At 40.4% G+C, this 576,716-nt stretch overlaps 1 protein-coding gene across 3 annotated transcripts; it reads right to left on the reverse strand.

The window, feature by feature from the left end:
* Positions 1 to 14,486: 14,486 nt before the first annotated feature.
* SOX5 (SRY-box transcription factor 5) lies at positions 14,487 to 328,207 on the reverse strand. 3 transcript variants are annotated; one of them, XM_077807473.1, is made up of 14 exons: positions 328,082 to 328,207; positions 289,056 to 289,266; positions 212,691 to 212,777; positions 197,637 to 197,809; positions 194,586 to 194,654; positions 129,027 to 129,147; positions 115,993 to 116,078; positions 78,551 to 78,697; positions 51,098 to 51,275; positions 45,626 to 45,771; positions 29,015 to 29,123; positions 27,964 to 28,137; positions 19,086 to 19,302; positions 14,487 to 14,790 (listed from the first exon to the last, which is right to left on the reverse strand). In XM_077807473.1, the coding sequence occupies exons 1-14, from the start codon at positions 328,205 to 328,207 to the stop codon at positions 14,487 to 14,489; spliced, it is 2,148 nt and encodes a 715-aa protein (XP_077663599.1). The 3 variants fall into 3 exon arrangements, with proteins under 3 accessions (XP_077663599.1, XP_077663598.1, XP_077663600.1); XM_077807472.1 differs by having other exon boundaries at positions 327,977 to 328,207; XM_077807474.1 differs by lacking the exons at positions 45,626 to 45,771; positions 51,098 to 51,275 and having other exon boundaries at positions 327,977 to 328,207.
* Positions 328,208 to 576,716: the final 248,509 nt, after the last annotated feature.

Below are 576,716 nucleotides of genomic sequence, written 5' to 3' on the forward strand. Positions count from 1 at the left end.
TAATTTCACTATTTATTTACTCATTTCTCCAATACAAGGGCACTCATCCAAAGCTTTGGACAGCCTAGATTTTCTTTACAATATTTGGATAAACAAGCCAGTCAGCTGCCCTCAAATTAAATACACCAGATACAACATAGATGTAACAGTATTTAAGGTAGATCCCAGCCTCCCACACATAAAAATCCCACCAGAATCCCTTACACTCTGCTACCCATCACCTGTCTCTTTGCAAGCTAGGGAGAAAAAATGCATATACAGAGCACCCACCTTCACCAGGATCACAAGACAATTGGAAAAAAAGAGAGATAGAAAGAAATAAAAATAGCAGGCTCAATCCTATTTTACTTGGAAAAAACTTTCATTGACAAGAGTATTTAACCTGAGTTAGGACTGCAAGTTCAGGCCCATTATATACTATGGATATGATTATATCCTTTACCCCAAACAGTATTCATGGTATAGTATGAAGCCATCTTTTCAACAGTGGTTTTTCCATTGTCATGCTACTATATTTTAACTGCATGTGCAATTCAAATTTTAACTTTGCCTTTTAATAATGTTTGTATGTCTCATTTGTATTTGGTCATTCAGTGCAAACCTAGGATCCCTTTTTCTGTTTTCAGTCATGTTAGTATATTTCAGGAGTACCTGAGAGCTGAATATGGCCCATTGTCTCTAAGGAGTTATTTGCTCCTGTGTGCGACATGTCAGTGCATCACAGCTTAATGCAGCAAGTACAGTGAATGGCTCATGATATGAGAGCACAGACCATTTGATATTATAAATGTCTTGTTGATACTGTATAATGGCATAGGAAGTAATTATGGGGGGTCACAGAATGGTTGACAGGCGTGAAATCAAAAACACAGAAATACAGTTCAGGTTCTTTCTCCACATTATTGCTTATTCGTGCCCACAATATATATATAAATTATTCTCAATTATTCTCCAGTAGGGGGTGGTATGATTTCCCCTCAGACGTTCACCAAATGTATAACTTTTTAAATTTATGCAGCCTCTGTTGAGCCAAACAACAATGTTAGTATTTGTTTCTAGTACACAGTACTAAGTCCTCTAAACCCACAGTCCAAAGAATAGCTACTAACATTTTTTTTAAAAAAAGATATAAACATATTTTTGTAGGCATCCTACAAAATGAAATAATAGATGAATTAATTGCTAAGGAGGAAGACAAAAGGATAGCACAAGTGTATCGGACAAAATCAGAAAGACTAGGGCACCAAATGACTTACATCTAGCAAGGGCCATAAGAGGCAAAAAGAAGAGGTTATGTTAATATATTAAGAGCAAGAGAAAGACAAAGGAAAGTGCAGGTCCTCTACTTAAAAGGAAAGGAGAGTTAATAACTGATGTAATCAAGAAGGCTGAGGTGTTTAATGCCTTAAGGCTGAGGTGTTTTGCTTCAGTCTTCAGTAAAAAAGGTTAATGGTGACCAGATACTCAAAACAATTAATATTAGCAACAAGGGGAAAGGAATGGAAGCCAAAATAGGGAAAGGAAAGGGTTAAAGAATATTTAGATAAGTTAGAGGCACTCAGGTCAGCAGGGCCTGATGAAATGCATGCTAGGATGCATAAGGAACTAGTTGAAGCAATCTCAGAACCATTAGCAACTATCTTTGAGAACTCATGGAGGATGGGTGAGGTCCCAGAGGCTGGAGAAGGGCAAACATAGCATCGATCTTTTAAAGAGGGGAACAAAGAGAACCCAGGGAATTATAGACCAGTCGGCCTAACTAAGATACCTGGAAAGATACTGGAACAAATTTATTTAGCAATCAATTTGCAAGTATCTAGCGGATACTAAAGTTATAAGGAATAACCACTGTGGATTTGTCAAGAACAAATCATGCCAAACTAACCTAATTTCCCTCTTTGATCGGGTCACTGGCAAATGGATAGGGGAAAGCAGTAGACGCAATATATCTTGATTTTAGTAGGGCTTTTGTCACAGTCCCTCATGACATTCTTATAAGTAAACTAGGGAAATGGGGTCTAGATGAAATTACTCTAACACAGGTGCACAACTGGTTGAAAGACCATACTCAAAAAGTAGTTTTAATGGTTCACTGTCAAACTGGGAGACTGTATTCAGGAGGTTCCCACAGGGGTCAGTCTTGGTTCTGGTACTATTCAATATTTTCATTAATGATTTGGCTAATGGAGTAGAGAGCATGCTTATAAAATTTGTGGATGACAACAAGCGGGGAGGGGTTGCAAACACTTTGGAGGGCAGGATTAGAATTCAGCTCAACCTTGGCAAATTGGAGGATTGGTCTGAAATCAAAAAGCCAAAATTCAGTAAAGACAAGCGCAAAATACTTTGCTTAGGAAGGAAAAATCAAATGCACAACTACAAAATTGGGAATAATTAGCTAGTGGTAGTACGCTGAAAAGAACTTGGAAGTTATAGTACATCACAACTTGAATATGAGACAACAATGTGATGCAGCTGTGAAAAATGCTAATATGATTCTGGGGTTTATTAACAAGAGTGTTGTATGTAAGACATGGGAGGTAATTGTCCCTCTCTGCTCACCACTGGTGAGGCATCAGCTGAAGTTCTGTGTCCAGTTCTGGGCAACACACTTTAGGAAAGATGTGGATAAATTGGAGAGAATCCGGAGGAGAGAAACAAAAATGATAAAATGTTTTAGAAAAACCTGACCTATGAGGAAAGGTTAAAAAAACCTGGGCATGTTTAGTCTTGAGCAACGAAAACTGAGAAGAACTATTAAGTCTTCAAATATTGTTAAGGGCAGTTATAAAGAGGACTCTGATCAATTGTTCTTCATGTCCACTGAAATTATGAAAAGAAGCAATGGGGTCATTTAGGAAAAACTTTCAGTAAAGGGTAGTTAAACTCTGGAATAGGTTTCCCAGGGAGGTTGTGGACCCCCCAGCATTGGGTGTTTTTCAGAACAGGTTGAACAAACACCTGTCAGGGATGGTTGAGGCTTATTTGGTCCTGTCTCAGCATTGGGGATGGATCTGATGACCTTTTGAGGTCCCTTCCAGCCCTACATTTCTATGATTCTGTGATTACTGAATGAAGTCAAAGGCTGAGCTCTGTTTCAGTAAGCTTAAAATGGTAATATATTTTTGTAATCTTTTTTTCGTGGAGGCAGTTACTCCAAGACAACGTTAACAAAATAAACTGTTTGAAAGAAATCGTATCTACAGGCAGGTGGCCTAATCTGTTTTATTGACAAATTGACTTATTATTTGATCAACTTGAATACAGTCTTCAAGCTATATTTCTATAAAAAAAAAGTAGAAAGAACACTGAGAATAATGTATTTAGTCCATCATCCTACTTCAGCTGTCATTTAAACACCGATATGTCTGTCGGAAAAGAAAAGAAAAGTTTTACAGCTGTTGTGATCCTGCTGTCAGAATTGTCTTTATTGTCTGCTGGAGAGTCGCCTATGTAATTTCCTCCTCCCTGATATGATAATATATTGACCTTCTTTATTCAGTGAAAAGAAAGCAGGTTATGGTGGCCCTACCCACCTCCTACATAGAGCTTCACATTCGATTAGAAGAGAAACAAAAGCATCTTTGAGAATCAAAATCATTTATACTTCATTTCCTCAGCGTTCCTTTTCAATGGGTTCTGGAAACGAGGGAAAGTTATAAGGTTTCATCTCAAAAGTTGGAAACTTTACAAAAAGAAATTAAATTCCTACGTTCAGCTGTTGAATTTGTTTTCTTTTGAAGGTTTTTTTGTAAGGAGGGAAAGTCAGTAAACTTGATTTGGGAAGAGTTAAGAAAATGGTTGTTTAGCAAGGTAAATGTAACAATTTTCAGACTGCTCTTTCATTTATGCTTTCAAAAGAGATCAGTTTATGCCCATTTGGGGTTTTTCATGATGTATGCAAGAGACCTGAATTTTTATTGCTTTGTTTTTCACTCTGAAAATTCAGGTCTTCTCTAGTCTGGAAGACTCTTTGACTGGAGAATTAGTGCAGCGATGACATCACAAGACCCAAGTGAAATTTGAGTAACAGATATGAGAAGGGTTTTATAGTTGCTTGTTTTTGTTAATGCTTATTTAACTGCAATGGTTAATTAATATTTTGGATAAAGGACGCCGTTGTTGAAGACTCAACACCTTTATCTCACTTCCAGCTTCATTTCTTCATGCAGATTTTATCCCAGGATAACTGTTTCGGTTAGGCTTGTGACGTTAACAAAACATTTACACCACGAGGTACAACAGTTCTGCAGCCCCTGGAAGTATGCAGTTGTACTGGGAAAGCTTATTCCCCTTCCCTTATGGCAATAAACTACACCAGTATAATTGTGGAATGCTTAAATACACTAGCGGTTTGTACCACGTTTGTGTGAAGACAAGTCCTGAGGTTTAAATAATTCAAAAAAATCTTAATAACCAAACCAAAACCATTTCGTACTTTATTCTTACATCAGAAAAATACAAAAAAGGGCATAAAGTATTTTGAGTCTTGAGAGTGAAAATAAAATGGGACTAATAAAATTGAGCTAACCCACCCCGATTCTGATTTTTGAAGCCAAAAACCTGACGAAAAGGCTGGCGATGGAAAAATCAAAACCACCCGCAATTTGCTCATTTTGGGTTTTTGCTTGTTTTTTAAAAACCTGGACATTTAATGCCATGCTTGTCTCAGAGCTTTTTCCTCTAGCTAATAATACTTTGCACTGCTGTAGTGCCTTTAATCCAAGGATCTCAAAGTAGTGTGCAGCCATTAATGAATTAAGCCTCATAACACCCCTTTGAAGTGCGTATTATTATAGCAGTCTGAGAGAGGAGTTTGAGTAAGTCATACATCCTTGTAAGTTTAGGCTTCGTCTACATGAGAAAATTGCAGTGGTATAACCTGAATTGTGAAATTAAACTGGTGCAAACCTCTGTGTAGAGTAGACCCTTATATTTCAGTATAATAGTGGCTTTTGGGGGTTTAGTTTAAGTCCTTGCCGCTACACAAAAGCTGTTTGCCCCGAATGTGGATTATATTGATATGAAAATGCTTTATACCAGTATAGCTATTCCTGTATAGGAAGGGGAAACAGCTATACTGCTGTAAGACACCTTTATACCAATATAACTGTGTGTACATTAGGGATTAAACCAATTTAGGCCTTGTAGGCACAAAACCATGCACTATTTTAATTAAACCGAATTAGTTGAACTGATGCAAATTCCTCTGTTTTGAAGTGCTTATTTTGGTTTAAGAGTACCTTAGTTTGGTATATCTTAAGCCTGTTCCTAATTGGCTTAAGCTAAAGGAAAATAAGCATGATTGAAATCAAAATAAATATCCACACTGTCTCTTTCACTAGTTTAAAATCACACCTTAAATTAAATTGGTGCAGCCCTGCATGAAGACAAGCCCTTAATCAATACATTCTTAATCACACCCCAAACTGTTTGCTTTGATTCAATTAATGGTTCAGAAACGAACAGTGTTGATGTCAGTTTTTGACTACCTCAAGGCCACACAGTGCTTGTGAGTAGTGAAAGCTGAGTTCACTATGACACTGATTAGTCAAATGGTCAGAGATGTAAGCCCACACTCTGGGTGTCCCTAAGCCTCTGACTGCCAATTGCTGGGAGTGGAGGACAGGGGATGGATCACTTGATGATTGCCCTGTTCTGGTCATTCCCTTGGAAGCATCTGGTGCTGGCCACTGTCGGAAGACAGGATACTGGGCTAGATGGACCATTGGTCTGACCCAGTCTGGCCGTTCTTACTGTAATTATGAGCATTGTGGAAAACACATAGATTAGGAAGAGAGAGATGAGTACTGTGCTTATAGCCTATCCACTGTAAACTGGATCCCTGAATTCAGTTGAAAGGGAACATCTTGATGAATGGGAATAAATTTAGGTTTATATTCTGAGAGGAGATTATACAGCTCCACCAATATGAAAACTCAAAAAGGGATATTTCCTCACTGTGAAGAACCTACAGGGACAAGCCTCAGCACTCTGGAGATTTTAAACAATCATACAAAGAGTGGACTAGACCCAATGAGTTTGTAGTGGGCAATAAACTACAATTTAGGCAGAGGGTAATCTGACTGGACTCATTTACAGGGAAAGAGCACAATCATGTCTGGAAAGTGACTGGAAAAAATGCAAGGATTCCATGGTTTTTCTCTTGCAGTGACTTCCAGATCAAAGTTTTTAAGATAATTTATTTAGATACACGTTTTTCGCTCTCTCGCTCATAGTCACACGAGCGTTTTCTAGCTGCCAGCCCTGAAAAGTCAGCATGGAACCTGAAAGTCAAGCTTTCTGCCCCATGACTCCTCAACAGCCATATTCTGCAGTCAGAAATTAGCCAATGATTTCATTAATGATACATGAACCAGACTGGACTCCGGGTCGGTAAATTGGGGATATTAACACGTTCTCCTGTCCCTTTTGCGCCTTACCTGTTTAGACTGTAAGCTCTTTGGTGCTGTCTCTAGGTACACAGTGTGTCTAGCACAATGGAGCCCTGGCAGTGGTACTGTCATAACAATAGTAAGCAGTGCAACTCTGGAGATCAGCTATCTAAGCCTGTTCATGAACACTCTGGCTCCAAATCCCCGGAAGCTAGTCCAATCAAAGGTGAATGATGCCTTTGTCTCTGATTCCTTTGCTTTTGCAAATACACTTCATATTCTTACGTTTCTGACCTATGCTTTCAGTGACTGAGCAGACATCAGTTGGCCTGTGGTTTCCCTCGCTACATTTCTGAATGCTCCTTGTTCAAAATCCTAAATGATCGCTCAAGTGTTGCCATCAAAGTCACAATACTCCGCATGTTCATCCAGGGTGCTTTATAGTCGCCCACGTTTTCTGTGGATCTTTGCACCTTTTGGTAAATGCATACATTTGTGTGTTAGATTGCTCTTAGGAATTATCTGTTCATCACACTTGTTTTTAGCACAATGTCATAGTTATTCTTATCTCCTTCCTAAGCAAAAAGGCTTTATAAATATTTTCAGCATCGCTCCCCAGTGTGTAGATTAATGAGTTGACCTATATTCCTTGCTTGCTGGGTTAATGTTCATTGCCTTTTGGAATCTGGAGAAGTGTCCATTCCACGGAGGCTGTTCCATGGACATATCAAATATCATGTTTGGAGAGGATTGAGCATTGTCATGTCACCCTCACCCGCCCCCCCCCCTTATTCATGTGACACTGGTAAATCCTAAAAAAAAGGTTGTTTTCTTCTAAAACTGAACAAGGGAACTTACTTTGTTAAAAAAAAAAAATCTCCTTTTCCTTGCTCGCTTTGTACAGAGCGTTTCCCCAGAACCTTTCTCAGCCCCTTCCCTGGGTTCCTGCAACAGATTTTAAAAAACACTACACGTGCCCTCACACACAAAGCTCCACTAGCCACGTCTGTTCAATGGGAAAAGGAATGACTTTGCCAGAGTTACAAGTCGCTCTGCTGCAGTACGTGAAGTGTGGGCCTATTCTGAAAAGTGGCATTTTGTGTATATAAAACCAGTCAAATCTGTTTACGTAAGTGACCTAAATAAGCTTTTACTTCTGTTTGCCTGACAGAGCCATCACAACGCTGGACAAGTAAGCTAGATTCCACTCCATCCACAGCACAATTCAGCTAAATTGTGTTGTGGGTTCAATTTAGGCCAAGCTAAAATTAGGTTCTTAAATCCATCCTGAGGCACCTGCTTGACTTTCAGAATTACTGAGCAGCCACCAGCTCCCCTGGCTGCCATTGGGAGCTGGTGGACGGGCAGCAGTTTGAAAAATCAGGCAGGTGCCTGGGGACGTCATTTCCAAAAGTCACTTAGATGCTTTTGAAGTTTTTATTCTGGGGATTTAAACGCTAGGTTCCTTTTTTGAAAACCTTAGAGGTTGACTTCAAATTGGATAGTTCTCATTCTTAGTTTGTCTCTCTCTCTCACACACTCCCCCTTTCCAGCCATTACAGGTCAAATCTTGGATTTGCTATATGCCGGCCTCTTCATTAAAAAAAAAAAAAAAAAAGGTCATGCGCCCCCATCGTTGGGCTGCGACTGCCAAATGCCAACCTGCTGCTCCGTGAGGAGGTGGGAGCGAGACGTGTGCATGAGGGGAAGGGTGGTGGGGTTAGTAATTGTATCGCTTGCCAAGAGGCCAATAGAATCACCTATGTAAAAGGCTGGACAGGCTAGTAGGGCCTGGAGTCTGGACATGCAGTAACTTTGGCGCCATGACACGCAAAAGATGGTAAAGTCAGAGCACAACTAAGCTGCCATATTAGCCGTCCGTGGTGCCATGTGTTAGAGGGGAGTCTTGGGGGACTACTTGAGACTGCTCTTGGTGTGACTTGTGTGTACTGGACACTTCAGTGGCACGTAGGGCCTCTTCTGTGATATACATTGGGTGACTGGGCTGCTGTTTGTAGCAGGCTCTGTGTGTGTTGTGGTCCTGTAAAGTCCAGTCCTTTCCTGGACACGTCTTGATGCATAGCCACTGCCTCTTTTTTTTGTTGTTGACGGTGTCATGTTGCAAGATGTGCGTTTCTGTTGTCTATTGATCACAAGCTATGGTGTGGAGACTAGTGTCAGGCAGCCCTGCTTTGTTAAAGCTGTTCCCAGTCCCTCATGCTGATGGCCCTCACCTCCTAATGAAGTTAGTGAGAGTTGAGGGTGCTTAGTTACCCAGAGCCTACCAGCTTGCAGAAATCTGAGCTTCACATTGTGGCTGGGATATTGATTCAGCAAGTTCAGGCTCAACCCTACAAATGCTTACTCACACAAGGAGAGTTTCAAAATTGATGGAGCACCTCACAGGCGTAAGGATTTGCAGGATCACATCCTTTAATGGCTATCTATATGTTACTCCCAAGTACCCTGTCTCACTGTTTGAGTAGTTTTTGAATCATATGGGGGCGCAGCCACCTGAATTTGTACTTTTCTTTGTTGGGGAAGATGGAGGTGGTGGGAAGTTTGCACTGATTTTGCCTCACTTTCTGCCACATATTGCTGTGGAAACTGAAGGAGCGGTTAGTCAGTATGCCCCCAATTCCAAGTTAATAGGGTTATTTATTGTGTATAATCAAGCATTTCCCTGAATGTGCTTTGAATTTCTGAACCTAATAGCTATACTTATAAATTAGCAAAACTAAATCAATGTATGGTTTAGAGTTGGGCTTGAACCAAAACTCTGATCCAAGCAGCCCCACATATACACCGGCCAGTATCTGGATCCATATCAGTACTTTGGAAGTCGTTCCTGTCTGCATGTGGCCTGAATAAGATCTCTAGGTCCAAATTTTTCTCCTGACATTTCAGTGGCATTACACCAGGAACGATTTTGGCCCCTGGCATTTGTACAACCTTGAGTAATGGGATTTAAATGTTTTGTATCTTGTTTTATTAGTCTGATAACAAAACTAAACAGCACCCAATGGCTGTAAGAAGTGGGAAACAGAAACACAGTATAAGTAAAGAACACATTTGCTGTTTTTATTGGTGCCTTGTAGGGCAATAATACTGAAAAAAGGGGAATGCAAAAAAACCCAGCATGGTGGTAACCCACATCTTAAAGAGTACATCAACTCCTGGTTTTTTAATTTATTGTGGCATGAATGATAACATAAAACCAAAACATGAAAATATACAACTTATATTACACTATGTGTTATGAACAAAATATAAATCTATAACTCTATGTTATATTTACATAATTATTTCTTTTATTAAATTTCAAGTGAGATGGTAGGTTGCACATACTTTGTTTTAAGCTCCAGGCATTTGATTGTCTCTATTTTCTTTTCTATTTTTCTTTTCACTTGTAAAATCCAAAATGTTAGAAGGAGGAAGAAGAGCTTTAGAGCCAATGGAGCTATATAAATACTGTTTCAGCAAACCAGTGACAAAAAACACTGGGGAGTAGAGAAATCAGTCAGTAGAAAAAACAAACTTGACATGTTCTTCAATCTGGGAAACTGACAAGTTAAGATAAAGTTGAAGAAAATGTAAATATAAACCAAGCTAAACATCCATCCCATGCGCTGTGAGTTGAGGATACACTTGGATCCACATCTAATGAATTACATACATTTCCTTGCAAAATTGAAGATGGGATTCTATCAAGAAGTGGGCAGACAAAATATTTCATATTTGATAAACCATGCCCTTAAACATATGATATATTATGCAGTTGCGATTAATTTTAGCGGCTAAATTCTTGCTAAGTGAGGTCTATGTTGCCACTGTGTGTAATTATTTTTGATGTTACTAACGTAATGTCAGAGTCTTCTTCAGCGACAACAGCAGCTCATCTCTTTGGATTAAAAAAGAAAAAGCTTTGAAAATGTGCTGTAAAAAGGTTAAAGACAATTTACTTTTTAAAAAAATGATTTAATTAAAGAAAGAGTCTACTGCAGAAACCAAATCTTTGAAATAATGTCTATGCAGAAAGAATTTCTTCCATATGCATTTGTAATAAGAGGATTTCGTTACAAAACTAATTAAATTCTATAATAGTAGCTAGTGTTCTTTTCTGGGGGCCTGATTAATATAGCGGAACGGTTAAATAAAGATGTTAAATGCACTTAAAAATCCTATTTTACTAATATAAGGCATGAATAAATTCAGAAAGAATTATGTGTTATTTCATTGAGCTTACCAGTCAGTCCCTCCATTTTTTTTTCTTTTGACCCTCTTTTCCCCACTGCTGGTATTACTCTCTGAGAAGTTTGAGACACACCGGAGTAAGAAGCTGCCCTGATTTCTGAGGAAATGAAATGTGTGACCAACACAAAAGTTCTAACAAGAAGATCATCATTATATAGATTCCCAGGAAAGGGGCGAGCTTGGCCCACATATATGCTAGGCTTTTTGTGCAATTTTAGGTTAATACTATCCTAATCTGTTCTAACTTGGTCTTTCTCGGAGCCATAAGGACACAAAACCCAGGAAAAGAAAGAAAGAAGACAAGAACTTCCTTTATAGTTTTTTTAAAAAGGGCCTCTATTTCAAACATGGGTGTTGTAATACGATAGGACATATGGGCGCTCTGATCCAGCAAAATACTTAAGCACCTGCTTTGTGGGGCTGTATCAGTTTCAACATCGAAATCCAGGGTCTTTAGCAAGCTACCCAGGTTTGAAAATTTGACCCAAGCCCTAGGTCCTAGCATAGTCTCTCAGGTATAGGTTGGGTTGCAATAAAGTCAGCATTTTTTTTTTCTTTTTTTAGCATTCGTTCTGAGACTCAGTCAAAGACAACACGGAATGTAAAGCACAGCCCCATCTCCCACTCCTCCCCAAAAAGGAATTCTGTCACATCACTCATTATGAGGAATAGCGCTTAGTCCTCCAGCCCTTACAAGTGCTCCTAATTCACGCGACTAGGCCCATTGGCTTAAACAGGGCTACTCCCATGAGTGAGGCCTTGAGTATCAAGCTCATAGCTTTTTTGGGTGAAATGCTAGTCCCATCGAAGTCTAAGGCAAAACTCCCATTGACTTCAATGAGGCCAGAATTTCACCATGCCTGCCTTGGTGGCACCTACCTGGAGCTAAAACAAAGTATTCTCGTAGCCCGAAGTCACATAATTAAACCAGAGCATCTCTATAACATGGTGGAAATCAAGCAACCAGCAAATGTGAGGTGAATCCACAAGAGTCAGAAATAATTTGTTCACAAAGACAGGGAACAAATTAAAAAAAAAAGAAGCAAATATCTGTTTTCACATTGTACATAAGAATGATATAAAAACAATTGTCTATTTTTTTTCTTCTTATCCAAACAGAGTGCTTAAAAAAATTGGCTCTAGATGACTGGTGTAATTAAATAACTAAAATGAGTGATGAGAGAGCAGAAGTTAATTAAGATTGAAAACAACACTTCCATTAATTCACTCCATCATAATAAACATCAGAAGTTGACATGACTGGGGCCAAAATTAAAATGAAGAAATAAGAATGGGGGTGAGCATGGGAAGAAGTGAGTTTTTATATGTCTATATAAAAAAGCGGGGTTGGGCAGCAATTTTAAATATCTCAACAGCTTCATTTGCTGCACTGCCAAATCAGAACAGAATAAAATAAGGTAGAAAAAAGGGAAATAAATTATACATAATTTACTAATCTGGGAACAGCTGACCATTATTATTATTATTATTATTATAATTACCATTACAACACTAGCAAGAAGAGGCAGTTCAAATGAAAAAAAAATACAGTCATCAAATACAAACAAAACCAATAAAACCCTCTGACGTGGAGGATGTGATCAGCTACTCCAAGCGTAACCCCAGAGCAAGTCTTCTGAAAGCGAGAAAAAGTGAAAAGAATTTTTGATGCAGAGGTGGAAATCGAAAAGGGGAAATAAAGAAAAGGGAGGGAGAAAAAAAGATGGCATGGGGTGAAGCTATCACACATCCAAACCGCTCATTGGAGTATTGTCCTAACTCTTAAATGGCATTTGTTTGTTTGTCATTTGCTTTGCACAAGGTCTTGAGAAGGAGCTTTACACTTCAAGTGGTATGTCTTCAGGGCAAGGTAAGGCCATAATCCTGCAATTGGATCTGTGAGGACTGACAGGGTCAGGGCTCTGAATCTACTGGTGAGTACTGTGGGCTGGATCCTGTAAATGCGTGTAGTCCTTACTCACATGAGACGTTCCCATGATGCTGATGATGAGCATCTTCCTGTGAGTAAGGATCTGTAGGATGGTGCCCTATGTTCACAAACTGTGCCTCAATGGAAAACTTTTTTCTGTAACATGAGACTGCACTTCCTAGGATAGAGTTGCTGTTGGAAATCATAGGTATCATTCTCGTGCTAGGGTTAGGTAATGCTGCTGCCTGCTGTCTCACCACATGAAACTGGGCACACTCTTCTTAGAGGAGGATCAGAGTCAGGCACCAAAGGATGCTTTGTGTCACTTTGAAACAAAGCAGAATTTTCAGTTAGGTTGCTGAAAATACCATGGGCTAAATTCTGCCCAGGGTTATATGTGTGCAAAGCCACTGTCTCAAACGTGCATGCCCATGTGTAAACAGCACAGAATTTACAGGTGAGATGACTGAGGCAAGGAGGTCTAGAACAACATTACAAATATCTGTTAGAGCTTGAGGGAATTTATTTATTTTCCTGGTCTCCAACCCTTTTGAAACCTCAAAGACTCAGGATTTTGCTGCGCATAGTGGATGGTGGAATTGCTTCATTGTTATTTTTGTTCTCTCTCCTTGCACAGACATCCCACTGATGCCCGTGGGTGTTCCAAGTAGGTAGAGAGAGCAGAGTCTCAGCCAAGATCTGCCTTATGGATCAGAGATCAGCCCCAGATTCATCCATTTTGGCTCATTCTAGAGGTTAGTACTTCCAATTTGCCTACCCTGTTCTAACAACGGTCATTTTTTATGTTGCCATTTGAAGTATAAATTAAAAGCAAAGGCTCCTTACAGACCAAGTTGTTTGGAGGATGTGGGATTTCATCCTGAATATGATTTTTGCTCACAATGGTCCAATATTATTCTTATTAGTACCATAAACACACACACACAAAAATCCAAGATCATAAAATATTTTTCTCTAAATTTTCTTATGTCTCTCTCACTTTCACCTGAGAACGGCACCTACAGTTTCCTTTAAAAAAGAAAAGAAAAGAAAACAAAGTCTAATCTCACCAGCTGCTGGTATATCAGGTTCTTCGAGGGATTGTCTAAGACATAATAACACTGTCCTAACTTAAGACAGAACAAGAAACAAAAGCGACCAACCGGAAAAATAAAATTGAACTAGTTCAGCGCTTTAGTACAAATTTGGCACTTGCTCAAAGACTCGGTGTGGTGTGCAACTGATGAAGAGAAGTCCTCTCGAGAAAGGAAATTGCTTGTTGGGGTTTACAGAAACAGACTCCCCACTCCCTTCCCCACCATACACACACATGCGTGCCGCCAACCCTAAATATTCAAAGGAGAAGGGAAAAGGAGGAGGGGGAGGAGGCAGAGGGGTAAAAGGAATTGTCTTTTTTTTTTTTTTCCTGTCAGGTGCATTACCAAAAAAAAAAAATTTACTTCTCTTTAAACTGTAGCACAAAACAACAAAACACATTCACAAGCCACTTGTTGGCACTGTGTACCTGAGTGAGAATTTCTAGAACATTGTAGAACAAACAGCCATAGAGTTTATTTGAAAAAAAAAAATAATCAAAGGTCGACGGGTAAGACTTCAGTGCTTGGGTATAGCAGCTGAATTACTGGCATTATTTTACCCATAGCTTATTTCATTCTTTTGTTGTTGTTACCATCATTGTTTCCTTTCTTCTGGGCCTTTTTTTTTAAAATGCAGGCTGATGTCTATTAGTCAGCTGATGTCCCAACTAGTTAAGACTAACAGTTAAAGTAACAGTCAGTGTATGAGAAAGTTAATGTGCTTGGCCACTGGTAAGGATAAACCAGGTGGGGCTTTTTTTTTTTTCCCTCCTTGAAGTCCTGTAAGGTCACGCAATATTTGGACCCTTATCAGTTGGCTTGTCCTGCAATGTGATTTTCACTGTCACTGCCGTAGTCCACATCAGGGTCATCCTCTTCTTCGTCGTACTCATCGTAGATTTCTCCATTGATGTCACTGGCCTGCATCTCCTCTTTGATGTGCGGCTCCTCGCCTTTGATGCCATAAGTGCTCTGGATGACAGGCATCCCGGGCTCTGGGCTGCTGGACACACTTGAGTGCTCTGATGGCAGATGGGGGGAGGGCATTCCTGCCATGGCGATGGCTCCTGGGTAGACTACACCAGTGGTGGCGATAGGAATCTGTGCTTGTTGCCTGTCGTTGAAAAATAACAGGACATTTAAATACAAGCAGGAGCAAAGAGAGAGCTTAGCAGGATAGCCTATAAAGTCACAAGGACTATCATTATTGGGCTTGGTGGGCCACCCCTAATCTTCCAAGCTTTGACACTTGATCTTATGACTAATGTTAGGCCTGAACCAAATCACTGATTCAAGCACCACCAAACTTCAGAGACGTTTGATCTGTATCTGAACTCTGGAGCTTGCCTAAGGTGCAAGGTTCCTTACTGGGTGAATGAGATGTCTATGAGCTCACAGCCAATGACAAACATCCTGCCACCCATGGTCCAACGATTAAAAAAGACTTCCCCTCCCCCCACCCCCCCAAAATAAAAAAATTACGGAGTGCAACGAGGGCTAGAAACAAACAGCAAGGTTTTGCTGGCAGGAGACAGGTGGTGGTGGGAGTTCCTGAGGAAGTCTATTGGTAGCATGGGGAAAAGGAACAGGCTTCCATCTGAAAGCCTGACATAGGCTAGGAACATGGAGTTTATTTAGAAACCTGATGGCTTGTAGGGAGGGGCACAAGGCCTTCTGGGACCCATGTGGGACTGTGGGTGATCCCCAGGACCTCCAATGTCCACAGGGAGGTGGGTGAGGAGAAGAGGGATCATTTAGTGATCGGGATGGACAACTCCCTGGAACAGTGAGAAATATTGGTGAAAAGTAGATCCTCTCAGGGATGGCAGATAAAACTAGAAAAAGCCAGACTTAGACATACATTGTTTTAAAATAAATAGAGCAACAGCAGTGTTTGATAAAAATCTTCTATAGGACATTTAAGCCTTGGAAACATGTACAAGGTAGTGAAAGCAGAATTATTTCAGGCCATCAAAATTCCTTTTCCATGTAGAACACTAGCTGTGTTGCACCAGAGTTTATTTCCCTCAGAAGCTCCAGGGTCCCAGCAAGCCTAGAGGTTTAAAATTCATGCTCCTTTTGTTTCCTTGCTGCATGAAGTAATTCCATTGCAGTAATACCCTTCAGTACATGCTGCATATTGTAATGTCATCAGTGGTGTGTCCATCTGTACTGAAAAGCCTAGCCACAGGAGACAGGGTGGAATCTCTTGAGATGAACATTTTTAATTAAGAGTGAAACCATCCCCTGTTCCTGAGCCTGACTGTTCACTGACTGCCCAGTAAGCTTTGCACAGCAATCCCGAAAGACTAAGCAGTCCCAAGCATCTGAACATTTATTTGGAATTATTTGCCACATTTTTAACGTTCTTGCTTGTTGCTGTCCTAGGGAAGCCTGCTCACTTCCTTATTTCAAGAACAATATAGTTGCCTCAACTAAGGGCTTAGCCTGTAAATAGGGAGAACATATATTTTGCTTTTACTCTTAATTCAACAGAAAGACCTAGCATTTCTGCAACTAGAATTATTCAGTGTTTTTAAATGGCTTTTAATAATAGGAACACTTTGCACTCAGATGGTGCCTCTCATAGGCCAAACGTTTGTTGAGTTTCACAGTTCTTCTGTAATGTCACTTGCATTCCATAATTGAAGAATAATATCTGCCACTCCTATAGCGCCTTCCATCAGAGGATCTCAAAGCTCTTTATAGCCACTGATGTGTTAAGGTTCGTGATGGCCCTATAAAGTAAGCATTTTTAGCCCCCTTTTAAAGATGAGGAGGCTGACAGAGATTAAGGGTCCGATTTTTCAAGAGAGCCAAGTCCCAACTATTGTGACACTTACGGACAGACTTTCAAAACTCTTGAAAACCTGGCCATTTATTTTGGTGCCTAAATCGTTTAAAAATCTGGCCCTAAATGACTTGCACCAGGTCCTGCAGTGAATCAGGGGCAAAGCCAGGAACAGAATCTGACTCCCAGGATCAAATACTGATTGAAGTCAATGGGAGTTTTACCACTGACTTCAGTGGAACCTAGATTTCAAACACAGCCCCCCTCCCCAGTCCCTGCTCTAAATTCTAGACAAACTATCTCCAGAATGTCTTGTTTTCAGATAGGGTACTTGTCAGATTCATCTGGAAAGTTAAATAATAATACTAAAAACATTGCAAGATTAGTTTAAAAAAATTGTAAAGCCCTGCATGTCAGCGAGATAAGCAGTATTTGGGGGGCTCTCTTGCCACCTATTCTTTCTCAGAAAGACCCTCCCCCCTCTTTTTTCTAATCTCTTGATGCCGAATGTTGGCTGACTTCCCTATGTTTGTTTCAGTGCTTACTAGTCGGATCACTGAACCTGCCAGCACCACAGGGTTAAGCAGCTCAAATTTCTCTGTTGAGCTGCTTATTATAACAGTGTACACGGTAACTGTTCAAAACACTGTCTAAGGACACTTACCAGTAACTGGGCCACTATTTCCCCTTTACTGCTATTCATACCGATTAACTAGACCCGGTTCTGGTACAATAAAAAAAAACATTCCTTTTTCACCCCAAAAGGGAAACAGAGCCCAGATTCCAATTTTTTTAAGGCTAGTTGACTTTTTTTTTAAACAAAAACAATCTTTTTTTGTGTAGCTCTGTGTTTCCTGGACCACATGGGGAAATATCACAAGAACATCTGTCCTTGCAATACTTCTCACCTATCTGTAGCCAAAACCAAACAGTAGTTGCAGAAAGAACCTTCCAGGTGGGTTTCTATATCAAAAAGCAGAGAAGTAAGTCTGGACAAACATGCAAACCTTTGGATATTTTGCTGAACCAATCCTCTTGAGATTTGAACCCCCACACTAGCTTTCAGCTTACCACCGAGCAAAAGTGTCTCTGGCACCGCTAATGCCCTTGGACTGAAGTAATCTCATCATCTGACCAATGTGAGCTGGCTGAGGATGTTTTATGCCTCTATCCTCACTGACCTTATTAGCAAGGCTCAACCTGCCATGGGCTGTGGTCTTCAGTAGCATTGCTGAGTAATCTTTTAGCCGACCTGTTGCCGAACTCCTTGAATGTGAGCTAGTGTTTCTGGCCTTGGGAGCTATAGGCACTATCAACAGATTAATTCATATAGATTCTGTAAAACCCCATAATGATTAATACTTAGCACATCTGTGGTGCATTTCATCCAAAGATGTGGTCAAAATGGGCAAGTATCATTATTTCTGTATTACAGATGGGGAAACTGAAGCCCAGTTGGCCAAAATTAAATAGCAAAGCCATGAACAGATCTCCTGACTTCCAGGTCACAGCTATATGGACCACATGGCCTTTAAATATGAGCTTCATATTAGTTAGTGTGATGGGGTGTATCGGCCCTCTGCTGGAGGTCTTGCAGTCCTGCCACACCCCGCCTTTGGAAAAGAAACAGTGAATGTGGGTCCTCCAGGCCTGCCTAGAAATGCTGCAGAGCAGCAGCCAATCAGAGCACAGCAGGCTCAGATAAAAAGAACTGCAAGGGCTGAGCAGGTCAGTGGCTGGCTGGGACCAGAAGGAGGACAGAAGGTTGCAAAACTCCACAGGTAAAGAGGCCTGGGAAGGACTGTACTCAAGCAGGGAAAAGACAGAGAACCCTGAGATCAGGGTGAAGAGGAAGGGGTTACATGGGAATTGGCCCAGGGAATAGCAGCAGCACCAGAGTTAAAGGAAGCAGCACATGGCTGCTATTTGTAGGGTCCCTGGATTGGGATCCGGAGCAGTCAGCGGGCCTAGGTTCCCCCCACCGGCCACTGGAAAAGTGGCCTAAGCCCCATGGAGAGGATAAGACTCTGCATTAAAAGCTTAAGAAAGGGGCTGGGAATTTAAATAGGCCCCGTGATGGGCTGAAGACCCTGAAGTGGGCCAACCATATGTTAAACTTTATTACCCCGGGAAGGGGACTGGAATTAAGGAGTAAGCTGGCTGGACAGCTGGGATACCACAGAACCACTGAGAACAAAGAGTCTCCAGGGAGAAAGCGCTGGGGGCACTGATCTATACCAGGCTAGGGACAGATTTAAAGCTAGCCCAGAAAGGCCGAGAATTGAGCCCCAAAGGCAGGGCTGCAGATATCAACCAGAGCAAGTGAAAGGCCCTGCTGGAGTTTTGTTACCCTGGAAGGGGTTTGTTTGTTCGTTCACATATTGACTGTGTGTGACCTGGCTGGAGGGCTGGGCCACAGAAAACCCACCTGACGAGGTTAACAGCTGTCGGGGCACCGGAAGCCAAGAGAGAGGGAGTGCAGGTTCACACCCAGCCGACAAGAGGCACTCCTCCGTCATAGTTAGCAACACATTATTTACCTCATAATAAAATCTGAAGTTTACAGCTCTGAAACAAGGACAATTTCTACTGAAATAAAAGAGATGACAGGCCCATACCCAACATTAAAATACTGCCTCATCTCTTGTCGCCTGTTGCGCATGATTGCCTTGTACTCGCCGATCCGCAATTTTTTGCCATCCACAAGACAGGTGCGCTTCGGCCTGGGCTTGTATTTATAGTCTGGGTATTTCTCCAGGTGTTGCTTGCTGAGTCGGGCCTGCTCCTCATAGTATGGCTGCTTCTCTAGGTTTGTCATAGCTTTCCAGCGAGATCCTGTCACAAGAAGAATGAGAAATGAGAACCCTGCCCCTTTCCCATTCAGAGAAGGACAAATAAGCAGGTCATTAAGAACAAGATCCCCCCGTTCCTATGGCTTTGGGCTGTGAAACAGTCAGCTCTTTCAGATGGGGAGGGTCACAGCTAGTTTTTATTTGGCCTGTAAACCTCCCAGGTATGCCCATGTGGTGCAGGTAGCTTTGTATGTGGCATTCTTTTATGGACACTGCTGCCACACTGTCTTTTAGATGAGACATAACCCCAACGTCCTGACCACAGTCATTATTAAACATCCCTGATACTTTGTAAAAGTAGGTTGCGAATCCCAATGGCTTGGGCAAAGTCCCATTCAGCTGTTTGGATTCTAGTCTGCCTGTGTTGCTCTGTGGTTTCATTTAAGCATGGTACTCGTCTCCACTTCCTGTTCTAATGTTCCTGTGTGCTGTGAACTAGCTGCTGCATTCCACCCTGGGCTGGATTAAAATATAGGGACGCTAGGGCCTTGATTCCTAACGTCAGGCTTACATCAAAGTCTAAGCTTTCATTGTTTTAAACAAGTATCTTTCTAGCTTTCACGGTTGTAACAAAAAGCTTGAAAACATGAACTGAGCATAGCCAATGTGCTGAATTCTGCCCGAGTCTTCAGAGAGCCTGAAACAATAGCTTTGAGAGAGAGGAATTGTGTAGTGCATCCCAGTGAGGTGTTAACTCGAAAACCCTCTACAGTGGGAAGTCGTGCCAACTCCAGCCCAACAGAGGACTCTGTATGTAGCAGGAGGTGAAGAATGAAGTGGGCCTGGCTCACCTGTTACAAAAATACAAGTAGCTTTGAGAGGGCTCCCCTGCTTCTACCCCTGCCTCTCTGGGGCCAGAACAGACACCTGCTACTACTCCTGGGGTGAGGTGGGATGCGGGAAAAGAAAGGGCCATGCCTTTGCCTTTCCCTATCTGGGAAGGAAGTCCCCTGCCATCACCACATCATTTGGGGTCAGGGTTATGGTGTGGGGCTGTGGCACAGGGACCCTCATATTGTGGTGTGACTAGGGCCCTACATTGCTCCCATTCAAGCCTGGTACAACTGCTTCTGAGGTAGAATTCCAGTGAAGAGAGGAGTAGTTCCCATATATTCCCATAAAGTACCAAGCTAGAGTCTGGTTCTTTGGGATGAAAGATCCTATTTAAGTGTAAGGGAGGAGCTCTCAACCTTTCCAGACGACTGTACCTCTTTCAGTAGTCTGATTTGTCTTGCGTTCCACTAAGTTACACCTGCTTAAAAACTACTTGCTTACAAAATCAGACACAAAAATACAAAAGTATCACAGCACACTTATTAAAAAATGGGTTACTTTCTCATTTTCACCATATAATTATAAAATAAATCAATTGGAATATAAATATTTTACTTACCGTTCAGTGTATAGTACATAGAGCAGTATAAACAAGTCATTGTATGAAATTTTAGTTTGCACTGACTTCGCTAGTGCTTTTTATGTAGTCTGTTGTAAAACTAGGCGAATATCTAGATGAGTTGATGTATCCCCTTGAAGACCTCTACATACCCCCCGGGATACACATACCCCTGATTGAGAACCACTGGTACAAGGTATTATTAAAAAGAATCCAGAGGCGCAAAAGAGTTGTTCCCATGTGACAAATTAGCAGTTGGAGACAGAGCATTAATATACAATATTTTGATAACTAGTGTTTAAATTAAAATATTCCCGCTGCATTGGGATGATCCTTAACTTTTGCTCTGTGCTGCTGTGTTTATACTGGGTGAATAGTGGAAAAAATGAGTATTTTTATTTAAAAATGTCCCATGAAAAATTAAAAACAAAACAAACAAAAAAACCCTAACAGATAATGCCTGAAAAAATGCAGCAAGATACCCTGAATAAAATATTCTTTGGGAATTATTCAATGAACTCTAGGATTGCTTCAGGACAAGATCCATTCCACGCAACATTATGGACCAAACTGTGAAATATATGACCCAGAAGGAAAAACTGGTTGGAAAATAGTCCATTTTCCTACTGGAAATAAGTCCGCATAATTTCTCAACATAACAGGTTTAGAATGTTATATTTGACTTACAGTACTTTCCTTCTTTGTTACTCATTCTGTACTTAGCTCAAGCTATTACTCATAGTGTTCTTAGCTCACTCTGCTCCCAAAACTGTCTTTTCAATATAAAAAAAGCACAGTTCTCTCTTCATTAAGAAGGAAACAGTCTGATTCCTTCAGGAAAGTTCCCTTGGGAAGACAGAGCCCACTGGCTGACATCAGTTTTCTCAGTGCTCTGCTTTGTTGAAGCTTCATTTCGAACTCCAGTATGGGTTTCTGTAATGAAAGACTAATAGGCTGGGTACAGAATACTGATCCTACGTCACATCTAGTGGTAACTGACCTAAGGGGAAATGTCTACTCTGAAGGGAGCAATGAAAAATCATCCCTTAGTACAATTAGTGTGGAGTCAATCATGTACCCTTTTACTGCAATATATAAAGGAGCATGGAAAGCAGCTTGGTGGTCTCCTGAAGAGAAGAGTCATTTCCTAGTGGTTATAGCCAGGAAAGTGTCATTCAATAGCTACCTCTTTCCCACTGACTGCCAGATCCTGACCAGGTTAGCTGACACAGTGATAAACAGCTGGGAACTGCCAGAACCTGATCCACCCATGCAGCTGACCCAAGGGAAGCCTGTGTGGGAATATAGATGGGGCCTGAAATTGTTGGTGTTACACATTTGAGAATTAGGGCCAGATCCTGCAAATAGAGTTCTAGGGTGCCAAGATGTGGATCCATTTTCAGGATCTATCCCTTCTTCAGTATACTGGCTTCTCTAAAGTCTGAAGAAGTCACAAACTAAGGCTAAGTGAATCTAGAATCCGCAGGCCATAAACACCATTTGAGCACCTACTGGTTTAAAAATAATAGTTTATGCTGACAAAGAGTTTTCATTTATAAATAATAAAGCTGAAAACCTAAAAGACTTTTTGCTTCAAGTATGTTAAATATCAGAGAAGAGAAGACACCACAGGCTATTTCAGACTCTCTGATAAGTGATGTGAAAGCATGTGCATGTGAGTTTAGTGGTAAAGGTGCATATGGACAGAGAATTGAAGGGGTCAAAGATCAAAAAACGTTTGTTAGGAAGGATACGTACAAATCTCACCGATAGCTTGGCATTGCCACATGTAATTATTGGTGATCGTCTGCACTTATATACGACTCCTAATGCTCTACATATGAAATACCTTATCGTTATATAGAAGTTCTCCCCCCCCATTAAGTATCTTGTATTTACAAAACCAATAAATACGTAAATATCGCAGCAGATACGTAATATATGCGGTATATATCACAAACTAAATTAATAGTCTGAATACCCCATAGTTACCACTGTTAGTTTTCGGAATAAATGGATCATAGAAAAACATAACAGAATAATGAACATAAGCCTTCATCCTGCAAAGACTTATGCACATGCTGAGCTGTATACACTGAATTCTCTGACAATGCAGGTTTGGAGCTATAGTGGTGTGTATGTATTTAAATGAATATATCAAATAAAATCAGTCTTGTAAAATTCTGGTACAAATGTTATGTCAACACACCAAAGTTACTTAAACCATCTTTTACTGTGTTGACTGATGCCAGTAGCTCCAAGTCTCCAGTTGGATATGGGAGGGCAGACCTTCGTGCATAAAGTTAAGCACATGCATAAATTTTTGTAGGCGTAGGGCCATAGGTACTGACATTTTCATCCATATCTCGATTTGTAATACTTATACATAAATGTCATTCATTATTTCCCCCCTTGCAAGCTGCAATCTCAATAGCACAAAAATCCTGGCAGCCTCACCTCTCTTCCTAGCAAATATTTAATAGCTGCCTCCTGCAGTGATATCTCCTATTACTGTGACTTTATTGTTTTTACAAAATATACTAAAGATCATTTACTAGAGTGTTTTGAAGTATCATAAATAATTAAAACTAAACTATGCTTGTCAAAATAAATAAAAAGCAGATTTTGTGATGAAGTATCCTTGATTTTCTGTTTATCGTTTTCATTTGCTTACTTACTAATATGCAAAATTTGGCACGCTGCCGCGGGTCTCAGTATGAAGTGCTCATGTTCTAAAATGTGTCTGTCTAATATACATAGATAAAGAATGAGAACAGATCTTTACGCCCGTGTGAGACCTGATGAAGTCAACGGGAGTATATGCAGATTTAGGGGTCTGCCTGCACAGGTCACATAGCACGATCAAACTACTGTCATCAATCAACACAATAAAGTTAGGTAAGTACATTTTTTGCTCGGACAGAATAGTTTCATGATAAGTTTTGCAAGGCTGATTTTATTGTGTGTGTGTATATAAATACCCACATAACACGAGATATCATGAGACTCATGACAAAATTGCAAGAATTGTCAACACTCCAATCCTGCTTTGGGATCTGTGCAGGCACATTGCTGCACCCACATGGAGCCCTGATGACAGCAGTGGTCATCTGCAGAGGTGTAGCAGTCTGCATGCACAGATCACCATACAGGCTCAGAGTCTACATCCATACAAACACATATATATAGAGTAAAGGCAGAACTGGAAGTACCACATAGAGTTAAGATGCTGTTTTCAGTTGCTTATAACTCTGCAAAACTTTAAACATCCAGGCTGAAATTTTAGATGCTGGGTGTCTGCCTCAGGCTGATTTTTTGATTGATTGATAGACCTGTGGTTTTCAACCTTTTTTCACTTGCAGACCCTTAAAAATTTCAAATGAAGGTGCCGACGACCCCTTTGGAAACTTAGAAATAGTCTGCAGACACCAGGTTGAAAACTACTGATATACACACCTGCATTAGTAGACTGGAGATTTGGGAGGTAACTTCCTGTTTTACCTTTTATAAATCTCTGTAAGTATATTGTAGATCTATTTCTAAAATTAATTTATATATATTTAAAAACATATCTAAGGAATAAATTATTAAAATTTAAGGGGATCCAGCAGACCAGTTATTTTTTAAACAGATTTCTTAACAATTTAATAAAAAACCTAATCTCCACAACTTCAAGTTGTAATGAACAGATGGATGCCAAACGTATGCACAGATGAATTTAGTGACAAATCCGTGTATCTAATTTTTATGCTTAAAACATAATACCATAGTGTCAAACACAATTCCTAGAGAATTCTAGTGCAGTGAAGTGCACTCCTCTCATTTCACTATAAAAATCACTCCGGCTCAGTGGCATCCCCATCTAAGCTGCTCTCAGTGACAGTGCTGCTCTGTGACCCCAATGTGTAGGCGCACTATTTAAAACATATACAGTAGTTGTGGCTTTTCACAAAGAGACCCAAACACCTGGTTGATCTGTAGGTTTCTAGTTGCTCACCCTTCACCAGAGAACTCCCTGCTGACTTCAAAAGACTGGCCTTTTGCAATTGAGGAAAGACCTTTGTAACATTTCTGTCAAGAAAAAGGATATCAGGGCTTCCCTCTCTATTGCAGAGGAGGAAGGTTAAAAAAAAAATTAAATGTGATGATGGAAAGGAAAAGAAACCACATCTCTTACTGCCTTCAAACATAGTTTCTTCCTCTATCTGGCAGCAAAACAGTATAGAGTTTGGAGTCAGCTATGTTGTCTGTCACCTCGACAAGATCTGTAATGAATTTGCACATTTTACTCCAACTACTGTATATCTAATCAGAAAAAGATGTCCCCATATCCCCCCTGATCTAGCGCCAAACAGTAAAAGGTGATTCCTTATGTTAACAATTTCAGCGGAATGGCTTATTAAAACCAGATTTTAGGGTATTATAAAATGCTTAGAAGCCCTTTAAAATGTCAACCAGAATCCCCAGAGACTGTGTAAAATGTCAGCCTAGCTGAAGTGCCTGTTTTAAGCGGAATGAATTAGCAGCCTGCTGTCGGAAGTTGTTATCCAAAACAATCAGTTAAGAGGGAAAACATCAAGCTCTCTTTGTACTTTCGATATGAAAAAGGCCATTCAGAATGATCTTTGTAGATTTTTGAAGCTGATTAAAAGGCAGGTTTAATCAGGCCTACTCTAAATTTATAGACAGACCAAAACTGTTACTGCCTCTGGACCCTAGTCTAATCACATCACACACCTGTAACTAGTCTAATTCCTTTTAACCAGTATACATTTATCTTACCACCAATTTAGCCTTCTTGTCCTGTTCCTCTAACTAATCTAATCAGCTTATGCCACCCTTTTAATCAAGGGATAAAGTTGTATCAGAACCAATATGTGCTGCCTCTCAAATCAATTTAATCTCATCTTTAATTCCACCCGGCCGCTACCTTATCATAATATCACTCTAACCAAGCTAACCTTATCTTCTAATACATCTGACCAATCTAACCTCAGCATAGTCACTAGCCGTATAACTAGTCAAGCCTTTTTAACATTGCCATTATATCCAATTAAATTTCTCATGCCATTCCAAAAACCAACCTGACCTTACTCGGGCAAATATTTTCATGCTCACACTTTTAGCGCCCCCCCCTTGCCTCCTATATAAAATGTATAATAGTGCAATGCTGTATCAGTAGAAAAGTGTAACCTCTTAGATTTACGCACTGATAATTTCTTTTAGAAACATATGAGGGTAATTCATTGGCCTCTGTGAGCTTGATCCACAACAGGACTTAGGCACCTAAATCCCAGAATCAAGCCCCACTTGAATTCACAAAACCCCTGCTCAGCTGTCACCAAACCTGTAGGAGCCTAAAATCGTTGAGTGATTTTTCCTGTATAAGTTGCCTAGGTGCCTGTGTTTCTGCCTCTGAGCATGCGTACTGCAGCCGTGACAGGCAACTGGATGCCTATACCCCTGAGCGATTCACAAACCGGGGGAAGATAGGCATTCCTCTGCCTAACTCACCTGCAGGCCTGATTTGATAAGTGGCCTCAGACCTTGCTTGTCAGATTGAGCACCTATAGGCAAGCTTACATAAAATGGCAAGAGAGGGAGGACCTAGCTTATAGCCTAGTTTTTAGGTACTCACATGGGAGACGTCCAGTTCAAGTCTGCCCTCCACCTGAGAGGTAGAAAGGATTTGAGGTGGCGTTTGCTACCTCTGAGGTGAATGCCCTAACCACTGGGCTGTGGGGTATTCCAATGCGAGGCTCCCTCAGGTTCAGCTGTTGCACTGTGGATAAGTAATTTTAAAGACTCACTGGATCCTGGGTCTCCCACCTCCCAGGTAAGTACTTTAAGCACAAGGCGACAGAGTTAGTCTCCTGCTTGCTCATGTTTGTTCTCTCTCTCTAGCACAATGATTCTTTCGTTATGTAGCCACAATGGAACAGCATCAAGAGGAGAGATTGAGGAAACCCAACCTCAGGCTATCCCATAGGTGCCTGTGCCTATCGAACATGCACCTAAAAGGTGTCAGATACTAGTTCAAATCCTTTCTCCACTTCAGGCACAGCTGGGACTTGAACTGGGCATCTCCCACATTTCAGGTGAGTACCCTAGCCATTGGGCTAAAAGTTATGAGGAAGCTCATCTACCTCTGCCACCACCACAGTGGCTAAGAGAGGGGCTGCAGCCGAGAATCCCAAGCAGAGGGAGGCAACTCCCTGGAGCCTGGACTTAGGCACCTCTCTGAAAAAGGAGCAGGTTTTAGCCTCGGCTTCGCATCTGCCATTGGCTAGTTTATGCAAATAGCTGCCTAGCCTGCTGACTTCTGTGAATGTCATTCTAAGGCACCCAGCTGTCTCCATTCACTCAGGCTTTGAGGATCCCAGTGATTTTCTAGGCACCCAAAAGTTAGGCATGGCAACACTCAGCCTCCCCGTGCCTATGTTCCTTTGTGAATCTAGCCCTATGAGCCAAATTCAGTCTTCAGTTATTCCCTTTCTACTCTTCAAAGTGTCCCAGGGGTCTAATGTAGGGGAGAATTTGCCCTAAGTGTTTAAGTAAGTATAGAAGGGTCGGAAGACTGGTGCATGGGATTTACTAGCTGATATCCGTGGCAAATATGTATTGTGTGGGATACAGAGAGTGGATGGGGATATACACATACGTTCTGATGTTTCTTCTCTGATTAAGTGAATCTTCTCAGAATGTCCTTGGTGTATGGATCATGCATTAGAGAGATGGATAATATGACCGAAATATCATACTACCTACCAGTTTTTTTAAAAAGAGACATATTTTAGGATACAGGATCTTTCATCTTTAGATCATTCATTTGAACACAGCACACTAGGTTATGAATCAGATACTATGGTGGGCAGCCTCATAAAAAAAATAGATAAATAAGAGTCAGTAAACAAAAGCTGCCATCAAAAAATTTAACAAAAAGTCATCTCATGATTATTCAGTGGCTCGTGGGAATGAGCTGGTGTTCTGTCTAGTTCCCGGAAGGCCAGTGTCTTCACACCAAAAACACCACCACAACTGGCAAGCTGAATGGGCTCTCCAGTTCATGGCTGATGCATACTGTCAGGCAGCATGGTGAACCTTGTATTGCTGTTGTCCTTGCCATAACTACAATGTGGGTACGCAGAGGGTCTAGGAACTATCAGTCAGGCCCTAAAATCTCTTTAAAATATTCAGTCAAAACCAAGGAGTTGTGCTACAGAAAATACAGTGCTCTGTTAATTGCCTTACCCAGTATCTTGCTAATGTTGGAGTTGTGCATGTCAGGGAAGGCTTGAAGGATCTTCCTTCGCTCATCTTTAGCCCACACCATGAAGGCATTCATTGGACGCTTGATATGAGGTTCATTACTTCCACGCCCTCTGGATTCCCGATAAATTCTAGATTCTGAGACACCTGCACTTCCTAAAAAGAGGGGAAAAAAATCATACCCAATTTGTGATTTGCGTAACCTTCATCACATAGGGCACATTCAATAAACATATGTTTAAACTGCATTCACCATGCTTTTTCTTCTCCTTGGCTCATTCAGGTGTATCATATTCTTTTTTCTTGTGTCTAGTTTATAATTATATTGGTAAAGTACAGTAGGATATGGTATAAATCTGATCTGATGAAGAGCCACATTCATTTTTGCAGTCAAAAAATGTAAAGCTCTTTTAACGTTCTTTTACTGCTTAATAACCTAAAAAACAACTTTTATGAATGCAGGTTTATTTGTTTTTTCTCTCATTTACAATATGTTGAATGTATTGCATTACTTGTTTCCAACCTCCTTTGTGATGAGAAGGGTGTTAATATATGGCAACATCAGGAGGGCCTTTTTTAAGCAAGTCTCTAACTAGCAAATGAACATTTGCACAGATGCCTCTGCTTGTGCTTACATCTCCACAATAAAAAAGCAATAGCAGAGATAGAAAACAGCATTAAGCTTGCTTCATCAAATCCAAACAAGCTCCCACAGACCTAGCGTATGCATCATCTATAGATGATCAGCTCTGTAATCTGTGTGATCTCACTTATCCAACATCTAATTATTTCCTTTTCTTTATTTTGACAATCATAAATGTGTTCTTGGTCCAGCCTTGACAAATGGAATGCATGACACAGAACGATAAAATTGCCCATGGACCTAAAACACCACAGTATGAATAATTTCTCCTGCCTTGGTTAGTGGCCACTCCCCGCTTTATCCCAGCCCTTCACTTCCATCCCCCAAAACGGAGTTTGTGTTCTTCTGCACATACATAACTAGAAATAAGGATAAGCAATTCCTACTGACCGTCAGAATCCCCGCTCATGTTGAAATCCATCATAGCATGGCTAAACTTCCCGTCTTCATTCTGTTTTACTGCCAGCTGTTGAGTCAGGCTATCCAGTGTTGTTTTGTCCTGTATGGAGAAGATGACTGGACTTGGATCAGGAAATCCAATTGCAAAGTTCATAGGTAATTTAAAAGAATTGGGAGGGAAGGGGAATAATAAACCTGAGAAGTTTATTGGGCAAAGTCTTTAAAAACACACACACATATTTTTTTCTGGGATGGATATGATTTAAGAGTCTACTATTCCATTTTAAAATTTGGCTGATTAGGGTAGTGATGAGTAAACCTTGTAAGGCTGTAAAATTTGGTTCAGTTAAGCACCCAAAACTTTGGATGCACGGTGCATATTTGACCTTGCTACACCCCTGAGTCGTCAAAACTGGTTTGGAAATCGAGAAGGTGCAGCCTTTCTTGCAGTATATCTGAAGCTCCTTTTCTCCTCCCAGCCTAAATTCAAAATGCAGAGACATACAACATTTCTCTTAATTGTTTTTATTAGTATTTTTGGAAGCAATCTATGGAAGCAAATACTAAACTTTTTCATGTCCCAGGAAAGGTTCAGTTTCGACTCAATTTGAGTTTTGGGCAGTGGTTGGTGTTCTCATCTAGAATGCTCTGCCCCATCCCTGTCACAACTATCTATGACATGGAAGAAATGGGATCCCTGGATTGCAGCAAGACAGTATATGCTGCCAATTAAAAAAATCGATCAGGCTACAATATCTAAAGATCCTGCCAGCACTATATCCCAAGGCAGATAATTCCAACATCCTATTCAATACATCCCTTCCTCTTTTTGAATTGCTTAAATCTACCAATGCAAAGGAGTTCCATTTTCCATCTATCTGTTGTTTGTACTGAGGTATGTTCTGCATAAATATGCTATTTTTCTGGCATTAATTTGTGTAAGAATAAATCTTTCTGGAAAACAATACCATATTTTCAAAATGTAGACAGTTTTCCATTTGCAAAGCTAACAAAATGTTATGGTGTCAAATTATAAGTGACTCTGGTTAAAAAAATCCTTTTGAGCTTTTTCCTGAAGGAAAATTTACCACTCTGTTGATATATGTTCCTTTCTTGATGACTGTCAGATTTCAACAAAACTAAAAAACAACATCAGATCACCTGGCAATCTGGGACCCTAGAATGATTATATGTAGCCTGATAATTCGTCATATTGTAGAAGAAAGCAGGAAAGAAAAAAAAAAAACAAATGGAGAGGTGATCCATAAATTTGATCTGGGGTTCAACCAAAGATTTAAACTAATGTAGCTTGTATTTGACAAGGCTTTTCTTAAAATTTAGAGATGAACCTTAGACCACACTTCTGCTTTGAACACCCCAAAGTTTTCTGTAATATTGTGTTAACTCCCTATCCCACCCCAGTGTCTTCTATCTTGGCCTACCTCTGCACTTCTGGGTTCTGGCTGCACCTGGATGCATTACTGCCAAAACAATGCAAGACAAACTGTTCTTGTGGTATTTTAAATCCAACTAGAAACAGCAGGGCCAGCCTAGCACAAGCGAGAAAGTGTTTGTGACATTTCCAGCCACATCAGATTCATTTAGTTTGGAGAAGCTTCAAATAATCACCCAAGCTTTTCAGGTGTATAACTGAACCAAACTACTTACACTACTTAAGTTAGCCCATCACTCATTTCCAACACAATGTGAGAGTATTCAGAAAGAAAATCAGTAATAAGTTTACTTTGTTTCCCCCTGCAATGGATCTCATATCTATAATGCAAGTCAATGGTTTTCTCAAGAAACAATTTACCCTCAACTTCCTGAGACCATAATGATATAGTCCAAACCTATTTAAGGCAGAGGCCATTTAAAAAAAAAATCACTGTCAGCCTAAAGTATCAAAAACCTCCACTGTCTTCTGATATTTGGGTATATGATGGGATATTTAAAATTCTTTTTTAGACTAAAACATGTTTTTTCCTGAATCATATTTTAACCTCTTAGAGAAACAGAGCTGAGAGCACAAAGACCACTGACTTAACAGCTCTTCTTTATGTAGTAAATGCAGCTCTTAAAGTTGGGGGCAGTTACATTCAGAACCACATTCTACCAACATGATTTGATTCAGTCTTACAGTCATGGAATATTCTGCTGTGCAATTTACAAAGCACACACTGGGTATAGGTTGTTATCACGGTTTGACTTAACAAGTCCATCTGTCCATCTTGCAAAGAGTCTGGCATTTTGAGGTTCAGTCACATTAGATGAAGTGTGAGAGAGGAAAAATGGTCATCGGAGAACAGAAAGGAACAACAGAAGAATGCCGAGTTCTTGAGCTGTACTGTTCAGCCACGTGGCTTTGAGCTGACTCACCAGAAGACTCAAAGGTACAAGTGATCAGAGGGAAGTCCAGACTACATTTCAGCATCAAGACAATCCCTAACCTGCCGCTACTAAAACATGCAGTATAATAAAATAATTCAATTAGTAACTATAAAGTGGAAGTCGAGCTAATTCTCACAGGATGTCACTCTGAAACAGATGATGTCAAAAAGTACGCTGCGTTTTTGTCATGTCCCTTTGTACCATGGCTTACGTTAGCCATCAGTCAGTCCAAGAGCAGGGAAAGGGAGAGGATGGCATATGGGGGCTGAGGAGGGGGAGAGAGGGAATGTGTTATTTATCTTTAATTACAATATATCAGAGCAGCCTGTAAGTCAAAAAGGGTACAGCTGTTACACTTCAGTAAGAACTAGCAGCTACCGAAGCAAGGAAACACAGTTATTTCAAAGAAAAATCCAGAAGCCACCCAGTGTGGGAACAATGATTATCCAAATAAAGAGGAAAATAATCAATTAATATCTTGGCGAACTGGAGGGAGAGGCTAAATCCTGCAGTCCTTACACAGGCAAAACACCTACTGGGGCACGACAGAAGGTGGGGACTGAAAGTCACGATGTAGGATTCATAATAAGATGTGGTACCTGAATAGCACATTTCACGTAGATGCTCTCAAAGCACTTTTGAAAGTCTCATTAAAACTCAGTGCTCTGTGTGAAGTGGGCACTATTTTACTCATGCAACAGATGTGTAAATTGGGCACAGAAACTCTCCCTCCCAAGGTCATGCAGTAAACGAGGAAAAGTGGTAGACTAGAGGACAGAACACAAGTACAAAGATACTGTAGTGATAGGCACTTTTATAAAATCCTAGGCACAGGGGTCATGTTCTGACTTCCAGTCATGCAGTCTAACCACTAAACGAGCTGCAGCAGTTTTCCTCCAAACCTGACATAAAAACAAACAAAAAAGCATAAAACAAACACGTGTAACACAAAATGATGATCACTAGAAAGGAGCTCCAGACGTGAAAAGCACAGCTAAACACAATGATCCCTTATTGTTTTACCGAAGGGGGTTACACTAGGTGGGTAGCAGTACCTCATTAGCTGGAACCCTCTCTCTTACCTTTCTCAGATGATATTTCAGTGCAAGTTGAAAATACTAATGGCCACATACAAGCAACAATGGAACAAGGGCTCTCCTCCCCCCACAAATTAACTGCAACATGCTGATAATGCCAATCCACCCTCATCTCATAAAATCTATTTAGTGACTCCAAATAGGGATACACAGTGGTTTCAAGTTCACACATAAAAAGGATCCATTAATCATAGTTATCGTAATTTGGTAGCCAGTTACGAGTACTTAAAACTCCCACTGCTCCCTATCACCGCAGTAGTTGTGTAAGTACATAATAAATGATACGAAGGCTGCCAGGTGCTACAAATGATGGGCTCAGTAGCACAGGGATGAGCGCAGTTGTTACTTGCCACTGAAGGTCAGAAAGAAATGATACATCAGCGCACTTTGCATTGAGCTAGGCCCTGAACTCATTTTAGCAATTATATCATAGCTTTTTGGGGGGAGGAGGGGAGTTTCATTCTCATGATGTCCTGAAAGATTTTTGAAGGAAATAGATTGATATTCCCTAAAATACTTCAAATAGCAAATACCATCCACGATAAGCCAGTGGTTTTCAACCTGTGGCCCACAGACCCCTGGGGGTCCACAGATTACGTCTAAGATTTCCAAAGGGGTCCACACCTCCATTTGAAATTTTTTTTAGGGTGTCTGCAAATGAAAAAAGGTTGAAAACCACTGATATGAGCAGTGAGTGAATGTCATCTGTTACAACCTGGATCAGGTAATACCAGATCTGTTGTTGGGATTCGTAGAACTCGCCCAGACCCACAGACGTGATACAAGGGCTACTTGAAAAAGAGTCATTTACAATAAGCGTCCAAGTCACATGAAAATATACAGTAGGGAAAAACCCTGCCCTGGCCCAATGTTGGATTAGGGGCTTGAGCCAGCCCCCTCTGAATCTTTCTTTTGACTTCAGTGGAATTTGGATCAGGCCCTAGAGGAGCTCATAGATTTTTTTCCATTTGTAACATCTGTGATTCTGTGACAAAATTAGTCAGAGATTGAGGGAAACTATCCTAATGGTCAGTTCAATTAGATTGTAACATAGTGTCACTGTGGGAGCAATAAAGCCCCACTGCTTGGGTCATTTAAAAGCATAATAGACAAAGCAGTAGAAAATACATTGTAAGGAGCAATCCTGCAAATAGCCCCACTCAAGAGGGCCAGAGAACTATAAAAATGACAGACAAAATCAGAAAAATACACATGAGAAAATACTTCCAAATTGGCTTAACTGGTCCTACAGAGTACAGCTAATCAGGAAGAGTTAATAGCCACAAACAGATGAGAAGTTTTTTAAGGCATTATAACCAAAGAAAGTAATCTGTTGGAGAGTCAGTGGCAGGCCTCCAAGCAATGTTCTAATTATATTTTTTAAAAGAAAGAAAGAAAAGAATATGTACACACACAGTGTCCCGAACCAAATAAAATGACTAAGCATCACAAGTCAGACCAGTTACATGGTCAGCTGCAAAAGTTACTTGGCTCTCTGTCATGGATAGCTGTCATAACTTAACAAAACACTGATCTAAAAATGACAAGAACTTGATTGCCATCTCTCTCTCTCTCTGTCTTATATAAGAAACAAAGCATGAGGAGTCAAAACATCTGTTGAACAGACAGATGACCTTTGCCAGAATTCCTCCTACCGCTTCACAGTTGTGAATCAAAACCTTGGAAGATTTGGAAAATGAAGACGCTCTGATATATTCCCCTAATCACCCTTTTCCCTTCCCCCACCTCATTTTGGCTCCGGTAAGAATGCTGAACATGCATCTGAGATTATGTGCATGCTTCCATTCTTGAATTACTCCATAATTCAGCAGGGCAATGTGAATGCTGGGCCCATGGTGACAGATCTCCCCATTGAGACATTCATTTGGCCAGGGTACTTGGCAAACACTTAGAGTATGCTGACCTCTGTTAAGGTTGTCTTTTGCCAAAAGCCTTTCTCAGATCGTGTAATTCAAGGTTAAACGTTTTACTGAAGCTGTCCACTCTTCTGTATTCAATTCCCCCTCCACCTATACCCATTTTCCTTGATATGAATGTTTTCATTCAGGTTTGATATGCATACATTTTTTGTGCTCATAGGGATGCAGCCGCTCTAGAGTGTCAGACGCAGCTCTCAAGTTCATGTTCTTCTTATTCCAAGTGAACTGACAGGACCAGACTAAGCAAAATCCTTTTGTCCAGCAGCCTGGATGAACCACAAACTTGGTCTTTATCAATGAAATTTTGATATCTTGCTTGTCAGATCTTGCACTTTAAAATCCCGAGTGCATTGACTGAGCAAATGGCCCTCTGTCTTAAGTTCCCTATATACAGTATTGAGCAGAAGAAATGGACAGGTTGCACGCCCTGATACTTTGTTAGGTGCCCCTCTGATTCTGGTCACCCAGTTGTGCCACATACTGCACTAAGGGACGAAAACACGTGGCTAATTCCTAAAGGCCAATATGGAACAAATCTGCTGGATGGCAACATTTACCAGAAAAACTGAGGTGAGAGGCTAGTTTTCAAACCAGCCTTTGATTGTAAGGCTCCAAGGTAGAGTCCAAGGCACCCTGTTGTATAGTGGTGAGCACAAAGACTCCACTCAGTATACCACAGTTATTAATAGCTTCACATATACCACTCCATCAGCGCACACAGGAGTTCTTAAGTGCCGATCAGATCAGATTAGGCACTAGTCCATGCAAGAGGGCCTTGCAATATAAGTTCCTTTCAGCTTGGCTACAGAAAAACATTCTCTGGCTGGATAACCACACTGGAGATCTTAGTTGTCCTCTGAGAAGCCACCTTAAAATATTTTTTCTAGCCCATATAAAGAATGAGTCCTATCCCATTATCAGACATAAGTGAGAGATTTTTAAACTAACCTTTTCTCAGTCACAAAATCCCAAGTGGAGGTCCTGAGTCCACTGAAGTAATAAGCATCGTAATAATTTGCATTTCTACATTGCCTTTCATCCAAAGTTCTTAATGGAATCTTACCCCTCCCCAGTGAGCTAGGGGAGTATAACGGATTTATCATGCTGACAGGAGAGCTCTCTCCCGTCGGAATAGAGTATCTTCACCAGACGTGCTACAGCGGCACAGCTGCATCAGTGCAGCTGTGCTGATGTAGCGCTTCTGGTGTAGACTAGCTCTCACGGAATACAGAAGCAGAGATGGGAATAGAACCTGGGAGCTTGTATGCACTGAACTGAAGGGTCAGGCCCTTAGTTCTGTATTTTACCTCCTAGAACACGCCAAATACATGTAGATGTTGTTTTTATTTATATCCAGATGCAGGCAGAAGATTTCCCATTTTAAATACTATGGGGTAAGCCCACTGGTGACATAAGGGAATGACTTTTGCATTCTTACTCCAAGAGTGAATTTGATTCTGTGTTTTTGGGAAGGGGTTTTTCTAAGTTGCTTATCATAATATCTCTCACACATTAATGAGTTCATCCTCACAACACCCTTGTGGAGTAGGGAAGTATTTATATCCCTGTTTTACAGATAGGAACCCAAGACAGAGAAGTTAAGTGACTTGCCCAAGGTCACACAGGAAGCGTGTGGTGGTACCAGGATTTGGACTCGGATCTCCTGAATCCCAATCCAGTGCCATGACCACAAGACCATACTTCCTCTGTGATTGTGAAACTGAGATTCGTGCTGGTGACATGTGTTATCAGGAAAAGCAAAATAAAATATAATAAGATCAGCTACAGATCAACTATTACAATGGACCCTGCATGTAGGGCTATAAAACTCATTAAAAGCACATGCATAAAATGATAAAATAGAGTGAGACTTTCAAATGTTGACTTAATAATTGTTAAACCCCTTCTGGCTGCACTATTTTATAGTCTTCTACTGTACTAATGAAAAGGGAAGAAACAACAAAGAAGGGTTTTAACCTTCCAATTATATAAACTCTATGGACCACCAAAGAAGATGAAAGATTATTTATAATGTCACAACAATTTATCAGTTGGGGATTTTGTTGTTGTTGCTGCATCGAAGTTAAATATGAAGAAACAACGCATTCACCACCCCCTCAGCTCTTTCACTCTTACTTATTTGAGATCTCTTTCTTGTCTATGGAATAATAATCCACTCACCAAATCTAAAAGTAGAATTAAAAGAAATAAAACAACACTCCTCATTTGAGGGGCCTTTCTGATTTTATGGTACTTGTTTTAAAACTCTTCAATTCTAGTCTCAACTGGGACTGGATGATTTGGGAAGTGGGTACAAACCCTTCGACTGCTGGTTCTCTGTTCAAACCCAATCGTTTGAACTCTTGGTTCAAAAGTGACTGAAAGCTGTTTAGTGACATATATGAAATGCCTTGGTGGTCTCGGTAAACAGGTGTCCTAGCAGCTGTTCTAGGAAAAAGTTGTCCTGATTATAAAACAGAGACGCTCTGAATTGACTGTGCAAAGTCTTAACTAGTCTCTCATCCTCAGAGGTGGACTCCAGATTGAACTAATGGGCATTAGTGGAATGGAGTATGCATGTTTACTTCCTGTGCTGCACTTGTTTGTGGATATAAGCCTTCAATTTCCAGAGCTGCCATACAGCACCTTTCACAAGCACTGAATTCACACCGTGCCTGACTTAGAGACCTTTGAAGTGATTTCAATGGCCTCTGGATCAGGCCCCCAGTGTATTTATTACTGTTTCATTCCACAAACTTAAACTTCCTCAACAAATAAGGTGCTGTTTAGAAAATATTTTGCCTAAAGCACACTGTTTTAAAGACGGTCGAAAGCAGAAAATCTAAAGGAACAGGGAATTATCTTTGCAAAGTTCAAGAGGGCTTAGCGGTCCGGTATGTATTTTGGTGGTGACCTCTGTAAGTTAACAGTCAAGACTTCAAAAAAAAAGTGGAAGCCCCTTTTCTTGGAGAAGGGGTGGAGGAGAGGTAGGAAAAGGAGTGTAGGCAGCTGTTTCCTTTCTACAAAAGGTTTTGCCATGTTGATTCCAGACTGATTCTCAACCGAACACAGCAGTGATCTACTGAACTGAGACTAGGTTGGAAGTCAGGGAACCTGGTTTCTATTCCTGACTTCACAGCTGACATGCTTGGGAAAGTCACACAACCTCTCTGTGCCTCAATTTCTCCATCTGTAAAATGGAGATAAAGATACCCACCTTTGTAAAATGCTTTGAGATCTATGGGTGAAAAATGGAATATAAACGCAAAGTATTAGCATTCCTCCCAGCAGAAGAGAAAGTGCCATAACATTTGGTCTATGACGACAATGAAGGGTTAATCAGAGAAAAGGTGTGGGACACCAAAAATGAAGTGAGGTGGAAATCACAGCCCATACAGGATATCCGGAGAGGCAGGGCCTGCATCACATAAACAGAAAGTTAAGAAAGCGGACTCCACTTTGCTGGTAATTGTTTACTAAACAATGAGTGACTCAACTACTTAAAAGCATTACATATGTATATACTATTTTCTTCCAATTTTTTTCCTAGCTGTGAAAGCTGCTAAGCTGCTGCCTAACAATTCAGCAATGTTCTCTGCCCTAATAAAGAAATTCACACATTTTCCATCTAGACTATCTCCTGAGTAGAAAACTGCCGGATTTTCCAAACTGTACTTATGCCTGACTTGTTTACTCACCAGGATCAACATCGTGCTCATTCCAACGAAGAGCGGAGTTCTACACACACCAGGATGCCAGAGGCTGTTTGTAATTCAAATAAATGAATGCATGCATTTTAGCACTGGCAAAAGCCTGGCAGTCCAGACTAAAGGGCCTGGTCATCCTCTCACTAACACCAGTTTAACTCCTTTGATTTTAGTGGGTGTACTCCCAATTTACACAATTGAGAGTTAGAGGAGAACGAAACCCAGGTTCTGCTTACTCTGGCCATGATTTTATTGTGACCATAGCTGATGTTTTACTTAAAGCTCCAGCTCCTGGTGCTATCATTTTGTGAGAATTTAAGTTTTAATTAAAAAATAAATAAAAAAGGTTTCCAGCCTTCATGGTGGTAGAGAAGAGTTTAAAATCGTGACCCTGAGAGGCTCAGAAACTGCAAGGCAAATTAAAAAACGAAACAAAACTCATGCTTTTTTTAAGCCTTGATTTTGAGATGGGGAGAGGGACTGACTCATGTGTCTTGAAAGTCTGGGGTTAGTAATGCTGAGTATGGTATAGGTCGCTTCAGGTGCAGCTTCCCCATGCTACGCTGCAAATGTTCTCTTGAACTCGATTAGGAAGGGTGATTACTCCAAGGAGTGAACAGAGAATCCAGGCTACATGCCCATTCAGACTTTGGCATCACTATAGGACCCAGGGTTCTTCCATCACATGTTTGTGTGCTGTTCCTACTGATCTCAATGGGAATTGCACACGCACATCTGTGGGCAAAATTCGTCCCTCCCTGGTGCGTCGCTCATTTTTATTAGCTAACCCTGCCCATGCCTCCCCACCATAATGACGTATCCAAAAAACACACTATTTCCCCTTTATATACATATATGAACACATACATATATGAGCTTTGAGCAGGGATGAAAAAAACCAAACCAACAAAAAGTTTGCCTTAAAATGAAAAGGAGGAATCCACGTAAAGTTTGACAAAAACCTCATCCCATAATCATGCGTGGGCACTCACTAGCTGAAAGTAGTGGCACTGTGACAAATGTAGCAAAACCAAAAGCAGACTCTATTAAAAAGAGAGAGAGAAGAAGAAGGAAAAAAGTCTTCCACTGGCCATCTGTGAAAATAAGGCATGTGGCTATTAACTGCAGAGGCTGTAAATATACGCAAACCCCAAGAAGCAAATGGGAAAAAATGGACTAAACTTTAAGCTCAAACAAATCAAAATGTTTAATGCTTAGTTAGCAATGCTGGGCAAAAACAACCTGATCTTTGCAGTTTGTGCAATGTATTTTAAATATATTAAAATGTATTTTAATTCAATTAAAAAATAATAAAGATGCTTCAGGGGTCTTAAGACACTAGATTCAGAAGCTTTCTGAATAAATTGCCCCTTTACTGTGAATGATCCTGTTGAGATTGTTGATTGGACTTATTGAAAGGCTGACATATAGAGTGATGGATGGGCGATGACATAATACCTGCTTGCCTTGTTGTCGTGCTCTTTGAAAACTGGTTGCTCTCTGTTGATAGCATTAACAAAGAGGATTGCAATCCCTTCCACCTTACCCTGCATTCAAGAAATTTCCACTGGCAAAGAATCTCAGCAAAACAGAATTAAGAAGGTTTTTCTGGGTGTGCAGGATGGATAGGAAAAACCAGGGACCACATGTTAGCTTCTGTGTTGGAGGGTGATTTGGAGTCTCTAACAGTCCGTTGTCACAAAAAAGCCCTTCGTCCCCACATAGTATAAAAATTATAAATAGACATCTCTCTCTGCACTCTGAGAACAGAACAAAAATATTATACTATTAATCTTTTCTAGTGTTTTCCAAGCAATGAGAAATAGAGAGGACTACAAATTACAGGACACATATATTACACGTACACTGAGTTTGATGTATAAATGTATATAACGTGTCTGCGCAGTAAAGCCTTTGCTAGCCAGCAGAAATGCTACAGTATTTTTCCAGCAAAATACTACATGGGCCATTAAAATGAGCAGGGTTTAACTTTTGCAGAGCACTTTGGTACAGAATGGAAGCGCTGTACCTCTGATTAATTTCCAGTGGTTTCCTTCAGCTTAGAAAACAAGAACAATTTAACTGTCCCCAATTCCTGCCTTCCCTTGCTTTTCTATATCCACAGCCTGCTCACTATGGGCCCTATCCAAAGCCCTTTCAGGTCAATGGAAAAACTCTCACTGGCTTCCGTGTGCTTTGGATCTGCCCCCCCTTTGGGAACTCCAGCTCCAATTTAGCCTTTAGGAAGAACAATACATTATTTAAATCAAAAACTCAACTGAAAAAAAATTAAAATCCCATTTTATAGCAGCTTTTCCCCATGCCTTCAGTGAAGTGAGCTCCAGTTTTCTATTTCTCAAAGAGCAGCATCTGGTAGCTCAGGATTCACAATAATGCACTTCCTCCCCTCCCCTTAGGGGAAAGGGTAGGCTGGATTCACTTCAGCTCAGCAGACCACTGCAGTTCCTTAAGAGTTAACTCTGCTGGCCCCATCCATCAGGCAAGCAGTGAGGCATCAGGAAAGAATGATGGATGTAAAATTATTACAGGGCTGCCACCCGATACACTTAGTGCCATTTGTAACTAACACTGGAACTGACACACGTTTTTCATTATTAAACATCCACATTAAGTCAACATTGGTCACTGTCATTTCATGTTTGGCACTCTGTTAAAGGGAAGAGAGAGAGAGAGGGGGTGGGGGTGGAGGAAGGGAGTGAGGAGGATGATGGGAGATGGGGTGGGTGGAAATGAGAGGAAAGGCATCCTGGACCTACTGTTCCAAAAGCATGAGTAATAAAACAGGCTTCTGCTTACAATGCTGGAATAAATATTGTTACAAATAGCTCTTTAGTTACAACCCAGCAGACAAGTACATGTCAAAGCCTTTTAGAAGAGGGATGTACTCTCAGCAATAAGTGAGGGAACTGGTATCATAGGTTAAGAAACTCTTACGGTTGGTTAGTGTGGGTGTGTGCACGAGCGCTGCTTGCGTATTTATAGGTGTGCACAGCATTCAGATATTAGTATGTCTATTTAATGGAGCATACCTGAACACATATGAATGTGTATTTGTGGAGCTGTTTCCATGCACTCCTATGTGTGTTTACAGATATGTGAGTATGTAATGTGTGTTTACTTGTTTATAGGTTCTGAGTGTATATACAAATTTCTGGCTAGCTTTTTCTGGTGGAGCATACACATCTGTTGTATGCACACACGTGTTGTGTATTTGTATATGAGTGCATTGTGCATTTGTATGCATGCACACACATGCCAGTACCTGTGGTTGTGTACCCTCAATGTGTAGAAGAATGTGAGGTTTTGGGCTGAATAAGTAGATCATAGTCCACTTTCTGATGCTGCCCACTGCAGTGTTTGGTCTGGATGAAAATCTGCACTGTTTGAGCTACATGTATAAAAGGTAATATTGTTTATGTAGAGTAAGTAACAAGCTATAATTAACTGTAGATCACAATTATAAATAAAACTATGTTCCTGGGTTTCCAAGAAACCAGAAAAACACACACATACACACTTCTGATTTATCTTGAAGCATTTCCAAGAAAAGAATTTTAAAAATATATTTTATTGCATTCCCAATTAAAATACGTTTCAGTAAAATCTACATTCATGATGTAGATTTTACTAAAACCCTCTGAAATTAAAGTACCCATAAAGTGTTGGGTGCCACAAATCAAGGCATCCAAAAATCCTAGTCACTTTTCAATCTCTTTTCCTGCTTATGCCTCCTCTAGCATAATGCCTCTCCAATCCCACACAATTTCTTTCTGTCTGACTCCTGCCTTACAGTTGAGAGCACTGCCCATCTACAAAGACCCATCCCAGCTGGGAACATGAAACCTAGCCACTGGGTCATGTGAATGTATGGAAAACAGCCTCTGAGGCTTTAAGATGAGCATTCATAAAAGGGGATTGCCTGCCCCTGTTCCTTTCCAGCCACACCCAGCAGACAGATCCTTAACAGTACTCATGACTTTGGGCCGTTCAGAAATGCAGACCCAGGCATTGGTGGGTGGGATTACTATTCGTGCAATAAAAAGGCTCAACCAGCCCTTTTTTAGCTCCATACTTATACCACCAACACTGGGGAAGAAGGGACTCAATCTCTGGACCCCACCATGGCACGGTGTGCCTGGCCCATAAAGATTAGCAACATTCCAGCGAGAATGAAGTGATTCAGGATCATCTTGCTCTCCAGCACATGGCATACACAGCTATGTATCAGTACATTTGTGTGCAAGCACCTTAACCAATCATTAATGCGTTCATTGCAATGCCTCTGTAGCTATCCCGTTCCCACCTGTTCTGCAGGGAGCAAGGGACAAAAGCAGGAAACCCAAAGGCCTGGCAGTTTGGTGTGTTTGCCTCTTAAATCACTGGGCCTGCCCTTAAGCTTGTTGATGTAAACCCTTAGAGACCGATCTATGATATTCTCAGTTTCTCCCTCCCCACTACATTTCTCTCTTTCTCTTCCAAGAAAAAGGAAAGAAAAATTTCAGGAATATAATTTAACTGAAACTGGCAATACTTTCCTTTTTTTTTTTTCCCCAAATGCCAGGGAGAGGTCTTGATAAAAGCTTTAAGCAAAAACCTATATCCAAATACCCTCAAACTTTGGAGAAGTTCAGATCCTGAATTGGATCAGAACTTCCTGTCTGGCTATAATTAGATGAGAAGACCCAGAATGTATGGAAAATTCAGCTAGGTTTCCAAACTTCACAGCCACCTCCCTTTCTCTCTGCTGGGTCAATCCAAACCCCCCCACAAATAAATCTCTGTCAATTCTGAGATCCTGCAGCTCCGAAGGGAATTTCACAACTAGCCCCCCCATCAGTATAATGGGTCAAACCAGCAATCCAGATCCAAACACCACTGCACTTTTCTAGAGTTCAGATTTGGATCGAACCTTTGTGTCATCTTCAGAATGAAATCCTGATAAAGTTTGGCAGCTATTGTATCAAAAAAGCTATTGCCACTTTAGAAAAGAAAACCTGAACTCCCAACCCCGCAAATGCAATACCTTCCCCTCATGCACACCCAAGCAAACAGGGAACGTGAACTAGAGAGCAAAATAAACCCCAGAGCTTGTGGTGAGGGTGAGAAGTGAAAACAGAAGGGCAAGGAGGAGCCTAACAATAGGAAAGTAACAGAATAAAGCGAATGCAGATGGCTCCACTCCTGTTACTTAATCAAAAGGCTGTGCAAAGTCACTAGAGCCGGCATAAAGTCATGTGTTAGAACAACAGCTGATCTGTGTATTAAAGAAGATTAACTTGCAGTGCCATGGTGGAGGGCCTGGGATTATTTTATGTACTTCCATTGCTGTACAAGCCGTCAGCACAATTACTGCCCTCCAATGTGAATGACTGATCTGTAACCACAGCTAAACAGCATGCTGCTTAGGGGCCTGGGTGCTTCATGAAGATGAATTTCCATACCATCAAAGTGCTTTTAATGGGCTCCCTGATCCAACCACAAGGCCTGCTTTGCAAGTATATAGGACTCAGGATGAAGGCTTCCTGTCCAAAAGGATTTGGTCGGTTGTCACTTGACAATTCCCAGCCAGCACAGGGGAGGAGAGGGGGGGAGATAGGTAGAGTTGTCTCTGCTTTGGAGGATTAAAAAAAAAAAAAAGGGTACAGATGCTTTCTGAATGCAACCAACTGCTGTATCCACAGCTGAATTCAATGCGCTTAACAAATAACGGCAATTTAGCTATGCTTGCGAGGAATAGCTTGAGTCACTTTGCATTAGCATCTGGCTGAGTGTTAAAGTCATTTCTACATGGGGAGCACAGAAAAGGAATTTCTGCTCCAAGCATCCTTTCAAAAATGCTTAAATATTTGAATATAAATTCCTTTGTGCTTGTGATCACTTCGCCTTATAGCTGACACTCTACTTTCCCCCCTTCCCTTCTACTACTCTTCTATATGAAATGCCATAAACATGCTCTGTCCCTCTCTTTCAATACCCAATGCCCTTATTCTTCTAAAAGAGATTTTATGTACTGCCAGACACCTATTACACTGACCTCTTTTTTCTCCCCCTTCCTCTCAGGAGAGTGCATGAAATTGGAGCCATTTCTACATCATTTACACCCATGCTAGGCTGGTGAAAAAGTACAGTAGGAACAGACTCGCATGTACATTTAACATTCATTATCCGGTCTGCTGGCTTCTCACAGCTTATTGATCAAATTCCATCTAAAAACCAGGGAAACTGGAAAGCTATCCAAATTAGCAATCTGCTCGTTCTGGACAATATTGTTTGACTCACAAGCTTCCCAGGATGACTGACTTTCAAGTTATTGCTAAGTAGCTGATCATTTTTATTCTATCTGTCTGCCTATCTGAATGAGTCACATGGGGATCTTGGAATGAAAGAGCCACCAGAACTGGGAGAGCCAATAAAATTTCATTTTTACCGAATGCAATAATATTTCACCTTGATTATTTTGTAGCATTAAAGCAGTTTTGTCTGGAGAAATATTTGGGAAAAAATCATGGAAAATATATTGTAAAAACATGGATTTGTGACGCACCCAACAACTTTTGCACATTTCTGTCTTGGATAGCGTAACTGTCATAATTGATATGCTATCAATGTAAACGTGGCCAGGAAGGGAGCAATGGGCTTACACACACCTTCAGCAAGGGGTAGGGCACCAGAAAGTAGTCACAGGCATTTCCTGAAAAAAGCAGGAAATCATGGAACCTGTGACTCTTGTAACCCCCATGACAAAAGGACAGTGCTAGATACAATATATACAAGTGTTCCCTGAGAGGAAAATATTACCTTAGTTGACGATTTTGCTTATTACAGCTTAGCAGGCCAGTTCAAAATTAGAATAATGCAGGGCCCCTCAATTCTAGTGCTTCTAGAAAGTATTTGGTACAGTTCGTATTGTCAATTCTCTGTTTTTTCAGTTTTGCTAAGTCATCTAACATGACTTGACAGTGCTATGTTGCAATGGTCACAAAACATCATATATGACAGCCTCATAAAGCTAAATATCCAGAAGCTGAGCCCGAGTATCAGCAAAGCTTATGATCCTAAAGAAGCTTGCATATTTGCAAATCCAGCTCATCTCACAAAAACATGTAAGCATTTCCATAAAGCAAGATTTTCACTCATACCCAGATATTTCAAAGATCACCTAGTCATAATACATATGGACAGCCTGGAACAGAGCATTAGTGGTCTCCAAAGTTTTCATAAGTACTTTAACTGTGTTTTAGGCTCTACTGTCTCCATGTCTATGTGGGGCTGTTTTTATTTGTTTTTTGACAGAAGCAAATATTCTAAAAGGAAGGAGAGAGACAGAGCAGGGAAGAGAGGAAAAGAAAAGAGAGGGAGAAGGAGAAGTGTGTGTCTCTGTAATGCCTGAACATGAGGAGAATATGATCACTCAAGTGACTATCAGAAAAGGGAGTCTCAGGAACTGACCTTTTCTGTCCTGCAGTTATTGAGACCCAGACTATTCACAACAGCCACCTTCCCATCAAGCACCTGTTGCTCCCTCCGAAGTTGCTCCTTCATCTGTCGGGCCTCCTGGATTGCCTTGGTGACAGCATCGTGGTCATTTAAATAACCTGACGACGTGATAGAAGAAAGAATATCTTAAAAAGAAAGGAAGAAAGAAAGGAAAGTTACAAGAAAACATTTTCGCTTTTGTCAATGAAACTCATCAGTGCTTTCCTTGGGCGCTTAATTAAATGAGAAAGAGACAGAGACAATGAGCAGACCCATAAACCTGTCTGTGCTTGAAAATTAGCTGTTGTTATGATAGAGCCACCTGGGTATAAACCATGAGAAACATTAATACCGATAGCATCACTGATACTTGATTCCATTAGTTTCAATGTTTACCCAACATTACAGAGATTGGCCTTGTGGTTTGTATACAGCAGGATGTAACTTGATAGGGGACGTGGGAGGCCTTGATCATGCAAGCAATCCAAAACTATTAAAAATAGACCATTTTTTCCCTTCCCTTTCTTAAAACTTGTGAATACATTAAAATAAACCACAGGTGGCGGTGGTTTGCTATAGATACAAAGCGCATAACGGCTGGGAAAAGAAACTTCCCGCTGCCGAATGCTCCCCACCACCACCTGTCATTCAGAAATGTATAAGAAACCACAGCTACATGGACCTATGTTCCCACTCTATTCATGTTGCTGATAGTAGGTCAGATGTCTACACTATTTGGCTGTGAATTCACCGCCTAGGGTTTAGCACTAGTAGTGGCTGAAATATTTCATTTTAAAATGTTACAATCATCACCAGCACAGCTAATGCTATTTAATTTTAAACGTGATACTTTGTCATTTTTTTCCCTTTAGCGTACTGTAGATTATACTTATTATGATCTGCATATGATTTGTAGGATGGAATACTGATGGAAGACTCCAAGCCCCAGTCTATTTTTCAAACATTATAGGAGAAGCTAGTATCTATCATTCCTCCCCACCCACCCCCCTCCACACACACTCTTCTTTCTGTCTTTTAACTAGGGCATAAAAATGGCATAAAATGAATCTGCAATATGAAATTGCCCAGAAAAGGGACTTCTGTTTGTGACATGAGGCTAAATCTAACCAGATCCATTGGTGAATTGTGACAGATGGAGGGACTGTGAGACAGAAGGCAAGCACTAATCACACACAAAATGACCGGCTTGCCTCAACATGTTCCATGGATTCCAGCAAACTTTACACCCTAATCCATTTTTAGAACAAAAAACATCTGGGCCATAAATCCTCTAATCTGCCAAAACACGCTATTAAATCCCATGATTTGTTGAAAAACACTAAGATTAAAGAAAGGAAATATAAAATGGCTAACTGCCGTGTTAGGAAAGTGTTATTAATACTCTTTCTTTGTCTCAATTATGAATGTTCTGTTCCTAAAGAGCCTTGTCTAATCATGTCAGATTACACATCCTTGTTGTATTGCTAGACTCTTCTATCTGATCCACTGATTGCCAAAAAACATAGAACATTGTCTTGTTGCTTAAAACATTTCAGTGGAAGAAGCTGATGTCAGATTAGTTCAGTGCTGCACTGCTGTGCCCTCATTTCCCTCCCCCCACCCCAAAATAATAACAGAATGATCCTGGCATTCTGGTCTCCTTTGGAGAATTGAAAGCAAAAGTTTCTGTATAGTCTGAGTGTAGGGGGAGCAGATCAACAAATACCTTTCAGTTAAGTATCTGAAAACACTGGCAGTTTTACATAAAATTAATTTGATCCACATAACTTATTTTTACCAAATGACCTGGCTCAATGATTTCAGGGCAATGACAGCTTTTCTAGTGCTAGGAAGGATGTAATCCACAGCTCCTAAATGGTATCATAGGGGTTTCTGGGGGGGGGGGGGGTCGTCCCCATCTTAACAAGTCGCTTGGTTCTTTCCCCACCTTGCATCTGTTATTGATCAAGTTTGCATTTGGTCAGAATAAACTGTATAAAAGCAAACAAAAAACCAGTGACATTTAAAAATAGCAGTGCTCTTGATTAAATATTATAATAGTTATAATTTGTATTATAGCTGAATTTGCCTAAGAATTGGAATTCATGCCCTTCTTCAGACCATTTTTTTTTCCTGACTACCACTCTCTTTGAGAAGATTTGGCACACGTCAGTGAATAAAAGCAAGCACTCTTTATGTTTTTCAATAGCTGCCAATATGCTGGTATGCAGAGAAAAGATTAATATAAATGCAAGTTGAATGTAAATTATTTTTGTTTAGGGTACATGGTGAATTATTGACAGAGAGATACTAAATGCACTTAGTTACAGGGATTGCCAAACCAGTATTTAGATGTTGGAGACAACGGGGAGAGGGGAAGGGGGGACTTGTTTTTGTTTTTAATAGGTAGGCATATGCCTGCTTTTGAAAAGAAATGCCTGGATTTAAAGTTGTATGTGAAGCCATGACACGTGTGACTCCTCAAGTTTTAGCATGATTTACAAGCAGTGAGGATGGGTCTAACCAAAGGACTACATGCCATGTGTGCCATTTCACCAGCTATGAGCCCTACATTATTTTTGATATAAAGGTGCATGCTCCCCTTGACCAGATAGAGCTGAACAATATTGTGAGCACAGTGACAACAAACAGTCTGAAGGATGGATTTTAAAAGGGGGTTTTAAAGTGAATTTAGTGGTGGGGAAAGGTGCCAGCCTATCTGAATTCCAGGACAGTGGGCCTAAGCCCACCTAGATCAGAAGGCCCTCCCTCTCATGGGCAGCCCTACAGACCAAAGTCCTCTTTTTATCCAGAGATCAGAGACAGCATGGTTAAGGCCTTGCAAGGTTCCCAACTGGTGTGCTTCAGCCCTGTGCTGGAGCAACCTACCTCTCACAGTAAGAAGATAGTTCAGTCTACCTAGCCCATTCAATACTTGGTCTTTTTGCTTAAAGTGACAACGAGGCTGTCAATTATGGTGGTTTTATGTCATGTGCAAACTTCTGCTAGGGGCTTGACTGAGCTCAACAACTCATTTTGTTAAGGTCAACAAAGAGTTTATACATGGTAATGGCTTTTGCTTACTACAACCGTGGCTGGCTGTGAACTAGTTACCTAGCAGTAAAAGGCTCTACATACCATTACCAAGCCTCTGAATCATCCAGTCCTCCATAAAGGACAGATTTTTGATAGGAGCAGCCTGTGTCTGTCCAGTTCTTGTGCTGCATTTAAAGACAGCTTATCTTGTACAGTACACACAATGATTCTGTTCAGCTAGCAACCTCAAAAAGTCACTTTCTGTATTGGTAGCTAGGAGATATAAAGCAGTGAACTCTACGTCATTAACAATAACTTAAGTATGTTATCTTTTGCTCCACAGTTTTCCATGGTTTATTAATAATATAACACATTAATTCTTCTTACAAGAGTGACCTTTAAAGCTCCATTCATCCTCACAGCTGTTATCCAATTACATTATCACTCATTACAGGTACAGTGTTTCAAAATCTGCATTTTGTTAAAAGGAGTAAAGTAAATTGTAGGGATCTCAAATCCATGGAAAATACCATGGGTGGAGGAGGAGGAGAACAAGAGACCGTCTGCCACTCAGAGGCAGGTCAGATTCTTAACTCTATGCTTAGAGCTGCTGTTCACTCTCCTCAGGACAAAGGTTTTAAAGAGAAAAAAAATGAAAACTCAGCCCACTGTACACAGAGAGCAGCAGGGCCAAACAGATTAAAGATGCAAATACATTACTAACCTAGCAAGTTAAATAGTGTAGTTCTAATAAGAATAATACATAATAAGTCATGAATTAACAATAGGATATTTATGAAACATTTATGGAGTTCTATAGAATGTCATGCCAAATAAAGTAATTTCCCTTTTAACCCTGGCCATAGAAGTATGTTCTCTATTTGGTGCATGTAATCATAACTCCCATCAGTCTGCACACTGAGTGAAGACTGTGGGTCCCACATATAGGGATTTTAAAGTTGGGGCAGAAGTATGGGTCTTAGTGGTGTATGTGCAACTGGAATATGCTGCACAGTGCACTTGGGTGGAGTACATGTTCATTTATAGGGAGACAGAATGGATGTCTCAAATAGTTTCAATGCATTGCAATGGAAAAATCACAGGAACAGCCAAACTGGAGCAGACCTATGGTCCGTTCAGTCCAGTATCCTGTCTCCAAAAGTGGCCAGTACTAGCTGCTTCAGAGGAAGGTGCAAGAAACCCCACAATAAGCAACTGTAGGATAATCTGCCCCTTCCCCCGACCCCCTGGAAGCTCTCAACCTAATCCCAAAAAGTTAGTGATTAATTTACACCATCCTGCAATCACAATTCAAGTTACAGTAGAACCTCAGAGTTACGAATAGAGGTTGTTCGTAACTCTGACATGTTCATACTCTGGACAAAACATTATGGTTGGTTCTTTCAAAAGTTTACAATTGAACATTGACTTATTACAGCTTTGAAATGTTACTATGCAGAAGAAAAATGCTGCTTTCCCTTTATTTTTTAGTCGTTTACATTTAACACAGTACTGTACTATATTTGCTTTTTTTTTTTGGTCTCTGCTGCTGCTTGATTATGTACCAAATGAGGCGTGTAGTTGACTGGTCAGTTCGTAACTCTGGTGTTTGTAACTCTGAGGTGCTACTGTATTTTCAATCACTTTGTACAATAGATTGGAAAAGATTATCATTACAATGGGGTGTGTCTGCATGTTACTTATACATATACATTACACATAAGGACATGGCACGCACGTTGGGGCACACATCCCTCCCCCCCTTTTAATATAAAGCACTTGTGAAATATAAAGTGTCAATAACAGCAGAACCATTTATTGTTTAAATGGTCGCAAGAGAGGCAGTTTTGGAGGGAGGGAGGAATAATAATATATTACACAACAATACTAAAAGCAGCTAGCCTGACTATTTTCAAGATACAATGTAAAGTATGTTTTGAAATGCACCTGGTGACTTTTTAGTTAGCCATTAATATTACTCCTGGTAGATTAAGCTAAATGCACAAAGCTTTTCAGTGGACTATGCATCAAACCTGTAATTTTCTAAGGAACTGTATGCACATGTAGACATGTAACTCCTAGGGATTTGTTTAAAAGCTTATTCATCAGTTGTTTATACTTTTAAATGGTGAATGTCTGAAATCACTGTAATACAGTAGTAGCCACAAAACAATCATTTATGAATTGTTATCATACAGAAGTATCTGAAATAACACAAGTTTTTCCCATGCGGAATGTGAAGAGTTAATGCACTACTGAGATCACTGAGCACTTTTCCACATGAATGCAATATTAGGCCCCACCTTCTATTTATCATATGCCATTGTGTGGCATTGGTTGGCAAATGCTGATTTTTTTTAATGCTGATCTCTGAGCTACATCAACAAAACCAAAAGAAAACAAACGTACCTATTGTGTTAACTCTGGCCGAAGGACTGGCTAATGTTGCTGGCACTGAGGATTTGAGTGAACCGGCCCCACTGTTTATTCTCAGAGCTGGCATATGAGGAGAAGTGGGCGATGTTGGAGATTTTCCCTCAGACGTCTTGGGTTTAGCTGAGAGGTTCAGCGGCTGGGCCACTTCATCCTACAACGAGCACAAGATAAAGCACGTCATAAAGATGCTGCTGCCGCTGCCATAGTTGTACCCAAACACATATGGTCACGTTCCATTCATGTGAAGTTGCAAATGAGTGATCCTAAAAACACATCATGCAACATTTCCTATGACGCCATCGTGTTAGGTCAGCTGGGAATCAAAATGACCCATGAACTGGAGAATTAGAGAACATTCTTTATTTGCACAATGTACATAAGAATTTTCTCCAAATTTGCATCTACATGATACATAGTTATATAATCCAAACAGGAGTACAGTGACAATAATATTTTGTGTAACTTTTAAAAACTTGAGATAGGTGGGAGAAATAAAAATTAATCACAACTTCCGTCTAAAATTCAACCTCAACCCAAACTTACTTGTAGTTCTAAAACTTGGGTAAACTTGTGTGAGTAAATGTGTTGATTTTGTATTTCTATTTTTATTTTCCTCTGAACTCCCTGGTTTTCACAAGTACCAAAGTATCATAAGCAATCTCTTTTATGGGTATTTTTACCCAGTCAGAACCAGAAAGTCAGTTTTTGTGCTAGTTCCAGCTTCCAAATCTCCATCAGAGATTTGCATAATTTAGAATAAGCATCTAAACTTTTGGATTTTTATAGGAAACTTTAGAGGTTCGCTAATAATTACCATGGTTGTGTACATTGACAACATGGGCCAAGTTCATAAAGAGAGTTCAACTACGAGTGAAATCAACAGGAGTTATATTTGCTTTGTTCAGGACTGAATTTTGCATATTATATATATATAGAGAGAGAGAGAGAGAAAGAGAGAGAGAGCAATAAACAATTCTGAATAATACATTAAAAATCAAAAATCACTTGTTTTGGTTTGACTCTAACGAAAAGCAAAAAGAAGGATCAGAGAAGCCCCTTTCTGTCCCTATAGAGGAGATACAATAGTAAACACTTTTTAAAAAATTACTTTTTAATATCCAGAAATGGTATCTATGTTTTCGGACCATTCTGCCACATACTTATCTGCAACTTGTGTGCCTGCTAGTATCCTATCATGCCAAAGCAGGATATGTTAAAGATGTCCTTGCAGAGCTAAACTTTACTCTGCAACCTGTGAATTAAGAAGCCCATCCTTTAACTAATGGAAGTAATATTTTTGCATTGGTTCTATTACAGATATAATAGGGTTGATTCTGGTCTCCCTTTGTAAGTTTTAATTTTAAGAAAGTCCATTTGCTCCTATGAAATTATTTCCGACTGACACCAGTGAGAAATCAGAATCAGGCCCATAATGTAGGACTGGTAAATGTGGAGCAAACTCCACTGGAATTTTTCCCTGTTACTGTTGGAGTATCTGAAACTACTGTAATACTAATTCTGGTCCAAAGAATGCAGTATGCTGCAGAAAGCAAGGAATTGTCCAGTGGTCTATATTGCATATGGAAACGTTATATAAATATGAATGTCTTCACCATCATACAACCTACTTATAATTCTGCAAAGCACTGTTATGCCACCTTTCAATTATCTCAAACAGGCAAGCTTCTGAGTTGTCTTTATTATATTTGAATGTATTTGATTACTTTATACTTCATAGTTAAAAATGAATTAAAGCAGAATAAACAAAATGATCAGGGAAATAAAGGACAAAAATGTCATCTTTAAAGCGATAGTAAAGTTCTCCTAGATATTTCCTGTGAAGAATAATACAGAAAAAAATCAGTGGGCACAATGTTCAAAAGTGCCCAAGCGATTTAGGAGCCTAAATCCCATTTTCAACAGTGACTTAGCTCACTTAGAAGCACTCACTGTTTTCCCATAACACTTAGCTCCTTAGAGGCTTCTGGAAATGTACCCAGTTTAACCGAAATTATTTGATATGTGTAAATTTACAATGTTTAGAATCCATTCCGCTTAAGACTAAGAAATACAAATCCAGTCCTGGTGCTTGCTTGACTGTTGATGGACATTCACATCTGAATAAAACACAGCCACTGTGTTGCTAAATGGGATGGGGTTTGTCCTGTTGTTCCACTACTTTCAATAGAAAACAACAGCACATCCGTGGTAGATCAGCAGTGAAGCGGTTAAATTAAAAAGTGCAGTTTAAAAAAAAACAAACCAAACCCAAACCCCAACAAACCCAACCACCTGTGTTGATGAAATGTGCCAGACTAATATCCCTGGAGACCAAAGTCCTCTATTTAGCACAGAATAGATCACCAGAAGCAATGCACACTTCCCCACCAACTTTTATCAGCTCCCTTCCAGAGAGGTCAGTTTCCATGTACATTCAATTCTTGACCTCTATTATAAGTGCCAAAAAAAGGGTTGATTAGTTCCAGATATGGTGATGAGCTCTGCGAACAAATGTCTGTCCACTGAAAACCTGACTGAGACCACCACCTCATTTCATATAGGCCATCGAACAGTCATCAGATGCGAATGGTTTTCACTGACCATAAAGACTTAGACTAGATTCAAATTTTCATTTTAGAGGTGAGGGCTCCATGCCCTCTCCCTTTAGAACGAATCTTTGGGCTATCCAGTCCCACTGAGCTTCACTTCCTTTCCTTCTTTTCTTCTCTCTCTCTTTTCCCTGCCTCCCTCATTCCCATCTTCCCCCTCCCCCTTTTTTTTCTGGTGTGAAGTGCAAGGCTTTCCATTAGCTCACTAAGCAGTTTTATTTTTTATGTCTCATTTAATGCAAGTTGGAAATGGAGGTGGCGGTCTTTCTGTCTGAGTTACCCTGCCATAGAGATGTCTGTGCTGTAACTATTCGTGGTGCTAAGAATGCTCTTCTTCATTCAAGTCAGCACAGCTTTCTCTGGAGCCAAGAAGTGTAAGGCCTTGTGGAAATAATAGAAGTCGACAGTTCCAGAGCTGATAAATGTCATTCCAAATTGCCCCTTCATTCACTTTCATTGTGTGTTCAGGCTAATGGTAAATTAATTGGAGGTCACACAAGTTTGGTTCTTATACAGGAGAATGAGTGGACTATTTTGAGCTATTACACGTATTTACAACATGATGTTACTTTACCGTTCAGAGTTCATAATATTTTACCTCTCTTATTTCAAAAGGCCCTATCAAACCCAAATTTGGACTGAAATGCCATTTAAAATCTGGTCTGAGAGTTTAAAAATTCTGAGTCAGATCCTTAGGATCTGGTATAAAAAAAAGTTTGAGGATTTGGTTATAATGTACAATTGTTTTGAACATGAAGATCAACAATAGAACCTTCATTCAATATGTGATGGAACACTTTCTCCCTTCCTTACTTGCAGATATATGTTTAAATTCTCTGGACCAGAGATTCTACTCTCAACTTTCCCAATTCAAATTGGGAAGAGCTGCATTTACTTCATTATTGATTTACACCTGTGTAACTTAGAGAAGAATTTGGCATTTTGCCTTCTTACCATTATTTTTACCAATACAGTTGCAGCTAGTATGTTGCCAGCTTAAAAGTCTAGCAGGCCTGATTTTCATTTATACTGAGAGCCCTTTATACCACTCTGGCAGTGTAAAAGGCCCTTGTGTAAATAAAAATCAGACCCAACATGATCAGTCCAGTAGACAGTGCCTGTAAGGGGGCGGGGGGGAAACAGATTTTTTTAGGTGGATCACAGAGTCTAACATTACTTTCCATACTTACTTTTATTAGAGGAAACCCAACATTGATTGGTCCCTGCCTCACTCCCCCTTTCCCCCAACACACACACATGCAGAATTATTGTAAGATACCAGTGAAAAGAACAGGACAATTTTTTTTTCCTGAAGAGTTAATAATGTCAAACATTTATTTATATAATCAGCCCAAACTATTAATGCTTAAAGCAGAAGACATTAAGACCTAAAAGTCTTGTAATAATATAAACACAGATGTGATGAAAGTGAAATATGATCTCGATTAAAGGTTATGAAATGTTTCCTTTAAAAAGTGGCATATTTGGCTAACAAAACAAAACAAAAAATTAAGAAATAAACGTGGGGAGCAAAGCAGAAGCAAAAACATACCACTAAGGCTGCTAAAAGGAAGTATATGCAGCAGAACCAATGCACTGTAATGGAGATTTCAGTCCCTTATGCCATGGTAATATCAGCACAGCATTCTTTCCAACAGCCTTAGTGGTTTGCTTTCCTTTGTTGAAAGATCATCATAAACTATACCAGAGATGGACCCAATACCTCATTAACTTTGGGACTATGGGGAGGTCAGATCCAAGATCTGATAAGCTTTTACAGCTGGTTCCTAGTCCTATAATGGACAAAAACAAAACTCTAGATCTGAATCCTCCTGAACGATTTTTTTTTGGGGGGGGGGGGGGGGAGGAAAGGAGGAGGAAGGGGTAGAGGAGATGTGGGGAGATCAGAAAATTCAAGATCTGAATTTTGTATCTTGGAATCACCTGGATTCGGAGTGCTTTAAGCTTTCTCACTAAAGCATCATGTATCATGTAAAACAAAGCCTTCTAACTGAGGATTTAAGTGTCTTATAAACATAAATATAAACAAGCCAAAACACTCCTGATGGGTTAGGTATGTACCACACCCATTTTATAGATGTTTGTATTGTTCTTTGTAAATGTAAAATGCTAAATAAATGCTAAGTGTTATTAATACAGATAGGAAAAATGAGGCAGACAGAGGCCAAGTGATTTGCCCAAGGTCATGTTGTAAATCAGTTTACTGGAGTAAACCCTAGAATCCTGACTCCCACGTCACTAATATTGTCCCACCAAATAACTGACTGAAATTATGTTTTCTTTAAGGTCTCTATGGGACAGATCCTGAGATCTCTACTCAGTCCTTACTCAGACAAAAACCCCATGAAGCCAATGGGATTTTTATTTGAGTAGGAATTTTAGCAGGGACTGCAATACCCTCTTCTGAGTCCCTCTTTCTCAGTTAATAAAAAACCATGCCACTTCATATGGTGCGAACTGAATGAAAGAGTGCCGACTCGGATGAGTGCACCAGTCTCGGAGGCAGAGGGTGGGAGGGGAGATCAGATAGATCCATTTAGATTTTAATAATCTAGTTTTTTTTCACATATATTATATATTAGTTTACTATTAAAATACAGTTATTGAAACACCGTGTTGTAGTATAAGCCCAAGCACTTCATCCCTCAACAGTACAAACTGAAGGTCCAGGTTGCAGAGTTTATTACAAAATCATGAACTACGCTGTGCACCATCTGACTGGCAATACAAATGTGCTTAAATGACCTGGCATAAGTACAGCCTAGTGTGTTCTACTAAAGAGGCTTTTCATGACCTCTGGGAACACATTCACCACATATTGCTGCCTATCTAAATGACCTTGACGGTACAAATTACAGCCAAACGAGTTAGAAACAAGGAGCCAGAAAGGGGGTTTCTCAAAGAATGCATCCCCCATCTCTCCGGAAACAAAGCCATGGCCCCACTTCCCCCACCCTCTCTCTCTTTCATGGAGATCTTCATTTCAACAAAAATGCAAAATATGGAGCATTTACTGGTGCGTCTGGGCAGAAGACAATGTTGCTATTGTTGCACGTTGAACAATACACCCAGTCACTGGCCTAGCAATCCAGTCATGCGCTTATCCAGAAATGTTTAACCAGTAAATATATATCAAAAACAGGGGTGCATTTGCACACACACAAATCAAATCCTTCAACATTATTGTCCCCTGAAGAGTACAGCTGTCCCCACACAGAACGATACCGGCAGTTCTTTTTCTTTTGCCATAGTCACTCATGAAATTATCAGTGGTGATAATAAGACGACGAGAGGTAAAGGCAGTTGTTAAACATGTTGTATAAATGAATCACACTGCTGATATTATCCTCACTGATTAAATAATTGTATTAAATTAAGCAAGGATGTTCAAACGACAGGATGGCTGAATTAGATAATGTTCATCTGCAGCTGCACCTCCTCCTGCCACATTTCTAAGTTTTGATTAAGAATAATGCATCCCTTCCTCTAGAAGTGGAAATTTATGTATCTACACAGAGACACAAGACAGGGAGGAAGACAGAGAGACCGACCTCTGGGTCATAATATGACGATAAAAGCAGAGCAGATTTTTAAAAATCTTAGATGTGGAGAATTATTCTTTGGATGCACTAAAATTACTAAAACTTATTGTAAATCTGAGTAATATTTGCAGAACAGAAAGTCTGAAGACTGGGCATTGACCAGAGTTGATCAGGATGCAGAGGGAAAGGCACTGAAAAGCAGATCTAAGGGAAATATTGGAATAAGGCTGTCTACCTCTCTGGTGCTGCATAGTGCAGACTTTTGTTAGTTAATGTATGGCAGCTACAGGTAAATCTCAGCCTGGATTCTCATTTTCACCTCAAACAGTTTCTGGTTGTGGCTTTAGCTGACCCTTAAATCTAATGTAAAAGCCTGTTTTGTTTATTGTATTGCATTCTCAACTGCCTAGGGCGTAGCTCCTAGAGCTAGACACTGGTGGTTTCAGTCACTGAGGGTATTCCCCAAATGCTCTTCTTACTTATGCTTCATCTTACCTGTGTTGTTATTCCCATGACTACTGCTTTTAGGACAGCAGTTCCATGATCAGCAGTCATCCAAGATGGTGAGGTACACATAGGGGAGTATGCTCTTTTCCTGACATGCTCATGCAGAGTTTCCATTTCTGTTGATGGGGGAGCTTCAGTAAGGAGGGCACAAGCTTACGCAAGATTTTGTCCTAGCATCGGGAGTAGCCTTGGTGGGACCTCAGTCACAAAGCCCTGTGGAGGTTCTATATACAGAACTAGCTGAAATCACATAACAAAGCCTGAGTGAACGGGACACTGGAATGACACATTCTACTGAATTCTATGTTGACTGGTAAGTTTTGGTTCCTGTTTTCCAAGACTAGCTTTGGGATTTTGGGGGCTCCCAGGGAGGTTTATTCTTTGGGCACTCATCCCCTCATCTAATGTTTTCCCTTTCAGTGCTAATCCTCTCTCTTGGGCACAACAGACTTTCACATGCGGTGTCTGGGGAAAAGGACTATTGGCTGCACCTTTCCCAAGCTGGGTCAGGACAGAACACGCTGATCCTCTGTTCCCTGCCTAAGATAAGGCAGAACAAGCACAGTGCGGATCAGCGCGCTCAGACACCCACCGCGGAATGCACTGTCTCGCATGAAGCGACAAACTGTGCTCTGTAGCTGTGTAGGAAGGAGGTGAGGGCACAAGAAGACTCACCCATCTTCCTGCATTGCCCAGGGAGCATGACATCACAAAGCGTGCACGGAGGAGAGGGAGCCAAGACCATCTCCATGCATTGGGGAAAGCGCTGGCTGCATGGCAGGGTTAGCATGGGGCGCCCTTTCATGGGTGGAGCAATGAGCGTGTCTCCCCTGTATGCCAGGGAGGCTCAGGTTGAATTCTGCCAACCCAAGGCATACTCCTCTTGGAGCTTCCCTGGGGCAGTGCTGCTCTCCACCACCCTCAATGTCTGACTGCCTAAATGGCATAACTGAGGCCTAACTTTATGGCCATTCCTACAGTTGGGGTTTGGAGGGCTGTGGGTTTATTGGGTGTCCAAAAGCCAGTCCTGCTCTTTATATGCAGACTTTTCCCTACTTTGAGCCAGATCGTGGTCTTTTTGAACTCCCTGAGCGTTTGGTCAGGGATTTAATTGGGAGCTAAATCAGGCCCTTTGCCCTCTCTTCCACTCTGCGATGGGATGATGATTTTAAGCCTGTAGATTCCTGGCCAATTTATTAACCAGCTCTTGGAATTCTTTGTTTGACTACCTGGAAACCCTCAGCTTTTCTCTTGTCTATTCCATATGCTGTTTTGCTGTGACAAAGAGCAGCTTTGTTGTTTTCCCTTTGTATCTGATATCCTGATGTCCACATGTTTCATATATAATTCCTAAACCGACAGGGAGAATGAGTGGGGCTTGTCTATTGGCTTGCAGGCAAACCCTGCTCTCTACCATCCATAAACATGGAGGGACCAGACTGTAGTATCATCAGTGTGCTAGGGTGTCGAGGGGAGTGTAGGATTCCTCAAAGCTGTGCTCCATGGAGGCCCTCTGAACCACAGCACACAGGTACAGGGGAAGGGCAGGCTGGGGGAGAAGTTAGGGTGAGTCCACAACTACTCAGGTCCACCAATCAGTCCCTTCAAGGAATGGGGGATGGACCCATGACAATGAGGGTTATTCCAGACCTAACACAGCCTGAAGGTAGTGGTGGTGGAGGACTTAGATGAATTCTTCTCCTGTTCATGCCCAAGAAGATCCCCAAAGCACGATCTGGTTTTGACCCCATTAATCACATTATATAAATTGGTCAAGACTCTCACGGGGATTTGGAAATGGTCTCTAAAAATCTTATCAGCAATGCAAGTCCTGTGCTAGGATCTGCCCTGTGGAAGTTCCCAAGGCTGGAGGCTACCTGTTGTGCTAACACCACACACATGAGCATAGAAGTTAGTAATATGTAAGCTGGTATGTGTGAAATAAAAACTTCTTGTTAATGCTTAAAAACAAAATCGAAGGTTTTATAAGATTCTGAAATGCTCAGAGACACATCCCTGAAACACACTTCAGCTTCTGTCTGGGTCTGGAAGTACCCTCAGAACACCAAAATGGCTGTTCTTGTGACATCTCCAGGTGAGTTGCAAGCACAAGTACCAGGAAGTGTGCAAAGAAGCCTGTTCTTGTGAGAGTTTTAGGTCATTTTTGCTCACTCTAGAGTTTTACACAGGATAATCTTCAGATAAACATCTGGATTTGTGGATGCTTATTCTAACCAACCCAAACTTCAAACCTTGAATTTAATAACCATCCTCAAGATAAATATTGTATTTTTATTGTCAATACACTGCTGTTTAGGCAACTGTTTTCCTGTTTTGATTGAAATAGCAGGAGCGATGGCTGCTAGCAGCCACACTTCTGAGAATATTGTAGGTAAGTGTTCAGTACAGCAGTGGGCAGAATTACAAGCACAATGTCCTTTTACATTTGCTTGTGCCTGACTATGAACATGTAAGTCCCGATCCTTCAACACTTCATAAGTGAAAATTTAATTTGATAAATTAAAATGAGCCCAATCCTGAAGGCTCACTACTTGGGAAAATCTTCCATACATTTCAATGAAAGTTTTTCCCTAAGTAAGTTCTGTGGGTTTGGCCCATATTGAGAAACAGCTAATATGGGGTACAGATGCAACATGAGCCAAGGAAGTGAGATTTAGTTCCTGGTGGGGGCTCATCTAAACTTTGTGCCACAATTGGGTCCTCTCGATAACTTTTAATTCCTAATAATTAAAGCATTGTTCAACTGTATTTCCCATACCAACACTGCTCCTAGTTTGTGTAATGCTATTAATGAAGTTCCTCTCTCAACAGGCTCAGGTTAGCTGCTAAACAAGAAAAGAGTGTCTTAGGCACAGATCAGGATCAACAGGAGAAGCCAAGAACCAATTTTTCAGGCTTTTAACAATATAAAATATTTCACACAAGATAAAAATCATGAGAGAAGATCACAAAATTAGAGGGGGGAATTCTCCTAAAAGGAATATTTCTTCCAAACAGCCCCGCTGAAATATGTGGCAGAGAGGACAAGAACAGTATTTTTCAACAAATTTCTTCACAAGTATTTGTGAATTTAAAGTTCACAACACCTCAACATCATTATCCTCATTTTATAATGGGAGTGACCAACGTACAGTATGGTTAAGTGACTTGCCTAATCTCATACAGCAAGTAAGTAGCAGAGTTGGGAATGAGAACACAGGGCCTGCTGGACTGGATTGGACCAGCTGTTCATTTAGTTCAGTATCCTGTCCCCAAAAGTGACCAGTACCAGCTGCTTCAGAGGAAGGTGCAAAAAACAGTAAGTAGTTATGTGAAAACCTCTCTCTAGGGAATATACCTCCCACCTCCCATTAACTAGAGATTGGTTTATGCCCTGAAACATTAGTGTTTATATCTCTTCCAAAACACTTAGGTTTTTTTTTAATCTTTACCATAACAATTACGGACACAGAACCCGGGAGTCCTGACTTTCAGTGTCCTATTCTTACTAACATATATTCTCTATCTGTATAAAGCATGTTTATAAAAAGGAGATAGACTTTATACTGGATTTGGTTTCCTGCTTAAATTGAACTCAGTGGCTACTACCTCCCTCTGGCTAATAATGTTCAGGAACTGCTAGGCAAAAATCAATAGCGATGAACTAAAAAAGAAGAAACCTCTAAAGGAAGGGAAGGACCTGGAATGAAACAAAACAAGAACCCACAAAACCAAACTGCATTACAAACTGGTACATTTTAAATGAACAACAAGAAAACAGAAGCCACACTGATCAAAGTCTACCACCGCCTCTCCTCACTGTAGATGACATGTACGCTGGGAGCACACCACCACCTCAACCCCACACCTACAAAAAGAATTAATTTCAAAAAGACGACAGACCAAAGCACACATATCAAAACAAATTAGCAACAAACCCTTCATCCTGCTGTGGTCATACAAGAGAGAGAGACAAAAGTGCTGCATGGAACCCAGAATTCAGAAAATCAGTTGTTGAAAACTTTAGAAGAAACAAGTCAAAAAGAGCTTTAAAGTAAAAAATTTAAACAGTCTGTACAACCCACAGTGGACTAAAAAATTCCTTTTAAAAAAACCACCTGTATTCCCTCTGACTTTGTATATCTCTATATATGCTAGATAGATTTTACATCAACATACAGGCAGCTACGTATACAGTACACCAAGTATGCTGTGCATAGATACAGATAGGGTGTTTTTATTTATAGATATACACAACTGTATGAAAGACTGTCTAAATATGTTTTCCTACTGTAGGAATGAACTGGTTGACAATTTAATTGTCAAACTCTTAAATTGTTTTTAAAAGATAAATTGTGAACACAAAACTCAGATATTTAAAATATGCTCACCTGTGTTACTATCACCCTCTACGATCACTAAAATTGAAGTGATTTAATTTCTCACCATTTATACTGCTTATTTAGTTTTTGCATTTCACTCCATTTGGATACTGAACTAGATCTAATCAGTTTCACGCCACTTTCTGTATCACATGTGTTTCCACAATTTTTTGGGGCATGGAAGAGATCTGCAATACGTCATGGGAATGTTTCAAACCAACTCAAATTCTATTTTCAATTACATTTAACAAAATGAAATCACTTTGATTTCTGCTTTTATGCCCTCACCCCTTTTCCTACATTTTGGGCATAACTAATTTGCAATATCCCTATAACAGGGAGCAGGATTTCTCTATCTTCCTACTCTGTTATCAGGTGTTGGAACCATACAGGAGACATAAATTTCTGGTGACTCACTGAGGCATAGGCTGCTTCTTAGAACCTACTCTATTAAGGAAAACAGCCCTCTGGTAAAGGGACCTAGGGCTTCAGAAAGACAAATTTGAGGAAGGAGAAAGAAAGGTATTGTGGTAAAGGCACTGGCTGGGGACTCAGAAGATCTGGGTTCATTTCCGGATTTATCCACAGACTTCTCATGTGATCCTGGATCAGTCACTTAGGGCCTGATTCTTCATTATCTTGCACATTGTGAAGTCATTTACATCAGTGCATGGCGAGTATAAAATGTTACCAAATCCAAAAGGTAGGACTTTTTGTAAATGACTACACAAGGTGCAGAGCAATGGAAAAATCAGGCCTTTAATCTCCCTGTGCCTTAGTTCTCGAGTTGTAAAATGGGGATAACACTACTTTCTTGCTTTTAACCTAAGGATTTGATTCTCACTTACACTAAGGTGACTTTACAACACTCTGCAAGTGTAAAGAGGTCTAAAGTGGTATAAATCATATATACACCTATTTAGTTGAGTGGGGATTCCACCAGTTTACAGAGTTTTAAGTTTAAAGTATATGCTAATTAATAAACAAACACATTAATATCAAACAAGCCTAACAATACAGACCTTTTAAAAAACTGAAATAAATTGTAGTTCCATTTTTATTCAGAACTGCCAGTGACAGGATACAAACAGAACAGACAATATTGTGTTGTGTCAAATTCATCCCTCACTGTGTGAGATGCAACAGATTACACTCACATCTCACTCTTGATTTTCCACCAGTGAAAATTAAATCACCAACTGCTGGATTCTTTAACAACACGTATGGTTCGACACTTGAGATGCTGAGCACTTGCAGTTCACATTGATGCTGATGCTCAGAACCTCTCAGGATCAGGCCCTTTGAAACTGAAACGAACAACTATATATCAGAATATGTGTTACATTGTAGGAACTCACTACAATTCACTCCAGGAGTTGAGCGAATTATAGAGATGAATTTGAAATCAAATCATGAGAACTACAAGATCTTCCTAGGTCAAATTATGGAGATTTTTGTATTCCATCTCTCTATTAATTACATCAAATATGCATGCACCCATACACAAAATACATCCCATACTATTCCTTGAGCTGAAACCATCAGTTAAAAATGGGTTTTTGAAAGGCTGAAAGAAGGCAACTGCTTTAAAAAAATATACTTCAAACAGCCCCAACATCACACTGTTAAGCTGGCCTATTCTTTTCAGGCCTACAACAAATGTCTATTTAAGAACACATCCAAACACATTCCCATCACTCATCCAGAACACATTCACCTCCCAGAAGCTAATAATGTAAGATATGGAAAGAAGGATAAGAGAGACCTTTAGTCCACCTACTGGCTTGACCAAAGGCAATGAATCCAGCCCTAGCTCATTTGAAGTAAGTTCAATTGTGTCAAAGGTTACCCACAAGCTATTTCTTGATGGTTTATAGCTGATGTCTACCGATGTCTAATGATTCTTTGTCTTCACAAGCAGTATCCAGGAGGGAAAGATGATGCCTTTAAAAAAGTTCCAGGGGGTTGACTTACTATTTATGTACAGGGCCTTATATGGGCTACTTTTATATAACACCCTGAAGAAAAAACATATTTTCCCCCACTCACTATATTTAAGATGCAATGTTTTGTGACTTACTCTGGGCACAAATGCTTGAGTGTTGACTCAAAAGATGTATGCCACCAATTAATTATGATCAAAATAAGATACTTGGATATATTGTAAGCATCAGGTGATTTAATCATTTCAATTATAATGACTTGTGTTTATACAGCAGCTGTGTTCCTGTATAAGCCCACAACAGTTTACAAATGGATTTCACAAACTACGTACTGTGACTACAATAGGAATCATTTCACCCAACGCTGGCATGCAGTCATCTGAAGATGAATCACAACATAGTTTAACGAGAGCACAGGATGAGGAAGTGATGCATACTGCACTCGATTGAAAGTAAAGGGCTAATTTTAATAAAACACCTGCTCTTCTAAGCGCAATTTTGAAATTATCAATGTGTTTGAGACCCATTTATATTTTTAAAATGAACCCAGAACTCTAGGCATCTATTTGGCATTTTGCCTCTATCGTCCCCTAAATGTTTGTGCTTATTTCTCACACAGGACTCATCTTGTATAGAACATTTCATCCTCATCGCCCAGCTGGGGCCACCGCCTACTCCCCCCAGTATCCTCTTGGATCCAGAACCGTGGAGAGGAGATGCCGCACACTCTACAGGCACTAGGATGCAGATGGTATCTCCCATTCCCCTCCCCATGTGGGCTTGGGAGAAAGCTGCAACAAGGGAGCCTGCCAGAGACTCAAGTCAGCAGCGGCAGAAGCCAAAGCAGAGACTATCGGTCCTTTGGAGAGCTTGCTACAGTTTTGACCGGACGTTCTCTACCCTGTGCTGAATTGGCTGTTTGCGCCAAGCATCCCCCTTCTCTGACAGTCTCTTCACTTCAGCATCACTCTTCTCACTGTCTTCTCCACATCTCTGTCCCCCTCAATCCCTTCCCTTCAATGTCCCCTCTCCCTTCCCTTTAGCTTATCCCCTCCTAACTAAACTCATCATAAATACGTACATACATACAATTTTCTAGAACGAACATGATGTTTGCTATCATCACATCATTCACTCTGCTTGTGTTTTTCCACTCCTCCCTCCACCCTGTCAGTCTTATCTGTTTAGATTGCAAGCTCTTCAGGGCAGGGACTGTCTTTTTGTTCTGTGTTTGTACAGCACCTAGCACAAATGGCGTCCCGGTCTGTAACTGGGGCTCCTAGGGGCTATGGTAATACAAATAAATAACAACACAACAGTAATAATGTATGTGGGGCTGCTGAGTGTAAAACTGTAAATCCAGGCTTCAGCACAGTAGTAAGATGGGCAAAAGGTCATGTGACAACATTTTGACCTTGGGTATCACAAATGTAATGGCACCTGACGAGATGAGGCAGACCCATTGTCCAGCCAAATGTGAATGTATGCCAAATTTCCCTTACCCAAATTCGATTTGTGCCTTTTACGAGTAGTACATTGCAAGCACAGTCCAACCGCACCTTGATGTTAAATAACAAAATGGAGATTAGTTAAATCACCACTGAGTTTAAGTTGCTGGATTTTTATTTTAAACAGCCATCAATAGCCAAATCATGTAACCCTTATTCATGTGACTAATCCCAGAAATAAGACTACTCACATGAGGAAGAGTTTGCAAGACCAGATCACTCTGGTAGCAATGGCAGCTGGTCCTAATATAATATCATAAAACAGCTTCATGGGCAGGATGATATAGCCAACACTAGACTCTTGGGTGAGATCTCGCCACACTTGGGCCTCCATTTTCTTGTGGGCGGGTGGATGGGTATGTGTGTCGCCAGTAGGTATGAGGACACAGAACTTTTGAGGAGTTGACTTGGGGCAGAAAGGTAAGGAGAGGACCAGAGGAAGGGCCAAAGGGATTATTCCCCACTTCCAGACTTGTCAGAGAGTTAATGCAGCCTGTATTGGGCCAGAAAGTTTTATGTTTTCACTAAGACAGCCCATGCCAAAGTTCAAAATGTATTAACGTGCAGCCATAAACTACTGTTTATGTAGCTCTTAACCTGACTAAAGATGAGGTAAACACTAACTTGGGATGACTAGAGCTCTGAGAACATTACTTGTAGAAGGGGAGATATTTATTAGAACCTGAAATAACTAAAATGCTCAGCAGTCTCATGCTATAAACACATTTTCTCCCTCTTGTACACTGAATTAAAACTGCTTTCGTGGTAGTATCACCACACTATTTTCTTTTATATTACTACATATTTTTCTCTGAAGCATTCAGGGGAGGGTGGAGAAAGCACTCTTCAAACAGAACTTTAAGAAGCTTTTTGTGCCAATTTTCCTATGGATATGTCATGTTGGGTTCTGTCCGTCCCTGTGTAACTCCTGTTATGTCATGTTAGCTTGAAGTCATGTAACACAATGTGACTGATTCATGACGTGGCATGTCACACTCTGGCATGTCAGCTGAAAAGCTGTGCAAATCCATGACTTACATATGTATATACACACACAGCTCTTAAAAGTGTTTTGGGTTTTTTAGCTCTTTTTGCCTAGCAGGTGCTGACACATCCATTCAAAAAGTTGAAAAATACGAAAAAATTACAAACCACTTAAGGTTTGTTACTCAAAGAGCTTTTCTATATGATCCCAGTACACAGAACATCCCAATCCCCAGCATTCCTAAACATAGACAAGGTTTTCTCTCCACACATTCCCAGTGTTGGGAGATATCTGCCCATCTTTAATAGATCATCTAAGATCATCAGTGACAATGCTAGTCTATTTTGCACTTAAAATGCAGCAGGAAATGAAAAGACTAGAAACTAAAACAGCCCATGAGAACCAAATGTATTAAACACTTGTGCATCACACAACTAGCACATAAATAACACAACTGTGAACAAAAATCTATACCTGGTTTTATATGTGGAGGAGGATCCTCAGAGCCCCTTGTTAAAATCTTATTACAAAACTGAATGGAAGGGTGTGTCGCTCTCTTGGCTTCTGATTGGAGTTACTCCTAGTCTGGATACTGCTAAATCGTTCTTGCCATGGAGTAATGAGGGTCAGAAATATACTTCTGGAGAGCAAAGTTTATGCATTTGCAGTATTGCCAGTACCAAATGTTCAAAAATCATGAGTCAGGCTCCCCAAAATCATGAGATTGGCTTAAAAATCAAATCATGAGATTTTATTAAAACAATACACTTTGGGTTTTTTTTATTTGTCTTCTGGTTTTTGAGCTTTGGTATACACTTGGGTCCCTTTTTCAAGCTTTTCTCTGCAACCGTGAGGGCTTGAAACTAACAAAGAAAAAAACCTGAGATTCTCACATATTCACATGATTCCAGGAGTTGGGGCTTTAAATAAACTAAGACATTTCATAAGACTGATGATAAAATTGGGAGAGTTCGCAACACTGCAGCAGTGCACCTAAGCTTCTGAGGAGGGTATTATTCTCCATTTTAACAAGGTGTACACCCAGTCTCTTTTTAAGTCTCTCTCACAAACATACTTCACTATTTCACATTACACAAACTGAATACTGTAGTATATTACAAGCAAAGTACTTCACATTTTTTCTTTATGAAACAAAATATAAATATTTGCAGGAAAAGGCACATAATATAATTTCGTGTTGCCTCCATCCTGGGTTGTGGAAAAGTCTCTCTTTAAATGGGAAAACAAAATAGATTTTCCCCATCTCAGATGCCTTGTCTCTGCAGCGACCCCCAGTTACCTGAGATTCTTCACAGGGGAAATATCTGTGAAGCCCCTTGTTAAGATATGAGCAGTGTAACAGTGGGATGATCTAAGAGCTGTGCCCTGGAGAGGAATGCTTTACACTGTTAATAAAAAAAAATAAAATCCCTGATTGAAACATTGCAATATTTCCTTAAAAGTAAGACATGGGTACTGCTAAATAGGCTTCTATCAGACTTAGTTTAAAACTCTTCTGCCTGAACATGGGGTCAGAAGGCCAAATGCAAACCTGGTACAGAGTGAGTGCATGCAAACTACTTCTCAGCAGACAATTTAACCAGCTTCTAGAAGCTGCTTGCTCTGACAATACTGGTGTCTAATCTAATGCCTATTTTAGTTAATGCAAAGGCTCTTATTGACTGGAACGGGCAATGGATCTCTAAACCCCTTGGAAATTCTCTTTCTGTGTTTAACAAAAGTTATACATTTGGTTAATAGAAAATCCACGTGGCTGCTTTGTGTTTTTTTTATATCACTGGAGAGTCTGTTGTTATAAGTGAACGAAGAAATGAAATATATGGTCCGACAGAACTTGCATTTGTGGAGTGGAAGGTTTACTGCCTGACACAGAGGGGCATCTAGTTTCTTTCCTGAAGAAACTCTTAGATTCAGCCTCCTGTGCTCCTTCTCAGCTTGTCTCCTGGATCGTGAAGGGGTTAAATGGCTGGAATACTGTTGCTTTATGAGTGGGACAGTATGTGCTGCTGAAATGAAACATATTCTTTGCTGTAGGACATCTATTAGCTCAGTGTCTACACAAAGTAAACCTCTATAATAAAGGACCAATGACCTTTGCTTGATAGGATTTAAATACAAAGAAACAAGCCAAATGTTAATGCAGATATCCCAGTATTATACTGGTGCATGGTATTTTTACTATCTACATTGAAGCTCTGATTTAGTATGTGGCCCTTAGGATGTGTACAGTCACTCTCAACAATTTGCAGTGGAAAGGAGAGTGATCATGCCCACCCTGAGTACCTTTTATGCTCTCCCTACCCTCAACATGAACTTCATCCTTCTCGCCTCACTCCTGGTTCCTCCTCACCAACCAAAAAAAGCCCTCCCACTCAATCAAAACAACCCACTACCTCCTTAGCTTTCCCCTAACACCTATATCACCAAACCCAAGAGTTCAAAAATCATGAGTCAGTCCCCAATATATCATACATTTGGGATTATTTTTATTTGCCTTCTGGTTTCAAAGTTTTTTTGGATACACTTGGGTCACATTTTCCAGCTTTTCTCTGGAACCATGAGGACTAAAACTCACTTTAAACAAATTGAAAGTTAAAATTCTCAAATAGTCATATGACCCCAGGAGTTGGCACTTCAGGAAAAACACCAAATATTGCAAAATTCTTGATAAAATCTTGAGAGTGAGCAACACTCTGACGCTCTGCTTTATGAGCTCTGGAAGACACCACCCTCCATTGTCTCCTTATGCTGCTTGCCCACTTCTCCCATGTTGCTAGCCTCTCCTCCCTGCATGGAGTCTCTTTTTGCTTTATTGTTGTGTGCAGTGTCATTGTAGCTATGTTAGCCCCAGGATATTAGAGACACAAGGTGGGTGAGGTAATATCTTTTATTGGACCAACTCCTGCTGGTGACAGAGAGACAAGCTTTCAGGTCCTGAAGAGAAGCTTTGTGTAAGCTCAAAAGCTTGTCTTTCTCACCAATGGAAGTTGGTTCAGTAAAAGACATTGCCTCCCACACCTTGTTCTCTGTGTCAGTTGCTCTCTGCCCCTCACCTGCCCTCTAACTCCTCCACTCCTTCTGTTAGTTTCTAGTTGGAAGGTTGGAGAGCCTGGAATTGGTAGCAAGGGAATGTAGCTAACCAAGAAGGCAGGGTGAGAGAGAGGAAAGGTGTTCCCAGGAGCGGACAGCAGGGCAAACCAGGACTAAGACCAGCCAAGCTACACACTCACTCCTCACCCAGCCACACTTTCCAGCACCCTTTCTGCTGCCCTTCATGGCTCAGTCAACCTTGAAATTAGATGATCCCCAGGTGACTTCTTAGAGAATTACCTAAGGGATAAAATACTGGCAAAGGATTGATGAAAACAATAACACAACCCAGAAAGCCAATCTTTTCCCCATTTCATCATGTTGCCTCAGATTCCATGCTGTCCCTCCTGTTATGCTTTAATGAAACTGCTAGGCTGGATGGCAAGCTGGCCATATCAGCTCAATAGCCATCCTAGCAGCTGTAAACAATTGTGAGGTTCCTTTTTCATTCATTTTTATTTTGTTTCTGTAAAATGCTGCTCTTCCTCTATCAGTTTTATGCACCAAATGGTATTCAGGGGCGGGGGGGGGGGGTCAGTTCTTTGTTATACCACTTCTACAAAAAAAAACCAAAAAAGCCCAGAGAGATTCATCTGAAACAAAACACTGGATCCCAATGCCCCTGAACTCTGGGGAAGTCTGAATCCAGATCTGAACTTCGTGGCCGGCCCATATTTCTAAAATGGGCCAAACAGAAACTTCAGATCCAAACATTCTAGTGAACTTTGGGCATATTTGGATCTGAATCTGTGGCTTAGGCCAACTGCTAGTAAAAACATAGTATGTCTGATTCATTTCTGCTGTACTCCAGTTTAACGCTAGTGTAGCCTTATTCATTTTAGTAGAAATCAGCTTAAACTGCTGTAACACAGTGGTGAGTCAGGCCTGGTATTTTTGCAGGTCAGTGTCTTTGGTGCAACAATGTGCTATTAACCCATTTGGAGACTGGTTACATTCTTTAGCCTAATGCACGTACAGCTGCTTGGAATAATTTCCTGACCTCTTAATGCTTTGCAGTAAAGGAGAATTTTGGGGAGCTGTTTGACCTCTTTACCAGCTCCTGAAAGCAGTAGTACTAGGAACGATGTCATGGTTTCAAGCAATGCTGTCTGGTTAATGCTGTGGGGCCTTTTTCCACAAGGACTGAAACCCAGAAGGAACTATTCCCTTGTAGGAAAAAAGGCAAAATGTGGTGGGGCTTTCCTAGTTTGCACAAGCTAAGTAAGGCACTGATTGATATGGTGGGGACCTTAACAGGGTCGTGCACATGGAACTACCCATGTCATCCCCACTTTGCACAGATGTGAAGTAATCAGATGCCTAATTCTGAAGCCATATGTTTTAGAAAAGCAGGGCCTCACTTTAATTTTTGTCCTTTTTTTTTTCTGCAGTAGCAGATTTCAAAGGGTCTCTCTCTCTCTCTGTTTTGTTTTCTTCTGAGCTTGCATTATTAAAAGCGCTGACTGAGCCTGACAGAGCTGGCTCACTAGTGGCTGTGCTTGAGAGTCAGACTTCTGCCAAAGAGACATCATGATATTGGGAAACAGAGCTGGGAAGAGTTAACCTGAAAGGGAATCCTATGAGTCCTTCCATCTATTTAATTTATTTTTAGGAGGAGGGTAGGGGAGAAGGCATTGTGTAACTGCATTTTTGTTATTGTTTTTTAAACTTTTTTTATTGTGCAGAAAGATGTTTTATTTTATAAGAGTATCACAAGTTCTATCCAACTATATAATTTCACTGTGCTTAAAAAACTGTGGTTAAAAAGGTCAGTTTCTGTGCCTAGCTGTTTGTGTTTATTGAGTATAAAGAGAAAAGGAATGGAGAGGAAAATACTATCAGTCACCCACCGTTCTTTCCACATATTTCATCTAAGCAACATGAGACAGTAAAGGAAAAGATTTCCAGTTAAATGGACAGGTTGGCTACATTTTATTCATCAAGGAATGGACATAAACACCACCTAAGAAGTACAGTAAGTGTCAAAGTTGGAAAGCAAGTGCCAGTCACTTGCTCTGTATATATCACTTAATCTAGAACATGAACTACTGTCATGTATTAACTGTTTTACAGCTGTGTTCTAGCCCTGTTGGGTGGTTTGGGAAGGGCAGTAGGGAATGTGAGCCTTGAACAATTATCCTTTTGAACATGGCTTAAGTTCACTCTGGTTTAACTGCAGCGTGGATAGGGGTAAATGCTGTTGCTCGTTTTTGACCCAAATGTTTAGTCAACGTTTGGGACCTGGGTATGTTCCAGTTGAGGGTGGAAACTGGTGATGGAATCTTGTATTTTCTTTAATGTAATCTTGTTTATTTATAAGGAATGTACAAGGAGGAACTACAAACAAAGGAATAGTTTCCTAGCTTAGGGTCACAAACCTCTTTAGCCAACACCATACCCAAAACATTCTTTCTCTAGCATTTTCCAGATTTATACACTGCTCTCATAGGTCTGCTATTTGACCTGCTTCTTTTTGCCACTGTCTCTCTCACTTTCTATTCTCTATTCGTTCTCTCTCTAACACACACACCCCTATCCCTGAGCAAAAATCACTCTCCCTACCCAGTGTAAAACTCCTAGGCAGGTTCATTTAACCCTTTTGACTTAGGTGGGAGGGTTGTGATTAATTTATCCTGACCGTTATGTTAACTGAAGTGGGAGGTCACACCCAATCTCAAAGAGGTCTGTGACCATGCAGTCACCAGTACCTCTCAGCATAACATTATTCTACTCCAGTGCCAAAAATTCCACTGGATTCATTTACAGGGATTTCCAAACCAGTGGAATGGAAAAGGCTGTGTCCAGTCCAGAAATACATAGAAATAAATAAATCTTGCAAACCTTCCAGATAACCGTGCTGCAAACAGAGATCCAAAATTCTAATAGTAATGGAGTAACTCACGTTTATACAGAGCCTTTCATTCCAAAAGATCCCTAATACTGTATATATTCTAAAGAAGAATAACTTCATTTACTGATTAGTGACCTTTGAGGCATAACTCAGCAGCTGCTGAACACTTACATCAATAAAGAGGCATATGGTTGTCCTTAGTATACGTGCACTAAGGTGTTTAACTCAGTTCCAGTCTCTCTCTTCTAGCACCACGCAGCTAAGTTGAAAACAGTTTGGCCCCATCTACATTAGCAACCAAACACTATCTACTCCAGTTGAGGGCCACAATGGGTCATCTTCCTAATGCAGACAGCCCCTTCATGTCTTTGATCTACCTCACAGGGTTGTTGTGAAGGACAATTCATTGTTATTTCCAAAATGCTTTGAAATAATGAGGTAAAAAGATGTGATAGACGGGAGAATGTTGATATTCTTCATTTGAATGAGCCATGTATTCAGCATCTATAGAGTGAAATAAATTCCTTACCTGTAGCATGTTCAATCATGAAAGCCAACACCATCACATAACAGGAAAGCCCTATCTTAGGTGCAAAAAACCTATCTTGCCACTCAACAGCTAAGCTACTGTAGTAGTTGGTGGTCTGATGGGAGAAGCAATCTAATGCCAAGATAGGTGTCTGAGTTAAAACTCCCATGTACAGAACAGTAGACATTAAGATTCTGATTCTCTGCTATGTCTGAGCTGGAGTCAGATGTAGTGGTCAGGAGATACTACAGCTAGCTAGTTGCGGCTTTCTGATTCAGACCCACCCAGGCCTTGTGTAAAATAGAGCAGGAGTGGTCCTAATCTAATTTACACTGCTGGCACAAGGTCTCATCTCCTTCATCCCACTTCCTCCTTCTCATTAAGCAGGAGGCGAGGACGTGGCTGTGCAGGTGACTGTGACACCAGCTCAGTCTCCACAGATATTCTCCCTACATTGGAGAACTGCCGAAGAGGACTCTCCAAACAATTTAAGGCCAATTTGCACTGCATAAGAGAATCTGGCCCTAAGTCTTTGAAGTTGATTCTGGTTACAGGCACCAAGGCAGATTTTTAATCCATTCTTTACTTTGGTGATCAGAGACCCAGACAATAGAGAAAATAAAGTACCATTCTCACTTAAGGATTCACACTGACATTTGTGTGGATATTTTCAGTTGAAGAGAATCTGATTGTGTGTATCTAACTGGTTAGTGCTGTTTCTGGCTTGTCTGAAAAACATTTCCTTTCCTTGTCACAACTCCCAGGTGCTACTGCTGAGCAAATAGTAACATCCCTTCCAGAAGTATTTGAAAAGAACAAAAACCATGATTTGGACACTATTCTGTTGTCATTGATGGAGACACAACTGTGACTCAGGTTAGGGCTGGGGTCATAACAAGGTTAAAAGAAATGCACCTAGGAATTCTCTCTTGTCACATTTCACACTGAATTGCTCTTGTTTTTTGCAGATGCTGAAGACAATGCTTTGTCGAGTATCAAGAGCCATTTAGCTGCATTTACAAGCTACACTGAGCATAGGCGCTGACTCTGTGGGTGCTCCAGTGCTGGATCACCCATGGGAAAAAAATAGTGGGTGCTCAGCACCTGCCAGTGGGCCCTGCCGATCAGCTCCGCCCTCTCCCCCCTAGGCCGCCCAGCACTGAACCTTACTTGTGCCTACCCTCACCCTCCCACTTATGCCATAACCACCTTGAATATCTGACGGAACAGCATGAAAGCACTTGCAGAATCAGGGCCAAAATGTGCTTAAAACAGACTCTGCAAATCCAGCACAATTTGGCAGATTTAAGAGATAGTTGCCTTTCACAGGGGCTGTGGAGGAGGCCTTGGTAAATTTGAACAGTGTGATTAGCATGCCGGCTGTCACAAAAACTGCTAAAGGAGAAGCTGTGTTAAAATCCATTTCCGCAAGATACACACATTTTCTTTTGGATGTATTCCACCAGCTCTGTTTCTTAAATCAGTTTTTCTGGCAGACAGATTCCATTCTGGAAAAATGCATGACACCAGCTCAGTTTCCTGCTTGAAAACTCAACAGAATGCACAGCAGGATATAATGGTGTATGTCCTCCATGGTTTCCTAAAATTCACACCACAAGAATCTGAGAAGTGAATTTGAACATTTGGGGACACAACTGTTGAAAGGCAAGTGCGACACAGAAGACGGCAGGTTAGTCTGCACAGTCCAGTGCTCAAATACCGGTGAGGGCCACTGATAAAAGGCTTGCCAACACAGGGGTTGCCAAGGTCTTAGAGGGGTTTCAGTGATATCTTCATGTCTTACTAGATTTAAAGGATGAACCTTGGCAAACTCCCCTTGATGTTTCTCAGCATATCGAGAGCCAGCAGTTGTTCCATCCGCTGCTGAGGCCGACTTTGAAGAATCCTTGCAAAGAGCAGTAGAGTAACTGTAAATTTCTAGTCAAAGGAAAAAACTCATGTCTTTTCAAAAGTGACCCAGATGTTTGCCACCACCTTGAAACACGCTCAAGTGGTGGGGCTGCCTCCTTGTCTGTGGATACTTGAGCATATTTCCAAAATTGTGCCAGTGTAAACTGTGGGCTGCAAATGGAGATTCAGCAAACAAAATCTCCTGAAAGCTCATCCGAGGCACTAACTATTCATGTATGGAGACTTTATGTACTGCATCTTAACGAGGCTTTTCCCCTAGAAAGACCACCATGGTTCAACTTTATGAACCATGTTTCCTCTGGAAAAACTGGGCTGTGAAACTCAGATAGGTCTTCATTGGTAGTAGCTGAAATAATGAGGTAACACAAAGCGAATAGTGTTGTAAATGTTGGTGCAAACAAGCTTTGTAAAATCAAAGGAAGATACATGTATCCATGCAGATACAAACTAAGGCGTATTAGCATGTATATTATACACAGTTTAAACATGAATGATTCGGTTTCTGGTGCTATCACACACTCATCACAGTCTTCCTAGCTAAGCCTTTACCCAGCTTTAAAAGGTTCATTCTAATTAGTGTAGGCACTATAAAGATTTCTTTATCACTTAGTATTTTTATATATATATATATAAAATACTAAGTGATAAAGATAAAGATAGATATAATTGTGGTCCTATGCTGAGTTCAAAGCTCAGTATAGCACTTGCACAACACCACAGGCAGGTCAGGTGACCTTTCTCCAATTCTCCTCTCCCTGGTGCTGAGGACAGACAAAGTGATATGTCTGTCATACGCCATTACCATTAGAACAGAATCTTGTTCTTTTATTACAACTGAACTCCGCCGGATTTCTCAGCAGGAATGCTAAGTGAAATCAATGTCTTGGGTTTCCAGGCTGAGCTTGGAGGTCACAGCCACTCTATCATTTCTCAGCATTATCCTTTCTCTCTCTCTCTGAGCCTCCAACTGGCACACAGCAGATTGAAAACAGCATGCATCAGAAGGCTCATGCTGCACAATTTTACAGCCTTTTGGAGACCCCCCTCCCTTTCCTAGCGGCCCACTCTTTTTTTTTTTTTTTTTTTTTTTCAATTTGAAAATAAGTTCTGTTTGTGTGCTTCCTCAGAGCTGTGAGTCAAAGGCACTGGAACACCTATGAATAAGGAAAAGCAATAAAAGGCAAGGAAGAAGAGAGCTGATTTTGGCAGCTGTCAGGAGGATGGTTCTGCCGACACTACCAGTCTGGTAGGCCTTATAATTTCATGAGTGCCACAACATAAATACTGTCCCCCATCAGATCTCATCAGACATTCTGTTTGTGCCAGATAGATCCAAAAACAACACTGGGATCTTAAGTGCAGTGTAATCTCTTTAACAAGCTGTTGGACACATCATCCAGAAAACCCTTGTAAAAAAACCCAAAAACCTCTTGTTAACCATACAAACAACTGTTTGAAAAAAAGCACATTGCCGGGGGGGGGGGGGGGGAGGTAGGGGGGAAATGGTTTTATGATTGGCAGCTTTCCACTACATAAAAGAGATGCCTCTAAGAAGGAAAAACTTTGGGAAGTCAAAAAGTTTGCATTGAGAAGTGGAGAAAGAAAATGTAGACCTCCAGGTTGATTCTGGGTCCGAACATTCCTTTCATTTTTTGACCGTGTATCTCATTGAGCTGACAATGGTATTATTTATTTGGCAGGCTATTTTTAATCCATACAGCTTTACTGTTAGGCTAAAAACTAAGATGCTACTGTCAATTCAAGGAATCTCCTCTGACATGATAAAGGCAGCGGACAGCATGCCAGAGGACACCCAAGGAAAGGAAGGACACATTTCATCAAGTTTTTCCTGTCACTTAAATGGGGATGCTTTTTACTTGTTTTTCTTGGCTAAATCCTTGCTAGTTGTTTTACAATAACTAAGGTAGCAAGTGCCACTCCAAAATGTGACCAGTTTCCTTAGGCCACTTGAGAAATAAATTGAGCAAATCTTATTCTGGGCAGTGGATTTAATGAGTTGATCCTTGGTGAGATAGAGCAGCTCAAAGATTAGATAATTTAGAGATACAAGTAATAATGAGTGGAATTTTCAAAAGCATTTAAGTGATTTAGGAGCACAAATCCCATTTAAAAGTCAATGGGACTTGTGCTCCTAAATCACCTAGGCCCTTCTGAAAATCCCAGCTACTATATTTTATTACATATCTATTATTTATATCTATCTATATGTAGATATAAACACAAATGGCAGCCCTTATTCTGCAACCTCTGAGTTGTACGTATGCAAGTAGTCTCACTCAACATCACTGGAGCAGTTCCATTGAACACAGAACTTAATCTTGATTCATTAACATGATTGGTTCAGGTTTCTTACCATTCAACTTAGGGTGGATAGGGGTTGCTGAAACAGGCTCTACAATACATTAATGCTAACCCAAAGAGGAAAGAAATAAAAAGATAAGGAAGCCATTTTCTTCATGGTCTTACGGTCCACTGTATTGTATGCATATCTGATTTAAATTGATCAAAGTCACAGATGTTGATTTAGCAACAGAAAAAAGGTGTCTCTAATGTATTTGCTATGGTCATTTAACCTAGCTCACTTTGTCCAGGCAAAGAATATGGAGGGACAGAGCGATATAGGAGCTTGAAGGTAAGGACAAGTATACTCAATTTACTTTGAGAAAATCTGATTTTGACTTCAGCAACCAAATCCTCAACAAACAACTGCTGAGAAATGACAGAATCTCAAATTAACATCACTTGGCCAATAGTCCAATGAAGTTTCAACATGTTATGTGGATACGATGCATTCTGTGCCTTTGTCTTAGCTGTGGTCAACTTGCCAAACACAGGCAACGTTTTGAGGATTTGACGACAATTGCTAACCTGACTTTCGAAGAGAGCATAAATCTCATTCCTCAACCACCTCCAAATTACTCTGGGTAGACCCCCTTCATTATATAAACAAGATTAAAATATGTTCTGTGATACAATGGCCACCAATTGAGAGTCAGTCCTGCCATTGGACATGCACTTAGGGTCCCCACTGATTTCAGTGCATGAACCCCAGGGCAGAATTTGGCTCTGGATGAGATGCCATGCTGCTATCATCTTTTGTTGCAGTACCACTTATATGGCTATGGGTTAAAGGTTAGGGGGAAAATTGTAGTTGTGTGCTAGAATGGTAGGCATGCAGTCTTAGTCTTTTGCACATTACCAAAGGATGGAAGAAATAATAATCTTGTGGCTCAGGCATTAGATGGGACTCAGGAAAGCTGCATTCAGTTCCCAGCTCTGTTACTGGCTTCCTCTGTGACCTTGGGCAAGTCACTGACTGTCACCATGCCTGAATTCCCCATCAGTTAAATGGGGATAAGAGTATTTCCCCTATTTCATAGGGGTATTGTGAAAATGAATCTGTAACCACCTGGGAGGTATCATATTGACACCATGTAAACACTGAGAGAGAAGCAAACACCTGCTCCTTTAAAATGACACAGTACCTTGCTTTTGGGTGGAGGACTGTTTGTGCTCTTGTCTGTGTGGATACTGGTAGGGGAAACAGCAGCACCAAGATTGCCTTGGGGTATGCCAGGTATCTTGCCTCCTGGAGACACTTGCATTGCAGCAAGCTGAGCAGCATACAACTGCTGTAAAGAAAAGACAGAAGAAAAAGAGAGAGAGAGAAAAAATGAAACATTGCCAATAAACAAATAAAAACATCTTTCAAAAATTTCTCCTACTACTGTATTTTTTTCAGGCTTTTTTTTTTTTTCTTTTTTTTTTAAAGCTAGCACACTGGCATATTTCAAGACAGGAGCTGTCACCTCAACTTTTGTGAGTCATTCCTCAGGGGAGGAATGACAGACATCACAAGTGAAATGGCCTAGCTTCAGCGTGCATCCAGAGATTCAAAACAAATAGCAATAGCCCAACTTCATGCTTTGCCTGAGCCATTTGATCAATCATTTTGCTTCCTGAAAGGACCTGACCATAAGAGCATCCCATCCCATCAATATTATATTAACACTCAGCCTGTGACATTTACAGTCATCATATTGTTCACTCTGCTATTATGTTACATGCCTCTCCCTTACTCTGTGTGTGGCCTGCCAATTTTGACTGTAAGCTCTTTGGGGCAGGGACTCTTTGCTGCTTTGTGTTTGCACAGCACATGCCACAATGAGGCCCTGTTCTCAGGTGGTCCTCGGGCACTACTGTAATAAACATTAATAAGAATAAATTATTATTTTGCTTTATATTACAGTAGCAACTAGAGGCTCCAATCAAGACTGAGACCTCTTTGTGTTAGGTGCAGCAGAAACATATGGTAAGAAAAAAAATGTTCTAAATATTAAAGGCCCTGTGCCATCAAGGGACTTAATGACGTTTTAACTTTAAGCACTGAATAGTGACATCAAAATCATGTGTTTAAAGTTAAGCACCAACTTAACTGCCTCGCTGTATTGGAGCCAAGAACTGAGAGGAAATAGGTAATCTGTGCATGCAAGCAACCTTAACTCACAAACAAGAGGTGAAAACAAACACCATGAGCAAGAAAAGCAGTGTGTGATATGACACAGACTGATTTACGTATAGAAGAGAATAAAAATGAAGCTGGATAGAAGTCTGGATGGCTCAGGGAACTGTTCACAGGATAACAGAGTCAGTTTCATCAGGCCAGACCAAATCCACGGTGACCCGGCTTGGGGAGGATGTTCCAAGCAGGGCTCAGCAAAACAATGTTTAACAACCCTCAAGGTACAAAAATACTGCCTCTGGGTATGTGCACAAATATCACACCGAGTATATATTCTCTGTAAAGAATATATGATGGTGTGGTCAAATGTGCAGGTTTCTTTGCCATGAGTTTAGGATAACTTATATGGCTCATTCATAGTGAAGACACAAGTGATCTATGCAAGCCATCCCAAACCTTGATACCTCACCACTATCATGTTTTTTCTGTATAGCTTTTCCGCCTGTACTTGTGTCCAGTCCTGGTCCTTTTATTTATTTTTTTTAAATCTAAGCTGCTTCTGCTCCTTTACATTTAATTAATACTGCTCCAAGTCCTTCCTTATTTCCTCTTCTCTCCTTTTCTTCTTTGGTTTAATATTCTCACTTTTGTTTCTTTTAATTTTATTTTTTATTTCTTCATTTTTACCTCCGCTTATTCGTCATCTCTTTCTTTCTTGACATTCATCTCTCCCCTTCTTCCTCCACACTCTCTCCTTCCCGTTCATCCATTCATCCATTCTTTAATTCTCTCCCTCCTCTTCCTCACACACCCACTTATTCATTCATTTGCCCTATCATCCTCACCCAATCCCAGTCAACCTCAGACACAGCCACCCAGCCACAAACCACGGTGATGGATGCAAAATAAATGCCTAAACAGACAGATGGCCACGCTCCCTCACTCTTTAATGGGTCCTTAAAAAAGAAGCCACTCTTGTAGCCATACAAGGAGAAAAGGATGGGGGCTTTGAAACAACAAACAGGAGCTGCTGTGGCAGTAGTGCAAAGAGAACCAGGCTTCTTTCACCAATGTAGAACTGGGTGGGGAGGGTGGTAGTTCTTCAAGAGACCAAAGGGGACACTTCTGTGCAACAGCACAATGGAGTAGCACCCTGGATCAAGGGAGCTGTCCAAACAGACATATACCTGGGTGGAAGCAGACCAGTGCCAGTTGAGACAGGGACCAAACCACTAGGTAAATGCCAGTCTGAATCAGGCAGTAAAAGTAGTTTGACAAAAAGGTTTGTTTGTGGGAGGAGAGAAGGTGGCAAAATGGCCCATTGAACTGGAAGACAGTAGGCCCCACAAATATTAGAGTGATGGGTAAGATATAAAAACAGATTACATACCAGAGAGGTGGTCAAGGCAAGGCTTAACTATATAGGACCTTCAAGGTAATGATGAGGGTGTTTTAATTTGATCTGGAAGGGGGCATTTAGTAGGCACTACTGATGCTCCAGGACACAGGAGGATTATAAAGTTCTGCTAATCAACTGACAGTCATGACAGAGAAACAATATTCTCTTTCAGAGGCCCTTATTATTCTTTAAGAGTGAACAATCAAATCAGACATTCACCCTGAAAGGAAAGGGGAGCACCTAACTCAAGTAGATCTATGACATTAGGCAGAATTTCTAACTTCTGCACCTCCTATCCCTACTCCAAGTACCAGATCTGTATGGGGTGTGTGTATGTCATAGTGACCGAGAGTTTGTACCACTTTACAGTTGTGAGTGGTCTATGCGCAATGGCTTGGAAGCAGTCAATCCTAGGTGAGAGCTGCTTGTAGTATTGACACCCAGCTTTTCTGACAGCCTAAAAAGAAAGGCCCAGGATTAAATGGGCATCAGAGGCTGAACTTCCCTAATCACCCCTATGCAGAGGGCAGCAGAAGGCTATAGTTTGAGAGGGCAAGTGGAACTTAAGTGTTGCATAGGGCTTGTACTGGCCCTCTGTTCAGGGATAAATTTTGTCCTCAGAGAGGTGGTATCTTGAGAAGTGTTGCTGGTGTTACTGGTGGAGCATGGAACAGTATGGGAGACAGGGTGGAGGGAAACTTGAAATGCCACCACCCATGTTTAATCTATTCTGTGAGTAAATAGATGCCTTCAGTCTCCTGGGCTGTTAAGCTGACATTTTTCACCTCTACGCAACCCTTTTCATAATTTAAGAATACAAATTTTAAAAAGTAAATGAATCTAAATGAAAGGTTCCAATCTTATCCCAGCAGAAAACAGGTTTTCTGTCCCAAACTACCAATGTATGGAGTATTTTTAATGACGGATTGTCATACAGGGTTGCACGGTCAGGCACCAAAACCAAAGGGCAAGCTGGGTAAGAGCAGTCACTGCAAATAACTATTCCAGCTTGTGCTGCTATAGACTCTTGCTCCATTTAAAAATGGTGGAACTGACTTTGAGTAAATAAAAAGTTAGTCAATCTAAATGGCTCCAAGCTGTGCTGTGAAAATGGGTTGGATTCTTAATTAGCCAGTGAGATTGTTCCCAAAGCCCTGCCCATATTGAAAAATGGAATGAAACATGCAATATGCAGGACACATCTCAGCTTGTTAATATTGTTGCATAAGTTTGAGCTTTGACATTATTGAGTGTGTCTATTCAAATTTAATCATTTCAGGGGATGATGGCTTATGACAAACAAAAGGAAATTATATGGACACATCCCGTGAATTGAGATGGCTAATGGAAAACAAATAAGAGAGTTTATGGGTATGGTAAATAAAGCAATCAAACTCAAACAAAGGGACAGTTCTATCCTGAGGTCCACAACAGAGAACCTCAAAATCTGGAATAAAATGTATGCATCGGAAAGGCTGCCAGCAGTCTTTATGTTGAATTGTCGAGTCAACACAGTCTGTATCCTGCCGTCAGCCAAAATGTGCCTATTCTGTGCATCCTCAGATCTTTCACAGTGATGAAGGTAGCACCTCAGAAATGAAATGGGTGTAATTTACACTACATAATTGCTGGAATAAACCATTCCTGAGTATCCTTAAATGTATGCCCAATAGGGAACATCCCCACTATTGGAGATTTGTACATGACTTCTAGCTAATTATAGACACAAATGTAATCTCCGGCATTTAGGGGATGTCAAGAGCTGTGTAAGAACCTTTGGAGGACTCTGAGTCCATAGGCCAGTGAGTGGTTTACCTTCGCCAACTGGCAAAGCTCCATTAATTACAATGGAGTTATGTCAATTTATGCAACAGTTTATTTTTGCTATTTATGACAAAAAGGGATAATATTCCCCTTGAAATAGAACAGACAATATTGTTATGAACTTTTTGCTTCTTCAAAAAGGGAAGAATTGGGTCTTTAGAAAGCAATTAAATCTTAACTTCTATGATTTATTTATAACCAAATAATCACCTTTCAGATACCCTGCCCATATGCATATTGTATACCGGTTTACTGTCTTCTCATTAACCTATTATGAAAATCTGCGTACATGCAGAATCATCAGAACAAAAGAACAATTGGCTAAACTTGAAAATGAAAACCAATTATTTTTAGATTATTGAACCTGTCTCTGTTCTTAAGTCATTAAGCAGCCTCCTGCCTTTCCCACAGGTCATCAACTAAAAACATTTATAATTCATCCTATATATTAACCAGGAATATTCTGCTGAACTCTCCACTGCTAGCGGCACTTGGCTTGATGACTGTGTAGTACATCAATAGCATAGCTTTAAGGTTAGACTGGCTTTGAAAACTTCCCCCTTGGGCATTGTTATTATATGTTAAGAATGCTCATTACTGCGTTGAGGATAAACCAAAAATGAGATCTTGTTCTATTAATAAGGAAAATGAGAATGGGATTTAACAGAAATTTTAAAAAGATTTGAAAAAAATATACCTTAGAAATTATATGTGTTTTTATAATACCATGCTAGTATTAAAATAATTTTTATTTGTGAGGTGTTGAGATTAATATCTTCTCTCAAAAAAAGGAAGAATAAAAGCAAGCGGCATTGTATACTGAATACTGGGCTAAATTTGTCCCTGGTGTAACCTGTGATTTCAATGGAGTTATGACAGGGATGAATTTGGCCCCTGTATATAAATGTTTGGAACTGTGGATTGATCCAACACTTCAAAATCTGTGTCATTCTGAGTCCCACCATTACAAATATACACATGAATGGGCCCTGTTCTTAGACTTCATAGCCGTGATGGCTTTGATATTTTGCATGATTTGAATGAAAAAATGGTATAAAATGAGATTCTCTTAATCAAAATACATGAATTTAATCTTCTTCACTATGAATTTGATGCTTATCTCAGGAAACATATCAGGTGTACCAAGGGAAGTGTGTGTGGAAAACGGAGTTGGTTTGGATGAATTCATTGCTCATTTCCAAAAAGTGCGTGAAGAAATTAGAAAAAAAGGAAGAATTCACCCAAATCAACAAATTACATGCAACCTCCTCGTGAATATTCTTTTTAAATCACCAGTGATATGTAGAAAGCTGCTCCTATCAGCAACATGTGGTAAATCTGCCTAGATTTCACATGCACAGAGTTCTTCACCAAAGTCCAATCTATGGGCATGTCTACACTTACCAGGGATCGACGCTGCAGCGATCGATGCACCAGGGGTCGATTTAGCAGGTCTAGTGAAGACCCGCTAAATGAACCACAGATCGCTCTCCCGTCGACTCCGGTACTCCACCGAAAGAAGAGTAAGGGAAGTCGAAAAAGAGAATCTACAGCACAGTTTAGACACCGCAGTATGTCGACCTAAGCTACGTCAACTCCAGCTACATTATTCACGTAGCTGGAGTTGTGTAACTTAGGTCGACTTACTCCCATATAGTAGACAAGGCCTACGAAAGGTACAAATATCAGACATTCCTTTTGTCACTTTCCATCTCTTTTTCCTTCAAAGATTGCTACATCAAATTTACAAAGGACCATTCTAATTTGTATCTGCACAGAGTGCATCTGCATGGGTATAGACTTTAGCATGTGTGTGCCTAGGTGGCTATTTGCCTGCACAAACATGGGATTTTGAATACAAAAGGGTGCATGTGCACAAATTTAAGAAATTTTTTTTTAAAAATCCAGCCCTCAGAGTCCATTACAAAGCCAATTTTGTTCAACTATAATGGCTGAGTTTGCCAGTTTTCAGTTTAGGGAACCTCAAGATAATGACAATATAGCACAGGATCTTGGTCAGCACTTATACCTTAAAAAATACATAAAAAGACTTCAGTGGCCCAAGGTATCAGCCAATGATCATTGCTTTATCTTTAGTGTGCCCCCATCCAGAGCGCGTTAGTACAATATTAGCAGCAGACAATGTATAAGAGATAGAAGTTTTTCAAGGCATCAGAAGTGATATCGTTGACAGCATCTACTTGGATGAACCATGTTCAGACAGTTTAATCTTATTTCCATGATTCTCAAAAGCTGCTGTGCACATCACATGCATGCAGACATTGCCTTTTGGTGACAGAAGAATATTATGTAGACTACAGAGACTACAGTGCATGTTAACAAGCCACATTGTTCCTTTTTATGGCTGTAATGATCAACTAATTTCCATTTAAATTCCAACTATAGGTTTGTACTATACTACTTTAGTCTAGAGGAGAAAGGCATAACAAGAATCAATGGCTGGAATTTAAAGCCAGACAAATTCAAATCAGATTAAAATTAAGGCACAATTTTTTTCAACAGTGAGGGTCCTTAACCACTGGAACAAACTTCCAGGGGAAGTGGTGGATTCTCTCTTTTTTGAAGTCTTCAGATCAAGACTATTTATTTAACAGTCCCTTCTGGCTTTAAAAATCTATGACTCTAACTAAGGAAGAGATCTGAAAAGGAAACAAGGCTTCACCAGTAAATATAATAAGTATTCACAAACAAAGCAAGATGTGTCCAGTTTTGGGCCCCACGCTACAAGAAGGATGTGGATAAATTGGAGAGAGTCCAGCGAAGGGCAACAAAAATGATTAGGGGTCTAGAACACATGACTTATGAGGAGAGGCTGAGGGAGCTGGGATTGTTTAGTCTGCAGAAGAGAAGAATGAGGGGGGATTTGATAGCTGCTTTCAACTACCTGAAAGGGGGTTCCAAAGAGGATGGCTCTAGACTGTTCTCAATGGTAGCAGATGACAGAACGAGGAGTAATGGTCTCAAGTTGCAGTGGGGGAGGTTTAGATTGGATATTAGGAAAAACTTTTTCACTGTGAGGGTGGTGAAACACTGGAATGCGTTACCTAGGGGGGTGGTAGAATCTCCTTCCTTAGAGGTTTTTAAGGTCAGGCTTGACAAAGCCCTGGCTGGGATGATTTAACTGGGAATTGGTCCTGCTTCGAGCAGGGTGTTGGACTAGATGACCTTCTGGGGTCCCTTCCAACCCTGATATTCTATGATTCACTAGTACATGTTTTGTGCACAAAGTTCAAAGTAGAGCAACCAAAATGCTTATACTATGTTAAAAATCTTTTTGAAACAGAAATCAGATTCTTCATTAGTACAACAGGGTCTGGTAATTATGGTAATGAAATCTCCATAGTCTCAAGCATATAGCCCTTAGTCATGAGAATAATTTTCATTTAAGTCTATGTGATTACTCACATGAGTAAACTTTTCGGGATCAGGAGCTGGGCAAATCCAGTAACATTTTCGGCATCACACCTATAGAGTTTATTTTGTTTGGGTTTTTTTTTAAGTTTGTGGTTTCATCAAACTTTTGAATATATGTTTTATGTTTTTATGTTTTATGATTCTAAACTATTGTTCTCCCAGGGAAATTTAATTACTTGTATGTACAACTAAGTGAAAAACAGTGCAATATAGTTAATAAATAACTTTGAAAGCAACTCTTGCCTTGCTTCTCAGACAAGAGGTACAAAACTGGTTGGAGAAAGAAAGAAAATTAAGAACATGAAGCAGTCCAGAATTTGAGTTTTGCTATCATGAAACAGAATTTGGACTTCCAGTGTTTTCAGTTCTTCTCTAGATCAACAACTGTTGAGTGGTTTCTAAATTTTGCTAAATCTAATTTCCCATCCCTACATTTATAATAATACTTTACAATTTGATAGCAGTTTCCATTGGCGAATCTCAAAGCCCTTTCCAGACGTTAATAGATTAAAAAAACTAAAATGTGAGAATAGGCACAGAGGCTTAATGACTTGCTCATGGTCACCCAGGAAATCAGTGCGAGAGCCTTGAATAGGACCCAGACTTCACATCTCCCTAATACTGTGCCTTAATCACAACTCTAGGAACTTATCAATACACACTTCCTATCAAAGGCTAACAAGACTTGTTAGTCTTTGTGATAGTACATCATTGTAAACTTTGTGATTAAGATTGGCTGCCCCTTTCAAATTAGTGTTTAACTGAAAAACTGCCCAAGTAGCATACATATTTGTACATACAATGTACACATTATATGACAGTAACTGAAATGGAGTGGCTATATGGAACACGTATTGAAAAGGAAATTTGACAGAGTCTTCTGGAGAAAGGTTGTTAGACAAAATGTTGCATATGAATCGTCGAAAAATCTAATAAATAAATACTGTAAACATGCAAAGAAATCTACCATCAGTTTATGCCCATCTTAGTTTGTTGCATGAAACAACAACATAGTTTATTCATGCTGCCATTCCCATTCTTCATTATTAAATCAAAGGGGCTTTTTTTTTAAAAAAGATAATCTCATAAGGTAGACTTTTTGAAAGTAAAGCATTAAAATGTTACCCTCTTGATGATATATGCATGAATGTGTGTAAAGCAAAGGAGGCGAGGGTTTATGTGGAAGACCAATAAACAACAGGGATGTGGAATTTAAAAAGGCCAGAATTTTCAGTGTAATCTATAATATTTTTTTCACCAGCTATTCTGTAATGCAGATCAAGGGTGTGTGTGTGGCTGGGTTCCATATGGAGACTCGAGTCATACAGTTGTGTCAATGTAGTTCTTCCTTTACAAGTTTGAAGTCAGTAAAGTGGCATGGGCATCGTGTTCTTCCAGGAAAAACTTACGCTATCTATTTGTTTACTATAAGGATGTTTCCTAAGAGCTTATTTAGGATATATCCAGATTCCTGGCAACTAGCTTGGAGCACTTGACTGTATTAATTGTAATTCCCCACTTGCAAGAGGAAAATTCTCTGAGTGGCCATTTGACTAATCTAATCTCATAGTATCCTGCTTTACTTGACTGGTATTGTACACAATCATTCATTTTTATCCATTAAGTGGGTAGAGTAGTTAATAAGCAAACACTGCCGGCAGGTTTACTGTATATAAGATTCCACAGGTTTCAGACAGCTGAACTATAATTAAGACATTCCACTACTTTACACACCTCTTTAAGCGACTCTTTTCCCAGTTTTTATTTATAGATTTTCTGTTTGTGTTTTAAGTTGCAATACACAACAGGGAATTAAAACAGGAATATGCTGTGGTTGTTTTAGAATGGATGCTGAATCAATGACTGCCAGTCTGAACACTTCTTTCACTTCTGTGTTAAGAAATAAAACAGATTATGGTCTCAGTCTTTCAATTGCATCTGTGTTGGCAGACCTATGCAGATGTTCAGAGCCCCAGTGAAATTATTGGGGCCTCATATGGACCATGTTTTTCAGCAGTGGAGAACAGAGTCCACGAAACTACAAGAAGCCCTCCTTATCAGCTAAGAGATCACTCCAACAGTCAGTCAGTACAGAGCTGTTGATCTTCTGACTTCAGCCACTGCAAAAATTCTCTACAGAGAAGGCCATATCATGGAAATACAATGGACAATACAAAAATTGGGTGGAAACAGATAACATTAAAATGTAGTTCGCAGGAATTTCACTCTGTAATTTTGCAAATTAATAATATTTCCAACAGCCCAACTCTAGATACACCCTTAAGTCACCTGTATTCTCCCTCGGTGCTTCAGCAAAGGTACCCACTCTCAGGCTTCTGGTTTCCCTGTCCGTCGCCTGACTAGGGAGTAGATACTAGGGAGTAGATGTTTATGACCCAGAAAGAGTAAAATAAATAAATAAATAAATAATTCTACTTCTTTAACTTAAAGGTAGCAAAAGTTGATTTAAAAGCAAATTTAAAATTGCTCCAGGACAAAAACTTGTTTGTAAAGAAGAAGGGGTAGGTGAACAGAAGGGTTTGCAATGGAAACACTGAGAAACTCTTAACTAGAGTCGCACTAACATGAGCAACTATCATGAAGTAATAATAATATTATGTAGAAACCTTTGCTCATTATGTTATTCCTAATGCATTCTCATTTCACTTTAGTACTTTGGTTTGATGAGGGGGTTAACAAGAGAGGTGGTGTTCGAGTGGGTGCGAATGAGGAATGTTGCTAAAATAGGAGCTACTTAAACAGTTTTGTGTTTAATATCATCTGAGGCCATATAATTTTTTTTGCAGGTAACATATGCACACATTCTGAGAACGACAATGCCTTTGATACAACACAGATAACATCTAGGCATATTGCTACTCTACAGTGCATCCTCAAGGAACCAGTGTTTTTTTTCCCACCTGGTACTATATATTAGAGCCTAACACATCAGGAATACTAGTGCTTTGGCTTCTTGTGCTTGAAAGGTTTCCTCAAAAATGTGGATAAAACCCCATTGATCGTTTCTCACCCTCCCCCTTTCCTGAACATCACAAGCCATCTTCATGTATTGCAGAGCAATCCATTTCAATGTGTTCCAGCATCTGCCTCCCCATATGATGTACAACCTATTTGATTGACCCTTTTTATACTGCTCCAAGACTGGCTGTTTATTACAGTGAGATGATGAACACTATTCACTGCTTCCTCAGGTCAACAACTAGTACATATACCTCCATTTCATGAAAGATCAAGGATGCTGGGATTGTCCCCCTTTACATAGCCATGACTGACTCTGTACCTTTATCTCTAAATACACGTAGTATTTCAGTCCAGAGCATGGAAAGTCTCTTGTGTACCCTCCCATCTACCAATTATATATGTAAGTATTTCTGCCAATTAATTTTTCCATGACACAAGCAACATTACCCAATATTTGTGATTCCACTGTGGGAAGCATGAATAATGCGAGAAACACCACAGTTCTCTACCACATAGAAAGACACTCTTCTCTGCCAAAGTCAGCAACTGTGAAACTTCTCTTAACTTTTCCAGCTGATATCTTAGCACCACACACAGCTTTTTGGCCAAGGTGACTGTGAAAGATATGGCAATTTCCTGCAATATCCTTGGGAGACCTTTCTGAGATAAGTTGAAGTATCTTTGTAGTCCACTGTATTAATATGCAATTGTTATGTATTATTATGGGCCTGGATGATCAAAGGAATATACTGAACAATGTGGCAGACAAGAAAGCTCTTCTGGGACAAGATGAGTGGAGAGGAATGCCTGGGAAATACGTAGGAGATGAATGCAAATTTTTCATGTCTGATTATGCAAAAACCCAGCCTTTTGAACCTATACCCTGAGGAGAGGGTGATTGTCTGCCAATTACCTGTTCCCAAAGGTTGGAGATCAAATGCCCAAGCTGTGTAAAGAAACAAGCTGATCTGCCAAGCGTTCTCAGCTAAGGCTGTAATGAACTTGTAACCACAGAAAAACCTCTTTGTGAGGTTTGACAGACTAACTCCTACCAGAGCCCTTGTTGGAGTTGAGGGTGATCTCTGATAAGCTTATTAGCATGCATATAGGTTCTTCTTTTGTTTTTAATATGTTCTTTCTGTAATGCTTTTACATTCAGAATAAATGTGCTTGCTTAGAAAGGGCTGTGTGGTAACTTATAACTGTGGGCAATTATACTGTTCATAGTCTCTGGAGAGAGAGAGAGAGAGAGCGAAGTGCAGTTACTGGCCATTTAGGCAGTCTGGCTTTCTGGGGATATCACAGTGCAGGCAAGGAACTGTGCAGCCTGGAAAAACCCTGGTCAGGAGAGAGGTCTCTACTCTAGAGCGGTGATGTCTGAGAAGCCTGGGGACTAGAGTGGGTGCTTTTGAGGGACCATGGAAGTATTCACTATAATAAGAGGAGCACCTTAGGTAGTCATAAGAAGGCTTCCTAACCATGTGGGCAACTTGGTATACTCCTCACTCTCACCATAAACTACCATTTTTTAACACTAAGATAGTTCAAGAATCAGTGTTAGATGTGCGCTTGAAGCTACTTGGCAAGAAATGGCACTGTTGTTGGATGGAATATGTTTGAAAACACAGGGAATGAACTACTATCTCATCACTAGGGTAGTCCCAGTCCTGAGGCACACTGGCATGGGGAAACTTGCATTAAACCTGTTCTATGGTTAGAAGACTTCAGTCCACTGACATCTCAATCCAGAATCTTTCATAAATTCTAAATCACTATTAATAAAACCTTCAGAAACTTCAAGCCAGTTAACCTTCAGGCTCATGTCCTACAATATATCAAAGAACTCTTTTCCACCTACCATTTATATCTTGTCCTTCATTATTATTTATATGTTTCAGAGTAACAGCCATGTTAGTCTGTATTCGCAAAAAGAAAAGGAGTACTTGTGGCACCTTAGAGACTAACCAATTTATATCCGATGAAGTGAGCTGTAGCTCACGAAAGCTTATGCTCAAATAAATTGGTTAGTCTCTTAGGTGCCACAAGTACTCCTTTTCTTTTTATTATTTATATGTGACCAGTATCTAACTAGCTGGAATTGTCTGGGTTATCCAGATGAAAACAGAAATTAGACTACAGTAGAAATGAAACACTAACTTACAGAGTACACACCAACAGAAAGGATTGTCTACTTTACATTGAACAAGTTTTTTCATTTCTCTACATTTCATGCTAACAACTGAATAATCTTTTCAGTTGAAGGTACCCTTGTCCAAATTCAAGAGAAAAATGTAACTTTTTTTTCAGGTTGAACAAATGACATGGAAGAGAACTTTTTCTTTTTCCAAACCCATTATGATGAATAATGATGCGTAAAGCTACATATTCAATGCAGTAAGCAAGAAAAAGAAGTACATAACTCCTAACAACTGGAATGTGGGTTGCATGCCATATCACTTTGGCACAGGAAATGTATATGTTAACATCCACATTACAAAGTAGACTCTGAGCCCAAATAAAAAGAGGGGGAGCAATCACAATTGACTCAAATCTACCTATCTATGAAACTGCAGAGGTGGAAGTGAGGGAGAAATTTGGGCCCTGCATTTACACTGTATTTTATCTGTAGCGGTCTGTGAAACACTTCCAGAACTAACATAAATACATAAAAATTAAGTTTTGATTTAATAGGCAGAGGGACATTTTTTCCTCAGAGGGTAAATCTTATTTGGAATCATCTTCTTCACTAAAATTTGTGCTTGGACTTAGGAAAAGTAAACAGAACAATTATCTGGACACAGACACTTTGAGGTCAGATTTTCAGAGGTACACCTCTAACCCAATATAACGCTGTCCTCGGGAGCCAAAAAATCTTACCACGTTATAGGTGAAACCGCATTATATCGAACTTGCTTTGATCCACCGGAGCGCGCAGCCCCCGCCCCCCCAGAGCGCTGCTTTACCGCATTATATCTGAATTTGTGTTATATCGGGTCACGTTGTATCTGGGTAGAAGTGTATCTGGACACCTAAAAATCCAGAAAGATGCCTAGTGGGATTTTCAAAAGTATCTAAGTGACTTAGGGAGTGAATGGGAGTTAGGCCCCTAACTGGTTTAGGCACTTCTGAAAATCCCACTAGACACCTACCTGCAATTTTAGGCACCTAAATACCTGGCCCTTGGAATATAAATGCAATTAGTTGATTAAGTATGGTGATTTTTGCTCATAGGCCCATAGCAAGATTTTACTTTAATTTTTTTTTCCTCATTTTTAACAATAGAGTTTCCATATTGGGTCACACCACTGGTCCATCATGCCTGGTATCCTTCCTCTAGCAGTGGACAGTTACTGACGCTTCAGAAGGAAGAACACCACTTACAGGACATCATGCCAATCAGGACATGTACATGGAGAAATTCCTTATCCCAGTGGTGAGCAGCACATATTCTGCTTTACACTTTTCTCTGGAGCTTTGAGAAAGGGACCATCATCCATTAGGATAAGGAGGCATATCCCACAATTACCTGTTATTTTAGGGCTGGTGGACTTTGGTTGTTAACACTGCCCTTAAATACTGAGGTTATTTTTAATGCATCCATTGTCCCATGCTACAACAGGCTCCACAAGACTGGACTCTTATTCTCTTATTCTATTACAGTTAGGATTAGAATAAGGGTCTGCATGAGTGCATCCCTTTGCAGAATCAGGGCCTACGATTGGAAGCCATTATGCAGCCATCTTTAAAGGCCTGTTCTGCAGTCCTTAATCAAGCAAAACCCATACAGAAACCAATGGGACTTTTTGCCTATATGACAGACTCTCATTGGCTTCAGTGAGCTTTGGGTTAGATCCTGAAAGAACACTGGCAGGGTCTCTCTCATCATGTTCAAAATGTTTTAACTTTCTCTGTGGTTTATAATTACCCCACTATAATTTGAACTTGAAATCTGTTTCTTCCTGCTGTTCCATCAAACAAGCTGGTAAGTTATTATAGGGTTGCTTCTGGTTGGTAAGCTGTTGGCACTGTTTTCTCTACAAAATGTTTGACCAGCTTCAGATGAAAAGCATTACATAAACTGCAAAGTGTTCTCATTCACAACAGTGACAGGAAAAAAGGAGTTTGGAGTGTTTAGCTGTAGCAAAAGATGTATTAAAAGGACTATGCAGCCTTTGCACACAAATATGAGCGAGAAATAAAAACAGTCACGCTGCTTAGCCCACTCGACTTTAAATGCAATGCCCTACAGCAGAAGCCAGCAGCCCCAAATACAGATTCTCATTGACCTGCAGGAAATCTAAGAAGTTGCCAGCTATACTATCCTTTCCACTTCCCCTGCCTGCTTCTCTTCCATATTCTGATGACTGTTTATGAGCTCAGCTGTCATTCTTTGCACCAGGGAAAGATAGATGGGACACACCAACCCCAACCTAAGTGACCTTTGGATGTGACAAGATTTTTAGGTCAGTCCTGCTAAATAGAAGCCTTGGTGTATCGAGGCTCGCCTCAGGGTGAAATTTCCAGTGAATTTATTATCTCCCAATGCCCTTTGGACTGCTTCCCACCATCAAACACCATGGCAGCACTCGGAACAGGAAGAAATACATTAACTGGAATCTGATCGTTTTAAAAGGTTACAGCTGCCCAAATATAATTTAATTTCATACTTGCCCTTTGAGGGTTTGGTGTATATTTTCATTTTATGACTGCAAATGATAAAGCTCTTAAGATTCCAGGCAATAAAAAGGGAAGCGGGTGGGGGGGAGAGAAAGTATTTTAAGGGTTAGAGGTCTATTCAGTTCATACTCCATGAGTAAGGTGGCAAATTTGCTTTTTAAAAAAATCCAACATTTCTCTCTCTTTTTTTTTAAATTTGTCTACATCCCTCCTTCTTTCACTTGATCATGAGCAACAGCATGTTCCACTAAAATCAGACCTATAACACAAACCACCACATTGAGATGCCCTTTGGTTTGTAAGCAGACAGTGATGCAGTATCAATACAGGCCCTGATTTAGGAATGTGTCCCTACTCAACTCAGGACAGCACTTAAGCCCTAACTTGAAGCCAATGGGACTTAGATAGTTGCTTAAATTTACGCATCTGCCTAAATGCTTTCTGAAATTGGGGTCTCAATCTGCTTTGTTTTGAAATGCTCTCTTTTCTGGCATTTCTATTTCCAATTTGACATCTTCTCTCACATGCAGGACAAATTCACTTACCAATGCCCAGACAGGGTGCTAAAAACCTGGGCATCCAAAGCAGCTCCTGGGCGGGGGTCAACTCAGTACCCCCAGATCCCAATGCCTGAGCAGTAACAAATCTTTGAATGCCAAGACAGTGAGGGAATGCAGCATCCTAAAAAATGAATCTTCATTCTTTCCTTTGTGACTGGTGAGTCAAAGAAAACAGCATACAGTGAAACTATGAGCTACTGTTCACATTCAAGTAGAGCCAGCTTCTGCCTTGATCCTGAGTGGTACTGATCACTCACAACATCCAATAAAGTCAATGAGAGCCGAGTCATAGGATGCTCAACATCTTTGAATCAAGCTTTCTGATATTTGGAGTAATTGATACACGTAGTTACTTCTTTTTATAATGTCCACTTCCATTCATATGAAAGAGTGTAACATTGCTTTCCTAGTTTGAATAACCTGAAGATTATGAGCAGATGTAATAATTGGCATGATAGGCTAAAAGCTTTAAAGGTTTTCTGGCATTAACTTTGAAATACTCCAAAGACTTTTTTTTCAAGTGTTTTCCATTTTTTCTATTTTGTAATTTTTTTATCTTAAAATTATTGTAAAAAAAAAAAATCTTGCTCAAAAGAGAAGGAGCACTTGAGTGGCAACTTGCTGACAGCCTCATTCTCTGTGACACAAGAGCTTGCATGACTCTGAGATGACCCTTCAAGTTTTCTGGTGCATCTTGGGCCAGGCAAGTTATATGTGGTGTGTCTGGGATCATGTGGTTATCGTGTTAAGAAATTCTGATCACCTGTATTCATTGTGGACTGTCTATAAAGGAATTGAACCAGAAGAGGCAAAAAAAGTAATATCACCCAAAGTGGAAGGGATGCTTAGGAATTCATCTGTAGGTTTCAGATGTAGATTTGGAGCTCAAACATAGTAACCGAAAGCCCATATAAAAAGGTTACTGGTCTGGCTTAAAAGATAGTCAAAAGGCATTGAGAGCTAAAGGTTTGCTTGCTCTTGATGAGACAGACTGCAAAACGTTGAGCACCCTCAAATTCCAGGGACTTCAAACAGGAGATGAGGACATGAAGGACTTTCTAAAAGGAACTAAGCAACTTGCAGGACTGAGGCCACTGTGCCAAGGTATTGCAGCATACGAAGTTAGTAGTACCGCATGTTTATATCAGACACGACTATTTAGCACAATTTCCTGAGTAAGTTTAACATACTTAAAGTTACTTCTCCAAGTATTTTTGTATCTTCTATTTGCATAAAACAGTTGAGTGCAGACTTTAACAAGAAAACAAACTGAAGTTATCATGCTGGCTTCTGTGACTGAAACTGTGAAATACCTAATTTCTTTAGATTCTAGATTTGTGCATGGAGCATATTCTACAAGCAAAATTGAACTGTGCTTAAGGTTAGCCCCAGTCTGTAGCTGATGCTAAAATATTCTGACTGGAAATAGTTAGGCTGGAAGGAAACTAGATACAGTAAAGACTAATACAGGATGAGATTAGGAGTTGAAGAACTTTATTGGCATTAGCTGTTCTTATTGTTGGACGTACTCTGTATCATTGGCTTATCTCCTTGATTATACATATTGTGACAGGGTCAGGCCAGATGGCTACAGGAGAGTAGTAGAAGGCAGATATATTAGCCCCAGGTTAAGTAAGTCCCTTTTCCCTGGGTAAGGTAACAGGGAAGGTTCCAGAAAAATCAGGAACCTTCTGGAGACAATTAAGACAGACAGGCTGATTAGAACACCTGCAGCCAATCAAGAAGCTGCTAGAATCAATTAAGGCAGGCTAATCAGGGCACCTGAGTTTAAAAAGGAGCTCACTTCAGTTTGTGGTGCGTGTGTAAGGAGCTGGGAACAAGAGGCGCTAGGAGCTGAGAGTGAGAACGCATACTGTTGGAGGACTGTGATGTGGAGGCATCACAAAATGGGGAAGAGATGGCCAGCCCTCTGTGGAGATAGAGGTGGTTAGGGACTATTTAGAAAAGCTGGACGTGCACAAGTCCATGGGGCCGGACGAGTTGCATCCGAGAGTGCTGAAGGAATTGGCGGCTGTGATTGCAGAGCCATTGGCCATTATCTTTGAAAACTCGTGGCGAACTGGGGAAGTCCCGGATGACTGGGAAAAGGCTAATGTAGTGCCAATCTTTAAAAAAGGGAAGAAGGAGGATCCTGGGAACTACAGGCCAGTCAGCCTCACCTCAGTCCCTGGAAAAATCATGGAGCAGGTCCTCAAAGAATCAATCTTGAAGTACTTGCATGAAAGGAAAGTGATCAGGAACAGCCAGCATGGATTCACCAAGGGAAGGTCATGCCTGACTAATCTAATCGCCTTTTATCATGAGATTACTGGTTCTGTGGATGAAGGGAAAGCAGTGGATGTATTGTTTCTTGACTTTAGCAAAGCTTTTGACACGGTCTCCCACAGTATTCTTGTCAGCAAGTTAAGGAAGTATGGGCTGGATGAATGCACTATAGGGTGGGTAGAAAGCTGGCTAGATTGTCGGGCTCAACGGGTAGTGATCAATGGCTCCATGTCTAGTTGGCAGCCGGTGTCAAGTGGAGTGCCCCAGGGGTCGGTCCTGGGGCCGGTTTTGTTCAATATCTTCATAAATGATCTGGAGGATGGTGTGGATTGCACTCTCAGCAAATTTGCGGACGATACTAAACTGGGAGGAGTGGTAGATACGCTGGAGGGGAGGGATAGGATACAGAAGGACCTAGACAAATTGGAGGATTGGGCCAAAAGAAATCTGATGAGGTTCAATAAGGATAAGTGCAGGGTCCTGCACTTAGGACGGAAGAATCCAATGCACCGCTACAGACTAGGGACCGAATGGCTAGGCAGCAGTTCTGCGGAAAAGGACCTAGGGGTGACAGTGGACGAGAAGCTGGATATGAGTCAGCAGTGTGCCCTTGTTGCCAAGAAGGCCAATGGCATTTTGGGATGTATACGTAGGGGCATAGCGAGCAGATCGAGGGACGTGATCGTCCCCCTCTATTCGACATTGGTGAGGCCTCATCTGGAGTACTGTGTCCAGTTTTGGGCCCCACACTACAAGAAGGATGTGGATAAATTGGAGAGAGTCCAGCGAAGGGCAACAAAAATGATTAGGGGTCTAGAACACATGACTTATGAGGAGAGGCTGAGGGAGCTGGGATTGTTTAGCCTGCAGAAGAGAAGAATGAGGGGGGATTTGATAGCTGCTTTCAACTACCTGAAAGGGGGTTCCAAAGAGGATGGCTCTAGACTGTTCTCAATGGTAGCAGATGACAGAACGAGGAGTAATGGCTTCAAGTTGCAGTGGGGGAGGTTTAGATTGGATATTAGGAAAAACTTTTTCACTAAGAGGGTGGTGAAACACTGGAATGCGTTGCCTAGGGAGGTGGTGGAATCTCCTTCCTTGGAAGTTTTTAAGGTCAGGCTTGACAAAGCCCTGGCTGGGATGATTTAACTGGGAATTGGTCCTGCTTCGAGCAGGGGGTTGGACTAGATGACCTTCAGGGGTCCCTTCCAACCCTGATATTCTATGATTCTATGATTCTATGACTGAGGAGTACAAGCATTATCAGACACCAGGAGGAAGGTCCTAAGGTGAGGATAAAGAAGGTGTTGGGAGGAGGCCATGGGGAAGTAGCCCAGGGAGTTGTTGCCATCACACAGCTGTTCCAGGAGGCACTCTAGACAGCTGCATTCCACAGGGCCCTGGGCTGGAACCCGGAGTAGAGGGCGGGCCCGGGTTCCCCCCAAACATCCCAACTCCTGGTCAGACACAGGAGGAGTTGACCTGGACTGTGGATTCATTGAAACGGCCAAACTGAGGGCTGCCGTGAAGCTCCAAGGTGAGCAAATCCACCAATAAGCGCAAGACCCACCAAGGTAGAGGAGGAACTTTGTCACAGCTGGTGTCAGGGGTGGGATCTGGTGTGCACAGCGTGGCGGAAGAAGGAGGGTGTTTGGGGGAGAAAAAAAAAAGAGGGAGAGGGTTTATTTTTTTTTTCACCACAATGGAGGAGGTAGTGCGAGCACTGATACAAGCCACGGCTGCCCAGCAGGAGGCTACTCATGTCCAGGCAGCTGCCCAACAGGAGGCAGTGCGGCTGCAGCAAGAGACTAATCTCCTGCTGATGGAATAGGCTGCTCAAGACTGGGCTATGTTGCGGGAACTGGTAAACCAGGTAAAGGCCCTTACAGAGCTGAACCAAGGCCATGATGGGACGCAGATCATGCGGGCCAGCAATTGGCTGCAGACAATGACGTGGGAGGATGATGTTGAGGCATACCTCCTGGCCTTTGAGAGGACAGCCCCGCGGGAGGCTTGGCCCCAAGAAAAGTGGTCTGGCATCCTCGCTCCATTCCTGTGTGGGGAGGCCCAGAAGGCCTACTATGATTTGCCTGAAGAGGCTGCGGCAGACTACCCCCAGCTGAAAGCAGAGATCCTGGCCAGATCTGGGGTAATGACTGCAGTACGAGCCCAGCGGTATCATGAGTGGAGGTACCAGGAAAACAAAACCCCACGGTCCCAATTATATGACCTCATCCATCTCGCATGAAAGTGGTTACGAACTGAGTCCTAGAGTCCGGAAGAGATACTAGAGTTTCTTGTCATCGACCAGTACATGAGAAGACTACCGTCAGACCTTCGCGCCTGGGTAAGCCAGAACAAACCCTCCACCTATGACGAGGTTGTCACGTTGGTAAAAAGGCAAAGGACGGTGTGTGAGCTGACCCGACCAGTTAAGGAAGAAGCACCCCGGGTTAAACTAGCAGCACCAAGACCTAGAGCTCGGATGACTGGGCCACCAGGAGAGCCCAGGTGGAAAAAGAGAGGGGCTGAAGGCCCACCAGAAGCCTCAAAGAGTCAGAGCACTGAGGGGGAAGAGGATTGTGATGTTAGACTGCCCAAACCAAGAGACCGGGGAAAGCCTAGGGCTCCATACAGATGTTACGCCTGCGGGGAGTGGGGACACGTAGCTGCACAGTGTCCCAATGCTGAGGAGCCTATGCAGTGTAACCTGGGGAACTGGACAGACCCATGCTCTCTAATCCATCTTGTGGGGGGTCTCACTAACCCCACATATGTACACCAGACCAGTGAAGCTAAATGGGATAGAGACCACAGCACTGGTTGATCCAGGGAGTGCTATCACGCTTGTCTCAGGGAAGCTTGTGAAGCGTAGCCAACTGCTGTGGGCTAAGCATACGGGGATAACATGCGTCCATGGGACAGTTGGTTATTACCCCACCATCCCAGTAAAAATCAAGATTCAGGGGAACACTACTGAGGTAGCAGCAGGTGTAGTCCCTAAACTCCCATACCTGGGGCTCATAGGGAGGGACTTCCCAGGGTTTGGAGACTTACTCCCTGTAGGGGAATTGGAGAAAGGGGAAAGCCCTGAAACTAGTGAGGCATCCACAGTAGACTGTTAACCCCCAACCTTCTCTGAAATATCCCTAGATTTGTTCTCCACTCCCAGACAGCGTAGAAAGAAGGGAAAGAAGGGCAGCTAAGGCCTTGGGAACCCGAATACCGGCCCAAAGCCAGAGGGTCGCTCTTGTAGGTAGGCGGTCCTGAGCAGCCGAAAAGGAGGCCACCCAGGAGGGAGAAGCACCCAAGTCTGACCCACACTGTAATGCCTCTGAACCAAGAGAGGCAACAGAGACTGGCCTCCTAGATCTCGGGCAGATTAGCCCCGGGAGAGGAAATTTTGGACGGGACCAGGCTGAAGACCTAAGGTATGACAACATTAGGAAGAAAGTGACCGAAATAGATGAAAGAGAAGGGAAAGGAAAAACCCAAGGACCAGGACCCTACTTCATAATGAAGAAGAATCTCTTATACTGGGTTGCACCAGTACAGGGGCAGAAGGTACAGCAGATCCTAGTACCTCAAAAACACCAGAATGCTGTATTAAGTCTGGCCCATAGTCATCTTTTTGGGGGGCATTTGGGGGTAGAGAAGACCCTAGCATGGGTCCTGCGACGATTCTTCTGGCCCGGAGTACATGAAGAAGTGTGGAGGTACTGTGCGTCCTGCCCAGAGTGTCAGCTGCACAGTCCCTGTCTCCACTTGAGGGCACCTTTAGTACCCCTTCCCATCATAGAGGTCCCCTTCAAGCGAATAGCCATGGACCTGGTGGGACCTCTGGAGAAGACAGCCCGGGGCCACCAATATATACTTGTCATTCTGGATTATGCTACTCGCTACCTAGAAACCGTCCCCCTGCGGAACACGGCATCTAAAACGATAGCTAAAGAGTTGGTGGGGATCTTTGCCCAAGTGGGGCTACCAAAGGAGATATTAACAGACCAACGTACCCCATTTATGTCGAAGCTAATGAAGGACCTCTGTATGCTGCTCCATATACATACCCTAAGAAATTCAGTCGGTCATCCGCAGACCAATGGGCTGGTAGAAAGGTTTAACCGAACCCTCAAGGCAATGATAAGGAAAGTGGTAAGTCAGGACGGGAAGGATTGGGACACTCTACTACCCTACCTTATGTTTGCAATCCGGGAGGTACCTCATGTCTCAACTGGGTTTTCCCCCTTTGAATTATTATATGGACGCCACCCCGGTGGCATACTAGATATCACAAAAGAAATCTGAGAAGAGGAACCCAATGAGGGGAGAAATATAATTGACCATGTGTTGCAGATGCGAGAACGGATAGCCCAGGTCGCCCCTATTGTACGGGAACATTTGGAAAAGGTGCAGGAGGCCCAGCGAACCCATTACAATCGCCAGGCAAAAGTCTGACAGTTCCAACCAGGGGATTGGGTGATGGTGTTGGTACCCATGGCAGAAGGCAAGCTTTTGGCCCAATGGCAGGGGCCCTATGAGGTGGTTGAACCCGTGGGGGAAGTAACCTACAAGGTGCGGCAGCCAGGACGCTGGAAACAAGAACAAATTTATCACATTAACCTCTTAAAGCCTTGCCACCAACGAGAGGCGTGTGTAGTGGCCCAAGAGACCCGCGAGCCAGGGAAACAACATGCAGGAGCAGATCAGGATATCCACTGATCTGACACCAAACCAGAAGAAGGAGGTAACTGAGATGATCAACCAATACCAGGATGTGTTTTCAACCAAACCAGGTCGGACCACCGAAGAATATCACCACATTATCATAGACCCTGGGGCAAAGGAAACTTTAAGGCCCTATCTGCTCCCAGCGGCAAAAAGGGAGGAGAGCAAAGCAGAGGTAAAAAGGATGTTGGAGCTGGGAGTCATCGAAAAGCCCCACAGTCAGTGGTCAAGCCAGATTGTGTTGGTGCCCAAACCCGATGGCACCACTAGGTTTTGTAATGACTTTCGCCGGGTGAATGAGATATCCAAATTTGATGCATACCCCAGACCCCGTATCGATGAGTTAGTTGACCACCTGGGCAATGCCCGATTTTTGACCACCCTTGATTTAACAAAGGGATACTGGCAGATTCCCCTTGCCGAAGATGCGAAAGAAAAGACGGCATTCTCTACCCCAGAGGGTCTGTTTCAATATACTTTTCTTCCTTTTGGACTGCATGGGGCACCTGCCACCTTCCAGCATCTTATGGACAAGCTCCTATGGCCCCATACCAGTTATGCAGCGGCATACCTGGATGACGTGATTATTCACACCCCCAACTGGGAAGCCCACTTAGAAAAGGTGGACGCGGTTCTGGACACGTTAAGATGGGCTGGCCTCATAGCCAACTCAGCCAAGTGTGCTATAGGGCTAGCCAAGGCTAAATAGCTTGGCTACATTGCAGGAAGGGGCATGGTTAAGCCCCAAATAAACAAACTAGAGGCTATCCAAAATTGGCCCCAGCCGAATCGGAAAAAGCAAGTCCGGGCATTCCTGGGAGTGGTGGGGTACTACCGACTATTTATTCCTCATTTTGCTACCAGAGCGAGTCCCCTGAAAGACCTGATATAAGCCTGGGGTCCAGACATGGTGAAGTGGACAGACGCCACAGAGAAAGCATTCATGGATCTATGGACAGCCCTCTGCAGTAACCCCGTGCTTATAGCCCCAGACTTCAACAAAGAATTCATTTTACAAACAGATGCATCTGAAGTAGGATTGGGAGCTGTCCTGTCACAGATGGTCAGAGATGAAGAACACCGAATCCTCTACCCCAGCAGGAAACTCCTCCTGAGAGACCAGAAGTATGCCATGGTTGAAAGAGTGCCTAGCTGTGAAATGGGCCATAGAAACACTACGTTATTACCTTCTGGGATGATGGTTTACCCTTGTGACTGACCATGCACCACTCCAGTGGATGCAGCGAAATAAAGAGAAGAATGCAAGGGTGACCAGATGGTTCCTGTCCCTACAACCTTTCCAATTCACCATACAACACCTGGCTGGAAGCCACCATGGCAATGCAGATGGCTTGTAATGAGTACACTGCCTGACATCCCATGTTGCCCAAACCCGTAGTGTTGAGCAGACGGGGGGAATATGTGAGAGGGTCAGGCCAGATGGCTACAGGAGAGTAATCCTACTGGGATCTGGGAAGTGGGCGGGCAAAGCCTGGCCACAGCTAAAGGATCCCCCCCCCCAGCCTAAGAGAAGGATTCACAGTACCTGGAAACCAAATGAATACAGGGGACAACTAATGAAATAACAGGGACAGGAGTGTGGTCAAAGGGTCAAACGAAGGGAACCGGACAGGGACACTCAGCAGAGAACCCCAGACAGCGCCCACTGCTCCTCAAAGGCGTTGAGGGAGTCAGTGGACGCCGCCCAGAGGAACTCTGCCAGGGTACGTGAATGGACGGAGGATCGGAAATAGGATCCACAGTCACAGGAGACTCCATCGGCCAACCTCCTCATTACAGGAGAGTAATAGAAGGCAGATATATTAGCCCCAGGTTAAGCAGGTCCCTTTTCCCTGGGTAAGGTAACAGGGAAGGTTCCAGAAAAATCAGGAACCTTCTGGAGACAATTAAGACAGACAGGCTGATTAGAACACCTGCAGCCAATCAAGAAGCTGCTAGAATCAATTAAGGCAGGCTAATCAGGGCACCTGAGTTTAAAAAGGAGCTCACTTCAGTTTGTGGTGGGCGTGTAAGGAGCTGGGAACAAGAGGCGCTAGGAGCTGAGAGTGAGAACGCATACTGTTGGAGGACTGAGGAGTACAAGCATTATCAGACACCAGGAGGAAGGTCCTATGGTGAGGATAAAGAAGGTGTTGGGAGGAGGCCATGGGGAAGTAGCCCAGGGAGTTGTTGCTGTCGCACAGCTGTTCCAGGAGGCACTCTAGACAGCTGCATTCCACAGGGCCCTGGGCTGGAACCCGGAGTAGAGGGCGGGCCCGGGTTCCCCCCAAACATCCCAACTCCTGGTCAGACACAGGAGGAGTTGACCTGGACTGTGGATTCATTGAAACGACCAAACTGAGGGCTGCCGTGAAGCTCCAAGGCGAGCAAATCCGCCAATAAGCGCAAGACCCACCAAGGTAGAGGAAGAACTTTGTCACAATATGTACCCATACTTCCTTATAGATTTAAAGTGATCTAAAACATCAGAGACAAAATAATTTCAGTGAGAGAACAGTAAGAGGAAGTAATTCAGCATCTTTCTAAATAGATGTCATTATAAATATTTATTGAATATATTATACAATACTGTAAATGATATATATTATTATCTGGGCACCATAAGTATAGCAAGACTTCAGATGAGAATTTTCTTCTATCATAATCTTTGGGATGCATTTGAATTTGTGGATCTAAGGTGAGTCAACTGTTCTTATTTTTCAGACAAGCCTTGAACAGTGTACCTGTCAGCAACTTTTAGTTTTCCTGTTTATTTTCTCATGTGGTTTTGGGGATGCATTGTAAATATACACTATTGACAATGCTCAGTGTGAAGAAAATGAATCTGATGGATATCCCCAAAAATGCCCTAGTCTGACTCAAACTTTCATGTTTTGTGGGAAGCCTACAAACCTCCAGATTCTAGCTTCACAATGAATCCCCCACTCCCAGCTAGCCAAACTCCACTCAGTGTGGTTTCACATTTCTCCCCCAGGCCTCCATCCTCACCAACAGTTTGCTCATGATTACATAACCTTCTTTGCATGATTATATAACCTTCTTTGCAGCCGCATCTCTGTAAAGAACAAACAACATACTAGGAAAACCAGTGGTGTAAGTTAACTAACTCCGAAACCCATTGTCCAAAATATGTAAAGGGCAAATACTTTTTTGTTTGGTTTCAGAGTAACAGCCGTGTTAGTCTGTATTCGCAAAAAGAAAAGGAGTACTTGTGGCACCTTAGAGACTAACCAATTTATTTGAGCATGAGCTTTCGTGAGCTACAGCTCACTTCATCAGATGCACGAAAGCTCATGCTCAAATAAATTGGTTAGTCTCTAAGGTGCCACAAGTACTCCTTTTCTTTTTACTTTTTTGTTTGTGTGTCCAGATTCTTTTATGCAGATTTGTAAAGAAAGAATTAATTCAAAGAGAGTGCAAGAAACCAGCTACAGAAAATCCAAAGCAATTCAGAAGTTTGGCACTGTTGCCAATATGCAAATTGGTTGTTTCGTTCACCTTCATCTGATGTCCTATACTTAAGGACACCTATTTTCCCTTTACTCTACGAGAACTACTCTGTAGATCTGCAAGGCAATTCTCAGGTCATTTCTCTGGTTTTTGGATTAAAGAATATACTAGCATTAAGTTCTTCAAGCTCCACAAATGTGGTTTTCTGACCTCTTCTACTATCAAGGTACAGATGGTGTTGGAGAGCTCCCAAAGGGATACTACAATCAACGGCCAATTTAGAGTATGAAAGGAAGTCTATCTGTTTCTAATAATGACAAAACTGCTGATGCAATGATGGAAAATGGCTGGAAGAAATTTACTGATGTAAGATTCTGTTGGACTGTTCTGAAAATCTGGAGCCTTCCATGTTTGTGGTATTAAAAACAGGGTTCCACATTGGGTGTGGTTGATCATAAAACACTATAATCATTCCTAACTATAGAAATTCCAGTGATGTGTGCCACATAAAACAACAAAAAAAGTTTCATTCAATATAGACGCCTTCTCCTCTCAGTTCAATTTGCTGCTGACACTCTCCTAGGCAAGACATGACATAAGTGAAGACTGTCACATTTCAATCTGTAAACGGAGTCTTCTGCTGGCTGCTAGAACTACTTATGATGTCAGCCACTTGAGCAATATTCATCTAAAATTAATGCCTTATAAATAATCAAGGAGTAATCTGCTTCAGTCTGTCAGACTAACCCCAAAAAGAAAAAGTGTAAATTTTTACAAGAGAAAAGAAATTATGGATGACCTGACCTCTCAAGTATGCTTGCCAGGCAGTTACGCACTCCTGCTTGCATGACCTATTTTCCCCTGCTCATCGCACAGAGAAGTTCCAAACAAATGGCAGGTGATATAAATTGGTTGGAAGATAGAGAGTGCCATCCAAAGCATGCCAGGCATTTTGGCACCATCATAGGGTATCAGTACATTTTAACTGAAGTGGTATCTCTTTAAAGTTATACAGGTAATACAACTCATTTCATGTGTCAGTCCACAGAGGACTATGTTAGATAGGGTCATGTTCTATGATGTGCCTTAAACATATGCACTGTATATACTGACCTACAATTTTAAAGTGTAAGAATGTGTGTGTGTGTGTGTGTATACAGTGTGTATACATATGTGCATGTGAGTGTGTGTGTATTAATTGAAACACAAGCTGTGACTGAGTAATTACTTAAGGCCAGTGTTTTAAAAGTGTTCATAAATTTTGAGTTCCCATGCTGGGACACATAGGAACAGGTTTTCAAAGATGCTGGACACTTACAGCTCCCAGTGACTTTCATTTGGCCTTAGAGAACATAATTCTCCCACTGCTACAAACAGGCTTGTGTACTAGTTACACCAGACGGCAATCAAATCACCTGTGGTCTGAACTATCCTATTACAGGATGTTTAGGGTCAGTGGGACGTAAAGTTGCAGAAATGTTTAAGTTCACTTTTTTTAGCTTGTGAGTGTCAAGGAGAAAAAAAAAGAGACAGACCAAAGCAGAGGACGGAAAGGGAAGAAAAGGGGAAAAAAGCAAAGGGAGATGTCAGACAAAACAGAGAGAGGGGAAGAAAAAGAAAATAAAGGATATGTGCATGTGCAAGATAAGAGACCAAATGGGCTTGTGTATACTGAGGCTTCTGCTAGTAGGTAATGAGACCACATGATGAAGCTGAAGGCTGGCAAATATGAAAATAGCATGAAAAAGACATTGGTTGTGCTATTTCCATTGTCCAAATGTCAAACACCTTCTGGGAACCCTAGGGGTGGTAAGAGTCATGTAACCATCTCTTAAGTTCTTCCTAAAGGGGATTTCTTGAAAACGGCTGGGCTCTGACCCTAGCTCATATGAACTTGGAAAAGTCAGAAAAAATGCTGGTTGCACTTTTTCAGGCCTATTTGCATATGTTCTTTAGTATGCAGGATGTCTCTGTATGTAATTGAATTGTTGTTTTTTCCTCTATTAATACATATGCAAATGAGTCACTACTGCAGCTGTGCTGTATTAATCATGTGTGTGCTTCTGTCTGTCTGCCCTGCAGGCTCAGGGTCGGAGGGAGGGGGAAGAGGGAATTCAGGCTCTTTAACCTACAAGAAAACTCACTCATGCAGACAGAGGTCTGCTAGCAAACAGCAGGCCCAGGTTACAACTGAAATGAAGATAGGCTGGTCGTTTTTCACTCTGTATAGATACGGATGGAATCTGAAAGTTATGCAGAAAGGACTGTTAATCTAGATAAAATGAATATGCTGTCATAGCTAATGTTTTCCCCTGAAAAAAAAAAAGTGAAAACCTGACATTGCACAAAATATCCCTTACCATGTGTATTTACTACCTGTGTATATATCTGTTCACCAGAGATATATTCAGACACACATGGTGCTCTGGGAAATACAAAGCATTTAGCTATGTACTCTCAAAATTATCGAGAATGGCAGGATGCTGATAAAACAACATGGTGGAGTGGTTCATTCATGTCTGCTTTGAAAAATATATTGGTTTACCTGTAAAATTGTAAAACTGGATATCAAAGGCAAGCATGGGCTACTTAAGACACCAACTACAAAGTATGTTTATCCACCATGAACAAGATTTATTAGAAGTAGTATTATTATTAAGATAATTTGGAGATATTTTTCTTTCAGAAACATATGGCTTGATAAAAACTGAAGTTGGCAACTGATTACATGTCCCATAGGGACACAGGACCTCATGGGTCACTAAGTCCAGTCCCCTGTTATTGCGGCAACCATGTCAGATAATCCTACACATAAATTTACTGAAACCTTGTTTATGTGTTTTAATGGATTGTTTTAAAATTGCTACTAACAGTTTATTATTAAAAGTAAAATATCCACATGTAACAAATTCTGGGGACATGTCCTCATTTGGTTTAAAAAGGTGCAGTACTCACAATACTCATGCCAATGGAGTTACACTTCTGTACTCCAACTGAAGGACTGGGCCTTGAGCTCTACTAATCTCCTTTAAAATGGACATTTAATGTAGAAGAGGTGATGAGTATCTTGTGGCCAAAACACTTACTTATAAAATCAGAAATAACTGAAGGGCAAGATTGGGAAGTATAGAATCTACACTAATATATCTTTAAAACCTCTTTAATGGGACATCCAATAAAAGTGTATACATATTAATATGTATTATTACTCTTACTATTATCATAATTTGTGATAGCTGTCAAGAACATATATCTTAGTATAAATGAATATTGTCAACTAATGGGTGGATTGCTCCCATTAGATGGCTGCCATCTTTTGTTTATGCTAAGGAGAAATGCTGTAGTAAATGTACTTAGTTTTTTGTTTTGTTTTTTTTTTGCAGATGTACGTGCTCATGATGGAAACCTAATTTTGCTTTTTATGTTTACATTGACTGCACCATTTTTATAATATTGTAATGAAACTGGGCCTCAATGATTTACTGCCCCATAAATTAATTCCTAGTCCTATTAGTGAGGCCAGGTAAAGCAAAAGAGCAAATGCTGAAGGAATTGTTGGCACTAACTACTGAAAAGACAAGGCTTAGATGGTATTTGAAGCTACACACTGCCCACCAAATGTAAAGAGTGACCCTGTAATGCTAAGAAATGGCTAAACTTCGTGTAGGCAAAGTGTTGAGGACATTAATATCCCAAGGAGGTAATGGATATAGATTGTAGAGCAAATGAATAATGGATAAAATACTGCCACCTCTTGGCTATATTCTGCAGAAACAATAATAGGCCACAAGGATTGTATTCCTGCCCATCAGAAATTAATCAAAGAGATTTGTAACCCTGTTAGATGTGCTCTTAATACTGAGAGTTTGACTATATTTGTGTTCAGATGAGTCAATTACAATGGTTAGACAGTTTCTCATGTGCTTCTTGCTGGCTTCTAGGTGGCTACCATCAGACAGGGAGGTAATTGTTTAGGGTGATCAAAAAAGGGGATGTAACTACAGGTAAAGGGAAGAAGCTAGGAAAAGAGAAAAATCTTTGAAATCATGAAAAATTCCTGACAGTGAGATATATGAAACCACGGAACAGTTTGCCAAGGGTAATGGTGGAAGTCCCATCACCTGAGATATTTCAAACTAAACTGGACAAAAACTATATGTGAGAGAGACATTCCATATTGGCAAGGGGAGAATGTGAGAGATGGAGTAAATAGCCGATGATAACAGGTTTTCACCATTTCTCTCATTTATGTGATGTTGTGAATGCTAAAATGAGGTGAGTTAAGAAGGACAGCTGAAAATGTGTTCTCCAAAACAGATGTGCAGTCCTTGCCATTTATTTCAATTTTATGTGCATCACGTATTTATATAATAAATCACTGGCAGTTGGAACAGTCTATCTTTTGATTACAATCATTATGAAGACACACCGGGTAAATAGGTTTTTAATCCTTTGTCTGTTCCTGGAAATACAACAAACACCCAGCTAAATGGCACTTCTATGAGTTTTAGATACCCTAGGCCATATTTTCGAAAGGAAAACCCGAACACATCTTAGTACCAATTTAGGCACTTAAATAAAAACCAGATTTTCAGAAGTACTCAACACTCAATAGGCTCAACTCTTCTAAAAATCTGACCACTTATTTTGGTGCCTAAATGAAAATCTGGTCCAGACTACAGATTCTGAGTTCTCTTGAAATTCAGGTGTCAGTATGCATTTTCCAATACCATTTGAAGAAGAGGTTGTGCTAAGAATGGAAACTGGAACTGATTACTAAAGGGGCAAAGTGGAGGAATAAAGACTTTGCAGAATAATTTTTTCAAACACAGGTAGGGCCAAGCCCTGTTCACTGTACTCACATGAGTAGTTCAATTGATTTCAGTGGGATTACTCAAGTAAGTAAAGTGAGCAGGTTTCAGCCTTTAGGGTTGAGAAAACCAGTCAAACTACTTTAACATCTGTGTATTTTTTGACATAAGTTTTCTCTTATCTGTGTAATAACAGGTTTGGTCACACAGTTGCATACCACCACCAAGAAAGCGCAATGTCCTGTTCCATTCTAGGATGATGAGGAAACAACATTTGAATGTTGGTGCATGAAGCTTTTGGGTGTGTTTTTCTCAAGAGCAGATGATTGTGGGGAGTGTATATTACATCATACTGTCAAGTTGTTTTGAACAGATGCAAAATGCTCAATACATAAGCAGCTTTCATTATGCATTCATCATCATCTTGCAAATACAGCTATATGAATATATTGTGTTTGTATTACAGCCAATGAATCATTGTCATTATTAAGTTTAAAAAACTAGGTCTGTTTAGTCTTCAGAAAAGAAGACTGAAGGGGGACCTGAAAAAATGGTCTTCTAATATGTTTAGGGCTGTTGCAAAGAGGAGCGTAATCAATTGTTCTCCATGTCCACTGAAGGTAGCACAAGAACTAACGGGCTTAATCTGCAGCAAGGGAGATTTAGGTAAGATATTATGAAAAGCTTTCTGACTATAAAGGTAGTTAAGCTCTGGAATAAGCTTACAAGGGAGGCTGTGGAATCCCCATCACTGGAGGTTTAAGAATAGGTTAGACAAAAATACCTGTCAGGGATGATCTAGTTTTACTTGGTCCTGCCTCAGCACAGGGAGCTGGACATAATGACCTCTTGAAGTCCCTTCCAGCCCTATATTTCTTTGATTCTATGACTATTTGATTATCAGACAATCTAGATGGGAAATCTGAACTATTCAAATTCCCAATAATACAGAATCTCCTCACAGTTCTTAGAGACCCTGATATTAAGTCATGGGTTTTGTCATGCACTCAGGAGTCAGGTTTGTCAGAAGAGAGCACAAGAGAACTCATCTCAGACTGAAGTGACTCAGGCTGTCTAGAAACACCTAGTTCATACTAGGCACACCCAGATACTTAAAATTGGTATTAATCACTCCTATCATAATTTTATATTCACTTAGGATGTATCTACACTTTGAGCTGGAAGGAGTAATTTCCAGCTCAGGGACATATATGTGCGCTAGCTTTGATCAAACTAGTCAGCTAAAAATAGGATATAGCCATAATTGATGGGAGGAGCTAACTGCACCAAGTATGTCCCTAGCCTCTCAGGAAGGATCGGACTTGGTGTGGCTAACCCCTCCCACCACTCATGCCACCACAGCTACACTCTATTTTTAGCACACTAGCTTGATCAGAGCTAGCACGGGTATGTCTCCCAGAAATGGAAATTACACCTCCAGCTCAAAGTGTAGGCATACCCATAGTCCCATGACATGACTCTAACATGATATGTATGCTTACAGGTTTGAATGCCCATCTCCAAAGTGGGGGAACTTAAATCCCCAAATTACTGGTCCATCTGTGAAAAGGCCATCTTCAAATGAGCTATACGCTATAGCAGGTCTTTGAACTCACCAGCTTTATTAAATCAAATATTGCTGAAGGGAATAATCCAAAGCCCCAGATGTCCTGAAGTCTCATTCTTGCTCATTTGAAATTGAACCACCACTCACCATCATCCTCTAGGAATGCAAGCCCTCTTCTCCTCTACACTACGCTTTGGCAAAAGTACTTTAGGGACTATACTTTTTTAACCCAAGTCCTCAATAGGGGAAAACTCACCCACTCCCCTAGACATGCTTTAACAGAACCTGTGCTTCCTGATGGAACATTTTACACAGTTGGGGCTGAATCCCTTTGATGCATCATATCAGTAACAAAGTGAAGCTGACAACTACTTTTTATAAAGTGAAGTCAGTGGGACTGAAACATGCTGGGTTGACAGTCCTGAAGACTGGAGTCTCTTTAGCCCAGATCTTCTAAGTTATTTAGGCACCTAACTCCAATTAATTTCAGTGATTTGGGCCATACCTCCTAATGGCAGTAGGTGCTTAAATACTTCTGGGGAGCTGGGCCAGAAAAACTGTCAACCCATCATCTTTCATTTCCCCTGTGAAATGTCCATCAGAGAGCACATTTTCCTTTAAAGCATGTCTAGGGTAGTGGGTGAAATCATTGGGAGTTTGGTGCCTAAATACTTTTATTCTCAAATCCAGGTTCAAGCACAGATAGTGTTAATTCCAGTTTCTCCAACATGAACCTATCAAAATACGTCTATCGTGACCTGGAGGAACCACCTCTATGAATGTGAAGGTAGTACAGTCTCCATGCTTATTCAGCACGAGCCTCTCTGCTGAAACTGCCACCAATTAGTCCTAACTGTGTCAGTTGTGGTATCTGGGTCCAACAGTGGGGACTTGGGGAGAAGAGGGAAAGGTAGGGCTTCAAATTATTTACCCTCTCAGGCTGGAGTTAGCAGGGGGCTATGCCATCACTCATCAAAAAGGTGTGCTTGCCTGGGGGATAATTAATATGTTATATATCCCACTGTAAGAACACAGTGGAGACAAGGCTCTTTAATTTTGCTGTGAGATAGACAAGGCCTGGTGAACCAGGAGCGGGAGGTAGAGTGCTGAGCTCACCTAGCTACCTTGTGGTAAACACTGCTAGTACTTTGTCTCCAATTAGGATTTTACAATGAGATAGCTATCACATTTGTTATCCTGCCATTAAAAAAACAAAACAAAACCCTTTGCGTTGGAGAAGAAAAAGCCAGAGTGCGCCTGAGAGTCACAAACTCTCTTCCTGTTCCTTGTCTTGAGATTGCATCTCTTTCTTTGATCTCCCTAGAACACCACTTGACTAGTCTTAGCACACAAAGCCTGGAAGAGCAGCATTAGAAGCAGCGTGGGGAGAATACGAAAAAGGGAGAGAAAGGGAGGTTATAATGCGTCATTCTGACCTCTCGAGGCTGGCAGACAGGGGGTCTAATCCCAGGTGTTTTCAGTGAGACACCAAGGTTACATATTATGCAGATGAATCTCTGAAGTGAGATAACCCTCTCCACCCAATGGGCCCCCAGACTGTACCCACTGCACACTGACGTATGCCATTTGAAACTGGTCTGAGACCAGTAGTTCATTTCACACAGACCACTGAGGAGACAATCATTACAACCCAAATTAAATGGGATTTGAACTGTTTCCTGGAGGACAAAACGCTTTTTAATTCCATTATCTACATTCTGTGCCACTGATTCCCACCAAATAAGGTCAAGATAACTTTTCAAATATTTCCCATTCTTGCTTATGCTGGCTCAGCTCCACTGGCGTTAGCAAGCTTGGGAGTACATTCTAAATGCTGTATTATAAAATCCTTCTCAAAATAGGTCTAATTTACACAGTGCTTAAAATGGTAGCAGAAGTCAGAAGTCTGTCTACACTAGGGCTCCCTATATAGCTGACTCATGGAAATGAATCAGGTTTAGGAATGCAGGGATATTTCTCAAAAATGGTTTCCTAGTGTACCCATAGTCTTATCTGAAAAGCTTCTTCCCACTGATGGACTCCCAAACTTGGCTCCGTTCCCAGCCCAAATCACAGGTGAGCAAGCCAATCAGTAGGGGGCCTGCTCAGTGCTTTCCCTTCTTTCATGCTCATTGGCATAGGAACAAGAGGCCTTTGGAGCTTTACAATCCTTCAGCCCCTAAAATCATCAGAAAATTTTAATTAAACCAATAGTATCCACACACCGTCACATTTTCTATGATAGAATGGTCATTGTTATAGTCTTCCTTCTATTCAGAATACTTTAACTCAGTGCTTACTGAGTTACTGTCCAATCCTGGTCCTGAAATGAAATAGTCAGACTCTGACAACCCCCTTTATCACTGACTCTTTATTTCAGAGCAATTCTGAATGACTGCTAACTAAAGATCTGTAGATATACAAACTTCTGCTTCCTCAAATGCAAAGTAATGCACATTGGAAAAGGTAATCCCTATTATACATATAACATGAAGGGATACAAATTAGCTATTACCATTCAAGAAAGAGACCTTGGGAGTCATCGCCGATAGTTCTCTGAAAACATCTGCTCAATGAGCAGTGTCAGTCAAAAAAGCGAACAGAATGTTAGGAACCATAAGGTAAGGGATTGATAAAACAGAAAATATCATAACGCCACTATATAAATCTGTGGTACAACCACACCTTGAATACTGCGTGCAGTTCTGGTCACCCTATCTCTAAAAAGATATATTTGAACTGGAAAAAGTACAGAGAAGGGCAACAGAAATGATTAAGGGTGCGGAACAGCTTCTATGTGAGGAGAGATTAAAAAGACTGGGACTTTGCAGCTTGGAAAAGAGACGACTATATGGGGGGGATGTGATAGAGGTCTAGAAAATCGTGACTGGTGAGGAGAAAGTGAATAGAGAAGTGTTATTTACCCCTTCACATAACACAAGACCTAGGGGGTCACCCAATGAAATTAATAGGCAGCAGGTTTAAAACAAACATAAGGAAATACTTTGTCACACATCCCACAGTCAACCTGTGGAACTCATTGCCAGGGATGCCTTTGAACTGGCTTAAAAAAGAATTAGATAAGTACACGGAGGACAGATCCATCAATCGCTATTAGCCAAATGGTCAGGGACACAACTCCTTGTTCTGGGTATCCCTAAATCTCTGACTTCTAGAAGCTGAAACTGAATGACAGGGGAATGGATCACTCGATAAAGTGCCCTGTTCAGTTCACTCCCTCTGAAGCATCTGACACTAGTCATTATCAGAAGAGAGAATACTGGACTAGATGGACCATTGGTCTGACCCAGTATGGCCATTCTTACATTCAATGTATGTTCTCATTCCTGTGTGTGTGTGTGAGTGTGAGTGAGAGAGGTGAGTATTACAGGCATTTTATCAGAGCTAAAGTTATTTCCCAGAAGTCATTTCTGGAGGATGACATATTTTGCATTATTTTTATGGTTCCCATGACTCCTAAACTGCCTTTGGTATTTGTAGCTCACAGGATCAGAAATTAACATACTGTGTATCTTTTCATACAAAGGCTTGTGGTGGTGCATTGAATGGGTCAGCTTACACACTGGCAGCCATTTCTGTGAAACTCAGCTGACTAACTTTGTAGGAAAGCCTATCAAAATTGTCCCTCATCCTCTCTTGTGCTGTCCAAACTAACTGTATGAAGTCCAGTTTGCCCTAGTTCTGATTTAACTTAATTCGAGACTGCGGTTTCACACCTGTAGTTTATAACGGTTGAGCATTTCCAAGCAGATATATATGCTGTGCATCCCATGTGGTTTGCCTAAAGATAGTAAATGGAAGAACAAAGCCCCAGTGGTCTTACAAAAAAATGTCAGTTAAATTCTTGCAAAACTAAAGTTAGTTTGGATCTGGATCCCATTTATGTGAAACAACCACATATGTCAGAACATAAAGTTCAAATTGTGGATCTGACTATCAAACTTCCTAATATACAGTGGGTTTAGATCTGGTGGGTTTGATTTGGAACAGACAGGAAAATCTGGAAAATTCTCATTCTGATCCATGGTCAGATTTCAAACACCCTCAAATTTAGGATTATTTGTGTCCAGGGTTTTGAATCAGGCACAATCTAAACAAATCTGGGACCCAGACTAACTCTGTTGCATGGCTCAAACAAGATTCTGTAGTGTGTTTGTAATACAATTTTATAACTGCATAATGTGTTAAATTAGTATAATTATTAATTACCTGTGTTCTAGCAGCACCTAAAATATGCTGGGTACCTTAACACTATGTAGGAGGGCATAGTCACCGCCCTGAAGAGCTTATAGTCTAAAAAGACATAATCACATTAAGTGACTTTTAAGCAGTTTAAAAGTCGTTGTCAGGACAGGGCTCTTCTGTCTAACCGTGTGTTTCTTTTTGCTGGTTTACATGTAACCAACCTTTATGACTTGCATAAGAATGTTGTAACAAAAAAGGAAAACAAATGGTTTTGCCTGTTAAGAGTGAACGTACAAATCTAAAAATCAAAATTAATATTGGTGTAAAACAAATCTTCCCCACAGGTTAAAAAAACAACAACAAAACCCCAAGATGGTTTATGTTTATTTAAGCTTCAATGTACATTTTAAATGAAAAGTGTGTGCCGAAAACATTGTTAGTTTTGTTGTGTTCTAATGGAAAAGAAAACTGTTTTCCATAATTACTTAACCTTTGCCTCTTCTGCATTGTTTCCAGACTTACCTGCAGTTGGAGTGGGCCTAAGCCTGGTGTTGCTGCGGCAGCAGCTGCCATGGTAGTTGGGATCAGCTGAACAGGGTAAGGGTCACCTAAGTAAGAGAATAATAGAGGCGTCAGCACCTTTTATCTACTCTCCACCTGCAAATTAAACTCCTGCATTCACTCTTTCCAAAAGCCTTCTTTTGTGTGCCTTGCTGAGGCCTAATGAAAAGCTCTATTGTGAAGCCTTTTACTAACACTCTTTTCACAATTCTGGCTGAGAGAGGAATGTGAATAAAAGGCACAAGCAATTAAGGCGGAAACCTCATCCTTTTTCATGATGTATTTAGGGAAATGGAAAAAAAAGTGCACACTGATCAGAGGGCTGCACTTCAAAAAAAAAAAAAAATAAAATTTAAAAAAAAAGACAGAGAGAAAGAAAAGGAGAAGTATAACCTTGATATGATCACAGTATTAGGAGGGAACAAATTTATAGACTGGTCCAGAATATGAAGTTAATCAAACTGAGATCATTGTTTGTAAACTGAATAGCACACAGATCAAACTTTAGTATCTATGTGAACAAAAACGGCACATTCTTGAATTCTATATTTTCTTTTTGGTGGAAGCAATCTTGCTTTACAGATTGAGATCCCAATTCTGCAAAAGGCATAATAGTATGAAGTCAAAGGGACTCCGCACAAGTGTCAGGAGTCCCCTCACAGATCCCTTTGCATGATTGGTGCATTAATTTAGCGTCTTACCAAAAATGAAGATAGCTTAGGCTCAGCATCCTCCTGTGCTAGACACGGCGCAGGAATAAAATAAAATTAAAAAAAAAAAGTGGCAAATACTTTTAATGAGAAATGTTCATTATCTGAAGGAAAAAAGGTAGCCCCCTCCCGCCAAACAAACAAAAACAAGGAGACATGTTTCACTGTAAAAAATAGTCACTTTTGGTTTGCCTTTAAATGTCTTACTCTTAAATGAATTCAATTCTTGTCCACCTACTAATGAAACCAATGGGAAAGCTGGAGCTGCAAGCTTAATAGAAATGTTACATGCGTTATATTCCTTGCCCAAATGACAAAATGTTTAAAAGCTTTCCACTCAATTAATAAGGATCATCAGACCATTCGTGCATGGTGCAATGATCTGCTAATAGATACGATTAGCACGGCATAGAATGAGCCATTTGAAATAAGACCATGACAGACACAGAACATTTTATTAGGTAGGCACTCTACAAGGTTGCAGTACATTTGATTAAGCGGACACAATAAAAGTTTCCCTCCAGGATTATACTTTCTTGGGCAAATTGATAAAAGAGCAATTTAAAAGGCCATGCAGAATGCTACATGTCATGATGATCAATTAATTATTATTATTATTAATAAATGATATATTTGTGACGACATCAAGTGTAAGTGCCAGGAAACATGAAATGGGAGAAAAGCAGTCATATTTTTAAAATGCTGTAAATAGGCTGTGTTGTAAAATTTGGTGTACGTTCTTTCAGGAAAACCACTAATGTTTATGTTGACTTTTTTAGGACACATAGTCAAGCAGTGTAAGAACCAACAACATAACCCAGGAATCCTGTCTCCTAGACTTCTGCACCAGCCACCAGTCCACATTTCCTTTTCTAACTTAGTTTTGATTTTTAATCTCACTCTGTTACTGTTCCACATTTTTCAATATCCCCTTGATTTCATTTAGGATTCCATTTCCCGTTTAATATCATTGATTGAATGAAGTGATTCTTTAAATTTTCTCATCTAGAACATTACCCAGTGACGGAAGCAGCAGCTAGTCTTAAAGACAGCCAAGAAAAAAAATCCCAAAAAAGTAACAGACTCAACATTCATAGCTTTGTGCTACTCCCAGTGCCACAAGAACCTCAAAGGAAAATCCCAGTTTCATTTTGAATGACTTCTTTCTAGAAATGGGCAGATTGCGCAAGTGCCAGCCACACAAGAAACCAAAACGATTGTTTCCCTCAATTCTAAAGAGAAGAGCAATCAATGCTGATGTGCGCTGAAGTGTAGTTTTTAAAAACACTAAGTTGTGTGGAGCCAGGATCTTGTGTGCTCCATGTTTTCGATAGTCATTATTATTATTGTTGCCATTGTCATTAATTATTAATAATTAATATTATTTGGTTGTCGACACATTTCCAGTGCTCCCAAAATATTTTTTAAGAACAGTACATATACAACAAAAGCTTAAAAGCTTTTGTGACCCTACCATGAATCTTTTGGAATCGGTAATATTTCTGTTACTTCAATATTACTATGTGCTAGGATTTTAAAATTCCTTTTATTAAGTGAAGTAGCCCTTGCCTACTGTAGGTTTTTGTTTCTTAAAACATTTCCCACCATCGCAACTCCTGTGGCTAGTCTATACTAAATACTCCCACTGTTGCAACTGACCCAATGTAACAATAGTGGGAAAGTTTAGGCCAGGTACAGTAATGAGTAGAGGCAATATCAGACTTCATTCTTCTAAGTACTGTACACACACATAGCAAGAGACTGGCGCTGTCCCTTAAAAAGACAAAACAAACAAAGAGTGGGAGGGGAAAATAAGAGAGGAGAACTGACTTGCCCAGTGAACGTCACACAGCAGGCCAGAGAAGAGACTAAAATCCAGATCTCCTGACTCCTATCCCAATACTCGCTCCACTGGAGCCCACTGCCTCTCTGAGCAGTCCTTAACATTTCTCCAGAATTGGCATTTAGATTTGTCTGAGCAGTTGTATTTAATGGTTAACACTTCTTAGGGAAATGCATTTCTTAAGCATTTTATTAATGCTTCAGTAAATGTCTCATTTTTAGATCTAAATGGTCCTTTTCCAAGTACTGGGAACTTTTTAGGAATGTGAAACAAGATAGTCAGCTATTAGAAACAGCTATTTCCCGACCAGTCATACGCTTGTATTACTCAAACAATCCACTTTCAAACAGTAGTATTATACTGAAACCAATCTACAAACGCAATCATGACATACTGCCGTATTACAACCGGGAAGGAATTAGTGGCTACCAGTCTCCCTTTATCTTCTAGGCAACAGCCAAAAATACAGAATTTTGGGAGGATCCTTTAAGTTCCAAACTATCAGCTATAATTCTTGGACAAAACAATTTTTAAAGGCAGGTATTTGCTGTTTTTTAGTTTTTTTACGAACCAGAGGGAAGGGTCTGGAATGGAGCAAAGGGTGGAATTTGCATCTTAAGAGAAAAGGTAGAAATGATTTGATTACCTCCTAAATTCCTCTTAATTACAAATACACTTATTTCCCACCTGCACCACTTTAGACAAATAACATAACTCAAAAATGACAGGGGGCAGGACAGAGCAAGAAAGAGCTTGTACGTAGTGGTGATAGCCGGGCATGAGAGAGAGGTGTATGACATGTAGAGCTCTAGGTGGGATGGTATGTTTTGGAGATTGTGGAGGGCACAGGATGGAACAGAGAATTGGGAGTCTGGGAGTGCAGATTGTAGGACCATCCCTCAGAGGGTGACTTCAAGGTTTGTGGAAAAGGGGATGAAGAGGGAAAAGAAATTTACAGGGGGGAAATACAGGACCACAGAGTGACCTGGAAGAGGAAGTAATGTGATTGCAGAGGAGCATGCAGGCAAGGATGGACCTGGTTTGTGGGAGAATGAGGGTGAGGTGGGACTCAGGTGGTTTGTGTGGAGCAGAAGAGCGTGTGGGGGGAAGTTGCCTCTGGCTGATGCTCAGACACTGTAACAGATTGCCTGATTTGTTAACTGCTGCAGAAGCAGCCTTGGGAGACTTCTCAGTGGCCAAAGTGCTGAGATTGGTTCCAGTGTTATGGAGTATAATTATTTTTCAAAATATGAAGAAGATGGCAGAGGTGAGAACTGCGAGAGCATGGAGACCCATAAAGGCAGACAGGGAAAAAGGCAACTGAAGAAACTGGGATCTCCTGATGTGAATCCAACGCTTTCTATGAAAACATGTAGGATAAAATTTTCAAAAGCACCAAAGTGACCAAGGAACCTAAGTCCCCATTCACTTTCAATGAGACATAGGCCCCTGCATGCCTAAGTGACTTTTGAAAATAAGACAAACACCCAAGTCACATAGGCGCTTCTGAAAATTTTACCTGCATAGACTAGGCCTTTTCATCCTTTGTTTCAAGGATGCACCTCTCCGCTCCTTTCCTGCCTACCTATACATTATCACTGGTCTCCTGCTTCTCTGCTGTGCAGACCGGATCTTTGGTATTCCCTTCACTTCCGCTTCGTTACCTTGTCCCACACGCAGCTCTCTCTCTTTGCCTCTTCTCCTGCAATCTTTTCCCTGGTCCTATATGCCCTACAACAGCGATACTCCGACAGACTCGTGAGCTGCAAGTGGCTCTTTAATATGTCGTATGTGGCTCTTGGCAGCACATAATATCAAAACACTGTGCTGCTCTGGGAGGTCCCCAGGGGGCCTCTGCTCTGGGGGGGTCCCAGGGCTAGCCCCACCGGCCGCTGCTCCGGCTGCCCCCAGGGCCATGGTTCTGGCTGCTGTTCCAGCCGTCCCTGGACTGCTGCTCAAGCGGTCCCTGGAGCCAGCTGCGCCGGCTGCTGCTTGGTTGGTCCCCGAGGCCAGCTGCCCGGGGCTGCCCTGAGGAGCAGTTGGCCCCAGGGCCACTCCAGCTACAGCCAGTTGTGGCTGGCTGTAGGGCTGCTCCACCAGTCACACTGGCCGCTGCAGAAGTCACAGAGGTCGCGGAAGGTCATGGAATCTGTGACTTCCACGACCTCTGTGACAGACACACAGTCTTACTTATTCGCTATATAAATCCTGCTACACACTAATGTTAAATTATAATAATGTTTTGACAGGATTCTTAGGTTGCACCTGCTTGCAGAAACAACCAGAACTAGTTGAAAATTTTTGATGAAATATTTTCATTAAAATTGGCCTTTTATCAATGTCATGATTTTTTTCCTATGATTTTTTTCCCCAATTAAATTAGAAAATGGAAAATTTAAGCTTTTTGTTTTTTAAGTTTATTGTTTTTCCACCCCCTCCCCATTTTCACTGGCAAAAATGGAAACATCAGAAAGATTGGAGGAAGGAATGAAAACAGAAAAAAAATGAAAAAATTCACAAGTAAAAACTTTACAAAAAAATTGATTAACTGAAGCATTGATCCTTTTTAAAACTGCCAAACAAAAATGCACATTTCCCCCATTTTTGATCAGCTTTAGAAATAGCTCAGTTTAAAAATATGTTTTTATTACTTAAATATCTTTATGATGAGCACTCAAGGGAGGTGGGTACAGACAGGTATCCCACAGGAACACTTCTCACCACTCATTCATACTTGTCCATTTCCACACTTTACTTTGATGGTTCTGATGTGGAAGTAGGGATGTTCAAAATACTATGGGAGGACTGGAAGTAGATGGGCACTTGGGCACAATTCACAGCTTCTGTCCCATGAGACAGTGAGGGGCTCAGGCCTGACCAGGGAAGGTGGGGGAGAGAGAAAGAGAGAGCGAGCAGGTGCCATGGAGGGACCACATGACAGTATACAGCCTGACTTCCTTTCAGGAGATCTATGTACAGCTCCAGTTGAACATTTTTTTTTACCCACGGCCTCTGGAAGCTGTGGGCAGCTGTGCAAATGTAAACAAACTGTCTGGCGGCCTGCCAGCGGATTACCCTGATGGGCTGCATGCAGCCCGTGGGCTGGAGGTCACTCACCCTGGTGTAGACGTTCCTGCTCAGGTTGGAACCTGGGCTCTGAGACCCTTCCCCAGGTTTTAGAGCCCGAGCTCCAGCTCGAGAGGGTACATCTACACTGCTATTTTGTGTGCCATAGCAGGAGCCTGAATTTGTAGACCTGGTCTCCCGAGACTTGCTGTCACAGGGTTTTGTTGTTGTTTTGTTTGTTTTTGCAGTGTAGATGTACTTTAGGTGCCCAAATATAGATCTAGGGTATGTCCACATAGCCCGTGGCAGCAAGCCTCTCAGCCCAGATCAACAGACTCAGGGCAGGGGGGCTCACGCTAGTGCTCTAAAATCAGCTGTGTAGACAGCACTTTGAAGCTGTGGCTCAGGCTGGGGCCCTGGCTCTGAAGCTCAGGGAGTGGGGGCAGGCTTCAAAGCCCAAGCTCCATCCTGAGCCACAACTTCAAAGCATTGTCTAGACAGCTATTTTTAGACTGCCAGCGCAGCCCTACTAGCCTGAGTCTGTCAAACCAGGCTGGAACGCTCGCTGCCACGGGCTCGTAGACCTTCTCCCAGAGACTCGATTTTAGGCACCCATTTTGGCCTAGGAATTGAATTGAAACCACCCACTTATTATTATAGAAGCCACTATTTTCTCTGTCTAGTTCAGATTTATTCAAGCTACCATGCAAGCCTCCCCCCGCACCACTAATTTGGCAATTTTTCTTGGAACTGAAAAACAAATCACTGGTTTCTCTTGTTCCCCATCAAGATACTTTTACTTCGGTGTCCAACTCTATAGCAGTGACACACTCTCACAGAGCATACTAGGCACACTCCTTACCAGAAAGCATCTAATTCTTGCTGTGCCAATCCACAGTTTTTATTTTTGTTTCTTATTCTGGGGGATGGGAAGATGAGGGTTTAGTCATATGATCATTCTTTTCCAAGGCGCAAACAGTAGCTCTAAAAGATGATTAACATCCTTACAAAGAAACTACAGTATGTGGTCCTGATAACACATGGTTCCTATTTTTGTCATTCTGATAAAAGCGTACCATGTCAATTTTCTCTTCTTGTGATTTGGTGGTTGTCATTGACCTGTATGTCAGCTGATACAGCTGACACAGTTAAATCAGAAATTAGCATGCAGTCTCTTTAGAAGCCAGACTTATGGACCCTGCATACAAGAGAGATTATAACACAGCCCACATGATAACCCATTAAACAATGAAACATGTGACTAACTAAAAAACAGAGATACATCAGCAAATATGCCCAAGGAAGTTTATGGTATTTAACTCCAAAACATTAATTTTATTGTACTGTACGAGGAACTATTAACAGAGAGTTTCATTTGTTATTGGATGTACGGAATATTGTTCAGAAAATGGAGGAACAGTAAATTCAGCTTATTTTAATTTTATTAGGCTTGGCTTGTCCACTTTCTCACACATTTATGCGTATTTTAAGGGGTAATTAGATATTTCATCAATAATTTTGTGTGCTTATTTTATTTAGGAAATTTCCAGCTGTAGTGAGCTGATATATAGCAAACATACAATATACCTATTGTATATTCACATTTTTTCCCCAATTGGATATGGTTGAAGCTGTGATTAAAGTGCTTTCCAAAAAACCCAAGTGGATGACATCTGACTGGAAACACAATATGATTTGTTACAACAAATTTTCCATAGGGGGAGGGAGGAAAGGGCAAAGAAAAAGAAAAACAGGTTTTGTTTCCAAAATTTGGCATGTGGCCATAAAAATAACATAGGTACAAGCAAGTAAAACACCACCTAGGAGCCATCCTGAGAACTAGTGAATGATCTGGAAAACATATTTGGTAGCAAATATGGTACTACATAATTTTTTGAAGTGTAGTACCAGTAACCATCATTCTAGAAACAAAACAAAACTGAAAAAACCATGCCACTCAAATGGTCACATGAATTTCAGCTTAGAACACTAAATGTGTTGTTGATCCACTAGGCAAGCAGCATTTCTCGCACTGGATTGCATCAATCACACGGGGGGGGAGGTGGGGGGGAGTCCAGTGTAAAATGCAACAGTGTCATAGGTTTGTCAACATTTTTATTTTCTTTTGTAAAAGCATCACCAAACATTTAAACAAACAAAAAAGACAAAGAAACAATGGGGGAAAACTCTCCGAAATAACAATTTGTATTTATTCAGTGCTTTAATTTTGAAGGATCTCAACATTCTTATCAAAGTATGGGCTATATATTATGCCTGTAAGGGAAGCCCACACTAAGGGGTGGTGCAGAACTACACTGCCTCAAAGGGGGCCCTAGGAGGCAATCTGTTTGAGAGCATTCGGCTCCTCAGGTTTGCTGGGGGATTATAATTTGCTGTTATATCTACTTACTCTTTGCTGCCTTTTTGGCTCGCCTAGCAACAGCCCCTCCACTCTCACAAGCACAAGGGTTGGGTTTCTGTGTGGACCTTACATGCGCCATACAAAAGGGGATGGGGAGGGAATTCCTTACTCCCTTTCCCTCACTATCAGTTACTTAATGTGTAGTAACAAGTTAGCTCTCTCTCTACAGATCTATGAATGCGCACATACAAGGAAGAGCCATTTTGTTCACCATGGAAAGGAAGCCACCTCTGAAGTGTAATGCAGCAGCTTTTAAACAGCACTCAACAACATTTCACATCTTAACACTTTGGATTTACATAATGTTTTACATTTTCAGAGCACTTTACAAACACAAATTAAATGATTCTCTAAATAAATATCCCATGGCTGCCAGTGTTTTAACAACCATGATATCTAACTTTGCCCAGGTCTACACAATAGGGGGCAAATCCCAGGCCTAATGAAGTCAACAGTAAAAGTCCCTTGACTTCAATAGGGTCAGGATTTCCCCCACAGTGGTTGAAATGCTGGAACCATGAGTGCTTCACCCACATGGGAGCTCCCATTTTTGCTAACACCAGTGAAACTGAAAGCAACAGTGTAGGGAAAGTCAGAGCGTTTAAATGACTTGCTTAAAATCACATAGCACATCAGTGGCAGAGATTAGGAGTTCTGCCACTATTCTGGAAAAGCAGTAGTCTGTCTTTTATGCCTGTGCTCAGTCCAGTAGGACAACATACCTGATTGAAACTATAGGGAGGATGTATTAGAGTAATTTGGTGAAGATGTTGGGATTATCACATCACAATTTTGGAGGACCAGAACTAGTCCCAATCTTCATTTTATTTCTCATCCTAAATGTACATGGCATTTCATTATTCATCAAAAGCAGATGTCATGCACAAAACATTTTAGGATTTCAATTTTTAATAATAAACTCTGAATGTTTAGTAAAGACATGACCAATGAATAGCCATTATTTCCTCTGCTATTCATGGAGAAATTAATGAACAGTGTATTTCCATCATGGCACACTGGCACTTCTTTTTCTACTGAGAAACAACTGCGTTGGTTATAAATAATAATATTAAACATTTTAAGCAATTACACTACATCTAAGTAGGGAGGCCAGATAGCAAACAGAACCAGGGATCAAGAACTCTGCTTCATTTTCTTAATAGAAATCCAATACTAATAGAACCTTCTAATCCAAGCCCAAGAGCTTTATGCTTCTTTCTGCCAACTTTAACACTACACAATATGCTGTAGAGAGAGGAGAGGAAGTGTAAACTTGTTTAAATGGTCCATTATGAAATGTAAACCATCTTTTTAAAAAAACATAACAAAACAAGCCATTCCCAACTAGAATTTGTTAGGAAGAAAAAGGAAAAAGTTACAGGTAGTGCATTGAACTAGAAGTCAGGAAACATGGGTTCTATAATCTGCTCTGCCATCTCACCTTGGGCAAATCTTAATCTTGCTGCCTCAGTTTACCCATCTGTAAAATAGGAATGATCATACTTACATACCTTTGCAAAGCACGGTGAGAACCGTGGATAAAAACGATCCATTAAAATACTAGTTATTAATGAATTATCATCATATTGTTATTAATATCTCAGCGCACCAGAACATAGTACTAATCAGACAGTGAATCTACAGTGGACAAGCTCCTCTTACAACAGCATGTCAGAGCAGCTCTTTAGTGAATTTCAAGAAGTTAATGGCAATTAGAAAATAGTATTTTTCTCACCAAAATGACTCCCCACCTTCCCTCCAAAAAAAGTGTCCTTTTGGTCTTCTGGGGTATGCCATTAGAAGGGTTGGCTGAGGAATTTGACCACATAATTCTCACTGAAGCTAATGGGAGACATATAAATAAATCTCCAGGAAACCAGCCACTATTACTGGCCAGAAGAACCATAAACGGAAACCAACTACAGAGTGTTTAACTAGACTAGTCTCACCATCCAAGCTGAATGAAACAAGAGTAGTATTCAATAAGATATTCATACGTCTTCCTGTTTCAGTAATCTAAGGTGTTACTTGTAGCACAAAGGATCTTCTTTGCAATATGTGGGCTTTAACTTTCAAGAAGTGAGTGGTGATTTGGGGTATACCTTGATTATTGGATGTCCCAACTTGAGAGTCTTTATGGAGGCCTGACTTTCAGAGAGCAGGGCACAGCACCTTCTGAAAATTGAGCACTTTTCAGGTGTCTCAAACTTGGCAACCAATAATCAAGGCACCCAAAATCACTAATCCCTTTTTGAAAATGTAGGCCATGGTTTATATCTAGATAAAACTCATTCCCCCCCCCCCCCCAAAATCTATAAATTCCCCATTTGTGGGTAAATGCTAAATACGAAACTTGCTAATTTGTGGTTCTTACCTGTTTATCAATAGAACTAAGGGTCTCATGCAGTTTTTTGTTTCTAAATGCAAGTTACGAAAGCTAGCAAATATTAGAATTGTCATTTGGGAAGTCTATAAGTCAGTCTTGTAACATTTTCATTACAATTTTTCAGCCCAGGCTTAAAGAATAAAATTTTCAAAAGCACCTGAATGACTTAGGAACTTAAATCCCATTTTCTAAAGTTACTTAGGCAAATGGGTCTAGATTTTCAAAGGCATTTTAGGTGCCTAAAAATGCAGATAGGAACGTAGTGGGATTTTCAAAAGTGCCTAAGCCGGTTAGACGCCTAAACATGGAAATTAGTGGAAGTTAAGATAACCTGCTTAAGCCCTTTTGAAAATCCCATTTGGCACTGTCTGCATCTTTAGGTGCCCAAAAATAACTTTGAAAATCTGATCAGTGGGATCCTAAGTCTATGTGAAAGTCAATGGGACATAGGCTTCTAAGTGCCTAGGTCACTTTTGAAAATGGAATGTAGGTTCCTAAGTCACTTAAGCACTTTTGAAAATTTTACTCAAAATCTTGTCTGCCATCTACCATGCCTTTACCATGACGACTAACAGAAATGGGGGAGAGAAGGGTAGAAGAGGGGAGTTGTTTTAATTGCCTGTCAAAAAACATTACTTGAGGGGACCATATTACAGTTTTCAAGGCTGCTACATTTTTCACTGCTACAACCGTTCTAAGTATAGCTAGGCCAATATATGTTATTGTTTACATTAAATTGTGAGCGAAAAGGAAAAAAACCCTTTGGACTACTGATCACTTCCCCTCAGCTTCTCATTCAAACTCAGTCAAACATGCCAGGGAATCAGCAAACAGAGAGCTGTCTTTCCCACTGGCTTCTGCTCAATCTTAGATCTTGACATGCTGTTAATTTTAAGCCCTATTGCCAGGAGCAGCAGCAACATTTTTCAGTTTTTTTCATTTCCAAGGTTACAAAAATATGTGATGTCATATGAACTTCATGGATGTGAGGTACTATGTGACTATCCTCCTGTTAATTTACTAACAGTTAAAAAAAAAAAATCAACCCTCTCTCCAAGTCAGACTGCATTAACACGGAACTAATTTAATCTGCCAGATATGTCTAATGGGGTGTTTTCTTGACCTTTTCCAGGCCTACAGTTATGGTAGCATTCATATTCAATGTGGCTTTCGGTTACACATTCTGCAATGTGAATCACTACTTCTCCCATTTGAGAACAAATGGGTGTGAAATCACTGGAAGAAGTGAATGAGCCTATGCATTGCACTGCAGCTGCTGAGTGAGGTGAAGTGTTTTGAACAGTGACTTCTCAGTAGTGGTAACAGCCTATATAGTACACCAAGATGAGGGCTGATGGCCAAAGCGAAAGGGAACTTTGCTTACAGAAACCCAATACTGGATCTATAAAGTTAGAAAAACAAAAGAATCTAAAACCGCGGGATGAAAAGTATCACAAGATAGTCCCTTTGCATTCAAAATTTAATAAACTGCTCCACTGGTGAGCAGTGCATAATGCTAAACAATTGACGAATTCATGAGTTAGTCAATGATACAGATGGATACACTGATGCGGACATAATAAAGCTAAACAGATGCACTAAAGAGAGAGAATGGTAAAACAAGCGAGTCTTAGATAACAAGATAGGAAACTGATGTCAGTAGAGTTAGATAAGCACAAATGCATAAAACCAGGTTTATAGAACCTATACTGTAGCTAAATCTATTTGATGAAAGGAAGATTTTTGATTTATTTTGAACCTATATTTATTCTTATCTTGTTGACAGGAACAAGAGATCCTATGGAAGGCTTAAATAAAACTGCCAAAAAATTCAGGATCCTGTAGTGACCATAAAACTTTCAAAAATTAAAAAAATACATGTTACACAGTTTTTAGTCTTAGGCTCTTGTAAAATATATTTATGCTTTGTGTTAGTCCGTCAAATTGAGAGGCATATGATATCCTTGATCTTTGTACAGAACTCCCATTGAGAGGAATGCGAGTTGTGTGTGTAGAAAGAGGGTAGAATAGGCCCTTAGTTAATAAAAAGCAAGCAGGCTGTTAGAGGAAAAAACATATTTCCCTACAATAGCGTTGAAATGTATTGGGCCATTTCAAACAACTTCCCTTTTAGATTAAGAGAGGAGTATCTGCGTGTGCTGATGAGCATGTTTCCTTGTTTGTGTTTTGTTTTGTTGTACAGCATAGTCAAGAATTTCAAAAGTAAATAGTGTTTGTCAGTGCCCAACCTGACACACTGTAAAGAGATTTTCAGAAAGGGCGGAGCACATGCTATCTGAAAATCAGGCCCTTCAGGTTGGGCACTCACATTCACTAGCCAGTTCTGAAATTCTTGGCCATTATATCAATGAACATATTAGTGATCTCTTGGCAAATCCGTTCTCACACTATTCTGTAAATCCTAAATTCAGCTTAGTGGGTCTGTCACCTCAAGGCAGTAGACATGATATTTCTGATCTGGTGACTTAGTTCAGCATAAATACTGGACAACCTGTTTTAAAACTCTGCCCTCTGCCCACTTACAGCTGGAAAATCTACAGGACTTACTGCATCCTGCCTTGTAGCTGAAACCAGGAGGAATGAGGAATCCTTGCTGAGCGGCTGCTGCTAGGGTTCGTTGATCTGGAGGGAACACTGGAATCATCAATGGAGGAAGCTGACCTTGAACCTGCTGAACAGAAGGAGGAAAATCAAACCTGGAAAATCTTCTGGAGAACATGCCTAAGCAGTTGCTTATTTATTTTTTTTAGCCAGGTCAGACTAGAATATACTCCTGTGTTGCGAGGGGTTCCAACAGCATCAACAGTTCAGCCATGTGTTAATTACCATATACCCCAGCACTTAATATTAATTACATAAATTAAGGCATACTTATATTTCATTTCACCTTAACAACCATGACTGCAGTTTTATAGATCTTCTCCATATGACACTAAGATATTCCACATCACGGTGCTGCCAAATCACAATCATATACATAGCACCTTTCATCCCAAATGATTCTAAACACTTTACAAATATTAGACACGTATGTATGTGTTGGGATACGTGTGTGTATATACACACACATAGACACATGTATATGCATGCACAGACACATTCTCAGAGATGGCCACACACACAGTTGAAACACTTTGCTCACAAGTGAAATGCAGCCACGTCTGGAGTGTCAACTGTTTCATGTTGCACAGCAACACTACACAAAAGCATAGGGCAGGAAATGAAGACTCTTACATTGCAAGTGAAACTGAAGGGGACTTTAGGCAGGCAGAAAGTGGTCATCCAAACTGGAAATTGGCCATAACACAACAGCTAACACTACTACTTTTGCAAAGTTTTATGAGTGTTTTTGATTAATACAAATGGTCAGGACATTGCTTTTCCATCTCACACAGAAGAGGAGCAAATTATTTGGTAACTTAAGACATCAGCAGCATAACTGGTTTTAATAAAAAAACTATACTAACAAATGAAACTTTGCCTTTCAGGAGATCAATCAGTAAAGGGAAGGAAACCCTTACAAGAGAGGTCATCAAGATAGACCACAGAGTTGTGGAGCAGAGGCATAAGAGATGTAGATAGGCTGTCATAGATTAACATTTGGTTCATGATGTGATGTATGCAGCCAGAGGCGATGCATCGGGTGGGGCACGCAGGGTCAAGTGCTCCCCCCCCCACATTTCCTGCTTGGCTTGTACTGAGCACGCTCACATAGACTGAGCATGCTCAGTAATATCTGCTGAAGTCGCTGCCTTCACTCTGCCCCCCTTCTCTCCTCCCCACTGTTGGCAGGTACGGGTCCTCTCTGTATGCAGCATTAAGAATGGTGGTAACTGTGTGCGTGGTTATTGCACCATTACAGTCTGGGTCATCCTGTAAGACGAAGCTCATAAGACATACTGGTTAGAAATTGTTGCAGTTGGAGACTGAATGCAAGACTGAAGCTATGCTAGATGTAGTGCCAATTACTCTGTTAACTCGATTCACTTTGACTGTTACTTTATTCTTCTTGTTGCTATTCTGATCTAGTTAGTTAAAAAGGCATATTTGGATTTTGTGAGACATAAAATATAAAATGCTATTTCTTCCTCCTTACATTCATCCAGTCTGGAGTCATCCCATTTCTGCCTTGATTTTTTTTTTAAGACAAAGTAACTGTATTCTTTTAGAACAAAAATGAACAGCCGTGTGGAATTTTTGCATAGTACTCTTCTTCGGCAAGAAGCCATGGAACTTTTTTTTAAATGGTTTCCAAGGATGAAAGTGACTTTGCCAAGCAAAGAAGCTTCAAAACAGGACTCAAAAACACTAATAGAAAGACAGATGGTTCCACTAAGAGCTTTGCTGCCAAAAAAAAAAAATGTAAAAAAAAGGCGAAAAAATTGAGTGATGTTATTGAAGCTGACTGCAAAGTTCTCTGATGACTGCAAATACTCTTGTCCCATTGCAAGTGTTAACTCTGCCTCCAGGGCTAATATAACCAAAGCACCACACACACACACACAAAATTGTCATTGCCAAGCCCACAACGTAGCACAAGTCTGCACTTGATTCCAAGTGACTGCCTGATACGCTAGCAAAACATTGCACTAAAAAATCCTCCCATTTAGGAAGTCTACCAGGAAAATGCCCTTTTTTCTCACAACTGGCTGTCACATTTTCTTTTTCAAATTCTCTCTCCAAATTACATCCTGTAAGGGAGCCTTACGACCCTCTGACTTTAAATGACACAAACACAGTTGTATAAAGGAGGTAAGAACTGCGAAGAGGTGAGGACGGTTTGCATGGATACAGAAATAACCCAGTCAAAACAATGTAATTTCCATTCCAAGCTGGAATATATGTAGCACCACTTTAATATCTGCAATTATTTCCTCCCAGAAATAAGGGCAAACATTATTTCATTTTAATCAGATTACTTGATACAATATAAAATGCATATATTATGACTGACCCTTTCTATGTCTCATTTAACTACTGTATGTTAACTTTTATGCAACGTATGTTCATTGTTACCTACTGTTGCTAGGATACAACTTTTTAAAGTGGTAGATAATTCAGACCCTCCCTTTTCAGTTTTTACTCTTGAAGGTTTTCTTTATATTTTTCAAGCTAATGTCTTGTTATTCACATTTAATAATAGCTTATCAGATAGTTACCTTTCTTTAAAAAAAACAAACCAACCCCTTCTTGATACTAGATTTACGGTCTGAATGCAACTGACCCCAAATCAGGGCTAGTTTCAGACCTTGCCTTTTGTTCTACTAATGTATAAAGATAATGAAAGTAAATACACACGTTTATATGTACATAACAATTTTATACAAGTCTATACACTTGATAGTATCCCTCTCTCTCCACCATTCATAGGTGACTTCTTAGGTGTAAGTTCCTCAGGGTAGGGACTATAGGTTAAATCCTGATGCATTGAAGTCAATGGCAAAGCTCCAGTTGATTTCACTGAGCCAGAATTTCATCCTGATTCTTCATATGCATTTTTTACAGCGCCTAACACAATGCAGTCCTGAGTGGGACCTCTGGATGTTGCCGCCATATAAATATCATTGTCACATGACTTCTCAATTTACCACATGGCTCTGCAATCTACCTTATAACAGTATACCACTTTTCAGGTAACCACAACTACTATTCTATTATATGACAGATTGTACAGGCATGTGATAAACTGAAAAGCCATTTATGGATGCATCTTTTACTGACTCATCTTCACCCTGCTCACTTATTTGTTTGCCCCAAGACTCGTTCTAACATTCCAAACCATTAAGTAACTGCAACTAGACACCAATAAAAAAACCTCAGCAACCTGCCAGAGAAAGGGTTCTTTCCTCTGCCCTCCTCCCCGCACCTCCTGCCAATGTAGAATTGCTCCATCAAAACAAACCTGATACATGTAATGTCACACAACTAGAAATGGGTATTTTAAAACTTTTGGAAAGAAGATTCCTAGCTTTTCAATATGAGTCATGGTACTTGCTTTCTACCCTGGAAAGTCCCGAGTTATTAGATATTGAAGTCATACCATTATAATGCAGAGAAAAGCTATTTTTTTTGCCATTTTAGAGGTGCTTAATGTATATGAGTTTTATTTCTTCTCTCCTTCTGAGCCATGTCCCATTAGACTGATGATAAAGAAAGACCCTATGATACAACGAATAGTCCCAATACAATTTTTAAACACTCTAAAACATACCTAAAATACCTTTATTATAATATATCTGGAATATATAGAGCATTTGTTGGTGTATGTATGGTATGAAGGTTTTCTTAGCGCTCATTTAGCATGAACTACTTAATTTACCCTTAGATTCAGTGCTTGTGTATTATAACACAGTTATTAGAGTGAAGAGAATATCGGTCATTTTAAGATCAGTTATGCTGTTCAGAATATCTGAAGCAGCCCCTTCTCCGCCCCCTGACCTCTAAACAGCCTTCTTTTCAAGGTTTGTTTCATTAGGAAAAAGTTTGTATTTTTATGCAGTGTTTCAGTATTTGCAATTCCTATCACAGACGGGACATACAATGAGAAAAAAAAAGTCAAAATAAATAAATTATATAACCTAAGAGGGAAAAACCACCTCATGTAATATAACTTATTATTTATTTTCAAAGTCCCCCTACATCCCAAAATAAAATAGAGTAAAATACAACAAATAATTATTTTTCTTTGTCCCAGTACCCGTCTTCCCTCAATGGAACTTAATGTGGTTATCAACGGATATGAAATACTTGGAATCTTATTGAGCAGAGGATGAGAAAATATGGAAATACTGAACTATAATATAAGCAAGTCACTATACAAGAATGTAGATATTTTCATTCATGCACATCAGACTGGTAATTTTGGAAGGAAGGTCCATGTTATGATGAAAGGAGAACACATGCTGCTCAAAAGTTTGGATTCTTAGAAGTAGCCCCTGAGGAGATGGATTGTAGACAGAGTGTAGAAGAGGCAGGAAGGGTTATCACATGGTTATGCAATTTATGACATAGACACTACACCACCATCTATGTATTATTATTAGTTCTATTAAAATTGCTCCTAGTGCCCAAACCAAGATCAGGACCCAATTGTATTAGGAACTGTAAATACACAAGGTAAGAGAGAGTTCCTGCCCCGAAGAGTTTATAATTTAAATACACAAGATACATTAGGAGTGGGTGAAAGAAAATATTATTATTCCTAGTTTACAGGTGGGGAACTGAGGCACAAAGAGACTTAGGGCCAGATTTTTAAAGGTATTTACATGCCTAATGACAGGTTTCAGAGTAACAGCCGTGTTAGTCTGTATTCGCAAAAAGAAAAGGAGTACTTGTGGCACCTTAGAGACTAACCAATTTATTTGAGCATGAGCTTTCGTGAGCTACAGCTCACTTCATCAGATGCATACCGTGGAAACTGCAGCAGACTTTATATATACACAGAGAATATGAAACAATACCTCCTCCCACCCCACTGTCCTGCTGGTAATAGCTTATCTAAAGTAATCATCAGGTTAGGCCATTTCCAGCACAAATCCAGGTTTTCTCACCCTCCACCCCCCCCCACAAATTCACTCTCCTGCTGGTGATAGCCCATCCAAAGTGACAACTCTTTACACAATGTGCATGATAATCAAGTTAGGCCATTTCCTGCACAAATCCAGGTTCTCTCACTCCCTCACCCCCCTCCAAAAACCCACCCCCATACACACACAAACTCACTCTCCTGCTGGTAATAGCTCATCCAAACTGACCACTCTCCAAGTTTAAATCCAAGTTAAACCAGAACATCTGGGGGGGGGGGAGGAAAAGACAAGAGGAAATAGGCTACCTTGCATAATGACTTAGCCACTCCCAGTCTCTATTTAAGCCTAAATTAATAGTATCCAATTTGCAAATGAATTCCAATTCAGCAGTTTCTCGCTGGAGTCTGGATTTGAAATTTTTTTGTTTTAAGATAGCGATCTTCATGTCTGTGATTGCGTGACCAGAGAGACTGAAGTGTTCTCCGACTGGTTTATGAATGTTATAATTCTTGACATCTGATTTGTGTCCATTTATTCTTTTACGTAGAGACTGTCCAGTTTGACCAATATACATGGCAGAGGGGCATTGCTGGCACATGATGGCATAAATCACATTGGTGGATGTGCAGGTGAACGAGCCTCTGATAGTGTGGTTGATGTTATTAGGCCCTGTGATGGTGTCCCCTGAATAGATATGTGGGCACAATTGGCAACGGGCTTTGTTGCAAGGATAAGTTCCTGGGTTAGTGGTTCTGTTGTGTGGTATGTGGTTGTTGGTGAGTATTTGCTTCAGGTTGCGGGGCTGTCTGTAGGCAAGGACTGGCCTGTCTCCCAAGATTTGTGAGAGTGTTGGGTCATCCTTTAGGATAGGTTGTAGATCCTTAATAATGCGTTGGAGGGGTTTTAGTTGGGGGCTGAAGGTGACGGCTAGTGGCGTTCTGTTATTTTCTTTGTTAGGCCTGTCCTGTAGTAGGTAACTTCTGGGAACTCTTCTGGCTCTATCAATCTGTTTCTTGGGTGGGAGGAGGTATTGTTTCATATTCTCTGTGTATATATAAAGTCTGCTGCAGTTTCCACGGTATGCATCTGATGAAGTGAGCTGTAGCTCACGAAAGCTCATGCTCAAATAAATTGGTTAGTCTCTAAGGTGCCACAAGTACTCCTTTTCTTTTTACATGCCTAATGGAATTTTCAAAATCCTACTATGTTCCTATATGCACCTTTAAGCACCTAAATACTTTTAAAAATCTGGGCCTTAGTGATTTGCCCAAGTTTGCACCAGAAGTCTGTTGCAGAGCTGGGAACTGAATCCAGATCTCAAGGTTTAGTCCAGTATCTTAATCACAAAACCATATACTTCCTGTCTCACACATATATAAGATATAAATTCATCTATAGATGTGTATGTGAACACACTGGGCACAATTAAAACTCAGTATTTATTCTTTTTTACAGTACTTGTGATACTTTGATCTCTCCTACCTAAATTGAGGAAAATACCTTGATTATCGCAGTTACCTGGAACAATAAATAGTTACTAGCTACTGTTGTGCCTTATGTACATTTAGATTGCAAGCTCTTCAAGGCAGGGAGCATGTCTCTTTTTTATGTTCTATGAAATGCCTTGCACTCTTTGGGTCACTATATAAATAATTACACACAAAAGCTACATTAAAAAAACATTAAGGTAGAAAATTTAAGCACGCAGAAGTTAGGAAATACCAGAATTAAGGTTGCCTGTGCAACCTTAATTTGGCCCCCTTGTGGATATGTATTATGACACAGTCTTTAATTACATGACCACATGCTATTTTTTCCCGCAGGACACTTGCCTCATTTAGCCAGCTCATATTTCTCAAGTAATATATGACCATCTTTCTTTTCTACATGTAGATATACATATGTAGCATCTGGTATTATTATTATTTTTTTCATTCTTATATACTTACACTAATTTTATTCTCACAATTGTCTGTTAAATCTTTACTGACATAGACTTTTTGTATTTCCAGGGTTTACATTTTATTACATTTCTGGCACTTATATACTTTATATTTTGGGTTTGATTGCTAGTCCAACTCTCATTAAGTACTACCTTACTTGGCAAATGGTCCCAATGATTTCATTAGTATTACCTGTGGAGATAGTATTACTCAATATGAGTAAGGATGGGAGATTTGGGTCTTGAAGCATGACTTCACCCTTTCCAGACAGATAAGACTTGGAACAGTAGTTCATTACTTTAGTGTCTCACAAGCTGTTACTCAGTGAAAAACCATTCTAGAGGTCTATAAACATCTTTCTTTAAATTATTTCTTATTTTATTACATCCTTTTTTATACAGAAGTGTGGCTAACTTGCTTTTTTCATGTGAGGTAGCCAACAAACTGTCTCAATGAAATTCAAATATTACTTTCTCAGAGTACTGGATACACTTGGATTGCCCTTTAACTTTAGATTGTGTACAGAAACATTTCAAGAGTTAAACGTATTTCTAACTAGATATGAAAACTGAACATTATCATGAAGATGACATAAATATGCAGGTTTGTTTTCTGAAGCTAAGTATTTAATTGTATTAGGACACAGTGCTCTCAAACCACTTACTGCAGGTGAACTATTTACTACTGGGAATAGTTCTGTTGGCTTATGGGAGTATTCATGGTGGAAAGCACTCCACCTGGCAATTGAATGACTGGTCCTTTAAACAGGAAATATATTGGCCATTCCCCCCTCCCCAACCATATCTATCTTAAGCAGAAATAAAAATGCATTTCTTCTTACAACTACAATCTGTAATCTTCCATTACGGTTTGGCAATACCTCTAAAGTAAGAGAGTGAAATGTAGTTCTCCTGACCTGACCCTACATCATTGTCCCCCGCCCTCAAAACCACACTTGGAAGAGAATCTCCATTTATGAAAAGGGGACTCTGCTACCTCTGCAGCATCACCCTCACCCTCTTATGGATCCCAAGGAGGCCTCTTCATGGGGTCTGGGTTCTGTGCAGGTGTGGAGAATACAAACTATGGAGAAGAGACAGAGGCTGTGGGGACATGTACCTTGCTGGGATGGGCAACACATGGATTTCGTTCCCCCCTGCACAGATCTCTTGAGTTCTGCAAACTTTGTGAATGAGCATCCCCTGCCTTTGCCACACATAGAGGCAAATTCCCCAGCCCCTAGGCAGGATGATGTGGTGGATTTCTGTGAGAGGATCTTGTGGCGAGACATCTTCTTCCAGATCTACCTAGAATTCTTCTGCAGGGAATGATGTGGGCCATAAGTAGTATTCTTTCCCTTGTGGCATTAGAGACTTAGTTAAATACATGCCAGCTACTTATTAAAATTCACCCTCCCCAAATATCACTAGAGTCATTCAATACTATAACCTCACTGTTCACAATTGCTTCCTAGTAATGCTACCATTCATAGGAAAATATGTTCTTATGTTGCCAGCCTATGAAGACAAATAAATAAGGCCATTTAGGGAGAAAAAAAAAGAGACACCTCTGTAACTCCTCCAGAATACGAGGGCTTTTTGGAGAGATAATGTGGAAAAATTATTAGCTTGCTGAAAAATGGGAACTATCCCCAACAGGCAATAGCTTGAATGTGTGTGCCCTGGCACACAGAAAACATGGCAAACAGAAAGGCAGTGCAAAAGGGTAATGTCTCAAAGATTTACATAAACGCTGACCAGTTAAAAAAAAGTGAACTGGATCAACTCCAGAAGCCCTAGAGCTCTGCACAGTCCTGAGGGAGATCCTTGTTTCGTTCCTCGTGTCCATTTCAGATAGATTTTGAGCACTATAAAAGTGAGCACACGCTCAGCTCCTTAACTGAGAGGTGGGGCAGAGGACGTGACTTGCATTGCCAAATGGCAGCCCCTCTAGCCAGCTACGTAGCAGTGAATATGCTCCAAAAGGAGTCGCTGATCCATTACCCATTTGGAAGGATAAGATGGAGTGGTATAAGCAGGTGGGGTGAGGCTGGGAAGAATGGAATATGACAGGGACACACAGGACCAACACGAACAGTTCATTCTTTCCTCGAAGGATGCAAGATGAAAGGAAATTTAGCATACAAGGAACTTTTTTTGTCTAGTTCCAAAGGAACAACTAAAAAAGGAGTGAATTTATTTATATTCATTTATATCAGTGGTTCTCAGCCACAGGTCCGGGGCCCCCTGGGGGTCCGCAAGCAGATTTCAGGGCGTCCGTCAAGCAGGGCCAACATCAGACTCACTGGGACCCAGGGCAGAAAGCCGAAGCCCCACTGCATGGGGCTGAAGCCTGAGGCCCTGAGCCCCGCCACCTACGGCTGAAGCTGAAGCCTGAGCCGCTTAGCTTCATGGGGCTTCCTGTGGCGTGGGCCCCAAGCAACTGCCCTGTTTGCTACCCCCTAATGCCGACCCTGACTTTTATATGCAGAAAAACAGTTGTTGAGACACAGGTGGGCTGTGGAGTTTTTATAGCATGTTGGGGGGTCCTCAGAAAGAAAAAGGTTGAGAACCCCTGGTTTATAGAACATAAAAAAAAAGCACGGAGCCTCTTCTCTCACATTTGATGTGGTAAATGGAAAATATATAGAAGCAGGGAAAACAGTAACACAATTTTATCTCACTTGGGATGTTCTATGGCAAGCCATTCAGATAACATGACAGTTATCTACAGAGACAATTTAACCACAGGAGCATCTTAGCACTTCCCCCCAGGAAAAAAATGTCCCAAAGCAAAGAAAAATAAATTGGCCTATATTCCAATATGCGTCTGTTTTGAATCAATGGTTTAGATCTTTCACCTGAGGCGTTCATGCAGGATTAGTTGCTGCAGATTGTCTGGGTCCCATCCTAGTGGGTGAGATTCCCAAAAAGCAATAGAACTTTCAAGAAGCCTTCTATAGTCAGATGATAGCCTGGTAGCTATGGCAGAGGACTAAAGTGCACCTTCAAAAGAGCCCTTGCTAGTTAAAGGACACACAGCTCAGGAGTAAGGCTCTTTCTTTCATGTAGGGGAAGGGATCCATCATTTGGTTGACTGAACCGTTTGCTGAATGGGGGATTGGGCGGGGACAAGATAGGCTCTTTGCAACACGATGTCCAGTGTTTGGTCCAAAATGACTCATTTCATTGAGCTTAAAATTCATACGAATACTGCTTTTCCAAAGCTATAGTTTAATGTTTCCAAGTGGTAGCATGCGCCAGAGCCCCCTACAGCTGTGCTTATTTTACAATATCTGTCTCAGAAGTACAACTGAGGGTCATCATTTGTTGTAGGGTGGCCACACACTTGTGAATGTCAAAGCTATTATTCCATTATTTAACACTGTGTATCCCTCTGTCAAGGTTCCTCCCCCACTCTGAACTGTAGGGTACAGATGTGGGGACCTGCATGAAAACCTCCTATGCTTACTTTCATCAGCTTAGGTTAAAATTTCCCCAAGGTACAAATTAATTTTATCCTTTGTCCCTGGATCTCCACTGCCACCACCAAACTCTAACTGGGTTTACTGGGAAATATAGTTTGGACACATCTTTCCCCCCAAAATCCTCCCAACCCTTGCACCCCACTTCCTGGGGAAGGTTTGGTAAAAATCCTCACCAATTTGCATAGGTGACCACAGACCCAAACCCTGGGATCTGAGAACAATGAAAAAGCATTCAGTTTTCCTACAAGAAGACTCTTAATAGAAGTAAAGAAATCACCTCTGTAAATACCTTACAGGGTAATTAGATTCAAAACATAGAGAATCCCTCTAGGCAAAACCTTAAGTTACAAAAAAGACACACAGACAGGAATAGTCATTCTATTCAGCACAGTTCTTTTCTCAGCCATTTAAAGAAATCATAATCTAACACATACCTAGCTAGATTACTTACTAAAGTTCTAAGACTCCATTCCTGGTCTATCCCCGGCAAAAGCAGCATACCGACAGACACAGACCTTTTGTTTCTCTCCCTCCTCCCAGCTTTTGAAAGTATCTTGTCTCCTCATTGGTCATTTTGGTCAGGTGCCAGCGAGGTTACCTTTAGCTTCTTAACCCTTTACAGGTGAGAGGATTTTTCCTCTGGCCAGGAGGGATTTTAAAGGGGTTTACCCTTCCCTTTATATTTATGACTCGCCCCCCAAATCTCAGCTAGGGTGAAACGCTGGCTAGGATTTCTTCCTGTAGCTCTAGGAAAAACAGAGTTAATAAGACACATGCACCTCTAAATATACTACCAAGTACATAAAGACTAACGATATTTTCCACATCTCAAGGACGATTTTAACCAGTTGATTCTGGGAAACTTTCACGGGAGAGTGCATCAGCCACTTTGTTAGAAGCTCCTGAGATGTGTTGGATGTCGAAATCAAAATCTTGGAGAGCTAAACTCCACCGAAGAAGTTTTTTGTTATTTCCCATGGTGGTATGAAGCCACTGTAGTGCAGCATGGTCGGTTTGCAGGTGAAACGCCGTCCACAAACATATGGGCGTAGCTTTTCCAGGGTGTAGACAATGGCGTAACATTCTTTTTCACTGACTGACCAGTTGTTTTCCCTCTCAGACAGTTTTTTGCTGAGAAACACTACAGGGTGGAATTCTTGATCAGGTCCTTTGTGCATTAAAACTGCTCCCACACCACACTCGGACACATCTGTGGTCACTAGGAACGGTTTGTCAAAGTCTGGGGCCCTTAGTACAGGGTCAGACATGAGTGTCGCTTTAAGCTTGTTAAAGGCCTTCTGACACTTTTCGGTCCACTGAACGGCATTTGGCTGTTTCTTTTTGGTTAGGTCTGTCAGTGGGGTGGCGATTTGGCTGTATTGCGGTACAAATCGTCTGTAATAACCGGCCAAGCCTAAGAAGGATTGAACCTGTTTCTTTGACTTTGGGACCGGCCACTTTTGGATAGCATCCACTTTGGCCTGTAGAGGGCTGATAGTTCCTTGACCCACCTGGTGTCCAAGGTAAGTCACTCTGTTTAGGCCTATTTGACACTTCTTAGCCTTAACAGTTAGTCCTGCCTCCCTTATGCGCTCAAGGACTTTTTGTAGATGTTCCAGGTGTTCTGCCCAGGAATCCGAAAATATGGCCACATCATCAAGGTAGGCAACTGCATATTCTCCTAACCCGCTGGGAGACCATCTACAAGTCTTTGGAAAGTGGTGGGTGCATTTCGAAGCCCGAAAGGGAGTACATTAAATTCATACAGCCCGAGATGTGTGGTGAAGGCTGACTTTTCCTTGGCAGATTCATCTAGCGGTACCTGCCAGTACCCCTTGGTTAAGTCCAAGGTAGAGATGAACTGGGCCCGTTCCAGTTTCTCTAATAGTTCATCTGTGCGTGGCATTGGATAGTTGTCTGGGCGAGTTACAGCATTTAGCTTACGGTAGTCCACGCAAAAACATATCTCCCCATCTGGTTTGGGAACTAGAACCACTGGAGATGGCCATGCACTGCGGGAGGGGCGGATTACACCCATCTGTAACATATCCTGGATCTCCCGTTCTATAGCAGTTTTAGCTTGAGAAGACACCCGGGACTTTAATTGGGCGAGCATTACCTGTGTCAATGGAGTGGTATGCCCGTTCAGTCAGTCCTGGGGTGGCTGAGAACGTTGGCGCGTAGCTAGTGCACAGCTCCTGGATCTGCTGTCGCTGCATACGCCCAAGGGTCATGGAGAGGTTCACCTCTTCCACACCACCAGCACTTTTCCCTTCGTAGTAGACACCTTCAGGCCACTCAGCGTCGTCTCCTCCGTGGGCTGTAAACTGACAAACCTTTAATTCTCTGGAATAAAAGGGCTTTAGAGAATTAATATGGTACACCGTAGGCTTTTGGTTGGAGGTGGGGAATGCTATGAGATAATTAACAGCTCCCAGGTGCTCCTGGACCGTGAATGGCCCTTCCCACGATGCTTCCATTTTATGGGCCTGGAGCGCCTTTAAGACCATGACCTGGTCTCCTACTTTGAAGGAACGCTCTCTGGCATGTTTATCATACCAGGCTTTTTGCTCTTTTTGAGCATCTTGTAAGTTTTCTTTAGCAAGGGCTAAAGAGGTTTGGAGGGTGTTTTGTAGGTTGGTTACAAAGTCCAGAATGTTAGTTCCTGGAGAAGGTGTAAATCCCTCCCATTGCTGCTTCACCAACTGTAATGGCCCCTTAACCTCACGGCCATATACAAGTTCAAATGGGGAAAACCCTAAACTGGGATGTGGTACAGCTCTGTAGGCATAGAGCAACTGCTGCAACACTAGGTCCCAATCGTTGGAGTGCTCATTTACGAATTTACGTATCATGGCCCCCAAAGTTCCATTAAACTTCTCCACCATGCCATTTGTTTGATGGTAGTAAGGAGTGGCAACCAAGCGATTTACCCCATGAGCTTCCCAAAGGTTTTCCATAGTTCCTGCCAGGAAATTAGTCCCTGCATCTGTGAGGATGTCGGAGGGCCAACCTACCCTGGCAAAAATGTCTGCTAGTGCCTGGCACACACTTTTAGCCCTGGTGTTGCTTACAGCTACTGCTTCCGGCCATCGGGTGGCAAAATCCATGAAAATCAGTATGTATTGCTTTCCTCTGGGTGTCTTTTTCGGAAAAGGACCCAGAATATCCACAGCTACTCGCTGAAATGGAATTTCAATGATGGGGAGTGGCTGGAGAGGGGCTTTGACCTGGTCTGGGGGTTTTCCCACTCTTTGGCATACTTCACAAGACCGGACATAGGTAGAAACATCCTTGCCCATTCCCTCCCAGTGGAATGACCCCTCCAAACGGTCTTTGGTCCTGTTCACCCCAGCATGGCCACTAGGGTGATCATGGGCTAAGCTCAAGAGCTTGGCCCGGTATTTAGTTGGAACTACCAACTGTCTCTGAGGATGCCAGTCTTCCTGGTGTCCACCAGAAAGAGTTTCTTTGTATAAAAGTCCTCTTTCTACAACAAACCTGGATTGATTAGAAGAGCTAAGAGATGGTGGGTTGCTCCGTGCCGCCATCCAAGCTCTCTGGAGGCTTTCATCTGCTTCCTGTTCGGTCTGGAACTATTCCCTTGATGCTGGAGACATCAGTTCCTCATTGGATTGTGGACCTATGCTTGGTTCCTCTGGAAGCGATGTAGGGGATGGGGCTGTTTCCATTGACCGTGAACCGCTCTCCGCTGGGACACTATGTTGGGTTTCAGGCTCTGGCTGAGCCTCTTGTATAGGGTTATCGGCTGCTGCCAGTTCAGGGTCGGTGGGGTCCTCTGGTGTTGAGGTTGCAAGTACTGGATTCGGTGCTGGCAATGGGTCTGGTGTTGGTTGTTCCGCTGGTTCCGGTTCTGGGACTCGTTCCGTCTGGGTCTCTGGGACTGCATCCACTACTGCTGTTGCAGACATTGGCCTGGGGTCCGGGTCCATCACCTCTGACCGGGTCCTGATAGAAGTTTCCAGAACAGAGCTAGGCCTCACGGCTTGTTTAGCCTGGCTGCGGGTGACCATTCCCACCCTCTTGGCCTGCTTCACATGATTGGCCAAGTCTTCCCCCAACAGCATGGGGATGGGATAATCACCATAGACTACAAAAGTCCATGTTCCTGACCAGCTCTGGTACTGGACAGGCAACTTGGCTGTAGGCAAATCAAAAGAGTTGGACTTGAAGGGTTGAATCGTCACTGGGATCTCTGGGTTGATTAAATTGGGGTCCACTAAGGAAGCATGGATAGCTGACACTTGTGCTCTGGTGTCCCTCCACGTGGTGACCTTCTTCCCACCCACACTCACAGTTTCCCTCCGCTCCAAGGGTATCTGGAAGGTATCTGGGCCTGCGGACCTCTGGTTTGATTCCGGTGCAATGAACTGTAATCTGTTGGGGTTCTTGGGGCAGTTGGCCTTTACATGCCCCAGCTCGTTACATTTAAAACATCGTCCAGCTGACGGGTCACTGGGGCGAGGTTGGTTGCTGGAGAACGGGGTGGTTTTCTGGTTCAAAAAAATCTCAAATTGATCTCAAAATGATTTCAGGTTAATCCTACCACTCTGCGACCATGTCAAGGTTCCTCCCCCACTCTGAACTGTAGGGTACAGATGTGGGGACCTGCATGAAAACCTCCTAAGCTTACTTTCATCAGCTTAGGTTAAAACTTCCCCAAGGTACAAATTAATTTTATCCTTTGTCCCTGGATCTCCACTGCCACCACCAAACTCTAACTGGGTTTACTGGGAAATATAGTTTGGACACGTCTTTCCCCCCAAAATCCTCCCAACCCTTGCACCCCACTTCCTGGGGAAGGTTTGGTAAAAATCCTCACCAATTTGCATAGGTGACCACAGACCCAAACCCTGGGATCTGAGAACAATGAAAAAGCATTCAGTTTTCCTACAAGAAGACTCTTAATAGAAGTAAAGAAATCAACTCTGTAAAATCAGGATGGTAGATACCTTACAGGGTAATTAGATTCAAAACATAGAGAATCCCTCTAGGCAAAACCTTAAGTTACAAAAAAGACACACAGACAGGAATAGTCATTCTATTCAGCACAGTTCTTTTCTCAGCCATTTAAAGAAATCATAATCTAACACATACCTAGCTAGATTACTTACTAAAGTTCTAAGACTCCATTCCTGGTCTATCCCCGGCAAAGGCAGCATACCGACAGACACAGACCCTTTGTTTCTCTCCCTCCTCCCAGCTTATGAAAGTATCTTGTCTCCTCATTGGTCATTTTGGTCAGGTGCCAGCGAGGTTACCTTTAGCTTCTTAACCCTTTACAGGTGAGAGGATTTTTCCTCTGGCCAGGAGGGATTTTAAAGGGGTTTACCCTTCCCTTTATATTTATGATACCCTCTCTTTGTGTACACAATGATAACAGCAACTTGCTCCCAAATGTAGTCGTAATACAACAAGATTTAAAGTGTAATGCCACTCCCTCAGAATTGGAAACTATATGATCTTTCATGAATAACTGATGTCTCACAGCATAGGATGGAGCTTTACACAGTTTCCAGATGCTTGTTTAATGTTCTGCTTGATAAGCTCTAGACCTATGTTGAGCGCTCTAGCAGTAAGCCACTCAATGAACCATTTGTCAGTGAAAAGAAAACAGGTGTGAGATTTCCTGATGTGTTAGAAAGGACATCATGTAGGATAATTCTTAAGCTGCAAATGTGGACTATTTTCTGTGACTGGCTGATCTATTAAATACTGTTTCAATTATTACAATGATAAAGAAGGGTGGGGGGTGGGTATTGTAAATGCCTCACAGAATCATTGGCAACATAAAGTACATTTTCCTCTCTCTTGTTCATACTAGTCTCTTAGAAGTTGTATATGTATTCTTTTTTCCCCATTTTTGTCACTTTGCATCTACAAACACTGAAAGCCCCCTGTGTTTTAAATAAAGCTGAAACCAACACGGCCTCTTTGATTTTAAAATAATGTCTTCAGCCTATATAACACTTACATATTACCAGATCATATCTATTTGCACAAAAGTGTTATGGTTTGATGTCAGAACAGCTCTGGGAACAGGGTTTGTTAAGGTAACTGCTGCCACAGAAGCAGCGGGAGAAGCATATATGATTGCTTTTGTGGAATCTGTGATAAATGCTAAGTAGTTTTTTTTTAATTTCTCAGTGATAGAGCGATAGGTATAAAAACAGAGCTATTTAGACTTTCTGGGATTTTTCTTATCACAATATAACCACTTTAATATGTTCAGGGTTACAGCCTGACATCCTTCACATTAGTGATTTATGGGTACATGCAAATCAAGTATGGGATCAATCATGGCTGGCCCAGCAGTGTGGAGGCCAACAGGAGCTCCTGAAAAAATTGTGCAGTGTGTTATTGGCATGTGGCTGACAAGCTTTGCTAGATACTCCTGGGGGAATTCTGTGCCAAAAAATTGAAAATTCTGTGCACATTTCAGAATTCTGCATATTTTATTTGTCAAAATAACGCAATATAATCACACCAGTTTCTACTATTTTGGTAATTTATTTCAAAATACCTGTTAGCAAGTACGTCTGTAACAATACAGACAACAAAAATGTTTCCCCGAGGAGTAGAGAGTTAAAGAAACCCCTACAACCACCCAGTTCCTGTTTCTCTGTTATGCCCCCGCACCCTCTACACCCACAGAGCCCAGCCATGGGATACCCCCCCTGGCTCAGACACCCACAGCCCCTACCCTCAGAGCTCAGCTGCAGGGCACCCCCCCAGCCCAGACACCCACACCGCATACCCCCAGAGCCCAGCCGTGGAGTGCCACCTGTCCAGACAACGGACTCCCCTACCCCCAGAACACAACCATGGGGTGCTCCCCAGCCCAGACACCTGCAACCCCTACCCTCAGAACCCAGCTGTGGGGCACCCTTCAGCCCTGACACCCACCCCACCAGAGCCCAGCCACGGGGCAATCCCTAGCCCAGACACCTGCACCCCTTACCTCCAGAGCCCAGATGCAGGGTGCTCCCCAGCCCAGACACCTGAACCCTCCAGGTCCCAGGCATCCAGAAAGAGAAACAGCCTGATGCTGGGTCCTGGGTTTATACGGAGTTTCCCGCATGCTGCCTGCTTCCCTCAGAACATGCTGGGAACCACAGCTGCCCAGAACCCTCCAGCTCCCCTCCCTTCCCTTATCCCTCCCCCCAGCAGTGTCCTGTATTGCCAACTGGAAAGTTGGGCTCTGCTGGGTCCAGTGGCCCCTAGTGGTGGCCAGCAGCTCTGCAGCAACAATTCTGCAGGGAAGGATGAAATTCTGCACAGAACATTAATTCTCCACAAATTCTGCATTGCGCAGTGGAGCAGAATTCTACTAGGAGTAGCTAGCCAAGAGAGGTGACTCGGCCCTGCTTTCTCTTCAGCCTTTTTGAAGTGGGTTTGGATTCAGGTTTGCACAAGGACTGCAGCTGTGACTGGTGCTTATGAAAAAGATGCAAAAAAGGGACAGCTCGTTCCTTGTGGATGCATACAAGGGCTGGCTATAAACATGACCTAGATGACATTTTCACTTTGTCAGTGTATGCTCAGTAATATATTGAGTCCGTACTAATTAAGGGCTCAGTCCCATAAAAATTTATGCATATGCAATTTTCAGCACATAAAACAGATCTATTAACTTCAGTGAGTCTACTCGTGGACTTAAAGCTAAGCATGTGCTTAGGTATTTGCAGGATTGGGGAATAAAACTGTATTTAGTGTCATAGAATTCTACTGCTTTCCTTAATATATTTACAGTGATCAACTAATCAAAAATCATAGCATTTTACATGAGAGAGAAAGCTGTAGAAAGGGTCACTATCATTAACCAGGACAAAGAAGAGTGGTGGAAAAAACACAAAATATATATTTTGGTTATTTCTGTGAAGTCAATCAAGACTTCTATATTAAAAGTAAAAGATTATGTTTTTTTCCCAATGCTATTTTTTCCACATTTACATATTAAGCTGAATTTATTAAACCACTCAGTAAATAATAATTTTGATGTAGTTATTGCATAAAATGCACCTAGTCAGCTGTTAGAAATATGTCTGTCTTCTCCCTGCGCCCCTCCCCCGCAAACAGGAGGCGCTGTGCCAATCGGGAAGACATTGGATTTTAGAATTTCTATAGAGGAAGAAGAGTGCCAGGGTCTCAGGGGTTGATGCAGTGGTAAAATCCAGAGTTGAATCCAAAATTCACGAACATACCAATGTCTGTGGTTAGATCATGAGACAATTATCTGCCTTGAGTACTCAGCAGCGTGCTGTTGAGATATTCATGAGGCAACTCTTGAGGAAGACTGTGGCTCAGACAGTTATAGTCTCCCTTCTTGTTCACCCACTGCTCTCAGAAAGGAGAAAATTGGAATGCAAATGGGAATTAAATGCAAAGCAGTGCATGGGAGCTGAGGGGATGGAACCAAGGTTCTGTCCATTCCCCATATAATTCTGCCGCCTCCTGCTCACCTGGGTTGCTGGTAGGAACAGCAGAGATTTTTTCCACTTCAGTGCTGCTACCTAATTTACACCTCTATGCCCCTTTCTCCCCTTTATGCCTCCATCTCGCAGTTGTATTCAGGCCACAGTTTGGCCTTGTAGTTGAAATCCCAATCCTTCTTAACATGTATCACAGCTGACATGCTGATCATCATTTTCAAGTGAAAAGATTCTATAAGTAATTCTGATAGATATAATTTTAATTTAATCACATAATTTGAAATATTTCTTTTCCCATAGCACTTGATATTAAAAAACCTGTCTACAAAGTCTGGTTCACAGAAGCAGACCATTAAAACTTTGTCTTACAAACTATTATTTCTTTTTTGTATGCCAATACCTTTAATATAATTTCAAATATTGTTATTTTAGTGGAGGACTCATTCTTTCTGCATTTTTGAACAGTAATATTGAAATTTGATCTTTCAAATAAAATTCTAAGATTTCAAAATGTGTTTTTCTTTCCACGTCTCTTTGACAAGTGGGGTATCGTTAAGATAGGCATGTTTGTTTTAATTAATGAGTAGGCGGTGGGCAAGAATTAGAGGTTATTTAATATCATGTAGTGGGCAGCAATTCAAAACCTGTACAGTATCTGAATGCTGTAATGGCATAAACAAACATAAATGTCTAATCAAACTCACTCACTTGAAATTAAAATCTACCTATCCAGAGACAATATTTTGGTTAAGGACACAGAATAAAAGTTTATCTCACACTAAAAGTCTGTATTGTTTCTTGGTGTCTTTAAATGGAAAGTTTATGGGGAATAGTTGATAAAATGGTGTACAGCCAATCTAACATAGCTGTAAATAAACATTCTTTATGAGCTAATGAGAACTGGGTCTGCTAAGAAAATCTTAAATCTACTGACTAAACCCTGCTCTGAATGCTCCCCACTCCTTTATTATTAAATCATATACATGTTCCAACGTATGGTTAGTTTGCAATGACATCAGTTTCAGAGCTTTAGTTGTTATAACTGCTTAATGTACTGCTTTCTGAAGATGAATTTATTATTATTATTTTACACTGAGCTTTAGTGCTTCTGCAAGATCTTAAAAACCTTGCCCTTATATATGATGGACAAATGACCAAATCTTAGTGGAAATCTCTGTGGAAAACACATTTCTAGTGCTGGATAGCCTTTAATTACCGCCCGGGAAATGCACAGAAAAACCTCTTTTCAATCTTTCAGCTGCTGAGGCTTGAGTCTGACTGTCCCCTCTGCCAGTGGGACTGTTCCTTAACAGAGTTTAGTTTCACCATTGACAATTCAATTTGAAAAGTAAAATAGAATCAAGTTGCAGAAGAAAGACTTAAAATATATGTCAACTCTTCTAGTCATGCTGATGTTTTCTCTGATATCATAAATCCTTTCACATGATGGTGCTTGTGAGACGTTCTATTTGGTGCCACATTTTTAAATGGCCTCTCTACCCAGCCACTAATTTTTTGCCTGCAATTTCTGATAGCACATAAATTGGAGGCACAATTAATAGCAGATGCAAGTGATAGGGTTTAGATATCTAACTACCTGACTTCTGAGCTCAGTTAGGTAGTTAGCCGCCCAAATCCTATAATCTGTAGCTGCATTTAATTGCAGGCACAAAATTAGCAACTGTCCTTAAACATTTTTCCCATTATTTTTGACCACCTCCTCCTCCTCCTCTTTTAATATTGGCAGCATGAAGACAAACGACAGTAGAACAAAAGCACAAAGCAAAAGACTAAAAGTGTTTGTTTCCTTGGCACTTCTAAGTCTGGCCAGCACATTGGAGAAGGAAATTATCTACCTAACAAGAGGGCCTATCATCATAAATCAATTTTTAATTTTACTGGTGGATTACGGCAATCAAATAAACATTTGCTGCCTGCCTGCCTCCCTCACATACTTCTCTCCGAATTGGCTCAGTCCAGGATCTAGTTAAGTGTGGGAGTACATCCCACCTTACTCCCAGACAATATCTGATTGGTATGCAGTGGGGGAAAAACACAAGTGCATACACAAAATAATATAAAATATGCTTATAATATATATGATACAGGATCACACAAGAGGGAAAAGACATAATGAAAATGAATAATCTTTGGGTGTTTTCTTCCTGAACTGAAGTAGTTCTTGAATGTACAATGATTTTTCCAGTTTGCCTGCCTTTAAATACACACATGCTCTACTTTTAGTTCAATTTCTAAGCCACTATAGGTATTAGAGAACAATTTACATGTGATTTGCATTTTTTTTTTTGTGCCTGTGGTTTTGGTAAGTCTTTCCAAACCTAATGACTGTTCCTTTGGCCAGCAACATAAATGCTGTAATCACACAATTATTGTGCAGGGAACAGTTTAATTCAGCATTTTGTTCTCAACCACAGAACAATTACTCAACAATTTTGGTTAACCATACTAGCTCGCTGCCTGGAGAGGAAGCAGAATATTCACAAGATCTAATGTCTTACATAAAGTCAGCCACTAGATTCTTATCTGTTACAACTTTCCAGCATCACTAAGCTGTTTGGGGTACTTCCACGTACTCCCACATAATGAAAATGTATTATTAGCAGCTTACTTTATTGGTTTATTCACTTGTATCTGTTGAATGCTTTTAATTATGCATTTGCATACTAAGGAGAAAGGTGGTTGTGTATGTGTATCTGAAAGAGGTGGGTATTTGAGCACTGTAAAAACTCTCCTGAAAATATTAAATAATGTTATACATATATTCTAAGCATAAACCAAGGACATTCAGAATTTATACTTAAGCATGGGTCTTAAGCAGCTCTGTTTCCCTTAGGTAACAAAAGGGGCTCTCTAAACAGCTGACTTTATCCATACTACTGAATATACTGAAATATCTTTGGACATAAGGAACATCTTCGGACTTAAGACAAACCTTTAGCCTAAAATCAGAAGGTTCTCAGGGACAGGTGTCTGGTGTAACTGACACTGTTAGGCTCTGGTGTTTATGGTCACCTATGCAAATGAGCGATTTCACTCATGTAAGGAACCCCAGTGATGTCTGTAGGACTTCCGATGTGTGGGAGTGTTTACAAGATTGGGCTTAATTTTTTTGGGTAATGTAGGCAATAACATTTTTCGGTTTTCATCTTCATCCTATTGACGTTAACGGCAGTACTAAAATTTCACTTCAATTGCAACAGGAATAGGCCCATTATTTGTTTGTTTTTACTAAATTTTAGGACCCTTAGGGGTCTCCTGCTCCAAATTTAAGTTTTAAAAGTATTTTACATTAATGAAATTGCATTTTTGTCCAGTGAAAACAATGTATTTATAATGAAATATTCCTGTACAGAACTGTGAATGCAAACACCACTACTTTGGCAATAATGGTGAACTAGAAAGTGAAACTGATTATAAACAGTAAGTGAAGCTGCCTCAGTTTAGTTTCATCATCCAAGGAAACACAAGAAGAAAACAAACAGTAAAAATAGTGAAAAAATAAATCATTAAAAATAATAATTCCATTTGCAAACCTGTGTCAGTTTTTAAGTAATATTCAACTTAAAAGAGAGACTTCTAAGTAATGGTTCTCTATTACTTCACAGATCTGCTCCCTGTATTGAGAGTCAGATCGACTGATTTAGGGACAAAGATTTACTGATTACTCCTATTTGCTCTGCAAAACCAACACAGCTGAGAGTGTACTAGGTAGATTTTACAACTTCTGCGTAGAAGAAGAATTGGTCAGTTGGAATGAAGTTCCATTTAGTTTCATCTGCATGAACCCATAACACTGCACAGCCATCACTAACAATAATGAGATTGCACCGAGGACAGAATTTGGCCTTTACAACCTTTGTGTAAAAGCCTGGCTCCACTGAAGGCAATAGGAGTTTATACCAGTGGTACTAGGATTTCATACACTTTGTTTTTATTTCTTTTTACCAGTGCATGACAGAAACAATCCACTTTAATTCTAGGATCTCAAGTTGAGTTTGCAGGACTGGCAGTTTAAAGGAAACATCTTATTTGTAAACTGTGTCACTTAAGAAACAATAACATAGAGCTCTGTGATGCCATATTCACCGTGTCAGTTTTCAGAGATGACCCACACATTCATAAATCTAAGGCATAAAGATAAACATAGATCATTTAAAAATATAGCTGCATATTTAATACCAACAGTGCCACTTCAGAAAAAAAAAAAAAGACAGACAAAAGGAAAAATGAATGAAAATGCATGGGAACTGAAATGACCTCATCAACCCAATGTTAACATTGTAATATGGGAGGGCAGGGTGGAAGCGGGGTTACAAAAGTAAAATGGAAGTAACTTTTTGCTGCTACTACTGCAAAAGAACTCAATGAGGAAACTGTCTTATTACATACTCCTAACAGCTTACATTTAGACCACTTAATGAATCTGCAATCATTTGCATGATGCACGTGTATATTTGATGTCACCATTCAAATTGAAGATAAACCCCCAAAATGGAATTTGCCCTGGGGAAAACCAGATAATATAGGTTTGCAAAATTTACACTGTGCACAAAAGGACTGTTTTACATTTTCTAAGGTGCTTGATTTCAGTGGTGTACAGCAATTCTTCTCATTATTTTGTATTATTTATTTATTTATCTGGTGCATCTCTTTTGAAAATCAGATACCATCCATGCATGCTGTACATTGGGTGGCAAGATCAAGCCTTGAGACTCCATTGGTTTGTATGTGGACTGAGATCATAACTCAGCCTTATGTTATCAGCATAGATCAGTACATCAAAGTCTGGGTTATCCAGAAAGTAACAGTTCTGAATGTGAATTACAATACTTTAGGAAGGATCTGGCTATGGAATTCTAGTTCTTTTTTTGTCCCAAACTTTTGGTTAGTGTTGTTGTGTCCTGTTAAAAACTGTTGCTCTGCCACAATCCAAACCCAGAGATGGGCTGAACTTCAGCAGTTGGAGAAGCGATTCCTGTATTTGTAAAAATTTGCAATGCACTTTGAAATTGTCCTCCATAAACAACAGTATGATGCAAATGCAAGAAATTTACTGTTAGTTAGCATCAAAGTCTTCTGTACATGAATCCCGTATTGAAATGTGCCTTTAGCAGAGAAGAAGGCATGTGTCACAGTGACTGTGCTACTAGCCAGCTCCAGAAAGATATTCATCCCTAGGCTGAGCAATAACTTGCCACCTGAGTTATGGGAGTTGTTGCTGTTGTTTGTCCTTTGGGGTTAGTTTGGGGTTTTTGGTTTACTTTTGTAGGGGAGCTTTTCCTTGATTTATAGAAGGTTGTCTTTACCTTTTACACATTTAGTTTAATAAAAAATCCCTACCAGTTCAGAACTGCATCTGCAACCAGAAGCATTTGTACTTATAGCAAATGGTATATTTAATTAAGGTTAATACACACACCCAATCTAAAGGAAGCATATGACATAACTGTTTGATATAAAGATTTTATCAGCATGAGCTTGGGATGGTCACAATATTCATGAGTGGCAAAGTTATAAGTGAGTTATTCAAGTCACCCCAAAGTAATGCCAATAAAACCTTTATACATATCACAATATCATGTATTTTATGTGCCATAAACATAAAACTACTTTAGGAATCTTTTCAAGAATTTTAAAACATGTTTTGGGACTATTTTCTTGGGTCTCCCTGCCTGTAAAGCTAGGATTGTACTTACCAAGGGCCCAATTCTAATTTGTGTAAAGTGCGTCTTAAACTGTGTCTAAATTACATGAAGTTCTATAACAAATCAATGGTTTTTAAATAGACCCAGTTCTCATATACACTTCGGATCCCTTTACACCACTGACTTGCTATAGAACTTCACGTAGTTTGTACCAATTTGAAGGTACCTTTACATTCTGGCTGTGGCTATCTGAAGCTGATGAGGGATTTAGGATGTTAGAATAAGTCCTAAGGCGATGACTTAATAAGCAGAGGGCAGGTGATGAGCTCAAAGGTGAGTGATAACATATATTTACAATCTTCTAAATAATCACATCATATATTATATTATATACTTAAATGCATACACAAATATGTATGATCTGACCGTGACAGGTGCTGAGCACCTGCAACTTCCACTGACTTCAGGGTTCATGATCTCTAGCTGTACATAAACACTAGACAAATCATAACATTCCGCTAAAAGCCAATAAGTTTTCTCATCTATTCAACTGCCTTATTTTATTTTTTTTACACAGTAATAACCTCAAAAAGGAAAAAAACCTGCCTATATAAAACAGAAAAAAGGAAGTAGAAAGTAGACAAATAGAGCCAGATCCTCAGCTGGTATAAATCGAACATAGCTTCATTGACTTCAGTGAAGCTATGCCAGTTTACACCAGCTGAGGATCTGGCCCAAAGTCTTTATCTCCAGATGTTTTTATATTAGAAATGAGTGTTTGGGATCTAGGTAAATGCAGTCCCTGTGGACAGGTAGTCTTTATAACATAAGAAGGGTTGTGTTACACAAGTCCACAGGACACACAATTTGGCTTCAGGAGCTAAGTAGCACTAGCTAGGAGTTCTGCAAAGGATGCATTAAACAATCTTGCAGCTACATTATAGACTCTTAATATTGTTTTTATATTCTTGGCATTCATCGAAATGAAATAATAGTAATATTACAGAACCACAAAGTTTTATGTGTGTCTTTATGGCTATTATTAATGAACAACAGCTATATTACTTCATCCAAATAATTTGGAATAAAACAAACAATCAAGGGGCTCTTTAACACCTTAAATGGTATGATTTGTGACATAAATTGCTGACTTACTGAGTGGCCTGGAAACCTGTAATGCATATGTGAGCATATTAGTAACGTTTTAATAATCAGTAACAAATTAGTAATCACAAGTATGTCTAACATGTGGAAGGTAAATGAAAGACCATCTAAAACCTTTATGTATGACAGCTTTCCCTCAAATAAAAAAGGATTTATTAGCTACTGAAAATCAAAATATTTTTTCAGAAGTTTATTCATTAGGGTGGGATCCATTTTAAACACATCAGGTCCCTTTAAGTCTAAAAGTCAGTGCTGCATGCCCTGAGCCTGTTTATCAAGATGACTCATTCATTCATGGGACGCATGGGTTGTATGGCTGGCTTATGGTAGCACTCCAAATTAGTACTTACACAATGGAGAGCTTATACAATTGCAGTAGTCCATATCCAGTAAAACTGCCTTAGTGCCTAGAATAATGGGCCTTGCTAAGTCTCTAACAGTTCAGTAACAACCTTTAAACAGCTGCATACCACACATGACCTGTGCCATCTCTACAATGCCTATTAACCATGAAAGGAAGCTTTGGGAACTATTTCCTCTGCACCCTAATCATTGGACAGCATCAACCCCCTTGCTTTTTACAGAACAAGGGGATTTCCCCCCCCTTTCTTCTTCTTCTCCCCCCTCCCCAAATCAGCCCTCCACTGATCATCCTTCACATTTTAGCCTCTGCCCTAGAATACTCTGGACAATAGTATTGGTTCCATCTGTGCTCTCCATTAAACCCTGGTAATCCTTCTAAGAACAGCTGGACATTCAGATTCCACACAGAGAAACTCTTTCTGTGGAACCGTTGAGCTACAATTACGCTGAGGCTGCACTTATTTCCAGTTCTTGCCTGCAAATGTCTTTTGTAGGGTCCTCTAGGGCTGCAAAGTAGAATGTCCTGACATAACAAATTTAACAATACATTGAGAGAGATCCAGTCTCAGATTATAATGCAACAGTTAGTCTCACCTCCAATGCCAAGCAGCACTGAGAAGATTTTTTTTTAGACAAATGACAACATTAATGACAAGTTTCAAACTACCACCATGTCATTAAATAATCATGAAGGAGCATCTACAGTTAATCAAATAGTTTCAATATATTTTGTTACATTGGAAACACTGCAACCCTTACACTTTGCTTAAAAGCTTTTTTAAAAGAGCTGTGCACTAGGAGTTTGTCACTCTCATGGACCAGAATAAATTCAAGGGAATGATCTGACAATGTTTATCAAAGTAGGAAGTAGCAAAGTGTGAGAGAAGGCTCATTAATTCAAATGGACAGATTGGCCTGTCTGCATACCTGACTGTTCCCAGGGGAACAGCTCATTTCCTTCTTTGCTCAACCTCTGGGGTGGTCCCCCAGAACATTTCCCCTGCTCCCCAGACAAGTATATAGCAAAAATAATACACCCAATTTAAACGATTTCTGTTAGGAATTCATGATGATAGTTTAAAAAGAAGAATTAATGACCACTACAGATAGCTTATAGAGTTCAAAGGGCATCTAATGTTTTAGTGTGTGTATATACATATATAAACACAGAGTACAGACACACACAGAGTACCCAAACAGATACACACGTCTGCATACTTACAAACATGTAACAAAATGTAAAACAGCATACAAACTGCATTTATCATGCACTGTTGACAATTTCACTTGCACTCTGCATATTAAACCACCTCTACTATTCCAAATCTCTGAGCAGCTTCAAACAGCCAATATTTTTTTTTAAACAGAATTTGATGTGCCTTTTTCTTCCCATCTTTTGCCCCCCAAACTACAGTGATTCAAGCTGCAGGGCAGGCAGTATTCAGTCCTGGACCAGTGACAGTTATAAGGTTTGCTATTCTGAGACTCATGAGCACTAGAAATAAGAGGCTTTTTAATCAATAGGAATGGAAGATTCGTAACTCCCAGTGTGACACACAACACCTGCTTATAGCCCTGAACCATCCCAAGACATTGAACTTCAATCATAACAATTATGGAAAAGCTATTCTAAGTAATTTTCACAAGTTTACTGGACTCGTGGTATAAAGGTAGCCTGGTTTTACAAGCAGAGGGACACAAAAAATACACAACTTTTTTTTTAAAAAAACCTCTCCAAACTCTTTCTAAAGCAGATTTTCTCTATGTGGTTTAAACCCAATACATCACAGTATAAAGGTTTTATTGGAATTAGTTTGTGATGCCTTGATTAACACACAAGTGAAATAACGGGGCTGTCCCAAACACACGTCAATAAAACCTTTATATCACTGCACACCTAGGGTTGCCAGTCGTCCAGTTTTCAACTGGAACGCCCAGTCAAAAAGGGACCCTGGCGGCTCTGGTCATCACCACTGACTGGGCTGTTAAAAGTCTGGTCGACGATGCAGTGAGGCTAAAACAGGCTCCCTGCCTTCCCTGGCTCCGCATGGCTCCTGGAATCAGCTGGTATGTCTCACTCCTAGGTGCAGGGGTGACCACAGGGGCTCCATGCACTGCCCCCACTCCAAGTACTGTCTCTGCAGCTCCCATTGGCCAGGAACTGCAGAGAAGGGGAACTGTGGGGTGGCGCCTGCAGGGGCGGGCAGTGCATAGAGCCCGCTGGTTGCGCCTCCACCTAGGAGCCGGACATGCCGGTCACTTCTGGGAGCCGCCTGAGGTAAGCATCGCCCGGCTGGAGCCCGCACCCCTCCTGCACCCTAACTCTCTCCCAGAGCCTGCACTCCCACCCCCTGCCCTAGCCCTGAGCCCACTCCCACACCCGAACTCCTTCTCAGAATCCACACCCTCTCTATGCCCCATTCCTGAGCCCCCTTCTGTACCCCAAGCCCTCCTCCCCGACCCCATCCAAGAGCCCACACCCACTCCTGCAACCCAACCACCTGCCCCAGCACTGAGCTCCCTCCTGCACTTTGAACTCCTTGGCCCATCCCAGTGCCCCCTCACCCCACCCGGAGCCCCCTCCTGCTCCCCAAACCCCTCATCCCTGGCCTCACCCCAGAGCCCACACCCCCAGCCACAGCCCTCACCCCCTCCCACACCCCAATTCTCTGCCACACTCTGGAACCTCCTCCCACACCCTGAACCTCATTTCTGGCCTGGCCCCCCCCCAGAGCCCACACTCCCAGCCGGAGCCCCACCCCCTCCTGCACCCCAACCCCCTGACTCAGCCTGGTGAAAGTGAGTCAGGGTGGGGAAAAGTGAGTGACAGAAGAAGGGGGATGGAGTGAGCAGAGGCGGGCCTTGTTGCAGGGGCAAGCAAATTCGGTTTTGTGCAATTAGAAAGTTGGCTACCCTACTCACACCAGTATTTTCTATTCTTTTACACATTAAGCCTATCATAAAACATGTACCTAGCCTGTCCATATTTAAGGTTGAGATTTACTTTCCCTTATAAACCAAAGTATCAAATATCATGGTGGTGAGCCCTGATAAATGCCTCCAAAAAGGGGGTCACTCAAATACTTCAAGTGTAGCCAGAGGACAAATTGTTGTCTGAATTGGAGGTGATCTGGCCAAGCTGTTTTTGCAATATGGGACTTAGAAATAAATAGATGTAATCATAATTTAAAAATTCTTCTAATGCTCTTTTCTGCCACATCTTATCTCAAAAGTGGCTTGTCCTAGAAACTTCAAATGAGATTTATCTGAAAGATCTTGGCAAGCTCTAAGGCAGGGAAAGGCATATTTGGAAATTTATTCAAAGGTGTATTGGGAATGTCAGAATGGCCCACTGGGTTCCAGTGGACAACAGAGAGTGCCAAATGACTGATGAAGAACTAAGTTTACATTTTTTTAAAAATCAGTCTCTAGAGCATTTCACTGTAGAGATTATAAACCGATTGCTAGAGACTTTTGTTGCTGTAACTTTTGGGAAAAAAATAAAAATAAAAAACTGCAACCAGTCTCTAATCCATCCTTATCACTTGCACTGCAAACTGAGACCCTCCAAGCCACCAGCAGACACGGCACCTAACTCAATTACCTGCTCCTCAGATATTTCTCTTCTTCCCATACTCCATTAACCACAAAGACACCAATGGAATCTTTATTCCCAATGACTCCCATCAGATATCTGTTCTTAGCTTTCGTGGTTGTGACAGCAATGCTCCCAAGACAATCTTCAATACCTCTCCCACAGTATGACAGCTACTAGGGCTCAATGATCCAGCTTGGAGAAATGAAGTCCCACTATGGGCAGGACGACATTTTCAGGTGCTGAAAAGACTCCAGGAAATGTACTCTTCTTGTGCCACACTTGGAGAGGGGTGGGGGAGAAGAAGATGATTGGAGGATGAAGAACAGAGATTTGAGGTAGCTTTCCCCCACTTCCATTCCCCTGGATCTGATGTACCAGGCCTAGTCTAGGAAGATTAATATAAAATTAATCCAGCAGCAGCCTTGTCTCAAGCAGGTCCCCTCAAAGGCAGCAGTGAATGAATACTGTTGTACTTCTCCAGGGGCAGAATTTTCAATAGTCTTTCTTTGATCCCAGTGGGGCTGAGTGCCGAAAGAGAAGTCACAAGGCTCAAGAAATAAACTGAAGTCTCACAGGATTAATTGCTTTTGAGAGCACCTTTCCAAATTTATTTTCTTCTTAGTGTCCATGCAAGCCTAGAGTGCTTTAGGATTTACTATCTACTTCCATGTGTATAAATAAATAGTGGGAAGGTGATAGCCTCTGGCAGCAGTGCAGCAATTGAACGCAACACAAGTAGCTAGACTTCAACTTCCCCTTGTTTTGGGGACTACTGAAGTCTTCAAATGCTCTCTTCTGCCTGCATCATAATTTCTTTCTCCCCCTTGTGCCTACTCTCTATAATTGTTCTCTCCCTCCTCTGACTTCTGGCTCATCCCTCCATTTCCATAATTTTCCTCTTTCTTCCTCATTTTTCTCTCTCTTGCACCTTCACTTCAGCTGCCCACATACCAAGGTAGGCCCGTATGTAACACACAGACTGTTCAGGTACCAGTGTCTCGAGGCTGGCCTTGTCCCCCAATCATGCCCCTGTTAGCATAGGTTCCCAGCCACCATAGGGTCAGCTAATGTCAAACAGATTTCTCAGTGCAGCTCCCTCAGACAGCAACCAGTCAGGCTGTCTCCAGCTGCCCGTGCAAAGGATGAACTTGTGATCATTCACTTTGTTTTGACAGGGCTTCTCGAGCCCTCCCTCTGAGTAGATGGCACCTCTGTTTAGCCTCTGGCTGAAATCTAGAAGGAAAGCAGGGAAGATATAGAATGCTCCTCAGACTTGGTATAGTTGGTTTGCTATTCAAGCAAGAAGTGCCATGATAACACCTGAGAAGGGCCTGAGATGCAAAGTTCAGCAGATCCTTTTCCAACTCTCCACAAAGAGTTTAGGTCTAGTGGTTTGGATCTGCCCATTTTCTTTTCTTCCTCCACCCTCCCCCTTTTTTTTTTTAAGGGGAGGAAGATATAGTTTGGCTCAGGATCCAGATTTCACCAGAGTTTAGAGGGGTTAAGTTCCAACAATTTGGTTCAGGCCCCTCTCTCTAGATTTAACTGCTTAATTCAATCTGAGCCCCAAAATGGGCTGAATATTCTGACCTCTCTTTGTTTGAAATGAGATGTAGTCTCATGAGATGGAACATCAAATAGTCACTAATCCATGGTCAGCGCTGAGAACAAACTTTTTGAAGTTATTTCTAATCAATTAATATTTTTCAATAAAAAAACGCATTGGTGTTTTATTATGTATCATTATCACATTTCCTCTGCATTCATTACTCTCCTATTATAAAGTACATAGTGCAGAACTCCCAAACCAGCTCATGAGAGGATTTTCTGATATCAGAAAGAGACAGGACACATCTCATAAATACAGAGTCTACACACCCACAAACAGAGTATGAATCCAACTCTTTATATATCACTTGTCTTCTTAGACTGTAGCCTCTTCAGAGCAGGGATTGTGTCTTTTCTTTTACACACACACACACACACACACACAATTTATACAGCACCTCGCACAAAGGAGACCTGTTCTTATCTGGGATCTCTGGATACTACTATAATATTTATATTTAATACTATTTGATACTCTGAGAAACACTGGAGTCAATCCTTAAAGACTTGTTCACTTATTTGGGGCCTGATTTACCACTAGTTTACTCCAGTTTTATGCTGATGTAAGCTATTTGTAATCAGTGGAGTTACACTGAAGTAGTACTGGACTAACGCAGTACTGAATCAAGCCCACGATCTGTGATTTATGTAATTTAATACACAGGACTACATACATCATAGAAAACTCATATTTTTATTTTCAATAAATCTTCCTTTCATAGCTCAGTTTCAGATAGCCGGTTTTCACTCTGCTGTTTTATGGCCAAATTCTGCCCTCAAATATACGCATGGAACTCATCTTGACTTCTTTGGGTCATGCATGTGTGTATCTCAGGGCAGAATCTAGCCTTTAGTGGTTATGTGAGGAAATTATCTTCTTAGTTCATCTCTGTGCTAACACTGTAACTCACAAGGAGAGAAATCCTACTGTATGCACTGGGTATGCCAATACAAAATAAGGCTACCACATGATAATCTTCTGTTTACATGTCCTGCATAAACTTCACTAGACCACATCTCACATTAAACCTTTTATTTGTAATGCCAAGAGTGGTATGGAACTCAAAAGCTTTTGGCCTATGGGGAGGTTTATAGGTGAAAAAAAAAATCCTTTTCTAGCTATATGCTAAATTGGTATATAAATAATGTAATATGTTTTTCATGACATATTGAAGATTAGTATGTCCCTCTCTGATACTAAAAATTCAGGATGGGATTTAACATGGCTTCACCTCATCCAAGGTACAAATTACTGACTTGAAGGACTTCAGAAAATATGAGGCCACATCCACAGGGTGGTGTAAACGCAAATACACTGATTTGCTTTTATGGAGGATCTGGCCCATACGCTCTTCCTGTTTGTATCTAAAACGGACCCTGATATAACACAATACTGCATGTACTACGGTAGCCAAAGATGACATTGAACTGTTCAAATTCAGCAAGGACCTGACTCAACCATTCACATAAAATTCACCCAAGCCAAACATTTTTAGTAACAGCCACTGATTTTAGGTGTCCAACGTGAGGCACCTTGTTCCTGACATCCAGAAGTACTGAGCATCCACAACTCCAACAAAACTCAATGGGAGCTGCAAGTGCTCACCACCTCTGGAGATCAGGTCTAATGTGTCTTGAGTTACACACCTAAAATATTGGGCACCCCAAATTAGTGGCTCCTTTCGAAAACTGGGGCTAGGTTGTAGAATGAAAATGTTCAGTTAACTTAAAAATCACCCCACTACAATAAAAATAATTACTTTGCATTCTGGGGCGCATTTCCCACCCTGTTTCTGGCTCGGCTATGATAATACTCCTGAGTTTTCCAGACCAATTTTATAAACCCAGGAGATTTTGCTAAATTCCTGAACTTTTGGGTAACTACTGAACTGATCCAAAACTTCAAATCTTTTGAAGTTTGGCCATCACAAGCAATAGTCTATTTCTTTGAATTGATTTTGTTGTTTCTACATACAGTTAGATCCACATCAATTGTGGCTGTATCTCCACTGGAACAAGATAAACAAGGTGTTGAACTGATTCAAAACTACAGATGCATATGAAAGGCCATCAACTGCCCTCAATTCATGGGTAAATCTTCCACTGGTATCAAAAGAAATCTCATGGGTAGCTCAAGGGCAGTACTTTGTCCCAAGGATAAGCCATACTTTTCTGGGATTTATGAGAAATATACATGCAATATTTTGGGGGTGAGAGAGAGATTACTGAGGATCTGCTATTTGCAATACTTCTGGAAAATTCTTGCAGGTTGAGTTCTATGAAGTTATCTGTTTTAGGCACCATTCCTGAATGATCTGATTCCCTGAACGCATGCAGAGTCCAAAGGAAGTCATGTGAAGCTCAGTGAAAGTCAGGGCCTTGGACACAAAAAGGAAAGAGAAACAAAGGCAGGACAGTGAATCCCCATCAAGCAATAGAGGAGGAATTTGGAATCACAAGCGTGCATACGTATGTGTGTGTGCAAGACAATATATATGCAACTGGATGAAATGATCTTGTACTTCAAATCACAAAGAATTCATTTACATCTTTCTTCTACATAACAGAAAAGACCACTGTGCAAGCTTTATCAAATTTCTTACGAAAACCGGGAACTTCTTATTATAAACTTGCAATTGTCCGTGGATAACCAAATATTCATTTGAATTCCTGAAAGACTGAATCTTTTAAAGAGAACAAGATGGGCCCATATTAAAACTTTTAATGACTTTAGTTTAGGGAGAAAAAAAAAGGTGGAACTTTACAGCCAGCTGGCTCCATACCGAAAGCCAGGCTGCACAGCTTGAACTTAAAGCTATCTTAACATAATGAATAAGTGCCAATAATTAGCATATGTAGTGTGAACAGGTTTGCTGGCACAAGCAAGTGAAAAACTCCAAGGTAAAGTTATTATTAGGGAGTAATTAGCTCTGTGAAGTAAATGAGTGAAACAATAGCTGCCAGCACTGACAATATGGCTAACATCTGACTATGTGGAAGATAACATTGTAAAGTATTGCTCCCTGAGCTAGAATCTGTTAATAACCATATGTTAGTGTAATTAATGCAGAGTCTTTCTGACCTGTTGTCACATAAGAACAATACTTTCTTGGAAACATTCAAACAGGCAGCCCTACATGGATGGCAAAAAAATAATTCAGAAAGTTGCTAAAAACACCCTTTCTTCTGCATTTCTTTTTAAAAAGTAGCAAAAATCAGTAACTGGGGAAAAATCGGACATTCATGAGGTTTGAGCAAACTGCTTTTATGGTTGATGACAAAGATGCTATATCCCGGGTCAGGTGCAAGTGAACTGACAAAAACCAGAGCCCCAATCTGAATTCCTCTAAATTTAGGGGTGTTTGGAAGCCATACCCAGACCCAAATGTTGTAATTTGACTATGTCTGTATAATGGCGTAAACCTGGATCCAAACACCCTTGAATTTTACAGTGTTCAAAATTGAGATCAGGTTTGGAATTTTTTGGCTCGATTTCATCTCTAAATTGAATAAATCCCTCCAGGTGTCTGACATTCATCAGACATTCTGCCAGTGTCTTAATATGTTATCAGATAGAGAGGGTCTCTATTTGTCCCTACACATAGGTCATTTTCACCTCTGATACAATTTGATGATTCTGAAATGGAAAGATAGGGAGAGCTTCTGAAGGAGAAGGCACTAAAATTGTGCTCAGAAGTTTTACATTTTCATAATAAATGGCAATATTCTCCCCCCGCCCTTCATTTTAACAGCTGAACAAAGGTTTCAGAGAGTTTTGGTAAATGTAGTTTTCACAACAAACCTAGACATAGATGATTACAGTGTTTTAACATCATTATGCATGGAATAACCCTAAAGAATATGCTGTAATACAAAGCACCCTCTTCCTGAAGCTCTTTGTTATGAAGTCCTCTCTAATTTAATTTGACTGAATCCCCAGTCCAACTGAATGTCTCATATGCACCTCATTAGAACATGCATGCTCATTAGCTCATGACAACAGTTTTAAAGAGAGGGTAAATTGTGGTCACACATTTTAAAAGAATACCCCTCTTTTCCAAAGAAAAAGTTTGACAACTCTAAGATCCTAGCTATATTTAAACTTGATTAAAAAAATCCCCAATTTAATGGAAGCTTGTTAGTACTATCCTTTTTTTCTTTTTAGTGGAGCAGTTAAAAAAAAAAGGGGAAGGTTTTTAATGCTTCACAGGCTACAATGGCCAAGCAAAGGAACGCTGCATGTTCGAGATCTCACACATTCATCTTCTTACTAAACATCTGTTTAAGGCTTGTATGATCTACCTGTCAGCACTAGTGATCCATAAAGTGTTTGAACCTCCTGTCACAAACTTCAGTGCTGGTTTGATCAGAGGCTTTGTGCACACTAATCACCCCCTTTATCTTTTCTAATGTTGAGAGAGAGAAGGAAAAAAAAAAACCAGCAAGGCTGTCTTCCGAACCTGACTGTAATTAATCTTTACATGGGGAGAACCTGCCTGGTTTGAAAAAGCAAGATCTGATGGGCTGCTGCTCTATTTTTGTAAGGGCCTCATTTCCCCTACCAGGTATCTTTACACCAAAGTGGTGCCCTTTACAAAACACCTTCCCTATATCCCAGTGACAGTGAAACAACCTTCAAGATCATCCTCTGAATGAAACCACTGGTAACTCTGTTTAAGAAAAGAGACCAATGAAAAGGATTCTTTAGAAACTCATTTAAATGATTCTCTCTAACTGCCTGGGGGGGAGAAAGGTACCAGAATGAGAACCAGTCCACTTTTCATGTCCCTTATAAGCTTCTTTCTTCACTAATCATCCCACTGCTACCTTTCTTTTGCTCAGTTGCATACAACCATACTGAAAACTGCACGGGCTCCCTAGAGGGAATAGATAACATCAGGTGTTTTTTTTGTTTTTTAACTGTTTAAAGTAAAATTTTATTGCAACCACTGTTTGCTTTGCTTTCTATGTCTTAAAAGAAATTAATGCCTGCAATGATCCAAAGGGCCTGATCCAAAGCCCACTAGAGTCAATAGAAGTCTTTCCATGGACTTCAGGGGGCCTTGGATCAGGCCCACAGTGCAGAATGGGACCAATATTTTAAATTTAATGGCCCTTCTCAGAATACAATCCCTCTTGCTCCCTAGCTACTGACCCCATGCACTGGTAACAATTCAAAGACAACCGGGGGACAGTAAATACAGAAAGAGCATATAGCACTGTGAACATGGTTCAGACTCGTCATCTTACACTGATATGGTAACTCTCACTATGAAGAATGCCAAAAAGCTTTAAAAATGTCACATGCACAGGAATCTTCTGTCATCTCGCTAAGACAGAAAGCTCCTTGGTGAGGGTGTGAACCATGTTGCTTAACAGAAGAGGGGAAAAGGCAACACATATTTTTAAGACCGTGGGGAGCTTTTTAAAAAAAGGTTCAGTAGAATCTTTAATACCTACACAGAGGACAGGAAACTTAAGTTTTTCATGCAAAAGACCCTCACCTGGTAAATTGCATGGTTCTCAGTTTCCTGCACTGGAAGGATGCAAAGTTGGATTTCATAGCTGCTCTAAGGAATTAGGGGAGTCCATTTAAATCCAAACTTGGTGTTCAGACTGCTAAATCACTCTCTCCAGTACTATCATCATTTCTTGTTTCTGTATTGTGGTAAAGCCGATGGGCCCCAGTCAGGATCAAAGGCAGCTGCAGCCCACAAGAACTTACAAAACAATTTGAGGCAATATGTCCCAAGTGAGTGTGACAAACAGTAGGATCAGTAAGGAGGGTGAGGGTAAAAATAATAAATTCATGCCAATATATAGATTTGCTATGGTTCTTTCTGGCTCCAACTAGACTTTATTGGTTTGCTGATTCCTTGCAGGTGTCACACCAGAGGTGGGTCTAAAGGGAAGATATGAAGACGACAACAACCCAGACTAGCTCCAGCATGGCACTTTTTGCATGGCTGGTTAGCATGGAAAAATGCACATAAATGGTTATGGGAGAAGTGGACAAATGAAGAGTCTAGGCTTGCAGAACAGAAGGATAGGAAATGATGTGCTGAGAATTGAGGGACAGGTCTGAAGGCCCATGAAGGAAAGGACAAAAATTCTATGTAGTAGAAAACCAGAAGCCAATATATGGAGTGAATGAGGGGGATGATATGGATACAGGGACAGGTGATGGAATGATCTGAACAGTGTTTAGTAAGTTCTGGAAAGGAGCACTGTAGTGTCAGACAGCAGCAAAGAAGAGGTTTCATTAGGCAAGACATGAGCTGATAAGGAACAGGTCGAGGGTTTTAGCTGTGTGGATAGAAAGGGGAAAAAAGGAATTTAAAAATGTATAAATAGTATAAGGATTTGGACACAGCCTGGATGTGGCAGTGTAAGAGCAAGGGAGGAGCCAGTGATGATTCTGCAGGATCTGAGCCTGAATAACAGGGAGGAAGATGGTGTTGTCAACAGTGATAAAGATTGGAGGGAGGGGAGAGGCTTTGGGGAGAAAAATTACGAGTTCAGCTGAGGTTGGTGTCTCTGGCTAAGATCGAGGCTACTTCAATCTTAGCCAAAGATTAAGACAGACAAATCACACTAATTGATCATCTTTCTTACTTGACAATCACAGAGCAACACATTGCCACCCTACAACATGAGACTTGTCGACAAAGTGTCTTATGGTGCATCTAAATTTCATAAGGAAGACCGTATGTCAATAGCCAGATAAACTTTATAAGGTCAAATACTGCTTTGATCACACAGCGAGGACAGGATTAAACTGGTATCTTATCCGGTACACAATCCCATTTGGTTTAAACCTAAATCTCATTGAGTAATTAAGGATCCAGAGGGTCTGAGACTCTGCAGAGGATGTAATATTCTGTAAACAATATCTTGGGACACAGATAGGATTAAACATTAATTTAATTACATTTTAAAAATCTTAATCTTCCTATATATCTCAAGAAAGAAAGAGAAGTAATGTAAAATAGTTCAAATCTGGATTACTATGAAATGGAACAAAAGCAACATTCATTCATCTAAATTTGCCCACCAGCACCCCTTCACAAGGAGGATTTTGTTTGCAGAGGTATGGAATAGAAGGCCAACTGGATTCTACAGGAGCAGTCCTGCCAAGGTAGGGATCAACACTCCAATTGATCAATACTCCAATACTCCAGGGATCAATAGAGGAATCACTGGATTATGAAGTTATAGCCCCTTGCCCCTTCTGCAGCCCTCATACCCTCCAACCCTATTGTGAATGGAAGTAAACTCTACAAGGTGACAGACTGGTATTATGGTTAAGAAAGATGTGAACTAATAAAATGGTTTTGTTCTACCATTACAAAAACAGTACCAGAAGAGAAAGTGAAATGGATGAGGCTTGAAAATTCTGCCCTGGCCATGAGATCTATGCAAGTAAAATAGAGAAAATACCTCAATATTCTAGGGGTAAGCTGCATCACAAATGATGCACTGGAACAAATGTTTAGTATCCAGACTGTAGCGCAGTATAAACAAATTGTATTATGCTGACGGCACACTATCTTGGTTGCAGTGGAAATCCCAGTAGTGTGGACACATCTCCAAAGAAGTGTGAAAGGTTAGGTTTGAGTAAGCATCTAAGCCTTAGCCATAACTTATTGTTTTGTAAACCGGGCTGGGAGCTTTGTTGGTATAAGAGTTTCTTGGGCCCAACTGAAAAAGAAACAGACTCTTAACCAGTATTTCTACTGAACCCCAAAAGACCTATTCTCCTGCAACAGGATATAAGGAATGCCAACTGAAGTCAACTCATGTACTGAGATAGCATAACTGGACTCCAGAAATGCAGAGGTGCGTGATGAAAAAAACTCAACAAACTTTAAACAACCCTACAAAAAATTTGGGGTAAAAGTCAGATCACTTTTTTTTATTTGAATTCATTCTCCCATCCCTAAAGCCCAAGTTGACAGCTACTGAAGTCAATGGATTGATTTTTTTTTTAATGTTTTCTTCAGCAGTCACTGACTCAGGATCCTGGTATCTAGGATTCCACAATTGTGATGCTCAAAGGGGTTGGTGCCTCAATCATTGTTCCCTTTCTGAAACAGGTAGATTTAATTTAATGTATTTTAAATGGTACTATTTTGATATTTTAGGAAGTTCATTCCCCTAAATTAATGAAAATATAAGGTCATCAAGTAGGGAACATATGCTGCATAAACTTTGTGCTATGTACTTTGCCTGAGATACTCCTAGAAGTATTTTAGCTAGACTGGCAAAGCTTGTGCATGGAGATAGACTTGCCCTACCTCAATGGGCAGACTTCTTCACATTTTCATAGGAGACTGGGATAACTGTAGCAAACACTGAGTGGGGGTAGGAGGGGGGGGAGATGGAGCCCTCTACACTACCCTATAGATCAAACACTATGACAAGATTAAGTGTGCAATAATTTTATGACCAACAACATTTGTGGTTAGGTAAAATGAGAATAATAAAAATCTCATAATTCATGGAGTGACGGGATCATTACAGAAGTTGGTGAGAATCTCCCCTTTCACCTGCAAAGTAAAGAACTGAATAAATGCTCATCTACATTATTTTTCCCACACACACACCTACTAAAGCATCAGGTACTGGCCACCATTGAAGGCAGAATATCAGCCCTGCTGAAGCAGTCATCTGATCTCATGTGGCAAATATTGTGTTCTACCTGTTCAAGAAGCACACAAAAGACTGAAGAGTAAAAAGTATGGCACCACTGTCAAATACTGTGTCAGCCTCAAAAATCATTCCATACAGCTGGAATAGGATTATTTGTTTTTTTATTTTATTATTTTATTTATTTATTGCCTTTCAACAGCTTAACTTCAAATAGGTGCTTAATTAACTCAGAGTGGCAGTCTCAATGTTTAGCCTGAAGCAGACTGACAAAAAAATATCTACATATTGCATTTGCAGATTTAGAGCATCAGGCATGAGAAGGAACTGTTAATTGCACAATGGAGAGAATTCTTCTCTCTCTCTCTCTCTCTCACACACACACACACACACACACACACACACACACACACACACACACACACAAAGATGGAACTCCCAACACAGTGAAGTTTCTCTTACACAGAAAACTTTGTGCATGTGTAAATAGCTCAAGGGACAGAAAATGAGGGTGGGGAAGGTGTTTCCACTAAATAGAATTCCAGCTGATATGGAAGAACTTCCCGTGAACCACAGAGCTTGACAAAAATAAGTGACTTTCTTAAAGAAGAATAAAAAAGAGGTGCGGAGAGGGAGATAAGGAAGCCAACGCTAGAAAACTCTCTCTTTTTGAAAATTCAGACATCTTTGTATTTAATTTAGGATTAGTAGGATTATCAAATTTTAAACAGTAAATCAAGACATCTTAATATTGTCATTAGAGGGAAGAAGGGTTTGACAGCTGGTGAAGGGAAGCTTGGGAACCAATCACAATGGAGGGGGCAACAACATGTGAAAATTTGGAACATCCAAACTCTAGTACCTGCCACCATAGCTGGGCCTCCAGCAGTTCACTTTGGTTCTTGGGGGTCTATGATGGGGTAGCGGACTAGAAGGAGAGCGAGTGGTTTGCTAACTAGTCAATTATATTGAATCTAGGATACAATCAGCCTGTGTACCTCCTCAAAACAGGGACACCCATGGAAAGCAGGGACACACAGTTATCCTTAACACTGGATGGTGCTTCTTGGTAAGTGCAAAAATTATTTTTGTAAGCTTTTACTCAAAGCCCTGGTAATATAACAACCCACCTCCCTTTTTATTTTATTACATAAAAAGATATCACACTGTGACTGTTTTAATCAGCAAATAAACAAAGTGCCCAGTACCTGTCCTGGCTTTTATTATCACACAATAAGCCTACTTTATTTTCTATCCTAAAACATCAGCAGCTAACCATGTGTTTGTGCCACCCCTACTGTTGCCTGTGCAGTTTCATTACTAACAAACTACTAAATGAAAAACAGAAGAAGAAAGGGGGCAGGGGGAGAAGCAGGCCTGAGGCACAGCCGCTTGTGTTTTTAAGAAGAACAAGCACCAAGGTTACATAACCAGAGAATTAAGTTTTTCATGAAAGCAGGTAAGTATCCAGAATTGAATAGAAACAGCCTCAATGAATGAGCCCCTCTGAGTTGGAGCACATCAATCTAGATGAACAACGTAGCCAAGCTTCCCACTGACATTCAGTACAGCTTAACACAGCCAGAACTGAATAAAAGGTTAACATTGGTCAAGGTGAGGAGATGGTAGGGGGATAATGAATTAAACGTGGCTGGCCATGAGATTATTTCAGACTTTTTTCCTGAAGTGAAAGGGACACTCAAGATGAAACAAATGCATACATTAAAAAGTTCCTAACCTGTTTTATGATAATAATAAAACACAGATTATTAAAAGACCAAGAATATGTGACTATAGGGCCAATTCCTATTTTCACTTAAACTGGTGTGAATCAAGAACAGAATTTGGCCACTTATCTATTTTGCATCACTTACGGTGATTGTTTACTTTTTATTCAGCTTGGGCAGATAGAGTTACATCTGAAGAAAATTTGACCCTATTTACTTCAACGGAGTTATGCCAGCAGAGATTTTGTCCTTAAACTAGACGAGGTCAGATTCACCATCAATTTATTGGTTGCTTCTTTTCTTAGTTTTCCTACCCTAGCACAATTATTTTGTGGTTTGGTTTCTAACATGGTGAAGGGGGACATTTAAGTTAATGTGTAATAATCAAAATATATAAAATCACAGAAGGCCTGATTCTCCACCTCTTTGCATCTCGTATCATCATTTATACCTGTGAAAGGTTATTCAAAGTGCTACTAAATCAGAGGAGTAGAATTTCACAATCATTTTACATAGACATAAATGATCATACCAGATGTAAGGCAGCTGAGAATCAGATCCAGTAACTTTGGGTTGGGGAACGGTGAAAAGCCAAGTTTGTGTGTGTACATGGGATGACATTTGAATTGTAAGTCACTCTAGGGTTTTGGCATCTCTTTCCCACTGCCTTATGGAAAGAAAGGAAACTCATGTAGCGCCTCTGAGATACGTAAAACACAAAGAACTGAGCATTGTGGGAAATCTATATTGCTGAAGCTTTCTGAAATAATCTGAATGAAGACAAATCAAGAGTTCAAGAAAGTTTCCTTCATGTAGGCATTTCAGTTTCCTTCTGAAGCAATAAGAACCTTAGAGATAAGGACCAAACTTCCTACTCTAATCTTTATTTCTAGAAGAAGGGATTGTGCAAATAGGCTCAACATCTTAAGGCCCACTTTTCCCAGGGACAGGATAGAATTAGATCTGAGTAGGTTTATCTCAATCAAACTAGGATAGTTGTTTTAAAAATCCACATTTTAACCAGCAAAGTTTAATCCCTTCTTTTCCTGCGAAAACTCAGATAAATTTGATTTTGCGCCTCTTGCTGTCTCCGTTTTCCAGGTATTATGTCACTGCACATTAGACTGTGTCAACACACTGTAACTTTGCCACCCCAATGCAAAACCTCGTAAAACATGGAGCCTACAGATAATTTCAGAGTGCTTTTTTTTTCTTTTTAATATAACTAGGTATTTATCCATCCACGTTTTTGACATTTCCTCTGAGTGATAGTCCCAAAATGAAGAAAATCAGTCTTTCAAATGCAAAGCCTTCTTAAAGCCCACAGCTGAGAAGCTCATTTCTGGGCAGGTGAGTTTCATACGTCTTTCATGAAGCATCCCTAGGTTGTCAAATCCAAGAGTAGTGATGACAGACTTCCAACGGAGCTTCCCTCACCCCCCCCCCAGTTTGGTGGAAAAAAGGCTTATTGCAAGGTGATATGGGGCATTCCTGAGGGAACAGGAACATGATGTAAGGAAGTAAAATGGGTTAGAGGCATCTCAGAGAATTCTTCTAATCTTCTCTTTAAAAACCAGCTCGCGAACTGAGTTTGCATGATGTTACAATATGGCTGCATTTAAAACAACTTTCTTTTTTTAAGTTTTTTTTTTTTTTTTTGTATTTATTGGTGCGTGCATTAGGTTCCTTAAAAAGTATATGGATTTCACATGAGGAAGGAGTTGTGGGGAGCATATTCAATTGCTGAATTCTTCTGGCCTGATTATTCCTTGTCCTGCTTCTTGTTTAGTCATTGACCCCAGTGCAAAGTGGATGTAAAATGATACCATTCTGATCTGGTAACACTGCTCACTAGTTTGAGGAAATGGAGAATCGGACCCTAGGCATCTTAAAAACCACACGTATTTGGCACAAAACATCCAGTAAAAAAGATCTGATTATTTGTACCATATAGTGTCTGTCTATAGCTTTGCCTACACTAGATGTTTTTTCTTAAAATTTCCCACAAATACTGTCACTGTTGCAAGGCTGCATGGTGGTGACATGGTGGTTAAAATGTCAGTGACCAGTCTCTATTAGCTCTCCCATCGCTGCTACTCCCACCTAACTTGAACTAGGGGGTTGTTTTGAAGGAAAAAATGCATAGCACAGGCACAGCCTTAAGACGCTGACATTTCAGCTGGCACTTAGGAAAATCTGGCAAGTGACCAAATCAGTTGGAGAGCTGTAAGCAGAAATGGAGTGGCCATCGCTGAAAAGACATGACTTGCAGACTGAAAACTCTTCCCTACCTTAGTTCACTGGATACCTACATGCCCTGGTTGTGACCAGGCCCGGCTCTTCAGTTTTTGCCGCCCCAAGCAGTGAAAAAAACTGCCGCCGCGGACGGCAAAAGGGAGAAGCTGCCGCCGAAGTGCCGCCGCGGCCGGAGGAACTGCCACCCCTTTCTAACTGCCACCCCAAGCACCGGCTTGGAATGCTGGTGCCTGGAGCCGGCCCTGGTTGTGACACAACCGGTGCAAGCTGAACCAGTGCAACGTGTTCACAGTGCCGCATGTCCACATGCAGCACTATCTGCAAGTGTTGCAGAGTCTGTGAATTGATGCACCTCTATCAGAGTTCCCTGGATATGCATCATATCTATGGTGTCTATTGTATATTTGCACCTGTTCATAGTCTGGGGTTTTGCCAATGGATGCTTTGCATGAGAAGTAGTGCATGAGATGTATAGACTGTTCCACAAGTCACCAACCTTACCACAAGACGCTGCTAGATCAGCTCTGGGCCAGGCTTCCCACGCTCTACTGAAGTGATGCCACCTTTCTGCCTTTTTCCTCCACCTTTCTCCTCTAGCTTTCTTAAAATCAAAAGGGACAATCAGATGACACTGGTGACTATGAAGACCCCACTTTAAACAAAAACTGAACCAAGAAGTCTAAAAGCTATGCAATTTAGTGACAAGATGTGCAGATTCTAACCTACTCATGTCCACTGTCTAGTGGGTCCAAAGATGACTGTCATGCTGAATCACAATCCCCTAAAGTAACATCTGTTCTTCCAAAGGTGACATTTCAGTACCAGAAAACCTAGTTTGCTGGCACTGAGCCACTCCCAGCAACAGTAAGTCAGTGATGGGTATTATCAACAGGACTATCTGGAATACATCATGAAGTGGATAGCAAAATACCTGCCTTGCTTACAAAGTAGCGGACTGTCACCTGCTTTCTGGACTGTTTTCCTAATTTGTAGAGAGGTTTCTACTTCATTTCCCCTCTAGTAAGTATACAGTTGCCACAAAGATTGGCCACATCCTCCTGAGACAGTTCTCTCAGCAATCTGACAATGGTATTTGTGGAGACAGCAACCAACAATATTGATAAAGTGAATTATTTCTGTAGGAGTGGTTTGCCCTTTTCCAATCTGCTCTCAGAGCTCTACCTGGGTTCTGAAGGAGTGCAGTACCAGAAATGTTAGCGGGAATCAAGTATGGAGGGAAAGGGAGAGAAAGAGACAAAACACACACACAGAAAAAGAGAGACAGGGACTACAGCAGTAAAGGCGAAGAGACTGAGGGCAGTTGGGCACATACAGATTACATGTGCAATTCATATAAAGGCAATGGCATTTTTATCACAAAGAAGAGTTCGACTGAAGTCTCAAGGGATCAACCACAGAGGAAGCCCTTGCCTTGCTGCCTTCGCTGTGTGAAAGAAACACCTGTTATGCACAACAACAACAAAAGAGAAACAAACAATAGGTATAGAAAAGAGGCCATGGTTCAAACAATAGGAACTGGAGAGGCAAAGCTCTCTCTAAATGAGGGGCTAGAATCCTATCAAATCAACAGCTGAGGAAAACCACAATTCATTATACTTAAGGGGGAACATCAGAGATTATATGATGGCAATAAATACAATATAAATATCTGTGCTTGTTATGAATTGCCTAGGCACCAGAAAGGACAGGAACCTCCTAAGATATCCCTAAGTGGCAGAACAAACTCGCTGGAGTCTAGCTTCAGGGAAAAAGATCACTTGTTTTACAAAGAATACAATGGACAATTTTTCCTCCCACGGGAACCTTTGCAAGACTTTGTGCTGAACGCATACTGTGTCCAAATGACCGTCACAAAAGACGTGCAGAAGACAAGCTTGTGATTCCAACAAATCATGATGTCTACACGCGTGGCTCATGCATTATATGTAGTGTGATGGCTTTTCCTCATTCTTCTCTTTGGATATAGGTTTCAGCATTATTACTGTAGGATACAGCATTTTATTTTATGTCAGTAGAGTAGCTATAGCATGAATCTCTCTGACATTCTGATTCTACTGAACAGATATAAATCAGAGCTACCAAAACAAAAAAGATAAAGGTAAGCAGGTTTAAATAAGGTCGTGCACCTTGACAGGAGGTCTCATCTAAAAAGAAAACTTATGACACAGGAAACTGGACTCTTGAAAAATGATCCAAGAAACATGTCTTCAATGCCAATTCATCAAAGACCTTTGATCAGAGGAGAATGAAACAAATAGGTTGCACGTCTCAATTGTACACATGAGGGCCTATTTGGCATCCGTACCTTTGCATTCTACTCTGAAGTCAAAGAACACATGGACCGATCAAATAATCAATAAGTTACCCCAGAGAGCCAAAGAACCTTCCTGTTAGTAACACTAAGTTCTATTGCAAAATGCAGAGCCATCAAAAATTAGGGAGAGGGGAGGAAGAGAGAATCAGAAATTTTCCCCATCAAAATTTGAAATGTTAATAAAAAAGACAAATTTGACAAAAATTGAATCTATACTATTTAACCATCTCTTTCTTTCGGTCCATGAACAAAGAAACCTGCTTCCATCACTAGTAAACACTATGGCTGGCACAACATCTTGGAGTGAACTAAGGAGTCTATCTATTTGCCAAAATTTCAGCTGAACAGTAATGCTCAGTTTAGCTGGAGAACTCATAAAGAGCTGAAGAATTCACAATTAACCTCAGCTGTAACTTGGTATCAATGACTTTTAGGCCCCAATTTAGGAAAGCATCCATATTCCAAGCATATACTTAAGTCCCACGGAAGGACGTACCTACAATTAAGCATGGAGTTTTTACGCGCTTTTCCAAATTAGGGTCTTATAAATGTATACGTACTATTATCAAGAGAATGACTTTATTATTTTAAGGTAAGGCAAATATGTATACCCAGATGCATAAGGTATGTGTGTGTTTAATTACTGCAGCCACTTAACCGTATGTTTATTTGTGTCCAAAAGACAAGTTTCACTTAAGGCAACTAGAAACAATCCTTAGTACATAAGTGATTGTTAATTGCACCTAGATCCTGAAACTCAGCACATGCAATGTGGAGGGGAATTGAGTACAACTCACTACTGCATAAAAAGGAAATTGGAGTCTATATGCAGAGTAAAAGATAAAGTAGTATGCCAGGCAACACACAGTTTAAAGAGTTAAATGTCTGATGCTATCTGAAGCTGTCAAAAGTTTACAGAAAATTACTACTTGACTTAACGATTTGTGGATTAGAATCCTAGAGATTCTACCTTTATTTCTGACATTGGTCAAAACAGAGAGGTATCATTAACTAGAAGGAAAGGCTTGATCAATAAATTACCTGTGGTTATACCTAATAGGTGAATTTCAGAAGAAATTAGAAAAGGAGTAGTAAACCCATTCAGAGTGAATATTTTTCCAGGGAGAGTTGGTACAGACCCTTAAATTTAGGTTGTCTAACACTCTCGATTATAAAGATTCTTGGGTTCATTTTTTGAGGAACTCTAATACCTCCATTGTTTGCAACAGCCCTTTGAAATTCAGCAGAGAGAAAATCCCTAGGCTAGAGAAATGCCTTTTCTTTGTCTTTTTCAGGTTCAACTGAATTATAAAATGTTAAAAGTTATCATTTCCCTTTTCTTGCTTGTTCTCCAAGGGAAAATGCTGGCAACAGCAAATGCTGTTCTGGGAATGCTTGGGAGCTGCCAGAACAGCTGTAGCAGATGTGGGGAAGGGAATCTAGTCTCCCCCTCTGCACACATACATAACCCTACCTCAATGTCCTCTCCTTCCAAGGGGCTCCACATGGGCCAGGAGCTCCCCACATCTTGGTGGGAACAAAGAAAGGGGAGAAGAAAGGGGTGGGACTAGGTTCTCTCTAGCCACTTCTTGGACCTACCACACAGTGCCAGCATCCCATTTCCCGCTCTGAGATAAAAGCCTTCTCCTTCTAGCAGTTAACACAATTAGTCCAATAGCTCAAGTGACAGTACTGTGCTGAGAGTTCAGGTTTGTTACAGCTGTTCATAACATAACTGGATTTTAGATTTGTCCACCCAGCCCCCCAAAAATAATTACAGTATTAAAAAGATATTAAAATAACATTATTTAGGTTGCAAAATCAAGCACTTTTAATTTAGGAAATGTCACACTGAGAGTTGCCTGTGTAATCTTAATTTGGCCCCACTGCATGTATGCATTATGATACAGTTTTTAATTACATGACTATACACTATTCTTTCTGGAGGACCCCAGGCCTCATTACCACACAGGATGGACATAAAAGGGGGCCAAATTAAGGTTGCCCGGTCAAGCTATAGTCTAGCATTTCCTAACTTTTAAGTACTTGACATGCAACTTAAAATTATTTTAATGTCATTTATGTATCACTGCTTGATTAAAAATGGAATTTTTTGTTCAAGTTGACTTTGAATTGACATTTTGTAAGAAAGTAATTTTTGAAATGATTGAATTTCCAACTTCAGAGATAACCTCCAATAACAGCAATGAAAATTATTACTACTATTGACTTAAGCTTTATTGACCTACAAAGCATCCAGGTCCAGACAAAAGCTGTCTTGCCAGAATAGAGTTAAGTACACTTTGTAATAATACTTTGATTACTATGTATTACATATATTGAATTAGATTTTTTTGATAAACTCTGAAAATTACAAGTTAAATTTACCCCAATCAATTCTTATTACATATCATAACAATCTTTATTTTATTTTCTGTTACTTTATTATGTTTATTGTTTAATTTTATTTTTAATTAAATTAAACTTGTAAACACAGGAATATCAGTCTACTTATTTAGTATATACAATACAGATTTCTAACTAATCTGAGGTTATGTCTACACTATGCACCTTTTAGCAACTCAACTGTGCTCCTACAGCTGTGCCACTAAAAGGTGTGTAGTGTAGACGCTCTTTGTTGGCAGGAGAGCTCTCCCGCCGACAAAGAGCTGTTCACACCGGCGCTTTTCATCTGTAAAACTTTTGTTGTTCGGGGGGGGGCGGCGGTTTCACACTCCTGAATGACAAAAGTTTTACTGATGAAAGTCCAGTGTAGACAAAGCCTTAGAAAAACATCTGGAATGGTAAATTACAATTATTTACCCATTGAAGTGTGCGTGCACATGTGTATCTCACACGGAAGTTGAATTCTCCCTTTGTGGCATGAATCTGCACTAAACAAACAATGTAAAAATAAAATAAACTAGAAGCAGACTAGCAAGATATTTCATTCTATAATTTGTTCTCCAGCTCATCCCTTGATTTCTGGACAGAGATCACAGCTTCCATCCATCTCTTCTGTTTCAAAGTCAGAACTAACACAAACTGTCCTGTCTGGTCTCTATCAGCCAACCCATTAAACCACTGTACTTGTTGTTGTTGTTATAAATACCATGTTGAAGGAATTCCTCTATTTCTTTAAGATACACTGGGCAGTCCAGCAACAATAAGCTGATGCACCACTAGCAAGAGAACAGCAGAGATAAAGTAGTGCCCATCAGCCTCCCCGCAGCCTATATCCCTACCACCTTAGTGGTGATCTCATCATGTCTCAAATTACGCGGGATTGGGCACAGTCAATCTTTGAATGAGAGATGTCTAAGGAGATGTTAGAGTGACACAGACTGTGATACTGATGAATTAGTAGGTGCCACCATACTCTTCCCTGTGAGTCATTACTGATCCACAGCTCCATCAGAGTGTTTAGGGTAAAGTGCTCTTTTGGATGAGTTGTCAAAATGAAGTCATGACCATTTAACATTGTTGAAAAGCCCATGAGTCACCAGCCCTGCAGAGGGTTAGACGACACAGAGCTTACAATGGTGGTGACTGTCTACCAGTGTTCCCAGTATTTCCCCTCAAGCTCTTGACATGGTATGAACGTGTGTAATTTTGTTGGCAGGGAAGGGGAGAATGTGTTTTTACCACTTTTACTGTGTTGGATGGTAAAACATTTGTTAAGTAGCCCCATTTTAAAAATGGAATAAATATTTAAAATTAGATACCTGGTGGAGTTTGCAAAAAAAAATCTCAGCTTTGGTGGCTTGCTCCCGCTGAAGTCAAGCAGGAACCACCACCCGTTGCCATCAGTGAGAAGCCAGACCAAAGCGGAGGGATTTGAAACTCCCATCCACAATCTTTTTCACCATTCTCCCTTGTAAATCATTGTTGTCATGTGCCAATCAATAGCTGCCATGCTGTATCCCAGAAATGGCTTCAATTCATTGACTGACACAGTGGTTCCTAAGTGAACATGAAGGACCAAATTATCTTCTAAATTAATGCATTATCCTCCTTCAAAACCCTCCATAAAATGCTCCCCTTTTGCTGTGAAGCCTACAAAAACCTTGAAAACGGGTAAGCTGTTGGTGTGCTGAGATCACTGCCTATCAGGCTGACAGTATTGTCTCATTGTTCTCCCTTTCTCTGGCTCTATCTATTGTCTCTTGTCTTATTCGCTGTACATTCTCTAGGGCAGGGACGGTCTTTTTGTTCTGTGTTTGTACAAAGTCTAGCACAGTGGGATTCCAGTCCCCAATGTGGACTCCTGGGTGCTACAAGAAATACAAATTGGTAAATAACAACAATAATAATAATGCCGTGCTGTCCCAGCACATTGCATTTAGTCATTCAATACTATTGCATAGGGTGTAAATCACGACATGATTTGTCTCATAGTTTTGTGACACTCTTTGGGATTATTTGGGATGAAAGGTGCTATATAAACTGTAAATATCATCAAGCATTGCTTGGCCTACAAGGGTGAAAATCCTCAATTTGAAGAAATCGCTACAGAGATCCGTGGTTATGAATTTTCAAATTTAGGCTGCTTAGAGAGGTAAGACCCAACAACAAATGCTCTCAAATTATGTAGCTAGCTGAGTCATCTTACAACTCGTGACCCTTATAATGATGTTCTCTTTTTCAGAATCTATGCGATGCCACACAGTGATTTGTCTGTTAAATTGAATCTTTGCCTCTAGATAGAAAGATAGATATAAAGTTTATTTTGAATTGTCTTCTAGTGCCTCTGAGTCTGACTGATGTGAGATGTTATTTTGAACATGCCAAAGCATCTGAACAGCTCCAGTCTTTTCTTTTCAGCGTGCATTCCTTGATAAGTGGCAAAGCTTCCCACTCATCAGTCACTCAAAGTGACTGTGGCTGTCAGTTGTGTACAAAGCGCAATCAGTTTGGAAGCAGAGACACCAGTATTTTTCTTCTCAGCTTGAAGCAAACACATTTTGACTGGTAGTCATTCAATTTTAAAGCATCTTCAATTAGGGGCGGAAGAAGATATAAAGAAAACACATCCTAAACACCTCCGCCAGCCAACAGTAAAATTTTTATTATCTCCCGACTTACCTTACTGCAGCCGTCGCCAACGCCTTTTTTGGCTGCACAGCAAAAATGCTCATGACTACACATTCACCATATGGGTGAGATTGGGATCCTGCAGTGTACTAAAGTTCAATGGGCAACACCACTTTCTTTCTCCCTCTTTTGACAGGTTTCAGAGTAACAGCCGTGTTAGTCTGTATTCGCAAAAAGAAAAGGAGTACTTGTGGCACCTTAGAGACTAACCAATTTATTTGAGCATGAGCTTTCGTGAGCTACAGCTCACTTCATCGGATGCATACCGTGGAAACTGCAGCAGACTTTATATACACCCAGAGATCATGAAACAATACCTCCTCCCACCCCACTGTCCTGCTGGTAATAGCTTATCTAAAGTGATCATCAAGTTGGGCCATTTCCAGCACAAATCCAGGTTTTCTCACCCTCCACCCCCACACACACAAACTCACTCTCCTGCTGGTAATAGCTCATCCAAAGTGACCACTCTCCCTACAATGTGCATGATAATCAAGGTGGGCCATTTCCAGCACAAAATCCAGGTTTTCTCACCCCCCCGACCCCCATACACACACAAACTCACTCTCCTGCTGGTAATAGCTCATCCAAAGTGACCACTCTCCCTACAATGTGCATGGTAATCAAGGTGGGCCATGTCCAGCACAAATCCAGGCTTTCTCACCCCCCCCCTTTTTTTTTCTTTCCTGGGGACACACACACACACAAACTCACTCTCCTGCTGGCAATAGTTCATCCAAACTGACCACTCTCCAAGTTTAAATCCAAGTTTAACCAGAACATCTGGGGGGAAGGGGAGTAGGAAAAAACAAGGGGAAATACGCTACCTTGCATAATGACTTAGCCACTCCCAGTCTCTATTTAAGCCTAAATTAATAGTATCCAATTTGCAAATGAATTCCAATTCAGCAGTTTCTCGCTGGAGTCTGGATTTGAAGTTTTTTTGTTTTAAGATAGCGACCTTCATGTCTGTGATTGCGTGACCAGAGAGATTGAAGTGTTCTCCGACTGGTTTATGAATGTTATAATTCTTGACATCTGATTTGTGTCCATTTATTCTTTTACGTAGAGACTGTCCAGTTTGACCAATGTAAATGGCAGAGGGGCATTGCTGGCACATGATGGCATATATCACATTGGTGGATGTGCAGGTGAACGAGCCTCTGATAGTGTGGCTGATGTTATTAGGCCCTGTGATGGTGTCCCCTGAATAGATATGTGGGCACAGTTGGCAACGGGCTTTGTTGCAAGGATAAGTTCCTGGGTTAGTGGTTCTGTTGTGTGGTATGTGGTTGTTGGTGAGTATTTGCTTCAGGTTGCAGGGCTGTCTGTAGGCAAGGACTGGCCTGTCTCCCAAGATTTGTGAGAGTGTTGTGTCATCCTTTAGGATAGGTTGTAGATCCTTAATAATGCATTGGAGGGGTTTTAGTTGGGGGCTGAAGGTGACGGCTAGTGGCCGAGCTATTGCCAGCAGGAGAGTGAGTTTGTGTGTGTGTGTGTCCCCGGGAAAGAAAAAAAAAAGGGGGGGGGGTGAGAAAGCCTGGATTTGTGCTGGACAAGGCCCACCTTGATTACCATGCACATTGTAGGGAGAGTGGTCACTTTGGATGAGCTATTACCAGCAGGAGAGTGAGTTTGTGTGTGTGGTTTTTGGAGGGGGGTGCGGGGGTGAGAGAACCTGGATTTGTGCAGGAAATGGCCCACCTTGATTATCATGCACATTGTGTAGAGAGTTGTCACTTTGGATGGGCTATTACCAGCAGGAGAGTGAGTTTGTGTGTGGGGGGGTAGAGGGTGAGAAAACCTGGATTTGTGCAGGAAATGGCCCAACTTGATGATCACTTTAGATAAGCTATTACCAGCAGGACAGTGGGGTGGGAGGAGGTATTGTTTCATGATCTCTGTGTGTATATAAAGTCTGCTGCAGTTTCCACGGTATGCATCCGATGAAGTGAGCTGTAGCTCACGAAAGCTCATGCTCAAATAAATTGGTTAGTCTCTAAGCTGCCACAAGTACTCCTTTTCTTTCTCCCTCTTGTACCTCTGCTACTTGAAGTGCATTCACATACACAGACACAGAGATTGTAACCAAAAACATTAGAAATTTGTCACACTCTCTATAGTCAATGATGAAACCAGTTACAAAAGCCAATGGAACACTGACTAGGAATGGGAGAAGGAAAGGGAGGCCTGGCAGACAATAGCAGCTGGGGAAAGAGGCCTGGCAGCCAAGGGAGATAACTTAGTAATGTGGAAGGCAGGGGTGCTGGAAGCAGGAGTACTGGGGATGGCAGCAGAAGAGGATGTGGCATGATCCAGACAAACTATGAAATTGGAGACAGAATCTGGAAGAGAAGCTAGAAAGACAGGGCACTGAAAACAGAAGACCTGGTTGGCAATCCTGTTGGCAACCTCAGTTGAAAGACCCAGGACTGAGGCCTTGTTTCACAGTTTTGGCAGCTCTGGTGACTGTACTGTGAGTCTCATGGTATTTAGTGTTTTTCTCAAAGCCATAGGTTCTGGAACCATGATTTTTCTTTTTAATTAAGTTTCTAACCCTCATGGCTGTGGGGAAAAGCTGGAAACTGTGATGCCTAAAGGCTCCAACATCAGAAGGCAAATAAAAGGAAGTTAAATTTTTAAAATGCCATGACTTTAAAGCCAATCCCAGGAGTTCTGGGGACCTGCATCATGATTCTTGAATGCTTAGGTTGGGAATATTTGGGGCAGTGGGGCAGCTACACTATGTGTAGACAAAGACAAGCCAGAGTTTGTACTGACTGACCTAATCATGATTTATCCCTAAAACCTCAAATAGTTCAACTGAACCCTGGCTTTCCCTTGAATATGCTTAGAGTCAGCACCAGTACAGCTAGACTGATTGCTGAATTTTGGCTATATCCTGAGTGTAGACAAGCCTGACAGTGAACTACTCTATTGCTTCTAGAAGTGATCTCTGTGCCTTTGACCGATGGAAGGTTGCTCTGTGAATAAACAGAGGATTGCCCATTTGGCATCTTTCACTAGCACTGAATTAACTTTTACAATAATGGAGGAGCTGCAGACCCAGAGATTTTCTATGGTAAATGCATCATTCTCTTCAGCAAAGCACACACTTTACTTGCTGTACATGTGATGACATAAGGGAAAGATTAATTTACTCAGAGCCTAGACTCTGATTTCTAGCTTAGATTTTTTTCACTTCTCCCTTTCCGCATCTTGACCCTTTCCTCCTCTCTCTCTTTCTCTTTTTATATAATTGAGGTTCCCAAGGGTTTTTCTGCAAGTCCTATTATGATAACTGAGAGGACATCAGCTGCAGAGCCTCTGTGAGAAACAATTGAATAGCTGCTTTGCCAGCAACCTCAGTTGTTTGGGAAAAGGTTGCAAAGTCATGGGAAAGGCTGCAATGCGACTTCTTCATGGGCCGGTCTCAGTGAATCCAGTAGGCCCATGTTTACAAGATGCAGAAAAACAGCTGCTCGTGACACATGATGAATCTGGACACAACATCCCCAGTCTATGAGCCCATTGGGTTTGACTTCAATTTCAGCTTGCAGAGAGACCTGGACTCTTGAAGGCATATCCGCAATGGAGAAAAACAAAACGAAAACAAATTGGCTCAATGGACTGAACCAGCTCTGAAAGCATTTTGCAGAATAGGGAGGAAGAAGGGTGAGAACAAACCTCCCACTATTATCAATGACAATCTTTCCATTGTCTTCAATGGGAGCTGGGTCAGGCCCTTAGTTTGATGTCTTGGTTGATGAGGGCAACGTTCTGTCCCTACCTCTTCCTAATATGTGTGGGGGTCCCCTAAATACAGAGGAATTAGCACCATTCCACTTTGCAGGGGGTGGCAAGCTGCAAAGAGTCATGGGTCTGTGGAGCACTGCTCTGCGGCCACTCTCTCCTCACTGTGCAAAGCAGAGTTGCAACCACATTAAAAAAAAAAGTTGAGAGTGGACTAAGAGTGAAACTTCACCAGTCCTGAGGCTGCCCTGAAGCAGACATCTACAGGACAATAAAGAGCTGAGAGGAGACAACACCATCATCCCCAGCAGTGGCTGCACCTATGGCACAAAGCCTTTTGCTCACAGGATTTATCCTTTGTGGTACATGGCTGATGTTTGCCTTCCAACCGAGCACAGAATCTGAGGAAGGCTGAGCTGTGCCGGCAGTAAAATTTAGACTGCAAGTTTGTTGGGGCAGGGGACATTTCTTTATGTTGCCACGTAAATTTACAGTGCTATATACAAGCAACAACTGCCTCCAAACTGCCTCCATTTCATTTGAAACATTATAGCAAACTAATCAAAATCTCATTGTTTTACTTAAAAGAAATACAAAGAGAATTGTTACATACAAACAATATGAAATATTAGGGCTAAAGATCATTCTGTAAATTCTGGATAACAGATGCTTGCTCACCTGAGCAGTTAAACAAAAAACCCAAATGCCAACAAACAAAAATAACTCACCCAAATTAACATCTGTGTGGCAAATCACGATACATAAAGCATTCTGAAATCAGCTTGCTTCTATATACTTATGTAAAGCTAGAATCAGTACATTGTCTTTTATTGTTTGGACTGTTTTAATGAGGAAAACTCTGTGACATTTCTAACCTGTGTGTTAAACTTTTAAAATCTTTTCAAAATGCTGTGTGGCAGAGAAAGCTAAAACACCCCTAAAATCCCTCCACTCTCCCTTCAAAAAAATTATAGCTAGATTTTTTTTTAATAGGGCTGGCCAGAAATCAGATATCCATCCAGCCGGAAATTCCCAGTGTTCAAGATTTTGAAACCTCAAACCTCAGAATTTCCCCATGAATGGGAATATTTTGATTCGGGAACATACCAGTGTTGCTGCCGCCTGTCCCAGGTCTCCCTGTCTGCCAGTGCTGCTCCTGAGGGGAATGTGGGGTGGGGTGGGGAGGTTGGAAATCCCTGGACTAATGACAGGAGGGGAGGAACCGCTGGACTGATGATGGGAGGGCAGCCCAGGAAGCTGGGTGTCTGTGGATCCTCAGGAATCCTGGACAACCCCTCAGGCTGTCTTCTGGGTGGGAGGGGGAGGAGTATGAGAAACCTCAGCTCCCAAGCTCACTGCTAGGCAAGCTACCAAGGACCAGGATCCCAGAAACCTTGGGAGCCCTGGCTCCATGACAGCCCGCCAGCTGGTGCCAGTAGGTGTTCTGTGGCTGCACGGAGAAGCTGGCGGAGGTGAGGATGAGGGTTTCTCCCCAGCAGGGCTATGAAGGACAAGGGCAGAATTTAGCCCAATATTTGAAGGTCCAACAAAGCAGTACTTTGAGCTCATGTGCGCTCTCCTCTGCTTGCTCTTACGGAAGCAGTCAGCTAAGGAACTGTTCTGAAAAACAAGCTGGCATTATCAGGGCTGCTCAAGCAAAATGAAAGCGTTACAAAAAAAAAATAGTAGCAGCTCCATTGGAAGAGCAGGTCCAGGGAGAGCAGGGCAGGATGAACTGAATACTTGGGCAAATGGAAATCAGTAAGAAAAATACCTTTTCATTTTCACATCTCTAAAATGGCATTAAAACACATGGAGAATAAATATAAAGCCCCTTACAAATTAGTTCTAGAGCACCCTGCAAAGCAGATAAAAATGATGATATCCACTTTTCCAAAGCATAAATTGCAGTACAGTGGCCTTCCTTGAGGTCATAGACAGAGTCTTGGCCTTAGTCTACACACAAACTTGCACTTGTTTAACATTAAACTTTTATGTAAACCCTGCCAACTCATATATGCAGACAAACCCATAGTCCTGCTCTAATGAACATTCCCTCTCCATGTAACAAGAGGGGATGTGTATTTTCAGTAGGATACCCATGTGACTGATACATTCTTCTGTGTGCAAGTAGTTATCATGTCTTTCTTCCGTGTCACAGAAGTGGATACTTTAACTGAACTGTAGTTACATTCAGCATTTCCCGTCCTCCAAAGAGGCGATATACCTTGTAATCTATCCCTGCTTGTGTCTGCAAGTCTTGGTGTTTGTTTGGTAGGGGTAATGGGAGAAGGAAATGTTTCCAACTTAGCGCACTCGGAGAAAGGATTCATAAATCAGCAGGTCAGTCAGGGTTTTGTTTTTTTTTTTTTTTTAACCTTAAGGTATTATGTTTTCAATACAATATTTCAATAGATTTTTTGTGTGTGTAATAATTTATCCAGAATTACTACAACTCTAACAAGTTTAGAGAAATTTGGCTCAAATAAAATGAATCCTTTGTCATAAATAGTTTGGGTTCATTGCTGCAGCCTAATCAATCAATTGTTCATAAGTCAAACAGCAATCCCAACTTCGTAGGAACATTTCCATGTCAATAAATCTAAGGCAGTTTGTTTAAAAACTCTGGAACCTGTGAGATAGAAGCCTGATAGACTAGTTACGGCAGGATCAAAAAGCCTGAACCCACAGCCTCTGTGCACATTTGACTTTCATGTCACAACTTAGTTCCACCAGCCTTAACCTGTTGTAAAAATCACTGACCATTTTGAGTAATCCATGCAGTAGAGTGACCAGGCCACCGTCTCCACTTCCTTATAATGAATAAGCTATTTTTTCCCTCTGGAACTGTTATTTCTCTCTGCCACTAACTGTTCATTTATTCCATGGAAAGAAAATATTTATTTTTATTCATAGTAGTATTCATATTTTTAAAAAACTTTATACCTGACCCGGCTGTTTCCACGGACTTCCCTGGGAGTTGGATTGGGCCCTGTGTCACTCAGGATTAGAGTGACAGTTCTTTAGACAGGCAGAAGCCAAGGAACCATCTCTAGAGGAATGAAATGTCTCCATCTCTCTTCAAACCTTGATCTCTGTGATGTAGCTGCCTAAAAAAGGGTGCCAGCTTGGACAGTGTTTTATGTGAAGTAGGCACACAGGGTAAATTTGTGCCCTCACTGACTTCAATAGGGTCAAGATTTCATCCAAGGTCCCTAGACAATGGGTTGAGACAGGCCACCAACTCATTTCCTAAGCCAGCAGCACGTATCAGATAAGTAGTGAGTTGACTTTCATGTACTACTGACTTAGGTCAGGGTTCAAGAGATGAAAGGCTCTATATCTCATCATCAATCTGTGTTTTCCAGTACCCTGGTGAAGACATATTTCATTTTTACACTCTACACTTAAAAGAAACAGGGTCACATTTTTATTATTATGATTTGCAATTTACTCATTGTTTATAAAACAACTTCCCTTCTTACTCTTGGCTCATAAATAGAAACTTAGAACTAAAATCTGGTTCCTCTCTCTCTCCCTCTCATCACTTGTCATAGTAGGGTTTCTTGTATTGTTTTTCAGACTTTTGTTAAAGATGCAGCAATAAAGTTTTTTTTTAAATCTCTCCACCAACACAAAGAATTGCATGCACTTTACAAAGAGAAGGCATAAAGGGCCAGTTATTCAGCTAACGTAAATCAGTGTAGCTCCACTGATTGTAGTGAAGTTATGCTGTTGTAAACCAGCTGAGGATCTGGCCCATAATTTTCTGCAATTGAGACTGCGGGATTACAGAAAGATCTGGGCAGAGAAATCCTGATGCTGTTGAACAAACAGCACACTATAGCATCTACTTACCGTAGTGATTTGGGATGCTTTATAAATTATTACATATCTAGCTACTCAGAGATTGTGCCATGGTTGTAAACCCATGTAAAACTTCAGATACTTCTTTACAAACAAGACACTAAAACCTCTATTTATTACTCAAGTGAAAGTCTGGGCTCAAGATGATTTTGTATTATTAAAAAAACAGGAGTATGTGCATGTGCACATGCACAACACGCAAGAAAAATTTTAAAAAAAGAAATACAGTAAGTAGTGTAAAGAGATAGGTTTTTAATAGTACAACAAAAAGAAAAGGCAGCTGAGCTGGGTCCTGATCCAAACCCCATTGAGGGAACTGTATTACTGAGCATAGTGTCAGGTTGCAGTGGCATCACCCCTATGAGTACTGCCTTCGCTACTCAACTCAAACAGCCTGGGAGACTGAATGGCTTATAAGACCCCAGGCCCTAAGCTCCTCCTCATGCAAACCCTTATTTAAAACTCCTTTTCACTGCCAAGTGGAAATGTCAGTCTTCTGACAGGAAGTATTTAAAAATATATATTCCATTCCCAGTTTAAATTTGCATCAAATTCAGGTTAAAACCAGTCCAAGGGTTTGTCACGGTATAGGAGAGATGATGTCTTGTGAGAACGTGTTAGCTACCACATTCTAACTAACATGTTCTAATATTCTAGAACAGACAAGGCAATGTAGACTTTAACACATGCCAGTGGATTGAGTTGAAGTGTAAACAGGTAGAGTCTAGCAAACACAATCTAACACCACACCTTTAGTCAAGACCAGAAAACCCTCTGATACCCACAGCCACAATAGCATGCCATAAGAGAAGGAATTACGAATTCCACCTCTGCTCTTTTATTACCATATCCAACCACAGCTTTTCCCAGCTGTCCACATTTCTCACCTGACATACTCAAAATGGAAAGATACCCTCCAATACCAGCAAAAAACACCATCCCACCTCCCTCATAAAATTTATAATACAACAACAGTCCCAAACATTTTGGCTTCATGTAAATACAAAATTTAGAGCTATAGGATATTGTGCTGTATTTTATATGGTCAACGAGCATTCAGAAGTAGGAAAGCAACAGACCTCCTCAGAATGCCTCCTCAAAAAAGTCAGTCAGGCGCCCAACTCTCTCTGTCCATATTTCCCCAAAAATAAAGGTAAGAAGGAGAAACAAAGAACTGTTGAAATTAAGAAACAAACTTTACCAAAATGTTCAATCCTCCAAAATAGTGCAGGATTGATTTCAGTTTTAGATCAAGATGGCCAATGACAGTGGTAGTCTGCCCTCTCATATTTGCCTCCCAACCTTTCAAAAGGAAGGTAAACTCAGTTTCTTTCTATTGTACTTCACCACCAGATCGCAATACCTAACTATCCCAGTCTAAATGTTCTTCTCCATTAATTTTCTTCTCCGTTCAATTCCACTGTAGTCACCAAGAGCATGAGAAGAATAGATAGGCCTGTAACCAGAGCTGATCCAGAAAATAGGAGGGTGTGCTGTCTTCCGGGTGCTAAGATACGGGATGTAGACCTGAGGTTGAAAAGGATTCTAAAGGGAGCGGGAAAGAATCCCCTAATTATCCTTCATGTGGGAACAAATGATACGGCTAGATTCTCGCTGGATAGTATTAAGGGAGACTATGCTAGGCTGGGGAGGACGCTTAAGGAAATTGAGGCTCAGGTGATCTTTAGTGGGATTCTGCCTGTTCCTAGAGAAGGGCAACAAAGGTGTGACAAGATTATGACTATCAATAGATGGCTTAGGCAGTGGTGCTATAAGGAGGGCTTTGGGATGTATGGCCATTGGGAGGCATTCATGGATAGAGGACAGTTCTCTCGGGATGGACTTCATCTGAGTAGGGAAGGAAATAGACTTCTAGGATGGAGGCTGGCACAACTGATTAAGAGAGCTTTAAACTAGGAATTTGGGGGAGATGGTTGGGAGATGTCCAGGTAATCTCCACGCCAGAATTAAGCATAGAGTGGAAAGAAAATGAAGTAAGAGTGGATACAGCTGTAGGTAGGAGGAAGGGCAGTGTAGATACAAGTCTAAGAGGTTATACTGGTAGTAAAATAACCGTGCCTAATAGGGTACAGAATGTGAGTGAGGCTAAACAGCAAAAATTAAGATGTTTGTACACTAATGCAAGGAGCCTAGGTAACAAAATGGAGGAACTAGAGTTACTGGTGCAGGAAGTGAAACCAGATATTATAGGTATAACAGAGACCTGGTGGAATAGTAGTCATGACTGGGCTACAGGTATTGAAGGGTATGTGCTGTTTAGGAAAGACCGAAATAAAGGTAAAGGTGGTGGAGTAGCACTGTATATCAATGATGAGATAGAATGTAAAGAAATAAGAAGCGATGAAATGGATATGACTGAGTCTGTCTGGGCAAAAATTAAATTGGGGAAGAAAACTATTAGAGCCTCCCCTGGGATAGTGCTTGGGGTGTGCTATAGACCGCCGGGATCTAATTTGGATATGGATAGAGCCCTTTTTAATGTTTTTAATAAAGTAAATACTAATGGAAACTGTGTGATCATGGGAGACTTTAACTTCCCAGATATAGACTGGAGGACGAGTGCTAGTAATAATAATAGGGCTCAGATTTTCCTAGATGCGATAGCTGATGGATTCCTTCAGCAAGTAGTTGCCGAACCGACTAGAGGGGATGCTATTTTAGATTTGGTCTTGGTGAGTAATGAGGACCTCATAGAGGAAATGGTTGTAGGGGATAATCTTGGCTCAAGTGATCATGAGCTAATTCAGTTCAAACTGAATGGAAGGATTAACAAAAATAAATCTGCAACTAAGGTTTTTGATTTCAAAAGGGCTGACTTTCAAAAATTAAGGAAATTAGTTAGGGAAGTGGATTGGACTGAAGAATTTATGGGTTTAAAGGTAGAGGAGGCCTGGGATTATTTTAAATTAAAGCTGCAGAAGCTATCGGAAGCCTGCATCCCAAGAAAGGGGAAAAAATTCATAGGCAGGAGTTGTAGACCAAGCTGGATGAGCAAGCATCTTAGAGAGGTAATTAAGAAAAAGCAGAAAGCATATAGGGAGTGGAAGAAGGGAGGGATCAGTAAGGCAAGCTACCTTATTGAGGTCAGAATATGTAGGGATAAAGTGAGACAGGCTAAAAGTCAAGTAGAGTTGGACCTTGCAAAGGGAATTAAAACCAATAGTAAAAGGTTCTATAGTCATATAAATAGGAAGAAAACAAAGAAAGAAGAAGTGGGACCGCTAAAAACTGAGGATGGAGTGGAGGTCAAGGATAATCTAGGCATGGCCCAATATCTAAACAAATACTTTGCCTCAGTCTTTAATAAGACTAAAGAGGATCTTAGGGATAATGGTAGCATGATAAATGGGAATGAGGATATGGAGGTAGACATCACCATATCTGAGGTAGAAGCGAAACTCAAACAGCTTAATGGGACTAAATCGGGGGGCCCAGATAATCTTCATCCAAGAATATTAAAAGAATTGGCACAAGAAATTGCAAGCCCATTAGCAAGAATTTTTAATGAATCTGTAAACTCAGGGGTTGTACCGTATGATTGGAGGATTGCTAACATAGTTCCTATTTTTAAGAAAGGGAAAAAAAGTGATCCAAGTAATTATAGGCCTGTTAGTTTGACATCTGTAGTATGCAAGGTCTTGGAAAAAATTTTGAAGGAGAAGGTAGTTAAGGACATTGAAGTCAATGGTAAATGGGACAAAATACAACATGGTTTTACAAAAGGTAGATCGTGCCAAACCAACCTGATCTCCTTCTTTGAGAAAGTAACAGATTTTTTAGATAAAGGAAACGCAGTGGATCTAATTTACTTAGATTTTAGTAAGGCGTTTGATACGGTGCCACATGGGGAATTATTAGTTAAATTGGATAAGATGGGCATCAATAGGAATATTGAAAGGTGGATAGGGAATTGGTTAAAGGGGAGACTACAACGGGTCCTACTGAAAGGTGAACTGTCAAGTTGGAGGGAGGTTACCAGTGGAGTTCCTCAGGGATCGGTTTTGGGACCAATCTTATTTAATCTTTTTATTACTGACCTGGGCACAAAAAGTGGGAGTGTGCTACTAAAGTTTGCAGATGATACAAAGCTGGGAGGTATTGCTAATTTAGAGAAGGACAGGGATACCCTACAGGAGGATCTGGATGACCTTGTAAACTGGAGTAATAGGAATAGGATGAAATTTAATAGTGAGAAGTGTAAGGTCATGCATTTAGGGATTAATAACAAGAATTTTAGTTATAAGCTAGGGACGCATCAACTAGAAGTAACAGAGGAGGAAAAGGACCTTGGAGTATTGGTTGATCATAGGATGACTATGAGCTGCCAATGTGATATGGCTGTGAAAAAAGCTAATGTCGTCTTGGGATGCATCAGGAGAGGTATTTCCAGTAGGGATAAGGAGGTTTTAGTACCGTTATATAAGGCACTGGTGAGACCTCACCTGGAGTACTGTGTGCAGTTCTGGTCTCCCATGTTTAAGAAGGATGAATTCAAACTGGAACAGGTACAGAGAAGGGCTACTAGGATGATCCGAGGAATGGAAAACTTGTCTTATGAAAGGAGACTCAGGGAGCTTGGCTTGTTTAGCCTAACTAAAAGAAGGCTGAGGGGAGATATGATTGCCCTCTATAAATATATCAGAGGGATAAATACCAGAGAGGGAGAGGAATTATTTAAACTCAGTACCAATGTGGACACAAGAACAAATGGATATAAACTGGCCACTAGGAAATTTAGATTAGAAATTAGACGAAGGTTTCTAACCATCAGAGGAGTGAAGTTTTGGAATAGCCTTCCGAGGGAAGTAGTGGGGGCAAAAGATCTATCTTGCTTTAAGATTAAACTCGATAAGTTTATGGAGGAGATGGTATGATGGGATAACATGGTTTTGGTAATTAAATATTCACGGTAAATAGGCCCAATGGCCTGTGATGGGTTTTAGATGGGGTAAGATCCAAGTTACCTGGGAAAGAATTTTCTGGGAAAGAATTTTCTGTAGTATCTGGCTGATGAATCTTGCCCATATGCTCAGGGTTTAGCTGATCGCCATATTTGGGGTCGGGAAGGAATTTTCCTCCAGGGCAGATTGGAAGAGGCCCTGGAGGTTTTTCGCCTTCCTCTGTAGCATGGGGCACGGGTCACTTGCTGGAGGATTCTCTGCTCCTTGAGGTCTTTAAACTACAATTTGAGGACTTCAATAGCACAGATATAGGTGTGAGGTTTTTTTGTAGGAGTGGTGGGTGAAATTCTGTGGCCTGCGTTGTGCAGGAGGTCAGACTAGATGATCATAATGGTCCCTTCTGACCTAAATATCTATGAATCTATGATTTAAACTTTAATTCACAAGAACACCCACCATAGTGTTCAATGATTTTTTCTGGGTTCAGGTTGACATGCAACATCTTAAAATGATCGTGTGATGGAGCGTAGCAATGCATTTATTAGGGGCCAAGGTATCCTCTGACTTACACACCATACTACCTTATTGATTTTAGTGGGGCTGGCAATGGCTCATCTAACAACTGCACACAGCCTGTATCTTACACACATTTTTAACCAGTGCAAATCAGCTCATGCCACATAAAACCAGTTGCTATGCAATGCTGAATATTAAATATTAAAGATGGACCTGAGGCACGAAGATTGGATCTGGATCTAACCTTCCCTCAAAGTTCAAGGCTTTTTGAATCTAGGAGGCTGAATCATCTAATTATAGAAATCAGACCCAGCCACAGATGTCCAGTCCCAAAGTTTCTTCACATGTTGGGATGTTTGGATCCATCTCTACCAGCATGTACAATCAGTGATTTTGGGCACTAGGTGATGTGCACTGGAACATCAGAGAGCAGGAACAAACTTTTAGTTTTTTAAATATAACATGCTATTGACTCTCAGAGCATAAAATGTATACTACCATAGGAAGGAAGATGAAGAAACAAGATTAAATAATAAGGAATAACAGGTGAAAAGGAAATATAATCACATCCATAACATTGTGGTACAAGAGTTAGCAACCTTTTTCACTGACGGAGCACGCACATAGCCACTTAGACCTCACCTCCTCAGCTGCTCTCCAGAATCCTTTCGCTTGCTCCTGCTTCAAATGAGTCCCTTCTAGAATTATTAAATGATTTAGACTGTTCTCCTGATACCTAAGGGGAACTTGGTGGCAAAAGACGGGGCAAAACTGTTTCAGCAGAAGACTCAAGATAGAATTGGAAGAGATCTGTAACTCCACACCCAACAACTGAAAGAGACACTAAAGACACTTTTGTGGGGCATGCGCCGCAGGCTGAGAGCCACTGTTCCAAGGTCTGATCCTGCAAACCCTTATTCATGTGAATGGCACTCTGAAATCAATGGTGCTTCCAATATGAGTCAAGTTAATCACAAGTGTAAGGGCTTGCAAAATCCTGCTCTTAGTGGCAAGTAACATCCTTAATGGCAAGTAACATCCTTATCCATTTTCTTAAAATACAATATCAACATCTGTCTGTATAGATTCTTACAAAGACTCTGGCTGTACTGAAGGGAGTTGGAAGAAAGAAGGGAAAAATGAAAATTAGGAATTATAGGTAGGGTGACAATCTCTGACCTGGATCTGTTGCTGAAGAAGGTTAATTTTGTGTTGCTGCTGCAGAAGCTGCTGCTGTTGTCTTGCAATCTGTGGAGAAATTGCAAATGTAAAATTTGTACCATCACTCCTGGAATTGTTACAAAGGAATTTCCCACCTTTCTTAGTTCTTGACACCACTCTATTAAGCTAGTGACATTGTGGGGTGTGGGTGGCAGCAGCTGGATGTGCTACAGAGGCAGGAGGCTCACATTTGTGCATCATGGTAGAGCCAGTTCATGAAAAAGTGAACCTCGGGGACAACACAGTCAGTACTGATGGGAGGGCAGGGGTAGACTGATACATGAGTCCCTTCTCGTTAGCCAATTTATAGAATCATATTGCCACTGGTCTTAAAGAATACTGCTTGCCTGCCCCTCTCTGTTGGTGGAAGAGCACTTGGGAAAAGACATCAAATAGGAGGAAGAGGAAAAAGGAGCAAAGAAGAGAATACATGGTACATCTATAGCACTACTGTTCAAGGATTTCCAAGAGCTTTACATATACGAAACGCAGTAGGACGGCATTATTATCTACATTTTATTGATAGGGAAACAGAGGCAAAAAGAGATTGGTACTTGATTTTGGGAAATCCACTTAACCTCTAAAAAGCCACAGACTAGAAACAAGGGGCCAGACCCTCAGTTGGTGTAAGTCAGCATAGCTCCACTGTGTCTTCAGTGTAAGTGTGCCAATTTACACCAGTTGAAGATCTGACCCCAAGTCACCTGATTCAAAGTCCTGCGTATTTATCACAAGACCATCCTTCCCTCTCAACTGAGTAGGGTGATTGTGTGACTCTGGACAGATCCCATTTACAATTGATGAGAAGGTACAAAACGTGTTCTGACTCACAGACTATGTCTACACTGCAGCCACAGGTGTGATCTGCAGCATATGCAGGTGTTACCCATGCTAGCTCTGTTCTACCTAGCTTGCTAAAATTAGAAATGAGGACACTGCAGTGCAAGCTTCAACGCCAGCTGCACAAACAAGCATGTACCAAGGGAGGCCAGATGGGCTTGTGCAGCCCACAGTGAACTTGTGCTGCCGCATCCTCACTTCTATATTTATCAGGCTAGCTAGATACCAGCAATTGGAGCTATACAAGCTGCAAATCACACCCTTGGCTGCAGTGTAGAGAAGACCTACAGAGCTGAGGGGAAATAAGCCGTTACATTTAAAACGCATCTTCTTTTTTGAATTCCACAAGAGTTTTATTTCAGTCACCAGAACAGCTCCATTCCTGTGAATTGCTAACAGAGCATTGCAAGCATTGTTGGAGGAGTATTCTTCCCCTGATGTAAGTCTCAACATTTATGGGAATAACATCCACTTATCGAGGGGAGAACTGATGAGCTTCTCCCCACAAATAAAATGTTAATTTCCTTTATTAAACTAGTCGCATACGAAACTCCTATAAGTACCTGACTTGATAGCCTGGGGAAAGAAAAAAGCTCTGTGTGTTTAGGGAGGCTCACTGTTAATGATTAAATAAATACTTTAGTTTATATTTTTTATAAAAATCAGTTTGTATATAATGCATGACCACAAGGATTTCTATCCTGCGGGATTGTTTTATTGCTCTTTTTTTGCATTTTCACTCTATTCTCCTTTTTCTCTTTTGGACTATTCAGTGGTATTAAAACAATAGTGACCTCTACAGGTAAGGGTACAGGTCCTGATGTATGTCTCCCCACAAAGATCTTGCTAGTGATGCCTCTCCATCTTTGTCTGTATACCAGCAACAATGTGAAAGGGCTACTCTAATTTAATGGATTATTCATTTCTCCTGCTGTCCCTTAAAGAATTTCTTCTTCTGTGAGGGTTTTATGTTCAAGAGATGGGAATTCCACAGAACAGCTCAGCCACGATATGCAGCAGTAAGGATGAAATTTTAACTATCCAAGCACCAGTAAAAACAAAGACATAGCTCCCACAGCAACCATAATTTCTCTTGTGCATAATGCAGTGTTTTCCATTGTATGTTGTCAACTGGTGTGCTTTATTATATACATGCAATGTGGGGGAGTTACCGTAGTTTTGGCAATAATGAATGAATTTCCAGACTTTTGTGAGTTTCAAATAAGTCATACAGGTGCTTTCTTTAATTTGCTCTATTTTAAAAAAATAAGAAAGAGCTATAATTGATCAGACATTCAAATAAATGCACTGTTTTCCCATGTTTACAGGAAATACATTCAAGAAATAACATATGGAATGTCTAAACCATCAAATAAATTCAAATCTGTTTATTTCAAGATGCAGAATTCTAGAGCCAGACACACACCCAAGACATAGTGTATCTGGATAACAGCACTCAGCACACACTTAAGGCGCAATTTTAAGCCAGGTTTCTGTTTGTCCTCAATTTTTGTCTACACAAAGCTGGGCAGACACATATATGTGCCTTCACTTTTGTGAAAATTTGTGCCTAGAAAAAAGTATTGGGAAAAGGGGTGATTTTGCGTGCAAATTCTAACATATGCATGTATTGATAAGTGTGAACACATATTTGTGCCTGCAAAGTGTAGATGCATGTATTTGTGAGGGCTGAAAATCAATCTCTTAAATGGGGAAGAGAAGTATTACAGGGGTTCACATTTTATGTATTTCTCATTCAGTTCTTTTCAAACTTCACAAACTGCACTTTCTGGTGGCATTGCACTATCTAAGGGCCACATTTTGCTCTGTTATGCACAACCAATCTCACTGACTTCAAGTGGCCATTGGCACAGGCACATTGTGTTTTTATTTGCACTCCTAAAACAAAAGAATTTTTGAGTTTTTGTCTCCCAAAACAGTGGGACAATTATTTGAAAAGTAGAAAAACCACCATTTTTTAACCCTACGGAAAATAAAATAATACTTCAATATATTTTACCTGACTTTCCACAACCCAAAACAAAAGGAAAACTTAATTCTGGGCTAAGAACAAGCTTGAGAAATTTTAGCCCTCAAAGATAAACTATTGGAAAGTTAAACATCAATGAATAGGAGCCTAGAATGAGATTCGTTGTAATAATCACTCACCTGTTCTTGTTGCTGCTTAGCCAGCTCCATTTGCTGGCGTTGTTTCTCGATTTGTGATGCAGCCAGTTTCTTCTGTTCATCATGAGCTGCCAGCAGCTGCTCACGCAAACTGGTCAGTTGATTGATCATACCCATAAGCTGCCTTTCTTTCTCAGCTAGGCTTTCTGGAGTCCCTGGGCATCATAGAGTGACAAAAGGTAAAGGGAAGAGAGAGAAATGAGAGCTGGGTAATTTTTAAATGGCAGTCTCAGTATAAACAGAATTTCAGTACAGTATATGCAAAATCACAACGCATATTGCAGTTGTGGAACAACTAGGGACATACACTTCACAGAAAAATGAGACAGGGAGGATGATTAAGGCACCATTCAATTCCCTGCACTACCACTATTTTGCTGTGAACTGAGGAAGTCACTTATTTATTCTCTCTGTGCCTCAGTTACCCATCTGTAAAACTGGGGTTAATAATATTTCCTTTCCCTGCTCCCCCCGCTTTTCTTCCAGTAACCTATTCAGTAGAGCGGACAGAAACATGGAGAAACAGTTCTGTGAAAACTTTCAAAGTTGTTTACATTTCACAGGGTTCACAACAAACTGTTTTGAAAATGTTTCTGTCAAAACTGGATATCCACATTTTTCTGTCTCCAGAAAAGCCGCTCGCCTGTGAGGTAGGTATTATCATCCCCACTGTACAAGTGGGCATTCTGAAGAATAGAAATCTTATGCACATTAGATTTTTTATTCTTTTTTTTCTTTAGGGCAGGGCAGCTGCCAGCATTCTAGCTGCCATGTCACCCAGCTCTGCTCTGATCAGGGTTAGATGATACAGTGGTTAAAATGCCAATAGCTGCTACCACGATTGCAATCACTGGTGAGAATTTTTTAAAGTCTAGTGTAGAGTAGAAATAGCTAAGCGGTTGTGCCACTTGCCATCATTAACCCAACTTGCTCGCTATGTTATTTTACAAACACCAAATTTGTGTTATGTACAAGTGCACTAGAAATATGTTCTGCTCATGCTTTCCCAGAAATAGGTACCAATTACTACCATCCAATTTTTTCACCGCAGCAGGTTTCCTTTCACCCAGAAAGGAATGAGAGGGGATCTGGGGATGGTGTAGTAAGAGCCCCACAAATCAGAGAGTAATCAAAATATAATAATCAAAAACTATGTACAATGATGGCACCTTTGCCATGAATTGAAAAGACAATCAATTAAATAATAAAATATACTCGCAGGTAATCTACCAGCACCCACCAACACCACACAACCCTGGCAAAACTCCCCTCCCTTACAGAAATCAGAACCCATGAAGTTCTTTCCCCAAAAGCTTGAGGAAATGGATAAGCCTTCTGTCTAGATGCCTAAAACAGTCTGCTTTTGGGACAACCCTGCCACACAAACCCCTCTCAAATCCGAGAAGTGTTCTGTTGCCAATGTCACCAACGCTCTCCAATTCAACAAAAGAAAAACTGGCGACTACACTAACCGTGCTCATAGCCAACTATCAATCAGACATGAAAAGAGCTACTGGTAATAGCTCATTTAGTCCACCCCCCTGCCAGTGCAGGAATCTTCCTGCAATATATTTACAAGTGCTTTCTGGATTGGATTTCACAGATTCATAGATTTTAAGGTCAGAAGGGACCTTGTGATCGTTTAGCCTGACCTCCAGTATAGCACAGGCCACAGAATTTCCCCAGAATAAGTCGCAGAGGAAAAACATCCAATCTTGATTTAAAAAATATTTCAGTGATGGAGAATCCACCAGGACCCCCTTGGTAAATTGTTCCAATGGTTAATTACTCTCACTATTAAAAATGTACACATTACTTCCAGTCTGGATTTGTCTAGCTTCAACTTCCAGCCATTGGATCGTGTTATACCTGTCTCTGCTGGATTGAAGAGCCTGTTATTAAAAACTTGTTCCCCATGTAGGTACTAACAAACTGTAATCAAGTCACCCCTTAACCTTCTCTTTATTAAACTAAATAGATTGAGCTCCTTTAATCTGTCACTACAAGGCATGTTTTCTAATCCTTTAATCATTCTCGTGGCTCTTCTTTGAACTCTCTCAACTTTATCAGCATCCTTTTTGAATTGTGGGCACCAGAACTGGACATAGTATTCTCCTCTTAAATGGTGGGCCATCTACTGTTTCCTTTGAAAGATGATTTCACAATTGAATACATGTCACCACTATTAGGGATATTTTTGTGATATTTAGCTTAATTTAAATTCACTTATTTTCATCCAGTGCTCCCAGCAACACTCCTTCATTACACTTTAACCAATTCCAAATCTTTTAAGTACTTGCAGACAGTTACGTGTATCTGGGAAAATACATAGGGTCAGGCTTTTGGTACAAAAGTAACGTCACTTGATTGAACTTCCTATTAAAAGTCCATAATAAAAGAGAGAGCTCTATGGGGAAATACTCTCACTATTGACGGGAGCATATTTGCTAACACTATCAAAAGACCCATGGGGGTAGGCTGCAGACTTGAGAGATGCAATGAAACAGAAACTATAGAACTTTTTTAGAGTTCTGTTAAAACTTGTGAGAAAGAATGGGAGCTTATGGTAATATACTAAGAGTGGGGGAGAAAACACTTTTAAGTTACAATTTTCACTTCAAACATCAGAGACAAAGCACTAGTTTAAGTCATGCAATTAGTTAGAAGTGTCTATTATGACTCCCCCCATTCCCTGGCTGTTTTTCAGGGGGGGAATGTGCAGCTTTTCTAAGTGATACAAATGAAATTACCCTAAACGACTATTCTTGCCCAGCGATCTTAGCTACAAAGAAACATTTAATATTTTGTATCACTGAGAAAATTAATGTTATAATTACTGTTTGATTTACATGGAGCTGGTTAACACTGAAAAAGTGTTTGCAAATATTTTATTCTAAATATTTACTGAGGGGGTGGCTGCGTGGGTGTGTGTGTGGATTTGGCTAGTTCTAAGCTAGGGACAGGCAAGAATAAATGTTTGTCAAATAACTTATTTGAAAAATATAGTGATATTTGTCAGACAGTCAACTAATATGACTTTATCAAGTAATATGAATTTATACTGTGCCTTTCATTTGAGGATCTCCAAGAACTCAGAAAACATTAATAAATCCCACTACAACTCTTAGAAGTAGAGAAGTATTTCACGTGTGTAAATTGATAGAAGTCATATGGTTAGTCAATGGCAGAACTGGGAAGAGAACCCAGGAGTTCTGACACCTGGTATTCTAAGCCCAGACCGCGTTGCCTAAGAGAGACTAAACACTCATCACACTGGCACTAATAAGAGACAGTTGCCTAATTTCAGACACATCTAAACTTTTCTGAACGGTCTCTTAATCTTATTAATCCATTCACGAGCAAGAAATCTCTCCCAAAGAGAAATGGACAGCTTTATTCAAGTTGTAGAAGCACAATTAAATTAGAGATGGGCTCAGAGCTTAGGTTTAGACATATTTCACACTGGCCATCTAACCATTGTCAAAGAGCAACACATTTTGGTCACTACCAATATATATTCAACAAAATCAACTTTTTCTGTGCACTATGTATTCATCTCTAGGTACTGCACAGAGTTATAACAGCTGTTCATCTACTTTTAAAACAAATAAGAGTTGAATATAATGCTGCCTTTGAAAACCAACCTCATGCACATCATAATTATTGCTCAGAATGAAAGAACAAGCAGAAATGCTATCTGGTCAAGAATAAGGCCTGATTTACATTGGAGAAATAGCCCTTAAAATTCTAACTGGTTTTAAAATCGATTCTACTACCTCATTTTAAATTTAGCTGGAGTTGTAGTGTAAACCAGACTCCAGATGGCCTGAACTGCTGCTATTAAACCAATCTCAATACCAACTGAAAGTGGTTATATAAGTGGATGTAACAACTCGAATGCATATTCCCTTCATGTACATGCCTGTTCTGCTGATCATGCAAAACGCATGTAAGCAGAAAAAGTGACACTTTGTCCTATCTGCTACTATCTACTCCTTAAAATGCAACATGTCGAGGTTCAGATATTAACCACCATGCACACAACTGCTGACATTTCACTAAATACGATTTCAGTTTGTAGAGATTTTTTAAATTTACCTCAAAAATATATATTACTATGTTACCATCTATGCAATGAAAGACACTGTAGAGACAGCTGCAAAGTCGAATTTTTACAAAAAGCTCTCACTATAGCTAACATCAGTGAAGCTGGTAGCAATGTTGGGAACCCTACTGTGGGCAGGTTGTTGCCCCCAGCAGCCACTTCCAGCAGCTTGCCTGTTAAACTTGCTCAAAGCTAGTTCTGTTGATAATTGAGTTTAAAAAGGCTCTGGCTGTTGGAGACTAGTCTATACTATTCATATAGTCTTCACATGATTTCAGTGCTTTAAGTCTACACCATGGTAGAGTGATTAAAAAATGGAACAGCCCATTGTGGCAATGTACAAACTGACAATGAGTTAGACTATTTCATACAAGTATTGAAAAGGAAAAGGAAAGTGGCCTAACAACGACTGCCCTTAAAATTACACTGAATTACCATCAAATCCGCAACAAATGTGCATTTCACGTTTAACAAAGCTTTTTAACCACCAGGCCACCTGCCGTTCAGGATATATTGCTCTAGGTGGACACACTGTTCTCATTGTTCCGTAGCACTGCAGAGCCACAACGTGGATTTTCCACCATGAACTTTGTCAAACAAGCCCACACACACGCACATATAAGCATCAAAGCAAACCCCAGGACTAGTTGTAGTTACGAGTGAAGACACTTTCCAGACCCCTCTGTTTATTCTCTACTGGCATGAAGGGACTGGGAACAAAACATATTTGTGGACACAGTCACAATGAGCACTTGACAGCCACAGCCGGCAGCACTAATGGAGGACCAAGTTAATGCTATTCTGTAAGGTTAAATCTATATTTTACCCCAAATTGACACTATCCACAATATTGTTTAGGACTAAAATGATTACACATTCTCAGCTCCAACTCTCAGTCTGAGCCTGGTGGTGGCAGTGACATTTTAATGTACATTAAAGTGAGGACACATATAAGACCAAGTAAGAGGAGAACCCCATCACATTCACGCAAAACAGAACAAGCAGAAGTTTGACAAATGGTTTTAGACACTCACAGCAGCAAAAATATTTCATTTTTATTTCCTGGAGAGCACAACTCAGAAACTGGGATAACCAAGACATTTTTATTTTGTCAGATAAGCCTTAGATGCTGATGGACATGCGATCAGAATCCCCCCCACCCCCCACTCCACCAGATACACTCTAAGACAAAAAGGATAGTGGCAAAACATTGCAGTATGGTTTTGTATAATCTTTGTGACACTGTTAAATAACTAGGAACATTATCAATCAGAGGTACAGGGGAAAAAATAGTAGACAGTTAAACTCATCCCCCGAGTCAGTTTACTATCAAAGTAATTACCTAAATAGCTTTTGAATTGTCAGTATCTGTTTTTCAAAGAAAATCAAAGAAAACAATGTGCTAGTATAAAGCCTGGCAAACATAATTACATTGTATTATGTTCATATCATAAAACAGTTATTGTTTAAAAAAATCAAATCCTGTGTACATGGGGGAAAAAATGGGGGGAAAATCCATTAAATGGGAATAGCCATTTTTTCAAGATGTTCTACATATCTCAAACAGTGCAACATGTTTGGTTTGCTGTGATACAATGTAATAATACTTAGCTCATATAGTATAGAGCTCATGTTATCTTCAAAGCACTTTAAAACAATAACTAATTAATCCTCTCAAAGCCCCAGGCAGGCAGGAAAGCATTATTATCCCTTTTTAACACTTTCTTAAACATGGGGAAACTGAGGCACAAAGGTTAAGTGACTTCTGTATGGTCACACTTAACTTTATACACTGCAGGTAGTCTCATTGGTCAAAACCAGGCTCCACTGAAGTCAATGGCAAAACTCCCATTTAATTCAACAGGACTAAGATTTCACCCATTGAATTTAATGGGCGTACTCCCAGTTTGTTATGTTATGCACTTATGTAAACCTTTGTTAGGTCAGGGCCTAATAATTTGGACACGGTCTAAAGGGAACTGTGAACACAGACCATACCTACCAACCAAGTCAGGGAACCAAGTTACAAAACAGTTGTCCCTTACCCTTAACCCTGGCAAAACAGCGGTAAAATAGCGTGGATGGGAACATACTTATACTCCATAACTAGTTAAAACCTTGGTGATGTCCAAGTGTTTTTTGCTTAGTTATGTGAATTTTTTTTTTTAAGTGAAGATGGGCCTTTAATTTAGGCACAATGTTTTACAAACTTTAAAATAATAAAAAAAAAAAAGATATGAGGGGGAAGTTTATCAAATCCCACAGTCCTTGCAGGGCCCCAGCTCCCACCAGCATCAACAGGAGTTACTTCCAAGACTGGATATAACTTCAGGATTAGACTTCATTTGAACAGACCTTTTTTTTTTTCCTTGACATTTTTACTCCACCCTCCACCCACATCGCAGACCACTGTATTTTTTTTTCTTCAATTTTAACTTTCCCCTGCAGTATTGGAAACCCAAACACAATGTTATTGTGCTAAGCAAAGGGAACTGGAAAGTGAAATGGATCAGATGCCGAATTTCATTCTCCAAACTGAGTGAAATGCAAAACAAACTAACAGCATACACTGTGAAGTGTATATTTGATTTTTTGTTCTATCCATTTTAGTAATTTTAGGTGTCGCTAGAAACACACAGGGATTTATTTTAAACATATGGGTCCAATTCTGTACTAATTTACTCCCTATGCAAATCCATTGGAGCCAATAGGATTGCACTTGATATAAGTCATCTTCAGATTTGTTGCATTAATTTTATCTTGGTTAGGTTTCCTTTAAAATCATAGTGTTAAAGCCTGGTAGTATTCATTTTAAATGGGAATATTCTCCCCTTGAGCCACACATGGAACTGCCATTGACGTCAACAGCAGTTCTGTATGTGGGGCAATGGGGAGTTTATGTTATGCTCTTTCAGGAAATGTACCCTGATAAACAGACATAACTGGCTGGGGTAAGTATGGAATTTAAACACCTTTTTTCTGTCTTTGACCAGAAATTTTTACATTTATTACCAGTCAGTGATTAACCAAATTATTAATGCTATATCACTGTTGTGTGTTTTGTGAGTGTGTGTTTGTACATGCACACAAACCCCCTGTATGCTTTCAACTCAATGCTATGGAAATAACTACAATGAGTATTTATTGTGAGCTGGCATGATGATTTTCAAGCCAGTAACTCTTTGGGATTGCCAGGACATAAAAATCTGAAAATTGGCATTTTCAACTAAGTATTTAAGCCAACTTCAGTACACAGTGGCCACCATTACTTTACAATGCATGTCTGAAATATACAGCTACCTAGCTTGTTAAACTAATTGACTCCATACGGATATGTGAAATCAGCTTAATAGAAGGAAACTTTCTGATTGATTTGTACTAGCTAAGCCATAGCTTACAATACGAAAAAAAAAGTTATCTATCTACGGTTTTCTGTAATATATTTTCTTCTGTATTTTAACAAATAAAGCAGGGGTTCTCAAACTGGGGGTCGGAACCCCTCGGGTTGCGAGGTTATTACATGAGGGGTCACGAGCTGTCAACCTCCACTCCAAACCCCGCTTTGTCTCCAGCATTTATAATGGTGTTAACTATATTAAAAAGTGTTTTTAATTTATAAGGGGGGAGGGTCACACTCAGAGGCTTGCTGTGTGAAAGGGGTCACCAGTAAAAAAGTTTGAGAGCCACTGAAATAAATATGTTCTTTTTGGAACAACAGCCTAGAAGGTGGATATTCATCTTGATTTGAGCATGTGTACTGTCTGAAACGTTTAGCCTTCAAGGAAGATGGCTTGGAATGAACTAAAACATTTGATGAACAATAATATTTAGCTACTGTTACCCTCAAGAATGAATATTCTTTAGGGACAAAGACACAGCCTTCTGCTCAGTAGTACTTTCTGAAACAGACCAGTTCATTACCTATTCTGCAATGCTAGAAATAAGTCCTCAGTGAATATTCAATATTGGCTGTCATAAAAGTTTTGGTACAGTAGGCTGCAAACAAAGCTTGGTATTTAACCAGGTTAGTTACTTACTGTCAAGGTTACAAAAAGAATAGACAACATTGTATTAGGACTACTTCAAAACAGCTATTCATTGTGCCCCCATCCAGGCAACAAGCTGTAACTATGCTAGCTGGTTCATGTTTTGAATTGTATACAGCAGCAAAAGACAAACTCAGCATAATATAGGTGTGTGTGTATGCATGTGTGTGTATATATACTCTTCCTTTTGACAGACTGGTAATTGTAGCTCAGGACATTAATCTTTATCAGCTCCATCCATGAGGTACTTTTAACTCAAAGAGGACATTGGTTTTAGCCTTTTTGTTTGTTTGTTTATTTGTTTTTAAAGCCAATGCTCTGGATGATGTTTAAATGGAGGAGTTTGGCCTCCACATGGTCAAACAAAATAAAGCCATTGCCATTTGCTATTTAAATTAATTCAATTTTAGACTTTTCCCCCTCTATTGATAACCACTTTTTAAAAAATAAGAGAGGTATTTGGTTAAGTAGGATTTCATTTTTTATTTATTATGAGTCATAATGCTTATTCAGAGAAAATGCTGAAATAGTCCAGTGCAGCTTGAAAGCAGTATTTTAACTATTTTGTCACAAAGCTCTCGATTTTAATATTTTTAGGCATTTTAACGGTATTTCCTCCAATCCTATTTGGTGGCCTTCTCCCAAGACTTTGTTGCCATTTCCATTTCTTGGACTAACCTCCACCTGCAGGGACAAATGAGAATAGCTCCCTCCAGCCACAGTGTCCATTTCAGTCTTTCAAGTTCACCTGAAAGCGGCACTGCGGTGGTGTGGCTCGATTGGCACACTCTGTTTCTTTGCCGGCTGAGAGTATCACATTGTATTCTGATCAACCACTATTTCAGCAGCTGCCAAGTTTGCCTTTAAAATTTAGGTTCCCCAGTGTGCCACTGGGCAAGTTCCCCCCTCCAGCACTTTTGGTACATCAGCAAAGGCCTAAAGCTCACTGTCAGCAAATTGCTACTATTAAAAAAAACAAAGTAAATAAACAGAGAGAAGATGATACCAAGTAGGTTTCAATAAATATTGAATTTATCATACTTAAGAAGCCAACCACCACATATATCTTATCTCCTCTACTTATGATTCTCTCTCTCACTCTCCTTCTCTCTCCTATTCCAAATACAACACTCTCCATAAAAAAGAATACCACAGGTCCACATCTGACAGAAACATGCAAACATTTTTCAAACGATAATTTGCAAATGCAAATTCACACAGCTATGAAGGGAATGCTCATCTTTCACACATCTCCTGGGGAGTTGTGCTTTATTAGTTAAAGGTTTAAACGCAGTTTTTGCCCAATGAATAATCACCCCCTCCTCCTTTCCCACATCTAAATGTGGAATCCTTTGCTCTCTTGTCTTCAGTTTACAGATTATGAGATCCAACATGTCACTCACTGGATTACTGCTCATAACCTGAGCACTACCCCAAGCTTACTTGTCTTCAACTTGTCCAGTGTTACTTAAATGGAATTATCGGTCACAATCCATATACTGAATCTGCATAGCCCACTTATCTCAAGATTCTGTGTGTCACCTCACAGATTATCCATTTTAATCCATACATTGAATCTACATAACATATGTCTTTAATTCACGGCTCTGATGAGCTATAGTATCACTGAATGGATTATTTCTCTTAATCCATTATTGGCAGTCATAAGACTGTTCACTGAATATACATTCATGCCCTGACTTCACTACACACAAGCAAGATTAAAGTCTTTATCAAACGCAGTTTTGTCATATATCAAACACAGTTTAATATAAATACCTGTACTGATATTTCATACAACATGTAACAGAGCTCTCTGCTTAAAAATAAATGTCTATGTCACATATATATGGGTTTAGTGCATTAAGATTAGGCATGGTGGGTTAATCCTGCTCTCAGCTACACTCATTTAAATCTGGAGTTACTCCACTGGAGTTGCCCTGCTTTCAAACGGGTGCAGTTGAGAGCCAGATCTGCCCCAATGACTCTTCATTTTTAGAAGAGGTAAAAAGAAGAGTTCACCAGAGTTGTTTGGGGACTATCCCATGCAATAGAGAGGGCTTTTAAAAAATAAATGCAGATTCAGATTTGCCCAGACTTTCAGAGATTCAGGAACATCAGTTCTTAAACAATTAACTTACCGGTACTTTAATTCTGGAAGTAAGCAAAGTCAGGAAGATTTTAAACAAAAGTCAGTTCAAACTTTTGTCTTGTAATTCCCTATACTGATTCAAAATTAGTTAAGTGGGGGACATATCAAAATGTATTAACTCCTGGCAAATGGGAAATAAATTAGACTAACACAAAAGCCCTATGCATGCTAGGAAAGTTTTTCAAAATTTTCTCACCATTGCTAATGCCAGTTCAACCCCACTAGTGTTAGCAACACTGGAAAACCTAGTGCAGAAGGCCCACTAAAACCTACCACTGTACTTGCTGACATCCCCCATCTACAATAGGACTTCCAACAATGGTAACACTGGTGGAACTGAAATAGCATTAACAGCAGCAGAGCGTGTTCTGGGTGTGGAGACAGAGGAAAACAGCAATTCAGGATTTGCCATATTGTACCAGGCCATTGGTCCATCCCACATACTGCCTCTGCTGTAGCCAATATTGATGTTATGGAGGAAGACAACCACTCTCACCTTACACTGCATGGAAGCTAACGTGCTGTGCTAGACTGGGAGGAAATCAGACTCCTGTGGGTGATCCGTTTGAGCTCTGAAACTCATCCTGCTTCACTGAATCCAATAAAGTGTATTACCCATGACTAATCCAACGGGCTTTTCTGAACCCATTTCCAAAACCAGTGGATGTAGAAAGAATTTCTATTTAAACATATCTAATTAATTCAATACATATTTTAAAAGTTTTAAACAACTTAATTGCTTCGTGCTTTGAAAAGAATTAAAGGGCATCTTGTATTAGAATTTCATTTAGTGTACTATGGATTGACTTGCTTTGAGCAGATTCAAAATTGTGTGACTTTCAAAATAAGATCTCCTCGGAAGCCTCCATCCTCAGGCTTGTACTTTTCTTCCACCCACTATTACTATATATCTATACAAACACACACATAATATACAACGGATACACTTGTTTATGTCAATTTTTATAGCTACTATTGGTTCTGGAAGTTTCCCGCAATTTTAAATGTAGGTGATATCCTTGAAATGTGTATGAAACTGGAATGAACTTTTCAAGAATACACACATACATTCACACCACAAGAATAAAACACTATTTTTTCCCTTTTCTTTAATTGGACATATACGGATCCTTCCACCTGATGATCTCAAAGTGAAATAAAACTAATAATTAAGTCTCTGAGCACCCCCTGAAAGATGAGTAAGCATTGCTTCTCCCATTATAAAGATGGGTAAATTGAGAAAGATCTTAAAAGACTTGCTGAAAGTCACAGAACAAGTAAGTGGCAGAGTTGGGATTAGAACTAGGGATCCTGTTGTAGCTGGTGCTTGCTCTAGCTAATAAACATACTTCCCTACCTTTGGTAAAATATTACCATTTGTTTATTTAAAAGAAATAACAGTAACAGAAAATTAGAATTTAGAAGAATCTTTATCTTCCTTTGATTTTTGCCTCTATCAGAGAATATAATTCAATGTTAATAACATAAACCCAGGCAATAACAATAAGCAACCTCATGCTGAATATGCAGCACACAACCCTGCAAAACTCCCCTGGATCTAATGAAAAACATAATGAAATTGTGAACATTTAAATGGAAAAAACTATTTGCTATACAAAATAGTTGGGCAAAACATCTTCAAGTCCTGTACACTTTCCAGAATGTCCTAATAAAAAAACACTATTTGAGAATGCGTTTCCAAATATCACTAAAAGAGAAATGACAGGTTTCAGAGTAACAGCCGTGTTAGTCTGTATTCGCAAAAAGAAAAGGAGTACTTGTGGCACCTTAGAGACTAACCAATTTATTTGAGCATGAGCTTTCGTGCGATGAAGTGAGCTGTAGCTCACGAAAGCTCATGCTCAAATAAATTGGTTAGTCTCTAAGGTGCCACAAGTACTCCTTTTCTAAAAGAGAAATGTTTTTTTTAAGTGTGTGTGTGTGTGTATATATATACACACACACAGAGAAAAATTAATTTAAAAATTACAATTGAAAAACTGTTAATAACCTCATGTTCACATAGCAGGAAAAAAACATTACTTCTTTCCAGTACAATGCCTGTGTGTGTGTATGTATAAAACAGCTCAACTTGCACACCTTTCATGTTGTCTCACTAAATACAGTTGCAATACCACTGACCTATTGTTTGCTAGTCGCTCATGGCTGGCGGTGGCATGAAAACCACATTCCTGGGCACTAAATAATCAGCCTGCATGACCCCCCAAGAACCTGTAAGCCAAATTCATTTACCTCCAGAGGGCAATGCTCTATTGTATCCTCCTTTCTTTCTAGCCACCTACAAACAATGCACAATAATTGCAACTGTCACGGCAGTCAGTAGGAAAAATAAACCAGCGCCTGTTTTCACAGCTTACTGCCAAACCTGATCCAAACACCTAATAACCATGCCCCCAGCCATAGAACCGCAGTTCCAGTAAAATGCATTGGGTGTGAGGCTTTGAACAAAGCTATGAAACAATAACTCAACTTGTGTTCAAAACATGAAATTTAAAAACAGAAGTTAAAGCAAAGAAAACTCTTTCTCCCCATCCTCCCCCTGTCCCCCCACCCCCGGCAAGACTGAAAGAGCTGTTGAATTTCTTTCGTGTTATCTTATAGTCGCTGCTGCTTTCATGTTTAACTTGTGAAGGGGAAAGAGAGGAAGGGAGAAAAAAGACTGCCCTCCAACAGAACAAGATCATAGGCATTTGGAAGAGATTGCCTTCTTAGTACAGAGCAAGCTTCAGAGTCTTTACTCAGTCCAAAGAGAGTGGAGGATCACAGGGAGTAAATGTTTTTAAAACTCCAGCATCTCAAGGGTTAAAGAAGTTCCAGAGTGCTTGTGATGGCTGCTGCAGCAAGAAAACATCGAAATCTGAAATGAAAGCCACCTACAGACCCTCACCCTAAAACGTCTTAAAGATTAATGAATCAGTTTACACACCACATCGTAGGGTTACTTAAATCATATACTTTTTGAATATGTACTAACCACACATAGGCCAAGATATTAGCAATAGCTCTCTCTGGCCAATTGACTCATATGTGAGGAAAGTGTGCTCAAGTGCATTTGCGTGTGCAAAGACTGAGTAAAGAATTCAGAATTTGGCCCACTTATAAGAATAATACCTCAGGCTACTTGGTGCTGAAGTGCTGTGTTTGGCCATCAAGTTATCAAATAAGTGTACCAGATGCGTAATTTATTCTGGACTCATATGAGTTACAGTCCCTAGCTAGGGAAGTTGGGGGGAGCAAATGGCATACTTTCCCTCTTGTGTAAGTCAGTGGACTAGAGCAAGCTAGTGCCGGTGGCTTACTTGTGACAAGCTGAAAGGAACATATGAATAAAATACTAAGTTTTAGTGTAAACCTATGAATTATTCCCTAAGAGACTGCCTTTTAGGATTAAAATTGTTTCAACATTTTACTGAGTGTTACTGTGCACTGAGAAACAGGTCCTTAAAACTGTCTGGAGTAAGTTTTTGGGACCTTGTCTGAATAAGGACTTCAGGGTTTGCCCCAATACAAGTAAAACAAAAGCAGAAAACTAGGTCTATTAAAAATAAGTAGGGCTTAATTCTGATGTCACACCACTTTTACACTGGTGTATTCCACTGACTTTAATGGAGCTGCTCTGGATTTGCATTGATGTAAGTGGTGCAAGACATGTTCTAGTTCAAACAGGGTTAAGAACATAAGAACGGCCATACTGGGTCCATCTAGCCCAGCATCGTGTCTTCTGACAGCGGCCAATGCCAGATGCCCCAGAGGAAATGAACAGAACAGGTAATCACCAAGTGATCGATCTCCTGTCGCCCATTCCCAGCTTTTGGCAAACAGAGGCTAGGGACACCATCCCTGCCCATCCTGGCTAATAGCCATTGATGGACCTATTCTTCATGAACTCATCTAAATCAATTTGGGGAAGTTCTATGTTATACAGGAGGTCAGATTAGATGACACGGTAGCCCCATCTGACTTTATCATGTAGGAAGTGGGAGTCTCACACTGATTTCTTTTAGGGGAACATCAGCGTCTTTGGAATTTACATCAAGTTTGACACAATTATTTTGAGCAGAAATACTGTATAAAAATAAACAAGTACCGGTTTCCTAAAATGACCTCCCATATATAAAATGGGTAAATATCTTGGCAAAACAGAAGGTACTACTGCTGAATAATGGTCACATTTTGCATTTTCCTTCTACAGCAGGACTTTAAAAGAACATGCTTTAACACACAGATGTTGTGTGCTGTCTCTTAATATCTGTACAAGTTAATTTCAGTACCTAGAGGCATCACCACGAAAACTTTGCCCTTTCATCTATTGCACAATATTATCACAATCTGCACCAACAATAGCAAACATTTCTGATCTCCTTCCGATTTCAGATGTGTAGTTCCTACTGTATATGGATGCTAAACACTATGTTAATATGCAACTGTGAAAATCTCTGCTGGGTTTTATATGAATCCTATAAAAGACTCCCCTTATATTGATAAAAATAGAATTAAAGATGGAACAAAAGCCTTACATAAATGAAAGTGGCTTGTTCATTTAGGACATACCATGGTTTATTAAAAATCACACAGAGAGATTGTACACTGCCAACAAACAAAGAAATGAGAAATAAAACAAAAAACATGAAGAAGTTCCATAAAGCTAATTATATACACACATTTTATTTTTGTTTCACTTTAACTCTGTAGGATCACAGTGACAATGTTACCTTTTATTTCTCCAAAGTTCCCTGATCCCATGGCAAGAAGCTTGTCTTTCCAGTCCTTTGATAGTAGCTTTTCAATACTGGGAGTTTCTGAGTGAAGGGAGAAAAAAAATGTAAGAAAATCAACATGACTGGCTCCACAATAGAACTCATTAAAAGTCTATCTGCTAAAAATAAGGCCAACCCTATTCTGGGCCCCAATTCATAATGACTTCATCAACAAACTGATAAGGGGGGGGGGAGAATGTGTTTTGTCACCTGCTGTTTCAAAATCATTAGCTTTTTCCTCTTGCAGAACAAAGCCATAGTAATTCTGTATGACAATGGGTACATATAAACCTGCAATTCATTGTTTTTCAATTTAGTGAACAAGTTCCTGCTTATAATGGATGCTTGTCAATTTCAGGGTGTTAGTCCGCAGTCAAAAAATAATTATGTTGATAAAATGCAGAGTAAAAAAAGGGGCAAAGAATTAGCTCCTAAATCTGCTACATGTAATTATGTCCCTCTGTGTGTTTACAATTACATCCACTTTATAATGTGTGTTTAAACATCGTGCGGTGGTAAGTACACCATGGAAAGATTTTCCAGTAACACACACAAACTCAGACATTGTTAATAAATAATAATAATAATAAAAAGTTTAGTGTGATAAAAAGCTTTACAAAGACTGTAAAATCCAGAAATGGGGAAGTGAGGGGAAGCAATGCCTAGAATGGAAACCCATTATTTTCTCATTTCAGATTTCTATCATTTCCTTTTTATAATAAAATATATTTGTTCAATATTTTCAGGGGAAAATACACTGAGGGTGTGGATGTGGCCGATATTTATGCCGCTAACTCTTGCATTTTGAGCTCTTTTTTATGTGGAATTTTAATGCATAAGTAAATATAAATGCTAATAAAATTCAGAGAACATTAAACTCCGTTCCAAACAATGTAATTGTATATTCTTGTCAGCATTTAGATGGGTACACAATTACAATAGCTTTCAATCCCACGATTAGTACTGCATTCAGTTAGAAAATGGAGTGTACTAAAAGATAAGTGTCCCAGTATGTGCCATCTAAATAACAATACCCACACTTATTATCTGGATCTAAGACATATACTGCTATTCTCCACATTTGTGTTTATGTGTATTTGTATTTGTTCAGGCATTTGTTTACCCCCTACCAGGAGCATAAAAGGAGTACATGTTAACTTATCAAAGGGACCGTCTGGCCTAGGGACCATACAATTATTAGCAACTGGTTAATTTTCCCTATAGTAAAAAGCTTTATGAGGAGCCTTCATTATCTTGTTTGGCTAATTTTGCCAACCTTCTTGAGCCCCTATCTTAAAGCTCTCAGGAATCAGTGTCACAAAAATCTGTGTGCAGTTTTCAATAAAACCATATCAAACGTTTCTTTCTCTCTCAAAATGCCAATAATATAGTATTTTATTCTCTCTTTATAAAGGATTTGTGGAAAATGAAAGTGAACAACCCAAAATCTTTATTTCATAAACTAGCATTATACTCTCTCACACATACCATTCCTAAATGTTCAATCTCCAGTTTAATATTAAAAAAATATATAATTATAGGAATTCTACTCTTTAAATAGCAGGGTGAATGAAGTTTTATTCTAACTTTTTTGTAATAACAAGAACTACATTAATAAAAGATTTAATTATAAGCTCAAAAATTACAATTAGATCACAATGAAATAGCTATGAGAAGCTGCATGTTAACGTTATAACATTACTATTTCCATTCCTGAGTTCATGATAAGAAGATTCCACTGTGCTTTAGACACTTTTACAAATATTTCCAAAGTTTGTACTTTCCCAGTAAACACTTCATGAAGGAAACCATTTTTTAAAACATATCTTGAATAGGTCAAATAAACATTGCTGTTTTCTTTTTTCCTGTGTTTTTCAAAAATTCTTGAGTAGCATATAAACAGGCCAGCGCCAATGCGGTATTTGCAATAGAGGACTGTCAGTCATTAAAAGCTAACAAACCTTTGCAAAGCAGGAATGCAGCAATAGAAATCCATTGTGAACTAACAATAGGCTACAGAACCTCCAGGCACCAAAAGTAGAACGTTTTACTTTTAAGTCTATTGTCAGCAAAGTCCATGACAAAGCTTTTCCCCTGCAGCTAGACAAAATATGCGCTGTAGTGTGCTAGTAAAGAAACAGAAGTCTTCTGTCTAACTTGGAGAGTTAAAGCAACAGTAGCCTCGTTTCTGAAGCCTACAGAACACTCCAGGTTCACTGCAGGCCGCTGTATTAACTACCAAGCAGAGACACAGCTCAGCTACACAGCAGCTTAGTACAATTACCCCCCTTGTAACAAATAGTCCCTCCAAATGAATGGCTCCTTCATGACCATGTTATTGGAAGGTGCTTGATCAGAAATCATAGTTAACTTTCTATGCATAAACCGGGATAGAAGTGGCTGTGATTAAGTTCCATGCTATTTTTTAAGGATTTTTTTTTTTTTTTTGGTTTTGTCAATAAAAACCTATTGACTGTAATGAAACAACTCATGTTACAAATTACTATTCTTGCAACCTGACTCTACTGGTAATTCAGGAAGAGCTGCAACAAACAAGCTAACAATAATGAATTCAATGGACAGCCATGTATCAATGACTGAATTTCTGCTAGAATGGTAAAGATCTCAGTAGGAAATTCATGATTAGGGATGTGAAAGGCCAAATGGCAAAATCCCAATAGTAACAATGCATCTGTTCATTAATGTGTGAATATGAGTAATATGAAAATTTAACACAATTATAATCCCCTCTGCAATGCTGATGGTGCAAAATAGATTCTTGTGATCTAATAAGTGTTTCCCCTGCTGAAATACTGTATGTTAACTATTTAAAATAACACTATATGGATTTTTTGTTTAAGATACATGTAATCATGCTTAATTGATGCACTAAAGTAGTTTGACATCTCTTTTGACTTGAACTGCAATTGTCATGTGAGGCACTTTGACAGAATTTTGCTATTTTTACAGACTTCAAATATTTTTATTTAAAAAAAGAATACTATGATTTTAGAGACAATAGATGGCCATTCCCCATTCAAAAGGAAGAACTGAAAGTCTATATCAAATTATAGTTTGATTATATTTTGTTATATAGTAATGTCATATGTCTTGTTCATGTATTCTGAGTATTGTTTGTGAAAGGTTTACATACTGTATCTTTAAAACGATTAGAATTTATGTATTATATCCACTCTATATAAACAGCTTTGAAACAGATAAATATTAAAAAACATAATTGTCCTAAAAGCTACAACCATAAAAACTTTCACAAACTAAATAAAAGCCTAGAACATTTTGTTGGGAGGCACACATATACTGGGAAAAGAAATAACACAGTAAATTGTTTAGAAAATAGACATACGTTGTGCAATTTAGAAAGTTTACATATTTACATATGGGTACTCGTGCAATGTGTACAACCATAAAGCTAGACTCAGTCTAGTGATCTGAGCACATGACTGAGAACTGGCAACTGCTACTTCTAATCACTATTCTGACATGGACTCTCTTCAAGAAGTTGGGAAATCACTTAACAGCTTTACCTCATTTTCACCATCTGTAAAATGGGGATGATACTGTAACAACTTCTAGCCATCTAGTACAATTGCCAGTCATGGACGCAGGACCTTATTATGCTAAGTGCTATACAAACACAGATGCTGGATATGCTACGCTTTTATGCCATACTCATTCAGAACTTCTCAGTAACAGAGGTGATAGTGCTTAACTCTTCCTTCTTCAGAAACACAGGACTCATCTACTTGAGTTAAAGGAAAATCTCTGTTAACTATTAGCAACATAGAACCTATGACACACAGAGCAAGCAGGGGCTCTCAAACTGGGAGGCGGGACCCCACAAGGGGTTGTGAGGTTATTACATGGCAGTTCGCGAGCCCCCAAACCCCGCTTTGCCTCCAGCATTTATAATAGTGTTATACAAAAAAAAAGTGTTTTTAATTTAAACGGGGAGGGTCGCACTCAGAGGTTTGCTATGTGAAAGGGATCCCCAATACAAAAGTTTGAGAATCACTGAGCTAAATTCACAAAAGACTTAGGCGCCAAACTGCTTCTTTAGATGCCTAAACCCCAGAATCAGGCCCCACTGGAATTAATAGAAATTGTATTCTGCAGCCATCAAACCCCACAGGTGCCTAAATTCACTTGGCACCAAACTTTCTGCCATAAAAGTTACCTAGGCACCAGAGGCATAGTTGGGGGGAGGGCGTGAAGGCAAGGGGCACTGCCTCCCCAAACTGCAAGCCTCTGGCAGGCGTGGAATTTGGCCCACCACCTGTGGCCCCATTGCCTGACTGGAGCTGCCTCCGCAAATATAGAAGTCATACTACACCTACACTAGGCACCTATATTTTTGTACCTCTCATATGCACACAGCAGTCCCAGGTGTCCAGACCCCGGAGCCCCAGAGCAATTCACAAAGACAGGCATTCCTCCATCTAACTTGTCTGTGGGGCCACATCCGGTCAACATGTTCAGAGCTCAACTATTGGATCAGGCCCCCGTAGGTGATCTTACACAAAATGGATGGAAGGAGGACCACCTCCCTCATAACTTTTAGCCCAGCGATTAAGATACTCACCTAGTTCAAATCCCTCCTCCACCTGAGGGGGAGAATGGATTTGAACAGGGATCTGCCACCTCTTGAGCATGCCCTAAGCACAGGGCTAAGGGATAATCTGATGTAGGGTTCCCTCAGTCTCTCTTGTTGAAGCTGTTTCACTGTGAATAAATAATTTAATACAAATCATTGGAGCAGGGGAACTGGAGGCAGGAGGATTGTGCCTAAAAGTATGGGGGGGGGGAGCAAGGCCCCTCCCCCTCATTGGCCCCACCCCTGCCCTTCCTCTTCTCCCTAAGACCCCACCCTCCGGCCAAGCCGGAGCCAGGTTGGGGAGCCTAGGGCAGGTGGAGGGTGCGTGGCTCTTACCCCGATCTGGCTCCAGCTTCCAGCCTGGTGGTAGAGCCTTGGGGGCTGAAGAGCCGCAGCCAATCCATGGTAAGAGCCACTCAGGAAGCTGTGGGGAGCTGAGGACCCTCCATCTGCCCTAGGCCAGGAGCCGGGGTGGGGAGGGTGACACACGGACTAGGGACTGCTCTTGGGCCCTCCCACCCTAGGTAGGTGGAGGGTCTGTGGCTTCCCACGGGCTGCCTGGGCTCCCTGGGCCGCTCTTACCCAGGCTGGGCTCCAGCTTCCGGGAGGAAGAGGAGAAGCACGGGGCTGGGCCTGTGGCGAAAAGTGGGAGGGTCATAGCCCTTTGCCCCGCCTGTTCCAGCACCCCTGCTGGAGAGGTCTCCCACTTTATAGGTGAGCACTCAACCCATAAGGCTACAGACTAATTGCACACTCTTTCTCTTTGCAAAATGAAAAGGAGTACTTGTGGCACCTTAGAGACTAACAAATTTATTTGAGCATAAGCTTTCGTGAGCTACAGCTCACTTCATCGGATTGTTAGTCTCTAAGGTGCCACAAGTACTGCTTTTCTTTTTGCGAATACAGACTAACACGGCTGCTACTCTGAAATCTCTCTCTTTGGCCTACCAATTCTTTCATTATTTATGTTATTTAAATTATAAGGAAGCACCCTCTCCACCTGGCTTCTGGGGAAACCAGCATAGGCACCTAACAGCAAGAGAAGGGCTGCAGCGGAGAATCCCAAAGCAGAGGGACATGCCTCCTTGCAGCTCACACTTAAGTACCTTAAGTGAGAGGGGTGGGGCTCAGCATCTCCCACTGGCTAGCTTAGGTGAAGAGCCATCTGGCATCCTGGCTTTTGTGACCTTTGTTCTAAAGTGCCTATCTTTCCCCATTCATTGTATAGGGAGCCTAACTCAGGCTTTACGAATCCCAATTATTTTCTAGACATCTAAGTTCCATTGTGAATCTAGCCTTTAGAACACTAGTTCTGGTTCTATCTAGTAGACAGCAGTGATACACATACAGAATAGCCAGGATATTACAGCACTTACTCACAGGGGTGTTGTGAAGTTAAAACTTGCAAAGGTTCTCAATGATTTAAAGCACTCCATTAATGCTAAGTGTTATGGAGAATTATGGCTAGGGCAGGAGAAGAGAAAGAGAACAAAATATGGAAAGAATAACAGAAATTGGAAAATAAATAGTGGCAAAAGAGAAGAATGTGGATGAACAGAGTCCTTTGACCTGAAGTCGGATTAATTCACAACAATTATTTGTTTTTTTTTCCTGATTGTATGTTTATCAGTCATTATGTCCTTCAAAATATATTTACACAGCATTTTGTTTTCCTTTTTTCCACCCTTGCCTCTTTTGCTCGCATATGCTGCTTCGCATCAATGCCTATGGCAATACCCAATGGTGAATGGCCCTCCAACTGTGCCAGCCATTGTTACAGCAGCATACTGGCTCTTCAGTTCATGTTCATTCCCAAGAACTCTCCCTCCTTTCCCCCCTTTGGTGCCAAACACTCTCAAGACTGACTCCCTCAGATGGAACAATGAGACCTGGAGACTCATGCCAGCATCCAGTAATCCTCAAATGGAGCTGCAGTGCCAGGAATAAAACCACATTCTCTCCAGTGCAGTAGGCTCTATAAACCAGCCCAATTTGTGTATGTATCTATACACACACACACACACGTTTGTGTATGTGAGCATGTGTATATGGTAAGCTTCTCTGAAAGTATTAAAAAAAAAAAGGATCTGAGTAAATGAATAGAAAATGACCTTTGTAAACCAATATTTTGTGGGCTAAGTGTGCATAACATAATACCAGTTATTGGTTTACTTGAGCTTTAACTGTGCTTCATTGACATATTTGTTCCAAATCTCTCTTTCACAAAAATGGTTTCACTGTGTTCTAAGGCCTAGTTTACGCTAGAAAGTTGTACTAACACTCATTTTCAGCACAGCCTGGAGTACAGCATCCACGTTTAATTTTGTCTCCTACTGACTAAACTCTCCACATTTTCCAGCTTACTTATTCCTCTTTTTGGAGTGACCTAAACCTCCAGCTATTATAGTTCTATCAGCATAGTGGCAATGTGAATGCCCAGGTACCTGTACCCATAAGCAGCCCTCCAACTGCAATCCCACAATGCAACATTCCCTTCAGGAGTGACCTGTCTGGAAGCACTTTTGAACTCCACTGTCCAGGGGTCACAATGACTAGAACTCCACCTCACTTTTAAATGCCCAGCAAGGTCTTCACAGCCATATCTGTTGCGGTTCCCTGCTGATAATTTGCGGACAGTATGGCTCCTTGCTTCTCAGTCCTGTGCTGCTGCTTGGGTCAAGGAGAAGATGCTCAATTTCCTTGCACTGTAGGGAGAGAAGTGTGTGCAGGCTCAGCTGCAGCACTCCCATAGGAACAAGACTATTTACAGTGACTAGGCAAAGGAAATGGCAACACTCAGATACCCCAAAGAGAAGTCCCAGGGCTGTGCAAAGGGAAAGGAGCTGAGTCAGGACCATCAGAAGGTGAAGGAGAACAATGAGTTCCGGAGCTACCCACATGACCTGTGTCTTTTATAACCAGCTGGCTGCTATATTCACCAGGGACACTATCATTTCCCCTGTAACCACTGTGGACAATTCATGTCCAGGAGAGGAGGAGGAAGCCCCTGTGGAGCAGTGGATGAGGGAGAGGTGTCTGGCACTGGCCAACAAGTGGACAGCAAGGTGGAGTAAAGAACGGTATCCAACACCCGGCTGGACTGCAGACAGTCTGAATGCCTCATGCCGACACAGGTCATCCCTGGAAGAGGGAGAATCTGGGAAGGCAAGTGATTGTTTATGTCCCATTAAAGAAACTATAGTGTAAGCTGATATACCCTAACACTTGGCAAGGTGTGCCTGTATGTTTGCATTGCCTGGAAAGAGCTGATGGAGAACACAGTGTGAACCCATATATCCTTTCCTTCTAATCTAGCTGTAAACACTCTCTGCCATCCAGCCACCATTTCTCCACCACATGTCCATCCGCATACCATTATACCAACACTCTCCAGCAAGTAATCTTGCATAAGCATTCTCAATGGACCAAAATTAACCCACTGCTCTCCCAGTTTACACTGGAAAGCAAACAAACTCAGACCTAAAGTCCACATTATAAATGAATCTTCTTCCCTTCCTCCATCAAAATGATAGACAAAGGTATGCATGCAGAAAAATCTCTTTTTAAAGAGCATTTTAATCACACAGATCTTATTGGTATCAACAGCAGCACCAGACAACGTTCATAACAAGTGAACAAGGCAATATTAACTATAAATAGTTTTGTGCAATTGACATCATGGGGTTACATGAACATACAGCATTTGCACACACACGCACGGTTCTCTAACAACCGAGCAGTGTTTTTAAGGCATTACATACAGCTTTGCAAGACACCATAGACCACAAACAGACACACATATAGTGCACCAAGCTTTGGAGATTCAAGACCACACAATGTATATTTCCTCTTACAGTCAAGGTAGCACTGTCCCCTGATATGTAGGCATCATGAAATGGATCCACAAAGATATACATAGCACACGCATGGGGCACAACTGGCACAGGGCAAGAGACTGAACATAAAAAAAAATTTCAGGCTGGAGCACACACACACACACACGACCAGGCCAGCAGCCACCCACTTGCACACAGTAGCATGTACAGTACTATGGATGGAACAGTCTGTTAATTTTTACACACAGCTTTCAGTCTGTGGGCACAATTTCACAAAATATTGTTAACACAGAGTATTTAAGATTTTCCCAGAAACTACAAGGCAGAGATACTTTGATCAGCCCACCATGGTATGCATGACCCTACTCCACACCAGGTCCACTGGGAGGATTATCACAGAAAACTGCTTGGCTACATACGTTCCCAGGTGGCTTTCAGACTTCTTAAACAGCTCCCTTCTCTGGCAGGATCATACCTCCCTACCCCTGCTCCTTGAGCCACCAACCTCCTCACAATCCTTTTAAGTCAGTTCCCACTGCACTCTACTCCAGCAGACAAAAGCTCAGGGAACAAAGAGAACTGCTTTGATTGTAAGTCTCATCGTCTGTGATGCATTGACATCCAGCTTCTTGTTTCACTTTTTCATACATAGTTATGGGTTGTAGTTAGCAAAGGCAAAATCATCTGTAAGTTGCTAGTTTTTTTTTTTTTGTGATGGCTGGCATGTTGATAAAGTACATATTGTCTGAACGTTGAGGTACCTTTTTTGTGATTTCTGGCATTGTAGTGCTGCCCATAGTGCTAGAAAGTAATTCACATAGCCAAAAATGGTCCCATAGATCACTAAAAACACTGAACAAGTATTTAAAAATCAGCTATCCAGCATACTATAGAAGCAATTGCTTCTGTTCAACCTAGAAATACTCCAGCAGTCATTTTACTATTGTTCACATACATGCATATACAAGTCTCCCACAATTCAATCAAATATTCCTTAAAATTATCTTGTTAATTCATTCCAAAAAATGGTGAAAGCAGTGTACAAATACAATACGCTACCAGTTACTGTAGAAATGATCACATTTTGTGGCTATCACCACTGTCACAGTACCTCACCTGAAGCATTCTGGCAGTGGTACTGTTAACGACTTACTTTCAGGTTATTTTAGATCAGCAGACAGCCTGACCACTCACTCATCCCCACTGGCAATAGGGCTCTCACCTTCTGCAATGTTAAGTGTGCAGCAATAACCTTTCCTTGCATCTGTGCAGTTTTCTAGTATATGGCTTCACAAAAGGCCCTCCTTTCAGACTGTCAAAAAGTTGAGTGTTTCTAAAAATCTGCGTGTCATGGACTTTTCCAGACCGGCCAACATTTTTGTTAGTAAAGCACCCACAATGATCCACGATGGCCTGCCTAATCACCAAGACCACACCTCCCTTTTGGTTTAAATAACCACAGGCTAGGGGACAAGGGTCCTAATTATCACTCCAGCACAGTTAGGGAAGCCCTGCTCCATCTATTATTTCCTGCACTTGACCTAGCCTGACAGAACTTCTTTTATCTCCTTGCAGACCCCCACCAAGTTTTCCAACACCAAATTGATTACTCACTGACAGATCTCTGTGGTTTCAAACCTCCGCATGACCACTGCCACTTGTTTCTCCACCGCAAGGGCAGGTTCCATCTTAGTGTTCCTGTGCTGCAGGACAGTAGTGCATTCAATACACAGCTCTAGGAGCGTAGCCTTCTGCAAGCGAAAATTCTGGAGTCACTATTGGCTAGTCCATGTTTGCAGGACGATCAAGTCCCATTGCTCAGTAGATGGCCCCAAAGCACCCCTCCACTGAGTGCGGTTATTCTGTGAAGAACAGCTGTAACAGTGTAGCCTCTGCTGTCACTGTTCAGTCATCCTCAGTTGAATCTCTTTGAGTGCTGTGTCCTTGCATGCACGGCAACATCATATAGTCTGCGCTTACAATGTAGGAAGGAGCTGTGTTTCTCTCTGCCACATCCATGTTAGAAGCAGCGAGTTCTCAAATGGGACAATTTTCCACAAAACAGCATGCCTGAAGACAGCATGAAAGACACTAGGATGCCTACCTCCCGTGCAACACAATTTTTGCCAATATATCTTCATGCCATGTGGGCAGAATGCACCAACATAAGCATCTGAGTGTGAATGCACTCCACTGATATCGTTTTGTGGTTGGCTCTGTGTCAACAGAACTTCTACTGGTACACCTCTCTACTGTAGACAAAGACTAAAGTGCTCCCCAAAATATATTAAATGACATTAAAAGATAAAGAGGGAGCATGTTACCTGCCTATTAACCCCTACAAGCTGTCTAACTGTTCAGAGATATTTATTTTAAAAAATTAAATTAATAAAATGAATCTCCATTTCGGTCTACAAAACAATATAAATAAATAACACAAAACAACTAATTTTCAGTATTATACATCTATATTAAGTTTAAGACCAACGTTTTCCTTTCTGATCAATACTACAATGACATAAATAGGAGCATGTGTGAGAAAAAGAGTGGAATGTTGGGAAAATGTCTTCCCTATGGACTGAAGGAGAGAAATTCTGCCCCATGCAACATTCTAATGCCTTTCTAATTCCAGTCAGCGATAAGTGAAAGAAGGAATTTATTTCTCAGGAGTGATTTGCCCGTATACCACGCAGCGGATAGAATAAGCCCGTATACCAAACTCAGTGGCAGCCACTAGGTAGCATCATAACTCAGCAGCCACTGAGATATTTTTAATATTTCCAGAAACTATTTAAAGAGTAACAACATAAAAACAGAAACATCTGGAATTTAAACCATTAAACCTTGCATCAGCTTTATTTTTCTATCTCAGTTAGATCAAAGCAAATAAGTTCCCCTGTAATATTTTCATATTAGTACCAACAATATACTTATTTTCTAATTAAGGGCTCATAATAACTAGTTAATACTAACAGACAGCTATGCTTTTGCTCTGCTAATTTTTGACACCTTTAGAAAATGATTGGTACAGAACACAAAATATACATTTGGACATATGTGTGCATATTAACACTGAATATTAAAAAAAATTATTGAGGGTTCTATTACTGCTGTTTATTCACTTGCTGGAAATTACTACTTTCCCCCCTACTTTTTAGGGTACCAGTAAGTTAAAATCTGAACAATCTTTTAAAAAATGAGTACATGGTGTAAATAATAATAATAATAAAGCATATATCTAGCACTATTGCTAGAATTTAAAAAAAAGTCAATATTCAACATTTATTTCCATTACATTTTCAAATAGAAGCCATTCCACTAAAATAATAATCAATGACATCATAACACTTTGCACATATGCACTATAGCACCATTCCCCTGAAGATCTCAAAGCACTTAAAAAAGATACATACTGTAATCTCCTTTTTTAAAGATAGGAAAAAATGAGGCACAGAGATTATAAGTGACTTGCCCAGAGGCACATAGCTAGAAGCATCCATGTAGAACAGAGACAAGAATCTGGATATCCTAACTTCCAGTCCCTGCTCTAGCCATTAAACCACATTGCCTAGAAGACTGTTACAATATTAGCACAGGTTTCAGAGTAACAGCCGTCTTAGTCTGTATTCGCAAAAAGAAAAGGAGTACTTGTGGCACCTTAGAGACTAACCAATTTATTTGAGCATGAGCTTTCGTGAGCTACAGCTCACTTCATTGGATGCATACTGTGGAAAGTACAGAAGATGTTTTTATACACACAGACCATGAAAAAATGGGTGTTTATCACTACAAAAGGTTTTCTCTCCCCCCACCCCACTCTCCTGCTGGTAATAGCTTATCTAAAGTATCACTCTCCTTACAATGTACATTGTGTGCGTTTAATCTACAATAAATTGGTTAGTCTCTTAGGTGCCACAAGTACTCCTTTTCTTTTTGCGAATATTAGCACACAAATTTCAGGTCTGGAAAAGAGACAATTGATTATTAGTGTCCAGAATTCCTACATCTTTCTAACATGAACACTACACCAGGGAACAAGAGAAGAGAAAAGTCTTAGCTGTCAAAGAAAGAGAGCAATTAAAAAAAAAAGAGTAAAACAAGAAATCTCTACTCTTGTCAAAGAGGCACAACTTCCGCTTGTTGAGAGTTGTTTTGTTTTGTTTTAACTAGCTCTGTTCTCAGAGAATGACACGCAAAGATCAGTTCCTCATCTGATATTCCTGTAGGTTTTTGGCTCTGGTTCACAATGTACTCTTGTCAGCAAGCTCAGGAAAGAGGAGTCTATTGCACTGGGAAAAAGCGGGTAGGGATAAGGAGGCTTCACCTACTTTAAGACACAAAATGTCCCACTGCAGCTGCACCAAAGTACATGTTACTTGACTAATCACTGGTTCCTCCCCCCACACACTTTTTTTTTTTTTGGACAGCTGTCTTCCTATCATCCCAACAGGTGCTATTAGGCCCTGAACAATGGCTAAGGCTTTTAAGCCACTGCTGTTGACAAGTGAAAGGGAACAACAAATGGCTCGGCAGTGCTCTTCTCCCTGGGTCACTCAGCCAATGGTAATAGTTATTATTTTTATTTATTAGCTCTGCAGCACTGTCTTCCATTGTGCCTCCCCCATCCTCCCCTTTCCGTGGCAGCCAGGAGCGTTTTAACTTTTAATAAAAGTGGGAGAGCGCATAGCTCCTGAGCTAGCGCTTTCTGTAAAGTGCACAGTTAATGAAGGTTGTCCATTTAGATCTGGATAATTTATGATGTCAGCAAGTGTGGGTGGGGAGGGCTAAATCAAGATCTAGCTGTTAGATGCATTATGAGGAGTGAAAGAGAGAGTATGCGGAAACGGGGGAGAGAGAAAGATTTTTAAGGGTATTTGTTTTTGAAAGATAGTTGCAAGGTTAGACAATAAATAAGACAGACTCTCTCTTAAGGTTAACACTATTTTTCTTTATCAATCTTGACATTTCACTCATGTGTGTGCTTCTTCAGAGAACAACAGCAGACACAAAACCGGAAGTACAAACTCTAATTCCCTAAAGTGAACGTGAAATGAACACATTTAAATACTGTAAAAAGAAAAGGAGTACTAGTGGCACCCTAGAGACTAACCAATTTATTTGAGCATATTTGATGCATCCGATGAAGTGAGCTATAGCTCAAGAAAGCTTATGCTCAAATAAATTGGTTAGTCTCTAAGGTGCCACTAGTACTCCTTTTCTTTTTACAGTATTTAAATGTGTTCATTTCACTCCTTTTCTTTTTGCGAATACAGACTAACACGGCTGCTACTCTGAAACCTGTCATTTAAATATTGTATTGTTTATGGCAAATAATGCATCAAAACATGGTATCCACCAGGGGATAAATGCTTTGGGATCCTCTTATGCCAAACATATATACTTGCTAATTAAGGGCCTAAATATCAAAAATCTGCACAGCCAGTATGCTCCATCACATGCAAACCATTCATCATATGGGCAAAACCATATATTTACATGGGCAAAACAGGTAACTGAATGTGCAAACCAAGTAATTCCATGTATAAATAAAGTAAAGTCACCTGCACATGCAAATATGGTCTTTGTAGAGCTCACTCAAAGTATATGGTATCAAAAATTTAACTTAATATTCTAGAAATGACTGATATAGAATGTTCTGGCCAAACTGAGATATGCCAATTTATACCAGCTGAGGATATGGCCCTATACATTTACATTTTTAGTTGTCATAATAATGTTGTGAAAGGGGCTGTATGCTCAAAAGAAGAGTGGATTATATACCACTGTGTTGGAAGCAGAGCCTAATGATATTACTGAAATACTCGAAAAATATACTTTTGGAGATGTTAACAAAATAATACAAACAATAAGAAGGATGAAAAAAATAAAGAACAGAAAACAAAAAAATCAAGAAAATACACACTAGACTAAGATTTCTAGTCTCTTTAAAAATATAACAGACTGTTTTACCACTGGAAGTGAGAATTAAAGCACGTACGCCTGATGCTAAACAACTACACATCCTGAACTGCTCTTGCGCAACATATGTGAAAAGAAAATCTCAATATCTGTTTGCCAGATGCCAGAAAAGATATGAACAATAAAAAAAAGACAAGATTTATACTATAAATCAGAACTTCTCAAGTGCAGGTAGTTTCACAGTAAACCAGGACGGTAGTTGTAATGCAAATGATATTTGCATGAAATCATTATGTCAAATTAAATAGAAAATTATTAAAGCAAATGTCATCTTTGGATTTGCTTAGAATAATCTTCCAAGATTTTCACACCGGCTTCTCCACCAAAGTACAGCATTCCATCTGCCTTGTTCTGTTTGTTCTCACTTGTCGCCACTCATAGATTTTTTTGGACTGTGTTATTTTCAGTTTAAACAGGGAGAGGAAATACACTGGGTTTCCTTTTGATATAACATTTATCTTCGTGAGTTTGGAAATGACATCAGGATGCACGAGTGGTGCAGCCACATAGCAGTTATGACAAGTCATCCCCAAACACGTGAAGAGAAACCAACAGAAGTCTATTATCTGTGGTTCTTTAATGTAACAGTCCTGCACAAGGGAAAAGGAGAGACCAAGAGAGAAAGAGAGAGGGAAGGGGAAAGACAGAGCTAAAGAAAAGGGAGACCAAGAACAAGAGGAAGAGGGAAGATGGAAAAAGCAGAAAAAGAGGGATGCAAACACTACCCAATAAAGAGGCCAAGGAGTAGAAGCACTACAGTTACTCCCTGACTACTATTATAGACACTGTACCACTGAATTACACCCCCTCCCACATTGCTGCACATACAGATCACCCAACCAGTCTAGGTAAACATGCAAGAGAAAAAGGAAAGAGCAACACTCAAGTTGTGTTGGTGGAAAATACAATAGGATACAAACGCAGGCACCAGGGATTTCTACAAAGCGGTGCCACTGCTATGAAAGAGGCAGAAGTCTTATTTCTCCTCAGCCAAAGAGGCAGTATAATCATGGCCTTAAATTTTTTCTGGTGCATTAAAGGTTTTGTAAACTCATAGTACCTCCACTCAACCCAAGAACAGGACACGTCCCACTACAAGGAATTACCTAATTCTACAGGGAATTAATTTACCTGCATCTGGGATGGCTGTGTGGGCTACCAAGAAGAATAAACCAAGCACAGGACAGGTTCTTCCAAAAATTAGGTCCATTGACTTAAAAAGCAGGCACGGGAGCACTGATGGCAATCAAAGGGCTACACCCTGTGGCTCTCTCCCAGCCCTGCCCAGATGGTAAGAGAGAACAGAGAATACCTGGGACACAAAGACTGTCAACACCTCTTTTGATGAAGTGAAGCTACTACCCACTTCAAAAGAAGAAACCACCACCACTCAATATTACCAATCTTGTCACTAGCATCCAGTATTTAAGTAAGGTAATTAAGAAACTAGCAAAAAAAAAAAAAAAAAAAAAAAAGCCAACAACCCTCCAATGCCAACTCTGTCAGCTGCCAGTATCTTGGACACTGCTCCCTTCTGTGAAGCCACAGGCTAGGGCATGGTACAGAGAAAGTACAAGCTGCTCTGGTGGCCAGAGGTGCTGGAACAATTTGCACAGTGGGGGTTGCTGAAAGCCATTGAACCAAACTGTAAACCCTCTACGAGATGGAAACCACTTCAAGCCTGGGGGTTCAGCAGCACCCCTATTTCCAGCACCTATGCTGGTGGCTTATCAGCTCCTGTCCATAGACAAGGAAGGTGCAGTATACTCATCTTGAAGGATCTTGCTGGGGCATTTGATACCATTTGTCATTAAATACCCCTGACCTGACTACAAGAAGCTCCGGGCTGAATGGAAACACCCTGAAATGGCTCAGGTCCTTCCTCACAGACGAAACCAACTGATCCTCCACTTCCACAGCCCTCCCCGTAGAGTCCCACAGGATTAATCATCCCTCCCCTTCATCCTGTGTTGTTCAACATCTCTGTGAAGTGGTTGGGAGGGCAGGTGAGAGAACAGGGACGCTTGCGCTGGTCTCCGGTCTCTGCACTGTCTCCCCACTGAGCACAGAATGCAGTTCAAGGTCTCTGCCCCCATACTCAAAGCCCTTGATGGGATTGGATCTATCTGCCTAAAAGAGCACCCTTCCCTCTGTGGCTATAACCTCCCACACCAGCTAGATTCCACTGGAACAACGAAGCTAGTGGCCAATAGTGGGAGGCCTGTGAATGCAGGAGACAGAACCTTCAGAGGAACTAGACCTAGATTGAGGAAACAGATCCTGTAAGATATAAGTAAATAATGAGAAATTTGTTTCAGCAGCAGCTCTGGTTCAGTAAGGCAACTACTTCCAGTAATGGCCAACTATGCTGCTGAAGAAAATGTTGGACCAAACAGTAGATGAATGCAAAACTCTGCAATTTTATTATCATGTGAATATTTTCTTCAGTCTCTATCTAGGTGGGATTTGCTTCCTGACTTTTGGGTTCAAAATAACTCCGAATTTCTAAGTGAAACTTGATCAATGCCAGCATATTTCATCTGTTTTAATACTGAAACCTCCCAGAACAAGGAATCTCTCAGAGATTTGATATGAGATAAATCTACTCAGGCACTGGAAACTGAGCCCAGATTTGCTTTTAAGGTTCTCAAACAAAAGTAAATTTTTCGATGATCTTGGTCTGAGTTTGTGTCTGTAGTGAAACCTCAAACCAGACCAGTTTCTGGGACTTTTCACATTTCATACAGCTTTAGTAAACAGCCAATGGATGCTCTAATGTTGAAATCACACCTCATAACATTTTGTTATTTACTTTCCCCCCTTCATATACAGTACATCCCTTTCACATGCATACTGTGCAGATAATTTGAGTGTTTATACACAGATTTCTCTCTCTATATAGTAGGAGATCCTAGTAGTATCTACTTTTGAAAGAAGATCATCCGAAGATTCCCAAGTATTTGTGAATTTTATGAGGAAACTGGTGTTCAAGTTCTATAGATAGAACATTTTAACCAGTTTCTCTATATAAAGGGAAAATAGATGGAAAGCTGTGTATACACACACATATTAAATGTTTGTACAGTATGCATGTGTGAAAGAGAGAGATGTACTATATATACAAACACCATGCACAGAAAGGGACCGAGTCAATATCAAATGAGGGGAGGGGTAAAGGATGCAAGACGCCTGAGATGTTTGGCAAATGACAAGGACAAATTCCCAGATTGCCTGAGAACAGGAGGTCTGGGGGAGGTGGCGGTATGGAGTAATTGTGGAATGGTGTTACGAGGAATTTAAGAGATCAGAAAAGACTGAATGGGATAACAGGCCCATTATTCAGAAAGTTCTCCTTTGTGAACAAGCTTTAAGGGAATGCCAAGACAACAAATGACTTAATCCTGGAAGGGATGTTATGGCATAAATGAAAGCAATCTATACCTTGAAAGCCAATGGCATACATTTCTAGATCATGTAACCACTTTGATTACCACAGCTCTCAGCAAAGTCTTAGGAGTTGCAACTGGAAAAACCACACAAGCATGCCCTGCCTGTCCCCCCGTTCCTCCCACCATTTTCCAATGTACTCAGGAGGAAAACAAGCCATATAAATGACAAAAAGAGATGGTTAAAATCCACGTCAAATGTAATGATTACAGAGGTGAAGAAAAGAGAAAGAAAGAATTATTGTATGTTGGTTTCTTTTTTCTCCTATGTTCTAACCGCTGAACTAAACCTGGAGCCTCTTGGTTGTATTTACAGAGGCATTAAATAATACAATACCAAAAAACACTCCCTCCTTCGCCCCTGCTAGAGACACGTGAGTGCTTTAAAATAAGCCTGGTGTAAAGTGCAGGATTTCCTTCCCAGCTTTCACAGAGCACTGCATGTCTTTGGAAAACTTTCATCCAGCTTCCCTTTCTTATTGTTTCTTGAGTCCAAAATGTTTACAGAGTAGGATTTTGGAATCAGAGGGTCTCATCCAATTCCCATTAAAGTCAGGCAGAACATTTCCATGTGACTTAGTCTTATCCAAGGCCCAGATCACTGAAAAAAGTAAAAGTCATGGAAGGGGCGATTAAGAGATAGAATAAGACCTTGTCAACACTGGAAATTGAACAATGCTAACAAAAAACATGTCTTTCCATTGCTTACAGTTTTCTGGGATCACTGGTAGGCCCCAGTTTATACCTCACAGCCAACAGTCTAAAATACAACAGTGGTATCACTGACAGTACAGTATTCCCTCCTTCAGCTTCAGGGGAATAGCAGAACATTAGCAATATCTTTGTAAACTCCAAACTTAATCTATTCTTCCCTCATAGGCACAGGGAGAATAACAAGGCATCTCCTCTTTGCCACAATCACATAGGCTCCTCCGTGTTCACCCTTTGCTCCCCGCCACAGTGAAGCATCTTACATTTATTAATTATTGTATTTACTTTTCTATGGCACTCATCACTGTATGTGGGTGCCTCACAAACATTAATGTATTTGTCCTCACAATACTCCTGTGAAGTGGGAAAGTATTAGTTTTCCTTTTTTATAGATGGGGAAATTGAGGCACAGAGGGATTGCATGACCTCAGGTCAGACAAGAAGGCTGTGGTAGAGCTGCGAACTGAACCCAGATCTGCTAAGTCCCAGTGGAATAAAGCATTTGTGAGATACTAAAAGTCTGTATACTTTTCAACAGCCACTATCCAATCCAAAAAGATAAGTAAAAATCAGACCATATTAGGAGATAAGGAAGGGAGGAAAAATATTTCCCCAAGATGACTACCCCTACTATGATCGGAGGGGGCTAGAGAACAAATGGAAAATTGCTAGAAATGGAAGAACTACCTTGTGTCTCACCAAACTGTTAGAATTTAATTTTTTCGTTGGGGAATCTCCTTCACTTAAATCTCCTTCACTATTGTTTCTCGGGGAAAAGTAACAAATGAGTGTTTTCAACCACCTGGAAACTTGTACTGTGCAAATCATAAAAGTTTCTTCTCTGAAAGAAATTCTTGGCATGCTTCAGGGTCAGCCAAGGGAATGAAATAAAGAAGGATGATGCAGCAGGTCCAGAACTCAAGTTTACCCAGATTTTAACTGAAACTGAGCCCCAACACTTTCAAGTTCTGTACTAAAATCTAGAACACAGTATCTGGCAATATGAGGTCTCCTACTGCTAAAATCACCCGGGTCAGGATTGGAAGCAACATCTTCTGAAAGGTTTGGTGTTAAAGCACTAGACAGAAGTAGAGCACTTGGTTTACCAAGATTTTGGGGATTGGAGAGACTGTATATCAGGGGTGTCATTTGTGGTTTATGCTCAGACATAAAGTGTGTTACCTTTTCCCCCCCTTTATTCTCCTCTCCCATCCATCTTTCTCTTAGGGGAAGGGAGAGAAGTCACAAGAGTGCCAGTTATATGCAGTGCCAAGTATTTCAGATGTTTTGTTTGCTGTGACACAGAAAGGCGCCCACAACCAATGATCTGGGAACTCACTGAGCTTTCATAGCTTGGAGAAAGGAAAAAAAAGAGGAATAAAAAAATTTCCTGTATCCTATATGAATTACGTTTGGGTAGTTCATGATGAAGCTACTACAAAATCCACTAGTCTCTTAGCTACATTAAATTAATGAGCTAGAAGATGTAGAAGCATTCATTCTTCTACATCTGCTGTAGGCTCTCCTGTTGGATACCTACAATTCACTAAACTGGAATCATTAACCTAAGGGAGTCATCAGTGCATTATCCCTGCATACAATATTGTATTGTAATCCGAAACAGAATATTTGGGGGATTAAGATTATGAGATATATATTGAATGGTAATTTCTAAAGTTAACGAGAGCAGGCTTCCATGGACTCCAAGCAGTGCTGACCACTAAGCATTTCTAGTTTCACCAAGAAGAAGTTATGTCATGCCCTGCTCAGATAAACATTCAAACAGTTTATAATCCACACCCAAATTTTAAGTCTCTATGATAACATACTTACTTATATTATAAATATAAATCAGTACTCTGATTAATGCTCAGCTACATTAACACTGATTATTATAATTTTTTTCTCATAATGCTACCTTCTCTCTACTGCTTGGAACACTTGGCTCCCAGGGTTCTACTCATAATGAGATGTCAGGGTGGATTTTCCATTAAAGGCCTCTGCTGGAGTTTCTGTAGATCTTCTCATGTATCACAAGTTCAATACTCTGCATTTGGTTCACAATAAGCAATCCAGTTCCAAGTGATTAATTTTCTATTCTAAAACAATGCATTCCTTCCCCCCCCCACACCCTGCATTTCACTGTTTATTTCCCCCCACCCATCCCCCCCGTAACCAAAGGGGAAAAAATCCTTTTCAGTGACATCATGGCATAACATTTTCAAAGCAGGTTTTAGTGGGAGATATGCAGATTGCTTTGAAAAGTTACCCTCATAAATAACAACAAAGTACTGAGTTATCAAGGCTGTAACTCAGTCAAGAGGTGCTGTAACCATTTATATTATATGACCTCAGCAGAACCTCTTGATTGAATTGCAGCCTTTCATTAAATCAAGCCACTCTGTATTATTTTCTGTGCACTAGGGTAAATCAGGATGCCAAAGAGATTACCCCCTTTCCCCAAAGCTCCTGCCTTTGTGATTTTTCAACTGTTGCCTTTATCTTCTTTGATAATTTACAAAGATTGTACATAATCTGTGCCAATAACTGCTTTTTCTCTGAAGTGATGTTCTCTAGGTATGATGAAATGGTAAAAAAAACAGAGGTGTGCTAAATTAAAGTTGGAAACCATCATCCTATGACAGAGCAAGATCTAACGATTGAACACTGGAAACATGCTAAGAGCTATTTTTAAAATAAAAGAATAGCACACTGTAGATTCATTGATGCAGCTTAAGGTCAGAAGGGACCATTAGATCATCAAGTCTGATCTCTTGTATATCACTGATTATCAACCAGAATTAAAAACTCTTTCTCATTTACTTCTATCAAACAGTTTACTAGAAGAAAAACAGCTGGTCTCTGAGTCAGGATGAGAAGCTATGTCCATAACGGGGGGTGGGAGGGAAAGAGACCTGGGGGACCTGTGACATGAAATACATCCACATCTTGCTTATAAAATGCCATCTCCTTAGGCTGAGACACAACCTCTAGAGTGCTCATTAGAGCTCTTTAAACATTTATTTAGATTCCTTTTCACACAGCGTTATGAGAATTTTCAAAAAGGGAAGGAGGACATACTAAAACAATGTCGTCCTGAAAATACAATTTGTGTTTCATATGATCCAAGACAGTCTAGATCTCACCATGCAGCTTATGTCATGCACTGGGACAGCATGGCGCTTTCCTTATCTAGCCATAACTTTTCACATCATGCCCTAGCTTCCCTTATTACTGGGACCTCACCTCCCTTTCAAAACCTCCACGTTTTAACTCAGTAAGAGAAAAGCTACAGTAAGTCCCTTTTCCTATTTTCTTATATTTGTGTAGCTGTTAGACATTTTGCAAAGGAGGGGAGTACCAGCCAGCCTTTCACAACAAAAGGGCTACTGTCACTGCGCCAGTCCCAGACATGGTGGAAACCAGCCCACAGGAAAAGGCCTGGCTCCAGTGTTAGGCCCCGGCCGAGTACAGTCACTGCATTCACTCAAATTGGCAACAGGTCTCAGTGTTCCTGGCTTTGAGCTGTGAACAAGGGTCGGGATTGAATAACCAATTATACAACCGCTGACTGAGTTTATCCAAGGTTTGCAAACTGCTATAATAGCCCAGTATTCAACTGACTGTTTTATCCTTTTCCAGATATAGTGTCATATCTCCCCTTGTGCTCCATTTACATGTCACTTTATTACATACATCCATTAAAAAGGTAAATACAATGTCACAGTCAATGCCTAAATGTTGCCATTCAGTATTCTTGCCTCTCTCTCTCTCTCGGGCATTTCATGTAGGCACCTCTCTCTCTCACTCACACACACCCACACCCACACCCTCTCTCTCTTTCCCATTGCAAGCTAAACCAAGTTTCTGTCAAGAATACACAACATTGTATGAAAAAAAGTAGCCAAGAGTCAACAGTGTCAAAACTGTGTGCTCCCTAAAGCTAACAGGCACGGTGAACACATTATATTGTTAGAAAAGGGAAACCTTTAAAACTCTGAAGGTTCAGATTATTAACTAGAATTATGGATCCTTATTCCAACTCACTGAATCACTTGGGTCTCAAACTGATCATGAAAGCGCATTAGTACAGACATTCAAAGGATCCTTCTTGCTTCTGGATGAGCTTTTAAGACAGGGAGAACTATTTTAACACTTCTACTTCTGATCCTGACTGTAACTCATAGACAAATTAGCATGACAAACATTGAAAAAAAAGTACACCCACCCCTTTTAAACTAAGGCTTTTTGCAGGGGATTATTTTCTTTTGCGCATCCCTATCTGTTATATTTTAGAAAGCAGTACAATTATAAAAGCTAAGAAAAGGACTTGATAGCCATCCTCTGGTACTCAGCTGTTCCCCTGAATTTTTATCTCCTATAATGCTCTTTTTTCAAACTATTAATGCAAAATTGCTTCCAGAAACCTATTCAACATTTTCTCTTTTATTTCAATGCTACGCAACCTGAAAAAGCTACTTAGCTTCAATGTGAGAAGCAGTGATGACTGTGTCTCAAAACGCATAGTGCTCTGAAGGGCATTGTACCATATCAAAATGAAGTCACTGCTGGCTACCTATACAACTTTGCCATCAGAAAGATGGTCTGACTCTTACAGCTATACAATATGGAAATGTTCTATGTGACATGAGGAAGCTATCACTAGTTCAAGAAGCATACAGGCTACAGATTTGCTCCCTGCTCACAAACGCTGCTTTAATTTTATTTATTTTGTAGTTAAGAGATAAAAAAGGAGATCAAGTAAAATAAGAAAGAAACCCTTTTTTTGAAATAGAAAAGCACTCAGTTAACTTTTTATTGTCACCAATTTTCCAGTGGCTTGGAACTTCATAATTTTGGGCAGGACTGGAAAGTATTTAAAAAGGGCAATTCCTGTGGCACTTCTGATCATGTCAGACACAGGACATAGAGGTATCGACACAGAGGTAAGCCTGTTCTTGTGACATTTCTAACCTCATTTTAGACCAACATGATTAGGATAAAGCATCCAAATGTTTGAATGCTTATCCAAACCTCTGAGGGTTTTTTTGAGATTGGTCCATTGTTATATGAAATCTGACGGGTGGCATTTGTGAATGCTGGTCACATATTTTTCCTAGTTGGATCCAAGCTTGTAGATTCTTATTCACATGTAGAGCGGATGGCAAAAATTGTCTGTGAAAAAGAATGGTTAGGGGAAAAAATATGTCAAAATTTCAAACATTCATAAAATTTCACCCAGCTCTATTCACACGAGCCGTGCACTCCATATTAGCAGGAACAGGGCCGGTAAAATCAGTAGGACGCCTCCTATGAGAACAGGCCATTTAAGTGAGTAAGGATTTGCCAAATTGGGTTTCATTTGCTTTTAAAAAAAAGAAACAAAAAAACCCGCCCAGCACGTTTTGAGTGATCTACATTTCTTCTTTAACAGTGGCAATACAACTCAATCGGTCAGTTTCAACTGGCAGACTCATGGCACCAGATTGTGCTGCAGCGTGGACATCAAAATTGACGTTCTGCTCTTCATTCTTATTTCCCACACTGGTAGGTGCTGGGAGTATTCATAGCCCAAGTATGTGTATGCATGTCTTCCCTGCTAGCACTTAGAACAGCATTATTAAGATCTAAATCTCTAGTTCAGGAGAAAGGAGAGTTGCTTTCACCACAGAATCTGAAGGTGAGCATGATTGGTGGCTGATGAGTTTAAGTAAATAGGGTGCAAAAGGGAAGGAGAAATCATGGGAGCATCCAGACATGCACTCAGACAAAGCCACATTAAAATGGCAACAACACATCATTCTTCAACAACTGGTGGAGGAATTTAACTGAAATGTTGGTCTACAGAGTTCAATATTTCCATTTTTCCCAGATGAAAAATGGAGTGTTTCAGTGATAGAGACATAAAACCCCACATTCCAGTGTTATTTCTGATCCTTCTTAGATATTTTAGTTCCCCTCTTCCTTTCCATACAAACAAACCCCACATGAATAAACCACACAGCCATTTCTTGTAATACAGGTGGTGATTAAAGAAGTATATTGAAAATTTGGAAAAGTCAAAATTTTCAACCACAATTTAGGAAACAGGGTAATAACATTTACCTTCTGTCATGCCTTAAACAGGCTAAATGAGAAAGGCAGATGAAGAATGAGAGGTGAAAGTGTAGAGAACATGAGAAATATCTGGGATTCTAACTCCAAGATGCAAAAAGAAGCCCTACCATACTAACTGGAAAGGCAGCCCAACTCAGCCTTTTATTTGAATATGTTTTCCAGGGAAAAAATAAAAACGTACAAGACACTCCACCATTTCAATTTAGGATTCTAAAGAAGAAAGTTATCGCAGCAAGAGAACTATTTACAATCGTCTTTCCAGGAATTATCTGTACCTTCTCGTCCAAAAGCTCATATTTAGAGAAAGTTCTTTCTTTCTTTTGTTCTTTTTTATGTCATTCCCTTTTGAAATGTGCACAATTCAACTGCCCACTGTTGCATCATAAAAGATCTTTATAGCAGCCACATTATTCTGTTATCAGTAATAGACTCTTGATTGAGTTGGACTCTGAATGACATATAGCAGCAGCGAATGATAAAGAGAGAGACCAGAGAGAAACCCTCCCATCAATTTACTTCTAAGCCAATTATCTGCCTGCTATGTATACCATGAAATTCCATTAGAAACAAATTATATGGTGAGTTGTTACCCAAAATGTGAATTATCTTTGAACAGGAGACAGGAGCATGACATTTCCACTGGCATGTGGAGGGGCTGGAATTTTTCTTTCTGTTTCTCTTTTCTAAATGTTCTAATGACAAAAACAAAACAAACAAACAAAAACCCAAACGAACAAAAATCCCAAATAAACTTTGGGCCAATTTTTTTGGCATGGGCCTATGGTATAAAGCTGTAAGTGTATCAACTGCCCTTACTGCTGTATAATCTGGCTTTACACTGGGCTGACTGAATCTGAAGATGACTGGGTCCTGCTCCATAGTCAGGAGCTGCAGAGTTATTCAAGGCTAGAGACTTGAGGAGCTCATGCAAATGAGCTCCTTGGCAGAGAGAGCACCCTTCAGTGGACCTTGCCTTTTACATCTCACTCATTCAGAGAGGGAGGAGAATGGGGATGGGATCTACAGGGTAAACAACAAAACAAAAACAGGGTACCATGATGCTCCCCGAGGATACCCAGGGTTTTGAGGCACCTTGCTACCATCAGCCCCTAGCATGAGGAAGCCTTGTCTACGTCTGCTGTGGGTCAGCTTCCCAACTCCACAGGCAACACAAGCACTCCTTTCTAGGCCTTGCAGGCTTTGCTGTTACTTTACAGCTTAGTTACTGGCTCATCCCAATCCTTGAACTCCAAGAGTAACTCCCTGGAATGTCCAGCTCCAGGTCCACTGCTTCCAAAGACACAGTGCAAAGACAAGGCTTACCAGTTCCACCTCAGATCACTGCTCTCCTTCACACACACAGCACTTAGGTATGTTTATAGTGAAACCAAGTTTATTTAACAAGTAGAAGTACTGGCAACAAATGGTTGCACATCAATTAAATCATAACACGCATTCTAGAGCCTAGACTTAATTATCAAGATACACTCATGTCTCGTACAGTACTGCTCACCCAAAAACCTTGCAGCGCTTTACAGCCAGGTTGGCTGTGACCCGCCTTTCATGAGACAAGCACACTGTCAGTTGCCTCTAAGGTGAAGTATTCCGCATGTTACTGTGCACCCCAAAATATACCAGCACAATCAATTGTCTTTATTCATAAACAGGCTACACCCTGTTGTTTGTTACATCTGTAGATTTCTTACCTTGCAGATTTTGCAATCTCTTATTTAGTCTCTGGCTAACTATACAAATATGCATACAGTGTGAGGCATAAAATACACAAATAGCCAGACAAGGAGATAAGTGTCTGTTATCTCCTGCCTGAAAAGAACCTTTCTGAGATATGTCACCATCTGGTGACTTGCCTTAACTCCAAGACCTTAAGAACCTAATTTTCAATATAGACACACAGCTCCTTAAATATTATCTGTACATACATTTCATAATGATGATGACGACCAGTGGGATACTGGCTATCAGTAGAGACCTTACATGCCACCTTCTGCTGAACGATTATGCCTGTATCTGACCCCTGGGATCACCGTACAATCCTATGCACTCCTTGTGTCCTCTCCCACTTGGTACCAAGTGGTTCCTGAGTCGCAGATACCTTGGCAGGCTTACAGGAGTTGAAATGAAGAGGGGATTAGGAATGGCATAATCAACAGAGCTGATTGGAAAATGGGAACATGTTATGCAAAGGTTTTAACAAAAAAGCCATCTTTTAACTCTTTTAATTTTAACTTTTAAAATTTTCAACCATTTCTAGTCATCAGCCTTCCAGATTAGAAATTATCTCAGAAATGCCTGAAGCTGAATCCATCTTACAATATGGCACTCTCTAATGTCCTGCCCCTTAAAGTGACACTTCCATGGATAAAATCCTCGCACCATTAAGTCAACCTCGCATTGACTTCAACAGGGTCAGGATTTCACCTCATGTTTCTCAGTCAGCATTGCCTGACACGACAATATCAGAAGATCATGGCATGTTGCTATCTAGTACATAAAACACCTCTATACTTCTACATTTGGAGGTAACTGATGTTTCCTGAAAAGTATGGGTGCATTGCTATCAGAGCAGTCATGATACCAATTTGTGCAGCAACACTGGCACTGAATTAAAAGGTAGTCTAAGTTTAGGGTGAAATTTTGGGTTGGTTCATATTCTTAAGCAGTTTAGCTCCTTCCTGTGTTATACCCAGAATCTACTTGAGGTAAACAAACAAATTAATTTCAGGAATGTTCCAAGTGAATGTGTAGCTAATTGTTAGTTATTCAGTCCCTTACAGACAAAAACAGAGCTGGATTTTTGTGACTACCTGAAATGGATTCTTGCCATATCTCTGGAACTAAAGGGATTAAAGAAAGATGTGCCTGAATGGAACAAATCTTTCTGGCCATTCTGGAGACGTACCATTTATAGCTGTACATTTTGGCTTTCATACTATTTCTGCAGTTTTCAAAAGTTTCCCAAAAAAGGGTAAGAGCTTAAAAACAAACAAAGTCTGATAGTAAAAACTGTTTTCTTCCCATTTATGATGGACATGTACTTTAATACACCCAGTCTACATTCCTATTACAGGTCTGTTTTATTCTGACTTTACCAGCAGCCAGCTCTAAGGCAGGTGCAACAATGTTAGTCTTTTAATCAGTCATTCCAAGACTATATCCTTATTATATGCCAGGGGCTGTGTTGAACAGGTTTCATTAGTCACTGCTTAAAAGCCAGACTGAAAGATGTGAGTTTCCACCTCTTTGCAATTCTGACACTGCAGAGAAGTGTCAGTAGGACAAGTTTGTGTTTAAAACAGACATTATCTGTGTTAGTTGTAAAATGAGAGGACTGTATTGAAGTAATCATGCTCCTAACTTTCTGTTGAATATTCCCCAATAACTTGATTGTAAAAGCATGGTTTATCTGAATTTTATCTGTCACATTTTGCTGATTGAAGAGCATTCCTAAATATGGGAATTTCAAGGAAGTTTTTGCAACCACTCTTCCTTTCAATGCAAATCAATTCAGACTCAAAAAAGCATGATAGAACAAACATGCATACACTCACACAGATATAACGTCATCCTTTAGATTATCTTGCCTTTAATTTTTCTTTTAATGTTGCATATTTAACCAGACAGCTCTGTCACATTAATTTTACATTCTAGATTCCCTTTTTAAGCTATTGTTCTTTTACAAGAAATGTGTATACACACACAGAGAGAGAGAGATATTACCAGCCTTCACTGGGAATTGTTTTAATCTCACTCAATTCAAATGTTAACTGACTAGCAGCCCTGCAGTTATGGAAGAAAACATCCCTCATCTCCCCCATGGTCCAGCAGCTTCCATTTATGGTTATAAAGCTTTTATTATTTTTACCACTGCTGGTTGCCATTTTTCCCCCAGTCCTCTCTCCAGACCACTGCGAAACATTAGAAACCTCAGAAAGGATTTGGGAAACTATCATTCAGTGCACTACAGAGCGAGAGCCAATCACCATGCGAAGCGAAGTCTTCTTACCTAAACAAACCATTATCGGCTCATCTCATGTCTTTGTACTCTTTTTTTGCTATTACCTCACGGGATTAAGTTTTATCTCTAATCTCTGCTCTGGCCAACTGTCAGGGAGCCTAAAAGCCGCCTGTCTTCTAATCTGTGTGTAATAATACTGCTGTTACTAACAGATAACTATGAAACAACATGGAAGGAAGGAAAACACACATACACAGAAGGGCTGATTGTTAAAAAACTACTGCACCAGCTTCTACCTGGGAGAAAGAAGAGAAAAAAGATGATGCAGGACTTCCACAGTATGTTTTCTATTATGGTCTATTTTTCCTCTGTTCCAGTCCCACTCAAAGTCCTTCTGAATTTTGGGGATCCATTCTTATTAATCGGTGTATCTGCTGTGCTTTTGTAACTTGTTTCTCCCAGTTTCTAGGCCTTTGAGCCATTCCTCTCTAGCCATCATTTAAAAAAAAAAGTACTTCAGAAGATCAAAACAGAGGGAAAATAGAAATCCCACGGAAAAGAGACAGTTTTGAGGCTCTACAGTCACAGCTTTTTATTTTTAATACATTTAAAAAATGATAACCCATTAAGTGTGGTATATTTAGCTTTGCTTTATTGAACTGTGTGTTCTAATATTGACAACTAAAAAACCAACACGGCACCATAGAGTGTTTTGTAAAGCAAGGCTATTCTACAGGCTGAAACAAAAACAAAAGAACACTTAATTAGGGCCAGTTAAAGTACCTAGGGAAATACTGTTTATACAACATGGGTTTTGTTGGGATGAGAGTGAGATGACAGCCCCAAGTGATGTCCCTGCAGTGTTTTGGGGGCATTCCTTTAAGACTTTATTCAAAGCTTATTAAAGCCTGTGGCAGGCCTTTTGCTTTCAATATTATCTGTCCTTGATAGGGAGAAGGAGAAAACTGGAATATCAAGAAATCTTAAGCAGATGACCATGGATAGAGTATATTAAGCAAGTGTTTGTATAAACAGAAAGGACACCAACACCTAAGGTGGGATTTATTTGTCACATTTCAATTAACATAATTAGTGACACACATAATTTTCTACTACACTATGTAACAAGAGTTTATTTAGTATTTGATATTTCAAATGTGCCCAGTTATACTTCTAAAAATGCTTGTACATAATTAAAAAGTTACAAGGGCCACATCCTCAGCCGGTGTAAATCAGTGGCTTTCCACTAATGTCAACAGAGCTTTGATGCTTTACACCAACTAAGTATTTAAACACTGGCTCAGTATTTAAACACACTCCTAAAAAGCCCCAAAGCAAGCTAACATCAACCCGCCCATCACCAGTCTCACATGAAAAAGCCTGTGAGAAAAACCTTTTATCCTACCTTAAATATCAACAAACTCAGACTCAGTTGGAGCAGTTTGGGGAAGCGAAATCCGCACATGAGAATGTCCTGTTAGCCACTCCTAGACAATTAAATCTAGAGCTGTTACTGTGAGGGCCCTAGTTGCTTAGAACTGGTGAAACAGTATGTAGGAGAAATAATAATGCCTAGATCTTATATGGTGTTTTTCATCAGTACAACTCAAAGCATTTTACAAGGGAGGTCAGCATTATTATCCCATCTTACAAATGGGGAACTTGTGGCACAGAGAGAAGAAGTGATTTGCCCAAGGTCACCCTGAAGGCCATGACAGAGCTGGGAATAGAATCCAGGTCTCCTGAGTCCTGGTTCAGTGCTCTGTGGTCTTTGCGATACCAGGTGCTAAAACATTTAGTGCTGTATGGATCAAAGTCAATATCTTGAGTTGCACCTGGAGGTAAATAAGAAATCAGGGCAAGTGTCAAAGAATAAGTCCGGTATGTTCCCTGTGGCTAATTCTATCAAACAGGAAAGCAGATGCATTCTGAAACAGTGATTATCTTCTTAGTGGTTTCCAAGTGTAGCCCCATGTAGAATTTATAGTAGTAATCTCATCTACAAATCACTGTGACAAGGATTACTGGTAAGGTCCAGATCTGAGAGGAAATGCTTCAGTCATCCAACCAGACGCAGATGAAAAAAATCAGTTTTGCCCACTGATGCCCTCTGAAACTCCTGGAGCAGGAAATGAATCAGAAGCATTCCCCAAATTATGAACTACTTGGAGAAAGAACAGAAAACTCCCTCACAATAAGGGTCTGAAATCACCCTTCCCACTCCCTAAGATCCTTTCCAAATCCACTGGTATCACTTCTGTCTCACCGGAATTAAGTTTCAGGTATTTTTTTTCTCTCAACCACATTTCACACTTGACCACAGACAAGAAAGCAAAGAGATGACATCTTCAGAACTAAAGAGAATAAGGCCTAGAGATACATCTAGTCACATTGTTGAGTTTTTTGTTTTGTTTTTTTGATGATCCACACCACAGCTTGATTTGTCCATCTCCCAAGTGACTTCTTATGCACTTTGAACAGGAAGGGTGATGAAGCAGAACTTTGTGCAGCATCCCTCATGGTGGGTGAATAACTGCCCAAAATTGTTCTGGGACCTCCGGGGGAGGAAAGAGTGGAAGTACTCAGTCAGGACCATCTAGCTCAAAAAGACACCACTGGCAATTGAGCAAAGCCTCCTGGCAACAGGTTCAAAGGCTGCTGTCAATCTGGATACTGTCCACACTAGAAAAGAGATCACCAACCAACAAGACTACCCAGGTCTGAAGCCAGACAGAAAGTGATAAAGGAAATCTGAGGATTCCAGACAGCTCAGAAATGTGTCTTGACACCACCTTCACTATATACCAATGTGACCTGTGAGGGTAATGAATACGTGAATTCTATAAGTCTAGCCATCATCATCCTACTAGTGTATGGATTCAGCCTCAAAATAAAACAGATTTCTAAATAATACCGGTATTCCTCCCCGCATCCATATTTTAAAGCAAGCTCCCCACCCCACCAAACATTCTTCTATAGCAAAGGCTGTAGCAGGTTGTAATGTTTTAGATCATTATTGTAGAATACTGAAAGGCATCATGGATACTATTCTTCTAAAGAACACATAGGTGTCCATACTAGCAATGCTACACAATAGGACCATCAAGCTACAAAGAGGAGATAAATCAGTGGCTATGACTATGGCAAACCAATATAGTGACCTGTTGGCACTAGACTCTTCCCCCCTGCATCCTCCTTTTAGGATATGTCTGCACTGCAGTCAGAGGTGTGACTGAAGCTTGTGCAGACATACCCGTGCCAGCTTTACACTAGATAGCGCCGCTAAAAATTGCAGTGAAAATGTGGCAGCACAGATCCTGGGATGGGCTCGGAATGTGAGTACATGCCCAGGATTCCGGGTGGGCCTGTACTGCCCATTCTGAAGCCCAAACTGATACATCTTCATTGATATTTTTAGTGGCATTAGCAAGATTAAAGCTAGTGCAGGTAGACCTACAGAGGTAGTAATCGTCTCCAGATTGCAGTGTAGACAGATCCTTAGTATCATACTTTCACATCTACACTCAATTATGGGTCATCCACCCCCAGTCCTTCCACCATGCATATAAATGTACATCTCTTCTATACTTAAATTTCATCCTTCAACATCTCAAGAAACTAACACTAGAGTTTTCGTCAAACAAATCAGGAACACACAACCACTCGGTGCCCACTCCCACCAAATTTAAGGAATCAGGAGTATTCATCAACATTGTAACACTAGTTTCCACAAGCTGCCCCACACTGAAACCAATACATTGCTCTATTCAAAAATGGTTTGACGACTTCTCAGAAGAAGCCCAGTGAGGATAGTATCCAGGGGATGAGGAAAGTGGGGTTCCACTGTATACAGGATACCTTAAACAAACAAACAAACAAACCAACAATAATACATTAGATGAGATCAGTGTAGAGGATCTTACTGTTTAAGCACAGCTTCTAATTTTTCCCCACATCACACCAGTGAGGAAACCTTGTCAGACCACCGGGGCTTGTCAAACCTGATTGGTAACTGTTACTTTATTATTACAAGCACTAAACAATCAAAAGTATTATGTTATACAGGGTGCTGGTATGATTCATGTTGCTGAAGTTGCCTAATCCATCCCACTACACCTCCCTGTCTTCCCTTGCTTTTAACTTTGCCAACCTTTAACAGCCCAGACTGAAATGCTTAGTCTCCCAGGTAGGACAAGCAATGAAAATACAGGAACAACAAGGAAAACACTGCTCTTAGTAGAACAGTAGGGTTACTTGGTAGTTTAAACTTCCATTTTCACAGGAATTTTCATTGGACTTAGGTGTCCAACTCTTGATGGCCCCTATGAAAAAAAATCACAGCTTTACTGCATGACAATAAAAAGTTTTGTCAGGGGCAGAGTAGATGAGTGCAGTGTTCTTCGACTATAATTTACAAGTTATGAGAACATACACAGTGGTGAGATATTTGTTACTTTTAAAATACACACTTTAATCATTGCTGTTTATAATAACCCTCAGGAGGCTCAAAACTATATTTGATACCTTGCTGATTTTTTTTCTCTTCCAGGTTGTGTACAAATACTAGTTGGTTGACTAAAATTGCTAGGATTACCATTGCTGAGGACAGTCCCTAAACCACCACTGCTTAAACAACAGTCCCAAACATTACTGTATTTATTTACTTAATAAGGAGACTTTGGCTTCCCCACCACAACCTCAGATATGTTGCTGCACATCTTGCCCTTATCTAAACACAAGTTCAAATGGACTTTTGAGGACATGCATCAATGTAAGCCCCAGAATTGGCATTAAGAACTGACATCTGTGGACAAAATTTCTCTCAGATGCATGCACTGATGTTTAAGGACAAATTAATCAGTGGTGTAACTTCATTCAAGTTACACCAGGATGAATTTGGTCCACTGGGAGCTACATGTGTGAATGCAAAGGCAGAATGTGCCCTATATTTGCTTCAGTGCACATTTTCTGCAGCTGATAAACATCACTACCTGAAACTAAGATCATCACACTCATCATTATCCCCCTCACTGGGAACACCTAAAGCTAACGTAGCAATTTAAAGCAATTAACGGAGGGAACACATTACTGCGTGATAAAATGCAATATTTATCTATTTAAGAAATAAGCCACTGCCTTCTATCTACTGATCAACCACAGACACTTCCATACATTAGCACTTTTTTATGCTAATAAAAATAGAAAAATGATACAAATATTACATTCGGATTTTAAATTATAGCAAGATATTTATGAGATTTTAGTAAAAGGATTAGTTGCATTTGCAAAAGAAATCCTTATTCAAAGTGGAGTAACCTGGAGAACACTGGTTCTGAGTTGTACTTGGTACCAGGGTGGAATGGCTGTTATCATTATCTTCTATTATGTTGATTGGGTAGCACCAACCAAGTGCTAGCTAGGTGCTTTTCCAAGCAAAGATGAAGACACTTTCCTTGCCTCCTAAAGGGCATGCAAGGTACACAAGAAGTCTGGAGAGTTCTGGATGCTTGTTTGGTAGAGGTGGTGATACAGAGAGGATTAATGGTAGAAAGGGTTAGCGGGAGGGAGGGAGAGAGGCTGGGACCAGACACTTGTATTGGGGAATAGGTAGGAACAGCGAATTTGTCACGGGGAGGAATAGGATAAGATTTGATAGATGGGGAGGAGGGTGTACTAAGAGGATACAGCAGCTGGGAAGGAAGTTTACAAGGGGACTAAGAGAGGGCTTCCCACATGATAGGAATCAGCAGCTGGAAGTACTTTCCAGAGGAGAGGTGGACTGAGGAGGGTATAGTATCTGGTGTATGTGAGGGGGCTGGTTAGATTGTCAATGTATTTGGAAACCGAAAGGGGATGAGGGAACGTTGGAGGCTTCAGGAGGGTTAATTATCTGGTGGTGTGCATGTATGGCGCATGGGGGTTACACAAAGCACTTTTTGAAGACTTTTTGGGAGACTGCACAGGCAGGTATTCTCTTAGCACAATCTCGCCATAGTCAGTATATTTATCATTACATATTTGTGTTCTAAGACTTAAATGGTGGCTATTGGGCATGGATGATGAGTACAGCTGGTCAAAAATTTCAGAGTTTTAAATTTTTTGATGAAGATAAGTGAAAATTTTCCATTTTGCAATAATTTTCATGAAAACATTTCCCAGATTTGTATCACGGTATTCAGAGTATAAAACTGAAATAGCAGCTCTCCTAAATGGATTTGACTGGAATAGCATTTTCTATAGAATCTGACTGTAAATTACCGGTATGGTATCTAAGCGTCTAATGTAATGAGACTGCGTTCCAAAGACTAGCCCCCAATAACTCAAGATTCTATAACATAACTCACTAGTACCAGCGTGCTTGTAAAAATGTGGCCTGGGTGGAGTTAAAGTTTTCAAATATATATTCCCCTACCCTACAATTAAGATAGCCATTAACCTACTGCCTGTCTGCTCCGTTATGACTCAAGGAGCAACAAGTCATGTATGGCCTAGTCTACGGCATTGTGGAGGCACACCATCATGTATTATTAAGTCTCTTGAAAATAAATGGAGTGTCTTAAGCATGTGCTATTCCATTTCCAGAAAAAATTCACACTGCTCATCTGGTCAACATCTACATACACCCATATAATAATATTTATTAATTATTATTCCCATAAAATAATTAAATATACATACCATTAATAATAATATTTTTCTCTTTTATTCCAACTCAGAGTGTGTAATGAATATGAACAAATCAATCTGGACAACATTCCTGGAAGGTAGGAATTGTATAAAGCACATTTACAAGTATATCTGCTTTTCATACTGTAGGATCCAAAACTGCTTCACAAACTTTCTCTAAGTGTACACACACACACACGCACACCCCCTCTGGGGAAGAAATCTGAAGCCAGCTGACATGCAGCATGCTGAACAGCAATAGGTATGGGGAAATTCTGCCCAAGGAGGACACTGTGTCAAATTTCCACTATCACAACAACTACAATTGGGTTTTTAATATACACACAGAGCAAACAAAGCTTTAGCTTTCAGGAAGAAAAGTCATTATTACTGAAAATTCATCTGGGGCTCTGCACACTGGAATTATTCTGTCCAGTTTTACAACTGACTGAACACTGCTACAGAAAAACAAACAGCTGAGATTTTAACTCAAAGATCAGGAATAAGATGAGTATCTCTTCACTCACTTCACTCCACCAAAATACTTAGCCCTCTTTGAGGGCTGCTCCATATTCCTATGCAAAGCTCATTTTTGGCTAATTACATTAAATACAATTAGCCACTTGATAGATCCACACAAAAGACTACACTGGAATTATTATTAACCCAGGGCTCTGAAGGAGTCTTGTATCGATAGCCTACTGTGTTGATTTTGCCAAAGTCACTGTTAGAATAGCAGGTTAATTTACCTACAGAGAAAATCAACTTTCAAAAGATCTAAGGAAGAAAATCATATTTACAAATATGTCAGCTTCAATTTCAAGGTCTACAAGAAGATTGCAGAAAAATATAATACAACACAAAATCAGTTTTTCTATTCTTTCAACGCATCCAACAAATCAAATCTTCCAGATCTAGACAGCACTATAGATATGTATGAGAATGAAAATAAAAAAGATAACCACATACATAGAAGTACAGATAAGAATCATCAAATACATTACCATAGTTTTCAATAACAAAAAATGCGCTTGAATGAGATATTACCCTCTAGACTCATCACACTAAACCTCACATTTATTGTCAGAGCAAAATTTATATGATATTAAAGCACAAAACAACATGTTTAAAGCAATGTTAATGTTATGCTGGTGATTACACATAAACCACCAAAAGTGAGCAAATTCAAAGTCAAACTTGACATGCAGATATTAAGCTGTCCTATAAACACAAACAACAAAATCACTCAAATGCAGTATATGTGCATTTATAGGTGCAATTCCTAAGTTTAAATATGGATTTCATCTTTAGATTTTCGTTGGGTTGTTTTGCACGGCAACCTTATTTTTTTAATTTTTTTTAAAAAAAGTTATAGAATCAAATATTATGGCCGGTTGGATTTCCATAGACGTTGGGTAATTTTATGACCAATAATAATGTTTGAAGTTATGGGTGCTAGAATAAAAGTGATCAAGACTTATTCTTCACGCATAAGCTGACTGCCTGCAATGATGGGAAGGAATTCTTCCCATTGATGTGATGTATGGTATACATTTAACTAGGTACACTAGTTAACTAGGTTTGTTTTCTTTTTTCACATTCTTCTTTGTTGCAAGATCTGCCTCCTCCTCATCAGGTATTAGCCACTGCCAGAGGCAAATGACAAGATTTAAAAGGCCACTTATCTGAACTAATATGGCAAATCCATGGTTCCAAACATTAGTTTTATAAATATATATATAAACACCTTTTTCCTGCAGCTCCTATTGGCCGGGAATGGGCCACTCAAATACCGCCAAAAAACCTTCAATACAGAAATAAAACCCCCTCTGACTGTACACCCCTAGTTGTCACCTAACACCCTATATGAAACTCATATGGACTATCATCAAACAACTACTACCCATAGTCAATGGGGATCCTGTCTGAAATCTTTCCTGAGCCCCCACTTCTGGTGTTTAAGCAACCCTCCAATCTCATCATCAGAGGCAAATTCCTCACAAACGAGGACACACCTACTCAAAATAGCACCAGACCCTATCAGAACAACATATGCAAAACCTGTAGGCATATCTCCACTGCTACAATAATCAACTCCACCCACAATGCACCTTTCAAGAGCCATGGATCCTACACATGCCTATCACAACAGGCATCCAGTGCACTAATGCTTCAGTAACAACTATGTGGGTGAAACCAGACAGTCATCATGCTCTCGAATGAACTCACAGAGGAAATTGATAGAAGACAAAAACATGCTATCACTTGTGGGTGAATACTTTCCACAAAGGTTAAATTCATAACTCTGCTAGACACTAAAAATCATGAACTGAACAGAAACACTGGCCTTACTACAACAAATTCCCCATTTTTTGTCTGCCGAGATGTTAACAGGCCAGTCCACCTTGAATGGTCCATAGAACATATAATAACTACCCATGATAAACAATCTGTTCCACCTTGCATTTAGCTGTGATGCTCAGATGTACCTTTCCCAGACCTGAAGAACTCTGTAGCTCAAAAGATTGTCTCTCTCACCAATGTGTCCATTAAAAGAGATTACCTCACCCACCTTGTTTCTCTAGTGTCCTGGGCCCAAAACAGCTACAACAACGCTGCATGTACCCCACCAGGGAAATACAACTGCCAGTGGGGAAACATACAGAAAACCTCTTTGTGGCATTAGCATCTACCCTCACATACTCAGTCATTCTGGTTAGAGATTGTAGATCTGAGGTTGGCAAACTACGGGCCACATCCAGCCCATGGGACCATCCTGCCCAGCCCTTGAGCTCCCGGCTGGGGAGGCTAGCCAGCCCCCGGCCCCTCCCCTGCTGTCCCCCCTGCCCTGCAGCCTCAGTTCGCCGTGCCGCCAGCGCGGCTTGCGCCCACCCACCTCCCAGGCTTTCCAATAAGCTTATCCTGCCACTCTGAGCAGCATGATAAGGTGGCAGAGAGTGGGGGAGCAGGGGTTGGATAAGAGGCAGGGGGTCCCGGTGGGCAGTCAGGGGACAGGGAGCAGGGGGCAGTTTGCTAGGCGTGGGAGTCCTGAGGGGCAGTCAGGGGATGGGGAACAGAGGCGGTTGGATAGGCTTGGGAGTCCCGGGGGGCCTTTCAGGGCGCGGGGGTGTGGATAGGGGTCAAGGCAGTCAGTGGACAGGGAGCGGGGGGGTTGGATAGGGGGTGGGGTCCCGGGGGGGGGGCGGTTAAGGGTGGGGGGGTCCAGGGAGGGGGCGGTCAGGGAACAAGAAGCAGGGGGGGTTGGATGGGTCGAGAGTTCTGAGGGGGGCAGTCAGGGGCAGGAAGTGGAAGGGGGCGGATACGGGGCAGGGCCAGGCTGTTTAAGGAGGCACAGCCTTCCCTACCCGGCCCTCCATACAGTTTCACAACCCCGATGTGGCCCTCGGGCCGAAAAGTTTGCCCAACCCTACTGTAGATACTCTGGGGAAGTCAAAAGAGGGGGGGCAATCACCTACCCAGGGAGACTACCCTGACTTCAGAGGCCCAAGAATCCCTGGGAACAAAGAACTGGTGGTGTTAGGTGAACCAGAGGACCCTAGAGAAGACTGGCAGAGACCCTGGGGGTTTTTCACCTTCTTCTGCAGCATGAGGCACGGGTCACTTGCAGGTTTAAACTAGCATAAATGGTGATTCTCTGTAACTTGATGTTTTTAAACCATGATTTGAGCACTTCAGTAACTCAGCCAGAGGTTAGGGGTCTATTACAGAAGTGGGTGAGTGTGGTTCTGTGGCCTGTCACGTGCAGGAGGTCAGACTAAATGATCATGATGGTCCTTTCTGACCTTAAAGTCTGTGAGTCTATGAGTAAGTTGAGAGACTCTCTCCTTTTCCTGAAGGGCAATGAGACCACACATCTTCTAGACATAGAGCTCCTAGCAAGAGATGTACATTTTGTAAGAGAAGAAAGAAATGACCGAACACTAAACTGGGCCTACAACCAGCAGGCAGTGGCCAATGGTGAAGTGATTGACCCTCAGCTGCTAAAACAATGACCCTACTTTGAACTTAGAGTAGAACAGGTATATTACCTGTAATGGGACCTCCAAACCGAAGAGGTAAGGTACAGAGATTCATGCCAAAAAGATACTGAAGGGAAGCCGTACAACTTGCTCATTCAATACAGTGCATAGGACACTTGGGGCAGGAGATAGATGATCCCTGAGTGGGTTGTGACCAGATTCTTCTGGCCAGGCATGCTCCAGGAAGTCTAAAACTACATGGATCATGCCCAGTGCTGTCCTGCATTGTTATGTTTTCCAAAATTGAGATCTGAGCATTTGCAGGGCCAGGACTTCTATTTGCAAACCAGCTAACCTATATTATAAAATAATAATAGTAAAAATTAAAACAAACCAACCAAAAATAACCATCAACACCATTGTTTATGGATGAAAACCAAAGAAAACAATTAGCAAACTACTTTAAGGGATAAAAACTCATATGCCAGCCTCCAGCTTGAAGTGATTTTTTATGGCCAAGTTAACATTAAACCACGAGAACAGGATTTATAATGGAAACTACTGAACCAGCTTGAATTACTCTGGGTGGTGTGAAACGCCACACTATGATATTTTAAGAAGCCACCCTTGTAAAAATGTTGAATATTTATAAAGTATGAGTTTTTAGAATTTAAAGCAACCCATGGTTTTCACAGAGGCACACCCTCATTTACTGAAATAAAAGAAACAAACCAAAAAATAAAAGTGAGAGAGAAATTACATACAAAGGGTAACCAGCTTGTCATTAAATATTAGTAACTGGGGCAAATTCTGCCCTCAGGTACACCTATTCAATCCCACTGACTCAAATGGGGTTGCACTAGTATACATAAGGACTGAATTGGACACAGGCTATTTGAACCTATGAGATCACTATTCAATTCCTGTTACATGAGCTGACTCCCGTGGACATTAATGGGAGTTTATGGGGTACAATGTGGCCCACTGTTAGAAGACAGTTTCCTTCTTAAATAATTAATATGTCAAGATTTCTCACTCTTCGCATTTATCATACAACGTGAGCATAGATAAAAATACCAGAGCTTTGTTTTGTCACCTCTCAGGAAAAGTTGGTTAATTAGTGTAGCATTGAGTTATGCCCCTAGTATACATGTGACAATGTACACCCACACAATAACACACTCTGCCACATTAGATCTTAATTAGAAATGGGTCTGAGCTGCCAAGTTCAAATCCAGATCCAAAAATCCAGCATGTTCCACTGGGGAGAGCACTGGAGTGAGTGTCAGGAGACCTGGGTTCAGCTCCCTATTCTGCCATGTGACTTTAGACAAGTCTCTTCAGTGCTCTGTTTCCCTTCCCATCTCTTATCTATTTAAACTGTAAGCTCTTTGGGGGCAGAGACTGCTCTTACTATGTGTTCATACCTACCACAGGAGGGCCCTCATCTCAGCTGGGGCCTCTAGGCACTTCTGCAAGACATGTTAAAAAACAATACTAATATAGAGGCCAGGTGAGAGATTTGTGTCTCAGTATAAACTTTTGCAATAGCTTGGAGGGATGGGAATCCAATGCAAAATACCACATTATACCAGAATAGTCACAAATATTACAGCTTGCTTATTATAGTGTTTTGAATCATTGTTCTGGAATACTGCTGGGATTTTTTTTAAATAAAGATTATTCTCATGTTAGCTTCCCCCCATGCTTCTCTCACCTTGGCACAATTTAAATGAAATAGGGTCATGCAGCTTAAACATTTTTCTAAAATAAGAAATATTAAAATTAGGAAAATTTCAATACCACCTGTGATATAGGCGATTCAGTCCTTTTTCAAAAGTGACGTAGGCACTTTGGCACCTAAGTCTCACTGAATGTCAATGAGACATAGGCTCCTATGTCCCTAAACCATTTTTTAAAATAAGTCATCAACTTCTAGATGGCTTTGAAAATTTTACCCATCAGGTTATCCGAAAAACTTTATTTGAGATTGGACAATTTTCCGTTGAGGGGAAGGGAAAAGGAGAAACGCTTCATTGTGCTGTTTGTGCCTTCATGTGGAAATGCTATGGGTATGCAAAATGACATTGTGTCTGCCTTGCATTAGAATGCAACGTCATCATATATTGACATAACATCACGGTTTGGAGATATAACAGCACCAGGAGAATTCAGTGCTCTTTAACTGTCTTGCAGTTTAGGCTTTCAAGTCATGGAGCAGACCTGTGGCAAATCAGGTCTCTCCAGAGAATTTCTGGGTATATGAAAACGCTCATCAAGGTACTGATTATCTATGCCCTGGTCTACACTAGGACTTTAGGTCGAATTTAGCAGCATTAAATCGATGTAAAACTGCACCCGTCCACACGATGAAGCCCTTTATTTGGACTTAAAGGGCTCTTAAAATCGATTTCCTTACTCCACCCCTGACAAGTGGATTAGCGCTTAAATGGCCTTGCCGGGTCAAATTTGGGGTACTGTCGACACAATTCGATGGCATTGGCCTCCGGGAGCTCTACCAGAGTGCTCCATTGTGACCGCTCTGGACAGCACTCTCAAACTCAGATGCACTGGCCAGGTAGACAGGAAAAGAACCGCGAACTTTTGAATCTCATTTCCTGTTTGGCCAGTGTGGCAAGCTGCAGGTGACCATGCAGAGCTCATCAGCAGAGGTGACCATGATGGAGTCCCAGAATTGCAAAAGAGCTCCAGCATGGACTGAACGGGAGGTACGGGATCTGATCGCTGTACGGGGAGAGGAATCCGTGCTATCAGAACTCTGTTTCAGTTTTCGAAATGCCAAAACCTTTGTCAAAATCTCCCAGGGTATGAAGGACAGAGGCCATAACAGGGACCTGAAGCAGTGCCACGTGAAACTTAAGGAGCTGAGGCAAGCCTACCAGAAAATCAGAGAGGCCAACGGCCGCTCCGGGTCAGAGCCCCAAACATGCCGCTTATATGATGAGCTGCATGCCATTTTAAGGGGTTCAGCCACCACTACCCCAGCCGTGTTGTTTGACTCCTTCAACAGAGATGGAGGCAACACGGAAGCAGGTTTTGGGGATGAAGAAGAAGAAGAAGATGATGATGATGAAGTTGTAGATAGCTCACAGCAAGCAAGCGGAGAAACCGGTTTTCCCGACAGCCAGGAACTGTTTCTCACCCTGGACCTGGAGCCAGTACCCCCCGAACCCACCCAAGGCTGCCTCCTGGACCTGGCAGGCGGAGAAGGGACCTCCAGTGAGTGTACCTTTTAAAATACTATACATGGTTTAAAAGCAAGCATGTGAAAGGATTAATTTGCCCTGGCATTCGCGGCTCTCCTGAATGTATTCCCAAAGCCTTTGCAAAAGGTTTCTGGGGCGGGCAGCCTTATTGTGTCCTCCATGATAGGACACTTTACCACTCCAGGCCAGTAACACGTACTTGGGAATCATTGTACAACAAAGCATTGCAGTGTATGTTTGCTGGCGTTCAAACAACATCCGTTCTTTGTCTCTCTGTGTTATCCTCAGGAGAATGAGATATCATTCATGGTCACCTGGTTGAAATAGGGTGCTTTTCTTCGGGGACACTCAGAGGTACCCATTCCTGCTGGGCTGGTTGCCTGTGGCTGAACAGAAATGTTCCCCACTGTTAGCCACGGGGAGGGTTGAGGGGGTAGCCATGCGGTGGGGGGAGGAAAAATGCGACCTTCTAATGAAAGCACATGTGCTATGTATGTAATGTTAACAGCAAGGTTTACCCTGAAAGAGTGTAGCCACTGTTTTATAAAACGTGTCTTTTTAAATACCGCTGTCCCTTTTTTTTTCCTCCACCAGCTGCATGTGTTTCATTGATCACAGGATCGTCTCCTTCCCAGAGGCTAGTGAAGATTAGAAAGAAAAAAAAACGCACTCGTGATGAAATGTTCTCTGAGCTCATGCTGTCCTCCCACACTGACAGAGCACAGACGAATACGTGGAGGCAAATAATGTCAGAGTGCAGGAAAGCACAAAATGACCGGGAGGAGAGGTGGCGGGCTGAAGAGAGTAAGTGGCGGGCTGAAGACAGGGCTGAAGCTCAAATGTGGTGGCAGCGTGATGAGAGGAGGCAGGATTCAATGCTGAGGCTGCTGGAGGATCAAACCAGTATGCTCCAGTGTATGGTTGAGCTGCAGCAAAGGCAGCTGGAGCACAGACTGCCACTACAGCCCCTGTGTAACCAACCGCCCTCCTCCCCAAGTTCCATAGCCTCCTCACCCAGACGCTCAAGAACGCGGTGGGGGGCCCTCCAGCCAACCAGCCACTCCACCACAGAGGATTGCCCAAAAAACAGAAGCCTGGCATTCAATAAATTTTAAAGTTGTAAACTTTTAAAGTGCTGTGTGGCATTTTCCTTCCCTCCTCCACCACCCCTCCTGGGGTACCTTGGTAGTCATCCCCCTATTTGTCTGACGAATGAATAAAGAATGCATGAATGTGAAGCAACAATGACTTTATTGCCTCTGCAAGCGGTGATCGAAGGGAGGAGGGGAGGGTGGTTAGCTTACAGGGAAGTAGATTGAACCAAGGGGAGGGGGTTTCATCAAGCAGAAACAAACAGAACTTTCACCCCGTAGCCTGGCCAGTCATGAAACTGGTTTTCAAAGCTTTTCTGATGCGTACCATGCCCTCCTGTGCTCTTCTAACCACCCTGGTGTCTGGCTGCACATAACCAGCAGCCAGGTGATTTGCCTCAACCTCCCACCCCACCATAAACGGCTTCCCCTTACTCTCACAGATATTGTGGAGCGCACAGCAAGCATTAATAACAGTGGGAATATTGGTTTCGCTGAGGTCTAAGCGAGTCAGTAAACTGCACCAACGCGCCTTTAAACGTCCAAATGCACATTCTACCACCATTCTGCACTTGCTCAGCCTGTAGTTGAACAGCTCCTGACTACTGTCCAGGCTGCCTGTGTACGGCTTTATGAGCCATGGCATTAAGGGGTAGGCTGGGTCCCCAAGGATAACTACACGCATTTCAACATCCCCAACAGTTATTTTCTGGTCTGGGAATAAAGTCCCTTCCTGCAGCTTTTGAAACAGACCAGAGTTCCTGAAGATACGAGCATCATGTACCTTTCCCGGCCATCCCACGTTGATGTTGGTGAAACGTCCCTTGTGATCCGCCAGAGCTTGCAGCACTATTGAAAAGTACCCCTTGCGGTTTATGTACTTGCCGGCTTGGTGCTCCGGTGCCAAGATAGGGACATGGGTTCCGTCTATGGCCCCACCACAGTCAGGGAATCCAATTGCAGCAAAGCCATCCACTATGACCTGCACATTTCCCAGGGTCACTACCTTTGATATCAGCAGATCTTTGATTGCGTGGGCTACTTGCATCACATCAGCCCCCACAGTAGATTTGCCCACTCCAAATTGATTCCCAACTGACCGGTAGCTGTCTGGTGTTGCAAGCTTCCACAGGGCTATCGCCACTCGCTTCTCAGCTGTAAGGGCTGCTCTCATCTTGGTATTCATGCGCTTCAGGGCAGGGGAAAGCAAGTCACAAAGTTCCATGAAAGTGCCCTTACGCATGCGAAAGTTTCACAACCACTGGGAAACGTCCCAGTCCTGCAACACTATGCGGTCCCACCAGTCTGTGCTTGTTTCCCGAGCCCAGAATTGGCGTTCCACAGCATGAACCTGCCCCATTAGCATCATGATGCATGCATTGGCAGGGCCCATGCTTTCAGAGAAATCTGTGTCCATGTCCTGATCACTCACGTGACCGCGCTGACGTCGCCTCCTCGCCCGGTATCGCCCTGCCAGGTTGTGGTGCTGCATATACTGCTGGATAATGCGTGTGGTGTTTAATGTGCTCCTAATTGCCACAGTGAGCTGAGCGGCCTCCATGCTTGCCTTGGTATGGCGTCCGCACAGAAAAAAGGCGCGGAACGATTGTCTGCCGTTGCTCTGACGGAGGGAGGGGTGACTGACAACATGGCTTACAGGGTTGGTTTACAGGGAGTTAAAATCAACAAAGGGTGTGGCTTTACATCAAGGAGTATTTCAGGCAGGACTTCACGGAGGGTTCCAATAAGAAATGGTACACCTAAGTAATTGTTCTTATTGGAACAAGCAGGTTGGTCTGGCCTCTGATTGATACATGGCTAGATTTACCTCGCTGCACCTTCTCTGTGAGTGACTGCAATGTGACCTAGAGGAAGGAGTCCCCTAGAGGGGGGCTGTGGGGGGGAAGCAAATGAGTACAAAACAAAGCTGGTCTATTTCTTGTTTTGATCCACTCCATCTATCTTTTACATCTTTGTCTGGCAGCAGACGGTGCAGAAGGACTGCAAGCCATCCACATCTCATGGCTGCTCGGCAGAAGATGATGCAATAGGACCGCTAGCAATCCGTATCACCTGCCTGCTCACCATAAGATGGTTCAATAGGACTGACTGCAGGACTAAAGAGAGTGACCTGGTCAAGTCACTTCTAATGTAGTCCCTGCACTCATGTCTGCCCAGGCGCTCCTGGCCAATGTGGCCAGGAGCACCTCGGACATGACGATGATGGCTACCAGTCCTATTGTACCGTCTGCTGCCACAAGCCAATGGGTTGCTGCTACTGTGTAGCAATGCAGTACCGCGTCTGCCAGCACCCAGGAGACATACGGTGACGGTTACCTGAGCGGGCTCCATGCTTGCCATGGTATGGCGTCTGCACAGGTAACTCAAGAAAAAAGGTGCGAACTGTGGGATAGCTACCCACAGTGCAACACTCCGGAAGTCGACTCTAGCCTCAGTACTGTGGAAGCGCTCCGCCGAGTTAATCCACTTAATGCACTCAGAGCATTTTCTGTGGGGACACGCACACTCGAATATATAAAACTGATTTCTAAAAAACCGACTTCTATAAATTCGACCTAATTTCGTAGTGTAGACATACCCTTAGTGGCAGGGAAAGCAGCTGCATAAGCATTTTTGTTCCTGCTGTTGGTGGTGTTCTCTAACTTTCTATAGTTAGGTAAATTTAGTGCCAGTAAAAGGTGACACTTCTGGAACTGAGGTTTTCGACCCACACACCAGGTACAGCAAATGCACTGAGGCTTCCTCACTCTGCCTAACTAGAATGCTTCTATTTTAACTTGAATGAAGGGATTGCCTCCAAAGACAAGAAGTTGCCCATTTAATCCTTGGACTAACTGTTGCGACTACCAATAAGGATGCCAATCAGCACCATTTATTATTGTGTTTTTTGTGATGTGAGCAGTAGTGAGAGTTATTTAAATTGTCCAGACAAGTAGGATAAAGCTAATTAGGTTAAGGAAATTTCCTACAGCCAGGCATCACACAGATGAGGCTATGACCCTCAAGGTACACAGAGTTGTGACTTTCCAGTGCTACACAATGGACCTACAGAGGCCACACTTGAGTAAAACAGCTTGGGGGGACAGGGGAATCTAACTATTTGTGACATGTCACTGGATTAAAGTTTTCCCCAACTGAAAGTATTTTTGGAGAAAGGATTTCTTCAGCATTTAAACTGCAGAGGTGGTGTTTAACTAATAAACAAACAAACAAAAAATGTCTGGAGTCTGAGACAAGAGCACTAGGAAGGAGGGTGTAATTAAATAGTCTGCAGCTGTCTGATATACAGCCTGTGCACAGCCACATTAAAGGAAACCTTGCAACCTCCAAACTGTTACCTATCTGTACCCAGTGGTCCACCAAATCCTTTCAACTACAACTCACTTTGGCTGAATCCGTTTAAGCCACAATTAATCTATGTTGTTTACAACTTAAACTATGCACTGACACTCCATTCAACGCTTTCTTGCTCAAGGTCTTGCCTGGCAAATTATTTGTATTTACGTATTTTTCTAAGCAACCCAGAAATTGCTCAAAACTGGAACTGGTCAAACTACAGAAAACTATGAGCAATATTATTATTATTATTACTTCTTATAATCATCAGGAAGTCTTCCAAGCTCAGCAACAGGGCAAATACAAGACTTTGCCTATAATGGGTTTTTAAACCACAGTTTATGTTAGTGTAGCTCTTCTACACTAGGGGTTTGCACTGGTGCAGCTACACTAGCAGCAATTATAACTCTAATATAGACAAAGCTCAAGTCAAAGGAAAGAAGGAATATAAAAGGCTCAAATGGTAATGGGGCAGCTCACAAAACATAAGCAAGTTACAATAGGAAATGTTCATAGGTTCAAAGCTCATTGAAGTCAATGGGAGTCTACCCATTGTTTTTAACAAGCTTCGGATCAGTCCCATAGAGAGATGTATTTACTTACTTACTTACGTTTATTATTACTATTTAAAGAATTTGGTGCCAAAGGATGTCAAATTGAAAGCACCCAAGGACTAAAGTCCTCTATTGATCAAAAAAATGGGTACAGTCCAGGAAACAACAATGTGGCCACAAGCATCAGCCCTGACCTGAAGAGAGCACTTCAAGGTGAGGGAGAGTAGCACAGCTTTCTTGACTCATTCAGTCCTTGGCTTCTGTGCTGAGTTTGCTAACAAGGCTTCCATTTAGTGCCAAGTACATGGAATTGTTTTGTTTTTAATTAAGGTGAATACCACTTCATGAAGCCACCAACTCAGTGAGATTTTATCTGTCAACATTCATGGTCACCTTCTTTTGGGTCACTATATGGCTCAGAAAAAAAAAAAGAAGCAGCAGCAGTCCCCCTTAAACAAGGGCAACCAAAGTTTAACCCATAGTGCTTGTCTACACATGTAATTATCTGGAGTAACTATTCCCGAATAACTCCATGTGTGGACACTCTTATTCAGCTTTTTAAATTCACACAGTACCTTAATCCAAATTAATGTTTAAGTGTAGACAAGTACTATATTGACTATACAATGCAACCTACACCCCACGCTGTCTTCCTGTATCTCCCAGATGAGAACAAAGCTGATCTACTTGTTATTTTTATTACTGGTGAGCAGTACCCGAGTTCCCAGCAAGTTACCTTAGCTTTGAGAAGTGTGATTTCTCGTTTCACGAAAGTACCATTTCAGAGGTAGGGGAGTTTGGTGCACTTGTTCAGCGTCTGCCCTGCAGGCTAAACTCATAAGTCAAAATGTTTGCATCACAACACTGTTTCATCACATCACAACGAAGCGTCATGGCACGGCACAGTACACCAGTTTTTAAGCTGTTTCAGGATCTTTCATTTCCTCATGGCTGATCCTGCCTCGTCTGCCCGATACAATTTGTACCTGCCACGTAAATCTCGGGTGAGTTAACTGTTCAGAGTTCTAGTGCTGATACATGCAGCGTTGTTGCAACCATGTTGGTCCGAGAATATGAGAGAGACCGGGTGGGCGAGGTAATATCTTTTGTCAGACCAGTTTCTGTTAGCGAGACAGACACGCTTTTGAGCTTACACAGAGCTCTTCAGAAGAGCTGTGCGTAAGCTAGAAAGTTTGTCTCTGTCACCAACAGAAGGTTGTCCAATAAAAGATATTACCTCGCCCACCCTGTCTCTCTAGTTACCATATATAACAGTCAAGCTATCAGCTATAAGAGAGAGGCATAAGGCTGGCAGTTTTTGCCTGAAACAACCGAATCTGTGAAACAGATACTGATCGTGCTGGGAAAGGGTTAAGTGAGTTATGTTGAATCACTTAAGCAGGTGACTCACTATTTTACTTCACTTCAATATAACGGAGGTGGGGAGGACAGAGAAAGAATCTAGAGTGAAGACACAGAAGTTCTCAAGTAAAGAACCAACCAAGTTTGGGAAGAGGGCTTGTGGTGAAAATTGTTGTCTACTGTTAATCTCTGTTTCCAGTCAAACCCAAAGAAAGTCGTGAGTTTCTGAGTACAGTCTGTGGTCTTTTTTTTTTTTTGAGCGTTTGGGGAACACTCTTAGCTGAGTTCCTATATTTTGTCCACACATCCACAATGTGCTTTACAAGTGAAGCCTCCTGTTCACAAGAGGCTTCCCTCTATTTGCATTCCAGAAAAGCACTGAAGGGAATCAATAGGCTAGAAAGTTTACGGGAACACTCTGGTCACACCTCCCACAGTTACAATTTTGGGTAGAGCGGAGGGAAAACGCTCTCGAAATGCACACCCATATCGACATAAGCATTTAAATGGGAAGAGATGAGAAGTTAACAAAAGCCAACATAGGGAAAGCAAATCAGTTTCACATGAGAGAGCTAACCTAATCACATTGGTTCTGTAAAAGCAAGAAACGAATTGAATTATTGTGTATAAAGAACAATGTCATCACTCCAAAATGGCTTATGAAGTTGGGTAAAGCCTTGCATCAAAGGAAAGGGGACTCTTTCTATAGGATTTTCTCTGATACACAACCCCATACTGAGGCCTTGTCTAAAGACAAAAGCTCCATCAGTTTAACTTAAATCACTTTTAAAAACAATTTAGTTAAACGAGTGCAAAAGGCGGTGTAGACGCTCTTATTACAGTTTAAACCTGATTCTAACTGACTTAAACTAAACTGAAATATAGATATTTCTTATATAGATAGATATATCTCCTGTAAACAAGCTCAGATTTTTAAACTCTGAGCAGACAGACTGAAAGAAAAAAAAAAGTCAACCTTTAGGATCTGAGAATTTGTTTACCAAGAAGTAGGTAATATTTCCATACTTGGAGATATAAGCTTCCTACCCACCTAGTCACACTTTTTATAGCAATTAACTATATGTGTTTATTTCTAATGATCTTTTCTATTTTAATTGTTTGCGAATAAAATGTGATTTAATAGACAACTAGCATTGAATGTGGAACCTTTTTTATCTGGTCAACTGCACAGGGAACTTAAGTTCCAATTAGAACTGAAGAAGCTAGAATTTTGAAGGGACTCAAGATGGAGCAAAATCTACAATACCTAAGCTGAATTCATTTTATAATTATAATTGTTACTTGTTAAGTGTCAACATTATGGATGATGCTGTAGAAAACACAAAGTAAACATGGACCCTGCCTCAATGAATTTACAATTAAATACATCATGTTAAAGAAACCTCTGTAATGTAGCACTTCATCTTAGTTTTCACGTATACACATAGAAAAGTAGAAATAGAGTTCAATTTATTTTAGCTCCATCACACACACACACACACAATATTTATCACAGGCTATTTTGTTTGAAACACACCCCATCCATCCTGTGCAGCCCTCAAATCTCTTATTTAAGATCCTTTTTTAAAAACAGTGAAAAATGACATTATTTTCCATTCACAAAGGAGCACTCCTCTGAAAGGGTCTCAGAAAATATATATACACACATAACATCGACATGAAGCCCCTCTAGGGAGCAGGAAAGCATCCAACTGGCATGAATCATATTGCACACCAGTGAAAGCAGGGAAGTTTTAGCCAAGGATACCAAGGCAAACACTCATTTTTATGAAAAGTACAATGGCACCTATTTTCCCCTCTCTTCATGGAAATAAACCACAGTGGTACCATTCAACAACCACTACAGTTATTAAAATAACTTTTGGGACACGTGGGTCAAAAGATAGTACTGTAGACATTAGACAAGCCCCCTAAAAATTCATCTCTCACTAACTAACAGGAAAATTTCACCAGTTATATTGGGATAATAATACTGGTATAGTTAAATCAAAACAGTTATACCAGTATAACTCTCATGTAGACGTGGTTATTCTGGCAGAAGAGTGGCTTTCTTCAGTTTAGTTTAAACCTCTTCCCAAGCAACAAATTACACTGAAAAAAGGCACTCTTAACACCAGAATATGAGTTTCCACATAGGGATTATACCAGTATAACTGTATCAGTTTAAATCCACACCTGGGTTTATACCAGTATAGCTTTCCTGTGTAGACAAGCCCTAAAATACAACAGTGATATGAGATTTAGAAATGCAAATAGGTTAGATTAGAGTTAGATTAGGAAACCCAAGCAGAGCAGACAGGAAACTGGATTTAACATCTCATCTGACTGAAACCTTTAATTAAAAGCTTAGCACTATTCTAAACTCTATCCACACTATAGTATCCTTTATTGTAATCCTGTCCTGTTGATAACAAATTTTGATTTTCACTATTATTGGGCTCTTCATTATTTTTCTGTTTTTCACTTTGGAGAGGCTTGGTCATACTCGTCAACATTAATTAATAAATGCTAATAAGTGCCTTCAACAGGACAAATGGAAGAAGGGAAAAAGAAGGTGGAGGAGGGGAAAGACAAAGATAAACACCATTCTGAGCAGTGCAGTCCTGTTACAGGGTGGCTTGCCCCTTAAGGGCTGAGGCTAGCCAACCTTGATTACTAAGTAGGCACACCTGGGTAAGTCAGGGGCTTCCTTATAAAGAGCAGCAGGAAGCTGCAGCATGTGGCCTGAGAGGAAAAGGAAGCCAGTGCTAGAGCGCTAGCCGGAAAGGGTTGGGACCAATGGCTTCAGGTTAAGCAGATTTGGACAGAGAAAGAGCTCTATGTGTAGCAGAAGAACTAGGAATGAGTATGAACTTCTGTGTTATGGTTATGGACTTTATTCTGGGAGCTCTCTGAGGATTGTTTGAACCATTTCTATCATTAAACCAGCCCCGGGGTGGGGGCACTGTTACCCACAAGAGAGACTGTCAGGAGTTCTTTACTGGCCCACTAGAGGGGGCTAACAGAGGCTGGGTGCCTGCAAAGTGACCCCTGGCCATGAAGGGATACTCAGTAAGTGGATACCCCCCACAAGACCCCTAGAATTCTAGAGCACACTTGTGCCACCTTCTGCAGCAGGGTAGGAGTAAGTCCTGGGGCGGATTTTAAAAATTCAGCAGCCTGGGGGGGGGGGGTGCGCTCACAGATTCTGCTGGTAAGGCTGGAGCATTCCAGAGCCCCTAAATATACCTGACCCTTTGTGTGTGTGTTCTGTCTATCTACTGAGAGATAATAGAATACATAGATAGATATCTTACACCTTTGGATTGTCAAACATAATTCAGCTGGCTGAAACTACTGTCCTTCTAAAATGCAAAGTCAATGAAATGTAAAGATTGACCTGAGTTGCAAAATTCAGATCTAGATTTTGAATACCCCCAAATTTGGGTGTGTTTGGGTCAAAGGTTTTATTTCAGCCCATGAACTGAATAGGGGGCAGCTGAAAAAAATTGGATTTATTTGCTTACCTGTAAATTCTCATAATCTAGCAATTTATAATGGATCCTTAACGTGAATTAATAGAGTTTTACTGCACATAGGTAAAGAAGATTAATGGGAGCTTTTTAAAGTCATACAAAAACGTCAAAAGATTTGGAGTTTCATTTGGATTTGGAACACACTGCGTGGACATACATCTGTGTGTTGAAGACAATAGTCCTGATTCAGTTGCAGTTACTTCAAGCTTATGCTCAAATAAATTTGTTAGTTTCTAAGGTGCCACAAGTCCTCCTTTTCTTTTTGTGAATACAGACTAACAGGGCTGCTACTCTGTAACCTGTCAGGTGCACTGAAGATACTTCTGATTAAAGTGAGAGGAGAATAAAATCCTACATTTGCAAGGAAAGGGGGCTTGCAGTACAGAAATTACAAGCAGAAAAATACAAATCAGTCTTTGCAGTGTTAAGCAGACAACCATCTAAATTTGATTTAAGAAATGCTGTGCCCTTAACAGTATTCTAGAGTAAAGAGATGGTGACAGTTTGTTGTAGGAACCAAGAGTCAAAGGGCAATTCTGGTGTGAATGGTGGTGGGGGCGGGCTGAGGGTGTGGAGGGAGTGAAGAAGCAGCATTCCACTTCAGGGACTGTAATCAAGGATGGCTTCAAAGTTTAGCTGTTTTACAAGCAATTAAGTGGGGGATCCTGTGCACCAGAACTACAGAACATAAACCTTTCCTGATAAATCCTTAAGCTGCAAACAGTAGGATCTGACAACAAGACACCTTCACCCCAGGGTCCAATGAAGATTTAAGCAATTTAGCCATAAAGTGTGTACTATAATGACCAAATAAAACTGAATCAGAAACAATTTTATTTTTAATCCTCTTAAAGCTGAATGTTTGCATATGGGTAGAAAGTAAGTTCACATAATGTCTTTTCTTTTCTTTTTATTCCTTTGAAGTTCTGATCACTTGAGTTTATTCTTTAAAAAGCAATATTTTTACCAGATGGACTTGCTTTGATCTGATGACATTTGTGCTTGATAGAAGCTCCTACTGAATCAGAAATTTAAATTAATATTTTATTGATTAAATTCTGATTCTAATTTCCTTTTAATACAACTTATGTTAGGCTATCTACTGATATATGTCTGGCATGCTTCTGTAACTCCCATATTCATCAGACCATGCATGCAGTACAAGTAAGCGTCCCTGGATCATGTATATGATGGCACATATGATGGCCTAAAATATGCAAGCACAGCTCCCACTAATGCCAGTAGGAGTTATGTATCTTTTCTAAGGAAATAATTTAGTCCTAAATATTCAGAAAGAATCCAAATTCCCCGGATAAATACACACATACTTTGTGAAGAACGTTTCCAGGTTTGTTTGTGTGTCCTTGCTGATACTAAGTGTGTCCTTTCCTCAGACATGTTTGTTTAGTAAGGGATCAGGAACTTGCTTCATGCACTCATTCAAATCATAGCTCAACTAAAGATGTAGAAAGAAAAGTGTTATCAGTGGCTCATTCAAAGATTCAAGTACGTGAACATATAGGAATTTAATGAAGAATACAAATCGTCACTACTTGTGACATTACTGTATCTCGCCTGTATAGGTGCCTGTAAATTAAACTACTGCTAGTAGAGCTACAGTGTTATATTGTAAAGGTATTTGCCACCAAAAAAAAAAAAAGTAGAGATGTATGTACTCAGAATTTTGATCCAGCGGGCATGTCGGCAGAGTAGCTACAATAGCGTGTCATGGAGCGTACGCTATACCAGGTATAAACCTGGGACAACTTACTTCCTACCCAGGGCAATGGGAAGACCAGGAGAGTCCCTGAGTCACAATCTCTCTCCTAGAGTGCAGAAGTGGCAGCACCACATCATCTTTCCCCTTACTGTGGGCAGATCACAAACTAACATTTTAACCCTAAAAGAGGAATAAATATCTGAGAGTGCAGGGTTCCCTATACCAATGCATGGAGCGGAAGGGACGGGGGAGGGACCACATCTTGCTTAGATGGGTGTTTCCTCTCAGTGGCAGGGGAGAATTATTGGTACCTAACTTTACTGAATGTAAACTTTCGACCTATAAAAACATAAAATAAACCGATTTTATTTACACTGATGATTTCATTCAGCAGAAATATTAAAGATGTATGTGGGTGGAAACAAGATCAGAATCTGGCCTGCTGTGTTTGAAGATGGTATTGCCCTGTCAGATATTTGTTATTACTCTGATTTTTATCGTCAATGAAATTACTATAGATGTTTTTTTACAGATGGTTGTCTGCTTAACCACCAATCTGCATCTAAAATTGAGTGTTTCTACGTGTGTGAGACAGCATTCTAGAGAAGGAAAGAGAAAAACATTAGAATTCCTTTGACGGATTTCCTGCTTTAGTTGCTGCTTCCTTTACAAATACAAAACTAAAGGATAACAGAAACCTAAAGAAACAAAGTGTCCACCTTGAAGTCTCTAATTTGTCGCAGGATAATACAGGAGCAGTGATTGTGTTTGTCTACTAGGCAGACTTATAAAACAAGACTTTATAAGGGATCCCTTTTATTGGGAAGCTGAAAAAGTAATTTCCAGTTTGCCCACAAAAAAAAAAATTACCCAATGTTACTTGATGTTTTTTATTTAAAATATACCCTTTTACAATAACCCATAAAGCAACCCCAAAAGAATGATCTCAAATTGCTTGGGTAGGACCTGTAAATTTTCAAGTTAACGGAGCTATGTCAATTTACACCAGCTGAAAATCCATAGGCTTCAAGTCACAGAAGCTCTACGCTGTGAGAATTTGGATCTCTGCAAATCAAGAGTGCTGCCTGATGTACATTAGCAGGAGGTGTATAGTAGCTTCTGACTCATTAGGAAAATGTCATCTCAGGTGATAGCTATTGAAATCAATAATAAGCATCCAAATTATGTATTTATTTTCATACAGTTCCTAATACCACAATGTGCGTCATCAATCTAATATTTTAAAGGTACATCTTATTTTTACCACTTGATTCCTCCTGCTAACATAAGACATTAAAATAACTTGCATATTTAGCTGCAACAGAAAGAAACAAGTGCCTCCAAGAAGCAAGTATTATTTTTGGCAATAAAAATTTGAGCCTCCTTTCACTCCTCCCTAACCCTTCAGGTTGACTCCTCTCTCATTCAAATTTAAAATGCATAGAGAGGCTGCAACAAACCTACAGAAGATTGATATGCATTGCACTCCACACATGGTTTAGTTCTCTATGCTAAAGCCTGGCATGATGATGCTGGCTTTTGAGATATTATTATTTCAAATATATAATAAACACAAATTGATATAAAAACACTGCAGTGCAAGTCCCCCTTAAAAAAAAATACAAATTGTTACTATAGCGCTTTGAGAGAGAGAGAGATTCACAATGCAGGCTCAGAACTTGGCAACCTGTAAAAGTGCCCAGTCGAAAATTACTAACAGCTGGAGATGACAGTTGTTTTAACAGCTGAGCTGACAGGATTAATTTAAATGCACTGAAATCAAAAGTAGATAACACCTGTTTAGTCTTCCAGGGCCATTTGACAAGGTAGGCCAAAGGAAAAAAGCAGAGCCAGAATTGTGCTTGTGTCTCTCTCTTTCTCTCTGTGTGAAGGACAGAAGGTCTTCAGAAAAAATGCCACACTTTTGGGGGAGCAGAGGGGAAGCAAAGGCTTGCTATACAATCACAGAGTAGACAACCCCCTTCAGCTTTTAACATCTGGTTTCCATTGCACCCACCTTCCCACCCCCTTTTTCCTCCCTTCTCTTGTCCAAGGTCTTTGACCCAAACCCAACAATGGATAAAGATCACTGGAGTTCAAAGTTACAGTTTCTCACTCTAGCATCTCAGCAATCCTCCTGGGTTAATTAATATATTCTCTTTGAGCTTCTAATCACTAAAACTCCCCCACATTTCTCCTCCCACACCCTCCCTTTCCCCTGAACTAAAACAAAACAAAAACTCTCTTGTCATTACAAAGCTTGTAACTCAGAGCCTCACTAAATAAATAAATAAATTCTAGAATTGAGAGTGAGGGTAGCTGTCAGGTCAGTTTTTTCGGTTGTTTATTGTTACATACTGATCCTACAAACCTATGTAAATGCAAAATATCAAGAATTTTCTACTGGGGGGAAGAGAGTTTTCATTTTAGCATCTGAATTATACTCTTCTAACCCACACTGTGTGCATGTGTGTGGTTTGCAGTGTCACACACTCTGAAAGGGCAGATGAACATGTGATGTATACGTAGCAACCCCTGGTCCTGGCCAAAAACACAAACATATCTTGCAGCACTGGAAAGTGATGGACCCTCAAAGGAGTTGTCCAGTCTAGGAATGAGGGAATCTGGATAGGATTAGGGTGTTAACCACAAAGAGATGGAAGAACTGAAACCACCTTTGTCCTAATGGTACAACGAAGATATTTGTGTCACCATATAAAGCCATAATGCCAACCTCACATCACATAGCATCTCTATGGCCCCAAATCTGCAGCTGTTCCACTTGTAGAAATCCCACAAAGCCAATGAGAGTTCTGTCCCTCAGGCAGCTACAGAAGTCCAGCCGGGGCTACCAAACTGAACTTGCAATCTTCATGTTTGGTTCGGCTGAGTCAAGACAAGCTCAGATTTCCAACTAAACGGTTTCTCCAGCCCTATGTCTAGCTCTCTTCTGTGAAAGGGATAGTAGCTGCACTGTGCCTTCCAAATATTAATTAATTGAAGTCTCAATATACTCTTGCAAAGTACCTAATTATTATTACCCCTATTTTATAAATGGCAAACTAAGGGATAGAGAGAATAAGTGACCTGCCTAAGGTCACACAGGAAGTCTCGCAGAACCAAGAATAGAACTTAGATCTCCCAACTCTTGGCCCTGTGCTTTTAACTACAAGACCATCCTTTCCTCCCTTCCTAGGATACCGTTAGGGATTTGTAAAACCCTGCCTAAAATGAAAATCCAGCCAGATGGTTTCTGTTAAGATGAACCAGAAGCATTAATGACACTTAAGAGAACAATAGATTTCATTCAACTCTTCCTGCCCCTTTCACATCTCTTCAGATGGAAAGAGATGAACTAAAAAAAAACCCTCATAGTTATTCTGAGTTCAATTTCTCCTTAGTTCAGCAAATCATAAGGTTATCTCTGTTGCTGCCTATTTCTGTCATATCATCCTTGAGGCATGGTTGGCACCTTCAGTTTTCTTGGTTGATTAAAATCTGTTCTTCACCAAAAAATGATTCAGTTGAAATCTCTGATCCACTGATATCAATACCAGGGAGGACTCACTGTACAGTATTCTCAGTTATAATATTAATGTATGCCAAAGAATGAAAACCATCTATCTATCCAAGACAAAGCTTGTAAATTCCTTATAAAAGAAATAAACTCCTGCTGCCACTGATTAAACATAACGGGTCAAATTCTAACAGTTACCTTCGTTCAACTCCATTGATTCCACTGTCTTGTATCACATAGCAAGCTCATTTATGATCTTAGCATCAGGCACAAACAGAAGAATACAGGTAGTTGCATCTGTAGTCTGATTACTTTCTGGCTTCAAAATGTGAAGTCTCTTAGCATTTATTGCCCATATAAGCTGTCTATGAGGCAGAAGGAAATGGTAATTTATGATGCTATATGAAAGAACACTGGCTCAGCTTTGAGGCCTAGACCCAAAATTTGACAGAACAGGTAACTCGAAAGCAATGATAGATCTAGAAATGTTTGGGCCCAGAAACCCAAACTATCTGTCTGTTTCCCGAGGAAATGCCAACATGAAGTCTGCATCTGAAGTTATTTGGCGATTTCTCTAAATACCTGCTTTAGATATCAAATTAATTGATGGGGCTGTGAGATGGTTTCTGTGAGGTAGGGGTGTGTGTGTGTGTATAATTTTTAATGCCACTGTCAATAGCTGGCTGCAATAAACAAACTCTTAGTTGCGGCTACTGTTGAATATCTAAGTTTTACCTACCTTGTGTACATTAAAAATTTTATGGCACTTCTTAAAGAGTTTAGGTCAAACTGTGGCCTGCAATAACTGCTCTCCCTTCTACTTTTGAATTTCTTCAGTGTAAGTTCCAGTGGAGAAATGTCCGTAGGATGGATTTAGAAAAGAAGTATCCAGTGCCTGACTTTGACCTCACTTACATAGGAGCAAATCAGGGGTAATTCTAAGGAAGTAAATGGAGATACACTACTATAAAGGAGATTAAAATCAGGCCTGTTCTTTAACAGTCATTCTGCTACACAGATCTGCCTGCTTGGGAAGGATCAATTACTTTGGGGAAAAAATAAGTATACCACTTCCCAGCCTCTACTAAGTTGCACCTGAGGAACTATTAGCACCTAATTTTAATGAAACAGCAAATTTCTATTTATTCAGACAGGGGAGAATCACTGGCAGCTGATTTCAACAAATGAACATGAAGGGATCGTCTATGTTTCTGAAATGTTTGGTCACCAGCAAAGGGCATTTTCCCCATTATTTTTCATTTCCATACACCTCTGCATTTCCAGGTTCTGGTCCAGACTGGAATCAGAAATGCCAAGCCAGGCTGCTCACCTGACACTTCCAAACTGGTTCAAGAAAGAAGTGCTGGGAATCTCCTAAGAAAATCTGTACCAACGATAGTTCAGTGCTGACTTTGCAGGCCCTAGAGGTGCAGTTTGTTTGGATAAGCCCATCTCAAACCTCTACTACAAACAATGAAGAACTATCTCCCAGACAGAAAGGAAATATTGAAACACGGTTGGCAAAATCTGTATTTAAAGAAATAAACCCCTTGTTGCTATCAACTGAAACAAACAATTAAAAAGCTCAGGATGGCATTCTCTCTATTTCCCCCAATCAAATTTTGTTTTTACAAGCCTCTCAAAATCTAATTGCATTCCTAACAATTCATTTCCATGAACATTTCTCTTTTGAATTTTTTGTTTTTGTTGTTTTGTTTTGGTTGTTTTTAACTGTTGTTTCGAAGTTTTCAGTCTACCAAGCATAGGGCAATAATTGTTGTTCTGTTCTGCTAATGATAGATTCCTCTCCTTGTATTAAAATAAGGAGCAGTTTCTTCCCCGCTTTTTATTTCTTTACACAACTCAGAGGCTCAAAGAAGATAATTACAAACAATGCCTGAAGAATGGTTCAGTTAATGTTAATTTATACAACAAACTAATTACTACCAAATGGTAAAAAAAAAAAAAAAAGAAATCACATGTGGAAGTTCCTCTCTCCCACGCACACAACTAAACCAGCAGCCATCTGTCTCAGCTTGGGAGCTCTCTGTGACAACTGAGGAAGACAAGGGAAAAGATAGATCCGGAAGCAGTAGCCCCTTCTTCTGACATAAAATCATGTTATTCAAACACCAGGCTCTGTACAGCTGATCTGAGCACTAGGTTTTTTTTTATTGATTAATAATTATAAAACCTACGTAATAATTATAAAACCTACACATATCTAAATCTATTTCTATCTCAAGATCTTAAGATAGATTCAGATATACTGCTATCAATTTTAATTCTTCCCTCTGGCAATTTCTAGACAATACTGTTTGATACCCTGTACAACATCCTTAAAATACTGTCTCTCAGAAAGCTTGCAGTCAGATGTTCTTTGAGTATTCTAATAGTAAGTTAGACATCTCTCAGTTCTGATTCCTTTATATGAATCGGAACTCAGGCGTTTTGACTGTTAATTACTCTCTGATTAGCTTGCATCTAGTGAAACAAACTAAAGGGAAAATTCTCCCCTAAGCACCATACAGAAAATCTCAACTCCAATATTCTTCTCTCCCTATGAGCCTAGAACTCCCACCGTCATCAAAGAGAGTGCTGCACACGTAGAGGAGCAAAATATCAGAGTTTAGATCCACCGTATACATTTCAGAGAAGAATTTTGCCCTAATACCAAAAATTTTAAAACCCTTTTATGTTCAAACGCAAGGCAAAATTCCCCTCTTGGATCCATGTGGCATATTCAGACCAATATTCTGCTGTGTGCATGCAAATACCCCATTGATGTTAAAGGAAAGCTCTGTATTGACTTTATTAAATAGAGACAGAAAAGATGAGGGTGAGTTTAGTAATGACAGTGTGTTTGCATGTGTATATTATATATCTATACAGGTACATGGTTTCATTTTGGTCTGAAGTAATCACAAAGAAGGAACAACAGTTAGGATAGCATAAGACTCTAAATGTTGCTGTAATCTAATATTTATTCAATAACAGTGACATGGTATTTTATATGGCTCTAGATGTCATACAGGAAACAAGCAAAGAGAGGTCACAAGATATTCTACGTAACCCAAACAATAATGTCTAGCTATTATCCATTCATAGTCTTCAAAAATATTATAAATTACATTTTAAAATCAAATAGGAATGATCCTTCCAAATAAACAAGCAAAACATATTCACTAATGTGAAGGAGAAAAAGCAATTTGCCCTGAACTGATATCTCCTGCTTCTCCTCATCTTTCCTCCTTCACAAGACTACCACCAAGAACTGGCACATACTTAAAGTCAGGCGTGGAGATGAAATGTCAGTGTCTTTTTAAGGCCTATGCTATCAAAGAATAGCTGGACACTTCATTTTAAGCTCCCCCTCCCATTATGGGACTCACCCACCCCACCATACAAAGAAATGGACTTTGTTTAACAAATGAACAATGATTAAAACTGCTTTTAACAAAGAGTTGGTGTCTGAAATGAATCAACAATTGCTGTATCAGCAAGAGGGATGCAACAAAAAAAGAAGGGTCATTGACTAAAATACATATTACAAATCAAAAATACTCCACGTGAGGGGGTACTCTGCCATCTTTGGGCTGTGACTGACATCTGTCCTCCCTCCTCCTTTGTCATCCTGCATAGCCTCACGCAGCATTCACAGCCAAAAGTCTGCGTCTAATTTTAGTTCCTACTCCTGGCACATGTTGTGTCCCAGATCACTGGGAGCCTTGAATTAATACACTAAGACTCAGTATTAAGCTAAATAACTGGCAGCTTTACTGAATGCATTCAACCTGGCAGGAGATCTACTTGGAATTGTCTAAACACTCCCAGCATCCTGTCCCGGCACACACCAGGTTTGTGAAAAACCTGGGGGTTCCAAGACTCAATCAGGATCACAAGTACCAAGATTATGTCAGAGGGGGAAATTTCAAGAATATTATAGCATGTATTTTATTAAAGTTCTTTAATAAATGTTTCTCCCTTCTGCTTTTCCTACGATGGGGGTCTGCTCCTTCAAGAACAGAGGATCTTTGTTTTTCTTCCCACACCCTTCTCCGTGGAAAAAAAAGGGTGAATAGGAAGATTAAAAAAAAAAAAAAAGTAAGCCTTACACTACGTTTCATTTGTTGTCCTTAAAAAAGAAAAAAGAAAGAAAGAAAGAAAGAAAGAAAACATAGGGAAGTGTAGTTGGTGGACTCAGTTTAGTTCCAAGTGGAGAAATGTCTGCATCACAAAAGCCACCATTAGAACTGGCAGCACTGTCAGAAATATCATCTGAGAAGGAAAGGATGAATTAGGTCTACCCTCTCACGGCCTGGCAGTCCAGTTCATGCCCTGCTTGAGGGACATGGCCAGGACAGCACGGTGGCAGCTTGCAGTGCCACAGTCCATACCACCTTTCCTACTGATAAAACTTCACCATCCAAGGCCATCATTTCCAGAACACAAATTACCTTAACAATAAACAGGGAGTTGTCCTGTGGACTAAGGGGCTAATTTGCTGTGCAGACTTCAGTAACGAGACACCATCTACAATTTTGCTATCTTTTTGCAATGGTCTTACGTGTGCCACCATATTTCAATATTGTAGAATTAAGGAAAATCATGGAAAAGTGTGGAGAAAAGAAATGGCTAGTAGCTGGTTGCCAAACAGAATAAGATCCTAGTATTATTACCAGCTAATAGAATTAGGCCAGGTCGATATAACAAACCTATATGCGTATAACTATGTAGCTCAAGGGTTTGAGAAATCTACACCCTGGAGGGATGCAGTTATACCGACCTAACCCCCCGTGTAGACTGTGCTATGTTGACGGGAGAGCTTCTCCCATCGACATAGCTACCACCTCTCTGGGAGGTGGATTAACTACACTGATAAGAGAAGCTCTCCTGTCGGCATAGCAGCATCTTCACTAAAGTGCTACAGCAGTGCAGCTGCACCACTGTAGCACTGTACGCGAAGACAAGCCCTTAGTCTCTCGAGAGTATTTTTTGGAGCAGAAATAAGAGGTTCCAGTCCTAGCTCCCTGCGTATGATTTATCTAATAATACTTCAGTTTGTTACCAAATTATGTCCAACAATAGGATTTTAACTCCTGTGAACCTCAGACAGGATTGGCTTGGTTCAACTTGTAAGGAGAGCATGCAATGTACCTGGATGCCCATCCTGTATCCCAAAAGCTTCACAGAAGCTATGAATCACTTGATGACATAGCAAGGAGAGATGCATAAGAAAAGACAACTAAAATCAACTAATCTTGAGTGAAATGTCTCCATATTTAGTTAAATTGCTTTGCTGAGTAAAGCGAATATGAGCTCCGCGTGGAATCCAGAATTGTAGCAGCTGAAAACTATTAGCCAGAACCTGATGTCCCCTACTTTCTAGATAGATTAGATAGAAAACCTAGCTTTATTCAAGCTTAGATCATAGACAAAAGCAAAAGCATATGGCCCCTCTTTATACTTTGGGGAATGTTAAATAAGGAAGAGAGGGAGAAAAAGAGCATGAGTGACATCATAAGCTCTGGGTGAATGACGGTTATTACTACAGCAGAAACATACTTTAAAAATATTTTTACTTTTTTATTTTTGTGGTTCCTGACTCTGTACTGTGGGAGACGCAAGAATTAGTTGTTGGGGTGGGAGGCATGTTATGAGTGCAGGGGTGGGGGAGCTTCAGAAAGAAAGACCAAAATATAAATATATACAAATTTATATACAAAAAATTCCTCCCCAAAGAATCTTTCATTCATCCTCAAAATATTCTCCTTGAAAACTGATCATCACTCTAAAATACATGATTAATCTAGAATTCAAAACAGACTAAAAAAACAGGTCAGTCTTAGGTAACCTCTTCCAAGTTGTGATAAGTACTTAGGCACCAGTAGTAATTTGGAAATTACACAACGTGTTTAGATGCTTAAGCTATGGTGATTCTTTCTCATGTGGAGAGGGATATACTGATTGCCTCTTTGAGGAATGGGAAAGAAATATCACGAGAGTCAAACAGACTGGGCCTCAGGAACTGCATCTTCTTCTGACTATTTAAAGAAGATTTATCGGTTATGGTCAAGTGGTAAGTCTCACACACAACCAATTGCCTGTGACAGCAAGCAGAGAGAGAGCACTCTCAGACTTTGGCGCTTCTTATTATTTAGTAGTAGTAACACTACTACTATTTGTATTCTCTTAATGCCTAACAGTCCTAGTCCAGGACCCCAATTAGCTAGGTGTGGTACAAATCCAGAACAAGTTCAGTTGTTGTCTAGTGTGCTTCAAATTATTCAGAACTTTAGCAATTCAATTAGCTCTGGCTAAAAAGAATGAGGTGACTAGTAAACTTCACATCCTGCTCTGAGTTTCACAATAATCATACATTAAATTGCTGTTTCTGCATGAGATCTCTCTCTCTCTGTCACAGATCTTTAGTTCTCTCTCTTAATGCTAACAGCTGGTAGAAGAGGTAACTTAAAAGGGTCAATCTATGGGATCTATCAGATCCTACCCAAATATCCTGCATTACAATAGTTGTACAGGAGATGTCACACCATCCAGAAAACGTCCTACTTCCTAGCAACTAACTACACATGAAGTGAGCTGTAGCTTACGAAAGCTTATGCTCAAATAAATTTGTTAGTCTCTAAGGTGCCACAAGAACTTTTCTTTTTGCGAATACAGACTAACACGGCTCTACCCTGAAACCTACACATACAAGGGTGCTGGAACAATCTGTATAGCAGGGATGCTGAGAGCCATTGAACGAAACTGTAAACCCTGTATATAATGGAAACTACTTCAAGCCAGGGGGTTGTGCAGCAGCCCCCGCATCCCTAGTTTCAGCATCTATGGAAAAATACTACCTTGTAATTCTCTCCATAGTGATACCTTTAGGAACAAATATACTCACTGACCATAGAGGCACAAAACCTCCCACAACACCACACATCTTCCCCAGATCCTGCACTGGGTCAAATGCTATCTGCACAAGGCTTTCACTGAAGTCAATGGAAGTTGTGATCATGCAACCAAGGGCAGAATTTCGCCTATGATATTGTTTTTAACTGTGTGTTTACCTCTCCCCCACTTTGAAATAAATCAAGATGAGATTTCTCTCAAGCAAAATGAACCTAAATGTAAGCCATACTGTTCACAACAGGGAGGCTAGGAATTCAACTTCAGTCATATGGTCCTCTCTTTCTCTAACTCACAGCAGTAACAGGGAGAAAAGAGCAGGAGGCTAATTAATGCACAGGATTTGGCCGACAAGAGCCCTAACTAGAGTGGAATCCAGTAAGAATGACAAAAGGTGTGGGTTCCCCCTTTAAAAAACATCACCGTTGAGACATGCATTGGCACATCTAATACCAGCTCTGTTTGCTTTGAAATTAATCATTTTCCCCAAAGTTGAAAAGTTTTTTCCCTCCCTCCCTTCTTTCTTGTACAGACTTAAGAGTAGCCACTCCTATTTACATTGTGCTGCTCCCAACATTGCCACCTGTCAGTCAAAGTTCCATTCCTCAGTTAGAAAAGAAAAGAGATCTTTGCACTGATCAAAAATGCTAGGGAAGGAAAGGGGGGGTGGAGAGGGCAAGAGAGAGAGGCATGAGATTAGAGGGTAACAAAACTAGAAAGGAAGATAAACAGAACCAAAAAGAAAAATGTCCTTTGTTCATTTAAATGGCTTTGTGCTCCCAAGCCCTCTGCATGACTAATGCTAGGCTGTGGTGTGTAAACCTCTTGGGCACATTATACAAACAGAGCATAACTCGGCCTGAACAAACAAAGGCCTAAGCAACAGTGATTGAATTCATCTTAAAACAACAAATCAATTCTTCCCTATTAATGCCCTAAATACCAGCGTAGGAGCACTGTCCTGTTGTAATAAACAGCCATGTGTTCAATTACCGTCTGTTTTCCCAACTACTGCTCTCTTCAGTAATTACACCATGCAATGCATTCTTCATTGACATTATATTAATGTGCTGGGAAGAGAGATCTTAAATACGAATTAAATCAAGGCTAAACATTTCAGAAAGCCTTGCAGAGTTGCACAAGTGCTAACAGCACATTATTTAGCAGGAAGTAAAGAGTGATTTTCTGTTCTGTCATTCTCCACTTTCCTTCCTTGATTAAATAAACAAACTAAAAAAAAAAAAATCAAGTATCAAAGAACTGTGCTGCCTCAGATGCATGTCACAGTTAACCTTACATATGCATCTTGCATAGATGCCCATTTTATCTGAATGAGTTATGTGTTTATAAGTTGTGTTTCATAAATATGTGCATCTGTCACATGAGCAAAAACAACAAAAAACCTCAACAACAGTCAGGTGACGACAAAAGAAAAACAGCAAACAGAAAACTTTTTGTATCAAGACAAAGGCAGAAGGATATAGGTTCAAGAAAAGGTTCCTCACCCTTTTGCAGAACTGTCAAACAACTTCAACTGAATATTGAATAGCACACGGTAAACAGACCAAACAAAAGGTATGATGAAAGATGTATTTACTTGTGCAAGGCTCCTTCCCCAACCTTTCTTTCCATTTCATATACACCCACACTGCACAGTTTGCATTGTGTTGTTAAATAACCAATAGCAACCTAGATGAAACAGTAGAAGGGTTTCTATGATGCTGTCAAGCACCAGACAGATGCTTGGCAGTGTCAATATGGTTCTTTACGTTTGGGTTTTGCCAAAGTTCTCAATAAAAATAAAATAGTAATAATAATAATTAAAAAAAAGAAAAAGATGGCAATATGAGTTAGTGCACAGATGTCCGGTACCTTCTGAAATCAATCGTGTATCTTGTTACCTGCTGGGTTTTATTTCAACAAGCTTTGCTATCGGGGAAACATAGATAAGAAAAGTGTTGCTTTCTGCCTGTGTAGTGGATTGCAACCATTTGTATAAGGAAGCAAAAACAAATTCTGGGGGAGTAATGAATGTCAGTTCCAGTTCCCTTAGAGTATTAGCTCACTGGCCACTGCTGTAAAGAGATTGTAGGCCTGTCTGACACACAAACAATGATAAACTTTGGAGGACTCCATTTTAAAATAAAAGCTGTCAGTGTCTCTAAATTTTTCTGTTGAGGGTTTGAAATGCAGAAATTCCCACTTTTAGGTGAGAATGAACTTCACTCTGGCTAAAATACTATGGAACAAATGCTGCCTTCAGAACCATGTGTCTGTTTCCCATTGATTTTAGAGGAGCTCCCGGGTGTCTGTAAGCATTCTTTAGCGCAAATGGTGACTTGTGCTTCTCCTCACATCAGGTCATCAAATGTAGAAACAAATTAAAAGAAAACTTTTACAGGTACTTTGAGATTTACTTTATTTTGAGTCTCATTTGAGCTCCTCAAGTTGCCTGTATGCACATTATATGACACGCACACGCATATGGCATGATCTTCCCTGGAGCGACAGAAATAAGGTAAAACAATAAGAAGACATCATAGAAAAGAGAAAAACCTCCAACCATAGCTTGTTTATAACATAGGAGATGGATATATCATGTAAAGCACCCTGTCCAAAATGACAACATACAAACAACACTGAAGTGAGGTCAAAGTTAAAAACTAACTAATAATAAATATAACCAACAGCTTCAAATTTAGAGTGTTTTTACCAGGCCACTTCATTAACAAAGAAAACAAGTGGGAGTTGCTATGAATCTCAGCCTTTGCCATACTAGAGGCCTTCACATGCTTCTAGAAGACAGCCTTGTGAATAGCTCATAGCACAGATTGCTATCTAAAGCTAATCAAACAGTATGATAGGTCATCTTAATCAACTTCAAAAAGCCAATCTACATGCTTAACCCAGCTTCTAGCCTCTCCTTCCCTGATCGCTCTCTCACTCATTTGGCCATATTTCCCCTCACTTATTTTCCACAAATAGTGCAGTTAAGAAAGAACACTGGGAGCTCTTCAGGTCTTGGTATTCTGGGCGCAGGTGGTAAAGAAAACTTTGAAGTGAGCTCTCCACTAACTCTAGTACTGGCCGTGCCTCCTCCGTAAGCAGCTCTTATTAAAAAAAAGACCAAGCACCCACTAGAACAAAACCAAGCAGGCCTATTTAATTAGGGCAAATGCTTGATATCCACTTCTTCACATTAAACCACACAGGCCTGGGAGGTCGGATTAATTTTAATATGCACGGTCATGACAAACGCCTCCGGGGTAAGGAAGAAGGGAAGAAAACCCACAAACCCTGCTAGCTTGACAAATAGGTTTCAGATACATGTTTTCCATGTTGCCCAGATTAGAATGTTACTATTCAGCAAGGGCTTGAACCTTTAAAATGAGGGACAAGAGGCCTGAGAAACAGGTGGCTAGCTCTCCACTCTTGAATAAATGATAACCCCCAAAAGCTGTGGCATATAAACACACAAAAAGAGCTGGCATACTCCCTCATGTATTTTTGTATATTAACAGGCTGGGTCAGAGGCTTTTCCGACAGTGATCCATGTATTGCAATTGAAGCTCAGGAAGCTGATGGCTTTGCCAAAAACATACAAGGAAAACAGACTGCAACCCATTTAGCTGAAACATTTTGGGGCATCGGAGGCATTCAAATAAATATTTAGTAGTGGGCTCTTCTATTTAGCAGAGAAAGGTATAATATAATACAATCCAATGGCTGGAAGTTGAAGCTAGACTAATTCAGATTGGAAATAGGATGTAAATTTTTAATGGTGAGAGTAATTAACCATTGGAACAATTTACCAAGGGTCATGGTGGAGTCTTCATCACTGACAATTTTTAAATCAAGACTTGACGTTTTTCTAAAAGATGTGCTCTGGGAATTATTTAGGGCAAGTTCTATGGCCTGTGTTATACAGGAAGTCAGATTAGATGATCACAATGGTCCCTTCTGGCCTTGGAATCTATGAAAAAAATGGAGAGCAGGGTGGATAATCCAGGGAGCTGCTGGAGCTAGGAGACAGAACCATTAACTTGGTTTTGGTTAAACTTGGTTATGCTACATTGTTCAAGATGGGAACAGATAAACGAAGGGCTCTGTTGCTGCTGGTGGTTCCTTTTTGTGGGATGAGTACGTTTTGGAAAGCAATCTTAATTATGTGACCCATAAGAGTAGACTTTCATCCTAAAATAGTCCCTCTCCCCTTCCCCTTTCCTATCTCCTCCCTACAAAAGCACAAACTAGGATATCACTCAACCATAGTGGTTTCTTGGATATTTAAGATGCTACATCTGCATCTCAGATGCATTTATCAAGTAAGAAAAAAGAAATCCCAAAATTCTGAACCTTTGAGGATCTAAGCAAGAGAGATTTGGAAGAGAATCTAAGCAACTTTTGAAAACATCCATTGAAACCAACCATAACTATCGAGCTACGCTATTAGGAAGGAATACACTTAAACTGAAGATGACAAATGAGCAAACTTCACTTTGAGTGAAAGGAGCTGGCAGGGCTTCAAACTAGGCTACCTGTGTTCTAAAGTTAAAGCACTTTTTAATGAAGATTAATCAGACACCACAGCATTTAAGGGCTTCTTTTCACACAGGCTTGTTTCACAAACTTTTCCCCCCCTCATCAGTTATGTGAGTGCACATTTCCATATGGTGGTGTCTTTGTAAAAGGTGCACGGAGGTTAGATGCTGGCTTGCTCTACAAGAAGAGACACTTTTTCTGGTGACAGACTGCATAGATGAACATGTAAACCACAATGCGCTTAGAGCATCCTTCTACAGCAGCAGGAGCGTGAGGAACAAAACTTAAAAGTACTCAGTTGAAAGGTACCCTTGTTTGTCCTTCAGTAGAACAGCATTACAAAGCCTCTTCAACATGTACTTTGTCAAAAGGACAGTGAGGAACCAAACAAAAGAGACTCAAACCTCAGCCAATTAGAGTATCCTTAGGCTTTTCCCCAGGATCTGTTCTCTTTATTTTTTCCCTACTTTATCAGATGTGATTTAAAAACAGAACTCTGCATTTCAAAGGCCTCCCTTCTTGTGCCCATTACTGGCCTGCTTTGGAATTTATGGCTTAAGAAGAGGGAGACCTCTTGATTTCTTTACAAGAGATGTGATTAAAAGTTTGATAATATTAGGGGATATTCCGAGTTCATATTTCAGCTAGAGAGCCTGAATCCAACATGGTTCACTTTTACAGACGAGAGAACTGCTTAAACAACTGCCATTTCAATTACGACAAGAGCAGGTATTGTGATTTATAATGTAAATTTAAACATCAAACACGAATAGTCTTTAGGGGATGTTCAGAAGACAAAAATTATGCCCAAGAGACCTTTTTTGTCCCTTTCTTTCCCACAAAAAAATTACTTATAGCATTGTAACACACATTAATAGATAAGACTATTATGTTCACAATGCCTATTAAAGCCCTACAAACATGTGTCCTAGTAACCCTTTAACCATATACATACTATATATTTATTTGTTTTATTTATTTACAATAGCATCCACAACATGCTAGATGTTTTCTAAACACTCAAAAGAATGATCTCTCCTCTGAGGAGCTATGGACCAACAGACAGATAGATGGACATAAGGAGCTAAGGGAAACAACAATAGGCAATCTATTTCTATATAAATCAAACCAATTCACTGTAAGCAGCACAGCAGAAGAAAACACAAGAGGGACTTCAGTATGGTCAGAGCAGGGGCCATGCAGATGAGTGAGCACACGTGCACAAACACACACCATCTGATTGCTTAGGTGGCCCTATGGTGCTTTATATCCAGGCATCCACTGGAACACTACAGTAATGGAAATACCTTTTTACACGTAGCTCAGGAGCAGTCCTCAGAGAGGGAAATGCAGAAACTGCCACAAACCAAAACTGATTAACTCAAAGAGAAGAATAATTCTTAACAAGTTTCTGAGCTGTAAATGTCAAGAAAGAGCTTTAGCCTATTGCTAAAAATGTCTTTGGTGGGTTTGTTTGTTTGTTCTTTGATTTTTGCAAAAGCCCAACCATGAATTTAGAGAAAAGGCTACGACAGATTTAAAGCATTTAATTTTCCACAAATGCAGGGCCATAAATTAAAATACTGCAATCCAATCCCATTAATAGTGCAAGAAAAACGTAAGTGGTTGCTTCGGTCTTTGCTTTTCATGAACTTGTGTCAAGCTCAGTGACTTCAAAGAGATTTCTATTTCATTTCTACGACTGAAGAGAACCGACAGAGTCTCTCTGCCATTCTCTGATGCCTTAAGAAAATAGAAAAAAACCATGCCTGTATCTCATTCCCCTAATGATTTTAGCTGCAAAAGGAATCCCAGGGTCGATAGATGACCCTCAGGGCAAGGGCTTGAGGTCTGTCTCAGTATATAAGGCTTCTCCAAACCTACTCCATTATCTTCATTATTGTACACCAGAAATAAAAAGGGACTGACTCCTCTTCTGAAGTCTAAGTTAGAAAAGGATGGAATGTTTCATGTAAAATAACATCGTGTGACTTTGGTAATAGGTTTATGCCTTTGGGGACCTGAATGCTAAAGCAGTCTATGAGGATTTTCAGCAGAATTTGAGAAGGAAAAAAAGTGCACAATGCATCAATGATGAGTAAAATTCCACAGATTTTATATTTGCTAAAACGTTCCATGCCTATGTGCCACACTGCCTCATTCTCCACTGGATACTTGCGAAAGTCAAAAGCAAAATGGCAGGTTCAGAAGATTAAAAATAATGGGCGTGAGGTTTAGGACTAAGTAGAAATCACAAAAAAGCAATCACTATACCTGTGGAAGAAAGAAAAAGCAAGCCAAGCATCCTTTGTAAATTTCTGAGGAAACACTAGATAGACTGGCTTCCCTCAATGGGGCTTTTACAAGTACATATATACAACAAAACAATATTGCACCCTAAAATATACACATTGATCTCTAGCCACAAAATACTTTCTTAAAAGGAATGATGCTACCTGCTCCGAACAACCACACACACACACACACTGTAATATGTTTGGTAAAATCATTAAAATCCATATATTTTTGAGGGTGATTAGCACTTGCACCAGCAAATACTTTTCTTTTCCACGTCTTAAATGGGTTTTGGATCAGGCCCTAAATATCCCACCCATCCAATATTAGTATATTGTCCCAATTTTGAAGGAGCAATCCACAACCTGTAATCTTAACATGCTAGCTCTTCCAGGAACTCAACAGATATTTTGGGGCTTTCACAATGCAATGCTGTTGCATCACATCATATCATAGTGTCACAATGAATACAGTATCACTAGGGCCCTAACAAAGCCCTGAAAAATGTTTCATGGACCGTAAAATCTGGTGTCCCCTCGAGAAATCTGGTCTTTGTATAGTATAGGGTAAAAGCACACAAGATTTCGAGGGGGAGACCAGCGTTTCTCAAATTGGGGGTCCTGACCCAAAGGGAGTTGCAGGGGGGTCACAAGGTTATTTTAGGGGGGTTGTGGTATTGCCACCCTTACTTCTGCACTGCCTTCAGAGCCAAGTGGCTGGAGAATGGCAGCTGTTGGCCAGGTGCCCAGCTCTGAAGACAGCACCCCACCAGAATTGAGGGTGGTAATACCATGCCATGCCACCCTTACTTCTGCGCTACTACCTTCAGAGCTGGGTAGCTAAAGAGTGGTGGCTGCTGAGGGCCCAGAAGTAAGGGCGGCAATACCATATCAGGCCACCCTTACTGCTGCGCTGCTGCTGGCAGGGTCTCTGCCTTCAGAGGTGGGCTCCCAGTCAGCAGCCACCGTTCTCCAGCTGCCCAGCTCTGAAGGCCACCAGCAGCAGTGCAGAAGTAAGGGCAGCAGTGCCGCAACCCCACCTACTACAATAACCTTGCGAATCCCCACACACACACCCCGCCTTTTGGGGTCAGGACCCCTACAATTATAACACTGAAATTTCAGATTTAAATATCTGAAATCATGAAATTTATTATTTTTTAAATCCTATGACTGTGAAATTGACCAAAGTGGACCGTGAATTTGATAGGGCCCTAAGTATCATATACCATTATGTCCCAACATTGCAATGTTAATTTCAGGACAACATGAAATGGCTTTGTGATGTGCCACTGTAAATGTTACAAAGACGTGACCTGCAGATTTGTGGCAAACAGCTTAAAGTGGAAACCCCATCTCAAACTTCAGTGTTAAGTGTCATTTTTATGCTAATCACCAGATGCACTACACCTGGCCAAAAGTCTTCATCAGAATTCTTTTGGAGGTTTCAGTTACCCTGGTGTAAGTTAGCAAAGCTGAATCTGCTCATATGCTGTGCTTTGAATGTTTCAAGTGTACTTTTTCTTTAGTTTCAAAATACATTGTCAAATGGTAGAATGGATATATAAAGAAACAGAAATCTAGTTCATGCCTGGAGTCAAGAAGATTAAAGGAAACTCTTTGATTTAAACTATCACTACTGAAATTGTTTCTCTTCCCAGAGAAATAAACTAGGTATTATTATTATTTATATTACAACTGTGCCCAGCTAAGATCACAGCCTTATTGTGCAAGGTCCTGTACTTTCCATATTAAAATTTTGTACTGAGACATACAGCATCACCTGCTGTTGAGTTACCTGCATGTATTATTAGAGATTGCCAATTGTAGCACATCTTATCCAGAGAGAAAACATGATTTTTTTATTACTTGACTAGCAACAAGCAATGGCTGAGATCGCCACACTTGAACTGTGTCAACAAAACATTAGAGACACAAGGTGGGTGAGGTAATATATTTTATTGAACCAATTCTGTTGGGGAGAGAGAAACTTTTGAGCTAGATGGAGATCTTCTTCAGGTCAAGAGCTCATCTCTATCACCACCAGAAGTTGGTCCAATAAAAGATATTATCTCGTCACTTCGTGTCTCTAATATCCTGGGACCAACACAGCTACAACAACACTGCATATATCAATAAAACATAACAGTAACAAAAAGACTTTCTGAAAGAGTTAACACGCAAAGAGGCAGTGGTTGCAGTGGGAAGCTAACTTTTGAGAAAGACAATATTGTTTTGTGGAGGGTTTTAAAAAACAATTGAGAGTGGTTTGCCTTCCATACCCCATAAAGATAAAAATTTAATTAGCTACTTAAAAAAATTCATGCTGACTGGAACAAGGGGTGGTAGTGGGAGGGCTTGCTGAGATGACATATTCCCTCCTCACCACCTTTTAATGCTCTTATGCAAGTCTAATTTTTTTCCTAGTCAGCTCACCTCAGTGGCCTCCTTTTGTTTGACGCCCCATTTCCCATTCTCTTCTAACTTCTGAACTTTTGTTAGTTTGCTTTTAGGGAAAAGAAGAGTAGAACAAAACAAAACAACCACCTTCTTTTCTCTTTTTATTTCTGGATGGGGAGGAATCAGAGATGTGAATATGGCACCCTCATAATGATTTAACTAGGGCTTAATGAAATTTTCATCACAACCTGTTGTTCATTTTAATGGCCTTTGAAAGACAATAGAACAATGGCTAGAGGGAAGAAAAGATTTTCTGTTGCATACATTTGTAAAGCCCAACATTCAGTTGCTCCCCCCTCCCTCCCAATCTCTTTACAAAGCTGTATACCTTTTGTTTGTACTGTATATTTTCATTTTAGTGGAGATGAGGAAATGCATACGTGCTGTAACCATTCTCATCTCTAACTGTGGCCTTTCCTTAATGGAGTCTTTGGAGCATGCACAACTTCCTACTCCACAATTTATTTACATGTTGCCCAGAAATCCCTCTTCTTTCCCATCCCCTAAACAACTTTGCCTCTTCTTTTCCTCACTGCCCCACACACAGCCACAGTGTAGAAGTCTTTCCCACTCCAAGGCACAAAGAAGGTCATGACATTGGCCATAATGTCAGTGGTAAAAGCAAACCAGAACGGTTCAATATGTTTAATACCTTTTTAAAAAAATGGTTATTAAACAAAGCATTTGTTTTTTTAGCAGACTCTTACCAGGGGTCCCACTAAAGAGAAGACTAATTTACAGTTATGTCATGCATACGAGAGAGTGTGAATATACTTCTCTTTGCTTTTTTGTCAGCCAGTTTCCTTCAAATGTAGTCCTAAAAATTTCCCACAGGTATCATCAATGCACACCCAAGCATAGTATAGCTTTTGGGGAGCTCCGAGGTTGGGTTTTTTCCACTTTTATAAACTATTGAAAAGGGATAGGCTCACACAAAGTCAGATGGTGAGTAATACTGCAAGGTAACTAGGGAATCAGTAGCAGTGGGTTCATATAAGGGCACCAAATCCCTGTAGCCTTGGAAATCCACAAGGTCTACCAAAACAGTTATAATAATATTTTCTGGATGGCTCAGGGGAGTGCAATGGGACATGGAGACTTCCATCTTTAGATCACTGGTTTAAATTCAGCCCAGATTGATAGCGATTGAAAATATTTCCCATCTAAAGGCTGTTCAGTGGCCTCTATGAAATGAGTTGGCCTGCTACAGAACAGGTGCATGGGCGGAGGGTGAACTGTGGGCTGGGGGAGGCTACTCCCAGCCCAGCCCAACCCTTCTGCCTGAGACCCCTCTGCCTTCCCCCACCAGAGCGCAGACACCTCCCCCGCCCACCACGGCCACCAGCTTCCCCCCCAAGGCCACCTGAGCACCCCTGGCCCTGGAGCACCAGGTGGGCAGTGAGGCTCCCCAGCTAAAGCCCTGGAGCGCTGGATGTGCAGCGCGGTGTCCCCCCTCCAAGCCCCAGAGCACCAGGTGGATGGGTGGCATGACCCCCACCCCGAAGTGCTGGGCAGGCAGCGCATCCCTGCCCGCCAGCCCTGGACTGCAGAGAGGGTGGGCAGCGTGGCCCCCCTTTTCCCCCAAACACAAGGCAGTGCAAACACAGCTCCAGCTGCCCAGAGTCCGGGCCAGGGCCGCAGGGGAAAGAGCCAGCCCACGGCCCCACAAAGTGCCAGCAGAAAGCGGGAGGAGGCCTGGGGCGGAGCATGGGTGGGACCACACAGAGCTGTTTGGGGAGGCACAGCTCCCCATGGACAGGTAGCTCGTATCTCTGGCAGCGAAGCCAAGGGCGGAAAGGGCACAGAGACTCTACTGCTACCTCCTAGAGGTGGTCCCTGAATGTTGGGGTGAAAAATTTCCACAGCAGCACAGGGGAAATGTGTATTACATTTACGTTTGCACAGTATCTGTTCCATAGATAAATAAAAGGATTATATTTTAGGGCACACTTAATCCAGGACCTTTCATGATTACCAAATTCCACCTTCTGTCCTTCAAATATTGGCGCTGTCTATACAAGTGGATTTTTTTCAAAAGTTTACCATCGTTGATAACACTGTTTTCAGCTCACTGGTGTTAGCAATGTCAGTAGCCCTAATGTAGACAGGCCCTAGCTTGTCACCACTGTAGCAACCAGCATGTCAATTAGACTGGATTCTGAGCTGGGTTAGAAGACATTGTGCTTATGGTGGTGGCAGCAGCTAGCTCATATAAAGCAGAGTAGGGCAAAGCTGGGAAAAAAGTTTAAACAGTGCTGGTGAAATGGTGGAACACTTGTGAAAATTATCCCTAGTATAGAGAGGACACACACTTCCATTTTGCCAGCAACAAGTGCAGGAGATGGATGGATGGATGGATATCCAAAGTTGACAGAACCTGGAGGAAAGAAAACAAAATTTTGGCTCATTTCCCAGGCCTTACCTTCTGGCTCGTTTTTGATGAGCTCCTCCATTTTTCTCTGCTTTAAAGTGTCTACAACATCTGCTAAGCTGCCTTTACGCCTTTCAGGGGTTCCCAGGGCTGTGCTGGACAATGACTCTCCACTCTGACGCCCACCTTCTTCTGCCTTCAAGGGTGAGGTAGATGAGTTGTGCGGGGCAAATGAAGACATCACTTTATTGCCATCAACTTCCTGAAAGAGGAGAGAAATGAGATGAAACTTGAAAAAGAAGAAAAGGAAGAAAGAAATAACAACCCTTTGTTCTTTGAGTTCATTGCTGTTTGTTCGTCTGGTGAAACCTTTAAAAAGAAATGCAGTGCTTCAAAAACATCCAGAACAAAGCCTCTCGATAAAGGATAAACTAAGATTACAGGCTGAAGTGAGCAAAGATCAGCTTGCAGGAGAGAAACACAAAATACAGTTTTTCTCTAATTGAGGAGAAGTGCTGCACTCATAGGTTTTCTAATAACAATGGTATTGATTACCTTTAATTGTTTGCTCTTTTACAGCTTTCTATGCGCAATCTTCAGATTTTTTCCCTAGGATAATTAATTTCCTGCCTTTTTAAAGCACTTAATGCCATGATGGCTAGTTGCTGTTGGAAATGAAATAATAATCAGCTATTAAATCCCTGCACTATATGATTTTTTTTTTCAACTCACAGTTCAAGTAGCTCTCCGATCTCTAAGGAAAGAAGCAATCATTTTACTGCTTCTAATTCATTTTCTTTCCTCCTCTTCCATTTCATACCCTCTTTCCTTTTAAAGACAATATTTTTCACAAGGGTGGTCCTCATCACACTCATAGGTGGCACAGTGACACAACTGCACAATTTCCTAAGATACAGGCATAGTCGGCCTTGCATTAAAGTCAACAGGCGCAATCTCATTGACTTTAACAGATGACAGATCTAGGTCCTATATGTACAAACTTGCCTCCATTAATGCGGGGGCCTTCGTCTCTGCAGTGCCTGGCACATGCAGGATCTTTTTTTGACTGAAGGACTCTCCCTTCTCTTTTTAAATCTTTTTTGACACTCTTGCATATGCCTCTTAAATCCTTTCTTCCTCTGCTATTGCTTTAGAAACCAATCCTGCAAACACTTATGTGCTTAAAGTTAACTATGTACTTGATTAGTTCCTTTGATTTTAATGTCTTCATTCAGGTCCTTAATTTGTTACATATCATATCTATATTACATAATGTTGCAAAATTATATATTTCTATTATCTGTCTTAAACATTTTCTTCTGTTCAGATTCTTCTCTTATTCTTTAGCTCTTCATAACACTATAAAGTATTTCCTTATATGTTTGTATAAAATGTTGGATAATTATTTCCATTATTAATAAAGTCAGTGAACCTGATTCTGATCTCAGTTATAAAGCTGGTAGAAAAAAATCATTGCACTTTTAAAAACTGTTTCCATTTTGCAGGGTTTGAAAATGGATCCATTTTCCATTTGTTGTTAAACTGGTTTCCACCAAAAAAAAAATTTCCAAATCATTTTTGGTAGTTTTCATTTATTAAAACCACATTTTCTATTGGTTTTCATGTAACCAAAATTTTTCCATAACCCTTTTGGTAAACAATTTTATTAAAATATATAGTGGAATATTTCATGAAGTTTCAATAATGTTGACAATTTTTCACAGAACATTTCATTTTTAGAAAAATGCCCTCCCCCCTTTTTCTTTTTAAATGAAAAAACTTCCTGTGAAAACTGGCCCTACACACTTACATTGGTGAATCTATGGAGTCACTTCAATACATTCTTTAACTGAGATCAGAAGTTGGCCTATTATCTACTCCAAAAGCCTGATCCAAAGCCCACTGAATTCAAAGCCTTTCTAATGACCTCAGTGGGCTTTGGACCAGGCCATAAAAGAATATTCTGACTCCAGCTGACAAAAACATTCCATTTTGCTTGAGGTTCCCTCCAAGTTTGATCTACAAGTGGAAAGTTATCTGTTGCTACCAATGGGTTTCAACAACAGGTAGAGCTAACTTGGACATGAATATAGTTTTACTGCAAGCAGAATAAAATATGTTCAACCATTGATGTAATGGTTTTAATCATCTTCAGCACTAGTACAAGCTTTACCCGTCACTCATACATATTGTCAAGCAATAGCAATATTAATAATGTTCTGAAAAACTTCTCGCTTGTTTGCCCTATCAAGACAAAAAAGCCAACTGTCTTCCTTAGTTACAGTTCTTGACTGAGTCTACACCATTAAGAGGTTCCAGGAACAAATGTTGCTAACAATTTTTGAAGGGCAACAAGCTCCTTGCTTTCTTTTTTCCCCCCTCCAAACCGGGCTCCAAAGATACTAAACATATTTTTGCATGCTTCATATATCAGACAGATTGGGAAAAGGTATTTGCAATGGGAGCCTAAATAGCTTTACTGGTCCCTTATACATTTTGTGATGGTTTTTGATGATGTGATGACCAACTGAAAACAAAAATGATCTTGTTTCTGTTTTCTTTTGTTTGTTGGGTGTGTGTGTGGTGGTGGTTAATGATAGCTTTGGGTTGTATATTCAGGACTGCAGCTATTGAAGGAAGATACAATAAAATGAAAGGCAACTTTTAAAAAACATATTTTACAAACTACTTGGCATGCAAACCGTATCCCAGAATACTTTCCATTACTAAAAGTTATATGGGCTATTTGTTCAGGAGGGGGAAATTGCATCAAGATAGAAGAGTGGTGTTGTGATTAATACACTGGACTAAGGCTCAGGTGATCTGCGTTCAATTCCTGGTTCTTCCATACTTCCTGTGTGACCTTGGGCAAATTTCTCTGGGTCTCAGTTTCTCATTGCTAAAATAGGGATGAGAGTAATACTTCCTTACTTTGCTAGGGTATTATAAGGATAAATTGATTAATGATTGTGAGGTGCTCTGATGGGGGAGGGCCACATACATACCAATACACAGTGCGGGGGGGGGGGGGGAGAGAAGGGGGAGGAATCATTCAGACCTAAGCCCTGTACAGACTTCAAAAGAACATATCTGTGCATTAAATTACATTTTAAAATTCCTGCTCCAAGAGTAAATTGTTTTCACCCTTTGTTGAAACCACACCATCTGTGTGTGTGCATACATAGTGTTTGAATATCATTTTTATGGGCTATTCATGCCCAGGTGGTTCTTAATGTACACTACACTTAATTAAAACACACATACAGTAGGCTCACAGCTGCATTCAAATCTTTGTGAGCTAAGTTAAGGTACAGTGAATTATTCATCCAAAAAGATCTGCAGCAATCATACATTCGTTGTGTGATTTACAATCTAAAAAGAATCTTCTCCTCCCAGTGCACAGGAATGGGTGCACACTGCATCCATTAACGTTAATTAGAGTTTCACGTGTAAACCTCAGCATATCAAGGTAAGCCTATACCCTCCACCAGACTAGCCATGATTTTATCCTGTGATCATTCTGCACAACAGCCTGAAATGCTTAACTGTTGTCTTTGTTTCACCTTACTCACTTCTATTTAATTTCACATTCTATTTCACATCTTTATTACGAGAAAAAAACAACAAAAAAGACAAAGCCTTTCAGACCTATTAAGTCTTTCATTGTTTGAAAAAAGAAGAAACTTACTCGTGATTATGGACATATGTTAAGAGCTGTATAAATCTAAGGAACTTTCAGTCAGGGAATTCTTGAGAAATTATGCATGAGACTTTAAACATCCCACTGCCAACGCCTTGAAGAATCCTTAATGGCAAGAGGACAGCACTTCAGAAACTACCTAAAATTAATCAATTAATCAAACCCTTCAACTGAGTGAGACTTAGCAGGTCTGTCTTTTGAAAAAAAACACACACAATTTTACTCAGTTTACTGAAAGAAAACCACATTACAATTTTCTAGCATGTATCATAAAAAAAAAAAAAGCAGCAGCATGCACCAGCTTCTCTAAATACTTGTTAAGGTAGGAAAATTTACAGAAATTTAGCAGACCTCACAAGTGTTACAAACCCCTGTCACCACAACAGTGGAAAACTAGATGCTGTTGCTAATTCACCCAGGAATATTCTCTGTCCGCTATGTAATCGTTTCACCTGTTCAAATTTGATTACATTTCAGCCTCTGGCTCTGCTAATCCCTGTAACAGTTTTATGCAGTGAGCAGCTGTTTTGTGTATGGGGGTCCATTGTTCATTTACATTGTGAATTGCTTGCTAATGTGTGCTGACACAACACTCAATCAAACTCCGAACTAGGACTGTACTCACCAACACCTGATGTAGTCGTTTCTTGTTTTCTCCACTTTAGATGGCAGTCAGGAACCTACAAAGATCCTGCTGACAAGGTCATTCGGGCCGGGCCCTTTTCTCTCTTCACCCCCACCAACAATGAAAAATAGATTGACCCAAGATTCAAGCCTTCTGGTTCTATTCAGATCGAGAAACCCTCAGAAACACTTGTTCATTTATATGAAAGTTGCTACCTGTAGACGAATCTCTCTTCCAAGGTTTAATGATAAAACAGGCTTCTGCCCTTTCAGGATGAGGTCAATAATCTTCCTTTGTTAATCTTGGGCAAGCTTTACTTAATCTAGCCCCCTTGTCACCTTTGTGATTGACAGGAAAAGTCATGTCACTGGACAATGGACTTATCCTCACTGAGCGATAGATTTTTAAAGATTACTCAATGTTACCCTTGCTCTCATAAAAAGTACAAATATTTTGCTGTTAAAAGAACTTTATTTATATCTTTAAAATGGCCTGTTTCCATTTCCACAGTCTGAGTAAGACCCTCTGCCAATTTTAAAGTGATGGTAAAATATTTATTCAAAAGGAACAAGTTGTACATTATGCAGATTTCTATAGTATCTTTTAGCATTCTAAGTATGTTTCAGCCTCTGCTTCTTAGCCTTTGGATGCACATTATCAGATATGACTTCTCAGCTCCTAATCCAAAATTAAACTCAGACAGATAGAAACCTGTGTTTCTGTAACATTAAAGTTGTTACCTAAGCTGACCAATAACCAAACGGAAATTCAGAGCTAAGCTGAAACTGTTAGTTACCACTGTTGTTCTGGGATGCTGTATCTGAAGTATTAAAATGATAAAGGGAAGCTGACTTTTGGGGCTGCAGCCAAAAATACCTGGAATAAGATGCCTGTCTTTAAAACAAGCACTAATATTGTCTGGTTTAAAGACACATTTGATCCTTTATGTTAAGAATAACCTAACAACAGGGTTTTTAAAAGCTGGACTTCTGCCCATTTTTTGCTTCTTTATAATATGTGAAGACGACGACAAGAAAAAAAAGATTTTTTTTCCTGTCTTTTAAATTAGATATTTAGGCCCTGTCTACCCTGGAATACTCTACAGCGACTGGAAAACTAGTGAAGTTATGTCTACAAGGTCAAGAGATTGAAAACAGAGCAATTGTGAAGGTAAGGAATTTTTAGTCAGACTGCTTAGAAGTGCTTGCATTTTGTTAACAGCTATTCAATTTCAATGCCTACTATATATTTTGGAGAAAGGACATCTTTGGTAAATCCTTTTGTTACCTCCCTACTTCTTCAACTAAAGAATGAGAACTCAGAGTACCAAGAAAGACCAAACTTGACATTTGTGATATTTCTAAGGTTGAAAACCAACCAACCCACAAAAAAAACACAAAGCAGGAAATTCTTTTCCCCAGACAAAAACCTTTCTGGCCTATTTTGTGCATTATAAAGTAGTAAAAACAAAAGAATCAAACTTTATTTTTTTTAAATGCAGAACATCTTTCAGCTCTGTTACTGTAGAAAAACTTAAAATTCAGACAGTTCAGTATTGACTGGTATTTCACAGGATTATAAGTGGGATATTCAAAGGATCCTAACTGACCCAAGCAGAAGTCCCATTGATTTTCAGTAAGAATTGTGCTACTGAATCACTAAGGAATTTTTGACATCCCTCCGCCCCACAAGAATCCTGTGTTATGTTTGTGTTGTACTGAGGATGTTGTTTGAAAACTGCATGGTGGTGGCTGTACTCATGGCACCTTTAAGAAGATTAAACGAATATTTCATGAGTCTAGCCTAGTGAACAACTTAAAAACGTAGAACTAACTAGCTTCTATCTTATATTTAAATAGGTCTTTTGTCTATGAATTCTCTCTCTCGCAGCAGAATTGTCAGTCAATGATGGGGGAGACGTGATCTCTAAAGAGATCTGAAAAAGGCAATGGAGGATACTTGGAGTACAAGAGAGTATGCAAAAAGACATGAGTGTGCAAAAAGGCATGGAGGAGGGAAAAAAGGAGGTGTGTGTGTGAAATAGGAAATACCATTATAAATTAAGGATTGGGCAGAACATAGGGTTCAGGTAGGGGTGTAGGAGGAAATAAGAGCTGAGATGCTGGAAGTCATAGAACTGATGAGCCTCAGGTTCTGGTCCTGTAACCAGATCTATGAAAGCAGAGCCCTCCACCCACACAGAGTTTCATTGCAGCATCACAGGGCCTCAAAGTGAGGGGGAGGAGCTGAAATGGAGAAGCAGTCGGTGAATGGATCTGAGAAGTGGAGTGATGAGGTCATGGTGGTGGAAGAAGAAGAATTTTAACTGCATCATTTTGGAGAGGGACTCTCTTTAGTTAGAGATGTTTCTAAATGCAGAGGTTCACATTTTCACTGATTATATAGACTATACTACACTCAACTGAAATTAAATTGATTTAAGAAAAATATTCTTTTGACTCTGCGAAATGGATAAGGCATTTGGGATTCTATGAACACATCTTTTGGAATGGTCTTAAATTATCCAACTTTTAGATGATTATATTTAGTTCCTTATTTAAAGCATTGACATATTACTTGGTATTGGATTCCTTTTTGGCAATCATTGCTGCTTCTTGTCCTTTGGGCTGAAATCCAGCGTTGTGCCTCTTTAATGACTTCTACCATAAGACTGGAAACTACATTGACAGGAGTTTGGGTGTGATGATCTAACTGGTCTTTTCCATCTGTAACTTCTATGATTCTCAAGGAACATGGTCTAATAATTAAAGCACAGAATTGGGAAGCAAGGAATCTGGTCAATGATATCCAGCATGCCAGTTATCTTCCCTGTGCTTTAGTTTTCCCATATTAAAAGTGGAGATAAGAATAAATACTAAATAAATACTTAAGGTTTTTTGGAGATGGTACATTATTGTTCCTAAAGAGCTTGAAGAGTGCTGCATGAAAGGCTCTAGAGAAGTGTTATTTATATTAATAAAAGGGAGTTAGGTGCTTAAGATACTTGGGCACTTTGGAAAATCCCACTAGGCACCTGTATGAATCTTTAGGCACCTACATATCTTCGAAAATCTGGCCCATAGTCCTTGCCCATAGATCTTAACATCTACATTGGCCAAAACTAAGCACAGAAGCAAGCTGCCAACCATATGACAGAGAGAGACACAGTGACAAAGCACTGGGAGTGAGATTAGTATTCAAATCACAGGACCTTGAGATAGGCTTTAACACTAATGAGTCTAGCTGAAGAAGTACAGTTTGATGAAGGATGTAAATTAGGAGAACTTAGGAGCCTGATGACCTGGACTAGGAAGATTGTTCTAGTTGAAAAGGACACCATGAAAGACTTACAAACTCTGACAATTTTCAGCACAATTAATATGGCTCCTGTAAGGCACTAGGAATGGGATATTAACAAGTGCTCAGAGCTGTCCCAACTGGGCTTCCCTTGAAATCAATTTACCTTTGACTTCAAGGAGAGCAGAGTTAGGGCAATACTGAGCACTTCTGAAAATCCCACACTGAAAGTTCAGGTATGTCATTGAACCTGTCCAGAGCCATATCCACTGTGGTGTTCAGATGTGCAAATCAGCATTTTCACATTTGGCTTCCTTAGGGCTGCATGACTAGAAGAATCCATGCTCAGAAGCACCCTAGGACTGCATTGCAAACAAAGATTGAGATCTATCAGCACAGCCTGAGCTGCGTGTATGTAACCTGCATGGCAACTCCGTGTATTACTCTGGGCTCTAATCAATGTCACACAATCATTAGACAATCACTGCACATGCTGCCCAGGTGTTTGATTCCTTTCTTTCATGGAATGCTGCCAAGCCGCCTAATCCTCCTTTCTCTCAACTCCCCTGGATATGCTGCCAGTTCTCTTCTCTACTACTTTTCCATCAGTAGCTCTTCAGTCCTCTCTGGTTGTAAGTTTCCATACATTGGGGGATGTCTGCTCCAGTCCTGTCTGTGGCAGCAGTCTGTGAGGACAACTCTCTTTTCTGATCTTCCCTCCATTCCCCATAGCAATGGCCCATATAGGAGACTGCATCCCCCTTATTTCCAGCTACATTTACAATCATGCAAGCTCTTCTCTTGGTCCAACAGAGGCAGCTGAAAGTAACTAAGAGACCTCACCTGGAATACTGTGTGCAGTTCTGGTCTCTCATGTTTAAGAAGGAGGAATTCAAACTGGAACAGGTACAGAGAAGGGCTACTAGGATGATCCAAGGAATGGAAAACCTGTCTTATGAAAGGAGACTCATGGAGCTTGGCTTGTTTAGCCTAATAAAAAGAAGGTTGAGGGGAGATATGATTGCTCTCTATAAATATATCAGAGGGATAAATACCGGAGAGGGAGAGGAATTATTTAAGCTCAGTACCAATGTGGACACAAGAACAAATGGATATAAACTGGCCACCAGGAAGTTTAGACTTGAAATTAGACGAAGGTTTCTAACCATCAGAGGAGTAAAGTTCTGGAATAGCCTTCCAAGGGAAGCAGTGGGGGCAAAAGATCTATCTGGCTTTAAGATTAAACTCGATAAGTTTATGGAGGAGATGGTATGATGGGATAAGATGATTTTGGTAATTAAATATTCATGGTAAATAGGCCTAATGGCCTGTGATGGGGTGGGATCTGAGTTACCCAGGAAAGAATTTTCTGTAGTATCTGGCTGGTGAATCTTGCCCATATGCTCAGGGTTTAGCTGATTGCCATATTTGGGGTTGGGAAGGAATTTTCCTCCAGGGCAAATTGGAAGAGGCCCTAGAGGTTTTTCGCCTTCCTCTGTAGCATGGGGCACAGGCCACTTTTTGGAGGATTCTCTGCTCCTTGAAGTCTTTAAACCATGATTTGAGGACTTCAATAGCTCAGACATAGGTGAGAGGTTTTTTACAGGAGTGCGTGGGTGAGATTCTGTGGCCTGCGTTGTGCAGGAGGTCAGACTAGATGATCATAATGGTCCCTTCTGACCTTAGTATCTATGAATTTATAAGTAGGAGGAGCCAGCCTCCAGCGACCATCAGTGGTCCCCAGATTATAGTTTGATAACCACTGCCTTAATACAAACCTTTCTTGGCCTCTCACTGATCTTCCCACACAAACAGCTCACATCCAGTATTTCTTATTGGTCTGGGCTTATTCAGATTTCTGTATTTGGGGGCATTGCAGATCAAAAAATTATGAGTATAACTATGCATCTGCAGTGGTGAAGGGTGCATAAAGCAAATGTTGATAAACTTTGGAGCCACTTTTGAAAATCCCCCCCCCGTCAGTTTTCTGGGTCATTTAAATTTTATCTTGTTTTTACCCAAACTCTTTGCATAGTTTTTCATATAGGCTATCATAAAATGTTCCCTGTATAAAGAAACTGCAAATCCTTGCTTTGCATGAGGGATAATAAAAATAATCATGCCGATAGTACTGTGTTGCATAAATTTGGCAAGGGACTTGCAGTGACACAGATCCTGTTTAGGTAGCGATGCCACACATAGTTACACATATCTCTCCGTTTCCCTAAAATGCTCCCCTTTTCTTCAAAAACACTGATCTCAAGAATGAAATGTAGGTTTTCATTTGCTCTCAAAAACACTTAATAAGCAAGAGTGACATTTTGAGAATTGCTAATATATTAACCACAACCTGTAAAAACAAAGAACATTTTGTACTATGACAGCCTCGTTATCTTCTTGCTAGTGATCTGTATGGCTAAAAACAATAAATAAAATCCTGCAAAAGCACTTTAAGACATTTATGATCTCTTCCCTGAGGGATTAAAGATCATCCTTAAGACCTTGCTAAACAAAAACAAGTCCACTTATCAAAACTGTTTGGTTTAGTCTTTAATTTGTATTAAACCCTTTTGCTAGTTTGGAAAAAACATGGTATAAAATGACCATCGTTTTAAAATATGAAATTACTTACTGATCAAGTACTACAATACTTTCCCACAACCTTGTTATGGGATGCCGTAGGCTTCCAATGACTGGCAGGCAGGCTGTTCTCGGGTTTTCTACTTTTGATATTTTCAATATACTATAAATTTATAGCACTCACAGATGGGAAAGTGCTATGAGATCACCTAGTCCATTGCTTAGTGACCAATGGAAGATTGTTCCCTAAGGGCTAGATTCCAGCTAGTCCTTTATGTGGGTGTGTGGTGCGGGGAATAGAATAAAGAACTCCGCTCCTTTGTCGATATCATGCACAGGCTGGCCAGAATTACAGCCTCCCTTTCGGAGCTGCTACCAGAATACTCCTTAAGGGGAGGATCACACTGTTTGAAAGGGGGAATGCTGCACCCTAAATGGGCTGTAGTAGTTTGTGCTCCCCTACATGGGCTCTGCTTACTCTACAAGCTAGGGGTGTTATTCCGCAGCTCATGTACACAGACTTGTGCTAGCTCTGATTGAGCTAGCATGACTATAAATAGCAGTGTAGCCATGGCAGCAGGAGCAGAGGTACTGCTGAGCCGTGTGGAGTACAAACTTGCCCGGAATCAGTGGGTATGTACTCCGCACAGCTCAACCATGCCTCCACTGCCATTACCCATGCTACTGTGGCTATTGCTACTCACACTGGCTTGATGAGAGCTAGCCTGAGTATGTATGCATGAGCAAGGGAATCACACACCTAGCTCATAGTGTAAAATGTAGCCGCAAACATAAAATGCCTCCAATGCTCCTCCTTGAGGCAGTGTGGTTCTGCCCCTCCAACAATGCCCGGCTGTGCCTTAATGGCACAACATAGTCCACCACTATGTTGCTAATCGTTTTGGTCAGGTTAGTTAAAATGTCTCAAACAATGGATCTCTTGTGAGTATTCCACAGATCAAAGAACCTCATTGCTAGGAAATGTTTCCTAATATTCAGCCTAAACTTTTCTTTGCTTCATTTCAACCTATTACTGCACTTATATCCCCTTTCACCACACGTGGACAATCCCTCTTCCTCCGTGGCATTTGTACCCATCTCGTCCTTTTAGATAGCACAACCTCCCTTAGTTACTGCTGGGCCATAGTTAGCTCTTATGTACATATTTAGCTCATTCAATCTTTCCTCACAAATCAGCTCTTACAGCCCTTTAATCATTTCTGTTGCTTGTATCTGAAATCCTTCCAATTTGTTGACATCTTTGAATTGCCCAGAACTGAACACAATATTTTAGATGTAATCTTACCAGAGCTACGAAGAGAAGGACAATTACCTCCTTGTTACCTCCATTTTTTGCTGCCATGCCGCATTGCAAGCTCGTATCTAATTTGCTCTATCACACCTAAATCTCTTTCAGCATTTCCAAGGGCCTTCCTCCCATTGATTATCTGTATTATGGATTATTTTTCTCCCGCTGCATTAGCTTGTAATTTTATAGGATGAAACACATTTTATTACTTCCTACACACACAGTGTTTTAACCTCCCTTTAGGTTATTTGTCTCTCCTCACTGATGTTCAGTTGAATTTTTTAATTGATGTATTATAATTAATTTACTTCTTAAAACTTCTAGAATACAATACTTCTGCATCTTCAAATTTCTACAATACAACTATAGGCAACTATCCAGTGTACTGGGTGCCTATCCCATAAATTAAAAATGAAAAAGTAAAATAGGAGTACACATAAATATATTCACCTCAACCCAGTCTTTCCCCAACAGCCGTAGGGTAAAGAAAAATGATGGGATTTTACTGCATGCCTGGAAGATGAACAAATCTGGCCCCTGGCAGACCAAAATGAGGAGGAAACTGGTTCCAAAATAGGGGACCCCGCACAGGGAACACCTTGCCAGCAGCTCCCACGCATTTACATTGAGGGAGCTCCTGCATGAACCCCTCTGCTGATCTCAATTGTTGCAGTATATCAAAGGGAAAGATCCATTTTCTCTAATTAATATGCTGTTAGCACCACCTCTTTATTACCGATGTTAAATAAAACCAGGTCATACATCACCACAATACACACCTCCCAAAAACTCAGTGCATAAACACTACCCTTTTTCAGTTCTTCCACCTGTTCTCAACCAATGTGACAGTGCTCATATCCAAGACAATTAGAATGTTCAAGTGAAAGTTTGTGAAACAGTCTATTTAAATGCTTTATTTCCATGAGATGTATTTATTTACTGCATACCCTTCACCTACTTATATAAAAAAATCAAGTTGTTCTTATATGACTTTCTCTTTATAAACCCATTGGTAGAAATTTTCAAAGTAATGCCAAGGATTTAGCCACACATCTTCTATTAAGCTACACGTTATGCTTATAAAATTAATGGAAGACATGTGGCTAAATCCCCTGCAGTGGTTTGAAAATTTCAGGCATGTTGCATATTGTTCATGGTTCCATTGTTTACATATTTGTTCCATTGTTTTATTAAGAATTACAGGTAGATTTATGTGATAATTGCCAGAATCACTCCCTCACCCTTCATTCCCAGCCCTGTTTGAATATTAGAACCCCTTTTTTGGACAATCTTCTGGAAGCTCCTAAGTGCTATGTGGGTCGAATCTGATTACGTTATTCACATCTTACTTCATGAGACACCCCTCTGACTTCAGTGGACAATGTGGAGTAAGGTACTGCTCAGTGTGAATAAGATCAGAATCCATGACTTGTCAAAAGTAATTTCCAGAGGTTCAGAAATTTGTTACCTCATTCACTTAACCCTTGAGATGAACTCATCCAGGCCTCTGGACTCATGGATTTTAATGTATCTAAGTTTTCCAAGTGTTTTCTTACCTGCTTCTTTTTATCAAGGTCTCCAATACTCTCTAACTGCCTATTACTTATTTATCATACTTCTAGTAAAAGAATGATTATAAGGACAATTCGGAAATTTAGCCTTTTTCAGTGAATCACTGTTTTCATCCTTTCCCATATTTATTAATAGATCTACTTTCTCTCCAGGATTTCTTTTCCCTCCCTCTCCTGCCTAACTGCCAACATATTTTTTCTAACTGGACTCTCATTTTATCAAACACTGTTCCTCCGTCCTAGAGAAACTGAAATTGGAAGAAGAATTTAAGGTTTATGTGAAACCTTCAGTGATGGCAATTTGGGACCAATAAGAGAAATGTTATGAGATGTTCAGAGACAATCGTAATGCACATGGGATAAATGCATACATTCATAGACAGATAGTAAGGTAGAATAAATATATATGATAGGATTTAATGGTATTTGGTGTTATGGTCTTATCTGAATGTTTAACAAAAAATAAAATGTTAAAAAACACAAAAAGAAATAAAAAAAACATTTAGCACTTGCGTGGCATGTATCAAACGTGTTGCACCACCAATCATTAATTAATCCTATGACATATTACAGATGGAACAAACAAGGAAAAGAAGTGAAATGACTTGCCAAAGCCACTCAGTAAGTCAATGGCAGAGTAGGTTTAACATTAGAGAGTTCCTGAATACTTACCCCTTGCTCATTCTTCTAAGTGTATAAGGACTTAAAAGTACGAAGGCCTTACACACAGGAGTTAGCTTAACTCTACATGCATCAACTTATGTTATACAAAGCCATGAAAGCAAATCAATTCTGATTTAAAATTGACTCAGCCCACCTCACCAAGTTTCATTCACAGTTGATCCTTCCTTGACACCTTTAAGTCACATACTATAGTATGTATGGTCTTCTACCAAGGGACCTCTGAACAGTGAGATAAGATTATACAGAGTCATGCTTTAGCATCCTTAATTAAGGATTTCATTGTTCCAAAATTGTATGGGGATGATAATTCTACACCCCCTCCTCCAATCATCTTCCAAAAAATTACACTGAGCACCACAAATGCTTTCTTATCCTTGCTACTTTTGAGGCAGACAAATCTAATTCATTTTTGCAGATAAAAAGCTTTTCAGGTCTTTGCAACTGATTATGTCAGTGAAACATGTTGCTTATAAATTACTTGCTGCCAATTTAGTATTTCATGCAAGTAACAAAAGCTATAGCAAACAGTTATTTTACTGAAGTCATACCAAGCTATCTAGCGTAGGAAGGGAATGAATAACTTTTGCTGGAATTAGCTTCTCCTTGAATCATTGTTTTCTCAGTATTCCCTGTAGTTCTCAGTCATCATGGAGTGACGCTGCCTTGATGTTGAAAAAAACCCACAAAATTGCCCAACCCCCAAGGCACAAAATTTTCTCCACTTTGACTGGAAAGAATGCTAGCCTAATTTGTGATGAGGAACCATCATTTGACTAATAGAGCTTGGTTTTAAACAATCTGTCTTTTTTTATCTTAAATTTATCAAGAGTGAGGCTCAGGACATAATCCAGCCAGGTATCACGGTGCCTACCAGCGATGAGCTGACGCACAAAGAGGGTTTCTAGAAAAAAGTCCGCTGCAATCCATTCATTATACTTAGCAACATCAAACAGGGAAAAATAATTAAAAAGCTCCTATTGAGCACCTAGAGACCTTGAACACAGGTAGGGGGTGAACACAAAGACAGAGTATTTGGTTACAAGAGTCACACTTCATCTTTTTAATTATTTTTTTTACTGTAGATTTTTGGTTTGTTGGTTGTTCACCTTCTATCCTTCTAATGCATGTGTGCATATGTGTATGCATGCATTCATGCATGCATGCATGGAACAGAAGTGGATAAAGTTTGGTTATTTTTTATAATTTTTTAAAAATCTAAGATATGTTCATGCATGGAGACTACACATTTTAAAAATAAACTGCCTGAATACATTCAATTATCTGAAGGAGCAGTGAAAATCACATACAAATGACATTATAAGCAGGAACCATGCCAACAGCTTTGTGTTTATTTTTATTGTCCAGGATACAAGTAGGCAAGATACAAGCAGTCATTGTCAGAAACATAAGATCAGTCCATCTGAAAGGTGTTCAGTCTTCTCCACAACGTGTAAGTATAATATTAACAGGAGTCACACACATCAGTTAGAGAAGAATATCATAAATACACATTAAGTTATTGTACTTCGGGTATTATTTTGTATTTACATGATTTAAATATTGAATTCCTTAGCATTTCTTAACTTGAAGCTCATAAAAAGCTTGTAGAATACAACGCAGGGAAACTTTGTTCCAATACCACCTGATTGTCTGCATTAGACATAACTGAGTTCCGACTGCATTTCCATTCAGTTGATGTTAATAGCGCTTATAATGTTTGTGTCTATTAACATCACTCATGGCTATAACATGATTGTTCTCTCTCCTCTAATGTTTTCTAAAGTCACTTTAGCATCATGTACTACGCAGCATATATGTTTATAACACAATTCATGGATGTGTAATGTTGCTTTATTCCTTCCCTCTGAGCACCATGTTATTTTACATGAAGGAGCCCACAGGAAACCTTTACCAGCAATAATCATGTGAGTACTCTGAAGTGTAGGTCTATACAGCAATTGGAAGGTGTAATTCCCAACTTGGGTAAACATACATGCCCCAGTGCCTAAAAGAAAAGCAGTGTGGCAGCATGTGCAGTGGCTCGTGCTAGCTCCTGAGTGCAATTCCACCCAACCCCTGGGCACGTACCCAGGGCGGCTAGCCTGAGCTGCCATCCATCTCTGCAACCGTACTACTATTCTTAGGTCCTAGCTCAAGCAGAGCTAGCGTGTGTACATCTACCCGAGTTGGGATGCTGGGAATCACATCTGCTGTGTAGATGTACACACAGCAACGTAGGCACATTTGTTTTTGTTTTCTTCCTTCCAAATTTGAGATGAGGTTTTAGGCCTTGATTCTTCATTGAGTTCTGCACTGGTGTATTCCTGCGCCTGAACAGAGCACTCTGCAGAACCAGGGCCTTTGTGTGATTAGTTACATATTCTCAAAGTAAGAGGCTGGAGGGTCGGGGGCTTGATCCTATATTACAACACTGAATTTTGGAGAAGAGGTTTGAAATTAGACTGAAAGCTCTCTGGGGCAGGAACCGTCTCTTTGTTCTGGGTTTGTACAATGCCTAGCACAATGGGATCTTGGTCCATGACTGGGGCTCCTAGGCGCTATCACAATACAAATAATAAACAACAACTTTGTTTTGCAACATCCACATCAACACCACTGTATCAACTTCACATCCCACAAACAACACAGATCTAGATAGACAACAGATTAATGAAATTATTATTTGAGTCTGTAAGCTGCAAGTTTCAATTAAGCCTACGTTCACAGAGATCAAAAAGTTATCACGTGACTGGTTGGTGGCTCTGATTTGGCCACTGGTGGTCTTAGTCCAGTTCCAAGTCCCCAAATCCCAAAACACCCACCACTACTACAGAAGAGAAACTGTGGACTAACTAGTCTTGAAAAATGAGCAATGCTCTCACATCCTCCCTCACACACACTCTGAGACAAGTAGTACCACTAGGTTGACGTGGGACAGATGTGGGACAGAGAGGGAGAACCTTGGTGATGTTGCTGTATCAGTTCTGTAACTAAACACAGAACATCGGTCTTGAGAGCTGTCACAAGCATTTTTGTTTAAATCAACTAAAATATTAAAGCATTATTGGAGAGATTTCCAAGAGCTCAACTCCCAGTTAGGCCCTTAAATGAAGCAGCTTAGAGTTGCAAATGAAGCGGCCAGAGTTTCAAAATACCTCAGCACCCAGCAACTCCTCCATTTAACTTCAATGGGAGAGGCTGGGTGTTCAGCACTTTTGAAAATCAGGTCACCTGTTTGGTGCCAAAGTAAAGGTCTTAGGAGCCTGACTTTGGGCACCTATTTATTTATTTATTAATCTTGGCCTGAGAGTCTATATCATGGAATCTATTAACCTATCATATATATTATTCATTTGGATGATAAGTAAGAACTTTCTCCCTGCAGAACTATGCAACATATCACTAGTATCAGCCACATCAGCACTTGCGCTATGTGAACTGAGTAACATAGCGCCACAATTTGCAGTGAAAATAAGCAACACACACACAGCTTGCATTGCATTTTGCTCTTTATATGAAATCCTGGCAGAGTGTTAATGGTCATGAAGAAAATAACCACTGTATTTCCATAACCCAGCAATACTACTTGGAAAATATTGGGGAGAAAAAAGTGGAAAATAAATAGGACCTAGCGTCTTTGGAAATTGATAACCACATCTGTGATCACAAAGGTTACAACAATTTTAGAGCCCAATTGGCACATACTGGGATGAGTTTAGCACGGAAACATTTACCTGGGCCTCCAAGAATGGGTGTACCCTTATTTAAAGCGCAATTATAGGCAGAAAGGGGACTATTTAAAATGGCATCATCTCATTCAACATATTTGCTCCCCATGTGTCTTCTGAATCATGTCTATCTGATAGTAAAAAAAAAAAAGTTTTTGCCAATAAAGCTATCATTACCATTACAAAGTCAGTACGGATATAAAAGAGGGAGCTGCACTCTATTTTGCCACACATATCACAAACAGAACAATCAGTTAAGTACCATTTTCAAAATCTTTATTACTTATAATGATATGAGGGAAAAAAGACAGCTTAATTTTCAAATCCCAGGTTAAGTTTGCTAGAGGCAATTAAAAATATGCGTGGAGATGTGTGTGTGTGTATATACACATAATTTTGATGTGGACAAATTTCATCTGGAAAGCCATTGCAAGAGAGAAAATATGGGACCGTATAATGTCATGTTTACAGTCATTTATCTGACTATAACCACACTGTAAGTGTTGAGGTCAACTGGTCATGAAGCATGAGCTACACAGTTCTGACTAGCATGTACCACAGTTGACTTGAGAGTAAATAAGGGACTGACACTCCATTAACCTTCACAAGTACAATTATTTATCAAAACAGATACAAAGAATTCCCAACAGAAAATGGATAAAATAAGGAAACAAGCAACAAAATTGTTACACAACAAACTGATACTTTGCTGGTTGGAAGCTGTTCTTACTGTCCTAAAGTCTTCAACTGCAATCATCCTATTAAAAAACTCTTAACTGGTGCTGAAGAGCTATCCCTCTTCACACACACTGCTCCCTGGGGCAAGTTCTCCAGCCAGTTTTATAGCACAGCAATTCCACAGGCTCATTTTAAAAGAACTCTCCTTTACATCTACCTTTTTTTTTATTAAAATTTCATATTTCTTTTGTATTGTTTCTTTTCCTCCTCCACCATTCTGCCAGTTAATGCTACAAGGCAAATTCTTTTCTGAAATTTAATGTACTTTTTGTAATAAATTATATCCTATATTTATAAGATCTTTCATCACTTCATTAAGAGTCATAAACAAAAAATTCCTAGCATCTTAAGACTGGAAGGCACCTCCTGGGTCATCGAGTCCAGTCTCCTGAAATCACAGGCAATCCCATCATTTAATCCCTTTCACAAATTGATCAAGCTCCATTTTAAAACGATCTAGGTTGTCTGATCTACTACTGTTATTGGATGGCTATTCCAGAACCTCACTCCTCTGAAGGTTAGAGACCTTCTATTCAGGAGCGCTCTGACAGGGCCAGCCTTATGTTCTACTTTGTCTTTGGTTCCCACGCGAATCCCTCACCTGCTCAGCACATGACTGTGGCATGGCCTGACCTTGACAATCACTTCAGTATAGAGACTGCTCTTGCTCCATATCAGCATCCACATTGGTCTATATCTACCTGTTCTATGATTCCAGCAGATTTCTGTATTCTCCTCATGGCCCTGAGTTTTATCTGACTTCCCCTTCGAGACAGGATGTTGATCTGTTCATCCACATCTGTCATCAGCTTTTAACAATCTTGATTCTCATTGTGGTTGTTTCCTGTGCCCAGAGACCTTTGTGGCTTAGTGATGATCTTCAGGAATTGGACTGTAGAATGGAAGAGAGGTGGCTGGTGAGCCACCTTGAGTTGGATTATTTTCTGTGCAAGGATTTTAAGTTTCAACTGTCCAAGGGCTGTTTCTCTAAGGGTATGTCTACACTGCAGTAAAACACCTGTGGCTGGCCTGTGTCAGCTGACTCAAACATGGAGCTAGGCTTGCGCGGCTATGATATTGCACCGGAGATGTTTGGGCTCAAGCTGGTGTCCAAGCTCTGGGACCTAGCCTGAACAGCTACACTGCAATTTTATGGTCCTGCAGCCCAAGCCCCATAAGCCCGTGTCAGCTGACATGGGCCAGCTGTGGGAGTTTTACTGTAGTGTAGACATACTTTACCAGTAACAGCTGGCTGAGGAGTTGGTCCATATCAACTTAACTCTTGCCCCTCGTACTCTAGTTCTCATCCTTATCTCCCTTTTGCCTTAAATAACACACCTTTATTTCTGTTGTGGGCTGAATTCATCTCCAGCCCGTCTCAGATGAATACATGAGAATGCGGAGGACTTGAGAATTCTGAAAGAGATAGTAGTCCAGGGGAGGGTCTTCTCTTACCAAGTGAGCCAAAGCATGACAAAAGTGTGAAAGCCGCAATTCAATATAACAATCAAATTCTATGACTGCCAAATTTAGTGGCTACCAATAAAGCAGCAGGTTGATTTGATAATTCCTTGATATATATCTACTTGGAGGGTTTTTTTAAATCCTTAAGATGTAGGAAACCACTATTCTAACTACAATAAATACCTTCTCATTTGGTTTATTTTAGACTACTCAAAGTCAATATGGGCAGGAGATCTGGTGTTTGGGTTTTAGATCTTGTGTTCACATTATTTCTCACATATAAAAATGATTCTGTTTAGAAGTCTGAATAAGTTCCAAAGGGTGATGATAATCAGAAAAGTGACTGTGAAAATGATATCATGTGGTCAATTATTTATTCCCTCTTAATGACTTCCAGATCAAATTTCTTCAGTGTAAAGGTAAAAGACATTTCCACCCCCAAATACTAGCTCTGGGATCTGACTCAAACTGTGTTCCTCTGCCTTTTATATCATTGCCATTAAGAGAGAGCCTGCAGTCAGACTTGACTGACAATTCTTTAAATGTGCAAGGCAGAATAGAATCTAGCTTATTGTTCCACAGATATGCACTCAGAGCTCTGTAATGCTAATAGGAGTAAAAACTCGCTTTTGCCAGTGAAGTAAGCAAAAGACAATATACAAGCCTCTCTTCCTCTGAAAAACTTACCACTGCTGAAAATGGTTGTGCTGAAACCAGTCCCTAAAGGGTTTGACCATACATGCAGACAGGACCAAACTGTGTTCAGCACCATTCTAGAAACCATGGCTGACCCTTCTTGCCCCTCTCTACAGCTGCAATTAAACCCTTTTTCAGCACCATTTCAGCTGCACCTGCTGCAGACACCCATCGTAAGCAATGGGTAAAGTTCCTAGTGAAGACAAGGCTAATTTATCATTGTATTACAGTAGCAGCAGAGGCTCCAAACAGGATTGGGACCCCATTGTGCTAGGCACTGTACAGATTTCTAGTAGGTCCCTGCCCTGAAAAGCTAGAGGGAATAAATCTGTGGAGTGGAGTAAAGAAGTAACATTTTGCAATATTTTTTCTTTGCCTTTTTAAGGCCCATTGTCATTGCACAACCATACTGTTACTTACAGATTTTACTAAGGCCAGGCTACACTACAAATTTTTGCCATCATAGACATCAGTCGGGAGGTGAAGAAGTGTGACCCCTGAGTGACAAAACTGTGCTGGCAAAAGCCCCTAGTGTAGATGCAATGATATTGCACAACTGAGCTTTTACTGTTATAAGCTTATTTTGCTTGGACAGGCTGGAATATGCTATACCAGCAAAAATCACAATTTTGCCAGTACAAGCTGCATGCACACTAGGAGCGCATTGCTGGTATAGGACACTGGTATAGCTATATCTGCAAAGTGTTTCTAGTGTATACACATGCTGCCACACACTACTCCCCATTCACCCAACGATAAGGCTGTTTTTCTTAAAATTTCCCACTATTGCACTACCATTAGTGGCATCCACATTGGTAGTACTAACATACGTAGGTGACTGGCATTGTAGTCCCTATGCTGTTTAGCTCTGGTCAGAGCAGATTTAGATGACAAAGCAATCACAATGTGGGTGGCTGTCAGCAGTCTAATGCACCCACCACTAAAGTGCACAACAGTAGGAAACTGTAAGAAAAATGTGGAGGCAAGAACTATTCATATAAGACTCCTATATACAAAGGTCGGACTCATTCCGTAAGGGCTGTATAGATCTGTTCCACTGTATGCATCCGATGAAGTGAGCTGTAGCTCACGAAAGCTTATGCTCAAATAAATGTGTTAGTCTCTGAGGTGCCACAAGTACTCCTTTTCTTTTTGCGAATACAGACTAACACGGCTGCTACTCTGAAACCTGTCAAAATAGATTTGTAAGGGACTCATTCACTAAACTTGCTCAGGATTTCTTGGTTATGTTTTGTTTTGCTTTGTTTTGTTTGTTTTTTTTTAAAAAAATAAATCAGTAGGCTTGGGCCATCTTCCAAAGATGTGATTAGGTAAGTTTCAAGCCAAACCTCTCAAGCTTTACTCATGAGATAAGTGCTAAACAATGCACCAGATTCCTGAAAGCTTTATAGATTTACTTAAAAGAAAAAAAATCTGATTCAGCCAACACATTAAAAATCAAATCAGGCAGTTGGGAATCTGTTTTTGAGATTTGGGAAATCTGAATTTTTTTATTTTCTGAAATGTTTCAAAAGTCCCTTCTTTCATATTGTGCTTTGTGGAACTCAGCTTTCAAAAAATCTTTTTTTTCCCCTGCTTGATTTCAAGCAGTATATTTCTCATCACTGTAGGAGGTGTTTAGAAAAATGTATTTCTTCCCTCCCTCTCAACCCCTTTTTTTATTTTAAAAGAGCGACTTTGGTTAGCTTTCAAAAACTCAAAAGCCATCTGGAATTTTTTGCCAAAGGTTTGGCAATTAAAATAACGTTTTTCTGGTTTTTTTTAATTATTTTTTCTCTCTAAAAAGCAAAAAAGAATATAGTGCTTGACAGCATTGGAAACTGAAGTCCTCTATTTATCCACAGAAGGACAGCTGAAGGGTAACCGTTCCCAGAATACCTCACACTCAACCCTGTGTCTCAATCCTGACATGCAGGTACTATAGCACTTCCAGGGATAAGAGGGGATTTCTTACTTATTAGTCCCTGGCCACTCTTCTAGCAAAAGTACCAATTAGTGGCAACTGAGCTAGTTCTTGGGTACATGGACACATTTCCTACCTGAATTAAATTGAAATAACCAACTTTTTTCACAAGGGCCATCAAACAACTATTATATGACAATACCTTTTGGCCCGCAGAAATCACTCAGATACTATGTTAATGGAGACCATGTAAGTACCTAAGACAGACAGATTTAAAACTTGTGACCATGGGGTGACAGCCTCCACAGCCCATTATCAAACATATATTGTAAATATATATGTTGATGCAGTGATGAAGCATTCAAAACTTGGCCAACTCTTCATTTTCTAATGTTTATTTATGTGTGTATTTATTTATTTATAAAAGATGGAAACTATTCCTTGCAAGTGCGCATAAAGACCATGTGACTTAGAACTGGAAAGATCGGTAGCCTACCTGCTAATGAGAAACTTGCTACTAAAATGAGTTCATTAGCTTTCATTTTTGCTCGCTGCTGATCGATTCATGAGCCACTTGTGCAGGCTCTGTAAGCAGTACATGAATTATCAAATATATTGATTTCTAAAAGGAATAAATTAGGAAGTCAGTTATTACCATCTTCCCAGCATACAAGTCTAGCCAAATGGCCTTCAGAATTCCTCCAACGAAAACAGAGCTATGTTTGCAGATATGCCATTTCTCAAAAGGCAAATACTCTGCCTGCAATCTAGCTTTACTGGCATCATATGGAAGCAAGGAAAAACCTGCTTCAAAAAGTGTTATGAAGAAAACATATCGTACAATATGCACAGTTTTGCATAAATCTGCATAGGTGGCAGCTCAAATAAATAAATAAATGAATCAACAGTAAGGAACAATTGTGCATGGCCAGAAGTGAATGAGACTAGATGACTTAAGAGTTCTTTTTCCATCTCAGATTTCTACAATTCCATGACCTTGTTCATATGATCTATGGAGTGAAAACTCTGGCACCCCACAATCAGTACTAAATTTTAAAAATAAAGGTTTTTTTTTTCTTTCCAACAAGTGAACTTGGCAATGGATGCACAAACCCTCTTGAACGCTAATTAGCAAATGTATCATCCAATAGAAAATGCAGCCATAAAGTCATGATTTTCAGCATAATGGTCCCTAATGTAACCAAAGCCACCCTGACCAAAGCATCCTCTCTTGCTCATAATAAAGTATGATAAAAATTAGTAGTTTGCACTTGTAAGGCCCCTACAATCTGAGAATACCAAGCACTTTACAACATTGTATCTCAGTAATGTGCCCAAGGCCACATAGACCCTGATACAAAGTATATGAAAGACAAAAGCATTCTTCAGTGGGCTTTGCATCAGTCGCATAAAGGAGTCAATGAACAGAGCAAGTAATGAGTGAGAAACAGAACCAGAAAACCTGGTCTAAACATGAGCTGACATTCTCTCTCTCTCATCATGACAGTCCACTGAAGAAGACAGGAAGATGGGAGGTTGTCCCCTGCCCACCCCCTTGCCCCATTTTCCTTTAGAACAGAGGTGGGCAAACTACAGCCTGGAGGTCATATCTGTCCCTCCAATCGTTTTAATCGAGTCCTCAAGATCCCGCCGAGAAGTGGGGTTTGGGGCTTGGCCCCGCTCAAGCCGGGGAGCGGGGTCGGGGGCTTGCCCCACTCCACAAGGCTCCAGGAAGCAGCGGCACATTCCCCCTCCGGCTTCTACACGTGGGGCAGCCAAGGGGCTCCACACGCTACGCCCATTCCAAGCACCGCCCCTGCAGCTCCCATTGGCTGGGAACCACAGCCAATGGGAGTTGCAGGGGCGGCACCTGCAGACAAGGCAGTGCACAGATCCGTCTGGCCGTGCCTCCGCGTAGGAGATGGAGCGGGGACATGCTGCTGTTTCTGGGAGCTGCTTGAGGTAAGCGCCAGCCGGAGACTGCCTCCCAATCCCCTCCCATGCCCCAACCCGCTGCCCAGCCTTGATCCCCCTCCTGCCCTCCAAACCCCTCGATCCCAGCCTGGAGCACCCTCCTACACCCCCAACTCCTCATCCCCAGCCCCACTGCAGAGCCCACACCCCCAGCCAGAGCCCTCACACACCCCAACCCCCAATTTCATGAGCATTCATGGCCCGCCATACAATTTCTATACCCAGATGTGGCCCTCGGGCCACAAATTTTGCCCACCCCTGCTCTAGAAAAATGTCAGACCTATGGAATGGTCATTCCCCATCTCTCCACACCCTTTCTCAGAGAAATGTTTTGTTCTAAATCCCCTCATATACAACAGTCTAACACAGTAGTCCAAATAAGCTTCAGAACAATCCTCATCCCCTCACCCTTCAATAAAAACAATGGGCCAGACCTTCATTTTCTGTAAATCATCGTAGCTTTTCCAGAGAGAGCTATGCCAATTTATCAGTGGAGGTGGTGATGGAAAAGTAAGACTTTCTCACTCCTAAATAAATGCAAGTTTAGGAAAAATAGGAGAACAATAAGGGGTTAAAATGAACAGACCAGAGAATATTGCCTAATCCCAGTTTACTGAGAGGACCTGTCATTTTTTAGAAAGTTGTCCACACAACAGTTTAATATTCTACACCAAAGTGGCTATTAATCAAACAACAAAGGCTCAATTAACACATAGCTGTTGTCACCTGGATGTTAAAAGCCTTTTTTTTTTTTTACCCCTTCTTTCTCTTTCTCTCTTTCTTTTATGCTACATCCTAACCCAAATGTGCCTCAGGGCTCTACGGGGAGTGGGGAGGACGGGACTGGGGAGATTGAGAAAGAGAGAGAGAGAGAGAGAGAGAGAGTCTTAAATACCATCTCTCCTCTAGGCAGCAATTTCCACAGATGAAGAGGTCACCACTGTTTAACAGTGTGCTGCCACGTTAATTTAGTATGACAAGATAAAGCAGTAATCTCTGCTCGAAGAGGCTGTAAACCGCCTGCTATCCAGGGACATGCTCGAGTCGATTTGCACTGTATATCACTTTGTACAATTGCCGTGACAAAGCCCCCTGAGTTCTCTCATGTAAATCTCTCTCTCTCCCTCTCTCAACTTCACTGCCAGTCAGACAGCATCGGATCTGTGGTAAGCTATGCAAACTTAATGTCTTACGCATGCCAATGGACCCAAAAGCCCCCTCCCCCCAAGAGAAGATGTTTAGGACTTTGATAATCCATTGATCCCACTTCCATATCGGCTTGTATTTTTCAATCTGTCATGTTAAGTTGTCAGAGGGGGCGATTAAACCGATGTTTCATGTTCCGAGATTTGCGTTCCTGGGAATGATAGTTTTCAAAGCCTTTCTTGCTAGGTTCTGTTTAAAGATTATCCCTAAGAAAGCTGATGTGAATATTATTACTGGCATAAACCTGGTAATAAAACCATAAAGTGTTTTAGGTAAAGACATTTTAGAGATATTCAGGGTTATAAACATAAGAGTTTAATGCTGGATAGAATTTGGAGGGTTTTTTTTTTTAAACCCTGTCAGCTGTGTAGTTTTCTCTGCATGAAGCAAAAACACCATATGTAAAAAGGGGAAAAATCCCTAATGTTTCTATGTAAAATAAATATAATTATAGAATCACTGAAGAGGGCATAAGAGAACACTGAACAGTGTAGTTAGAATGAAATCAAAAAAAATAGAGAACATGTGGTGGTCGTCAGGAAGCAATAAACTCACACAAAATATAGTAACAGATATTTAAAGTAAACTAGATAAGAAAATTACCCACTTCTCCAGGAGTGTGAATAGCTAAGAATTAAAAATAGGTATTCTGGTCTGATGAGTTGACTTATATTGGAATAAATTGCAACTCTCATGTGCCATTTTGCATTTCTAGATCATGTACATTTTAGAGTATGTCTCTTCTCTCCTTCACATCTTATTTGTGTTGCTTCCCTGCAGCCTGTGGGCATGACACAATTTACAGCAAAATGTGCCAAAAAGGTGAGCTATTGTAAAAGTTTATAGAGCCAAAAGATAAAGCTGTGTACACACATGTGCACACACAGAGCACTCTGGATTAAAAACAGATCAGGAAGTAAACTAGACTGCAGCACAGCTGACAAGTAGTTGTGGATAAGGCTGACAGTTATCACGGTTTCATGACTAGGACGCTATTCAATATATTTAGCTACCTATGGCATTAGATTTTCAAAGTAACACACTACAAAGATAACCGGTAAAATGAGATCAATTTCTGAAGTCAGCATGATGTACATACAGTGTGTTGTCATTACAGGATTCAATTTTAAAAGAAAGCCTGACATTCACTAAGGCCTCTGTTTAAGCAAGTCACATGACTAACTAAGCACATGAATAGCTTCAGATTCTACAGGTTTGAGAGACTTTTCCTATATTCAAAATGTGGAAGATGACTGGAATCAGTCTAATCTCTCAAAATGGGAAAAGAAAAACTTTTCAAAGTGTGACCTCTATAAGCCATGAGCCATTATTACTGATCTCTGGTTTATGCTGCTAACCAATAACAATATGAACTGCAAATTGCATATTTGCAGATAAAATCTGTAATTTGAACTTTATATTGTTGTTAGCTAGGTAAACAATTTAAAATTTGCTTTCACTGAATATCCAATGTTAAAATTCTCTTTCCGTGGGCATCACTAGACCTAGTACATCTAGTTTGCTAGAATATTCATGAAGAGCAAATACAAGATGAGCTCAGACACAGTCAAGTGAATCCATCTACAAAATTTGAAGGAATATTTGCATAAAAACATACTAGTTTTTGCGGTATTAGTCCGGATCTACTTTGCCCTTACTATATAACACCTGTTATTCAAGAATCTCCACAAGTCTCTAATTGCTTTGGAAACATTACTTAAAGCTCACAACACTGTGCACAATTGCCATTTTACAGATGAGTAAACTGAGGTCCTGAAAAGTGAAGTGATTTGCCAATGATAATTCAACAACTGAGCCACCAAGTCCTAAATCCCAGCTCCCGGCTTCACGTACTAGATTACAATGGACTCCTAGAAAAACTGCCACTTTTTTATTATAAAACAGCATTTGTATGCAGCACTATAGCTGCTCATGGTGCTTCATATAGCAGATAAAGACATAAGTCCTGAACCCACCATAGAGAATGTAAAGTCAGAAAGCTACACCCACATGATGCCCCAGTGAATTCACCACAAGCTATCAGTTGCAGGATCAGAGCTACAGTCTTTACCCCAAAAAAGCTGATCGTGTCAGCTGACCACAGTAAGACACATTGCACGTCGTTCACAAATAACGTGTTTTCTGCAGTATTCACTGGGTTCCATTTTTAACTGTACATGCTGACATATACAACAATCCTGAAAATCTTGGAGGACAAAGTTTAGCAACTTCATTTCAATAATTTAAAAATTCATAAACTTAAAATTTCATTCCTTTACGAACAGACTACAAAGTGTGACCAAAAAACAGCCTTCTACTTGGAAAACTGTCAAAGGCAGAATGAATTCAGTATAAATTCACAGTTTATGAATGAATGATGCGGAGAAGAGGGAAATCACAGACATTGTATCTAAAAAGGTAAAAAATTCACCACAAACTCTGTATATATGAAACCTTATCTAACAGGTGACAAGTCCAACCCTAACACTTAGGAACTCAGGCAAGTTTAGGATTTTTCACTCGGAAGTGCAGAACGGTTGATATTTCTAGTATAATAGAGATAATTTTTCAAAAATTATCATATTTATTTACAGTAGAACCCACTATGCGCTAAGTAACTTCCAAACACTCAAGGGCTCGCCTTGACTAGGAAGAAAGGTCATGGCTGGCATCATGTTGGTTAATGTTAGCTACCACGATGTTAGCCACAATCTCTTTCCTAGTCAAGACGAGGCTAAGGAGGCCATTCCCTTTTCCAAATTATATACATAGCCTTAGATTGTGAGTATGTATTCGGATTTCTACAATAATAAAAAAAGAGGCTCTTGGCACCCCTCAAACATATTACAAAAACAAAAACCAATTAAACATCAGTTTATACATCCAAAGCTATCAAAACTGAACCCCACACCAAACGTAAAACTCCCCTCCTCCGCACCTATCTAAACATTATCAAGCTTTACCCTCTGCCGCAGCCCACACAAATGGATGTGCTTTACAGCATGGCATGATGGTCAACAGAGCAGGGGTGCTTGTTTCTGAGTGAAAGCTCACTGCAAAGAATGTTTTACCTTCTAAATAGAAATTAACATCTATGCAGATCGCTATTGTGGAAGTTAGGAATGCGGAGAGTGGTGGTCTCTCAAATAAGAAGGTCCCAAGTCACCTAGGGTTTCATAGGTGAAAAAACAAAGACTTAAAGTCAATCTGGAACCCAACAGGCAGCCAGGGCAGGTCATGGAGCACAGCTTTTGTGTGCTGCCACTGTGAAGCAATGTTTAATAGGCTGGCCACTACATTGTGGAACAGCTTAAATTGCTGTGTTGAGGTGGTATGTAGAGTACGTTGCAGTAATCCACTCCTGAAGTGTCAGAGGATTTTGTCCTTTCTGTAATATCTCTTATTATTTCATGTCATCAAAGCCCCAATTCTACAAAAGGCTCTAGAAGAGTTACTCCATGAGGAATCAAATTAAATAAGCCCCCATACCAGCATAAGGGCCCATGCAGGCACATCTTTTTGCAACATCAGGATCTTAACATTTCAGGGGAAGGAGTGTTTCTGTTTGTGTAGCACCGCAACACACTTAGGGCATGATATAAACAATGGTAATGGTGTTATGTAAAGCTTTTAATGGTACTTGTTTCAAATAATCTGCATAATTATTTTGTTGCTTCTCCTATTGTCTTTGGTCTACAAACAGTTAATTTTGTTTTAAAGCCATCTTTCCCTGAGGCTGGCTTGAGTTCTAAAAGCATAAAGAATGATGTTGAAGTAAACACTACTTTCACAGATAATGATAGCATTGTTTATGGTACTATGGCAAAGTCATCCTTGGTTAAATTAGGCACAAACTCCAGTCAGTTATGTCCAACTGCTTTATTTTGTGATGTTAACTTCACAAGATTCATTGAGGTTGCTGTGCTTACATAACAGAGGAGATGCCTCATCTGCTCACATGTACTGTATTTAAACAGTAATTAGGAACAACACACTTAACCTCTTTATAATAAAGCAGGACAACAAATACAGGCCAAACAGTTTAGGTAAGGGCTGAGCTTGCCACCAATCCAAAATTTTGCAGGATCCTTCTTGCTTGACAGAGGAAGTTTGGTGTCCTTTCACTTTTAACTAAAAGTGCTTTTTAGTGCTGGTCCACTGGCACTGCAGCATGGCAATCTTTTTTCCATTGGGAGATTGTGCACGTTTTTGGAATTAACCTGCCTATGTCAGGCATGCACACTTAGGCATGCCCATATTGAAATTTTGAGTCTGTGTTTTGCCAGAGGCCTTTCTTCTGCCATGAAACTCCTATAAAATTGAATAAACCATTTAATCTAAGAATATGATGGAGAGGAAGTTGACATTTCATTGATACACTCAAGACAAAAGGGAGTAGTTAGTTCAAAAGGGGCGGGGGAAAGCATGGTTGGATGACATGATGGTTAAAGTGCCAGCAGCTGCCTGGAGCCATATCTGTATCAGTGCTCTCACCATTATTACCACTGCTGGAGCTGCAAGTGTTAACAAAGGGAGGTAAATTTAGGGTAGACAGAGCCTAAGGAAGGTTAATTCGTAGGACTTGGGAAAAGGGAATAGGATGGGAATAGGATGAGAAAATTAAAGGGAATAGGATGAGAAAAATCAAGATATAGCAATACGGGTGGGGGGGGGGGAAGAGGAGAGAGGGTGGAAGAGAAAGGAGTACTCACAATAGATATAAATATTAAGTAGAGAAGTAACATCTTCTTAATAGAGAGTCACATGTTTGGATTAGATCGCAGGGAAATTCCTAAAAGGAAGGTGCTACGGAACAATCACTGTTAGATAATGGTCTTTACTGAGGCAGTCTATCAAGTAAGGTGTTCAAAGAAGGGGTTGAGCAGAAATGGGCTTAATGCAAAGAAAAGTTTTGTGTAATGCTAGCAGTAAATGCATTGGAGGTGATGAATGCATCGATTACTATGGCCAGTTCATCATCTGGGAAAATGGGAAGAAATTTTGTTCATGTTAAAGGTGGAGTTCCACATTTTTTACAATGGGAGCTGTCTGGTCATCTAGCTGTAATGATGAGTTAAACAGGACCCCAAGGTTTAGATGTGCTGGGACAGAGAACTTCAGTGTTCCTGGTTAGTTCTTAAAAGCATTACCCTTTTTTCATCAGCATCTCCTCAGACTTCTCCTCAATTTTAGTCTGAGGCAGCTAATCCTCATCCAGATGCTAATCTCCTCTAAACATGGTGACATCCATGAGATGGCATTGGCTGTGTCTGTGGAAAATAAGATATACAGCCAGGTGCCAGGAGTAGTGTTGGCACTGAAGGCTCTGTCTCACTCTCTCGCTAAGTGAGCTCAGATAGCTGTTGAAGAGAAGGAAGAACAGAATAGATCCTTGCAGGACCACACAGGTGATGGATTTGGGTAAGAGGAGCTGTGGTTCATAACCACTCTCTGGGCTTTGGCGGAAAGGAATGATTGGAGCCATTGTAGCGCTGTACCCGCTACTTCAGCTTGTCACGCACGTAGATCGCAACACTTTCTCCATTGCCATGAAAAGATTATCCTTAGTGCCACAAGGGCTTTCTCCATGCCCTGGTATGAAGCGTCTAGGTTACCAATAGATGTCTTGTGTTGCTGGAGCGTGGCTGTCACTACAGTCTCAATGAGTTTGCCAAGGGATGGGAAGTTAGACATAGGACATTAATTTAAGATGTCCACTTCCAGGGTTGGGTTTTTGACAACTGGAAGGGCTGCTGCTTCTTTTTCCAGGAAGGTTGGAAGGTTTATTTCTTGGAAGGTGTTGATAATTGCTGTTAGTAGTGTGCCTAATTATTCTTCATTGGCTGTCACCATTCAGGAAAGGGACAGATCTGTTTCACAGATGGTGGGTCAACTACTCCTAAGGATTTCAAGTTGTTTATACCCAGTTCGTTTCTGTATAATTTTTCAGCTACCTAAATGAATCAGGTGTCTGCTAGTATTTATGTGAGAAGTTTAAATGACGGCTTTGTCTAATATTAAGTCATTGAATTGAAGGTTAGGTGTGCCTACAATTGCAAACAATGGATACACATGAGTTCCCGCTGCTTCTATAAAACAAAGGTGTTTACTTTTCAGGTGATTATTTTCTGCTTAACTGATTTCAAATGGACCTATTAAAAAATGAGTGCTTTACACTAAGGCTATGTCTACACTACTGACCTTTGCAGTGGTACAGCTGTACCACTGCAGATACAGGTCTCCTGTGCAGCCGCTCTATGCCGGCAGGAGAGAGCTCTCCCACCACCATCATTAAACCACCCCCAATGAGCAGCGGTAGCTATGTCAATGGGAGAGCTTCTCCATCTGACATAGTTCTGTCCACACCAGCAGGTCTGTCAGTGAAACTTTTGTTGGCCGGGGGGATGTGTGTGTGTTTTTTTCCACACCCGACCGACAAAAGTTTTGCCAAAGAAAGTGCGAGCGTAGACAGCCTCAGATACTCAACATCAACCTACCATCCCTCCCCCCACACATCACACATGCCCCTCTGATTTTGTGGCCATGAAAACTGAAGTCACCCCTCTGCATAAATTTCAAAGAATCTATAAATAGAAAGGTTGGCTTCAGCTACTTATATTTATCGCTTTAAGTACATTTCTAGCCCTTTTGTTTGAAAGTTATCATTGGAATTTTTCTTATAGTGATTTTCCTCTGTAATCAGGAGTCACTTATTGTCCTTAGAGACCAAAACAGGCCTTTTGGCTCCTAATCAAACCCTAGCCACAGGTCCCTTGCTTTGGAGATGGGACCCCAGACCAATTCACAGCTGCTGGGGAGGAGTTGCTTCCTTCACAGACTGCTGCCAATGGGCCACCTCAGATTTCAACCTGACTGCCTCTCAGCCAATTATTTTTGCTAGGATAGTACATCTGCTATGAAGTTTAGGTGACCACTGTACACAAAGAGGCAATATGGCCTGGTGGACAAAGCACAAGGCTGGAAGCAAGGGACTCCTATGTGACAACACTGTCCTTCAATCCCTCAGTGGCCTTAATTTCTGCCTTAGTTTCCTCATCTGAAAAACGGAGATATTGTATCTGGTTTACTTTCCTCCTCACAAAGGTGTTGTGATAATTAATTCACTGCTGTTTGTAAAGTACTATATAACTGTGAATAGACAGTATGTACAGAAATAAATGAGGGTAGGAATGAAGACAAACAGATGAATACAGCTTATAACACAAGACAGACAGAGGCTAGTAACTTAAATACAGTGGTGATACTTTGTGTGCTGTACATGTGAAGTGCCCAAAAGCTTTCCCTAGCCCCCTCACTACTGGACCCTATAGATTAAATGGAATTGTCAAGGACAAGGACCGTACTGCGTAACTTCACGAGCTATGTGATCAGTCCTAACTGATTCTTCTGCACGTTTCCTCATTCCTGAAAGCCTAGGGGTAGTTTTCTAAAACAATACAAGTGTAAAGATTGAAAAGATCAAACTAAGATACAAACCTAGAATTATATGTATGGAAACAGCTTTCATGTGCTACTTTGTGATGACATTTATATTGCAAAGTTTGTAATAGTGCATTTTCATCCTATGATAAGTATCAATTTCTCAGAAAAAGAGAAAGGAGAAAAGAAAAAGACCACCACAAAACCCCACAAAGATGCAAATTTATCGCCATTTTTGCTTTGTTTTAATTGAACGAGGCCTTGTTCACAAACTTGTCCAGTTCTTATAGAAACAGCAGTTTATACCTTAAACTGTGAAAGTGGGAGTGTATGTGTGTGTGTGTAATTATGGTAACTACTAACAATTTCATACTGCCACATTGAACATATGGCTTTTAAGCTAGCTTTATCTGAATCTTTGTGAATCTATTCTCCGTACTATTAAATTGAGCACATTCCTCGTTGTTCAAAAGTAATTACACTTTTGTCTAGCGTGTAGGAGACTGCTCTCCCCAAACAATGAAATTCTCATTATTAGAGCAAGCACAATAACTGCACTGGTGTTCACAACACTGTGCATTGTATCATCACAATAACTTATCCTATACTTGGAAAGGTACATTGGAAATTTGAATTTCTCTAAAAGCTCTTTAAAAAAAACCCACTATTTTCCATAGTATAATTAGGATCCTATTCTGACATTTTAAAAAGCTATACACGTTCTCCCCGCAACTTCTGAGTAGCAGCTTAAGTGCTCTGGCTGCACATTATTTTGACCCAAGAACATTCAAAAAATGTGTGTATAACCACTGATCTATTGGCAAAGTGTAGGCCAAGATGTATGCATGCATAAAGGCAAAACTCAAAAAGAGTATTGGAGAGTGTCTTATTTTTGAGCAAATGGAAGAATAGCACAAAACAATGTGCAGGTTAAGCTTCTTCATTATTCTGATTCTTAATATCATCCAAATGTCTCAAAATACTTTCCACTTATGCAAGAGTCAGTTAATTAACTGAAAGCAGTCACTTCTAGGGTCAAACACTGAAAGTATTTAACAACGTACAGCAACATTTCAGGCCAATTTAAGTCAAAAACTTAAGGTGCATACTGGATCCAATTGAAACTGAAGAGGCAATGTAGATTGGCAAATGTAGTTACCCAGAGTGGAATACAACAAGGGCCATGGCACAAACACCCTGATCTTGCCAAAGGATCTTTTAACGTCAAGAGGTTAAAATTCTGATTTTACATCTCATCTACTCTTTGAACAATATTCAAGAAGAAATAGTCTCTACCCTTCTGGAGAAGGATCATCAAAATGTTCACAGTATAGTTTATCAATTACTATATTTTGAATCCTGCCACTTCTTATGTCTAAAACACTGCTATGGTCACTGCTGGTTCCCATTACTACACTTTGAAGATGACACAAGGGCACTTTGTATGTATGCATATGCCAACATGAGGCAGATCAATCGTAATTAAATAAAAAAAATCCCAGAACTTTTGTCAGAGAAGGGTCAAATGCTACCAGTTATATTAGGGTACTGCATCTTTGAATGGGGGTTGGGGGGGGGGGGAGTTTTCAAAAGAAATAGAAATGCATAGTTTAATCATGCAGTGCATTTCAGCTAAGGCTAGTTGGGGGCCTGCTATTAACTTTAAGGAGAGCCTCTATATATTTTAAGGCAAAGAGTTGGTCTTGTACTTTTTCTTGAGCCTTTGGCTCAGATTCTGACAGTTTACCCTTTTTCAAGAGCATGGACTAGACTTTTCATATTTAGAATTATTTCTTGCTTGATTTTTTCCCTGAGCATTCGTCTTTCACAGTTCTTGGTTGCAGTTACTTTAATTGGGGGAAAAATGTGTTTGCATTTTCTTTTCCAAGTCACCAGGATTTGTGTCATTTTTCTCTGGGATCATCCCGATCTGGATAAAAATGTCTGGAAGATGGATAAATATATGGCTAGTTTCTTCCTCAAGCAGGAGGAAATTTGAGATAGTTTTGCCTCCTTCTCAGAAAAAGGCTTTCTTTGGTTTACGTCCCTGCCTCTCAGATGTATTGTTCAATTCCAAGGAAGATATGGAGATGGAGCTCTCCAACTCCTCTGAAGATTTGGCTGAGTCTAAAAAACTCCCTCCTTCTCTGGGGTTCTGCCTTCCTGTCCTTTGGACCTATGTCTCTACACTGAAGTTCAGAGACAGAAGTTTCCAGGACATGGCCTAGAGTAACAGAGCTTGCTCTTGCTCAGAAAGGCAAATCCTAGGGAACTCTGAGGTCAGGCAGATTCTCCAGTGGCCCTTCTGTTGGAATGGATCATCATCTCATAGGTCTTAGGATATCCCAGCCATTGTTCCCTCTAATTTTTGAAAGGCTGTTTGTGCAAAAAATTTCTTCTGTGCAAATTGTTGTGCAAGCGGTGTTTCGCCATGCGCGCACACAGCTTAGAGGGAACAGTGATCCCAGCTCAGGGGCAGTGGAATTGGGGGGCCTAGCATCCTTACATTGGAAATATTCCGCAGGCTCTGCCTGCATATAACTCCTACATGCTGGGGGTTAGGGACAGAGGCAAAAGTGGGACCCAGAGAAGCTTGAATGGGCCTGGAAGAACACAGGACCATCCTTCCTAGCCTGGAGCTGAGTGCCTGCCCTTCCTCCCCTCATACCCCTCCTATCCCTCTGTGTCCCTGTCCCAGCTGGTGGGAATTATAAAGGGAAGCCCAGGTGAGAGTGACCTATCAAATAAAGGGAAAAATTCAGCCCCTGCTGAAGATGCAATGGTGAGTGATGAGTAGAAAGATGAGGCATGCCAAGAGGCTCCTTACTCCCTAGGTTGTTCTCCAAGTCTGAGTTTCTTTGCTATTCTTCTTCCATAACCAGGTGCTGGGCAATGGAGCATAAGGAGATGGTGATGGTGGAAAGGAGCAGTGCTGTGAACAGCAATGGCTGATAATACAACCCTAGACAATTTCATTCCTGTTCTGGATGGCTTAGCTCTGGATTTACTTCTGCTGGTTTTATCCCCACAGCTGCAAGCAGGCTGTAGGCCAAGCATAAAAAGACCTGGGGACCTTTTGATACTGAAATATCTATTTTTTCCAGAGCCAAGCCACGAATGTCTCCCATGAGGCACCCATTGAGAGATGAAGCAGACAGCATACAATTTGTTCATGAGGGATGCAATGAGGTGGGAGTGCCTTACAACTTGGGCTTAAGACTGGCTAGATGCCTGGGCAGTGTTGGTCTGGTTGTGCCTTCTAAGAAGGCTTGGCAGAATTTGCTTTTTATTTAATTTTGACAGATTAAAAAAACATTATTTATTGATTTAAATTTCCCATGGGCGCACAAAATTATGGGAGGGGGGTTCAGACAATTATTTAGTGACAGTGGATATTGAGATTCAAAATGTTAAACCTTTATAAACTGTTAAACACAAATTGTCAACATCACATGTCAAAATATATCACGTAAACATCCTGAACTCAAACTCCAAAAAATTCCCAAGGGGTACTTTTCTTACTTTGCCTCTCTGTAAATTTTGATAATTGATGGAAATATTTTCTTGTTGATGTGTATGTTTGATGAAAGCAACATTTACTGATAAAAAATGAATCCTTCCAAGCCTACCTATAATATACTGGAGAGATCTGTAAAAGGTATATCCTGTGAAGGCCATCATACAGCTGTAAAATGAGAACGCCAGGATTACTAGCAGAGTCAGTCAGTGTAGTACACAAGTTGTTAAGGAGCGTGAGACTGCTAGCACTCTCCTGATAAAATACCATTGGCCTACACTGCATGTGTGCGCACACCTGGATTTACAGTTCCAAATCGGATAGGAACAGTTCAAGTAGTGGAATAATGACCCTTGTAGTGCTGCCAAGGTGAATAGGCTCTATGGGGATAGATACAGTAAGTGCTGATCACACAGGTTAAAGCCACTTACAAGTTGTCACAGCTCCGTGCTCATGTTTTTTCTCTGTGAGATATCAAAGGTGGGGGGAGAGAGGGACAGAAGGAAAGAACAGGGATCATATTACATGTATATTGCTTATTTGCACTGATCACTTCACTCATTGTGCATGAGCTAGCACTTCTTTCACATGTCAGGGCAAAAAAACAACCCCTCTCCCCTGTGCACACACAAGAAGAAACTGCTTCAAATGCACATGCTATCAATACATTCCATACAACAAAACTGTCTGAAATGTGCAGTATAAAAGTATTATTAGATGATACAGTATGTTATTTTGGTGTTCAATTAAGGCCAATGTCTTGCAGGAAGTCACAATAGATGACTACTCTGGACCTTTCTAGCCTTTAAAATAAATAAATCTATGCATGAATAAGTATCCAAGTCAGTCAAACTATAGTTGAATGTTTCAGCAATGTCCAGGGAGAACACACTGCGGGGCTCCTTAGAGGACAAGTTATATTTACTCATTTAGGGCTTAGTCCTCTACTATTGAAGTTGGTGGAAGGTATGCCTCTGAATTCAGTGGCACCAGGAAAAGGCCTTTATATTTGAGAAAGCATCTATCCTGGGTTTAGGTGCTGTACAAGATTGAAAATCCAAACCATAATGCCAAAGAAAATTTTAAAAGACAAGGGATCTCACACCAGGCCAAAATACAACATAGCCCATATGACAGTAAAGCCCAGTGTTCCTTTGACTTTAATGGCACATTAATGAATAACATCTGCACAGCACGTGTGGTAGAGGATCAGAAGCAAGCAAGTTAAAAAAAAAAAAAGCATAATAGCACCCCTGAGCACTCTCTCCCACAAGGTTGTTCTTCAATTTTAAGTTGAGAGAGCAATATAAAATTGAATGGAAAAAAAAAAAAGAAGCAAGTTTTTTCATCTAGAAAAGCAGCTCCAGTTTCAAAAAAAGGGGTGGAGTGGGGGGATTTTTAATGTAGAGCTTGTTGCACATCTGTAATGAGCTGTAATAGCTTAAATAGAACTATGGAGTTGTCATAGTCTTTTGTGATAATAAACTGACACTTATTGTATCATTCATTTTTTAAAGTTTTCAGATATACTGGACCAAAGGTTATCTTTATTTAAAGTAAAATTGAGAGTGAATGTAGCCCTCTTGAAAGCTGGGGACTAAAGCAAAGTTGGTCACATTTTCACATGCAAGCGTTGTGCAAACGTCTTCCCAGCATAGATATCTGCCAGTACACCTCAGACCTGGATTTAAATACCTCCCTGATTTTCTACCTCTATAAAAAAATTACAATATTCTAAACATGTCAACTTACAATTAATGGGACTGCAATATCAGAGTGGAACATGGGAATGAGCTTTTTGGTTTGTTTTTAAATAAGGACAGTCCTGGGCTTCCAATGGACTTCTAATTTTGGTCAATTGGCTCAAAGTCCATGAGTTGGTTTGGCGAAGCGTACGTATGACTGTTAGTTTACAGGTATGTTGGCTTCTTTCTAAGTGAGGATTTGAACCAAGGTCTCCTGATGTGAAAGGCTGGAAATAAGAAAATTAGCAAATTCGTGTATAATTAACCACCACGTGCAAGACAGACATCAGCAGATCCAACTTCAACTTTTAAAAACAAAATCCAAAGTCAAGTCTCTGTTGCTCTATTTTATCCTTCATCACGCTCTTGTGCCTAGATGTTCCATAGACCTCAATGTATGCATTACACTCCACATGCTAGGCCAAATATTGCTTTCACTAATGATGGTCTAAAACCAGAGTATCTACTAGTAAATGAACAGATACAGAAATCCAGAGTGTAATTAAGAGTAAAATTTAGTGCCCTCTGAGCTAAAATAAATGAACAAACTGAGGTGAGCGAAAGTGGAGTTTGATACTTAACGGAATGATTTAGCATTGGCAATGGGGGTGGCAGGCAGTCCAGCTAGGTCAAAACTTTCACATTATTGTAGTATGGTGCGGTACGTGTGACTCTGAACTGTATACTGTATAAAGGGCATATTTGGATGCCAAGCTATTGTAGATGCACAATCAAAGAATGGATGTAAGCACAACAGACCATGAGCCAACCTACCATTGTATTGTGCTGAGAAGTGGGAGTTCTATGGCCACAACTCTCTTGCGTCAGCAGAGAAACTGGCTGAAATTCCTCAGAGCGAGGCTTGTTGGGAAAACTCACATGCAAGGGAAGGTGAAAGGCTGGGAGCCCGTCACTCTCCTCTTCTTCCACTTTCTGTCTGCTTGTCACCATGGCTACCTCTCCATCTGCTTCCCCATACGGAGAGGCTGGTCGCTTGGAAGACATCCTGGAAGGAACAAAAGAGGAGAAAATAATAAAACCTCCAAATAAATCCTTAATGCCGTCATTGTGTGGTTAGGGGCCATTGTAACAGAAATGCCTTTTTTGTGCTGGCAGAGAGCAGGAAACCATCCAAATACCACTGCAAAGCATATACAATCAGGAACAATGGCCAAGCAGGTAGCAACAGAACAGTGCTTGTTTGTTGTGAGAATAATACACTAATACAGCATTCTCTTGTATTCCAGCTTCTTAAACATGAAAATTCACCTAAGAACACTGTATAATTAAATGCAATTCCTTTTTAAAAATACCCATCTAGTTTTACATTTTGCAAGAGCCTATAGAAAATGGATAGTCTCCCAGGACAAACTAGCATCAACTTTGCTTTTAAAGGACAATAATCTGTTTTGTTCTAATGATATCCAAGAAAAGTAAAGTAAAAAAAAATATCTTGCTTTCAAGCTAAAATTTTTGTGTTTCTAAAGCCACCTATCAAAGTGAAGGGTAAAATACAGTATTGTTGGAAGAAACTTGTAAGGTTCACAAGTCTAGTGTTAATAAGTATCTAAACATTTGGATGCTTAAACTATCTAAACTGCCTGACACTACAAAAATTGGATTCTAAGGATTGAATAAAGATTACCTGTCAAGATATCCTATACTTGCAATTTACAGTTGGATCAGAAATATCATAAGAGCAGAATATATAGAACACACATAAAACATATATAGAAAAACCACACCCAAACTTTCAGTCAAAACTTGGACCCCCTAAAAAAAAAAATTCACAAAGTAGTACAATTAACTTCTTACATCCTTTTGCATCTCCTGTTTTCAGAGGAGACCAGAAAAATCAAAATATCATGAGAAAAGCTATATTCATCATGGTATTTCCATCCAAACCAAGCACTAATAAAAAGCTCACAAGATAGCCCAATCCCATTAAACTTCTAACCTGGTTTCCAGAACAGAGAGTTCCAGATAAGTATCCAAACATTGGGGACTTACCCAGACCTTCTGAGGTTTGCCATCACTAATTAATTTACCACTGTTCTTGAAAACGAAGGCTTGTGTGTGGCATAACGGACCTGTGTTCTAACAAGAGGCATCTGTTGTAAGGAATGGAATCAAAAGCAAGAAAGTACTGATTTTAAAGCAGGAATCCATTCAGCCAGGATATAATCATAGGGGAAGGGACAAATAAACCAGTTATATTACTAAAAACAATACTACTACTTAATGAAAAATGGATATTCATGAGATTGAAAAGTGAAGATTGTGAATAAAAAAGTTATAGGGAGAAGCTGAATGGAATAGTAAAAGACTGCTGCTCCTCCAAAGTGCAGCAATTATGATTCTAATTACACCTATTTTTACACTTTCCAGTTAAAACCTGTGTTTCAAAAGTCCAGCAGCCTCTTGAACCACATGTGGGGCTGCTGTGATGTGAAGCATGTCCAAACGATTTGGCATATTGAGCACGAAATGGTTCTTAGCAGCAGTCAACTGGGTCTGAAAACAAACAGTGACTTTAAAACAGTCCTTTGTTGTGACTTATTTTGCTTTTAATGATCTCATTTTTAGTTCTGCCCCCTAAGCCACATTAGATTATATTAAGAAAACTCAGACCCCCACAAAAAACCCACAGAACCTACACTTAGACTGGAGATATGCAACTATTTATATGTAGAGAAACAGCTTGTATTTTCTGTCTTATTCCAAGGGACTAGCATCTTTTATATATATCACCTAAATTCTGTTTTCTAGACTCTCACATCTGTATGCCTGCTCAAACGTATGCATATGGACAGAGTTAATCAGACAGACTCTTGCTAACAGTATTGTATACTTAGCTGAGATACTTCAAGTTCTTACAGCCATGTCTGAAGTCCCAAGACCCTAAGTCCCCTGCTACAGAATCCATGAGAGTTATTCATATTCCGCAGTAGAAGAGACAGAAACCTATGTTTAAATTTTCAAAAGTGATTTTGAGTGCCTGTTTTTGGTTACTCACTTTGAGATGCCTTAAAAAGACTTGTTTTTTAGGAAGTCTTAGGCCTGGGTTACACTGGGGGGGGGGGGGGTGAGGGGGCAGGGTTAGAACTAAGATACGCAACTTCAGCTACGCTATTTGCGTAGCTGAAGTGGAAGTATCTTAGTTCGACTTACCTGGCCACCCTCACGGTGGCGAGTCGACCGCAGCAGCTCCCCCGTCGACGCCGCTTACTCCTCAAGCCCAGGTGGAGTACAGGCATTGATTCGGGGATCGATTTATCGCGTCTAGACGCGATGTGATAAATCGATCCCTGACAGATCGATCACTACCTGCCGATCTGGCGGATAGTGAACATGTACCCTTACTGTCTGAATATCGGGGTTGTTTATAGTGTTTCAAGTTGGGCATCTGAAAATTGAGGCACTCAAAAACATTAGTCACTTTTGAAAGTGTAGGCTCTAGGTTTTAAAATGTAGCTAATGCCATGAAAAAAATACTGTAAGCTACTGTCAAAATCCTCCACAGCGATACACATTGTACCCTTTTATCCATAGTTAGGATCCCTTATCTGAAATGAGGGTCTCTTCCATATACTCTTCACCCAACTTGGTGTGAAGAACTTTCACCGGCGTTAAACATAGAATAAGTGCAAATGATGTCACACAGTTCCATTGTGTAGTAGGAAGAGGAGAATCTGAAGAGCATTTCAAAGTTCTTCTACTAGCTCCACCCCTGAATATATAGTTCCCTCTACAATGCTCAGTTAGCTTGCCAGGATTCATCGCCACCTCCTGCTGGCCACTGCTTCCAAAGGGAACAATTTAAGTTCTTACAGGAAAATATAAAGAAGGGAAGGGAGTGGGGAAGAGATAGGTGACACATTCTTATTTATTTTTAATACAGAATACTATATTTTTAGTCCATAATACCAGGGGCCAGACTTTGAACCATAGTGCAAAGGGAGAGGGCACAAGAAACTCTCTCCTATTTTGCCCAGCCCCTATAAGGTCCAATCTCAGTTGCAGTAGCAACTGTGATAAGTGTTTGACAGAGAGCAAGGACTGCTCCCTTCATGCCCTACCCACCCTAATGCAAGAGTGACAGGTAAGCAGGTGGGTCCACAGTCCTGCTTCCAGTTTTCACTGGCTTGGAGACTGAGAAGGATACACAGAGGAAACTAGCAGCACCATTCCGAGGTATACTCTCTACACACCTACCATATGTACCAGGGAGTTCAGGGTGGGATTGTCTTACTGGCTGCAGAGCTCTGCCCTGCCCTCTACTTGAGCCAATGTAAATCTGATACAATTTGGCCCTGTAATTTCATTACCACCGTTAGTATTCAATAGCAATCCTGTACAATAGAATAGTATTTAATTTTTCACTACATATATCTAGGAAACTCACACAAGTAAAGGCAAGACGTGAAAACTATTCCAACCTGAAACCCCATCATAAAGGGCATAAAATGTTAGAGGCTGTAACAGCAGAAAGCATCAAATTGTTCTGATAGGTTCATGGGCAGAAAACATGACAAAATGAATTCATTCACTGCTAGTTTTTTCATTATTTCCTCAGCTTTATTGGTCCCTCTAATGACATTTTAAAGACTCCAACACTTTATATCTTTGAATTCTCTTTCCCCCCCCACCCCCCTCACATTTTGAACAGCTTCATTTTCCTACTGGGCTAATGCTAGGTATTAAGTGAGAGTCACCTATCCTGCATACAAGTAACCCTGAGCTCCAGTTATAAATAATATACAAAGGAAAATGGTTAATTAGATAAAAGAGCTCAGTTGTTGAGTAACAAGGTTAGCAGGTCTATTCTTTTCCTTACCATTTTTTTTTTAAATTAGGTGTGGCAAAGAATATACTGATAGAACACAAAAATGCAACCATCTTGGGCCAAACCCTCAGCCTATGGAGAGTTATATCAACTTACACCAGCTGAATATCTAGTCCTTGCTTCTCCGAGCTTTGGTTCTCAGTTACACTAGTGTAAATTGTGTGTTCATACAGAGAGCAAGAAATAGGCATAGTTGGTAAAGTCAGCTAAATAATGGACCAAATTCTGAGCTTTGATGTACACCTCTCATTGAAATCAATACGTTTCTGTGCATCGTATCAAAGACAAAATTTGGTCAAAATAATAGTATAACCACAGGTAGTTAAGAGTTGAATCAGAACTGAATTTGCCTATCACCAATTCATTCTACCCAATATAAGCACAAGACAAAGCAATATGGTATTAATTTTCTGAGACAGACCTGAGTCCCCAAAGTTCAGAACTACACTCACACCCCAATGCTCATGTGCATTTGGATTCAGTTTTCAGCTAGTTGTAGAGATAGGCTTGAGCTGGATCCATGTTTGATCTGAATTTGACCAAAGACTGAATTGCAACTGAGGATTTAGATCTGATGTTCCAGTCCAGACCCATTACTAATTCACTTAAGAGGACCCATTCTGTTAGGAAATGTATCTTGGTTTGGAATGCAGAAGACAATTAGCAGATCTATCTTTTCATCAAGTGAACAAACAAGTTTGCTGTCAATAGTTACATTATTAGTTCAGTAAAATCTTATTCTTTTAACTCATGGTTGGCTAAAGTATGATCTATACTATACTATGCATGTGAGCTATCTGACAGCAGTAGGTTCTGCTTGCCTTCAGCTCCACCTGTCCATTCACTCTCATTCAATTTATCACTTATTCTTTGTAGATTAATAGCATCAGGATTTCAGTCTTAAAGTCAAAGGGAGTTTTGCCACTGACCTCAATAGGGCCAGGATTTCCCCCTAAGAGAATAAATGCTATGTTGCATCCAAATGCAACACCTTCTCCTCCACTGCAAGGAGTGCTGGTTCCAGCCCAACCACTTCAGTGCACCAAAGAGTAAGAGTCAATTTCTTCTAGACACATTTGAGTTTAGTGCATGGAAAATAAAGGTGTAGCCTGTTGAAAGACTGTAAACAGAGACCCATTTAAAAGTCCCCCACTATATTTCAATTTGTTCATTTGGCTTTGGATCATTTGATAAGTAATTGCATACCCTAAATAAATCCACAGAGTCAGCCAGTATTCAAGGAGATGGTGCCCTCTGGTATATAACCAACATCAATCCCAATTCAATCGCTTATTCCATAAAATTATGAAACTCTAATCTTGTTACATTCAGCAAAATACCCCAGAAATGTTTCAGATATCCACAAAGGCTTTTGAAGAAATGGCTTATCCATGTCTTTAAAAGTGACAAACACAGATGTGTCATGAGAAAAAGATATGAGACTGTAAATCTTAACTTGTTGGGGAATTAATTAAGGGATTCATCAATCATTACACAGCTAACACCATATATATACAGCCAAAATCCCATCAGCTGCCACAACCTACAGCAATCTACAGGTTAAAAACTCCCAAAGTCCTTCTGTTCTGACTATGTATAAATGACTTTGTATAATCTAGCTTTAAGACCTGTAATTATAAAACAGCATTAAAACAGGCCTGCATAGTTATGGATAATTATAGCTGGTACACTTTTTAAAGAAATAAAAAGCTTTTCCATTCAAATGCAGGCTTTGCCTTTTTGACAGCTCCAAGTCCACAGGACGTAGAGATGATTTAAATTGTACGTCAAAATTTTGACTGTGCAAGACTTTTTCCTTTTTCCCCTATCAAGAAAGGCATTGTTGTTTTCTCGCCATAACCAGGCATGACAGCGCCTGACTACAGTCTTATAACTAGTTTCCAAATCAGCATGAAAATGCTCACCTCCTGAGTTTCTTTTCTGCTTCAAAAAAAAGCAAAGTCCTTCTCATGAGCAGAGTTAAAACATTCAAACCCCTTCCACAGATAGTAGACAAAAAGCTGCATTGTGGGGCAAGAATGGACACACAGAAAAGGCTATCAAAGTTCTCACCTTCTGCAAGAATTTAGGGGTAACAAACTAATAAGGAGACCGTGACATGAATTTACTCTAAGGGCCTGATCCTCAGTTAATTGATATCAGTGAAAAGACTTCCACTGATTTCTGCAGGCTTTGGATCAGACTCTTTGTTCAATCTTCTAAGGATAGTATGAGACCAAAAGGAGAGGAGCAGAGACTGCAATGGAATCTACAGGGGCATTTTCCTGTAGTAAACGTAGTACTTATAGAAGGTGTTCAACTGGGAGCCCTGGAGACTCTGCTTTTCCACAAAACAAGAACAGATTATTAGAGTTATCAGAATTCCCCACATGCTCACCAATATATCTCACCTCTGATCACATTTAGATATGAGAGAACAGTTCTGTTCCCAGGCTCATTCAAGCTGTCCCCTCTCTGTAGAGGCTCCCAACGAAGGCTGAAAACTCATGTTAATTATGATGGTCATTTGGGCACCAAATTCCTCCCTGTTTACTTACACTAAGTAAGTAGTACCTTCCTCACCAAATAGCCCTACTCATTTCTTCAAGATTACCTAGATAATAAAGTTATTACTCAATACAAGTAAGGGTGGCAGAATCCAGCATTTTGTCCCACCAGGAACTGTGCTGTGACCCCAGCTCCTTCTACCCGGGTCAGTGTAGTCTGCTGAGTCTGTCTCCCAGCTTGGAGACAAAACAGTCAGCTATGCCCAGCTCTGTTTTAGTCTTCAAGATATGCAAAAAATGTAAAAAGGTAAGAGAGCCTCTGTGTAACAAAAGTGATAGTCATGACCTGGACTGATACTGCAGGGTCCTCTGCCCACTGCCAGTAGCTCAAGGTTCACAGCCCACTCTTAGGTCCTATGGTCCCCCTGAGACTAACTGCCTTTTGCAGCCATCATGGCTGTTGAGGGAAGTGTTTGTGTGTCTGTCTTTCTTTCTCTCTTACAGAGCCAGGTCCTCCTCTTATATCTTCCAGCTGGGAATGAGAGCCACTCATTAGCTGCATCTGCTGATTCCCAAACTGCTGGGCTTCTCCTTAGGCCAGGGCTTGCTGTTCCCTGACTCTGCAAGCCCTTCAAGGAGCAAAGTGCCCTGCACTTCTGACAGACTTCAGACGGTAACTATTTTGAATCACTTGCAGTCTGGCTTGCAACTTTTCACTGCAACAGTTCTGCAGTTAAAAATATTTTGTTAATCAATTAAAATGTGTGCACAAGAATTAAGAGGAAAAATATGTCTCAGCTGTCACTCATACTGGGACAAATAATCTATTAATTATACTTTCTTAGAACATATCAATCAGCCACCTTCTTCAAATGCATGCATGTTACAAAAACTTTATTGAAAAAAGAAGTTCTGAATGGTTTTGCCTTTGCAGTGATTAAGATGACTGTTAATGAAAACTAAACTCACCGAGGTGGAAACTGTATAACAGTCTTGCATAGAAAATTATTACAGCACATAAAGTAGTTACCATTACTATCGTTAATTTTCCCTAATAATTTCATGTATAATAATAATAAATAATTTTGAAATAATTTCAAATTTAAACATAATATGTTCCCTCGCTCTTCTCTTTTCCAAAACTTCCACTTTTCAGGTTTGACTTTTGATTGACGGTGGGTTTTCTTGTTTTTTGTTTTAAAGTTTGAGCAAAAATAGTTCAGTAGTTTCTGCCTCAGAACAAGGTGGAGAATGGTGGGGGAAGACCCTTTCTCCATTTAAAAAAAAAAAAAGCACAATTTTAATGTATAACAGCCCTACCTGCCAGAACAGCTGGACATTTATCATATTTGTTCTTTTTGAGGAGACTTGTGTCTGAGACTCCTAAGGGAACATGGTTTCAATTTGACTGCATGTATAACTAGAAATAGTCAAAAACTTTCCATCAAAACTTTTTTTGTAACTGCAAAAATTTTCACATAAATGTCTGCTTTACTTGACATTTTTCTATTTTTAATCAGAAAACTGAAAAACTGATTTTTTTTTTTTGGTGGGGAATAAGAGGGGGGATCAATGAAGAATTGAAATTTTCCATTGACAATAACATTATATATTTTGTTGTTGTTGAAATTTTCCACAGGAAAAAAACCTCCATCGTCTGACTAGCTCTAGTGTAACCCTCTGGGAAAAGCTGCATGCTGCATATGCACAGTATGTTATTCACAATTAGGTTGACCAGACAGCAAATGTGAAAAATCGGGATGGGGCTGAGGGGGTAATAAGAGCCCATACAAGAAAAAGACCCAAAAATCAGGACTGTCCCTATAAAAGCTGGACATCTGGTCACCCTATTCACAGTGTATTCTGCTAACCTTGTGAAGCATCCAGCTAATAAAAGGCTGTGCTGTAGATATGGCTCACCTAGTTATGAAGTAAAATGGTTCCTGCAGCTTTGCTGAGACTAAGAGCCCTTGCCTCAACCACTGCATCCTTTGTAAGGTGATGAAGGAGCTCTTAACAAGAGGACAAGCGCCACTCGCCTATTGTAGACCTTATATAGTTCTTTATTCATTTGTGGATCTCAAAGAAAGGTACGTATTATTTTACACTTTGCCTAGCTGAAGCACGGCAATGCTAAGTGACTTGTGCAACATCACACAGCAAATAAACATCAGCTTGAGATCTGCCAAATTTACTAGACTGCAATGTCTTGTACTGTATGTCAGTTAAAAGAACTAAAAATCTAATACCCTACCCAGAGTACAGAAACAATATAGTTTCTGTAGGATTGGACCTTGCCTCTGCAGATGTGTGCACTTTAAAGGATGAAGCTTCAGAACTTGGAATTTTGCAGTGCTCTGAGCAAGAGAAGAGCCCAATATCCAAAACGCAGCTACAATCACAGTAAACACACTAACGTAATGGTGCCGTGTCAAACACAATGAGCATCCATCAGCACAAACTCTGAAACAGCAGGATGCAGTCATTGTTGATGTTTCAAGTAAACTGAGCCTGATCATTGGCTTCTTGCATGCAAAGAGCCTCTGCTTGGATGATCTTGAATTAAATCCACAAGCTCACTTATTTTCTAGTATGTCCTCTAAATTAGCCCTTGCCTCATTTTATTTCTTTCTGTTTATACCTCTGCAGGCATTTCCCTGTTAATCTTTCCACTTAATAAGCATATCTTATTTTCTTCTCTTTCCTTTTCAACATTCATCCTCCTACCACAGTGGAAATTGCAGATTTTGGTGTTTGTATTTGTTTTTCTTGTAAAGGTTTATGAACTAGTCAGCATTAGGCTATTGAATGTCACAATCCCTACAACATTAAGTAAGCGTCATTCTTTTGCCAGCTGAACTACAAATTGGGATCAGATCAAATAAGACAATCAAAACACTGAAACCTTTGGAGCTTTATTGTAGAAACTGCTTTTTTGAAAACAATGAAAACAATATTTCTCAGTCAACCTCCAGTGTCAGGGTGGGGAAATTGTGCTGCATGCTGGAAGGAGTCTATTCATCTTTCTCCACATACACGGACATACAAATAATTTCCATTGACATTAGTGTCAAATACAGCAAAACACTGAGCTGTTAAGTCCTCTAAGAGTTTGACCATTACGAATAGCTTACGTATGACAGAGAAATGTGAGCAAGCACAGATTCATTTTGAAGTGAGCTGTAGCTCACGAAAGCTCATGCTCAAATAAATTGGTTAGTCTCTAAGGTGCCACAAGTACTCCTTTTCTTTTTGCGAATACAGACTAACACGGCTGTTACTCTAAAATTTGAAAGACTAGTTATTGTTAAAACTTTTGACTCTGCACAAGTTTGGGGGCTTACCCTTGCCCCTCCATAGTAATTGCTTAATCAAACTGAAACCAAATTCTTTACCAGCATAACGTTAAACGACGAATAATGTTAGTTAGAATCAACATTAACAGCAACAATTCCCTACCACCAGAAGCCTTGATTTCAGTATGATGAGCCATTTCTTTGACTCGGAAATCTAGTGAGAAACTGCCAGCTTCCCCCACTATTCCATGCTCTCAGACCCATGAAGCCATTGCTTAATACTGTGATTTCCAAACAAACAGCTGCCCAGGTTCATGCATTAAATATTTGATCACCAAGCAACAGATACAAACCGCCACCATCTAAATACACACTGAAACGCTCTTATTTTGAAGGTATTCTTCTTTATTTTTAAAATAATAACCTTCCCTAATCAGAGGTCCTCTATAACCAGAAATGAATTTGGATCATCAAAATACACAGAAACAATTCTGGAGTTTTATTCTACTTTGCTTTAACGTAGTTTCACATCCAAGTTCAGTATGAATAGTTTCTGCTGTATTTATGTGTAATTCTAATAAACATACAGATATAAACTACATATACAAGTTTTCCCTGAATACACAAACACTTTAACACTTTTGCACCTTAACTATAGGTTTCACTCAGACTGTAATTATATACATCCCACCTATAAGTGCCACTCATATCTATGACATTTACAGAAGAAACGTATATAATTACAGAGTGACACCTATATATGTAAGTGAAACTTATATTCAAACAAGGGTTATATATATGTGTGTGTGTGTGTGTGTGCGCGTGCAAGTGACATTCATGTCCTGATCCTTCACCATTAAAATTAATGAGAAGTTTACTATTGACTTAAATGGGAACAGGATTGGGGCCTCAATGAGATCTTGTGTATGCATTTATTAGAATTATATATTATAGGCAGAACACCACTTCAGTTAAAGTGCCTAAAGTGTTTTCATTCTAAGATGTTATTTTCAGCTCTTTAACATTTACAATTTTGTTAAACCTTTTGGATTGATATTTGGCAAATACTTCCGTAGCCGAGGAGCAAATATTTTTGGAAAGATTGAGGGGGGAAAAATCAATCAAGCCAATTTTGAAAATAAAATAAGTGGGAAAAATGTCATTTCCTCCCATTAAGTTAAAAATGCAATCTTTTTTTGAATATAGCATCTCAGGATTTTGAAGTAAAATCTTGAAATCTGGCAAGGAGACAGGTCTTAAGTCCTAGATGTGCCTTTCAGAAGTTGGTAAAAATATTGCAATTTGTGAAAGTTATGTGTTTAAATAAAAAAGAAGATTTTGCTCAGACACATTGAATTTTGTAAAGCAGAAGTTTAGCATTCTCCACACATTCCACTGGTTCTGTGTGAACACGTGTCTCTTAAGATTATTCACAGAGACTCATGCCTCCTTTCCTCCAATAGGGGGACTGCATATGGAATAAAATAGCAAGGTACACGGACTAAGGTAAGACTCCTGTTTCACTGACTGCACATATTGTCAAGTGCAGAATGTTCTATTGCTGTCTTGCTAAGAGTTGAACATGCTTATATTAGATTCTCCATTTTTCTTTTTAAAAGACCTAGGCAGTAACAAAAAATACAATGTGATCATCCAATGAAAGACTGTGTTGCAATGCATATGCCCCTTTGGGTCTGGGTTTTACTTGCACAAGAGCCTTAATTTTGTCATCTTCTGATTTCTGAGTCTCTAACATTGCAACATCATGAATATTCATACTCCCACACACGTGTGCAAACGTACTCCACATATGCGCATGGGCTCCCATTGACTTCAGTGGGAACCCTGCATGCATCTGTGGGTAGTTGTTTTGGGGTGTTCCCCCCCCCTTCTCGCTATCTCTATAAATAAATAAAATAAATGTTATGTATGTATATAAACATATGTATGTATGTGTGTATATATACAATACACACAAACACACACATATATATAGAAACACGCACACACAACTATAAAAGTACCTGCCAAGCCAAGTTTCAGCCACAAAGACAAACATTTGTAAAAGTTATAAACAGCTGAAAATGGCCCCTTAGCGTGTACCTGAACTATAGGTGTTGCAGTGCTTATAACACCTAGATATACACACCCACCCATAGATAAAAAACACACACACACACAAAGTATCAAAATGTGAGACATATGTCTAGAGACAGTGTAACAATCCACTTGAACACTGTGAGGAGTCTCTACTTCTATTTCTTTATACAACGTGTGGTACAAAGAACTAAAACACAGTTGTAAAAACGTGTTCACTTTAAAATCTTTGGCAGTAAAAGAAAAAAAAATTCTTGAGGCCAGCATCTCTCACTCCAGGAAAACTCAAAGGAAGTCTGCCATTCACCCTTCCATAGGTACTTTGTCTACCTCCATGTCTGTTGTTCAATAGCAATTCCCATAAAGCTCCCCAAAGACCCAGCTGTATAAACCAATGCTGTCAAAGAGCACAGTTAAGGGATGGATGAAACAGGGAGGGGTGTCTAACATGTTGACCACTGGCTGAGCTTATGAGGATAAAGGAGCCTTGATGGAGAGAAGTAATCATCCATTGCTGTTTGTTTATTTTACCTCCTCCACCACATACTGGAAGCTTTTTTGTTTTTTCCATTACCAAAACCATCCCCCCACTGAGAGGCCTTTGTGATCTAAAAGGGGCAGAGCCCCTCTTTCTTAACACTGGCAAGTTTATGTAGGCAGATTTGTTCAAACGCATCTTAAAATAAACATTTGGCTCCTTCCACTGTATCGAACTGTCCACACACTGCCTTTCAAAACACTTTTTAAAATCAGTGTAAGAAATACACTTGGACTAGGTTATTTTTACCAAGACTTACTAAAACAGCTTTGCATTTCAAGACTCACACTGCTGTGGAAGTCCAACTTAGAAGCTACAGAGCTACAGTTATCTGAAAACACACTCACGCACAACACGGTATGGTAAACAAAACCTGGCTGGTATGGCCATATCAAGTGGTATGCCAGTTTTCTTAAAGTCATTTTCATAAATAACATTTCAGTGTCTTCACTGGGGGCGGGCGGGGGGGCACCAATTATAATATAGGTGAATTTGAACCAGAATGTTCAGGTGTAAAATGGGCATTATAGCTGTTATGAGAAAGTGATCACTCCCCTGGGAAGAAGACTTTAAAGGGTACTTTACTTTATGCCACGGAACTGCAGGTTCCACTGACACGAGAGCTGTAGGTGCTAAGCACCTCTGAAAACCTGTACATCTATTTAAAAAAAAGAAGTGTGCAAATTTGGTGTTAGCCAGAGTTCCAGAACAACAGTCCTAGGGACTGAAGTCCTTTACTTATCCATAGAAGAGGTGCAGCAGAGGCAGCAAACAAGGAAAGTTCTCCCACAAAGCTCACCAATTTGCCCCAGCCACGCCCTGGAAGGACTGCTTCTGGGGGCGGGGGAAGGAGGATAGTCCACTCTCCATACCCAGTCAATCCCTGGCCTCTCTACTGCACTGTAGCAAACGAGGTAACTAATCACTGTCAATTCTGTGATGTGAATAAGTTTAAATTAGGAACTTGAGAAAGACCATGCACTCATTTCATACAGGTCACTGAACAGGCACTGAATATCACTAGTCCACTGATCAGTAACCACTTCCCACCATTTCTGACCCGAGCAAGATTCCAACAATATAAAAGCTGCATTTTTCTGACAGAAAACTTAACTAGAGTACCACTTCAGAGTACACCTTTCATAATATCCTCTAGTAGAACTGTCCCTCATAGTAGACTAAACTTCAACCCATATCAATAACAGCAACTTACAATCACTGAGTTCCTTTTACTTAAAGTGCTCATTCTACCTATTAAATAAGCCTTGCCATGAAATAAACATAAACATAAAAAATAAAAAAGGGAAGAAGGAGGATCCTGGGAACTACAGGCCAGTCAGCCTCACCTCAGTCCCTGGAAAAATCATGGAGCAGGTCCTCAAAGAATCAATCTTGAAGTACTTGCATGAGAGGAAAGTGATCAGGAACAGCCAGCATGGATTCACCAAGGGAAGGTCATGCCTGACTAATCTAATCGCCTTTTATCATGAGATTACTGGTTCTGTGGATGAAGGGAAAGCAGTGGATGTATTGTTTCTTGACTTTAGCAAAGCTTTTGACACGGTCTCCCACAGTATTCTTGTCAGCAAGTTAAGGAAGTATGGGCTGGATGAATGCACTATAGGGTGGGTAGAAAGCTGGCTAGATTGTCGGGCTCAACGGGTAGTGATCAATGGCTCCATGTCTAGTTGGCAGCCGGTGTCAAGTGGAGTGCCCCAGGGGTCGGTCCTGGGGCCGGTTTTGTTCAATATCTTCATAAATGATCTGGAGGATGGTGTGGATTGCACTCTCAGCAAATTTGCGGACGATACTAAACTGGGAGGAGTGGTAGATACGCTGGAGGGGAGGGATAGGATACAGAAGGACCTAGACAAATTGGAGGATTGGGCCAAAAGAAATCTGATGAGGTTCAATAAGGATAAGTGCAGGGTCCTGCACTTAGGACGGAAGAATCCAATGCTACAGACTAGGGACCGAATGGCTAGGCAGCAGTTCTGCGGAAAAGGACCTAGGGGTGACAGTGGACGAGAAGCTGGATATGAGTCAGCAGTGTGCCCTTGTTGCCAAGAAGGCCAATGGCATTTTGGGATGTATACATAGGGGCATAGCGAGCAGATCGAGGGACGTGATCGTCCCCCTCTATTCGACATTGGTGAGGCCTCATCTGGAGTACTGTGTCCAGTTTTGGGCCCCACACTACAAGAAGGATGTGGATAAATTGGAGAGAGTCCAGCGAAGGGCAACAAAAATGATTAGGGGTCTAGAACACATGACTTATGAGGAGAGGCTGAGGGAGCTGGGATTGTTTAGCCTGCAGAAGAGAAGAATGAGGGGGGATTTGATAGCTGCTTTCAACTACCTGAAAGGGGGTTCCAAAGAGGATGGCTCTAGACTGTTCTCAATGGTAGCAGATGACAGAACGAGGAGTAATGGCCTCAAGTTGCAGTGGGGGAGGTTTAGATTGGATATTAGGAAAAACTTTTTCACTAAGAGGGTGGTGAAACACTGGAATGCGTTGCCTAGGGAGGTGGTGGAATCTCCTTCCTTGGAAGTTTTTAAGGTCAGGCTTGACAAAGCCCTGGCTGGGATGATTTAACTGGGAATTGGTCCTGCTTCGAGCAGGGGGTTGGACTAGATGACCTTCAGGGGTCCCTTCCAACCCTGATATTCTATGATTCTATGAACATTATCCAACTCAAAATTGACATTATAAACAGAAGTATAGAGGCCCAATTCTGCTCTTCTACAGAAGTAACTCCCCATGGGTTTAAATGAGTGTAAATGACATTTAAAAAAAACCACAGCGCAAATCAGGGCAAAACTGGGACTCGAACCCAGGACTCCTGATTCCCAGTTGCCTCTTTTAACCACTAACCATGCTGCTTCCCTACCAGCACAAGAAATGCAGAAGTCAATGAAATAAAATATTGCAGAGATGATGTAAAGTTGGAAAGGAAAATAGCCTCCCTCCAAACCCTTCTCTGGGAAATTAATATGAAGGATGTAATGAAAGAAGGCTATTACGGCCAGATCTCAAGTCCATTCCAGTTCTCAATGATTTTGGTAGATTTTTAAAACATTGACTTCCATGGAAAGGGTAGTTTGTCATTATGTTGCCTCCTGTAGCTAGCAATCACTCTTTCACAAGCTGGAGGTAGCCGATGAGCATAACCTTGAGCTTGTTCAGCTCTTATCTTTTGTTTAAATGTATCAATACAACTACACTGGATTTTAACCTTTAAAAAAATGTAAACCATATTCTGAAGTCTGCAAGATTTAGGAGCATTCCTTTGGGGACATTTTCAGCTGTGCAGCATGCTTCTAGTTCTGCAAATCTGTTTGCAAGGTGGATGAAATACAGAGATCTACAGCTGGGTTTCCCCACAGAGAATTTTAGGAAGGCAGCCTCAAGATTATAAAATTCTACCAATTAACGAACTCATCAAATCTAGGGTTTTTTGATGCTTCTGTTCCTTCCCTGCCTCCTCTCAGAAGGACAGAAACAACAACAAAAAATGCAGACTGTGTATAGCCCTCCTATTACCCATCCTCCCACCCCGGTTTCGTGTGGATGTAGAATAAGGGCCACGTTTTTAAAGGTATTTAGGTGTCTAAAGATGCAGATAGGAGCCGAGTGCATTTTTCAGAAGTGCCCATGCACCTAACTCCTATTGATTTCAATGCAAGTCAGGCACCTACACACCTCTGAAAAACCCACTAGAACCCTATCTGCATCTTTAGGCACAGGCACCTAAATACCTTTACAAAAATAGATCTACTTCTCTTCTCCCTTTACACTATGTATTACAGAGCTTTTACTCCTGCATAGTTATTTTCATCTTCAAAACAGTTTACCAATATTAATGAATTATCACAGAATCCCATTTTACACATGGAGAAACTAAGCAAGAGATGTTAAGTGGCTTGTCCAGCTCCACTGAGTCAAAGCAGGGATTAAGATATAGGAGATCCCCATCCAGTGCTCAGACACGACAGTCTCTGAATCTTATCCTTGCAAACTATACTCTTTAGCCCAATTGCCTCTGTCTGCTGCTTAGTGATCAAATATTTAATGCATGCCATAAAATGAAAATATAAACTCTGCAGCAGTGCCTCTTATTGGTCATGCTCCATTACTTAAACCTGGTGGTAACATGTGCCTATATGATGGTTTTCAATTTTATTATAGTCTCTATTTGCTCACTCACTTAAGATGTTTAAAGAAGAGTTGTATGGATTATCAGACAGTCTGAAAAGTTGAGTCCAGAGCTCTTCAAACACAGTCATTTTTGTCTTGTTAGCACAAGTAAAGTAAAAGCCTTGGGCAGGTGATTTAACATCCAGTTTATCCAAAAGGACTTCTAAAGGAAAAGGCAACCTTTGTAATTGTTTGTGATAATCTCCAAACTGATCATTAATTATCAGCTGTTAGTGAGCATTTCTTCCATCAATAGCACTGTGAAATTAATTTATTTCACGTGAAATCCACAATTGTTGGTACTGCAAGCTGTATAATCAACCATTTTTCAAAACAACAAAAGTTACTAAAGTGGGCAGCAGCACTACTAAGTGGTTTGTGTTCATCTATTTTGTTTTCCCAACTAGTTAGAAACAATTTACCCACCAATATGAAAACAGAATAATAATCCTCTATTATTGTTACATTTTACATTCTGCAGTATCTTCCACTTGAGGTAGTAATTACAATTGATTTAGACCAAATCAACTCTGCTTAATTAAATATACATCGATTTGCAAAGACAAGTAACTTTGAACTGATTTGGAGAAACTTCATTTTTCTTTTTTGGTTTGTTTGGGAGTTTTGTTTGTTCCTCCAGAACTAAATGCATACAATTTTAAAGTAATACAGAATTGTTGAATCAGAATATTACAGATTTGGAAGGGGACACAAGGGGAACAGAGATTCAGGAAGAGGTCACTAGAAGTAGAATTGATTAGTGTTCCCTCCTCAAATTCACATGGCTCAACTAGCATGGCACATTCCACACAAGACACTGTTTTAACAAAAAATATAGTTAAGGACAGAAATGTTATATAATTCCCTGACCAACTTTTTTCTTATTACTCAGACACAATCCAAAGTGTGTAACTGTAAGCAGATCTCTGTACTATCCAGTGATAAAAGGGATACCTTACATTCTTACAGAGCTTGATTCAGTTCCATTAGAGTTAATGGAGATTCTCCCATTCGCTTTAATGGAGTAGGACTGAGTTCACAGTACTTTGTATCTCAAGGAACCATTTCACCCACCATGAAATTCAGCCATGGTACTCATGAAACACAAACATGTCAGCTGTTTACCTGCGCATAGCAACTCTGCACAGATTTAGTATGGAAATTAAGAATACTGTATCCAATTGAAACTGACAACAAAATTCACATGGGCAATATGTAAACACCCTAAATGGATTTTAGCAGAGACAAAAACAACAAAGAAATCTGAGATGCTCAAATGGAAGATGCTATAAAAAGTGCAAAGTATATGATTATACTACTCTTGGGAAAAGCTCCATAATGAATAGAATCTATATATCTAATGGACCCAGCATCACAGTATGTAGGTGACACACCACAAGGAGTGAGAGGCTGAGTTTTAAATGCCTAAGATAGCACAAGTAATAGCCCTCTAATGCTGCGGCAGGCCACTGCTTCAGCTCTGTCTCTAAGGGAAGAGTAATACTGAATCAGCAGCACCAAGGTCTCAGTTCCAAAGAGTGACCAGGTTTGACCCTGCTTAGCGGCTGGTATAGTAAAATGACAGGTTATAGACAGTTAAGGAAAGCTGGAAGTTATGAGAGTCCTCACTGTAGGTATATGAAACCTTTATGATCTGTGGGTGAAGTTCATGTTCAACACAGTCTTAAAGGACGTAGTCATAATACAGCATATACACTAGTGGTGGTACACCACAAGGATCCTCATTATCTCCAGTATAAACCCAGATTTCTAAAGGCTTAGTACATGGCTGGAAAAATATTTGGACAGATTTTCATCTCTTTCTACCCACTTTATTAAGCCCCCCTCACTCCCCATATAAAAGGTAGATGCCTCACTATGCTGGAGAGATTGCATGTGCCATTTCCAAATTCAGTCATTCATTTGACCTTCTCACTACTGCAAAAAGTTTCATCACAGTGCATATAGGATGTAAGATCTCCAAGGAAACAAATATAACATTTAAGGAAGGAAGGAAAGAAATAATGCAGTTCATGATTCTCCCTTCTGTTACATCAGTTTTACAACAGCGTAACTCCACTGAAGCCAATTATGTAATGGAGTGGGGAATCAGATCCACATAGGAGTAGTGAAACACTACACTTTTGGCATTTGCAAATATATTCATATATTGGATGGGCCAAAGTTAGATTCATCGCCCACATACTGAAGGCTATCCCAGTGTCCCATGGCTGAACCCACCACTGGCAGTTTCACTGGCAGAAAATCAAGATACATCAGCAATGATACAATCAATAAAAATTATTGAAAAGGTACACTTTCGTGGTCAAAGTTTCATTGGCATCTGAAATAAACGTTTAAATGGAAGGGCAGGGGATTTCTCATCAAAGCTGAATCTTTTGTGGAATCCTTTTATATTTTTATTTATTTTTACAGATGAAAAAGCACAGTACGCTGACATATGCACAGAAAAAAAATCACAAAACTCCAAAACCAAAAGCACAAGAGTACCAAGGCAACACACTTGTCAGTATAAAAACAGACTCTCTCTTCATATGGCCTATGCCCCATTAGTGATGACTACAAGAGAGTCCCATTTTTGCTCTCTGATAGATCTTTCATCGAATAAGACTATCGGAGGGTGGGGGGAGAGAAAAACTAGGATAGCTGTATTCTTTCAAATTCAAATACTTTAGGCCTAAAGTAGTAGTTCAGCAAAATTTAAAAGAGTGTTCACACAAATGCTGATTCAAAGTGCAGAAAAACCTGAGCTGCAATGACCTGTTAAACAACTCTGTTGGAAAATACCTGGATTGGACTAATATCTTCCCCTGTGAGAGAGAGAGAGTGATAGCAAATGGCCTGTTAATCGAGAGAGAGGCAAAAATAAACTGCCATCTTGTGCAGAGAAACCAAGGGAAGCTACTCTATTTTGCTTTAAGATGCAATTATGCTCTGAATAACAACTATGTAAAATGATACCATCTTACTCAACAGAGCTGCGCCCTGTATACATTGAGAGCACTATATGCTTCTTTTAAAGTTGGGAGGAGGGTTGCAGGTTATTATTATTTTTACTTTTGTAAATCTTGCAGAACCAATGACTCTAGGTAACAAAATTATATTTTATTACATATCACACGACACAAAATTTATTAACTACGTTCTAATTGCAGGGTCAAAGTCTATCCACATTTGGGCTTATGCAACTCCCATTGTCTCACCATCTGCAAAGGTATCTGAGGGAACAAACTGAAGGCAATGGAGTTACACAGTTGTCACTGAGGGCAGAATTTAACCTGCAGAATCTTTATTACTGGCCACAAACCAGGAAGAGGAAAGAACTCAGCTTGATTGTCAGATCCCAAGTTAAGTTTCCCAGGCTAGCATGTAAAGAAGGCAAATTTTTAAAAAGTTAAGCATATTTTAAGTGTAAATACTAAGCACATTTTATTTTGAAATTAGAGACAATAAACCTTTAATCCCATTGTGTCATTTTAATTGTCTCTTTTCAGAGTAGAACCAAACTAATATCTCCAATGCACACTTAGCATCTGAAGTAAGATTTATAATAAGCAAACAATTCAGCAATATATCATACATGATAACAACTCCCTGATCTGTAATGCACAGTATGATATTAAGGCTGTGATTCCTTAGGGACTTATACACTTGCTTGATTTTAGGTACATGAGTAGCCCTGATTAATTCAATTTGTGCCCTCAGCACCACCTGTGCAGACATTGGAGAAAAAGGGCTTGCATGGCTCTCTTTGAGGTCAGAATTTGGTCCTGCAGTTCTAACTTAGTTAACATTTTTATTGATGTTTGCTGTGGAAGAGAACCCTACTCACTTGCCAGAAAGAAATAAAATGGGATTTCTTACATGCATCCAGTCTTTGTAGAATCAGGTCCTACACAAGGGGAGGAGAGAAACTTACATAAAACATTTCAGCATGTCCAGTCTTTCAGCAATACTCTCTAGTAATATCTAACATCTAAGTAAAGGAAAGGTTTGCTGTGTGGAATGGGATGGGGTTAATGTAATGCAAACTGTTAAATGAAAAAGCAAAAGTAATTTCAATTTGGTGCCTTCACATTTCACACTCCAGAGACTTTTATGGGTTAAATGAAAGAAAGATAGGGGGGAAAGGGGAAGAGGAAAGAAAAAGAGATTTTTTTTTAAGAACTGCTCCAAAGTGGATTGTTTATTTAATTGAATTCCACTTAATTAAGTCAAGAGACAGTTTGAGGGAAACCAACAAAAGGTATTTTATTTAAACACAGATATTTCTTGACATGGACCTACAACAGCAGCATGAAGTGCAAAAGTACACATACCCCCTCTCTTTTTCTCTCTCTGCCTAGTCCAGAATCCAAATGGTTAGTCTTACTTCACCCTCACAGTAAGGAGTGGATTAAGCAGAACATTACTTACAGCCACACCAATTAAGGAGGGATTAATTGTAACTTTGCCTCCTGTCCCTCTAAAGATATAAATTTGTCCACCAAAATAAAACTGAATTTAGTCAAGTAGACAGCTGCAAATGTAAAGGCAGATTCATGAATTATGTTCTTTACCAACTGAGTAGCACTTTCTTCTATATTTGAACCTTGGACTTCAGTGGGACTACTCCTCGTGAGAGTAAATGCTCAACAATGGAAGTAAAGGTTGCACAATCAAGTCTTTAACCTCTCTGTACTTCAATTTCCTCATATGTACCATAACAACACCTATTTGTCAGGGGTATTGTGCAAGTTAATTCCTTAGTGTTTGTAAAGCACCCTGGGATGCATAGAAGGCACTACACAAATAGAGAGTATTATCATCATTACAATAAACTGAGGTATATTCCAATTACAGTTTCTGGTGAATTCTCTCTAGATTTCCATTGAGGGTGTCTTTTGCTTCTTGAAGTACAGTCCCCTAAATAGGAGACTGAGCTATAACACTATTATGTCCTCTCTATGTGACTTGGATTTCATGGTTTAATGGCAAATTTGGAGCTAGAAATCTGACTTGTGGGAACAATCCAAAAACCTGCAAAGAATTACTGTATTACAGGAATATCAAGTGTATTTCAGAAAAACTGCAGAACCAAAGTCAATATGTCTTGAGTTCCTGCTCACCTATTACAAGGCTGCATAAGGAAGCCAAGTTGAAAGGAGAGGAAGAATGTTCAGGATCTAGAAAGAACTTTTTATCAAGGGTGGGGGGAGGGAGAAGACTCAGCACCCAGGCTTGTGGATTTAGTATTTCCAAGCCTGTGCTGGACCAAACACACAGCATTGTAAATGTGGGTTTACAAATTGTTGGACCTGGATCTGACAACTGTACTAATGCATCCATACTACACTACCCAGACCTTCCTGACACAGGCCTCATCTTGACCTGTGTCCACATTGCAAAATGACAGGGCTTGAACCTAAGTCACAGCAGGACTTGGGCTTTGACCCTTCCCCACAGCAAGGTCCTAGGATCTTGGTCCTGAGCACTTGCTGACCCAAGTCAGACAGATTTGTGTCTGGACGGAAACAGGGCTTAAGCTCCAATCTGAGTCAGATCCTGGGCTTCATGTGCAGTATAGACATACCCTAAGAGGTCTAATTATTTTATCTCATTCTTGGTTTGATAAAATGGAAATATAGAAGAAAGGGAGAGACAGAGAACAAACAAATGAAGAGAGATGAAGCAAAAGAGGGAAGAAGAAATGGAGAAAATGCTTCACTGCGTCTATCCCACCAGTTTCCTTAGTACCCCGTGCACTCAGCACGCCGTGCCCAAAAGTCCTTATACAAGTCAAGTCAATGAGTGTTTTGCTTGTGTAAGTAGTGCTGGATTTAGTCCACTACGGTTGGGGCCAGTGTAGCAATATGCAAAGTGGAGGCATTTTCCTTGGAACCAAAGGCACTAAGTATCTGTTTTGGGGAAAATAACTTTAGAATTCAACATAACAGTGAAGATACTGGGTTTCAAAAGCCAAAAGGAAAATAAATTAACACACTGACTCTCAGCAAAATAATCAAGAAGGAATGAAAAATAATTTAAAGAGCTAAAGAAAACCAGTGTCTGAGGACCAGAGCACAGATTAAAGACTCCTGTTCTCAAGTTTGTTTCCCACAGCAGTCCCATGGTTTATTCTATCATTGTTTACCCACCCCCCCCAAATAAATATGGCAGTGACCATCTCTGCAGGCGAGTCAACAAAGCCACATGATGCAGCATCCAAACCGGAAAGCTTTTTCTTTCCTGCCAGCCCATTACTTATTTTTTTCTGAAGAAAAACTCCTCTGCACTACCCACCACCACCCACATTCACTTCCAGAGAAGGCTAATTATGCTATGAAAGGCAAGCGGCATAAAGACGATTATAGTACACTGAGTTAAGGCAGGGCCTAGTCAAATAAACAGGACAACTTCCCCTGGGATGCCTCTCTCCTTTTTCCAATGGATGATGAATCCCACAACCCATCTAGCCCTGATCCTCCTTAAAAAAATCCAAAGCAATCTTTGTATTTCCCCCTTCCCTGTTTTTTCCACTCCCCCCACCTCCAATCTAGAGGTTGCCAGCAGAGCTTCCTGTTCAGCTTGGCTGGGGGAAAAAAGAAAGCAAGCAAGAACAAAGTGTCTAATGTCATGCTGCCATCAATTATCAATTCAACATTCAGGAGAAGAGAGCATCACCAGTGCCTGTCCTCTAGGGGCAGTTTCTTTTTCCCACCACTCATCCCCCACACTTCAGATTCCTTGCAGATACTCCTTGGGTTGTGAAATTCCTAAGAATATGTCATTTCTAAGAATGAAAAGCCCTTGCCTGTGTTAGCACCTCCCTAAGAGTGTGAGAAGAGTGCACATTATCAGAGTATCCATAGAACTTGAACCTGTGAGGTTCCAAACATCTTCAACTTACATCAATTTCAACAGGAATGAATCCAGCACATCAGGCCTAAATTGTGTGCGTGTGCACGTGTGTGTGTGTGTCCAGTTAGAGTTTGGCTTTGTTAGTCTGGTACTACCTATCACAGCACAAAATGTTACACATGGATAAATAAAATCTGACACATTATTCTTAGTCTTAGGGATGGTGTTGTGTGTTTTAACAACAGTATTTAATGTGGCATAGTCTGTGTGATTCAACATTTCAAGGAAAAAAGAGACAACTGGGGAAATGGTTCTTGCTCATTTGACCAGACCCGCATTTAGTTCTATTTAATATAATTATCCCCAGACAGTATTTACTAATGCCTGACTTTTGATATATTTTGGGGTGTTGTTCCCCCCCCAACCCACTCTTATCATGTATAGTCAAATATGTCTATTTTTGCAACTATTTCTTTCCAACAGTTTGCCATATCTTCATGTGTATTTCAGTACTGAATTAATACATACCATGCCTTTCTCTTGGTAAAAGACAAGAGAGATAGACTAGGTCTGTTAAATGAATAACATTAATGAATAAGGGTATGCTTTTTAAACACAGAAATCAATCACCACTCATAGTAATTGACTGAGGTCATTTGCTACATCTATGGTACAGATCCTTTTTAGTTTTATATGAACCATAATATAAGGTTAGGCACTGCAAAGACCATGCATGGTTTTCAACTCTGTAAGATTTGTATGTCTGACACTGTCCTATTTTTTAATGTGTACTAAAGCTCCAAAGTAAAATATTCAACAACAAGAGCAAAACGGAGGAGGAACCATGGAATAGTGTTGGTTCATAAGTATAGTAATATATTGGTTAAATACATCTGAATTTGGGTCTTTTTCTCATACGTCTGATAACACATATTGCTGGTGCTCTCTTGAAAATAACTCCTACTAAACATTTACACTACAAGCTTGATTATCTGAATGTGATAAAAGACACTAAGTAAATGTGGATAAGCAGAGGGTTTTATAATTGAGGGACCTTTCAATATAATTAATAGAGACTAATTTACATGAAAGGATACATGATTTCATTTTGAATAACAAGGAGTTTCAGATAGCTGAGGTTTGGAAAAATTAAAGTCATGCTGTACTGCTTTAACCCAATTGCCTTAATTAACATATAGCATTAAAAAAAAGTCTCAAGATTTCAAAATTTCTGATGCTCAATAACCAAAAAGGAATTCAAAACTAAAACAAACAAACAAAAGGTTTCTGTGAAATTAATGTAAACTTGGGTCCAAAATTAGTATTGTATACCACAACAAGTATACTGGGAAATATGGGAACACAGACTGGTTAGATACATGATTGGGCATGCACTTTCCTATCCATTATGCTACTATGTTAAGTGTCATACCTCATAATTATGTAACGTAGAGAGAAAAGAGATCGTGATCTTCCTAGCTATTTAGATACTTGTATCACCTCAATCACTGTATTTATCTTACGGCTTGCATATGGCATAACACCCTCTCCTCATCCTAGGTTGGCATTCTGCAGTATTGTTATCTTTTAGATCATGCAATCTCCACTTCAGAGAACATAGTGAAAGCATGCATTCACGTTCCCAAAATTAACATGATAAAATGCATCCTATTACCAACAAAACTTACCATAGAGCAATGTGATCATTTTTAAAAACATTCATACAAAGTCATTTTTGTTGTGATGGGCCAAAATCTGCAATTTAACTCATGCTGCAAGTTTTGCAAATGCTTCGTTTCATTCTGGACACATGAAATCATGCAAAATTATACTGAATTTTCCATGTTTCACTCCAATAAAATGTTACAAACACATTATCATGTATCTTCATCATTATCCTCATCTTTTCCCCTCAATCATCCTAACAAACTACCACCACAAACCACAGTTATTACCTCACTCAAAAGTACAATGTTTTGGTAACGCAGTGTGAATAGCAGAAACATCATGTTTTAAAATGTGTGGTGCCTGCAATTCCTCCACGCCTCATAAAACTTGCTTTGTAGGTGAATAGTGAGCAGAATACTGAATTTTTAATACTTGCTGCCCTCTTCTACCTTGCAACAGGGGTACTGGAACAACTTTTGTAGTGGGGGTGCTGATGATGGAAACCATGTATTTGGTGTTTGTTATTACTGCTTCAAGCCAGGAGGTGCGGCAGCCCCCAGGATCCCTAGTTCCAGCACCATTGCCTTGTAATAATTCTGGCCCCAAAAGCCCTACCAGGATCTAGAACAGGATCATGCATCCAACTGGTACTGAGGCCACTGGGGGACATTCCAAAAAATGGAGAGGGAAGTAGTATACAATTTCACTTGAAAACATCAGCTGATAAAATGTCAGATTCAATGTTTAATATCTGCTTCCACACAGCTTGTACTCCATGTTCTAACTTGGTCACAGAAGCCTGAGCTCATCATGCCAAAAATATGCATTGTGGCCCACTTTAATACACAAATTAAAAATTATATTTACAGGGGAGGGGTCATACAGAAAATGACAGCCCTGAAACCCCCATTTTAGGGGCCTGCCCCTGCAACAAGCTGAATTCTCCCAATTCCTATAGAAGCCAATAGGAGTTGAAGCCATTCAACACCTCTCAGGATTGGTCCCTGTTTCTGCATGTAGCCTGAGAATGTTGATTTGCAGATTCTAACCTAAATGGTCTCAAGAAATTAATTCTTATTAACCTAGTTGTCTAAGATATTTCAAGAGAATCCAACACCATAGCATCAAATCAATGGGGTTAACTCAATGGGGATATACGAGAGCAATTTTACCTTATTTCTGTCCAGTTACTTATGACTATATATCCCCATAGTCATTTTATCCCCAGTCAGATCCAGTATATGCAAATTGCTTTTTTTTTAGTCCCACATTGTATATGTCTCATCAGAACAGAGTGAAGCTGAATGCAGGGTAAGCTAAACAAACAGAACTTTACTAAACCCTGTGGACTGCTCCGTCCATGTGGCTGAGTTACTTCCAGCCTCACTCCACATGTTCCTCAGTTCCCCTGATGTCCCATCCCTACAGGAAACATGGACGCTCTGACTCCAGTTCCACTGATCATGATGCATGTTTCCTATTTTTAAAACATTTTAATACAAACATTAAAACAAATAATTCAAGCCCAGATCCCCAGCCCATGTCCCTTTGTCCAGTAGTTGCTAGCTCACAGCTGAGTTAGAGTCTGGTCTCTACCCCAACTCAGCTGGTTACATAGTGTTTCATGATACAGAGTACACAAAGGGCATCACACACATACTGTGACTGAAGCTATGCTCCTGGAATAATTTTAGTCTCACAAGATCACACTTCAAAATGCTCCATATGCCCAGTTTGGTTATTTCTCCTTTTAAAAAGCTTACCAATGCAGTATTTTAATGTAATCATATTCTATCTAAAAACAACTATCTGAAGTTCTTGGTGCCAACAAAAGCACCAAAAAGTGCCAGTTATGACAAAACTTCCATTTTATTTTCTTCCTTTTTTGTGGGCCCACTGCAACCCCCATCCTGAAGTCAACAGGAATCTTTCTACTGGCTTCAATGGGCGCTGGATAGGGCCCTGTGAGTGTACATTTATTTAGTGCTCATGAAAGGAGGCAGAAAATTACAAGCATACCCTCTGTTTATCCACAGCATAAGTACTGCAAGGCAACATGCTTCCCCAGGCAGCCCTATCCCTTAATTAAAGGGACCAATTCTAGAAATAAGAGGAAAGTCCATTCTCCGGGTCCCTTTGGTTCTTGGCCTCTTTGCTATGACTGCCAACCAGGGTACCATATACTGCCAAATGTGATCAAACAAATGCTTGTTCACTGGGAATCAGACCCACACAGCCTCTCATTGCATATAAGCTGTGGGACAGCCACCAAGTAGTAACAATTTTTGGATTCTACTGACCTGGGTGGTGTTTAAACCAGCCAAATCAGAGTAAAAGGCTCAGTTCGCCTGCTACCATCCAGACCCACACCTACCACAACCTCCTATCTGGGTTATTTCCATCTTAAAACAAAGCAGCTATGGTCACCTGCACAACGTCCCAAGCAACGTATCAGCATGTCTTCCTTCAATTTAACCTGATAAATGGGCCTACAACTACAGATTAAGGCTATTTCAGGCACCTACTTCAGTATTTCATACTACTATGGCAGATCAAAGGGTTGGGGATGGGGATAGATTCCGATTTTTTCCTTCTCTGATACCCGTCTGTAGGCACTGATAACTGAGATAAACCATTCACGTTTTATAGCTCCAAATTCCTATGAACATTGAACTTTTGCAATAATCTGATCATAGTGCATCATGTGCATCAAAGAGCACTGAATAGCTTTTGATTGAGAACTTTTTTTCCTCACAGGCTTGTGTGGCCCATCCCCTCTATGCACATACACATTCATCCTTTCTTCCTCTTTACAGTGTTGAATATTAGGTCAAACTATTTGAAAATACAGATGCTACATGTACTTTGGCATCCAGCAGTCAACTAAATTCTGGAGACTTTCAAAACTGAAACCAAAGAGTGCTTCTTTTAGGCACAAGCAACACGAGTGACTGCTTTGGGCCCCCTGCTTCCAGGGGTTCCCAAAATCCTATACTAACTTGGTGACTGACCTGATTCCCCCCTCAGGCAATATGACCAGATGGTCGAGAAACTGATGGATGGATCTCCTCCTCTGGCACCCTACAATTCATAAGGCTAGTCCTTCTCTAAGAATTTGATAATATGCATGCAGTAGAGAGACTGTGAAAATTAGCTTCTGAACCCTTATTTTAGAGTCATCTGTTCCTGTCTTTACCACAAATAAAAAACTAGTCAAACCAGGGGGCTGGAGGGTGGGAGAGGGCAGGGGTGCAACACCAGATAAGCAAGTGAATCCTGCTTTACCAATCCTCCCATCTCCCTCTAATGCGCCTCTTAAGCTAGCCTTTTACAGTTAATGGTATGGGTGACACAATGTGGCAGTTTGTTTCAACCAAATGTAGCAAGTGACGCATTTAGAAATTTAGTGGTGGAAAGAAAAAAAAGAAAGAAAAAAGGAGAGAGAGAGAGCTGGGTATTCATTCCTCCTTCATTAATGGCATAAGGCAACTCAGGTTTAACAGCATAAATCAAATTAAATAGCCCAGGGATCTGGTTTGAAAGTTGCCATTTTAATAAAAGGGAGACAACTGGCAGGTTGTTCAGACTACAGACATTCCCTCTCTCTCTCTCTCTCTCTCTCGTTCTCATCCTAACCCCCTACCCCCACCCCCTCTCACTACTGCCACTACCAACTTGCCTTCTCAAATGTAACTTGTCCTGCACTCACTTTGGAACTCCATTCAAGCCACAATGGACTGGAGGACTTTACTGAAAGCAAATGGACAATAAATGTAACTATATTACCTAAGGGCAATGGAGGTAAGGGGGAAGTAAAGAAAAATGACCACATTGTTGATATTGGTCAAACAGACTTTCCCCTGTAAAATTTCCAAGAACACTGGGGTTGAATTGGAAGCTTCACTCATTCATAGTAGTTTTTTTTTTTAAATAGGCTTTCTACCCTACCCCCCATCCCTGAATATAGCATAGCATCTCATTCTTTTCTCAGTCACTTTACTGGAAAGCAGATAAGCTGTTATTTCCTGCTCCTGAATAAACACATTTTATTGAAGAATTGTTCTGCCAATAAGAGCGTTAAATAATTTCAGCACAGTTATTGTGGGAAGATGTGGTGGCCAAAGAACTAGCTTTTTTCTCTCTCCAATAGAATTATAATTTAACTGGCATCAGAATTTCGTTAAGTCCATAGGTGTGATGTTCTGAGCTCCACCTGGAGAGGACAACAGTATTTCCCACAAAGACATGGAAATGTGCTCTTTCATCCGATTGTGTGTGTTGGGAGTGGAGAGAGAGAAAACTCTGCAAGCACAGGGTTAGGACCCTATTATTTTCGTATCACTATAACTTTACTACTGTTGGGGCTTATTTTCTCACCAACGCTAATAGAAAATTATTTAGATGCCTGCTGTCTGTGCATTATGCTTGCCCTAAGAATATAAGACGACTTCAGGTTTCCTGTACTACCTGCCTTTTATCCTTAGAAATCCAACTTTATCTTCCTTGCATCATCCCGAAAGGTCTGCACAAAATAAAGGCACAGGCAAATAAAACGTAATTAATAACGTCAATAGCATCACTCTCTCAAAACTGCCTATAGTACCACAGAGGAAATCTTTATAAAATCACAACAAAGTAAACAACAATTAGTCATTTTGCTCACTCTCCTGAAAGCTTTGGAGCAAACAATCCAGCCCTGCTTGTTATGGAAAGGTACATTTACTGAGAAGAGCATTTTGCAACATTATGATCTGACACAACCTCAAAACTATGGTAATCAGCAACTCTCTAGATTCAGCAGCAAGAACCTTTAGTCTTGTCCAAAGGTGTTAACAATGCAGTACTAATGTGACACAACACTAAATGGATGGCCGAATACAAACAGAGACCACCCTATGCATAGGAACCTGCTTTTTTCCCTCTTTTGCTCAGCACGACCACCCCCTTTTAAAATATACTCCTAAGGAAAACATTATGGAACCCTTATATTAAAAGTATTAGAAGCAGAAAAGAAACACACTTTGTAAAACATGTTTTGGGATAAAACCAGTCAAGCCAAAGCAGATAATAGACAAACTGTTAGCAAAAGATTGAAAACTTTAAAGATTTTCACTATGTTTATAGCATGTCCTTTTGCTCTAGATTATCTGGTAAGAGTTAAACATGGACTAGTCACCTTTGCCTGAGGATCAAATTGACACGTCTGGGGTACACTGGAAGCTGCAAGTTTTCTGTATGTTTCAATAGCAGCCTGCTACTGAACATTTTAGACTCTCCCTCTCTCCTTCCGAACCTTTAGACAGATGAACTGGGTCAAAATGATTGTACTGCATGTCTATAATTTATGCCTGAAGAAGAGCTCTGTGTAAATTCGAAAGCTTGTCTCCCTCACCGATAGAATTTGGTCCAATAAAAGATGTTACCTCATCCACCTTGTCTCTATAATTTATGCCATCAGTTTTGTTTTCTCTCATTGCACCAGTAAAGAAAAAGGGCTGTCCTGATTTAAAGCTGTAAATTCATTTCAAATGGGAAAGTGTTAAATCCAGAAGTGCCTTTGGTCCATTAACTTCCATGTTGATTTGACACGCTCTGTAGTACTTGGACAACAGACTCTGCTATACAATCTATTCCTAAGCAAACAGTGTTTTGTGTCATAAACCATCTGGGGTGCCAGTTATAAGGGTTACTCGTCTACAGTCACCTGATATACTTGGAAATTTTGAGGTGCAGAACTAAGAAACTTTTCTTCATTACAAAACCCCTTTTGCTAGGCTAAGGAGATCACCACCAAAGGAATGATGGAAGGAACAAAATTTTGGCTGAGATAGTTGTTTTCATTATTCAGCTGAAGAAAACCATTGGATATACAAACTTTCAAAAAGCTCTATGGTTTTTCAAAGGTAGCAATAAAAGTGATACCATTCATAACCCAGACAGTGCTCCCTTTCAGATAGACTCTATAGTTGCAAAGTTAAGTGCCAAGCAGATGGCTGAAATCTGTTTTGCATAAAAAGTGTGTGTGTGTGTGTGTGTGTATATATTTTAAACTGCATTCTTTGTATTCATATTCAGGCCTAGGTTTTAGCCATCAAAATACTGGCACTGAGGCAATCATTAGCAGCATTTTAGACAACTGGCAACTAAGGTATTCACTGTTCTCCACAAAATGTTAAGCTAATATCTCCCAGTTGTATAATTAAGGCAAAAGATCATCTTCTTAAATTGGTACAGTATCAGTGCTTTGGATGGTCTTTCAATAGACTGTATATGCAAAACACAATTTTATTATTTTTTTTAAATAATACTCTTAGTTTTATTCTTTTCTATTTTTCTTTTCTTTTTTCTTTCTTTAAAAAAACAAAAAACAAAAAAGCCAGCTGCCCTTTTATCAGTTTCCATATCAGCCTCCATCACAACATATTGATAGCAACATAATTTATCTCCACAGTCAGTCATTGCAGTTACAGTGTCAACAGGGAGTTTGGGTAACCTACATTAATAACAAAACTTTGTCTTTCTTGTTTTATAAACTCATTATAAAATAATATATTTTATTTAACCTCCCCGGCTATATATAGATGCTTAGATCAATTCTGCGGGTCTGGAGAAGTTTGGTTTCGTTACTAGAGCAGCGGACCACTTCGAGAATCGGTTCCTGAGTCTGCCACTCATATACTCTGTAACTTTGGACAAGTCATTTGTCCTACAGGTGTCTCAGTTAACTCATTAATAAAATGGCTTGACAGAGGCTCCTAGGTTCCACCACAATACAAATAAATAATAATCCTTGTACAGTGCCTAGTACAATGGGGCATTTAGGCAATACTAGAATACAAATATAATATTATTATTAACACTCTTGTTATCACTATTATCATCATCACCTTCTATCTGAGGCACACAGCTCTTTGTGAAGCTTAACAAGCTAATATTTCTAAAGCTCTTTGAGATTGGCAAATGATAGTTCCTATAGAAATGTCTCACAATGTCGGAGAAAGCCTGGCTTCATTGAAATCAATGGGAGTTTTGCCACTGACTTCAGCGGGGCCAAGATTTCACGATGTGATCTTTGATAAGTCACTTTATCATTCCATCTTGTTTTACCCATCTCTAAAATGGGTGCAGTAACACTGGCCTGGCTTGGAGGGGAGATAAGAGGCTTAGTTAACTACGGGCTATATTTTCAGAAGTGACCAGTGATTATGGGTGCCCAAGGGGCCAAAACACTCAAAATTAATGACCACTTTGGAAAATGTTGTCGTTACTGGCCCTATCCTACAATGAGCTTTGCATGGGTGGACCCTTGCAATCACACCACTGGAACACCACAGAACCTGTTATTATTATAATCAGTTAGTTATCTTGCAATGAGACCCTTTTATAGACCTTTTTAAACAAGACTCTGGAATATCCAAGAATAATAAACCAATAAATCAAGAACAACATTTAGAAGCTATACAGCTCCAATCCAAAGACTCTGGAGTTTGTACCCACAGTTTTCAGCTGTATTTAGTGAGAGAATGATACAGCACATAGATTAAAGCCAAATCTACCACCATCGTTCATTGATCCAGTCCTATATTGCAGTATATTTCTGCAAATTATTGCCACTGTAAATGCAAAATATTGAAAGAGAGGTTAATGAAAATGTCTTACATGGTAAGAAAACAACTCCTCCCTTTTAATAAGCTTCTGTCATATCCTTCACTTTGGGCCTTTGTCACACATTTTAAAAAGCAGATGTCAAATATTTGGATGGGTGAGAACCACAATATATTTTGTACCCTGTAACGTGATTTCTGCTTTTAAGTTACTTAGTTTACTCACAGTGGCTGCTTATATTGCTGCCTTTGGAAAGTCTATTCCTCACATTAATTACGATCTGTGTAAAGAATATTTTTCCTGTAATCCCCTAGTGTCTGGTCCTTAGGTTATAAAACATATGACAGCTCTTGTACGTATGGCTGGAGATCCTAATTGTTCTCCAAGATGAGTACTTTACTTGGCTGTAAGTTACATATACACTCTTAATTTACGGCTTAAACCCTGCATGTTCTGCTACCTATATTCAGTTCTCAAAACTTGCCTGCAGGTAGGGAATTATTTTTGACACATGCTCAAAAAATTAGAGATGTTAGAGATGGTATTTTTCCCCTCTATCAAAGTAGCTGAAACAATATCTAAAGCTGTAAATATTCTTGGAGACTTAATGCTATTAATTATATTCCAAAGCTCCTGTTTTACATATTTAAGTAATTTAAGTATTATATTTCATCTTGCTAGAACGAGACCTTTAGAAACAGTAATTGGACTGCTAGAAATCTGTAATTTGCAGTTCTCAGGATCTTAAGAAGGGGAAGAATGGTTTTGAGGTTAAAGCACAGGACAAGTAGGCAGTATCGCTGGCCTCTATCCCCAGATGTGCCATTGACTTTGCAACTTCGTTCCTCAGTTTCCCCAAGGGTAGGCTGGGGATAACAGTGACATTTTATTGCTAGACATCATGGAAGTCTTGAGAATTAATTCATTAACGTTTCTAAAATGTTTTGAGTTCCTAAAATGAAAGGCATTATACAAGATCTATTATCCACAATAAAATCAGTTTCTATAACTATACTATCTTTTTTTAAAGGCTGGAAAGACACAGTTTAATCACCCCCCTATGGAACTGTGGGTTGAGGAAATAGACCTACAAATGTATATGCATGCATCATTGTACCTGCACAAACATGCATTTGTGCCTGCCAAACAGTCATTCACAGACAGAAATCTCCGTTTTTTCCAAGTACACAGGTGAACATATAACCATTGTGTAGATTCTCTATGTGAATTCCACAATATGACTTTAAGGCTGAATTCTCATTCATGATCCATATCATGGATCCCTTATCTACACTTTGATTCTGCATTTGTTTCATGCAAAGACATTGACATCAGTAACATTTCTGAGCACTCAGTACGTTCTTCAGGGTACAATCCCTAGGAGGACTCTGATCCATGAGTGCTATTGCAACACAAACAAATAATAAATGACAACAATAATACAAGTGCAGAGTATGCATGAGAGATTTATAGGGCATATCTAAGAGCAGTGTTTTGCCCTTTCGTTTGTATGGCATCTTATGCAAAACACTTTATTCCAAAAGGCTTTATAGAGCTACGTAATATAATTACAAAGTTAGAAAAACAATAGCATAAAAGGAGAGAAATTAAGAGGCAGAGGCAAGGGAGAGGAGTCTTCCACCAAACCACATTGAGCCAGATTCTGATCTGAGTTAAAAAAAAAGAATTAACTCCAGATTCACATGAGTGTAGCTGATATCAGTTCTGGCCAGTGTTCTTTGCAAGTTATTGTCCAGAAATATCCAGGTAAATCTCCAAAACCTGAGAACAAAAGACAAACCAAACACTGAACCTGAAAGAAAAGCTCCCTCTGAATTTCAAGGCCAGAAGCTCAGGTATTTTTAAAAGAAGTGCTAAAGGAATCTATTTGGCTGCATGCAAGTGTTGCAAAAGGAGAATTTACCAGATGAATAATGTTTAATATTTTAACATGTTTTATTTAGTTTATCGTGTTTGAGTTTTAATGTTTCACACCAGTAAAGGAATGGCAATGTACCATGTAAAGACAATCCGGCAAAATTACACCAGTTTGTAACAGAAGTGCCAACCCTGGAAGGCGCCCCAGCTCAATCGAATCCACTAAGAGTACTTGTCCCCCACAGAGCCCCTGAGTGTGTAATTAAAATTTAGGGGAGAAAATACCACAAGTGCAAACTTTACAAAAGTTTTTAGAAGAAAATATTTCAAGGTTGTTTTTTTTTTTAAAAAAAGTTAATTTAATGAGACTGCTAGGTTGTTAGCTCTGAAAAACAGAAGTCTTCTCTATAGCTGCAGGACAAATAAAGCATGGGCAGTGCTAATGCAAGCCAAACTTCCCCGATACAACTCCGCCGAAGTGCTTCAAGCCTGACATAGTCAGACCACCTCTAAGGGTGAGAGGGCACTTTAAGCTCCGTGCCCATTCATTACATGGCCTCTCTGTTGAGACAGTGAATACCCTAAAACTGACATTAATCTAACACACTATGGATTTTATTTATTTATTTCAAATTTTGGCCTTTCACACTGTGATGCATTTTGCCACATCACATCCAGCCACAGCCGTGTCTTTTTAGGTTACTCTAGGGTAAATGGAACATAAACCGAATGCAACCAAGTAACATGACCTATCGAAGTAATATATAATACACACAAAGTTTTTAATCTTGCCTTCATATTTTCACCACAGTTACTTTTAAAAACATAGTTATCTCCCAAAGACCTTCAAACGATGAAATAAGAGATCTTGTAGAAAAGTGTCATTGGTTTACAGCCAGCAACTTCTCTTTATACTGTTGCTCTTACTCTATCTATTGTGCAGGCACTGGCAAGTAGCCCTAGTTGCTATTAGCCAGATTATTTTTATTCATGCAGTACGAAAAATCCTGTGCAGTTAATGAATGAACTATGGTACAGTAGTTTACTCTCATCTTCTTAACTCCAAGAAACTGATGCATGAATGCACTCAGCACCAAAGAGACAATGAGGATGAAAAATCCTACAGGTTCTCCTTTACATTTCCTAGTTAGAAAGTACATTAGATACAGACAACAATCTTAACTATGCAAATACATACATACATGCACACGCAAACTTTATCACCTCTAATAAGGAACTCTGATTCTTCTGGCAAGGAAACCAAACGTCTATTCACTATGCTTATTTTTTGCTCATTTCAGTTCAAGACATAAAGAATGGAAAAAATATTTAATAAATCTTAAATATAAACACACAAAATAATTAGCACCAGGGTAACATTTTATGATATCTTTAGAATAAATAGCATCACTTAAACCGCACTGACACCCACTTCCTAGAAAACCAAGCAAATCAGTATGAACTTTCAGGAAACACAAAAGCAGAAGTGCATTACAAACTAAAAGTGTAATTATTATAGCTATTTGTTCTTTTTTTAAAAAAAATTAACACAGAGAATCTGGAATCCTGCAGGTCAATTTTTTAAAATGTTTTTATTTAAATATAGCATATAAAGATTTTTATGCACAAACTGATTTATAAATATTACCTAATTAATCCTCACAATATACTTTTAAGAGAGGCCAGTCCAATGCCGATTTCAAACTTCTAAACTGAGCCATGAAACTCTCTATATAAATTATAATTCTGTCATGTTTTACAAATATAAAATGATGATACCACCTTGTAGAAAATTAATAGCTCTCAAGCAAAGTGACAAAAGGTCATGATGTCCAAAAATGTCACATATGCCAAAAACCAAAGCAAAGAGGAAAATGTTGACAAGTTTCTCAAAAAATACAACCAAAAAAAACCCATCACCAAAACAAAACAAAAAACCACAACACACCTGGGCAACTCCACTAAAGTACATATTAACATGATTCTAACAGTCAGAACTCAATTCAGGTCCTTTTTTAAAATCCACCAACCTTCAGAAATATATACTTTTTATATTAATTACCACTTTCTACATCACAATTCCATTCACACCTTACATTATTTTAAAATACAAAGGTCCCTGCAAGCAGCTCTCACCAAAATTCTTCAAAATCTTGTCTAAATTTGGTCTCTCTCAACAACTAGTATGTGTAGAACTTCACACTGTCAACAGGACATATGGGCTGGGGAGCAACTTTTAGTGACTCTTGCTTCTTGGGCTGACAGAGGCTGGGATCATTGCAGAGGTGACAAACTCAGTCTCTTCAATGGAGGGTGCAGTGCACACTATTCTGAAGTACCCCCCTAGTGGCTGGCTGAAAGTAGGTATTGCATGATCTCCAGAGGAAATGTGAGCTGTATTAAACTTATACTATGACAGGCTACTCTGTAGAATACGAGGGGGAGATAAAACATGTAGGAATATGATAGCATTGAATGAAAGGGTGGGTGAAAAATCCATAATCTCCCACTTCAACCAGTAACTTTGTCAGGTATATCTATGAAAAGGTGACAAAGACTCACTGATATAAGCTCATGTCAGGTATGGTGCTCAAGATACCTAGCAACAGTTCATCACCCAAACCAGAAAGTTTTAAAGTAACAAACATATCTTTTTCTTTTTTTTTTCAATGTTGTAGAGGGGAAAAGGTTTTCATATTCTTTAATCTAAGCATCCGACTGGGGTTTGTTTTCTTTCTAATGCAATTTTAACTTTTCTATATTTAAGAAATTAACAGTTTATACGGTGTTTCAGTGACACCAGATAAAATATCTAAAAACATTTTTTTAAAAATCCCTGCTTCTAAATATGCTGCTTGTTAAACAAAATCCTTATAATCACCAGAGAAGTACTACCATTATTGACTAATTGCTATGAACTCTTCTTTTCACTTGACTACAGTGTCAGGTATTCACAGGCACTGCATAGTTGTATTGTGTACAGGTAAAATATGGCAACATAGTTTCTTTCTCCTTCCACTTATTGATTAATTATGTTTAAATTATGACTGAACAACAAATGAGTAAAAAAAAAAAAATCCAAGAGACCATCAGTCTCATTTTTGCAACTTAGTTCTGAAAGCAGAGATATTTGACATGCACATAGGTAAGTGCCCTACACAACATTGTAAACAGATTGCTTAAAAATATATATAGTAAGAAAAGCATGCAAAGAAATTGAGGGTTTACCTGTGGATGATATTCTTTTTCTTAAATATATATTTGTGTATGTATCATTTATATAAATATAATTATATCTATCTCAAGAAATTTATGTCTACCCTACCAAACAGCATTGTGGCTAAGTAATACTATTATATTTTTTTAATATGCCTCTTGTGCGATATAGCTATGGATGCTAGTTAAAGGCTCCCTAAGAAATAGTAAATACTTCATATGCTTATTGTGTTTAAGGTCTCTGGATAACAAGAGGAAGAAAAACAGTTCTTATCACATATAAAGGTACCCATAAAACACACTATGCACATAAGCATCGCAACGTGTTTGGTGGCGGTGGGCTGTGGGTGTGTGCGTGTGCATTAAGTAACTCTTTGAATACAGATGAAGAGCCAGCCACCCAGAATCCAGTAATGCCAAACTCTTGAACCAAAAAATACAACAGTATGAATTGTTCACTTTGATGTGTCTCTTTTCAGTCCCCTCATATGTAGATCTGCATTCTAAGAGTAGTTGGTTATTCCAACAACTTGTAAATTATTGAGATGTTCATTAAAATCTATAATCAGTCATAGTCAACTTCTTCCCCATAAAGCATAAACACAACAAATGAAATCAGTAAAGAACATTAATGAACATTCTGGAAATGTATTATTCCCAAGTCTTATCACAGAGAAATACAAAAACCACCAAATTTTATTTGGGCAAAAATTGTTAACTGAAACTTTCCACTTGAGTTCAATTCTTCCTCTACTCCCAGACCCTTACACCTAAATAAATACACAGGAAAATCATTTTTTAAAAACAAATCAGTGGAACATAAGTGACATCCAGTTCAATATTGGTAAAATCTCAAACTTTTTTTTTTTAATCAAAGCATAACATTCTTTTTATTTCTACAGTTAGATTTTACGAGAATGAGACATCGTTCTGTTTTGGTTTTGGTTTTACAAAAATTCTCAGCACAAATAGTTTAAAGCAAAGACTTTTGGGGTAACTTTTGTTCAGAAAAGCACTTATGAAATATACAAAGTTTCCATTTAGGAAAATGATTTCTCCATTTGACAGTGTTGGTATGACCCCAGAATAAATTGAGTGGGAGTCTGAAATGACTCTTGCAGCATAGCAACTAAGTATTTTTTTCCCGCAGCAGAGACTTACTTTACACCCTTGAGCCCTTCCCTTTCTACAAACTGTCTAGCTACTCATGTAATTTCTAGAGCAAGCACCCTTTTATCCTCTCTCTACCTTTTGTCTTCCTTTCTTCTTTAGGAAACATTAACTTACCCTTCCTTCTTCAACAAACACCACACACTTCTTTACCTTGAATCTACAAAAAGACATCACTCTGTCATGATGCCTAGTTTAGCCACTCTCAAAGTCTACAGAAAAATGTAAATATGTAGTATTTAATGTTGATTTAAGAATATCACACACTAGGGACACTGTTAAGAGGTTACTTTATTTTTCATTTACTAGATTTTATTACAACATTAAAACTTTATGCTCGGCATTTTTGAGCTCTTAATCTTTCTGCAAATTTCAGTACTGTTCGTGATGGTTCTAGCTACACTTGCTCTATTTCTCAGGAAACTCAAACTTTCTATTGTGGGTTTACCTTCTGTTTTCAGCAAACTTTATGTAATCATCCCTGTGTTTAAAAAAATCAAGATTATTCTTCTGAATAATTTGATGTGGATTCTAAGTACCACAGGTGCACCAAAAAGTACATCCCCGCAGTCATTTACTCCCTAATAAGCAGACAGATTCCAGTTATAAATTTCTCCATACATTTTTTCTGCAAGCATTCCCCGCCTCAGTTTGCGCTTTCTGATGATCCTTTCGATTATATAGTGGAACCTCCAGAAATAAAAATAAAGAGGTGCAAGGAACTTCTCAGTAGAAACCCAAACCCCTAACACTTAAGGAACGATTTATAAATTGTACGTGCTAATTTACAAAACCTAGTGCATGTTACTATTGCTGCTGAATTAGTTAATGCTTGTTTATTCGCCTGACACTGAGGACCATTTTCATTCCAAGTGTGTATCACAAATGTCCATGCTAATGACTACAGACAAACAAGAGAAGTCTCCTTCGTTCTAACCCCTCGATTCATTAGAAAGTTGGGGTGACTCTTTAAAGTTTCTAAACTGCTTATAGTTACTAGGGTACAATGAAACATTAACAATTCTCCTTAGGGCAATGATGATAGCAAAAGAAAAATAACTCTTCTGCAGTACATATACACTCAGAGAACTAAACGGCAAACAGCTCTACATGCTGAATCTTTACCTCCTTGTCATCTATTACAAAGTCAGCTTTATAGGGGCTTGTGCATGTTAGTAACAAAACTGAAGCTGACCATGTGGATGTGACAGGTGGGACCCCAGAGTGTGGAGAAAAACACTCTAAGTATTGTACTTGTTGAGAATATAACAGCTCAAGAAGCAGTCTCCTATATATGGTACACGTGTAACTTGGATATGCATGTGAACTCTGCGTGTGTGTGTGCACGCGCACGTATGTGTATGTTCTTATGTCTGTCTTTTGGTAAATATAAATATACTACATGGACAGTATCTGCTCTGTGTGTGTGTGTGTGTGTGTGTGTAACTATAGCCAAACACACATATACAATGTAAACAAATGGTAATGATTAACAGAGATATTGGTTTGTATTACTAATTCTAACTACAGAGGGAAAATGGTAAAAAAAATCATATGTTGCGAGGTTTCTTTTATATCGCTTTTTATCTTTATTCCTTGAAATCATCTGCAAAGCCAAAAGAATAGCAGTTTATTGATTATTTAACTAGAATTTTTAAAAGAGCAAAATCTCTGAGCTCTAAAAATGAAATGTATGCCTTGAGAAAGATTAGGGAGAAATTAGTTTTACTACTATTGAAAAAGTTGGGTTCAAAATGAAGAAAAAAAGACTCGTTTAATGAGAGGTCAGAGGGAAAAACAAAGTCCATCAATAAAAAAATGAAAAGACTGTATCTGTTTAATAGACTTACACGTATTCTATTCATCACAAAGTTCAAAGAACAATCTAATAGCCTCCTTACAAATTTCTATCTTGGTGAAGTAAATGGAATACTTTTAACCACTGACTGCATGTACAAGAGAAATCTGTTTATTGTTATATTAGCTCAGGGTTCATCACTATAAACAGTAATAGTTTCCCAGGTACTCTAGCTAACTTAATATAGTACATATGAGCAAAAGCAATCTTTACTCTTCTATCACAATAAGAAGAAACTAAAGAAAAATGTCAGGTATTTTAAATAGAGCTGACAAATGAATTGTATTCAATAAAATCTTTTAAGCAGTTCAACAATTCTAGTGCCGTTTTATGGTAAGGAAGTGTTTTAGTTACAAAAAGAGACAGAAAGTATTAAAATAGTTCTTGCTTTTTTGAATTTCCTACTTAATTCCATATTCTTCTATTTTTATTTTTCTTCTTCATTTTAATCCCAGCATTCTTTCCTGTCCTTTCACTGCATGCATGTTTTTCTGCCTACTTAAAATGTTTCCATCTTCCTTTCTTTTCTGTGCCTTTTACTATCATATTCAGTAGTTTGAGCGATGAACAGCTTGACTTAGCATATTTTTAACCAGCTGGTCTAGCACCTAGCCTGCATTGCATAGTCAGATACAACCAAATGTTTATACAGAAGGTAGCTTTCATGAAAATGAAAGAAAAAAAAAGCCTAAGTAACATGCATCCTGGCATTCTTTTGTTTACTAAATGAAAAGTTTGAATTCTTTGTTAAAGGAAAACAAGGGCCTATTTATAATATTTAAAAATTAAGCTGGAGGGGAAGGATATTAGATCTTCAATAGAAGTGTGTACAAATGTATGAGAGGAAGCTTCAAAACACAGTTTAGAAAAGGCAGATTTAAGTGAAATAAGTATTAAGCTCGGGAGTTTACAAGCCACTGCCAGTGAAAGAAAAAACTTAATTCCAAATGTATGAGGCTCCTACTTTAGTAAGAGGGCGGAGGGAAATAAATAAGTCATAAATCAAAATTCTGCTTTTGACACTCAGTGAAAGAGGTGCTGGCTAAAACTTAGATTCAAGTTTCCTATTTTTGTTTTGGACACTTAAAAGCTGATCTATTGACAGAATGTTGTGATGCTAACTTGACTAAAATAATAACTTCTGTTAGATCAACAAAAGATCATGTGCTTTACAGAGCGCCTTCCAAAGTTTTAGGGAATGACCAGATTGGAAGTTAAATCCTTGGCTTCACCCATAACCAGACACCTTCTCTATCACCCCAGAAATCACTCCTTGAAGAGAGAGAGATGCTAAAAATGAGGGCATTCTGCGGCAAATATTACCTCCCATATTTTAATAGAGTGGCTCAGAGAAGGAGTGTGGGAGAGAACTAAAGAGAGAGAGAGAGAGAGAGAGATCATGATAACGTTCATTAAGATCCCCATTACGATCTAAACACCACCAGAAAAGCATCACAACTGAAGCAGTTGTAAAGGACTTGCAGATCCCCTCAATCTGGTTTAGGCAACAACGGCAACAACAACAACCACCACCAAATGATCAGCAAACTGACATGTAAGCTGAATTGCAAAGGTAAAGCTTCTCCACCAAGCATTCTTTTGGGGAGCATCTCACCACTGACACAGAGACTGCTGCTAAAAGGGAGAGTTATACTTTTTTCACACACACACACACACACACACACAACTCACCTTTCAAACTCCTGAGGTAAATCAGGGTCAGTTAGCATGCTGGAAAAGCACAATTTCCCTTTGTCACACCAGTCACCTATAATCGCCTCCAACTGAACCTGTCAAGTGAGTCCAAACCTTCTAAACCGATTGATTTTCTCTTTTTCTCTGTCTAGCTCTCGCTCTCTCTCTCTCTCTCTCTCCCACCCCCCTCTCTGAGCTAGGACTCCTTGACCAGTCTCTTAAAGGGGTAGCACACTTAGCAGTAGACACTGTTTATAAAACTCCCCCCACAGCGGAGCAGCATGCTGCGGCTGCAAGGCACTAGACAACCTCAGGGTGCCTGTCCTTTCCTTTTAATTCTATCCTCCAGTCACCACAAAATGGGAAAAGTCAACTCATCTAACGTCCATAAAAACAAAAGAAGAAAACCCAAAACCTGTAAAGCTCCCAGTACTGAGGCAGATCAGTGGAGAAAGAAGATAAAACATGAGCAGCCTGATTAAACTGAAGCCGTTATCAACTCCCTCGGAGTTGAAATAGGGAAGAAAAGATTAGACACATAAAAATGTAACCAAAGGCATTTGTACTCAAAGAATTTCCATTCCTCCCCCCCCCCCTTTTTTTTTTCTTAAGTCTCTCCCTCTCCCTCTTTGGGGGAAAAAAAACAACAACAAAACAATCAGGCATTGTTCTGAGGGAAGAAAAGCAACTTTGACAGATTGAAATATAGCAGAGGCCCCTTCAAGGAAACCTGTAAACAACTTGTCACTCACTCTGTCGGTCTCACTGTTAGCTCTTGCTTGCCACAAAGTGCTGCGAACGGTCCTGGCAACAAAACCAAAGTTTCCTCAGCTCCAAACTCCATCAAACAGCCCTGGTGTGTGAAGGGGGAAAGGTATCCACATGCCAAAACAACACGCACACACAAGGCACAAAAACAACAATGAACTTTCAGTCTGTCCTCTGGATTATTTTTTTTTTTTAAACCCTTCTCTCTGAGCAAGTCAAAGGAATCCCTTAGCTGTGGATCTCTTTAATTTCCTCTGCCCAGACAGCCACAGATAACAAGGTGGACAAACTATGGTTTTAGAGAATCTAAGCTGCCTGGCAGACCACAGCCTTCATAGCAGTTCCAATTATCTAGATAAAAATCTGGCAGACGAGAAAGGTAATCAGGTAATGGACCTTTGACATGAAATGACAGAGGCGCGCGCGCACACACACTTACACATACACACATGCAGAGACAGTGACTGGCCAGTGCACTGCAGCATCTGGTCAAACAGTAATGCACACGCACACATTCACACACATATAAGACAGTGTGAATGCTCCACATCATACACACACAGAGACAGAGAGAGGGAGAGAAAGAGAGAGACCAGCAATCCACTCCTACTGGGAGGGTTCATTCTGCACAAAAGGCTACATTACAGAGCCCGCCCCAATAAGGAAGGGGGGGGAGGGGGGAAGCCTTCTATTGTCGAGAGGGCAGGTCAGTTGATTAGATTTTCTGTGGAGAATTCCACGAGGAAATTCCCTTCAAAGCCGAAGTGATTAACTGGGGGCTATTCTGGAAATGGAGCAGACAATGGTTCAATAGTCTGCACGGCCAATGTCCAGGCTGGCACTGAACTCACTTTAAAAATAAATAAATAAAAAAAGCCAGAGTCTCTCTTCTTTTACACACACAGCATGGTCACACTCTAACCTCTATTCCTTTCCTTCCAGCTTCCCTTCCCAGTTAGGGTTGGTTGAGGTTTTTTTTGTTTTGTTTTGTTTTGTTTTTAATTTTGCAGCTGGACAACATTAAGGGCCTTTAAAAACCACAAGGTTTTAACCCCACAGCAGTTTGATTAGGTCCATTCCCTCCCTCACCTCCCACCATCCCCAGCGATAGGCAGACAGTAAGTTTACTTTTGTAGACATACACAAGTGTAGAAACACACACTCACAAGAGATGTTCAACCTTTTCATGTTGATTGGTTTTAAAAAAGTAAAAAAAAACCAAAAAACATATCAATTAAAATCCAGCAATATGTCCCTTTAAAATAATGCAGTCTTTTAAACTTTCTGTGTATACTGTAAAACTGTACACACATGCGCACGTGCACACACACACACACAGAGGATATATACTATGGTGTAGTATCAAGGCTTTATCAGCATGAGTCTGGAATGCAGCTTTAGTCACAAGTAGTGTAACAAACACTTGTGAGTTACGCACATCTTCCCAAATGAGCATGCCACTTGTGGGAGCAAAACACTGGTGCTAAATTTGCAAAGGCACTTTCAGTGTAGTACAGAAAAGAGTTTCAACCAAGACTGTCTCAAATCTGCGTCATACATACTGCAGCATTCAGAGCAGTCACATAGAATTTGTCAACTCCTGGCATGAGGTAGATCTAATGGCTCCTCACTATGGGGCAGGGTAAACTGGTTTCCTTTAGTAGCCCCTGGCAGATAATATTTTCCACAGAGGTTCATTCACAATAAACTGACAAATCTAGTTAATATGTACAAGATTTTTTGTTTGTTTTTTTAGTAGCTAACCCTTCTAGGATAACTATGAAACAGACTTTAATAGAGGGGCAGCAGCCGATGGGAAAAAATAACCCCCCACACTCTGCATTTCACCTGAGGATCTCAAGCCATTTTAATTAAGTCTCACATTACTCCTTTGTAGTAAATAAATATAATTATGCCTCGTTCTGATACTCTTAGTTGTGTTAAACAGTACCATACTCCACAGGGAGACCCACCAAAATCAGCAAGGCTCTGTGTGGAGTAAGGTGCTACTCAGTATGAATATAGGGATCAGAATTTGGCTTTAAAAGAGGAAACAGAAGTACAGAGAGGTTAAGTAACTAGGCCAAGCTCACACAACTAGTCAGTGGCTGCATTAGGATGAGATCTCAGGATCCTGACTCCTTGTCCCCTGCTTTAATCAAGCAATAATAGTGCCTCAACTGATGGGGAAACAGCTTCATACCAACTGTTTTGTTTTAGAAATTCATGTTTCCCATCTTACACATCTGCAAATTTCAATAGTGTTTCACCTACAATGGCACTAAAGTCAACTGCTTTGTTAAAATGATTAGAAGATAGTTTACCCCCTGCGATGCTGGCAGAGAAGGTGCCAGCTCATGCCAAGGCCCCTAGACCTCACTGAACACTGACAAATGCAAAGCTGGAAACCAGTCTGGCTCACTTGTGTGTTAGCATTGTTAAAACAGATGTTAAATTGACAAGAATGTGTTTAGTGTTTAGACTTGATGAAATAATCCTCGGAGGCTGCATGTATTGATCTCACACATAACATCTGTTGTCCAAGGTATGAAGTCATACTGAGTGTTTGCACTGTAAACCTCTGTAATTGTATAACTCACCAAACAGGAAAGAAGCATTAATTAGCATAAAGTGCTAGTCCTGCACACAAGAAGGCCCACTGAAACCAAACAAGCCATCAAAGGATAAAGACTTTGTTGATTGCCCCCTTCCACACACACCCATGAAGTGAAAACAGGTACCAACACTTGTTCCATCAATTTGAACTCTAGCACAAGGGAATAAAAATGTCTGACCAGAAGGAACTGTATCACTGTGCAGCTTGGAATTTGGAGAGAGCAATATTTCTAAGCATAAGCAAGGGATCCCTAAGCTGCTTAGCTTAGGTTAGCCCTAAAGGACACAGAAAGCTTGCATATCACAGCAGCTTTTATTGCCTTTTGAAACCTAAGACTAACTCATTTGTGTCTGTATGTTTACCTGCTTTAATCTTGCAGATACCTCTCATTTCTTTTTCTTAGTTAGAAAATCTTTAGTTAGTTTATTATAGGTTTGGCTACAAGCATTGTCTTTGGTGAGAGATTTATGGTAAAACTGACATGGGGTAAGTGCCTGGCCCTTGGGGACTGGGAATAACATGAATACTGCTGTAATTTTTGGTGTAAGGGACCATCTATCACAAAGGCAAGCTTGTCTAGGTGGCAAGATAGACCAGAATACCCCAGAGGACTGTCTGTGACTCCATGTTAAGGCTGTTGTAGTGCTTGAGGAGTTTACACTTGATATTGGGTTGGTGAAATCTAGGTACAGTATATAAACACATAACCAGTGTGTACCCCGCTTCTTAACAGTCTGTCCTGAGGCTGACACTCATGGTCGTGAGCCACTCTAGACAGCTTGACAGCCCCTACAGGTATCTGTCAAATTTGGTCCTTAAAATTGGTCCTTTTCATGTTCCTTGACGCCACTGTGCTGCTTCCAGAGCTCTGCTCTCCCATTTCTCAGTGCTGCTCTGCTCCTTCCTTCTCACTGAGCATGGAGCAGGACCCTGGACAGACCAGGAAAAGTGCAAGAGCCAGAAGAAGAGGTCAGCAGCAGGAATCTACTCTGTGGGGAAGCCTGAGAGACAACTGACCAGGGCAGAGACTGGAGAACGTAGAGAGGGAGACCATTTACTTGAATGCCTCTGCCTTACCAGGTCCTCACTGCCTATTGCCTAGCTCCATTTTATTCCCAATTAAGTTTCCCTGATAAGTGCAGTCTCTCTTCCTAGCCTCATTCAGATCCTGATTCCTTCCTCCTCAGTTTCTCCAGATCCATTGAGCTCCCTCTCCTGGCTCACCCAGAGGAAGAGAAGCAGGGTCTGGAAAGGAGCAGAAATGTTACCATTTCTATCTTTATGTCCCTCCACCTGTCAAGCCAGGTTTGTCTTAATAATGTGCCCAACTGCAAACACAAGAAGGAAAGAAAAAATTCTAAATAATTAATTTAAGAAACCTCTGAAAAATTAACTGAATAATCTTTTCCACAAATCATACTGTCACAGTTTTAAGATCTCATATCTCAGTAGCTGCCACAACCCGTAACAAGTGTTGTACATCCCATTGGAAACCAGAGGAGCTGGGGAATTTCCTCCTCATCTCCAACAATAGAACATTCTCATTCCCAGCTATGCTGTTTCACATGATATTGGACCTTACATCTGTCACTGGTGTAGACCTGAATGTTGCCCATCTAATCCCTCAGACCAGCATATTTATGGAGGAAAGAAACAAACATTTGTGGGCCAACTGCTTTGTTGGTTTCTTCGTTTTGTTTTTAAACTGGGTGGCTATTGGAAGGTACCCAGAGGTTTGAAACGTAACAAGTAGTCTCAGCAAAAATGGATCTACAGGCAGAGTATAACAGAGGCAGTCAAAGGTGAATGATACATTTAAATTTGTGTGGTTCTGAAATTTATCACTAGGCTATCACCAAACGTATTGGAAGGATGGATGGACAACATAGATTTAGACAGACAGACTAAAATATGGAAGATTTCAAGGACAAAATATATAAAATGATGACATAGAACTGAAAAATAATGCGGTGTTCATTAGGAAGTAACTCACAAGTAGAACTGCAACAAGAGCAGGATTTTCAAAAACAGGCAAAAGTGGCCTAACTCTGCTTTCATTAAAGTCAATTGCAATGTTCCTGTTGATATCAATGGGAGTTAAGTCAACCACATTTGAAACCCTTAGGTAATTATATGGCCCACATCACCACAGGACATGGTCACCTTATAAACTAATGAATTTATACTCAACACATCCCTGAGAGGCAGAAAAATGTTATTTATAACCATCTTACAGATGGGGAACTATAGTACAGAGTGATTAAGGGTCAGATCCTCAGCTGCTGCAAACTGGCATAGCTATTGTCAAGAGAGATTCACCAGTTTACACAAACTGAGAATCTGACCCTAAGTGACTTTTCAAAAAAATCACACAGGAGACACCCAAGACCCAAACCAGTGCCTTTACCACAAAGTTATCCTTCCTCTTCCAGTGGCTGTTGCCTCATTCACTATCCCCCCCACACAAACACATACGGGAAATTGGAGAGTAATAGGAGATAATATGGATAAATGACTGAGGAAAAAAGGAAGATATATAAAATGTAAACATCCATATAAGAAAATCATGTATTATACAGGTTACAAATACCACAACACTTGTAAACTTGGGGAATGTGAGCTATGTGTGCTCCATATATTTGTACACAAGCATTCTGAAGAAAAGAAAATCCTTGAATTTAACAAAAATGTTCCTAAAATTGTCAAATGATAACACTTCAGATCTGTGTCTTTAGCAGATACTATAATATAGTAAAAAGAAAAGGAGTCCTTGTGGCACCTTAGAGACTAACCAATTGGTTAGTCTCTAAGGTGCCACAAGGACTCCTTTTCTTTTTGCGAATACAGACTAACACGGCTGTTACTCTGAAACCTATAATATAGTAAGTGAAGCAAAGTGCTGGAAAAAAGTGAGCTTTTCAGTTTTAGTTTTTTTTCCACTGAAAGTTGTAGTAGAAATCTACAAAGTCCAAGGAAATGTAAGATGTTCCATAGAATGATCTACTGGAAAATTCTCAAAGCAAAGCATATAATCTACAGGGTTTCTTTTTATCTGTAAGAAACCCTATAGATTATAAACAGGTTTTCTTTGCCAGGCTTAAACCCTACAGAGCTACAGTTTTAAATCTGGACCTTTCACATTTCTATCCAGATTTTTTTTGCAGGGGGACGGCGGTATGAGAATGGGGTGAAGTTGACATATTTTTCTACTGGGAATATTTTGCAAACAGTGAATACTTAATTTGGAGGATGGAAATATTTAGCTACAATATAGTTTGGATCCTATACTTAGATTTTTCCCTCCAAAGTGCCTGCCTAACTGCCATTTCCATGAATTGGAATTAAGTACCTATGTAAGGGTGGAAGTTAACTCTTACTAATATAATGGATTTATGCTGTTTGAAAATACATAAATGCTGAATCAGGTCTGTGTAGTGTTTGAGAAACCACGTGCTGAATGGAATACAGCAAAACATGTGAATGGGTGGGAGGAGTATTGAAATTATTTTCATGTTTACAGTTTTTCAAATTTAATGTAATTTCTTTAAGAAAAAGAAAACCATCTCAGTTGCAATTGGTAACAAATGAAGCCATCATTTGTGAGCCATTTACCCAGCATTTCAGCAGGGTCATCTATCGCCCGTGAAAAACTGTACAAGAAAGAAGGGGCACCACACTTATGGAGAAAGAACAAACCAGTGAGTTTTCACTAAATCTGAATCTTCATCCAAAACTGAAATGTAAACTTCATTGAGGGTCTCAAAACATTTTTTTGAACTTTCTAGTCATTATTTTTCATTTTAGCCCAGTTCTGTACACCCAGTTTCTGTCCAAGCCCAGAGGGAAAACATCAATTAGAAAGGCTGCCTAGCCCAACTGGAATCAAGAAATAATGGAAATTTCATAGAATCATAGGACTGGAAGGGACCTCAAGAGGTCATCTAGTCCAGTCCCCTGCACTCAAAGCAGGACTAAGTATTATCTATACCATCTCTGAGAGGTGTTTGTCTAACCTGTTCTTAAAAACCTCCCATTGCGGAGATTCCACAGCCTCCCTAAGCAATTTATTCCAGAACTTAACTACCCTGACAGGAAGTTTTTCCTAATATCCAACCTAAACCGACCCTGCTGCAATTTAAGCCGATTGCTTCTTGTCTTATCCTCAGAGGTTAATGAGAACAATTTTTCTCCCTCCTCCCTGTAACAACAACAGTTTATGTACTTGTAAACTGTTATCATGTCCCCCCTCCACCTTTTCTTCTCCAGACTAAACAAACCCAATTTTTTCAGTCTTCCCTCATAGGTCATGTTTTCTAGACCTGTAATTATTTTTGTTGCTCTTCTTTGGACTTTCTCCAATTTGTTCACATTTTTTCCTGAAATGTGGTGCCCAGAACTGAACACAATACTCCAGCTGAGGCCTAATCAGAGCAGAGTAGAGCGGAAGAATTACTTCTCGTGTCTTGCATACAACACTACCACTAATATATCCCAGAATGATGTTTGCTCTTTTTGTAACAATATTACACTGTTGACTCATATTTAGCTTGTGATCCACTATGAATCCCAGATCCCTTTTTGCAGTACTCCTTCCTAGGCAGTCATTTCCCATTGCATGTGTGTGCAATTGATTGTTCCTTACTAAGTGGAGTACTTTACATTTGTCCTTATTGAATTTCATCTTATTTACTTCAGACCATTTCTCCAGTTTGTGCAGATCATTTTGAATTTTAATCCTATCCTCCAAAGCACTTGCAACTCCTCCCAGCTTGGTATAATCGACAGACTGTATAAGTATACTCTCAATACCATTATCTAAATAATTGATGAAGATATTGAACAGAACTCAACCCAGTACTGTTCCCCCACTTGGTATGCTCTTCCAGCTTGACTGAGAACTCCAGAGAGTTGTTAGCAGTGAATGGTTTTCCAACCAGTTATGTGCCCACCCTATAGTAGCTCCATGTAGGTTGTATTTCCCTAGTTTATTTATGAGAAGGTCATACGAGACAGTATCAAAAGCCTTGTCAAAATCAAGATATACCACATCTACCACTTCCCCACATCCACAAGGTTTGTTACCCTGTGGGGATGTGGGGAAGACAGCTATTAGGTTGGTTTGCCATGATTTGTTCTTAACAAATGCATGCTGACCGTTACTTATCACCTTATCATTTTCTAGGTGTTTGCAAATTGATTGCTTAATTATTTGCTTCGTTATCTTTCCGGGTACTGAAAATTAGCTGACTGGTCTATAATTCCCCAGGTTGTCCTTACTCCCCTTTTTATAGATGGGCACTATATTTGCCCCTTTTCCAGTCCTTTGGAATCTCTTTTGCTTTCCATGACTTTTCGAAGATAATTGCTAATGGCTCAGATATGTCTTCAATCAGCTTCTTGGGTATCCCAGGATGTATTTCATCAGGCACTGGCAACTTGAAGACATTTAACTTGTCAAAATAATTTTTAATTTGTTTTTTCCCTGTTTTGGCTTTAGATCCAACCTCATTTTCACTGGCGTTCACTATGTTAGACATCCAATCGCTACTAAACTTTTTGGTGAAAATTGAGACAAAAATGTTTTTTTAGCACTTCTGTCATTTCCACATTTTCTGTTATTGCTTTTCCCCCTCATTGAGTAATGTGCCTACCTTGACCTTGGTCTTCCTCTTCCTTCTAATATATTTGTAGAATGTTTTCTTGTTACCTTTTATGTCTCTAGCTAGTTTAATCTCATTTTGTGCCTTGGCCTTTCTAATTTTATCCCTACATGCTTGTGTTATTTGTTTATATTCATCCTTTGCAATTTGACCTCATTTCACTTTTTGTAGGTCTTTTTTTTTATTTGAGTTTGAGATCACTGAAGATCTCCTGGTTAAGCCAGGGTGGTCTCTTGCATACGTCCTATCTTTCCTGTGCAGTGGGATAGTTTGTTCTTGTGCCCTTAATAATGTTTCCTTGAAAAACTGCCAACATTCTTGAACTATTTTTCCCCTTAGACTTGATTCCCAGTGGATCTTACCTACCATCTCCTTGAGTTTGCTAAAGTCTGCTTTCTTGAAATCCATTATCTTTATAGTGCTGTTTTCTCTCCTACGATTCCTTAGAATCTATCATTTCATGATCACCTTAATTCAAGCTGCCTTCCACTTCCAAATTCTCAATCAGTTCTTCCCTATTTGTCAAAATCAAATCTAGAACAGCCTCTTCCCTAGTAGCTGTCTCCACCTTCTGAAATACAGAAAATTGTCTCCAATACATTCCAAGAACTTGCTGGATAATCTGCACCCTGTTGTGTTATTTTCCCAACAGATGTCTAGTTAGTTGAAATCCCCCATCGCCACCAAATCCCATGCTTTGGATGATTTTGTTAGTTGTTTAAAAAAAAAAGCCTTATCCACCTCTTCTTCCTGGTTAGGTGGTCTGTAGTAGACCCCTATCATAACATGACCCTTGTTTTTTATCTTGTTTTTCATGACAGAATCTGCTCTCAAGAAACCTCCAGCCCAATCTAAACTTTTCAATACTTATCCAAACCAAACCTCAGATCCTTTTGTGGTTCATCCATCACTTGTCCATTCTGCCCTCATTGGAAAAGCAAGCAAGGGAGCATTTCGTATATATAATGTGGGATACTTCCATACATCATCTTTTTTGCTTAGCTGTGAATGATCTAGGTATTCTCCTCTAGAGGACATACAGACATGGGAATAAATGTTCCCAGTTGTGCCCCAGAAAGCGGGGGTGAAAGCAAATCAAACAGAAAAAGAGGGTAGAGAGGGTGGAGAAAAATACAAGGACCTCATCCAAACAAGTGAGTTTCTCCAGCAATTCCATCTGCTTGAGTAATTTGCCCCTTAAAAGTAACTAGTATAAATTAAATGTGCCAAAGCCATTTGAAAATATACAACATACCTCAGCCACCAGCTCCTTACAGGGACCTAATCACCTTGGAAATTACACTTCTCCCGGCATTTGTTTTTCTAAATCAACTACTGTTAAAAGTAACCCCATATATTGTAAGTGATGGAAATGTGGGGAGGGGATGTTTTCATTTCTTTACCTTGTATAATGAGATCACTGTGTACAATCTGTTTCAGTGGGTCCTCTATATAGTCAGTTAGTGGGGTTGTCTGTGTTAGTCTTTCAGGCAGAAAAAGTTTGAGAGAAAAACATTTAAAAAATAAGAAAGTTATTCTAAAACCAACAAAAAATGGGCAGGTGAACTCCTGGATACGTGTAGTATCTGAAACTACTTAAAAACTGACTAAATTTCAAGCTGAAGTAAAAACCAGTTGGAGTTCAGCATTTTGTGTTTATTTGTTTTCTTCTTTTCTGAGTGAAGTTTGTTCTTGTAAAAGGTACCATATTGGCAGAAGACTAAAAGGGTTATTATACACTTATACAGAAGGTTAAGCTTATCCACAGACTTAAGGGTTAAACTTATCTTTATCTAACGGTTAAACTTATCCAAGCTTCCCTAAACTGTTCCAAAGAGTCTCAGTGTTGATGTGAAATGATTGCTTCTTGAGGGACAAAGTTGTTTAGCCATCATGCCCATTCAATACTTGGCCTCTCTGATGAGAATGCCAACAGGGATGCTACTTAGAGCCAATGCCGATCACTGTTATGTGATATATGCACCTATCCTTAATGTACTGGACAATGGCCATTAAATTTATTTCAGATAGGCAACCAAACTCCCATCTGAAGAAAATGACTTCTGATTCATCTTGGGTTTGGACTGTATTTCGATTTGTGATCGAAGGAGAGAGAAGGCTTTGTATCCAGTCACCAAACCCATGCAGTCTCCAACAATGTAAGTTTTAATATCTATAAAAGTAAAAAATAGATTTAGGGCCTGATCCAAAGACCCTCCAGATTAATAGGAGTCTTTCCACTGCCATCAAAAGGCTTTGCATCAGGCCTTTTATGAATATTTCTCATTCGAATCCTTCTAGGTTTCACCACCACATTCTTGTCACTTCTCTTTTAACTTCACTATGTTCTACTGCAGCTATTAGCTAAGCAGGGGGCTTGGCAGTGTCATGTGGTAAATCCCACCATGTTCTGGCATTTACGTTTCCAATCTGATTGTCTTTTCCGCTATATTCTCTTATTACTAACCCCTGCAGCAAGCCCCCAAGGACCACAAGCTAAGAAGCCTTCACGGTTAACTCAATTTCTTGACCCTCTGAGGTAGATTGAGGTCCATACTGTTTACAGTGCAGGTGTGTTTTGGACAAGACCATAAAACCTAAATTCTGTCTGCTTTGTGCATGTATTGAAGATTCATAATGGTGAAGTTCATTCTTGTGTCTTTGATCAAAATTCCCAATCCCCACGATGGGCAATTAGCAGCTGCACAATTTCCACCAGAGTAGTGATTGCACTTAAGTGCTGATGTGACTATTTATTTATTATTGTATTACAATAGTGCCAGAGATCTCTGCAACTAACCACAACTGGAGCCCCATTGTGTCAGGCAGCATACAAACCTTATTGCCCTGCACCTTGTATAGTCATTTACATTACTGAAAAGTCAGTAAAAAGAGGATGCAAAACACTTCCAAATCAGAATAGTAGCATTTACTCTCACTTTGCACTGGTGTAAATAACTACAAAAGGTTCAGGGCAATGAAGTATTGCACCTTAAGTAGTAAAAGATTGCTTAGGCCCAGAAGAGTGTATAATCTAGATGGACAAGACTGACAGAGGAAAATAAAGTAAGTATTATTACTCCTATTTTACACTTGGAAACTAAGACACAGAGCAATCAGGTGACTTGCCCAAGGTCATATAGAAAGTCTGTGGCAGCAGTGGAAATTGAAAGCAGAACTCCCAAGTGCAGTGACTTCACTGCAAGACCATCCTTCCTGTGTGTTATATTTTGTAAAAATGATCCACTGGTTTTCATCCTATCTACTATGTATAAATATAAGAACTCACTATTTCCAGTCACTGAATAAATTATTGTTTCAACAAAATAAAGATTTTGAAGATTATGCTTCTGTAATTTGTATAGATTAGCATCCTAGTTCATCTATTGGTACCCTTAGTAATATAGATGTGTGAGTAAAGGAAAAAAACTGTTTAGTGAATGTATTCCCCCCACACACACACACACCACAAACAATTCAGTGTCCACTAAACTACATCCACTGCTTTGTGTTCTTCATAAAAGCATTGTGTAGACATTTTGTTATATATTTCACTGGGAAGAACAAAATGTCAATTAAGCAATAATTCTAAAGTGAATTAAGGACATATTAAATGGGGTCACTACACAGTTTGCTATTTTATACCTTGCTGCAGTAGAAACAGCAATCAGTGGGTAAGTAAAATAATGTTTCATTTACAAAAGCATGGTCTGAGTAAAGAACTAATTTTTGAATGGTGCTCTGGTGGAGTCCTTTTACTGGAGTGTGGAAAGCCATTAGGGGCCAGATTCTGGTTCTGCTGAAGTTAACAACAATACTTCCATTGGCAATGATGGGATTGAGATTTGGTACGGTGTGGTCTCAGCCATGCCCAAATATGGGAGGGAAGAAGGGATATATTTGTTAGAAATCTACAGCTTGTTTTGAAGAGGGACCTTTAGCAATTCTTTTTACAGACCCAAACCAGAAAATTCAGCATCTAGAATAAATGGAGGACTGGTCGCTTGTGTTTATTGCTTGTTCCATGCAAGTTCATCTCTTGATCCTGGCCTCTCATTTCAGGGGACAGCCAGAGGTTGGGAACATTACTGAGGTAGTGTGCTGAGGGCCCCTGAGGGAGTAGCACTATACCTTGTGCAAAGTGGATGTAAAATGCTACCATGCTATGTAAGATGCAGGGAAATGGAGACATAGGATACCTGGGGCTACTCTGCAGCATCTCCTCTGGCCAATACAGAAGCAGGGCTACCTCCAGTGACAGTTTAATCCTGTCACCTGTTATTTTAGAACAGTGGTTCCCAAATGGGGGTTTGTGAACCCCTGGGTGTTCGCGAAATGTTACAGGGGGTTCTTGGGAAAAAAAATCCCTAATGGCGGAGAAAGCTGTCCCTAGGGTCCCAGGGCAGCAGGGGGCCAGCAGCCCGGAGCCAGTAGTGTTTTTAAAATTATTATGAAGAACAAGTTTAAGCTGTGTTGTAACATGCATTGTTTGCCTGGACTGCTCAAGACCTGATTGCTTGTGCAAGAGGAACTCTTTGAGTTGGCTTTTTAAATACCTTCATTCTGTTTCACATCTGATACTCGTTGATGAAACATAGGAGCCCTGTCTTATAACAGGCTTATTCAAAGTGATACAAGCTACCAAAGTGAGATCTTGGAAGAGTGTTGCCTTTTCATAATGTAATAAAAATACTGTAATGATAAATAATAATGAATAAAAGTATAATAAGCATGTCATAAAAACAAAAGATCACTGTTTTTATAATTTATACTCATGTAAAGGAGAAAATCCTGGGAAATATTCATTTTTAGGAGGGGGTTTGCAAGACTTGACATTTTAGTGAAAGGGGTTCACAGGTTGTTAAAGTTTGGGAACCACTTGTTTAGAAGGATCATGGTTCCACTGTAAAGCTTTAAGGGTGGGATTAAAGCAAGTAAAAATATAGGTGAATCAAAAAGGACGTATCAAAACCTGGCTGACAAAAATCATTGCCTGGATTGAGAAGTATACTCACAGCTCATTGAGATTAAAGCACACCCTAATTTCTAAGGAATGCCTGTCAAAGAACAATTACCTCCTCCATTGCTTACCTCTGATTGGACCCCAGCCAAAGCTACAGGACTATTGTTTTGTCATATAGGTCCATACTTCATGCAAACTGAGCACTTTGTCCCCACTTCTCCTCTTAAGAAGCAGCACTTTCTATTTCTGATGTTTAAAAAAAATAGTTTGATTTGTCTCTCTTTGTTGATGTGTTTTCCTTGTGTTGTTATAGTAATTAGTGCCGTGAGGCCACAGGCTGAATCCTCATTAGCAACCTGAGGATTTTGATTTGCTGAAAATACAGTCCATAATCTACTAAGAGCATTTTAATTACTCTAATAAACAAAAACATCATAAAACATCATACATCCTATACAGGTTAACAAAAACACAACCAAGGTCAATCCTATCTAGAGGCTGACCACGGACTAGGGACATGACCAGACTGGGCTTAATGGACAAACAAGCCATGGGCAGGCAATGAATGAATGGCAATGCTGCACTGCTTCCAGTGTCTGTAAAGATGCTTTGAGATGAAAGAAGAGAAGAACATGTTAACCATTACAGGCAGTATACAGGAGCATGTAGGGGCTGGGGGAGAGGGGGAAGCACATATCAAAGCTGTTCCTTTCACACCTTAAGTGCGTTTGATCATCTGGTCCTGTTTGGCCAGTCCATCTCCCACGTGTTTGCACATAGCCACCACCCTTTCCTGAGAATAATGTGGCTCAAAGTCCAGGCAGGGATTTCACATGTAAGAATGTCATAGAAGAAACTTATCCAATGAATTATGAGGTAGTCAGTAATTCACTTAAAAGGGGATAAAGTTGAGCTGGCCTTTTGTACCCCCACCGCTACACTTCTTGATGGAGTTTCAATATGGTAACATCATCCAGTCAATGTTGACTAGGCGCAGACTGTTGAACATACTTTAGCATCACAGCATCTACAAGGAAGAGCATTGTGGCTTCAAAACTGTTAAACGGGTGTCACCTCAATAGTGGGGTGTCTCTTGGGGTCTGGTGTATTAGGCAAGGCAAAAAAAAATGACCATAGCATTACTACTACTATGGGTTTGTGTTTGCCCATACAAAAAATACTTATATAATTAAATTATATTGGAAAAAACGATTATATTGGATTGTACAAAAAACCAATAGAATTTAATAGAGAATTATACCACAGCTATAGAAACTACAGCATGCTTCAAAATACCTTTATATGGTAGATCATTCACTATTACATTCTATAGGATTTTAGAGTAATTTCTATAGGTTTAATCCCTTCTAAAATTCACAGTTTTTCATAAGAGTAGCATAATCTTCTGGGGTTATTTGGGGTTAATGATTGATGGTGATAAACTGTGCATCTTGAATCAATGTACTCATTATTATTTGATCTAGGAATATAGGAATTGGCAGATCAGTGATTCATCTAATCCAGTACCCTGTCTCTGACAGTACCAGTAGTGGATGATTCAGAAAAAGGGGCAGGGAACCCCATAATGCAAAATTTTTCAGTGAACAGTCCATGGTCTTCCTAACCCTTGTCAGTTAAATAGTTGGCTTATGTTCTGAAGCAAAACAGCTTGTATTCCTTAATAATATAAATATTTCTTTTAATGTAACTATGGTTTGATCTCATCTGTTTAAATGCATAGTCCCTTTTTGAATCCTAAGATCTGGGCTTCAGTGGCATCTTGTGTCAGTCAGTTCTACAAATTAATTATGAGTTGCATAAAAAAGTATTTACTTTTTTTCTGTTTAAAATTTGTTGCCTTTCAATTTCATTGAATGATCTTTTGATCTTGTACTATAAGAAAAAGTAAATCAAGGATTCCTTTTTACCATTTCTACACTATTCATTATTTTGTATACCTCTATCATCTATTCTTCATCTCTCTAAAAAACAAACAGTCTCAGCCAGTTTGCGCTCTGCTCATATGGAAGTATCTCTATGCCTCTGATCATTTTCATTGCCTGTCTTTAAGCCCCTTCTATTTCTGCTATATATTCCGAGATAGGATGACCAGAACAGAACTCAGTATTTCAGGAAGGCTTACATTGATTTATGTAATGGTAGTGTAATATTTTCAGTATTATTTTCTATGCCATTCTTTATACATCCCAACATTCTGTTTGCTTTTTGACCACTGCAGCCATTTTCATCCAGCTGTCCACAAGGAAACTGTCAGTATCAGGCACTTGGGATAGAGACCTTATGCGATTAAGCAGTTTTGCAAGAGTTTTGATAGTCTGTGTCGTTGGTTGGGCTAACTTGCTAAAGGAACCAAACAATATTATTCATTGGTCCAAATGACTACAGTTAACACGAGCGATACTGCAGATTTTTGGTGATTACTGAAAATGCTGCTCTATTTTTATAAGGGGGGAAAATGCACACAAGTAACCTTTGCTGCTGGAATCTGGCCCTTTCACATCCAATTCAAACCAGAACCAGAAAATGCTGTAGTACCCAAAAAATGAAAGGACTTTTTTCTTTTTAAAAAGTTACCCAACCTTTTTAAGCCTTAAAAAAATTTCTGGTTCAGTTTGAATTTTAGGTGAAAAACTGGACTGGTTATCAATCCAAACTAGCTCACCTATCTCGAATACACAGGGCATCTATCACAAAGCTTAGAGTACTGTATTTTTAATGGCTATAGTATAGTAATGCACCAAACGTGCACAATAATAGGGATTCAGATTTGAACATTTTAGTTACTAATACAAAAAAGTTCAGGCAGATAAGCTAAGGCCCAGTGTTACAATGAGCATACGTAATTCTAAATCATCAGACTTCAGAATTCAGGTGTAATCCAAAAATATGAAATTTAATAGACAGGAAAAGCTTTCAAGTGTATTTACCATGTCAATCCTGATACAGAAGAAGATCCATAAATAGTAATAATAGTTTAAATAAGGATCTTGATTACCACAGTCTGAATGGGAAGCAAATACTGCTCTAATACACTGATCATATCAGCTAATCATAACTTGTTTGTATTTAACATGCAGCCAATCATTTTGAGGTGGTTTAGAACATGTATACTGTAAGATACACAATATAGGTAAAAAATAGGACATCTTCAAAGAGAATTACATTCTGTTTTCTTTTTGTTTTTTGTTACTTTTTGCTCATCACTTTAGATTTCTCTGTACATAACTTATAAAGGGATGCATCTCCCTACAATGTGGCTGTACTCTACACATTTACCCTTTCGCTCATGTGTAATGTTTAAGATTCATTTTGTTCTCTGGGCTTAAACTACATACATTTTAACAACCATATTATTCATAAGAGGAATTCAGATTTGAGTACTGTGATCCATTTCAAATACCACAAATAAAAAAGAATCAGAAATCATGAGGAGATAAGTTTTAAGTATAAAGAAAAGAATCTATAAAGCCGGCACTAGGTGGGTCCATAACAATGAATTAAGCATAGAGAGATGTTACATGCAAAATACTGGTGATTAAACAGATGCAATACAAGCCAAATCAGACAAGTTTTAACCATCAGACAGGTTACTGGAAAAATGTCAGTATAGAGAACAGAAGCAATATGCAAAGTGGGAGAGATCCACATGGCTCATGAGGCTGTGGAACTAAACTCTGCACTGGCTAATCAATCTGATCAGACGAGGGAGCCTGCAACGGAAATCAGGGGGAGTTACTTGCATCCTGTGGCAGGAAAATCAGGACCTTGGTGTGCAAGTGAGAGAAGCTGGGAGCAGCATAAAAGGGCTATTGTCCTTTCTCCAGAAACTTGCCTTGAGGATGGGAGAAGGGACCTCTACAGACCCCAGTCCCCTCTCCCTCACACATTTCATCTGCACGAGAAAAGGAGGTATGCAGTGTAGCTGTAGCCATGTCAGTCTCAGGATACTGGAGAGCCAGGTGGGTAAGGCAATATCTTTATTGAACCAACTTCTATTGGTGTGAGAGACAAACTTTTGAGCCACATAGAGCTGAAGAAGAGCTCTCTGAGGCTCGAAAGTTTGTCTCTCTCACCAACAGAAGCTGGTCCAATAAAAGATATTTCCTCTCCCACCTTGTCTGTCTGAGGCAAGGAGGGTCATTCCAAGATCCCTAGCATGTTTTTTAAAAATATCTGGTTATTTTTAAAGGGACATAACTTGTTTGGCTGTCCCTCTCCTTAACTGCCATGAGGGTAGGGCTGGGTAGAATCTTTGCCCCAAAGAATTTATCTTGGCTTCCTGGCTTTGGGCAGCACATTCATTTCTCTGTGGCTGTAACTTAGATGAGAAGGAATTTGCCCCAGTCTTCCAACTACACTGCCATGTGAGGAACAACAAAAGGAGCAACCACTCCCAAGTAGGAGCTCCCATTCAGAATACAAAACTGTGAAGCTCCAGTTGGCTTTGCACCACAGAGCAAAAGCAGTGCCAGGATCTCACTCATTTTTATAGTAGCAAAAATCAACTTAAAGGCTAGAGCAAAACTTCCACTTTGCACCAACAGTATTTGGGTGAAAATACTAATTGTTCTTATTATTATGCTCTTCAAGGTGAGGACTATCTATTTTTGTGGCTCCTATAGTGCTGAGCCCATTGTTTGCAATAACCAAAGTAAATAAAGATAATTAATCATAATAATGGTGCAAAAACTATTTTTGACTATTCAGAAAATGTAAGGCAGGAAGAGATTCACTGTTTTTGTATGGACAGAGCTGCTGAGGACCAACTCTAAATTACATCCCTGGAATGAGGCACTTCAGTGACCTTACACCATTGGAGGATTGGGAATTGGGGAACTGAACTCTGACATGTCCCTCCTTGCCCCGTCCCACTTCCCAAAATTGCTACCTTATGCCGGTGGTGGGAGAGGGTAGGTAATGCAGGAGCCACCTCTGCCAGCTATCTGCCTAAGCTTCCCTACATGCAGGGAATTCTACATTGGCCATTTCTGGACAGTTTTAGTCCACCTTGTGCCACTCAAGAGAACCCAACTTTAGTAAACTAGGAGCCTATTGATTAGCTTTACAGAAATAAAAACATATTGATAACAGAAAACATGACTGCAATATTATTATAGCAAAATCTAATTGTGGGCCTGATCCCATTATAACTTAATACCAGATGTAGTGCTTATAACCAGGCATATACAACTGTTTTCAATGGGACAACAGTAGATTACCATTTGCTACATGGGTTACACTGTCCTCAGTAAGAGAACGCACGGCAAGCAAGACACCCAGCAGTAAGAATCTGTTGGATTGGACCCTGCTTGAGGTCGTCCCTTTTTTAAAACCATATGTCTTAAGCATTACAGATTATAGTTAATTTTCATTCACTACTCTGTCTTCCAACACCGAAGGATAAGAATATAGTTTTCAGAACTTGACTGCATACATCTCATTTATAAATAGCTGAATTTTATCTCAGTCTTACAAAATTAAATAAATAAATTGCAGCTACATTAAATAATGTCCACCATATGGAATTTAATGCTGTGTGTTTTGAAAATTCTTCAGATGGCAATAATGACCTAATTACTGTTCTGATTAAAGAAAATGAGATATTCCTACTAAATCAAAAATTTTGGAGTTGGGAGTAAAAATATTCACAAGGCTGGAGATGAATTAGAAATACAGGGTAAACTCAATTATCTGAACCCTGATTATCTGACATCCAGGTTACCTGATATTTAGAAACGTCCCTTGAAATTGGACTTTTGCTTTTTTTTTTAAATTCCAATTTTCAAAAATGTGGATATCTCCTCCAAGCCAGTCAGATAGTGCTTAACAAAATTAACTCTTAAACAAGGACTAAGTCAAGTGATATGAGATAGATGGATAAGAATATTGCTGGGTTATTCAAAGCTCTCCTCACAGCTCTCTCTGTGGAATAAAACAGCACACCCAACACAAGACAGAAACACTGAATAAGAGCTAAATGTTATTATATCATAACACGCTCATTGGCTGAACATACTCTTAAAGCACAACACTTACATAACAATTTCTGAGAGATGTTGGCTATGACTTTAACCCTTTTGTGGTTTCAAACCCATCATGGAAAAAAAGATTAAGACGGGAATTAGAGATTCTCATTTAGGAAAGGAAGTATGGTCTAGTAGTTTGGGCTTTGAACCCCTGACTTCTAATTCCAGCTCTGGCCTAACTGCCATGAGGCCTGTAGGCAAGGTATTTAACATCCTGTGCCTCAACTTCCCCAATTACTAAACAAGGATACCACCTATCTTGTGAGATAGTTGAGAAAATTAGTTGGTTAATGTTTTAAAAAACATTTGCACAATGTAAAGTACTATATAAGTGCTTCAGTACGTATCACTATCAGTGGTCAGAATTACTGAGAAAGGTGACTCAAAGGCTGTGGAATCTTGCTTGGTGAAATGATGGTCTGGACTTCCAAGCTTTTTCTCATGTAAGGGCGTTATTTTCTTTAAAATCACTGCTAATACATTATTAACGTCATCAAAAAGATTACAAAGATTTGTGGAAACCAAGAGACATATTCAGGAGACGGGGTGGATCTCACTGGGGCTATATTCTGTGACTTTCCCTGGAGTCCTCTCATAAATCTGTTGCTACTCACAAGGCTGCAATGGTGAAAGGGACGGAATAGTACTTACTGGGTGACCTGAAATTGCTGTGAACTTTCACTTGAGGAAAATTCAGTGTTTTCTCAATCTTTCTTTCTGTTCTTTTGAATTTATGACTGACCTAAAGATCAGGCTAACACTATGGGCCATTGTATCGGATACGCTCGTTGGTGTGGTATTTGGATTTAGGTCAATTGGAGATTTTATTTTTTGTGAACGTGAAATATCTAATATTGTGACTTATACGAACAAACTAGAAAAGGTTCATTTTGGATGCACATCCTGACATTTGAGTGTTTATCTGAACCTTTTCTGAAAGGATCTACAAAGTGGGCTGAAAATATTACAAAACCTGGCTTTTACAAGCCAGAGCAGAAATACCACAAGAGAGGCTGTTTTTAAAGTATCTTATGTCTTCTATTTGCAACAGTAACTGGAATCAGAAAAAGCAAAGGCACAACGAAAAAGACAAACAAAAACAGATGGAACATTTTCAATTCTAAGAAAAGTTTCTGTTCAAAGGGTGGTTATTATTATTTATTTTTTGTATTTCCAGAGTGCCCAGTCAGGGACCAGGACTGCATTGTGCTAGGTGCTGCACAAATGCAAAACAAAAATGGCAGTCCTGCCCAATGGTGTTCGAACAATTTTTTACAGTGGAATGCTAAAGGCTGAAACTATGTATTTGGGTGGTTGTTACTACTTCAAGCCAAGGGGTTCAACAGCACCCCCAGCAGGTTTAGTTGCAGCACCTGCCCCAAACAGCTTAAAAATTAAGTATGAAACAAGAAATGGATTCAGACAGGCCTATGGAGGAGCACAAGGAAACAACGAGGCAATAGTGGTCAGCACAATAGGCTGTAGTCTCAGTACACCAGCAGCCTCAGTGTTGTCTGCAAAACACTTGACATCATGGCAAAACAGAGTTTTAAGGAAGGATTTGAAGGAGCATAATGAGGTAGCTTTGTAGATATTTATGGGAGCTCCTCCCAGGCATGAGGGAAAGCACAAAGCTGCTTAACTGAAAATGTAATAAGTGGGCAATGGAGGCTGACATCACGGTCTGATTGGAGGCATAAACTGATATTTTGATAGTGAATAGATGATAGGTAGGGTGGGGATAAGGGCCTTGAGAATGACGATAAGAGCTTTATGTTTGATGGGATAGAGAAGAGGGAGCCAATGGAGGGATTTAAAGAGAGGGGTGACATGGTCTAAGTGATTGACTATGAATATGATCTTGCAGCACCATTCTGAAGGATATGATTTACTCAACCCTAGTAAAGGCTCCTGGAATTCATTTTACATGCAAACAATTCTGTGTTAAAGGTAGTTTCAATTCTAAAAAGTGTCTCCATAAAAATGGCATTGAGAGATTTCAGGTACGTTGAGTTTCAGTGACATGGTTGACAGACAAACGATATCTTTTAAAATGAACAGTCCTGCATGGGTACTTTGGGGCTCACACATTAACACTAGGAATAAACATTTTTCTTCTGTTACATCTGTGTAACTCCTTTTTCTTCTGTGGGATTGGATAGGTAAAGAGCAGAATATGGGGTTGGAGGACAGAATATGGTCTTGTGAATGGAACTACATTAACAAGTCTGTTCATGATGCAGAAAGCAAAAATGGCCTCATATGGTGCCCTGAAGTTGGTGATCTCTGTCCCATTCATCATGAACTCAAATCCATGTTATAAAACTACACCACCCAAAGGGCACCAATTCTGGCAGTCTCAACAGCAAGGCCAAGGGCCAAATGGGAATGGAAAATGAGCTATCCTCTCCCCCCAGAAGTAAAGCCTATAAATGTATCTCCCCAAGGTAATGAGGAGGTATGTTTGCAGAGAGAGATGTGGAAAAGCATGCACTACTAATAACTGTGCAAGCGTCTATTCTATGGGCAAATAGAAAGATTCCAAACTCCAATCTAGCACCTTTGACTAATTTAACTAAAATTAATAACTAAAATACTAAAATCATCTGTCACATTTCATTATCAAGGACCCCCAAACACTTTAGAACACACACACAAATGAAGTTACCACAGGTGTGGAATGGAATAGACATTATCTGCTACAGGTTGAACCTCTCTAGTCTGGCACCCTTGGGACCTGCCCGGTGCCAAACCAGAGAATTTGCCAAACCACGGGAGGTCAATATTGTAGCGAGCGGGTCTCTTTTCATTATCTTGCCGAGGCAAATAAACGGAACAACGCTTGCAACGCCACCTAGCCAAGGCTTACCAGCTCTCTTCATAACAAAGTGTTAATGTTGTTACACAATTGTACTGTACTGGCACAAGGAAATAAGTATAAAAGATATAACATAAAATCATGCTGGACCACGGATGTTGCCGGACCAGAGCGTGCCGGACTAGAGGGGTTCAATCTGTAGTGATGCTACATAACTTTTAAGGGGAGTAAGTGAGAAAAATAAATTGCAGAGATGTTTTTGTAAGGCAGAAATAATTACTCGAGTTCGAATTTAACTAAAAGACATCGGGGTAGCACCTCTATTTTTGCAAAAAGTGCCTTAAGATCTTTAATTCCTGTGGGTCTGATTGTAACCGACTGTTCCACAAAGGGAAGGAGAGGGGACAAAGAGACTACCCTCCCATGCGAAGGGTAGCCATCATGTGGCTAGGGAACACAGTGTTTTTTGCATGGCAAGTGACACGGCCACTAGCCACCACAAAAGGGGCAGAAAGCAGTGGGGCCATCCTCCCAGCTTCTGCACTTGCCGACCAAGCTGGATGGGGGCAGCATGGAGGATATCGAAGCTGGATGGGTACAGCTCCCAAGATGTTGGAGGTGCTACTGCAGCATGTTCATTTGGGGAGTCCTCACTAGCTCAGACAGAACCCCTTATGGAAGCTCTGGCTGTAATGCAACTTCTCAGTACCCCCCATTCTTGCCTGGGGTGCAGTGTAAGCCACAGGCTTGCTCTAAGAACAGTAGTGGCCTACTTACTCCTCACTGGGTTTTGTTCAATAAACAGTCTAATTTTCTTGAGCTGATAGCAGCTGAGGTTGTTGGTGATATATTGTCTCAGTATTAACCATACTGTAGCCTGGCAGGATGATTGACTATGATCTGAATCTTGATAGAAAACTGTCTGCAGTTAGTTTAGGCTTTCTTCATTAAGTTCAGGTTAGCTTCACTTAAGGAATGTGCTTGCCAAGCATGCCGTGCTTCAACCTTTATATCCTTCATGTTGATTAATAACCTATTTACAAAGATATTCATAATGAATTTTTACCTTCCTTTCCTACCCCACCACAACACACACCTATCATTGTATTCTCTTGAAGTCACATTCAATTAGAAACAGTTGCAGAGGTCAACATAAAGTATTTTCATGCTTTCTACAAGCCCACACACCTTGTAAAAGGGGTATACGGCTCTATGAGATATCTGTTGTTGAAAAACAAGGCACATTGCACAAGAACATCAGCTTTTTCCTTCCCAGTTTGCCTATTTGGCTCCCATTCAGCAAAGCATTTAAGCATGTGCTTACCTTTAAGGATGTACTGAAGTCCCACTGTACTGCATCACTGCCTATATGTTTTTATTCTGACATTGCCAACTACGTGTCATAACTATTTTTCCATTTGGTTTATTTTTGGAAATTAGAGATGGAAGAGAGGATTAGGTAATTCAGTCTACCATGCGGTCAGTGAAGGATTGTTGCTTAGAATTATCTCCTAGTGCTTTATCCACTTTTCAATTACCCATATGAGAGGGCTTCTACCATTTTCTCTGGGAACCTATTCTACAAATACATGCTTTTAGATATTTTACCCATAAACTAAGTGATTTAGGAGCCTAAATCTCATTTTCAAAAGCAGCTTGGGGGGCTCCTAAGTGTCTAAATCCTTTTGAAAATGAGACAGACGTAGGTGCTTTTGAAATTTTTATCCCTTATCATTAGAAACTTCCTGATAATCAACCTAAATTTCTCCTACACTTCATACCACCTCCTTATTCTCAGGTATAACCATTCGTGCCACCTTATTTATAGCACTTTGTCAGAAGATCGTTAAAATTCTAACAAGTTGGTAAATACGATATTCTAAGTGATAAATTACATGTTAAGAGGACTTTTCCTCTCACAATTAAAAACAAACAAACAGAAAATACTAGGACTGGGACAAAACTTGTCCTAATAAAGCCAAGAAATCACAAATATAATCCTAAGAAGAGGCTATTGAAGGCACTATACCATTTTGCTTTCTATAACATAGACTACATTAATGTATTTCTATCCATAGTGGCTATATTACTTTAAGAGTTCAAATTATAGAATGAAAGATGCTGATATCCTATCTAAAGCAATTATGAGGTAAAGAAGCTTTTAATTCCCTGAAAGCAGATAAACCATATTTGGCCACTCCACCACTGCAGTTCAATTTCTTTACTACATTTCACTTCCACGCTGCAATACAGATTTGACTATTCAGCCTCCCTCATGATGTCATTAGACATTTCTGAAAGCATATTGGACCAGATTTCAAAGGTATTTAGGCACCTAAAGATGCACATATGCACCTACTGAAAGTTTCAAAATTGCCTAAACAGGGTAGGGGCCTAAATCTAGCCATAAGCACCTAAGCTGCTTAGGCCTTTTTGGAAATCCCACTGGGCTCCTAGCTGCATCTTTAGGCACCTAAAAACCTTTGAAAATCTGGCCCCATTATTCTAAGTAGGCGATACTCATATAAAAATTCTCCCTCATCCTTTAGAAAGTACAGCACATTCTGACAAAACAGTCGGAATTTTTACTCCTTTCTTGCCAAGTTAAATCAGGCAGCAGCAAACTTCTTCAGTTAAGTATTTAATTAACCTCAGTGTCAAATTACACTTTTTGAAACCTTGATAGAGAGCCCCTCAGCATTAAAAATTAAAACTTGTGGAAAGGAGACAGAACATCTAGAGGTTAGAGAAGGGGGTTGATAGTCCAGATTCATGAATTCTTTTCCTGATCTGTATTATCGATCCTACATGTAACCACCAGCAAGTCACTTAACTTCTCCATACTTCAGTTCACCTATCTCAAAAATGAATATGAAAGTATAGAATATCACTAAATACAAGATACACTGCGGGGCTAAAATAATGCTTGAAAGTGCTTTGAGATCCTCAGCTGGAAGGAGCTATATATGTGCAAAGCATTTTAAAGAGACTACAGAAGAATGGGGAAAGAAACTGACAAGACTCAGAGTGGGGAATAAAAGGGATTAAATTCCACTCACTGCACATAAACATTGTGAACAGTCTACCCTGCAAATGTTTAGTGCGTTGCACATGCTCAAGAGAGCTAATATTTCAAGGTAGATTTTCTCCACACCACTAAGAGTAGCAAGGAACTTAGTTAAATTGTCATCTAGAATTACGGAGCATATGCAGGCTAGGAGAGTTTATTGTGAGGCTAAACCTTGCAACAGTGTAAATGAAGCTCTTGTTGCAGGGTGCTAATCTTCTTAGAATTCTTATTAAAAATGGATGATTACATGTGCTTGCAAACAGCCAAGGCATCACTTATTGATTTACTCAGCATACAAGTGCGGCTCCTAATGCATTTTTGCAAGCTTTTTATAAAAATGAAAGGAAAAAAATGAGGGTAAAGTTGTCAATTGACTGACTTTCCCCACCCTTCCCTATATCCTACAAAAAACTTAAGCAAACACACATTGAACTTTCCAGCCAGAGAGATACAGGAAATTATATTTCTTGACTTTCTGCTCTCTCTTTCTGACAGCAAATGGTTAAGGCTCTGCATATTGCTAGAGGCACAGTAAAGGAGGGATGAATACAACCCCCTAGGTGATTATAGCTGAAAACATGACTCTAATGTAGGGAAATAATTCATATTTAAATAATTGATTATTATCTACAAAGTTAACACTATAATCATGTTTATAATGAAAGCATGTTTTAGCAATTTGAAATAACTAAATTTTCTAATCTTAGTAAGCTTGAAGAAAGTATGTTAATTAGATACGAATATTTTCCTTTCTGCATATATATTAACTTCTCATTCTTTTACAGTTCAAGAAAGATGCTTGCTGCTGTATTATTTTGGGATGGGTTCTTGGCAGATCTCATGAGCAAAACAAAGGGGCCTAGGTAATTCTAGGATGGGAGACTGCTAAAGAAAATCCAGGTTGGGTGAAGTTTTTTAATTGCTCCTGCACCTTGATATAGTATTTCTCTTCAGCTCCCTAGGTTTTGCAGTGATATCTTCACTGCTGTATTTTATCAGTGGGTAAATTAATTCCTGTTTCTGGAATATTTGTAAAGCACTTTAGGCCTGATCCTGTGAGATGCTGGGCTTCCTTTTTGCAATGGGACTTGAGGATGCTCAGTACCTGACGGATTCAAGACCTCTGGGATCCCCCAGGATGACAGGATATCATATTTTCCATTTTTTCCTGGTCAGCGAAAAGAGAGACCTTAACTTTCATATGAGGGCTATGCTACAGTTATCCAGGCCTTTGTCACCTTGAGACTTAGTCTGATATAATGAACTCTAAATGGAGTTACACCTGGGAATCATTGGGCAGCTAAAAAGTTACCACAAAATGTGACTGGCCATTATACAAACAGTGTTTCGTGCAAAGAGCACATTATGTTAGTGACCCATTGTCTGGATGGTGCCTACTAATTTCCAAGACGAGTTTCAGGTTTCAGTTTATGACCCATAGAGTCTACACTAGGGAGCCTATGTTGGCATAACTTATGTCACTCAGGGCATGAATAAACTACCCCCCGAGCGACACAAATTACACCGACATAAGTGCTTCGGTGCACAGCGCTCTGTTGGCAGAAGAGCTTCTCCCACCAACATAGTTTCTGCTGTTCACGGAGGATGTTTTATTACGCCGATGGGAGAGCTCTCTCCTCTCTGCATAGAGTGTCTTCACCAGACGCACTGCAGCGTTGTACGTGTAGACATGCCCTGAGATGACTGAACTTCAGAGTGTCTTGGTTTAAACGGTGTGGGGAGTCAGTGGCAGTGCATTTTCCATGAGGGGTCCTCAGTCCTGGAACACCTCTTCTGATTCCTTGATTGGTCTGCTGGGAGTCCAGATTTGTTACCCTTCAAGGCTTAATGCAAAGCTCACCTCTTCTTCCTCAGGCTCCTTTGGATAAGGGGTTGCTTAAGGGCCAGTGGTGCTGGAACAATTTGTACAGTGGGGATGCTGAGAGCCATTGAACCAAACTTTAAACCTTGATATGATGGATACCACTTCAAACCAAGGGGCGCGGTAGCACCCCCCCCACCTCTAGTTCCAGTACCTATGTTAAGGGCTGTGGGAATTATCATTTTGGGTGACTATTAATCCAGCTAAATTGCTTTGGAGGGCCTTTTGTGTAATTTGATAGAGTTTTTTAAATTATATTGTTAGTGCAGCAAAACTTGCTTTCAACAAATCTAAACAATAGAATAAAATCAAAATGTTGAAGCACTTCTTCTGATGTCCTTCCCCCCCCCATCATTTCTAAGATATGCATAAGTTAAAATAATGCAAGCTGTAGAAACAGAGCAAGACATTGATTATCAAAAATAAATTGGCCCTTCAGGGAAAAAAGAAAGCCTTTTTCTCACAAAACTGCCATTATTGACAGACAAGGCCCCTTGATAATTGTAATCAGCACTTGATGTTGCAATTAACATTGTTGATCATCTCCTCTTCATGAGTATGTAAACTGAGACAAAGTACTTATGTTTTTTACACTGTGTTTTTACTCATTTTGTGTATATTAACACACAGATCGGGGAGAGCGCGATCCTCCCTTTGCAGAAGTAGCAGGAGCTCAGGTCTGGTTGGGGATCATAGAAGACATGTATGTATGTTTAGAGCTTGGGGAGGAAGGAGGTAGGGTCAGATCTGGAATCATCATGCCCCTGTTCTGCCAGCCTCACAGAAACCCCTGAGAGGAGTATATGGCAGTAATCATGCTGCACAAGTCAGGGGTGGAAGGATTATGAATACCTTCTCAGCAGTTTCTTGGTGCTCCCGCAGTTGAATGAAAACTTTCTGTGTAGCAGAGGAGCTCTGGGGATACTGACAGGCCAGGAAAGTAGAGGAGCAGGGCTCCTGAAGAAACTGGTACTATGGGACCTAAGAGTTCCAGGAAACAAAGTTGAAGTACTAGGATCCATCTCGACAACTCTCAGTCTTTGTGGATTGTTAGTTTTTGGAATTATTATTTCAACAGTATCCAAAAGACTAGGGCATATATTGATATAGGTCATGTGAGCAAAGATTATGCCAGAGACTCCTCAGTGAGGGTATGGAGCAGTAGTGGCCATCATTAGGGTCTATGGAAATGAAGAAGAGAGACAAATGGGCCATGTTTCAGGCCCACAGCCAAATCCTACGTTGGAAGGTTCCATACCCTCTCCCAACCTGATAGACATCCCAGCTAACTCAAGCTTTCTGTGTGGATGGGGTAGTGAAGTTCACCTCCTGTCAGATAAAAGTTAAAATAGTAGAGTGCAAATAGTCACTTGAGTGAAAAGCGGTGTTATATCAGTGCCCTGGTATTCGCAATCCAAAAACTATTTCTCAGCTGCTGTTAATTGGTAGCTTGTCACACTAGCCTTTTCCCTACACAGTGAATGCCCACATTCAAATAGCCTTAAAATCATCTTTGAAAAACAGTTCACATTGCTGCCATTGTTAGTTCAGAAGATCGGCTGCCCAAATTCAGACTTTCAATGTTTATTAATTAAAAGGTGACTAAAAATGACATTATCAAAGGCGGCATTAAATTGCTCTCTTTGTTTTATGACGGTTACAAGTCCCAAAATGGAAGTGAAAAGGCCATACTTATTACAGTTTTTTTAAAGCAGATACCACTTTTGTCATCATATACTAGATGCAAAACTAGAGGTCACAGCTGAACACACACAAAAAAGAAGAATAGCTGGCTTTTTCCTCTTTCAAATTATTGGGATGTAAGAGACAGGACAGAGTAATTGTTTAATCACTGGCACATTGCTTTAAATCCAATTCTCAGCACACAGAGAGAAAACACAAGTGGATGGAAAGGGCACTGAGGCATTTGAGTTGATTGATGGGGGGTCAGTGGCTGATGCATGATAGTTTAGATATCAAACCCAACAAATTAAGAGCATCACATTCTGAAGACATTACGTGACTCTGACCCTAACCAGAGAGACTAAAACTGCTAAGAAGTGGGAATACCTTCTTAACCCGGTAGGAGTGCTTTGCCAGGTCAAAGCTTAGCACACAATATTAGTTAGTAGATCAGCTAGGGGAGAGGAGGGATGGGAAGGCAGGAATGGTATGATGTACTACACTCTAGGAAGTGCATATTGAGATGATTCTAGTATAAGGGGAAAACTGTCAAGGCACAAAAGGTGAATTACTCACTGCCAGATTCATATACCCTTTCTCATCCTGAATAGTACCTTACACCACAAATGATCCCATTGACTTCTCTCCCCATTCTGATGGACTAACTAATATTGTGTGCTAAGCTTTGACCTGGCAGCAAAAGGGTATCAGAATCTGGCCTTTGATTTCCAAACAAAGGAGTGGTCAGATCACCCTAATCTGTGATTTGCCTATGAGAAATTTACAGCAATAGTACAAGAGAAACACCATAATGTCTATCGCTAATGACCTAATTCCACCCTTAGTTGTATATGCATAACTCAAATAGTCTTCAGTGGAAATTGCATGCATGTACCTGAGGGCAGAATTTGGCTCTTACTTTTCCCCCTACTTAGATTAATGGATCAAAATACGTTATTTGCAGCTCACATCTTTTAAGGCCTCAAGCAAGTGGCTTCAATATACCACCACCATACATTAAAATTTTAAACCCATATTGGCACTGTCAGTTGACAGGTGCTTTTGAAAAGAATTGCTCCAATCAAATTATTCTAATTAGTTTTATTTGGTTTGTTTTTATATAAGAGAGGAAAAACATTGGACTTTAAGTACAAAATCAAAAGTGAATACGCCTTCAGTTGCATGTAATCTGCTCTACTTGAGTCACCAGCTTTTACAGATGGGGAGCCAAAATCAACCAACAACATTCACGGACCAGAGAACTGCATTGCTCAAGGGATCAGATCTCTTTCAGGTTGACAGTGTTGATTATTGTTTCAGTAGTACCATTACTTCATAGACAGACGTCTACAAGGCAAAATTACAGTCAGAACTGGAACTGACTGGGACCTTTGCTTCAGGTCAAGGCTTGAATGGACTTGAAGACTACCCACTTGCTCCTAGAGCTCGTCCCTCCCGAATACACTTGGGGCTCATTGGCGTGACAATGTGGCAAAGCATGGTGCAGCAGTTCTGTGAATAAACAGAGAATTTCAGTCCCCAGGGCTATCAATTCATCACCTTGCACAACCACTAAAATAAATTCCTTTTAAACAAAACAACAACAACTAGGAGATTTCACAAGTATTACTAACTTTAAATAGAATAGAATATATAGACATAGATATTTCAACTGTTGCATCAGTCTATCAACAAAGAAAAATCTAGGATTAAAAATTATACTTCTTCCAACAGTTTTCAGGTTTAGCAAGGGCACATTATCTACACATTGTCCAGAGATGCAACACCTCAAGGAAATGAGCTCAGCTCAATTACATGATTTCTTTTATGATGGCAGTAACCATTTCAATATTCATTTTAAAAATAATGCATTTGTTTAAGTGCACCAGGTCCAAGCTACAAGCAGTGAATTTACTCCCTAGATGCAGTGTTTTTCTTTTCAACCGAAACTGCAAGGAAAGTAAATACTGTCAAATCAGACAGGACTCCAAATTGCCATCATGACAACTTCATCTTAGTATGTCAACATACCAAGTGTTTCTCCGAGACACCTCTAAGGGCCAGATTCAGTGACCCCCAGAGCCAGGGTAGGTTTCATCACTAGAAGCAGCTCTTTCTGCTAGCTAGATAACAAAAAGTTGTTCCTCGAAGAAAAGAAGGAAGATGAAAAGAAATGAGGAAAGAGAAAGACAGTAAGAAGAGAAGGATGCAGGAAGAAGGAGATTAAAGAGAAAGGTAGATAGAAAGAAACAGTAAAGGGGAAGACACAGAGTGCAGTCGTAGGGAGGAAGAGGAAGAGAAGTTTCGGTTTGAATGATTGTATTTATATACAGAGCCCCAAAATTTTAGGAGGTTTCATGGATCATATTCTTTATTCTGCAAATTCTTTATTTTAGGTTATATTTATTTATATATACGTACAAACATACACGCACACATGCTGTCACTCCATTGTCTGATATGATTAAGACTCCCCTTGTAGATCCTTTGCACAAAGTCTAGAAAGTCTGAGGCCATACGTGATCATAATTTGCTGTAGGGCCTCCTCTTTCCAAGCAGGTCTGTTTTAAACTGTGCCTTTCAGGGTTTGTCCTTTTGTCAAAACTTTAGGTTCCTGCAGAAATTTGTTATGACCTCACCAACCACAGCAGGGAGGTGTGGGGGTGTCAAGGAACTCATCTAAAACTGCTACCCTTTTTCCAGAGGCACCTTTAAAAAGGCTCTTAACCTCATTTCTAGCCAAGAACACCCAATAAAAGCTAAAGCAACAAATTTTCAGAAGTATTATGGATATGGAAAAGACTGAATAATCAGAAAGCATTTTGGTTTGTTTGTTTGATCCAAGGAGACAAGCTGTTATTTTACTGCTCTGTACAGATGCGCCTAGTTTGATGGACAAAATGACTAGAACAACTGGACCACAAAGTGACATAAATCCCAACAGAACAAAAATATATCTGTTACCTACGGTATGTCCAGAATCAATCTTTGTGAGGGATGATTATGGTAGTGACCTGAGATCTGTCAGTACATTTTCCACTCTGAGAAGTCAGTAGTGCTTGTAGACACAGCTCCTCGGGGGTTGGGTGGGTAGGGGTTCATGTGCACCAGTGTGAACTGAATAGTAAAAACTAGCCTTATGTGTGTATTTTCTCTCGTCTGTGTTATAACAATTAATGTCTATTAAGTTATTAGTTGGATACAGCCAGTGGTGGGGAGAGGCATGAGGCAACTGGATATATACAGTGCAGAAGATCTATAAAGCCCAGTACTTTGCAAAGATATAAACTTTTCAGTCAGTGCTCAGGCAACCATGGACAAACCCTTGGACTCAACCTGACATCTGAATAAGTACCCTACACTGGATGGTAACTGGTAAGGAAACTAAAAGCTGAAGTAGAAAAAACTCTTTTTGTTTAATATAACTTACAGCTACCAGAAAATGGTCCTTTTCATAGATCCTAATGGTCAGTTAAGAACATCAGAACATAAGAATGGCCATAAGAATGTAAGAATGGGTCAGACCAAAGGTCCATCCAGCCCCGTATCCTGTCTACCGACAGTGGCCAATACCAGTTGCCCCAGAGGGAGTGAACCTAACAGGTAATGATCAAGTGATCTCTCTCCTGCCCTCCATCTCCACCCTGTCACAAACAGAGGCTAGGGACACCATTCCTTACCCATACTGGCTAATAGCCATTGATGGATTTAACCTCCATGAATTTATCCAGTTTTCTTTAAAACCCTGTTATAGTCCTAGCCTTCACAATGTCCTCAGGCAAGGAGTTCCACAGGTTGACTGTGCACTGTGTGAAGAAGAACTTCCTTTTATTTGTTTTAAACCTGCTACCCATTAATTTCATTTCATTACCCTAGTTCTTATATTATGGGAACAAGTAAATAACTTTTCCTTATTCACTTTCTCCACACCACTTAGGATTCAGTTGCAAGTAATATAGGAAGTCATCTGCTCTTAAAAGAAGGGAAATGGGTCATTACATCTCATCTCATAAAGTCTGTAGTCCAGCTGTAATTATTGCATATGTTATGACCACACAGAATGCCCTTTGAATAGCATCACACCCAGCCCCAAATAACCCGCCCAAAACACAAAGGATTCATTTATTTACAAAAGCAAGAGTCTGCCAGAAGGAAGGGAAACCTACAGAAAATTATCCTTGTACTGACAACCCAACATGATGCAGACAGAAGGTCTCCCCTCCTCCCCCCAGCTCCAGCCAATGCAAGTAAAACCAGGATTTAGCATACCAATGACTAACAGGATCATAAGTCAGATACACAAAAATTTGAAATGCCTTGTGAAAAAATCAGGATGTGTTTGCAGCTCTGTTCAACATTGGCATTTAGTCTCCCTTTATTACATGCAGTGTATGAAATTAAAAACATACCACAAGGCCCCTGTAAGATGTATCATAGGGTATGAAATGTCTCTGTTGATACATTGCTTTTTAAGATCCATGGAACAAGATGAGCTGATGCTAACCAAACATTGCACAACAAAATGTCCACAAGTAGGCATGCTGCTCAAAGCTTTACAGAATTAAAAGTGCAACACTAATTGAAAAAAGACAGTTCAAAGTGAACTACTCTCTCATTAACATGCACTCTTAAAACAAGTGGTATAGCATTTACACTGCAGGACAGAGTTTCCTTCCCTTTTTTTAAAAAAAATCACCTTGGTTTATATCTTTCACACAAGGTTTTAAATGCACATTTGTCGTGGAACAAGATAAGACTCACAACAGACAGGCTCAGCTGAAGCAGCACCAGGCTTTATTCTGAGAACACAACACAACACCTTGCAGGTAAGGAGCCAGGCAGCTGTTGTGTTGAACAGACACTGACTGGCATTAGCTGAGTTCTTATATAGCTGGTGGGGGTGGCCTCTGGTGGGCAACAACCCATAGGGGATAAGTGATACTAATTTGATTACAAGCCCTGAACAGGCTGCATGAGTTCCTTATATTTACCCTTCCCTTAAGGACAGTTTCCAGGTGTCTGGAAGTCCTAATATTTTCCCTAATTATTCCCTAATATTATCAGGTGCGTGGATGAGACTGACAGATTCCCATGACCAATCAGCTGGTCTATAATCCTCCCAATCCACAATGTACCTCAGTTCACTTTGAACTAGTTTAGAGTCAAGGATCCATTGGGCAAGAAATTTTTCATATCCCTGGATAATGACTGTCAAAGACAGATATTTGACTCATCCAGGAAATGGATTGTCATATATAGCTTTAACAATTAAACGTGGAAGACCAGGTACACTCTAATGGAGTTAGGCAGGAGCAGTTTCACAGTGATGGGGTCGATTTCCTGGATAATTTTAAATGGACCCAGGTACTGATTAGCTAGTTTCATGAGGGTCAAGTGGACGCAAGATTCCATGATGATAACCATACCTAGTTGACGATGACAAAATGAGAGACTACCTGATGGTGTCAGTTGGCATAATATATGTGGGCACTTTTGGCTGAGTAGAGACATTTTCTCAGTGCTGCTTGGACATAGGACAAATTCTGGACTAGATTGTGGCTGCAGAATGTTAGACACCTTCAGTAAGGATGGATGGAATTGCAGATAGAATCCATAGTTGTCATAGAAGAGGCTTCAGTGAGTTAAGACTTGGTCAGAGTTGTTGTAGGCAAATTTGGTGAAAGGAAGAAGTGAGACCCAGTTGTCCTGGTGATAACTGATGAAACAATGAAGGTATTGTTAAAAGATCTGGTTAACCCATTTGGTCTGCCTGTTGGCCTGAGCATGATAGGCGGAAGAAATATGTAGCGTACCGGTCATCTACTTAAAAAGCTCTTGCCACAAATGGGAATTTAATGGTGGACCCTGGTTGGTGATGATCCTATACATTAGCCTGTGGAGTTTGAAGATATGAGTAAAAAAGAGCGAGGCTGTCTCCTCAGCAGTAAGGACTATGGGACATGGGATAAACCAGGACATTTTAGTAAGGTGGTTGATTTTGACTAAGATGATTCTATTGCCCTCCAAACTGGGAAGGTCAATGATAAAGTCCATAGAAATGGATGACCACAGTTGAAATGGGGTTGGTAGAGGCAAGAGGGCACTGAGAGGTTTTGTACAGGAGAATCTTTCTTCCAGAGCAAACATCAAAGGGGTTAATATATGTCTTGATCAAGAGCTGCATCTTCAGCCACCAAAATTTCAAGAAACTAGTTTACGTGTTTTAAAAAATGGTCAAAGTGGCCTGCCAGAGGAGAATCATGACAAAGCTTATCTACTTTAGGCCACACATGGTGCTGTCGGACTTAGATATAGCCCTAAAAATAAAGGATACCATCTTTGATCAGGAAGCCGGGTGAGGAGGTTGGTCATCAGTGGCATTCTGAATCAGCATGGCTTCTGCTGCCAATGCTGTTAGATAATGAGGACTGCATGAGAGGCAGAAAATCCCTATGTACTAGAGCACTGGGAAAATTACAAGGTTTGAGGATTATGTAAAACATTCTTGATCTCTAGCTCTTTCACCTAGGTATTCCCCCTTAGGGGGTTTCTGTTTGCTCAGAAGGTATGTCAAAACAAAGTTAAATCTGGAGAAGAATAAAGACCATTGGATTTGACATTGGTTCAGGGTTTTTGTAGCACATAGATATTCCAAGGTTTTGTGAGCTGTTAATATCTGGACCAGAAATCAGGCACCCATGATGTGGTGGGACCATTCTTCGAAGGCAGCTCTAATGGTGAGTAGTACTTTATTGCAGATTTCATAAATCTGCTCCATATGTGTGAGTTTTTGGGAGTAGAATGCATGTGGATGAAGTAGATTTCAGGGCCCATGTTGATGTGATGGTATAGCTCCGATTGCCACATTGGACTCATTTGCCTCAACTATAAAAAGACTATTGCCGGATCTGAGTGCCCCAGAAAGGCACTGACATAAATTCCTCCTTTATATGGTTGAAGACAGACTGAATTTCCCAAGTGTAGGCAAATTGAGCATTCTCCCAGAGCAGTGCAGTCATATGGAACACCAGCTCTGCAAAATCCTTAAAGAAACATCAGTAAATATTTGCAAATCCAAGGAAATGTTGAACTTCATGCACATTTCTTGGGGTTGCCCATTTAATGACTGCAAATATTTTTTCTAGGTTCCATACTGATCCCAGTGGGGAAGACTACAAAACCTAGAAATTCCATGGTGGACTGGACAAATTTGCATTTTACTAGTTTTGTGTATAACCTATGATCCCTGAGATATTCCAGCACTAGGCAAATGTGTTGGTCATAGAGGAACTGGTTTTCCATTCAGATAAGAATAATGCATAGGCGTAATTTGACTTCTATATTTGGGGGATCAGCTCCAGTCGGGCCAATGGGGCCACGCATGGGGAAGGGGGAATTCAGCATCTGCCCAAGGCTTGCAGTTTGCGGGGGGGCAACATGACAATTCACCCTTTGCCCCCAAACTACTCCCATGGAATAACGTCCAGGTAGATCATCACAAATTGATCTAAATTGTCCCTAAAAATGTCATTAATAAAATGCTAAAAAGTGGCTGGGTCATCTGAAAGACCAAAAGGCATCACCAGTATTCAAAATGGCCATAGCAAGTCCAGAACAATATCTTCTATTCATCACCCTCATGAATTATAAGCCCCGTGAAGGTCAGGCTTGGTGAACAACCTCATGGAGCACATTCTGTCAAATAAGTTGTTGATCAAGGGTTATCTGTACTTAATGGTGATTCTATTCAAAGCATGATAATTGATGCATAAACATAGTGAGCCATCTTTCTTCCTGACAAATAGGATTGGGGCATCGTCTGGTGAGGTCAATGGATGGATTAAATTTTTTGTGTGATTTTCTTGGAGGTATTCCCAAAGAGCCTTGAGCTTTGGTTCCAAGAGCCCATAGATTCTCCCAAACAGGATCTTGGTTTCTGGTTGGAGATCAATGGGACAATCCTAAGACTGATGAGGTAGTAGTGTCCCCATGTTCCTTTTATTGAATATATTGGCTAGATCTCAGTATTTTGCTGGGAGTACTGGGACTTGGTTGGGATCTTGGCTTAACTATTCCAGAGACATGGTCCGGATAAGTGTTGGCTGGAAGTATCTTAGTAGTTACTGCAGTCATGGACGCTGGAGGTGTATGAAGTGCCAGATTCAGTGTTATCTAACAAATGCTGGGAACTATGCACAATAAAACTATCTATGTCACCTTCCAGGATTTCGGTACTCAGTCCATGAGGCATGACTGTCGACAGAAACTTGAACTGAAATGCATCACTTACACCCCCACACAAAATATGTGGCTTATGCAATGTAAGCCAAATAATACCAATGATAATTGGAAAATGTGGTGATTTGATCAAGCTGAATTGGAGGATTTCATGGTGATCCAGAAGTGATCCTGACTTCAAACTGACTTCAAGAGGGGCACTAACTGGCACTCACTGAGTTCTTATATAACCAGCATGGTCGTTGCCCACCAGAGGCTGCCCAATAGGGGATAAGCAATCTAATTCAGTTACAAGCCCTGCACAGGCTGCAGGAGTTCCTTACACGTTTGCCTTAGAGACCAGAACTGCTCCAAGTCAGTATATGTATATATTATTGTTAAAACCTATGTTGTTAACTGGAAAGATTTTGTTAGGTATTTCGTAGCCACTGCTGGCTTTAGAATCATAGCAATGATATAAAGCATAGCTCTGTCACATTCAAATTTTTGATACATTTTTAAAGTTTTTAATAAACTCTACTGTCTTTCTGCAGTAAACAGTTATCAAATATAGCTTTTTAAGGTAGATCAAATTAGATATACACATTTTGTGCATGCGTGCACACACAGAGTGATGTTTTACATTGATATGGTGGCTGTCATTTGAAGATCTCAAAGAGCTTTGGAAACATTCATTAATTAGTAAAAGGAAATCCCTATCAGGTACAGAGGTATTTGCACACCTATTTTACTATGGAGTAAATTGAGGCACACCAACAGGATGAGTGGCTTGTCCTAAGTCACTCAGCGTAGTGGTGCTATTACCAGGAATAGTAATGGACACCTCCTTCCTCTAACCACAAGACCACACACTGTCTTTGCATTTTTTTGCTTCTGCAAAGTGCTGAGCACTCTGACCCCTGATCCAACAAAGCACTTAAGCATATGCTTAGCTTTAAGCATGTGAGTGCTCAGCACTTTGCAAGATAGACCCCCTATTGCATATATCTACTGGGGACACGTGCATAAACAAAACGTTATTGACATGTAGAATGGCCAAAGAGCCTAAGGAATTTCTCTAAAAGGAAAACATTTTTAAATTATAAAACAGAGAAGAGACCCTTTGAGTATGAAGAAAAAAACCCAGGAAAATTGATTTTTTTTTTAATCCGTGAAAGAAAATGCATGCTCACAGGCTGAAAGTTTGTATGGTAAGTGTCATCTCAGAGGAAGTGTTTACAGTCAAGACAACCCCGTGAAAATAGGGTTTATAATGGGAAGCGTTAACACAGCCTCAGCTATGGTGGTGTTGCCATTATTTCCAGAGTCCCATACGACTCTCGACAAGCCACTGTTAGCTTCAAGGGTATTCTGTCATAGCTGGGAAGACTTCTTACCCTAGAAACCTTGGCTTTACAAAAACAATGTATTTCAAAGTATGATAATTCTTTTGTAGCTCTACAATGGCTGACAGTACTTCAAAGGTAAACAGAGACAAGTGTGGATTGAGGCTATAGCTTAGAAGAGAGGTGGGAGACTTTTCTGTGGAAGCACACAAACCTTTCTGACATTGCTTTTTATGCATAGTACATTCTGTTTTCTCTTCTTTTCTCCTATAAAGTTACAATAAAAATTAATGAACAAGAAAACTTAAAGGAAAAGCCATACAACTATTTGGATAATAGCGATCAACTTTTCTCAGTTCAATTTGTCATGATTATAATATTATTATTTGTGTTATGGTAGTGCTCAAGACATGCTACATAGTTTCCAAACACAGAGGAAGAGATAGGTCCCTGTCCTAAAAATGTGCATTCAAAACCACAACGGGAGTTGAGGGCATTCAACAGCTCACAGGAAGCACTCAATGCCTTGCCAGACTGGGTACTTAGCATCTATGGCTCTGTTCACCACTGAAGTTGCACAACTGAACAAATTAGTTTAACCTAGCCATCGTTTACATTCAGCTGTGTCCATCATGGAAAAAAAACACATATTCCAACTCAGATGTTAAATTCCAGTTCCCAAATGTTTTTGTGCTGTATGTCTGGGTTCCTTCTTTGTTCCATGCCACTGTGAGGTAGAATGGGCTCCCATAGGAAGAACTCTCAAGGTCCATACATGTTGGAGGGGTATGTGTGGAAATAACTAAAGTAGCTTACAAGCATCTTCCTGCATTTTAGACTAAGGATTCCCTCACCACCTTCTTTCCTCTGTATCAGTGGACTGAGGCTCTTCAGTTGCTGTCATTTCCTTTCTGCTCGCTATTTGCTTACCACATGCCTCACTCTGAAGAGTGGAGGTGGGACTGTATTCATGCAACAGGACAAGTCATTTAAAGCTTCAGAGTCTCAATCATGAAGACTAGTTTCAGAAAGGTAGACAGGGAACAAGTTCCCCTGTGCATGGTGCTCTTTACATTTATTTAAGCTTCGTTTGAGATAGAGGGATAGACAGAAAGGAGTGATCATCGAGGGGTAGATTCTCATCCCCTACTCAGGTTGAGTAGTTCATTTCTCAGCAAGTACTAACTCCACTGGTGTCATTCAGAGGAAGGTACTATTCAACATAGGTCAGAGGATCAGAATTGGGACCAGAGAAAGGAAAGCACAATAACTGGATGGAGTAGCATGAGCAGGCATTTTCAAATATCCTATTAATCCCAACATTCTGATTAATGTGACTGTGTGAGTGTAATGCACAAAACCAAATCCAGCCTGATGATTCTTATTGTACATAGAGACATTTGATAGCTCTGTGCAGATATGGAGTTTCGGTTTGAAGAGAGATGTGTTTGCAGCTCCTTAAATGAGGAAAGAGAAAAAACACACTGGTAACGTACTTTGGCTCCATCAATCTACTATCACATGCTCTCCAACTCCGTAGCAGCACCAGAAGGATACTGGGACTAGCAGAGTCGATGATCTTCAAATGTCCAAACAGCAGCTGATATAGGTGCAATTCAAGCCACACTCTGGGGCATGTTTTCAGCATTTTTTCAGTATGGTACACAAGAATTTAACTGCAAAACTTCCATTATTAATAGAAGTTGTGCGGCTAAATCCCCACATTCCATGCTGAAAACATAGCCTTACGTTTCTCTCTGGTACCATTCGTGATCGAGAGTGACAGCTCTTTCATCATGAATAACATTATGTCAGGCTGCCCAACAATTCCTAAACTGTCAACAATGTTTAGAGTCAAGTCCTCCAAACTTTTTAAAACTTAATCATCCTCAGTCTGGATGCATAAAAGTTGAATGCAACAGAAGATGTGAAGATTCACAGTAAGTTTTATAGACTTGCTGGCCACATCTAGCTGCTGAAAGAGTTATATAGTGCAAAGAACTCTCTATAACAAGAGTCTCCTTAAAAGCTGAAATGTACCTGAGGTGGCAGAATGTAGTTCAGAAAAAATGTAAGATGGCGTATATTGTATAAAACTAATACAGCAAAGGCTTAGAGCACATGGTGTGTAAGATCACCATAGTTTAGGGAACTCTGTGATATTACATGTAGGCACTCTTGAGAAAAGTAAAGATAAAACCAATCTTGTTAACTCTTTGTGTCCATGCCTTTTTCTGGTTAAATCTGACTTGTAACATTACTCCTCAAGGCTTTGAAGATCTTTAGTCCCCCCATTTCCTTTTTATTTATTTGTTCCCAATTATTAGTGACTTCAGTGCAATGAAAAGTTCCACACTGACAGCCTGAAGAATGAAAAGCTCAGTCTAGCCACAGTACAGGTCCAGCAGAGGCACTGATAGGGAATACATCAGATTACCTACTTAAAAGGATACTGTCAGTCTGACATCATTGAAAGAACCTTATTTAAAAGAAAAATCCTCTTTGAGATGGAGTTTCTTTTCAATATTATACATGTCTTGAATGTATTTACTTTAAATTCCCTTAAAATACTTTATGAGGATTTTTCTGCTCCTCTGTTGTGGCTTACAAATTAAGTAGGTACCTAAGTGTTTGCAGGAACAAGGCTTATAGGGGAAGGCTGACATGACACTCTTTCTGCAGAAAGAGCTGACATACACTCCAAGTAAACAACTTGAACAAAAAAATTCTGCTAAGGCCTATCAGTTATATTCAGCCTATGTGACCTAGAGCAGATGCAGTAGTCATTTTCTCCTGGCCCTTTACACCTGCTCTGTAGGAATCACTTTAGGAAGGGATAGAAATAGAGCACTGTGAAATATTCATTGGGAAACAGTCCATTTACTACTACTTTAAAAAATAATGTGTTGTGCTTCCTTGCAAATGAAACCTCCCCACCTCCTCTACCTGAAAAAGCATGTGTGTGTTTGTAAACAGTAGGCTATTTCTGACCAAGCAGGAGGTACAATACTGGCTAGCTCATGGGAAAACCTGCGATGTTTCCAGACCAATTTTACAAACTCAACCTGACTGACTGGTGCTGGCAAGAATCCAAACTTTAGGGTCTTTATCCAAACCAAATTGAATTTTTGAGCCTTTTGAAGTTCACCTATCATTTTGCCACAAGTAGTGCAATATTTGGAGTTTTTCTCAAAGCTGCAGCTCGTGGAATTAAGGAATCTTGGCTTTCATTAAAAAAAAACAAGACACAACAACTGAGTTTGTAGCACTTGGGGTCACAGAAAAAAGCTGAAAAAGTGTAGGGACTTGAGTGCCCCTCCTCCCCAAGACTCAGAAACCAGAAGACAATGAGAAAAAGTATGAAAAATGTATTTTTTTTTAATTCAATTATTTTTATGCCAAGCTCATGATTTTTTGGGGCCCACTCTAAGATTTTTGAATGTTTGGGGCTGCAATACTGTGATTTAATTCCACAGATTGATAAAGTGAATCATATAAACGAAGTAGCCAGTACAGTCTTTTTCTATTGTACTGAGGTCCCTTTAAAGGATCTTTAAATGTATGTGTGGTGCAGCGGCTGTCCCACACAAGCAGAAGAAGGGTTAAAGCAGCCTTGGGGAGCCTGTGCAGAACCCAGCCAATTAGAAGAGGACTTATTGAGCCAGCCAATAGAGAGAAGTCTTTGGGGAGCAGCTAATCAGGGCCAGGCTGGCCCATATAAGAAAGGCTGCTGAGCAGAACAGGGGTAGTCTCTCACTGGAGACTATGGGAGGAGGACTGGTTGCCCTGTAGGAGGGTTGAGAGAGACAACACCATGGACAAAATAGTGCTGGGCAGGGTCAGGGGAGCAAGAAGGAGCTCTGACCTGATGGGTGCCAGACTGAGGCCCTGATACAAGGGTGGAGAAGGTGCTAGGGCTGCGGGGAAGTGACCCAGGGAAACAGATGGCAGAGTAGGAGGAGGGGCAGTATGTGGCTGCTGGCTATAGGGTCCCTGGGCTGGGACTCAGAGTAGTGGGTGGGCCGGTACTGGAGTAGCGGGCGGGCTCGGGTCTCACTGTTGCCCCCATCCACTTGCCACCAAGGGGAGTGGCTAGACCAGAGACTGCAGTTTGCCACTGAGGCAAGTGGCTGGACTGAGAACTGTTGGATACTGCAGAAGGGGAAGAGAACCAAGTGGGGCACAGCCGAAGGGCTGTGTCCAGAAGAGGATGCCATGGTCCAGGGAGCAATGTGTGTCCTAGAGGTGGAGGCGAGAGTTATGATGGGCAAGACATTACTAGATGAGGGTGCTCTGGTGAAATGAGAGCTAATTCCTAGGATGGCCAGCAGGAGGTGCTGTGGTGGTGAGTCCCACCCCATTACAGTGTGTTTCATGAATGCAATAGAGAACACATCTGTCAACTGTTTCAAGATCTGATAGAGAAGGATTTCATTTGCATAGACAGCATAGAGTTAGTTCCACAGGCTCTTCAACCCCTAGGTACTCCCCCTTAAGGATATTTCCCTTACAGCTGTTTCTGCACCCCTTTTACACCTCTGGAGCATCATAAAGATGTTGAGGCAGAATGAAAAATCAAGCTGAGACTAATCCACTTTCTAGGACCAGTCCTGAGAAAACTCAACTGACAAGTATGCTCTCTGATCTTCAAGAAGCTTATTACACCTTGAGAAATGAAGGATAGTTTTATGATCCCAGAGAAAAAGGTGAAATAGAACAGGAAGACTCCTCTCATTTTGACACCAGAACACCATGGACAGAAATACAGGAAGGAAGAAGTAAAAGCACTTTGTTTGCCAATTACACTGTGAATGATTTTCCTGATGCCCTTTCATCAACCCCCTCTCAGGTGAGCCACTGACACATGTTGTATTCTAGAAAGCCATCAGCTAAAGGCATACATACAGGTGGAGCGTATTTGGTGCACAGGTGTTTTAAGCTGTCATTGCTGGCTAGCTAATAGTAGATGGATTTTGCGTGTGAGAGTGTAAGGGGGGCAAATCATTTAGAGGGGTGTTAAAGAGAGAGTGTGAAAGAGAGATAGAAGTAAATGTAGTGCTAATGGACCACTTCCTAAGGGCCCATCTGCGCTAAAACGTCAGTCGTATCCAGGACTCTGTTACAACATTATTCCTCTTCCACCACCAAAATGGTTACAATGTGATTCCATTTTGTAGTATAAATAGATAAGATATTAACCATGTCTCCAAACAGTGACCAATGTTTTAGCAGGATTCCCAAACATGGCTAAAACATCATTAGGTCTAGTCCATAATAATAAATGGAACCACATTTTAAACGGGTCAATAGAGAACCATTACTGTTAAGTGACAGCATTGCAGTTGTAGTGCCAATGGGGTCTAAAGCAGACCAGCATCCAGTCTGCAGTCTGGAAATCAGGTTTGAAAACTCATGAGTTCTCTTACTCAGGCAAAATTCACACTGACTTCAAAGGGACTGTAAGAGTGGTCCCAGCAAATGCTGGAACCAGGATCACAAACCCCCCTGCCCTCCCACCCGCTCAATGCCTCTCTGAGAAAGACATACTGCGAGTTCCTTAGTTTGTAATATATCTAACACAGACCTTAGTCCTTTCAATGTTTATTCAGAAGAGGATTTGGTGAGGAAAAGCCATCTTGGCCTCATAGAACAGCATCACTGTTTTTTCCTCAGAGTGGTATGCAGTAGTACTTCACACCAGGCAAATCTCTTGGGTATGTCCCTATGATGGACAGTTTCCTAAAGATATTGCGCAGAACAGCATGACTTCTCTAACTGAGCTTATTCTGACATTCCAGAACATCCAAAGCTTATGAATGTAGCTATTATAATAGTGTCAGGGCTCATTATCTCGCTCCCTTTTGTCAGTTATCATTTTACCTGCCATTTGGGGCTAAGACAGAGCTTTATTCTTGGTGAACAACAACTAGTGATGGGATCACCTCTAAAGTAGAGTTAGGCCCAAAACTGTAGATTTCAGATCTTGATACCAAGTTTAGGCATCTTGATCTAGGATTTTGGCTTGGCTCTTCATAGAAAGTTAGAGGCCACATGAAAAGATTGGACCTGAATTCAAACTTCCCCAAATTTGATGATGTTCAGCCTCAGGGTTTTGGTCAAAACCCATTGCTAATCAAAAAGCTTGGCAGCGTTCTTTGGAAGAGCATCAAAAAGTTCACTGGATGCATATATACTATATTGGGAGTGGCCATATAGTAACTAAAAGAGATAGATTAAAGGCCAGATCCTCATATGGTGTAAATCAGCATAGCACCATTGACTTCAATGGGTCTATGCCAATTTACATCAACTAGGTTCTCTCCCAAAGGATGAACGGTTATTTGAATCTTGTTGTCTGGAAATCAGGTTTGAAAACTCATGAGATTGGACTCACAAAATGAATGGTACTTACTGGTTTCAGACAAGTTGGAAATACCTGAGTTTCTCCCATAGTAGTAATAAATAAATAAATAATAATGATAATATCTAACTCTTGTATAACACTTTACATCCATAGATCTCAAAACACTTTAAAAAGAAGCCACTATCATTATTACAGGACTAACATGATGGCAAGAAGCACATGCACAATGAAGTTAACAAAACCTTTTCAAACCTCAGAAAAGGTCAGGCTTTGGTTCAGACTTTGGCTGAATGTCTACATCAGTTCTTACATTACCTAACCCAGTTCACACATTCCCATACAGAACTTATGGTAATGGGCTGGGAGTGAGGGGAAACTGCACTACAGAACAACAACAACAAAAAATCTGAGAATAAATGGTAGTAAACTAGTTTGGGCTGAAGTGCTATGGCAGGATGTGCTAAGATACTGTGCTGGCCGGGAACCCTTTGTGGAGCCTACCAAGTGATTCGTGTCAATATAAACTCATTAGGACTGAGACAGCTCTCTCTTACTGCATCCAACTTCCTGTACAGCTGTCAAAATACAACATAAAATTACAGCAGCATGAGTTATTCATGCTAACATATAGCATAGGATGAGGATGATGCAATAAGTCTACCCCTCGGTGTGGTCTTGTCAATTTCACAAGCTGAACTGGGTTGGTCCTGATTAGTACTGAGATGAGAGACCTCCCAGAGAAACACCATGCACTGCAAGAAGTAGCATTTGTGGCACTATTCTCTGTGAGACACTCCTGACCCAAAGCCTCAGTGTTATTTTGGGTGGCGCTGTTCTGTTGGCACTGCTGCATGACACGCAGACAGGCTGTAGTGCAGTTTTTTGCACTGCTCAAAACACCTGCTGAGACACTAAGTAGTCTCAAACATCAACCGGATCTATAAGTATATATATATATATATAAAAAAAAAAAAAAAAAAAAAAAAAAACGCCTTCCAGGCAGGGTTACAGCAACTGTGCATTCAGGTGTCAGGACATAAGACAGTCCAGGGACTTTTTCAGTCTCTGGCCTAGGAATAACATATATAGCCCTTCATTTCAGAGAAATTAAATAGAGCTGGGCCTGTACTTTAGGCAGAATTAGAATTCCTTGTTATTAGAATGACAGAACAAAATTCCCACTGAACGGTCCAACCATTTTAGCAGGATTGAGGTAGATAGTGGCCTTTTCTTATTGGTACTTCCAAAATCTCTCTAAACTGTTTCTCCCCCTCAGCCGCTTCAGAACCTAACCACAGCCTCATTCTCTAGGTTACCTTGGGGATTGGCTCTGAATCTTTTCTCAAAGCCTTTTGTTTGTTTTTTTATTCCAGGGCTTCCTAAACCCTTAAACCAAGAACTACCTGGTCAGGCTAGAAAATCCTCCTCCTCCTGCTACCATAAACCTAACTCTGCCTCTTCTTTATTTCCTACTCCTTGTCAATTTTTGCTGGAGGGTCCCCCCTTCAATGATTGGTAGCCTAGACAATGTCTCCCAGTAGTAGTAAATCTGCCTTCCTTTTCTCATTGCAGGGGCTTTGCTTATCTGGTTGTCGGGTCTGTACATACCCCGTCACCTGTCATATTTTGAACAAAACATAAAACTGTGGCCTTGACCACTCGTGGCTATTAAAACTCCCAGGGACCTTCCATAGGAGCAGGGATGTTAAAGTCCTACCAAACTGCAACTTAGTTCAAAGTGGATATGGAACTCTTCGCTTCCTGCTCTAATTCAGTACACAGCATTATCAAGGATTGTCAAACTTTTGGGTCCTCTCCAGTTGTGGGGAAAAGAGGGTCCCATCCCAATGCTCAAGGTGGAGAGGAGCGGAATGTCTTGGTTACCCCTTCCTGATGCACCCGCTCAGCCTCCCCAGGGCTGTTTTCTATCTCCATTGCTCTCTCTTCAGTTTGAGGTATGGGCACAGCCCGTTTTCCCCCAGCGGGAGTTCCCAATCAGTCCCAGCAGCTCAGTTAGTCAACCTAGGCATTCCTCAGCTGACACTCTCTACTGTTCAGTTATTCTCCTTCAGCAGGGAGTAGGGGAGAGAAAAGGGGCAGGCCCCTATCATCCTCTCTGAGTCTTACCCATGGTCCAGACACTCTCCTGTGAATTGCTTTGTCCCCAGAAGCTGCAAACTGTCTTTCTCCCTTCGGACACCCAATTCTTCACTCTCCTTCACTGCCTGACTGTCAGAGACCCCTTTTGAGCAGATCTTCCATGTGGACTATGCTCTACAGTTGCTGAGGGGTGGGGCCCTCTTGGCCCAGTACTGTTCCTTCATTCCACTTGTCTCCATGTAGAGTCAAAACCCCAACACATATCCTCATTTTAGAAAAAGAAAAACCAAGGCATAAATAGGTTGAGTGAATTGCCAAGGTCTCACGGAAAGTCTGTGACAGGCCAGAAATAGAACTCTGATTTCCTGACTCCTAGTCTCAGGCTTTAACTCCAAGATCATTATTGCTTCTCTGCATATACACTAAATAAGTCCGGTAGCTTCCTTGCACATTTGTATTTTTAAATTTGATGACTGTCATTCCCAGTCAAAGAGAGACAAGCATCATCAGTGAGACAGCCTTTAAGAGCTTGTTCCAGAGAAGGAAATACCGAACAGTACTTTAGTACAACACAAAGTGGGGATTGTAGGGTTGTTAGCCTGATATTTGTTCTGATTTGATCAGTCGTCCAGGTTTGAAAGCTCAGATAAGCTAAAACCAGTAACTTCAATATTTTTGTGACTTTATGTCATAATCCATACCACCACCAGATAGCAAAACATTATACATGATGGCATAACACCTGGAGAAAGCATTATGCTTATCAAAAGACTGTGGATTTAGCCAATTCAGTTCAAGGGCTTCTGAGCCTTTCTGAGCATTTTAGCCAGGCTCTATCAGCTCTGGTTATTACCTCAGCCCTTTCTCTGGCAAGCTACATAAAAAGAAGCCAATAACATGATTGCATTGTCTATTGTGCGCAACAGCCATGGAAAGGCTTAATAATTTGAAGTACAACAGAAGACACAGGTTAGTTTCTTCTTTTAAACCACGACCTTGTGAAGGTAACTGAAGGAGAAAAAATTTTAAAATAAAGCAGACCGTCCTGCATTCACAGACCTCCACCTTTTGTGAGAACGCAGTCACAAAACGTGTGTCAGGGAAACTACGTTGCCACTTACGGGAGACACTGAAAAAAAGTTGTCCCGCGCACACAGAAAAATAGCCCATCTACCGTAGAAACTGTCACTGACTGTTTAGTCAGAAGTTTTAAATGACTCCTTAAATTCACAATCTCGGAGGCCTTGCTGCTTAATAAAGACTACGGGGTGTTGAGAAGCACAGTATATTATTTCATTAAGTGCTTTTTGGGAGAAGGGGATTTAGAAGTAAAACTGCTGGCTTTGTGTGGCAAGGTCATGACCTTTGACAACTTTGGAGCTTATCTCTTTCATCTTCCCACTCCCCTGGGACCCCTAACTTGCAGAGGAATCGAAGCCGGTAAGCCGGGGCTAGACAGAATTCAGCATTGTTGTGGGGCTACGTTCTCTCTCTCTCTTTTTTTTTTTTCCCCCTAAACAAAACAGATCTGAACTGAGCCAAGGAAACAAAAATGTATTGTTCCTCGCAGATGGAAGCGAGTGTCGCCTAGGTAACCAGATTAATCTCCTTTTTCTCTCCCTTCCTCTCTTGTAGTGCAGTAATCGGTGGGCTCTTTTCACAAAAAAGCCAGCCTCAAAGCTGGGGCTCTAACTAGGTTCCTAATTAGCTGCAATTTACAATGAAGACAACATGATGAGATAATAGAAATTTGCAAAATAATGACATACCTCAGCAAAATATTCCTCCTCCTAAGAACCATTTTTATACAAAAACAATAAAGAGGGCCCTTCTAAAGCAAAGCTGGAAAATGGTGGTATATTATGTGACACAGAACATTATTGTTCGCCTCTTGTTCCCCCAATCAACAGCTTATTGTTTGGCATCTTAAATAAAAATGACTCAAATACAGGCCACATAATGATCTCCATTGCGCTAATACACTGTATATACAGAGTAGTCAAAAATGTACCCGAGCCAAAGCCACTGGGCCTGATAAAGTAGCAGGGCCCCGAAAGGTAATTTACAATACAATGCAATAAGTATTATTACTGGTCTTAATCACACATATCTTTCTGATTTCTGTCAGGATGCGCTCTGACATCAAAAAAGGGCACCCGAACAGGGGGCAGCTAGTTAATGAAATATGATGGATCACATTTGTTTTCATGTGGTGGTTAGCTCAAATGAAGCAGCCTCTAGACTGTTAGCCAACAGTATTCTCTTGTGTGACATCAAAGACTACCATTCAACCAGGAAGGGGTCGGAGGGGGGCGGGAGAAGGGGAAAAACAGTGAGACAGCACAGTGGGAGGAGCTCCTAGAAACTAAAAGAACCATTAATAGTGATCTCTACCTTATGTCCAAAAGGAGAGAGAACACAAGAAATAATAGGCCAGGGCCAACTTGTCACCAATTTCATGACAAGTAACATCAGCACCTACCCCACATTTTGGACCAATGGTTGATATTCTGTGGCTGAGATCCGCCATTATGCCGCACAGGGGCAATTTGTCACCAGTGACATGAAGAGCGTATCCCCGTGCTCTGTATGAATTTGGATTATGGCAAAGTGTAAATTTAAAAACAAAACAAAAAAAAAACAACCCAAATGAACAAAAGTCTAGTGACATGTTTCATGTCAGTAGGAACGTTTCATAAATGGCAACAGATTGTCTAAAGCTGCCAGGAATGACAGAGGCAGCAATAACAAAAGTAGCCCCTTGTTTATTTGTAGGCTAGTAATTGTGTACATTACAGCTGTGTGTACTCGAGAACTATTGACCAATGGGCTGCCCCATAAATAACTGCAGACTAAAAACACATTGGGCACAGACAGAAAAAACATTAGCCCCTCAGCCCTTTGGCTCCTGAGTATGGCGAGAAGCCTAACATTCTTGATAGAGTAATTAAGAGGAATCTGCAATGACATGTTACAGAGAGAGCAAACCAACCACTGACACTGTAGAAAGGATATCTAGTTCTATTTGTTTAACAAAATGCTTCAAAAATACCATGCTCTATTATGGGGCATAACCATCCAACAAATTATTATAACAAAGTCATATATTTATATAGCACCTTCCATTCTGAAGGATCTCAAAGCGCTGAAAATATATGCACAGCACACAAAGAAAAAGTCCACTTCTGTGGTAAAGGACAGGAGCTGAAAATACAAATGATGAACAGCTTGCTACACAAGAATCAGGATAGGGAATTTTGGACAAGAACACCCAGACTCTATTCTTATGAAGAGTGCCATACGATCTTAAAAACAACACACTGAACATTGGTTTTTAAAGATCTTATCCTAAACAGCCCACACAACAAACAAAATGGGAAGACTGTTATTCATTCAACCTACTGCCTACTCGCCACATAATGTGGCTCCTTAGATAAGAATGTCCATCAACAAAATAGCCTTTAAAATAATAATTAAAAAGAAACTCACAGATTTAAAAGGTAAAGAGATGAGCTCAATGTAGATTTCAATCCTGAAACTGAATATGCTGAACAAATGTTCCTTATTTTGCACAATCTTCCAAATAAAAAAAAAAAAAAAAGAGAGACCAAGATGGACATATGTGAAATATTTAGAGCACCCAAATGGCAGAGGAATTTCAAAATAAATAATTGAGGGCCAGATTCTGACATAGTTACGCATAGTGAGCAGTACTTAGTGCACGCACAGTATAATTCAATGGGACTACCTGTGGAGTCGGGTAGTGCTCAGTACCAGGGCATCAGACTCTGACACTGAGAGACTGACTGAGGTGTACGAATCAGAATTACAAGTAAGAATGCCCTCATTACAAGAGTTCCGACAACCCGCAAATTGCATTGACTTTAATGACAATACCATCAACTCCTAATGGAGCACCTCACAGGATCAGACAATACATAACCTGAGAAGACAATATAGACCATACTCAGGCTTTGGATATACGAGCGCAAAGGCTATGGGAGCCTTCTGCTCACATATTTATCTCCAGAATATGCCATTGTATATATTATATATACACTGTATATAATGAACAGTGAAGTGCCCGGCCCTGAGTTGGTGTAAATCAGCATAGCCCCACTGAGTGAAATAGAGCTATGCTGATTTACACCAAGATCTGATCCAAAGTCTTTGAGGGGAGAAGAACAGTGGTTTGTTTATTTGTTGCTTTCAAACAAGTAAATTTCTATGCAAGCCTGGACATAGTCTGTCCTTTTCATGCTCATTTAACAAAGCCAACTCCATGTACAATATAGACTTCTAAAGACAGAAATAAGCTTTCACCTGGAGCACTTTCTCCTTTGGAGTTTGTACACTTCTTTCACTGAACCCATCTAGAGGTTTTACCATCGCGTTTTTAGCTAATCCAGCATGAAACAGCCACAGCGTATGCAGAATTTAAAAAGGCAATACTATAGTCACATAACAGGGCTAGAATGCTAGTTCTGCATCTGTATGAGCTTGTATGATCAACAGTGACATACATCATAACTATTTCATACAAGTACTTTCCCCCTCCACCCCACCTCTTTGCAGAAATTAAATAACCCTGGAAGAGTTAGTTCCTGGCAACTACAGGGCTAGATATCTTAGTGTTTACAAGCAGACAATGCATGCTGAAATCAATGGGAATTCTGCACATGCAGCAACTGCAGGATTGGAATGTATGGGCACTGGAACAATTTGTAGAATGAGGGTGCTGAGAACCACTGAACCAAAGCGTAAATCCTGTATGCGATGGAAACCACTTCAAACCAAGGAGTGTAGCAGCACCCCCAGCACTCCTAGTTCCAGGACCTATGGACTATAAGCATTAACCCTTCCCCAAAAATTCATATCCATTCCAAAATCCACACATCCTGCAGACAAGGGCCTGATCCTGCAACCTTTATTCATATGAAATAATCCTTATTCAAACTCAATGAAACTACTCGTGAGAGTAAAGATGGCAGGATCAGGCTCGTAGTGCCTATATTTTCTAGTTCAGTGAGTGCCTGGCACAGATTCATTTCCACAGAACAAATCTAATTGAGATCATCTACACCTGGGTCTTTGCAGCCCTGAGCAGTTCCAACAATAAAAATTTACAAACAGCTTTTGAAATATTACTCACACATTCTTCAGCACGAACAAAACCTGTTGTGTGATACTACTGGCTTGCCTTGATTTTATTAATTACCATTATTACTATTGTGAAGCTTTGAGGAGATTAGTATCTCTCAGCACATTGCCTTACTAGTCAGCCTTCTTGTATTTCCCACCTTTGAACCTTCAGCAAACATACAACAACAAAAATCTACATAAACAAAAGGGGTCAAACCTGATAAAAGCAAATCCACATCACTAACTGAAGTTGAATGTTCTTCAACTCTTTTCCTTCTCCCTCTACCCTTAGCTCCCAGGGGATATAGGAGGAATGGTTTAAATCAATAACCAAGGGCTTCAATTTTACAAACCCTTAAGCCATTAAAGCTCAGAGTCCTCATTGCAACCGTCCTAACCTCCCCCACCCTAACACACACACCACACACACACACAAGAAATACTCCCAGCCTGGAATTAACAGTGTTCATTCAATGCTCTTTACTTAAAGGAAGAAAACAATTAAGTGAAACCTTGAAGTAATCTCATTCTGCCTATTTAGCCTCTTCATCCCTCAATGTGTGGTTAGTAAGTGTTGCAATCAGGGGCTAGGGCCTGCTATCATTCGGCCTTAATTAAAAAAGACACAAGCAGTGGAGCTGTGAATTAGAAATGTAACAACGCACTACCCCTGATTAATTCGAGGCTCATGTTGGATTAATAACTCCAAACAAAGAACAAAAGGAAATTGTTATGCGAATTGCAGCCCTCCCAGGCCAGACAAAGGTCAAATCACAGGATTTCAATTTCATCCGGAGTCGCTTAATCAACTCCCTCGGAAGGAAGACCATATGCAGTTCTGAAAGCTGCCCATTGTAGTCATGTTGTCACTGGACCTGAGAGACGGCACAGAGATAATCCCAACTATTCCCAATCTTTTCTTTCTATTTTTTTTATTTTTCTCTTTTCTGTCTTTTTTTTTTTCATATGACAAAAACCTCATTATTGCTAATGATTAAGGAATAAGGACCCTATCCAGCAGAAAGCAGCCTTTATGGCTGCTGCCCCAAGGAAGCACCTTAGGTCTCCCTACACATGCAGCTGCAGAGGCTGCTCCTCATTTTGAGGAGGGACTTCTCCCTCAGCTGAGGCTATGTATTGCTAGGCCTAGGTATTACGCAGCCGCTTATGACTGCCCCAGGGAAATAACACTGGGACGAGGGATGGGAACAGATTTAGCACACTCAATGCATCGCCTGCATCCAAATACAGAGTCCTTGATGTTCAGTCAGCTAGGGAAGAATTTTAAAAGGTCATTCTGCCTGAAGATGTATCCTTGGCTGACGCTGAGCCACAGGGAAGAGTAGAGGACCATCGCGTCAAAGATTGTCTTGCTGTTCACCCTAGACAAAGCGACGATGGAGCAAAGGAGCCCTCAACTTTCATAATGAAGAAAGTGGAAGTCCCTATTGTCACTCCAGTAAACAGAGATAGAGGCCCCCACAAACACTCTCTTTAAAGCAGTTCGGGTGGGATGGCCCTGCTCATGCCAGCAACAAAAGGTTTTTCTTATTTAGAGAACAAAGAAAGAAAGCTAGGCCTCCAATCCAGCCACCTCCATTCCTGCAGCCATGTAGAAGGACTACATGTACTAGGACGGGAGTGACTTCAGTAGGTTATAGAGTCTCAAAAGTGGCTACAGCTTAAGGAGCAGAGGCAGTGGGAGCATTGACCTCATCTACAGCTCTCACTGGACTCCTGAATGTCTCTGCTACTCCCTGCTGTGGGCCTCATCCCTGGGAGGTCAGTTTGCCATACAGCTGGCAACCACAGCCTTTGGAATCATGCACAGCCTGGAAGGTGCAGATATTGTCCCCTAGACCAGACTCCAACAGGTGGTGTTAATACCTAGTAGCAGCAGATCAGAAGCATTAAAGATCTTTTGCAGAAAATGGACTTTTTTATTAATGGAGGCATTTTCTAAAGTGAGTCATCAACATTTCGATTGGGCTGTAATTTCCTGATTTCCCCTTCTATGGAAAATGTCTAAAAGTATCACCAAAAAGTTCTGTCTTAAAGAAACTCCTGTTTTGATTACCTCAAAAACATTTTCATTCCTATGTGATAGGGATATGGTTTTAGGGCCAAATTTGGCTCTAAGTTTAACCTTGTATTCCCCCTTGAAATGGTTCTGAGTAAGGGCCCAGAGCCAAATTCCACTGTCACAGTGGTGAGAGGTTAGTTCCTCCACTGACTGCAGTGTAGTTACTCCTGATTTGGTGTGAGATGAGAATTGGTCCCTAAATTAGGATGTTTAATATGTTCGTGATTTAGGAACTGGTTCTGGTTCTTCCCTTGGACATGTTTAAGGATTTCTGGCTGAAGAGAAGTCAAGCCAGAAGACCTCAGGTTCTGGCCCCAAATAAAATTTCATTGCACATGTGTTTGCTATTCTGGGGATGCTGATGAATGCCATGACACTTCTCCATGGTGAATAATTGCATAGCATTCAACTTAAACAGCAGAGAAATGTATGAACAAAAACCAAGCTTCAAACACACAGATACATTGAGAAATTTAGATCCAGACTTTGTAGCTGCCTCTTATCTGTATAATGGACTCAACCAAATTCCCAGACCCAAACACTCATGAACTTGAGGGAAGTTCAGAGCCAGGTTTGACTTTGCAGTTTGGGCCCATCTCTGCTCAATACTAGCACTAAGGTACCTTGCACTCTTCCCAAGCTACTGCTCACCCAGTTGCTGTCATTAAATTGGCTACTTTGGGAGGAAGGTTTGGTTACTGAATTGTCCTAGTCTCTCTTGCTCAATGTCACGTTTAAAATGATGCATCCATAAATTACGAGTATGGTTCTCAGCACTGCTCCCTTTTCCTTCATTCTCTGCTCCCATAATGCATAACAAAAATCAGGGAGAAAAACCTGCTTGTGCCAACGAAATGGAGAGTCACACGCTCAGAAACATTTCTGTCTATTTTACATTGATACATTAAATCAAAATTACATGGGATGTAAATTCAGTTAGACTAAAGCCTTTTAAACATAGCACCAGATACAAAATGTGAGCACAATGCTTGAAAGTTGTTGATGTCAGATGCTCAGGAAGAAAGTGATTTAACGCACATACCAGCTACTGTAGATGCTATCTTACCTCCATGCTACAACAAGATCTTAGCTTTTAAATGCAGAGTCCCAGGTTTTTGCCTACTTATTTGTGTGCAATAGAGGGGAACCTAGGTGTATTCCCAATAAGAACAAATGAGAGATAGGCCAGCACTGTACTTTTGTACCATTGTTCTACTACAAGATCATGGGGTAATACTGAGCAATTATCTTATCTCACTGTCATTGCAGAAAGATAAGAAATTGTTGGGGACTGTCCCTACCAGACAACCCCTATATCTTTTGGAATCTCCAACCTTCTTGAAATCATTACTAGTCTATGGCATGAAACAATTCCATTTTGCTGCTTTTTGTTGTTGTTGTTGTTGTTAAATCAATGACAGTAGCCTCAGAATGCCATAAAAGACTTCATAATTCTTAGTCAGCTGACTGGTAAAGACTTATTTTTTGGAAGTACATTGAAGCACCTTTTGAAAAATCACTAAACAATGTTGGCAATCCATTAAAACCATTTTCTAAATCAGTGGTTTTCAACCTTTTTTCATTTGTGGACCGTAAAAAAATTTTTATGGTGGTGCAGACCCCTTTGGAAATCTTAGATATAGTCTGCAGACCCCCGGGGTCTGCAGACCACAGATTGAAAACCTCTGTTCCACATGAAATACAAATGCTCTCACTTTCACTCATTACATATGGCCAGCTCTCATTATTTCATCACGATATATTTGTTTTACTTAAATATTATTAATATTTACTTATATTTGTTTTACTTAAACCCCAGCTCCTGGAGTCATGTGATTATGTGAGAGCCTCAGCTCTGATTTTAAATAGGAGTTGCAAAGAAAAACTTGAAAACATGTCCCCAGGATTCTCTGCCATGTCCAGCTTCCATAAAATAGAGCACAAAGACGTGACCACCTGATTTTCTGCCCCAGCACAGATTAGATTAGCCTGGGGGCTGCTCTAATTTTTATCAGTCACTCCTAACATACCCCTACACTGGAGGTTGCAGGGAGGAAAGCATAGGTGCCAGCTATACCAGCTTTATACCCACATGGGGATTCCCTCATATTGTGCGGTACCCCCAAGCAGGGGAGATACAGTCCGTCCCCACACTCTTTCCATCATTCAAGTGGCTCAAAGAGAGTAGAACAGGCCAGAGAATCTGGTCTATAGTATATATCCAGAAGCAAAGGTGGCATGCAACCACTCAGACAAATCCATCAGCTCCCCAGTTTTCAGTATCCATTCAAAACGTCACTCCACAAACCCTCCCTGGATTTATGTCACCTCACCTCAAAGATCTCCCCTCTCCTCATTTAGCTCTTGCCTCTTAGTCTGTCTCTTCACTCAATCTTATCTAACCAGAGAGAAGAAGCCTCCTTCTTGCAGCTTCTGCCATATGTGCTATCACCTTCCTGAATCTCTCTACCTCACCAATTTGTCTCTTTCCAAATCTCAGCTGAAAACTATCTTTCCTTCTCTTGCCCTGAACTTTCAATCCCTCCCTCTGCTATTACAATATTATTTAACTCTGAAAAGTGTTTTAAAATAGCCTGTATACAAAATCCTTTACAAAACACAGTAGTATGGTGGTGTGTGCCAAAAAGCTGGTGTGCCAAATCTGATGTATGTCTTTTTTTTTCCAAAGACAATCAGCAATCGTCTTTTTCAGTGGTTAGCTAACCCACTCCAACCCATGGCCAATACTGAAAACAAGCAGCTGTGTGGAGGCAATAAGTTGGAAGAGACACCCAGAGCAGAATGTTTGCTATAGGCTCACTTGTATCCCACAAACAGAAACTTCACTCACTTGGGTTCTTTTTCATCCTCCTGCCAACTGGCCTTATCAAAATGCCACTAATTTTTGTCAGACACAATCATATTTCTGAGGTTCTACCTTCCACAGTGCAGCAAGTCAAAGTTAGCTTTTACTTTAGAACCACGTTTTATCCACTGTCCTTGTTTACCGTTCTGACACTAAACTCTTGCAAAGCATTACAGCGAACTGCTAAGCAGCTGCTGCATTCTACCTCAGAGGTGACTGCCTTTCAGAAGTGGGTGGTTTATATAGGGCCAGATACTGCAACCTTTACTCTGGTAAGTAATCTTTATTCAGACAATTAATCCCATTGACTTCAGTGGGAAAAAGTTTAAGGTAAGAAAGAGTAGGAGACCATTTATCTTGCTGCAATAAAAACACATCACCAGGATATTATATTCTAAGTATAGCAGAAATCATTAAAAAAGAAAATGAACAATTGCCAATGATTATCAGAGATAGCTCCTACGCCAACTATATGGAAAAATTAGTGTAATCTCAGTTACCACTTTTGGACTAATATAATAAATGCTGGTTTTTAATGGTAATTACTGTATAGGAAGGCACACCAATTTACAGTTATAAGTTCAGTACTGCAAAAAAAAACACCCTTTTAAGGTCACCCACTGTAATTTCCCTATAAAACGGATATGATGCTACTTTCACTGGGCTGTTGGGAGACTTAATTAATTGTTAGTTTCTGTAAGGCAAGTGTCTATCGGGGGCCAGAGATAGAGTCTTCTAGGGTTAATCTGGAAGAAACAGTCTGTCCAAAAGTCCCGAAAGTTTACCGGATATGGGTCCAGTTTAATGCTGCTTAATTCATCTTTGCGCCCTTTTCTTTTTGAGATCTGTGTTCTATGCTTTGATAGGTTTGATTGAAAGGTTTTATATAAGTTCCACATGCTTTTACTTGGGCAGCCAAGAAACTTTATCTGGTGGTTACAACAAGTAGCCTCAAAATCAAATTTGGTGTATTTGCTTGTTGGCTAGACATTTCATCCATCTATCTTTCTCTGTCAGTAGGGTAAATCGTCAGTTTAAGACCTGAACCACTTTGTCGGTAAGTTGGTAGCAGACTGTTGGTACAGTGTGATAATTAAAGGATCTTAGTTCTTAAACAATGCTGATAAAACTAAAATCCCTCTCTTCTTTCTGGATTACCTTTAGAACTTAAATCAGAGAGAACTAAATGAATAATAATTTGCGCCTTCTGTGAGTGATAGAAGATTGAATCAAATTTTAACTAGACTCTATATGTAAATCCCTCAGGATGACATAATTACAATTCAACATGTACCTTAATTAGCAGTACGCATCTATTGCATAGTATTTAGCAGGTTTAAAACAGCTTTATTGTCTGTCAAACGGATGTTCCTTCCTTATTAAAAAGGAAATAATCCTGATTTTCTGAAACCACAAGAAATTTTCTTAACTAAGTCAACAAATGACCTGTAAATTAGTGCCCCTTTAGTCAAAAGTGTCTTTTGTGTGCCTAGTTTAATTTCACATCAGGACATTTGTTTCTGTCTAAAATTTACTTCAGTTGTACACAATTGAACTGCCTGGGATAAAGTAAGGCCCTGTCCAACACCCCATGCACAAAACAAGGTTTGTGCCAAAGTTGAACTGAATACAAATCACATTGGGACAACATTTTATTAATTATAATTAAATTAATTATAATTATTATATTATATTTGTTATTTCAAAGTATATCTGAATTACTGGTTTAGACTATGAAGCATAGTTTTAGCTATGTTGGTCCCAGGATATTAGAGAGACAAGGTGAATGAGATAATATCTTTTACAGAAGTTGGTCCAATAAAAGATATTACCCTCACCCATCTTGTCTCTCTGGTTTAGATTATGACAGGAAACTCCCATGAGAAAGTCTATACCAGTGACCTTGCAGTATTTCTGGTCCACCAGAAAGCTGTAATAACCAGAAACGTAGTGAGAAAGCCCATTCATGTGAATTTCAGTTCTAAAATCTAAGACCCTGAACCTGTAACTTGTTGCATGCAGATTGCTACACCCATGACGAGATTAGTTACTGAAGCTAACTGGGCTCTGTGGGAGCACAACATTGCAGGATCAAGGACTAAGGGTAGATCTAACACTTCAAGATGGAGGTTTAATTTCCAGCTTGAGTAGATGTACATGGTGCAGTGCAGCTGCAGTTGTGTGGTAGCAGGCCAGGCTGCCCCGAGTACCATTCTGCCCCACCGCCTAGATACTTCTCTGACTGAATCAGAACACTGTGAACGGAAAACAGACCTCTTCAACCACAGAGTGGTGAAAGTAAAAGAGGAGGAAACACTGGGTGATCCTTAGAAATCTGGGAAAGATGGAGAAAGAATGTGAACTGAAAAAAATCCTAAAATCAGGACCAAGAGCCTGCATAAATAACTAAATAAATGTGTTGAGTATTGCCAACCGAAAAAGTGTTAAAAATCAGGAGTCCTCCCACCCCAAACTATAAGATTAGCTTAACAATCATGATATTTATATACACACACAAACTTTGGATCCTTTTTCATTAACTTTGATATTTAAACCTTGAGGGTGCAGTCAGATCACATTTTCAAGCTTTTCTCTTTATCCATAAAGGCTAGAAACTTCTTTTTTTTTTTTTAAATGAAAGTTGAGATTTTCATGAATTCACATGAGCTAGGGCTTTACAAGAAACACCAAACACTGCAAGACTTGGGATAAAATGGGTTGGCAGCACTGTTTTAGAAAATTTGTCTTCTTGCTATTGAAACAGAATCAGGAACTATAAAATATGAGTTGCCATAAATTAGTGTGTGCTGTCAGGGATGCCTTTTGATACTGATGTTTGTCTTCAGATTTCTAAGTGCAGTGCTCTGGGTGCCTATCCTATTAATCAAAACCACAAAAATAAACAAGGTACTGCCCATGAATATATCCATTTGAGTCCACCCCCTTTTCAACAGTCTTAGAGTAGGGAGAACAAAGATGGGCTTTGTGGTATGGTTGGAAGTTATCTAATCTAGGCTCTGATTGACCAAAGTGGCAAGGAACGAGTTCCAAAATGGAGAACCCCACAGAAAACACCCTTCCAGCAACTCCCTCTCATTTACGTTGAGGGAACTCCAGCTCAAGCCCCTCTGCCGATCGCAACTGCAGCAGTATGTCACAGGGAGAGAGGCCATCTCTACGGCAACTAGGTTGAAAACCTTTTAGGGTTTCTCATAGGTTAAAACCTATACCTTGAATTCCACCCAGAAACTTACTGAAGGCTTGTGCAGATTGTGCAGCACTGGTAATGGAAAATTACCAAAAGGCACAACAAAAGAAGGAGAGGATCCCGGCAGGAGTCTATAAAGGGACTGACAGGGGGAGAACTGGGGGAAAGAGCCATCATGAACCAGATTAAGATGAGGGAGGATGCAGCATGGGCAGGCGAGGCAAGGGGAAGGAGGACCATGCCTGCCTGACAGAACACAGATGGTACCCTCATCCCTTCGCAAGGATTCCTAAGGGAAGGGTGAGCTAGTGAGGGACATTGTGTTTAGGATGTTTTGTGTGATCTGTACTCTCCTGTGCTTTACAGGATTAAATATAAAAGAGCATGACGTTAATAGACTGAACAATGTGTGCGTGCATTTAACTGCTTCACAACTACTGTGTGCTTCTTAAGGAGTTAAACTGTCAACCAGAAGCTTCAGACCTGTTGTATGGGGTTCGGGGAGGACTTCTTTCCACAGTCCCTGACTGCCTGTGAAAATGTAAAGGACAGCAGAAGCTTTCCCGGCAACGTAGGTACTCCACCTCCCCAAGAGTCTGTAGCTATGTCCACAGGAAAAGCCCTCCCATCGACCTAGCACTGTTTACACCAGGGGTTAGGTTGTGCAACTATGTCACTCAGGGGTGTAGATTTTCCACCGACATAAGTTTGTAGTGTAAACCACGGCTCAGTTTGTAGGGAGCAAAAGTCCATCCCAGTGGGCTTGGGAGATCAATACTCCATCACCTTAGACAAGCTGAGGTTAGGCCAGCAGAACCTCTGGGCCCCAATCTCTGAGGGGGTGGGGCAAAGAAAGGAATTTGGCTCTTGGGGAGGGTTGAATAATCTCCCTTGCCTGCCCCCTTTGCTATTAAAAGGAGTGCCTGATTGACAGCCACTTCACAGAGAGGCGGACCTGCCTTATTTCTTACTTTAATCCAAAGAATTGCTGCCTATAACACTCGTGGGGAGTGGGAGGTGGAAGAGGGCTCAATACATCTATGGGGCAGCCAGGCTCTTGAGGAATAAAGGGACACCACCCACACTCCCTAGAAACCAGATGGGAGATGGGAGTGGGTAGACCATGTCTCTAGCTTACATCCGAAGGTTTTGGGGTAACAAGGGTAAGAAGAGCCATGTGAAAGCTCATCCCCTCAGATTCTGAAGACAGAAACTAAACAGAATGATTGTCGAATGACTGTGGATTTTTGAAGGCTGTACGCTGGCATGATGGCCAATTGTTTATTATATGTATAGTTGAAATGTGAAATTATGAAAGGTAATGGCAAAAATGCCAGTCAGGGAATAAACCTGTCCTGGCAAAAAGTCAACAGGTTCCCTCATGGGCCGGTCAAGCACTCTCATTACATCCACTCCCTTATGGGGTGTGTGGTGTTTAGATGTTGCTTGTAATTATCAGAATAGGGAGTACTGGCTGTTGGGAGTCTGAAAGGACAGGAAACAGGAAGGAGGGGGGAGAAGTTGAGGGGCTGGGAGAGAGCTACAGAGGGTGCAGCAGCAGCTTGGTAAAGAGGTTTCCACTTTGAAAATAAAGTCCTGTTGAAGCTTGTTAGTACCTTTCCTGGTTGATACAACATTTTGACGACGAGGATGGATCTTCTGCCTCTGAACCAACCTGCACCCTTTCTGCAAACCCCAGGTGAGCCTCCAATTGCTTTTACTACCTGGATCCATATGTTTGAGACTTATCTGCTTGCAATCAGTGCTACAGAGATTTCTGAAGTAAGAAAGTGTGCTCTGCTATTTTCCCCTTGCAGATGATAAATATGAGACTGCACTCACTGCATTAAAGAATTTTTTTGTGCCAGAAGTCAATATAGGAGCTAATCGCTATAGATTTCACCAGAAACCAGGGGAAACTATAATGCAGTATATTGCTTCACTGAGGAGTCTGATTATAATTTGTGACTTTGGGAATATGGCAGATGAGATGATTAGAGACCAGCTCATTGAGAAAACAACCATGCTTCATGTAAGAGAACGCTTACTTCTAGAACCACAACTTACACGAGAAAAAGCAATAACCATTGCTACTCAGACTGAGTCAGCTACAGCTGAAGCCAAAATAATGAGTATGGATACAGGAGGCTCAGTCCAGGCTGTGACTCCTTTGCAGAAAAGTTCACTACCACTGCAGACACACAATTTCAAGAGGAAAACTTATGAAAAACCACCAAATCAGCAAATTCAAAATACAGTAAAAGCATGCTTTCACTGTGGATCCCCATAACACCTTGCAAGCTGCACTGGATGGCTGGCAAAAGTAGCTCAGTGTAATCACTACAAAAAGATTGGACATTTTGCTAAAGTATGTCACAGTAGCCAGTTCAATCAACATGTGCATGCAGTTACAATACCAGATGTTACTGTGCTGAGCATGGACAAAATCACTACTGCACATATTCCAGAACAGATAAAGTGCACTGTAAATGTTTCCGCCATATCCTCAGGCAAACCACACTCTATTCAGCTAATGTTGGACACTGGCTCAGCAGTATCTATTCTACCTGATTCCATCTATCTGCATTACTTTAAAGATATGCCTCTTACTGAACCCAAACTTCACTTGGTGTGCTATTTGAAAAAACATATTCCAGTACGTGGCTGCTTGCCAGTAATAGTTACTTTTGGTGATTGCTGTGTAACTGCAGAGTTCTACATTGTCCACAAAGGCACTCCTGTCCTTGGCAGAGATTTATTGGCTGCTTTAAATCTCAGGGTAGTTAATGGACGAATTGATCTTCCTCAGCAAAGCACTCTTGCCATACACACACCAGTTTCAGCTGGGACCCAACACCAGGTTAAGGAGAAACTCAGCTGTGCTTATGGGTTTCTGCACAAAGTTAAAATGCGGAATAATGTGATGCCCCAAACGAGGATGATGTGAGAAAAACAGTTGAACAGAACCAAGCAAAGTCTAAGGCTTTCACAGACAAGTGGCAGGATGCTAAGGAACCAAAGTTTGAATGTGGTTCCTTCGTTAGAATACAAAAACCTGGAATTTTACACAAAGGGGACCATAAATTCACAGCTCCTCTTAAAATCATAGAGAAGAAGGGACCTTACACCTATCAACTTTCTGATGGGCGGGTATGGAATGCTTCTTATCTTGCACCTGCCTATGCACCAAGAGAAGACTATGCCAACACCCAGTCTCCATTGGATGACTTCACCGTAGTACCAACAAACAAGACATTGCACTGGAACCGGAGCTTGAGAGACAGCCTATCAGACCCAGACGACCACCTGTCTGGACTAGAGACTATGTTATGTACTATCTACAGTGTTTTCAGTGTAATATTTCTGCCAACAGTATAGTTTCTTGTTTCATATTTGTTCCTGTGGTTAGAACAATAATGTTTATTTTAATTGGGAGAGTTTCTTAAGAGAGGAGGCAATGTGGTGTTTAGATGTTACTTGTAATTATTCGAATTGGGAGCACTGGCTGGTAGGAGTCTGAAAGGACAGGAAACAGGAAGGAGGGGGGAGGAGTTGAGAGGCTGGGAGAGAGCTACAGAGGGTACAGCAGCAGCTTGGTAAAGAGGTTTCCACTTTGAAAATAAAGTCCTGTTGAAGCTTGTTAGTACCTTCCCTGGTTGATATTACAGGGGGAGACACGATGACCAACACCTTGAATTCTACCCAACGGCTTCTTGGAAGCCTGTGAAGATTGTGGAGCACTAGATTGTGCTCCCAATGTACAGATTGTGCTCCCAATGTACAACTTCAGTTAATAAGTAGGTTACAGCACACGGCACTAATGTCAGCCTCTGAATGGTTCCAAGGTGTAGGCCAGCATACAACACAGTACAGCAATCTGATCTCAAGGCGAAAAAGGCTTGGACTACCCTGTGTTTCTGCATGTAGGTGGCATATTCAAGTTATCCTCAAATTAGCAATTTAGAAAACTGAACATTTTTGTGGCCTCTCCAGTAAACTTCATATTTTGGATCTTCTCACCATTACAGTGAAAACACACAAACAACCAAGTCTTTTAAATATATCCCGGTGACTATTTCAGTGGTATAATTTATTGCACATATGAACAGCAGAAATCTTGTCTTATTTAATGTTTGTATATCCTGCCATTAGCATGCTTATCTGAGAGAATTCAGATTATTCACTTACACAGAAAAATTATACTGAAAAGAGCTATGTTTGGAACTCAATTCAATATGAAGTTAGCTGAGTCATTTAACCAGAGAAGCACTGTATGCAGCCAAAGCAGAACTGCATAATTTTTCTAAGCATAAATAGCTTAGCTGTTAGGAAATATGGACTTAAGTGGAATGGACGTAGATTGTATAAGAACGCTGCCTTGGGAATGGGAATGATGACAGGACCAGGAAGGAAAACTGTGCAGTTCTGACACCCATATTAATAAGAAGATGTAATACTAGGTACTGTCCACTGCTCTGAGTCCCCACCTCGCAGTCCTACAGAGTTCACGTTATTAATTATTTGTATTGCAGTAAGGCTGAATGCTCAAAATGAGTTAGATTCCTAACTTCAGTTTAGGCTCCTAACTTCCATACATTTCACTGGAAGTTAGGAGCCTAACTCCTTTTGAGCATTCAACCCAAAATGCCTAGAAGCCCTAGTCATGGACCAGGATACCACTGTGCTAAGCGCTGTACAAAAACAGAACAAAAAAGACAGTCTCCTGTCCCAAAGAACCTACAATCACTTATGAGTTTAATGCAGGGACTTATGTTCATTTTTAGTAGGGAGAAAACATCACTGTTGTAATGGAATCCCTCCCTCCCCGCATCCCTTCCCCCCCCCCCCAAAAAACACAACAACTGATAACCACTCGTTTAATCAGAACTTCCCCAAATTAACCTCAGGTTGTGAACAGGCCTGACTCCTTTTCAATCCACCTAGCATAGAACCTCTTATTCATTATAAAAAGACATATACCTTCATTCAAAGAGCAACTGGTGCTCGCTTGGGCTCAAAGTTAAGATTATAGAAAACCTAGTATGGACAGAAATATTTTCATGTTTGAAAATGGTTAGTTTTTCATTTGGATGACATTATTTCCCACATTGCTGATAACCTAGAAGAGACTTCAGTGTTGTGGTAGTCCATGAAAACACAGAAGTGAAACTGACAATAAACAGCAAGTGAAGCTGACCCATCTAGTTTCACTTGCCAAGATGACTGAAGGGCAAAAAAGAAATCAAAACCATATAAAATTGCAATAAATAAGATTCTTAAATAATTCACTTTTAGTAATCAAAATGTTGTTAGTAACATGAGCAAAGTCTCTTTAAAAAACCACACAGGAAATTTATCCTGACAATGGGTCAAATTTTCTAAAGGGCCTGTGTGATTTAGGAGCCAAAGCCTAACTTTCAATGATACTTCAGCTCCTAAGCACTTAAGTCACTTTTGAAAATGGGATTTAGGTGCTTTTGAAAATTGTACCCAATATCTCTATTTTTATGTCAAAATAAAAAATAATCATTGGATCATATGTTGCATGTTTGTGTATGTCATGTCCCATTGCCTTCATGGTAAAATATGTATGAAGTGAGTTCTGTGGATAGCAACAGGGAATATACACATACATCTTTAGAAAGAAATCAATTTGACCAAAATGTCAAACAAAGTGTTGGTTTTCTAATAATGAATTATTGTAAGTAAAATGCTGTCTATATATTGTATGTTGGCAACAGCCATAGTTCAGTGTGTAAATAATGTGTGATAGCGTTATACAAATTGCAAATGTGCTACTTAATATTATTAAAAAGCACAACTAATGAAACAGTAGCTACACCAAAATTAGGATGGCAAATAATGAATTTACTTTTATTATATTTGCTTTTTCATGGACCCATACAGCAGGACATAAGCATGTTTTAAGAAAACTATGTCCTCAGAGAATCTGTATACAAATGGATTAAGTTTGCTGGTCCAATCAAGTTCAATAGGATGGAAGGAGACACTGCTGTCCTACAAAAAGTAAGGCCGAGGCGACTAAATCAGTATTCTGGCTATGTTAGCTCTTTCTGAGGGGCCTGTAACAGAGAAATCTTGGCCCTAGATTTTCCAGGGACTTGCAGTCCAAAGAAGCCCACACGCAGCAGTGACTAAGAGGCAGCTCAATAGGTGGTGGTAAAGCACACAGCTGATCGCTTCCAACCAGTCACCTGCTTGGGTGGGCTTGGGCTGGCTGGGATTGCCTTATTCCCAAGAAATGAGGTCAAGGATGCAGAGGGAAAGAAAGTCAATGTCCCATCTGTGAGCTGGAAGAAGAGTTTGTTCTTAGGTGAATTTGAAGAAAGCATGTGGCTGCAGCCTCCCAGAGTCCATCAGACCTGTGCCCTGGTTAGTCTTAATTCTCTGTTAGCCTTTTCCTTTGAGAGCTATGCCCGGTGCTCAGCCTCAATCTACTTTCTATGCATGCAACATTTGCTCTGCTTTGAGGTGGGGAGCAAGACTACTTCCATTCCAGGCTTCAAGGGAGGGTGGGATTATAGATGGGCAACACTCCTGTAAAACAAGAATCAATCCAAAACCACAAAGTTCAACCAAGATTTTTGTTTTGGTTCAAAAAAGTTTGATCACCCTTTAAAAAAAAATTTTTTTTAAATAAATCATGTCATGTTTCGGTTCCCCTGTAATTTATATGAAGGGAAACGGGGTGTTGAAATGCTGGGAGAAAAGATTATCTTATTCTGGCATGACCTGAAGCTAGTAGTAAATCTTGTGGAAATCACGTGTGTATACATGCCCTTATATTTTTAGTCCAGAGTCAATAGGTTCTGATTATTCAGAAAGGGTTTGGAGAATTATCTAAATCATTAAGTTCTGAACGGTTTGAGGTTCCCCCATCCTTAGATATCTGGCCAGCATACTCCCACCAGAACGAAGCAGGCAGGATGTCCACTCACCGACTACTTTTAGCAAGAAAAGCCCACTTCAGGATTATACTCCTTCAGGGGGTTGGAGGGAGGAGAAATTGTAGTGCTGAGGGTTTCTTGGAGACCAGCACTGAATTTGGTTCTTACTAACCCTCCAGTTCGGTATGATACTGCAAGTTCAGGAGGGGAAAGGTAGTCTGATTCTTTCTAAGAGCAGCTGGTAATACCTGTCTGCATGGAAAATCAATTCTGGTTTTCATGAAAATCTCCTGCGTGAGCAGCAAGCCCAGGATGTAGAAACGTGGCGCAACAGCCAAGCGCTGGGGCTACCAGCCCGGCCGGGAGGCAGAGTTGGACACAAACTACCCTCCAGAGTCCCTCTCGTCCTCCTAGCAAACCCAGCTCGTCTCTTCACAGCCACGTGTCGCTGGCAAAGTGAATGTGAAAGAAGGAGACCGTTTTTCTGCTTGATCTGCCCAACGGATACTTTGCGAGCCCACAAGCTCACAGAACGTCAATGTAAAGTCACGAGAAAGGCAGAGCTCCACGAGCTCGATAACGCAGATACTTTCAGATGCGTTCAGTCACTGATATAGCGCTCATAATAATAAATAATAATCCCTTGCTAGGTGACTATGCTCCCCCTCCCCTCCTCTCCCCTCTTGGTGCGGGTTGGAAGACAAGGAATTCCATTCACGCAATAGGAACTGGCTGCATCAAAGAGGAGCCAGGATTTCCCCCTCCATCCCTCCCTTCCCCAACACAATAGCCCCGAAGACAAAAGGCAGATTATTAGGTTTAAGGATGTATGTAAACCCATTCTCCACGTACCCTCTTCTCCCCCTCCTCTTCGGCACATCTGGCAACCAGATGACTGGCAAGTGCTAATGAAGACTTTCCTGAGCGAGCTACAATTAGTTCCGACTGCTCTTCAGCTCTCCCGGGCAGTCCCAAGGAAAGAGAAAAACAAAACAAAACAAAAAAAAACCCCAAATCTTCCCTTCACTGTTACGGAAACCTCCTCCTGCCCCTGGGATTCTCCCTCATCATCACGCTACCGAAATTAAAACCCAACGTGTAAGCAAATACTTTAAGGCTCTCTCTTCCGCCTGCCCTTTAAAAAAAAAATCAGCAGTTTATTCATTTTGATTGAACACGACAGGCAGGCAACAGTGCTTCTACGCGCCTCACTACAATAGAGAATTGTTAAACAGATGTCCATTTCTCCCCTCTTGCCAGGCAATATTATACACATAACCGTTTTATCTGCTTGAGCAGATCTAATTGTGTGTGTGTGTGTGTGTGTGTGTGTGTGTGTTGCCATTTGGGGAGATTAGAATAAGCTGCACAGAAGCAAGATGTATTGTATACAATTAAGCCATCCCTAGACGGTACATTTTTGTTTACTCTTGGTCTCTTCTCCCCTCCTCAATCAAACGACTAATGGAGCTGTTTTAAGTTTCAACAAGGACCACATGAACTGTCGGTCTCCGCATGAAACAGAAGGAGAAACCCCAGCGCCTGCTGAAGATCTAAGCGCGACCCTGTTTTACATGTCTCACAAATCGCCGCGGCCCTCACCTTCAAAATTCCCCAATGATTCCCCCTCCTAGAGAGTCTCAGCCTAACATCCAATTTCACAGCGTGAGACTTCACCTATTCTTTGCCATTTCTCTCAGCTGCCTGGCACAACAGGGTTGCCACCGGCCCAGCCCCCCCCACTGGAAAGTATGGTCCCACTAAACAAATACTCTCGACAATTACTACAGAAGTGATAATATCTGCATACATCCTATGTCACACAGTTCTCCCTTATTCTCTCACACGCGCGCGCACGAAAGGCATGACCCTCCTACCACTTTTGCACAGTACCCTACATTGAAGTGCACGAGAAGAAAATCTTTACATTCCAAAAACAGAACAATGGCACAACTGATTTTTAAAGGGTTTATTATTTTAAAACATATACGCATCTACTTGCCAGACGATTTCTCTGAGCAGATGATAGGCTGGGGCAATGCAGGGAGGGAGGAACAAAAGGGGTTTTAATCATGGCTCGGATTAAGGAGTTGTATAACAATTGCTCTCCCTCCAGGCACATATACTGTACACGCTCCCTGTAAGTGATCGGCGGTTAAAGAAACAAAGTGCACCATGAGGCATTTAACATAGGGACGGCGGCATATAAGCTAATGCTTTATTAACGAAAGTACAACAAGCGTCTTTATTGCTTGGGATACAGAAAGGGATGAGGCATACATACACACACACGCGGAAAGACAACCAGCTATTTGATCCCCTCCTCCCCATAAACATACATAAACTGATCTTTAAAAAATTGCCTCCTGCCCGTGCAGATTTGCTGGCCTCCTACCTAACTGCCTATATTATGGACAAATCTATCTACACACACACACACACACACACACACACACACTTCAGCTACAATTTTTTCAGCTTCAAAATTAGTAAGTATGTCGAAAACATTGCAAAACTGATGACATTGTGTGTGTGTCTGTCTCTCTCTCTATATGTGTGTGTGTGTGTCTATATATGAACTTTGCACTAAGCTAATTTTTTATTAGTAATGAGTGCTGGTAATAACTTAACGAGTCACCGCTGTACGCACTTTAAGGAGGAGCTGGTGCTAATGCGTGAATAATTATTGATGCAATTAAGCGCCCAACGCGGCGCCTGTTAAACTGTTTTTGGCACGTGAGGGCTACTTAATGGTTCTACTGTATTGTATGATGACCTTAAAAGGTTTTAAAGTGCAGAGAGCTTCTCTGTATGTTATTGCATCGGGCAGATGTGTTACTTGGGTCTACAATTGGTACAATATTAGATAGCATTGAATTGCTGGGGATTTACATCCTATGCAATGTTTTACTCCTTTGGTGAGCTGAATAATTAGCTATTTACAGATTCAGTAAACAGTAAGCTCACCCATTGACCTTCCTTCATATAGACTGTCTGGTTCGTAACCCCGCCAGGGACTTCCGGCTGCCTAATGGTCCCTTTATGAGCGGGTGGTACAGCTGTAAATCAGGCTAATCCTTTCTGGTTGCATTGGCATTTCTAAAATGCAGAAATAAGTAATCTAACATTACACTCAGAATCTAATCCTTAATATTACACTTCCAGAGGGGGAAATTCAGTCTCTAACCACTGTATGAAAATATATTTGAAATAAACAGTACAAATTAGTCAAACTATTTTGTTCCATTATGTTGTATACATAAAAGACAAACACACACAATCCATCCCTCCCTGATAAAAGAAAGATTTTTTTTTAAACAATACATACAGATGTTCCAGTTAAACACATAGCCTCAAGCCCCCTCCCCACATTCCATACTTATCTCTGATAAGTTCAACAGAACCCCTGTAGATATTTGCAAGGCACATTACCATTGGAAAAGCCATAAAAAGTCACCTCTTTTAAATAACTCTACACTGTTTCACAAGAATGGCATTCACATCCTCCAAACAGACGAGGTTGTCTCTTTAAATCCAAGGGCTGTGCCAGGACGCCTCATCAGTTAGCTTGAGAAACGCACACACACACAAAACTAGACCTCCTTTCTATCATTTTGAACTCCCCCTGACCTTCCTCCTCAAGCTATTCCAGCATCCGCTTAGGACAATTAAAATAAATGATAGATAGATGCTAATATTTTATTTTAGTACTGTTAAAACTTAGACATCGTACTTTCAACGTTAACCAAAAAGGAATCCCCCTCTTGTGGGTAATAATCACACTAGGATTTTAACCAATGAGTTCACACTCCAGGTTGTATGCTAATTATCAGTCAGCCATCACCAGTGAGTGGTGCTGTCTACATGGAAATAAAGAACCAACCCCCTCTGTTGGCATAGGACTTTGGATTCTTCAAATATAAGAGCATCATTAAAGTGAGGGCAAGGGAAATTACAATTAAGTAAAATACAACTAAATCCACTGTGCAGATTTTCAGTGAAACACACTGTATGACTAAAACTGGCTAATACCTAAACCTGCCAAGTTCAAGTGGTTTATAGCCACTCTAGAAGGTGCAGAAGCACATGATGTAAAGAGCCTTTTTTGTTAGAATTTGGGGAGAAGCCACATAAGAAAAAAGAAGCATGGTTAACAGCTAAGGCACTGCAATGGTAGTTGGGAGCCTGGGATCTGTTCCCAGCTTGGCCACAGGCTTCCTGAATAAGCCATTTAACTCCCTAGCTGCAAATGTGGGGTGATGCTTCCCTCTTAATACAGTTTCTTTGAGGATACATTCACTAATATTGGAGAGGTGTTCAGATGCTACCATGACTCCTACCATACAAAAGCCAATACATGGATACATAAATGTTTTTAATGTCCTGAATCAGTGAACCCAGATATACAAAGTGCTGTACTAGAGTTAACAAATTCTGATGGGAAAATGCGGAAGAGCTGAAAAATATACTCCCAGAATGAGAAGCTACTGATCATTTAGAATCAAGGATCAGAGCATTTAGAAAGGGGCAGTTTCTATCAAAATGTTTGTTTTCATTCATTAAGAATGTAGAGACAGAGGCCCCAATCCTGCAACTGACTCTGCACCGGCAGGCCTCCTGTGCCCACATGCAGCTCAGTTGACTTCAATGGAGTTCCAAATGGACCAGGGTGAAATCCTGATCCCACTATAACCAGTGGTGATATTTCCATTGACTTCAGTGGGGCCAGGATTTTACCCCAGGGGTTCTGGCAACATGAAGCTTCTTTCAAGACCAGGCTAAACATATATTATAATGTATGGGTGCGCATACAATATACACAAATAGAGATCATTGTGTTTTCAAGAAATAAGGCTGAAAAATCCCTTAAAAATCTAAATTCATTAGAGATTTTTTTTAAAAAAAGTTTCCAGCTTCTCCCCTCCTTTTTAAATTCACAGCCAGCTACCATTATGCCTGTTCCAGCAATTTGAGTTCCCCTGCAGTGACAATGGAGACTTGGGGAGATCTTTGTAACACTGAGCCACAGAATTATTATTAAACCTCTAGTAGCCTCAACCAAAATCAGGGTCCTGTTGAGTGAGGCATTGCACATCGGTTTTGCAAACTCTCATGATTTTATCACAAGTCTCATGATATTTAGTCTTTTTCTTAACCCCGCCAGGCACCTGGTGTTATGTGGTTACATGAGAATTCCAGCTTTCCGTTTGAAAAAAAAGAGAGAGCTTCTAGTCATCATGGCTGCAGAGATAAAATTGAAATGGCAAATGCCAAAGCCTCAAAAATTCAAATGCAAATTAAAACCAAAAATGAAAATAACCCAACCCCCCAAATATATTTCTTTTAATAAAAATCTCATGACCTAAGCAAAACTCATTATTTTGGGTGGGGCCTGAATCATGATTTTTAAAAGCTTGGGGTTGGCAACAATGGTACAGATACAGAATAAAACACAGTTCCTGTTCCAAAGAGCTTACACTTGAAATAGACAAAGGATCTGAGAGGAAACAAGAGGCAGAAAGAGATCAAATGACTTGTCCAGGGTCACATAGGAAGTCTGTGGCAGAGCCAGGAATGAACCCAGGTGTCCTGAGTCCCAGGACAGTGACTTAATCACAAACTCCTTCTTCCTCCTCCCGAATGTCATGCCCAAGTGTACAAAAGAGCATCTGTTTAGCTTTAAATGTACTTGTTTCGTTATATTTTTTTTTAAAAGTCCTTAAGAAAAAAAGGTTGCATGAACTGTAACGTTAAAGAAACACCAAATAAACCTCCCTTTCAGTCCAGTTCCATTCAAATATTGAATAGCAAAGCCCGCATAGGATTCATCATCACTTCAATAGCCAGTGGGGATTTCCCAGTGACTGTGGCATGCAAGCTTAATAGTTCTAGGCTCTTCATAAGTCCTCCTTGCGGTCTTGCCACAGCTCTTTGCAGGAGACAATTGCTGTAACAAACAATCCTGCAAACTAATTTGACGAGTGGTGTATCACAGCAATTTACGGTCACCAAGTAGGAAGTGTGAAATATCGGGACACTTTTTTGGGGGAGGAGCTGTATAGTTGCATGTTATCAGAAAAAGCCCCTAATATTGGGCTGGTCCCGATATTATCAGGATGTCTGGTCTCCTACAGCAATTCCTGGTGACACACACCAGAGGATTTCACCACAGATCTACAATATGTGACCCGTCTTGCTGAACTCAGGCCTTGGTAACCCCAGGTTGCCCTTTTATTTTCTGTAACAAATCAAATTATGCAACTAAACATTGCCACATTGCTTGAGTATATTGACACAACTGGGACTTCAACCCCAATTTTGCTTTGCGTTTTTCAAATGGCTTTATGTAACTAAAGAACAAGATAAAGCACATACATGCACAATGCATTTGAGCCTGATCCAATGTCCACTGATGTCATGGAAGCCTTTTTGTTTAGAGTAATGGGCACTGGATCAGGTCCTTTGGCCCTAATTCTGCAAAGTCCAAGTCCCTTGTGTGAGATACTGTACTGAGCAGCTTCAGTGGTCCTTAGAATCTTGCAGGATCGGTCTCTTATAAATTCCAGAAACTGTGATTTTCTTCATTAAAACATAATTTGCTGCAGTGGGTAAAGTCAGACCATGTAAAAATAGCAGGGAAAGTGAACCAAATGCATGCTGTTGGTCATAGTTTTTTATAAGATGAAACAGGAAAAAAAGGCATTATGTTTGTATGCTATTTCTGGGCCTTTTAGCTGTAACAGCATGAGTGGTATTTGCATCAGGAGTTACCATATATCATTGCAAGCAACATATGCACAGTTGAAAAAAAAATGATGACAGCAGCAGGTTCAGTGAAGTCTCAGAATCTCTGTGTGATAGGGACCTGCTAAAGGTTTGGTTTTATTTAGCATAGCTTAAAATGTCATTGGCATATGTGTTTCTCAATTAACACCGATTTAATGCACTCCAGAAGTGTTCTATTCTGAGTAGTCTTCATAGTCTACAAAGGATCTAATCTGATATTTCAGTACAGGATATCAAACCCCATTTATGATCAGGAAAGTACATTAGGAAGGTTATATATTTTCTTTGGCATTGTGTCACGTTGCCCTTAATGATAAATACAAAAGTCAGAAAATCCTACCAAACAGCACTGTTATATGGAAATTCTGAGTTTCCGCAACCTTCATGAGTCACTCATCTATCCGGATGAAATGGTGCCTCCCAGCAAATGCAGAGAGTCAGCAAGAGGAATCTTTGTCTACGTCTTGTAACTTTTTGTGTTTTGCTCAAGAATTTCACAACTGATAAATTAAAGCTCACCAATACAAAAGGCAATTTAAAAAGAACTAATTGAACAGTAGTCATTTATTCAAAAACCCTGCACTTTTTGGCAAATATGTAAAGAGAAAAAGATTTACTGGTGATAGCCTCCTAATCAATACGATGTCCACCAGGATCCCAGGAACCAACTATGGGGAAGCTAGAGGTTTATTTATTAACCACAATGAATAATAAAGAATAGAACACTGTTGTTTAGTATGAGGTTTACACATTCTTAATGCCTACAATCTATTTCAGAGAGCATCCAGGATGCTTAGTATTGATTTTGGAATATATATTTCACTAGATCAAATGGGCCAAATTCACTTCCGGTAAAATGCCTTTGACTTCATAGAAGTTGCACAAGAGATCAATTTGGCTCAGTAGGTCCACTCTGAAATCAGTTATGATCACAATATACATACAAAATATGCTAAAAGAAAGTTATTTAGGTTGCAAGCATTTGAAAATTAGGAAATGCATCTGATGAAGTGAGCTGTAGCTCACAAAAGCCACAAGTACTCCTTTTCTTTTTGCGAATACAGACTAACACGGCTGCTACTCTGAAAAGGTGTGGAGGTTCAGTTAGGCATCCCAGTTTAGGAAGCTTATCCAAAGTCTTTCTAGTCTTCTCTAACCTCTAAACTGGAAAGAAAAACTGGTTCTGAGAACAAATACAGTTGTGAGATCTTCAGCATACTTCCTAGTTCATGCAGCTTGGACATAGCACAAAGCTAGTTTTTCTCACATTATTCTAGTACTTTGAAAACTATAAAAGTTCAGAAAACATAATTCACTCATCAGACATGCCTATGTACAAGGGCACACATTCACACATGCCAAGTTAGCATAATATTTGCTGCTTCAGAAGAGTTATGGTTTGGGTTCAGTTCAAATTTTGGCTAGAATGGGCCCAAATAAAAACAAAGGATCCAAGCGGTTGGGAAACAAACTTTGGGAAACAGACCCCAGGCTAGATGCAAACATCTCTGCTTAGGCCTCTCTCTAGTTATTGTTAATTCTCCTCATTTTTTTCTAAACTTAGTTTTTTAATCCCTTATCTAAAGGATCCTCAAGCATGATGTTCAAAAAGTATCTTACAATATTCACAGTGCAAAGTACCAATATTGTTATTTATATAATCACATTTCACAAAGACCTTTACAGAATTACAAAATCCATACATACTATACAAGAAGCATTTCACCCACCATGAAATACAGTGCCTATGGAGTGAAAAAGGCAGCCATTGTAGCACCAGCAGTCCCATACCTGCAACAGTTTGAGATAGGAGGTGACGTGTTATATTATATATAAGTAAAGCCATACAGAAAATTAGGCAGATGTAATGTAATAATTATGCTGAATTTGACCAGGGCATTAATCCTAGATTAAACTATTCTACCTGTGGTGTATATAAGATCCATGAAAGGGTTAATATGGCAAAGACAGCTTTCAGAGGAAGCAAGAAATGGTTATGCCTGGATGGTGTGATCAGAGTTTGTTCTGGAATTGTGATGTTTCTAACTCAGTGGTTCATTGGTCGAGTACTTTGTGACTTGAGATATCCTGCTGGAGAATTCTAGGGCTGGAGTATTGTGTAAACTCAGGGAAGCTTCTTTTCAGAATATTCAGTTGAGTGATTATCAAACTCAGATGTTATTGATCCAAACTCATTTCTGGATGAAATTACTCTTTCTCCAAACACATCACTTTCTTTATATCACCTCACATAATCTTTGTGGAGTTTTCATTTTCCTTAAACCTCCCTCCCACACATACACAGAGCTGTACACCGAATAGATGTCTTCCCTTAGTAACTTCAGTGGTTTTCAAACTTTTTGTATTGGTGACCCCTTTCACACAGCAAGCCTCTGACTGTTAATTAAAATGAAATTAAAATTAAATAAATTAAAAATGAGGGGGGTTAATTTAATTTAATTTAATTTAATTTAATGGTGGCTCGGGAATGTCAGCCCCACAGAGCAGACAGCTTGGGACCCTCTTGTAACCACCTTGCAACCCCCTGAGGGGTCATGACCCCCACTTTCAGAACTCTTGCCTTAGTTGATACCTAGCACTATCTCCTGGGAGGGGAGAACTAAGGCCAAATCCTGCCCTCTCCCTCTGGGACACTCCCCAAAGGTACCCAGGGATGTCGGGTATCTCACCACCCCCTGCCCTTAGCATGAAACAGTGTTGTCTGTGCCTGCTGTAGCTCAGCTCCCTGAAACCAACAACCTGTGGCCACACAAGCACTATCTGCCAGGCCTCCGTAGACCTCTGAGTAGGCTAGTGAGAGGCACACCTCAACCCCCGAATTCTCAGCAGTGTCCAGCCTTTCACCACTGGACAGGCAGATCAAAAAGAGGGTTGCTATTCCCATGGGGACCGTGTATACACCAGCTTGTTTGAGTCAACTGAGGATCAACACTTATATAATATCACAACCTGAGATATATTTATAGTGAAAACAATCATAAGTTTATTAACAAAGATTCAGATTTAAGAGATACCAACTACGGATAATAATGGAAACAGAAATGGTTACATATAAAACAACAAGTATAACATGCTTCCTAGAGTCCAAACTTAACTTTAACAGGCTAAACTCTTGTCTAAAGTAGTTAATCTCATCTAAAGCAATCTCCCAGTGTCTCCAACCAGCATGGCTGGGATCCCTATGAAAACCCCCTGGCAGAGACGGATGCTTCATGAACGCTTGGCTCCTGGTTTGTCTGAAACCAGCTAGATGGCAAAAGACTGAACCTTTGGGAGCACATCTACTTTATTGTATAGGAAAGGTAACAATTGATAAGCGTGGTTTGCATTTTATGATTTTGTTTTATATGTAACCATTTCTGTTTCCATTATACTTGCTCACTATCTCTTAAATCTTAGCTTTTGATAATAAACTTATGATAGTACTCAGTATAATTATATCAGAGTGCGGTGATGGTATATAGGAGCTGACTCTCAGGTGAATCAAGCAAACGTGCATGTATGCTGTCCCCTTGGGGATAGTGAACCCAGTAAATTCTGTGAGTGTCCAGTGTCAGGCTGGATGCCACAAGGGAATGTTTCAAGGGGGTTTAGGGGTTGGGATGCACCTCTTGTTAACCTGAAAGGCAAAATAAGGAATGGAAGAGCACTGAGGAGATTGTTTTATGGTGTCATGGAGCCGACATCTAGTTAAGCACAAGCAAGTCTTCCTCTCACTGGAAGCAGGAGATAACAAAGTGACTCTCAGTCAGAGAAAGGGTCACAACCTTCATAGCCACAAAGGACCCTGACTCAGAGGAAACATTGCACTTCCACTCCTGAAAATGGGGGTGAGTAGCAATTTTTTCAGGAGCTCCTAACAAATCTCAATTCTCTTCACTAAACTAACACAATATATGTTCGATGTTAGAAAATGTTGCCTCTCTAACAGGTTATCCAGAACTAATTTGAACTATACCATTCCTGGTACTGATCCATGAGGTACCCAGTTATGAAAATTGGCCATTTAGTTCTATTTTTGTTTCTTTGTTTGTTTCTTGTCCCTTAATCGGTTTTCAATCCACACCAGGACTTTACCTTGTACCCAGGCCAACTGAGTTTTGTTAACAGCCTAATGTGAAGGACTTCATACAAAGCGTTCTGAATGTCTAAATAAATCATATCCACAGTTGTTCTTTAAATACTATTTTCCTAACTCTTCCTAAGAAGAAGGAAAAACAACCTAATTAGTTAATATTTGTACAGTGCTTTGAAGATGAAAAGTGCTATGTGTGTTTAAGTATTATTATTATAATACCTGGTGATTCACCTCCAATTCACTCTCCAAAGTTGAACACAATCCAATACCAACCCACATGGGAGCATCACAGGGAATCTCCCTCATCCCCCTGCAATCTCATGTTTTTCAGGAGATTTTCAGTCATGCTATATGCCAGATACTCCACTAGTTCTTCCCACAAAAAACCTGTCATTTAGACTGCTAAGGATTACTGATCTTGTTATATATACTTTGCCTTTTAGGGCCACATTGTGAATACATTAGTTGCATTGGTTAGCACCTACTCCCACGTGTAGCCCTATGGGAGTTATTGCTCACTGTGGTAAGCAGTGGATTCACAGACCCACTATACCGCACGTCATGGTTCTAGAGGCTGGCTTTCCCCACACCTCCCACATGTTGTGCATACTTTTTGTTTGTGCTGCAGCCTGTGTGTATTCCCTGTCACTCCAGTGGCTTTGTTTTTGTTTTCCGTTTTCAGGAGAGGGTTGTGGTTGTGTCTATCCCATGTGTCTCTGGTTTTGAGCTACGCGGTTTGCCCCCTCTGTCTCTCATCATTGCTTTTGGCCCAGTTTCTTGACAGGAAATGTGAGATTTATTTTATCTGGCCTGAACTACATTGTTCCTTCCTGACTACTGGTGTTACTTCACTCTAAATAACATGACTTTGTGCTTACTGCCTGCCCAAGGTCAAAGCCTAAGGGTAATAGACACATTTAAGAGCAATGGGGGGTGAGAGAAAGAGAAATGGGGGTGAGATGGAGGGAAATGTCAAGAAATTAAGTTGTGATATAAAAAATTTGGTTTGGAGATGATTTACAGTTCTCTTTCAGCCAGGAATGAAACTGAGCTGTGTACAGAACTCTTCTGGATCCTGATATAATGAAGAGTTAGTATTCCAGATGTTGTAACTTTAAACAAGATGCTAGCAAGTAATTTAGATTTCAGGTGGGGGAGGGAAGTGGCTTTTACAAAACCTGATATAAACTTGATATAATATTTCTAGTGATTTTCTGAAATTTCTGTGAAAACATTTTTAATTTTTCAAACAGTGCTGGAAACCCAAATACAAAAGCACTGAGCTTGTGTATGAGAACGAGCAATTCACTACATAAAAGAATGAAACTGACTTCTCTGTAAGATGAAAGGAAACAAATGAACTTCAAAGGTAAAAACTAAATTTGAGTTTTTAAATGCTTTTTACTTTAATTAATTTGAAGTCTATAGAAGACTGAAAACGTGTATATGGTTGTGACATACTATACCTTGCGGGAGCATCTTGTAACCCCCATATTCCTCATCTGTATACAATTATGATATTGCATATGAAGCATGCCATGTGAGATATCAGAGGAAAGGTTATGATCAGCTGAAAGTCACTGTTCTACCTAAATATGTATATTATGAATGCGGATGAAGTTATGAGAATTCTGTTGTATAGCTGTCACTAACACATGCTGTAAGTTGAGGAATCAGCCAGATATTAGCTACCCAGAGTCAACAGCAAGGAAACTAACCAACGCCCAGGCGGGGTGTCAAACGGCCCATCAACAGCCATTGTCCAGCAAGGGAGCTACAATTCAATGATTCACCTGCATAAGGCCACACCAGGGGAATTGCTCAGCCTTGCCTGGTGACCCAGCAATGCTCACCAGACATGCATGGACATGTGTTCTCCAGGCACATGGGACTGAGGGTATAAAACAGAACACAGGGGGCCCATGCTTTTGATGATAAACTTATGATTGTACTCAGTATAATCTGCCCCCACCTATGCTGCAAGCAACAAGGACACTGAGAAGATTTAAGACTCCAACAGAGGAGACTGGCCCAGGCTCTTGGAGCATTCATGCAATCTAGCTGGGTGTGGGGCCCCACATACGTTTGTGCTGAGTGCTAACAGCGCCCTGAGGGGCTTGCTGCTTGTCACTAGCAAGGCATTGTGAGAGACAGCTCAGGCTGGAGAGTTAACGGGGCAGAGCAGTCCCACATTCCCAGGCTGCACCCTGGGGGTCCTGTCACAGCGGTGTCATTAGTCACATGGGAAACTAACTTTTAAAAACTTGGGGCCAGATTCTCAACTAATGTAAAATGCATAGCTCCACTGAGGTTACTGAAGCTTTGATAATTTACACCATCTGAGAATCTGGCCCTTCATTTGAATCTTCAATTATTTATTAAGATGGAGCTTGATAAACGTATAAATAAGGCGGTGAGTCTTTCACAGAGATCATAGAAGTCATGGATTCCAGGACATTCTGGGACCTCCGTGGCTTCTGCAGCGGCCAGTGCAGCCGACACCAGGGCCGCACGAGCATCTGGGCACCGGCTGCTGCTCTGGTGGCCCCAGGTAGCTGGTCTAGGCTGTACCGGAGCACTGGTGGCAGGGTCCCAGGGTGCCCCTCCTCTGCCTGGAGCAGCAGTGGCAGCAGGGCCCGAGGGTGCTGTCCCCCTGCCCGGAGTAGCAGTGGTGGCGGGGCCCCAAGGCTGCCTCTGGCCCAGAGCAGTGGCGGGGCTCCGGAGCGCCCTCCTCACCCCCGTACCTAAGATTTAGTTACTGGTATTTTTAGTAAAAGTCATGGACAGGTCCCAGGCGGTGACTTTTTGTTTATTGTCTGTGACCTGTCCATGACTTTTACTAAAAATACCCGTGACTAAATCGTAGCTTTACTTGTGAACAAGATTACCTGACTGGGTTACTTGCAATAGCAAAGTACTGGACTCAATGACCCAACAAGTTCCTTCCAGTTCTATGTATTATGTCCCTTTAAAAGCTTACAGTAAAACATTACAGCATAATTGGTAGGCTAACTTTTTATTTTTTTTAGCATCGCCAATGAGCTGAACAAAAGCCTCCCCATGCACATGACCTAGAACAAATTTAGAATGCCAATCTATAATGCTGTCCACAACCCAGCACAGGGGTTGCCAGCGTCCCACTTGTATTGCCAGCTTCCCAGCCTGTAATGCTTTCATGCTGAAAGTGGAACACAACTTTAGGTCCATTCATTTCCTGCTTTCATCCTAAACATAGGATTAAAACAGGAAGGGGATCAGATCAGTACTTTCCCCTTAAATTATGCAGACCCCAAATACTGTGTGAGGTACATGATCTGGTTAACTATTTTTGTACCCTTCAGTCTGGACTGATTCAGAATCAGGAGCAGTAAAACACCTGTGAGAAAGCCAGTTGCTATAGTATTTTTGAGAAGGATGGGGCCGGAAATAATTCAAGATCCCATGAGAAAGCCTGTTCTTACTAGATATTCTATAAAATTATGAGCCTAAAGAGGGTCTGAAATCTTTGGATAATAATAATTATTATTATTACTTATTTCTATTATAATAATGTCTAGGACCGTAGGCATGGACCAGAACTCCATTGTGTTAGGCGCTGTACAAACACAGAACAAAAACATGGTACGGGTCCCAAGGATTTCTTGGAAGCCAAATCTATGAGCCTTTGGGATTTGCAATCAACGCTAATCAAAAGGGCTTTGAGAAGAAAAACAGTCCAAAAATCTGAATTTGAATCAATGAGACTGTAGGTCACTAGAAAAATATTGTTCCAGGCTCTTTACAGAAGTCTTCTTCTACTTGAAACACCAGATCACATTCTGTCCCTGGAACAGATTCTGCCTGGCTCTGTGGTGCAGAGGTGGCCAAAGTTATGCTGTTTGTTAGGATCTGAACAGTCCTACGTAGCTCCTGAGAAGTGAAAATCCCAACTTTCTCCTTTCTGGAGCAGCACTTAATCCTTTTATGGGTGGCCAACTCCTGTCCCTCCCAAGGAACATAATCCTTACATGGCAGCTGGGGGATGACGATGGGAAGGTGGCTCTTCTTCCACATCTCAGAAGAGGGGCTTCTCCTCAATAATAGACTATGAGGGAGAAGAAACAGATAGAGCCTTTCATCGAGTGCCCAAAGGTAGCCCTTGTAAAAGACACACAAATATTGGAGAGCCTCTGTCCCAATTTCCTTCTTTCCACTGCAGAAAATGCCATGGAGAGTACAATTAATGTGGACCTAGTGTGAACATAGAGGAGACTGGGAACTTGGGGTGGGGAACACATACAGGGGCTGGGTTTCTCATTTATATGAGGTTGTATCTTTAGTGACAACCTCCTATCTTCTCCCGGAGGTTAGTCTGTGAACGGCAGAGAGAGAGAGAGAGAGAGTGTGTAAGGGATGATAGTATTACTCACAACTGCTTCCCTGTTACTTTATGTCCCTCCCCCCCCAGTCACTTGTAAGAAGAGAGACAGCAGGTGGATTCAACACGTAGATTGTATTCTCTCTGGGATAGAGCCTGTCTTTCACTGTATGTGCGTGTGTATGTGCGCACAGTGCTTAGCACAGACCCTTGATTAGGTCGTACCCATTAATAAAGCAGTAATAGTGGAACCACTCATGACCCTGAGGAGATGCAGTCTCCTTCCTTTTCTATACTATCCTTCCTCAGAATTGCTCAGCCTAGCGCAGAGTTGACTTGGAGTATAATACGCACCCATTTACAAATGCAGAAGCAAGCCTCACAATCTAGCTCCAAGTACTTAGGGACAGATTTTTAAAGATATTTAGGTGCCTTGTGGGATTTTCAGAAGTACCCAGTGATTTCAGTGGGTTTCAGGCACCTAGAGGCTTTTGAAAATCCCATTAGGTACCTAAATACTTTTAAAAATCTGACCCTTAATGCCCAGGGCTGGGAGCTGAAAAAGGGCATCAAATGGAGAATAGAGAATAGTCAATAAAATGGACCTTAAGTTGGCAAGAGTCTTACAAAAGTTCAGCAAGGCATGCTTCTGCCTTGAAATGTTTATGAATACTGAAAAATCCTTGAAGTGCCAGAGGGGCTGCCTACCACCAGTGGGGCATTCTCCGTTCTGTTCATTACCCTCTTGGATTTTTTTTTGCACTGCAGTTAAGTTTTGTCCCTGTTAATCATTCCACAATTACAGTGCTTTACAGTCCCTTCTTATTCTTGGCTTAAAAAAAAAAAACTACACTGTAATATTCCAGTGTTTCTGTTGTGATTGTCATGATGGAAGCAGAGCCAGTGCAATTTGCCCATGTTTTACTAACCATCATCTGGCAGGAATATGGTGACATGCAAATCTTCACAGGACTCTTGTTTTTCTACTATCTGCTGGACAACTAAGAAGATCATCAGGCTGCTGGGATGAGTGCCAGATGATAGACAGGTATATTTATGAGTTTAAGATTCTTATTTTCTTTCAGTGCTTGCACATGCTGTTCATGTAGAGGCAGAAAAAGTGAAAGGGGGGAAGTAAATGAATCAGTGACTAGACTACAACTGCTCAAAACCACTTTCAAGTTTCTCAAAATGTGGCTGTGTGACAGTTCACTCCTCATTTGTTGTTCTTGTTCCACCAAAGTTTAAAGGTTTTAACTGAATTATTCTTTTCCATGTTCTTACTCAATGGCACATTCTCTGAAAGCTTGACTTTGGTTTGGAACACGTCTGCACTGTTGAGCTTAAGATCCACATTCCCCTCTTTGTTCACATTCCACACAGGTCCAGGGTGAGGGAAGAAGAGTCATGTGTCCCTGCCAGCAGTCATTGCAGGTAGCTAATTTAGTGACATTACTGTGCCCATATCCAGCAGGGAAGTCACAGTAACGCAACGCCTGTTGGCTGGGTAGAGAGAGAGAGAGAGTTACAGCAATTAAGAAAGGCCTTTTATTAAGGTACTCTGTGGGCCTCCCCGTATCCAAACCTTGGAGATTCTACTTCCTTCTAGAAGGATAAAACTCGGGACTATCGTCTACTCTGTAAGTGTGTGTGCAGTGTAGTGTGCTGGGAATAGGTTTATGAACAGGGAGCCTTCTAGTAGAATAATCAAGTTCCAGAAGCTTATTGTAGGAGGGCGCTTAGACTCTGGGAGCCGATTCTCTATTCTGCTTCACAGGTTTACACCAGTGTAACTCTTCTATTGCCTTCAGTGAAGTTACACTAGTGTAAAACTGTTGTGATGGAATGGAGAATCATTCCTTTGGATTATAAATACGTACAAAACCTATAAGATAACTAGACGACATTAGTATTCCAGTCCACTTATGAAAGAGCAGGTCTGGAAGAAATGTGTGTTACTGTTGTTAATTATACAAAATAACCCCCCCCAAAACCACATTCACCTTGTGCCCAACTTACTAACGCAGGTTGCAAATCAGCATGTGGTTGTTATTAAGGAAACAGTGATGTGATTTATGTAATCTAAAAAGATGCACAGGGATTCCCCCTTTTCCCCCCACCACCTTAGGTAAGGTAATTACTATGGAAATTATCTGCTAGTTTATTAATTAAACATCTATAGAGATGACACACACTGTCTCGCTCTCTCAGTAAGTCTTGGCATAAGGCAGCACACAGAATTTTGGCAACCAGCTAACAGTAGAATAGGCTGGAGGACCTAGACGTACCAAAGCCTTCTTGACACAGGAATGGCTTCTCTTCCCTATGCCAGAGGTTCACTCAGTGCCAGCTCCAATGCACACCCCCTTCCAGGGATGGCTCTTGTCCATATTGGCAAAGAAAATCATAGAGAAGAAAATATGAAATTACTCTTCAAAATGCAAGTGGAGGGATGAGCACAGAGCCAAGCTAGAAGTATCCAAATGTGAGATCCCACACTGCTAAATGTCACTCTGAAATATGTCACTCGTACAGCAAGTCAAACAAACAGGTTCATCCACACAAGGATGAGGGCACTGTAGGAAGATAAGGTAGACCATTTACACGCCAGGTAATAAAATATGTAAAGCAGCATTACACAAATTACAAATAAAAACAGCAGCAGGGCAACCAAGATCATTAGCGCCCTAAATGGAAGCTGGCTGTCAAAATCCCTCACCAAATATATGGGGGTTGCAAGGAGGAAGAGAAAAGTGAATACAGAACCCAAAAGGTTAGCAGGTAATGTAAGCCAATCTGTTTATTCTATTCTAAATAAGGATCCAGGACTTGCTTTGGAACAGCTGCAGTGGAATAAACCAGGAGTTCAGGATGACAATACTCTACTTTATTTAACAACCTGTGGCTGATCACCAGGGGGGCAGCAAGTTCTAGATGGCTGAGAATGATAGCAGAAAAGAGTTTTCTGGTACAACATACAATCAACATTTGTAGTTCTGCCTCCATTTCCTGTGACGCTGCCACCGGTCATCGCAGACATAGCAGAGATAAAAGTGTAAGCTGGCTTTGCTACAAAAGTTGGGGACTAGACATAACATAAACTTAAATTCAACACAGAGTACAAATGTCTATGTTAGATAATTTCTAAGAGTCTAGGTGTTTTATGGATTTCCTGGCTCCAAGCCTGAGTTCTGACCAAGGTCTGCTCAGCATGCGATGCAAGGGGAGGAGGCAAAGGTTCCACCATTGTGCTTCACAGGTCCCTGTGGGCATAAGTCAGAGACCTGCGTAGGCTTTTGGGCTGCTCTCCTGGCTTGCTACAGTGCGCAAATGTTTGTCATGCTGTCCATATATCACCAGAATGATTTGTCAAACCCCTTCCTACCTCAGCACACATGCCATGTCAGGTAATGTAGAGTTGGCTACTCTAGCTGTGTCAGCCAAGGTTTTCCCAATGCTACTTTGCACCCAATAGCCTTGTGCCAAGGGCCAACCAACCTGTGAATGAAAACAGTTATTTCATAGTCATCTGTATTATTATAAAAGCATTATCAGAGTAGGAAAACTTGTTCTAATCCTCTTTGAACTAACCCAAACTATCTTAGAAGTTAGATGAAGTTTGGTCACTTTTTTATTCTTGTTTAAATTTTTTGTACGTCTGTAATTGTGCATTTGAGCCAGGACTGGGAACAGCAAAAAACTAATGGCAAAGCTTTTGTTGCAGTAATTTCCAGTCCTGCCAAAACAAGATTCCTATTTTGATCCGCAGACCTTAGAGGCATGAATGAGGATAGAGAGCCAGGTTCTCAGCTGGTACAAAATGTAATTGCTCCAGTGAAGTTGATGGAGCCATGTCAATTTTTATCACCTGATTATTTGTCCCGGAGTGTTGGATGGTTACCCAAACTGTACCTTTTCATAGATTATAAGGCCAGAAGGGGACATTATAATCATCTAGTCAGAGCTCCTGTATAACACAGACCATAGGATTTCCCTGAATTAATTCCTGTTTGAACTTGAGCATGTCTTTAAAAAAAAATTCCAATCTTGATTTAAAAGTTGCCAGTGATGAGACTATACCACAACCCTTGGTAAATTGTTCCAATGGTTAATTACCTTCACTGTTAAAAATATCCACCTTATTTCCAGTTTAAATTTCTCTAGCTTCAAATTCCAGGCACTGGATCTTGTTATATCTTTGCCTGCTAGACTGAAGAACCTGCTATCAAATTTTCCTTCCTAGGTAGGTATTAATAGATTGTGATCAAGTCATCCTTTAACTTTCTCTTTGAGCTCCTGGAGTCTATCACTACAAGACATGTTTTTCAGTCTTTTAATGTAGCCTACAGTTATAGGTATTTGCTAGGCAAAGCATAGGCATAAGTTAAGATAGTAAAGCAATGAGCTTACAGGCTTCAGGCCTCTAAAACAATAGTTTAGCTAAACTAGGCATATGACCCAAAAAGCCTTAGCATAAGCAATTAATCAGGAATAACCATAGAACATAAAATATCTCAAGATAGAATGCTGTAGTGACTAAACTGTTGACAGATAAACCACAAGATGCTAGTCTATACCAGCTTTAGATATTTTTAGGGCCCTTCATTTAAAATTTTTATTTTATTTAATTTTTCCCAGGACTTTATCGGTGTTTATTACTACTACAACAAAAACAGGTGAAAATCGGTGGAAAAAACTATTATTTTTTCTGAGTAAATATCAGGGTTTATTTTGGTGGACAGAAGGACAGGGGGGAAAAGTAGTCAGTAGATTAATGCTTTGATGAATGAAATTCAATGTGGTTTGCTGCAGACCTAAAACAGAACTCAAAACACAATGCCACCTCTGAGTTTAAGAAAACAATACGTCTCTAATCCCCAAATAAAACTTTTCATTTGAATAAACAGTTTACTGTTGTAGATTTAGAACTATTAGCTTATAAATATTTACATTTCATAATTGGGCCACACCATTTGCAGCGCATACACTCAACTTCATCCTTTTCTCCTGGTTTTTTTTTAAACTTTTGAATACTTCCTTGTGTTCTGAAATGTATTCGGTTACTAATTTTTGTTTTCTTCTCATTTTAGTGTGTTGGATGTTTAAACTGTTATCTGCTAGCAGCTTGACATGTGTATGTGGTGGGCGTGAAATTCATCAGTATGTTCAGATGTGCATGTACTTCAGAGCTTGTGTGCGTGCCTGTTTGTTTATTGTGTGCATCTTCTAGACTAGTACATAGCCCTACTTCAACAGGCAGCTTTGCATATACACAGACTAACGTGTTATCGTAATACATATATCTCATGCAATATATTGTATTTTCATAATAAAACAAGTTATTGTTTATATATATTTGAATGATATAAAAGTAGGGTGAAAATAAGAAAAATAAATAAAAATAAAAATAATACTTTTCGTAAAACCCAGGATTTTTTCAGTAAAAATCAGTTTAAACTGAAAACGAAAGGACTTAAATATTTTTAAGTTAGAAACATCAGCAGGTGTCTGACCACAAGAATGCCATGGTAACTGATGGATTTATATGCTAAAGACCTTGAGGTAAACAGACTAGTAACATACATGAGAAGGACACCCCAACATTAGTAAGGTAAGGAAATACAAATAAGGAAATGGGAATGAAACCCTTCCTGAGTGTGCAGTAGGCATAGCGGTGTCAGTATAACACCTTATAAAAGTTGTATCCCAGCCTGCATGCCTTGGGTGATGTAACTCCTGGGAGATGCCAGGATGACGACCACTGGTGATGGTGACGAGGAACATGAGGAGGAAGATGACCACACTTCAGGTTTCAGAGTAACAGCCGTGTTAGTCTGTATTCGCAAAAAGAAATGGAGTACTTGTGGCACCTTAGAGACTAACCAATTTATTTGAGCATGAGCTTTCGTGAGCTATAGCTCAGGCCTAACAAAGAAAATAACAGAACGCCACTAGCCGTCACCTTCAGCCCCCAACTAAAACCCCTCCAACGCATTATTAAGGATCTACAACCTATCCTAAAGGATGATCCAACACTCTCACAAATCTTGGGAGACAGGCCAGTCCTTGCCTACAGACAGCCCCGCAACCTGAAGCAAATACTCACCAACAACCACATACCACACAACAGAACCACTAACCCAGGAACTTATCCTTGCAACAAAGCCCGTTGCCAATTGTGCCCACATATCTATTCAGGGGACACCATCACAGGGCCTAATAACATCAGCCACACTATCAGAGGCTCGTTCACCTGCACATCCACCAATGTGATTTATGCCATCATGTGCCAGCAATGCCCCTCTGCCATGTACATTGGTCAAACTGGACAGTCTCTACGTAAAAGAATAAATGGACACAAATCAGATGTCAAGAATTATAACATTCATAAACCAGTCGGAGAACACTTCAATCTCTCTGGTCACGCAATCACAGACATGAAGGTCGCTATCTTAAAACAAAAAAACTTCAAATCCAGACTCCAGCGAGAAACTGCTGAATTGGAATTCATTTGCAAATTGGATACTATTAATTTAGGCTTAAATAGAGACTGGGAGTGGCTAAGTCATTATGCAAGGTAGCCTATTTCCTCTTGTTTTTTCCTACCCCCCCCCCCCAGATGTTCTGGTTTAACTTGGATTTAAACTTGGAGAGTGGTCAGTTTGGACGAGCTATTACCAGCAGGAGAGTGAGTCTGTGTGTGTATGGGGGTGGGTTTTTGGAGGGGGGTGAGGGAGTGAGAGAACCTGGATTTGTGCAGGAAATGGCCTAACTTGATTATCATGCACATTGTGTAAAGAGTTGTCACTTTGGATGGGCTATCACCAGCAGGAGAGTGAATTTGTGTGGGGGGGTGGAGGGTGAGAAAACCTGGATTTGTGCTGGAAATGGCCTAACCTGACGATTACTTTAGATAAGCTATTACCAGCAGGACAGTGGGGTGGGAGGAGGTATTGTTTCATATTCTCTGTGTATATATAAAGTCTGCTGCAGTTTCCACAGTATGCATCTGATGAAGTGAGCTATAGCTCACGAAAGCTCATGCTCAAATAAATTGGTTAGTCTCTAAGGTGCCACAAGTACTCCATTTCTTTTTACACTTCAGGTTGTTCTGTAAGGGATGGTGTGAGTATGTGGATGATCAGATGCTCATTCTGTGTTCTCTCTCTACTTCCCTGCGTTGTAGTGTTTGTAACTTTGCTAACTGTGTGAATAAAATGATTACAAATACAGAAGGATTGTCCTAAGTGTCCTAACCATGCATGTGGGGGTTCCCAGATGAACAATAATTTTAATAATACTGGGCCTGATCTTGGGACAAGAATGTACCAAACCTCAGAGTGTTAATTAGGAATTCTTAAGTAATCAGCATAATTAATATATAATCACTATATCAGGCAACATTAATCATTCTTGTGGCTCTTCTCTGAATCCTCTCCAATTTATCAACATTCTTCTTGTACTGTGGTCACCAGAATTGAACCCCACTAAAAAAACCAACTCCTTTCAATGATGATTCCCAACAATCTGAAGTCGGTCCACAAATCTTTTTTTAGATAGCAAAATGAGGTAGGGTTCTTCAGAGATTGCTTACATCAGCAAAACTGCACTATCTGGAGATTGTATTGTAACATAATTCTCCAACATATTAGACCACAGTTTAGTCTTGTCTATGTTTTAACTATCTTACTGATTTTTGTTAAAACAACAGTGCTCAATCCTACTCCCATTTATACCAGTTTTACAATGATTTAACAACACTAAGGTCAGGTCTACACTACAGACTTATATAGGTATAACTACATCGCTCAAGGGTATGAAAAATCCACACCCCGAGCAACGTAGTTATACTGACCTAACACCTCTCCTGGTGGTGGATTAACTAGGCTGATGGGAGAAGCTCTCCTGTTGGCATAGAAGCATCTTCGCTTAAGTGCTACAGCAGTGCAGCTGCGCCAATGCAGAATTTTAAGTGTAGTCCTGCCCTGACTTCAGTCAAGTTACTCCTGATTTACACTGGTGTAAGTGAGGTCAAAATCAGGCCTCTGGATTTTACAGATCTGGAATACCAGGATCTCCTCTTACCATGTTCTCGGTAAGGGCTCCACCCTGCAAAGAATATCTTGGCATATTACAATATCTTGGCCTATTACAAAATATGCTTTATTATTCGTGTCACTGTTACTGAGGTGCCTAGAAGCCCCAAGAAGGCTGGGTTCCCATTGAACTAGGAAGAGTACAGATATGTAGAAGAAGATACCTGCCTTGAAGAGCTTAAAATCTTAGTTTAATGTAAGTAAAATGCCTTCCAAACAGGCTCCATTTTTGACTATTGTGTTTAACCAAGTGAAATCACTGAAATCATTATTCACTTTAGCGGCTGGTATGAGGCACCTTTAAAGCATACAAGTCACTTTGTGACTTCCCTTCATCTTACCTGAACAAGCACCTCCCCATAGCTCTCGCTCTTCACTCATGAGAATCCTATCAACATTGGGAACAGAACCATGCCAGCTAGTTAAAAAAAATCCTCACACTATTTAAATAAGTTTTGCGTTAGCAAGGTGGTAAGTGTAGACAGGGCTTTCTCTCTGAGAACCACATGGCAAAGCTGTTGTATAGATTTCCTAGAATAATTTAATCTACAGTACAGTTTTTCTGGCAAAATTGGTCTGGAAAATGATGCAAGAAAGGTGTTAGGAAGAGCAAAGTTTAAACATGATTGTAGCTAACGTGATGCTGGTCCTGTGACAGCAATTAGGTCCTAGTAAGATGCATCAGAAGTGTCTACCTATTAATCCTATTTAAAGCCTTTGAGCGATATTTAAGTGTCTTAAGTCATAAGCAACTAAGAATTTTTAGTAGGTAGGTATTACATAAAACATATGTAGGCTGTAAGCCCCTTGGGGCAGGGATAACATATTCTGCTGTGGTATGAACATGCTGTCAACACATAACAAATAAATATTATTATTACTGCGAGTTGGAGCTAGCGGTTTGTCCGTGTTTAAAAGTTAAAAGCTGATTTTTTTTTGTTTTTAACTCTACTTATCTGTGCCTTTTTGACTACCAAAATGCATTACTGCTGTTGCACAAATACACAATCATTCCCACAATCAGTGAAAAGGTACACCCCCTTCTGTGAAAATGTAGACCTCTTTCTGTTAGATTTGGAAGTTCAAGATAATCTTCCTTTTTACATTCAGAAAAGGCTACATGCCATAACTTTGGGATTTCCACCAATTATACCTCTCTCTTGCTCTCCTGTGCCCCCCTTCCCAATGTCATGGCACAATAATACCACTAAACAGCTGGGCTGCGGCTGAGTGTAAAACCTGGAAGTTAGCAGACTTAATTGGTTCACGTTCTCTCCATTATTTTTTAACCAAGAAAAACACACTTACAAAAAATTCATGTGTTTTTCTCCTTGTTCAAGGCCTGCAGAATGCTAGAATAAACCTTGTTCAACAGAGAATGTGCATTATGCTTGCCATCCCTTTGCAACTCAGCACAGCTAGGCAAGATAACACAGTGCAGCTTTTACTCACAAGGGTTCCCCCAGGCAGCCTCTGTAAAAGGGTTAATGACAGATGTTTCCATTAAAACTGACCTACCTCTTAATTTTGCAGCAGCCTGATAATATCCTTGCTTTGTTCTTATTTGCATGGGCAAATGGAGGCACTCCATAACAAGTAACACACAACCCCCACTCAAAAAAAAAGGTCAATTCATTTTAAACTGATGCGCACAATATTATTTCTCGTTACATTTTAAAAAAGAAAAGAGAAAAAAAGGCTTCTAGCACAATGCTACCGTTTACAGAGAATTAAAAGCTCTTGTCTTCTGGTGTTCTGAACCCCTGAACATAGTGCACATCTGTAGGCAGAACTGAATACTACTAATAGAAATCAGTAATGTTTCCTTGCAGACAGCCAACCAGATTGACACTTCAGCCTATTTGAAGTCCCCGTTCCAAAATGATAAATACTAAACTCTTTGGACAAGTGCAGTGTTCTTTACTGGCAATTCACCAGCTGGAGAAAACAAACAACAAAATCCTAAAAGTTATATAGGAAGATATTCTTTTATTTACGTATTTTTAAACATTTATCTAGAATTTGTTTCCATCACTCTGAGATTGGGGGGCTGAATGTCTCCAACGATTGATAACAGGATGTGAAGGACTTAATTTCGCCAGCAATTTGAATGCATTGGAAGTCCATACTGACTAAAACCTCTTTCTCAAGCCAATGGCTCTTTGGTGGTCTATGTGACATGGACTGATGGTCTCAGTCCAGTTTCTAGTGGTATTGTGTTAAACACCACAAAAATCATCACCACAATCAATATTAATTGGCCCTAACTTTTTCTCAGCGGAGACACAATAGACAACCAAGTCAGGGTTGTGACACAGCTACTGAAATGGCACCTTAGAGAGAGCATAATTTAGATAAAGGTAATAAAGACAATTAAGCTGACACTGAGCAATGAATAGTCTCATCAGTCCAAGATTTATTTTAGAAAATACATTTTACCAGGAGATTTTAACATTCACATTAACATCAAGAAAAACTCTTGTAAGTCTAAACGATTCCTTCTCCAGAGACAGGACTCATTAGGGGCTGAATAGCAGAGCTGGTTGGGAATTTTCCACTGATTTTTTTTTAATGGAAAATCAGTTTCCACAAAATTAAAATGTTCCACAGGAAAATTTTGATTTTGCCAAAAATGTTCTATTTGCCATTGGGAAAATCAAAACAAACTGGATCAACCTGAATGGAAACATTTTAGTTTGTCAAGCCGAATCAAAATGTTTTGTGAAGCACTGTGGTACCTCACGGGAATTCTATGACAGTGGTGCATCATGAGAGAAAAAACCTAGCCAGGGAACTAAGTCTGTAGAGGAGGATGTGGGTGCAAGACATCTGATCTACAATTCCCATGCAGCTCCAAGTCAGTCTCATCAGTGTAAGTGATTGACAATTAGGCCCACAGCATTTTTTGGGTAAGCCTCTGAAACAGTGTTCTGTCACCCTCCTCCACTGCAAAACATACATGACCACCGTTAGAGTTGTTGAAACTGTTCAGATTCCTTTTTTTCTAATTACCGTCAACCACAGTCACAGAACTATGCACAAGGCCAACCCAAGGACTATGGAGAGAGACAGAAATAAGTCCCTTTTTTACACACCCCAAACTTCACTGACTTACATGCATGTCCTGTTCCTGTTAAAATATTGTTAAAGGTGCTTTCCTCCCTTTTATTATACACATAAAATAAAATAAAATAAAATAAAATGGAAAAAGAGAATGGTAGTGGCGGTGGGTGATCTTTAGACTCACATCCATTACCCCATCCAATCCTCTAGCTGCTGAAGTGTAGCAAAAGTGTTTAGTCTTTCTTTCAACCCTAGTGATGGGTTCACATTAATTTAACATTTTCAGAGCTTACATTAGAAGGAAAAGGCTGAAAACTGAAGTTTCCAAATTGGACAGTGGGCTTTGCTGGGTCCAAAGGTCATCTCTACACCGGGGCTAGCTCACAAACTTTTAAATGTTTCCTTCTGGCAGAATAACATGCAAGATGCGATTCCTGAACTACAAAGTGGTGACTTTTAGAACTCTATGATTAGCACATATATTCTTTTCCAAAGAGTATCTTTCTTAAAATTATACTATAGCTCAAAGAGAAGTTATGGGCTTGATGAATAAATTACAGCATGGAGTTTTATAACTTATGTTAGCAGAATCATAATGGTCCTTAAAAATCTATGAATCTATGATTCCACTGATCTCTAGAGATTCGGTATTAATTGAATCAAAATACAAAATATGGGCCAAAACATGTTCAATAACTAAATTTTTTTAATGTATCGTTTAAAATCTTTTAAAATATTTAGAATATTGAGCTACAACAATCTTAATTTTTCATGTTATGTTATGGAGGAAGGTCATCTTAGGCCTGGATTTAGAAGACCACTTAGGCATGTACCTAACTTGATCTTTATTCAGGAAGGTACTTGAGCACATGCATAAGATTTAGCACACTTAAGTCCCATTAATGAGCCATAAGCACATATGTAAGTGCTGTCCTGGAAAGGGATGCTTCTCTACATTGGTGCTTTAACTCGTAAGATCTAATGTCATCATAGCCTGAAGCTCCAAACTGCAATGTTTCAGTTACAAATGACATCTAGCTTATATGAAAGTTGATTCACTAATGCTAAAATGTACAGAATTGTCACCTTGCCAGTTTTAGAGATTATACATTTACATAGGTATACATAGAGAAGTATGTTGATGGGTGCACTGAAATTATAAATAATGAAAAAAGTAATAGGTAATATGTGTTAAAGCTACAGATCCAGAACATTTTGTATCCTTATATGAAAAAGAATTTTAACAAAGAAGAACAGCATTCCTGGATGCATTTAGATTGTCCACAAATCTGCACAGGCTTAGCTAAATTAGTCTAGCTACCATTTTCTTGGAAAGTATTAATGCCAACAATTTGCTCCACATAATACATGAAATCATTATTGTTAAACCCTTCTTCTACTGTAAAACTCCACCACCTTTGTAAGAGAGGCTCACTTTAAGAAAAAAAAGTGGTATGCCAAGAAAAAGACTTTCTGGAAGTTACAGCACTTTGGCCCATTACCCGGTGGTAGATGTGCAGCAGTGTTATGTGTGTACACTTCTCTGGAACTGAGAGAATGCTCCTACAGGACCCCCTGCTGGCTAGGAATGGATTTGTATAAATATCTTGGGAAGAAGTTGCACATATGCTCTCTTAGCCATAAATAAAGCACAGTCTAAAAGAAGATAACATATAATCCAGAATAAAGGAGCTAAGAAAACTCTCTCTTGTCCTATAGGGGTACAAGAAGAAATTTTGCCCAATATCATGAACTACTTTTTGGCGTGGAAGCGCCAAATCACAATACCTTTGTTGTGAAGCATGTGAAACAGACTAAAGAGTAGATGCAGAGGGTCCAGTAAAGCAAAGAGGGATTCTGTTCCAGGTGTAGCACCACAGTTATTAAAGTTCTCTTTTTCAGATAGTTCAAATACACACACACACAAATTATTCTTTACAGCTCTGTCAAAATACCTGAGGCTAGCATCCTTCCAAATAAGGAGAAAGAATGGATTAGTGCCTGAACAAGAGGGGACATATTGGTGAATGTGTTTGTTAGCACTTCCAATGAGACTGTGTGTCTTGAGCCATGGAATGAAATGAAGAGCCCTTTTTGGTAAAGAAAACTGCTTTTTGTCCTGGAATTTTGTAAAAACTCTTTTGTTCTAGAGTTAAGATTCATTACATCTGGCAGGCTTCTTCTAACCTGAACTCCTTCACTCTGCTATAAACTGTATTCAGGGCATCGCTGATAGCTAAAGGGATGCAAGTTTCTATTTTTTTTTTGCAAATTTGGGGTTAAAATCCAATGGCTTTTGACTGTTTTTGGTGCTCCCCCCTCTTTGGTACCTCATCACTTGTTCTGGTTTACTGACCTTTTTATTTTTTTTAAGTGGTATAATAATATCAAAGTGCAAATTATTGTACAAGCTATTTGTTAACATTACAAGCTGCGACTTGGCATTGAAAGGAACGTCACCGAGCTGAGATAGCAGCAAGTGTTCTGAGGCAGAATAGTGCTTCTACAAAAGAAAAAGCTCCTATTTAGATGACACAGCAGGGTCATGTCCATCATATTACATGTTAATGCAGTGAATTGACACTCTTGATGATTCCTTGGCAGTTGAGACCTGTAAGCATCCTAAAAGGGCTAACTCTTTCTTTTTCCCCCCTCTCCCCAACAAGCCTCTAGACTTCGTAACATGTAAAACACAGGAGCAAAAGTTGAAATGCTTTAATGGTCCCCAGAGGCCACTTAAATAAACACTGTCATTACGATTTAGACAATCTGGAATCCATTCAGTATTAAATCTCTGTTCCAGGCAACAACCACCAAATAAATAAGGGATTCATGATGCACTCTACACAACCATTTACTACCACAACCATTGTCGCTTGACAATCAGGAGGAGGAGTCAGCAATGCCTAATAGTGCACCAGCCACATCTGTCAACAACTAGATAGAGAGCTCCACTGAGCAAATAGACTTGATCCCCGCTTCTTACAGAGTCTTTCTTTGTCCTGTCTCAACTGAATCTCTTCTAATCTTCCCAGACTATCTTCAGCAGCAGCAGGAGGAACTTCCACTGGAACCAGACATAACAAAAGGTGCCTTTCTCTATTTCAACATACTGTCAATATGTTTACGCTGCTCCACTTCTGTCCCCTACCTCCACCCCACGTCTCCACCCACAGCACAGCATGACTGGTAAGAATCATAGCACAATCCCATTATATTCTTCATGCAAGTAAGCATAATGAAAGCTTTAATGGTGTCTAAGCCATTTCAGCACGCACAAGCGCAAATACTGGTGCCAGTTATTACAGAGGAAAAATTCAGATTGCCTTGTACAATCAAAAATATTCCCAAAACAAGACTAGGAATCCCAATCCCATTTCAGCTCTGAAACGCACAGCCCCCTATGCCTTCTATCAGCTATATTAGTAATTAATTATTATTAATGATTATTAGTGTTTATTTGTACTGCGGTATCGCCTAGAGGCCTCAACCAGGGAGCAAGGCCTTATTGTATTAATATAATAGATACCAATGGCACAGAGAACTAGTTTGATTGTAAAGCCTTTATATATGACTCTCAGATACATCAGTTGGAGCTACAGTGCTCAGCACCTCCGAAAACCAAACTCGCAATAGACAGGTAAATAAAAGTGGCCTAGAAGCCTATAGGCATCCAGGTTTGAAACACGGGCCATAGCCAACTTGTATACAACACCTTTTTCATAACTAGATAATACTTAATACTTCCATGAGTGCAGGGGAGTGGACTAGATGACCTCTCAAGGTCCCTTCCAGTCCTATGATTCTATGAACTAGCCATCTTAAATAAATAGTACATAAACAGTATCATCAGGTAAGTTCACAGGACACTCTTCATCTCAGGGAAAACAAATGAATGCAAGATATCCAGCTGCTTCAACATCAGGAAGAACTGCAATATTTATTCTGGAAGGAGCAAACAACAGATGCAGTTGGATGGCAAGAGTTCATCTGGTTCTCTTCAGCACACGAAATAAAATTAAATTTGCCATTACTGTATTATGTAAAAACAAAAAACATCTCACACATTTGAGGCATTCTGGATAATCCTAATATATGAACCTCAGTTTCCCATGGCCACTCCTTCCCCACCCATACTTAGAAAGTGCCTCATCAGGACAACTTCCCTTATCACCACCTGTGAAAGCAACTATTTAAAAAAAACCTGAGGTGAGATAGTTTCTGTAGCAGCTTGACATCAACTGCATTTGTGGCTTTTCCCTTTGATTTATAGTCATGTGGCATATTACATTGCCTACCCCTGTCATGTGATTCCACCAAGGGTGTAGCCGAATCTCAGCCTGTGTGAATGCAAAAGCCAATGCCCGGGTGGTTGTGGATCAGGAACTCCTGGATGAAGAGCAGGTGGCTCTTGGCCCATCTGCAGAATGTCACGGCTGCCAGGGAGCAGAGTGGAGCAGCCTGGCCACAACACCTCAAACTTCTCCTGGTCTGGGACAACTCTCTCAAGAGCCGGGACCCACGCAAGCACTGACCATTCCCTCCCAACACCAGCTTAACCTCTGACTGTCCCTGGGACTGCAGGGATTGCCCTTCTCCACTGCCTTATGCAATAATATAATGTAATAATATGCAACATAAATGATTTGCAATGATATCAAACCTTAGGTCATTGTCCATCCTCCATAAGCTGGAGCCCACACAATTTTCTACTCCTAGCTATGTCACTGGATTCCACGAAAACACCTCTGCCCCCTGGAGCTGAAACACAGCTTCACAGAAGCCCTCTACATGCCACTCTAGAACTCTTCATTGTGTTGAGCAGGCTCTTGCTCCCTGAGGAGTCCCCTTGAAGTCAATGGCCTCATTGAAAATAATGGTAAAACTCCCATTGACTTTGTTTGGAGTAAAGTTCTGTTCAATGTCAGATGGGTAGCAGAATCCGGCCTCCTGTTGGCATTTCTATGATGGAGATCACTTTACAGAATCCAGACAATTATGTTTCTGTATCTAGAATGCCTGTAGCTATGCCACTTCCTGCTGCCAGTCTCTCCTATCCTATATGTCAAGCAGTGTCAGCCACAATGAATACTTGGACAAGACACATCCAGGACACATCCAAAATGCTGCAGGAAGCGATGGCCATGATTCAGCGGGCAGCACTCTTCCTTCTTAGCCAGCACTGAGCCAAGGTTCTGGCAAAAGGAAACTGTCACTCAAGGTGCCAGTTTTCAGATGAGGTAAAAGGAGAGTTATTAACATTTTTTGTCTACTAAAGACCCCATGATACTTCTTGCAAGAGAAGAGTGTTAGTCCTGGTGTCGAGGCCAAATTCCAATCTGGGTAATTCCATCTCCCCTTATTTCAGCTGTTCGATACTTAGCGTATCTCACCACACACATGGTTGAATTTCACTGGCAGACAAAGTGGTGCAACAGATTGGACCTGGCTGGCAGACAGAGTAGTAGGGATACATAGGTAAAGATATAGAATCAGTTGGTAAAATCTGAGGTAAATGGGCTCACACTAGGAATGAACACAACTGGCTAAGAATATGTCAAAACTTGAACACTCCAGTTTCAGCCTCTCATTCATCCCTTTACAAAAGGGAAGCAAAAAATTCCACTGCCTCAATGGTATTTGCTGTCAGCAGTTTCCTTCTCTATTTGCACTACCTTTGGGCACTACACCAATCCCCCTTACCTGTTCCTCATTAGAAAGTATGCCAGTAATTTTAGATCTAATTAAGTTTAGTCACATTTTGGAGCAGGGACTGTTTCTGTGTTTTGTTTTCTAACCGTGGGCCAGTACGGGGCATAGCACAATGGGGCCCTGAGCCTTGATTAATGCCTCCAGGTGCTACTGCTATACAAAAAATCCCCACACCACAAGTAATAACAATTATTTATCTCCATTTGTATAAACCCGATGTTCTGCCTTTTTATTCCTGTAAATTAATGACACCAGAAATCATGACTCTTTAAATCCAAGTTGACAGTTTATACATATTAAGGAACAAATCCCAAATTCATTCCAAGTTCCTTCCCTCCCAGCTCTCTTTGTGGTCCTGTCCCTCATCTGAGGTATTTGTCCCACAGTTTTCAAGGCCCATGTCACATATTTGGGTCTTGGCAGGTTATGAATTATAACCATCAGACTGTATGACCTGGGCAACCGGCTTCTACACCTATCTGATTTCTTTTCTTGATGCTCTCCGAGTCCCTTCTTGTCTGCCCCACTGAGATATCAAGAAATGTTCTTCATCAACATACAGTGTCATCTAACACATGAATCCTGCCAAGTTTTCATGTTGTTATATCAAGGAAATCTTCCTCTGGGGCAAGGGGAAAAGAAGAGGTCATTTTTCATCTACGGAAGAGTGAGCAACCCTTTCCTTTGGGACCAAGAGGATCTTAATTTAACAAACCTTCTTGTTTCCTGTTACAGTGCTGCTGCTTACTTGCAGATCACAATAGGCCAGAAAGCATAACAGACTGTTAGAAGAGCAAAACGATTAGAAATCTTTGCAGGTAAGCAGCAAGTTAAACTCTAAATAAATACTGAAAAGCAGAGAAGCTAAAAATATAGCTGTTTTCCCACTTACAGTGGGAAAACTTGTCTGGTGTTCTGGAGTGATGGGCAAACATCAAAAGGATTTGATTAATTCAGAAAAGGAAGCCCAAAATGTGGATCTTTATCCAAACCATTTAAACCTTTTGAATCTTCCCAGGAAGAGGTCTACTGTGAAATGTTTCCTGTTTCTGGACAAGTTGGCAGTACCATGGGAAAAGGCTTCATCCATAATACTTTGGCCCTTATTCTTCTGGTATTAGCCAAAAGCAGCAACTTCGGATAAATGAATAATAATGTTCAGTTTGAGTTTGGGTTGCCAGATTGGGGCTGATATTTATTCTATCCTAATGCCTAATTTTGTCCATTCTTAGTTGGAAAACAAGGTAACCAAAATGGCAATCACAATGCAATTGAACTGTTGATCTTGAAAAATTCCTGCCATTTTGGGTCAAAATTTTGTTAGCAGCTTGTGAAATTTCTGCTCTCTCCGATTCAAACCCAAACTGTAGCCTTGATTTGGCCTTGAACCCTTGTCTAAACCTAACCTGGATCCAGACTCAGACTGTAACATTGCCTCTTTGGTTCTTCTCTACTTTACATAGTTTTGTTTGATTACTCACTTGCCATTTGGAAGTGTTCTACACTAATGTTCTCCCTTACTTTCTTGTCACTGGAAACATGTCTGTGTAAATAATAAAAGAGAATATGTGGAACTCTATCTCCTATGCTTCCTTCCCTTCTTTCATCATGAGTAGCATAATAATTATTTGAGAAGGTTGAAATTATTTTTTTAAATTGTGACAATTATTAATTTTTTCAAAATGTTTTGACCAGCTTGTAGAGTGGTTGAAATGTTTCCAAAATTCTAAATTTGAATTAATATTTTCCACAAAACATTTTGAAAGTTTTTAATGAAAATTTTTTCAACTAGCTCTATCCAAAAGATCTCTCAGATAAAAACCTTAACACTAGACATGCCGTTGAATATTAAAATGATGTTTTGTAATATATAGTGTTTGTATGTCATTAATATTATATACCTCTATATTACACACACACACACACACACATATATATATTTCACACACACATACACACACGTCCAAACAACTATAGCTTATGATGATACAATAGTGTTTTGGGGCTGTTAGACAATGGAGTATTTCATAAAGATAAACTAATGTAGTTAAATCAAAAATTAGGAAAAAGTCTAGCATCCTTATTCCTCCATTCCCATTGAATGACTTCTGTCCTTAAATATAGCTGTACAACTCCACTGAAATGAATAGGGCTGAACTTGGCCAAGTGAGTTTAATAACTGAAGTATATCTCCCTCCTCACTCCCAAATTTTTCTTGCTGTGGCTCCTATTTATCCTCAATTGAAGACAAATTAAAGACAAAATAAACCAACCCCTCTTTGCAAATCACGATAGGCAATCTGAGGAATTCACACCAACGGGAGGGCATCAAGTCAAATAGTGTGTCTGGATTTATAAAGGGCATGATAATTTTGTGAGAAATGCTACACATCTGTAGTTGTGAAGACTAAGATATCCAATGACATACTTCAAGGCATTAGATTATGGTTTACATGGATTAAGAAGGAATTTCTTCTTGCCTTTTCTTCATGAACAGTGCTGCACAACTGGTAGGTAAAGAACAGGGTAGTTTTCCCTGTTCTATGGATTTGGAGTTCATTCTTCTGCCTCTGGATTTGATAGACCAATGGTCTGATCCAGTACGATAAACCTGTGTGCAGAGGTACAGCTGTTGGCACAGTGGGTATAACAGTTTGAAAACAGATTTTTTCCTCCACTTTTCTAAGACTTCGCTCCTATCCTGGCAATTTTTACAGATTAGGTCATTCAGGAAGGGGGAAAAATATGGCAAACCCCACCCACAATCAAGTTTTCTGGGGAGTATAACTAAACCACAGCAAGCAGGCTTGAGCTTTGTAGTACCTGCAGGAGGTTTTTGTGTTTGAGCAGGTATTACAAATCTTGGCATATCCCAAGTGCTCTCATTTTCACACTGAGCATTATCTGTCCCTTAACAATTTCAGAAACTTCTGTCAGATTATTGCCACAAAATCCAAACAGCTCAGGAATAGATAGAGTGATAATACCAGCTGCTTTCATTCACACTGTTTGCTTCTTGCAGTACAAACCAACATCTTGTTTTGTCTTCGTCACAGTAATCGCTGCATGGGGAATGATTTAAGGGATAGTCTCTTATGTGTTCCATTCAGCTTCATTTCCCAACTCATGTAAAAGCTTCAAAAGGGCTTTCTCTATTTCCATTCTCATCCCCACCCATCACAAACTTCATTTTAAAGAGCATTTGTGTTTTTGGTTTTCTGACCATGACTATAATAAGAAGTAACACCATAGTGCTTTATAAACCTTAAAAAATAACCCTCACAACACCCACTGTGACATGGGTAAGGATTATCCCTATTTTACAGATGAGAAAAATGAAGTAGAGACATTAAGTAATTTGGCATAGCTCAGAGGGGCACAGAGGGAATCACTAAATCAGCACTGGAATTACAACTCAGTTGTTCCTGGCTCACATCATACCTTTCTTTGCTGGAAGTGGAAGTATCAAAAATAAAATAAAGGATTTTTTGGTGGTATTTCCAGCCTAGGTACAATTAGCAAGTTACAGAAATCTTGGGAAAACTCCTGTTCTGTGAGATTTCCAGCCACACTCCTAAACAAGAAGTTCAGTTAAATCTAGATGTGATTTGATAATCATCCAAACTTTTGGATGTTCATCTGAAATGAGCCTTCAAACCTTTGAAGACTCATTCATTCTCATTGCAAATTCATATTTTCCTGCAGGAATCCACATAATCTATATATTCTCCACTCTACGATGGAGTTTTTCCGTTTTGAGTTTTTCACACAAGGATTTCCTGATCCTTCATTTATCTGAAATGAACCCTTAAAAAAAAAAACAAAACAAAAAAACCCCCCCAATTACTGTAGGTGAGATTTTAAAAAGAAAATGAAATCATTCCCAGATTGGATTGCATGGACTTTGGTGACAAGAAAGAAATAATAATCCTTGTGGTACACAAAATCAATATGTATGCTTAGTTCTCAAGAAAGTCCCACCTTTTAAAAAAATATTAAATAAAACATCAAAGCCTCCCATTTCTTCAAAATTCCACATCAGATCCAAGCATCTGATGCAATTAAAACCAATAGCTAATTTCTACATGGAAGTGATATACTTATAAAGACATTTTAAAGTAAGTGATATTACACTCCTGCTCCCCCCTCCCAATCAGACCTTAACTCTGTGTTAAGTGAAGAATGAAATCTCTAGCTTGGCTTCAAAATGGCAATTTTAAGTCTTAATGACCTTCACATAGGACTTTTGAACATTACATTAAAAAGATAAGCCTTTGAAAACTTTAAAATGTGGGTAAGTAGGAAATATTTGAATAAGTAATTATGAAGGCTAAAGAGAACGGTGATATATATTATCGCCAGACCAAATTCATAGAAATATATTGGAACATGGAGATGCAGTCTAGTTTTTAAAAAGACCTGCATTTGTTACCAAACATTATGTCTCTCCCAACATCCCCCCCCCCCACCCAAAAAAAAAAAACCTTAGGATCTCTAATTGAAAAATATGAAACCTTTTTCATGTGTATTTTTTGCCAAGAACCTTAGCAGGGTTAACTAAATAAGGTTTTAATCCTGACCTCCAGCAATGTCTGACCCATGTAACTTATTATGGTTTCCTCTATGTGTTCATTTTTTCTAAAAACTTAATTATTCAGAAAATACTGAACAGATGAAAAGGAAGAAAGAAAACTGCAGTTAAGTTTAGTAAACTAATCATTTCTATGGATGAGAGGAAAGGAGTTCTGCACTCTTCATGTTTAGACACCGGATATGCAAATAAAAACTTAAGCCACTAGAAGGAGCACTGTCTATTGTCAGATAGCGCACCTATGGATCATATCTAAAAACCCATCCAGATCCCAGCTTGAGGAATTTTTTAAAAAGCACAACAACAACAAACAGGATTTCTTTAGTAAGTTGAACTGTCTTGAAATATTTGAATCTAGGCCTCATAGATGTAATACCCTCATAGATGAGGCCTGAGGTGTAGTTAGGTTTGTGTTTGTTTTTAAAAAGCACTTTTTATTTTTAAAAAACATAACAGACCAAATTCTTCAACGATAAATCACCACTAACTTCCCTGGAGTTACAGCAGGGATGAATTTGGGCCACTGTCTTATTTAACTGTATTATTTCTAAAAGTCTGTTACTATGGATGTAGTTCCATTTGAGTCAGTTGAGCTTTACCAGTTCATGCCAGCTGAAGATCTTTTCAAATAATATTTTTTTGAGAAAAGTCTGAATTGCACATGAAGAACATGGATTAGTGGATGTAAATTTTGCATGTATGGTTCTGGTTCCATGATTTGAAAGTGTAACCCTGAAACGTTACTCACAATGCTCATAATTAATTGTGACAGTGGGACCTAACTTTAAAACGATCAATCCAAACACCACTGAATTTTGGGGGTATTGAGAATCCAGGTCTGGATCTGAATTTTGCAACTGTGGTAATAATTAGCATATTAATTCATTTTAAAGTTTGCAGCAAATACACTGGCACTGCTGAAAATCCTAATTATAGAATCAACAAAAATTACAGCATAATAGTTGTCTCCTTGTGGTCTCAGCCAAGTAATTAAGGGTTTCTTCCAAGTAATTTCATTGGCTTGCCCAGGCCTCTTTTAGCCTTCTCCACTATATATCTGAGGATCGTAGAGGTGAGGTCATTTCATCACTCTTTGGGGGGAAAAAATGCCAAGCTAAAATCTGTAAAATCTGACTGCATTTGATTTACTCTCCAAGGCTGTTTTTTATTAAATATGTTTGACTGCTATCTCTAATTAAATGTAGAATTAATTTTGGCAAACTAACCACAGATGCAGTTTATGTTCAATTTTATCAGACAGATTTATTTATAAGCTGTCAACTTCTTGAAAGACTTCATTTTGGAGCAGTTTTAAATTGCTAACAGTAGCTGTAAATGGGACTACTGTTCTCTTGAAGACTAAAGAAGAAGTATGCTATAAATGTCCATTCCATCTGTGAGGAATCATAAAACAATCACATTCCTTTATTTTTTTTCCTCCTTAAGACTTTTATTAAATTAGTTCAACTCAATTAAAAATAACTTCAAAAACATTTCAGGGCCTTTTGTTTCATGAAATACTTGGAACTCTCTGCACGGAACGTCACCCTTTTAACTAATCCCTTTTGCTAAATGGAGGAGAATAGTGGTATTGTGACTTCAGACAGTGCTTTCAAGGGTCTCTACTGTACCGAATTGAGGTCACTGCAAGACAATGCCCAACACCCAATAGCCATTCAAACATTCTTCACAACTCTATCAAACGTGTCTTTCTTTCTCTCTCTCGCTTTCTCTCGTGGCAAAGTCAGAGGACAATGGAAAAAGCCTCCAGGACCATTTATGGTCACCATATTTGCACATGACAAAGTCTATTCTTCCTGGTTTGCCAATTCCCTGTTAAAAAAAAAGAATGAACTCTGGATAGATTTTCCCACCATTACAGTTGTTCAAACTTAGTTCAGATTTTAAAAAGAAGAAAAAGCCCTATGAATGGTAAGTGCTGTTTGAGAGGGCAGCTCCTTGTGTCCTTGCAAGTTTGGTATTAAATAAAAGTAGAGGTTAAATTGCAAGATTAAATATGCTATGACTGAGTATATGCACAACTGTGTATACCATTTAGTGCAAAGTAGAAACAAATGATAAAACAGGAGCTATTATTCCTCATCTTATTGTCCGGCATTAACAATGTTATAAAATTTACCATTTGTCTGAACAACAATGCATGAACCTCGCATGCACAATTTAGTTTTGGCTGGAAGAGTTTAACAGCTTCTACCACGAACAAAACAGAAATCAAATACTGCACATTTGTGTTAGTTAATGTTGCTCTTTCAGACAAGACATTCTCCGAAGTTTTTCGCCCTCAAATAAATGAGAGCAAGAGAGAGCGAGCACATTTTGCAAACTATGGAGAGGTTGGTGCCAGAACGATTTTCATTTTAATTAAGAATGGGATTTTCAGGTCAATTATAGAGATGTAATATTCTTCACAATGAAAAGTGTTCTGAATGGAGATATGCTGCTGTCTGAAATGGTTTGTATATAAACAGGAAATGCACTGATATTTCCCCCCAACACACTCACGCACATCTTTTTTTCAGTTAATCAGAATTAGCATAGCCCAATAAGGGGAGCAGGGAAACCTGACCTGCAGATAGTTAAAGTACTTTTTTTTTTTAACTCTTTATTAGCAAAATATTTCTGCTGTGAGTGGGATACCAGGCATGAGACTCTAAGTTCCTTTTCCCTCTCCCTTTCTGAGTTTTGGGCCTCAGTGTTTTCATGGCATTAAATTCCTGCAGACTTTCTACCTCCTCTCCCCATACATTAATGAAACTCAATCTCATGGCACAGATTTGGCAGATAGGAGGTGCTCCTACACAGGAACACACTTCACTTCCTCCTCTCTCCTGTTCACACCTCTAGAATGGAGACTGAAATGCTGATTGATGCTCGCAGACCTAAGCAATATGGAAAATATATAACCAGATGTCACTTCCAGCCATGTCCAAAAGATGCTACGCCGTAGGCCACCACCCAAGCCACAATACATGGGTATTCCAGGCCAGTGGAGAATTAGGCCTTGTCTACACTACAGGGGAAATGCGATCTAAGCTATGCAATTTGAGTCACATTAGTAGTGTAACTCAAGTCGACGTAGCTTAGATCTACTTACCACGGGGTCCACACTACGCAATGTCGATGGGAGACACTCTCCTGTTGACTCCCCCTACTCTTCTCGATCCAGTGGGGTACAGGAGTTGTTGGGAGAGCGATCTATGGTTGATTTAGCAAGTCTTCACTGGACCCGCTAAATCTACTGCCAATGCATCGATCGCCGCTCATCGAACCCCCGGTAAGTGTAGACAAGCCCTCAAAGAGCAAGATCTTGGATTAGAAGCCAGTTTTGTCCAGGAACACTAGAATTTAATATTGCAATGGGCCTCTTGAGATAACTTTACAAAGAACCATCTCACTCTTGGGACCAAATTCTACCTTCAGACATAGGCCCTGATCCAGAGAGACAATTTTAACTTGAATCATAAATTGTGAGAATTAGGTAAATTCTACCAAATTTGAAAGCCAGTCAATTATGTTTAAACTTGCTCCCTACAGTTCGCCTGTACAAAAACAAGGAAATGAATGAGCAAACAGTATTAGTGCATTCCACTTGGGTAGTGGAACATTCAACTACCTGACTTGTATGTACAAATATCATTTGGGGCTTTCTGCATACAACTGACAGCCCACCCCAAACTACAGGTACAAATTCAAAGGCAGGACTGCAAATCCCTTGAAAGCTTGTCTCTGTATGTTACTTTCGACTTTATTTCCTTTTAAAAAAATAAAGAAATCATTCAAGAAAATTAAGTAAGTGATGAATAAAAGAACCTGATATAAGAGAGACTATCATGCAAATACATGTTTACACAATATTTAAAATGCATATTTACTTCATTGACCGCAATGGCTCTTTTGGAACTGCTGCACTCTGCTCGGTAAATACCAGTACGTATTTAGACAATTTTAAAAAAGTGTTTTACTTCAGAGACATACTGTTTATTCACAATTAACAGTGAGGCAATGTTTTCAAAGAGTCAGACTGTATTTGCTATCCTGTTCTGAGGTTCTACGTAGGGGACTCACAAATTGTGTCTAATCTTAAACCACATTAGGAAGCCTTTGGCCACACCTACTGGGCAGGTGACGTAAATATATTTTTACATCTCCCGGGACTCCCAAAAAAAGCTCATTCACAAAAACACAACTGCTTGCATTAACAGTCTTGCTTGCCACCACGTTTCATGATCTACATTGTTGTAATGAGGCAGTACACGAATGGAAGCCTCACTCACCCCACACTAACCCATGCATCAGTGTCAGAGTTACTGCATTTTGGGTCTGAAACTTGGGAGCAGCTCAGATGCTTTGCAGACTTGCCCCAACCCCCGAATCCTAGTGCAAACAATGAGAAGGAAAGTGCAGGAATGGGTGAAGTTCCGACTATGGCCCCCTGTGCTCCAGCTAGCAATGCTCCAGCTAGCAGTTCCTTTCAAAGGCTGAAGTTAATCCTTCTTTCCGCTCCCAGAGAACAAGAAGGAAGTGCAGGAGGAATCTGAAAAAAAGTCTACCAGAGCTGCACAACCTATGTCAACCCCTTACATAGGGTTAAGCCAGATGGCTCAATCTAGCACTATATGTTAATGGGAATGGTCAGAGCCAGACAATCTGAGCATCACAAACAAGAGCTGCTTTTTACTATCTGCATTTACTGTAATACATAATCTCAACCTCATAGATTATTAACACCTACCAAGCCCTGACCTCCCAGTTGTGTTTTGACAGGCTGAAAGGCATTCTATCCTAGCACAGTTCAGTGCTGGACTGAGAGAACAGCATTCTCAATGTATTCCTGCTGAATCTGATAATATTCAGAGTACTTTCACAGTCAAGAGTTAATGTGAACCAGATTTGTATTCAATTTCACACATATTCGTAAAAAATGCCCCAAATCAGAGCCAGTTACATGTGGCCCAAACTAAGCCAAAATGGGCAGCCCTAAGCAAGACTACTGTTTTTACGATACCCAAACTTTAATTTGGTTGAAACTAATATTAACTCCTGTTACACAAGGAAAGGTGCTTTTCATTTTAATATGGCGTTAGGGAATAGGAGGAGACAGGTGAGAGAGGTTAAACATGGACTTCCCTTAAAGAATCTCCCCTCTGCCCTCAAATTCTTTGCCATCTATTGTACACATCGTTAATGTAGCAACAAAACCAGCTGCTTGAACTTATGATGCAAATGTACAGTCAGTGGTGATCTCTGGGCCAAAATTTTAGGTGGTCTTCTGTAGCTGCACATATGTTGGTTAATTAAGCTATTTCTGCACATGCCTCTCAGTCCTTTGCTAGGACTGCTATGCCTTTGAATCAAGTACAGATACTCGGCATCCTCTCAGGCCATGTCTACACTATGAAAGTACTCCGATTTTACAGAAGTCGATTTTTGGGAACAGATTGTATAAAGTTGAGTGCATGCGTCCACACTAAGCACATTAATTCAGCGGTGTGCATCCACAGTACCGTGGCAAGCATCGACATTCTGAGCGGTGCACTGTGGGTAGCTATCCCACAGTTCCCGCAGTCCCCGCTGCCCATTGGAATTCTGGGCTGAGCTCCCATTGCCTGATGGGGCCAAAAAATTGTCACAGATGGTTATGGGTAAATGTCATCAGTCAACCCTACCTCCCTCCGTGAAAACAATGGCAGATAATCATTTTGCGCCCTTTTCCCTGGACTGCCCGAGCAGACAAGCATGGAGCCCATTCAGCTCACCACAGCAGTTATGACCATTGTAAACACCTCGTGTATTATCGTGACGTTTATGCAGAACCAGCACCTGAAAAACCAGGCAAGGAGATGACAGCAGTGCGGTGATGAGGACATGAACATGGATTTCTCTAAAACCGCAGTCCCCAGCAATTTGGAGATCATGGTGTTACTGGAGCAGGCTCATGCCATGGAACGCGAATTCTGTGCCCGGGAAACAAGCACAGAGTGGTACGACTACATAGTGTTGCAGGTTTGAGATGATTCCCAGTGGCTCCGAAACTTTTGCATGCTTAAGGGCACTTTCATGGAACTTTGTGACTTACTTTCCCCTGCCCTGAAGCGCAAGAATACCAAGATGAGAGCAACCCTCAGAGTTCACAAGCGAGTGGCAATAGCTCTGTGGAAGCTTGCAACGCCAGCCAGCTACCGGTCAGTCAGTAATCAATTTGGAGTGGGCAAATCTACTGTTGGAGTTGCTGTGATGCAAGTAGCCAACGCAATCATTGAGCTGCTGCTATCAAAGGTAGTGACTCTGGGAAATGTGCAGGTCATAGTAGATGGCTTTGCTGCAATGGGATTCCCTAACTGTGGTGGGGCTAAGATGGAACGCATATCCCTATCTTGGGACCGGACCACCAGGGCAGCCAGTACATAAACCACAAAGGGTACTTTTCAATGGTGCTACAAGCACTGGTGGATCACAAGGGATGTTTCACCAACATCAACATGGGATGGCCGGGAAAGGTTCATGACGCTCGCGTCTTCAGGAACTCTGGTCTGTTTAAACGGGTGCAGGAAGGGATTTACTTCCCAGACCAGAAAATAACTGTTGGGGATGTTGAAATGCCTATAGTTATCCTTGGGGACCCAGCCTACCTCTTAATGCCCTGGCTCATGAAGCTGTACACAGGCACCTTGGACAGTAGTAAAGAGCTGTTCAACTATAGGCTGAGCAAGTGCAGAATGGTGGTAGAATGTGCATTTGGATGCTTAAAGGGTTGCTGGCGCAGTTTACTGACTCACTCAGACCTCAGTAAAATGAATATTCCCATTGTTATTGCTGCTTGCTGTGTGCTCCATAGTCTCTGTGAGAGTAAGGGGAAGACATTTATGGTGGGGTGGGAGGTTGAGGGAAATCGCCTGGCCGCTGCATACGCGCAGCCAGACACCAGGGCAATTAGAAGAGCACAGCAGGAAGCGCTGCACATCAGAGAAGCTTTGAAAACCAGTTTCATGACTGACCAGGGTACTGTGTGACACTTCTGTTTGTTTCTCCTTGATGAAAACCCTCCTCCTTGGTTGCCTCTAAATTCCCTGTAAGCCACCCGCCCTCCCCCCTTCGATCACAGCTTGCTTGCAAAGGAAATAAAGTCACTATCGTTAAAAAAATATTCTTTATTAATTGATTATAAAAATAGGGAGATAACTCACAAGGTAGCCCAGGTGGGATGAGGGAGGAGGGTAGAAGGGAAGGAAAAGACCACTTCAAAACTTGTTGAATGACAGCCTTCTGTTGCTTGGGCTGTCCACTGGGGTGGAGTGGTTGGGTGCCGGGAGCCTCCCCCCGCCGTTCTTGGGCATCTGGGTGAGGAGACTATGGAACTTGGGGAGGAAGGAGGGTGGTTAAACAGGGGCTGCAGCAGGAAGGAGGGTGGTTAAACGTGATCCTGCTGCTGTTCATGAACCTCCACCAGATGCCAGAGCATGTCCGTTTGATCCCGCAGTAGCCCCAACGTTGCATCCTGCCTCCTCTGATCTTCCTGCCACCACCTCTCCTCACGTTCATCGGCCGCTTTCCTGTACTCTGCTATTGTGTCCCTCCACACATTCTGCTGAGCTCTGTCAGTGCCAGACGACTGCATGAGCTCAGAGAACATTTCATCGCACGTGCATTTTTTTTGGCCGCCTTATCTGAGATAACCTTTGGGGGACGGAGAAGGGAGGCTTGAAACATTTGCAGCTGCTGGAGGAAAAAAAGGGAGTGACGTATTTAAAAAGATACATTTTACAGAACAATGGCTATACTCTTTCATGGTGAACAACACTATTCACATTACATAGTAATGTGATTTTGGTACAAGGTCGCATTTTGCATCTTATATTGAGTGCCTACGGCTTTGGTGTTAGAGATCACACACGCAGGGCCGGGCAACAGAATTCGGCTTGCAGGCGGCCATGGTAAGCCATAGCCTTTCGGCTTCTGCAACCTTCATTAAAGCATTGCCCTCCTCTCCCATACCAAGCAAAGCACATTGAGTTGGCCATTTAGTGCTGTGGTTTTCCTGATAATGTGCAGCAGCAGAAACCAAACTAACCCCCCCACACATCCAATTCTCTGGGATGATCGCTTTACCCCTCACCCCACCGCGTGGCTGGTATCAGGGAAGATTCCTGCTACCCAAACGTGAACAGCTCAGCGCCAATGCCCCACCCCTCCCACCATGTGGCTAACTGCAGGGAAGATTTCTTTTCAACCACAGTCAAACAGCCCAGTAGGAATGGCCACCTCTGAATGTCCCCTTAATTAAATTCCCCTATTTCAATCAGGTTACCATGAATGATATCACTCTCCTGAGGATAACACAGAGAGATAAAGAATGGATGTTGCTTGAATGCCAGCAAACAACGGGACCGTATGCTGCCAGGCCTTGTCATGCAATGATACCAGATTACTTGCAACTAGCATGGCGTGGTAAAGTGTCGTACCACAGAGGACGGAATAAGGCTGCTCTCCCCAGAAACCTTCTGCAAAGGCTTTTAGAGTACCTCCAGGAGAGCTTCATGAAGATGTCCCTGGAGGATTTCTGCTCCATCCCCAGACATGTTAACAGACTTTTCCCATAGCTGTACTGGCCACAAATGCATCCCAAGTCCTCAGGGCTAATTAATCATTAAAAAATGCTTGCGTTTATAACATGTATAATATTTAAAAAGGTACACTCACCAGAGATCCCTTCTCCAGCTTGGTTGGGTTGGGAGGGTATTTCAGTCAGGGTGATAAAAAGATCCTGGCTGTTGGGGAGAACGGTGTGTTGTGTGCTCTTCTCAAGCTCCTCCTCCTCCTCATCTTTCCCATCCACAAAATCCTCAGGCATGGCGGAGAGTACCCCATCATTGGAGTCCATGGACAGGGATGGGGTAGTGGTGGTGGCCCCCCCTAGAATTGCATGCAGCTCAGCGTAGAAGCGGCATGTCTGGGGCTCTGTCCCACAGCATCTGTTTGATTCTTTGGTTTTCTGGTATGCTTGTCAGACCTCCTTAAGTTTCACGCGGCATTGTGTTGTGTCCCTGCTGTAGCCTCTGTCCCTCATGGCCTCAGAGATTTTTTGAAATGTTTTGGCATTTCGCCTTTTGGAACATAGTTCTGATAGCATGGGTTCCTCTCCCCATACAGCGATCAGATCCAGTACCTCCCGTTCGGTCCATGCTGGAGCTCTTTTGCGATTCTGGGACTGCATGGTTACCTGTGCTGATGAGCTCACCTGGCCAAACAGGAAATGGGATTCAAAAATTCCCAAGTTCCCAAAAGTTTTCCTGTACACCTGGCCAGAGCATCCAAGTTCAGAGTGCTGTCCAGAGCGGTCACAATGGTGCACTGTGGGATAGCTCCCAGAGGCCAATACCTTCGAATTGCATCCACACTAACGCTAATTCAAAACAGCAATGTCGATTTCAGCACTAATCCCCTCGTTGGGGAGGAGTACAGAAATCAGTTTTAAGAGCCCTTTATGTTGAAAAAAATGGCTTTGTTGTGTGGACGGGTGCAGGGTTAATTGATTTAATACTGCTAAATCCAACATAAACTCGTCGTGTAGACCAGGCCTCAGATTCTGCTACTTTGGGAGTGTGCACTATAGACTTGAGCTAGCAACTGCTGGAGTGCAAAAGAGTCTTTCCCATTGACTTCAATGGACTTTAGGTCAGGCCCTATGTAAAGCACTCTGGTACACAGAAGCAAATGCCCCACTTAAGGATTATTCCTGTGAATGCCAAAAGTTGCAGATGTAGGTGATGCATGGAACTAAAGTGAAGGCAAATTTTATTTTTTTGTTTTGTTTTTTTCTCTTCTTTTTCCATGGGGCAAGGTTCCAGAAGCCCCAGTGGGAGAACAATCAGTAAATAAAGAATGTGGCAAGAGAAGTGGGATTTTAACTGACAAGTGCTGCCTGTTCCAGAGCAAGGATTAAATACTGGAAGATGACAGTGATTGAACTGCATCTCCTTTAATTTGTTCCTAAGAACAGTCACCAGTGAAGTCACTGAAATTTAGTCTAGAAGTTCATCACCCTTTCAAACTTGGTTTGAACTCAACATGGAGAGTCTCTACTTGTCCTTTGTTTCGGGAGTCAGCTACCTGGCCCCTTGGCTATGAAAAATATAATAAAATCTTAACACACTATTTTGCTTAAAAAGCTGCTTCAGTGACTTCCCACCGTGACTAACTACAGTCAGAGAGGGACTAGGAAGATGCCAAGCTCAAACAAGGTAGGAAAAACAACAACAACAACAACAACAGTTTGCATCCATGACAGTCACTGAGGTGCCTTCAAGTTACACAAACACAAAGCAGAGTGAAAGATAAAAAGAGACCTTCCTAAATTATTGAGTCTTAAAAATATCATTCTGAAATGAAAACATTATTTAGTTTAAAACAACCCTGAGGCACTACCCCACCCATCAGACCAAAGAACATGGAAACATTCTAACACCTTTGTCTATGCACAGAAGTAGCATATAGTAACGTATGTTTAGCTAAAACAGTACAACTTTTGTGTGTGGACTCATACAAGTTTAAAACTGATTACTTCTGTTTAGATAGTAGAGGCACAAGCTAAACCAATATAAGCCAGGCCTAAATCAACACAAGAGTGTCCATACACAAGATTTGCTCCGGTTTAACTAAATGAGTATAAAACCACACTTTCAGTTATATTGGTACAACTGTGTATGCAAACCAGGCCTTATAATCTTTCCTTCTTTGTACCTCAGGTTATGGCATCTTCACATGCAAATTAGCAGCAAAAAATGGCACTGACAAGAGGTGCATGAGAGAGAGAACTTGGGATGCATCATTGTAATGCCGCCTACACTGTGTTTGGAAGTGAGAGACAACTTGAGGGAATATTTCTTGTTTTCTTGCCAATTTGCAAAAACCCTTTGACTTTCAAAAGACCTATACATTTGTCTGTGTTTCAGTACTAAAGGCCTGCTCCCAGAGGCTCATTAAAGTCGGGGACCACTGCACCCACATGAAGCTGGGCTGAAGTCAGTTGGGCTCCATGCAGGTGTACGGGTCCTCCGACACGGATGCTTTTGCCTTAGTAAGATATTACTTTCAAAGACATGTTTGTCAGTCTCTTTTTGGAATCATGAAGGACTTTTATTTCCTGCTTGCTTAGGCAATATAGAATAATGTTGCTATCTAGTTTGCAATAATCCAGATAACTTTTGGAATCACATCCATCATGGGAGTCCTTATAAATATAAATTAATGTGATCCCCTGCAGAGAAAACACGAGACCATGAGTCCTTTTAATAACACAAAGGGGATACCTTAACATAAATATAAAGATACTATATTAAATGCAATGCTTTATTTTTTATGAGAACAGTTTAGTTTTTCACTGTCCTTCCAGCCACAAATGGTCAAGTGATATTGAGAGAAAAGTGTCATATGCTTTCAGAAGGGCTGAGAGTGTGCTTTAGGCATCATATTTGAAAGCAAATCATCAGAAGCAAGGAAATTGACATTTAGAGAGAGAAAAAAATTACATGACATTGAAATATCTGAACTAGAGTTGTAAGAGCTGGCAACAAAATAAAATCACTTGACAAATAAGATTGCTGAAGATCTGTTTTGTTTTATAAACCGTTAGCAAGTCTAAAAAGAGCTATTGGCATTTCATGAAAGAGCAAATATTACATCCACAAAAATAAATGAAAATGATTAAGGTTGCAAAGTCTAGCACTCAAAAGTTAGGAAATGCCAGAGTTACGTTTGCCTTTGCAACCTTAATTCAGCTACCCTTTTGTCCTTGATGCCTTCAGCTCAGGTGGTTTCCTCCTCCATGCTTCCTGGGCAGCAGCAGAGAGGTGATTAAGAGCATAAGGAAAGAGAGGCCAGGCTCCCTGCAATTAGTTCTGGTGCTCTGCTCCACCCTGGCCCACAGCAGCTGGAGCACGGGTTATGGGCAAAGTCTATTTCATCCCTGTCACCCTGGACTGGACCATGCTCAATTGCTTTGTGGGAATGGCACATGTGCAATCTGGTCAGATGTAAGAGCTGTGAGGTGATGAAGCATTAGACCCGGTAAGGAACTTTCTATCGGAAAATGCAAATTTGTTGAAACTGAAACTTTTCAAAGAAATGCATGGCTTCCCAACAAAAGTCCTGTTGGGAAAGTTTCTTAGGTGTAGGATGGAATTTTTGGTCAAAATGAGATACACCCCCACCCTGTGGTTAAGGAACTCCGCTGGGATATGGGAGACCCAAGTTCAAGTCTCTGCTCCACCTGGTTTAGAGGAGGAACTTGAACCCAGGTTTTCCACATTCCATGTGAGTGGTCGAACCACCAGGCTAAAGAGTCAGTCTTTCTGGCCCAAGGGATATTTAATTACTTATGCAAAGTAGAACAGCTGCAACAGGAGAGACCTTAGCTCAGCTTCAAGCCTCTGTTTCTAATCAGGCAGAATAGGGAACTGAACCTAAATCTACCACAGCCCAGCTAACTACCCTAACCACTGGACTACTGACTATTCTGGTACAAATCTCTCTTTTTCCCCCACATAATTCTGAAAAGTCTCAAATTTTGCCCTTATGTGGAAAATAAAAGGCATATTCTGAAACCTCAACTACTTTTGCAAAACAGAATTCTTCTTTTCCAGTCAGCCCTATGAAGCATAATCAGTTATTCTGAGGGGATGGTGAAAGCATGGTCTGATCAGCACCAGGAGCTATGAGAGGCTCGCGCATGCTCAGTGAGGGCAGAATCTTTAGAGATTTTAACTGTTCAAAATCAAAGTCTCCACTGAGCATGTGAAAATTGAGATTTCTTCGAAGAAGTGTAACTTGGCAAAATTTGGGTGGATCTTCAGGGGGATAGCAAAAGGCACATCCCTGACACAAAGAACACAGCCCTGCCGAATTTAAAGTCCCTGCTCCAAAGAAAATGAATCTTTTTAACACAGGCAAAACAATTTACTTTTCTCTAGCCTTGTTCTTGGAAATGCCTGAACTGTTTTGGCTGAGACAGACACCTGGCATGGAAAATTTCAGCCTGAACGGTTACAATTTTGGAAAGTTATAAATAACTAAAAACAGGTCTTAAAATGGGAAGTGTCAGGCAACCTTCCGAATAGATGGCACCACAAGCCCCGCCTATAAGTTTTAGTTACATCTATGGCACTCCACTGAAGTTACTATAATTATAAAGCCTTAGATAGAATCGGGGTTCCTGGTTATAATTTAAGAAAAGCATTTAACTTATTCTATTGAAATATATCTTTACAAATTGTCTTTCTATCCTCATACTTTGTACATATATTTGCATAAAAACCTAATTATCCGCTGCTGTAATGGTTCGTTAGTATCCTAGCTTATATTCCCTATATCCCATACACACACAACAGAAGTCATACAGAGTTATGTAAAAAACTTGCATAACAAAAGTTAAGAACAGGCAGGGGAAGAGTTAAGGCAGCCTTGGAGAGGCTGTGCAGAACCCAGCCAATCAGAAAAGGGCTCCTTGAGAGAGTCAATCAACAGAAGGCTTGCTGGAGCAGCCCATATATAAAGGGCTGCTCAGCAGAGCAAAGGTAGTCTCTCCCTGGAGGGCAAGGCCTGTCTGCTGAGAAGCACTGGAAATACTGCAGTGCAGGGGAGCTCTTGGCCGACCATGGCCAGACTGAGGCCCTGAAGCAAGGGCAGGGAAGGTGCTAGGGCTATGGAAGAAGTGGCCCAGGGAAAGTAGGCAGCAGAAATAGGAGGAGGGGCAGTAAGGGGCTGCCAGCTATAGGGTTCCTGGGTTGGGACCCAGAGGAGTGGGCAGGCCTGGATCCTCCCAACTTTTCCCCTACTTGTCAATGAGGAGAGTGGCCTAAATCCAGACTGCAGTTTGTCCCTGAAGCCGGGAGCTAGACTAGAGACTGCAGTTTGCCACTGAGGCAAGTGGAAGGACTGAGGACTGCAGGGGGAGACAGCAGGCTGGGGCACAGCTGGAGATCTGTGTCTAGAAGAGGATGCTGTGGTCTGGGAGCAACGTGGATCCAGATGGTGGAGGAAGTGGAAGTAATGGCAAGTGAGACACTGCTAGTAAAAACTGACAACTGCCTTGGTTGTCCAAGAGAGCTAATTCCCAGTGTGACCAGCAGGAGGTGCCGCGGTGGTGAGTTGGCATTGTTACATTTGCCTATACTGGAAATTATTACAATGCAAGACTTGAATTAAGTTTAACAAAAGGTTCACCAAGGCATATGATTTCTTAGTGAGCCAATGTTGAGTTCTGATTAACCCCTAAGTAGGCAAAACTTGGCAACTTTGAGATTCAGGTATGTTCAAATAATCTTTTTCACACTTTCAAAATGGAAGAAAATGTGAAAAATAAACCAAAGCATAAAGGCAAAAACAAAATTAGATTTTAAAAATTCTTAATAACTTAAAGTGCCATTAGTAACAGATTTTTTTTTAAATAAGATTTTAAAAATACAGTTTGTCTTTAAGTAGCAAATAACCTGTTTTAATCCAAACATTGCTAGAAAAAATGCAGGAAAGAGGAAAAGAGAAGATAAATAATCGAGAAGAGAGAAACTGTTTCTCGAAATGGAACGTTTTCCAACATTTACAACAAGCTGTGAAAGCTCTTTAATGTCAATAGAGAAATAAGAAGTAGGAAAAACAGGCCAATAGAGTAAAACAGAGAGGAATAGTAAAGGAAATAAAACATGACCAGTCGGAAGTAAAATAAAATTCATGTAGTTGCAACAGTACTGAGGATTCTTTTCCCCAATGCATTTTCCCCAATAGCCATCTTCAGTTAAACACCTGTCTTATACGACATGTTTTGCAATTACAGCAGCAGCACACAAGTGTTTGCTTTTGTCATGGCCATCAGCAGCCACACAGTTTTGCATGCTGAAAGGAAAAACGAGTTAGGAATATTTAGAGAGGGAGAGACTGGGGGTAGAGATGAGTGAGTGCACAGATAAAAGACAAGGGAATTCCTCAGCGGCAGTTTCACTGTAAACTCAATCTGAATGAGGTCAGAGTCCTCCATTTGTGATACCAATTTGCTGCAGTGAAATTGAATGTGGTGTCCAAACAAGATGACTACAGGCAGTGGCAAGTTAAAGTCAGTGTGAAAATCAAGGCTACAATTCTACAAGAAGTTTCTGAACTGCTCTTCGTTATACATTACACAATGCTGGCCCATATCACAGGAAACCACTACTGTCACCAGCAGAACACTACCCACTTCCTTATAAAAGTGTGTACCTAAATCCAGCCTTCCTTATGAAGACCAGATAAGATGTATGTTTTTAAGGTTTAATCCAGAAGATGATGAAATAATAAACTGTATTAAACTCTATTTGCCTTAGGAAATGAAGGAGTGAGGGCATTTTACAATGATCTGAACCTATGGTTCCATGGACTCTAAGTGTGTCAAAACTGATGCTTAGCAATATGGGACATTTTGTGGGAAATGAGGGCAATATCTGCAGTATTTTTAATTAATACCATATGCACCACAGTTTACCTGTTTGATATTATCCTGCCTGACTGCAAGGAATTAAATCAAAGGAGGCTGTTTGGGAGAAACAAAGGCAAACATAGGGTACCCTCAAAGAAAATATCAGGGTTGCTTGAAGAAACAACAGAAACACTATTAATTGAGGAATGCCCACCTGCCTGGATCCAGCTAGGCTAGCAAGATTTATTCTTCCAAGGCCCAAACCTAGAATGAAGGGAACTAAAATCTCATAGTCCTTGGCCTAGGCAGGAAGTGGGGTTGAGCAGCAACGGGTGGAAATGAGTATCTGACAGACAGACAGCCCCTGCAACAGTCTCTATCTAGTTGTTACTCCCAGTCCAGGAGTTTGTCTCTCCTAGGCCAGGAGCAAGGGTTCTGGGCTGAATAGACCTTAACCAAAACTTGCAAGGGAAGAATAAAGTTAGGCAAGAATCAGGTTTATAGGCCTATTGTTATTTTAACCCTTTAGTCTGCTTGCTATGTACCTCTGAATGAATAACTAATGCGTTGTTTTGAAGAAGCTGCTTTTGAGTCACTTTAAATGGCTGCTGGTCACAGCCCCTTTAGGAAGAGTTTACAGGTGCTAAACACCCGTTGTGTTAACCTGGTTGGGAAACGGGGCTGCCACCCACAGATCCAGTCCAAGAGTAGTTGGACCACATGTTTGCACTTGAGAGAGGTGAAGCAAGAAAAGCTTGTCTCTTGAAAGGTGCACTCAAGTGGGACTAACAGGAGTCTACAGTGCATCTCATCTTGTAAATTGTGACTAAGCTAAAGTAAGGGATCAGTGAGCTAGACTAGATAAAATAGGAATGAAACTCTTGAAGTCCAAAAATGTGAGTTAACTTTTTGTTTATATAATGTTTATGCACCTCAGCACTTCCAAGTTTCAATGCAAGCAGAAAGTATTTGATTATGATGAAACAGACTTTTCCTGTATTTCAACTCTCAGAAACAAGATAGCAATGGAAATTTTGTCAGACAATCTGCCTGTGCAAGATTTCCAAACCAAAAGCTTTGAAATACAAACTTTGGAGGAGTTTTGATCCAACATCTGACATTTACAGTAAACTACAAAAGGGGACAAACCCAAACCTCCGATCCAAACACTCCCAAATGCTGAACAAGTTCAAATCCAGGCCTTCATTTTGTAGGTTTGGCCCATCTTTAAAATAAGCCAAACCAATACATCAGATCGGAAGTGCTTCATACTCTGGTGGTAGTACGAACCAAACTTGAACTTTGTGGCTTGGGCCCATCTCTTGTAAGTTTGGCTAGGCATTTGAACTGACTAAGTGAGTCGTTTTGAGGTCAGTTCCCCTATCCCACTCACATGCCTGTGGTTGATGTTTCAGAACTAGCAGAGCGTGTGGGATATGATCCACATAACAGTGCTCGTATCCACCACTTTTTCTGTAATCTCCCCTTCTTTTATTATGTAAGAGTCTTAAATTAGGTTTGTTCCAGACTATTAACCTATGAGAAAAGACTGCAGAGTTAAGATTTTGCTGATACAGAGAACAAAAGAAAAGAAAGGGTGTGAAAATTGCAATGACAAGGTTGCCTTGGTAGTTTGCGATATATGAAATGAAATAAAATATCTGAAAAATATGTCTGGATAACACAGGTAGGGGCTATGAGCAAGCCACTTTGGTTGAGCCCATCAAAACAGGATTTAAGAGACGCTCAAGAGGCCTTATTTAGGGCCCAACTGTCTAACAGTACTATCTACTGTTTATACAGTAACACAGGTGTGCATGGTGCTTTGCAGACAAATGATATGAGCTCTGCCACAAAGAGCTATATTCCTAGACTACTACCTCTCTAAAACAGGCAAAATAAATATTAAGCCATAGTGGCACTTGCTCAGATTTTATCTACTATACAAATAACCAGAACTAGTTATGCGACATTTAAACACAATCTGATCTTGTATGTTAGACAGGATCAAACCATGTTTTAATTGTGTCCACAATCATCCCACAGCTCAGGTAAAGTACTAAAATCATTTTACAGTCCATAGTGAAAGCAGTTCAAATCTCATCACTCTACAACTTTCGCGAAATGAGGAGGAGGATTGAAATTAGATTTTGGGGATGACAGGTTTCAGAGTAACAGCCGTGTTACTCTGTATTCGCAAAAAGAAAAGGAGTACTTGTGGCACCTTAGAGACTAACCAATTTATTTGAGCATGAGCTTTCGTGAGCTACAGCTCACTTCATCGGATGCATACTGTGGAAACTGCAGAAGACATTATATGCACAGAGACCATAAAACAATACCTCCTCCCGCCCCACTCTCCTGCTGGTAATAGCTTATCTAAAGTGATCATCAAGTTGGGCCATTTCCAGCACAAATCCAGGTTTTCTCACCCTCCCCACAAACTCACTCTCCTGCTGGTAATAGCCCATCCAAAGTGACCACTCTCTTTAAAATGTGTATGATAATCAAGGTGGGCCATTTCCAGCACAAATCCAGGTTTTCTCACCCCCCCCCACCCCCTTTCTTTTTTCAAAAAAACACACACACAAACTCTCTCTCCTGCTGGTAATAGCTCATCCAAAGTGACCACTCTCCCTACAATGTGCATGATAATCAAGGTGGGCCATTTCCAGCATAAATCCAAGTTTAACCAGAACGTCGGGGGGAGGGAGGGGTAGAAAAAAACAAGGGGAAATAGGCTACCTTGCATAATGACTTAGCCACTCCCAGTCTTTATTTAAGCCTAAATTAATAGTATCCAATTTGCAAATGAATTCCAATTCAGCAGTTTCTCGCTAGAGTCTGGATTTGAAGTTTTTTTGTTGTAAGATAGCGACCTTCATGTCTGTGATTGCGTGACCAGACAGATTGAAGTGTTCTCCGACTGGTTTATGAATGTTATAATTCTTGACATCTGATTTGTGTCCATTTATTCTTTTACGTAGAGACTGTCCAGTTTGACCAATGTACATGGGAGAGGGGCATTGCTGGCACATGATGGCATATATCACGTTGTAAGGAGAGTGGTCAGTTTGGATGAGCTATTGCCAGCAGGAGAGTGAGTTTGTGGGGGGGGGGGGGGTGTGAGAAAACCTGGATTTGAGCTGGAAATGGCCCACCTTGATTTTCATACACATTGTGAGGAGAGTGGTCACTTTGGATAAGCTATTACCAGCAGAGAGTGAGTTTGTGTGTGTGGTTTTTGGAGGGGGGTGGAGGGGTGAGAAAACCTGGATTTGTGCTGGAAATGGCCCAACTTGATGATCACTTTAGATAAGCTATTACCAGCAGGAGAGTGGGGCGGGAGGAGGTATTGTTTTATGGTCTCTGTGCATATAATGTCTTCTGCAGTTTCCACAGTATGCATCCGATGAAGTGAGCTGTAGCTCACGAAAGCTCATGCTCAAATAAATTGGTTAGTCTCTAAGGTGCCACAAGTACTCCTTTTCTATTTTGGGGATGGTTTTTGTATCTACTGTTGTTAGGGCTGGGACAACATCAAAAGCAAAAATTCAGTGGAAGCTCAGGTTTGTACACAAATATCACCTTCTGTGGGTAGAGTTTTATTGCAGGGGCTGTGGTTTACTCAAAGTTGACACTAACTTGGCAAAAGTGTCTAGCTGCATTTCTTTCTATATAGTTTAACTTAAAAATCCTCACAGAAAACCACACAGGGCAGTGCCCAAGTTCTCCTAAAACCTCCCTGCCCTAGCTTCTGGTCAGCGCAGCTCCATCTATCCATCCATTTATTCTTCCTTCCTTCCTTATGCTGAGCCTACATAGGCTCAGATGTTTCTAATTATCACCCAGTTGGTAGTGCCTCTGAACCTTGGCTGGGAATTAACCCCTGAAGCCCTAGGCCTTTGTCTACCTCAGTGGGACCTCCTGCTAGGGACGCCAGGGGTGGTGGGATGTATCACAGCTTTGGGATTCCCTCTAGGGGGCACCAAAACATCAGTACACCCTGTCACATCTACTGAGTTCCAATATATCAAAGTTCACACAGTATATCATTGCATGTTACTATAGGATAAATTTATGTAACGTTGTGGAATTACTGCACCATCATGGGAACATGGTAGGAAGTGGAAAGACAAAACAAACAAACAAACAAAAACCAACCAGCTGCAGTGCAAACAGAATATAATACTACATTGTTTGCTTTTGCAAGAGTTTGGAACAGAATCTTTTGTGTGGGTCAATCCAAATAAAAAAAAATCTTAAAAAGAAGAAAAATTTAAATTTGAGAGTCTGGGTTGCTTTTTTTTAAAGTTTTTGTTTGGAAACATAATAATGCAATGCATTTACTAGCTGCTGTGATTATCAAACAGACCCTGACAATTAACAGAGAGACTGTGAAAATGAAAGAAGAAAGAAAAATGGAAATGAATCACAGCTCTGCCATAGCAGAAGACAGATTTTTCTGAAGAAAGATGGACTAGAATGGATAGTATTCCTATACACTACATATTGATTAAATGAATTAGCAGTGTTACTACTGTCCCACATGGCTAATCAGTAATCATGTTTGACACACAAAAAACCCCAAACCACCCCCCTTACAGCTTTGAGACACTGTCTTGACATCACGCTTTTGTGCAGTGCCCAGTACAATGGGATTCTGGTTCCTGATTGGAGTGCCTAAGCAGTACTGTAATACAAATGATGATAAAGCCAAAGCAAACAGGCCTTTTGCAGTAGATCTGCCCACAGACACTCTGATGTTGCTATGTCCTTCCCCCAGGCCACCCCCACATTTTAGGCAGTGGATCTAAGTCAGGGGTGGCCAACCTGAGCCTGAGAAGGAGCCAGAATTTACTAATGTACATTGCCAAAAAGAGCCACAGTAATACATCAGCAGCCCTCCAACAGCTCCCCCACCCTGCTCCCAGCGCCTCCCCACCACCGGCAACCTCCCCGATCAGCTGTTTCCTGGCATGCAGGAGGCTCGGGGGGGATGGGGGTGAAGGAGCGAGGGCACGACATGCTCAGGTGAGGGGTGGGAAGGGGTGGAGTCGGGGCAGGGCCTGTGGCAGAGCCAGGAGTTGAGCAGTGAGCACCCCCTGGCACATTGGAAAGTTGGCAGCTGTAGCTCCAGCCCCGGAGTTGGTGCCTATACAAGGAGCCGCGTATTAACTTCTGAAGAGCTGCATGTGGCTCCGGAGCCACAGGTTGGCCACCCCTGATCTAAGTAGTACTTGCATCCACACAGCGCTGGGAAAGAATGACCACTCTGTAGTGCTCCATGATACACAAGATATGCAGACTCCATCTGCTATACCTGTATATCTATATACTATAGACTGGTCACAAGATCTTTCTCCTCTTCCTAATCAGATAAATACACAGCAACATTTTCAGTGAACGATGAGCTGAAAATGATTTCTGAGGTTAACCAACACTCCCCCTTCTTTCACTCTTTCCAAAGATTAAGAGAAAGGAAAGTACTGCATTTCAGTACTAGGGAACGTGATTAGCCAATGGTGCTGAACAGTCATTCTGTGATCTTGGAACTCCACGATACAGCTATGATTTTACCTTAGAGATCCTGTCTTAAGGGACCTCTCAAAGTACTGACAAAAACTGAGTGCTTATACAGGAGACTTCCACCAGCACAGTCACTCTGATTCGTCACTATGTCCTTCCCCCCCAGGCCCACCCCCACACATAATCCAGTGGATCTATGTAATATCTGCATCCATACAGCAGTGGAAAAAAACGACTACTCTGTAATGTTTCATGATACACAAGACATGCAGACTCCATCTGCTGTATCTTTTTGAGGTGATCTTCTTATAATAAAGGAAATGAAGGGGAGAAACTGGAACTCCAATAACCGAGTGTGCCACAATTTCCTATGCACTTATATTCTCAAACCTAGAGGAAATATCAGTGTAGGGTTTGATAGGGCCAAATATTGCATGTGCAACTCAAGCCACAATGTTAGAAAGTTTGACACTGGCAGTTAACATGTTTCTTACAAGTGGACATGGCCTTCCAATACAGAGGCAATACATGGGCAGTTTACTGATTTACTGGAATTACCCTCAGCGTATAGCCTCCCCGAAAAGATCATTAAACCACAGTGCATAATGATGTAAACAACCAGCATCAAGTAACTTGCCAGCCAAAACCCATGAACAGCTGTGGGAGCCATTTCTGGCAATGGTGCACAGAGCCATGCCCTTGTAGATATGCACTCTCCAAAGAGGCTTAATGTGGATGAGCTCAGATTAAGACAGAGCACACTGGCCTATCTTGAGTATTTTGTCCCCACACAACAGTTGGTTTTATGTTCTTCACCTCATTACAACACACAGCAGTTTTTGCTGTGGTCTTGTTCATGCAATAGATGAAGTCCCAGACTGCTATCATTTGATAAATCTAATCCGATTAGATTTGACTGCATGATGATTGTGGGTTTTTTTAAAAAAACAACAATCCATAAGCATCTGTAATTCTCTAGCCAGTGTCAGATAAATTGGGAGTCTATCTGATAGAGAGGAAAGCCCACACTGGTTGCATATGAGCTGAAGGCCAACAATTTTTTTTCAGTTGTGCCAATCACTGCACTTCTCCTCTTCCCCTGCAGGCTGAAAATTTCAAAACCCCAACAATTAATTACAATTCGAGAATCCAAACACCCTTTGATGGATTGCTGAACATTGCAGTTTGCCCTTATCCTACAATACAGCAAACTATAACTATGGTTTCTAAGCACTCCATACTTGGGAAAAGTTCACCAGGATTTATACTTTATACCTCAGGTCCATCTCTACTAGAAAAAACACAGAAAAAACACACATCTTTCTCTCCCTCTGCAACACCTCTGCTGGACAATCTTGCTTGAACTGATAAAGGAATTAATATAATGATAAGCTGATAATTAAGTACCTCTTTACATAATATTATTCAGAATCTGGTTATGCTTAGGTGTGAAATATCTCTGCCTTGCCTTAATTGTTTCTCTTAATAGAATCTAATTTTTGCATACTTCATACTGCAGGAAAACAGAGTGGGGCTGAATCATTTAAATGTGTGTGTGCATCACTAAGTCCATATTGTAACTGTATTTTATAAAGTGATTCATCTGTTTATAAACATTAGGACTTGTAGATATGTGATTAGGATTACGAAATCTCATACATTTCAGTATAAATTGATTACTGCAATGGTAAAGATTTTCTCCTCCCCCTCCATGTACAGCACTGCAAAATTATCCAGTAGCATTTTGAGGAATTTTTGGCTTCCTCTTAAACTTCAGGAATTGATCACTCCCTAGACAGGATACTTACTTGAAGGGTCAAATGATCCAGACTTGATGGACCAAATGATCTGATCCGGAATGGCAAATCTTATGTCTCTATATTTTATATGATTGCAGAAAAATGCCAGAGAAATAAACAATGTGCAATCTATACAAAACAGCCCAATGGCCTCAATTGCTAGTATCAGTTCATCAGATAGTTTGGCACCTAGAGTCATATAATGATTTTTTGAGTGTTGTGAATGTTAGCATGATGTATTTCATGGATATAAATTCTTTCTTACCCCCCACAAGCCTGCATGAAACAGATCTTGTACCACCTCAAGCAAGCCTAGAGATAAAGGAGAAAAGAAGAAGAAGAAAACAAGAAAAGCAACCTCTTTCATCTCTTTGTACAAACAGCTCGGATAACTTACTGCATTACAAAGGGTTTGGTCATTGATCATCTTTAGGATTTTGTAGCTGGATAATTGCTCTATGTTTCAGAAATGAGGCACTTTCAATGGCAAACACCAGTTCACTGATGTTGTGAAAGTGTCTGCATCAGATACATACAGACTAATATCTGAAGCTGTTTTTTATTTGCACCTGCATTGGATGAATAATCTCTGGTTTCTTGTTGATGAGTATTTTTCCTGCCTAAATTGTACTGCTGACTATTCATTCTACCCTGAAGTTGGGTTAAAAGGATCTGTAAATGGCAGATAGTACAGGAGAAGCTATTAAAAAGTCTGGTATTTGCCAGCCATTAACATGGCTACCATAGATACCTTCTACTCTAAGTGCAAAGGAAAACCATGGCAGTCTCAGAATACCAACACGTGGTAGTGCTGACAAATGTTGATCACTGTCATAATAGCTATTAGGTTTCAGAGTAGCAGCCGTGTTAGTCTGTATGCATAAAAAGAAAAGGAGTTCTTGTGGCACCTTAGAGACTAACACATTTATTAGAGCATAAGCTTTTGTGAGTTACAGCTCACTTCATCGGATGCATGTAGTGGAAAATACAGTGGGGAGATTTTATAGACATAGAGAACATGAAACAATGGGTGTTACCATACACACTGTAACAAGAGTGATCAGGAAAGGTGAGCTATTACCAGCACGGGGGGAGGGGTGGGGACGGGGACGACCTTTTGTAGTGATAATAGCTGTTATTTACAGAATGTTTTACAGATTCAGAATAATGAAACAGTAATTACTTCTCTGCACCTTGGTAGGGTAGGTAAGTATTCTAACCCCCATTTTAGAGATGGGGAAACTGAGGTTGCAAGTTAAAGTGACTTGCCCAAAGACAGACTGCAAGTCAGTGGCTGAGCCAGGATTAGAACTCAGGAGGTGCTTTCCTGCCAAACTCATGTTCTGTTATCCACAGCTGCCTCTTTTGGTAAGTAGTTATTAAGTTTCTTAAATATGAAGGGTCTGGTTGACATGCCACAAACAGGAAGACAGAATTATGTTGATGGTTTTAAAAGTATACTACTTTTGTATATTGTTTGAACAAATCTACACAACATTCACACTAAGGTACTTTTTAACATAAGCAAAGCAGGAGCTTCTTATAACAGGCAGGAGCATTCACTGCTTTGTACAATCAAGAGACAGAGCTCAGTCACTTCTCTGAAATAACATCAGCTTGGAAGGAAGGAAGGCTCTGAAAGGAGTTACTGCTTCTTTAACTTCAGAGGAGCCAAGACCTTGATAGGAAGGAAGGACAAAGCTAAGACTGCTGAGGAAAGAAAAGAATTGAAAACAATTAGTGTGTTGATGTCAGCTTAAAGAGGGTCACTGCAAGATCAGCCTTCCCTGCATCTGTTCTTTAATTAAAAAGAGAAAGATGGCAGTGTCCACTACTCATCACTATGGTAACATTTAAATATCATACAACTTGGTCTGGCTACCCACTTGCTGCTGAGTGAGATTAGCTGAGCTGAAGAACAGGTAAAAGTTCAAGAGAAGGTTGACGAAACTTGTCAAGAGTACAGTAATGTGTAACAAACATATTCTCTATTGAACAAGCCACAGAGGGAGTTTTAAACCAAATCAAAATCGACAGAGAGCGAGTGTGTGTGTGTGTTGTGTACTGTGTACGAAGTAAACCAGAAATAATGACAGAAACATGCCAAGAATGAAAACAACAAATGTTGTGCAGGAGAAGGGTGAATCAGGAGGAGAAGAAGAGATTCAAAAATGCTTCCAACAGATTTTCATTGTGCTTATATACCAGTTGTCCTCAGCTGTCTGTTGCCTTTGTTCATTAGTACTCTCTGAGCTGCACCTGCACTGATTGCTTATAATCTTTATCGCTGACTTACACTGCTATGAAAAATATTTTTCAAAATCATTTCCCGCTTGTACTAATAATAGTTATTATATTATCCCCTTATTTAATTATAGTTTTTCCCTCCCCTATCCTCCATGAATTTTCTATTTCCTCTCGAAATACTTTTTTGCACTGTCAACACCGCCAAGAGAATGGTACATAAAGAGCGATGTAGGTACAGTATTCTTTTCTTTCGCTTTAAGTAAGTATTTATTAGATTGTATGTTTTTGTTTTTCCAACTGCAGAAATAAAACTTTAAAATATGCACACGATAGCAGACCCAAATAATACAGGAACAGAGCGGTTAGAGATGGAAAAGGTCTATCTTTAAGCCTTCTCTCATCATGCAAGGACAGGATATAGTCCTACAAATGAGTCCATGTCAGCTATTATGCATTACTATTAAAAAGTTGTGGACACTTTAGTCCCTGAAAACAACTTCTGAATGTTACAAGCTTTCCCCCTGCTCTCAGTCTGAGATTTGTAGGTATTAGATCCAATCATACAGTGTTTATACACCCAAAACTCCAACTGTCTTCAATAATAGGAGTTTTGATAAACAAGGAATACAGAATCAGGCCCATTATATGCAAACCTAATACACACCTTCATTTGTGCTTATATTTTCATACATACAGTTTCAACGCTCTGTCTTTGAAGTATGTCATTACATTAGTAATATTATCAGGGCATACGTTACTCTATTCTATTTTATGAATACACACAAATTATATCCTCCACTCAGAGCAACACTGTTCTCTTAAAGATTACCTATAAGGTTCTATTACATCAGAGCAGAACCATGAACCATTGAGGTAATGTCTGGGAAGTAAAAATTGAATAGGCAGAACATAAAATGTCCTATTAATATAAATGTTTTTAATGATCTGTTTTAACTTTGGATGTTTTTCTAAAAGGAATTGTTTTGGGGGAAGTTCTATGTCCTGTGCTATACAGGAGGTCAGACTAGATCAGTGATTCTCAACCAGGAGCACATGTACCCCTGGGAGTATGCTGAGGTCTTCCAGGGGGTATCAACTCATTTAGATATTTACCTAGTTTTATAACAGGTTACATAAAAAGCACTAGCAAAATCAGTACAAACTAAAATTTCATACACACCATGACTTGTTTATACTATTTTATATACCATACACTGAAATGTAAATACAATATTTATATTCCAATTGATTTATTTTATAATTCATATGGTAAAAATGAGAAAGTCAGCAATTTTTCAGTAAGAACGCACTGTGACACTTTTGTATTTTTATGTCTGATTTTGTAAGCAAGTAGTTTTTAAGTGAGGTGAAAATTGTGGGTCACAAGACAAATCAGACTCCTGAAAGGGGTACAGTAGTCTGGAAAGGTTGAGAGCCGCTGGACTAGATGTTCACAATGGTCTTTTCTGGTCTAAAAATCTATGAACTTGTACCCGGCCTCTCTCATCTTAGATCGTTCTTAGCTCTCCTAGCCATTTATCTCTGCTCCTCTAGTGACCTCTCAGATCTAATCCGTGATTAATTCACCTTTCTTAGCTGTGGCTATTGTAACACGCGCAATCATCAGAATAAATCGTTTATCTTTAAGGCTGCATGTGTCATAGTGTGTCTGACCTTCAAAATAAAAGTCTCATTCATCAGAACTGGAAACAACATCATTTGGTCTAACATATTCATTTTTTCCACAAAAAGCTGCACTAACCATAAACCATTGCTTTCTGCAGTCTTGGTAATTCACATTCAGATACATCACCCAATGTTAGTAATGCAATAACAATTGCCCCACATTGGCACGGATTTGCCAAAGGAGCCTATGGGAGTTAGGTACCCAGTTCCCCTTGAAATAGTTGGATCCCTTATTCCCCTAGGCTCCTTTGAAAACGCCAGCCATTGTGTATAGCGATACCCAGTAGAAAAAAAATTCTTAAAGTAAAAGTAAAGTTGTGTATTAAGAGACACTTGGGCTACAAAACCAAGAGAGAAATTCTAGCTAGACTGAAGTCAAAATTGTGAAACATTCGTTGACTTCAGTAGGGCCAGAATTTCACCCTAAGGGTAAGATCATCCCCCCTGTTTCTACAAGTGCAGCAGAAGGAAATGCAGTGAATTTCTAAGAGCTTCGGGGTGTGTGATGAAGAAGAGAAGCCTCCTCTGTGTGGCATAGACCCTGCTCCCGATCATTGTATTGGAATTCCTCTATTGAAGCTTCACGGGGAGCTGACTCTTGTGGAGTTTAAGGGGAGAGGAAACAGCAAAAGGAAACCAGCTGCTCTGGGAAGCCTTGTCCCCCCCACATCACCTCAAGCACGTCCATCCCTGTAAACATGGCTTGAAGATACTGTGCAGTCAATTATAGCACAACCTCTGGAAGAGTTCTGCTGTCAGGAGGGAGCAGGTATAGGAATGCAGCAAAAAAGAGCCTTCCCCTACAGACTGCTCTACCTCTTTTGTTCTTGGATTTCCCTTCTTGTAGAGACCAGGAATCTGCATGGTCTAGAATACTTTGCTTCCTGTAATCCATGGACTAAAAGGCTTTGACAACACATGGCCACTCAGGACTTCTAAAACATATGAATGCACACAATATATTTTTCTTTTTTAAGCAGCAGGAGGTTTGTGTTTATATGGTTATCCTGTACAGCCTCATCTGGTACGTTCTACATTTGAGCAAGAGTTTGTGGTAGAGGTGCACCTCAACCCCCGGCCCCTCACCCCCCAGATATGGGATATTCAAAATCCAAACCTGAAGCTGGATCCAACTTTTGAAAATGGCTCAGGTCTTTAAAATGGGACCAGCTGGAGATTTTGTAACCCACATCCCAATTCTGCAGTTTGGACTGCTTCCAGATCATGATGTTCCTCTATTAACTAGTGGGAAATAATATTGAGCAGATGACATGTCACAAAGCCGTCCCATGCATATTTTTAACTAATGTATTCTTCATTTCTCCTGTGTTGAATGACTAAATTACAACAGAGGCTCAGTAACCCCTTTTAGTTTCACAGAGGGCAGCAGCTACATTTGAACAGTATTTTAGCCCAATTAGTCCATTAGTCTCCAATGGAGACCGGTGGAGAATGGAGACCAATGGAACAACAGTTCCCCAGCATTTCTTTTAACTATCAGACCTCCGATTCAGCTGATATCATTCGGCAGCTTTCGTGATGAAATCCCTCATGGCCAGTTTGTATTTCCAGGAGTTCCAAACAGGCACTAAGTAGACATTTGCAAGGGAGAAGCTGATACTCACTTGCATTGTTTTTGTCCTGCACAGAAAAATGTTTCATGCTGTTATTTTGCTGTAGGAGCTTGAAGTGTCCAAGGAGTTTGACTTCCACCCTTTTCCAACCTCTACTAAATGGCTTAGTCTCTGAAAGCTATTAGTTGTCTCATAGGGCTGTTGTCTGAGCAGATTTATTGGGTGCCCTGAGTAATCCAGGTTTTCAGGTAATTTGGATGCAAAAGTTGCCAAAAGGAACTTTTTCTTTTTTAACTTTAAAAAATGTTTTCTCTAAGATAGCCTGCAGCACAACAGAGACCAGGCGGTTATGAGAGAATAAGAGCATTAGTATAATTATAATGCTTAGCTCTTTATTTAGTCACTTGTCATCAGCAGATCTCTAAAAGCTTGTCAAAGGAAGTATCATTATCCTCACTTTAGAGGGGGAAACAGAGAAGTGAAGTGACTTGCCCATGACCACCCAGCAGCTGAGCAGCCGACCTGGGAAGAGAAACCCGACCTCCTGCATCCCAGTCCAGTGCACTATCCACTATGCCACAGTAGCGCTGATAATGCAAGAAGTATTTTAAGACGATGTAGGATACTCGTAGAGACAGTGGGGGGAAGAGGGAACTGTAACTAAAGGAATAATGTAATAATTATTATGAAAGAAAGTGAAGGAGCTATGCTTAGTAAATAATGAGTGCCAAATCTAAATGAAAACAATACTATTTAGTATTTTGGTAGTCCCTACCACCCAAGACTTTCAAAAATACAGTAACAATAGTATTGTCTGTTCATGTAGAGCACTGTCCAAAGCCCACTGAAATCAGTGGAAAGACTACCATTGATTTCAGTGGGCTTTCAGGTCTGTAATGTCCTTCATCCAAATGTCCTCCAAAGCACTTTACAGATGATGGACCCTGTTGCAGTGTAGGGAAACTGCACATATATTTCTCCTCTGTGGTCTATCAAGCGCACCTACCTAGGTTCCCAGCTCCCTGCTGTCAACTTTCTTGGCCAGAGACCTGCCTCTCTCTCCCTCCTGACTAGGGTTTTTCCTGGCTGCACGGTTCCCTGCATACAATGTGACATTCCCAGCAAGCCAGACTGCCTAAACAGGCCAACATCTGCACTTTGCTTTCTCTCCAAAGGCTTATGAATAGTGTAACTGCCAGCAGTTATAAGTTACCACACAGCTCTTTCTAAGCAAGCACATTCTCTCTCAAGGTGAAAGCATATTCAAAATAATAGAAGAACCCACACACATGCTAATAAGCTTTACTAGAGATCACCCCCCCACCCAATTCCAACAATGGCTGTGGTAGGAGTCAGTCTTTCAGATCCCACAAAAGGGTTTTCCTTATGGTAAGAGGGCTATGAACTTGTCAGCTCAGAAGAACCATGAATAATTCAATCTTCCCTTTATACAGCTTGGGCCTTTGATCTTCAGATGCTGGGAACAGGTAATCAACAGACTATGGTCCCCTCCTCAGAGACTAGCTTCTATGGGCTGGGTTTTTCCTTAACCGGAGGTGGAAATTTGCATTCACCTCCCCCTTAAGAGGTTACATACAATGCCGGCCTACAATAATACATAAACATTCTTTCAATACAATAGACCACAAAGCTACTTAAACTTAATTCAATAAGGCCACCCAAGGCCACAGCAGGAAATTGCTCTGTCTGTCACAGACCCAATCCTGCAAACCAGTGCGCACCATTTATTCCTATTTAACAAGATCCAGCCTTCTGTGTATATAGGAATCCTCTCCCCAATCACTGAAATGCAGCTGCAAGTTTGTTTAATACTCTGAAATTGCCCTAAATTCTTCCACTACTTCTTAAAGGGCTGTTATTGCTTTTTGTGGTTCTTTTATGGGAAGTTAGATGAACAGATTTTTAATGAGCGGTCATATAAGAATGAATATTTTTTTACAAGAAGAATGAATTTGAAATTGATGACCATGCTTTATATATAATACAGAACCTTCTCCATTTGAAATATTCCACTTTGCAAATATAAAGAATAAATTTAGCACCACTGAGATACAGAAACCAATCATCACAAGGGAGAGGAAATTTTAGCCCAAAAAACCCTAAGGAAAATAACTTCTTTAAAAAAAGTGTCATGCAGCCTGATAGCCATGCAGAAAAGGCAGGACCTTGGTTTATAAATCTGATCCAAAAGAGAGAGAACACAGTAAACTGCATGGTATTCAATTCATCTGCCTCCGACGGATAAAAGGTTGAGTCAACACTGCCAGGGTTTGAACATGTGATTTCAGGAAGTGGGTGGCTTCATAATTATGTTTATATTGTGCTGTTGTTCAGCACCCCAAGCACTTACATAAAGGGGCGGTTTATAAATAAATTATTAATTATTCGGTATTCCCAAGTTGGATGCACAAGACCTCCAAGGCCCTATTCAACATGTGAAATTCTTTCCACAGAACCCGGACGTTGTCTAACAGCACAAGAGGAGGAGAAAGTATTCAGCCCTTTTCTTCCATTGGAATGAAAATGGTAGGCAATTTTTGAATGTCTGGTTTTAAAAAAAACCAACATTTAAACAGGTTCTGATTATCAGCCATAAAATGCAAGTGCATAGGGTTTAAGTCTGAAGTTCTGCAACATCGAGTTCCCTTTGATTTCAGTGACAGTTACATGCATTGAAAAGACTACTTGAGAAGGAAATTTTTTAAAGACCTGACCCAAAAACTGCTAAATCATTGAAAAAACTCCAGTAAGCATAATGGGCATTAAATTAGACCCTATATTATACATGTTATTTCTGTCTTAAAAGTAGCAATATTTTATATGTCTATATCATTAAACCCAAAGAATCCCAAAGCATTTTGCAAACTTTACTTAATGGTGTACAAGGGTCATTTCAACTACACACTGAAATGAGACAGGTTTTTACCAGTGTGCCACTCCATGATGACAGGAAGAGAAGAACACTGTCTCATTGTGGGTAGCAGAATGAAGGTATACAGAACATAAACTTTGAAATTAATATAGAATATACATTTAAAAAAGAACCATCAAAACTAGCATCCTGCCACTTGCTAAAAGTGCTACAAAATCTTTAATGATCATAAGTAGACAGGGACATCTCTCTGCATATAGTTTAAACTACATCTTATTTCTGTTATTTAATCCTAAAATTTTCATTTGCTCTATTGGTAGCATCTGCCAGAAATATGAGTTATACAAGAGCTATTCTCAGTGTCCTCTGTGATTATGTGGAAAGTAATCTTTTTTTTAAGTGCAAGTTATTTAGTGCATTAAGCATATTTTAGATTTTTAATACTACAAAGGGTCCTTATCTTACACCCTTTGTACCCCTCCAATGCCTGCCACAGAGCAATATCAGGCACACCTTTCTTGCTTATCCAGAGTGAAATCTCATGTCAATTTTGCTAAAGTCATTTGACCATTAGCTGGAGACAAAATAATCCAATCTAAATGCTTCAAAGGGCATGGGCAACTAAGCCACAAGGTTCTATCAGCTCCTTCTCAGCATTTTGCCAGCCATGGCAGCACAGTAATATGTATGACCTTTACTTTCTTCTGTGTTTCAAAATTAAAGTACATAAAGAGAAGCAAGACCTACTGGTTGAAGACCACTACTTTTTATGGCTATACTGCCAGTCAGTAGCAGCCCGTGAAATGTGATTGAAGTCTCTACACACCGTGTAATATTTAAGATACATTTTTATATCTCCATCTAGATCTCAAATGCATTTAACATGAATGCTGAAATGAGATTTGACCCTGTAGAGAGTATGTAGGTACTCATGATAAGCAGAGAGAGTGACCCTATCCGTACAATAGATTGAATGAGGTGCAGACAAGTGTATTGGGTGTAGGCAGTGAACAAGCATATGCCTGTACACATGAAGGTACACGAACCGGTATATCAATAAGGTTTTTAAAATCAGATTAATTTCCACACAATTAACAAGGCTGTTGAAAGATCTGTTTTACAGCTGCTGCTGCTGCTGGGAGATGATGACAACTAAGGAAATGAAAATCAAAGGAGGAAACAATTACAACCATGCTCACTGAAACTATTTACTTCTTTTAATAAGACACAGCAACAAGTAATTGAAAGAATATATTTTATCGTTGATTAAGATAATATTTAATTTAGGTCTTGTTTTAAAAAGACTTCAAATGATCAGTTAAATGCTTTCATGCCAAAGCAAGCTGAGAGCTGCATGTGCTCCACTTGTGATTTCACAGCATCAGTATTCCAAAGGAGAAGCTTCATGGGGGGGAAGGAGTGTAGGATGCAGGATACATTTAAAGACTAGCTTGGTAGGGGAGCAGAGGGAAGGATACATTCAAATTATTTATTTTTATACAATTAAAATGTTAACTTAATATATATGTCTAGAATATTAGCATCAGCAGGTTTAAGTTTTCTATAATGATGGTCCTGGAAATTCTCTTTAATGAGCCAATGCCAACTAGCTTTGCCAACCAAAATGTAAATTTATGGGAGCTGGGAAGGGCCTGATTTGTGTCCATGAGTAGAAACATTTCCATTGTTATTTTTTAGGTCAGTATAAAGTTATTTTAAAAAAATTAAAAATTCCCCTCAAGTATTGGGATCCTAGACTCTATCCTTGTAACAGCTGGAAACTGAAACTGAACGGACATGAAGTAACTGACCAGTCTAATTTCATGGACCAAGATGGGTGAAATCAAAAGGATAACCAAACAAGCTCATTGCTTTGTATGTGCCTTTGCATATCTTCCAAAATGTTCTTTGAAAGATCTCAGGAGAATTTTGTGACTAGATTCTGGCCTCAATATTTTTCATCCTTCTTCTGAAGAATGAAAGAAAAGTACTAGTAGTCAAATGTAAATAAGATATTACAAATCTTTCAGTTTTGATAACCCAAAAGTAATGTTTGTAACCAAGTACATTTGTTTTTTAAATTATGTATTTCAACATGACTGAGTATTTCTAAAAGGCAAAAATATAAAGTTTCATCACAAAACCAAAGAGAAAGCTGAGCTTTGAAGAGGGGCAGGGAAATCTATAGAACACCAGAGGGAAGGGTAGAAAGCATTATTAAAGGGTTAACATGGCTAGGATTAAGGAAGTTTATGACAACTGGTCTTAAAAGAACTGATCTGTAGTAACACAATCATATTCTATACTTTTGATGAGACACTCACAAATGATTTGCAAGAGGTGCTTTTGAATTATACCAGTGCTTTTTGGCAATAAAATGTCTTTTTAGGGCTTTCATTTATATCTGCCCTGAGCTGAAAACATCTTTGCTAGAAAATAAGCAAAACCAGGTGAAGGTATTTTAAAGGGGAATTTCTTAAAAGAGAATTAAGCAAAGATTGTTTTTAAAAAGTTCAGGAAATATTAAAAAAATAAAATGTTATATATGTTGTAACACAAAATGTGGGCCGGATCCTGAGCTTTTATAAATCAGCATAGCTACTCAGTGACTTCAGTGGAGTTTCATACCTTACACTAGCTCAGAATCTGGCCTTATATTTTCCACAAACCAACTCTCCCCGCCCAACAAACAAAAAAAACCCCAACAATCCTCCAATCCAAATTTCTCCTAATTCTGGGAAACCCCAAGAAATCAATTTTGCAATTGAAGCCAATCTCTATATAAAAGTAGAATATTATATATTCTATATATAAATTATATATTGTCTCTACACACTGTAGAGACAACCTAATATCAGAGTTTAGCTGAACCTACTGTTGCTCCTCTCTGTCTGTGACAGTTTTGCTTTCTGGCATCATCAGGATGTATAAACCCAGTCAAGAATGTTTAATGTATGAGCAAGAATATTGTCTGAACAGAGTAGAAGTCTGATTTCCAATGTGGCCCCGTGGACAGAACTCAGGAGAACAGGGTTCTATTTTTTGGCTCTGACACTGGTCTGCTAGGTGACCACTGGGCAAGTAATTTCCGCTCTCTGTGCCACAGTTTCCCTATCTATAAAATGGGGCTAATGATGTAAATCACTTGGAGATCTACTAATTAAAAGCGCTAGATAAGAGCTAAGTATTAATTATTATTGTTTTCATTCCAAAGTGCAATTCTGTCTTGTAATTTTCAGTGTGTACACACTGGCCAACCAATTGTCTTCCTGCCCAGCTTGTACCAATAGTCTCTCAGCCTAATAAGCCATCTTACACAAGTGGCTTGATCCAGCACTCCTTACGCACCTGAACTCCCACTGATCTTCTGTTTGATGAGTAAGTGAATGGGAGTTCTGGGTATACAGAGAGGAGCACTTGCTGAGTCAGAGGTCAAGATGCCATCCTACAAGCACAGACCTCAGCAGGAATGCTCGAGTTTAAACTCAGTAATTGATTTTAAAGTCTGATATCTCATGAACCAACAAGCTAAAAGAAAATGGCTACACACCACTGAATAACTGGGATTTCCAGCTTTTTAGTGGTAAATCATGAGAGATTTTAGCTCTAAATTTCAAAAGCTATCACATGGTCACTGATTACTCAAAAAGGGCAAGGAACAGGACAACATGAGTCTCTTATCCAACAGGCCAAGATCCCAAGCATACTTGGCCAGTCAACCCCTGAGTACACAAAAAAATGCAGGTCCTATATGATCACTAAGGCCTTGTCTCCCTGAGAAACTTGTACTAATTTAACTAATTTAGTTAAATCAGTGCAACCCCCCCTGTGTGAATGCTCTTTTTTTTATTTAAGAGTTCCCTCTTTCAATTTAGCTTATGTCTATTATCAATCTCAGATAAATCAATAGTGGGCACCTTTAAGTCAATTAAAAATATCTGCAAAAGGAAATTGCATCAATTTTATTAAATCAACTTCTAAGCCAACTTAGCTCAGCCAGTGCAATTTTTTCATGCGGGCATAGTGAGTGAGTTAGATTTGTACCAGCCTGTTAGTATAAGACATAAATGAAGAAAAATGAAGCTTCTACTCATTGCACCATAAGAAACATTGCCCCAGGAAAGAAACTGTGCACCATGGAACATGTCGGTATACACCAGTGCTTTTGTTGGGTCAAGACAATCAAGTGAAGTAATTAGTAGTTAGATACTGGGTCTTCTTCCTTTAAGAAAGTGGTTCATTCTGTACGTTTCATTCCTGAGAGAGAGTTTGTAACTATTAGAAACAAATAAGGAAGAGTGAAGAAATGAATGTGAAGGATTTTTCAAAATTCTGTTTGAATACAGGATAATTGTTTTATTAATTGTGGAATGAGAGGACACATTAAGTGGTGTGTGGCCCAGAAGTGAGAAATTCAAGACTATCCCCCACTTTTAGGAAGATAAAGAGGAGATGACTATGGTGTGAAATCAGGGGGAATGAGGAACTGGCTTCCCCTTTTAATAGCAGCATCAATTAAACCCAGGGGAGGCGGGTGCAGTTTACTAGTTAATTAGTCCAGGGATGTGGTCCTTTCATGTGCAATTCAGAACAGGAACACCTGGTGTGCAGCACTTCAAAGCACGGGGGAGGAAAAAAGCCAAACAATGCAGGATAGGTCACAAAAGAAAGCAACAGCACAAGAACAAAAACTGTTTATATCTGACCTTCACCCTGCTGTAAATAAAGGGAGAAGATAGGGCCCCCTCCTCCCAACCCCAGAGAACAAACAGCTCAGGGCTCACTGGGGGAGTTCGAAAAAAAGGCATGGTGGTAACTAATTGTTTTACAACCTAATTAAAAGGAAAAGAGAGAGCAAGATATAGATAGGGATATAATGATTATAATCACGTTCTGATATGTAGCACCAAAAGACAGAAAAAGGAAATGCTATCTGAGCAATGCTTCAGGGCTCTCAAAAATGCTGTCTTTTGCTCAGAGATGGGTGGAATAGGCTTGAATATAATCAAACTATAGATGGGACGTTCTTTAAGGTTTTTGGTCAGGATCAAGATCCAGTTTGAGCTAGAAAAGATCCAGGATTTTGGTTTGGTCCCACCTTTAAATAAGTTCACACCAAAAGGATGCTTCCACAAACCTGGACTGAATATTAATGGCAGCTCCATGAAATTCTTGATAGCCTTGAGCTGTTGTCTTACAATATTATGTCTCGTTGCACTTCCTGACTCCCATTGGAACTGGAAGCAGAACCACTGTAATAATAATTAACTAATTAAGACTCATTTACTGGTGTGTGAGGCAGTATTAGCACTTATTTTACAGAGAAGGGGAAACTGATATGGAGATAAAGTGATTTTCAAAAGACACAATATGAAGCAGTGGTAGAAGCAGGTTTAGAAACCTTCCCAGTCCTGTGGTCAACTCTCTAAACCATGCTGCCTCTCGAGTGGCAAAATAGCACAAAGGAGTGCTTTGAAGTAGAGAGACTCTCTGACTGGAAGCCAGTAGTACTGCACATCTCACATAAAGGAGATCGTTCTCACAACATTTCAGGCCCGTTTTTCAAACTCAAAAAGTTGGATAATTCAGATAACTTTCAAATAAAAATCCAAATGTTTGAGTGCTTATTTGACCCAAACCACTGAATATTTTATTCACCAATTACTAATTCTGAGGTTCCTCTATCATGGAGATGGAGGATGCTCTTGTTGTTAAACCTGGGATTGAAGTTAAGAGACCAGAGCTCTATTTCTAGTTCTGCTACTAACTTTCTATGTGATCTAGGGTAAATCACTTAACCACTAAGGGCTTCAATTTGCCATCTGTAAAATAGGACATGAATGTTGGGAGACTTACTTCGTTAATGTTTGGCAGATGCTTCGAGATCATCAGATGAAAGATGCTACTGAAGAAATATCATTGTGAAATTTAAGTAGCAACCTCAATGGAGCTGTTATGAGGCCTCCATATTTAATTCAACACTGATTTGTTTCTCCCCAAATAATTTAAATAAAAACAAAAATTCCAACCAAGAGGGTCCAGTTGGCCGACTTGTATTTGTAAGCTAAGATTCTGGGCAAGAAAGTGATTAACATCTGAAAACATTCTTGACAAATTTGCTGTATAGCATCATGTGTATATAGGAATGGCTCAAGAACTGTGGGATTGATGGATTAGCATGTGGGCTGGGAGGATATGGAAGAAGAAGGAAGGCACATATAGGAATCAGATGGAGAAGTCCACCCACACACCCTGGCTATAAGGAAAGTTTATCATCAAAATCAATATGTTGGCTGAAAGGTGTGCCAAAATGCCCTCCAAAATGGATTAGGTGCCAACGGAGAATTTTAAATAAGACAACAGCCATGGATTAGTTGATATGTTTGACAACTCAGCCCTTGTCTATTTCTTGCTCACACATATCCAGGGAAGAAACAAACTTCTCTTAACTATGCTTGCTGTTAGGGATGTGGTGGGATTGTCTAGGGTTTACTTTGCAGAACAACTTGGAAACTTCTAGGTTTCCGTCCTCCCTTCCCTAGCAGGAAAGGAGGATATGACATATCATGGTACAATCTAGACTAATGAACAGCTGTATCACTCTTGCCCTGTAACCTTGGGTGCCTCATGATGCCTTACTGAAGGACCCTGGGCCCCACCTGGGCTGCTTCCAGCATGCAAGCATGTGAAACTTGGTTACACTATGACTGGTTTCAGAGTAGCAGCCGTGTTAGTCTGTATTCGCAAAAAAAAAAGGAGTACTTGTGGCACCTTAGAGACTAACAGATTTATTTGAGCATTGTTAGTCGCTAAGGTGCCACAAGTACTCCTTTTCTCTTTGGGTTACACTCTGGTTCTCACCAGCCTGAGTTATTCTGAAGGATGACCCCATCACACTCCCAGCCTTAGATTTCCCCCACAGAAATGTATGTCTTGTAGTGCCCAGCCCTCTCCTAGACAATACAAGTTTATATAAAGTCCGTTATTTCTTTAATAAAAAAATATGCACACAACTTGCCACCCCAAATGGAGTTTCCCAAATACTTCAATTTAAATATACTGGATTAGATAAAACAAAAGTACAAGTTTATTAATCACAAAGATTTTAAGTGAGTACAAACAATAAGGTATAAAATTCAGAAATGGTTACAAAAAAATTAAGATAAAATGCAACTGACTAATTTAACAAATTATGTTAAATTCAAAGCAAAGTATTCTCACCACATGTTTTCAGCAGTTTTACTGATCAAACTCTTAAGTCAGGACCCCTTCTCCACAATGTCTGCTTACTTTGTTGCTTCATGTGCAGTGAATTGATGGGCAGAGAGAGAGAGAGAGTGGGGGGGTGGGGAGAGGTGCCATGGCCTTCCTTTTTATAATTTCAGTCCCCCTCTTGAAAACACATTTCCAGTTGGGTACCAGGAGACAAAATGTTTACAGGGAAGGATGTTCCCTGCTGATTTTTTCTCACCTGTTTGATCTTCCTTTGTTTCCCTTCCTGCTTGATGACTCTGTTTGCTGCATAAATGCAAATTAATCAGAGCACACATTCCTTTGTTTGAGACAGACCTGTTTGCCAACCTCAGTTTTGAACGTGTTAATAACACCATACATTTGAATCTTATAAGTTCACATACAATGTTGCTACACATATTTTATCAGGATGATAATGACCACCAAATTATGAGTTTTCAGTTAATACCTTACAAGGCATACTTCGTAGAAAGATAATTACAATAGTGTGTAAGGTGTCACAGAGTTATGAACAATTTTTCTTTTTTCTAAAGGAATTGTATGGATGAGGGTCAAATGGACTTCACTGATCGTTATTATGGGATAGCCCTTTCAGAACAAATGTGACTAACAATGATCCTGCATTCTGCAAGCTGAGAGGATGCGCAACTAGCTGCACTGAATTTTTGTGTGTTTCCTCTGTATTAGTGTTTAAATAACACAAGGAAACCAACTGTTCACCACAAACAAGATTAAATCTCTGGAAGTGGTTGGGTATTGTAATCCTGATATCATATATCTTGAGTGAGGTCAACTGAGGAGACAGTACCCCTAAAGGCAGAGCCCTTGGAGCAACGTCATAACAATGTCCAACGCAGGAACACCTCATCAATTTCTGCTTGGCTTACTTAAATAAAGCCACCATTCAAACTGGAACACCACAACAGTTCACAGGATCTCAGTGATGCGAGATATTTCACTTTTACTGAAAGCTTTCAGAGCACTGGGGGGATAAGTTGTCCTGCAAAACCTGTGTTTTAGAGGCAGTGAGATGCAATCTGAGCTGATAGTGATTTTAATAGGGACAGCTGTTTTACAAAATTTCTGAAGACCCTGTGATGAGGTGCATTTCCCACCTTCCCACCTCAAAGCACAGTCTGCACTTGCTGCACAGGGCCAAAACTGGCACAGGGTTTGTCCCCCATTCTTGGAAGGGCTTGAGGATTGTTCAGCCCATATAATTTCTTCCTTGAGAATTACTCTCACTTCCATTATATCTAGGGGGCAGTTAATAGGTCTCACCTGCTACAGTGAGACAGTGGGAATCTATGAGCAATACACTGCTGGGTTCCAGCACCTGCAGAAAGGATGGGTCACAGCAGAAGAAGCCAGCCTCCCTATTATATCTCCTTATAAAACACGAATAACAGAAATAGAGTAGACCAGATTCTATAGTTAGAGCAAAGTGCATTCACAAAGTTTGAACAGTGCGTCGAGCCAGTTTCTGGCTGGTTTTGTGTATGTGATAGGAGCCACAGAAGTGCAGAGCAAGAATGCACAACAGCTGGGTCTCCCTGTGAAGAACCATTCCCACATACAGGTGAAACATCAGAGGAAATTTAGTTAGGCAGGATGATAGAGACAGTTTCTCTCCTCATGTGATACCTCAGCAGTTGCAACCAAGCAAGGCCCCAGAGCCAAGAGCTTAATTGGTTTAAATAAGAGGAAACATCTTCAGTGAGGAATCTTAGATTCAACCTCACTTCCCTTCTTTGGTCTTCCAGAGTTCGTCCTACACAGACACTGCATTGACCTAATTACAGTACAGACCTGTTTACGCGTGGATGTCGGGAGTCAAGCTGTCATGACCGCGTGTTAATGGACCACAGGTTAAGAGGGCCATGCTGAAAAAGTGTCTATGATTCACTTCAAAAAAACACACCGTTATTTTCTGCTCTTTCTGGCTTGCATTTTTTTTCTTTCTTATGAAGTCTGTCATTCACCACAGATGAAACGTGTTCGCAGCCGATTCATCGGCTGATCGGCTTTCTCCAGAAATCAATACCTGCACTATGCCATGACGCTTTTTAAAATGACTTATAAACCCCTTGCTGGCTTGGAATGATTCATCCCCCGTTAAATTTCCAAATTTTGTCACTTGGGGTTGAAGAATTGGCCCATTTAGCGGCATTCCTTTCAGCCTTTCCTGAGCAAACCACGTGCGCATGGCTTTGTCTATTGTGGGTTTTGCTGAATTGTGCACGTTTTCACTTAAGCCCTGCGGCAGAATCGATGTTTTGTACAAAGCCATTCAGTTTAGATTAGTTTTTTAGCCATCCTCAGAGAGTAGATTCGGCAATCCCAATATGTTTTGAAACTTTGGCCTGGATTTCTCCACTATTTACTCGATCTATTGCAGCTAGCTTTTCTTCTACAGTGTAGGAATGCTGACACTTGCCCTCTGCCATTTTATTAGGTCTATGATTAAAATTTTCTAATGTAGTATATATATATATAACTACTATATACAGTATTATATCTCTCTCTAGCATGACAATGACTAAGCGTGTGTGATACGTCTTTACCAATATCGGTAAAAACGTACAACACATTTCTGCTCCGCACTTCCTGTCAATTTCTATGTCAGTGAGTTAGTGAGCAAATCTGTAGTGCTACATAGCAAGGTCCTGTACCGCAAGTTAATGAGTCTCGAGTGTTAAATAGGTAGCACTGGGAGGCATGGCACTACCGCGCGTTAAGTGGATTCGCACATAAACAGGTCTGTACTGTACATTGACCGGGACTTTACGCTGCTTGGGGAGGTGGTCTTACTAAATCAGCCTAGAGAGACACTTACATTGGTGGGAGCCAAATTTAAGTGAAGGCACTTCCATAGCTAGGTCGACGCAAGGCAGTTTACATCGACCTAACCCTGTAGTGTAGACCAGGCCAAAGTTTTACATCATTTGCATAGCTTTAGAAACAACCCAAACTATAACAGGACACAGTGGCACATTTAGTGGGTTTTTTGGGAGGGTGGAGGGAACCCTATGTCTTTAAAATATCAAAAGCTGGCATTAGGAGAATGTCCCCTAATATCTAACACATTACTGTCTTATAGAAGAGAGTGCCACCTTCGGAACCACTTCCGGCTGCATCGCTACTTTAAGTCACAGAGGTATAAAAACAAGCACAAAATTGTCTTAATTGCAGAGCTTCATTTCCTATAATGTGTGTCTGCTCAAATGTTTTTCAAAACATTGCCTTCTGTATCTGTTTATCCCAAAGGTAACATACCAGGAGGACAGAAAATGCAGCACCACCCCCAGGTTTGCCTTCAGATCCATTAACACACACTTCACTCACCTGACTAAACTTCCTTTTTATCTAATACATTCAGTGAAGCTTGAGGCTTGTGCTTGATGAACATGGTCTACCTTTTGGAAGAAACTCTGAAACAGCACTTAAGTTCTATTACAAAGTCATCCTCAACTATTTGTCTCATTTTGAAAGACTAACAACATTTAGAGAGTCCACTTCTGCTAGAGGTGCTGAGCACCCTCAAATCTCCTTGACTTTGACGGGAGTTGAGAGCAATAAAACATCTTACAGAATCAGTCCTAGCAGAGAAGATAAAATACAAGATTTGCCTAAGTCTCTATGTGCAATTTAAGGGGATACCAATAGGTTAAGTCCAAAGCCTATGAAAAGGTATCATGCTGCTTTCAATTTATTAATTGCAAAGAGATCCACAGAATTCCTTCCCCAGCCTCAGATAGATGGAAATAATCCTCCTACCTTCTAATGCTCTGTCTACTGTAACAATGTGTGTGTTCCAGGCAGTGTAACAGATTATACCCCCACTCCTTTAAATGGCACCCTGATAATATACAGGGCTAATGTCATAAGCTATTAGAAACTCTCAGACACACAATATATCTACATCTCCACGTTTTCCCCTTACACTGCGCAACAACAGACAACAGGCATGCAAACTGCTCAGCTGCAACTGTTCCAAGTCGAATAATTACAACTTGTCAGAAAGAATTAATTTTCCCATTTCTCATAAAGATGTGTAAAAATTACCATGTTATTATACACTGACACTCTCTGGAGGCAGACACAAAATTTAATTTTGAATTCTTTCCGCATATTAAATTAAATCCATAAATAAGAGTTTAGGCATTCACTCGGAAGCATATGTTCATTGGGAGCGAAAGCCAACACGAGCCTGGCTGTAATGGTTGTTGTAATGTTTTAATAGCTCGCTTCTTCTAAGCACCAATAAATTTACATGATCATAACAGTCGTGGGCATACAAGAAGCCCATTACTGTCTGGGCACAGGCAGCAGCGTTAACAGGATGGAAAAATGGAAAAAGGAAAAAAAACCTCTTAAATAAAATTAGGCAACTGCACTTGTCAGCTGCTCCATGATTGAATTTTTAATATTGTGGTCAATTGGTCAAAACAAATAGTGGGATAAAATATTTTAATGTATTTAAAACCTGCTTCTATAGTTAAGAGAGTTTTCTCTCTCTCTCTCTGTATATACATGTGTGTGTGTGTGTATATATATCTATATATGTGTATGTACATATATATATATATATATATATATATATATATATATATATCTTCAGATTAATTGCTCTGGATTTTTGTTTTATAAACACAGAGAGAAGAGAAAAGCTTGCCCTAGCACCTCCTCACCCCACATTTGTTGGCCCTCGTCACAATACTGCCACAGGCCATGCTGTAACTCAGCCCAATTGGCAATCTCTCTACTTAAGGATGGAGACTCAGGATTGCTATAGCTGTGGGGGAGTTGCAAGTCAGAGTGAAGTGCACTGGCACAGCTGTGTGCCGGCCCCAGGGCTGGGAGAGCTGGGTGTGCGGCTGGTCAGCAATGAGGTAAATTATTGGCATAGCTGTGTTGATGGCAAGCCTAGACACTGACTGCTATCACTATATGCAATATAACTGCATTACAGAGTAATGGCCTAAGACAGCGTCAGCTGTAGTGCTTTGGATCATTGTTAAAGAATAGTGTAGTGTTTTGGGGAGGTTGAACAGAGACTAAAGAATTGCTCCCTCATTTACTGACTTGCACAAAATGGTCCAGCTTCTCCTCTCACTTACACCAGGTAATCTAGTGTAACTCCAGTGTAACTTTACGCTCAATCCATGCCAGGGTGGTTATGATCAGAATTTGGGCCAATACATATTATATGCACGCATGCTTTCTTTTTGTTATTTTTGTATTACATATGTTATTGCCTCTCCTTGATATTCCATCTTATTTGTATTTCTAATGATTTATCATTTAGATAAGACCACAAGTTAAGTTGTTCAGTATACGAAAGTGTTATGTAAACTGTGCCCATCCAACAGGATATACCTTTACTTATCCTGATCACTTCATCAACAGTTGCCTGGACTCACACTCTGCTCAAATTAAACTACCACACACAGTCTTTCTCTCTCTCTCTCTCTCATATGCTCACACATGCATGCACACACAAAGCAACCACACATCTAAAACTTCAATTACTAAAAAATAAAGCTAGTTATCGCCAAACATTCAATTCACAACCAACAAACCTGAAGTCTACATAATATATACACTCAGACACATCAAAGCACACCAAGAGATAGAAGGCAATCCTGACCCTGAAAAACTAAAATCCCTACATCTTGCAAATGTTAAAATTGCTTTGGGATAGATAATATACATAAAGAGTCATTACTGTAATTGAAATAATAATTTTGTATAAAAAAGAACAGGTAAACACTGTACAAGTTCTACCCCAAAGTTAAAGAGATTTACCCCTGGATAGATATAAAACAAACCTAAAACCATATAATACCTTACAAAAACACATTAAAACCCAGATCCAGCTCCCACTGAAGTCAATGGAAAGGTTCTCATAGACTTCAGTGGGAGTTGGATTGGGTTCTTGTGACCAAATGCACTCCTATATTCACACCCTACACACCACTATAATAATCTTTGTACAGAATATATCCTATGAGGTATCATCTGAAAACTAATAACTTGCTGATCAATCGTATCATGGTGAAATGTACATAGCAAAATTACATGTAAAGTTATAAACATAAGCTGAAATCATGACTGAAGTGTGTTTACAAGACAAGTCTTGGGACTGGGTAAACCTGTTTCTCAAAGACAAAGGACAAGCTCATGTACCTAGGCAGAAAGAAAAGGAGTACTTGTGGCACCTTAGAGACTAACCAATTTATTTGAGCATGAGCTTTCGTGAGCTACAGCTCACTTCATCGGATGAAGTGAGCTGTAGCTCACGAAAGCTCATGCTCAAATAAATTGGTTAGTCTCTAAGGTGCCACAAGTACTCCTTTTCTTTTTGCGAATACAGACTAACACGGCTGTTACTCTGGTACCTAGGCAGGTGTCATCAAAGTTGATGGGCAATCACCTATCAAGTGGCCATTGTTTTGGCAAGGAAGGGGGCAGGAACAAACAGAGCTGCATCTTAGCAAACAGCATGGAACTTCTTTCACTACCAGACTCTTTGTCTCTGTCCTCACAGCCAGAATGAACTTTATCTAGGGGTAACCCTCAGGAAAATGCATTTCAACGGGTGACTGAACTATAAAACTCAGAGGTAAAAACACCCCATGTTATCTCTCCCTACCCATCTCTCACTCTTTTACCTAAGAAGGCAAAAGAAAGAGCCTATGTTCTTTGGGAGCAAATCATTACCTTGAAACTTTGTCAGCAATGATACTAAGAACCTGTGGTAAGAATTTCACCTTGAACTAAGTCTAGTTGAAGTTTTGAAAGCATTTTATCTTTATTTCTCTTGTAACCAGTCCTGACCTTAATGCCTTATATTTGTACTCACTTAAAACCTATGCCCCTGTAGTTAAAAAAATTATTTAATTTAAACTAATCCAGTATTGTGAATTGTTTGGGTAACTCCATTTAGGGTAGCAGACTGTATTGATCCCCTTAAAGGGACAATGGACCTAATATATCTGGACTGTCCAGGAGAGGGCTGGACAGTGCAGAACACATATTCTGGGAGAAAATTCGGGAGTGTGTGTGTTGTGGTCACTCTGCAAGTAGTACCCTAGGCTGCTGGAAGTCAGAGTGTGGCGGCTGTGTTGCTGACTGGCTGCTGCAGTCAGAGTTGCTGGACCAGCACTGTGGCTATAAACAGACACTCAGAATGTGACCTGCATTCTGGCAGGCTATTTGTGAGTGGCCCAGGTTGCAGCTACAGCAACAAAGCATTGTGAGGCATCCAAAGTTACAGGGCAGGGTTGACACCGCCCCTCACTGGTTTGGACTGCACATTGGAATGTCATAGTCCTAAATTTTCAGTTTATCAGTCCCATCGCTGTTGATTTCCAGGACATCAGTTCATAATTAGTAATTGTCCCTTAATGAGTAATGAGTCAATGACTCAATCCAGAGTTCATGACATCAAATTTCATCACCATTGTAACAACTGTGATGCCACTATGGATGGTGTGACACCAATGACTGAGTCAGGCAAGAGGAGGCTGACAGCAGAGGAGATTAAGGTGTTGGCAGCTGACAGTATCAATACAGGGATACTAATCCTTTCACTTCTCAGTTTAGAATTTGAATTCAGCCTAGATTGACAGTAGGCAAAACTGCTACCTCCTGAAGTTGGCTGGGTGACCTACAATATGAAATAAATTGGTGTTCTGAATCTAGTTCCAAGTAGACATCATAATAAATAGCACCTGGGGTGGAAATCTCAGTCATGGGATGAAGAATTGTGGAAACTGAAATACCATCTCACCCTTCAAGTCAAGGTTGGGGTGCGGTGAACTACAGTGGAGAAGCTTGCTCTGCCACTGCTCATCCTGTGCCCGTTCCGTGAGGAGAACTTTAGTCCCCAGGTTTGTCTAATCAGTATCTTTCACTAGCACTTAAATCAGTTTACAAAAGTAAGATACTGAGGGGAGAGAGTGCTGATTGTTTATACGGAACTACAGCATCTCAATATTCAACAACGCTGGGAAAGGAAATACAATGGAAAGAACAGGAGGCTTAAATAGAGTTTTGCTGAAGTTCGTAAAGTTTGACAGAGCGTGGCAGTAGCTCTTTAAGCACTCATCATTTTGAGTCAGACAATCCACAGACAGAATGAGAAGAATAAAACAGTTCTTTGAAGTGTATTGACCTTTTCATGTTTGTTTAGTGAGTTTTACAACAGACAAGTCCGAAACGAAGAGAAACAGTTACATACTGTAACTGTCATTCTTGAAGATGTGATGCAGATGTGTATTCCAGGTAGGTGTATGCATGCTCTGCACGCTGGAGCCAGAGACTTTTGCCTAACAGTATCAATAGAGGGGTGGTGCTTGTGCCTTGTGTCTGTAGCCCCTCCCCTGGCTATCTGAGGTGGCACCCCTCTCAGTTCCATCACACTGAACATCCAGGGGAAGACTCCATTGCAGATGGGACGGAGGGTGGGTCGTGGAATACATGTCTGCATCACATATTGAAGAACCACAGTTACAGTCAGTAACCATTTCTTCTTCTTCGAGTAGACGCAGATGTGTATTCCAGGTAGGTGACTCAAAAGCAGTACCCCATGTGGAAGGTGGGGCTCTGAGTCTAGCTGAGCAGGGATCGTAGGACCACTCTTCTGACATTAGCATCTGCTCTAGAAGATGCAGTGATCGCATAATGGCCCATAAATGTATGTATGGAGGACCATGTGGCTGCCCTGCAAATGTTCAATAAGGAAATGCCATTGAGGAATGCTACTGATGTTGCCAGTGCTCTCGTCGAATGAACAGTAGGTGCTGAGGAGGCATAGCTGACATTATCTCATATGCAGTCTTGATAGAAGACATTATCTATCTAGAGATGGTTTGCATGGAGACTGCTTGTCCCTTCATGCAGTCCGCATATGATTCGAACAGGTGAGGCGAAGCGATGCACAAAACTGTTCATTCCTGCTCAGATAAGAGGCTAGACAATGTCTAACGTATGGAGGCATTGCTCCTCCAGGGAGGAATGCATCTTAGGGAAAAATATAGGCAAATACACCGCCTTGTTCAAATGAAACGGACACCACTTTGGATAAGAACTTTGGGAATGGCCACAGCATTGCCTTGTCCTTGGATAACTGCTTCTAAGGAGGCCGTGCCATCAGACCCTGCAATTCACCCACCTTCCTGGCTATCAGGAACGTAGTTTTCTGAAACAGGTGGAACAGTGGACAGGATACAAGAGGCTCAAATGGAAGCCTCATTAGAGCTGCTAAAACTGTATTCAGGTCCCACAGAGGGATTGGTTCTCAGACACAGGATGCAGGCAGAAAAGTCCTCAGAAATCTCATCACCATGGCGTTAGAGAAAACAGATTTCCTTGGATAGGAGATTTCCTTGGATATTTCTGCCAAGTGCACTTGCAGAGAACTGAGAGCCAAGCCTGATTTCTGGAGGTGTAGCAAGTACTCCAAGATGTCCTGGATGGAAGTCCCTGGCGAGTGGGCTCCGTAGGCCAAAAACCACACCAGAAACCTCTCTACTTTGCTAAGTAGGCCATCCTATAGGAAGCCTTCCTACTGTTAAGTAGCATCTGTTGGACAGTCTCCATGCAACATTCTTCCTCCTCATTCAGCCAGGCAGAAGCCATGCCGTAAGGTGCAGGGAGCTGATTGCCGGATTCAGGGTTTGGCCGTGGTCCTGTGTGAGGAGATTGGGAAGGAGAGGAAGTGGCATGGGAGGCTGAACTGACAAAACAAGGAGGTTCAAGAATCAGCACTGTCTCAACCATACAGGATATATAATCAGGATGATCCTGGGGAATGATTGAATGAGGAGGGAAGGTGTTCAACAGAGTTGACTTCCAGCTATAGTGGAAGGTGTTGGAGAGGGAGCGCAGGAGACAAAAATCCTGCTGAGATGATCCGCGAGACAATTATGGACCCCTGGTAAGTGGACAGCTATCAGATGATCTTCTCTTTGATGCAGAACTGCCAAAGGTTGATCACCTCCAGGCACAGTGATCTGGAGTGGGCTTCTCCTTGTTTGTTCACATAATGCATCTGTGAGTATGTGAACCACTGAATGCCTGATATCCAGAAGACCCAATGCTCCAACACATTGTTATGGAGTGAGGCTCTTTGCTCTGACCACAGCCCCTACACCCTCAATGAGTCCAGATGCACTCCCCAACCCAGAAGTGATGCATCAGTAACCACTGGCTTGGTCGGACAGGGCACACATTGCGGGAGCACTCCCACCAGTGCAAGGGTTCTAGGCTTGGTGGAGGAAACTAGAGAAAGCAAGGCAGGGCAGTAAACTGTCCTGAGCCACATCTGAAGATGACAAAGATGCCCAAAGATAGCCCAACAGGCCATGGACTGTCATGGACAGTTGTGCTTGCAACTGAGACACAGCTGTCGAATCGCCTGGATGTGGTTGGTCAATAAGAACGCCCTCAACTTCATGGAGTCTAACAGGGCCCCAGAGCCCTCTATTTGTGGAGTGGCAGCCAAAGTTGACTTTGTGGTGTTTGGAATGAATGCCAAACGGCTGAGTAAATGTTGTGTGGTATTAATGTGGGTGAGAACCTCCTCTCTGGAGCGTGCCTTCAGTAACCAATTGTTGAGTAGAGGAATATATGGATTATTCCCTTCCTCCTGAGGTACACCACAACCATTGCCCATGCATTTGCTGAAGACTCAGGGGGCAGAAGAGAGGCCCAACAGGAGAACGGTATACTGAAAATGATGTTCTCCTACTATGAAATGAAGAAACTTCCTGTGACTTGGTAGAATGGCCAGATGAAAATAAGAGTCCTGAAGGTCCAGAGCAATGAACCAGTCGTTCTGAGACAAAGCAGGGATGATAGCTGAGAGAGTGACCATGCGGAACCTCACATATTTGATGAATTGAGGATGAAAGAATCCTCAGAGGTTGAAGATGGGCCTCATGCCACCCTTCCATTTTGGTATCAGGAAATAATGTGAGTAGAAAGAGTGACCCCAGTGTTCTTCCTCCACCACACCCAATGTTAGCAGAGAGCTAACTTGCTTAAAAAGCACGAGAGGGGTCCCTGAAGAGGGGTGGGGAGGGAGGCGTGTGTGCAGAGGAACTGAACGGTGTAACCTGATCTGACAGTGTCTAGGACCCAGCTGTTGGAGGTAATTAAGACCCAGACATTGTAAAAAGTGGCCAACCTGTCCCCAAACACATGGAGGGACAATAAGAACAACAACTGGAATGGTGCTCTGAACTAAAGAGTCAAAATGGATTAACAGGTGCCAAAGGAGGGCGAACAGACCAACCAAGCCCTGAGTTCAAGTGTTTCCTTTTGTGAGACCTATCTCTCTTCCTCGGATAGTCTTGCTGTCTTGGGAAGGGAGGGCTGTGTGAAAGTATGCTGCATCTAGACTGCTATTGTTGCTGTGCACTGTAATGGTGTCTCTGCATGGGCGGCATGTATACCCTCAAAGACCTTAACGTAGCCCTGGAATACTTAAAGGAATGCAGGGTTTCATAAGTCTTGTCCGAAAACAACATCCAGCCATCAAAAGGCAAGTTCTCAATTGCTTGCGGGACATCCAAAGCGATCCCATAGTTTTGGAGCCAGGAAGTCTCTCTCATAGTGATCGCAGAGGCCATCATCCTGGCCAAGGTGTCTGCCACATCAAGGGAGGGCGATGTCATGGCCACCAAGCAGCCCTCAGCGACAAACCCCCAAAACGCATCATGAGAGGCCTCAGGCAACTGGTCCTCAAACTTGGACATAGCCAACCAATTGAGAAAGTCATATTTGGACAGCAAAGCCTGTTGGTTTGCGATCCTCATTTGTAATGACAATGAGGTGTATATCTTTATGCCCAAAAGGTCCAGCTACTTAAAGCCTCTGTTTTGGGGATGGATTTGAACCTACCCTGCCGGGCTCTGTCATTCACCACCATGATCACCAAGGAGTTTGGGGCCAGATGGGAATAGAACCCTTCACTTCCCTGTACAGGCACAAAATGGCACTTCTCCAAGTGTTCAGCCACTGGAGGCCCTGAGGTTAATGTACCCCAAAGGGCTCTCAATGGTTCAAGGAGAGCCTTATCAATTGGGAGGACCAATCTCCCAGGAACAGAGGGCTGGGGGAGAATGTCCATGAGTTTATGGGTATTCTCCTGGAGAAACTCTGCTTGAATACCAAAGGATGAGGCAACTCAGCGTAAAAGATCCTTACACTCCTTAAAGTCCTCTGGGATGGAAGGGGAGGATGAACCAGGCAGCACCACATTATCTGGGGACAAGGCCCTTGACTGAGCCACAGTCGAGTCCTGCTCCTGGGATAGCATCTCCGGTGGCTACACAGGAAGGGGAACCAATGGTGCCTGGGCTTGTAGCTGATCCGCAGCCACCAATGTTGCACAGGCATGTGACCTTGCCTTTGACCGGGATGACAAATGGGACCTTTGGGAGCAAGGAGCTTCCCACTGAGCCTACAGGGGCCACTGGCATGGAAAGGCCATTAGTAGCCATAGGCATCAGGCCAGTGACCTCCATCCTGGCCTCAGGGTGCATGCCAAACCTGGTAGCCATACTGGTCCACCGGTGGCCTTCAGACCTCTGCCGGTGAAATGGAGCTAGAGGAGGAGGACTCCGAATCTGAAGCTGAGGAGCACTGGGATCTCAGAGATATAGGAAGAGCAACTCCAGAGGGAGCCAACAGGCAATCCAGCCCATCCGTGGCCCAGAACGAGGTCAGAATCGGTCCTTCCGATGGAGCTGGTACCATTGGTGCCGGATAAGTTGGTGCCACAGGCAAGGTCTGTCCTGGCACAAGCAGCAGTACCAGAGTGCCTAAATGCCTTGACGTCCAGGGTGGTGACAACTACCACAGAAGCATTTGGAGTGTTGATGCTGAGGAAGCCCTGGTACCGAAGACCCCCATACCAGCTCCAATGCCATGTCCATCCCAACCACCAGGGGGAAGCTTCTGGGTGTGGTGCTGAGGGGCCCGAGGGTTCAGTGGCACGCTCTATCTGGTGGGGGGGCATCACAGGTACCAGCCTTGCAAAGTCTCAGACCAGTGGCAAGGATGGCACCAAAAGGCAGAGTAGGTCTGCCGCAGCCTCGTATGCCAACATCACAGACATAGTTGGTATTGGCATCGCTCCTGCGGTACCAGACTCAACTGATGCCCAGAGCCAGAACTAGAATCAAAAGTACAGGGTTTCTACCCTCCCTACTCTGTACCAAGTGAGGGTCAGAGGTACCCATACCATCCCATGCACTGAAGTTGGACCCGTGCCGGTCCATGCTCTTCTTATGGGAGGCAGAAGAGTCACCCCTGGAGTGCTCAGGAGACCTCTTCTTTGGTGCTGACAGAGAAGGATTCCTGTGCCCCTTTGGAGAGGCCCCTGCCCCATAATGAGGGGCAGCAGCACTTGCCGAGCCTGAGGGCAATCTGTGGCCTGAGGAAGACTTCGGTATCAGGTCAGGCCACATGGCCTGTTCAAGCAGGTGCTGTTTGTAGGAAGGCCCCGTGCCACCTGAGTCCTCTTTTTTGAACGATTTATATATTGAACAGCGCTCTTTAAGGAGGGCTTTGCCAAGGCAGAGCAAGTACCATGTGTGAAGGTCACTGTTGGGAATCGCCATTCCACATGAAGGACAATGCTTGAGCCCCAGTGAGGGCGGCACCAGGAAGCACTACTGCTAAGACTATATTCTATAATTTTTTTATCATCATACACTAACTAACTAGCTAACTACAATGAACGAGGCTACGGCCATGTCTACACTACAGACCTATATTGATACAACTGCATCGCTCAGTGGGTGTGAAAAATCCTGAGCAACATAGTTATACCAACCTAACCCCCCATGTGGACAGCTCTATGTTGATGGGAGATATAGCTCCTTCCTCTCGGGGACATGGACTAACTACACCAATGGGAGAAGCTCTCCTGTTGGCCTATCAGCATCTTCACTGAAGTGCTACAGCAGTGCAGCTGCGCCCCTGTAGCGCTATATATTGAGACAAGTCCTAAGACAAAGATGAATGTGAGGTTATGAGACTACAACCACAGAGAGCTCTAACTCCAGCTGACGGGCAGTGAGAAGGCACTGAAGATGGTTGGGGCAGTGCCACCTCATATAGCTAGCAGAGAGACAACTGATATAAGGCACAAGTGCCGCCCATCTGCGGGTACTGCTAGGCAAGTCTCTGGCTCCAGCACACACGGCCTGCACACACCTGTCTGGGATACATGTGTGCATCTACTCAGAGAACTTTGCAGAGACCCTTGACAAAGGGCTTCTTTTGGTGAGCAACTGGATAGCTAAGGGGATTGTGATACAAAACTTTTACCTCTAGATGGCTAGCTCTAATCTAACCCAGATTGGCAGTGACTGAAAGACTCTACCTCCTCGATGGCTGTCCAGTGGCCTATATGAAATGAGGTTGTAACCTCTGTCTTGATCCTAGTGGGCAAGTGTACACATCACAAAAAGCACCAATACATTTGGCATTAACTGGCACTCGTGCTAATGGTCTCAGGAAACGGGCTGTGGTCACGGAAAATGAACAAGCCTCTGACCTTTAAAAGTTGGCCTTCTCCATAAGGATTGACACTCTGGTGGAGCAGTGAACCTTACCATGCACTGCCACTTCCTCTAACTAACTGGCTAAATGGATTGCATTTTCTAGTGCTCTTAATCTAGGAACTTTGACAAGCATTAAAGTTGACTAAAACATTTTTAAAAATAATTCCCCTTCTTTCCCCCAATTTTCCTACGATAAGGGAAACTATTCAGCCATTCCTGCAGTTCAATTTATATCTATATAGATGTATTTATGTCTTCTAATCTGCATGGTTCTTGGGGGGAAAAAAACCATCCATGTTGTTATCTCATCTTGTTACTTTTTTTCAAAATAAAAGATACATTTGACTCATTTACATCTGTGGCTCTATCCTACTTTAGAGGAAACTTCTTAGGGTGAGTAAAAAGTTGTCTCCATGTAAGATGTAGAAACATCAGCTACCTGATGATGATGATATATAGATATAGATAGACATAGAGGGATGGAGAAAAACAGCCTTGATGTGACAGCAAAGTCCTGAGGCATCGTAGTAGTCACTCTGTGTTTGAAAGACAGCTTCTTCTACCAAAACACTCATATAGCAAAATGAACACAATATACTCTCCATCTAGAAGTATGCCCTTAAGCTTGGGGTGGAAGAGGAAAAGAAAACTTCTCATTGAAGTCTATTTTAATTAGGCCTGCAGAGAATCAGTCTGAATGAGAACCAGTCTTTTTTTTTTTTCTTTTTTCTTTAAACCTAAACTAGAGTTTATAGAATTCTGGGGTGAGGGTTGAAAGCAAGTGAAAAGCTGAAATAAACTTGCATTTTAAGGCGTTTTAGCTGAAGAAACATTTAAATTCCATCCAAAAACATGTACTAAAGGGTGACACAAAATGGATGGTTTTCTTACATCACATCAGTCTGTTTCACCCATATGATCTGCAGACTGTCTCTGTCATAAAAGCCAGACAACACTAAAAGTTATACAGCATTTGCTTAGCTGACAAAATATTCACTGATTATTGCTGCCTTTAGCCGGTTCTCTCTGATCCTCCCATTTATTTGTTTCTCTCTGTTTGGGTGTTTGCTGTTCTGGCAAGATGAGGTTCCAAATCTTTGTCAGATGCTGTTGTTCTACACTAAATACATACATAAGGATTATATATTTAAGGGAGGGGGGAAAAGGCCTTGCTTAATAATAGACTTCCTGGAAGTTCATAGAATTTCTATCTGTCTAGGCGTTTATATCACAGTCATCGCTGAGATACCAGAGTGTCTGAACTTGTTCCAGGTCCAATAATCTTACAAATTGATTCACAGAAGATAGAGCTAGAAAGGAGTCTCATACCTCAGTCCCACTCCACTTATCAAGTGCAGGAGTGCTCTGCCCCAATAGCATTTTTTCTTGTGCGTAATCCACAATATTTTTTAACATTTCAAGTGACAGGGCTTCTCCTACTTCCCCTGAAAAGATTACTATATATCTGAACAATCGGGGTGGTTTTTTTTTTTGCTTGTTTGTTTTTAATATATAGATATTTGACTGAGAATTTTTAGTTTGTTTCCAGACTGAGGTTGTGGGGTAAAAACTGTTCAAACAAAAAAGAAAATTCTTTGAAACAATTTTGCTACGGCATTCAGTAAGGAAATCAAACAAGAGAACTCCTGTGCAAATTCAGCATAAGCGTAAGAAAAGGAAGCTGTAATCATATCTATTTAGAGTTAAAATAATGTTTCCCTTTGAAATGTTTAATTAGGTCTGTTTTATTACATAAACATTCTTGATGCAGAGCACACTGAGCAAGAAGACTCTGATGAGTTAAACAGTGCAAAGTGCTCAGGCGCCCAGTGTGGGGCAAAACCTGACAAGGAGTGGCTGTTGTTACCAGATGTCTGGACCATCAGTGGAACCACGATGCTTGCTGCAAACAGCAGGCTATCATTTCAACCTTTGTTGCTTCTACTGAAGCCTCCCATCGTGCTTTCAATTTAACAGCATCACAAGGAGACAAAGAAATTTCTTACAATGTGCTTTCTGTTCAGAGACAAATCCCATTTAAACTTGATCAACCTCTCATACCCTATTCGTTATTGTTGCCAGTCTGCATGTCCTCTGGCAACGCACACTACTTGTTCTGGAGGAGGGAAGCTTCTCCCTCCGCCTCCCCCGGTGCCGCCCTTCAGTTTTATAATGCAGGACTAGATTTACTGGCAAACTTACAGCCTGCTTGTCACAAGCTTGCAGCAAATTTAATTAACCTTATTACAAATATGGTTTTCTTGAAGATTACATCACAATCTGGTCACGTCGCTGGCTGCTGATTCAACATATTCTGTGCTTTGGAGACTGTGTTCATTTTCTGAAAAAGGTCAGAGTGTCAGAATATCTAAAACTTCACTGAGTTTTTCCAAGTTCCTGTTCAAACACTCTGATATACCAATATTTTGTCTCATGTGCAGTATTGTTCTCTTACTTCATGCCAATAACAGGTTTCAGAGTAGCAGCCGTGTTAGTCTGTATTCGCAAAAAGAAAAGGAGTACTTGTGGCACCTTAGAGACAATTTGTTAGTCTCTAAGGTGCCACAAGTACTCCTTTTCTTTTCATGCCAATAGTGGATCCCTTACTTCACAACATAATTTACAGCTCTGCAAGAGCAAGAATGGCTGGACTATGGACAAAGTTGATGCTTGTTTAACCCCTGAAAACACAGTGGATCAAAATCACTGCTGATGTAAACGAGAGCAGCTCCAGTGACCAAAGTGGATTTTTGCCCAATACACTATCAGTGAATGTGATCCATTGACTTCCATAGAGTTTTGCCTGTGTAAGGACTTCAGGATTGAACTCTGAGTAAATTAAAATGCAATATATTGGTCAAGGTCATCAGTAGTGAGGATGGGTAAACTAATTCAGATTACAATAAAATAAAAACAAATTAAGAAACTCTAAGTCATTATCATTTCAGAACCTTGCTGTGGTTCTGAAACATTTGCAGTAGGATGTTTTTCACTTACAGTTTTCAGCTGGAATCAGAAATTTCCTAAAATGCCTTCTTTTGGTGCAATTTCCACCACCATACTGCCAAGATCTAGATTAATCTGATCTCTTGGATGCTTACTTGAACAGTACCAGAATTCTGAATTGTAAAATGCTCACTCAGCTCCATTCAGTTCCTTTAAATGTGTCCACTTTCAGCTACAATTCCTTGGTGGGGCGGAAATTCTTGCTTACTCTATTTTAAGTCTAGAAGAGTAGTACCATTATTAAGAAGAAGCTCCTTGTCCTTTTTCACAGACTAACCATGCGAAACCTCATATACTGAAATTTCACATCATTCCACACTCAGTTATTGGGGTGGGGAGATATTAACAAAACAATATTAATATCTCATTGACCATATTGAAAATTCCTCTCACAATTCACAATAAAAGAGAAAATGTAACAAAATGATTTTTGCCTATGTAACTCTGTTAGCACAGAAATATCATGTGGATGGGTGATGGAGGCAAGACAGATTAGACAGATAGACAAAACAGACAGTGGTACAATATATCCTGTGATCTGAAACCTCACCACTTTCAACGTATACCCTACACAGACAAGGTGGCAGACCAACACAATATCTCCTATCGAACACTTTCAAGAGACTCAGTAAAGCACAGAAAAGAATTTGCAACAATTCTATAGCTAATGGGAGGTCTAAAGATTTAGCTATTGAACAGCTTTTTGTTGCAAATCAAAATGGTAAGGAGTCCTATGAGAATGGATGCATCTTCCACTTCCACCTACATGTGTGTATACAACAAGCATGAATGTTTGACCTTGAAATACAATAGGACCACTTGCACCGCTTTTTTAAAAAGAGCAGTTGTTTGCTGCTATTAAACTCTTATTTATTATTTTACCTTCATGTATAGTAATCTGGAGGTCTGAAAACTTGTTTCAGAGGGACCATCAAGAAAAGAATTGAAGGCTGTTTACACCAAGATCAATTTCCCCCCATAAAAAAGCTTCACACACAACAAAAAGCTCCCCACAACATTTAGATAACCAAACCTTTCAAATGGTTTTGTTAAATTTAATTAATGTGTAGGTCATTCTAACATTGTCATGCGTGGAGGTTGTGCATCATTTTAGTGCTTCACTCTACAACTAATACAATCAATCAAAATATTAAATTATTTAAACAGAACAAAAGTCCTTGATCCTTTGGGAATCTGCACACCATTAGTGATGTGTTTTAAAAAACTTTCTACATATAATCCCAGGAACTCGTTCAGCAGTATGAATCAGGTTGGCCACTTATTGTTTAGAGGCCGTAAGAGATACTTGCTTAATACTTGGATTGTTTTTTGCCGCTAACAGTTCTGACTTTGAAATGATTCACTTAGCATGTATTTCTAGTTCTATTAAGGGCAAAATAATCTTCTTCTCTGTTTATTTTTAAATGTAGCCTATATTTCATATGTTGTGGGCATTACATTGGTTTTATATATATATGCGTGTGTGTGTGTACATTGTATATTGTTGTGCTTGTAATGTTCCTTTTAAAATAATCATTTTAGAGTCTATTCCTAAATGGTGGCAGCTCCACAATACCTTTTGAAAATCTCAGACTCTCTCTTTCCTGACAGCACTTCGACACCAAGGGAGTGTATGGTGCTTTTAGAAGCACTAACTCCTATTTGTAAATCTGTAGGTTTTCAGAAGAGCATTTGGCAAAGTGGCTGTCTCCTGGCTCTCTCTCTGATGTCCCCCAAACCCACAAAGCCTTAAATGAATGGAGTGGGCACAGGAGGGTGTCTAGAAGCTTGAGGGGATGGGGAGCATGCTGCATTAGCTCTGCTTCCTCCATGACACTCTTTGTGCCCTATTTCCCTCTCCTTTACTCCTTTCCAGGCAGCATAGGGCCATCAGTCCACACTGAACTAATTCCTTAGCATGGTGTTCATGGGCAATGGACTGCTAAGGGTTCAGGGCCAATGGATTAATAAGGTCTTTTCAAGAGGAGACTGAAAACTGAAGTCCCACCTTCCTGTATCAGTTACAGTCTCCTGGCATTTTTCACAAAGGGGAGGTAATCCTGGTATTCTGACCAAATGTTAGCTCCAGAAATGACATTCTATCAATGTAAATTCTTGTCCTGAACTGCAGTGTTGCTATATGCTGTTGAAAGGTTTTCATGTTTCACCCTAGAGGTTGTGGCTTTTTTTCTGGAGGCAAAACAAGCCCTGTGTGTATTTTATGTGCCTGTGTGTTAAGTCTGTAAAGTGCTTTTGGATTCTGTACCATGAGTCAAGAATAAAGTCAAGACAGTGTTATAAACAGGCTAAGATCAGATCAAAAAATATTTTAAGATGGATTTATAAAATTTCTGAATGTGTCTGACTTTGGGGAGACTCCCTGCTCATAGTTCTGGTGCATGGAGTAGCCACTACAGGGGAAAACCTAGTGAGCCCCAGTAGTCCTAGGCTGTAGAGAGCATGCTCAGTTGCTCTGTGGGGATGGCGCATCTACCAGAGGTCAGAACTAGGAAGTGTGAGAGGCTTGAGCATGCTCACTGAAGCCAGAATCCTCAGAGATTTTAGCTGCTAATATCAAAAAATCTATAGAGCATGTATGAGCTGCAATTTTTCAAAGGGAACAAACCACAGAAATTGGAAATGTTAATTGATGAGCATTAATTCCATCTAGCTGGTACTGCTGAAACCTGATGGCATGATTCCCATGATTGGAATGTTAAAATCAATGACTATAAACTATTCAGGATGGATGCAGTGGGCAAAAGGGGAGGGGAAGTAGCCCTTAAGAGCAAAAATGGCATTACCTCTTTCCAAATCACTGATAACTCAGAATAAAATGATCTTGAATGCTTTCAGATTAATGTCCTAACACAAAAAGCACAAGAGGGGGTGTGACAAGTCTGGCATCACAGCGCCCCTTTGTAGCAAGGTGGATGGGGTGTCAGGGCCTCGCCCACTTAAGTTCCCACGCCCGTCCCTTTAAGGGCATCCCAATGTGGCCTAATGGCCGGTTTTCCCATGCTTGCCCCTTGGTCGGGTTAGCAGGCCCTAACGGCCAGAGTCCATACAACTCGCCCCGAGTGTCAGGGCAGCGTGGTCCAAAGGCCAGAGTCCATGCAACTCGCCTCGAGTATCAGGGCAGTGTGGCCCAGTGGCCAGAGTCCATATATCTTGCCCTGCGTATCAGGGCAGTGTGACCAAATGGCCCGAGTCCATAGCCTTCCCCTTCTCAGGCGGGGAAGTGAATCCCAATGGCTGGAGTGGTAGGGGGACCCAGGCCCGCCTATTGGCAGGGGTTCCACCTCGCGCTTAGCTCGGTGGGGATCCGCCTGCAACACGCTGATCATCAGTGCAGCTTTAACGCTGCTTGTCTCTAAAGTTCCCCTTGGTCACTTCCTGCTCTCAACATCGTGTTCTCCACTCCAGGAGGGGTGTGGGGGGAGTGTCCTCCGATCTGTCCCCTCCTGTTGAGACATCCGTCTGGGACGCCAGGTGCGTCACGGCTTGGCTGGCCGCTGGCCCCTGGATCCTGGAGCGTTGGCTGTCCCTCCTCAGGAGCTGTCAGTGTGCTGCCTCCTCCTCTGGTGGTCAGCCCAGACTGAACAGCTCTGCAGGCTTTTATACCTAGTCTCCAGTTGGAGCATGCCCAGCAGGGCTTCCGGGGCGGGGCTTTCTCTGCCAGGAAGGAAGGGTTAACCACTGCGGTACCAGTGCGGGGCCACTCTGCCCCGCCACAGGGGGGTATTAGCTGGTGTCTGGTACAGTCCACCAAATGACACTAGGGAACAGAATGACTAGATCCTTACTCACCTATCTATAATATGTAGGAGAAAAAGCTGCGTGATCATGGAGGACTTCAATTTGAGTAACACTTGCTGGGGATTTCATGCTGCCAGACTAAAAAGTCCTTGGAGTTTCTAAACATTATGGATGACCATTTCCTAACTCAAAAAGTGTTGCATCCAACATGAGGAAAATCTATATTAGACCTTTGTCTTGACAGATAAAGAGGAACTGATCACAGAACTAAAAGTTAATGGTAGCTTAATTATGTCTTGATTAGACTTACAATGTGGAAGTAGAATAAAGTCCAGACCAGTAATATAAATACTTGGTGCTTTAAAAGTGCCAGTTTCACAAAGATGAAAAAAAAAAATGAGCCAAAACAGCTGGGTGGAGAATTTAATCAAAAACATGTGATAAGGTCGGTTCATAACTGGTTGGAAACCTGTTCCCAGAGAGTTATCATCAGTGGTTCACAGGCAAGCTAGAGTGGCATGTGGAGTGGGGTCCTGCAGGGATCAGTTCTGGGTCCGTTTCTGTTCAATATCTTCATCCGTAATTTCGATAATGGTATTGAGAGTACACTAATAAAGTTTGCTGACAATACCAAGATGGGAGGAGTTGCAAATGCTTTGGAGGATAGGATTAAAATTCACAATGATCTGGACAAACTGGAGAAATGATCTGAAGTAAACAGGATGAACTTCAGTAAGGACAAATGCAAAGTACTCCACTTAGGAAGGAAAAATCTGTTGCACACATACAAAATGAGAAATGACTGCCTAGGAAGGAGCACTGCAGAAAGGGATCTGGGGGTCATAGTGGATCATAAGCTAAATATGAGTCAACACTAAAACTGTTGCAAAAAAAGAAAAAAAAAAAGGAAATATCATTCTGGGGTGTATTAGCGGGAGTGTTGTAAGCAAGACACAAGAAGTAATTCTTCCACTCTATTCCGTGCTGATTAGGCCCCAACTAGAGTCCAGTTCTGAGTGCCACATTTCAGGAAAGATGTGGACAAATTGGAGAGAGTCCACAGAAGAGCGACAAAAATGATTAAAGGTCTAGAAAACATCACCTATGAGGGAAGAGTGAAAAAATTGGGTTTGTTTAGTCTGGAGAAGAGAAGACTGAGAGGGGACATGATAATAGTTTTCAAGTACGTAAAAGGTTGTTACAAGCAGGAGGCAGAAAAATTGTTCTTGTTAATCTCTGAGGATAGAACAAGAAACAATGGGCTTAAACTGCAGCAAGAGCGGTTTAGGTTGGACATTAGGAAAAACTTCCTAACTTTCAGGGTGGTTAAACACTGGAATAAATTGCCTAGAGGTTGTGGAATCTGCATCATTGGAGATTTTTAAGAGTAGGTTAGACAAACACCTGTCAGGGATGGTCTAGATAATACTTAGTCCTGCTGTAAGTGCAGGGGACTGGATTAGAAGACCTCTTGAGGTCCCTTTCAGTGCTGTGGTTCTATGATTCTATCTCAGCATACAGCAGTTAGTAAAGTTCTATTTTTAAATCAGCAGGTCCAAATAACTTGCATCTAAGGGTTTTAAAAGAGCTGGATGAGGACCTCACTGGACTGTAAATGGTGATTTTCAATAAGTCTTGGAACACTCGGGAAGTTCCAGAAGACTGTAAAAAAGCTAATGTTTGTGCTAATTTTAAAAAAGGGTAAATGGGAGACTGACGTAATTATAGGCCTGTCAGTCTGACGTTGATCCCAGGCAAAGTAATGGAGTGGCTCTTATAGGGCTTAATTGATAAAGAATAAAAGAAGGGTTATGTAATTAATGCCAATCAACATAGGTTTGTGGAAAATAGATCCTTGTCTAACTAACTTGATATCTTTTTTTGATAAGATTACAAGTATGATTGATAAAGGTAATAGTGTTGACATAATAGACTTCTGTAAGGCATTAATTTAGTACTGCATGACATTTTGATTAAAAACTAAAATAATATAAAATTAACATGGTACACATTAAATGGATTAAAAGCAGGCTCAAAACATAATTGTGAACAGGGAATCATCACTGGATGACTGTTTCTAGCAGGGTTCCACAGTATTGTTGGCCCTACACTATTTAACATTTTTATTAATGACCTGAAGGAAAACATAAAATCATCAGTGATAAAGTTTGTGGAGAACACAAAAACTGGAGGAAGTGGTAAATAATCAAGAGGACAGGTCCCTGACACAGACTGATCTGGATCACGCTGTAAGCTGAGTGCAACAAAACAATATGCTTTTCAATGTGGCTAAATGTAAATGTATACATTTAGGAACAAAGAATGTAGGCCATACTTGCAGGATAGGGGACTGTAACCTGGGAAGCAGGGACTCTGAAAAAGATTTGAAGGTCTTAGTCGATAATCAGTTTAACATGAGCTCTCATTGTAACATTGTGGCCAGAAGGGCTAAAGCAATACTTGGATGCATAAATAGGGGAATTTTGAGTAGAAGTAGAGAGAGTATTTTACCTCTGTATTTGGCATTGATGCAACTGGTATTGGAATACTGTATCCAATTCTGGAATCCACAATTCAAGAAGGATGTTAATAAATTGGAGAGAGTTCAGAGAAGAGCCACGAGAATGATTAAAGGCTTAGACAACATGCCTTATAGTGGCAGACTCAAGGAGCTCAATCTATTTAGTTTAACAAAGAGAAAGTTAAAGAGCGATTTTATTACACCCTGTAAATACCTACATGGGGATCAAATATTTGATAATGGACTCTTCAATCTAGCAGAGAAAGGTATAACATGATCCAATGCCTGGCAGCTGAAGCTAGATAAATTCAGACTGGAAATAAGAAATATATTTTTAATATAGTAATACATTATTGGATCAATTTACCGAGGGTGGTGGTAGAGTCTCCATCACTGACAATTTTAAAATCAAGATTGGATATTTTTTCTAAAAGATGTGCTCTGGGATTTATTCTGGGGAAGTTCTATGGCCTGTGTTATACAGGAGGTCAGACTAGATTATCACAATGGCTCCTTCTGGCCTTGGAATCTATGAATCTTGGCCAAATTTGGAAAGATTTTCACAAGGATGGCAAAAAGTATAGAAAGCCACTCTCCTGCCAAATGTCAAGTCTCTGCTCCAAAACATGGGGGAGCTACAGAGATGTTCAAAGAGAAGGTCACCAGAATTTTCTAATGTTCAAAACAAAATATTTTTCTCTAGCCTCATTCTTGGAAACAGATGAACTGTTTTGGCTGAAATTTTCCAGGCAGCCAGCACATAATATTTCAATCCAAAGGGTTAAAGTTTGGTAAAGGTATAAGTAACTGAAAACAAGGGAATTTATGCAAATAATGGGATGTAAAAGGCAGGCTTAATAATCGGCGATGCTAGCAGCCCCACCTATAATAAAGAAAACCCAAAGCTGGTATGCTGCAATTAGGATAGGTGAGCCGATTTAGAAAAATAAACACTGATCCAAACTTTCTCTCAAGACTTGAAATCATTCTGTTTGGAGGGTTTGTTTGTTTTTTTTTCAAAAAATCATTTTTAATGCTTGTGCACTTCTGCCTTCCTGGACAGAACCAAAAGCAGCAGTACTTAAATGTACTGAGAAAGGCTGTTTTCGTGGTATGTCTATTCAGACAAGAAGGAATAGATGAATACTGGATCTCTGCACAAGTCTCATGGGAAATACTTTTCTTTCAAGATTTCCAGCCCAATTTTTCAGAATTATAGGGTCAGAGAGTTAGATGGGTTTGCCTGATCATCCAGATTTTTGTGTTTTTATTTAAACTGATCTGAACATTCAGGACTTTTTCTATTAACATAACACAGACATCTCCTTTGACGCCATTATACAACTAATTACAATTCCTTTTTCTCTTAATAAAAACTCTGGAATATCAGTATCAGTTTAGATTTATACAGCACATTTAATCTCAAAGAATTCTAATGTGCTTTACAAATTATATCCATTATACAAAGCAATCAATTCAACACTGAACTGCATGGCAGCCAAGTGAACAACTAGCATACAACACAATCACAAATAGGGAGGGTGAGGTAGTGGAAATTTTGGACGTCATCAGGGCACAACCCTGTTTTTACAGAAAGAGTCATGGACTAATGTCTACACAGAGCAGAAGGCCTCTCATCAATTTAGACAATCTCATCCTAGACTCCCACACAGTAAAACGCATAGAATTCAAAGTATCTACATCAGCGATGAATGGTTGATTCATCCCTGCTGGGATTTGTGTTTTGGTCCAGGGATTCTAGATATTTCAACAGGACCTGCCAAGAGAATGTCACTCAAGTAAGAGAATATGCTATACTAACCCACACCAGTAACCCTAGAAAAGATTGGAATGAGGATTACATTATCATTTTACACATGTCTTTGAACTGTAAGGTATAATACCATCACTGTGCACTTCTACTCTTTAATGGTTTCACTAGCCCCTAGCTTTAAAACCACTCACTCAAAGTCATGAGATAGGCATACTCTCACGAAACCTGCAATACTGAAGAGGCTTTTCAACAGGACATGTTGAATGGCAAGGGGAACACTGGACCTTGCCTTGTGGGTCCCTAACTTCTGTGAGGACCACATGACCCAGATAACGGGCCCTAATGCCCTCAGCCTTCTATCACTCAAGAAGGATTTTTAAGGTTTTTGTTTCTAATGTAGGCAAATGAGCTCTGCAAATATTCACTGGTGTCAGGCATGCTGTGAGCATCCTCTTAATGAGACTATAAGGATGCAAGTGGGAAGAGCTATTTCAGCAGGTCTAAAAGGCAATACCCAACAGTCAGACTTTTTAATTTCACCAAAGTGTGAGATGGAGAAAGAACAGCGGAAAGCATTTAAAATAAGGCAAGAAGCAAAACCCCACCTGCCATTATCCATTTAAGAGAACAGTGGAGCTTTCAAAAATGGCCTAAATCAAGTGAAAAAGTATTCCCCAAAATAATCACATAGTGTTAAGGGGCTTTGTCATTTTTGAGCACTTTGTCCTTAAAATATTATGTTTAAGACACATAATGATCTTTCCCATCCCATCTGCCAGCCTCTATGTTTTAGGCTTCTTGACAACAGATACATAAGTTTGCCAGAGTCACAGAATCATATTTATTTAGTTATGGCTCCATACTTACAGCCAAGCACAACTGTCTTGATAACTTTATTTGAAAAGTTCCCCACAAAGACTGCAGTTGCAAGACAGAAACGAGAGCAAGGATCTCTCTCTCTCTCTCTCGCTCGCTCATCCCCAAATAGCTCCTTTAGTTATTATTAATTAGAATTTATCAGCATTTTTTCCCCATTTAAAAAAAATTACTTAACCCCCATGTGGGTTTTTGGTAAAATTGAAATTTCATGAAATTAATTCTGTTTTAATCAAAAAATTTCAGCTTTTTGTCCAAAACAACCCCAAGACTTCCCAAACAAAAAAAGTACTTTTTTGACAAAAACCTGAATATTTTTAATGAAAACAAAAAATATTTATGTTGTCAAAAGTTTTGATGCCACTGCACAAAATTTCTCCACCTGCAGAGATGGTGAGAAAACAAACATGTGACAGATGCTAAATGCACTACTGGAAAGTGCTGAGATACTGCAGCAATATGTGTGCTATAAGAACGTATAGAGACTAGAATTTGCCTCAGATTTTGCAGCTGGGAAAATTGAAGTGAAATAAGATTAAATGACTTGGCAAAGACCACCTAGAATGTCTGTGGCAGAACTAGAAGACAGTTCCCCATAGTCTCTATCCTGTGCCTTGGTCACAAGTTTATCCTATTTCCTGAGATTGTAGCAGAATATTAGGAAATATAATATGCAAATCTCTAATACATTTAGATTTCTCTTATATACCCCAAATGCCTATTTCATCTAATCTGTTTGAGGTCGTCAGATTCTCATGGATAGCTGCCTGCAAACAGAAAAGAAGACCCTTCTATGTGCTGTGTGAAATGATGCATTGCATTTGTATTGCTATGTGTCAGATTGTGCTAGGACTAAAAATGATTCATCTGCTAAGAATTGATGCGGGTACATACAGTTGTGTCACAAATGTAAAGAACAGGTGTTTTCTTGATGGTTGCCCAAAAGAATGGTAGATTCATTTCCTTCTCTTTTTTATAACCACATTGGCTGAATTTCTGGGTTTGGACGGAATGTTTCATAGATTAGACTTCCTTTTACACAGCCCTAGATGTAGCGTGGATGAATTCTTGAGAGGTCATTTGAATGCCATGCAATGGCTAATATAGTAAGCTATTCCTGCTGCCATGTTCAAAGCTAAGTAGAGTTAGTTTTCTTTCCCCTAAATCTGATATTTTAACCACTTCACCTATGTTGCTCCTTTCGAATGTGGAACTGGCAACTGCTTTTGAAGCGAACAGCTGTACAGCACTAAACCACTTTTCAAACTTTGCTAGGGAAGGGAACGAGCTGATGGACAAATATTAACTTTCATTTTTAGTTTTCTGGAACTACTGAAAACTTTGACACAAGTAACATTCAGCAACAATTAAAATATGGGGGAAAATAATAAACTGACTGACGCTCATGTTTTAAGGTCCAGTACATGAAACTGGATAGAAAGACTCTGGCAGACCATTACAGGACCAGTAAACTTCTCTAAGCACTGCTCCTAGCCCACTGATCAGAAAGTGCATGTTTTTAACCCTGTTCTATTTTCCAGATCTTAATTAATTGGAGTAGATTGCACATATGTTGTTGCAAGGGCCCGTGGCCAAAATCCAGATCCGAAGAGCTACCAGAAAGCTGACATCTCCAGGCCGCCACCCAGCAGCAGCTGTAACCAGCTTGCACTCCACATCCCATGCCCACAGTGAACACAGACTGGGGAAGTTCCGCCTCAAGTGCTTAACAGACAGCAGCCTCATGGCTCCTTGCCCTATATAAATCCAAGTGGTGTTCCAGGAAGCATCCAGTCAACAGTGTCGATCTCCTGTAGCTGCCATAACCATTCCCACTCCTGAATTCCTAGCTTTCACCTTGGCTTGATCTAGACTTCACCATCTGACTTGGACTCTGACCCTTGGTATTCATCCTGTCATGGAACCTGACTACAAATTCCTCTGCTACTCCAAGCCTCAGCTTTGTCCCTGCTCTGACCCTTGGCCCTGACTGCCCTTGTTGTGATCCTAACCCCTGCACACACACTGTATTAGGCAGGTGCAATTGTTTACTTTTCAAACTGATAACTATAGGATAGTGAAGTCTATTTATATTCTAATGTGTAGCTAACTCATTAAAAATCAATCCTCTGTTTTTAACATTCAAGTGGCAGAAGCCAGTGTTGTTTCATTTTTTTTTAATATTTCATAAAAGCTATCCTATTTTTACCCCCATATTTTGGGGCTTGTTTTTTAATGTAAACCACTGTTTTTCAAGGGAAATTTAATATTTTTAAATCCATGTATTTCTAATTCTATGGATGCTGCAAGATCCTTGTTTGAAAATAAATCTTGCCCTGTTTCTAAAATAGCCAGGGAAATGAATTATATAAACAAAACAGCTGCGTGAAATCATGGTTTGCCAGTCTAACAGAACCTAAACTTCAAAATTTTTAATTTCTGCACAAAATCTAGAATTTGTTAAAAAAATCTTTCTAAATTCAGCAAAATAAAATCTCCTGTCCCTAATTAAAAGGAACTCAAAATCAGGTTAAATGCTCTTTTAGTCAACTATTTTTGTTAGCTTTGTACCATACAATTTAAGTAAAGCATAAGCTATGTCTTTAAGCTATTTCTTAATGATACAATATTTCCATATTGAGTCCTAAGTTTTAAGAAACTGATAGTCACCACAAATACCCAGCTAATGGCTTCAACAGTAACATAGTAAATAAGATAATTTGAAAGAATCTATGAAATTAAACCCAGGACCTTACAAGTAACCAAAGAAAAGGGCTTCCCCACCATCATTAGGTGTTCAATAAGACTTCAATGATTCTGTTTCTGAGCGATTTCCATAAGAGTAACCTTTTTACCACTTGTTGATTCACCTTCTGCTTGAGTTAGTCAGTGTGGAAAAAAAATTAAAAAGAGGTTAACTAGGCCTAGACAAAAAGTTGCAAAAGTTCAATTTAAATAGGCTTGGATCACTGTCCGCTCAATAACATCTCTGTCCCACCCCTCCCCCTACAGCCCATCCCACCACCAACACACACACACACGCATACACTTGAGCTTCAAGCCATAAATCTTACAAAGTCAGTCAACTGACAGCCTCATAACATGAAAGAGGTATCTGCAAACAAGATGGTTTCAAACCACTGCTGGTGACCCTGAACAAATCAGGGCCCAGTTTCTTTTGCAGCCTACAATTCTCCCCTTCAATCACTTAACTGGGCAGATTGATGTGACACTGGAGAAATAAACTATGTGTGCGCGCTCTCTCTCTCTCTAGCCTTCTCTAATAATTATATTGGTCTGCCCATATATGGAGAAAAGTCCAGTGTTTAGATTCACTTGGGGGTGTCAAAACTGCAACTTCCTAACAAAGAAAACTTCTAGATGTCTCTAGTGTTTTTAGTTTGTCATTTAAGAATTCCTTTCTTATTAAACAAAAAACCACCACCACCATCAAAAAGCCAGTACATTCTACTTTGACAGTTCTACATTACATTCTACATAAACAGTCCAAAACTTTGTGACAACACTACTGTAAATTGCAGAGTTTAAGAACTTTACTATAGAATACTGTAGTATTTTGCATAAGGGCTGGTGAGGGGGAAGGTGTGTTTTATTTCTTTGAAGTACATTAGCCACATCCCCTTGTGGTGCTTTTGCTCAGTCTATCTATTTCAGGTCTCTTATGTGGCCACCATTACAACAGTGTGTGCCTCATAATCTTTAGCCTGTGAAGTAGGGAAGTATTACACTCTTTTTCAGATGGAAACAGGCACAGAGTGGCTAAATTATTTGCCCTACGTCACACAGGAAGCCTTTGGCAGAGCAGGGACTTGAAGCCTGATCTCTCAAATCCTAGGCTAGTATCCTGCCACACTTCCTCTTACCAGGTAGCAAAAATTCACTGAGTAGAAGACAATGGAGCATATAAGGCCACCAAAGCAACTACAGTAATTGGAGATTCCCTGCTTGTCTTCCATAAAACACAAGTGAAAATACATCTTAATCCAGATTTCTTCAGGGATCCATCTGCAGATATGGGAAGAATGGTTGGGAAATGGAGATACTTTCTCATTAAGCACATACTTTTAATTGATTTCCTCTATTAATAAAATAATGTATTATTATTATTATTACTACCCTTTATTGCTACCATCCAATCTTTTTCCTTAAAATGCTTTCAAGAGTGATACCAATGGACATACCGCCCTCAAGCAAGACAAAACACCTAAACAAAGCAAGGCCAGGGTTGGATCAGTATTCAGATGGGATGTAGTTTATAGGCTGTAATTAATTTCACTTTGGTTCTCCTTCGCTAGTACAATGTTATTCCTTTGGGTAGCAAAAGAATAGCCTTATTTTAGAAACAATGGCCTCGGCCAGCAGCAGCAGCATGGGTGGAAGTGGCACACACACACACCCCTGAAAACTATCTGAGGTCCTCCTCAAAACAGAGAAATCTATAGGAATGGGCCAGCCCATGAATAAAACATGCTCTTTAGGAAAACTCTTTCCTAGCGATCACTTTACTTTTATTACATTTTTTGTTACACGGATAAGGACTACCACCATTCTTAAAGAACAAAACTCTGACTTTAAGTCCCCAAAATCCTGTGGGAAGGGAGAAGGCCTCACTGCTGATTTCATAGCTCACAAAGATGGCTAATGAGGTAACTAGCATTGGAATGTTTTGATTACAAATTTCTCCATTGAAACTTGACAAAAATATCAGACTCCACAGTTCATACTAGGTTTGGTAAATCCTAAATCTGGTGTCTAAACTATCTGACTCTGTCCCTTTAAATGACCTGCTTAATTTAGAATAATTTTTCATTTGTAGTTTTCTCAATTTGCCCCTAGCTATGGACCTGATCCTGAAACCCTTATTCATACAAGAAGCCCCACTTGGGAGTACTTGTGCAAATAAAGACTACTTACATGAACAAGTTATGTCCTGCTGAGAACACCCAGAACTGTGAGACACTGTGTTACCCCTCTGCTTTAGCAAGTGTGAGAGCTTTGCTTCTCCTAAGCTGTGTCATCTCCTTGACACATCAGCTTGTCTGCCTTCCCAGCAAGCTTTTCAGGACTCTGCCACTCTAAACCTTGCCTTGCAGGTAACAATCAGTGAACCCCCACCTCCTGAGTTCCCCAGAGATGTCTCCCTGCAGTGTCCAGTCCCTCTCACCAGACACTCACAGGAATTATTAGGATTGCTGCCTCTAAAGAGACAGAGCACACATCTGCCTGAAAGGTTAGCTGGTTTCAGAGTAACAGCCGTGTTAGTCTGTATTCGCAAAAAGAAAAGGAGTACTTGTGGCACCTTAGAGACTAACCAATTTATTTGAGCATGAGCTTTCGTGAGCTACAGCTCACTTCATCAGATGCATACCGTGGAAACTGCAGCAGACTTTATATATACACAGAGAATATGAAACAATACCTCCTCCACCCCACTGTCCTGCTGAAGACTCTCACTTCACTTTAATACACAGCACTGAGATTTTTTTAAAATAAAATAAGAATGTTTATTAACAAAGAACAGAGAGGTAAGCAATACTAAACAAGAGAAAAAGAGAGAGGTATGGTTACAAACAAAACAGAAACAAAACACACTTTCTAGTGACAATTTTTGTAGGTTACAATCTTTGCCTAAGCAGCATTCTTACTGACATCAAGTTACCAACATCTCCAGTCCTCCAGGCCGGGGACCTAACATTCACAGAATCAAAAGGTATTGATTCCTTTGTTCCCTAAGTGATGGATAATTAGAATGTCTGTTTGCTCCCCTTACCTTACCCTCTCCATTGTCTCTGCCTCAAGAGCCAGGACGGATTCCTGAGGTGCAGACTCTCTTCCCTGGTGTGCTCTCTAAGCTGCTAATGGTTTAGCTTGATGGCTTTGTTTACTGTATATGTAAAATGTTTTTTCATTGTGTTTTGCCAGTAACCAAGGCAGTCAGAAAGGTAAATACACATTCCTTTGTCTTGGGCTGGCTGGGTGTAGGCTTTGCCTCCCAAACACATTTTAAGAACATGTTTTTCCAGCATACATCTAAAATTCTTTGTACACCACCCATACATACATCATTCAAGGATTCTTGGGACCAACATGTCACCAGTTTACATACAATACCTTACACGACACATTTTAGATATATATTATGACAACAGTGTTTAGGGGTAATGAGTGCATCAGGCCGGATAGGAGTTACAGTCTGGTGGTTCCCCTGCCAGTTGACATTGAGGGGCTCCCAGGGTCACACAAGTATTATACGACCAGACCCAGATTCCACCATCTCTCTCCTCTCCTATAACAGAAATAAGTCGTAACATATTGATAGGTTTTCCTTCAAAAGCTGGCAGCCTCCTCATGCTTTTAGGTTGCTTTTTATTTATTTATTTATTTAGCCACCCACTCGGAAAGCCTTCTCCTACCACTAACTTGTGCTGAGACAGTCATGCCACACAATTTATGCTCCATCTTTTTCCCTTTCACACGTTCAACTTTCTCCCATTTTGGGCAGGCCACTTGATCGCTTTCCCATTTCCCCATTCAGCTCCAAAATCTTGGGGGCTAAATAGGATTTTATGCCAAAAAGAATAACGCCCAAGAGAAGGCATATCAAGATGATGAGAAAGGCATTGTAAGAAAGGGAATGAGTGGAAGAAGGAAGTCTCAGAACCTGATTGTACAAGGCAAAGTAGCAAGAATGACTAAAGCATACAGACTGTAAAAATAGCTTGCTGAGAAGACCATTTTTCAAATGTCCTCAGCCCAAGATGGCCATTTGCTGCTTTGAACTTATTTAATAACATTAAGCAAGAACACTTAACTATCTAAAAGAAGGATCAGTGGCATAAATCAGACATCATTTCACATATTTCAGGATCAAAGCTGTAAAACAAAATGATTTGTGAAGACGTCTGAACAGCTTTAATATATCATAGTCCCTTTTGAAGGATACTTAGGCATATTAGTTGACCAAATGATGATTTCTTTGAGTAGTTGCAGCCAAAAAAGAAAAGAAAATTGAAACTTTTCATTCATGAACTGCCTTTGCCCATAACCTTGATTTATGTATAACACCAAACCAAATAGATATACAGCACTGTGAATTTGAATTATGAAAATTAAAACCAGAAGAGTGAATGGATTTCTTTCAAATGACCACAGCTAGCTGAGTGGGTCAGCACAGCAATCGTATGGTCAGTGGTCGATGCAGGTTAATAGTAGACATGGGCTCAGCCTGCAAAGTTTGCGATGGGGAATGATCTGTAGTTTTGTTTGGCTCGTTAAAAAGATAAGGGCCAGTGGTAATGCTTGGCTATGGATCTGAACTTTCCCCAAAGCTTATAGTGCTTTGGATCTGGGATTTTGGTTCAGCCCCATCTGTAGCTGCTAAAATCCACTGGCAAATAAGACTGCAGTCATATTTCACCCTGGTTCCAGCTATGATCTGAGACTTTACCGGTCTGTAAAATCCAAGCCATTCTCCCTCTCCTGCCCTAGAAATGTCAAGTAGAATCTCAAATTACTTTAAAAAAATCCATTCCTTTTCATTAGGTGGATAGCCTTGAAAATGTAAACTAAATAAAATAATAAATTCTGGGACTGAAAGTTTGTTTGTAATTCTTCCTAGAGATCAACGATTACCAGACATCCAGAGAGGTCTAGGAAAAAAAAAAGACATAGCCATAGGTTCTTTGATTTCTGGGGAGAACCCAGTTCACAGCTATAGGGAGCACTGCCCTCATGGTGATCACTGAGGACACTAGGACAGCTACAAACTCCTTACTAGCTGTCTGTCTCACTCTGAGCTAACTCCTCTGGTGGGCAGTTAGTATTACCTCTGGTCACACAGAGGGGCCACTCAATACTGTGGAAGGTGACATCAGTGTAGTTTCAGAACTTCCCAAACTATGATTTGTGGGGAGATGGCTGATTACATGATGCAGAAAAAAAAGAAATGGGAAAGAGGCAAGAGAATTCAGTTTCTGTAAAATATGGGAACCATTATTCTCAATGCTTAGTAGGAAGACTGGGCATGTTAGCTAAGAAGTGGTCAGACTTATTGTGCCCGAGAGATGATTATCACACAAAACACAATCTTCTGATATTAAATGGCAGACCCCAATTCCGTGCCCCCTGCCTATCCACATCCACTACCCATGAATGTTGTGGTCCCCATAAGGGCAGTACACTAATATACACTAACGTTAACTTAAACAACCAACCATGCCTGCAAAAGAAGTGAATACTCTCAGGAAGAACATCATTAATTCTAAACTACAGCAAACTTCACCAGAACACATGTAGAACTAATCAAACCCTCCATATATTCATATTTATCTGACTCTTGTCCTCCCACTCCACTTACTCTTGTGTTGTTTCTCATCACCTGCTATATTTTGTTCATGCTTAGACAATAAATTCTTCCAGGCAGGGACCACATCTTTAATAATATTATTTATTCCTTTAGTGTCTAATCCAATGGCCACTGAAATCTATGGGAAGACTTCCACTAAACTTCATGGGCATTGATCAGGCCCTCATAGAGCTCACAGGTGTAACTGGTGTTATGGGGTGGGGGGAACACCCATACAAGTTTAGAATCTGGACGATGGACTTGACAGAAGATGTGAGACTGCATTATCTGTGGGTTTAGAAGGTTTAGATTTTTATTGGTAAATGCTGGTGATTGTCAGTTTCACCATATACACACAAACTGATAAAATATTTCTACTGATTATAACAAAAATTTACAGATAGGCAAAGTAAGAAAAATGCTGCTTGAGAACTCCTTAGAGTTTGATTTAAGGATGTTTACTTTGTATATTTTGACATACGACAATGACAATTTGTGTTTTAACTGTTATAAACCTTTAATTCTTTGAACAACATAAAAACAGAAAAACGGCCATACTGGGTCAGACCAATGGTCCATTTAGTCCAGTATCCTGTCTTCCAACAGCAGCCAATGCCAGGTGCCCCAGAGGGAATGAACAGAACAGGTAATCATCAAGTGATCCATCCCCTGTCGCCCATTCCCAGCTTCTGGCAAACAGAGGCTATGGACACTTCAGAGCATGGTTTTGCATCCCTGCACATCCTGTCTAACAGCCAGGGATGGACCTATCCTGCATGAACTTATCTAGGGTTTTTTTTTTTTTTTTTAACTCTGTTATAGTCTTGGCCTTCACAATATCCTCTGGCAAAGACTTCCACAATGTCAACAGTCATTAAATAATTATTGTCTGGCACCTCACCCCCCTCTCCTGACAATTTTCAGCAACTGTTAAAATTTAAATCGATAAAAATAAAAGTAAATGCTTAAAACCCATAATTTTGCACAACTGTGAAAATTTAAATGGATACAAAACTTAAAACAATGCTTCAATATAAACATTGATATTATCCTACAAAATTATAAAAACTGAATTCTGCCACGCCTAACTATACACTAGGACAGAGGGTCAGCAACCTTTGGCACGCAGCCCATCAGGGTAATCCGCTGGTGGGCCATGAGACATTTTGTTTACATTAACCGTTCGTAGACACGCCCCCCGCAGCTCCCAGTGGCTGCGGTTCCTAGACATTCCCTAATTTACTTACATTTCTGGGGTTTCAGATAAGCAATCTCTAGCTATGATCTGATGGTTTTTCATACCTCGCTTAAAGCTTCTCACAGCATAACTGCTCCCCGTTCCCCACTTTCCCAGAGAACACCACCACCACAGACAAGGGTAAGTTTTTCCCAATTTAAAAAAGTTCTAGCCCTCCCATTGGCTCTTTTGATCAGGTGCCCACTCCTTTTAAGCCCCTTTTACCTGTGGGCTTGTTAACCCTTTACAGGTAAAGCAATTAGAGGACCACCACCAAGAGGGATTCCATAGCCAACTGGCTGGCTGGGTGTCCACAAAAGGGAGTATCCCCCCTCTCACTTATCACAAATGGAAATGTCAGATATCTAAAAGAAGGAATGATATTCTATGAAAGTGCTGAAACAGGAGAGCATGGCTATAAGAGGTCATTAATATTTTATGTTACACTAACTCAGAAATTCAAGAACCAAAACTTTACTTTGAAATACAACTGCTCAAATTCAAGAAAATAATATTGAAAACATAATTAGTTTAGTTTAGTTTCTTTTATTCTGAAAGAAATTACTATGGGGGTAGATTCTGACATCCTTACTCATGCTAAGTAGTATTTCACTCAACGAGTAGTCTTATTTAATGGGACCATTCATGGAATAAAGACCCAAATCAGGAAAACATCCCTGTTTACTAAATCAATAGGATTTAAGCACATGCCTCAAGTTAAGCATGTGCAGAAGTGCTTTTCTGAATCAGAGCCCAAAGGTACTAGTTGGCTTACAGAAGGGTATCAGAATCTGGCCAAGCACCATAAAATTTCCTTTCACATTCCAAGGTTGAAATCCTGGTCCTATTGACATCAATGGGACTACTGCCACCAGTTTCAGTGGGTCCAGAATTTTGCTCCAAGACCATTTGAGAATATATGGGATGGGAAAAGGCAAATATAATTGTGGAATATATTAACAGCAGTGTCATAGGTAAAACACAAGACATAATAACTCCACTCTAACTGGCAATGGTGAGGCCTTCACTGGAGTACTGTGTCCAGTTCTGGTTGCCACGCTTTAGAAAAGATGTGGTGTGGACAAATTGGCGAGAGTCCAGGGGAGAGCAACAAAAATGATAAAAGGCTGACACAACCTGACCTGTGAAGAAAGGGTAAAAAAAGAAAAAAATAGAGTATGTTTAGCCTTGAGAAAAGAAGACTGAAGGGGGAACCTTACAACAGTCTTCAAATATGGCTATTTATAAAGAGGACAGTGATCAGTTGTTCTCTATGTCCACTGCAGGTAGGGCAAGAAATCAGATATGAAGGGGGAAAACTTTGTAACTATACAGGATAGTTAAGTACTGGAATGGGTTACCAAAAATATTGTGGAACCCCCCTCACTAGAGGTTTTTTTTAGAACAGGCTAGAGAAACATCTGTCAGGAATGGTCTAGGTATACTTGGACCCGACTTAGTGTGGGGGGATGCAGTAGATTAACTCTGGGAGTCTGTCCAGCTCTACATTTCTGTGATTCTGTATATAGGAATAAAAGGGAAAGTAGGGTGCAACAAAGTTCCTGCTCTACCTTGGTGGGTCTTGTGCTTATTGGCGGATTTGCTCCCCTTGGAGCTTCACGGAAGCCCTCAGCTTGGCCGTTTTTTTGAACCCACAGTCCAGGTCAACTCCTCCTGTGTCTGACCAGGAGTTGGGAGGATATGGGGGGAACCCGGGCCCGCCCTCTACTCCGGGTTCCAGCCCAGGGCCCTGTGGACTGCAGCTGTCTAGAGTGCCTCCTGGAACAGCTGTGCAACAGCTACAACTCCCTGGGCTACTTCCCCATGGTCTCCTCCCAACACCTTCTTTATCCTCACCATAGGAGCTTCCTCCTGGTGTCTAATGCTTGTACACCTCAGTCCTCCAACAGTCCGTGTTCTCACTCTCAGCTCCTAGTGCCTCTTGCTCCCAGCTCCTCACACGCACACCACAAACTGAAGTGAGCTCCTTTTTAAACCCAGGTGCCCTGATTAGCCTATCTTAATTGATTCTAGCAGCTTCTTGATTGGCTGCAAGTGTTCTAATCAGCCTGTCTTAATTGTCTCCAGAAGGTTCCGGATTGTTCTGGAACCTTCCCTGTTACGCTACCCAGGGAAAAGGGACCTACTCAGCCTGGGGCTAATATATCTGCCTTCTATCACTCTCCTGTAGCCATCTGGCCCGACGCTGTCACAAGGGTTATACTGGCATTTCAATATAATTATTGCTTGAGGAACCTCCTGTGTTAGGGTTAGCAATACCTACTCAGAAGTACATCTGATGTGTTATTTGCCAGCAATGTCTGAGTCTTTGTTCACTTGTCACTGTGAAAAGAGTGTTTGTTTAAGAAATTTTAAAAGTTTGCAATAAAATTGGGGGGCGGGGAATTCCTTGTTTGAAAGAGTAGCTTAATAAAGGGATGCAACAGCCTAGTTTTTTGTTCCATTCAAGTTAATTGTAGAATTGCACTTGTGTAACACACAAAAGCTATGGCTCCTCTAGCTATTAGAGTTAACCTATTAATTTCATGAGATATAAAATATAAACAAGGGATAAAAACAGAGAAAGAATTGAGTTTATAGCCTTCATATAGAACACTAATATTTTAATGATAATGATTATAATTAGTAGTTATTTGTATTACAGTACTGCCTAGATGCCTCCATAGCGATTGGGATCCCATGGTGTTACGTACTCTTCAAATAAGTAAGACAGTCCCTGCCCTGAAGACTTGATAGTCTAAATACACAAGACTCACAGAGGATGAGAGGTGAAACAGACACGAAGAAAGGTCACATGATGGGTGAGTGACAGCACCAGGTCTCCTGATTCCTAGTCCAGTACCCTATCCACTGGACCATGCAGCCTCTCTCTGAGTTCTACAAGAGTCATATGGAACACAAATACTAAGTTTATCTTTTAGGTTTATTAAGAAAAAGCCTCAGTACAAATCAAAACTTCTTTGTATATTTGTGGCACTAAAGTTTGTTTTAAATTGTAATTACTGATATTAAACTTATTATTTCATCATTTAGATTAAGTGCTGATTTCCCAGGTTCTTATAACAGCATTATTACTATAATATCTGAGAGTTTTTAATATCTTGGGTTCAGTCAGGTGGATTTCACAAATTCCCAGGTGAGGGCATGCAAATTCTGAGCAGAGATTCCATGAAGTTAAAGACATATAGACTTTCACTGAGTCTTGTTTATTATCTTCTATAATACTCAGCAGCGAGTATTAATGTAAAATCTTTCAGAAAAATCTTTACCAGCAAAAAAGAAATATACAATTTTGGTTGTTTCTATGGATTTTAATTGATTTTTAATCTGCTGATGGTAGACTGTAAATATATGCTCAAAACACACACAAATGCAAGTCAATGGGAAGTTTTATTACCTTGCTTTCAGAGAATTATAGCAATGATCGAAGGACTTTGAAGCACACACACAGGCCCACAGTCTGAATGGTTTCTCTTCTCTTCACAGGTTGTTTGAACACTGCTTCTATAAGGGCCCAATTCAGACAGAATTTACATTTGACTTCCGCACCACGGAAGACTGGCATGGCTGCAAAAACAGTGTTGACATAATTTTTTGTCGAATAGGGCCCTAATTCACTGGAAAGGCGGCCAATAAAAGTTCTTGTGTACAGCACACCCATTCTATAAATCATTTCACAGAGTAAGAGAAATGTTTTTGAAACAGATTATCCTCCTTTCCCCTCCACCCCCGAAGCAAGAGGGAAGGAAAGGGTTGTGTGAATAAAGTCTATGACTGCCCACTTCTTTTCATTTCTTTAAATGAAGTAGTGTTTATAGTTTTACACACACACACTTTCCAAAATCCACATGCATGCATGTTTTTCTTTATATCCATTGTCTTTCTAGCCAACTGATCACACTATCTATGTACAATGGAAAATTGAAACACCTGAGATTCTCTTTGCAGCTGCTCCCACACTTCTTTCACCTTTCTGTACACCCCTGGTTTCTGTCTGCCATTTGAAAAGAAATTGACAAATCAACTACAAAGGAGAGAGAGAGAGAGAGTAAGTAGGAACATAATAAATGCCCTACTTTAATGTGAATCCAGGCAGCAAAATGCAGGGTGTCAGGAGGGGAAGTGGTGACGAGGACTTCTTTGCAGTCCCCATCTCTTTATCCTTTCTCTATTCACGATGTGGTTATTGATGAAGCGCTTGCCGCACCCATGACCCCTGCACCATCAAAAGCCCAGAGATTTTGGACGAATACTTGAAGTCCTCAGAACAATCCTCTCAAGCCTCATTCTCAGGCCAAACCCTTGAGATGAGACATTTATGCTGCTCACCCTGCAGAAGATAAATTAATAAAAACTCTGGGGCTGATCCTCCACTGGTGTAGACTGCCACAGTGCCAATGACTGGGAGAAAATTGCCATTCTTTGGGCTGTTATCATCAACAAACTGCCCGTTTTCTGCCATTTGATCACCCTTATATACACGGATCATCAGGAAAGGGTTTGTATATTTTCAAAAATAAAAATGAGCTTCAGCTACAGTTTTCTAGGAGAAATTGAAAATAACCATATTTTATTTCTCGGGGGTTGGGACCATCCATTTGCTTGCACAAAAAATGGGAAGCCACACTCTGCGGTTCAAAACCAATACCAGCTCAACACATGAGAAAGAGAAAATGGTGAGAAACAGTCATTTATGCAAGAGACAGGACCTGTCATTTTGAGGGACTGTTGACAGTTTTACAATATACTACATACCCCGCCTCCACACACACCTCCACATCACTTCACTTTCCCCTACTGAAATGCAGCCCCTTCTGAGGTGAAGTCCAGCACATGGTTAACAGAATGCTGCACCAGCATGATTTTATTTTTTAGGGCAAGAAGTAAATAACACCATATCCAACTGAAACTGCAGAAGAAACTTAGATAAGCAAAAGAAGAACTACTCAGGTTGGAATTTTACCAGGATAACCCTCAACATTTTTGACAGAAAAGGTATTTAGTGAAAGAAGCTCATTTTTATGTCTCATACAAAAGACCCTCACCATTAGAGTGCATCTTAGCACCACCTTAGGACATGTTAGAATTCAGTGAGGCACTTAAGTGCTATTCTAATGCTAAGTACAAGAGTAATCCCATTGAAGTCAATGGGATTCTTCCTTATGTGCTTAAAGTTAGGTATGTGCTCAAGTATCTTGCCGAGTAAGGGCCAAAGGCCATGTATGACTCAATGTTCTTGAAGCTAATGAACTTCAACAATCATTGGTAAAAACCTTGAGTCAGTACTTTATGGAATCAACAACCCTTCCTACAGCAACCTTACTTGCAGCCCTCCCAAGCAGAAAAAGAAAACAAAGAATAAAACAAATCTACAGAACTCCTGGAATGCACCAGGAAAGACAGCTAATATTGGAGTTGACTGAAAAATGAATAATAATAATAATCAATTTGCACTACAGTAGCATCTCAAGCCCCCAGCTGAGTTCAGGACCTCATCAGTCTGTGCTCAGTCTGTACGTAAAGTAAGAGACAGTCTCTGTCCTGTCCTAATTGCAAATAATATATGTTCAGAAGTTAGCCTTTTCCTGTCTAAGGATTTAATTTGTTTTCTCTGAGTATTGTGTTATTGATGAATATCTGATGAATAGTTCCTACAAACAAATTTCAGCATATGTGCTGTTGAAAAACTGTTCATTCTGGTTTACTATTCGGGTGGTATGATTGGTCACCAAAGTCACATGATATTGTTTCTGATCCATGATTTGATAGAACACACATTCAAAAGGAAAATAGTAATGATGGTTGTGACAGTTTTTTCAGGTAAATGACAGAGTGCTAAAAGTCATTAAACTTTTAAGGTTCATGGTCTTTTTTTATGAATACCTGGAAGCTCCTCAAATCCTCATAAATGATTAACTTGATGTCACAAATAACAGCAAACTAAACTCATGAACTTTAATTACAAAAATGCTTGCCGATTACTTTCTGTGTTATTTGATCATCTCAAGTTGACACCCTGGTGTAGACTCAGAAAGACCCAGGCTTTTATTACAATATAAAACTAGCGTGGCAAGCTTATCACTCTTCTTTTCTGTTTTGACTACAAAATAAATGCTTAAAACCACTAGTCACTGGCTCATAAACCAAACAGTTGAAATAATGAATTCAAATATGCTAATAGGATACACTGGCTCACCGTTAATTATTTAATCCATAGCTACATAATATTGTACTGAATTATTTTTTCCCCTTTTTACCTCCGCTAGGAACTGACAAGTACAAATTTCAACACAGCCATTTGGAAAATTGCCAGTATTTTAAAGAACTTATTTTCTTTTTTCCCTCCTTTCTTCCCAAGATACTATTTAAGCGAAATCACTATTTTAATTATGACGTTTCATCTTCCTTGATGGGAAGGATGAGGGGGGCAGAAATTGGCCACTTACAGAAATAATGCTACTGGGCCTTAGCTCTTACTGACTGATGGCCTCATGCAGTTAAACACATACACAATTATAAATAAAAGCTATAACACCCTCCCAAAAAGACAGAGCTTATCCTCCATCAAACAGGACGTGCTTGAAGCAAGTGTGGCTTGTAGCGGAAAAGGAAAAAAATGACTTTTGAAATGTATGATAAGCACCAACTCTTCCATATTGTCTGTTCCAAGCAAGACTTCTTTTCTCTGATTATGCCAAAGGCATTTGACAGAAAGATATTCCTGATTGCTCTTTATGTAATACCCACAAGTGACTTTCATTAAGCTTGCCGTTTGTATTTTATATTGCATTGTTATGATGATGAAGCACTGTAATAAGAATTAAATGTAATAGTAGTAATGTATGTTGTAGGATTTGTTAAATTTACTATATATATACACACACACATACACACTTTACTATATAGACAAAAATATCACAACAGCAGTTACATTATTAGCTGCAAAGAGACTACTTACACATATACAGGATATGTAATTCAGATTATTCTATGCTATATGTTGAAGTTATAGAAAGGATGTACCAAACTTTATTCAGTGTAAAAATGTATTATAATAAAACAAGTATAAATTGTTTACATTAATAAAAATAAGTTGCTCGTTGTGTGTTTCGGACAAGCAAGACCCAAGCACTTAAAAAATAGCAATTCGGTTAGGGTATAATTTTTAACTTGCTGTAGTGCTCTCGGTGGCTGTGAAATCTCAGGGATGTCATTCAAAGTACTTGAAAGCTCCACCCAAGCACACATACAAACAGATCAAGGAGCTATGGCATGGTTCTCGTTGATGATGTGCAGGACTAAGAATCAGAAGTTCCCTTACTGGCTCTGCTAGTGATAATTTGTGCAGCCTTCAACAACTCTCATCTATACCCCAGTTTCCCTATCTGTAAAAGGAATATTCTAGCACTTACTCACCTTTGAGATCTATGGATGAAAGTCCTATACAAAGTACTAAGTAACCCCTACATAATTTTGGCCTTTATCCTTCAATGAGTGCCACACGGGTGAATCTTTCCAACTAAAAAGAAAAGGAGTACTTGTGGCACCTTAGAGTACTCCTTTTCTTTTTGCGAATACAGACTAACACGGCTGTTACTCTGAAATCTTTCCAACTATGAGTTCAAAGGGCTCTACATAGACACAAATAATGCCCAGATGGAACACACTACAGAATCCAGGCCTGTAAAGCAGCATGCAGGCTCACCAGATGAGGAAGGAAAAAAATAAAAGTCACAGTTACGGTATCTTTACATCCCTTTCCTCAGAGCTTGCTTTATTTCCAGAAACAACATTCAAAACGAGAACAATTTCACTCAAACTGCTGGGTAATAATCACCCAAAGGCTTTCCAGTTTCAGACAGTTGGGAGGAGTGAAGACACCTCCTTTCCATATGGAGGCCTTCTCTGTACCAGCCCGCAGATCAGCCATGTGATAGGCAGGAACCCTTTTATGTGCTAGATTCTAGAGCACATTAAACCTTGTCACAGGGTCTTTGTTACAATCTACTCCAAATAGACTTTCTAAATCAATCACTGTGTTCACCAGTAAAATCCCTACCAAACAAGTCTTAACATTTAGATGGTTACCGCAGCATTGTTTTACCAATTAAAATATGTTTTGAAATTTTACAACTTAGCTTGTGAAATATATTAGGAGTCTGTCCCTTCTGCCCTCACTCTCTCCAGACACACCATTTCCTGAAAGCAGGAGAGAAAGTGAGTTGAGTAACTTGGACAGAAACTGTTGCAGCAGATTGTGCTGGGCAGAAACAACAATAGTCTGTCTAGGTGAGATCGGTGCCAAGGGTTCTACTAAAATTAGAAAATGGGAGACAGGATCTTGGCTCCTGTCTCTTGCTGGAGACAAAACTTCAGCTCTCACTGCAGTCAAGTGATAGCAGTTTGATTTCTTCCTGCCCATTCCAAATCATCACTATGCTACCCTAGTTTCAACAAAGTGCTTTGGCTCATCAGGCAGTAAGGGTCACACCTTGATACAACAGATTAAGTCAGGGGTTCTCAAACTTCTTTTGCTGGGCTCTCCTTTGAAAATACTTCAGGCTGTGATGACCCCCCTTCCTAACTGTGACAACCTGCCCCCATATCCTGCCACCCTTACTTCTGTACTGCCGCTGGTGGGGGCACTGCCTTCAGAGCTGGGCGCCCGGCCAGCAGCCACCACTCTCTGGCCACCCAGCTCTGAAGGCAGCGCAGAAGTAAGAGTGGCAATACCATGACCCCCTGGGATTCCCCCAGTTTGAGAAACGCTGGCTTAAGTGACAGCAGCTGAAATTCGTAGGGTATGGTTTTAGGGCAAAAAAATGACCTACTTTCAAAATGGAGAGAAAAACAAAAATAGATCTAGGACCAATATTTCTTGAAAATGGGTCAAACCTTCAGAAGACTTGACAAAACTTAACCTTTCACAGTTTAAATTACTATGTTGATTATGTGAACCAGTAAAATTCAGTGTGAAAGGCGACACATTAATAATGCATATAATTCTACTCCTGGGGGAAATCTGCACCAAAAAAATAAAAATTCTGCAAAATTCTGCATACTTTATTTGTCAAATTAACACGATATAATCATGCCAGTTTCAATTATTTTGGTAATTTATTTCAAAATATCTGTCAGGAATTATGTCTAACAATACAGACCAAAAAAAAAAAACAAAAAAATTCTGGTAATTTTTTTTTACAAATAGGTTCCTTACTAGGCATATTAATACAGAACTTTTAGTAATTAATTTAAATTACACTATGGAATTGTATTTCCTGCACCCATCAGAAGCAGTGCAGATGCTTAGGAGTGTCACAGGTAATGGAGGAGGTGAGGGAGAAGGAAGGACCCTGGAGTGAACCTGGAGGGTTGTTGGGGGAAGAAGTATGGAACAGGTTTTTTGTGCTCCACTCTGTCCTCAACCAGCTCCACAGGCCAGGTGTTGTGATGAACTTCTACTTCTGGAGGAATTCTGTGCCACTGTGCATACACAGAATTCTCCCCTCCCCCACCCAAAAAATACACTGCCCCATAAGTGCTGCAGTTCCACCTTTTGCCCACCAGAGGCTGCTGTGGCACAAGTACAGCCTGCTGCATTCATGCTGTTGGCTGTTCTGGCAGCACAGTGGTCTCTGGTGGGCAAAAGGTGGAACTGCAGCACTCTTGGGGCAGAATGTATTTGCTGCAGAACAAAATAAAATTCTGTGGGACACATTAATTCTGTGCGTACACAGTGGAGCAGAATTCCCCCAAGAGTATATATCACCCCCTCAAACAGAGGATCTCACAGTAGTCTTATACATCTTATTTAAGCCTCACAATACTCCTGAGAGATAGGTATGAGTTATTATGCCCTTGTTTTGTAAAACCTATTTATTCTGATCTCTTATCTATCCAAGGTATCTATATGGCCCCCATTGCCATACTTAGTGCCTCATAATCTCTAATGTAGTTATCCTCCCAACATGCCTGTGAAGTAGGTAAGTGCTATTATCCCTATTTTACAAATGGGGACCTGAGTCACAGAGAGACTAAGTGACTTGCCCAAGGTCACAAAGGAAGTTTGTGGTAGAGCAGAGAATTGTACTTGGATCTTCCAAACCCCAGGCTAGCACCATAACCATTCAACCACTCTTCCTTTTGATGTTTTCTTGCATTCCAAATATTATCCAGTGTTCTGTAGCTATCTGAAGTAAGTGTGGACCCTGCAACTGAATACATACTGGTGAATCCCTGAGCTTGTTCTATGATCACTGTAAGTGAGCAGTGCAGGGACCTTGTTTTATATGTATTTTGTGAATCTCCATGTCCACTACTCACACCTCACTGCTATCACTAGTATAAGGTTATTAATAATTATTATTAATACACATATTTTAAAATGAATGAATTAAGGTGAGGATTTTCAAAGAAGCCTAAGAAAATGAGGCATCCAACCCTATGACATTAAATGGCAGTTGGACACCGAATCCTCTTAGGGTCCTTTGAAATTCCCAGTTGAAGTGATTGTTGAAGTGATTTTACCAGTGTCCCACAGTGAGAGTCTGTGGAAGAGGCAGTGACAGAACACAGGGACCACAGCTCTCAGTCCCCTGCTGTAACTACTAGGCTTTACTTCCACTCCTATTAAAGTTTCATAATAGATAATTATGCCCTTTGATACAACATTGAAATCCAGAACTAAACATCTGGGATTTTGTAATCTTTCTTTGCTCAGAGCATAATACATGTAACAAAATGCCCATCCTTTTAGTTCAAGGTCGGAGAACTTACTTTCTGAAGAAAAAAAAAAGCTTAGCATTTGCTTTCCTTTTCCTCTCTGGCATTGTTTAAATTCCTTAAAATAAACCATTATGTGGTCATTTGGAAGTTTTGCATTGTATGAGCAGTGCTGAAACCACAAAAGGGAAATAGAAGCTGACTTTTTATTTAGGGTTGGCAGGGTTTTTTTTGGAAAATAAAAGCTTTTGATAAAATAAGACACCTCAGCTTTTTCCTCAGTTACATCGTGGTGGAGACACGGACTGTTTGGCTCTATTTACACTTTCTCTTTAAAGTTCCCACACTGCTGTGGTTTACTACCAACAAACATTTTTAAAGAACGGCTTTTTTATTAAAGCTGAAATGTGGCATGTTTACACAAAATGAAATAAAAAGATGCTCTTCACCCCACCTTTTTAAGCTTGGCTCATAAATCAAGCCTGCAGTTTATGAAACTATCTATTAGATTGTTATATTACCATAAAAATACTGGGAAACAAAACACTGGTTCACAAATATATGTTGCATACAAACCATGTCTACATGTTTATTTTGGTCTAATTTACCCTTATTTTTGACAGAAATGAAAAGAAAACAGCATTTTAGGCTCCTGAAAATGACATCATCATGCTATCTAGGTAAGTAACTTAAACCATTATTGAAATTCTGATAGCATTTGCTTTGCTGGTAAAGGAAAATTACCTGTAATGCATAGTTTAAATAATTACTTTTAAACAAAAGCTTCTTTTCCACATTGCTTATTTATCTTTCAAGACCAACTCAGCAGGGCTATGTATTTTATTAAAATTGCCTTCAGACTGCTAATGGTGGGGTGTCTGTTAGCACAGGAGAAGTGATGGCAGTTTGACTCCTATTCCTAATATTGGGAGTCAGTCCAGACACTTAAGAGCCAGAACTCTGCTGTGCATTTGACTACGTTATCAACACTTTACTTGCTAATGATACTGGTGACAGCATTTCAGTATGATGGGTCAGATTTAAACTGGAAAGCTTATAATTGTGCTTACAATAAAAAAAAATACTTGAAATCCCTTTTTTTGGAGCTTCATTTTGTGCTAAGCCTTATGACCAAGAATTATTTTGCAAGCCCTTGCACAATATTCTCCTTTTTCTCTCTCTCAACCCTGAATAAATGGGCCTATGGTAGTAACTGATATTCCATATACCATATGAGGAAATGGTCTTAGCTACTCTATGGTGAGTTTGTGTGGCAAACAACCAGCAGATAGCGGTCTTCAAATACTTGGAAGGTTGCCATAAAAAAGATGGAGAAAAGTTGTCCTCTCTTGCCACAGAAGGCAGGACAAGAGGCAATAGGTTTAAACTACAGCATGGCAGATTTAGATTAAATCTCGGAAGAAACTTCCTAACTGTAAGAATAGTGGGGCAATGGAACAGACTGCTTAGGGAGGCTGTGGAAGCTCATCCACTGGGGGTTTTCAAAAAGAGGCTGGATAGCCATTTGTCTTGGATGGTTTATATACAATATCTTGGCAGGGGGTTAAAACAGATTACACTGGCCTTCCCTTCTAACCCTATGATTCTATGAATCATCCAGATAACTTTCTGGTGGATCTTGTGTCCCTTAGAGGAAACCACACTAAAAATGCACTGTGAGCTAACAGTGCTAAGTAGTAAAAGTCCTCCTTCAGGGGAAGTTGTACAACAACTGTGCCAGACACCTGGCTCCAAAAGACCCTCAGCATAATCCATATTCAGTATGCAGGAATAAAGGCATCAGATTATTTTTGGCCACTAATGTGTATAATCATCCCATCATTCTTGTCAAATATGTGTTCTCTCCTCCTCAACTATATCAATATATGTTTAATGTCTCATAAAAAAGCATTTACAATATTCAAGAATAAAAAAAAGTTTTTTCACATGAGCACCAATATGAGGCAAGTGCTATGAATGTTTTCTATGTTTCAGAACTGAAGAGAAGCTGTTTGATTTCGTTCATAAGGTGGTTCCTCCTCCCCCCATTAAAAAGCCAATTTATGCCCTTCAGAGAGGGGGATGCAGTGATGAAGGTGCCAAAGCAGGGTCACAGGTCACTGTATGAGGCCCAGGAGATGAAGTAGGAATATTCCGTCCAGTACCTCAGCTTCAGAGAGGTCGCTGGAGATTTTTAAAATATGATTTATCTTTTTTTCCATGAAAAAAGTTTAAAAAAAATGAACTTTTTTTTTTAAACCATTTTTGACCAGCCTGATTTTCATAGGTGCTAGGACACCCACAACACTCCCTCAGCTTTCATGGGAGTTTGGTGTGTTCCTCTGAAAATCAGCCCAAAGGTGCTTAAAGGTATGCATTTGCTCCTCAATCCTTCTGTTGACTATAAAGAATAGGAATGGAACATTGTCAGATTTGGTATATAACCAGCATTTTTAAAATGTGTGTGGTATTTAGGCAGAAGACAAAGTATAGTTCTTGACTTGTCTTTTTCTAAACATCAGGTTTTCCTCTTCCAGGAGAAGAATTCCTTTATTCTTTGACCCAAATAATGGGAAAAGACATACAAGAAGTCAACAGACATTTAAGCTGGAAAGCCAAAAAAAAAGGGCAAACCTTTTCAGAAATTCAGGTAAATTTTGCTCTGTTTTCCCAAAGGGAAAGATTACACAGAGTTCAATTTGACCAGCTCTACAAAGGTTGGTTAGAATTCTTGATACAACAGACAAGGACTGGAAGAAGTGACTAGAATTCCCACAGGAAGGTATGAATGAAATGCTTGAGCTACTGACTGCTGAATCAATTTTCTCCATTATCTGGTTTTCAGACAGAAAATCATGCTCCTACCAAAGAGCATAGCTGTGTGCAAGAAGTAGATTAAGAAATACAAGAAGGTTTTTAGACATCACTTGTCTGTGGTTGGGGCAGTACAGGGATAGACTGATCTTCAGCATGGATTTGTCAGATGCTTTTAAAAAGAAATCGGAAGGACTATTAACAAGTGTGAAGGATCATCCAGAAACCAAGCAAAGATTTGCTAGTGGGGAAATGGTCAGGAACAGTCTGACCTTAACTTCAAAAGAAAAAAAACCCAGCTATGCTTGTATACAATTAGCTCACTGACAACCCTGATGGGGAATGAGCTTGTCAGCAATTGAAATCCAATTTCAAAGATAAGGAATTGTTGTTCTGCATCATTTTTAATGTTGTACCATTTCTCACCTATCATACAATACTCTCCCTGCCACCTTTATACTGCTGTCATCTCTCACCCTTCCCAAAGATTTTCTTTTCAGGAAGATTTCACATTTGACTGGTTGTCTGTTCTGCTCTTATATTTCATACAGCTGGCTGACCATCACAAACTTTACACTGATTGACAGTTTTTAGACAATAGGTTGCCTAACAAACGGGCATTTTGGGTTTGTTTGCCTAACAAACCCAAAAGCTAAGGCTTGTCTAAGTGAGCTGTAGGACGAAAGCTTATGCTCAAATAAATTGGTTAGTCTCTAAGGTGCCACTAGTACTCCTTTTCTTTCTACACAGAAAGTTACTGGGCAGCAAAACCTAAATGTGAATCTCACACCAGCTTGTCAAGCAGTAACATCCTGTGTGGACCCTGCTACAGCACAGTGAAAGTCCTAGAGTGTGCTTTCCTGCACAACAAGCAGGTGCACTATAGATTCACACCTAGCTTGCCATGTAGACAAGCCTTAAGTCTTCCAACATGGTAATGGACGGCAGTGTATTTGTTGTATTGAAATCTCAGGGTGAGAAACTAAGAACAAAACCTGTGCTTCCCAGAACAAGAAGTTTAACAGAATATGTGGTCCAGATTCTCTGCTGTGTCCAGCTCTTGCTGTTATTGTTCCCTAATTTTCTGCTTGGTCCCAGGCTCAAGCACATATCAAAGCAGCCTCAGGGCTGCTCTAATATGCATCATCTGGCAGTTGCATCCAAGAGACTATTTGCCAACTGGCTGATAGCTGGGGTAGTTCAAACTGAAGGGAATGGGGTAGAGAATTTGCCTCTGAATCTTTCTGGTGACACAACATGATTCTGGGACTCCCCTTAGGTGACAGAAAGGTTCTTGCAGCAAGAGTCCACAAAGGTACAATAGCAATCGCCCTAATATAGGATCACTCTGGGGGAAAAACCTACAATACTGCAGCATCATCAATGTGGGGTCATTACACTAGCCACAAATAAGATCCACCTTTTCTATGGATCAAACACTCACAAAAGGTGCCCATTGTTATACTCCTTCCACCATTTGCTGCAGGCAAGTCTTGCTCAGTCATGGATTTTTACAGAGACTAACACAAGAGACTCTAAAGCCCTGTATGCAAATTAAAGACATAACTCTAAATATTCAGGATGACACAAAAAATAAATGATGTGCAAGAATGGAGGCTTCCTTTCTCTCACACCTGCACACCAAAATACATTGAAATGTTGCGAGCTTGCACATTACCAGTCTAGCAGTTGATTTCACTTTGAGAACTTGATGGAGGGGGAAGTAATATTCCCCCCAACCCACCTCCCACTACTATCACACACAACATAGACCCAAATTTTCAGGATGACAGAAAATACATCTGTAATAGACAATGGGATCACACTGGCCTCAGAGGAGAATTTATCTGAGTATGTTAATATTTACCAAACTAAAAGTCAAACCTCAGCCAACACGCACTCACATTCTAATTATCTTATGTTCACATCACAAAACCAATGCATGTGGTTGATCAGCCACTCAGCTCAAAAGAGAGCTGAGGCTGGAATAGCAATGTATTCTGCAGGCCAGGACTGAGGTGCCTCAACCCAGCTACACGAGCAAAGCTTGCACAACCATACCCAGCTAATGCTGTTGCTATTAGTCCCTTGTTTCCATTAGTTCAATAACAAAATTATAACGGGGAAAAGGCCATAAAAATGCATGCCTTATTTGGGAAAGGTTAGAAAACGTGTTTGTTTAATGACTTTAAGAGGAACCTCCTGACCTACCCAGAAAAAACAAAAAACCTTTCAGTCTTTGTCTGGCTGATCAAAAAGAAATACAGCCAATTTCAGCCACAGGGTTCAAATTCCCTGTACTGTCATCTCCTTTCTTCTGTCATTAAAAATAAAACCACCATTTCTTCTTAACACTACAAAGAAAAGAATGTGAAATTGAACTGCAGGTGCATAAATATAAATGGTATATATTTGACAGTATCTCTTCTCCGCTCTTCACACGTCACTTATCTTGGCTTAGGCTGTAAGCATTTTGGAGCAGGGATTGTCTCTTCGTATGTTTGTACAGTGCACATGAGACCCAATTCTGACTATGGCCCTTGAGCATTATTGTAATATAAATATTAAATGATAACAAAATTCAAGATAGATAATAAATCCCTCATTGTAAAAACAATTGTATGGGGGGGCAAGTTTATGGTCACTTAAAGGAAAATCTGAAAAGCTATTTTATAAATATTTTTGAGTGTGGAAGGTAGTCTGATCAACGGCTGTAGAAACAGACAGCTCAAGATTTTTCTGCAGCTTGACAGTTCTTAGCAGACATCTAAACTGAAATTACACAGAAATTATGCGCCAATACCAAATGTATGACCCAACATACGTTGTTAGATAATGTTAACCTGGTATGAAATGATGCCAGATGACAGTAGGTGATTTTGAAATTTCAAGCTTCCTCGGAATCATTTCCAAACTTAAATAAGTAAATACAAATGCATCACCTACATATATAACTTGTATAAGGGTACAAACAATCTTTAAACACTGAAATACAAAAAGTTCCAGCACTGAACATTTTGCAGTTGGAAAACTATTTCTACAGTTCTGTAGCTACTTGACTTTGGACAGCTTAGTATTTTATTTTGTTTGTACTGTTCAGTTTTATTGTTATAGTTGTTGACCAAAACTATTTCTCTTTAGGAAATTATTTATTCCTCTGTCAACAAAGAACTTCCCTTGAACTTTGGGATGGAACCAAGTTGGCTTTATGTGCCTTTGAAATCTCAGTCATGGGAGTTATTTATTATTTGTATAATAGTGCCTATGAACCCCAAAAAAGGATCAGAGCACCATTGTGTTAGGCCCAGCATGGACAAGAAACAAAAATTCAGCCCCAGCACCAAAAGAGCTTACAATCTATATTTCTGACAGGACACAACAGGTGGACACTACAGGGGCTTCCAAATGTGATAACATTAACTTTTAGTGCTAGCCTGCTTATCATGGATGTCTGTACATCAAACATATGTTTACAAGGGTGTAGGTGGGAAAGCAATCAGGAATTCCTGTTGTCACAATATGCTATGAAGAAAGCATTTCAGCATCGTATTCTATATCCTATCATAGCCCATATCAGCTATTCCTAGATCAGAAACTTTGCACCCTGTTTATATATAAAGTACTGACTTTTAAATCGGGGCCAAATCCTGCAGACTTTACACAGATAAAACCTAAGCCTCCTTTGTCTGAGTAAGAAAAAAACACAGGAAATGTATAATAGGCAGGAGTGGTAACACCACTTATTTATTAAGATTGCCCACCACAATCATTTATAAGACCCTACTTTCAGTTGCTTATAATTTTGTCAAACTTTAACCAGGAGGGGAGGATTTTCCATGGTGTGTGTCTGCCTCTTCCTGAAATTTTTTTTCAAAATTTCAGCCAAAACGGTTCAGTCATTTTTGAAAGCTAGACTAGTGGAAAAAATTGTTTTGTCTATGTTAAAAAATTCTTGAGACCCTTTCTTTGAGAAGCTCTAGTGCCCCTATTCTTTGGAGCAGAAACCTGAAATTTGGCAAAGGGAGTGGGCTTTTTTTGAAAATCAGGGATGTGTCTTTTGTAATCTCTGTGAAAATCCACCCAAATCTGAGGAGTTATAAGCCTCTGAAAAAAAAAAAATCACAGTTCGTACCTGCACAGGCAACCCTAATTCTGGCATTTCCTAACTTTTGAGAGCTTGACTTCACAATCTTATTAATGTTTTTTTAACATAGTTTTTTGTGTGCAATATAAAGATAAGTGCTGTATCATGACTGTATGGTTTGTCTCCTCCACATTAGTTAAAAAAACATGTAGAACAGGACAAGAGTCTATTGCAGTGAACTATAGAAATGATACAAGGAACTTGTTAAAATGTAAACAGCAAGCCAATTACCCACACAACATAGATAAGATATTTGAATTATGCCTCAGTCTAGGAATTACCAGTCTATCTACCTTAGTTAACTTAAATGTCCCTTATTACCACAGTACTTGAGCACCTCACAATTTTTAATGTGTAATACAATCACACACACCCTGTGAGGTAAAGAAATACTATTACCCCCTCTCCTTTTTTTAACACATGAGAAACTGAGCCACAGAGTAAGAGTATGTCTACACTACAAGCACTGCAGTTACACTGTTGCAGCGTAGACACTTGCTATAGTGACTGAAAGGATTTTTCCGACACTGCAGTAAATCCACCGCTCGAAGATTGTTAGCTAGGTTGATAGAAGAATTCTTCCCTCAACCTAGCAGTTGCTACTCCTGGGTGTAGGTTGGCTTAACTGTGTGTCTCGGGGGGTTAATTTTTCAAACCAGTGAGACACATAGCTAGATCAATCTAAGTTTTAGGTTAAGATCAGGCCTAAGTAACTTGCCCAAGATCAAACAGAATTCTAAGGTGGAATAGGGAATTAAACTTCAATCTCAGGCCTTCCAGGCTAGTGCCCTAACCATTGGACCATCCTTCCTCTCATTCAAGAGTCAGCATTCCAGAAATGGTTACTCAGAAAGCAGGAAATGCTTTGTTGTTATACAAGTCTTACCTGCTGGGTCTCCCACGTTAAACGCCACCACTCCTTCTGTCCTTTATATTCTCGTCTGTTTGCAAAACTGGAAAAAACAGAAAAACAAAGGAAAATGTATCAAATTACAATTGTGCCATGAAAACAAGGCAAAATTCCTTGCATGCTCGTAGTGCCCCATGTTTTAAAAAAACTACCTAAGGAGAAAAGGCCTATGCAAAATAGTATGAAAAAGCTCCTTGCCTACACAAGCGCTCCCACCATTACTACAAAGAGGAAATGTACTAGCAGTAACAACACAGAGAATTTATTTTTGCAAAAGCCAAGCGTACGCAAGACGTCAGAGCCGGGGGTTCTGGAAGATGGGGAGAGAATGCCATGATCTGAGAGACAAGCAGAAACAGAGAAAAACACACACTGACCCTGCATAACATCACACTTTTCATACCGCAAATCTCCCATCAATTATGCGGGTCTCTGTGTATCTGGTGCCTGATCCAAATCCCAAGGAAATGAATGGGGTTCTTTCCACTCACTTCAATAGAAGTTGGATCAGGCCATTAAGTAAGTTATATCTAAGGATGAAGCACACAATATGCAAGAGATCTTCAGTGCAAACAGAAGGGGAGAATATTGCACTAAGAAAAAACTGAGAAAGAACTAGTTCTGAGTAGGAGGTACAAAGGAAAATATAGTGAGTAGGACCTCAATTCATCAAGGTGCTTCAGCATGTGTGGAAATTAAAGCACATAGATAGTCCTCACTGGGGCATAGTTAGAGATGTACATGGGAACCTTGCTGAATCAGGGTCTAAATGGAAAAAACTTACCTGATACAAAATCAACTGAAATCAGTTGAAAGACTCAGTGATTTTAATGGACTTTGGATTACACCCAAAGAGGTACGGGAGAGAGGTAAAGCAGGACACAGAAAAAGAGCAAGAAAGAACAAAAAAATCCAAGAAGTACAAAAAGAGATGGGTGAACTAGAAGCAAAGGGCCAGATTCTGCTCTTAGACTGATACAAATCCAGAATTCCTCTATTATAGTCAATGGAGTAACTCTGGGTCTACATCAATGCAACTCAGAATAGAATCAAAGAGCTGAGTAACTCCAGAGAGAAACCATGCCGAGTTGCACTAATGTAAATCCAGAATTACTCTATTGAAGTCAATGGAGTAACTCTGGATCTACACCAGTGCAACTCGGAATAGAATCAAAGAGCACAAAGTAACTCCAAAGAGAAACCAAGCAGTACTGAGTGTTCCAACACTGGGAGGCAGTCAGATACTACAATGCTGTGTAAGTAGACTGATTGAATGATTGGTCAATTAGTAGGAGGTAATAGCTAGTGCGAGATAGCAGGGAGCCTTAAATCAAGACTATTAATTTACTACTGTTTATATTTTCTGAACACAATTATTTATAAAATATATGTTTTACTGAGTTATCAGTAATAAGAATTCCCTCCAAAGTATGCTCAAATTAGTTCAAATAATATTTCTTGAAAGATCTAGAAACACCACAGATGTCATGACTTTCATATTCTTTCACAGTCTTATTTTTTTCTCTGTTCCTTTTTGAGACTTACAGATTATATGAAACCATAAAAGGGGTAAACCCAGAGACATTTATACCAAAATCCATGTGCTGTTTTTCTTGGATGAACACTTGAGGCTTTCTTTACACTTCACTGGTAGGCACATCATGAGTTTTGTATATGACAGTGTGAAAGTACCAGTTTCTTTTCAACAGAGTTTCAATCTTTCATAAACAGAAACTAAATTTTTTCAGAAGTACTTTCACTAGGGCACGGTCACTATTAATGGGACATTGCCCAAGTTTTAAATTAAAAAATGGAGTAAAAATTAAAGATCTGTATTTGGCTAATCTTTGTTACCTTTTTTTCCCTGCAGCTTTCACACTGCTCTAAAGTCCTAAACTCTAGAATTTTGGATTATTCATAAAGCATTCGTTTTTATTAAAGAATGGCTCCATCCTATCTCCCCCTGCACTGTATTTCGACCATAGAATTCTATCATTTCCAATCCTGCCCTCACCAATGCCAATCATCTGGCCCTCGAGAACATACTAGCCATGTACATATATGCATATGCTGTGTCCCCCTTTTGTAGCTAGCCAATAGAGATAAAGTATAAGGCAATTACTACTACCCACCTCAGCAGCGATCTACTTTAGCTCACATAATAGTGATCTGTATTCATTTAAATGACAGACCAGGGTTCTAGGCCCAGTTCCCAAGGGATATATGTGATTGATCTAGTAATGGTGTCTGAGGGCAGCTCATAGGTTCCTTATCCCTTCTACTAAACTCGTTAAAAGCAGTGAATGAAAAAAAGAGAGTATTAAAAAAAAAATAAGAGGAAGATTACAAAAACGGAATAGTTTTAACAAAGTCCCTTTAAAAGAAGATACTGGTTTTCTTTTAGAGAAGAAATGGGCATTATTTAGATGTTTTGAAAAGCAACAGGTTCCACCCAAACCATTTCAAATGTAAGGAAAATTTAACGTGAATGTCAGGGAACATTTCCAAACACCGTACTCTATTAGACTCTGGAAGTCTGCAACGGGAAGTGGCACATTCCCCCGTGGAAGGTACATGTGTGTTTTGTATTTCTATTTGCTAGTTATAGAACTGTGTTAAATGGTATAAAACATTAAATACTATATTATAAATGTCTGTAATGTAACATTCATCTATTAACTCACGTCACTGAAATATTACTATATCATTTTTAAAGTATATGAAAAAAATTCCACTTACATACCATTAGCATGTAGATTATGCACATTTTCATAGCAAGAGGGGTGGATGCCAAAGGAGGAACAATGTGACCTAATGGGTTGAGTTCTGTGATCCTGAGAATAGCAGTGAAAGATGGAACCTCAGAAGGTTCCATTTGGATGTTTATCAGCATGTACCTGGACAATACTTGTTGAGAAACCAGTCTGGAAAATCCTATGAGAACAAGCGTATATCACCTGTCTCCATTGAAGGTTAAAGATTCTGTATGTAGGATGTGCCATCCATGGATCTCAAAGTGCCTTACATACAGTAATGAATTAAGCCTCACTATGCCCTCGTAGAAGAGGTGATACCAAGGATCGTTTCTGAAGTTTTTTTAAAGCAATACAATATGTCAGAAATTTCAATGAAGGAGCTACATTAAAGCACTGTTTCTTTTTTCTTTGTTCATAAATCTGTGACTAGCTGATTTTAAATCATAATGCAAGATCCTAATTATGTGAACCGGTGTCTGCCAAACTAAGGAAATTTCATAAGCACAGGCTCTTTTGTGGTATTTTGGTACTTCTGCTTCTGATCCAGTCTGGAACCAAGAAGAAGAAAAATGAGAGAAGATGAAACAAATAGTTGAAAATGAAAATGATTTATATTTTAAACACTGAGAAAGATTCAGTTTAAGTTTTGGATGGAGATTGAATGAAGATGGAGGGGTGTTTAGTCTTTATTTTATCAGGATCAAATTGCGCATCCCTTGTTCTTCTGACTTTCTGCCCAAGTCTTTCAAATATCTAATTGTTTCCAGACCAAAGTCACCCACTGGATAATGACACATGTGCTTGCAACTTATCAGCTGTTTCATGGAGGAAATGAAAAAGAAAACATGACATAAATATAATGCAACTAAGTCTTCTTTGAAAGCAAAAAGTTTCTATCACGTGCATACCTCTGAACTGCATGTCCTCTAGAGAGAAGCCTGAATCAAAACCCCAGATATGAATAGCCCCAAATTTGGAGGAAGTTCAGCTACCCGTAATGGAACAAGTCAAAATATAAACCCACATCAAACAATGTTGGAAATCCCAACACAATTCTTGATCTGAAATGCTCTGCTGGGTCTTAGCTCTGCAGTACGCTGATACAAAACTCCAAATCTGAACATGCCTGAAATCCAGATCCAAATTTGGGGGCTTAGATCTAACTTTGATGTTTATGCAGCTCAGCTTTTACTCTCTCATATTTTAATGATCTTATTGTATGATTCAAAGAATAGGCATTTTTTAAAAAACTGAGCCACTGATTACAGACTTTCATCAACAACAAGAAAAATAACACCACTGTCAGTTTTTAGAAGTGCCTACAGAGGAACTGTATAAATTTGTGGCGTTGGTGAGAGCACAAAATGTGATCATGCAAGTAGGACCTTGTCTATATGGGCAAGTTACACTGTCTTTCCAACTTCAGGCAACACCAATACAAACACTCTTACTTCAGTTTAGATTAAACCTGTTAACAACCAACTTAAGTTAACCTGGGAGGAAAAAGCCACACAAACCAAAATATGACCGTGTCCACACAGGAGTTTGCAGCAGTTTAACTAAATTAGTTCAAATTTACCCCTCAGGTTAATCCATGCAACTTTCTGGTATAGACCAGACATAGAAAACAGATAATGCTAAACAAGGCAGGGTGCAAGATTCTTCACCCATCTTTGACTGAGAATATGAACACTCATACGTAGTAACATTAGTTAGAGATTGGATCCAAACATTGTGGATCAGACCTAAATCCCACAATGCTGAAGGGAATTTTGGTACTGGCTTCTGGTTCACCACATTATAGAAGCAAGCAGCAAGTATTACATTCAGACTGTGAACCAGAGTTTCACCCAATGAGCTACAGCAGTGGGAAGATTATGAGGGGATACAAAGCAAGCTTTGGAGGCCTGGGAGGAATTATGGTTTCAGTAAGAAACCATTTGAAATGGGGTGTTTTCCTATGGTTTTGGTTCAAAGCCAGGGAAAACTGTGTGGTTTCCGAGACTCAAAACAATCTCAGTAGGAGAGACCCCTTGCAAACCAATTTAAAAAGTACAGTTTACTTACTTACTTACACACACACACAGAATTGAAACTTGTGTTTCGCAGTGCTCTATTTACATTTTTGAATACAAAGGGAGAGTTGAATGCAAGCTGGAGAGTTGCAGAGAACACACAACTCTTGTTGACCTCACTGAGTGCTCAGAATTTTTCAGGATTACACCAGAATTTATTACACAATAGTTACCTTAATTATTGTTAAAGAAAAAAAATTGTATGTGACAGTCTTTTACTCAGATTTTTCAGGGGCCAGATTTTTCTCCTCCTATTCATGCTCAATAGTATTTTACCCTGTAATATGGGATGCTCCCCAGGAGTACCCAGGGTTGGGAGGCACCTCACCATCACCTGCCCTGAGCATGAGGGATCAGGTACCTGCCAGGGGTCAGCTCCGAACTCCACTGGCCAAGGACAACACAAGCTTTCCTCTCTAGGCCTTGCAAGTCCCATTGTCACTGTATAGGTTAGCAATTGGCACGTCCCAATCCTCGAGCCCTCCAAGCATCTCCCTGGAGTGTCCAGTTCCACTAGATGCTCACAGTATTCACAGATTCGCTGCTTCCAAAGAAGCAGTCCACTCCAGCTTACCAGTTACAACTCAGATCACTGCTCTGCTTAACACAGAGATATGTTTATAGTAGGGCAAAACTCAAAAAAAAATTAATCGCAATTTAAAAAATTAATCACGATTAATCACTTATAACAATAGAATACCAATTGAAATTTATTAAATATTTTTGGATATTTTTCTACATTTTCAATATTGATTTCAATTATAACACAGAATACAAAGTTACACAGTGCTCACTTTATATTATTATTTCTGATTACAAAAATTTGCACTGTAAAAATGATAAAAGAAATAGTATTTTTCAATTCACCTTATACAAGTATAGAAGTGCAATCTCTTTATTGTGAAAGCATAACTTACAAATGCAGATTTTTTTTGGTTACATAACTGCACTCAAAAACAAAACAGTGTAAAACTTTAGAGCGTACTAGTCCACTCAGTCCTACTTCTTATTCTGCCAATCGCTAAGACAAACAACTTTGTTTACATTTACCGGAGATATTGCTGCCTGCTTCTTATTTACAATGTCACCTGAAAGTGAGAACAGGCATTTGCATGACACTTTTGTAGCCAACACTGCAAGGTATTTACATGCCAGATATGCTAAACATTCATATGCCCCTTCATGCTTCGGCCACCATTCCAGAGGACATGCTTCCATGCTGATGATGCTCATTAAAAAAATAGTGCATCAATTAAATTTGTGACTGTACTCCTGGGGGGGGGGAAATTGTCTGTCTTATGCTCTTTTCTACCTGCATTTGGCATATATTTCATGTTGCAATTTAATTGTACCTGTAACCAATTAATCGCAATTAATTTTTTTAATCGCTTGAGAGCCCTAGTTTATAGTAAAACCAAGCATTATGTTTTTTTAACAAAGCACAGAGATTCAAGCAATAGCAAGTAGAAGTACTGGCAAGAAACGGTTACATGTAAAATTAAATTGCAACACACATTCTAGATCCTAAACTTAATTATCCAGATACTTTCATGTCTTGTAGGGTACTGTCGTCCTCAGATCCTTGCAGCTCTTCACAGCCAGGTTGGCTATGACCCTCCTTCCATGAGACAAGCAGGCTGTCAGTTGCATCCTAGGTGAAGGATTTAGTGTGTAGCTTCGCACTTCAAGCTATACCAAAACAATCCTTTGTCTTTATTCATGAACAGGACACCTCCTGCTGTTTGATTTTTCCTGTAGATTTCCTTTCTTGTAGATTTCACCATGTCTTAATTTTGCACCTGGCTAACTATGGAAATTGGCATAGAGTGTGAGGAATACAATACACAATAGGCCAGACCTCCTGCCTGAAAGGAACATTTCTGAGGTATGTGACTTGCCAAGACTGTTAGAACATAATTTTCCATGTAGATACATAACTTTTTAAATATGAACTGTTCATATTTCTGAGGTACGTGACTTGCCAAGACTGTTAGAACATAATTTTCCATGTAGATACATAACTTTTTAAATATGAACTGTTCATATATTTTCCAATGACCAGTGGGCTACTAGCTCTCAGTAGAGACATCACATGCCACCCTTTGATGAACTAGTTTGCAGATATCTGACCCAGATATCTACAACCTTATGCACCCCTGTGCCCACTACCAGTTGACAGCAAAGGGTCCCTGGATCATGTAGTCCCATTACTCACAGGCTTTCCCTCGGATGCTTATCTCTTTTCACCTTTCACATATTGCCTAAATCTTACATTGTGAGGTCTCTGGGGCACGGACTGTCATGTTGTTTGTGCAGAGATGCTAATGCTTGTTTGGAGTCTTTAGACACTGCAATAGAAAAAGGGTTTGGATTCAGTTGGTACGCAGCAGTAAAACGTGCCAGCACTTCTTGTTCTCCAGAATTTTAGCTTTCATATTTGTGGTGGAATCCCCAGGATATGACCTGGAACTGTGGGACTGCTGTGCCCCCTTTCCTCTCCAGCATGGGCTGTCTCTCACAATGCTTTGCTAGTGACAAGCAGCAAAGCGCTCCAGGTGCTGTTATCACTCAGCCACCACCATACAGAGACACACCCAGCTAAGTGGAATGAATGCTCTGCAAGCCACATGGAAACATCAGCAAATCCCCCCAGCCTTGCACCCCAGAAATATACCATCTTACATTGTGCAAGACTTTGTCTTGAACAATGCAAGCTCATTAACTAAGTTCACCACTTTGTCAAAGGATAGTGGACATGTAGTCTGAGCAGATTCCCCAATCACTTTAGATAAACTCACTGGTAAGGATAAAACATTATAAGAAGTTCATTAACTACAGAAAAACAGATTTTAAGTGATTATAAGTGGTAGACATAAAGGTCAGAGATAGTTACCTAAGAAAATAAAAAATAAACACGCATTCTAATCCTAAACTTTCAGACTAAGCAAGAGTCGAATCAAACAACTTTTCTCACCCCCACTGGTGAGAAACCAGGTTACGGTTCTTAATACACAGGATGAATTTCCTTCTCAGCCTGGGACCAGTCTCCTCAGTTCAAAGTCTTTGTCTTCCCTGTGTTCTTGTTGCTTTCAGCGTAGGTGGGGGAGGAGAGAGGTGATCTCCTGGTGGCACTGCCTCTTATTTTATACTCTCAGTTGATGTCCCAAGTAAAATACTGGCCCAGGCATGTCCTGGTGGGCCTTGCTGAGTCACAGAGTTGAGGAATCCTCATTGTTTGGTGTTTGACCAACTGTCTCTTACACAATTCTAAATCTCTTGTTCACAATTCCTCTGTTGGTCAATGGCTTGGGATGGTCACTGTGGGTCACCACTTTGTTGTCACTGGAGAGCTAGCAGTGAGCACCTCCCAAACTCATGTGTTTCAGTAATAATCCTATAGTAAAATCTCATAACTTCATAGACATGAACAATATATATATATTGAGAGAACATTGAGTTTTAGCAGATCATGAACTTTCATATGGTATCTTACATGGCATGCTTTGTATGAAATATCACAACCACACACAAATTATGAATATGGGGGTTACAGGGTGCTATTTTGAGGTCCAGTGCATCACAATATTATTGTTACAAAGAAAACCAATGCAGAGATGTTCACTTGAGTTTG

This window comes from Eretmochelys imbricata, chromosome 1, assembly GCF_965152235.1.
Source record: "Eretmochelys imbricata isolate rEreImb1 chromosome 1, rEreImb1.hap1, whole genome shotgun sequence".
Taxonomy (NCBI): Eukaryota; Metazoa; Chordata; order Testudines; family Cheloniidae; genus Eretmochelys; species Eretmochelys imbricata.

Coding starts and splice junctions, on each gene's coding strand:
- SOX5 (XM_077807472.1), bottom strand. CDS start 328,207: ATGTCTTCCAAGCGACCAGCCTCTCCGTATGGGGAAGCAGATGGAGAG. Junction 212,778..289,055: donor CATCAAAAACGAGCCAGAAG/GTAAGGCCTGGG, acceptor CCCTTCACTCAG/AAACTCCCAGTATTGAAAAG. Junction 78,698..115,992: donor TAGGCCCACTCCAACTGCAG/GTAAGTCTGGAA, acceptor TTTTCTTTACAG/CAGTTGTATGCTGCTCAGCT.